General features: G+C 40.9%; 6 protein-coding genes across 19 annotated transcripts; 2 read left to right on the forward strand and 4 right to left on the reverse strand.

Annotated features, from left to right (window-relative positions):
- Positions 1-17,699: 17,699 nt before the first annotated feature.
- Positions 17,700-27,288, forward strand: PMPCB (peptidase, mitochondrial processing subunit beta). 2 transcript variants are annotated; one of them, XM_075728024.1, is made up of 13 exons: positions 17,700-17,790; positions 20,330-20,470; positions 20,800-20,886; positions 21,367-21,496; positions 21,891-22,089; positions 22,772-22,851; positions 23,425-23,537; positions 24,188-24,331; positions 24,906-25,069; positions 26,455-26,540; positions 26,616-26,704; positions 26,915-26,990; positions 27,086-27,288. In XM_075728024.1, exons 1-13 carry the CDS (start codon positions 17,701-17,703, stop codon positions 27,148-27,150), a joined length of 1,464 nt encoding a protein of 487 aa, XP_075584139.1. In that variant the 5' UTR covers position 17,700; the 3' UTR covers positions 27,151-27,288. The 2 variants fall into 2 exon arrangements, with proteins under 2 accessions (XP_075584139.1, XP_075584140.1); XM_075728025.1 differs by having other exon boundaries at positions 24,909-25,069.
- A 38-nt stretch (positions 27,289-27,326) lies between these two features.
- DNAJC2 (DnaJ heat shock protein family (Hsp40) member C2) lies at positions 27,327-45,065 on the reverse strand. 3 transcript variants are annotated; one of them, XM_075728021.1, is made up of 17 exons: positions 45,008-45,065; positions 44,009-44,199; positions 43,302-43,377; positions 41,033-41,131; positions 38,621-38,762; positions 37,324-37,404; positions 36,455-36,520; positions 34,598-34,689; positions 34,375-34,496; positions 33,348-33,497; positions 32,936-33,024; positions 32,780-32,849; positions 30,989-31,173; positions 29,605-29,705; positions 28,863-28,970; positions 27,977-28,131; positions 27,327-27,447 (listed from the first exon to the last, which is right to left on the reverse strand). In XM_075728021.1, the coding sequence occupies exons 1-17, from the start codon at positions 45,063-45,065 to the stop codon at positions 27,373-27,375; spliced, it is 1,860 nt and encodes a 619-aa protein (XP_075584136.1). In that variant the 3' UTR covers positions 27,327-27,372. The 3 variants fall into 3 exon arrangements, with proteins under 3 accessions (XP_075584136.1, XP_075584137.1, XP_075584138.1); XM_075728022.1 differs by lacking the exon at positions 45,008-45,065 and adding an exon at positions 44,480-44,746; XM_075728023.1 differs by lacking the exons at positions 32,780-32,849; positions 32,936-33,024 and having other exon boundaries at positions 45,008-45,046.
- Positions 45,066-45,529: 464 nt separating this feature from the next.
- PSMC2 (proteasome 26S subunit, ATPase 2) lies at positions 45,530-54,707 on the forward strand. 2 transcript variants are annotated; one of them, XM_075715256.1, is made up of 12 exons: positions 45,530-45,653; positions 47,802-47,839; positions 49,068-49,149; positions 50,211-50,310; positions 50,651-50,782; positions 51,410-51,482; positions 51,626-51,721; positions 51,973-52,137; positions 52,654-52,741; positions 53,489-53,691; positions 54,239-54,335; positions 54,435-54,707. In XM_075715256.1, exons 1-12 carry the CDS (start codon positions 45,584-45,586, stop codon positions 54,590-54,592), a joined length of 1,302 nt encoding a protein of 433 aa, XP_075571371.1. In that variant the 5' UTR covers positions 45,530-45,583; the 3' UTR covers positions 54,593-54,707. The 2 variants fall into 2 exon arrangements, with proteins under 2 accessions (XP_075571371.1, XP_075571363.1); XM_075715248.1 differs by lacking the exon at positions 45,530-45,653 and having other exon boundaries at positions 46,337-47,839.
- A 2,005-nt stretch (positions 54,708-56,712) lies between these two features.
- Positions 56,713-98,958, reverse strand: SLC26A5 (solute carrier family 26 member 5). Of its 10 annotated transcripts, none has more exons than XM_075715174.1 (20): positions 98,919-98,958; positions 98,104-98,410; positions 82,510-82,723; positions 80,600-80,739; positions 73,655-73,765; positions 72,939-73,120; positions 72,247-72,411; positions 70,046-70,198; positions 68,722-68,804; positions 68,480-68,627; positions 66,639-66,752; positions 66,246-66,323; positions 65,253-65,348; positions 64,366-64,472; positions 63,083-63,152; positions 61,570-61,662; positions 60,509-60,631; positions 59,417-59,617; positions 59,106-59,160; positions 56,713-58,557 (listed from the first exon to the last, which is right to left on the reverse strand). In XM_075715174.1, the coding sequence occupies exons 3-20, from the start codon at positions 82,662-82,664 to the stop codon at positions 58,415-58,417; spliced, it is 2,217 nt and encodes a 738-aa protein (XP_075571289.1). In that variant the 5' UTR covers positions 82,665-82,723; positions 98,104-98,410; positions 98,919-98,958; the 3' UTR covers positions 56,713-58,414. The 10 variants fall into 10 exon arrangements, with proteins under 10 accessions (XP_075571289.1, XP_075571298.1, XP_075571306.1 ...); XM_075715183.1 differs by having other exon boundaries at positions 98,104-98,372; positions 98,919-98,946; XM_075715191.1 differs by having other exon boundaries at positions 98,104-98,367; positions 98,919-98,940.
- A 7,845-nt stretch (positions 98,959-106,803) lies between these two features.
- RELN (reelin) lies at positions 106,804-411,765 on the reverse strand. Its single transcript, XM_075728102.1, has 65 exons — positions 411,537-411,765; positions 360,038-360,148; positions 325,330-325,465; positions 287,579-287,649; positions 277,781-277,813; positions 276,458-276,536; positions 268,875-268,971; positions 263,502-263,553; positions 247,494-247,590; positions 244,494-244,734; positions 228,909-229,054; positions 223,797-223,948; positions 219,575-219,687; positions 217,698-217,906; positions 214,476-214,604; positions 213,203-213,312; positions 210,135-210,201; positions 208,981-209,214; positions 208,229-208,390; positions 203,690-203,926; positions 197,736-197,928; positions 194,991-195,103; positions 188,105-188,242; positions 187,273-187,459; positions 180,757-180,962; positions 178,856-179,027; positions 178,286-178,486; positions 175,939-176,174; positions 173,714-173,871; positions 172,606-172,813; positions 166,481-166,557; positions 164,230-164,388; positions 162,061-162,249; positions 161,560-161,833; positions 159,994-160,134; positions 159,721-159,898; positions 158,169-158,253; positions 155,401-155,583; positions 153,804-153,975; positions 153,619-153,721; positions 150,875-151,104; positions 147,899-148,119; positions 146,736-146,883; positions 142,652-142,910; positions 141,137-141,386; positions 138,571-138,739; positions 135,144-135,284; positions 133,597-133,774; positions 131,580-131,773; positions 130,220-130,476; positions 129,291-129,445; positions 128,262-128,476; positions 127,408-127,585; positions 125,893-126,068; positions 124,655-124,761; positions 124,001-124,243; positions 123,245-123,420; positions 121,568-121,641; positions 120,575-120,736; positions 120,074-120,231; positions 118,989-119,208; positions 117,775-117,972; positions 117,273-117,371; positions 112,563-112,568; positions 106,804-106,900 (listed from the first exon to the last, which is right to left on the reverse strand). Exons 1-65 carry the CDS (start codon positions 411,763-411,765, stop codon positions 106,804-106,806), a joined length of 10,389 nt encoding a protein of 3,462 aa, XP_075584217.1.
- A 33,323-nt stretch (positions 411,766-445,088) lies between these two features.
- ORC5 (origin recognition complex subunit 5) lies at positions 445,089-523,166 on the reverse strand. The gene is made up of 14 exons (XM_075712727.1): positions 523,038-523,166; positions 521,327-521,419; positions 515,465-515,662; positions 512,383-512,457; positions 509,713-509,824; positions 509,220-509,350; positions 506,531-506,579; positions 505,878-505,968; positions 503,610-503,662; positions 500,533-500,645; positions 495,662-495,709; positions 486,824-486,934; positions 448,743-448,855; positions 445,089-445,134 (listed from the first exon to the last, which is right to left on the reverse strand). Exons 1-14 carry the CDS (start codon positions 523,146-523,148, stop codon positions 445,089-445,091), a joined length of 1,344 nt encoding a protein of 447 aa, XP_075568842.1. The 5' UTR covers positions 523,149-523,166.
- Positions 523,167-576,716: the final 53,550 nt, after the last annotated feature.

Below are 576,716 nucleotides of genomic sequence, written 5' to 3' on the forward strand. Positions count from 1 at the left end.
GAAGAATTATATGGATGTCCAAGTAATTTCTGACATTGCTAGAAGTCTGTATCAGCACCTATTGCCTACTTTGCCACACCAGTGTGCACAACATGAGAAAATTCAGCTTCAGAGGTGCTCTTCAACAGAACCAGAATTTTAAATTAGTTTCCTGTTTCAGTATTCCCATGAGCCAACCAAGATCTCAGTCTAGTCCTGCTGCTTTGGTAGGTTTTGATCTTTCAATGTCTTATGCACACAAACACATTTAAACTGAGGAAAAGTCCCATCTGTGCTCAAATAGTTGTGTAAACCCAGAACAGAGATCTCTCCAACTCTTAATACACCCCAGACGTGCTAATATGCTTAGAGGACGGATGTTAGGATCCTGCAGGAGTTGGAGGCCAGAACTTACTAACAGATGGCAAGGTTCCAGCCATCTGTGCATGAAGTAGGAGTTTTTTGCTTGACACCTAGTGCTAAGAAAGGGAGTTTTAATAATTTTATTTTCTTCAGTGGCATGCATTCCTGGCATTTTTACTACTCAGACTGGCCCTCTATATTGTCCACTGTGTATGGAAATGAAAAAGATTTGGGAGCTTCTTTGTACTGCAGAGAGGCACAGATACTGAGGAATAGCAAAGTGGGGTTATTTGGGAGTCAGCGCATTTTATTTTCTCACAGTGAAATTCTACAGCTGAAACGGAATCCTTTTTTATTGAGGAAGTTTTTGGGGTATACCATTTCATTAACCACTTGGAAGGATAAGTTCCTTAATGTAGCTTAATCTGCTTGATGCAACAACCCATATCTTAATTAGAATCGCACAGTTAGTATTTCATTAATTGTATCCACAGTGGTGTCTTTCCCTTGGAGATAGTGTATGAATTAATCATGGACAGGACAGCTCAACTAACTTGATTATAAAACTTCTCATGATGAAGGGTTTAACCTTCTATGCAACTGAAGTTTATCAGTATTTTGTTCAGATCTCTAAAGTGTATAATTAATATCTTTTTCACAAAGTTTAATTTAGTCAGTTGACATAAGCTGTGACAGAGCAAGATACTCATTGTCTTGGGCAGTAACTGAAGCACAGTTTAAAGTAGGAAAAAGTAAAAATTCTGATAGTTAAAATTTTTATAGCTTTATAACTGAGCTGTTTTAACTTGATTGAAAATCCTCCTAGATAACAAACTAAAAAAATGTACCATCTCTCACTCCATCTTAGAACATCAAGTCATAGTCCAAAATCCCTTCAGGCTTAGTCTTGCTATATACTAGGCAATGTTTATTGTTTAGTGCAGATGCAGTTTATCGCAGCAAAAAAGTACACTTGCTGTAGCAGTTTGTGGTGGATCTCTGAGTGAAATAAACTATCCTAGCAAAGAAGTTTTTCACCACTCTAATACTAGCTATACTGACATTTTTACTAGCATAGAAATTTTGCACCAAAAGAAATTCTACCAGGCTAGTAAAAGCCTCTCTGGCAAAATTGGCCCATATTGGGACATAATCAAAAAGCCTAACCTAGCCCTCTAATTACAGTGTAGAGAGGAAACCACCCTTATGGTATCCACACTGTTTTGGAGAGAAGGGAGAAAAGTTATTTGGCACCTGTTGGAGGCAGAGGCAAGCGGAGTTTCAAATCATGTTGGATGTTAAGTTACCCTGTGCAAGAAGGTTACACAAACAGCTAATATATTTTTTTAGAGAGAGAGAGAGGTGCAAAATGCTTCACAGTAATGTTTAATCAAAACATTAAATTGCCTTAGTTACAAAATTGATATATAGTAAATATACAATACTTAATGAAATGGCTGTAAAAGTCATGTTTACCATTACAAATCCAAACCTCTTACTTGATGAAGAATTTGACAGTCTTTGGGACTACAGAGAAGGAACTTATCAACTACAGTTAAAACAAAACAAAATGTGCTTCTAAATATTATGTGAAATACTCTCTGATGCCTGGCTGGTATCTCTTTAACTTCTACCTAGGGCCCAAAACTGGGGGAGACAATAAACTGGAATCATAACAGAGACATTTAGGCTGTGTCATATTAGTAATGGGCCAGGAGTATTCTCCAGCCCTGACACAAAATTGTGCAATGTGTTTTCATACAAATAAACCTTCCTAGCCCTGAAGAGCAGGGGGCTGCATCAAAATTGCTGTTGAAAGTCTTCCCTGACCAACACCAATCCTTGAAGCATGCTTGGGCACTATCTGGGAGAACACTAGTTGGCATGAGCCAAAACTCAGGAAGCAATTTTTGGTAGCAATTTAATGGTTATTGAAGTGTGGCAACGCATAGGCCCATGCCCTAGTTTGCTGGAACACATGTAGCCTTAGACAACACCTCATTTTGAGATTTAACCATGTATCTCGGGGGAAATTAAAGTTGTTACATTTGTTTCCAAAATCACTGAAGCTTGGCAGTGTCACTGTGAACAAGCACTACCATGAGATGATGCTGTTACAGTCAGTACCTGATAATGTATTGTAATACTGCATAACATTTTGCAAAATTACTATCATTAGAAATTATTTAGGAAATTCAGTTACAGTATCTGAAAGGTCTGATCGGATCCAGATTCCTTTGTGAGTGGCACTGTGCAGAAAGAAAAATCCCTGCCCTTTTGCAATTGAATTTGCAGTTGGGCACAAGATACAGTAACAGGTTTAATAAACAGGAAAAAGACATTGTGGACATACAAAGGAGAAAAAAATAAGAATATGTAGGGTAGCTCCTAACACGGTTAGGTTGTTATGAGTGTCTTGACTTTTAATTGCAAATTAGTAATTGTAGAACATTGTGCTGCTTTCATTGCAGGCAGGATGATGACAAACTGTTTCTTTGGAGGTAAATGCATTCCTGAAAAGTGTCCCTTTAACAATAATTCTAGACATATACTAAAATGGATTGAGTTTGTGACTGTCCTTTATTAAAGGGAGCATTTCTTATGCATAGTGCCATGGGTTGGATGTGAATGTTGGCAATTGCTAACATCTTAACTATACCCTCTAGTTTAATTTCTGATATGACCAGATCGCTGTCTGTATACGTAATGAACCTTATTCTCATGCCATTTATATCTCTGTGGTTTCATTTTCTGTGGCTCTAAGAAGTATTTGGCCCTAGCTCTTGTGTGTTTATTCGCCACAGAGCAAGTGGGTTACTGTGAGGCAGATATGCAGCATCTGAGAACCCCAATGCTGGGTCTCAGTGGGTCTTTAAGATGGTCTGGCTGCCTTCATGGCTGTGATTGTAGCCCTTCAGCAGGGAGTGCCCATCGTGAGTCCTCTGGAATGCGGAAGGAAACTTCATCCTGCCAAGACACAGCTTGCTTGTTTGGCACGCCGTCAGCCTGCAAAATGAGAGGCTACTGCACTGGCAGTACTACAAAGTGCTCAGAGAGGGACAAGATGCAAAAGTGTAGAAAGGGAAGGAGGCATGCTATGAGAGTATGGAAGAATATACTCGTAAGTACTTCATGGTGGAAATATGCTGGCTGGGGATGTTCCAGGGTGTGTGCACCTTCAGAAGTAGTATCTAGACTGCCTGAAGAGGATGCTGAAAGGATGCAAAGGCCTGAGTCTTCACCAGCAGTGTCCCAAATAGGTTGCTCTCAGGATGATTTTGGGGGTGCACCAATACAGTGATGAGCTGATTATGGGAGTGTGACAGGTCAGTTCAACTATTTGTTCTACATGCTTTATAGGAGCTGTCTATAAAGCTGCAGTGTGTAAAAACTGTCTCTTCCTTCTCCTGTTTGAACATAACACCTTTGAAGTCTTACAGGCAGACAGTGTTGGAGGTTCATAGATGTTTATTTCTTGCTAAACAGTGACATACCCATTCAGAGATCTTAGGATTGGAACAACTTCTTTGAATTCACTGTCTGTCTCATTTTTGAGTTTAAAGTCAGTGTAATGCCTCTGGCAACAATGCAGAATAAAACCAGTGATGGTCATGGAAAAACTGGGGCCACTGTTTACTCATATACTTTTAGAGCACATATGGAAAGACAATGCCACATAGAAACATACAATCATATATAAATAGGCTCCTTCAGAAAGAATGAAGCTAAGCAAGCTTGATGTCCTGATCATTTCTATGCACTGGTCTGTAGTTTCACCCTCCCACTGCAATAATCTGAGCCCACTTCTCTCCATGCCTTCCATGACATCTGTTTGGGCAAGAGACAGCGTGTGCTGTGGTTAATCCAGTTAGCTGTATGTGCAGGCAGACATGGCCAGCAAGCGCACGTGCCCACTGCCAACTGGCTCATGCTAAAATAATACACGCTGCCGTGTTCTACCTACTTTTCCCATACGTGGGGAACTAATTTGAGTCTCCTTCCTATATCCCGATACAGGTGTTAAAGAAAATTATAGGAACTTAATTACTTCTGTCTGTATTAGGCTTGCTTCAGGGGTGCACTATTACATGCCCTGAGGCCTTGGTCCCTTGACTGACCAGAGCAGATGCCTTTGGAGCGTCATTTAGATCCCATCAAACACATTTTTAATGTTTACTTTCTGTCAAAACCAGGCTGCAGGGAAAAGGACAGATGCATACCCAGGTTTCTTCACAGTGTGAACTGGGATGTAGCTGAGTTGTCCACCTTTACTAAGAAACCTGGGAATGCTCTTAAGATTTCCTAATCTACAGAAAGCCCTTGAAATGTCTTTCCTTCTTTCAAATATCATTGAAACTGGCTGATGCATTTGACAGAAAGGCACAGAGCATGGTTTCACAAGAAACCTGGTTAGAATCAGATAATGCTGGTGGTATTGTAACCAAGAACTTCTGCATAATTTCACATAAGTTAGGTTTTAGATTACAATGAAAAATACATTGTTAAATGGAAAACAAGAAAAAATAATGACTTTTTAAATCTTGTAAAGTTACTATATGGAAATAGTAATGAATAAGAAAGAAGGTGTATAACAATGGGGTAAATCGGAGCTTTCTTGTGATTGCTTGTAAATATTCGGGATCATGGACCATCCTTTTCCTTGCCTGCACAAACTGGTTTTGTAACTTTATTATACAAGCATCATAGAAATACAGGGCTGCAAGGGGCTTCAAGAAATCCCATAGTCCAAACCACTACATTCAGTCAGGATCTGTCATAATTGGAGTATTATTGTAACTGGCGGCACCCCACGCAGGCATGCTGTGTGCTACATGAAGCTGCTTTCACCTGCTAAGCTGCTGCTCTGGCACTAATGGAAACTGCCGGGTTCCCAGGCTGACCCCAGTACCCTGCTACCGCCCTCCTGAAATGAGTCTGAAACCTCTTCTTCATCCACAGCTCCCAGGAAGGAGAAGGAAAGGAAATCCGCTTTGGTTTTAACAGCTGGCCCTGAATAGAGGAGAGAGTTACACATAAATGGAAATAAAGCAGCAGGGCATGTGACTAAAGCCATGAAGGTCACTTTTTGGTATGCCAACAGATGAGCGATGGTCCTAGTGGCATTTGACAAAATGTCACTCTGAATGTGTAGACACGATGATGATGTCAAAAGAGGCTCATTTGAATTGGGATTCAGGAAGATCCTCTAGTTAAATCCTGTCTGAGCTACTGACAGGCTGCGTGACCTTCTAGAATATACTGAGCCCCATGGGTCACACCGGTCCTCCCTGCAACTAAATTGCCTACAATGGAATTGTTGTGGGAGTGAACTTGATTTCTCAGTCATCAGTCAACACAGCTGGTTCACTGAATAAATCAAAGAAAGCAAGCATAGATGTCACTGGAAACCAGATGCATCTGAACCGAGTCTTTTTGTTTTGGCAAAACTAGGGCAGAACTGCATAAATAATTGTTGATGGTGGTTTATTGACAATGTAAACTCTATGAAGGTAAAAAAGATTTTTTTTCAAGGTCATTATTAGCATCATTGTCTTTTTCAAAGGGGATGTAATTGTCATGTATGTTACTTATAACTTGGGAAATAACTGATGCTTCTTTAAGTATTGTGGTATATATAATTTTTTCTTCAAAGAAATTATAATGATAAATGACTCGAGCATACGGCACAATGCTTCACAGTGGTAAACTTCTTCCATAGAAAATGCTTTTGGAGTGAGATAACAAAATAATGGTGTTAATTAATGAAAGATAATTGTTATTAAAAGTACTTAAACAACATAAGCAGAGGATAAAATTACCTCTAAAAAAAAAAAGAATGCTTATAAACTTTCTGCTTCCTGGGATGGAAGCTTTTAGAAACCACAACTTTTATGGATTTTGGGGTAGATAAAGAACAAGTGACTTGCTCCTTTGTAGCAAATGGAGTGAGGGACTGACTGGTGTTCTCTTACTGACTTTTAACTCTGCTATTTATGTTTAGTCATAGAAGTATGGGAAATTTCAAGCAGAATTTCCCCCAGTTTCACCAGGACCTCTACAAAAGTAGGAGTAAGTTTCTTTAGAGTTGAAATGAAGAAATTCGATCGTGAGCATGTTTTCAAGCCTAGCTGAAAGGACACCAAATCTTGGTGTCTGTGTACCTGTGTCACTAGGAGAACCTTGGCGAGTTTAGAAAGTCAGTGTAAAAAGACCTAGACAAAAGGGTGGTTTTCAGAGCAATTGCAAGAGATGTTTTCCAGCACAGATAAAGATAAACAAAAGATTCTTTTCTTATCCCTGCCATTCCTGTCATTTAAACAAAACAAGCAGTTACAAATCAAAGGGTTCTTTTATCCCATCTGCTCACATGATTTAAGTTAAAAAAGTATTTACAAAACACAAAATAGAACAACCTTAATAAAAATTTTCCAGTTTCATGTATGCTGTACTGTTCTTCTACCAGATATACCCTAATTCTAGATAAAACAAGACTGAGGTTCGACAAGTAGGAAAAAAAATACTTGGCATAATTTAAAAAAACTTGGAGAGGTGACACTGGTACATTTTTTCCTCCTTTTTCATGCCAATTTAGTAATGAGGACAATGGAGTTGCTTCTCTAGACATGATTAAAAAAAAGACCTGAAAGGGTTTTCCAGTTCATCCTCTTGCTTCAGAGCAGGATCCACTCTATCTAATCAACTCCAGTCAGATATTTGTTCAACCTGACCTTGAAAATTTGCAGTCATGCTGATTCTTCAGACCTCTCCACAGTGAGCTACTGCATAACCTTCCTTACAGTTCAAAAGCTTTTTGTAAAATCTAACTTAAATCTTCTAGTTGCAGTTTAAGGCTATTACTTCTTGCCATATCAGTGGACATGAGGAACAGTTTGTATCTTTGCAATACTTTTTATGTATTTGAGAACTGATATAATCTCTTCCCTCAATCCTCTCATTGCTAGACTAGATGAATTCCTTCAGTCTTACCTCATGGGTCATATTTTCTATACCTCTGAAAATTACATGGCTCTACCGTGGTTTCTTTATTGGTCTTTCTTCAAGTGAGGTGCCCAAAAATGGATGTGGTACTCCAGCTGAGGTCTTATCAGTGCTGATTTGAAAAGAACCTTGCTTCATGTGTATAGAGCTGTTTATACATCCCAGCGTGCAGTCTGCTTATTTTACAGCAGTATGACAGCACTGGCTTGTTCAGTTTATCATGCATACTACCGCTAGATGCTTTTCTGAGCCGTGTACTGCTTACCAATAACACCCAGTCACCTTCCTGTGCAGCTGATTATTCTTAAAAATAACGCCTTTCCATCTTGAACAACATCCTATTTTTTCAGACCGTTTCTCTGGTTTGTTACTATTTTTTATTCTGATGCTTATTGTATGACACGGTGTACCTGTGCACTCATACCACTTAGGCCACCGCATTAAGACCACGTGACAGATTCACTTTCCTGTCTCCTGAGGACAGGCCATGCACCCCTCATGAAGGAAGGTGTCATGGGGCAGAACTAGCACAATTTATGCATGCCATGACCACTCCCTCCCCACTTCTGTGCGGCCCTCAGGAGAAGACAAAAGGGAATGGGGCAAGAGATGGTGGAGTTTTCAAGGAAAACTGAATCTGGTCCCTAGATTGATCCAGAGTATTTCCTTAGCTAGCTGTGTGTGCTTCCTGCAAGACCAGATTAAGAGCCTTATTATAGCCAACATATGAAGCATCTATTGCTTCTCCTTAATCTGCAAGGCCTATGTCCCAGTTCTGGAATGTTGCTTTTAATAGGTTCTTTTCTCATAAAACCACATTACCTGTTACTTATCACCATAGGATTACAGGATAATTTAGTCCGAAAGGGACCTCAGGAGGTCTCTAGCCCAACCCCGTGCTCAGTGCAGGATCAGCTATGAGTTCAGATCAGACTTTATCCTGTCGGACTTTGAAACCTTGCAAGAGTGTAGACTTCACAAGCTCTCTGGGCAACCAGTTCCACGGCTTGACTGCCCTATGGTGAAAATGTTTTCCCTTAAATCCAGTCTGAACCTCTCTTATTTCAACTTATGCCCATCGTCTGTCATCTTACCACCATGTAGCACTTTGAAGAGCCTGGCTCCATCTTCTTGATAATATCTTCTTTGCTATTGTATAGATGTTTAGGAATATTTTATTTTTTCTATTATTTGGCAGAAGAAACTTAAAAGGCAAACAACTGCCTTTCCTGAATTCCTGAGTTTTGGACTCTGCCTTTTTTCCATTTGTATGCTTGACCATTTCCCTTCCTATTTAACTTACACATTCCTTATTTAGAGAGGGAATGAAGCAGTTACTTCTGAGAACTAGTAGAGAATGGTTATGGGCTGACACAATTTAGAACATTTAATTTATCCAAGTTGTCTTTATCTGTTCTTTCCTTTTTTCATCTGGAAGTCTTATTCCCTTCTCTAACTTACAAATTAAAGCAAGGCATCATATACAAGCATTTGCAGAAGTCAAAGCAAGGAGGTAAAAAAAGAGACATTAGGAAACATTTCTTTACCGAGAGGGTGGTCAAACACTGGAACAGGCTTCCTAGAGAGGCGGTCGATGCCCCAAGCCTGTCAGTGTCTAAGAGGCATTTGCACAATGCCCTTAACAACATGCTTCAACTTTTGGTCAGCCCTGAACTGGTCAGGCAGTTGGACTAGATAATTGTTGTAGGTCCCTTCCAACTGAACCATTCCATTCCACTCCACTCCACTCCATTCCACTCTATTCCATGTTCTGCTTGTGAGTGTCAGCCACTATTTCGTGCAAGTCGTCTGTTTAAAGACAGACAGGTACTTTAAATTAAATCAGAGTGTCTCATTGACTATGCTGAACTTTGATTCAGGCCTTTAGAGTCTGCCTGTAAAGATCAGATAGCAAATCTTAACTGCACACATAGTTCCTGGTGCTTTATTGCAAGCTGTGTAGATGGGTTTTCCCTATTCAAATATACTTGATTTGGGGTAGATTTTGTGTATGCAGAGAGAGCCAATCCATATATTTATGAGAAATGTATGAGGACCTTACATGGATGAAATAAAAATTGCATGTAAATGCCACATATTCCTTCTTGTATTTATCCAGAGGCTGCTGAAAACTTTGAAAAATAGTGAAAAAGAATAGTTTCAAGAAGCTTTGGGGAGTTTAGAGTTTCTCAATAAATCTGTTGTGATCAACTTAAATGTATGATTATACTAAAAATTACTCCTAGTGCTTAACTTGTAATTCAAAAATAAAAGATTGATACATAAATAATTTCAGGGGTAGAAAGCCAAGACTAGAAAATACAGGTTATCACAGCAAAAAAAAAAAAAGTGGGAAAGTCAAAAGGAATAGCTGTGAGGTTTGTGCACTGTGCAGCTGTTAGTGAGTTCTGAAGATTTCTGGTTTTATTTTTTATACCTGATTTGGGAAAAATGTTTCAGGATAAAATAAATACATTACATAGTACAAAAAGTAGATCTGCTAGCATTAATAGACTAGCAGGATGACTGATAGCCATAGTCAGAAACACATGAGATTATGGCTAATGCTTAAAGTAGTGCAATCGCTATGCAATTCCTCCAATGCAGTAACTGCATCCAGCTAGAGAGTATCTGCCCATCCCCTAATTCTGTGGAATCCACTCAGTAGTAGTAACTTGAATTCCCATTCCAAACCTTCTTTTGTTTGACATAGCTCATCTGCTATGAAGACCATGTTGTGTTTGAAAATGCCTCTTAGGTAGCCTCTCATATTAACCAGGTTCTTCCTTATATACTTAGTTAAATGGGATTTTCAAAGAAAAAAAAAAATATTCCAGAGGTACACAGGTACTCTCATGCCTCCCAGTTGGTATCTGAAGTTCCAAAGACAAATGTGGAAGCAAATGTGTTTAAGGCATACTGGATCTTTATGCGTGTCCATCATTTTGAACATGTTCTGGACATTTCAAACTTACTGCTTGTCTACAGACCAACTCATTAATGTGTATGCACTGAAATTCTTGCATTGCAAACCTGATGATTTTCTGAGCATACGTGGCTCGAGTTGCATGGCTTTTGTGAAAGAAAAGCATCACAGTGCACATCAAAGACAGAGAAGACCTGTGCATGCACAGTGTCTGGGATTAGTAGATGATTGGCAGCCTGCTTGGAGTTACTGCTCTGTACTAGCTGCCAAACATCTGGAAGTTAGTAGAAAAATGTAGAAAAGTGGTAGGAAAGAAAATGACCGGCAAAAGCAGCTGTCTCCCACAAAAAAATGGTAGGTCTGGCACTCTGGGCTATAATAGGATTTGAGAAAGGCATCAATCTGGGACAGAGAGCACAGTGGGTTTGAGAAGCTCCAGAAATTGTTTCCTTCAGAGGACTATTAAAAAAGGCCAGTGAATCTGAAATCAGTCTGAAAAAAAGATCTTCAGTGATATGCACCACTAAACTCAGTGCAATCAGATTGTTAAATTGAAATTTAGAAGTTTACATATCAACTTTAGCAAGTTAGCTGCTTACGTGAGCAGAAATATCCAACCAATGTCATCCCACATTCCCAAACTCCTTCTCCTGGCTTCTCAAGTTATAAAAGCTCCAACTTTCTCTTTGCCAGCCATCTGTCAACACCCCTAGCTTTTTCCCTTGATAACTTCCACAGTGTGGTTATTCATTTCACAAAAATCAGCACAAAATACAGTTGCTACAGAGTCTTGAACCCTGAATATGCGCATTCATCAAAAAATAAACTTATTGTAATATAAAGATAAATAACACAAGGAATACTCAAGTGATTGCTTTATTTGATTTAATTAATGACAAGAACTCAGTATTTAAATTTAAGGAAAGATGCTGCAGAATTTCCAGCCTGTTGCATTAAAATGCTGGAGGCCCTTACAAAATGTAAGTTCAACTTGTTGTGCCCTTGAGTAAATGCATTTAAAATCTGTATAATATCCTCTAATAATTTAATAAAATATATGGATGTGATGTTTAGATAAGGGAAGCCTGGGATGAGCTACTAGCCTGAAGCTCAGGATAAGATTTGTTTTGCCTGAAGGTAGCTGCCTAGAAGTTGAGTATCTAGTCTGCTGAACTACTTGTTTGTTCCTCTACAGAGAGAGAATTACCAGAAGGAAACACTTCTTAGTAATCATCCTAAGAGAGGTGTCCAGAGTACAATGGACAACCCACATTTTGGAGGTGCCTGTTTCCCTCCACTGACTATTGCGAGAGCATAGAGAACTAGTTTTACACAGCTGGAGTTAGGTGTGATGAGTGATCCCACCTTAGCAGTGAGTGCAGGACAGGCCTATAGCACACAGAGATGAGCCAGCACTCGAATTTGGCCAGGCTGCGACAGCATCATGGACCCCAGAGAGCCTACAGCACCATGGCAATCAGTCCAGGCTATAAAACCAGCTAGGAAGCTGGGTAGAGCTGTAAAGCTGAATGCTTATATACATTGCTTCCACAGTTAAACTGCAACAGGGAACTGTGGTAGCTAAACAAAAACTGCCCTGGATCAACGACTGTTTTCTGTAAGTTTATACTCACACTGTATTAATATCTGTGTAAAACTATGTGGTCTGTAGCTTGTGTTTGCTAATCTTTACTTAAGCATTATTGAGATTATAAGGACTACAGATTGAGAAAACAGGGTTTAAGAGGAGATAAAAGAGAAAACTCAGTTATCTGGATATTAGAATAGCATGTAACTGTACATTTACTATATTATAAGCTGTGACGAGTAGCATTAACAGTCATTTTTGTGTAACGGAAAATCTACTCTCCTTCCACAGATTGTTAAGAAAAGCTGCTCACAGCATTGCTGCCTGAACAACGTCTGAACAGAGGAAGAATGAATCAATCACAGAATCAAGGAATGGTTGCTCTCTTGGCTGCCCGATCAGGTGCCAAATTCTAACATTTTCAGTAATTGCATTAATTTCATTTTTCACTAACTGTTTTAATTTCTATTGAATTATACTAGAGATTTGGGTGACCTTTTAATTATTTTCTGGAGAAAATATTTCACTAAAGTGACCTTTTCTTAAAATGAAGAAAAGGTTGAAATAAATGTTGGAGTTTGGGGAACTCATCCACCATCAAATTAGAATAATGATATAAAACAATGCACCTGTATGTGGTTATAGTCAAAGGAAGGTATGGAAATGACACTTGTATAGAATGCCAACTAAAGGAATAAAAAAGGACTAATTTCTAAGATCCTTGTTCTGTAGTGAGCCTGCTAAAAGGCAAGAAGAAACCTATCTGTTTTGCTAAATCAGATGAACTTACCAAAAGGAATTTCCTATTGTGTTCCTGCATCTTCTTGAAAAAGTGTTGTTAAGAACTACCCAAACTCCTTCTATTTATCTTTATGAGAAAAGCCTTCAGAAGTCAGGTAGTAAGTTGTTTGGTACTTAGTGACAGGTCCCTCTTTCTTATTTCAGTGCACAAATACCTATGAGAAAATGAACCACATGCAGACAGAATAATATAATATTCCCTGAAGAAAGTTTTTAATCAGCAGCTTCAAAAGAGTGCTCTGTTAATGAGCAACTGAAATATGAATTCAGCCAACAGCTTTTATGTTTAATTTAGACAGTCTTCCTTGCAGCTCAAGAGTACAAAAGACCAGTGTCAGTGGCCTGTAGGCCTCTGCAGTTGCTGCCCAGTGATTAACCATGGGAAAGAAAAGCTATTTGCAATTTAATTAGCTGGAGGATAACCTATAGGTAATACTGATAAAAATAATCAGCTAGATGCCAGTGAGCAGCTGGCATGAAAATTGGACAGCATAGCATCCATAAAGTTTGATTTGTATTCTCAAAACAGCTTTATTCACAAAAAAACACTCCTCTGCAAAAAAAGTATGGTTTCTTGAGCCCATGTTTTTAGGCTCATTTGAATTCTGCTTGCTTGGCTAAGCTAAAGCCAATTCCTGGCAGCAGGATTTCGGCATATTCATTAAATCCTATACTATATCATTGCTTAAAAAACACAGTGGATTGTAAATAAACAGTGAACACGGTGACTCTATGAAAAGCCAACATAGCACTAAACAGTAGTTTAGCTGAAGGCAATTTCAATTGTTAATGCTTTTACTGTGTGCTGGTTTCAGCAGTTTTGAAGGTCTTTTTCCTGAGTAGTGCTGTTCTGATGCTCAGTCGCTGTGGCCTCTTGTCTGGGGTTGAATCAACCTGTAATTCAGGATAGTGCTTCCAGACTACTTCTATAGTAACCTGATCATGACAGTGTGTCTTGCTGATATGAACTTTTTCTTTATTTCAGAAGAAGTATTTTATCTGTACAATTGAAAAAAAACCCTATGTGATCATGCTTTCTTTGCTCTTATCAAGATTGTCATTCTACTTCAGAGTTACAGCACTGCTGATTTCAAAGTATTGTGTTCAGCCCCTGTGTTGACACATAGTTGTGTATGCATCAGGTATGTATGTGCAGATTTCTGATTTATATCACTTTCACTGCTACTGCACGGAATTGTTTTATAAAGTAGAAGTACTACTCTAGAAGCAACCAGCGAGATCTATGAGTGCTGGAACCAGCTGAATCTTTTTTTCATATTGGGTATTTGCTGAGTCTCTCCCTGTGTGCGTGAGCTGATACGGCAGCCTTCTCCTCAGCTGGTGGTTCCTGGCTGCTCCTTTTCATGAGACATAGGGATGGCCCTACCTTTGAGATCTCTGTGTCAAGTTTGGTTGATATTGTACAGTGATGAGCATGGAAACCTCATTTCCTCAGAAAACCAGTTGGAATTGTATAATTCAGACTGTATCTTACTACCAGTTTCGGTGGAGTTCCTAATGAGTTTGAAGGGTAAAGCCAGCTTAAAAACTGAAAGTGCCATTTGGTCCTTTTCCAGAAACCTGTTTACGAGGTATGCTAATCTAAAATAGCTACTTAGTGTAAAATACAAAGCTTTTCATACTTGGGGTCAAAGCTGGAGTCTGGATTTGAAGGAAGCAGATTGTCAGCCTGAGAATCTCACCTATCTCTACCCATTTCATAAGGCTCCGTGGCATCCTGAACTTGGCAGGCAACTAATGATGTATCCTGCTGCTGACTGCAGGATAAATGGCAAGGACATCGTTGATATAGAACTCCCCTCTGCTAAACCTGGCCCTTCTACTTCATTGTTGCTTGAGACTGGACGCATAAGAACTATGAAGAAAGGCCTTATTTTCTCCATCTGGAAGCTGCAGATAATACTGTTTACCTAAACCAGAGGGATATTGTGAGCATTCATTGTTATAACAGTCCATTTCTAAATAATCTCATTGTAAAAAGAGATTGTTAAAACCATTTAAAATGTAGTGTTTCATAAGAGTTTAGTGGTGAATGTTTATATATTCAGCTTGTACTGTTAGAACACCAGTATTTGTTTTATTTTATTGCATTTTTTAGCTGAATAATGACATTTCTTGATTTAAAGTTGTGTCTCTCTAATGACCTTTGCTGAATGCTAAATTTTAGATTGCATTTACATATGAGACACTGCTATTTTGTTGAGTAGGAGACATATTATGAGGATAATCAGTTTATCTTAAGCTGTAATTCTATGTCTAGCAAGGATTCAAATTTCTAGGATGGAGGATGGCTAATGGCTTAGTGAAGTCTGGTAAAACATCTTTGAGATAAATCCCGGCATAATGAGATCAGTTAGATCTAACTGTAAAATGGAAGAGAAGCTTAATTTTAATTTTCAAATGCACAGTTTGGTGCTTTGCTTTTTTATTTTACAACTTGACAGAGATATATCTGAAATTAAAAAAATGGTGGAACAGGAAGGATCTTTTGAATGTGCATAAACTAAAAGGGAGAAACTAAACTTAAAAAAAAAAAGGAGAAGTAGCTAGCTTTGTGTAAGGTTAGATTTTCTATTCCACAGAAACTAATTTGCCTCTAATGTAAATTCTCTGGTGAAAGGATGTGCCTACTTTGCAGCTACAAAATGCTTCTTACATAGGTTATGTGGGTACTAAAATAGTACAGGCAGCAAAATAACAGTAACAATAATTTCAGTCACAGAGATCTACAGTTACCTAGGCAATCAAGGGGTCCTAGTCAAATTAGGTAGCATCTGGTTTCTTGGCATTTAGGTTTGTATTTTAACTAATGTGTTATCAACAGTTTCCACTTTTATTTTTAAATGTATATCATGCTTTTGTGTTGTACTATTTTCAAACAGTTCCCTGCTGCAGGATTAAAGCTGCTGTTTAAGTACACAGCATATTGAAGTGGCAGTGCAAACTTTTTAGGGCAGTCAGTACATTTTCATGCTGAACTCCAAAGGGAATAACAACTTGCCTACACACACACAATTTTCCAGAAAAGCTATGCATTTAAAATACAATGGCTGCTTCTGAAATTGCTCCGTGTTTTGGAGTCTGAGAAGGCAAATCACGGTGAATAGCCTTCTCAAGCTTTAGCCTTGGAGACAGCTCAGGAGCTTCTAACCACCATCGCTGTCGTTTGAGAGTCAGTAGTTTTGTCACCTAAAATCTGCATGTGACTGATAACATTTCAGGGGGAAGGGAGCACCACTTCTGATAGCTCTTGTGAATCAACTCTGAGTAACAGGACGTTGGCAGTTGTAGGAGACAGCTCACACTGAGCAGAAGGATCCTCAGTTCCCACCATTTTCGAGACCCAGCATGGCAGTAGAGCCTAGAGCAAGATGGAGCTACTGACAGTACTCATCAACTCGGCACTGAGCTCCTCCAGAAACTGGCTGTATCTATTAAAAAGGAAAGCATGGGGGGCACAGAGGGCAGGCAACTGAAGGACCCGGGGAAAATCCGATACTACACCTGGGGCCCAAGATCCTCTTCCTTCTGATCATCTGCTGAGAGCCCAGCTTTCTCTCTTTGGAGCAGAGCAAGACAGCAGTAGGGAAGGTTTGTAGTATCTGTACTGAGGCAGAGGATGTCAGAAGTACTGTGCTACAGTCTGAGGCAGAGGGGAGTTACTGGGTTTGGAAAATAGTACCAAAACCCAGTGCCTCTCCTCCAGCATATGTAGTACAGTTTGGTTTTTTTTTTTTTAAATCGTATTTTGTTTCTTTGTATTGTGTCACACTTAACACACTGTGGGACTTGGACAGATGACAGAATTTCACCTCTGATTTCCCATCATCTTTGAGATAATACTTGATTAGCCAAGTGAAAAGCTTTTAACTCCAGGAAACAAGTAAAAATTTTAAACAGGAAGTAAAACCTGACAGTACTGCTTTCTGCATGTCTATACCTATTTACAGCCATACACTCCAAGCATGCTCAGGAACCATCTTTGGCACTGAAATGAAGTTGCCTCTACTGGTACGTTGCCAGAACTTTTCCCAGCCCAAATTTGGCTCTTGTCAAGTCCCATTCCTGCAAGCCTTTCCCAGCCCCTGGCAGCAGGGAGGGACTGTTCCCAGCAGTCTGCGCAGGGCTGTCCTGTGCCGGGAGCTGAGGGAGTTCACCAGCGTCAGCATGGGCGGCGCACTGACTTTACTGGTGTCGATGAAGCCTTCCTACCCGTAACAGTTCAGTCTCTTGGATACGTTGCATACATTCAGAATGCTTCCTAAAACAAGACTTCAGATTATTATCTTGCTTCAGCCTCGGGCTTTCCCCAGCTAGGGTGGATCTGCCTCGCAGGAAACGCAGAGCCCTCAACCAGCAGTGCCGAACGGCCCATCTCAGTGCTGCGTGGGAACACGTGGCTGGAGGAACCTCAGCGGGTGATAACCTTCGCCCACAGCAGTTCACAAACTGAAGAAACGCAGGACTTTATGGTTACTGAAACTGACAATAATGGTTTACCAAGAGGAAAACTGGTTTTCTCTAAATTGCAGTGTTCTGTAAAGTGAAGAGAGTAGGGCGGTTAAAACATAGGCCTGTTTTGCAGTGTTTATAATTAGCCAGCTCTGGAATAGCTTGGTTTGACTGTGGTTTGCTGGGAGCATCCCACTGAAAATACGAACTACAGGGAAAGCAGTGGTTTTGTGAGGAATAGAAACTTCCCACAGCTCCGATCAGGTGCCAGGCCTCACTCCCACTGCCAGGCCCACACTGCTGAGGCTTCGTCGAGGCCCCGGTGTCGGCGTTTCCTCACGATGGGGTCAACCCCCTCCTGGGGCCTCAGGCAGCAGCGCCGTAAGGTGCTCTGAGAAGAGGGGAAACCCGGGCAGGCCCACCAAGGCCGGCTACCACCACCGCAGGCCCCGCCGCGGAGGCCGTTTTAGCCGGGAGCTGGGCGGCAACGGCGGGGCGGGGCGGGGGTGCCTCTGCGCCTGCGCACCACCCGCCGGAAGTCCGCCACCGCCCCGCCTACCCGCTCGCCAAGATGGCTGCGTCTGCAGCTCGCTTAGCGGCTCGGCGGCTTTTCCTGCCCTGGTCTGCTCACCTTGTGCGAGCGTCCGGCTCGGGGGACCGGGTAAGGCGGCGGAGCGGGGAAGGGGAGGGAGCTGCGGAGGGCCCAGTGGCGCCCTGCGCCGCTGCTCAGGCTGCCGCGGCGGGGGCGGGGATAGGCCGTCGGCAGGCGCGGTGCGCGCTGGGGTTTGTAGTCAGGGCGGCGGCGCCGGGCGGGCGCTCTGCCGCGGTGCACGGCGGGAGTTGTAGTCTCCGCCCGGCTGAGGTGGGGGTGGCGGCCGCCCCTCGGCGGGACACAGTGATCCGGGGGGCGAGCCCGGCTGCCGCAGGCCCCCGGGTTTGCCGCCTGCTCCCCGGGGCCGCCGTTACCCCGTGCCGCCCCCCGCGGTGCCGAGGCGTCGCGGCCGGCGCGGCGTCTGGGAGCCGGAGCGGTGCCGTGCCGGGAGGCTGGGGCGCGACGCCTTGGAGAGGGCTGGCAGCAGCCTCCGCCCCGGCACGGGGCTGCCGCGCTCACCCCGGGGGAGCTCGGAGGAAGCCTAAACCCTCTTTATCTCCCGGGGTTAGATGGAGGCTTCCCAGATGCCCTGACCCTAGAGCTCTCCCCTTCTGCCAGCTTCCCCACGCTCCCAGTTTGAAACCTAAGCTTTTCTTTCTCAAAACAGGAGAGGGGGATTTTGTTTCCAAACGAAGGTTTTTCCTGCCCTGTAACGTAGACTAGCAGGGAAAATGATCTCTTGCAGCCACCCAGGCCGAGAACTGGCTGGCAAGGGAGCAGCTCTGTGGAAGAGGCCTGGGGGTACAGCGGGACAGTGAGCTGCACGGCGAGCGGTGTGTCTGGCAGCAGAGCAGGCTGGCGGCAGCCTGGGCTGAACAAACAGGAACGCAGCCAGTCGGTCGAAGTGGTTAGTTTGCACTCGTCAGGCGGTTAGAATAAGGCAGCTAGTTTTGGGCTCCTCAGGTAAAGAAGATATTAGTGAACTAGAATGTGTTCAGCAGAGGGCCAGCAAGATGGTTGCGGGCTGGAGCATGAGCCCTGTGAGGAGGGGCTGAAGGTCTGGGACTTGTTCAGCCCAGAGAAGACACAGCTTTGGCTGGATCTAGCAGCAGCCTGGCAGTACCTACAAGAAGGTTGTCAGGAAGACAGAGCCAGGCTCTTCACAGTGGGGCATGGTGGCAGAATGAGAGGCAATGAGAGGGCATAAGTTGAAACAAGAGAGGCAAAACTGGACATACGAAAAACTTGTATTCCCATGAGGCAGTCAAGCAGTGGAGCAGGCTGCCCAGAGAGGCAGTGCAGTTTCTCACCATACTGGGAGATTTTCCATACCCAGCTGCAAAAAGTACTGAGCAACCTGGTCTGACCCCATAGCTGATCCTTGGAACAGGAAGTTGGACTAGAGACCTCCTGAGGTCCCTTCAAACTTGAATTGTGCTATGATCCTAAAATACATGAGTTTTAAGAGATCTAGTCTATTGTTATTCCAGGAGAAGAGTGAGTAAGAGCTGGATTTTGTACTTTCATGTTTAGGGCAGTCACATGGTGAGGGAAATCTTTGTTTATTTGATAGATTTAAAATTTTTGGAATAGCTTATAGCTTGAAGTACACATTTGGGATACATATTTAAATTTCTTGATGTTGAAAAAGTGCAATAAACTTTTTTTTTTTTAACCTCTGTCTTCCCTTCTTTTCTACCCCATTCAGATTTAATGTGCTTTAATTGCCAGATGATTGTATAAAAGGTTGCAATTTAAGTATTTGTCCCTGTTCTGAACAATGGGTGACTGTGATTACCAATCCTGGACATAGGCCCTTGGACATCTCACTTCACTTTAGAAAGCAGGTACCCAAAAGGATTCCAGATGTTAAAGGATATATTCATGGTCCTGCAGGCTCTTGCTGGCAGAACTGGGAAACAAGTGTGGCTCTCAGGGTGGCTGGCTGATGACAGTAACATGTTTTTCTGTCAGATAATTTCATCGAATCATAGAATCGTTTAGGTTGGAAAAGACCTTTAAGATCGTCAAGTCCACCATGAAACCACGTCCCTAACTGCCACATCTACATGTCTTTTAAATACTTCCAGGGATGAGGACACAACCACTTCCCTGGGCAGCCTGTTCCAATCCTCTTTTGATGAAGAAATTTTTCCTAATACCCAATCTAAACCTCCCCTGATGCAACTTGAGGCCATTTCCTCTTGTCCTATTGCTTGTTATGTGGAAGAAGAGACCAACACCCACCTCACTACAACCTCCTTTCAGGGAGTTGTAGAGAGCGATAAGGTCTCCCCTCAGCCTCCTCTTCTCCAGGCTAAACAACCCCAGTTCCCTCAGCTGCTCCTCATAAGACCTGTGCTCCAGACCCTTCACCAGCTTCGTTGCTGTTCTTTGGACAGGCTTCATGTTTTTCTTCTGAGTCAGGTTAATGCATCTCTGATGTGAAGTAGTGGAGAATAAATCAGTGCTGAATTCTTTCTTTCTAAATGCATGCTTTAAAAAAGATTCACAAACTTAACGTTTAAGTTCAGGAATACATTTTTCAGAAGAGCATCCTAGGATATAATTTAACAATCTGAGCATGACTGATGCTTTTTCCTTACAGTGTGTGCATGTTGGAACAGGAAAACTCAGAGCTTCCAAAGCAGCAACAGAAGTAATCTTAAATGTTCCTGAAACTCGGGTGAGTCCTCTGGAAAACGGCTTGCAAGTAGCTTCTGAAGACTCTGGACTTTCAACATGCACGGTAGGTACTTGTAAAGGGAAGGTTTTTTTTTGGTAATTGATCATGTGTGTTCATTTCCTTGTGGAATTAAATTGCATTCTTTCAATGTTTATTAACAATTGTTCTTAAAACTTAAGCTAGGAAGTAGAAGTCTTAAGAGTTTTGTAAATGTTTTGTGGTTAGATTGTTCATGAAGATCAAGATCATCTTTTTCTTGAAAACCTGCCTTGTTTAAGGAAAAAGCCATTTAAAAATAGGTCTTGAAAATCTAAGTGTAGTTCATACACAAAAACAGCAAAGCTGCATTGTTAGCTGGTAAAATGACTTTTTTTTTTTTTTTCCCCAATGAGGTTGGACTTTGGATTGATGCTGGAAGCAGGTATGAAAATGAGAAGAACAATGGAACTGCTCACTTCCTTGAGCATATGGCTTTCAAGGTAAGTATGAGTATTGATGTAGAGGTTTACAGTGGATTTCTAAGTTATTTGTCTTTAAAGATCAATGATAAGAACTTTGTCAGAATGGTATAAATCAATTTTCCAAATCAAGGGTGGGGCTGGGGGGGAAGTGGATAGCTTAGACTTTGGTTTCCATTAGAAAATGAAGCTAAAGTCCTAGTTCTGTGTAGCTGATAGACAACTACAGATTAGTAACACAGGTCTAACTTTAACTGACTTTTAACTTCTTGTTAATAGTCTTAGAAGACACATAGTCCATCTTTTGCCAGCTTTTTATTTTCATTTGGGAGCACAGTAGGATTTATACCTGACTTTCAAGCTGGGAGGGATTAGTATGCCAGTTTTCTTTCCAGAAGACTTTTTCTTTCTCTTGACCTTGACTTTTCCAGGCAAGCAGTAGTAATTATGAGTAGGTGAATTAAAGGGTCTAGTTTGATTTTTCTTGTTGTTTTATTTCAGGGAACAAAAAAGAGGTCTCAGTTAGACCTTGAACTAGAGATTGAGAACATGGGAGCTCATCTGAATGCGTACACATCCAGGGAACAAACTGTGTATTATGCAAAGGCTTTTTCAAAAGACTTGCCAAGAGGTAACTGCTTTCATTCATCAGAAAAGCAGCAAAGAACAAAGTGCTTATCCAGCTCCCGATGAGACAACACAGAATGATGCTTTTGCCACGTAACAGTCCCTTCCTTTCCGGGTGAAAAGTCCTGTCTTGAACTTCACAGGAATGTGAGAATGCAGGTTTAGAAAGGAGAGTGCCAGCAGGGAAGTTGATATTTGAAACGTTTCTGTCTTTAGATTCCCAAAAGAAAATACCTTTCCGACTTCCCCCTTCCTGCAGAGCAAGTCTTTTGTCCCCTTGCAAATCTTATTAGCAAATCTCAGGCCACTTGGTCTTTGGGGTAAGTTTTACTTTTGGAACCAGATTTTTCCGATAGTCTGAAAATATGCTTTCCATTCCCATCTCTATTTTCAATTAGCTGTGGAAATTCTTGCTGACATAATTCAGAACAGTACCCTGGGAGAAGCAGAGATTGAGCGTGAGCGAGGAGTTATACTTCGAGAGATGCAAGAGGTTGAAACCAATTTACAAGAAGTTGTCTTTGATTACCTTCATGCTACAGCCTATCAGAAGACAGCCCTAGGACGGACAATTTTAGGACCCACTGAAAACATCAAGTATGTCCAAATTTGTGGCTGTCTTTAATTGTGTGGTAACTTCTATATATTGAAAAGACTCATCTGAAAATGTCGGGAACAGCATCAGTTTTCATTTTTACCTGGAGGGTAGCTGAAATTGCACTGGATATAACTGTAAGAAGAATTCCCCTATTGCCTTAATTCCCATGTATGCAGGCATCAAAGGATATGTGAACTTCAGATGTCTACTGCATGCCTTCATTATTTGCCATATTTTTCTCCTGTTTGTTAAAAATGCATCTGACACAAAACTGGAAATGCTCCTTTTTCCCCATTGGTCAGGTGTTGGGCATTATTGTAAATACAACTGTGTTTGCACTGCTCTTTCAGCATTTGTTTATACCAGTGCAGACCATGAAACTGTTTAAACATGCTGTTTTCAAATTGGCATGAGATCATTAGTGGGTCTTGTCTCCACCTGGTTGAGTTGTAATTCTAATTCCCATCAGGAAGCCAGAAGAGCTTTGAAAGGCAAAATGTATCAAGTTCCTATTTCCTTTTTAGGAAGTCACCCTTATTTTAGCTTCCTGCCTCTATGCACAGCTCTGTGCATTGGCAGAACTTACAATTATTTTGATGTTTTATTGTTTTATACATTTAGCTCTTCTTACTCTAATAAACTTTACTGACACAGTAGTGATGTTTCCTTGACTGTTTCTAGATCCATAAACCGTAATGACTTGGTGGAGTACATAACAACACATTACAAAGGACCCAGAATGGTCCTGGCTGCTGCTGGAGGTTAGTACGAGATACTCACCCTGGATCATGTGAAACTAAGCTTAAAACTGTGGCCTTTTAAGTTTCTGGGAACAACGTGATGAATTACCCATTGTTCCGTAGGTCCTGGAAGTTCATTGTTAGCCCTGCATGTTTTCTGCCTTCATACCCTTTGAACTTTTGTTGCCTTTTCCCCTCAGTAATACTCCAGAAACATTCTTAAACCAGTAACTAGAAGTAAATTGGACGCCAAGGCTATTTTTCCATGTGGGCAGGAAAAGAGGGGCCTAGAAGGGGTTCATTGTGGAAAGGGGAGTAGCAAGGAAAGCAGAGAAGGAGAAATAACATCAGGGCTTGAAACTGAGAGCAAACAGCTTGATTTGGTGTAATATTAATATTCTATTGAAGGGAATTAAGGAGGGTGATAATGATGATCTTACTCTGTATAACGGGGAGGTGTGAGGAATCTAAAAGTGTGGCATTAAAGGTGGGGAACAGCAAGTTACTGCTTGGTTGAGTCTTTAAACTGCACAGCAATTTAAATTAACTGTTTACAGAATAACATTACAAAGTATGTGAAATATCTTTGTTCAGGGGTCTCTCATGATGAGTTACTTGACCTAGCAAAGTGTCACTTTGGTAACTTGCCATCTGCTCCAGAAGGAGGACTGCCACCCCTACCACCTTGTAGCTTCACAGGTAGTGAGGTAAGCTGTTAGATGGCTTTTTGAGCTGGCCCTTATATTTCCTGAGAGCCCAACTGACCGGTGCTCTCCGCTGAGGAGAGTGAGCTGCTCAGCCGCAGACTCAGCAGGTTAAAAGGTTTGTTGCCCCCAGTGAGGGCAACGGAGTAGCTGCTTTCCAAAGCAGTACTTCCACCCTTTTCTGGACAAGCCTCACTGCCTCCGCTTTTTCTGGTTCATCAGTTCCTGGAGGAATACCTCCCTTACCCCTGCTGTTACTTTTATCCCCTTGCCTACAGTGTTGGAGCAAGATGGGAATCACTAATTTAAAGGGTATGGCAGAGAACGGAGGCATCTGTGTTCTATTCCCAGCTCTGTTTGGATTTTGAAAAGTCATCAGCTTTCCTTGCTGCTGTTTGTCATAAAATGACTTGTAATGTCCTCTCTATGTACATGGCATTAGGCTTGCCGTTGGCCAAGTACTCTGAAATTGCCACAGGGAAGACTAGTTAAGGCTGATGTGAAGTAAAGCTTCATATGCTTTCCTTTTTAGTTCACTATGTGCATGCTTTATAATCCAGATGTGATGGAAATGTCTGCCTGCTGATATTTAACTTCCCGTACACGTTACCATGTACAGGTTGTACTACAGCTACTTTCATATGTTCCCACAGATTCGTATAAGAGATGATAAGATGCCCTTGGCGCACATTGCGATAGCTGTTGAAGCAGCTGGCTGGTCACACCCAGATACAATCCCACTTATGGTAGCAAATACTCTGATAGGTAACTGGGATCGTTCCTTTGGAGGAGGCGTGGTGAGTGAACCTGCAAGCACCTTCCTGCTCTTAATGAGGCTGGTGGGCTGGTGAGATCTCTCTGACTTGCGTACTGCCAGTACAGACCCATTCAAACCTATCTGATGGCGTTACTCTCCTTTATGGCTATTTCTGAAGGTCCTTTTTTGGACTGGGAGAAGGGGATCCAATTGTGAGTCTGAGAGAATTTGTTGCCCAAGATCTAGGGAGAATCTTAGGAAGTGGTTCTAAAGCACCAAAATAGAGGTGACTTGAGGTCTGCCAGCTCTCATGGAAAGTAGGATGTTTCATACATCTATGTCATCAGAACCTGTGGGTATCAGTAACTGTCCCTTTCTTGAACCTAAGTAGCTTTATCATTTTGGCTTAAATCTGGGCTGTTGCTTGGAAATGTGAGATTACATGAGAGGAAGGAAAACTGTTGAGATGAAGAGCTGATAACTAACCTCGCAGCTTCTGCTGCAGCCTGTGATACTACTGCATGTTCTGTCATTGAAATGGAAACGGGACCATGGAGGTGACTAGTAGGCTTTCAAAAAAGTTCATAGAATAATGTATTTTTCTTTTGCCTCAGCAGAATTTATCCAGTAAACTTGCTCAGATTGCCTGCCATGGTAACCTCTGTCACAGTTTCCAGTCCTTCAACACCTGCTACACTGATACAGGGCTGTGGGGACTCTATATGGTCTGTGAGCCATCCACTATAGAGGACATGGTGCACTTTGTTCAGAGAGAATGGTAAGCTAACAACTGTTTCTCTAAAAAGATTGTTTTCAGTGGAGGAATACAATTTTAAAAAAATAGGAATCATTTAAAGATAATATTTTTGTTTGTCTGCTTAGGCTTGCCTAGAAAAAACAAATGCATCAACTTCTAAACTTTGCTTAATGCAGAGTCGTAACAGTCAGTTTCTGGCAGCCTTACTTGGAGTGAATAGCTTAAGGTTTAGGTTTGGTTTTCTTTTTTCTGCCCTGGAAGAATAAATAGTAACAGTAGTTAATACAACAGCATTCCTTGTACAAGAAAATACAGCAGTGAGGTTTTTTTGACTTGCAAGTGACAGGAGTTATGAAAATATGTCAAATCTTTTATAATGCTACTAAGTCAGTACACAGTGCCTGTGAAATGCATATTTGACCACTGAAAGAGTAAATATTCATGAATGAGAATAATGAACATGCAATTACCTACAAACACCATTAGTAGTTACCCATTCTGCAGTTGCTACGCCACATGACATACCAGGTGGTGGTGTTGCACAGAGCTCTAGGGAGTACGTAGGGAAATAAAAGGATGTAAGGTAGGTGAGCTGTTATATATGGAATTTTGAAACCTGGGATTCTAGCTAATATTCATTCATCTAAGGCTTAAATCTAAATTGAAAAGATGTCCATAGGTGCAACTGTAATGCTTGAACTGTAGATGTGATTAGAAACAGACATACATTATTGAAGAGCACTGATTTAAAGTGGGTGAAGTTGAAACAGAAGTTGAAAGAAAACTTGAAAATGAGGAGTTTCTTTAATCACATAGATCACTTCTCATATACCACTATTCTATGAGATCTTTGTAGACAGCTTGTGGAGAGAAGTGGCATCACTTTAGCTGTCCATTTGCCACAGCTTAGCACCAAGGAAGATATAAACTATTCCTGTGACAAGAATGTGTTAAGGTAGCTAATGCATCCCCCTGTCCTAGTGAAGTGTTCCTTATGCAGTGTGGTAAATCATTCTCTCACCAAGAGCCAGGACATAGTGGATTGCCTTCTGGGCTAATTACCTCTAATTGTTTGGCTCCTACTATCTTAGCAACAGCTGTTCTCAAGATAGCAAGTATGGACTACACTTGGCTCAAAATACTCATTTAATAAAATGAAATACAGCTCTTCTAAGGGGAAAAAACTTGCTCTTGGGTATATTGGTATGCTTCCAAAAAACCCTACTCTTATGCTGCTGCTTTGCATCCTATGGCTTGTTTCCATATCAAATTCTCTTACCAGCTCTGTCTATAGAAAAGATGTGCCTGGTAGGTGTACTAATGTATATGCACCTCTTTATCACAGGCAATCTTGTGTGCTACAGGTTACCATTATTTAATGCCTTTGGATTTAAACTATTTTTCAGGGTAAGACTGTGCACAAGTGTTACAGAACATGAAGTAGCTCGAGCAAAAAATCTTCTAAAGACAAATATGCTGCTACAGCTTGATGGTGAGACTTATGAGAGCTTTTTAGTCTTAGTGGAGTTGTATGCTGATAACTGAAGCATATTTTCCCCTATTTCAGGGTCCACACCAATCTGTGAAGACATTGGAAGACAAATGCTGTGTTACAAGCGCCGAATCCCAATTCCAGAACTTGAGGCAAGAATTGAAGTAAGGGGCAGTCATATTGCAACTTTTAAATTAGGCCCTTAAGAAACTTAATTGCTACAGGAAGCAACAATACAGAAGTTAGACTGTTTCTGACTGAGAAAATTTTCAACTGTGTTGTTGCCTCTTCTCTTGGATTATACAAAATTGAGACACTGGCTCTAGTTTTTTTAGATGGGATTGATAACAACTATGTCTCTTTACCCCTTTTAGGCTATTGATGTCCATACTATTAGAGAAGTTTGCACAAAGTACATCTATGACAAGCGTCCTGCTGTTGCTGCCGTGGGTATGTTGTATAAGTTTCCCTACCCTCCCATAACCCCTCCACACCAATTGGTATCAGTTTAGCATGTGTCATGGCCAACTTTCTTTAACTTCCAGGACCAACTGAACAACTTCCAGAGTATAACAAAATCTGCGGTGGCATGTATTGGCTTCATGAGTAGTGAATAATAAGAACTTTCAATATGTTTGAACTTGAAAAAAAAAAAAAAAAGAAGAAGAAAAACAACTACACCCCTTTTTAAAGCTTTTGAGTTGGAGAAATGCATTTGAGAAGATTAAAACTCAAGAACCAGCCAGTCCTGTGTATCTAAATAATTAAGGAAGGAATGAAGACATGTACAGTATTTGCATTTTTATTATAAAACAAAGATTGTCAGTAAGAGTCATTTCTTGACTTTAGTAGCATTCATCACTTGTTCTTGAGCAGCTTTCTTTGCCTTGACCATTTCAACGAGTTCCTGGGGAGTTGGGGGAAAAAAAAAGATTCTTATCTAAATGTGGAACTTTGTTAACAATGCTGCGGTTTTGAACACTACATAGATTCAGCCTGAAACACTCTAGCTCTCAACATAGTGAGGAATCTAGACAGTTTAATACCTTAAAACAACTTCTCTTAGAAACAAATAAATTAATGAAAGGTCAATGCTCATCTGCTTCCCCTGTGGCAGGAACTTTCCCTATAGGAGGCTAGGGATAGGACTTTACCACCTACAAGAGCTTGCTGTAAAATTGTAAGACAGATTCCATGAGACAGACTTCCCTTCCCAGCTTCCAGAGCCACTGCTTTCACTGACGAAAACAATCCTTACTGCTCTTTTAGGGTTGAGTTACAAAAAAAAAAAAAGCTTCTCCATAAGGCTCCATCTTGTGCTAGTTTGCTGTTGTCAGATACTGTCTGTGGTAGGGAAAGCAACAGTAAAAGCAAAGGATTCTAACAAGACCTGGGCTAGTTTAGTTACAATCCTCAAAGGAGGTGAGGCACCTTACCTTATATCGCTTCATGCAGTCTTTTTTTGACCGGCCTGGAACAGCTGCTGCTATTTTCTCCCATCTTTCGGGAGTATTTACTGGATAAGTCTTCAAGGCTTGTTCTAAAAGCTTTTGTTCTTCTGTAGTCCAAGGGGATGAATCTAAAGGTGATCCTGTTTTTAAATGCAAAAATGACAGTAAGAAAAAAATATTTAATAAGGAGTCTATGAGATAAGCCCAAGAAAATATTGTAAAACCTATTATAGTTGATTTAAAATCCTTGCAGTTTTGTGATACAGCTAGTCTGACCTAAGGGCTACCCAGTACTAAAAACCTAAAAGAAAAAAACCCAAACCCAACCCTGAAACTGACTGGACAAGTGGGATCTTTAAATAAAGCACAGAGAAGTTAGAAGGTAACATCTTTCATTGTCAGCTAGGTGTTAGATCACTGTAGCTGTGAAGCTACAGCATTAGGGCAGCAATGCAATTTTTCCTTTTGTGTTTCACTAAGGAACACTTAGTAAGGAAATGCAGCCTTCTGTGAGTGTCTGCAGAATTTGATGGGAGGTGTTTGGGGTTTAACAGGAGACCAAAGCTTAGCTGTAGGATGATGCTGTATCTCAAGTGCATCCCCCTCAGGCCTCCTCTTACCTGAAAATGTAGCACCCTCTGAGGAACAGATAATCTCAGCATCAGACTTAACCTGTTGCCTCACCCAGAAGCATTTCAAACTGTCACTATTTAGTTAACTGTGGCTTGTACTGTGTATACCAGAAACCCTCAAATCCACTAACAGAGCCTGGATCACTTTCTTGCTTGCTAAGTAAGTTTGTTTGTAAGCAAGTATGTTCTGGATTACTTTATTACTAAGATGCACAGGAGAGGCAACTCTTCACCTTTACCTTCAAATCGTTCTGAGGGGGCAGCACTGTCCATCTGAGGCACCACACCATGTTCTTTTTTAAATTTGTCAAATGCTTTCTTGTTTATATCGTCTTTTTGATGAGGGTCTATGAGCAACAGACATTGAAGAGACTAATTATTGCAACAAAATTAAAGCTTGATGTAATAACAAAACCATATAGCAGATTATTGTAAGCTAATAATCACACAATCAAAAAACCTAATTCCTACTGTTTAAAATGATGGTAAAGTGGTTGGTAGAGTTAAAGAAAAAAAAAAAATCTTTCAGGGTCTAATAAACTTTACTCAGAGTATCTGGCTCTCCAGCACCTATCCTGCTTTATACTGCTCAGATGAATACTTTCTCCGTATAAGCTTAAGCCTAAATCTGCAGCTTCACTGAAATCAAAAGGGATTATGAGTTTTTTTTCAGAGGCCAGTTTGTCTCTCTCCGAGTGTAGAGGAGCCAAGGCAATGCATGTGGCCTAGACATCTGTGCATCAAGTTAGATTAAACAAACTCCTGAGATTCACTCATGAGGTGGTGACTTACACCATAGCTGTTAGGCTGAAAATACAAATACTGAGTCACATAAATGCTCCTCTAAATCTTCCATCTGAACTACATTTCTTTTGGGGATATACAGAGGATTTTCTCAGAAACACAATGCTGCTCAAAGAAAACCAAGCTGTGTAGAAGCATGCAGACCATCTTATTACAGAAACAAGGTAATACAGATACCAAGCTTTTGGAGGCTCTTTGCTTTATTGATGACATCTTTTGCTGTTCGTTTTGTTCCAGTAGTAGAGTGCAAGTTCATGTAATTGGCAATAACTTCCCACCTAAAGCAAAAACAGAAAGGGCAAACCAGCATATTACATAATAGCTTATCTTCACAGAAGCTACTTTCAAGCTCCTGTACACATTCATATCAACTCCTAAGTAAGTTTAATCATACTTAAATACATATAAACTGTCATGGTAACTATCCTGGAAAGCTTTCAGTCACTAAATGCAGGAATTTTCCCTTAAGAATTCAGTCAGCTTAGGTGAGCTTCTTGGCTTCTGATACAGAAGAAGGATGGGACAGAATATAGGTGCGTAAGTGCAAGTCTCTAATCCTCAAAACTGCTCAGCTGTTGCTTTCCTGGATTCCCTAAACACCTCTGACATTAAATACCACAGGCTGCACTGAAAGGGCTGAGAAGTTACTAACCCTGTTTCCACCGCCCCCGAAAATACCTAAACATCAGGTAAAGGGGCTTCAACAGGAGAGACCTGGAACAGCCCTAGCCCCCAAATTATTCCTAGTGCATTCTTAGAAAATGGAGGGGAATATTTGCACCTGATCAGACAGTAGGACCGTATCTAGGCCTGTGTTCTCAATGAGTACTCTTGACTGCTGTGCTGCGGTGCAGAAACAGGTACTGGTATCATCTCCATAGAGAGTATGACAGCTTGTTTTTTTAAAGTAAGCATCCAAATCTTGTAATGGAGGCTTCAAATCTGTGAATCCTAAGTGGAAGAAGGCATTTCACTCCTGGGAAAGAACAGGATTTAACGCATGCTCCTGTTCTTGATACTTATTAGTAAGATGATTGCTGGTGCTGTTTTCTGTGAAGCCCAGCCTTTCCCTTTTCCCCTGGCTCTCCCCTAAAGAGAGCTGGGGCACTTAACTCATATCTCTGGCTGTTTTCCTCCTACTGTGTAGAGGAGACACCATTCTCACATTCATTGTGGAGCTACTGGAAGTAGCTTACACACTAGTATTCCTACCCAGCTGCATCACGGTCACTGTTCCAGTTTTGTTCTCTGCTTTAATGACTGGAGCCTATCCTGTAGTAAGCCCTGTGCCAACACGCACCTCAGCACCATCTTGCTGATGGACTGAGTCCCAGGTTTGGGGGAAAGAAGATACAGGACCAGAGCTAACTCCAGTGATACACAGAGCATAGTACTAAGAGAAGACAAACCACAGGCTACTCAACAGTCAAGGAAAAGGAGGAAGTTTAGGGAATCCTTATACTGACATCATGCTTAGGATGGTCTGAAAATAAGCTGTATTATGCTTGTTATTTAATTAAGAATTGCTAGTAGGGCTTTTAACACCAAACCCGAGAACTACCTTGAGTTAGTCCCTGCTGGGAAGAGGTTCACAGCTTTAATTAACAACTGTAAATCATCTTCTGGCCAATTTTTGCTTCCCCCTCCACCACCAGTAGTTGACTTTTCTGAACTCTTTGTTGCTTGGCGCATACGAGCTTCTGCCTCTTCTTTCTCTCGCCTTATTTGTTCATTTATTTCTTCTATCTGAAGGATTGTAAACAAACATCATTTATTTATTTATTTTTACATGTTACAGTGAAACAAACCCTCTCTCTGGAATTGCTTTGAGCCTTGAATTTTACTTAGTTTCCATTCTGTACATTATACGTAAGGAAATGGAGGAGCTTATCTGCTCCAGGATTGTTTCCCTCCATCTTGTGCGTAAATTTGGCCATCCCCAATTAGGAGCTACAGCAGGAATCCATCACAAGTTCACTAGGAAATGAAATGAACACTCCCAGGATTAAGGCAAAACTTCTGAATCTAGCATGAATGTCCAGGCTAAGACCTGACTTACAGGGACAGATCCACAAAAGTATTAAGAACCTAAAGGGACTGGTGAGGGCAGTTAAACATTCATGTTGAATGCGCTGATTCCCAAATCTTCCAACCTAACTGGTACCTAAGCCTGGTTATGCCAGAAATTCTCAGTTGCTATGGTTATTCCAAGTTAGCATTAACTGCAACAACCCAGATTTTAGTTACTAAGAGCTTATTCGGGTTAGATGGCCATGTGTAGTTTGTTGGCAAGCAGTTCAGCAGAATTTAAGTTATTCGTCGCACATCTTTGTGAACTGTGATCACATCTTGAGACTGTGGTGTGATGTATCTTTAACATTATCTGCTTCTGAGCAGGCCCAATCCAGTCTTGGCATCATTAAAAAAAGCTATGCACTTACAGCTGTTGGCAGGATGCTCAAAATAGATTTCTTGCTGTCTATCTCATAGTAAAATCTCCCTGGCAAAAGGAAAGTTATCTGACATAATTTTTATTAATGCAAAAGTAGAACAGTTTTAACAGAGAGACAGAAAGGTGACTGTCCTGTGTTTGGAACACAATCCTGGAGACTGGGAGACTGGATTCAGTCCCCTGTAGAACAAGAGGGATTTGAGTCTCAAGTTGTCTGATGAGTAAACCTGGCCCTGGGATGGGGACAGATCATCTTCCCCACCAGGAAAGAAAGTTCACAGCTATGAGTCCAAAGCGGATGAAAGCACCTTATTCTTCCTGCAGGATGCGGGTTTGGACTTATTAGTCCAGATGGCTTTTTCCTGCTGCCAAATTTAGGCAGATCCTTGCTGAGTTTTGTAAATCTTGATCGCAAGTGTCTTGCTTTTCCCATACTTTGGTATTCAACCCACTGGCCCTTCCAGTGGCTACAGCCTGCAGCGCTTAAGTCCTTTTGTGGATCTAGCCCCCGGTCACAGATCCTAGACTAGGATTTTTCTTGTGTAACAGAATAGGCTAAGGCTGCCCTCCTTCCCCTCTAGGTAATTGCTACCCATTGTTGGGCAAAATTAAATTCCTCTACTGTTTCTGTATACTGTACCAGTGGTAGGTTTTGTGTCCTTTACTAATTAAAAACACCTATTTTTTTTCTCAGCTGACCCTGGTTATTTCACTAGCCACAAACTGCACTATGTAAAATGGAGCAGAGATCAACTCTGCCTGGGGACTCTGGAACTCAGGTCTTTGTGTTTAACAGGCATGATTCCAAAGCAGCTATGTTGTATCTTACTTTGATTCAGTCATGTAGATTTCACAAACCAAATCATTCTGTTACTTTGATTTGACACTCAGCATAATTACCTGTTTTACTACAGCCGCCTTTCCTCCTTCCCTTGTTGTGGATGTAAGTGCTTCATTCAAGCATTGCAGACTAAAAATAAATTATTAAGTTACAACGGATAGCTAGTAGAAACATGGGTATCAAAACGAGCAGAAATCAGCAGCAGGAAGACTTACCTTGCTAGCTCAAGACGATCACAAAGCTTTTCCACCTCCTCCATCATTTTAACACAATCTGCCTCATTATCAGAAAAGTAATTCCAGTTCTGGAAGCAGAAATACATGTTCTACAAAGTTCTTGAACTTTATTGTCCTGTTCCTTCAGACAAAGTCTTAACACACAGCGTTCTTCAGCGACAGCTGTGTTTGGACCTATTTAGTCGTAACTAATAGGTTGGACCCAGCTTCAGTCGTAACTCAAAACCGTATGATAAGTAGTTGTTTTAGTAGTTTGCTTTTTAGTAAACCCACTTTCTATACACCCATCTCCAGCCATAAGAACAAGCAAGCATGTGATAGGGTCTGATCTAAGCAAACATACTACTTTCACAGATGTAACCTATATTTCACTATAATAACATTTAAATACCTTGCATGTTGTTCTCAGTTTTTGCCTTTCCTTCTTGATTGCTTTTTTCTGTATCTCTTTTTCCTTTTTTGCTACTAATGCTTGTTGCCTAACTTCTTCTTCCTCCTTTTCTTTTGCTAACCGTGCTGCTTCTAATTCTGCTTGTCTTTGCTGCAATCAAAAGGAAAAAAACAAAAAAACCTCAAAGTCACACTGTTACAGGGTCATTCAGTCATTCAATATTAAAATGTGCTGTTTCTGGTTTTGGTGGTTTTTATGGGTTTGGGGTGGGTTTTTGGTGTTTTTTTGGTGTTTTTTTTTTTTTTAATTAAATACTTTAATGTTTGGTTTTTGAAGAATTTTGAGGGAGGTGATGAAACATGCACCAGTTGGCATTAATTCAAACACTCACTATGAGGACTCCTAGTTTATAAATCCTGACTTCCTTTACAATGAAGACATAAAACTGTATGAAATTTCCTATGCCTGCCCCAAGAGTATAAGCTTGGAAAAATACAGTGGTCCAACATATCTCCTGCATTGTTATTAACATCATGTCTTGCAGTGCTCCAGTATTGTCCTTTAAGTTGCTTTTTAGCACCTTACAGTTCCCTTTCATTCCTGGTACTCTTTTCAGAGCCATCTTTTCCAAACTGTTAATATTAAATCAAGTATGTTATGTCACCTCAAAGTGTTTCATACCAATCAACCACTCACAGACCATACACAAGGCAAACAGCTGTATCCATTTTATGAAAAAGGAAAGTAGGCCACAGAACTTAACAACTGCCTCTAAACCAGAGGAAGTGTATGCAACAACAGAAAGCAATTTTAGAAGTCTTTTTGTTTCAGATCTGTGCTCCTTGTTTTCAAATAATTCTCAAAAGGCTGTCAGTCTTGCACTGCCTGTTGCACAGGGATTGAAGACAACACATCTTTAAACCCCAATATAATTCTAACTAGCTTTCTGACACATCTAGAAGCTGAAGCAGTGGATCAGGTGGGAATGAACCAGGGTTCTTCAACCCAAATAAAGTAGTTAACTTACTTTTTCTTTTGCCTCCTGTTCTTTTCGTTTTGCTTCTACCTTTGCTTTCTTCTCTGCTTCTTTTTTTGCCTTTTCTTCCTCCTTAAATTTCTTTATCCTGGGATCACAGCTGTATGCATTGTCTGGCAGAAGAAAGGATGCATCACATACAAAAGAAAAACAGGAGATTTCCACTGTTAGTTAACAAACCTCTCTTTAAAAAACCAGCAGTTTGCATGCTCACCAACAAGTGTCCTAATTCTGTTCATTTCTTCTTTTTTTCTCAATGCTCTGGCAGCTCTGTTCTGCTTTTCAATCCACCTCCTTTCATCTCGACTAAAAAGGGAAAGCATAACTAGTTCAGTGCTAATACCTTACAGTGTCAATCTGTTAGAAATTCAACAACAAACTTCTTAAAAAAAAGTTTCCCCACACTGATGCTCTTCTCTGAATACTTCAAAAATAGACTTAAAAAAAAAAAAGAAGTTCCAGGCCCCAAGCTCATGTCAAAAGTGCTAAGCATTTACACAATTACATAAACCTTCAAAACACCTAACAAAACAAGCTGCTTATCTGTCATTGCAAGGAATGAGATCATGGACTTCATTTTTAAAGTGTAATCCACTTGTTGACCTAACATGAAACCCAAGCAAAACAACTGAAATGCTGGTATACAGTTTAATTAAAGGGCAGCAATATAATCAGTGTCAAATTATCTCCACTTTACAGAATATAGGTCGTGTCAAGTAAACCCATCTGCACAGAAAGAACACTTTCTATGAAGTACCGTGACACTCCAGTAGAATCATGCTGGATTCACTCCGGTAAAATACAGCTCAGGTTAAACAGATTAAAAATTGGATAAATCACCTGAAAATATTTGTCAGTGCTGTCAAAGAGGCAAATTTTTAGTGGGGGTCTATATCCTCATCCACACAAGCAAATACAGAACAATATACCTCAGAACAAAGAAAACAATCCCAGTAACAGAGTAGGAGACTACTACAAGTAGATTGAAAGTTTAAAACACAAGCAACATCACCTTTGGCAAGAAGGGATAACAAGAATTGTGACTATCTGAACAGAAGCTGAAACGTAGTTCTCTCTCTGAAGTACAGCATACCATGCACCATTTGTCTAAACATTTTTTAAAAGGGACACTAATAACAAGAAAAAGCACAAAAAAGAGCTATGCAAATAGTTCAAGAGCCTTCCAATGAGAAGCCTAAAGATTAATCTGTATAATTTATCAAAAATACAAGTGATATGGAATTGATTACAGTGCTTTCACAGGAGAGAGAAGATTGGGTCCAGAGAGGCTCAAAAAATTTAATAGCAGGAAAAGGCGTAAGAGAAGAGGAACGAATGCCTAGCTACAGCCTAAATATGGCACAGTTTTTAGCCACAAAGCAAGCTACCCACTGAATCGAACTACAAAATTGATTTCTATTTAAACTTGGAAGAAGAGGTTCATACAACGCCAGTTACGGTTATACAAGGATGACTAAGTGAAAGGTTGTGTCCTGTGAAATACGCGCTAGACTAAATGATTTGATGTTCTAACTTGAACATTCTGTGTTTATAACTGTAGGAAGGGTAAAAATAGAACGTATTTTCCAATAGCGATGTGGTCCGAGTAATTCAGCAACTATCACTACGTCAACAAACACAATTTTTATTAACATCAAACCATCAGAAATAATCTCTCTAAATACTAGAAAGCGTCACTTGTCTCAGCATAGTTTAATAAAGAGTTGGAAAGCGAAATGATACCTGCTTACTTATCCACTCTGTTCTGGCTCCAGGCTCAACCTGTGTTTGGGACTTGCTGGAACTGCAAGTCTGAAGTTAAATGAACACACATTTCAAAGCACCTCAGAAACACCTCTGCGATGCAAGCAAGAGCTATTTCAATTACACAAGACAAAGAGAAGCCCACAGTCAGTCCTGTTCAAGTCCATGACTGACTACTAAGCTGGGAGAGTGGAATTCAGTCTTCGTTTGGCTACCTTTCTTCCTACAACTTAGTCTAACAGAAAGTTGGAAAATCTTGCTCTATCAATCCCTCAGTCTCCTGTCAAATTTCTTTTTACTTACATACCATTCTGCTTTTTCTTTTTCCTCTTCATCTAAATAGGAAAACTCTCTCCAGGAATCAAAATTATACCTAAAGTAAATAAAAGTAAAAAAACAAACCAAGAATGAATGGAAAAAAAAAACAAAACAAAACAACTGAACAGCAAAGCTATTACAAATAATCTACCTTTTTTACTCTTAGTTTTTTGTAGGCAATTATATTGTTATTTACAGTTTATAATACATAATTTACAATTACATTGCACCTACAATGATTCCACCATGTTAAGTCAGAACACAAGATGCTACTGAAAGTAATGATTTACATCTATCTGTACTGTAGGACAGAGTGTATTTTAGGATGGTATCAATCTCACCAACTCTGAATGTCTACACTGCAGTTGTCTAAGCTCCCATTACAGGCAGTGGAGATACAGTGCAGTCTTGTAGAGTTCAGAGAGCAATTAATTTAATCTTTATATAAGCATCCGTATTTAGCAGATGAGTCAAGCCATAAACTGTACTGACTTTATTGGACTAGACACACCTCCCTGAGCTAGGGGAGCTTAAATACCTAGTAGACATCTCCACGGAAGGCACAAGTTAGGCGAGATGAACCCCACTTCTAGTCTGTGGGTCAACTCGGTTCACAGCCGTTGTGGCCAGAGAACTGTCAGAAGCTCCCGCTGTAACTGTGAATTTACAACGTGGATGTATTAGCTAGGAGAAAGCCAGCTCAGTTTGTGGAAGGCAGCAAACAGCTGTGGGGTAATTTCGTGACATTACTAGGTCAGAACAGACCACAGACAACAACCTACATACAAAAGAGCCTGCAAGCCCTTTATATCACGTCTTGAATACTGTGAATAGAAACTAAGGTATCAGCTAACTTACCAAAATGAATAGAATGCATCTACCTCTTCAAATGATGAGTTCATATCCCCAAGTTTAGGAACATTTTTCTTATTTGACCACCTGAAAAATGAATGGATATATTCAAGAAATAATACTTAAAATCTTACTTCATAGCATGGCACATGTTAAGTACAGAATCAAAATACCAAATCAGAGGCTCCCTCCCGCAAACACAGAGGGGCGCCAGAACAAGGAAGAAAACAGGAGAGTTCCTTCTAAACATCCTTCAGATATGGCCTTTTCTGGGAAGCGCCCCCAGAAAAGCAAACTCCTCCTGCCTGAGTTTGGTGTGCCTACAAGGAGACCTGATGCAGCATAAGCTATCTTTGTAGATGCTCAATTGTCCATACACATTCCTCTGGTAGAGAAGCTTACAGGAAGTGGACAAAAGGTGCTCTGTGAATAACTCGGCTCTATGGTAGGCTACAGGAAGTTTCCCACATATTCTAATGGAGTATGAGGGAATAATGCATGCTCTGCTTCCATTCCATTTTTTCCCTACAAAGAGGGAAATCTTCCATAGGCTCTAGAATTTGTTGTTCCATGACACAGCATCCATTTCCAAGCAGAGAAGGGAACAACCCATCTGACAACCACAGATACAGGTCTGAATTTCTGGAATACTTGATAAAAGATTCAATAAATCTACTTTAAATAATCAACAGATTGTTCAGAATGTGTTGTAAAGTACCTCACACAATAAAACGCTTTTTTTCATAAAAGGTGAAATAGACTTCTATTGTGACAGCCTTAATACAAAGTTAATTGGCAAGCGTGAACCAAATGCAGAAAGAAGTCACACACCTTAAGAGAGAACCACCAAATATTGATAGTTACATTTATCTTCTCTTTTAACCAGCTAAATTGTGAACATAACTATTGTCTTCTGTTAATGTGTCACCCTCATAAGAAAATCATAGAAAAAGGAATTTTTAGTCAGTAGCATACACACACTTGGTAGAGTAAATAATTGTAAGATGAAACAATGTGTTGTACAAAAAGGACAGTAAGTAATATGAAGCTGAGAACAGACTTTTTTTTTTTTTTTAAATCTCATGGGTCAAACAAACAAATCAAAAAATGCCACCAGTGTGACAGTTCAGATTATTTTAAAATGAAATAACAGAGAATGCACTATTTTACTTGTATTACATTTCTAGCAAATTAATGCATCTCCCAGCATCCCTTAAAATCACACCTGTTACAAACACAGTGCCAGAAGAGTTTGCAAATGCTGATTCTCCAGCAACAGCAAAGGCAGTCTGACATAGCTTACCTGGCATTTCTTTCAAAAACTGGTGAAAAAACTTCAAAGAAGTTTTCTTTTGCTTCACTTTTGGAAGGTACAGAGTTATCAAAAGTAGGATCTATGCTGTTAAATGCTCGTCGTTTCATAGGATCAGATAATATTTCATAAGCTGAAAAAAAAGTTACCAGACATAAAACATGAGACAAAAGTGAGCCTTCCGCACAAGGTGGGAATGTTACAAAAAAGGTTCTAAATGTTTAAAAAGATGCTCTCAGATCTGTGTTGGATCTATCATTCTGTACAGCTTGATATTTAATTATTTTAGTGACACCAAATAGCATTGTTGTCAATTCCTGTTAAACTAAGTAGGAGAAAAACGTTTATGAAAAACAACACATTGAACCATTATGATATAACAAACCAGAGTATATTTAAAAAAAAAATTTATAGCAGTAAATTTGGTTCAGGCACTGGCAGTTTGGGCGTGACATCTCTAGGCTTTTATCCTACATCAGATCCCTGCAGATAAATTGACAAAAACCAGTCTACTAAGACAGGTACGGAGTAAAAGCAGTTCCTGAGTTAATACGACGTCCGAACTGGCAAGAACAGGAGCCATTCATTAGAATTTTTGCAGCTCATGATGAAGTTGTACTGAGACTCGGAAAGAGTATAAAACACCACATAGCTACTATTCAAAACAGGCATGCGCGGCCAGTTTTCCTGTTCTTACAGTCCTGCAGTTGGGGAGCATCACATTACTGAATCTTATAACCTGGAAATCACATGCACTGTAGCTTCAGTAAACTCTTGTTTTCTCTCAGGGAAGCGTGGAATTACTTTGTCTGCCAGTTCTACAATACCTACTATTTTTCAATAAGAGTGAAAAGTCAAAGGAATCAAATTCATGTTGCGATCATTCATGGGCTGACTGCATCCCTGGACAGAGAACACTGCACCATGAAAGTCAGATCTAGAAGGTGATAAGCTGGAGGAGACCGTGGTGCTCTGTGGTTCTGTAAACCCATCTCACTGCGCATGCTAATGAAGAGAGGAAGGAATGCAAGGGACCACCAATGAGCTGCTGTCTGCCAGTCTTCCCTTCCTCTCTGGGAAGGGACTTCCCTCTGCCAATACTCTAAATGACGCCAAGTATCCTCTACATTGCAAGCTAGGAGCTTCAGTAACCTTCATACCATTTTCCTGATCCAAGAAATTCTGTGCACATCTCTTGGTTCCTCTTCTATCTAAGAGATGTCCCTTTCATGCAGATCCCCTGTTCTACTCCCACATACTCAGTTCCCCCAGCACGGTATCTCCCACTCACTCCTTTGTCAGACCCAGCTCTGAATACCCCCTACATACTCCTGCCTTTCCAAGTTTCTTCTCTCCTCTCCATTACCACTTGCTCTTACTCCAGATTCCCCTTTCCTACCACCACATTTCCTTCCTCCACAGTGCTGCCTGGAAGCATTACTCCACTTCTATGCCACTTTGTGCTTTCCTTTTTGTTTATCCTTAACTTGGATCGTAAGCAGTTAATGGGAAACATATTTTGCTCCTTGCATGTAGAACACAGAGCATATTCCCGAATTCAGGAGCAGGTTGTTCTTATAAATATCTGCCAGTTTCAGACAGGACTGCAACTATGGGATAAAAAAAAATCACGTTTGGTAACTTTTTTTCCTTTGGAGGCTGAAAACATCATTAGCTTTTGTAACATATCATCAAACATTTTAACTAGTATTGTAAGAAGACACCCAGAAGAAGAAAGTTTAGAACACACAAATTCCAAGACTTCCTCCTGCCCTGACCTTATTGAGTCAAAAAAATTTTGTTTAAAGGAAACAAAAAAGCCAAACTCCAAAGCATTTCTGGAGGCTTAAGTCATACACCTAGAACACTCCCTATGGCCCTGGAATCGTCCAGCAGCGGTGTTTTAGGTCACTACAGGCAAGAAAGGAAATGTTATTCAATTGAGGTCACTTGGTCATCTGTGGACAAAAAAAGAGCAGCTGAAGAAACTGGTATCCTACAAGAAATCAACAGATGCTCTGTTGGCAGAGTAAGCACATTAGAATTCAGATTTTCCAATTGCTGTTGGTGTCCTAGGGGAATTACTTTACAGCAAACCAGTTTATCCCAGGTACATGGCCACCTCCAGCGGTTCATCTCTGCATACGCTGCTACAAGTGTTCACATTTTATCATTAAGCGGCACAGCAGACAAACGTCTTATCAGTGCATTCCCATACTCCTTCTACCCAGAGAGAAGTTATACTTATGCAATCTCTACTGAGGCAGTTTTCTAAAATGGAAAAGAACTTCTCTGGCTTTTTAGTAATTGACAATTCTTTAAAAGCCTAATAAAGTACTACAAATACATTTCAGATAATCAAGTAGATTGAGAGAGTATCTATAAGAGGGATCAATTCCTTACCTTTAGTTATGCATGTAAAATAATCATTATCACCTTCTCCTATCTGTTCCCCTGCAGCTTTTCGCTTGTCTGGATGATGTTTCAAAACCATGGACTTATCTAGCAAATAGATGCATTAGGTTTAGAAATACTTCATCATCGACAATTTATTCTCACAAACAACCAAGTAATACAATAATTCCAGCTGACATTTCTCTAATTAGATACTTATAAACAAACAAACTAACCAACCCCCCAAAACATCAGGAATTAAACAGTTACGAGTTAATGAACTTTCTTTGATTTAACACTATTGTCAGAATTAAATTTTTTTCATCATTGCCGGGACACAAAATAACCACAACTCAGAAACCCTATTCCACCATCATCAGCTGAAGAAGTACTGATTTTCTGGGACTTATTCTAATATTATGCATAGCAAAGTGCTTCAGTAACTCTGAGTGTACAGTTTAAGCACAATGCAGTTTCGGCACCTTAATTGTGCAAGATTGTACAATTCCCTCTGCAATCATACTGGAAAAATAAAAATAATTACTATCATTTTAGTTGTTATTTCTAATGAAAAGCAAAGTAGTTCAGATGAAATAAAAATTGTATTCTATCCCTTTACTCAAGTTCTGAACACAATCCAAGATGAAATTTAGCAAGGAAACTACAGCCATGAGCCTGTGAAGACTGCTGCACTTACCCATAGATAACATTAAGCACGCACACAGACTTCGTGGTCAAACTCTCTCTGCTCAGGCCTTAAATCCTAACATTTAACTAACACTTACAGAGTATCTACTGAAGTTGCTACCAAGGTTGTCTTAGTGTTTAAACAGTAAAATCAGATTTTAAACTGACTTCTTTGCCAAAAGGTCTAGCCATATCATCATACAACATAAAACGTACCTTTCTTGGCTCGCTATAAAATACCAGAGAGAAGATATCATGCAAGTAGTTAGAGCAGCCTGCCTTTTGAGAAACAAACCAGAACCCTTCTTAAAAATAGGAAAAGCACAGTACATACTGGTGAGAAAGACTCAAATCTCTACACCACCATGTAATAATTGAGTGCTGTTAGGATCCTAAAGAGAGAGATGCCCCAGCTCTTGCTCGACAAGATTAGCGAGACCACTAATCATCACCAGAATAGGTGTTGCTCTGTGCTGTATCAGCACAATGCTCCATGGTGGCACTGCTAAGCAACATGTACCTGAGGCACCATAATTTCCTGTGCAAGTTGGTAATTTGCTAATTTCCACCCATTTGCATTTGGGAGTAACTTAATCTTCACCTGTGGTTTCACTGAGGACAGCGATCTACTCACAGTGGTACAGTTACACAGACAATTGCTTGCAAAATCAATTCACAAAACCATCAGCTTATTTCATAAAGGCTATTGAACAATCTTCAGCATACTTTTAAATCTTCCTTCACTAAATACTTGCATCCTTCTTGCAAAGTCAACTCTTGGTCACGTTGCTTTCTAGGAAAAGAAGTTCTGAAGCCCAACATGTTGTTCCTTCATATGCAAGTACCATAAAATACCCCTGATCACCTGCATGCACTTCTGAATCATGTTACGATTTAAGGCACAGGCCCGTGACATCATTAAGCAGCACATGTGGCACTTCCAAGTTCTACTTTTTACTTACTTAAAATGTCAAGGAAACTTAACCTCACAAGACTACATTTTTAACGGCTTAGTAATATCCCAGAGATCCAGCTTCAGGAACTCTACAGTTTTCACACGGTAAAATGACCAAAGATGACCAAAACTGAGCTTCTCAGTGGCCTAAGTAACTTTTAATTACTTCAATACCTGAAAATTCAAGAGCTGCTGCTCCATTCCCATGCAATGCTCAGTTTAATCAGAATGACAACAGCAGCGTACTTCTTAAACACTCACTAGCGTTAAGGTGGCAGGTAACCATTGTAAGGGGGCTTCAAGGTACCAACTCTACTGAAACACATAGGGCAGGGCTATGCAGACTCAGAAATGCAGAAATGTACAGTTATAGTCTCAGGTTTGTTGACAAAAAATACAGGCAAGAAAGCCGAGATGTGAACTCAGTGAAATTTTTGAATTTCCTAGCTTTAGGCCTGTGGATTTTGGAGCTGTGATGTGAACTTAGAAGGCTGGTAAGCAACACAAATCAAAGAGCAGGCATTTTTAGGCCTGTGAAACAATAAAAAGCTTGTTCATGACATGTATGCATTTTCACGTGGAAAACAGCTGTGTACATCTGAAAGAAAGGTATGCTTATGAAGGAGAGGTACTTACGAGCTGCTTTGATTTGTTTCTGAGTAGCCCTGTATCGTACATTTCCTAGCCCAAGAACTGCATAATGGTCTTGATTCTGAGGAAAAAAAAACCCAAAACAAACCAAGAACCCTAATAAGCACTGATAAATACGACCTAAAAAAGCCACAACACAACACATGCAGAAAAACAGTTCTCTTCCCCATCTTTTAAAAACAAGAGGCAGAATTCTTACCTCTCAATAAATATTAGAAAAACACCAACTGTTGTAAAGGCCAGAATTATTGAATAACCAAATATCAATAAATTAAGCCACTGTTACAGTAATTCAAGTAGCTTAATCTAAATTGGATTAAAGCACTGAATCCTAGGAAGTTTAGTTATTGGAAAATTGAACTGCTGTCTTTAATGTTAAGAGTGCTAAGGCAATTCCAGAATAGGGGAGGCAGTAACAGGGAGAAGAGACACTTTTAATGCTTACAGGCAGTAAAATGAAAAACAACAGTTCAAGACTAAGATCTTACCCTAACGTGTGCTTGAGTTTGCCCTTGTCAACTGGTTATGCGTGGAAAATACAAACCCAGCTATAACGCTAAGGGACACAAACCAATGCAGAGTGGCATGGGAGGGGAGGAGGAGGGGGATCTTTAGCAGCTGGGAATGGCAGGTAACTTTGACAGGAAATTTCCAGCAAAAATAATTAACGCTAATCTACATCAACTGGATACCTTCCAGTCCTTTGGATCAAGGGTTTTTAGCATAGGAAATTCTTCAAGCTGCAATTCTTCATCCCCTGATTCTTCAGAAAGTTCCTTCTCATCTTCTAGCTCCTGGAAAGAGGCAGAAACATTTATGTTTCTCCTCTTAATAAATGCTTCAAACCATCTTCCCACAGGTTCCACTTGACAGAGTACTGATGCTATAAGCAAAAACATAAAAGCAACTTCACCTTCTGCGGTTCACTTTTTTTTTTTTTTTTAAATTCAACCCCATCAAAGCCCATAAAAGGACTGCATCACACTAGGCTACAGATTGCCAAATCTTCTAGTTCGCTCTGAAAACAGCAGACTGCTTTCAAGATTGCAAGAACCAGAACACATGCCTATCAGATGGTATCTTCCAAACGCTTCACGGCGTTCTCAAAGCTCGAAACGTGCTTTCAAGTTAAAGGAACGCACATGTTAAATTATATTTAATACCTTTTTTTACTTTGGTAATAGAGGAGGTAACTGCGGCAGAAATATTAAATTTGGATTGATCTTCTCTGCGTTCCCGCTCCCTCTTACACAGGCCACTCCCTCTGGCAGCGAACCCAGACTTGTTGCTCACACACTGACTTGAAATGAGCACCAAGGCAGGCGCAACACGTGAGAGGCCAGCATTAAAGTAGAATAAACGGCAAAGCTCGCCAGAAACGGACGGTTTTCCGGCGCTAACGCCGCAGCAGGTGCCCGAGGGGCGGGTCTGTTCCCCCGGAGTACGCAGCGGCTCAGACCGGGGGAAGCCCCGGTCCTGACAGCAGCGGCAGAGGGGTGCCCCGCGCCTCGGCGGCAGCGGGAGATCCCGGCAGCACCGCCCCGGTCCTGGTCCTGGCCCCAGCTCCAGCTCCGACCCCGGCCCCGGTCCCCCCCGACGCGCCGACTCCACCGGCCGCGGCTCGGCACCAGCTGCAGCCCCGCGGCCGGGCCGCTCCTCCCGCTCCCTCCCGCGGGGCCGGCGGTACCTACCGGCCGACAGCGGCCCGGAGACGGCCGTGGCCTGCCCCTCCTGCGCGCCCCGCAGCATGGCGGCGGGCGGCGGGCCTGGGCGCGCCTCGGGCCTGGGCGCCGGGCCCCGCTGGCCTCGCCTCGCCGGTTGCCAGGAGCCGGCGCATGGAGGCGCCCGGCGAGCGCTTCCGGGGCGGCAGCGGCGTGCGGCGGGATAAGCGGCCCGGCGGGGCCCGGCCCCCCGCCCACCCCCTCGCCCCCCTGCCTGCTCCACGCCGCCTCTCCGCAACGAGGCCGGCGTCGGAGACGAGGCGCAGCCGAGCCCGGAGGCAGCCCGAGCCCGGGCCCGCGGCTCGGCGCGGTGCGGGTTTAACCGGCGCGGCGCAGGCCGCCCCGCCGGCCGCTGTGGCGGGCGGAACTCTCTGGCGGGGGCAGCGGTGCCGGGGGGGAAGGACATTCCGGTGGCGCGAGGTCCGCGGCGCGCACGGGCCGGTGCACCCCCGTTTTGTGTCCCCCCGGCGCGGCCCGGCCGGAAGCTCCGGTGGTGCTGCGTAACGCATCCGGGGCAGGGCGGGCCGCGGGCTGGGGGCCGTCAGGATGCCGGACTACCTGGGCGCCGACCAGAGGAAGACCAAGGAGGAGGAGAAGGAGGATAAACCCATCCGCGGTGAGAGGCGATGCGGCGGCGGCCCGGCCCTGCCGCCTCCCCCGGGCCCACTAGCCGTTACCACGGCAACGGGCGGTGGAACCGGCAGCGCCCCGCGATCCCTCTCCCGGTTGTGCTCCCCGTGTTCGTGGCGGGGAAACTCCCCGAGCAACGCCTCGGCCGCGGCCGGGCGCGGGGCACCGGGGCGGGGCGGTGCTGCCGGCGGCCATTTCGGGGCCGGGAGCGGCGGGGTTGAGGGAGCACGGCTGGAGGGAAAAAAAACCCCAAACCCTTAAAAATCCCTGTGGGGCGGTTCGTGGCGCTGCGGTCCCCACCCCCGGAGCGGCCCCCCCGGTCCGGAGCGCGGGCTCGGCCGGTGCCGCCTCTGCGGCCCTGACGGGGGGCGGGCTGCGGGCGCAAACGTGAACATCGGTCTGTTTCTGAAAGATTCTGAGGGAAAACGGAGGAAAATCGGGTCCGCGAAGCTGCTGCCCGTGCGGGGGACGTGCCTGGGCGGCGCGGGGCGGGATCCATGGGGGGTGGGCACAGCACCGGGGCCTGGGGGGCCTGCGGGGCCTGCGGGGCCGGGACCCGCCCGGTGCCGCCCGGGCTCCGGGGCTCTCCCAGGTTCTCTCCCAGAAGGCTCCTAAAAGCTTCAACTGCTCTTGGCGAAATAAAGGGCCTGTTGTGGCTTAATTGATTAGTTAAAAGATCAGTCTAATAAACCATGGTGATTCCTTTTTCTTCGTTGGCGGAGTCCTGTGGAGGCGGCTGTCGGACCCTGCGCATTGCCACTTTGATAAGTAATTCAGCGGAAGGAGGAGAGAGCGAGGTGGCAAAGGGTGTGAAAATTGCCGGTTGCTCCTCGCGTTTGAATTTTGTTTGCCTTTTTATTTCATGCTAGGAAATATTAAATGATGCATCTAGAGACACAATCAATACTATATGTAATTGGTGATGGACTTTGTACTCCCACTTGAGAAAGATTTTTTTAATTATAACAACATGGTGTTTAGTAGCTATCAAAAAATCGAGGGGTAGTACAAATAATCAGGAAAGAAATAAGGGTCAACACACAAAAAAAATCCTCTCAAAATACTATATAATACACACTGCACCCAGATCTTCAATACTGTGTGGTTTGGGCTCCCCCTATTGAAAAAAGATACAGTGGCATTACAAAAGAGAAAAACAGAGGGCCGGGGATGCTTAAGGTGAAGACTGTTGTTTGGTCAGGAAAAGAGATAGCTTTTGGAGGAATGTTAAAGGTCTGTTAAATGACAAGTGATATGGAAGTAAATAGGGGATGACAGTAATAGAGAGTTACATTTTTCTAAGTTCTGAGGCCCAAGTACAATTTTTAGATTCCAAGTTTAAGTCAAGTAAAAGGAAGCACGGTGCTGGTTTAATTCGGGGAATTCCTTCCTGCATATTCTGCTGAAAGTTGTTGAAAGTTTACAGGGATTCAAAAAACTGGCAGAAATATTCACGTAAGGAGATTTTTAAGGCTGTTAGTAACAACACGTGACCTGGGAGTGGGAGCTCACTATGGATTTGCACTGTTCGTAGACCTTCCTGTTGGAGAAGGGACATTGGACCAGACTCTATCTCGTCTAGTCCGACCATTCCCATGTTGTCCGTTTTATAGTATTAAAACTCAGCATTGTATCAGTTATTGATTCCAGGCTGCTTTAGTAGTTTATGGTAGGTTTTTGTTATAGAGACCAGCTTAGATTTGGTTGCTGTTCCCTGCTTACACCGGGCGTTTTGGAAGAGACACATCACTGGTGGAACGTGGTGACAGTTTTTCATTGATATTTTCTTAAACATTAAGAAACAAGAAGTTAAGAAGGTGAAGTTTTGATATGTGCAGTTCCTTCTCTGTACACTCATAGGTCGGTAAGCTACTCTGAGCGAGGCAAAGATTAAGTAGCTTGCTTGCTGTGAGCTCTGGGTGGCACAGATTTTTGGACTGAAGAGAGTAGCTGGAGACTGTATTTTGTTTTTCTTGAATGTCTGATACTTTTTTGTTCTGCTTTGGTTTAGTGAAAAAGTAGAAACTCAAAAGAATCCCTTTAAAGTATATGTTTTCATCTTTTAGAAGCAGAATTGATACTGCTGGTTTTGTTTTTAAAATTGGAAGCTTAAATCTTTCCTGCCTTGTTTCAGCTCTGGATGAAGGAGATATTGCCTTGCTGAAAACATACGTAAGTAGCATACATATACAAGTGTTAAAGAAAAAAAGCAAGTCCTGTTAGGAATAGAATGCAAGAGTGGAGGGAGTGTAGTTAGTGAGTAGTTAGTAAATCTGCTTCTAATGTTTTTCTCTCCTGCCAAAATCTTTTCTCCCTTTCTGCCTTCCAACAAGAAAGCCCCAGACCCAACCCACAACCCCAAAAATAATCCAGTAGGTTTGTTAGCTTGAAAGTAATGAAGCTTGGGTTTGGGGTTTTTTTTTTCTAGTTTTGTTTTGTAGCTGATTGTCATGGGGTCTAACAGCTAGGGCTTTACTAGGGCTTTTTCACTAACTGATTTTCTTGTATAAAGACAATAACTTTAAGACCCCTTCTCCCATCAAATTTACTTGCTTTTAGCCATAATGTGAAAAAACTATTAGTGAAGGATACACGGACCTTGCCAAAAAGGATATAATCTTGAGAGCCGTTTTCCATGGTCAATAAGGCTTAAAATGCAAATCGCCCCTCTCCACCAGAAAGCAGAGTGGGTCTGTGAAAGAACTCTTGAAAAATGAAACTTGCAGCTTAGCATATGTTGGATATGTTTGCCAGAAGTCTGAATTTTGTTAACACTGAGACTCCTTTACAAAGCTCTGAAATATGGCTTGCGCCCACTGCACCTTCTTTTTTGTTGCCAAGTTTGATACGAAGGAGGTTCAGATTCCTGTAAAGGAAATCCAGATCCAGATCTGGCTGTGTTAGGCAGGGCAAGACAGTAGAGTGTTTTATTACAAGCAAGAATCTAGCTTCTGGTTTGCCCCATGGTCTTTCTGCTATCTTGTGTGGATGATAGAAAGATTGGGTAAGGTAGTTAAAGCACTTGTACAGATGATTTTCACATATGTATACAGAATTCTGTCTATATATGATTTTTACTAAGTCTTTTTTAAACTTTAGCGAAAAAAAGGTTTAAAAAAATAAGGCTGAATAGATTTAAAAGAGAAACAAATCCTTGAAGTTTACAAATGTGAAGAATTTCCACTTGCACAATTGGTCAATTGTGTGTAGCTGCACTCTGTTTTTGTGAACAGAAATGTTGTTACTGGAAGTTAATACTGTCTTTTTTGGCTGTGATCAATAGTTGGCTGTTAATACCAAGACAGTCTATTGAACATCTTGATGCTCAGCAGCTATTGGCATTTTTTCCTAAATAGAAAATAATTTAAGTTATGAAAGCTACGTGATATTTCTTTTTCAGGGCCAGAGCACATACTCAAGGCAGATCAAGCAAGTAGAAGATGATATTCAACAACTACTTAAGAAAATCAATGAGCTCACTGGTACCTTTCTTTCTTAAGATAACTTTCAATAGAAGAGCCACATGTACCAAAATGAGTGTTTTGAGAAGCTGATTTTAAACAACCTCTGCATTGGTTTATTATTGTTATTTTTCTCAAAAGAATACATTTCTATATTTGGTAATGTGAGATTTTTGCTTTGTAGGTGATGGCCTTTTTGACTGGGCAGGACTAATATGTACATATGATTATGTAATTCTGTAGTTTAACACATCTTTATTCAAAACTGTAATTTTTATATATTGCGGTGGCATGAAACAAATGCCCCTTTCTGCCACTAGACAATTTGTTGTGATTTGTGTCAAGCTGCATTTGAGTAGTGAGTGAACTTCCACAGCCTGCAAAAACCCAACGTATTAACGTTCAGTAGCGGTACCAGTCCTTGTATAATGAAGAAGAGTGTATCAGAGCAGTTACTGTTTAAAATCAGCTGGTGAGTTATGGCAGTTACAATAAAAATTAATTTGTTCCCTAATTTTTCTTTGTTTGTTTCACTGACGTATGTTTGTTGCCCTGTTGCTAATCCTCCAGTGGCCCTCAGTTCTGCCAGGAAGACCGCAGTTTCTCTTTTCCAGTAAAATCCTTGATTCTTTCAAATACATCATGGAGGTGGTACTTTTTATATCTGTGTTTTGGAAGATTTATAAGGTTTTTCTTCTGTGTTGAGTCCCTTAGCTTCTGATATCTTGCACTAAAGCTTTCCCTCGGTGAAGGGTTTCACTCCTTTTCTGAAACTTTTAGAAATATGCTTATATCTTATCTCTCTATCAAGCTTCATTGTCATCGTCCACACATTGCAAAATTGTATGAGAGGATGGCTAGACTGGTATTTGCATGTTTAGCTGGCACAGTCATATACGCCTCATTTCTTTAGAAAACTTGTTTTTTAGGAAGTCCATCAAAGGGGGTGAATGTGTGTGTGTGTGTGTTTTAGAGATCTCAAAAAGTTTCCTGCAGGCTTATGTGTAAGGTTCTTCTTGTGGAAACGATTGCTGGTGTACCAGATAACTGCTTCCTCCTCAGCTTGTCTGTGTTGTACACAGGAATCAAGGAATCCGACACTGGCCTGGCTCCGCCTGCCCTTTGGGATCTGGCTGCAGATAAGCAAACTCTCCAAAGCGAGCAACCATTACAGGTTGCAAGGTGGGTGCACTCTTCCTCTTTGCAGTGGAGCTGCATACTGTAAAAATGTGATTTATAGCTTATGTGTAGACTTTTTTCAAAAATAAGGTTCACATGTTGTGCATATTGAAAGTGCTTTTTACCATTGTGTCAAAAAGGAGCTTTTTTTGATGACATATTGCGTACTTCATACTTGTACTTATTCCTGTAATTATTGTAGAATGCTGTAATAATAGAATCACAAGTGCAATAGCTATTTCAGTGTACTTGGAAAATATGACTCGCTCATCCTGATGCTTATACAAATAGCAAGCCAGTTAGTTTGTCTGCCTGGTGGTGTTAATTGTATGTTCTGTATTAGGTGTACAAAGATAATCAATGCAGACTCCGAGGATCCCAAGTACATTATCAATGTCAAGCAGTTTGCCAAATTCGTGGTGGATCTCAGTGACCAGGTGGCACCTACTGACATAGAAGAAGGCATGAGAGTTGGGTAAGCAAAATCTTCACGTTCTTCAGAGTTTTTCTGGAGACTGTAACTTTCTCATCTGATCCATTAGTTTCACAGGTCAACAACTATAATTTCATATTTTTGCAGTAGTTGAAATTATAACACTATTGTCTTCTGTTGGAAGACAGTAACTCACCTGCATGCTGTGCTGGAATCTTTCATTTTGATGTCATTCTGATGAGAACGACGCGTCATGGACTGAAACCTTTCCGTTTGGGTCCCAGTAGTCCCAGCTTTTGGGGAGCCTGCCGTAGCCTGCTTCCTTTTTGGCAGCCTGCACAGTTACACACGGAGCGGCTGTGGGAAATGTTCACTGAGGAGGTGAAACCAGTTACTTTTAGAATCAATATTTTGCCCGTTTGCTCTGTGGAATATTTTCAAGTTTAGTTTTCAAAATACTTTGGAATTAATATTTTTGGAAACCTTAAACTTCTCTGCAGAAGGAATTCCAGTTTCTAGCCCATCTGACTGTTAGCTTTCAGGGCTGGGCTGTCTTGATGCCAGAGAAAAGAACAGTTTAAGAATAAAGCTTCTAATTTACAGAGTAGTTTCTATGTGACAGTTTAATTAACCGACGTTAAAATAATAGTCTTTATGCTTTCTTACTAGGGTGGACAGAAACAAGTATCAAATCCATATCCCCTTGCCTCCGAAGATTGATCCCACAGTCACCATGATGCAAGTGAGAACTGCCTTTACTTATATGGCATTGCTTTGTCTTGTAATTTTGATTACTTTGGCTCAGTTGTGTTCTGGGCTGTTGAAAGCCTAGAGAGATACCCAGCATCAACCTGTTAACTGCTTGCTCACCTTTCTGTTGTGCAGGTAGAAGAAAAACCAGACGTCACTTACAGTGATGTTGGTGGTTGTAAAGAGCAGATTGAAAAGCTGAGAGAGGTCGTTGAAACCCCTCTGCTTCATGTAAGTAATTTGAAATTTTCATTATTTTGAAAGTATTCTGGTCATCTGTTAGCATTTGAAAAAACAAGAAAAGCTAACATAGCTGAATGTAAACACCTAAATGAAAGGAGGTCTAGTTTTAACGAGTGAAATCCAGCCTAGCCTGGTTTATATTGCTCTTCATTGATGATTTTCTTAATTTGCATATACTCTTTGATGCACATAATCTTTAATTTGTGCATAACCTTGCCTTCTGTGTCCCACCATTACAGCCTGAAAGATTCGTTAACCTTGGAATTGAGCCTCCCAAAGGAGTACTTTTGTTTGGGCCACCTGGTACAGGCAAAACACTTTGTGCCCGTGCTGTTGCTAACAGGACCGATGCCTGCTTCATCAGAGTAATTGGATCTGAATTGGTGCAGAAGTATGTGGGAGAGGTAAGAGCAAATACTTGATGGAGCGTGGAGTGATTTGCAGATTTCCAGTCGGGGGGACCAGACGCCAGAGTGGATATGATGGATGAATGTACTTGCATGCTGGAGATACAAGGAGAGGGGAGGAGCTGTCAAACAAATCTCTGCAGATCAGGCAATCGGTTATGAGACCTGAACTGCACTGTCAGGTTGTTGATGAAAGGGATTTTGTAGTGCAGAGTTTATTCTGTGGTTCGGGAGGATTCTAGGATTAGGATTCTGTTCCCAACTCTGCCACTTATTTTTCACTTGGCCCGGAGGTAAATGACTTCATCCGTACTTCTGACTTTAAGAGTAGTAATTTGCCTCTCCCTTTATAAATTGCTTTAAGATTTATGAATGTTCTGTTATATATATGTGTGTGCAAATAAAGAGTTTTATCATTGGAAACTTAGAAGTGTTAGGAAACATGAAAAGTTTAATGGTGATAGTTTTTCATGTGTCTTGAATCTTTAACAAAATCCTGATTTTTGCTTTCAGGGAGCTCGAATGGTTCGTGAACTCTTCGAAATGGCCAGAACTAAAAAAGCTTGTCTTATATTCTTTGATGAAATTGATGCCATTGGAGGTATGTTTGTAGTATGCAGAGCTCTAATCTCATACGAGAACTTTTCAGGTTTTCTTTTCATGTTGTAATTCTTTATCTGGGTTGCTGCATTTCAAGAAGTGTGCTTGTAAATACTTACTAAGCAAGATGACTACCAGCGCGTCCCATGTCTGGGAAGCTATCAAGTGGTTTATATAATTTGAACATATTTAGCCCAGATGAGAAGTCATTTTTGTATGTTCGGAACAGCCAGATTATTTAAACTTCAGTGAAGAATCTCTGTATTGTGTTTGCAAAAAGTACTGTTAACTTAAACCACCTTCAGCTTCTGGACTACATACTAAATCTTTATTACTGCGTGAAAACTAAATGATTTTTTTTTCCCCCAAAGGAATTATGTAGGTCCTTTGAAAGCAGAACAATTTTTACACCGACAAGGCGGGGCGGGGGCTTTTGGTTGAGGGGAGGCAAAACAAACAACATTTACAAATTTCAGCAGCTTGGCCGGTTACTAGGCAGGGAGACAGGCCCTGTCATACTGCCGATGCAGTACATCGCTTACCATAACTGACAGATAACGCCACTCTTTTTTTGAAATGTGTCATTTTCCAATAACCCTTTCACACATTTTTTAAACTCATCACAAATACTTGTATGTAATTTAAAACTATTTTTCCAGATGTCTTCTCTGCAGCAGCTGTGACACCTCCTCCCTGCTGTGAAGGTCCCTCTCTCATTTTGTGAAACACGCGTGTCTCCTTTCTCCAGGTGCTCGTTTTGATGATGGGGCTGGGGGTGACAATGAGGTGCAGCGTACTATGCTGGAGCTGATCAACCAGTTGGATGGTTTTGACCCACGAGGCAACATCAAGGTGCTGATGGCTACAAACAGACCCGATACTCTGGATCCAGCCCTGATGAGGCCTGGCAGGTTGGATAGGAAGATAGAGTTTAGCTTGCCTGATCTTGAGGTGAGGATGCTTTCTTTCACAGCTAAGTATATTCTGATGTCAGAGTGTTTCTTCAGTTAGGGTGTTATTGTCTGGAAGCATTTTACGAGAATGAACAAAAGCAGCACTCTTAACTTACGTGAAACTGCATGGAAATTTGGGGGATTAAAGATGTGCCAAAAAGGTTTTCCCACACTGCACAAATTCCATCCCTGGCTGAGAAGCCACAGTAAGTAGCTATATTCACTGTATATTCCCAACTCAACAGATAAAGAATCCCTTAACCAGATCCACAATTTAGTTCTGAAGTTGGAACGTGTTTTGTTTGGCTCTTTTGAGAGAGATTTCCTGAGGTACTTCCGCCATTAAAGCTCTTTTTTAAGTTACGTTCTTAATGTAGTATCATGAACACTTAAACATGCTAGTCCAGACTTAGGAAACTATAGTTGGGGCAGCAAATGAAAGATTTGGTTTCCGTCTGCCCTCGCTCTGGGTGTGGACAGCTGCGTGCTGAGAGTCATCAGCTCTTTCACAGCATGAACGCTTCTATCCTCCACTCTTTTTTCAGGGGCGAACTCACATATTCAAGATACATGCTCGTTCGATGAGTGTTGAAAGAGATATAAGATTTGAGCTGTTGGCTCGACTGTGTCCTAACAGCACAGGTAAGCTGATTGTTCTTTTTTTTCTTTTTAAATAGTTTTGTGTATGCTTCATCTCCACTGGTGGTCAGTGTTGAATTCACTTATCCCTTTCTTTCTAAGGTGCTGAGATTCGCAGTGTTTGCACGGAGGCAGGCATGTTTGCTATCCGAGCACGTCGAAAAATTGCAACAGAGAAAGACTTCTTAGAAGCAGTGAACAAAGTCATTAAATCGTATGCGAAATTCAGTGCTACCCCCCGCTACATGACCTACAACTAATGTCGTGGCATGTTTTTCCTCTTCCTGTTGTTAAACTTTTTGTGAAACAAAAATCCAACTGTAGTAACTCATGTGTCGTTCCTGGAAGCTAGAAATAAATGGGGTATTCCAAACAGTAGGTGTGACTTCATTATGAGCGGGTTCTATACTAGTGGAGTATTGCTGCCGTAGGAAAAAAAAAAATCTCAGCCAGATTCTAGTAACACAGCCTAAACCAGTGAGGTATTTTTAAATCAGATACCTGGGCAATGTTAGAAACCCAAAGTTTAGATCCCTGGTCACTGTTTGCACCCCAAAACTTACCATCTCAGCTGCGGGAGTGCTGCAAGAGCCCTAAGTGACTGCAGTGTTCCTGGCTGTGCTCAGGAATGCTTGCGATGCTCGGCACCAGGGTGTAGGTGTGGCCCCAGAAAACTCTGGGGAACTGCACAGGAAAAGAGCTGAGGAGAAGGCGTACGGAGCTGAGGTGAGGTGCTTGGTGGCCGGAGTCATCGCCCAGCGTAGGGAAGATGTGAAGGGGTATGTTTTCTCTCCCTGAGTGAACGCTCTGGTACCATCATAACTTGGTTTTTCCTTCAGTGGTTTTCTTCATCCCTTTTGCTGAGATTCTTTATTTCTTACAAAATCAAAGTGGGTCAAAAAGGAGGAAGTAGTAAGCGTAGTTTCTTAGCACTGAGGGAAGGAAGATTCCTTTCTCCTGTTCCTGCTCTAAAAAAAAAAAATAAAGTTTGACATCAGTCTAAGGCCACCAGTGAGCACTTCGATACATCACGTTACTTGCTGAAGATGCTACAACACACAGAGGGTGGCCCTGATGGGTCCTGATGCTCTGACACCTGGGCAGTAGCGAGCTACCAGCAGGCAGCATTAAATTAAGGCTGCTCTTCATTCATCCAGCATGTTCCTGTAGGGCTGGATGCTTTGGTCCATGAAAAGCAATGGCCTTTCCTTTTCTCTTTTTCAAGTGTTGCATTATAGTTGGCGGGAGGGCGGTAGGGGGGGAAAAGGAGCTTGAAGAAATAGGGAAAGAGTGTACGCAGTACATGGCCCTTGTTAGGATTTTGGCTAGCATCAGTATCTCAATAAACAAACTTAAGCAATCCCGTGTTTTTGCCCCCACCTGCTTGAAAAACTGATCTCAACGGTTATGTGTTACTTGGGTAAGAACATTTTGGGGAGGGATGCAAGTTTATTAATAGGACGAATTTTTTTTTTTTTAATTTCGAGCCTGAGAGGAAAGTGGTTCAGAAAGCAGCGCTGACAGAGTATCTCTCTATTTACCAAGTGCAGCACTTGAAATTAAGTGTACCTTTTACTTAGGAAGGATAAGTGAAGTATGTAAAAAGAGTTTTGAGCGTACCAGGTCTCCCGAGTTAGCATCCGTACTCTTGCAAAAAAGGAGGGGGAGAGGAATATGATTCTGATGATTAAGAGGTATCAGATGGGACTGAGGCTGTCTGGTGACATTTGCTGTGGTGGGGCTGCAGCAGCGAGAGGGTCGAGGCGCTACCCTGTCAACGCAGACAAACTGGGGAGGGGAAGGAGACAAGCCCTGCTACGAGTTTAAAGGCTGTGGGTTTGTTTAATCCAGCGCTGACAAGCCGAAGGTAGGATTTAAATTTTTAGCTAGCAGCCTGTTCATCGGTACGGGAGGAGGAAGGCCATTTACTTTTCGGTAGATAACTCAGGCTGGCGAGTAGGAAGCAGTGCTTCAGCGGGTGGCAGCAAAGCCCAGGAAGAGCCCAGTGAAAAGCCGCCAGGTTTTATTTTCCTGGATGAGCTGGTTACCAGCAGCGCTGGTGGTACCCAGGAGGGGGTTGCACAGCGCTAGCGCTGCACGGGCTGGTGCCTGGGACTTCTTGGCAAAGGCTTCTAGTCCAGCGCTGCAGCGCTGTTGCTGCCGGGGTGGCAAACACAGCATTAATTGCGTCATTGTGAGGCCTGGCATGGAGAGCGCTTCGTGCAGAGGGTGAGGAGCGGGAAGCCAAGCAGCAGGGAGGACCTGCGTGGAGGTGGTAACGCCTCCCGGCCCACCCCCTGGCGACAGCCGCTTGCGTCCGGGGACCTTGGCTTGTCCCACATACAGAGCCTCACCAAGACAAAGTGGAAAATTTTGTCAAGTCATGATCATCACTTTATTTTAGAAGTTGACAGGATTTTGACATGAACTGAAGAGACTACATAGTTAAAAACTGAAGCTGCGGCAAGCTGAAAATAGAAAAATATACTGTATGTAGATACAAAGCCTTTTTAAACTAATTAACATTATAAAATGTACCAAAAGTTGTTTAAACAAACACACACATGTGTTAATGTGCATTCAATTCATCCTTAGAACTCCAGCTAAGCAGTAATTTCTGATGCAGAAAGCATCCTTTACCTATTGGCAGGGGAGTCTGCAGAAAGAAAACATCTTCCCCGACTGCCCCTGGTTCTGGGGAAACTTGATTTGCCCGAAGCGAGCCCTGATCGCAACAGAACTCGAAGCAAAATGAAGGTATGAAGTTCCACACTCAGAAGAGAGGAAGTCGTTTGAATTGCCTTATGCACGGACCTCTGACTTCAGGGCGCTAAATGAAATGTCACTGATGCCCCACTTCCCCTGTGCTGTCGAAATAACCTAGAGACACTTCTCGGTTCCTACTTCTGCTCAGATTTGTAGTGGTTGTTGTTAGAGAAATACAGGCATTGCAGATTTTATCTTTTTGCTTGAATTACATTTCCATGGTTTTCATCTCACACCTGAAGTTAAGCAGTACCATAGCAGCCAGGCTGTGAAGACAACAGAAAAAACCCCACGCTACTGTTTCTTTTAAAAACCCCAAACACGTAACATTTTTGAGTTCTACTGAATTCCGTTTCTCAAAGCACTTAAAAGCTGAGGCAGAAGCAGCACTGCTGGTAGGAAGATATCTCAGGCAACAGAAAAGTACTTCTCTTTTTTCTTTTTGGACCACTGGGACTTTACACCTTGTCTACGTTTTTATTCCAGCTTAAAGAGACTGCATATAGGGCATCAGTTCTTAATTTAATTTTAATAGGCTTCACTCCTGCCTTAAACCAGTTTCATCTTCCGACTTTAAAGCTAAACTAATTTTAGCTTAAAATCAACTGTATTCTTTTCTAGAAAGCGTAACTAGCTTTTGGCAGTGAAAATACCATACCATATTGATGATGTAATAATTAATGAGTTTCTAATTTGAGGTTCACTTAGAGTGAAAATGTTGGGGCAACGAAGAGTTGAGTATAGTGGAGACAGGTTAAATATTAAAAAAAAAAAAAACAACTGTACCATCCAGGTTTAAAAAGAGTAGCAGCTAAATGCCACCAGTGTGAATTCATTAATCCAGCTGGCAGATTACTACAATTTATATGAATCTGTTGTATGCAGATATTGACATCAGGCTTTAAAAGTAATCTAAGAAAGTTCTTTAAAGACACTGGTACAGTGCATTGCAATTGCAGAACAGTTATGTCCTGCAAGATCGCACCTCGTAGTGAGTTAAAGTGCCCATTTTCTCAACAGGAATAGGAATGTCACCTTGTCTACCAGATTCCGACCGTAGCAGAATACACTGAATTTTCTTGTCTTGCATAATTTTGTGCTTGTATGTCACTGGAAGGCTATACCCTGATTGAAGGAAAAAATTCAAGAGCACGAAGGCTTCCAATTCCTTATCTACTCTTCCTACAGAAAATCAGCACCGCCCTATACCCGTAGATACAAATAGCCTTAGGCTCTCTTTAAACTGTGCAAATTAAATATGCAGAAAGAGTCTCCATCAGCATAAATCTGGCTTCCATTCTGCTCGACGCCGCTCTTCAGAGGTCAGAGTTGGGCTGCGAAGCAGACCTGTCTTTCACTTGGCAAGCAAGGACAGCATCATGAATACTGTGAAACAGCAACTCTCTTGTTACAGTGTTATCAAAAAAATTCAGTCTTGTCAGCTCATTTATAACAGGGCCTACAAAATAAAAAACAAACGTGGCATCAGTGCATAAACAAGTACAAAGACGGAAGACAACGGATTCTCAGGAAGAAGACGACAACTTGTTCTCTTACTTGTTATTACGTAAAACATTTAAAATAGCCAGGTGGATCACATGCTACTTCTACTCCAAGCAGGCAATTCTCTTATCCAGACATACACAGAGTCCTATTCTTGGCCGAAGATGCTACAGTTCCAAATATGAGAAACTTGGAACATTGCAGGCTTTCCTCCATATTACATTATTACAACAATTTCAAGATACAAAGTTTGGTGTGGTATTTACAATTCACCAGCTGGAATAAATGGGAGCAGGATCTAGTCCTCACAGCACTCATTACATCAGTGCTCTTCTTTCACTAAAGTAAAGGCTCTGATGTATATGGGCTTGCTTTTCCTCAAATCCAATTTTATGTGAAATAAGTGCTGATAGTACTGAGGCACCTGGCAGCAAAAACTTCAGGGCCAGAGGGAAAGAGATAAAACACAATCTCTCCCATAAAGCTCCCCCCTGCCCAACTCACCGCTACAGCTGGCAATACAGACATGGACACCAACTTCTTTGTATTCTTTTATAATCTGCAACAGAGTTAAACGGAAGTTAAATGCGGGCATATCATCGTACACATCACAGTTCTGGAAGATGTAAGCCAATTACTGTGAAAGCTGCACAGTCCACATTCCCCAGTATTCAGCTAAAACTGACAGAGCTACAGAATTAAAACCGTGATTAGGTGAGATACTGGACTGTGTTTGAGCTGGCATTTATGTCTCATGCTGACAGGTTCCCTACTAGGTTTCTGTGGGTTTTTTTTGGGGAAAAAGCCCTACTTACTGATTTTAATGTTTTTGCTCCAACTGAATCCACAAAGTTCACTGGGGTGAAATCCAGAATTAAAGAGTGGATGTTTGTTTTGGGCTCCACAAAGTGTTCATGCTCATCAGGAGATGTGTCTTGTACACTAGCATTTTTTCCGTTTACAGGTAACTCATCATTTGCTATCTCGTGTTTTACACTTGCTTCCACGTCATTAGTCTGGGAGAGAAGATGAATAAAGCTTAATGACAGCTAATTTTTTTTCAGTGTAATCCCCTTCCTCCCCATACTCATCTGTTCTTTCAGCCTTTAAAAGGTGTACAGCTCCTAACCATTACAGAAACTGGCTTTACATGCACACATACTTCCATACCTTATGTATATGAAGGTTTATTCTCTTATGCCCAACCTTTCTACAGTCACATGCAAGCAGCTTAAAGCTGTTACCTTAGGAGTGAATTACCCATTTCCTTGAAACACTGACACACCCATTCATACGTTTTTACTCCATTTCCTTGCCTTATCCCTGCTGATGCTGTCAAGGCCTATATATTCAAAAGAAGCAACCGGGCTCTTAAGTTAGGTATTCGGTTGGTTCCCCATGGTAAAAAGGGCACACCAGCTCCCACCATGCGGGCGAATCTAAACATGCACAAAAGCACAAGCACGTTTCAAATAACCCTTCTCAATGTACCTGCCTCGCTTAACCACGCCAGGATCAGCAGTGCAGATGGCACCTTTTTATTACAGGGGCTGCTAATTTGAATTGATTTTATTATATCCTATTTCTGCATGATTATTCCAAGTGTGCAGGGGGGGGCAGAGGTAGGCTTCCTCCAATTTCTGCCGACACCACTGCTGAGACAGTATGACTGTGGAAAGGCTCTGCTCTGCTATGTGCTGCCCGAATGTAATCAAGGGTCAACACAATTATCCAATCCAGCAGTGAGCCTCTGATCCTTAATGGTGTTCCCTCAGTAGCCTGTCCACACTGCACAGTGCTTGCTCCCTAAGCCTTCCTACCCGAGTAGGACTCTGTACCTTGTATAAACAAGAACAGTAACACCAGAAAGCAGCATGTTAGCTGTTAAAGCAGAGGTAAATATTTACCGAAGAATTCACTAGTTTCAATACAGCTTTCTTTCTGAGCTGATTTGCCGCCTTTATTTCCCTGGCATGCCTCTTCTGGGCTTTTCTCCTTGCTGCTAATATGGCACAAGGGTCCACTCCAGTCTGTCATAAAAAGAAATCACGATCAGAGGAGATTCAGCTTGTTAGGATGACACTGCAGTATCAATTAGCACTGAATTCATCACACTCATAAATTTAAAACACAAGCCTGCATTGTTCAGTTTCCCTTGGTGGGGGTGAGAACAGTATAAGGTAAGAAGGAACAATCTTGGCAAGCACTGTTAACAAGATGAGGAAGAGATGCATCACATTCTTTTCTTGAAATCAGAGAGTGACATGTTTCAATCGAATGCTGATTCGAGTGCAGAGAGCAAAAGGGAGAGAAGTGCATTTGGACATAAATCACTACTACCTCTTGCTTTGTGAAGGTAAGTACCACCCACCTGTTTTGTATAAGACTCATCATGGGAGCTACAGAAAAATTTTTCCGAAGTTAGTAAGGGTGCAATTGCTACTGAGTCAGGCAGTTCTGCCCTTAGCTGGTTCTGTTACTGCCATTCCCACCCAGTCAAACATGGGCTGGACAGGAGGTGAGGCACACTGTATGCAGGTAATTTGTTGCTCATGAGAGGCACTAAATGCCCACAGGAATCCACGGTCTTACACTCCAGTAAAGTTTGTCACCCAAGAAGGAAGCTTTTACTCCCAGACATTTTGGTTTCAGCTCAGCACCTACATATTTCCTTCTGAAAAAAAATGTGTTTGACTAGTTTGTCTCTGCAACCACCAGACTTTCCGTTCACAAGCGGTTAGTATTAAGCTACACTTTGTCCTTTTATTCCCTCCCACCATGTTGTTGCTTCCTAAGATGATCTGCAGTTAGCTGGAGGGTCACCTTCTCATATTTTACTGATTACCAGAGGACACAGGGTGAGAAACACTGTGCTAGGGGCTATACTAAAGGGGTTGAAAGATGGGCATATTTCAGAAACCACTTTGAATTTTCAAGACACAGACATTAAAGAATTTGCTTTACTCACCTTTTTCTTCAGTGCACCTGTATAAGACTCGCTATTGGCAAAATAAAGTGATGCATTAGCTTGAAATATTTTTATTCCAGGATATTCTTTAACCTAAGGAAAAGAATATTGGATGTGCACAGTTAAGTATTGCCTGCACTAGAAGAAAAGCACCTGTCTGATCACCAGACACATGAACATGCAGCCCAACAGCTAACCCGGATCAGCATGTGTCAGACAAAGAAGGTCGGCACTGTTGTGAGCAAAGCCAATCAGAAGATCAGAACTTCCACCTTTCCCGGTGTAATGCTGCACACCATTGATGCCATGTAACATTTCTCCTTCTCTATAACAATTAAATGTACCACCATATTTGCAGTTCTCTGATGTTGCTATCTGCAGCTGGTATTAACATTAGGAAATCATGCAGATCTAGGAATGTGTGCTTTGAGCCTCCCCTTCTACAGGCATAATGACTGACTTCTCTCTTTCTTTCTCTCTTTTTCTTTCTTGTCTCCTCTTTCAAATCTTTGGTTTTAAACAGGCCTTCAGAAAGGTCTTGATATCCCTTCTTTCCTCTACTTTAAATGAAGTCATCTCTAAAAAGGCTGCACTGTGACATTTTACATGCAAATGACCTGGCCAGCAGCAGAGATCCAGCTTGCCATATGCTGCCAATCCCGTCTTTATACAGGAGGAGGAAATGCTAACTGCATTTAGTATAACAAAAATGGAACCTCCTCTTCTTTTGCATACAGCTATTAACATGCCCACATATACTTTTGCTTTGTATCATATTCAAAGCAGAACTGCTGGTGAGAGAATGTTTTCAGATTACAGCATCATCTTTTCATAGAGGTTTTTACAGACTGGTTCCTTAGTAAAGGGGAGTGTAGCCTTCACAGCAGCATCTCTGAGAACATAACAGTGCAGAAAATTGTTGCTGCTGTTTGTGAATAAATACAGCATATTTATATCCATGATATTGACAAAATGTACTGCTTTCACTGACTTTTGGTTGAACAAAATAGCATTTATAAGAAGCTAAGTGTATGGCGAGCAACTGTGCCATTAATCATGTATATTTAATGAGCAGGGGATGGGTGGAAGCAGGGAGACGCTATTTTGAACAGTTTGTGTAATCCTGAAGAACAGATCAGTTTGGGTCCTGGGTTCCATGGATTTCATGCAATACTGCCACACGAGAAAAGAAGGTGGCCCCGTATGCACTTCTGCATATAGCAGGTTTAGCAGTGGTATTCCTATAAACCTTACCATTTTGTATGAGCTAGTACAATGCATAAAGCTTACTTTTGATCACCTCCTGGTCAAATGTACATGCAGTACAAAAAGCTAGCATTTTGAACAAAATAGCTTTTACTACTAGAATTAAATTTTATTTTCCTCCTCTTCAACACAGGTGAATGCCAGGCAGACAGCACTATATGTGCAGTATGGGAGGGCTAAGCAAATTGCCACAGGTGTCTTTGCTCCACTACATAAAACTCTTCAATGCAGGAGAATACACTCCTACCTCTTCGTACTCTTCCACGTCACAGTAGATGTCTGTGTCAGGAATCTGACCAAGGATTCTGTACTGAGGGCTAGAGAGAAATGGAAGCAAATGTTTCAGTATTATCCCTTATAAAGCAGAAAAGTGAGTATTCAATACAGACTGAAACTTATTTTCAATGGTCATTCTGCAGTGCCTGTCTGGTACAGGCTTATCTAAATGTGGTCAAACGCAGTAGGCAGTTTATGGCAGGAACATAATAAAGGGGCCATTTAGTGACTAGACAAGTTTGCTTCCGTCAGTGCAAAAACAATTTAGAAACTTAGCACACAAGGAGTTTAGGAATTTAGAAACTCCTGTAATGCTGTCATTTTCTGAAGCGCATCAGCCAAAACATGCAAAGGTACAGGGTGAATTCTCTTTGGTGTGAACTGGTGCAATTCTCTTGACTATCTTGCAAATATGGAAGCTCATATTGGCAGAAACCATGCTGCAATTTCAAAGAGCCACTCTGCTCCTAGGACAGTGCCTGAGCAGATGAATATTCCCAACTCACAAGCAGTGTGACAGCAAAGTGCATTACTGTTCTGTTTGCAAGAACAAAACCGTATAGAGATGGCAGAAAAATACTGTTATTTATGCAGAGCGGAAATCTCAGGATTTGGTTTCATTCCAATGCAGACTGAAACCAACACTTTTATACATCTTCCACCTAGACATCCCAGACCTTGAGCCTAGAAGCCTCACATAACAGTCTTATCCACACATGCAAGAAATTATTTTGCTGTAGACCTGGAAAGCTTCATGGTAAAAACTTTGTCACTTTGAATGGGGAGGGAGAAGTGATTTGAAAAATTAGAAGGGCAGGCACAATTTTCTGATGAGTTAGAACTTTCTTGTAAAATACCTTAACATTCATCTAGTGATAACACAACTTCTGCTTGACTGTGACAATTAGTGCACACAAAATGTAATCATTTACTGAAACTAGCATCAAGCAGATTTGAATTTCTGAACTCTAGGCATTACAAAAAGTAAAACAAGGTTAACCAATACAAGAATTTGAAAATCCTCTGTTTATTATTGAAATTGCACATTTCATGCCCTCTAGAAATTTTGTTCTCAGAAAACTAAAATGTGAACCCTGGATCAGAGCCAGAGGGCACGATCTACATATGAAACAGATTCTATACGGCATGCAGTTGAAGAGGTTGGAACAGTCTCCTGCTTACTTGCACTCCTTAAACAAACAAAACCACACAGAAGATCAGCAAACACTAATTTTGATAAAGAAGAAATCTGACCTTTGTGTTCTGTAAATAACGGTTATCACTGCAAACGCTACTGCAGTAAGTAAACCATAGTCTAGTCCCAGGAAAAGAGAAGCCACAAAAGCTACCACCCAGATGGCCTAAAACAAAGAAAAGTTCTGAATTATTATGCATCCTTTTCTGTTAACAGCAAAAACAATAGCATAATTCAGCCTCAAAACCTATGTATCCCTTCTGTTCAGGGACAGGCTATAATGTAATCCATCATGAAAGCAGGCTGTAATTGCCTTAACCTTTCAGAAGGGCATAAAAGCTCAAGACACACTAACATAACATCTGTAAAACTGGCACATATTAATGTCTTAAGTCCTGTTCTCCAAGGAATCCCATGTTACCATCTGACTCCAAATACCTTAGGATAAAAAGAAAAAATATGCAAGGCATGCAAGCAGCTCCCACTTACTTCCATTAGCCAGTTAATCCAGGAGAAAAATGCCACCAAATTGTTCCCTGCGATACACTCTTAGTTCTGGCCCACTCCAGCCAGGTTTTTGGTTTGTCTTAAAAGATGGCAAATACCTTCAACTAGTTTTGTTTCTTACACTGTATTGCAAATTCTTCTCAGACATTCCCACAGCCTTCAATGCGGTTCCTATAGCAACACTGCAAAGGCTTTGCTTTTACTGCAACCAAACTACTTCTGACCTGAGTTAAAGGCTGTCGAACAACAATAAAAACATTCTTGTCTGCAACGGATCACTCTCCTAGGGTACTCACAGCTCCATGTCTTACGTTCATCTGCAATGCAACACCATTTTCTAACTCCATGATAAGTTTCTACCCTGTTTTGGGGGTTAGGAAGAAGAGGAACAACAAATTTAATACAGTAAAATATTTGCACTGAGCTGTGTATTGCTCACCAGTTCAATCTTACTGGTTCTCCAGAAGTGCGCGATATCTCCAAACTGTTTAAACATTCCTTTCAGGTTCACCATTACAATTGCAGCTAGCACTGTCTAGGAATATTACACAAATACAATTTTCAGAAGCAAAATAAACCCAATGCCAAATAAAAATGTCAAAGCATCACAAATAACCGTATCTCTGTGCTTTGTACAACTGATATAAGTCTACTGAACAGATGTTCCATTTAAAAAAACATCTTTTCAAGTAGTTCAGTGGAGATACGCTTTTACTGGGGCTGCAGAAATGGCAAGCCAGAGTCAGTACAGTTTGATCTACTCTTTCCTGGTAAGAGAAATCACATATTCCCAAGCTCCATGCAATTATAGTGCCTGAAGCACCTAGGCTATAATCTCAAATTCAAGTTACTCTACAATATACTGAAACATTTCCTGCAAGGGTCATATAGGTGTAACCCAAGGTACATCTCCTATTAAAAAAACCCAGGAATTGCGTATCATCCTACGCACGCCCCAGAACTATGTTTTTTTTCCTTTTTAAGTGAGACTACATTTATTCACATAAATGTATTTCTCTACAAATAAGCAAAACTATAGCAAAACCAACTCATTATGCTGAGCCATCACCTAGCCTCAACCCTTTCCCAGCTGAGCTGCTACTTTAAAAGAAAGTAACTTTTTAACCTCTTCCCAGAATTCCTATGCTGCAAAGGAGAATTGTTTGAAGGTATCATTTTAATGTTCTAAAGACAGAGTCCAGAATGTCCAATATTAAAAACAACAACAACAAAAAAGCATGCTGGGTCCATCAAAATATTATTAATTTCTAGTCTAACTTACAGCAAAAATGCATACAAAATTTAAAGGTTTCAGGATCAAGGCCTAACTGTGTTTGCTTATTAATGATCCCGCAATCTCTATTTTAAGCAATTACTTGCTGGCCTCTGTTCCCCGACAATCCAATGCCTAACACACAAAAAACTCCCTTACCTGTGGAAGTGGTTCGAAGAGGTATCCAACAGCCACAAGTACCAACAGAACCATAATTGAAGATAGTGCACCTGCAATCTGAACAAGAGAAGCAAGAAATTATGTGAGAGTATTAAGAAGTGCCCCCACAGGGTAGTATTACTGATCAGCTAACCCCTCTTGTGCTTTCCCCAAGGCTGGTTATTCAAGTAGCTTTTGATCCCTCCCACTCAGTTCATCCCTTTGGGCTGTTGTGCAGGCTGCTATCCTGGCCCAACCTGGATTTGAACATGGGAAACTCCAGTGATTCCTTCTGGCCGAGGCACAGAAATCTGGCAATCTAGTGAAGCTTCAGACTAGCTTTGGAGCTCCAAAAAGCATACTTTGTTTGGCTCAAAATCTGGGTTTACATACCTGAGTTTTCCCACCGGTGCTTTCCTGAACAAGACTCCGAGACATTGAGCAAGTGACTGAAAAGCTTTGGAAAAATGACCCCACAGAGTTGCATATTCCCAAGGCAATAAGTTCCTGCATTAAACAATGGAGCAAAACAAAAGGCAGTTATACCTAGCAACTGTATGAAGCTGGAGCTATCCATACATATTAATAACCACATCTTATTTACAGGGCTCTCTAGCAACCTTATTGTAGGGAATAAGCAACCTTATTGTAGCTTGTACTTGTGGTTCTCACACATGTGCAAGTTGATCCATGTTAAATCATCTGTTAAATAAAGGATCTGACGAAGCGTTCAAGACATTTCCCATTCTTAAATGTTACTGTAATGAGTCACACTGAAAACGAAAATGAATGACAGCATTGCTTGTTTTGAGGATTTCTTCAACTTGGGGATAACTTGAATTTTAACACTGAATACACATGGAAAATGGTTTCCCGTATAAACACTGTTCTTTGCTTCCTACTCTAAACTATCTGTTTAGTACTATTAGAACCAAGAGCAGCCTTGACTGTGTTTCCATGGGTGGTAATCCATGGCTGTACGTGAAAAAACCAACACGCGCCCACTGTTTCATCAGGAAGATCCCGCGAGAACTGTTATCACGAGTGAGATCAGAGCTCCATCTACCTCAGTATTGTGTTTCTGACATGTAAGAAAGTATTTGCTTGTAATGCAGCCTCCCCAGATTACCCTGCATCCCGCTATTTGTAACTGAGGTGATTTGAGTTATATGTTTTCAATAGTTCTCAATGAGTTTTTCTCTTTGCATTTGTACAGTCCTTTTTTTATTAATTTAAACACTCAGCATGCACTGCATCAGGTGACAAGGAGTTCTATAGTTTAACATACAGGTGAAGTAGCATCTGGCACCTCCTGAGGAAAAAGATCTAGGTGCTTAACTCAGGTCAGTGATGATTACTTTAACTAATGTAAATAGCGCTGATTCCATTCATGCAGCTACGGATTTGTCTCTTCTCTCTTTGGGTAACAGAAAACAATGATACGAAGGATGAAATTCATCTGACCAGATATAAAACTCTGTAGGTAAAAGTCATTTAAACTCCATTTACTCTGAGGAAGACAGCCATTTTGAGAAGGGGGAACAGCTGATCTGTGCTGTGCCAGATGCGTGCTCTAGGAAATGAGTTGCAGCGTACGAACTGTCTCCCTTGACACCACAATGATATCAACCAATAATCCAATTGCAATATTGATTCTAAATTACACAGGAAGGACAGAGTCGGTGAGGATGACATATTGTTTCAGTTTTAGAGAGTCCCTAACCTTTATCACTCAAATCGCAATCAGAATGCTAACGACGGACAGGGCCAAGTGCTGCCCCAGAAAATGACGAGCTGCCTATTTGCAATGGGTGGGAATAAAAAGAAGCTATAAAACAGAACTGGAATTTCTAAACTTGTAATAATAGTTCTTTGACACATAAGGCATTGTATTTATCACATGGAACTCTGTGCTTCGCTCTATTACAGAAAGCAGCGATAAAGTAGCTGCCCATCAGGACAGCAGGGTAAGCAATGCCTCCCCCAACAAATATGTCCAAGTCTAACAGAAGCAAGTTTCCCAAAATGAAGCTAAAAGTGAAACTGGTTATTAAAGCACAGCCAGAAGAAGAACTTAAAATAATTCCCGGCATTTGAATGTGTAGGCTGTCAAAAACTTGACCTGATTCCACTATGAAAGAAAAACTCATTTTTGTCTAATATCCCATTCTACTTTAATGACGTAACAAAGGCGCTACTGAGAATTTTCAACAAAACAACCCCAATACTTTTACCTGATTCCCATCAATGGTGTAGCCATGTTTAAGGGCAAAGATCTTGGCCATTGATACAGCCATTGAAAATCCAACTATTGCTATTGCTATTGCATCCACAAATATTGCTGGGATGAGCTGAATCTCGGGAACTGCTGGTGCACATAACCTTAGAGATGAAATAAATATTTACAAATTACTATAATAAGAGCTACATGCCATATGGAAAAGGTATAGTTTGAATAAGAATGTATCATCCCTACCCTTGAGGAATATTGCCAACAACATCCACTCCATATGACTCACTCAGATTCATTCCAGCTGAAACTCCTGTGCCAATAATTACCTAAAAATCCACAAACACTTTTGTAAACATCAGCTAGATAAAGCCACGTGAAGAACTAATAACAGTTAGCTGATTACGAATAATGCACACAAGGGATTACATTTATCTGTCAATCAGTTTTCTAAGACTTAGGGGGTAAAGAAGCAGATAAAAAGGAGGAAGTATCATGATTTTCCCTCCATGATGTTCAACCCCCACTGATTTTATAAAAGTTTCTTGGAAACAGTTAAATGGAACATGCTATGGTATGATCTGAATCACTCGAACTCCTTTTGCCTGAGTCAAGCTCAGGCAGAATAGTGTATTGGGAAATTAAATGCAAGGACAAGCCAAGGACGTCTCCACTGCCATATTTGCATGTGCATAACCGGCATGCTATATGTAAACAGAACTGGTGCAGCAGCAGTGAAAGGAACAGGTGTAAGATTGCTTTGCTATTGCCTTACTATCAAATACCCTATTAAACCACCTCCATCATCTCTCAACAGCATCCCTTTTCTTTGTTCCTTCTATATAGATTGTACCCATACCTTCAGTTATTCACTTTCTCAGCTCTGATTTTGCGCAGGTTGTTTGAGAGCTCTAGTTATCCAAGAACTCATTTTTAAATCCAACCACTTTTCAAGATGAAATGTTATTTGAGACGTGGGCTTTGTGTGTATTAAGATAGTCTGCTTTATCCATGTATTTTAGAGTAGTCATTCGAAACAGAATCAATGCTGCAGTCAGTTATCAGTCTCAGAAACAGAGAAAGGAAGGTTGAGTATTAAGTCTCGCTGGTTCCTGCCCTTCCTTCTACCACTGCATTTTAAAAAGCAAGCAAGCCCTGCAGAGCCTCTGAAACAGGCATCTGTAAGCACCTTCCTTCAGGAGAGGGTTCTGAGCTCTTGGACTCCAAGTGGGAAATGCTACTCAGTGGCATCTCGCAGAGAATCATTCCGGTGCCAAAACTCCAGGACAGAGTGGGTTTTACAACAAATCTCTACCTACCCATTGCCATACGGGGACTGTGGGCATTTAACTGAGTTTTCAATTCTTCTTCGAGACTTTACACCTAACACTTGGGTATGTCAGTCCCTAGCCTTACAAGTATCCAAACCTTCAACTGGATCAAGCCTCAAATGAATTATGCTCAACAGAAGTTACTCTAAAGCTCAGTACAACTTGACAGAAAATGAGATAGTTTCTACAGCTTTAGAATAGTTATATAATTTAGCTACAGAATTTCACAACTGGCTTACCACAATGATCTCCATAGGAATAGGAACTGGGAGTTTCTTCTTAAACCGGAGATTGATTTCCTTGCCAATCAACAACAGAACAATGCACGTTAATCCGACAATCAATGCAGCAATATTGGTCGTTGTTATTTTTGAAAGCACAGCAGCTATGCTCTGTAACACAACAGAAGTATCATAATTATTCCTAAGAAAATATAATCTTCATGGAGATTTGCCACAAAAGAGCAAATTACACACTGCTGTTCAGCTGTGTTTTTATTCTGCATTTATAAACACAGTGAATCAGTGCCTCACCAAAATCCCCATTGTTCCCATAAAACACAGAAGTTCAGAGTATCTCAGTGAGAAAGATGCACTTGCAATCATTTACAGTATCAGTCTTCCTCAAATGGGGCAAAAATTTGGAGAAAAAACTATCATGGGGGGAAAAGTCTAAACTAAACCACAACTCTTACCCTCAACATTTTCACACATATTTCATATTGGCAGCTACCTGGAAGCAATAAATGCAAACTCCTTCTAATAGCTTCAAATATTCTTTGGCAAGTCACATCTACTTAGAGCTGCATAAACCATTCTAAAACAATAAAGCTGCTGATACAACCACTGAGGTTACAATAGCAATATGATTAAATAAGAGTGATCTTGCAACACTGCTGAACTGGCCATTATTCCACATATCTTTTAGTTGAAAACACTATTAAAAGGGTGTTAGAAAAGAAAGCTTGCTGGAACACACAAGTTGCTAGAGGGTAAATGATCCCTCTACCATTACTCCGCCTTCTTCCACTGCGTTTCAAAAAAAAAAAAAAAAAAAAGACGACCTCTGGAGAGGTCTTTGAAAGAAGATGTACACACCTGTCTTCAGACAGAAGCAACTATCAGGATATTATACATTCAAGACATTCTGGTAGTACATCTTGAATGTATACCTTCCCTCCTATTTCTTTGGCAGTTAGCATGTCTGGCTTCTGGATTAGTGAACTAAACAGCAAATTTCAGATTAGTCATCAGCGCAGCCTTGTTTCCAAAAGGTTTGTTATATCTGCACAAATATACAACAAAGATTCCCACAAAGCATTTTTCTATAGCCTCCATGTAGTCAAAATCCTGAAGCTTCATTATTGCTGAGCTATCAATCTGCACAAAAGCTTGGGTTTCCACAGATATCTGAGATCTTCCCTATTCTTCCACTCAGGAGTTCTTGTCTGCAAAACCAGAGCATTAATTTTGTGGTAACAGCTTGGGGCTTCCTAGACTGGCAGGCAAATCAGATTCAGGTGCATTTCAACTCTGCTTGTTCATAACAGCAAGAAAAGTAATGCTCATATAACCTTAAAAGCTTTGGTTGTGATTCCAATTAGAAATGTCCCTTTAAATAAATAATTAGCTGCATGGGATCTGTTACATTTTTTTCAGAGCAGAACTGTCAATTTTAAATTCAAGTGAACAAGAGCTTTTGTTTCTACTTAAGTCTTACTAACCAAATCGTAGCTTTACACTGCATGGTTCTTCTTCTATCCTCTCACATCACTACGTGTTAGACAGAAGGTGAGTGGAAGATTAAGGCTACGAGCTATGTCAAATACTGGATCCCTACATGCTCTGAACAATCAGTTTTAATGTGTAGGGTCTTCAGTAAATAGCAATGTTTTATACCGAGTGTCCTTATTTCAAAACAGTTTTTCCCACTACTCTAAAGAACGGGTACATTTATGATGACACAGCACTTTGCATCCAACCACACTACAAAACAGCTTACAAACAGGAAACAAAGAACACTCCCATCAGGAACTGTGTGTGAAATTAAAGAAATACAGACCGGGCAAGGTTCTGAGAATAGCATTTTCTGGCTTTGCAAAACATTGGTCTACAGTGAAGCATTTTAGTAGCTCATTTTCCCATGATGTACATGAGACTTGCTTTAATGAACATTACCTGTTCATATTACAAAACTACATTTACCAGAATCCTAAAATCTGCCTATCTCAGACCTTGCTGATCTATCAAGTCGCACCCAAGCTGCACTTTAAGATGCTCATATGTTGCTATGGCACTTAAAGACCTCATACCCAGTTTTGAACACTGAAGCGTTATTCCACTTAGTGCCAAAATAATGAAAAAAAAAAAAATAGGAAAAGGCTTAAGTACTAGATCCAGGCAATGCAGAATTTTCATGTTTAGTAAATGTAGTTACTCACATATACAACTGAGAGGGGTCCACTGTATCGGTTAGTCTTAATGCCAAGGAGATACTTTAATTGAGAAGTAAAGACATGAACCGCAGCAGCAGTAGTAAACCCTCGCACCAGAGGCTCTGTTAGATAGATGGCTACAAATCCAAATCGAAGGAGACCTAAACATAACTAATGAAGAAGAGAAATATTAAGCATGTGACTCCCACTGTAGCCTGAACATCAGCACTATATAGCAGACAGGCCACAGGACACGTCTTCTTATGTCGATGCCCAAGCCAGACCAGACAAACCTGAACTTGGCCTTTCTAAAGCCACAGTTCAGTAAGCAGCCATCAGTGCACCAAATCTTCCATGCCACTGGCAGGTGCAATGTGGGATAGGGGTAAACACCTGTGTTTGTATGCATTTATGGACAGATTAGAGAACACCAGGTTGAGTTTTTCTGATGGGATAGGAAAAAATGAAAGGGGGGGTGTCCCATTTTTCCCAGTCAAGCCAAGATGCCAAAGACTTGCCTCCAAGTATCCCTCCCCACTTCTGTTAGTGACTGCCAGGAAGCAGCCTGTATTCTACACAGTGCAGTGCTGAAGCACACGTCTATTGACAGGGGATCCGCCACGACCCAGCACCCCTTGCAACTGCAAGTCTACCAGCAGCATCTGAACTTGCTCTTACAGCAAACTGCAAGCACGTACCTGGATGACTCCTGAAAGAAAGGCGAGAGTCACAGCCACCTGTACCCTCTTGGCATCCCTAGCATTGTAATATTCAAAGGAATCTGTAACATTGGTAGAATTATGGCCTACAGAAACCATTTCATCAGGCACTTGTCTCACAGCAACGCCGCCAACCATCATACTAATCACAGCAAAGGTGCCTGAAGTAAGAGGGAGAGGAAAATAATTGGTTAAAATCCTGGCAGGTTTGTTTTTTTTTTTTAGGAGTGGTTCTTATTAAGAACCTATAATTATTATTACCTAAATATTGCATTTTTTAGTCCCAAAATCTGCGCCAGTCCTCAGCACCATTAAAGCTAGTTAGATGGTGAACAGACACCTCTATGGTAAGTAAACAACCATAATTTTTTTCTGTTTCGATTATGCAAATTAAAGATTCATCCTGACCACACAGACAGCTGACTGCAGCAATGAAATTATAGTTCAGGAGTTCACAACACACATTTCTAGATCTAATCCGATAAAAGATGCTCTTCTATTCCTTCCTAAGTAGGATGGATAAATGAACAATAAAAAATACTGCTAATGTTTGACACATTTGTGTTTCTCCTATTCACTAAATTTGAATTTATGGAAAACAACAACACTTTCTATTTCTCCAATTTTATTTTTTACAACTTTATTAAACACACACACACACACACACAGACTTTCAGTTATTGATACAGATATACCTATTGATATGTGCTTGGAGGTTCCAAAAAAAGTATACAGAAAGACAGGATAAAATGAAGAATATAGGCCAAATACTGGGGGAACAGCTGCCAGCAAAGCATAGGCTAAACCTAGAAAACAGACACAAATATGTATGTTAGGCAAACAACAGAAAGAAACCATCTGAAGCAAAAGGATTTAAGCCTACTGAAATTGAACTCACCTAACAGAAAATCCAGTGACATATCACAGGTTTAAAACCCAAGAAGTCTTGCAGGGAATATTCTTTAATATGTATAATACTGTAGGGCAGTGCCTAGAAACCTGATGGTTTGAGCCAGGAAACCAGAAGTCTCTAATTACAGGCACCGCAGGTGTGTGCGTGCATGTTTGTGTGTACATCTGTGCACACATTGTTTTGCCTTTGTGGCTGGAAGTACTTCTTAATAGCCAACAAACACTTTTTGTTGCTTTTGTTTTCGTCTGTCAAAGAATGTAATTAGAAACACCCAAAACCCCATAACCAGTGGGACACATTTGATTTTTCTTCTCCTTTTCTCACCATACATGATCTTCACGGTAATCTATGACTGATTAAACACTTCCCTTCTCCCTCACCCCAGAATGAGTGGGATAACATAACAGTTTATGTTTCCGCAAAGCATGCTCCAAAATGTAAAACAAGCACAGAATCATTGCTTACAATCTGTAAGGTCATAGAGCTTATACAGTCTGGTATTATTCCCAAAAATGAGGTCCCTTTTCTTACTAAGCCCTGTCCAGTTCCACGCAGTGGCAGTGCGATTCGCACCATTCCTATTTGTAGGGGGGTGGCAAGCACAGCAATTGAGCTGTGGGGGAACACCTCCCATGGTGCTCCCCCTCCGCGTGACTGAGCGTGTGCTTATCACAGGACCGGGCTTACAAGCAAACTGTGTGCACCACATAATATGGCGTGTAACCATCCCGAGCAGTTCCAGCAAAATCACCAGTTCTACATAGCTTGCGTTAATGAGAAGTAGACACCAGAACTGAACAAACTGGACTAGAGAAGAAAATGCTGTACCCTGGCTTGGCTTGGTTCTCCAATTCATCTTCGCAAGTGCAGACTCATGACACCAGAGGAAGCTGTGTGCTCTTACCACACTCGGGCAGACTGGTCCACATTAGGACAGAAAAGCAAAATGGGCCAGTGCAAATTACAAAAGGAAGCAATGGTTCACACACCATGGAGAGCTAGTAATACTCAAAAACACCTCTCCCTATTAATTTATTTTTAAATTGAGAGACAAAGCATCAGGTTTCAACGGAAGAACAAAAACAGGAAGGGAACTTGTGTGTCATCCAAGCACTCTTGCGCAGTGTAATAGCTCACATGGCCTTGCTCATGCCCTAAGCAATGTCCAAGTCCTAACCAAGAATTCATATTCCTATCAGAACTGGACTGATTCTATCGTTTATTCTTCTTGCAGCAATGAGCTTATCATTAAGTACTTCTGAAACTCATCCCACACACATTTTCTGCCCCAGGGGCTACCTCTCATGCCAAGCATATCAGCAGAACACCCTGTACTATTACAGCCTGGCCTTTAATATGGTGATGAACTTAACAGTACAAGTGACCAGAACTGAAACCCAGTGGTTTCAAAACCGGGAGGGTTCCCGATCCAAATAGAAACATATCCCTGGAAACATTCAAGGTCCGGTTGGACAGGGATCTCAGCAACCTGGTCTAGTTAAAGCTGTCCTTGCTCACTGCAGAGGGGTTGGGCTAGATGATGTCTAAAGGCCCCTTCCAACCCAAAGCATCCTATGATTCTATGATTCAAATACCCTTTTATTCCTTTTCCTTTTCGTTTGTACTGGCATTTTTAAAGGCTGTCAGTGCCAAGGAAATAAGGAGATATTGACATGACAGGAGTTCATGGCTTAAACACCCTGGTCATTGTAGTTCTTCCTGGAACCATTCCCAGGCTTCTTTGAACTCATACTTGCTATAATTACACCCATTCCAGAAAAATAAAAGTTCAACTTTTGTCTGTTTAGAGGAGAAAGATTAGGAGCCGTTTAAGGGCATGTCTGCAGTCACTGAAGGAAAGAGTAATGTTCAGTTCAAAACAAAGTCACAAAATTAAGTATAAAGTTCACTGCCAACCACTTACATTTCAGTGTCCTTATCTGGTCATCACAAACTGTGTTTCAGTATACAACCGGTAATGTTTGTGTCTAGATTTGCCTGACAGTTAACCACATTACTTATCAATTTAAGATAAGCTGATGTTTATATTTGTGTAAGAAAAAATATCCTTAATTATAAAAAATAGCACAAAACCGGGAAGCTACAGAAATCAAGAAATGAACTGCACAGACTAAGTTAGGATATGCCATTGCTTTAATGGGTTACTGCCTATTAAAATCCAGGCTTCTTGGATTTACAGATTAATTCTTCAGACCTGCCTCAGCCTAAAGTGGAACAAGTGAGGTGGAAATACGAAATAAGCCAAAATGCAAGTAAACTTATATATGCTTAATTACATTACCCTTAGCATGAGGACTCCTCTGGACTGGGCTCTGCACAAATTCAAGAATTCCCTCTACTCCAAGACCTCCTGGGGAAATCTACTGGGACTGTTGCAGCTGTCATGAAGCTGCCATTCCCACAGCAGTGATGGCACCCGTTATGATACTGCTGTAAAAATGCTGTCACTTTCTAACCCCATAGCAGTTCTGAAACTGCTGATAGTAAGGTGTCAGGCTGAACAAAAGATTCCACTGGTCCAGTCACCCAGAGCTGAACTGAACAGTGAACACTGGCTTTCTCTTCGCCTTCCACAGAGCCTGCTCCTGCTTCAGGGCCAGGCTCCACTGGCGGTGAAACTTCCAAGTAATTTAACAGAAATTCCACATATTTGCAGTCTTGTTATAGAAGATACTTTTGATTTATTTCCACCACGTAAATCACTGCCCACTGCTATGGTTCCAGCTTAAACTGGTAATTTCCAGCCTTAAGAGAAAAAGAGGAATCAGTCTCTGATTTCTTGCATGTTCTTCTCCGGTTGAATTTAGTTTGGTTCCTTTGCAACAGTTGCTCTCCTGAAGCACTATAGAATCATAGAATTGTTTAGGTTGCAAAAGACCTTTAAGATCATCAAGTCCAACCATTAACCTAGCACTGCTGAGTTGCCGAGTCCACCACTAAACCATGTCCCTAAGCACTACATCTACATCTACACGTCTTTCAAATACCTCCAGGGATGGTGACTCAACCACTTCCCTGGGCAGCCTGTTCCAGTGCTTGACAACCCTTTCAGTGAAGAAATCTTTCCTAATGTCCAATCTAAACCTCCCCTGGTGCAACTTGAGGTCATTTCCTCTTGTCCTATCACTTGTTACTTGGGAGAAGAGACCAACACCCCCCTCACTACAACCTCCTTTCAGGGAGTTGTAGAGAGCGATAAGGTGTCCCCTCAGCCTCCTCTTCTCCAGGCTGAACAACCCCAGTTCCCTCAGCTGCTCCTCACAAGACCTGTGCTCCAGACCCTTCACCAGCTTCATTGCCCTTCTTTGGACACACTCCAGCAACTCCATGTCTTTCTTGCAGTGAGGGGCCCAAAACTGAACATATATGAGATGCAGCCTCACCACTGCCGAGTACAGGGGCACAATCACTTCCCTGCTCCTGCTGGCCACACTATTCCTGATGCAAGCCAGGATGCTGTTGGCCTTCTTGGCCACCTGGCACACTGCTGGCTCATGTTCAGCCAGCTGTTGACCAACACCCCCAGGTCCTTTTCGGCCAGGCAGCTTTCCAGCCACTCTTCCCCAAGCCTATAGCATTGCATGGGGCTGTTGTGACCCAAGCATAGGACATGGCACTTGGCCTTGTTACAGCTGGCGTCGGCCCATCGATCCAGCCTGTCCAGATCCCTCTGTAGAGACTTCCCACCCTCAAGCAGATCAACGCTCCCGCCTAACTTGGTGTTGTCTGCAAACTTACTGAGGGTGCACTTGATCCCCTCATCCAGATCACTGATAAAGATATTAAACAGAACTGGCCCCAGTACTGAGCCCTGGGGAACATCACTTGCAACCGGCCGCCAACTGGATTTAACTCCGTTTACTACAACTCTTTGGGCCTGACCATTCAGCCATTTTTTTTACCCAGTGAAGAGTACGCCCATCCAAGCCATGAGCAGCCACTTTCTCCAGGAGAATGCTGTTGGAAACAGTGTCAAAGGCTTTACTGAAGTCCAGGTAAACAACATCCACAGCCTTTCCCTCATCCACTAAGTGGGTCACCTTGTCATAGAAGGAGATCAGGTTAGTCAAGCAGGACCTGCCTTTCATAAACCCATGCTGACTGGCCCTGATCCCCTGGTTGTCCTGTACATGCTGCGTGATGGCACTCAAGATGATTTGCTCCATAACCTTCCCTGGCACCAAGGCCAGGCTGACAGGCCTGTAGCTCCCCAGATCCTCCTTCCGGCCCTTCTTGTAGACGGGTGTCACATTTGCTAATCTCCAGCTAACTGGGACCTCCCCAGTTAGCCAGGACTGCTGATAAACGGTTGGAAGTGGCTTGGTGAGCACTCCTGCCAGCTCCCTCAGTGCCCTTGGGTGGATCCCATCCAGCCCCATAGGCTTGTGTGTGTCTAAGTGGTGTAGCAGGTCACTAACCATTTCCCCTTGGATTATGGAGGCTTCCTTCTGCTCCCTGTCCCTGCCTTCCAGCTCAGGGGGCTGGGTACCAGGAGAACAGCTGGTCTTACTATTAAAGACTGAGGCAAAGAAGGCATTAAGTACCTCTGCCTTTTCCGCATCCTTTGTCACTATGTTTCCCCCCGCATCCAATAAAGGATGGAGATTCTGCTTTGCCCTCTGCTGTAGTTATATGTAGTTATAGAAACACTTTTATTGTCTTTTATGGCAGTAGCCAGACTAAGTTCTAGTTGGGCTTTGGCCCTTCTAATTTTCTCCCTGCACAGCCTCATGACATCCTTGTAGTCCTCCTGAGTTGCCTGCCCCTTCTTCCAAAGGTCATAAACTGTCCTTTTTTTCCTGAATTCCAGCCAAAACTCTCCGTTCAGCCAGGCTCATCCTCTTCCCCGACAGCTCATCTTTCAGCGCATGGGGACAGCCTGCTCCTGTGCCTTTAAGTTTTTCTTCTTGAAGAACGTCCAGCCTTCCTGGACTCCTTTGCCCTTCAGGACTGCCTCCCAAGGGACTCTGTCAACTGGAGTCCTACACAGGCCAAAGTCTGCCCTCTGGAAGTCCAAGGTAGTGGTTCTGCTGACCCCCCCGCCCCTTTCTTCTCCAAGAATCGAAAACTATCGTTTTGTGATTGCTGTGCCCAAGATGGCGTCCCCACCGTCACATCACCCACAAGTCCTTCTCTGTTCGCAAACAACAGGTCCAGCGGGGTGCCTTCCCTAGTTGGCTCCCTCACCAGCTGTGTCAGGGAGTTATCTTCCACACACTCCAGGAGCATCCTAGACTGTCTCCTCTCTGCTGTATTGTATTTCCAGCAGACATCTGGTAAGTTGAAGTCCCCCACGAGAACAAGGGCTAGCGATTTTGAGACTTCTCCCAGCTGCTTACAGAATATTTCATCTGCCTCTTCATCTTGGTTGGGCAATCTATAGCACCATGATATCTGCCTTGTTGGCCTTTCCCCTGATTCCTACCCATAAACACTCAACCCTATTGCCACCATCATTAGACTCTAGACAATCAAAACACTCCCTAACATACAGGGCTACCTCATCACCTCTCCTTCCTTGCCTATGCCTTCTGAAGAGTTTATAGCCATCCATTGCAGCACTCCAGTTGTGAGAGTCATCCCACCATGTTTCTGTGATGGCAGCTATATCACAGTTTTCCTGCTGCACAGTGGCTTCCAGCTCCTCCTGTTTGTTGCCCATGCTGCGTGCATTGGTGTAGATGCACTCCAGTTGGGCTATTGATCCCACCACCTTTTTTGGGGGAGAAGCCCTAATTCCTACATGACCATTCTCAGGTGCTTCCACAGTTTCTAACACATCCATAACCCTTGCGTCTTTGCTGCTGCATGGATCTGCACCCCCTACCTCCACTGAGACAGCAGACCGAAGGACCTTGCTGCACAAACATTAGCATGACACCCCCAGGCATGGGGTTATCTCTAGTGAGCCTGGTTTCATCCCTTTCCCCCTTCAAATCTATTTAAAGCTCTTTCAATGAGCCCTGCTAACTCCTGTGCAAAGATCCTTTTCCCCCTTTGAGACAGCTGTGCCTGTCTGTTGCCAGCAGGCCTAGTGTCATGTAGACCGACCCACGATCAAAAACCCCCAAATTCTGCCGGTGACACCAGGCTTGGAGCCAGGTATTGATCTGCTGTCTCTTCCTTTGTCTTCACTCATCATTCTCTGCACCTGGAAGGACAGAGGAGAACACTACTTGTGCTCCTGGTCCCTTAACCAGTCGTCCCAAGGCTCTGAAATCTCTCTTGATTGCCCTCGGACTTCCTGTTGCAACTTCATCACTGCCTACCTGAAAAATTAATAATGGATAGTAATCTGAGGGCTGTACCAGGGTAGGAAGCTTATCTCTATGTGTATTAGATACTGCTACCCTCTGTAGGAAATTTGCTACAACTTTCAGGATGATGAGATCAGAAAGTAATTGTGTGCATTCAGCAAAGGTTTAGACATGCACTTAAACTGTGAAAAGTTGTTCTGTCATTGAGAGTTGTTGGTATTGATCAGAGAGGTACGCTTCTTTCAGAGTTTGCTGCATATCACTGACTTGCAGTTTTAAGGGAATCATCATTATGGGCTGGTCTGCAGAATGCTATACTGATCTCCACACACATACCTGAAATACACATCCTATTCTCACGAGCACCTGTTCAAGAAGCCAAGCACTATGATAAAAGCACACACAGAAAAAGCAAAGAGGAGGATAAATAAATCCAGAGAGATACTCACCTTGAGGAAGCTGCATAACCCCAGTGCTTATACCTGAGATAATGTCTCCTAATAAGTATTCCTTCACTGGGTAACGGGGAAGCCATTTTAAAATTGGTAAGAAACTGTAAAGATGAGACTTGGCTTTCTTAGAAGAACAACTGAAAATACAATGCAGAAAGAAGTTAGACACTAGCAGGGGACAAATGGGTGAAAAAAATTGTCTTTCATCCCTATGCAGGGAAACGGCTCCATTAAAGGCAGCCTCAGACCCCTGATGACAATTTCTGGACAAAGCTTAAGCACAAACAACTATGACTCCAGTTAATTTAGCCCTTTATCACATGTTGGTTGCTGTACACAAACCTTATGGAACTGGAGAAGAGAATCACAGTCTTGTGAGGCTGGAGATCAGTGGAAAGTGAAACTGGTCAAGTCCATGCACGATTGACCAGTCACACAACACTTTTGCTGAGATCGTTCCTAGTAACAATCCCATGAGGATAACTTGCTTTCTAATAGCAGTTTTCACTCAAAGTACTTTGCAATGCTTTTTCCTATTTTTATTTACTATTTGCGTGCTTTATACTTTTTTGATTATAACATTTTATATTATTATGCTTTTTTTTAAAAACTATTATTTTACTAATGCTTGTTACTATCACTGGTACTGATAGGCTAACTTTAAGGCTATTTGAGAATAATAACCCTTCTTTACCCTGAAAGGAAAGGCACTGAAGCCAGCAACACTGATCCTTGTGTCTCTTAGCAGAGTTATTAACCTTTTGAAACCCTGACTCATGACAAATTAATAGAGCCAGGAAATGAATATCTCTACCCAGTACTGCCATGCATCATACTTTGATTGTACTGTTGTAAGAATATTTAACCTTGGGTAAAAATATAACACTGGGATCATATAAATGTTCTTCTGTGTAGGGGAACTGCAAGAGAAGGGCAGAGATTTGTTAACATTTCTGAATTCTCATGGGACTAAACTGCATAGTGAAGAAGCTTATTGCTACAAGTGAGAGAGGAACTGGTCATCCACACTTCTCCATGTTTAAGCAGATTGAATCACAAGAAGTCATAGCTCAGGAAGATTTTGTTCCATATATTTTTTATTCAGGGCAGATTAGTTTTTTGAGGTGGAATTAGGTGCCATTACCATTAGAATGGTCATTCCATTAGCCAAAACAATTTCTCCAATTTCTCTTCATATGATTTCTTGTCAAATCATATGAACAGGAATATTTTACAGACAAGCAGTCAGGCAGAAATCATTTGTTGTCTTGCAGAACAAGGTTCTAGCAAGAAATTGAATCAACTCTGCAAGTGAAGCATGGATAAATGTAAAGCTAATGAGAACTTAACTAGAGTAAGTTTCTCTTCACTATCGTCTGGTACCACAGAGCAAGAGTTACAGTTAAAGACACTTCCTGTCTAACCAGATGATACTTAGGTTCCAAGGCAGTTAATAGAGGCATTCTGTAGCTTTTAACTAAGTCCTTATTAGACTAATAATTTAGATTTCTACACAGCTGTCATACAACTCTGTTCTTCTTCCATGAATGGATCATATAAAGCACAAACTTGGCCGTAAGTATTTCCATGTAAAAAGGACAGATGTTTTTCTGGGTCTTACAAATTCATGTCACGTGATTTGACGTGGCATTCCTATGCTGCATATTTTTCCTTTGCACTTTGATGAAGGCAATTCAACTAATTTATCCAACATTTTGTAATATAGTTATATATTAACATATAAAAACATATATACCACTTAATTGCAGTCTTGCTGAATAATCAAAGTAGAACTAGTGCTTTTATCTTTTAGGTTTCTTTGAAGACATTACCAGCTATGTGCATGTATCAATTAAGAACTAGAAAATTTCTACCTAAAAAAGTAAAGATAAGACAAAAAACCCTACCGACAAGAATGTGCAATCTTCTGCCTTAAAGTCTGAGGTGTTCTTTCTCGTCTGTGCAGCTGTCCTTGCAAGAGCTCTTGGTTATATACTGGTCTCTCCACACAATACCTCTGGGTTTGCTCATGACATGTTTCATGTTCTTGAGCATGTTCCATAGTTGATCTCACGGAGCAGGAGCCAAGGAAGAACAGTTCCACAGTCTCCACTGAAAAACCTGGACACAGACAAAATAAGTTTGGTTACGTTTTTAACCTTGGATTTGGCATTTCCTTTCAAAGACTGTATTTTGACAAGCTAGAGCCAAAAACTGTGAATGCAGTTTAAAAGCACTAATTAGATAGTCTGTAACAGCAGTAAGTAAATAAACCACACTCACAATCTTTACTACATGGAAGCCATTAATTTATGCTCCTCTTAGGTAAAGAAACCTTTTTCATTAATTACTCTGTAAATAATTGCAGAAACAAAATTGGAAGGTTATCTTCATGCTCATCTGGATTTTCCCTCCTCAAGTTTTTAAAGGAAATGTCAGTGTTAAAGGGAGATTACTTTATTGCTGAGTTACTTCCTGCTCACTCACAGTCACATCCATCTCCAAAAGACAGAACTCCAATTTTAGCACTGAGAAAGCCACTTCTTTCTTCCAGATAGCCAGTTGCTTCCCGCATCCATCCACCTGCTTTCCCCTCTGTTTCAGACGCTTCTTTTTCCAGACAGCATCCCAAGGATGCACAGTTCACTACTTTCAAAAAGTTATTCTTTCAATGGATGTGCCACTTACTGCTATTCTCAGTCCTGCTCCCACTAAAACAGAAGTCAGGAGATGTACACAATTTTTAAACTAGCCAGAAGGTTTGTAAACATCTATTTGTCTGATTCAGTGCCATAAACATCTTAACATGTTTAGGAGATACTCTGTTAATTCCTTTGCCCCGTGTTGGCTGCTACTAGAAATATGGGGCAAGGAACGTAACTTCAAATTATGAGCAAAATGACAGGACTGCTATATCGTTAACCAGAGATGCTGGCTAGCGCTACATTTGATGACAGAACATGAGTGCAATGGGAAACAGAGCCATAATTGTGAACAAGGCCCTTGGGCTCAAGTCCAGCAAGTCACTTAAAGCATGTGTTTGCCTTCAACCAAGGGAGCTAACCCAGAGGTGTTTAGTTTTTAGCTGTACATCAATACCTTCCTAGAAAAGGGCTACCACGAAGAAATTAAACAAACTGCTTCCTAAACACTCAGACAAAGCTAACCACGATTGGCCCAACATTCTCATTCAGCAAATACAGTCTGCCTGGTAACAAAATACTAATATTGCTACCTAAGCCTTCAGTCTGACAAAGGTGCTGGAATTTTCCACTCAGGGCTTGCTGTTCTCTATCACCCAGGACAGGCGCAGCCTAGCATCTCTTCCATTCTCATTATTCTGTAAGCAACATTTTCCCTATGTAGTCAGTCACAAAAGGATTTTTTACCAAAATTATAGTTTTTTTTATCTACACCACATTTGATATTTACTTCAGCTTTATTGCGTGAAATAAGATATCTAAAACTTGTTTGTGAGAACAGTATCATATCAAGGGTACTATCAGAGCTTGTTACCTTCGTATTCCTGAAACAAATCTGAAGCTTCTTTGACATGTTTCCACAGTTTCCGTTCACTAAGAAGCCTGAAGGACATTTTGTGAACTGTTTTCTCATGTTGTTGTTCAGCAGATTGGAACTCTCAGCATTTACAATTCCCTGCACCCCCCCTTCCTGCAGATTTTGATCCGTTCGATATTAGAACAGGATTGTTCTACCAGCAATTCCCATCTGAGCAGCCCTCTGGCTTTTTCCTCACCTCCATATTATCACCTGTATCTTATTTCATATTTACAGCAATGCTGTCCATACTAAGATATATGTTTGGCCACTAACATCTGTAGCACTCTTTTTCCACATCAATGTCTACCCACCTACAAATACCACTTCCTACTTCATATCTTGCCCTGTCACAGGCAGTGAGCTACCCATGAATCCTAGTGTATCGACTTCTGCCCAGTGAAACTGAAACTTTAACTACCCTAGTGTCTGCTGGAAGGGCAACACAGCAGGGCACAAGCAATCCAGGAGCCTTCTTGAGGTGCAGTGATGACAGCTTCCTGCCACAGCTGATAGAGGAGCTGACAAGGAGACATGCTCTGCTGGACCTGATACTTATAACCAAGGAAGAACTGGTCAGGAATATGAAGCCTGGGGGCAGCCTTGGCTGCAGTGACCATGAAATGGTAGAGTTCAGGATCCTAAAAGAAACAAGACATATAGCAGGCTTAGAACCCCAGACTTCAGGAGAGCAGACTTTAGCCTGTTCAGGGACCTGCTTAGAAGAATCCCATGGGATATGGTCCTGAAGAGAAGAAGGGTCCAGGACAGCATGCTGATTTTCAAGCATTACCTCCTCCAGACTCAAGAATGGTCCATCCCAAGTAACAGGAATTGAAGCAAGAGTGGTAGGAGGCCTGTGTAGATGAACAAGGAGCTCCTGACAAAACTCATACATGAAAAAGAAGCATATGGAAGGCAACAGCAAGAACAGATTATGCAGGAAGAATATAGAGACACTTCAAGCATGCAGGGACAGGGTTAGGAAAGCCAAAGTCTACCTGGGGCTGAATCTGGAGAAGGACATGAATGGCAACAAGGGCTTCTACAGGTATATCAGAAGCAAGAGGAAGACTATAGAAAATGTGGGCCCTCCACTGAAAAGGTGACAAAGGACACTGTGAAAGATGAGCTTTGCCTCAGTCTTTACTGGTAAGATCAGCCTTCAGCAATCCCAGCCCCTGAGACCAGTGGGAAAGTCTGGAGCGAGGAAAACTTAAATCAATGGAAAAGGATCAGGTAAGGGAACATTTAAACAGATTGGACATAAGTCCGTGGAACCTGATAGGACACACCCAAGAGGGCTGAGGGAGCTGGCCAGTGTCACTGTGAGGCCACTCTCAATTATCTTTGAACGGTCATGACAACTGGGGAGGTTCCTAAGGACTGGAAGAAAGGCAATGTCACTCCCACTTTCAAGACGGGTAAAAAGAAGGACCTAGGGAACTACAGGCTGGTCAGTCTCACCTTGACCCAGATCCGGGAAGGTGATGGAACAAGTAACCTTGGAAATCATTTTCAAACATGTAAGGACAAGAAGGTGATTGAGAATAGTCAGCATGGATTTATGAAGGAAAAAATCATGCCTCATCGACTTGATAGCCTTTTATGGTAAGATGACTGGTTTGGTGGAAAAGGGAACATCAGTGGTATTCTTTATCTTGTATTTTTCAAGGCTTTGTAAGGCTTTGTCTCCCATAGCATCCTCAAAGACGAGCTGATGAAGTATAGGTTGGCTAAACGGACAGTGAGGTGGCCAGAAAACTGGCTAAACTGCCAGGCTCAAAGGGTTGTGATTAGCAGCATGAAGTCCATCTGGAGGTCAGTCATTACTGGAGTACCCCAAATGTTGATACCTTGGGCCAATATAATCTAATATATTCATTAATGACTCAAATGATAGAACAGAGTGCACCTTCAGCAAGCTTGCAGATGATACAAAATTGAAGAGAGTGGTTGATGCACCAGATGGTTATGCTGTCATTCAGAAGTACCTTGACAAGCTGGAGATAGGAGCAGACAGGAACCTCATGAAGTTCTACACAAAGTCCTGCACCTGAGAGAAATAGCCCCATGCAACAGTAAATGCTGGGGATTCAATCATCTGGAAAGTGGCTGTGCAGAAAAAGACCAATAGGTCCTGGTGGACAAAAAATGTGAACATAAGCCAGCAATGTGTCCTTCTGGCAAAGGTGGCCAGCAGCATCCTAGACTGCGTTACACAGCAGGCTGGGGGAGGTGATTCTTCCCCTCTCCTCAGCACTAGTGAGGCACATGTGGAGTGCTGGGTCCAGTTCTGGGCTCCCCAGTGCAAGAAAGACATGAGCATCCTGGAGAGGATCTAGCAAGGGGCCACAAAGATGATTAACAAATTGGAGCACCTGACATATGAGGAGTGGCTGAGAAAGCTGGGATCGTTCAGCCTGGAGAGGGCTGGGAAATCGTATCAATGGATATAAATACCTGATGCGGCAGGGAGTAAACAGGCAATGCGCACAAACTGAAAAACAAGAAATTCTGTTTAAACATAAGGAAAAAAAAATTACTCCAAGCATGATCAAACACTGGAATAGGTTGCCCACAGGGGTTGTGGAGTTTTCATCCTTGGAGATATTCATAACCTGACTGGACATGACTTTGGGCAACCTGCTCTAGGTGACCCTTCTTGAGCAGGGGGGTTTCTCTATGATCTCCAGAAGTCCTTTCAAGCCTCAACCATTCTGTGATTCCATAATGGTCCCTTATGTCATTATTGACATAGAAGGTATCTTTTCTGCTAATTAATTTATGTGTTCTGGCACCATCAGCCTCATTTACAAATTAAGAAGCAATTTTAATCAGTCTTAAACAGAAAACCCACCAAAACAAATCAGAACAAACAAAAACTACAGCTGCATGCAAAAGGCACAAACCAAATCAGTTCAGAGGCTTGGTTTTGGCCAAACTGTTTCAATAAAATGAGAATATAATATCAAAACATTTCTATCCAAGGTTTTAAAAACATGCACCCCTTCTTCCTGTTCTAAAAGACATAGTAATACAAAACAGCCCCCTGCTAACCCCAAACAGTTCGGGTCCTGATTGGGATATGCACTTTCCACATTCAAGTGTGTTAAGCTTCAAGTAGATTGGTTAATATTTGGAAGCGCCACACAAGTTTGTAATGTCAATCTAGATGTGGAGAGGTCTTAAGATCTCCAGTTCCTTTCTCATTTCTGTATACATGCCCAGACTCTTCCAGGTACTATGAGCATGTACAGAACAACAGAAGTTCAGTCCTGCCTCTCTTTGTCATGGTGAAATAAATGATGCAGGTGTATTTGACTAACTGAACAGGGCTCAACTCTAAATCAGTTATCCAGATGATGGCAAGTGTTAGTCTGAAATACTACCAGAGGTCACAATCCAAGTGTCACCATCACTCAGTCTGAAGGTTTTTAAACAGTAGATTGAGCATTTCTGATTCTGCTTCAACAAGGAATTTACATTGCACTGAATCATGAGAACCATCTAACACAGAAGTAAACCTGAGGGAGGATAAGATAGGATCTTGTGTTTAGCTATGGTTCGCAGTGGATACCAGAACATAGAGAACAAAGCACGTGCCACTAAAAGAGGTCCTAATCCACCCCAAAACTATAGCTGGATGCATCATTTTCTGTATTCCATGTCATGTCACCAACTTCATCTTAACAGCCCTACACAACCATGCTTCTCTGATGATCATTTTGAATACTAAGCTGTAGATAATACAATAAAGATGAAAGTCTTTAATATTGTCCATCTCTTTTGCAAAAGCACACACAGAGCAAAGATTGAGATGCTCGTGTTTACAGCAGATGATACACATTGTCCATAGAGTGCCAAAATAGCAGCATTTCATGACTGGTTGAAGTGTCTCTCCAAGTATTTGCTCAATAGCAGCATGACAAACCGCCAACAGAGATATCCAAGGCTTGGAAATTCAGCCTTGCCCTTCACTCCCAGCATGCTCAAGGAAGAGCAAAAGCAGGTACTGTCGTTTTCATGAAGACAAAGTTTACTGCTATGAGTTCTGAAAACCCCCAGACCTTTATCCAAAGCAAGAGAAAGACAATCTCTGGGCATTTGAATATTAATTAATAGTGGAATACTGCTCTCGGACAACCTTTGAACTGCATGGCAAGAATAAAATTAAAAAGCTACAAGAAACACTGCCATTAATCTTATCAACCAGATAAGAGCTGAGCTGAAGTAGTTAAAAGCTGTATGCAAAAGACTTAAGAGTTGGCCATTCTTTATCTGACTGATAAAGGCCTGTCTTATGTCTTTACTGCTATTATCAAAATGAAGGTGTTAAAGGGAAAAAAAAAAAAAGTGAAGCAAACATCAATTTATAATGCTATCACTAATAATTAAGTACTTTCTCTTCCCAATCTTAGATGATAAAGGACAGCTGTCAAGCTATCTACATTGATTCTTGTAGAGGACAATAATTTTTGATCCAGTCCACATGAATTAGATTGCAGCCATGAAATTTATAAGGACCATGATTTGGCTGCTGTTCCTTAGATTCAAAATATGACTACGAGGAGAGAAAAAAATAAAAAAAAAAAAGCTGGAGACATGAAGAATAGTGTACTGTGTGACTATTGCAGCTTTAATAGGTTTATAATTACAAAATTGGTCACTTTTGCTCTTAACCTTGTGTATCTAACCTGAATGTATCTGAACTACCTAATGCAACATGGGCTGTCAGCAGCAGATCCATTCGCTTACCTGTTTTAAAAGAGCAGAAAAACTTTCTTCCGGTAGCTAAGCACCGAGTTGCTTTAAATAGTGGAAAACCACAGGTGGACAGTACTAGTACAGTGTTATAGTAGAAAAACACATCTGTGCTGGGGAATGCCAAGTTTGATCATGAACTACAAAGTCTATGAAGTATTTTGTATCTTTAAGCTTACAAACACAGGTGACAATCAAAGGGCTGGAGGAAATACTGCCCTTCTATGTAAAATATGTTCTCCCAAATGTACACTGAAAAGCAGAGTTATTCCAAGGTCCGTTCCTACTGTCTGAAGAGGCTAGACACAAAAACTGAGGCAATTTTAGGAACCACATGTTCTCTCATTTATTTCTTTCCTCTCTGGCCTCATTCCCCAGTGCCCTATGCTGTTCCACTTATCACCTTGAGCGATATGTATAAAATTAGACCAAGCCGGAATAGAAGATTTTTTTAAAACGAGCACAAAGGTGTAAAATGACTGGGTGGGGTCATAAGGAATGTGTTCTCCTAGTTTTCTTGGACTGTGCTTATCATCCTCATTCCTCCTCCACTACTCCCACTAAATCCACTAACAAATAGATTGTTTAGACCTGTAGCCTTCATGTAAAGCTTCACAAATTCAGAAATAACTTGTGAAGCAAAGAGAATTTTCCTTGTGTAAGCTAAGAAATGCACTCCAGGAGTGAACACCTGGGGGGGTGGGGGAGTGGGGAAATCAGGACCGTGAATTTCTATACAGCTCTTAGACAGGCAAAATTTCCACTCTATTCCACACAGAAAGGCAAGATGGCTACATAAACAGTGTTGGGTTGTGTGATAAAAGCCTCTCCACACACTCACAGAATTACTCAGAGGGACAATGGCAGGACAGAGTGCCTGGATAATACCCTGCTGGGCTACTCGAGGGCCATCACAGGAGCCATCAGCCCACCAAAGGCTAATCTCCACCAGTCCAGAGCAGCACAGGAAGGTCAGCTATGGGACCATGGCAGTCCTTGCCAGCTCTGGGTATGACAGCATCTGCCTATCTCTAAGAATAAGAGCACAGAGCGGTCAGCTATTGGGACCTAGGAAGTCCTGGGCAGCCACGTGTGTGCGCATGTGATGGTTTGTACCAGCAGCTGTAGTGGGGCTACGGCACTGAGTGCTCATACGCCCAGCTGCCAGCAACCGGGCAGACTGAGTGTCTGAGCCCAGCTGCTGGAGCGAGCCGGTGCGTGTCTCTGCGTGTATTCTCGCTATTGGACCTCCATCCTGCTTAGCCAGAGAGGGGAAGAGGATGAGGCTGTCAGGGTTGCCTGTCTAATGTCTGTGACTTGCCACGTATATATGTAAATATGTTGTGTATACGTGCGTTCTCTGTGCGTGTGCCTGCTGGGAATACATCTTCAGCCTTGATACTGGTTGGACCTGGGAATGGGGAGCAGCAGCAGCAGCCTCACCTTCCTCAGGCTGTTAGATTCAGTATGATGTATTTTCCTCTCTGATCTGATCCACTGAAAAGAGCATAACAACAACATGTGAGGCACAGAGATCCTTGTCTCAGAAAATGGTAACAAATTGGACCTATATAAAAAAAAAAGATTACGTAACTGATAAGGAGTATTTTATATTTCATGTTCCTTGCCAAAAAATACTTCAGCCTCTAAAGATTTACTCCATGGACTAATGAATTCATTAGTATCTTAACAGTATCTCCTATCAACCAGCAATCTTACGTTTGTTTTCAACAAGATGATGTTTTGGGAACCTGTTATGATGATTGAGCACATGAGGAAAACACCTGGAACACTTTGAGCAGCAGAACACTGGTCTCTTTCCCTCTCAGATAGACAACAGATGGCTTCTGTTTCCAGTGCAAACACATTGATGATCAGGAAAGCCCATGGAAATATGATCGTTCTTATTCCTGCTTTTTGTGGCTTTAGTGACCTTGGGTCTGAATCTGCCATCCTCACCCCTTTTGAAATCCAAAAGCAGTAGCTAGTGATAGTGGAATCAGATAAGTTAATCAGAATGGTACCATGGCTGCTGACCCCTTTGTCATGCTTAAGCCAACTGATAAGGATGTACACCCCCTCAGAGACTGGTAATCATTAGCTGGCTTCATTTTTCCAGAGGCAATCCACTGTCAAAAACTTTTTTGGAGCAGTCTTCATTGTAAAGCTCCAGTTGATGGGAGAGAACATAAATCAAGATCATGCATACACACCGAGCTAATTCAGAAAAATTTCTTCATGTGACCTCAGTGCACCAATGACCTCCAGTAGCTGTTTCACCTTTTCTGGCAAAGTGGAACAAGCAGACATCAAACTAGTGCCTGTGCAGAAGGGAGAAGTCACACGATACCCTTCCTTCAGCAGAGAAGCCACCAAAAGAGTCCTCCCCCTCTACCTGCTTCATCAACCCTGTTTACACACATCACTAGCCTCTCAAGCACTGCATCAAGCTAAAAAAAAAAAAAAAGAAAAACCAGAAGGTTGTTACTTATAACCAGAATAATTTCAGTCATCGTGTTTACAGTGCAAACCTCTCAAACCACAGGGGAAGCTGAAGGAGAGTAAAACACAGTGTGGTCACAGGAAGCAATGACTGGGGTGGGGGGAGGGAAGAAAGAGAGGTTTTAGTATGGGATTTTAAGTTTATATTCCAGTTTCACTGCTGAAAACAAGGTATGAAGTAACTACCTTACTTAACTAATATGAGGTTTGAAATGTCTCCAAGGATCCTCTATGAGGCTCTCTTCCTAACAGTTCCTGAAAGGATTTGCGACTCTGCAGAACAGGCTACAGACATTGTCACGCCTGAAGAAATTCCTGAAGAACTGTTGCTTCTGACAAAGCCAAAGAACTTCAGCATAGGGCAGATGCTCTCTGGGAAAGTAGTAACGATAACTATTTATCTAAGCTGCAACCCTCTTCCTGCAACTCTCTCCTAGAGAGAGAAGTCAACTTCCCTATCCATGTTAGGATCTGCATTTGGAAGAAATATTTCATTCTTGGCAGCTACTTTACTACACATGTTTTCTATGCATCTCTTTTGTGCACTATGTATCAAACCAAATCCTACAGGAGCAGGGAGTAGGACATGACTTGTGACAGATCCTGTCCCCACTTATGCAACTGCTGCTTGGTTAAGATTGTATTAGCCAAGCAATAGCATTTTCCTGTCTCCTGTGTACTTAAGAGTGTTGCTTCATGTTCCAAAGGCGATTGCCAGCCAGTGGGAATGACCTTCCTCAACATCTTGATGCCGAGGTTACACATAAATGCCATGAGGGCACAGCAAACCCAGGCCAATACCGCTTTTCCTTGAAATATTTAAAACTCATAGTAAGCAAAATGAACATGTAGAGAAGTTTCTCTGGTAAGTATTTTACAGCAACCCCCTGCTTTATTTGCAGATTCACCTTATGGCTTTGCATTTCTTCTGTGGCTGACGACAGAGCTCACATTTTAATGTGAGACAGCCCTGTGCCTGTTCTTAACTAAATAAGTAAAAAGACTAACCTTCATACAGCTAAAGAAATTACTCCACAACCTCAAACAGAGCAGTCAAATAAGATAGACAATATACAGAAATTGCTTTGGACCGACAGTAGTTACTGGTTGGCGCTGAACATGTTCCTGTGTTGAAGGTTCCATGCTACAGAGTATAGGAGTGATAAAACAACCTACCAGGGTCATGTCCTTGCAGGTATACTTTAATTTTACTAGGCTACTGAAGCACAGGACTTTCAGATGTGTTGGTCAGGTCTTCATAAATCAGTGGCATTTATTAGGTAGAACTGAAGATATGTATATTCTGTGAAGGGCTCTAAGAGAGTAGTGGTGTTCATCATCCAAGCATGCAGTAAAGCTAAGAATCCACCTACCAAGACATCATCTATACCAGATTTGTAAAGATGTCGGTCACAGAGTTTAGTTCAAACAGGTCTATAGGGGCAAAGAGTTCTCCAACTGACTCTTGAAGTGTGTTTGGCAGAACAACCGAGGATGAATGGATTCCTGCAACAGCTAGCACTAAAACAGGGTGCCATAACGAAGGAACTGGAAGAGCAACAAGGGTGTCTGGGCTGAGGATCATCAAATGAAATGAAGAACGGTTTACAGAGTAATTTTCTGGTGAATTCTTGCAAGAATCTTCCTTCCTCAGAAACACATATGCAAAAGAAACAAATGCCACCAGAAAGTAGGGAAAAAGAAAATCAGACTCCCTACATCTGTAGTAAGTTAAAGACTCAGGTCACCTGTTCAGCTCTATGGACACAAATACAGCACCATCTATAGCATTGCAATGCCACAGTAAAAGAGATCATAAGCATCAATTTTAAACATGAAAGTGGCAAATAAATAAAAACAGAAACACTTAATACAGAACTGAAAACAAGAAAACAAGAAGTATAGAGCAAAATTCCAAGTTGAACAATGAAATGGACCAGAGACAGAAGATCAAGAAACAGTAAACCTGCAAGAAATAGGGAGGGCTTAGAAAACAACGTTATGTGAAAGCTGTATAGATATCGCACATCCTAGTAAAGCAGGAGATACAGGGTTAAATCCCAACATGCTGAAGTGGTAATTGAACTTGGGTCTAGCTTTCTCTGGGAAAGGACTTTAACCAAGCTATGCCATAAAGTTATGACAGCAGCAGCAAAACTTCAGTATGTAGAGAAGATATTACAGATGCCTGTATCTATGAAAGATCTGTGGTTTTGTTCCTGACATGCCTCAGCTTAACAGAGCTCCGTGAGAACAGGAACAAGCAGTTCCCCGTGGGCACCTCTGAGTAGCAATCCAAGTTTTCTCCTGGACGGTATATGGAGTTTTGAATTCTGCTCCATGAAAACCACGTGCCCAAAACTGAAATTTTGTAACGCCTAGTCAGCTCAACCCTTAATTTGATCCGGCCCTACTAGAATAAACTCCAACAAGGATGTTTTAAATGACAGACACTGCAATCTTTGATTTGGATTGGAAAATCCTGTCCACGCTTTAGTTATGAGAGGTTTTCTGAGGAGTTCTCAAAAGTCCCAGCCCTGCCTCAGGACCTGATGTCTATAAAATAAATGAAAATGAACAATCTGACGTTAGCTCTAGCCCAGTCTAGGTCTCAGAATCTCAGGTTTTCAATTCATAGATTAAAATCTATTAATTAGCTAAAAAAAAAAACAACCCAAACCAACCCATAACAACACAAGGACGCAAACAAGATTGGACATACAAAATGGCAGGCAACAGTCAAAGCAGAGCAGCAAAACTTGATCCACTGCCTGTGCGAAACTGGTAAGAATTCTTCAGTGAAGGCTGGAGAAAGAGAGACTCCACCCAGGCAGTGGAAATACAGATTAATTGTCAAAAAACTCAGAAGGTGGCAATCACACTATTGTTTGTCACATGGAAGGTCTTCCCAGCTTGCTACTTCACAAAACAAAAGAAACAGTTAATGCAAGTCTTTGAGAATACTAACCCAAGTTACCACATAGACCAGTTATTCATATATGTACTCATGATCATTAATAAAATCTAAATCTTACCAACACAACTGACTTGCAAAACCCATTCAACTGCCTGCACAAACACAGCCGTACCTTCATAGCCATGGAAATAACTGACATTGTCTGTTTGTCTATAGCTTTCTCATTACCTGGGCACATGGAAAATAACTACAAGACCTGGACTTCATTGCTGCTTACACTTCCGAAGAGCAAAAAGTGATAGATAACTATGTATAAAATAATAGCAACGGCAGGTCTTGTAGCCACATTAAGAAATACTATTAAGAAGGACTATCAAGAAATACCATCTAGCAGGACAACATCATGCTGGCTAACAGATCTACGGAAGGAAACACATCAGAGTAAGGAAGGCATTTAATTCATTAAACTTAACTGGGAAATCAATTGGCTAATTTGAGCTTGAGAATTTTGGCTTCAGCATGGTCTTCTTGTGCTAAAAGTTAGAGATCTACCAAACGAACAGACAGAAAAACACAGGCTTTAGAAAACCAGTTCTTATGGAAAAATTGTATCCGCAATGAGATAGACAAAAAAAATATCAGCCAGCAGTTCACCTTCATCAGATTCAGAAGGAAGTGAATGCTGGATCATGAGGAAATGCATGAGAGATGCCAAAAGACCGCTGAGTAAAGCTATTCAGAAAAAAAGTGACTAGTATGAAGAAATGAGGGAACCCACAAATGCTATTGAACCTTGAGTTGCGAATTAAAGCAACCCATTTCAATGTTGAAGAGAAGATGGCATAATTAGTAGACAAGAATGAAAGACCTTCTGGCTTTCTCCTCGTGTGCGAATGTTAGCACAGGAAGAATGGATGGCTGAAGTAACACAAGTTCTTCCTAGGAATTTTGCATACTCTGATTTAATCATCAAATTGATATCTAATGTACATGCACAGATACAGTGTCATTGTAATTTCATTATTCTTTGAGATCCACTGTCCTTCCATTATTCAGTTAAAGGTCTGATGCTACCATGTAGGACAACAATTTGAGAAACTGCCTGTGAGATTGCTTTTGCTCAAGGACCTGGGTGCACTCAGTGGATAATGCAACAGAATGGGCAAGTCCGATGTGTACTTCAAGGGGATTTGATTTGGGGTGAAAATAGTCAAGAACTGAATGGTATCATTTTAATTGCTGTATAATGCTGTATGTTATCACTTTTATGGTTACTATATGCCATATCAATGGTATTACAGTAAGAATTGCCCAGACTGACGAAGAATGAACTTTGGTGACAGAACCAGAACTGGCTTCAGCATGCAACAATCCAACACCACACACCATCTCTCCTGCCCTGAAAGACTTATGACAGATGGAGCCCAAAGTCATGGACTAAATGAACCCAACGGTCATTTTAGAGGGATGGCCCATAGACTAAGGGAATGATATCTGTGTGCATATACTAAATGACAGGAAAAGTGGTGGTGATTAACTGGAATGTTTTGGAAAGGGTAGGACCTGGGCATGACGTAGATGGTATAGAACAAGGAGTGGATACTGTCCTGGTTTCAGCTGGGATAGAGTTAATTTTCTTCCACAGGCTTAATTTTCTTCCTAGTAGCTGCACAGTGCCATGTTTTGGATTTAGTGTGAGAATAATCTTGATAACACACTGATATTTTGTTGCCAAGCAGTGCTGACACTAGTCAAGGATTTTTTCAGCTTCCCATGCTCTGCCAGGTGCACAAGAAGCTGGGAGGGAGCGTAGCCAGGACAGCTGACCCAAACTGGCCAAAGGGCTATTCCATACCATATGGTGTCATGCCCAGTATAGAAACTGCGGGGAGTTGGCCGGTGGGGAGAGAACCACTGCTCGGGGACACACTGGGCATCGGTCAGCAGGTGGTGAGTAATTGCATCGTGTGTCACTTATTTTAAATATTCTTTTATTATTATTATTTTCCCTTCCTTTTCTGTCCTATTAAACTGTCTTTATCTCAACCCACAAATTGTACTTCTTTTTTTCCCGAATTCTCTCCCCCATTCCACTAGGGACGGCAGGAGTGAGCAAACAGCTGTGTGGTGTTTAGCTGCCTACCGGGTTAAACCACAACAACTATAATAATAGTCAAAGCAGATAAACACATGCTCAGTTCTTCTTTCTCACATTACTAGCAAAAGAACAACAGTATTGCAGCCATGTGCTAGATCTGTGCCTCAGTAATGCATGATTTCAGCATCATGTTAAATAATAACCAACTTCCCATGTGGTTTTGGAACATTTAAGTTCTAAAGACATCGCGTCCTTGGGGACAGACTACTATACCTATGAAGAGCTGTGTGCTAAAGATATCATCAAGATATCAAGTCCACAGTAATGGACTAGAAACTCCAAACAAAAGGCAATACTTGATGGCTGTTTAGTGCCCCAAGTCTTCAGATCTGATGGCTGAACCCAACAGAGCACTTCAGTAAGCACTCAGCTCAGAAAACTGGGCTCAGTCTGTGGCAGAGGCTAAAGACTTCACCATGTCCTATGCCCCTTCCCCCAGGATCACGCTCAGCCATCTTCACTTTAACTGTAAGTATGTCAGCCTTTAAGCAAACTGTTACCCTACACAGAGTTTGTACAGTACAATCAAAAAACCCGTATCAGCACTGGACAGACTACTTAGGCAGAGGAAATCGAGTTTAGTGATCAGAACCCAAGCCTGGAAGTAGCAGCAAGTTTTCTTCTTATTGGACTTTAGAGCTTTCTTTCCTTCACTGAAATGTGATTCTGCTTATAACACAATACTGCCCCAGCTCCCCCCACAAATAAAAGGTATTTAAGCGTAATGAAGCTTTTAGCACGAGACTGCTGAGTTCAAGGCCCTCAAGTCTACACGAGGGTGTGTATGCTATCTGAAATGAATACGCTTTATCAGCTATCAACAGCAGCTTTGCATGGATCAAACTCCCTTCTCTCCCTATACTCTTTCCCCATTCCATTTCAGAGATGTTTCACAGTACATTGCAAGACAATTAATAAAATACTTCAGTTCAGGAATACTGCTAAATGCAGAACTGGAACACCTATCGTGTCCTGAGAAGGCTTGGAATTGCCATAAACCAAGTATTTCAAAGTGAGATTACTACCACTTGAGGAAGGCCAATGCGAGAGTTGATCCCCACAGAGTTAATTCAGTGCAAGTCACCTACATGTGCTTGCTTCTGACACTGTGCAGTTAATTACCTTAGCTTTTCCGTTTCTACAGCAGCTAGTAAAGTAGCATCCTACTTATGAAAATTCTGTAATATAAATCAAGACACCTGTTAACCCAGAATACATTCTATTCTATAAAAGTCTGTCTGAAAATTTTAGTTGTCCTTTGTGAAAGCTTTGGCCAAAAAAACTCCAGTGGCCAGACCCTTGTTAAACTGTCAGTCATCCCCATCCAAACCAGTGCTGTGCAACTGTGTTACTGTGACAGATACAAAGAATTGTGAATTTACATTCTGCTGAGTCATCAGCAGAAATAATGGCAGTAATTTTTTTTTTTTTTCTTTTTCTTACTACTGGAGTATCTCTAAATGCCTGCTGCAACAGCCATTTGGGTTATCTGAAATTTTGAAGCATACTGAAAGAGCTTTCAACTATATTTCAATGTTCAGACAATGAAAAGTTTTGCAACAGCAGTATGGGCACCAGCACAGCAAATTTAAGCCTACTTACTTTTCTGGCTGGCCTTTCCTGGTTGCTTTCACTGATCCTTGTCAGGAGTTCAAAATGCTCCTGCAGTTCGCAGACCAGAGGTTGAAAAATACTGACACGGGGAAAGCCACAACCTTATTCTTTGCCAGAAAACTGGGGGGTGGATGCAGAATAGTTCAGTCAAGGTTTTGGGAAGGCTCTGAAGATCTTTGGGTTGAAGCAGGTAACCAGGCGCAAAGCAGTTATTTCTTGTTGTTACAAGACTTCTCGGACGGTCGCTCTGACCTAAACTGACAGCCCGTAGCTTAAAGTCAGAGGGCTGCAGTCACTAGACAAGGAAATGACTGATCTCGCAACCTTCCTCTGGTTTCCCCTTTCATTTTTCTCCTGCAGGTCAGCCCGGGCGCTCTGCGCGTATCTTACCGTCACCAGCAGCGTGGGTGCTGCCTGCTGCCCGGGCAGCCTCCGAGCTCCAAGGAGCGCCTTCAGGAGGAGGCGCAGACCAGCCCGGCCGCCTCGGCACGGCGCCCAGGCGGGCACCGCGCTCACAAGCGCCTGCTCACCCGCTGCCCTGGCCCACCGAGCGCCGGCAGCTCCGCCGGCGGGGAGGGCGCGGGGCGAGGAGGCAGGGGCCGGCGGGCAGAGCGGGCGAAGGGAGCAGGGAAGGCACCGGGCGAGACCCCCCGGCACCACCCCCAGGCCAGGCCCCGGCCCGGGGCGACCCGGCTGGCGCCGCAGGCACCGGGAGAGCGCGACCCCGCCGCGGCGCTCCTCACGGCGAGGCTCGCCCCCTCAGGCGGGACCCCGCCGCGGCCGGCCCCGCACGCCGCGCTCACCTCCGCCAGCCCGGCCGCGCTCCGCTCGCCTCCGGGCGCTGCCCCCCTCCAGCCCGGCGGCGATGGCACCCGCGACGGCGGCCGCGTGCCGCCTCCCCTCCGCGCCCAAGGTGAGCGCAGGGAGCGGGGCGGGCGGCGGCGGCGGGCCGCCAGCCCCCGCCTCCTCCCCTGGCCGGCCGCGGGCGAGCGCGGGCGCGGCTGGGACTCGTAGTCCCCCGCCCCGCAGCCCCCGCCGGGCGCGCTCCCGCCGCGGCCTACAAGCCCCAGAATGCCGCGGGGCCGCCCGCGCGCGCCCCCGCCCGGCGGCGCCGTTGCGGCCGCTACCGGCGGGGTGGGCGGCGGCCGCGCCCGGTGCCGCTGCGGCCTGAGGGGGCCCTGCCCCGCCGCAGCCCGGCCGCCGCCCCCGGCCCGCCCTGCCGGGGCCGCACGCACGCACGGGATGGGGAACTGTCGTTTATCTCCAGTTTGGGTACAAAAATGGACCTGGGGAGCGCCAGCCGTGACACCATGCGCAGGACGTGGCCTGGCGCTTTGTGTTGCGCCGGCGTGCACGGAGCTGGGGCGCACCGTGTCCTTAAACGAACTCCGGCGGCGTTGTCCCGAAATTCCAGTGAATAAGCCTCGGTGGGATTTATTGCCTGAAATTGTTCTGAAAAAGCAGACATCGATGCTCCGTCCGTGAAGAAATGCCGCGTATACGCCAGGCGTCGCACATGGGCATGTGCCAGTCGCGTAAATGAATGTAAAAACACATTTCTGAAGGACTGCGTGTTGACCGGACACTTCAAGAGACTGACTTACAATTATTTTTCTTCTTTTATAATGAGCATATTTTTGCCAGCTCTGCTGTCTGAGAAGCATGCTTGTCAGCCTGGGCCTCGGAGTGGCCGGCCTCACAAGTGACTGGATGTAGTTTCCTACTTATTTAGGGATGCAAAGGATACGTAGGTATCAATTTCCTTGTGAATACGCAGGAATTGGTAGTGAAATCTGCACAGATCTCATCTTTCAGTCCTTGATTTATAAACGTTTTCCAACATAACAATAGCTCTGTCTCTTGCCCAGGAGAAAATGTTTTCCCACCTCTCGGATTCTTAGAGATTTGGGTTTGTACCTAGAACTGGTAGGAAAAAAATATTTTGAAATTCTTACGCACTGAGATCACGAAAAAATTGTAAAACTGACGTCTACTGGAACATATTATTTTGAAAACCTTAAAAACCTTTATTCCTTGACATGTTAGCCTTTGTTAGAGTTTAAGAGTAACTTAAATAAAATTCAAGTTAATTCAAGCTGAAATACACTACTTCAAATTTCAGTGTTGTCAAACTGAGAAATTGCAAGGTCAAAACATTTCAAAAGTTGCATTTTAAATAAAAGGTTTGTTATAACTGGTTTTATCCAAAATAGGCTGTAATAAAAAGGCATTTTGATGAACAATTTCGGAGTGATATATTAGATACACCACATACATCAGACTTCGTGTGGAATGGTGCTGGATGCCAGTGTTATACGGAACTGGGTAAATGGAGATACTTTGGGAAAAAAATCTTTTTTGGTTCATATTTATTTATCCAAGAAGCTATTTTTTTCTGAACTTGGGCACCTGTAACTTGTGTTAGAATTAATGACCTTAGGAAGGTGTTGATGTACTGGAATTCTGAAATGCTTTATTACCAGTAAAGCATATATTGCAGTAACATACCACAGACAGAGCTGTGCTTATACACTCTGCACAAAGAGAAGGGAGAGGAGAAAGCCTGAAACAAACATGGGAATAGCAGATTTCCTGCTAGAAAAATCCACAAAGGTATAAATCATTTTCAATGTTATAGTAATCCACACTGTGGATTATGTTACACTAATTGTGTCAATGGTTGCATTTAAACACAGGAACCGAAGCTGGTTTTAATTTCCTGTGCGCATTTTCGCATGACCCACTGGGAAGGTTAATAGTTCTTTTTATTGCCTCTTTCCAGCATTGTCTAAAATGGTAAAAGATGCTTCAGTTCTTCAGCTCTGAGAGAAGGGCAGGGATTAATGTAGTGCTGAACTCAGTAGGAACAAGATGAAAAGAGGATTTTTTGGTCAAAACAAAAAAAGGGAGGGGAAGTTAATACAGAATAAACAATATGGACAATTGGGGAGACTAAAAAAACTCCTGTGGAGGATAATTGGGGGAAATTAGCTAATGGCACACACACCACTGGAGCTGGGTGATGACAGGGAGCCAAGTGTGAGCTTTGAGGGCTCGTCTGGCTCACGGGGGATGGAGCAGCAGGAGCCATTGCTCTCCAGCAGCATAAGGAAAGCTGTGAGGCACCATCAAAGGCCAGATCCAGCGCTCACAGCTGGTTGGAGCTCCAGTTGTTGGGCTGTTCAGTTCTCAGCTTCCTCAAACAACCACTGGTAGTGAGTATGGGCACAGGAGCTAGCTGAGGGACTAGGGAGTGTGGAGGCTTCCGACGCTTCTGGTTGTCTTGTTGGCGTGGACATCCCACACGGGACATCCCAAATTAGCAAACTGGGTCAGATGGGCTCCATCGACGGGGTCACTCCCAGCTGCTCCCTAACTACACTCAGAGTTCTTCTAATCATGAGACAGCTTTCTAGGGTGGAAAAAACCCTGAATATATCTGACCATGGAGTCTAGGACGGCTCAAACCAGCTGAATTAGTGAAGTTGAGGTGGACATTTCTAGATTGACGTAAAATGCATTTAGATTTACAGGGATTTTTCCACTGATTTCAGCAGCAGTTGGCTTGGTTCTTAAATTGCTTCTGTTAATTAGTTACTACCCACATCCTACATTAGTCGTGTCAAGCTTTATTATTGTCCGTAATAGCACAATTATTCTAGCAGAGGCCCAAACATTAGGACATTTTCCTTTTTACCATGAAAAGTTCCTTGAAAGTGGTTGAACTCGAATCCTTTAAAACGTCCCTTGAGAAGGGTGTGATTTTCAGTGAGCTAAGTTGTTTGTCCAGTCGTGAATGTAAACCAGTTGAATGGCTTTGCACATGCTGTGTCTTGCACACCCGGAGCAAGACGGTACCGGCAGAAGGCTGGGCTGTGCGTGCACAGCCAGTGTGCAGGGAAAGAGGGACCTGGGGCTATCAGCCCACTCTTGTGCTATCAGCAATAGCATCCTAATTGGTAATGTTGGTAATGTTAGGTTAATGGTAATGTTAGGTTAATGTTAGGTTAACTTGGTAATGTTAGGTTAATGGCTGGACTGAATGATCTTAATGGTCTTTTCCAACCTAAACGATTCTATGATTCTAATGCAGAAGTGGCCCCGAAACCTGTGGCTGCCCGGTACCTCCCCCAGTCCTGCCTTTGGCCCACAGGCAATCAGGGAAGCAGCTGAGCCCTCTGAAAGAGTTTCTTTGCCGCTAACTCTTTTGCAGACTGAAAGAGCACCGTAGCTCAAAAGCACAACCACATCCTCTTTTTTTTTTTTTTCCTAAAGAAGCTTAACAAGCTTGTTTTCTTTCAAAAGAAATACAGATTTCAAACTATAAACCCAGCATTTATCAGTGCCCTCCAGCACACTACTCCTCCATCCCCGGAATACCATTTTTATTGGCCCCTCCTTGCTGGGTGCTGGCTCAAACTCTCCCCATAAGGCTCTGTGATAATTAGCCATGCACAGGCCTAAGTCCTTAGGCTTGCTGCCAGGTTGGTCCCTTCAGCTGAATTGAGAAGACACGGGGGAGAAAAAACCAACAGTCATAAACCATCAGTAACACAGGATAACACTAGGCAGTTCGTCCACGTGTCACGCGTGTGACTTTTGCAGCCTCGTATCTCACTGTCGTTTCTCCCAGGAGCAGATCCACCCCCTGCGGATGGTAGGCGCTCCATCTGCTCCTTCACAGGAGATGTGCTGCAAGCGGACACGTGGGCTCCAGATTGCTAACAGTCCTTGGAGAGCTCTTTGGGGCCATGTTTAAGGTAGGCAAAGCCCTTTTGCTGATCTCATTTGGTTTTGAGGCTTCCTCACCAGCTCAGGATCAAGGTAGCTCCCCTCTACAGCAAGCTTGTTCCTGTTACTCCAGCATTTGGTCGTATTTAGTTAAGCCTCGCTACAGAGCTGAATTGAGCGGGGTTTATCTGTTGTACCTTGCTGCTTGCGCGTGGCCCTTTGTGCATCCATCAGCGGGGCTTGTAGAGCCTCACACCGGCTTCCTGCTCGGATAATAACCAAACCCCATTCCCCACTGATGGATAAATGATGAGGTGATGCTGTGGCTGCATTTCCACCCAGGGACATTTGCCCTGAAGGGTTAGCAAGAAAATGAAACATAGATCCGTGTTTATGTCTGTTGTCATGTCTCTTTCCAAATGTTTTCCTTTCTAGACTAAACAAACCAACTCTCTCTACTTGGAAGCGGATGGTTTCAAGGGTCTTGTTTTTTGCTGCTGTACTCTGCAATCCCTCCAACTTGTTTACATCTGTATTTAAGTGAAGGGCTCAACAGCTGACAACTGTCATCTACTTTACCAGCCATATACCAGAAACACTTCTATTGATATAATGCAAAATGGCATTTTTTTAAACTGCTTTACGCTGTTGATTCTCTTCCTATAGTTTTGCTGCCTAGCCAGATATTTACCCATTTTGTGTGCTGGTACCTTGCTCTTTGACAATGTCTTGTCCTTGAGTATATTTGCTGTGGTATTTCATTTCTACCCACTTCTCTAAATTGTCAAGCTCATGCAAAGCCTAATTCGGTCCTTCAAAATACTTGTACCACACTCATTTCCTCTCACTAAGGTATTGTTATCACCTGTGGATGAAGCAAGCTCAAGAGAAGAACATTCAGGCAAAATTATGAGAACTTCAAGTTTCAGTTGTTCCAGGAACTCCAGCAGGTCAGAGCTTCATCTTCCTGTATTTTTATTTCATTTCTCTTATGTTCTCCTTATTCCACTGGAACGTGGATTAGTGAGGTGATAGGAGAAATGAGGAAGATGTAAGGTATACTAAAAGCATCAGTTTTCATAGTTATGCCTGCCAAAGTTTTATACCAGTAGATAAGCTTATTAGTACATTTTATAGCACTGACGCCGTTTTATTGCCATTGATTATGTGCTGCATTATCCTTGCTATTTTAACAACTATTTAATGTCAGATGACTCATTATTTTCAGTCATATGGGAGGAAAAATAAAACAGTACATACACTGAGCATGACGTTGGTGTACACTACCTTGTGTGTTGTAGGAATGGAAAAAATGTAAGGAAGAACTTCCTGGAATCTGGAAAGGGCAAATAACAACATCACTTGGGAACCTACCAGAGGGGATGATTTTCTTGAGAAAAGCCTGTGCCCAGTTTGTAGTGAGTTCTGGTGAAATGCCTCGGGATTCTTCAATAGTCATAATTACATATGTTATTCAAAGGAAATAAATACAATTGTGAAAAGCAGCTTCTCTGATTATGTTCCTCATTGTATCTAAAGTCTTTAAAATAAATTCATTCCCTAGCAACACACTAGCTGCACATGCATTTTAGATTGAAATATCACTCATCTATTGACATATTAGAGCAAATAAAATTATCTTTAGAAACAGGAGTGTTTAGATCTTGCATTTTTGTTTGTTCAGTGGGCGAAAATTTTATTACAATATTTTAAAATCTCTTGTGCAAACATTAAGTTATCATATTTTTAATAACCTCATTTTTTTTCTTCCTGGTCTTTCCCTGAATAGACTCTTTATCTTGTTTCAAGGATTGAAAGCGCACACACAGTTCTCCGGAACAGTACAGGCGAGTTTGCAGCTGCAGGAGGCTGGGCTGTTGCAGGACGTTTCCAGGTGTGTCAAAGGGCTGTTGCGTAATTTTGACCAAGCCAAGGTTTTGACTAGTTGGTCACTGAACTACCTCCTTTTTTACCTCCAAAGGTAAAGGTACCTTTGATCAAAAACCTCTTAAAAATTAAACACATTTTAGATCACTGAGCATGAATGTGTAACAAACACCATTCTGGTTCAGACCAGTACGGTGCTAGAAGCCGATGTGCATGATGTAAGAGCATAGCAGGTATATATGATACTTCTCTCTGATGAGGAGCAGCTGAGTGAACTGGGGTTGTTTAGCCTGGAGAAAAGGAGGCTCAGGGGAGGCCTTACCGCTCTCTACAACTGCCTGAAAGGAGGTTGTAGAGAGGTGGGTGTTGGTCTCTTCTCCCAGGTAACAAGTGATAGGACAAAAGGAAATGGCCTCAAGTTGTACCAGGGGAGGTTTAGGTTAGATGTTAGGAAAATTTCTTCACTGAAAGGGTTGTCAAGGACTGGAACAGGCTGCCCAGGGAAGTGATTGAGTCCCCAGCCCTGGAGGTATTTAAAAGCTGTGTAGTTGTAGTGCTTAGGTTTAGTGGTGGACTTGGCAGTGCTAGGTTAATGGTTGGACTTGATGATCTTAAGGGTCTTTTCCAACCTAAATGATTCTGTGATTCTAAGAATTCGCAACTTCGTCTGTTTTGAACCAGGTTCCTTAGGTGCTGCACTGTAGTCCTCAGAGCTTGGAAATGCCGATTTGCACATTGCATATTGGGTTTGCAGATAAAGACAAGTGAGAGTGTGTATTGGTCTGTGGTCCCATTTCATTGTTTCATTCCTTGCACAAGGACTTGTTCCAACGACCGTGTTTTGCCCACGGGTGGGACTGGGAAGATCTCTTGGTTTGTGTTATTTGCAAAGTGCTGTTATGTGTGACGTACTAAATATTAAAAAATACCATCGATGTTTGCATTAGAATCTAGGTATTTAGTAAAAGAATTTGGTTTATGATTTCATGTAAAGTCTGCATGGCTTGAAAAGTCTAACATCAGAATTGTTTGTTGACATTATTTTTATTGAAGCATGGATCTTTAGCTTGGTTCACCATAAAGTGAAGCATTTTATTTATGATAATAGACGGTTTAGGGCTATAGGGGCATTATAACGTTGCTGGTGTAGATACAACTTTATCAGAAGATACAAACATGACCCGCAATAGAAACAAACACGAAAGAGAACACCATGAAAGGTTCACTGTTTACAAATCACTTCATTACTACAGACACCAAATGGCAGTTACTGTAAGTAAAACAGTTGCAGAGAACTGACTACATTTAGACAGGGAATTGGGAACTTCTGTTTGGGGCTTTATCCACAACTCCTTAGAAGTAGAAAAAAGTTTAATGTCAAGCATTCTTTTTTATCCACAAAACAATGCTAGCCAACAGACATATCAAAGAATAAGACCAAAGGATATCAACGCCTTTACAACTACTTTTGCAATTATCTTCTTGATTAGGTACTTTGATTTTTTTTTTTTAATACATGTTGTCAGAAGGTAAATAGCCCAAAAATCAGCAGCAAAAATATTACAACAACAAAACAAGTAAATACAGTGCCAATGTGTCATGTTGTAGAATAGAATACAAAGAGGACAAACAATGATAACTTAATCATACAAAATGACACAGAGCTGAAATACAGTGCACATAAATACCTATGTGACAAAGAATGTTAAATTCTGTACTTAGTATGTAGGTTTTTTAAACATAAAATCTGAAAAGTCTTTGTGCTTAAACTTTTTTTCCTGTTAAACAGAATTAGTTGCTTACTTCCAATACTGCCACTGTAACTGATATTACAACAGATCACAATTTTCACAGACACATCAACATTAAAACATTTACCTATGAGAAAATAAGTCACTTCTCATTAGTTCACAGTGCGAAAAAGTGGTGTACACTCTGTCTTGAGAAAGGCTTCCAGTTACTCATCAAGCCAGTTGCAGAAAAGTCCTGATACCAGATGCAGTGCTAGATTTAAAGAATGGAAAGCAACACATCACATGTTGGGAGGAAAAAAATAAATTTCTCGTTTCTTCATGGATATCGTCTAAGTGACCTTCGTCTTCTGTTGTAGAAATGCCTGAGCCCATGTTGCCGTGAAAAATTCATCATGTAATTTTGTTTGCGAGTGCTGTTAAAATCAAAGGGCAGGGGGGAGGAAGAGTGTCAGTTTTTTATATGTAGTGTAAACATTTTCGGAGCAGGGAGCTAGTGGGACAGATTCTTCTTTTTCCTTGCATGCCCTTTCAACCCGATGTAAAGTGGTGTGTATTGCACACTTTGTACAACAGCGAGGTACAAGGCAATTGAGAATCTGTCCCACTTTGCTTTTATTTACAGTTCATTATCTTAGGGAAAGGTTAAGAGCTTTCAGCTAATGAGAACTTGCGCTGCCTAGGACCAGATTCACTAAAGCTATATGCACTTCATACCCTCTCAATATAGGGCATTTCTCTACAGTGGTTTTATACTGTAGTTATCCTTCTGTCTTAGATCATTAACTGCTTTATCTTGAGAACAGAAGAAAAGCTTTACTCCACTTCGTTATGTTCCACTTTTACTATATAGGAACTGAAGTGCAACACTTTTATGCAGACTTAACATTTCTGTCCCCTATACACCCCCACCCAAAATTAAAGAAAGATCTAGGAAATAAGCATCATCACGTCTGGGAGGAGACCAGGCGAGAGGCAGCCTGACTGCAGCCTAATTAAAGAAGGGACACTTGTTCAGAAGACCTACCTGGAGGGCAAGACCCATCCCACCTAACGTAGGTTTCTACTTCTCCCGTTGAGGGAAGAAAGAACCATGAGAGGGCAGTGGTGGGCCAGACTGCTGTCTGCGACTTTGGTACCTGAAACTCATCTAACTCCTAAAGGCTGGATCCCACCTTCAGTTTCCAAATCTCAGCAGCTTTGGAAATGGAGCTGTAACATCTGTGGCGCATCCTTGTGAGTCTACTCATGGCACAGAACTGCATGTGTAGCACCACAGAGCCTCTACGTTCTCCTGCCTCTGCTGCGGCAGGGGACTGCAGAAGAGCCACAAGCGTTTTCTGGCTGTGCCTTTGGTCAGGTTTGGTCCCTTTACATACATCTCCATACCCCCGGTGCATACACATAAATACAGGTCTACATAAATCTACAGCCAAACTGCATTCAGAATTACATGAGAATGAAAATGTTTGTGTATTCTGTAGTTCTGATACAGAATGTCTCCTCTCAGACCTACTACTTGTAGAACACTTGGCTGCTCTAGCAGCCGAGATGTGGCTATAAGAGAGGCAGTCACTCTTGCACACTGCACTGTGGAGTCCCAGGGTATGGCAAAGACCTTTTGATCAGAAAGCTGCTTGTAAAAATAAAAATAGTATCACATACTGCAGCCAGACTCTAGATTTTAGAGCCACCTGAGAGCCTTTTTGTCCACATGGAAAAATGGCATACAAGATACTCCCATAGATGCAGTCAGAGGATGCAGTTTCTTTAAGAGATTGGAGCACAGCGTTACCCACGCGAACTCCAAGGACAACTCCAACAGGCATAAAGAGTTTCACCCAGGAGCAACTGCTGGTGACTGTGTGGTGAAATTTTCTTTTGGTTTCCAGGGGAAAGGAGCTGCAAAGTTGCAGTGAATCTGTGCAGTCTCCGGCTGATTTCTGACTCCCTCTCCTAATCCTCCCTGCCCACTTAGGACCTTGTGCTTTCTAGCTTCATCTTGAAGTAGGAGAAGGATGCCTGGCCTAAGCGTCTCTATTCCAAAGGACTGAGTGTTACCAGGAGCCTCCAAACCAAGAAGTCCATCAGATTTTAAAGGTGATCTGTGAAGTAAAGGCCTGCAGTAGACATGACAGTCAACAGATCTCCCATTTGTGGGTGCGAGGCAGGTTTTCACTTGTGAGTTTTCTCTGTGAGTAAAAAGTAAATACTCATATGGTAATCAGTCATACTTTCTTTTCCTCTCTAGTGCATAAGCTTATTTTTAGTGAATGTGGCCCTTAGGAAAAAGAAATAATTGCATGCTTTGCAAAATACATATGATCCTCCAGAGGCAATAGCTTTTGCTGTAGTATGATAACCTCATCTAAAAAAAATCCGTGTAACAAAATTACACCTTTTTCAACAGCTGATCTAGAACGTAGTTGACTAAATTGAATAAAAGCAATTGTGTCAAAATCTTGGATATAAACCCCTAAGCAATTCCAAGTTGCTTGCAACTAGTTTTCCAACGCTTTGCAAGTTTCTTCACCCGATTTTACAGAAAATTACACTTTTTTTTTTTTTTTGCCACTGGAATGTACATACAAGAATGAAACAAAATCCAGCTCCTGGTGACAATGAATATAAACAGATCTAGACTCGGCAGAACTTTTGGTGCTCTCACAGTAAGGCAGCGCTCTAGAGCATTTGGCAATTAGGGGAGAGGTTGATATTTGAGGTTGACTTATCCTGATTTCTTCAATTGAAAAGGTCTGTGCTAATTTGTAAGAGTGTTGTGTGAGACGGTGACAGTGGTGAGTCTATATAGTTTTAATGCTACTTGGTAGCTCAAGTGCAAAGAAGCATGGAAGATCGGTCTTTATTCTGGTCCCATAGTCATCTCTGTGGAACATCACCCTCAGTGCAATGGCGAGTGCCTCACTGAGGAAAGCAGGAGGGAAATCATGACCCCACACCCGCTCCTGGAAGTGGCTGCCATTGGTCATGAGGCTTGAAGGAAGTCTTAATCTTGCCTTCCCTTTAATTCCCATTGCCTGGGAAGTGGGTGGTTCCTTAGACACAGGGCCTTCAAGGCGACATCCCACCTCTCAGGAGAGCATCCTAACCATGAAGTGAGGATGGAACACCTCTTTGCTGGGAGAAGGCTGGAAGTCACTGGAATTCTGGAGACAGGGGCCAGGGAGAAAGCACTACCCAGCTCCGAGTGGCCTAACTCTAGGTACCTGGGACCAAATGGAGCCTGTCAATGTGTTTGGCTGAAAAAATTGTTGTTTCTGGACCTGGTTAAATTTAGGACTGAGCTTGGCTGTGAGATCCTCAGCTTGGGTGTGACTTCAGCAGCCAGGGCACATGCTGAACTGCAGTTCTTGGTCCAGGGGCCTTCACGTTCCCTGTCTCCCTCCTGCCTTTGGTCTGCTCACATTCAGCAATGGCTCAGCAGAGATTTTTCAGGACCCGTTTTGGACACTGCTGGGTATACCTGGCCTATATTTCACTTCATATGTCTAACCATTTTCTATCTGGCCCTAAAGTTGATGAAGATGTTTAAAAGAATGAACAAAGGAAGCAAAAAAAAAAAAAAAAAGGAAAAGAAAGAATTGAAAAAAGGAACAGGGGTTACCTAATAACTTACAAGAGATTTACTTATTTTTATGTATATCATTCTGTTTTGTTATTTTATAGGATGATCAAGGTGTTACAAAAAAAGAAAACACATATATTCCCTATCTTACACTGAACACCAGAGCAGTGCAGTGTGTGAAAAATAAGAGAAATCTAAGTTCCTAAGAACTAAATGCTTATTTTTTCCACTTGGACCAACATGGTTCAAACTTGTTCTCACCAATGTCTGAGATGGGATTTCCAACTACTGTTTGGATGCCAAAAAAACCTTCATAAATAAAAACTTCATGCCTGCTATAGAAAATGGCATGATTTTAACTCTTGCTATAGGTCAATAGGTATACCCTGTATATTATAGTATCGTATCATATTGTATAGTATGTATAGTCTGGTATAAACAAGATGAGAATTAGTCTATATTTATTTTTCTGAATTCATTTTATATATTGGTAGGAGGCAAGCACTGTATAATAGAGATCAACAGTGCTTTATAAGATCACTGTAAGAATTATATAGTTTGCAGGAGTACTTATGCATTTCTTGCATTTGGTGGATATAAGAATGCTTTCAGTACTATTCATAACAGATTTAATTTGTATTTTTACAGACTGATAAAAAGCTTTACCATACTTTTGCTGTTGTTCTTTCATTTGGAGCACCCAAAACATGCCAGACAGCATCAAGCTGTATTAGGAATAGACCCCTCCTTCTGTAATGGAGGGTGTGGAGGGAACCTTTGTTTGGATATTGGTGGCAACTTGGCTGCTTTGCAAGTGTGTAATGGACTGTCAGCATCTGCTGAGCCTTCTGCCTTTTCTGTGCATTCACTGAACCATCAGTGAATCAGAAAAGTACAGATCCAAAATAATTATCTGTGTATTGCTGGAGCAAACAGCAAAAAAGCAATTAATAGGAGCAACTACTGCATAATCTGTTTGACAGTTTTGAGTGCATTATTAAAAATAAATAGAAGATAATACTGCTCCAATTTATGTAGGAAACCCTAAATAACTTTCCAGTGAAGTCACTGGAATTAAACTACTTAGATGAAAACAATATGCAGCCAATACAGAAGAACAAAATTATGTCTAGAGCATGTTCAATAAATACCTACAATAAAGCAATTTATGAGAAAGAGTCGCTCTGGGTCTTTAGTCTTTAATAGAGCATTCTGGCTATTTCATGTTTCCTAAAGCACAGTTTGAACTACAAGTCTGCAATTTAAAATTTATGAAAATAGAACATAGCCAAATGGAATGAAAAATATGCAGTAAAAACCCCCAGTATGTACTAATGTTGTTCATTATTTCTGTCTGGTTTTGTTTTTAATTGACAGGGCACACTAGGAATCAAATAGAAACAAAAATATTTGGATAACAAAATGAAAAATAAACAAAGCCTTAGAAAACAGCAATGGCATGGCTCTCAGGACTAGGCTTGGGGTAAATTTTGAGGATGAACTATAAATGCTTAGCTAGGTGGGTACTATAATGAGGAAAGTGATGTGCGGTACTATAATGAGAAAAGTGATGTGCTCTGACTGAAGTCCTGATGGTTCATCTCAATGACAAACGTTCTTTGGCTCCAGTGAGGTCAAGATTTGACCCCAGAGCTCAGTAACTGTGTTGGTTAGTGGTATCTGTTAACTGCGACAGCACAAAGCAGCAGTTACAAGAAACAAAAGAAATTCCTGGGAGACACTTGCTGTGTGTCTATGTGGCACACGTGGCTATGCCACCATGCAGATTCACTGACATACACTACCTGGCTGTGGCTTCAGCTCTGTGGCCATTAATTACGGAAAAAAGCGGGCATTCCCCCTTGGAGCTGAGAGGTTGCCCATGCAACATGCTGGGTGCCCTCCATTGGCAGGTCTCATTGCACCGCAGAAGCCCTTCTCACCGCAGCCTCAGTGAAATTCCCACTGTGGTATGGGGTGAGCTGCTGAACGCTTTCTGCTAAGTTTAACTTCCCCCAATGCTCCCTGGGGAAGAGCTGCAGGGTCGGGGCCCTCAAGAGCTACGTGGTACATCTCAGAGGGTACAAATGATTTTCCACCGACCCATCATTCACAAAACTGTGCAAGAACTGTAGCTGAACAGGAACATACATTTGATATTGATTCAGGGAAAGTACTTACCTTATTCTAGTGTAAAACCAATGACAGCAAACAATGAAATACAACACAAGTTAGAAAATGCCTTTCAATGCATGCAGCACTGTGATTAGTCATAAAACCCTGATGAGGTTTAGAGGCAATATAGGACTTTTCATCTCTTTTGAAAATAAAAATTGAACAAATTATTTCCTGATATTTCAAGTCAATGTTTATATTTTTATTTTCTATAAAATTCAGCATGCACTTTTTAGAAACATAATAAAAATGCCATAAAAGCACAGACTGCATCATATTAAATTTGGCATAAATGTTGTGAATATTCAGATAATTACCTAATGCTTCAACTATTTCTGTTCTTTATTATAAATATGTTGATACTTGAATTTAAGTGTGTTTTTTAAATCATTGCTTTTTACTAAAAAAAAGAAGCAGATGAAAATGCTTTTCCACATGAGCACTCTTTGTTAGACCTACAATATATAATTTGTATTTTAATGTTGCAAAATATGGATGAGCATTCTTTGCACCAAATGCAACATCTTTTGTCACTAAATCATTTGTGCCAAAAATGTGAGAATATCTTGACAATGAAGAGCATGGAGTGATGGCTATGGAGGGATTCGTTCTGTTATCTAACAGTTAACCATAAAATAGAGGGTGGGGGTAATATTTCTTTCAATCCTTGCACAACTTAAATTCCCTGGGATCACATCACAAGTTTTGGGGTGCAAAGAAAGCAACATCAGACCCTTAGTGTTCAGCTTATCATTGCCCTTCATTTCTCAATACCTTTGACCAGAATTGAGTTTATGAGGTCAATAAGGGCCTGCCCTATATACAAAGAAATGGCAGTTCCAAATGCACATGCAAAAAAGTGCGTGGTGTCTGTGCAGCAGACAGGCTGAGAGCTGTGCTTTGAGAAAAAACAATGTGCAAATGAAATGCTGGGTTGGACATGGGCTGTTCTTAGGGCAGAAGTACAGGGGCACTGAAAAGCACTCTTTCTTAAGTCTGGAGTAAAATACTTTTTCATCCTAAGAAGAGCCACATGGAACATGTGAGAATTGTGCCCAAAGCTTTCTTTAGGAATGGAGAGAAAAAATGCTGCACTAATGAGGAATAGTCAACACTAGCTTTAAAAGGAACTGGACAACTTGATAACTAATATCCTCTCCCTACCACAGGATAGACGTCAACTGTTGTTAAAATAAGTTGGCAAGTGTTCAGTTGGCAAGACCAATTTAATGTGTAACATATTCAAAGCAGGTATTGCATTTCACCTGTTCGAAAGAGGTACTCAATTTGAGCAACACTTGCAGCTGCATCACAGCCTTAATGATACTGGTTTTTAATGAGTGATTCAAATAATTCATTCAGAAGTGGAATGATCCTAAGTAACATAAAAAAGTACCCGCCTTTGGCCTTTCTTATCACCGTCAGGTATTTTGCATGCATGTATAATCTGCGTGTTGTTTATTTCCCCCAGCAAACTATCTTGGGAGCAAAACGGAAACAAAGAAATTGCATCCTGAAAGTGTGTCTGCTGGTGAGAGGATGATGGCCCTTGACTCAGAAATCAATTAGACTGAACAGAGTGTCATGACCCTGGCTGTGCATCAGCTGCGAGCGGTATCCGTGTCATGACTTGGCAGCTGGGCCTCTGACAGAATTAACTTCAAATCTTTGGATTGCTGAGAAGAGTTCAGCCATGAAAGCAGGTATTCACAAATTTGTCCCTGGGGTGAGCACTGTAAGGGGGAGCAGGGATATCCCCCATGTTGGATGGGAAATAAAATCAGAAAAGTCCTTGGTTGTGCTACCTCCCTACAGATGAGCTCTCCCTGCAGACAGATGCTTTCCCTGCTTACCCTCTTACTCCAGCCCTTACTCTGCTCAAGGAGAGCATGGCTCACTTGCCCGTGGGCTGAGGAGAAGCTGGCACAGCACCTAGGTGTGCGCCTGGGGGTGCAGGCAGGCAAGCCAACACCTAGGGCATTTGGGAAAATCAGGTCTCTTTGTCAGCCCACAGGGTAGTGGAGGAAACACAAGACGAGATGTGTGGAAAGCCAGGAATTTCTGTATGTCCCAGACCACACCTCATAGTATAGGTCAGCTTCTTGCTGTAACACCTCACAGGCTAGAGGATTGTTTGCTGTGGAAACATGTGTACACAGATCACAAACAAACATGAAAATCTAGGACTTAAACCAGGGCCAGTGAGGATAATTCTGATGGTGCCCAGAGAGGTGTATGGAGTCTCATTCACATGGGTGATGGAGTGAGGGTTGTAAGAGGACCAAGCACAGACTGTGTTAGACACGGACCATCAACAGGTCCTGTAGCCAGGAGTGTGCATGGCTTTCTGAGTGTCAGCAGGAATTATTTCCAATTCGGGAGGCACAGATGTTTCCTAAGGTATCCCAGCTTTGGGACAAATAAGCCAGGCAGAAGCCTACTGACTCTCCAAGGACTCCCTACAGAATTAATGGGAAGAGGTAATGCGAGCACCCTGGTGAACGGTTTTAGTTCAGGCCATGACTCTCTGCAGCCATGCCAGAGAGCCTTGGGGTGGCTATCACCCGCAGAGCTCTCCTCTGGCAATCTCGATGGAGGGGCAGAGCACCCAAGGGACGCTGCGTCCTCACCTCTTGCTGGAGAGTTCCCCAGGCGAGGGGGCTTGCTCCCCCCAGGGGCAGGCAGGGTTTCTGTGCCCTTCATTGGAAAATGAAGGGACGCTAAGAATTAAAGCTAAGTCCTGCCCCTAGTATTCATGGTATGAATCCTGGTAGCCCTGATGTGTGCAGGATCATCCAGGGTTAGTGCTAACAGACACTGATCCAGGCTCCCTTCTGTATGCCTGGAAGCACTCCGTGGAGGTGACTGAGTGTCTTTATCATTTTACAGGTGAGGAAACTGAAGTGCTGGGGGGCAAAGGGACCAGTGTGAGGTGGCAGAGTTAAACAGCAGAGCTAAAGGAAAACCCAGGTGGGAGTATCTATTGACGAGGAATGGTGTGCTTCCCTTCAAAAAGCCTTCCAAAGGCTTTATCAAACCCTTTGTGTGTTACTTGTAAATAAAACTATAGAATATTTTGATGAATTAGAAGGTGCAGATAGAACTTAAACAAAACAGAGGGGTCAAAGCCACCTGTCATGTTGGAGCACGTGCCAGCATATGAACCAGGTGTGCCACAGCATGTAATTCTGCCTTTCCTGAGAGCAGCATGTCTCACGTGTTGTTGTTAGCAGGGGCTGGAACTGCACATCTGGCCTTTGGGAAGTATGCTGCCATGGCACTGCATTTCACAGTATGTGTTAAGGGAGAAATCTCTCTGGCTTGGTCTGTCTTCCTCTGTGGGTTGTACCAGATGTCACTTGAATGGGATGGAAACTCTGTTTCTAGCCTGATATTTTGGCCAATATTCAGAAGAGCCTTAAAGCTCTGTAACAGGAGAGAAAGAAGAGAAGGGAGAAGGCACTGTCTGCCCATCTGGTTCCTTCTGTAGGCAAGGTGTGATTACTTGCTATAGCATTGCTATTGCTGTCTCCATTCTAGTATAACATATCTCATATGACTGACTTGTCACCATTCAACTTGTGTGTCTAGTCTAAAACCTGGCAGATCTTGTCAAGAAAGTTCTCCAGAATTCAGCCTAAGAATAGCTTTTAAAAGGTCTGTCGTATTCCTACTTATACTCCCTAATTCAATGCTCGGATTGACGGATTGTATTATGCTCTGTTTTTTTTTCCCCACCTGTTTTTTTCTTTTTTTTTTTTTTTTTTTAATTGCAAAGCAGGAAGACATGGGAATATTTCAGAACTACCAGTTCCCTTTCCCATTGTTTCCTAAACACTGTGAACCTCCTGCAGGTTCATACTCTTTCATATCTTTCCTGATGCACCATCATGTAGCCATTGATTAACTAAGCCAGGAATCACATCCATCCCTCTGTTCCTTTACGCTTTAAGCTTAATGTTATGGAAGCAGAGCCCAGCAAAGTGTGTAAAAGCAGCAGAGCGTGTACAGTTACTCAGTGTTGGGACCACTTTGGTTTGGTTGATATGAGTGCCATGCAATGCTTCTCAGTGGAAAGAACAGGGCTAACTAGCAATCAGATAATTCACTTTGCTACCATTACAAAACATTACTTGCAGTGTCTCTGCTAATTCACAACCTTATGGTTATAATTACACAGTCTGGAGGTTATCCAAGCCTAATTTCTTCATTGCTGGTTTTTAAATTGTTCAACAAAAGGAATATTTGAACCTATCTATGGAGCAGGCACGCCTCTCTCTGCCAACCACTGTCAGCGATGAGTTCCCGCCCGTGAAGCCACTAGCATTTCACTTCTACTGGAACTAAATCATTAGAGAAAAAGCAGGTCATCTCTTCATGACGTAACACAGGAAAAACGGGTTAGCTGCCAGCGAAACCCATCTCAAGAATGGGAGAATCAGGAGGGTGCAGACACTTTACTTGGTAAAATCTTGACAAGGGGATGAATATAGAGCTCGGACCATAGGAACCTGATATAGTGAACCCTGTTTCTGAACAGTATCCTTCTTACTAAAAAAAGGAAATGAATAAGGCATTAGTTGCTAACGCAAATTTTTCAGAGGCACAACAACATTACTTTGTGCAAAGAGCAATACAGCAGAGTCTTTTGTATCTTCGAAAGGATATAAATCAGCCTTACATGGCAGCTCAGTGTTGAACAGAAATATCTTTTCTTGTGTCCCAGCAAAATATATATTCGCAGGCATTGCTGCATTACAGGACCACACCAATATTCGGTGGTGATAAAACCCCGCTTTCCCTCCTGTGTTTTTCCACGATGCACAACACATACCCCTGCTATGCCACTTATTTCATGGCTGTCTCAACCACTGACGGTTGCAGTCAGGGTGGAGCATTAGCAAAGACTGGTTCTCAAAGGTTTCCCTGGGCCACAACGTTTCTTACTGAGCTTAACACTTGTGCCATGCTGGAGGAATTTCAGTGCTTTCTGAGATGGGATGGGATGAGGTGAGGCTGATACTCACAGGACGACTTCTACGTGGTCCAAAGCCCACTGATCATGACCTGTTCCATTGTGACGGGGCTGCCACCAGCGCAGTAAGACTCCTTTCATTCGTGCTTCCCTGTTGTCACAAATGCAAGAGCCTGTGAGAGCTCCAGATTATCGGTGGTTTGCACATCCCTATCTACCACCCAATGGGAACTGAGAGCAACGTCAAAGCGTTATTTCTATATCCCTGAACATCAACACACTGTACATGCAAAACATTTAAGGGTGAAAAATGCACACAGATAAGGAAGAATTTTTTTCCCCCTCATATCTTTAAAATGAATATTCTGTTTTTCTTTCAAGTATGTTGATAAACACTAGGCTGGAATTTCTTAATCAGCCTTCCCCTTAAGTCTTCTTCTGTGTTTACCCTCTCATCAACCTTTTTTCTTGCACAACGATGCAAAGGTAGATTCTTTCCTAGCAGAAACATATCTTGTGAACTTAGAGGTAATGAAATGTGACTGGATACTCACAGGGGAACATTATAAGACACTCTTTGGGCTTGTATAAAGTCCTTTGGCTGATGCTGTGCAATTACTTGCCATGTAATTCCATTATTTACACTGTATTGGAGGAGCACTGCCTTGTCTACAGTGTTAGGGTCACTCAGATTAGTATTGCAACTGTCTGTTTGTGAAATACTTCCAATTTGCAAAACAAACATGATTTTGCTGTAAAACACAGAGAGAAAAGGTATTTTCAATGTGCAAAAAGTATTCAAACAGGAACAATAACATTTCCAGGTTTACTGCAGTTACCTTATTAAAACTTTGAGCACCCTCAAGAATCATTACTTTTAACATGCAAAATAAACTGTTCTCACATCTCTCAAACACCGCTCCCCCTTCAAAGTAATAGTTTACTATGTATAACATATTGCCATATCGTTGGAGGCAATAGACCCAGTTTTACAATGTATCTGCACAAAACTGAGATACGTAAACAATATAAACATGCAAATGAGCATATGAAAAGCTAAAAAAGGGCAAGTAAAGGTTGAATATAATAAAGTGTGTAAAAGATTTATCATATTCTACCTGGGTGTTCAAATAAGAAAGGAGAAGCCTGATTTATATCTGGCCCATTTGCCAATTCATCCTGTTTCTAATCTTGCTTTAGACGAGTAAATACAAACCAGTCCAGAAAGCTGTCACTCTGTTAAGAGCCAGCACAGGCTGGTTGCATTTGTTTTTCCATGGCCAAAGAGGCTCAGTAGATGAAGAAGATACTCCTGTTCATTGCCAGGTGAATATAATTCTATTTGACAACTGAAACGGGAAAATGAGTCCATAATTACTAATAGCATCTTTAGCCATGACCATCGTGGAGGCACATACAAACATGGGATTTGTCTTATCAGATCAGGCACTGGTCCAGGCAGTCTGGTGTCCAGTCTTTGCCAATGGCATCATTTTCAGCGCTGGCTTACTAGACAGTGCTCTGTTGGGCATGATGAAAACATCTGACCTTTTCATCTGACATCGCTTCCTCCTCACTCTCCATCTCCCAAATGGAAGTCACAAAGCATTTTGCCAACCCTAATGTTTATCTGCCAGCCACATCTGACTGCATGGTAGAGCCAGGTCAGGCCATCCTCCTCAATACTGGCCGACATGACTGCATGTACATATGAAGAGTTTCCTTTCTCGTGAACTGCTAAAAGAGCATTTTAGGCTCAAAGTGTTACCTTGCTCGGGTGAGATCCAGAGGCTTAGTCACAGCTTGTCGTATTTGACATCCATTAAAATACAGCGAATCTCCGTGGGCGTAGGGTGCCAGCTGTCCACATCCATTCCCTATCACTCCCCCCTGAATTGTTTCCCAGTTTATTTCAGTGACTCTTTCAGATTCAAAATTATCTTTAATATAACTGGGGAGGTCATGGCTAAAAACAGAGCAGTCATCACCTGGAAATGACACAATGAAGTTATAAACCACACAAAAATAAAAAAAATTGAGAAAATTGAGTTACAGTTCATTGTAATTCTGTTCAAGGTTGTGGCCCAATATACAGTGTGACTACAGGCTGAATATATTTCAGCAGATCCATTAATAATGTGCACATTGCTGTGCAGCATTCATTTTTAGAAAATTGAGGCTGTGAGTCTTATTTTTTACAGCAGTGTAACTTTGAGAACTGCAATACAGTTTCTCCTATTTTGCATTGATGCCAAATGAGAAACCTCAAATTGCTGGTTGAAGGAAAATGCATCTAAAACAGGGAGGGGATCCGATCTTATAAAGTTGTGAGACTCTGTCCTGGAAGACATTAAACACTGGCTCCACTCCCACAAAACACTTATAATTTAACGAGGGCACTCAGGTACCGTTAGGCATGTGCTTAGCTGCATTGCAGGATTAGAGCAGAGCACTCTGTCCTGATGGGACACAGGACCGAGTCCCTTACAGGGGCCGGTCACCAACATCTGGATCCCATGTACATATCCCCTGGGAGTGGATGCACCCTTGGAATGAGTACAGGGGTGGAAGCTATTTCTGGGTAAGCAGGTAGCCATGCTCTGCCTTCAGTGAAGGCTGAATGACTTTACATACAGTGCCAGACAGCAGAGACTACAGCAGATTCAATCCAGAAAGAGTAAGGGAAAAGCTGTTATTTGCAGCTCTGTCAAATTATTAATTTATAAGCTGTTACTCAAGCATTCCAGTGATTAATTTAGACATGTTACATCACTCTGTCTTTATCTTTTTGTTTAATCTTGAGCTAGATTAGACTACAGCAGATGTATAAGAAAGAAACTGAAGAAATGAAACCTTGGTATCCTTCATCACAAATGCAAATGGCTCCAGTTGTGCAATATCCGTGACCACTGCAGAGCTTAGGGCACGCTTCCCCAATGTACACATGGTCAATTGCCCAGCTTTGCTTCTCTAGTTCTTCTCCCTTCTGAATCCACCTGAACTGAGTTGCACTGCAAATATAAAAATCCAAACACTGTATTATGATGTCTAGCAATTAAAAACATCTGTACAGCGACATTCAAATATGCCAGCAGCAGATGTAATGAAAAATGTGGCATGAAGGGGTTGTGACTTCAATAACTGGAAAGACCCATCCTCAATCGGTGGCTGCTATGTCATTGGCAGTAGCTACTTCTATTACGAAAAGCTTCCTGAAAAACATTAATTATGTATCGGATCTAAATCCAGCAATAAAGACACATTTAAAATTCACCAGTTGTTCCAAGGGAACAGTGCCAGCAAGACAGCTGACATTTTATAGGCCCACAGTGAGCTGACCTTTCAGTAACCTACCTGGATGAGACATGATCAGGCAGCTGGATAGTTATTCTTCTCCACATGGAGCTGTTGACAGAGTTATAGATGGTAGCTTCGTGGAATTGAAATGGGGAACAGCCAATGCTATTAGATGAGGAAGGAAGACAGTGTGTCTGGACGAGCTGCCATGAGTCTGTCCTGTAGGAAACAAAAAAAAAAAGTTTTAGAACAACTGAAAGAATAATGAAAGGGAAACGGGTAATTTCTAAGGGCCTGCCATTGCCTGCCTTACTAAACAAAGCCAGGACATTGTCAGCAATAGTTTCCATGCTCTGTAGACACAGATAGACAAGAGGTGAGAGGCTGAAACGCCGGTGCAGCCAGGGAGGACTTTCCAGCACCAGGTTTGAGTGCTGTGATTCCCTTGGTGGTGGAACACACAGCAGAGTCCAACCCAGAGCTCCTCTGGGCTGGCGTGACAGAAGGATTTATTTAGGAGTCCGCTCCTTAGTCTCTCTCTTGCAGTGTTCAGAAAAGAGTCTGACAGAATTTGCTCCATGTTCACCCACAGTCATCTGAGCACTGAATATACCTCTGCTTTTACAAATTATAATGCGCTGCTATACTGCAGCACAGGAGACAGTGTTATTAATTGTTTGCTGGTTAAAGACCAAATTGGAATTAAGTAACTTCCACTTCATTACAGCTTGGTCCTAAATGTATAGTCCTGTATCTTACTAAGACAACAGTTTCCTGTGAATGTGTTTTTCTGAGAGCACATTTTACAAAGAACATGCTCATGACTGTAACTGCAGGCTCAATGCCATGAATCTGTCAACATCTGGGATAAATTTTAAAGAGAATTTACGGAAGCTATGTAGACAAATCCCAGTGCTTGCAAACAGGCTTTGTTCAGATCCTGTTACAAGATGAATATCAAAGTAATTGCTTTAATAAATAAAAGCTCTCTAGGCTTTTAATATCATACTATTTTTTTTTTTCAGGTCTATGTATTCTGCTCTCATTTACCTGGCATCCTTTGTATACTCCAGCATCACAGAGTGGAGGTCCCCACAAGAAGTTGCCTCACAGCCCACCACAATCTGTAGCACAAATAAAATTGGCTGCTATAACAAATCAGGTAGACATTTAATGTGATACATAATGAAGTCTTGCTCTCCTTTTTGTCTTTACAAGGTGTATAAAACAGATTGCCAACTTAGATCTCGGACAAAATCCATCAAAAGTGGGTGGAAAACAAAAGACACAGTACTTCAGATACTGCTTTTTCTTAATGAATTTTACTTCATTGCTACTGTTATTTTCAAACAGAATCCTAACACTAAGTGCCTAAAGTTCAAATTAAATATCTAAACAAATGTTGTTTCTGAAACACAGAGATGTGGTAGCTCCTTGGAATTTCAGAAAGTAAAGTACCTGACTATGTGCTAATTACCTGTGAAATTTGTAATTCTTAATGATAAAGATGTGGATATAAACTTGAAGTAAATCCAATTTAACAACAGAATTATTCTGAATATTTTAAACAATAAGCATATTTGTGTCATGTTAGAGTGGAAAGATTACAGTACTCAATGTACAGTACTGAATAGATAATAGAAAGCTAAAATGTAAGAGCTTCAAAACCAAATGGCAGCCATGCACTAGAGCTGAGTTCTTAGTGTAGAAATAAAATCTTTGCTGTGACTGGTGAAGAAATCATTTGCAATGAGAGGTTAGTAATACGAACTGTTAAATGCTGAAGGGTTATCATAATTTTTGCCTTTAAAATAGAGGAAAAAGATGATAGGCTAGGTAAAATAAGCAGCTTGGGGGGTCTTGGCATTCAGTAGTAAAAAGCATGTCAGACTCCTCTTTTATGTAATTTCTTCAAAGATGACATGCTGTGTAAGTGGGAGAAGCAGTGCTTGGAGGGAGTATATGAGACAGTCAATATAAAATAGGCAATGATGTTGAGAAAAGGTGAAAATATTGATTAGCGGAAAATGGAAAATTCTGGAACTGTCTTGTCAAACAGAAGAGCAAGAAAAAAAACATAACAAGAAAGTAGGTGACAGCTTTGATAACCTTGCTTTCATATTAGTTCCTGGCTTTTAAGACATGGTGCTTGGGAAAGGGCCTAGAACATTTCTGGACAACAACTACATGTTGCCTCTGGCCCATGCAGAATTCTACCTTAAAACAAAATAAAATGTTCAGAAATGTTTCTCTGACTATTTAGATATTTTGCCATGACACAAGTAAGTAGAAGGGGTACTTCTACTTGAGGACTTTTGTGTTTTCAAGATGCCACTCTTCTCCAGCATGCCTCTACCTTGCCTTTTCTGCTTATTCACTAGTTAGGGGGAAATGGCATATTCTGCATGCCATGTATTCTCACCTTAGAAAATAATTCCTACTGTATCTGATGATCCAGTAATTTCATGAGAAATGGATTAGACTTCCAGTCACTCTCAGTAACCCTCAAAGCATACAGACAGTCAGACTAATTTGACATTTAACATTCATGCAACCTTCCTGGTTCCCATTCTTTACACTTCAGAATTTCCTTTAAATCCTAATAAGAAGTCATTATTAATTATTCATCCAGTTGGCCATCCTAGTTGGAAGAAGAAGAATTTCTGGAGACACATGAGATGATTTTTCATTGCATACTTTACTTCAGAGAGAGAGAACATTTCTTACTTTAAACTGCATCATGTATCCTGGCTGTATAATGAGCTCCCTGGAGGACAGGATGTTGTGTGTTTTGTCCTTTTTCTTATTTGGCCAGTAGAGATGGAATGATGGATTTCCACAGAACCCTGCAGTCCTGACTGCATTAGGGTAAAAACTCCAGTTTTCTTCATGAGAAGTGCCTTCTATTAAGAGGAGTTAAATACAATTACTGCATTGTCTTGGTAAACATCAAGACTTAGTAATGAATCTACAGATTCACTAGATACAGTACTTTAGTGATATAAACACTAAATGTATTCTATCTGGCATCACACTCTATAAGTAAGCTACTAACAGACATACTATATTAAAACATCAGCTCCAGAGAGGTAATTAAAATGTTTAAATAACAATATTTTAAAAAAAATATGATTAAATAAAACTTTCCTACACAGGAATTTAAATGAAATGAGTTGGACTGAAATATATTTTTTTTCTTTCTTATATATTATATATTACATATATTATATTAGTACATATATAATTCTTATAGGTTATATATTACATATATATACACATATACATACATATCTGAATATACATGTGTATATATATTTACACACCCTTATTAGTAGCATGAAGAATAGTATATAAACACCATTAGTCTATGAAATGAAAAATTTGCTGAGTTAAAAAAAAGAAAAAGTGTGCTTGCAAGCTCACAGGGCTTATCTTAGGTAAGATAATGCCAGACTACAGATTAGCTGTCACAGCCTGTCTTACCATCATCAAACGTATCTACCAGCTGGCTGGGGTTGATCTCTGCTCCTCCGATCAGGATGTTATCCAGCGCCCACTGCGCCCGGTCAGGGCCTGAAACCACGATCCCGTTGCTGATTGTAAAAGGCTGCCACCAGCGCAAGCGGGTTGTATTGGTCAGAGCGTGTTCAGGGAGGAGGATGTAGTCATGCCTGACTGAGATGTATTTTTGGTAATCCATCTCATGAAGCAAAGTCCAGGATATCCCTAGAATCAAAAGATGCAGGTTTAGTAATAAAACCAAGTGCATGGTAGAATCATCTAAAAAATTAAAGGAAGATAATAGGAAATAAAAAATAATAGCTATGATAATCTGATAGACAAATTCTAAGGGTATTTGGCAACTGTTACTCATTGCAAGAGTAATCTTGTAATCGTATAAAGGAATCAAATTGGCTGGATGCCACTGATTACAGAAACCAGGCAGGAAGATTATGAAAAACTCCTGAGCAACAGATGGAAATTTTAGATGGGGAAAAAACTTTACAAGGACAAAAATAACTTTACAATTAAAAATTCTCTTATTATTTTGGATCTCTCTGACAACTCCTCAGATATTCATGGTTCTTGAATACAGAACAAGGCTGTAGCTTAGCTGAAATTACAAGATGTACTTGCCTCCATCAATGGAATAGTCTAGCAGCACGCCTTCCTTTCTGCAAGTTGGTCTATGGCATGTTGTCATGTTGTTTTCACTCCCAATTCTCCCCCAGTATTGTAGAAATCTAAAAGTAAATGTGTAAGTTTGCATCTCTTAAAGATCTGCACAAATTGAGATGTTTGTTTTCTGTTAGATGTGCTGAAAATGTTCAAAATGCCAGTATTTTTAAGCAAGTAACATCAATGTACAAGTAGAACAAAGGTTTTCAAAAACATTGCCTTGTAATTCCCATGGGAATGTCATGAAATTCAGCAAAGTCCTGCCCCTGGGAGGGACTAATCCCTTGCAGTGGTACCAAACGTGAGTTAATGAGGTGCCCTTGCAGCAATAAAGGGCATAAAAGAAGTTAAACTGAGGCAAGATGAGCGGAGGCCACTGAAGTGGTTGGGGCTGGAGCACGTGCCCTGCGAGGAGAGGCTGAGGGACCAGGGCTGGTTCAGCCTGGAGAAGATGGCTGGGACTTGGAGGCAGTAGTCATACATGGAAACAAGGGAGGGTCTGACTGGATATAATGGGCTGGGGGGATGGAAATTACTGTGAGGGTAACTCAACAGTGGAACAAGCTGTCCAGAGAGACTGTGGGATCTCTGTTCTTGGAGGTTGGAGTCTTGAAGACTCAATGGGTCAAAGCCTTGAGCAACCTGGTCTGAATTCAGTGTTGACCTGGCTTTGAACATGAGGTTGGACTGCACACTCCCCGAGGCACCTTCCTTCCTGAAAGGCTGTGTGATTCAGTGAGTTCTTGCTGAATTACAGAAGTGAGAGTGTGTGGCTTTATTAAAGCCATACAGCTAAGGGAAATGATGCTGAAGTTGTCTTCTACAACATGTCCTTAGGTCATCTAAACTGACATAATTCCATTGTTCTCCAGTTAAGTCATCCTTTTCTATAGCATGTGAGTGGAGTGGGTCTTGTATGGGCACCCAAGAGAGGGCAACCAGCAGAGGTTATGTTCTGAACTCAGTGGGGGACACAGCTGGTGTCCCCAGGGTGGAGACAGCGATGCCCGGGAGACTGCAGTATCTCGCCTCTTTGCAGGACAGGTATTGCTGACTTCAAGACATTTTTTGGGAAGGGGACCTGCTGCTTCCCTTCTGGTGGCCTAGGAATTCCCTGAGCTACAAGCTATGTCACCTGCTGCTTTGTCAGCATTTAACAGAGTTCCCCATTCAAATGACATGGAAACATGACCTACTTTGCCCCTCGCAGGTCCAGATCTTGAGTGACAGCCTGCCTCACAGTTGCACCTCCAAAATACAGAGTTGTGTCTTCTGCGAGAATCCCGCACTCAGTACAGGTATTTCCACCTTCCAAGGACATCCATAAATCTGGTTTAATTTCTTCATTGTCAAAGCGCTCTTTCAGGAAGGTCTGTAAGTAAGGTATTTAACGTAAACCACAGGTAATTATGATCATAATTAAACCTTTCTGATGACAACAGCTGGAACTGACCTAAACATGTTTGAAGGGCTCATGAACACTGTAAAAATTTTTTGCAGGGTGACTGAACATAATCACTTTTGGCTGAACATTTAACCTCTTGAACTGAATTGGCTAAATGTGAAAATATGTTAGGGCTAGATTTTAACATACATGAAAGGTAATCCAGCACAAAAAAATTTGCATGTGCAAATGAATGGGTCTGAATCATAACTGTGGTAATTTAAGGCTATGTGACACCACTCGTATGGGAGAAATTGCTATTCTGTATTTTTTCCCCAGCAAAACCAGTACTGCAATGAAATTTTAGGGTTGTTGTAGTGAATATGCATTTATGCAACTGTCTGCACAAATGTTTGCAGTGAAAACCATCTAGAATGTATCTCTGATTTCCACTTACCTCCAGGCATGCAGTAAAAGCAATGCCATGAGTGAAATCCTGGCGTTAAGGTGATAGTAGTAAAACTCCCCTAAAATTGCTAGTATTTTATCCCACATGTCCTTAATGTGAAGAATACATTACTAATGAAAAATTGCAAACAGGTAATGATATTTGTTCATGTAATTAGTATCCTAGATGAAAAGCAGAAGGTTATAATAATTCAAATTATGTGATAACTGAAAAGTTGGTTATATACTCTTTAGACAGAATACTGCTTAACCCGTTGTTTCTGTGGAGCATGTACCTATTCTGTTCTTACCTGATGTAGAAAAAAATGAGATGATAAACACTGCATTTTAAACTAATTTGGGGTTCCTTACGTATTCTTTTCTAAATATGTTAAGTTTTTAAAATATTTTAACTTTTAAATTAGCAATATCTAACTAGATTTCACTCCCTTGTTATAGGGTAACACTAATAACAGCTAAGTGAATTAATTTTATCTAATTTTATGTCATTTTCTTGTATTCCCCACTTCAGTAATCTCTTTCATGATAAAAACAATCTTTCTACAGGTCTCAATCAAATATAATCATATGTGCCAGGATGTTATAGATCATATAATGATGATCTAAGGATGATGATCAATGAACTTTGTCACAGCTTTATCGGACAGTGTTATTTGCAAAGGAACAAACCCATTCTTGGATACTGCAGTGATAGTTTTGTTAAAAAATGATAAAAGGGCTGAAAATGGATTTGAGTATCTTCAGGCTGACAGGAATCAAAGCTAAATTTCCAGTGGGATTGATCTCTTTCTCTCTCCGTCTCTCTTTCTCAACCAAATACATGGCAAAATTCACACTTTAAAACATGCAATAAAATTACCTTCAGTGTTTGGGTCAGATAGCAGTTTGGTCCCGAATACCCGGGATCACAGATGCATTGCTCTTTCAGGCAGTCTCCATGACCTCTACAGTTTTCCAGACAACCAGGGCCCAGATAGAAATTATCGATGGCCCACTGCATATCTGAGTATTTCTGGTAGAACCGAAACCTCACGGGACTAGATATAAAGGAATGAAGAAAAACAGACATATGTATAAAACAACTTTGCTCAATTGAAAAAGGGTGGGTGAAACACAATATACTTATAAGTGTACTATCCTCCAAGCTTCCACAAGTAATACCTGGCAGTATCTGTTGAAATTGATTTTATACATATCCATATTGTCTTCTTCACACAGGTACTACCTACGATATATGGACAGATCCAGACACTGCTCAAGCTGGAAAAAGCTATTCTGGCTTCTTGCAAGTGAATTTCAATTTTGGTTATACTTTCTGAGCAGATTACTCAATGAATATAAAAGATTTTAATTTTGCAGGAAAAGACAAATGGTTTGCATATGTGTGGACTGCTGCAGACAATAAGGGTAACTTTCCCACTCAGTAACATCATAAATCTACTCTCTAATTGACCACGGCTGTCTGAACAGAGCAGAACATGCTGTACTGGAGCAGACTGCGGAGAAAAAAGGATAACTTTGCTAGTTGTTCAGACCAAGAGTCATGGTCAATCTTGATTGATAGGAAATAAAATTATGCAGCATATGTAGTGAACATGAATGCTGCTAGTCTGCACTTTCTTTGAAAGAAAATGAACAGGCAGATGTATTTCCTGTTGTGTTTTTCAGAAGGTACTGAATCCAAGAAAAAATGATTAGTGAATTCACACTTACTTGCCCACAAGGTTTTCAGGCAGTGAGTAAGTTACTCTTTTCCATCCTTTTGTGGGAAAGAAGACAGATGGCTGTGAAACACTCCCAGAACATTTTGGATCGGCTGGTAAACACTGAGGTACTAAGTAACTCCAGCTAACACCAAAGTCAGTGGAATACTGTACGTGGACCTGATTTTGTGCAAGTTTTTCTGAGGTTTTGCATCCAACAGAAACCTAATAAAGAAGAGAGCATAAGTACATTAGAATTAATTGTGGTGGTGCTTACAGTTTAAAAAAAATATTTGAACCTGAAAACTGACTGCCAAATTTTGCTTGAAATGATGGCAGTAACAGTGCTTGTATGCTACCAGTCATCCACAGATCTCATCAATATTCCCAAGATTGAGAACATTCTGAGTTTCATTTTGTTCTACTTAGCTCACATTTCTGGTTTTCCAGGTTTTGACACTTGTGCCTTATACCCCAGCACCCCATAACTAATAAAGTTATTCTCCCGTCCCACACAACCTAAGATTTGAGTATTTGAATATAGAGGCAGCCACCCAGCTCGGTTATGTTAGGCAGACTGTCTTTATGGGAGAGATGTGCAGAAGGCTCTTACAGCTTCCATATGTTGCTGGGTTATTTATTTAATTTAGGTAAAGGGGTGTATGAAGGGCAGTTTGGGTGCAGGTTTGATGTGAATGCATGACAACATAGGAGTGGTGTGGACTACTTTGGAGCTGCTTTTCCCTCACCAAGCAGCTCTAACGAAATAGGCACCTTATATATGTGTAATATCCTTATTACACGATGTCCATACAACTGCTGTGCTGGAAGAGTGCATCACCTCTGAGAACAGCCTGTGGTATTAAAGCTGACCAACACGAAGTAGGCAGGAAAAATGAGGATGGCCTAATAATAACACTTTTCCCTGCAAGGAATGGCTCATGCGTAAGCCTATATATCTTCCTACCTCCTGAAAAATCTACTTAGACCTGGAGCAAAATGTGGTTTTGAATAATTATATTGCAGACAGAGATTTTACCTTGAACTGCATAATCCAGCCTTCTGTAGGAGTCAGGTCATGGGTGACTGCGTAGACCTCTCTGCCGTCATGGCTCCCGCAGATCATGACACCATCAGGAGAATCACAAAACCTCTCAATTGAGCAATCATCATGGAATAACCAGTGTTCATTCACTTGAAAAGAAATGGCAATGCCAGTAATATGCAATGACAATATAAATTAAAGAAAACAGGGAACAGTGTTAACCACTAAAGGTGATTCATGGCTTTATTTTTCAGCCTACGTGAGAATTATTTAGTATTGCCCCTGAGAACATCAGTACCCCATCTTTCCCATGTAAATATTTATTACATTTATCACATTTATTACTCAAAGCACCTCTTACTACTCTCTTACATAAGCATTATAGCATTATTTTTTCATGTTCAAGAAGTAAGGATCTGAGACTTACTCAAAACATAAACTTCTGTCACAGTGGACATTATGGGAGAACTTTTTAATGGATGTTGCCTACAGGTCTGCACAAAGGGTACCCCAGCACTGTTAGCTGTTAAGCCTTGCAAACAGCCAGAAATACATCCTCTACCAAGTTTTGTTGTAAAATGTAACTTAACTTCCCTAAAGAATGTTTTAAAAAGTTAGGAAATAGGAAACAGATACTCAGGTTAAGAAATATGCTTAGAATAACCTGGCACTTTTTAATCCTTTTTTCCTTCTTTGAAAAGAAATTAATCTTCTAAGTAAATTCATGCAGTAAAAAAGAGAAGTTACATTACATCTTTTCATTTTGCATTTTGTGAACTAAAACCAAAAGACAAGACCCCTGTAGTGATGGGATTGCCTGTGATATCCGTCACAGTGAGACAAAGATGCAGAGGCTCAGCAAGATTTGGAAATCTCTGCACTGACTTCTTGCTCTTTAATTCAGATCTGCGTGAAACCTTTACCTGTAGTTTTGTCTTCCATGAACATGTCAAAGGCGATCCTCCCGGTGGGCCCTGCGTCAGCAGGGGAGCGCTCATGCTGCGGCAGGGGAGCGCTGCTGAAGGTGTCCAGCATCACTGTTCTCTGGTCAGCTGAGCCGGAGATCAACACGTTGTCAATAGCCCAGTCATTCTGGTCCAGGCCATCGTGTTTAGGCTGCCACCAGCGGAAGCGTGTCCCAATGGTTTTGGCATCATAGGGAAGAAGGATGTTCACAAAACTGAAATAAAAAGTGGAAATTAGTTGTAGGAAAGCCGCAGGAGGAGGACACTTCTCAATGCTCTGTGCTGGGTGCTTTGACCAGGTCCATTCCCATTGTTTTCTAGAGTATGTGGAAGTTGGGAAAGAAGAAAAAGACCGGGTGATCTAGCCTATGTTCCCCTACAGGAGACTGCTGAAACAAAAGCCTTCCTGATCACTCCCAATGTCATCCCTGGGACAGGGGCTCAGAGCGAGGTGGGAAGGGCCAGCAGCCAGACTGTGGCATGGTTTGAGCAACCTCGCGTGCTCCAACTGTGCTTATGGGACCAAGTGCAATGGTCTAGACTAGCACTGTATGACCATAAGGTACTTATTAAGGGAAGTGTTAAGAAAGAGAACGTTGAAGTAAAATTAAGATTACTATTTTCAACCTGGAGCCATTCAGCAGATAGGAATGTTCCAGTACAATTTTCTTATTTCCATTACAACAGTAGATGATAGTACACTTAAATCTCTTGCCTAATTAAAGTGCTAGTCATTTCTTGGCGTGTTCAAATGAAATAACAAATAATGGGTCCCTCCCAGCCCCATTTTCTTTGAGTCTTTTAGATCAGTCAGTGAGGAAGAGGTCCACCCATATCTATGTATGATTTGAATCTCACAAATATCTGAAAATAGGGCTTGAGTGTATCCATTCTTTTGATGGATATCTGCAGAAATTCAGTTTCTCCTCTACACACAATTTTCTAACTAGTTCAAGCAATGACTTTCTGCTCTTGTCAGTAAGAAACTAGATTGCAAATTAAAGTATCTTAAAGAACAGGATGGACGTCATTACACTAGCTATTAATTTATCTTCCTGCAACCATTTACAAATCTACCAGACTGCTACAGACTCCTTACTACCCTTATATTGCTCGCCTAGCAGCTGCACAAATCCTGATGCTCCAGCACATGCACTAAGGCCATTTATAAATGCTTGCAGGACTGGACAGGCTGAACTCTTAAAGATCTGACATCCAAACCACAGCAGTAATATGTCCCACAGGTTCTTATGAAACATTCAAGACCACCTTACTTTAGTACAGAAAATTATATAGGCAGAAGAAGGTATCTACAAACCCGGGCTTGCTGAATTGATCATAGAAAATTTCCATTAAGAGGCTCCAGGTGATTCCGCCATTCACAGAATACTCCAGCAGCACTCCTTGGTTGCGGTTATTAGGAGTTATCAGACATCCATACATGAAATAAAACTGGATGAATTCTGCACTGGTGAGGTTCAAGTCCACTGTAACTAACATACGGCTGCAGCCCTTAAAAGCAATGAAAAAAACATGTTGGCTGGTGTTGGCTGGCAAAACTTATGAACATAAAAAGTGTTAGACTGTGCAGTCACTATTAATATAACTTCATGTTGTAAAACCTTCAAAATTGTAAAAAATTATAATAATTATAACAAAGGTAAAGCTACAACAGAACAATAAATATTCTTCCCTGAGGACATAATTTCAGTTATGTTCCATCTTAAAAATTCCTGTTGTGTATTCATACCCGTTGCTACTTGTACCTACAGCTTTACAAGATAAGTATCAAGAATTGTATTTGCCTTTCTTCTGAATACAAGAGTTACAAAAATCCATGCCTCCAGTGTAAAACACAAGGTTTTCCAGGCAGAGTTAATGAATCACTGATTATGCGCTAATGGCTCAATTTATGCAAACCATCAAACGGCACAGCAATTTTAATATGTGTGTTTTCCCATAATCCCTTATATATTTCACATTGCTTAGTCTATTAGTTAGTGGTGCCTGCTTAGTCCTACTGTAAGGGAGTGGAAATGTAATGCTTCTGTTTAATTTAGAAAACTTGCATCAGTTTGAACCTAGTTATAAATTTGCATGGAAGAGATCTATGAGCATAAGTTTTGCATGTTGCTAAAATACTATTTTTATAATCCTGAGCTTATCTGTAAGCAAATTCAGCAGCAGTCTGGGTTATATACCTACGTGTGTAGCTAAACCAGGAAATTTTACCCTGAGCTTACTCTGAAAAAAAACAACAATAAAATATGTGAAGGATGAGGCTACACATGGATGTATTTTCAAGGACCAAGTGCAGGTTATACACATGCAAATACCTCGTTATTAATTTACCTCTGTGGTCTGATTAGAAGCCACACCAAACTCTGGTCTCTGGAAGTTATAAGTGCTATGAGGAGGCTACTATGAGTGAGTGGAATTGAATGCCTACATATTTGGACTCTGCTTTAAGCTATCAGCCCCGCCTCCAAAGGCCCCTTCACGGCTCTTTTCAGGAGGCACACACACTATATCTCATTTTCCTGGCTACAGCATAGCCCAGAACACAGTATCTGCTTTCCTGGAGTGTTTCTGGCTGGCCCTAGTCTATAGGACCTGTCTGACTTTGACCTTCAGCTAGGCAAAGGATGTAAGGTTTTTTTATATGTTATTGTTGTGGTTTAACCCCAGTTGGCAACTAAGCACCACACGGCCACTCGCTCACCCTCCCCTGCCCCAGTGGGATGGGGGAGAGAATTGAGAAAAAAAGTAAAACCCATGGGTTGAGATAAAGACATTTCATAGGACAGCAGAGGAAGAGAAAGTAATAATAATAATAATGATAAAAGAATATGCAAAACAAGTGATGCACAGTGCAATTGCTCGCCACCTGCTGACCAACACCCAGCCAGTCCCCAAGCAGCGATCGCTGCCCCCCGGCCAACTCCCCCCAGTTTCTATACTGGGCATGACGCCATATGGTATGGAATAGCCCTTTGGCCAGTTTGGGTCAGCTGTCCTGGCTGTGCCCCCTCCCAGCTTCTTGTGTACCTGGCAGAGCTTGGGGAGCTGAAAAGCCCTTGACTAGTGTAAGCAATACTTAGCCACAACTAAAACATCAGTTGTGTTATCAACATTATGCTCATCCTAAATCCAAACCACAGTACTATGCCAGCTACTAGGAAGAAAATTAACTCTATCCCAGCTGAAACCAGGACAGTTATATGTTTAATATGTTATGCTGATATTTTTAACACCTTGCTATTTATTTAACTTTTAAAATCAGTCCCATTTATGCTGTCAAATGGAGTGAGTTGGCCCCTGTGCTGAACACACACCCCGCTGAAGTGAAGAGCCATCCCAGAGGCTACCGCCCCGCAGACCGTGCTCAGTTTGCCTCCGTTCACCGTCAGCCAGTTCTGGTTCGATGGCGAGCGATTGAAGTTATCTTTCAGTTGTGTTGGAAGGGGCGTCTCTGGCTCGTCGCAGTACAGCCCACCCCAGTGCTCATCGCAGCTGCAGAGGAAAACAAATGCAAACTTCAGCTGGCAAAGGCTCTGCACGGAGGTTTAATCAGGGCTATGTTATTCCACATTAAGTTGCCATCTTACTCCGTATAGAGGCTGTCTGCATCATTTACTAGAACACAACTGGTATATGGGGGTTTCAAACATCTGCCACTTTTTGTCATTAATATGAAACAAAAATGACTTTAGGAAGGCTAGTATTACGTATCATTCAAGCTGGTAATACAGAGTACACTCCAGCACAGAGTAAAATCCGTAAAATGCATTGTACTTGGATAGATAAACCTAAGAGAATGTGCCAAGCCTAAGAATGTCCTGTTAATGTTAAATTTTAAGTAAGTTTCTGTACAATTTTAGTGGCTGGGTACTTTCCTGTTGTTTCTTTATATAGTGCCCCCTTTTTTGCCTCTGAAAAGCCTTCTTATAATGTGTCAAAGATTGGATAATGGCACGGAAATGTGTTCTGCTACTATGCACATTTCACCAGGGGGATCGTGCCTTGGTACCTCAGTGCTGTCAGGACAGAGGACAACACAATAATATGTCTATTCTGCAGCAGAATATATTTCTAACAAACAGAGTCACAGTGCAGTCATACAACCATTCTCCCATTTCTGTTGCCATTTGTGGCTGGAAAAAAGCAATACATCCATCTGGAAGGTATTTCTCTGTTGCCAGACAGACAAATCTGGGGAGATCTGGTTTGTTGTTAGTTAGCTTTGCAGGGCTCTACGTGGGCTGTTACACAGACAGTTTGAGGCTCAAGCCAGTCTGTCTCCACTGGCAAACCCTACCGTAGACCAGAAGCATCAGGCCATCAAGCCAACACCAGTCCCAAGGCAAAATCTGGCCTTGTGAAGAACTGGCGTATAGCCTTCTGCTTAGTGGACATGTCCCACCTCCAGCCCAGCTCCTTTGCACCCAGTGCCAGGACGAGGGAATGGGGACAAAGCGTGAAACCCCTTTGGAATAAGGATGACATCTTCTGGGAAGCTCCAGGACTGTATGTTCCTAGAGGGGTATGCAAACTCAAGGGATCCCTTCTCCCTACCTGGTGTGAAGGCAGCCAAGATTCAGCACAGGCAGCAGCAGAGGCGATGCATTGCCACTGAGGAAAGGACCAGCAGCATTGCCCACGATGTGCGAGCCTGCAGAGGTCCGGCAGAGCCAACCCCTGCACTTACCCTTCCTTGTTATTTCTCTTCCCAAGTGGTCCCAGTGCCCTGCTCAGTTTTAACAGCAAAATCCACCTTCCTTTTAAAATTTGTATCAAAGTCTTTCCTGCAAGTTCGTTAAAATGACAAAGGAGGAGTGAAATGCTACAGCACTGGGCAGGACAGGGAACAAATGGCACTTACACACAGTTGTCTTGTGTGCACTTCCCATGGCCGCTGCACATGTCTATGCAGCCATCCCCAATATAGACGTTATCAATTGCCCACGTTTGCTGCTTATCGAAAGGAGCAGGCTGGTGCCAGCGGAAACGAGTTGCTTGAGACCTTTGGGAGAGAAAGAAAAACAGGAAGGTAATATTTCTAGCTATATTTCTAGCTAAGCTAATCTTTATTTTGACTGAAAGGAAACATCAGTCTTGAGGCTAGACTGCGTCTGGAAGATTTGTTTGATATCAGCACAACCCAGGGCTGAGTCCTGACAACAAGGTCCCTGAAAAGCCAGGAACAGCATGCCCACATTTTGAGAGCAGGACAAAGCACAGGTGCTTGGTAGCATACTGAGAGTGTGGGAGGTAGGAAAGGGACCGCCGGTGAGAGCAAAGCAAGTGGGCTGTAGTTGGTGCAGTAGAGAAGAGGGTGGGAAGAAGGTGATATGGCCAAAGGGAAGCTCAGACCAGTCATAACCATGTCCCAGGATGAATCAGCTTGAGGGATAGCTGGGAGCTGGATCAATCCAGAATCACCCAAATCCTCCAAGTTTCACCCTGAGCCTGAGTTTTATTGCTTCAGTTCAAGTCAACAAACTGACCCAGCTTTTTCTCTATGACTTCTCCCAACTATACTTAGGTAAGAGCAGCTCTAGGGAGTGGATTGGCTCCTAGGCAAGATGCTGCCATTTATAAATCCACAGGGGACAGGTGAGAGCACGCATGCAGGGCTTGCGGCGTGACCCTGGTTTTGCAGTTTCCTCCCTCCCCTCCATCCAGTGCTTGGCTGGAAATGTTAGAAACGATCTATGGTGTGATCCTGGCTCCTTCCAGTAAATCATTTTAATTTTGTTGATTAAAGGGGGCTTAGCTGCCTATTTAAACACCTTGCTTTGATGTAGCTATATGTGAATTAAGTGTCCCAGCTACCAAAATAGATGATGAAAACCTAGCCAAAACAGTCAGGGGACACCAAGCAACTATTCAGCTCATGCAGCAGTAGACACCTACATTTGAATAGCTGCAAGTAGATCAATTTCTGTAACTTTTCAAAAATCCCATTTTAAATTCAAACTAGTCCATGTTTTGCTGTACAGCACTAGATGGCAGCATTGAACTTTGTGTAGTCTCTCTTCTTTTGAAACTCAAAGAGAAATCACAATTATTGTAAACACCAAAACAAATAAACAGCAAAATCCCCCAAATTTATTCAGTGTAAAAATAGACCTTTTATGGTAAGGTCAATGTTATCCTATGAATCATTTCTTTGTAAACATGTTACACGAGGTGAATGAATAACAAGTTTATCCAAAGAGAAATCTACTGCTGTGCTGTCTAGCTGCTCACCAAATAGCATATTCAAAAAAAAAAAAAAGCATAAATTGTGAAGAAATCCTTTAGGAATAAAGACAAGAACCTATATCGTACACTGCCTGCTTTAGGTTTGGCACTTTAACAATTTATGGAGCTGATGCTCCTGGCAGAAACTTTGTATTTGCATTTGCATTTTAAGACCAGCTCTGAGTCTAAGTTAAAACTAAGTGTTCATTGCCTTCTACAGGCCAGAGGTTAGATAGCACTCTGGGGTACACGACCCCTAAAAGGCTCCATAAATATGGGTGCTGTGCACCAGACCAAGCTATTGATTATATAGCCTGCATGTCCCTAAAACATACAGGCACAAACAATTGGAGACAGACACCTGCTATTACACAGCTTGAAATAATAAAGCAGCATAAAAATTATATTGCATCTAGACTAAAGGGCCTATTAGCTGACTTTTCCTTATACTAAAGCTTAACCCTTGCTTGTGAGCTAAGGTTGTCATAACCTCTCTCATGCAATCCCTATCATAGTATCTCTGGGAAATGGTATTACTTGAGCCAACAAATACAATTATTGGATTGGACAGAAGAGCTATCTTTGCCACAGTAGGGCATCAGACTTCTTCTTTTGACATATACTGCTCAAAAACTTTCCAGTCTTAAAATCACAGTTATTTATAAACCTGACTTTATCTCAGGTGGTAGGTTCCTTTCAGGTCCAAATTCAATTGGTTTGGAACATCGTCCCCAGTCCTGATTTATCCTATTCAGCCCCAGAAAGCCCCTCCTGAACAAAAATTTACAGACTTTATACAAGAACTGTTGGGGTGATGGATTTTACAGACAATATGTAGTGAAGCAGTACAAAAGAGGAAGCAGAGGAGATTAATGCTGGCAACAGGTACTTAAAAAAGCACTATTACTTGATGTGAAGCACTGCACTGAAGATAGGGAAGAGTCTAGATGCCCCAAATGATTAGTAATAGACCATGGATTTTTCCACTACTAGTTTCAAAACATGTGGCAACTGTATAGGCGCTGTCAGTACAATTGCTGAAAAATAAATGTCTCCGTTTCCAGACTTGTCTGTGCATTAGCTGGCATCTTTCATAACAACCCTCTCAAACAAGCATAGGCTCTGCCTGTGCTGTGGTACTTCTGTGCCTGCAGTTAGCTCAGCCTATGCCTACGTGAGGAGACTGGGCTCAGCAACAGGAGCAAAGCTGTAGAGTCAAGTTGTGCTGAGAGCCTGATGTCCACGCTACCTGTGTTTGCAGGGCTTTACTTTGGGCTAGCTCTATGCCGGCTTTATCAGGCATGACTGTGCAGGGGACAGTCACAGCTATCACTGCAAAACAACACATCAAGAATGACACAAACTGGAAGGCTGAACTACCCAGCTGTCCCTAGATGGATCTTTTTGACAAACAAAAAAATCCAGCAGTTTTCGGGGCACTGTAGGGAACCTAAGGCAGCACTCCCAATAGCACTGTCAGTCCAAAACAGCCTCTTTCACTGCTACCTCCCAACAAATCCCACAATTTGTCTTCCCTCAAAGACAAAAGAATGTGGGAAAAGGAAGAGCAGATGAAAATGGGGCACCTGTAAAGACAATGATGAGAGCATCAAAGCTGAGAGAGACACAAAGGATACAAGGAATGTACAGAAAAACAAGAAGCCTGAAAAGTGCTACATGTAAAACACCAGCTCACAGCCAACAACAGCAAGCACAGGGTGCAGTGGGGATTCAGCCAGTCCAATTACCCACCAAAACAACCAGAATTTAGTGAGGCTGACAATAACATGAGATTCTTTAAAAAGTTCCCCCTGTCCCTCCCCAGGACAAGACAGACAAGCATTTCCTATCTTTAAATAACCAAAAAACGTAAACCCACATAGTAGCTTTGCAATTTTTATGCAAAGCAGGATGAGGTTTCATTATTCATATACTTATTTGTTGCTATATACATGGACCAAACAAAAATGGCAAAGTACAATTATTTTAATGCTGTAATGTATCATGCCTCAATACATAGTTATGCATTTAGATTTATTCTGCAGAAAACCAGAGGGAGATACCTAGTATAGGGAGGCAGAGGCAAAGTAACCCGGGTCCACTTGTTGAAAGTGTCCGAAATGAGAATTCTCTGGAGATGGTACTTGTTGCATTCCACATTAGTGGGAAGACAGTCTCTCAAAATCGGGTGCCAGGTCAGCCCAAGGTCCACTGAATATTCCAGTTCGATAGCTAAGGGTGGAAAGATGGTTAGTTACTTAATTTAGAGACTTATCCATAGGTCTACAATAAACTGGTAACCTCAGAGAGTGTTAGTCAGAAGTCTACGCTGACAAAATAACCACTCAAAACTTTTCAAACCCTTGTGTCAGAAGCACAAAGCTACCCTCTTCCATGGCAGTGCTGGAGGATATGTTACATGTTGCTGAGCAGGTATAGCTCAGGAGAAGGCTGCAGTAATCCTCCGCGTCCACCACCTAACTGGAGGGACCACAGGTGCAAAGACAAAGTCATCTGTCAAATCTCCAGGATTAAGTCAAGGCAATTTCTGTAGCTGCAGCATGTAAGAAAGTGATGTGACAGCATCATGACCAGTGACTTTTTTGTTTTTCAGGTTAAAAGATGAGATTCAGCTGGATGTAACCTTTGTCTAAGACAGAACACCACTCAAATTCAAACTTTTGTCTCTCTCACAATATGGTTTAGTCTCTCTTCCACCCCCCTCCAGACCAGCTCATTTCATTATCCAGCATAAACGATTTTAAATTGAGTTTGTTAGTCAGTGAGCTTGTTTTCATTCAAACACAGTCCAGCCACATTAAACTAATGTATTCATTTCTCAGCAAAAATCAGCAATTTCATTGTTTTGATGTTTATAGCTTTTAAACTTTTATTATGAAAAATAAAGGTTAGTCAAGCTCACTAAATACTTCAAGTTAAACTTTTATGCAGCCATTAAAAAGTAAATAATAATAGGCACAGAACTGTAACTTGAAGTAAATGTTCCAGCTGCCAGGCATTCTGGCTGTGTAAAACATGGAGCGTGTTTGCAGTGACAGGGGTGGTAAATCTGCGATCTTTTTTGATTACTACAGACCCATTTCTTCTACCCTCATGCACAGAGAATGACCTTAATCACCCAATCAGTCCTACTTGATGTCTAAGCACAGAAGACAGTGCTATAGAAATACAAGGACAAGTGGATACAAACAAGGGTAAGTGAGTTTTTAGTGTTAACTCTCCATCACCAAAAAGAAATGCTTTGCTCATCATGACCGGAAGCGTGATTAGGTAGTGTGCTGCCTAATTTAACAGTATATTAAGATAATGGTAAGTGTAGTAGACAAAGAAACAAAAAAAGAAGGAACTGTTTCTTTGCCAGTATATAGCTAAGCTGCCAAAACACTTTTAAACATAGCAGAGATGATCTTAGGATGCCTCAGTCTTTTTAATACCAAAAGAAAAAAAATATTGTTAAGCATGTCAGTAACATATCTCAGTTACTTCCATTGGCTTCAGAATAGCAAAATCAGAGAACCACTTCTCGAACTTCATGTAAAACTTTTTCCCATTTTTATGCAGAATTCTAGAGGAATAGTCAGCAACCCAGTCAATTAACACATGCTACATGCTGCAACATGTTGTGTTCTCCTCCTCATAAAAAAAATCTATACCGCAAAACCCTACGCTAAAAGAATGTAATTTAAGATGTACAAACAAGCATTCAAAAGCTAGGAAGACCTATTTCTTGTGCATCTTAAAATTCACATAATGAACCAATTGTTAATTTCCATGTGATGTTTATTAAGTGCAGAGCCTGTTTTTATTTATATGTGTATATGTATGTCTATGTCTGTATATATACATATATGGGTATAAAAGCATGCTCTGCACTGAATACACATCATATGGAAAAAAGGAAGCTAGGTAATTAAAAACTGCATCATTATGTGTATATGTATATATACACATATAGGTGCACATATCTATGCACACATTCATACACGCATAGAATCACAGAATCATTTAGTTTGGAAAAGACCTTTAAGGTCATGAAGTCCAGCCGTTAACCTGGCACTGCCAAGTCCACCACTAGACCATGTCCCTCAGCACCAGCATACATACATATATATACATGTTCATTATTTCACATGGACGATAGAAATTTTTGCAGTTGATGCTGGCTTAGCATGTGCCAGATGTATGCTGATGCAAATGATTTCTTAGTTATACAGATTCAAGTGAGATCTGAACTGAGACTTCACCAAAAATGCAAACCCACAAGCCAAGAAACATATGCTGGAAACACCCAGCTGCTTGTTATTAGAACCACAACATCACCCCAAGCAGTGGATACCATATACTGGTAAATGGATTTGAGTAAGACAGCTGTTAGTTTTTTTCTTAAATGAATTGAACTGCAACTGAAGTGCTTGGACGGAATAATATGCTTTAGTTTATCTTAGGCTTCAGACACCTAGAATAAAACCCCTGATATTACAATTCCTAACAGAAACATGCAGCTTTCTTTTGTTTCTCAGTTCTTGTTATAATGAATAACGGAACCAGAAAACAAGTGAACTTTCCTGTGCAGGAGAGGAAGGGCAGGATTTACTAAGAAGTCATTACCATAACAGGAGTCCGTGACAGAGCAGGATGCTGCAAAATCTATTTGCAAGAAAGAGTCTTGGTTGACAACGATGTCAGTGGTGACAACGTAGCGGGTGCTAGCTTTCTCAATGAACACTAGAGCATCCCCAGTAGAGCCACAGACGGGCATCTTTGTTCCACCAGGATGGAGCAGCCACTTTCTACTATCCAGTGTGGTGAAATCGTCTTCTAATACCGTATTGCCAGAGATGTTTCCTCCAATAAGAATCTGAAACATTAGGAAAGGAATTGTTATTGAAAAGAAAGTATGTCTAGAAGTCTTCACAAACATACACGTGACATAGCATCCTGGAGGAGGAAGAGATTTACTGATCTGTGCATATATATTCTGCTGGTCCAAAATGGACAAATTTACTTTGTAAAAAGTAAAAAGTTAGGTTATGAGGAAGGGGAATATCTTTTTCCTATAAGAGGGTCCTAAAGAGACTGGCTCAGCTATACAAATCTGAAGTTCAGGGAGGTGAACTCCATCCTGGACGAAGTAAAACTGCTCACAAAAATAAATGTTGGTAGGAGCAAAGTGACTAGGCTGTCATTTTTCCTACTGACTGTTCAGCTCTACTATCATCTGGTTCACTACTATCAGACTGCATCTGCTGAAAGAACTGGGGAAATAGTCTCAGTTTTGCCATTGAGTGTAAGACATCATCATTTTACTATTCAACAGCAAGCAAGGTAGAATTAATTTTCATTTGTTATTCTGAATTCAGGTTCTGATTGTTCTGAACTAATATAACTACATTCAGTGAAGATATAGGAATGAACGAATGAGGATTTTTTTCATTTTTAAATGGATGGATGGGAAGTAAAACTTTGTAACCACATCATTGAATGTGGCTGGGAGTTTGGTTTCTGGGTTTCTCCTAAGGACCTGAACTAACTCCTTTAAAAAAACCCATAAATATTTAAGCAAGTTGAACTTGGACAACCCAATAACACTACTTAGAGTGCAATCACTTTAGTACGGTTTCTTGAGATTTATACCAAGTCATACAAAGCAATATAATAATCTTTATAGAAGCAAATCTCAAATATGAAACAAAACTGTTTTCAAAATTAGAAGATGGATATAGATCGATGTTTTTCTATAGTTTTTCCTATTACATTCTACCAAGCCGATGACATATCTGGATAGATTTTAAATGAAGGTTTTTGAAGATTGAATTCAGACTTGCATGTTGCATGGTAAGGCCTTCTGTAATGTGAACCTGTGGCTTTACCCGTGTATGGGACTTCCCTAGCTCCAAAATGCGCGTTCAGTACCCTGCATGGAAACGGTGCATTAAAAACACAAGATTAGCAAAAAGTGATTGTGCTCTATTATTTTTCTAGATTATTATAGTTCTGGAATATCTTTATACAAAGCATTTTTGCTTGACTCAGTGAAATGACATATGCCAACAAAAGGGAATCATTAAGACTGAAAACAGTCTAAAGTTGTATTAGAAAAAAACAACCCAGAGGATTCCTTACCTGGTCGATTACCCAGGGACTGTAGAAATGCCCATTCTCAGATGGTTGCCACCAGCGAAGCCGAGTGGAGCTGGAACGGGCCTTCGAGGGAATTTCCAGGGCGATGTATCGTCCCACATTGCTGGAGTTACTGAAGAGAAACTCCTGGAGAAGGTTCCATGTAAGGCCCCCATTGAGCGAATACTGCAGCAGCACAGGCTGGCTCCTGGGGTCTGGCACCCCCTTGCCGCATCCCAGTCTCATGAAGAACTGCACAAATCTAACAGGGGGAGCAATTACTGGAAAGATTTCTTTTCTGCAACATCCTAGATAGCCAGCTAGAGAGACTTGGAGCTTGTTTATTGACTAGCCCCATGATTTCTTGCTGTAAGAGTCAGCTTTAGGAGACCTCATGATTTCCTTTTCAAAGCCTCCAGAATATAAATAGACAGACAGGTGGGGATGACAAAAATTCATTTTGCCTGTGTGCTGGTTTGTCAGGCAGAAGAGACTGAACAAAGCTGGTCATTTATGTTTGGAGCTTTTGTCTGCATGGCAGATGGTGTTGCAAATATCAGAAAAATAATCCTGGGTGAAGTTTTCATCCCTGTAGCCCATCAGTACAGATTTTAGTGGCAGAAAAGCAACGACGCCCTAAGTAGATCATAATTTGCTATGAATTTGCTGAAATGCTTAAATTCAAAGTAAGCATCCCAGTTTTCCATTGGCATAAAGTAGAGAAGGTCTGGACAGGAGAACAAAGTGTGTTTCACTTTCAGGGATCATTTTGTCCATTTAGTCAGCCTGGGAAATTTGTCTAAATCACAGTGCTTAAATGTGCTGGCTTCCCTGAAGCCAGCCCAAGCCACCCAGTGACACCAGCGCTTTCATCCCCTATTTAATCAGCTTCTCCAAAGCAGCACAGTAGACTCATATCAAACTGCAAAATTCTTCCTGTTAGCCGATGCTCATAAATAGCTCTACTAGGCACTTGGAGTGGAGGAAACCGCTCCTGTAATGATATTTACCAATGGGACTTGCAGGGATATTACAAGTATTAATTCATGTTTGCATAGCTTTTGCACAGCTTTAGTGTGTCGTATCTGTTCTAATTATTATTTCATTAGTGCTGCCTGGCTCATGGTTAAATGAAACAACGCAAAAGAAATTCTGTATCAAAAGTCTTGCTCTGGTTTGATCTGCAGGTAGATCTGCTGGGAGTGGAGGCTGCGGAGGTGCTGGGCAGACAAAGCTTCAATAAAACACCAGACCTGCAAGTCAATTAATTCTAGCCCTCGCTGTGACTCACGGTTGCTCTTGCTACTATATATAACTTCTTTTACTATAGATTATATCCACCTCCGTGTCCCAGACATAATGTATTGCTTGTGCTGTAAAGGAGCACTGGGGACCCTCATGGATCAACATATCAACTGTAATAGATTGGATTCACTGCTGGCTTTGTGCCTCCTCAGATTTACTCCGACATTCACCACATAATTCAAAGGAAATAAGCCCAGGTAACCTTGTCTCTGTCGAATCTGCTCTCTGTGGATTGCTATTCTTTTATCTGAATTTTTACCAATATGGTAATAACCCACTCAAATATAGGTAACATAACATGTAGCAGATTAAAAAGTTAAGTCATTTTAAATATCTCTCTTCTCCTCCCACAGATATTTTGCAAAGGCTCTGCCTATTTATAAATGGAAAAACAAAGTTTTCTTGTAGATCTAGTAACACTAAAATGGGTGGATATTCTTCTAGTAATTCAGAATTGAAAGGATTTGATCAGATGCAATACGTAAAATATGCTGTCCCTCCTGATATTTCATGCTGTGCAGTTTCAGCTACTGGTATCACCATGATCATAGAATCATAGAGTTGTTTAGGGTGGAAAAAGACCTTTAAGATCAAGTTCAACTTTTAACCTAACATTATTCCTGAAGCACCACATCCACACGGCTTTTAAATATGTCCAGGGATGGGGACTCAACCACTTCCCTGGGCAGCCTGTTCCAATGCCTGACAACCTGTTCCATGAAGAAATCTTTCCTAATGTCCAATCTAAACCACCCCTTGTGCAACTTGAGGTCATTTCCTCTTGTCCTATCACTTGTTACTTGGGAGAAGAGCCCAATACCCACCTCACTACAGCCTCCTTTCAGGTAGTTGTAGAGAGCGATAAGGTCTCCCCTCAGCCTCCTCTTCTCCAGGCTAAACAACCCCAGTTCCCTCAGCTGCTCCTCATAAGACCTGTGCTCCAGACCCTTCACCAGCTCCGTTGCTGTTCTTTGGACACGCTCCAGCACCTCAATGTCTTTCTTGTATTGAGGGGCCCAAAACTGAACACAGTATTTGAGGTCCAGCCTCACCAGTATATTGTCCCCTGTGTTAAATTCTTTAAAATATAGATGTCATACGAGTAGGTAGTGGCTTGCAGAGTCCACTTGCAATCTGCAGGTGGTGAGCGTGCTTTGCAGCACTGCCACCACTGCTCACCCGTGTACTTCAGGGGGTCTCAGAAGAAAAGGGGAGGTTTTAATATGACTACCGAGTCTAGTACCCTTTAAAAGATCTAATAGAAACACTGGTTCTCATCATTCCTGGCATAAATTGAAACCTCTGCCCAGATCTGTTGTACTTTGCAGGTGGCCAATAAAGTCAGCCTGGAAATTAAGAAGATCGCACTGCAATTACTTTAGGTTGCTAAAGAGCAGTCCCCAGCAACACTGCTGCAGTCTGCCTTGCTGTTCAGAAGAGAGCATACAGTTATTTGTTGATAACTGTTATTTTTCATAAGCATATACAAGATATTAAACATAGGGCTTTGTTTTCCTTTTACTAAGACAGAAGTAATTTATCTCCATATAACACCTGGAGGTCAATATATGCAAATCCAGCTACAGACTATCATGGAGAACAGATAAATGGTGGTACTTTGAACATGAGCAATAAGGAAAACATGTCATTTAGTCAAATGGAGCAACTTACAAGGTCTCTGGTATCTTTTGTTAAGCAATCTTTTAATTTCAGAATGGTCTAGGAAATTAGTGCAGAGTATTGATGTTTGTGTTTACCAAGTTCTGAAAAAAGTTTGCTGTGAGTAATCTCACAAATTCAGTACAAGGACCTCTAATACTACACCTCACTGAGGGTTAACTAATTGCTTATCTAAAAAATACAATGGCTAGAAAGTAGGCATCTTTATTGACTGTGGAGCTCTGCAATTAAACCATTATTTAAAGATTCAATGCTAATGAAGACAAGTCAAAAAGTGATAAAGTGCCTATTAAAACGTTTCCCACAGAACATTAGAGAGGAGTAGGGTGTTTACAAGAGACCAGTGGAGAAAAGTCTTGGAGAAAATGCAATCTCTCCAAAGTAATAATACAAGGATATAAGCTAAGATACTGAATAAATTAGAAAACAATGCCTATTTGTTAGCAAGCATGCAATTAGCATGTGGTTTAATTTATATTAATGTAATTTTTTTTAAATGTGGTTTTCTTAGTATGTCTCACTCATCAAATATCTCCTCTGCAGGCTGTAATGATGCAACATAGTCTCTAAATATACTAAAAATATTTGTTTCTCAATGGCTGTGCTCAGTGTAGCTGGTGACAGCTTGATGGGAATTTCTCAGTGAATTATTGGAAACAAATGTGCACAATAAGAAGAAAGTAAGCTTCAGAAATGAAGGAATTATGAGATGATGAATGTAAGAGTTATACTGGCAGCAGATGCTCCCGTTTCAGCAATGGCTTGTAATACACCAAACTGTAAGACAAGCAGAACATGTGATGTACAATCGATCTTTCACATTATGCATTTAAGAAATAAAAACTTGCATAAACTACTGAAGGTGTGGCATCAGATCCTGGAGTTCTTATTCAAGGAAAAAAGTAACATTTAAATGGTTAGTACCATTAAAGCTCAAGTTAAATTTAACTTAAAATAGTAACAGTGTTTAAAATGGAATATTTGCTAGAGTAAGGACCACAGAGTTTATCAGCGTGCCTTTACCACAGAAGTATCACATATGTATTATTCTTCAGTATATTATTTCTTCAGTGAAATCCTGAAAGAACTTTAAAACTGTTACCTGGCTTGTGACAAATCTAGGTCTCGAGTCATCAGCATACGTAAGCCTTCTTCATTAAAGAAGAGGTTGTTTCCTCCAGACATGATACCACATTTCCTTGATGGTTTTCCACCACTCACAAGCAGGAATCTATCAGACTCCAGCTGACCTGAATACACAGTAAATACATATTTATGATTTACTCTGAAGTGCTCCTACTGCAAGAGTACTATTTCCAGAGGAAGAGAGCTAAATTAAACATTACATGCAGAGTGAACAAATATTCAGTGTTTCCAATGCAATGTTTTCTAGAAAACTGTCACAAATCAAAACAAAATAAATAAAATAAACCCATAAGTGTGAAATTTGGGATCTTAGTCTCCAATTATTCACAGGATTTTCCACTTTTCTTCATTTTTCTTAAGATAACAATGAAGTACCCAGGTCTATAAAGAAACTTCAAGTACCATGTGGTAGCATGCAAGCAAGGGCTGGCAAAATTTAAAATGAACAGCAGCACCTATGAAGGGATGAGTTTGGTTCACAGATGCTGCTTTATTCAAAACGTGCTCTTCTTGCCATGCTTGCTAGCGGGGGAAACCTTGAGGTGGTTTTAGAGTTGTGTGTGTGGATGTTGTGTGTGCTCAGGCATGCATGAGGCTTTGAATTCCCTCCTGGCATCACTTGCTTGGGATCTGCCATGCCTACCGAGCGGTGGCCCTCACCGCTGAGACACATGGTCTGCTCTGAAATGATATTTGCCTTATTAAGGCCACTTAGATTTCCCTTGTAGTGAGAAACGACACAACCTTAAAGCCCTGTGTTGTTTGCCTCACTTTCACGTGTTCTGTCTGTGCTAAAGTCAAACCACCATCAATTTAGTCTAAAATTATTTTCTACTTGCAGTTTCAGGAAATTCTGTTTTGGTGAAGATTTTGTATTACAGCATTAACAGCTTCAGAAAGAGTCAGACACTCCAAACCAGACAACTGATAGCCATCAGACATTCACAAACCATGCTTGAGAATGACATCTAAACTACTTGGGTCATGGGAATAATCTCACAGCACAAATTAAATTCAGAAGCTGTAGAGGTGGGGAAGACTTTGCTGTTTCATCCCTCGGGCTCTGGGTTCCACTAAGACAGACAGGGATAATCCAGGCCAAAAACCGAGAAGAGATACCTTCAAAATCATCCTTAAGGAAGTCAGAGTTCTTGGTACTTATTTTGCAGGTTGGCCCAGAGTACCCGGGGTCGCAGATGCACTTTGTGCCATTGATACAGCTGCCATGCCCGTTGCACATCTCCTCACACTGTGGGCCGATGTACACGTTGTCAATGGCCCAAGTCACTGGCTGGGATCCAGCAGAGTAAAACCCTTGGTACCATCTGAACCTTGCCAACCTGAAAAAGGCATAAAGTGTGCTTACTTTAAATAATAGTTCCATCTTTTTCGTATTCCACATATATACCATACTATGTATAATATAGTGCTCTTTTTGTTGGAATTGGCTTGATAAATAGCTTAGTTCTAGAAACTGACTGCTGTATCTAATTCCTTCAATGCCTCATGTGTCTTTATGCTGACATTCTACCCAAGTACTGACAGAAATAAAAATAACATTATTCATTAGTTGTAATACCAAAACTGAATGATAGACTTGAAAATGGGAATTTAAATCTAACCACTCTTCTCTCCATCACTTGTGGGGAGGATGAATGGCCATGGTCTGATGGATTTCCTTCTGCTTTGCTGTGCAGTGTCTGGGTCAGACCTGGCCACTTTCACCCTCTCCAGGAGAATGAAATCCTACTTCAGGTTGCCACCCTGCCCCCAGGGAGACCACCTGTGGAACTGGGGTGGTAAGTTCTCACCCTCAGTTACATGGAAAGAAAACATCATCTGCCATGTCACCAGGTATTCAGCTTGCTTTCAGGCAGCTTAATCTTAAACCAGACTGATATTGCAAGTTGTTAATTTAAACTATATTCTCCTTTGGGTGCTGTTCTGTTGTTTGTAATTTGCTTCCTAAGTGCTCCTTGCATCAATGCTACATGTAAAGAGGAATCGACTGGGGAAGGAGGGAAAATAAACCAAGCACAGGAAAAACATTTGAGAGGCTAATTTTATTCCCCAGTGAGAAAACATTTTAAAGGAGGAAGGAAACCAGAAGAGTGAGAAGGGGAAAGCACTTAATTGCATTGCATGTTTAATGTGTCTTGTTAGAGATATCTAAATGCAGCAGGTGAATCAATAGCACAGGTAGCTGACAAGTTTTTTTGTCTTGAAAGGAATTTTTATGAGGGGATTCAGGTGATAAGGGGCAGCTAATGCGTGCGGACATCACTAACTGTTTCAAGAAAGATACCCAAGAACCAGAGTCCTGCTAGAAGTCAAAAACATTGATTTTAGTGCGCCCTTGGGTGTGAGGGCTGGAGGTGTTGTAAGGTTCTCTTCAGAGGAGCCCCATGGGCAAGATTCGTTCCACCCCTGAGGCATGTCAGCTCCTTCTCTCAGGCGTGGGTGAAGCGTGACTCGTGTCTGAAGCAGAGTGAAATACCTGTCTTGCTGAAGTCGATAAGTGTTTATGCACTGACTCAACAGGCCCTGGGCTTTTCCTTCAGGACATAGCTGGAATACTAATTCATAGTTACAGCTATCTGCTGAGAACATGTATTCATTTCCAAAATAACATACATAGCGGAAATAACTAAAAATGTCTTCATCTTCATTTAAATATAGTGACTTGACACTTTGGGGATGAAATGGCTGGGGTTTTTTTTAGAATTACACAAGGAGTCAAGTTTGGAGTTTTTTTCTTGTCATTCCACTGGATTCTGGTGGAGAAAATCCCCCTTCAGCCCTGTGGACTGAGAATTTCATGTCACCAAATGCTCCATGGAAGCAGTCTGCTGCTGAGTTTGGCTGGCTATCAGCAATTGGCTTCTGGCCTGGTGTGTTGGGGAATGAATAGGAGGGAAAGCAGGCAAATGGGACAGAAACACTCAGGAACAGAGGACTACATTGAAATAACTGGAAGGTTTAAATGAATTACGAGTCTGCTAGGTCAAAATTTTCATTTGGAGGGATGCATTGGTAGTTGGGTAAAGGGTCAAATAATTCTTATGGGCAAAACCAGAAGGACAAATAAGCTGCTGCAGGAGATGGTTACCTATTCCATGCTTGAAATGTTAACTGTCATAAACCAAAAAATTCAAGTTTAAAATTTAAACATTTTCTTAAATTATTAAACATCCAGGCTTTCCAAACTTGGTTCTCATCTCTTATATAGGTCTTTTCATACTTTTAGAGGCACATGTGGGGACACTTATTTATGGAGGGCCCACTGCATGCAGTAGTTTCATAAATACTCGGTCTCATAGTTGCCTAGACTCATAAAGTCTCATAGTTGCATAGCTCATTTTCATTCATACTGCTACAGTTTAATCCTTAATGATGTGATCTTGTACATAACTGAGTTGATGCTAGAAGACAGTTTTCCCTGAAAAAGTAAACAGTATTGTTTTATACTTTGAAAAGTTACATATTATCATGCCTGCTAGCACAGACTGGTTTTCTATGCTATGTATCTGTTATCATCCAACCTGGCTTGTTCCACAAACTTTAACTGACTGCAGCAGTTAATTTCTTAGGATCAGAGAACTTTGCAGCTACAAGAGACCTCCAGTATTTACATCAGTCCATTTCCTTACACTAAAGCAGAACCAAGTTTATACTAGCTCACCTTTTACTGGATTTTCTACTGAATCTGAAATTTCATGCAAGAATATCCTCGATGAATTCAAATGGCTAATGCATTGCAGTAAAGACCATTGAAGGAGCTTTAAAGATAGTCAGTTTTGCATTCATTTTACTATGCAACCCACTTCCATAATAATGTCACCTATTAGATATATGGATAAATAGGTAATTATTTGTGGTTATTCTACATTAGCATTAGGCAAAACATATTTTTGAGAATCATCTGAACACTAACTGATATTCAGGACAAAAAGCAGAGAAAAACTAGTCATCTGGTCTGCTCTAGTGCCGCAGTTCTTACGGGCCACTCTTGTGCTGGGAGAACATTTTGGATGGAAAACAGAAATAAAAACAACCCAACAAGCAGCTGGGCAGGAATAGGAGCAGGACACTTACCCACAGAGGTGCAGTTTTCTGAAGTGAATGACCTCCCTTCTCCAGCCCTGGGTGGTGCCCGCATAGTAAGTGCTACTTGGGTGATGCTCAGTGGAGCACAGGGAGCTGAGGTGGCTGCTGCTGCTGTAGCACAAGGGGAGCAGCAGGTGCCAGGTTGCCCCCAGATCTCGTGAGAACTCCAGCTTTACCGGGTCGGCAGAGGAGCTATCAGTGGTGCAGCCGATATTGATCTGGAGGCCAAGACATGAAATGCAGAAGATGACACAGGGCAGGCTGTGGGACACCTAATCACTCTTCATCTTAGTCAGCCTTCCCTATTTGGTATGGAATTTGCTTAGCACAGGGAAATGGTGATTTGGGAACTCATTTAACAACTGGGATGATGCACTCAGGACATGCACATGAACATGAACTCTTGCACATTGCCCTACCTGCCCATGGGTATATCGCACTCTGGCTTATCATAAAATGAATGTAACATGAAATCCCCAACTACTTCTACTAAAAGAAAACCATAAAGTTAATTAGACAAAATCCTAAAGGAGAGCTGCTAACAGTATTGGAGCAAATGCATCAGTTCTTGCAGTCCTCTGGCAGGGACTGAAGTAATCACAGCACCAAAAAAATGTTCATTTTTTAAAACCAGAAATATTAAAACAAAATGTGCAAACATAAACATTTTTTTAAATTGCTGAGCTGCACTATGGTCCTCTTTTATGTTACAGGGTGTGTGCTGTACCACTTCAATATGTTCTTCAGCTTTCATATTCACTACCCGTTTGCTCATGTATAGCAGCAAAGCCCTAGGAGACAGCATTAAAAGAGTAACATAGCTGGATTGGATTTAGATTCAATGTCACACCAAAACATAGTTTGGCAGTATCAAACTTCTCAAGGTGTTCTTACAAGATTCCTGATGTAGAGAACAGTACAAAAGGCAGAAAACCTACATTAACAACACTTCTACTACTGAAAAAATATAAAATGAAGTTTTGTACAGAATTGGAGACCTCTTAAGACACATTTTTTGCACACCCCTGGTGAAAATTAGTCTGCTTTTCTTTCACACTGACAGTAAGATATTCTTTTAGTTTCAAATTTCTTATATAGAAGAAGAGGAAATAGTTCCCTTAGTGGATGACTCTGTCCTATAAAATAAGATGTACTATACTTACCATGCAATAAATAAAAACCCATTGCTGATGAAATATGATGACTGTACTAAAGCTAAGAAATATTTTGCATTTTTTTACATAACTTTGTAGCGGAAAATAAGCGTCTTTCCAACATACTACTCTGTAATGAAAATCTATTTATTTCTAAACCTCAGTAATACTTAGAACTGTGCATGAATGTTGAAAATGTATCCTATGTCAAATTTCCTTCATCACTCTTCAGTGCACATGAGTCCCATCAACCTACATTTGACTAGAAGGGTTGTCTACTCATCTGGAAGCTTAGAGAGATGCTTGACCCAATATAGTTTTTTACTCTTGAGACACAGAGAGAAACTCTACTGCATTATGCATAACTTCTTCATTTGTACTAATGTCCTCAAAAACGTGAGCTGGAAACAATATTCTTACCACATATGGAAGTAAGCATGTAGATTTTATGAGGTTAATGCTCTGAAGACTTATGAATATCTTAAAGTGACCTCAGATATTTTTTTCTACAGGCTGTAATCTATTTTTTAAAACAGAAAATGGTCGGTGTTCAATAATTTATTAATTAGTTACATGACAAACTGAAGCATGCATAAGTACACAGCTAAATCTAGTTTTCTTGGAAAACCGTCAGTATCATTTGAGTAATTTTTTTATAAACTGGTATCATTTGGTGTTTAATGCTACAGCATGCTGTATCTTTGTTAAAAGCAGGCTGGCAATTGTGGCATGGCAATTTATATGAAAAATTCTTTTACAATTTCTTAATGACAATATAATGAACCCTCTAAACTAATACATACTAGGCTAAATGGTTACTCCCATCAGTAGCTACCCTAGCCAATGCATGATTTAGATTTTTGGATAAACAAAAAACAGTTTAGTTCAGACTATGTGTTGTCACTGCGGTGCCTGTTTCTGCTGACCACCGTTTCCATATGAGAAACACAAAAAAAATACGCTCCTTATTCATGAACTTTAGATAACTCCCTAAGATGGGATGAATTCAGGCTATCATGGGCAAAGAACAGCTTCCACTAGAGCTGCTATGAAAGCATGGGCAGAAGGAAAAAGAAAGCAGAGCCTTGGATCTCTGAGAAAGTACAACCTGGGCAGTTAAGCCAGCATGCAGGAAAAATTACTCTCTGTTGTCACAGATGCAGTCGTAGCTCTCCATTGCATCAGCTCATGGAAATGCTGCACACTTATCCTGAGCAGGTTGTGAGGCAGCAGTCTAGGCCTTCATTATATTTTGGTGCTCATCATCTTGTCTGCCAGTGGTGACCCTTCACCTTGTAGGACATGGACTTTAATGCTGTCAGTGCAGTATATGTGCATGGACAAAGTAGTAATTTAGGCAAGAAAATAGAAGACTTTGAAGCAGAATGTTCCCTTATCTGTGTGTTAAAGTCTTCATGATACACCCACACAGGGGAAAGTAATATCAAAGCAATTACAGGGGATATTAGCCAGACTTCTCTGCTTGGCAATCACAACAGCTGGGTGAATACACAAGAGCAGAACCTGAAAGAACAGAACTCTGAGCAAAAGGCAAAGTAACTTTCTGAGGACAAGTACCTCAAACTGGATTATAGTGTTTTCATTCACACTCAGGTCCCTTGTTGTAATGGAGTGTTCTCCAACTTCATTTGAAACAAATACCATAGCTGAATCTTCTTCCCTGTAAAGAAGGGAAAGGGGTACTTTAGACTCAGTTTATTGCACAGTCATTTTTTTCTAATGTATTGCTGAGAGATGCTTACGGGGCTCCCTTAGATGAATATGGGCAATAAAGCCCAATGTTTCCGCCTGGATAGAAAAACCAGTTGTCCTCTTTGGGACCAAAGTCAAATGTATCCAAAAGGATCATGGGATTCTTTAGGTTATTTCCATCAATAATGAAGTCATCGATAATCCAGATTTCTTCTTTTTTGCCTACAAAGAAAAGGGGAACATTCCTGTTAAGACCTAATACTACTATTATTGATGATGATTAGATTGATGATTGATTATTGATGATTATTAGAGAGCAGAATAGTAGCCAGTACTTATGGATTACATTGAGAAGAGGGTGCTAAAGGAGTGGCTTCACTATTGCTCTGCAGTTTGGTCCTACACAATTAACTTTTATTCCTCTAAAATTTACAGAAGTCACAGCAAACTGAAAAGTGAAAAACCTGTGTTGAACAAGTATCTTCTGTTTAAATCACATTTACTTTGAAACTCTAGCATCAATGTCTTCTTCAATGAAGAATCATCTAAATGAGCAGTTGCTGTAGAGCCCAAGCAGCCTAAAAGGATTATTTCATTCTGCACCTTTTTCCTTGCACTCAGCAGCCTGTGTTTGGCAAGAGCTCTTTGAGAGAGAAGGAAACTCTGAGTGACCTTCTCTCCAATGGATTATGAATTCAAATGTGTCACAAAATTGGTGCTTTCAAACTGCAGAGGAAAGATTAGAATGCCAGATCTCTCGTGTAACTGTTTTTTAATCTATCTAAAAGCCTCTGTGTTGATCAGAGAAAGTTAAATTACTTCTTTTAAATGGAATTCCTACTTAAGGATAATGTCTGCAAGAAAAGTTTGGTTAAATGTTTTAGGCAGGACACCTCAGAAGGATGAACTGGAACTGGATTCTTAGGACCAGATTTGAATTTTCTTTTTCATAGGTGTGCTAGGCACTTGCCTGCATGGAATAAATCTCTGCTGTATCACTGTGTCTAAATGATTGTTGGAATTCCTTAGAGCCCTTAATGTCAGCTCCTGCGAGAGATGCGCTCAGAGTAACTGAGAGCAGAGACGAGTTTTCTTCAGCTGGCACATCTCCTGTAATCAGAAGGAATGAGCTGCATTCCTCTTGTGGTTTTCTACAGTCCCTTACAATTTAATGAAAAGATTAACTGCTCACTACATACTCTTTCTAAATGGTTTTTTAATGCCTAGTTAATTCTGAGCAAGGTTGGCCCAGTTCACATTTACACTTGGGACACTTTTGTATAATTGGAGCATTCTAATGGGGCCTCAGTTTAAACAAGAATCAGGTCCATTAAAAATAATGAGAAGAACCTGAGTGAAGTTAACTTTATTGGTATTGCTTGATCTCCCAGTCCCTCCAGGACCAAAGCTGATAAACTTCTGCACAGAGTCAAGGGGTATTAGGTTAAGGGACTTTCACTTCAAAGCATACGGCAGCTCTATGAGAACAGTAAACACAATCCTGTGACAATTTTAATTGAAGGAGTTCAAATATAAGAAAACATGATTTAAGAGTCTCTATCATTGTTGAGTTAAAAAATCTAGCCTCTTGCAAATGTTGAGCTGTGCAAGTGTGGACCTGGACTCCCATGGGTGTCTCTTCCTTACCGTTGTTGTAAGGTTGCCAGAGCCTGAACCGCGTTGCATTGCTTTGGGCTGCGTAGGGCAGAGGAACGTTAATAAAGAGGACATCCGTAGTCTGCGTGAAGTAAAACTCATCTATCAGGTGCCAAGTGATGCCACCGTTGACAGAATATTGCAGCAGGATGGAATGAGACCTCTCGGGGGTGCCTGGAACAGACAAGACATGCATTTACATTCATTGTAATCTGGTTTTAAAAAGCACTAGCTCAAAAACACTTCTTCAAGTGTAAATACAGTTAGGTTACTTTGACATCTATTACAGAGTATGGGCTTGCTTTAACAACAACTTAAGCTGTTGAGAGGTTATATGTTTATTATACATATACATCTCCCTGTGCTTCCCCTTGCTTGTCTGTCTGCAAAGTGCTAATGAATTAGGGACTAAATTTACATTGCTGTTCATTATATGTACAGTCACAGTTAATTTACCTAGATGAGAAGCTATCTCAGTGTTACAATTTTTTAGACTAGAACAAACCAGCCCCTTCTACCACAAACATTTTTCAGTAATTCAGTATTTATTTGCTTGTTTCCAGGTACCAGACATTATCATCACTATCTGTAGCACCCACAGATAAAGACACAGTCCTCATCCTCACAAATTTATAGTCCATGGCTCTGACTGCAGATACTGAAATGAGTATATTCATGCCCACAGATCATATAATTGATGTAAAACGCTGAAGAGCTTTATTAGCATGTTTTAACAACAACAAAACAATATTCTGTGCTTTAAGCTGGGACTAAAAAGCAGCAGTGGAACTGAGAGTAAAATTTACATTTTCAGACTACTAGCTCCTCCTTTTTTTAACTTAAAGGTTTAAAGAGTCAATAAAGGCTCTATACAGTCCTGTATATTAACATATGCTGATTAGAGCCCAGCACTTGCACTTGATGCTGGTTACCCTGAACAAGATCAGTCCCCAGTGCATGTTTGGCCTGAGCCTGACTTGCTGACCAGAAACATCAGTGTCTGAGTGGTGGTCTCTCTGAGGTATCTCACTCAAACAAATTTATGCTCTCCACTCCCCTCATAGTGCAGGAACAATGATAGCAGTTCCCCAAAAAACTCAGTATGAGGGCAGGAACTAGCAACAGAAAAGGGCTAAGGGACAGTTTCTTAATCCCTGCCTCACTGTGCAAGTTGTTCCCATGTTCTGCTCCTAAATTAACTGAATTTGGTGAAGCCAAGGCACCTGCTGTGCACACTCCTGCCCCACTCTGCTCCAGCACAAATTCTCTCTTCAACCACCATATGTGGAATAGAGCAGGGAGGAGACATTTGCAGTCAGGCACTGTTTTCAGCTTATCTGTGGCAATTAACAGTAAAAAACACCCTGCTTTTAACTCTTACAGCTGAGATGTGCCCAGCTACATCAATTTGCATTAAACATTAGGGAGCTTGTTGGGAATAAGTCCTGGATCCAGGCCTAGGGCTAGTCAAGCCATATGGATTTAATGAGAAAAGTTTTCTCCTGGTTTCACTGCTTTACCTCTTGTGGGTCAAGTATCAAAATCCAGCCTTGAGCCTTTGGCTCTTTCTGCCTTTCAGAATGACATTTTTACTCATTTTCATCATATTTTTTAATATTTTGGCAAGGATCATATGTAGAAATATTTCCGAAGCATAGTTTTGTAAAAGAAGTATTCACAAGGATTTTGCTTTTAAACATGAAGTCTTGGGCATGTTATTGTTTTGGGGCATGTTATGTTTTTGGCTGTTATTGTTTTTCTCTTTTCTGTAACATACTTAAACTATAGTAATAAATAGCCAAGTATATATGATTAAGTGCCTATTAAAGGGAATCAAACTTAATTCAGAAAGAGCTACATTTTTACTTGCCCGTACAGAGATTCGGCTAAGATATAATTATCAAAACTATTTTCAAGCTGTCCTTGGGCAAATGGCAAGTCCAGTCCCAGAGTGCTGACCTTCCCGCAGAAGCTATGAACATCTTCCACCAAAGGGAGAGGGAATTTTGCATGTTGAGAGTTCAGCCTTGAAGTGCCCGGTTCTACAAGCAGTGCTGGGAAAAACTTCTGAGACTGCATGGGAGTAACTGAAATGCTCAACCAGGTTAGTGGTTCTCCACTCTGTCACTCCTGTCTGGGATAAAATTATTTTGCAAGGCCAGAGATGGCAGGGGCTTGGAGCAGGGTAAGATGGAATCATTGGCTTGAATGTGCTTGTACTAGAGAAACTGTCTCAAGCTTGTTACACCAACTACAAAGTCTGACTATTCATACACAATTAAATAGAATTATGGGGTTTTGATCATCTCTATGATACCTACTAGGAAGCCAAATGGTAAGATCTTTTAATGCAGTGGACTGAAACTTGAAAATTAAAAACTTGGTAGTTCCTTATCTGTCCCTTAAGTAATCTACTATAGGCACCATTTTATGACTTTAAAAACTGACAAATTAATTTTCCCCAGCATATGGCAAAATCTCTAAAAATCTTGAGCTATTTTGTTTCTCTTCTGCTCAAAGACTGTACTAGCTCTGCTGTTTTTGATACCACCACAGTTTACTCTTTACTGCACAGAAGGCCATGTAGGCTGGTAGCAAGGTAGGGATGATGCAGAATGTCAAACAAGTTCCCATATTATCTACCATAAACTGATGATCATGTACACTGATGTTGAAAATGCAAATCCATATTCTTTTCTGTGATGCTACTACATATGAATAAAGCTAGAGAAGTGAGAGGAAATAAAAGGTGATCTTACCTTTGGCAATAAATTTAAATGAAAACTGGATGTACACGGTATTAGTGCAATCTAGATCTCTTGAAACAAGCATTCTCAGTCCTTCCTGCAAATACAGAATATATGGTGTGAGTCTCAGTTCCCATTATTAAAGATGCTCTGCAGCTCACTATTGTCTGGATGTTGTCTGTTACTGACTGCTGGTAGCAGTGAGAAAGGTAGTGCTCTGTCCCACACCTCCCGGGCAGAAATGGGGATAGTGATAGCCTTGGCAAAGTGAACCATAGTAATGGAAAGAGCTAGATATGGGGCTGTGTCAGCACCAGAGGCACAGCTATGTGGCCAGGTACAGACACAGGTACAGCTCATTCAATTTGTGCTCTGAACCACTGGGATGTGATCTGATCTGCAGGCACTGTAGCTGACTTAGACATTGAGTCCAAGCTAGTATACCCATTTTGGGGGCAAATTGTATAGTAGCCAAGCACCCTAATTTCCAGGCAGGAGGACTCCTTTCTAGGAGCTTTTTTCTGTGCCTCAAAAAATATTTTGTACAAATATCCTCTTCTGGGGCAACCTCTTGACTTAGAGCAGTATGGAAAGGGAGCAGACAGGAAACCTCATAGTGACCCCTTGGGTCCTGTCCATCTCTACAGATGAGCTCAATGTTGTGTGGATTCTGGGGCCAGAGACAGTCCCCATTCTGCAGAGATCTGGCAAACTCCACCTCACAGAGCTTCCCTCTTTCTCAGACCCATTCCCCCAGGGCAACAACCTGCAGCAACAACCAATCCATGTTTTATACAATTTGCATCCTGTGATTTGTAATTTAGATGATCTAAAGAGGTTGAATTGGAATCAAGGTTTTGCAAAGAACTATTTCTAAAGAATTCATTTCTATACCCAAAGTTACTAAACTTTCCTCTTTTGGGGCACCTGAATTCACAGTATCAAATGAAGACTCATGTGTGAGCCTAAAATTTATGTGCTTATGTGAACAAAAGCCTCTCTATTTGTGTGTTTTGTTGAAGAACTGAGAAGTTCAGAAAATATAACATTTCCTGGCCTTTTTTAACCTGTAATTAACAAAAAAATCCTTAAAGAGCTAGAAAACTTCAAAATGACAGAATTAAGTAAAACACAGGCTAACTACATAAACATTGATTACATAGACTACAGTGCTGACTAATCTGTATTATTCAAAATACTCAAAAGCCAATCAGGGGATTTCAAGACACAAATCCCATTGATTGTAATGTGTACCATATTTCCAAATCACTTGGCCTCAAGAATCTCAGCCACAGAGTTTCATTCTTTTCCTTTGGCGGCTATGGAGGAATTTGTACCACAAATGAAAGTAATAGCCAACAAACAGACAAAACCCATTTGTTCATCAAAAACAACTGTGACAAACATGGTGTATATTTAGGGCAGGAAAAACCAAGAAAAAAATAGTCAAATTCTTGCCTAAAGATTTTGATGTAAACATATGGAGGAAAACAACAAAAAATTTACTTTCTGTTTTTAACTCTACTGGTTTTTACTCATTTTGTCAATGTAAGTAATCTCTGACCCCTTTAAAAATGAGAGCTGTTCCAGACTTGATGGTGTCACCATTCAGGTTTCCCCTCTCAGCACCGTAAACCTCAGGCCAAAGGTCTGGATGCAAGTTACCATTGAAATCATCCTTCAGGACAGACGGCAGAGGAATGACAGGGACACAGTATGGACCACCAAAGCCTCTGTCACACCTAGTAACAAATTGGGAGGAAAAGGTGTTATCCACCTGGCCTAGATAAAACATAACATCCTTTCTATGAAGCAGGTTAAGCAGGTTGCTACTTACACACAATGACCTGCATCACAGATGCCGTGGCCTGAGCACATCCAGGGGCACCCTGTAGCCAGGACCACGTTATCAATAGCCCAAGAATCAACACCAGAAGCATAGTTGTACTGAATCCATCTGAACCGTGTTCTGGGAGAGCTAGAAAAAACAGAGTGAATGTATTTCAGACTTCAAAATGTCTGCTCCACAAAGTGCTAAATAATAAAGAAAATCCTGTAGACTTCAGGAGAACAAAACCATATTGATAAGCACGACTCCCTGTATTTGGAAAAGACTGTTATTCCAGTTGAAACTGGAAGTTTCAATTTCTCAGGTTAATTTTCAGGCAAAATTCCAACAGACTTTAAATGAATGTAGCCAAAGTGAAAACCAAGAAAGTCAACATTGCTGTGACTCTTGCTGGTTAGCAAAGTGGTTGAGCATGAACTAGTAGTTATATTAGCATTCAACAGCTCCACGTGTTGCTAACAGAGTTAAAACAATATAATTCCTTCAGTAAATGAAGAAGTAATGAAAGGTCATTTATACTAAGTGTTGCGTAAAGAAAAAACGATTACATATGTTAGTATATATATGTATAACAATGTATGACTATATATGCACAAGCATGCACATGCATACACACTGCTGTAATTGCTGACTGCCTTGTTATCCTCAGATGAGGAAAATATTTTGGAAAAAAATCTATCAAGGTGCTGTGGGTTAGATGATCTTGGATATGTTCAGGCAGGAAATGTGCGGTGGAGCTGATCCTGGAACAATGCCTTCTGACAGGATCAGGATCTCACTGTAGTTGTGAAGAAGATTCTTTGGAAAAAGGTGCATGGTCCTCTGGAGTGAACAATGGAATTAGAAACCAAGATGGGAACCCCAGTCCCAGTTCGTTTCCTGTGTGTCCATTTTTACCACCGTATTTTCTGGGTGTTGAAATTCACAGAGGTAATGTGTAGGGTGCTTTGATGAATTACAGAACTCTTCGGAATAATGATAAGCAATATCATCAGCATCTGTTATTTCTAAACTAGAGCATGGTTTTATTGAGAGAGATGAGTGCCAGCATATCTGCCATGTCCATTTACAACCATCACTAGGAGGCAGGCAGAACTCTCCTCCCGGTCAAAAGGGTGGAGGTAGCACATCCAGTAACATGCATTTTGACTTTGTGAATGTTGTAATTAACATTCCTAAATCCTGGATGACAAATAACGTTGTAACTTATGTGCAATGATACAAAATGGTTTTATATTAAAAGATGGGTGAGTGCATTTATTATTGCTTTTTATTGGGTAAATGTTAGAAAAGGTTGCTTTAACATTCCTGTTCTTGCTGTCATAGATTATAGGCAAGGCTTAACTCATCCAAAGTTTTTACTTCCTTCAGTTCCTGCAGTTCACATTATATCTGATGAAATATTTTGAAGTGAAATTTAAAATTCCAATGGCGTGACAACACACATTTAATAATTTAAAAGACATGCAGAAAATTCCCAAGCTGGGGGATGTTTGCTCTAATTACATCAGCAAAATCTATATCATGCTAAACAGCCAGAAGAGCAGTGCTCACTTGGTTGAGGGTGGGAGGTAGACTGTAATTCTCTTCCAGTTTTGGAATCTTTCTGAAGTGTAGATGGAGCTCTCGGTGTAGTGCTGACAGCCGATGGTTGGAGGGACGCACTCCTCTGTCACCAGGTGCCAGTCTCTCCCATTGTTTAAAGAATACTGCAGGTGAATGCTATGGGAATTGCTGTATGGCTTGCTGCAACCCATGCTCAGCTCAAATTGCAAGAAAGTGGAGGCTGATACATGGAAGTCCCAGGTCTCGGCATAACGAGGTTTTCCTAAGAAAAGGGAGAAAACCAACAGAAAAAAAGTATACCTTACGCATATGCTTTCAGTGCTGTCATTCAAATCTATTATCTGTATTTTCACCTTTTTTCAGCCTTCTCTTCCCTGTAGATTACTGTATACCTGAATTTGTGTATACATCCCATATTGTAAAAACTTGACCCATAAATACTTTATAAAACAGGTGCATACAAATGTAGCAATGTTTGGTGACACATACCGATGTTTTCACTGAACATCAGAGCTGTATCCATAGACAGGCAGTCGATGTCTACTTGACCTCCTTGTATTCTGTACCAGCTTGCTTGTAAATCCACAGTTCCATCAAATTTATCCTGGAAGCCAGTCTGAGAGCTGTCATTCATCCCTATAAGGACATCGTCCAAGGCCCACTGAGCTGAATGCTTTCCTATAAAAAGTAGAACGTGCAGGTTAGTGTTAGTTATTTTTTATGCCCACATCCTGTGTTCACCCAGTGAGCAGTGCGTGGTCATGTAGACTGAGCATTGTTAAACAAGACTAAAACATTGCTCAAGGATGAACCTGGACTCTAGAGTATGTTTCTATTTCAGACAAACACAAGTATTTCCCTCTTAATTTCTCAAGCTTCAGTGCTGTCGTCATCATACGCTCTCCCTGTGTTTGAATGAGACACTCCCTGAGTCCCTAGATTAGGGTTTTTCATTTTATGGGTCACAATCTTCCTGCCATTCCCCACACTAAATTGGAAAGCTTTCCGTCTAGTTCCCAAAGTACCTTTTGTATGGAAGAGGATAGTACACAAAGGAAGGAAAATGCTGAAGACTCCTGATATAGATGATATTCATAGAAGTGCTCTTTACCTTCTCCTTCCTGGAAACCTCTCTTCTCTTCCTCTCCAGCCTACAGGCATCTCAGTTCACCATCACCTCCAGCCCACTTCTCCAGCCTTTCGTTTCAATTCACCTTTCTACTGGCATGCTGAAAATGTCATCTTACTGTACAATCGCTGCCCTCACAGAAGAAGGAAAGTCTTGACAGTAAATTGTGAACTTGCAGCGATGTGCCAGGACTTCTGTCTTGCTACTATGAGGAACGTGGATCGCGGCTGATAGGGCCGCTCTGCACTGAGTTATGACAGACAGAGGACAATCTATGAAGGTGTTAATATCTGTAATGACGAGTGGTTGTCACCTATGGACGCTGGTATGGAAGGCGCTATTTCAACATCCACTCATAAATGCTTCCTCTTACTGGGAGCCACAGGACTGCCATCAGGTGGGCTTGGAGTGACTGCTCTCAGCAGGGACAGATGTCATCCATGTGCCCCCAGAGCAAGCAGCCATGGGCAGGACACAGGTAAGGAGCAACAGGTTTGACATCACACCGCTCACCAGTGCAAACGATCATGGCAGAACGATGGTCTGTGGTGCACCAGTTGCTGCTCAGCACTTTTCCCAGATGAACTGGCTTCTTAACTATATCACACCCCTCTTGCCTTGTCTACTCTTTTGTTTAATGAGGACAATTAACTCCAGCACATACATTGTAAGAAAATGTACGAACAAAAAATGGCCATCAAAATGATAAATGATATCTGAGAAGCTGCATTCCATAATTACTTGAATGTACACTGTGTGCTTTTCTCCCCAGGGAATTGCTGTTAAAATGTACTTTGCTATATTTCTGAATATCACCTTATATTTCCTGCAGGGATCCAGGAGCTGCTGCCTTGCTCAAAGGTGAGACACTTAATCAGGACATTTTTAATAGTGGGAACGTGCCCCCGTGCAAGGTGGGGGCTCTCACAGTGGCTGTAGGTATCAGTCAGCACCAGGGCTTTACTTTCAGCTGATGATGTGGGAAGTGGCTGAGTGGGCTTTGGAGGTGCTGCAGAAGGCAGGGCACTTGGACACTGAAATGATAGAGGGTGGGGGGTCCTGTTTTGGAGTGTGGAGATTTTAAGATAGTGAGATGGGAGCCACCAGGTAGGCAGATTCAAGGCCAAGTTATGCCTCCGCTTCCAAAACAGAGAAAAAGTGAGATAAAATGTGTAAGCTATTTTGCATCCCAGGTCACTCGATACTCAGGTAAATCCTCTAATCTTATTTAGGCTTTTCTTGTAATATTCTTTTCCCTTCCCCTCAGTTATGTCTCAGCATCTTTGGTTCTAACTTAGATCTTAAACAATTTTACTCTTAAGCCCACTATTCCACTTGGTGCTATAAAAGAAAATCATGTCTGCAGTGTGACTGAGAAAAGCCTAAATATGCTCTTACAGCACCCAAACTGTTCACCATACTGTATTTTTGGTAAGCTGAAGTTTCTGCGGAATATGTCCATACTGAGAAGCATTGGCATGTGGGTTGTGTAAAGCTGCTTAATGAATTTTTAGGATGGTGCTGCTTACCATGTTGTGGCTGCCACCAGCGGAAAGCGGTGGCGGGGGTTTTGGCTTCCCGAGGTAAGTCTATCGAAACAACCTGGGGTTCCAGGTACGACATGAAGTCCAGCTCTCGCAGCAAATGCCAGGTGATCCCGTTATCATTTGTGTATTGAACAACAAGCCCTGTATGTAAAATTAAGAAAGGCAGTTAGTCTGACTGTACAGAGCAAAGGGGGCAACTCTTCAGCCTGTACTCAGGAGCACGTCCAGTGCACGCCACTTTTGGCATCTCCCCTACCTTTTTGGCAGCTCCTGGTCCAGGAGTATTTTGTGGACAAAGTCCTAATGCAAAGGTGATGTGGGCTCACCAGCAGCCACACATTATTTTGCTTGTCTTCACCAAACTCAAAGGATCAAATCTTTTACAACCTCAGTGAAACTAATGATTGTACCACAGAAACCATAGCAATAGTGTGACTTTCTGTTATGGTTTAGCCCCTGTCGGCAACCAAGCACCACACAGCGGCTCACTCACCCTCCACCCCTGTGGGACGGCGAAGAGAATTGGAAGTGCAACAGTAAGAAAACTTGTGGGTTGAGATAAGAACAGTTTAATAATTGAAATAAAATAATAATAGTAATGAAAATTGTAATGAAAAGGAGAACGAGAGAGAGAGAAACAAAACCCAAGGGAAAAAAAAACAAGTGATGCAACCGCTCACCACCCGCTGACTGACACCCAGCCAGTCCCCAAGCAGCGATCACTTCCCCCCGGCCAACTCCCCCCAGTTTCTATACTGAGCATGACACCATATGGTATGGAATAGCCCTTTGGCCAGTTTGGGTCAGCTGTCCTGGCTGTGCCCCCTCCCAGCTTCTTGTGCACCTGGCAGAGCATGGGGAGCTGAAAAGTCCTGGACTAGTGTAAGCAGTACTTAGCAACAACTAAAACATCAGTGTGTTATTGACATTATTCTCATCCTAAATCCAAAACACAGCACTATGCCAGCTACTAGGAAGAAAATTAACTCTATCCCAGCCAAAACCAGGGCCCTTTCTTAATACAGTCAGTATTTATTTCATATTGCATATCCTTGCAGTTTGTGTGGGACACTAAGTTGTAATTCTGATAGCTGGGCTCCATGGGTAGTTCACAATGCTCATGCTACCTATGCAAGCTCACAGCATCCTTAAAGTTAGTTATCATACTATTGGCATAATTTGAAATAGTCTTCATCTCTTACACACAGTATGGCACGTACTAGGACATAGCAGAATTGTGAAGGCACTTATGAGCTCGTCACAGGATAATAGAAGAAAGAAGCACTTGTTATGTGTATTTCTTCTCTTAAAACTCTTTTATACTGGAGTACATTCAAAGATAATGGATTTTCTTGTGTCTTATACTGGTGCAGATGAAAAGAGAATCAAACCCTCAGTGTAACCTGTGCTGAAAGATGGCAGTTCTGAGTCAGTATCAATGTAAATGCCATATGTCAGGAAACAGTCCACTGATGTTAAGTGATTTATACTGAGAGGAAAATGAGGTTTTCTCATCTACCAGATGTCAGTAATCTGTCTTCATGCAACTAGGCCACTTTACATGGGGATTCTGCTCCCAAAACTCTGCTGATCCTCCCCGGACACAGACATCAGCCCCCTGCCCCAATACCTCTAAGCATGTGGGTAAAATAAGAGAGGAGATGGCTGGAGAGATTAATTTCCTTAGACTAAATACATTTTCAGCTGCAGCTTTATAATTTTGCATTTCAGGTAAATCATGCATGAGCTTGGGTTGGAAGGCAATCTTTAGTTAGACCCACTGGTGCAGTTGGGAAGCTGAACAGGTTTTCAGGCACACAACTCCAGGTCAGTAACGGAGGTTGCCCATTTTATCCTGAACTTGAGTTTTATTCCTTTTATTTCAGACCTGAAGAAAGTCCTCTGTACTTGTCAATTTACCTGATTTCCAGCACTATCAAGTACTCTAATAAAAGCTATTACGCCTCTTCTTGTAGATGTTGTCTTAAACCATCATAGCTCCATCAAATTTACTCCTATTGATAGTTCACTATTAGGTTTGGTGGAAATAAGTATAAATACAAATGTGGAACAAAAGTAACTAGTTTTCTGTACCATTTATGAAAACTGAAGTGGTAATTGATTTATGTTAAAAATAAAACAATCTTTTTGATTTTGTAAAGGCAGTGAAAGGCAAAACCACTGTAGAAGACCCAAAATACAAAAAGCTTATTATAAGCAAAAGAGGCTTTACCTTCATTCCTGGCTCTTGGTCTGTTGCAGGCGTTACCCATAGCCTTGCTTCCAATTTGTACATAAAATTGAACTAGCCTGTTAAAAAAATCAGGGTAGAAGAGAAGTGTAATCAGTCAGGATAACTCTTCTTTCTTGACTAATGTGGCATTTTCAGTTAGGTCATTATTCCAGGCCTATTGATCAGGTAATGTTCCCAGAGAAATCAAGCATTGCCATACTAAACAGTGGAGGACCCAAGACAGAAGAAGGTGATGTGGTTTATTGATCCTGTGCCTAATAAATGTATTGTTGGACCAAGTAGCAGATTTTAGCAGTTCCTTCTTTCACACAAAGATGCAAAAATGCCAAAGCAGGCAAATGTGCTCTTTACATCAGATCTGACCTTGGCCTCTTGTAACTGGAAATTGGTTTAAGCTTTAAAATACAATATTAGAGTTTTAATAAAATTATTAAATCCTCACTACACCATCAATCCATTTTTGGTCCTTAAATTCTTGATGTAAACAATTTTTGGTGAAAAGAGTTCATGGGACATTTTGTGAAGTAGACCCTTTGATTTTGAACCTCTACATTTTGATTTCATTGAACATCCTCTTGTTCTCACATCATGAGACAGGGAAAAAATATTCCTGATCTGCCTTTCTTGCAACCTGCCCTGTATTCAGTGCTTTTATCACTTCCCTACCTACTTCTTTTATGGTGAACCATGGCAACGTTTTCATCTGTCTCTCCACATGAAAGTTTTTCCATGTCCTTGATTTTTCCCATAACCATTTTCTGCAACCCTTCTAAAGCCGCAACATCCCTTTGAGACAGTGTCACTGGCTTTATTGACAGGACTTTGGCTAAGCCTGGAACATCCCTATCTAGCTATATTTGAATTAATAATTATCCCATCCTTGTGCTCCAAAATATTGTCATTTTTTTTCCCAATCTACAGTGATGCCCTGGTACCCTTGCTGAACTGATATTTTTAATTGTGACTTTGTGGTATCAGAGTAGTTTACATTTCCTCTTAGATGTGTACTATTGTGCTATATAAGAGCAACTTTTTTTAATTAATGTCCTGCTACTCACTCACCAAATGTCATTGCACATCTCTGACATTTGTCTCAGTCTTATCTGGTCATAACTAATGTAAAGGCCAGTGAGATGACTGAGAATACCTTTGCCCACTCATCTACACCTTCTTCACAGGTTGTCTGCACTGCACACCCAAAACAGCGCCCAAACAGAGCAGGGAACCTGGACTCATCCCCACCCTGAGATTTTGCATGCTGAAAATTTGTGATGCCATTCTCCTCCTTGTTTCCTAGCCAGTTTTTGACTTAGGATGGTGCCTGCCTGTTGTGTTATAACTATTGGAGTACTTGCTGATGTGGTCTTTCTGGGAAGCAACTGCTTGTCCCTTGTGCTGGTGGTGTCCTCATGGAGTGCATAGGGGGAGATGGGGTTATTGCCAAGGAGGAAAAAAGAATACAAATCTAAAGGAAACCAGGCTTCATTAATTCTGCTGCTTGTACATAACTTCTTTATTTTAAATACTTATTTTTGAGGTGAATTTGTGTCTCTGTCTGAGGAAACAAGTCTTGATTTGTCGCTCAAATAACTCCCCACAAGGATAACTCTTTTTGCTTTAGGGGATTTGGTCCTAATTTATGGTGACATCAGTAAAATCACAGACAAGCCACAAGAGTACAGCCCGAGCCAGTACGACACAGATAGGACTCCAGTTTCCCTCACCCACCACTACATACACAATGTCACCATCCTCTTCTGATTCTAAAACCAACCGCACTCCAGTTCTGTTATAAAAATTGGTATCTCCTGTCTGAGATGTTTTGTATATCCATAGGGACTAGGACAAGCCAGAATATACTCATCATTCTTATTCATAATACAACCCCATAGATAGCTCAAGAACAGACAGGCTGACAGTATTACACTGTTTAGCCAGGTAGATCCTATTGTTTGCTGCAGCTTTGTTGCCTGAGACAGTATTCAGGCAATAAAACACTAGACAATGGTCTCAGAGGTGAAAAGATTTACAGTTCCATGATGAAATTCTCTTTTATGGTTGCCAAATGTAAAGATCAGTAAAAAGCAGAAACAAAAGACAACAATCCCCTTTCTGCAGAAGGGTGAATCAGCCCATCTGATCCATAAATGTTTGACCCAGAACAGCTCTCTGGGATGGTTGCACAGTCATTAGCAGTGGAGTCTGTAACACAGACGGGAGCCAAGTCAGCTAACAAGCCAGATGCCACCACTTGGAAAGAATATGTATATTTTCTATGATTTTTATCTAGCTGCCAGGTAGGCACTACGTGCAAATGCTCTCAGTGAACAGATAGTGAGGAGTGTCATAAGGGACAGGCCATCAAAATGGGAGGCAGTAACTCATCAGTAACCAAAATGCATCCAGGTATCCTATTGTCAGTCAGGAGGACAGAAATATTGCTGGTGAAATTGTGCCTTTGGTGCACTGGGCCATACAAAAGGGAAGGGATGGAGAGACTCCAGGGGGGTTCTGAAGTGTAGGGCAAAAAAATGGTCTGGGTGAAATGAATTTTGACACTTACAGCTCTCTTAGTGCTATGGGGCATTCTTCTAGCATCTGTGAAAAAAGTGTAGTCAATCATATAAAAGAATAAAGAGACAATAGGACAAATAAAGCTAAGATTATGATAGCACTTAATGTATATGCTAAACATCGAGTGCTTGTTTACAGTGGTTGGCTTCAGGGAGCAACCTTTAGTTTTAAATGCTGTGAGCATGAAACCTGAATTTAGTGGTGCCCTGTTGGGCTGCTTCCCTGAGCAGCACCACGCACCTCAGGCTGGCAAATCTCAACCCCTTTGGAGGAGAACGAACTGGGAGCACTGAGCCCCGATGGACCCCCTCCTCTGGGAAGAGCATGGTGAGGAGGAGAAAGGTCTTTTTACTTCTTACAAAAAAGAACAAAAATTCTTTACATTCCTTGCATAAAAATTACACTTTACATACAAAAAGCTGTAACTGAAGCAAAATGATAGGGAATATGCATAGGTAGATCTGTAGGAATTCAGAATGAAAATAAAACTTTAACGTCTTGCAATATTTTTCTTTTTTTTTTTCTCTTCCATGCCTGATTTAATGAAACAAGATCTTAAAAGTCTGGGGAAACACTATTAACCTGAAAAATAAGAAGCTTACAAATCTACTGCAGGAGTTTCAGCCTTCCTATTCACAACCCTCAATCCACATATCTAACGGTATGTCTTTCAAGGCATATTTTCCTGCAGTTTACTCAGTCACCAACCCCCCCCAACCAAAAAAACCACACACAAATAAAAGATAACTGTGCAGGGGCTAAGATGACCCCTAATAAGATAACCAAATTCTATACAAAACATTACTGAATGCAAAAAGTAATACCAAAATGGGAAAAAGTGCTTCCCTCTAATCTCCTTTTTCAAGTGACATTAATTTTAGCTCCAATAATAGAAAAAATTTCTAGGCTGAGGAATTATTTTCTTTTTAGGGTATGGGTCTTTCAGTTAACCCTTTCACTCTCACAAACTTCATCTGCTTTTGCTTCTAGGAAAAAAGACCCAGTTAATGTTACAGATGGTGTCAAACATTAAAGTGGGATGCACCTGTTCTAAGCATGGTTTCTGAAGGCTGGATGTCCAAGACTTACATGATCAGCCCAGATTCCCTTATAATTAGTGACAAAAATACATGTTTCCAGCAGAGAAAGCACTGGCCTTAGCTGACACTATTTTAGGATGAGTTGCATTGTCCTTTTGAAGTAACTATTTCTTTCCTTTGAGCATAAAAGCAGCCTGGGGTAATTGCTGTAGTCTCATGAGTCCATGTTCTGGTCAAGCTGCATGAGAAGAATCCTACCCTTGAGCAGATGTGTGGCTGAAGATACTGAAAAATCAATGTTAGTCCCATTTGTGTTTGAGATGACTGGTGCTTTTGTTCTGTCTAGCAAACAGCCCAGGGGTGTGGTGTCAAACTTGTCTTGTTCAAGGAAGTTAAACTGCTCACTGTGATGCTTATAAAAAAAAATCAGTGCTGGTTTATTTTGACAAAATGATCAGTTGCAGCAGGAGAGCAGCTCACATGGTGAGCACGTCCTCAGAGGAGGAATCTTGGTTGCTCTTATTAGGTGTCCCTCCGGCCATTTACGTTCTTGGGGCAGTTTTGAATCATCAGATGACCATGTTCTCATGCAAAACAGAAGTAGTGATAGATTTAAAAAGTCAAGAAAGAGCATTGCTCAGTATTTTAAAACTTCTTTAGGCTTTTTAAATGGTTCAAACTCTATGAAAATGGAAAGCTATAAATATGTATATCTGGCATTAAAAGTGGTTTCAAAGTAATCTTAAAGCTAAAGAAAATCCTTTTCTTTTATAAAAAGATTTCTCCAGGAAAGAAGGAAGAACCCAAAAATATCATTTGAAGATAGACTTCCTGATGATGTAGTTACTTCCAATATTATGCTTCACAGATTAATAACATGAGATTTAAAAAGACTGTGGAACAGAAAAGAAGTGTTCAGATCTTTCCAGAGTTCCAGTGCAAACATGTACTTGTCCAAAGTGTATTTGTCAAACAATTAGTTAATTTAATTATTAAGTAATTTACATAATTAGATAAATAATTCATGTATTTGTCAGAGGAGAATTTGTCAGACACGCAGGGGACAGAGGAGAGGCAGGTGGTGCTGTGCTGGTCGGTGCCGGGGAGCAGCTAAGGATGTCCCAAAACCCATGGCACCCATACTGCCCTAAGGAGAGCCACTTGTCTGAGCTCGAGAGCAGTAGCAGTAACTTGTGGCCAATCTTTGCTGAATGATCCCACAAACTAAATAATGCAGCAAATCATGGCGTTGCTTACTCTTGGAGCAGTATTTTTCAGGAGAAATATCTCTTATTAAGCTAACTGATACAATTGTAGGGTGGGCAAGGTTTCAGGTGCATGATCCCTCATGAGACTGGACAAAGCAGCAGCAACTCCAGGCTAAATAATGGTTAGAATTAACAGCCTTTTGTTTATCCTAATTACATTAATCAATTGGACAATTTCAGAGGGAAAAGGATAATTGCTACCAGCGGAGCAGCATTCAGTGGTAGCGGGAAGAGAGGTGAAGGCTTGTTAGCCTCTTGACTACACAGCAACAATTCACATTCCCTTTTTTTTGCAGTTCTGACAAGTGGACTAATTCACAACATCTGGCAAGTAAACAACAGCTCATTGCTATGCTATCGGTGTGCCTGCAATTGAGTGCAGTCAGGGGAAAGGAAGTTTTTCTGTCCAGCTATGGGCAGAATCTTAGCTTTTGTGCAGTCTCAAGACCACATAGAATCATAGAATCATAGAATCATGGAATGCTTTGGGTTGGAACGGACCTTTAGAGATGATCCAGCCCAACCCCCCTGCAGTGAGCAGGGACAGCTTTAACCAGATCAGGTTGCTCAGAGCCCCATCCAACCTGACCTGGAATGTTGCCAGGGATGGAGCCTCCACTACCTCTCTGGGCAACCTGTTCCAGTGCTTGACCACCCTCATTGTAAAACATTTCTTCCTTATATCCAGTCTAAATCTATCCTCCTTCAGTTTAAAACCATTACTCCTTGTTCTGGCACAGCAGGCCTTGCTAAAAAGTCTGTCCCCATCTTTCCTATAGGCCCCCTTTAAGTACTGGAAGGCGGCAATAAGGTCTCCTCGCAGCCTTCTCTTCTCCAGGCTGAACAACCCCAACTCTCTCAGCCTGGCCTCGCAGGGGAGGTGCTCCAGCCCTCGAGTCATTTTTGTGCCCCTCCTCTGGACCCGGTCCAACATCTTCTGCCTGTCCATCTAGAATTCAACGCAAACCATCTTCTCAGAAGGGTAAACAGTTCATATTTTCTGTGCTGCTATTCCATTCCATTTCTAATGTAAGTTTTCCCTCTCAAGAAAAGGAGGTAGTACACCAGAATAAACAAAAAAGTAATTTCTCTGGCTTTAAGATTTCTTATACACGTTGTGATTACCAGAAAAACATTTCACACCTTCTCACATCTACACTTGTAATAGCAGAAAGGAGACAACATGGATACATGACGATTGTGAGAAGCAGCACTGATTGACCTGATATTTGTGGTGTCCAGGGGAACAGTCCTTGCCTCCCTTTTGCCAGGTCCATTGAAGTACAGAGATCTTCCGTCACTGAGCACGCCACAGCCTGTCCCAACCTGACCTCCTGTTATCTTGTACCAGAGAGGGCTTAGCTTTCTCTCAAACCTGTCGAACATCTCACTGTGATTAGGCACATTAGACACACAGGTTCCATGTGATGCTTCAAGAAAAAAAAAATATATGGAAGATACTTTGGTGAAACTGTGCTGAACAGAGTAAAGGTCAGATACAGTACATTGGCAGGCAGTTCTGTTGCATCTACATATGAGAAAGCACCAGGCTTTTCCAAGAAAAATGCACTGATGACAGGATTGTACCTTTTTAAACCCTCTTTATAAATTTTTGTAGGCAGAATAAGCCTTCTTCCTCTAAACTCTAAGATGGCTTATTTCACTAGGTGAAAACCAGCCGTGCTTTATGTTGATAAGGCATTTTATGTGAGCAGAAAAATATTATCCTTTTATTTCATTTTAAACAAATTGAACAAAAGATGTTAGCTTATTGCTTTGTTGGTATAGAGGGTTGAAAAGAGTGCAGCGTGCAACTGGTTCTGTCAATCATTGTTTCTTTTCGTTGGGTTTGGGTTTTTTTTGTGTTCCAGCATAAAAACCCCTGAAACCACAAGTGAGCAGAATTTTCCACAGAAGGGCCTGTCAGAACATATGTTCCCTCCTGGTCCTGTGCCATCGGATGGCCAGGGGACTCAAAACCAGCGGCAATTCTTTTGAAGATGGTCCAAAGGCTTTTAAGCAGACTTTTTAGTTTATAATATTTTATTTTGTTTTCTCTTCTATCACTAGTCCCTTCCCCATTCATACAGATGGTGACATTCAAAGATTGCAGTTGCCAGAAACATCACCGGTGTCAGCTGCCTTCAGCTTCTCTGTTTTGCCTGTGCTGAATTTTATTTAACAAAATGAAAAGATTCTTGCTGGCAGCCCATGAAATTTATGTCATAATATATTTTTCCAGAATATCAGAGAGGAAAACGAGATGCTAGATTTACAGCTTTCACTCAGCCAATGCTTACTGTAATCCCACCTAAAAAAGGTTGTCTTACCTGTGTAGCCCAGGTCACAGAAGCAGACTCCCGAGACACAGTCCCCATGACCATTGCAGTAGCTGGGGCAAGGCTCAGAAATGTAAACGCCATCTAAGCCGAAAGGAGGCACGCTCTTGTGGGAGCTGCTCTCCTGGATCCAGCGGAATCGAGTCTTACTGTAGAGAGACAATAACAAAAGGCACAGTATTACTATTCCCAGCTTCTATACCTACTGCATACTTTATGTGCTCTTTGTTTAAGATTGAAAGGGGGTCTTCCTAAATTAGCCATTTGCAAATAAGATGCAAATGGCTGCCTAGAAAATATTTCTGACATCCTACAGTTTGTGCAACTTCACTTACAGATATTTTTTCCAGATTTTTTTTTTTAATGTATTTTGACTTCTCTGGCTCGTATCCACCAGTGTGATGCAAAGAACAGATACATGGTTTTATCAGCCAAAGAGAATGATTAGACATGACTCTGAAGATGCCTTTCACTACTCAGTTCAACCCAAACTGCTAATTACATTTTAAAATCCCAGAACTCCATTTCTTACGGCACTTATATAATGGCAGTGATGCAGAGTTTATCACAGGATCATATAATTTTGAGTAAAAAACTTCAAGTAATTTGGATACAAGAAAAATCATCCACTTTATAAAAATAATGGCAAATAATGTGTTCTACAGGACATGTGGACAGAAATACAAAGTTTTTATTCTTGGATGGTAACATGAAATTCCTGGAAAACAGTGATCTAATCCTTAGCTTGTATAACTGAATCTGCTCTGGGGACTTCAGCAAGCCTACACTAAGTTACTCCAACTGACCCACAGCATAGGAAATGTATGGAAGAAAATATATTTTGTTTTTTAATTTTCAGCCTTTAACTTTTAGCTGAATCATTTTATAGGAGCTCCAGAGGGGGGAACAAATTTGAAATCTCATTGCCAATCCAATGGATTAACTAAGATCCTCCTTGTAATAAACCGATTCCTTTCTTTCTGCTGCACGCTGGGATTTGGTAAGTAGGTGATCATTGTTCTAGTGCTTTGTACCAACTGATGAAATGGGATGCTCTGTGGACAGCCCGCGAACCATGATTTCCAAAGCAACCCACAATGCTGAGACTCTCATCGTACTTGCAATACTTTCATTTTTAATGTATTAGCATGAGCTTCTTATTCCTGATCACATTACTGAACATAATGCCAAACAGATTGCTGCTATTGATTCTGCACTGCTTGTTTTGGGTAAATCAAATCAGCTGGTGTCAGATCTGTGCAATTTGGCACCTGCTTTTATTGGCTAATTACTGTAGAAAAGACAAACTTGTTACGGTACATGCTGCTATTTCAGCTCCTTGCAGCAAAGACACCGGCTCCCCTGCTACACAATATGCCACATACTCAAAATCTGTGCTGGGGCTTGAGGATGAGGAGCCCACAGCAGGAGGATGAAGCTGAAACCCAAGGGCAGCCCTAGAGCCGCTGCCTCAGAGGGGAGAGGCAGGAGGCAGCAGGGGCACGGCCAGGGGCTCGGGGGGGGGGCGGCTGCGGGCTGTGCTGGCAGCACTTTGTGCAGGCAGCAAATCAGACCAGGGCGGTTTACTGACTGTGTAAGACAGTGAGCAAGGGGAGCGAGAAACTTCAGCCAAATCCAAATAAGATCGAGAAAAGCCTCATGATTTCAAGGCTTATTTGCGTCTTCCATCATCTGATGTTTTCTCATCTGTACTGACCTGATGCTGAGGTCGTGCTCGCAGAGGAGCACACCTGTCATTCCTCCCTCCTTTGACTTCAGCTGTCCCGGCCACCTTCAATGACACAGCACATTACGCAGCAGCTCAAATACCCTTCTAGGATTTCTTTGTCCATTGGTAACTGTAAAATTAATCCTGTTCAAGTGGCTTATTTGATTCAAGAGACTTATCCCTCTCTTGCTGGTGCCTCTGACCTAACTGATATGCATAAAGACAGCACCATGATGAAGAGATTGATGTAAAATTAAAATGTTCTGGGTTCCTTGTTGCTTTGTAATTTAATTTTATAGACCATTCTGACACCTTTAAAATGGAAAGCTTCTCCCTGTTTTGGAGAGCACAGTATATTTTTCCCAGATTTGCTGATTTTTAATGCTGCTTTTATCCACAGCTTGCAACTTTTTCTGAGTGTATCATCAAAGAAGAGGCAGCTAATGCATGGATACCACTGGCATCACTGGTTTACAATATACAGTACCTGGCTGCAAGCGACCTGGGGATAACAATAGTAATTCTTGTCCAGTCCTCAAAGTCTCCTGTGTGATACACGGTCGGCTCACTCAGCTCCCGGGAGCTTCCCTCGCAGCCTTTTGTGCCTGGAGACGCAGGGTAGCAACCCTCCTTCACGAGGGACCAGAATAGCCCAGCATCGTGCGAGTACTGAAGCAGAACGGGAGCAGAGCTGCTGTACTGGTTAGTGCAACCAATGTTCAGCTGCAAAAAAGCAGAGCAACAGATAAGAGTGTTGTTATTGGTATTTATTGGCTGCAAATCACCTTTGATTTTTTGGTTTGGGAGGCTTAGCTCTCTGAAGTCTTGCTTTGAACCCTGCTGGCAAACAGTGACTGATGCTTGGAGTCCGTTTCCTGCACATATATGACATTTCTCAGTAAAAATTCCCACTATCCCTTCATTGAGGTTGCAGGGTTCAGCACACCAAACTGTGTGAAGAACTTTTCAAAGGTCCTGGTGCATAGCAGGCCACAAACAGCAAACTGTGCACAGGCACCTTCATGCCCCGAAGGAGTGAGAGGAGCTGTCCCCCCCCTCCATCTGCAGCCCACTCCAATGTGCACAGAAGGCCAGCCTGACTCCCAGGTCCCCTGCCCTGGGCTGCGAGCCCTGGCCACAGCCCAGTCATTGACCTCACAGGAACGTTGTCTGGGAGCTGGCGCTGCAGTTTGGGCCCCCAGAACAGAGCAAAATTGGACAAAGTAGGAAAATGCATATTAAAATGTGAAATGAGAATGTAACCAAGGCAAAAATCAACTGCTGATTTGAAGTTTTCAGTTTCATTTATCAAGCGATCAGAAAAATATTAGTTTTCAGTATCTTACTGCAGAAATTCTACTTGAGCTGTAGAATATAAAATGTAAAACAAAATCATTCATTTAAAAAGAAATAATTTTGACAAATTACTGTCTTTGAGTTTATCAATGTAAAATTATTCCAGGCAGCTATTTAAAATGGAAATTCCACAAGCTCAGGAAAGCATTTAACCATATGTTTAAAATTAAAGCATGCAAATAGGACTAACACATTTATGTGCAGGACAGTTTAAAAGTTTTCCAAAAAAGAGACGAGTATAAATTCAGGCCTTAAATAATAGACTTTATAAAGAAGAACTCACTGTTCTCTGATACATGGTGTTTATGTTTTGTATATTTTTGTTACATTGCCAAGTGTTTCAGAGATGGAAGGTGTATGAAATATTTTTAAGTATTGCTTTTTCAGACTAACCAATTTTTGATATGCTGTTGATCATCAAACCTACAGAATGGAGACAGTCACTGAAGTAGGGGAAAGTGGTTAAGAGGCAAACAACATCTTTTTCAGGCTAAATGGTATTTATATATTGAAATATTTGGGGTTTTTAGACAGTTTAAAGTCTAAAACTACAAGCAATACTAACTCAGAAATTGTACTGCAATCCCTCAGTTTGTATAGCTTTTCATTAGCATAACTTTTAAATTAAATGAGATTATTTTACAAATCCCATTATTTCTAACTAACTTTCCTATTTATAGAACTCTGGGAATTATATTTGAAAAGCTGCCTGTAAACATCTGATCTCTTTAATAATTCCACTTGTAAATTATTCAGTGTCTGTATCCACCAATTATGTAAGGACCATGTATTTGTGGTGAGCTCATTAAAATTGCATTGCAACCAACCTCCAGAATTCACCAATGGGATTTCATTATAAACTCAATAAAATTTTGATTAGGGTTCAGAAACAAGAGCTTGTCAAAGCAAATACACTTTCTTTGGAGCCCATATTCTGATGTATTGTCAGACCACTGAAATTTTTGTAAGCCCTTTAAAGAAGAGAATGTTAATTGGAGCCTATATTCATTGACACAATAAAAGTAAATTATATGAAAACCCCACACTGGAGTACAGAGCAGCTTGTAAGTCCTTAAATAGTTTAAAATACAAAAAATTTACACAAACCACATTGGAGCTTTTGTAGTCATGGAGCCCCAGATGGGATAAATCCTTCTTCCCTTGACAGTGCAGTAGCATTTCCTAGTACCAACTCGAATATAACAAGTTACTCCAACCCACTTCTGAAAAGCACTGAGGAACAACAAGCTTTAAAATTTCTCCAGAGGGGTAAAAAAGCTCTTCTGCACCAAGGTTTTGGCTATCCTTTTAGAAAGCAGCATGGTATTTTATGCTGTATGAATTCATACTTGTGCTCTTCACATTTTTTTATGCAGCGATATCACCTTGTTTTGAACTGTGGCCCCAGTGACATCTTGCAAGTATTAACTAAGGGAAGTTGTACTGACATTCTGCAGGGATTTATGTTTAAGGAATACCTTGAACTGCAGGACGTATCCAGGCTTCAGAGTTAAATCTCGAGTCACTGCAAACCGATCCCCATCTGATTTACCAAAGAGCATGGCAGAGGGGGTGGCAGAGCAGAAACTTTCATTTTTGGTCATCCCTTCGTTGGCCAACATTAACCATATGCTCAGCTGGTTCATAGGGTAATCAAATGCTGGCTTTTCATAAAAGTTCTGTTAGAAATGAAAAGAAAAACAACAACTAGTACTACCACCTTGCAGTGTGACTTCAGAATAATTTCCAAAATTATCAACTTTCACATTTTGCAATTTGTATTTTCAAAAAACTGTAATTTCCAAAATTTCTGTCTTGACTTTTTGAGGAGATACATTACACCCTCTGTCGCAAAGATTAGGAGCCTGATGGTTTTGTGATAAGACCCAGGTTATTCCCACACAGAGAGACACAGCTGCAAACACTACAGCTGTTTCTTTAAATACACCCTATATTTTCATAGAAAATTTCATTAAAAGAACAGTCTACTAACAGAGAGGATGGTTCCTGTTTCATGGGGATGCCCACAGCCTACTCTTGCTTATTACCTGTGGTAAAGTGGGATTAACAACAGGAATGATGTGCTTCTGCTTCTCTGACAAAATGATGATGTCATCGATGGCCCACTGATCATACCCTTCCCCTGAAAACACGGGCTGCCACCAGCGAAACCTTGTGCAAGGTGTCTTGGCTGCAGCTGGCAGCTCCAGATAGACAAATCTGAAGAACAGAAATTCAGAATAACTTTAGGAAACACAGTTTGTAGAGAAATGGGAGAAATACCACTGGGCAGGGAAAAGAGGCAAGAAAGCCAGTATCTATCTTACATGTAGAAGTCCTCAGAAATCCTCTATGATCTGGATACCTATTTATACACTGCATATCAAGAAGCTTTCTTTGTCCTTCTTGTCTGTGGAGAATGTAAACTCTTTAAGACAATGGCTATTTTTTACTCTCTGTTACTATATTGTCTAGCACAATAAGGAACTGATTTGAACTCTTCAGCTTTGAATTAAACTGTTCAGCTGATCCATGTTCAGCAAATCTTAACATTCTTCTGGTGCCAGCAAGTAACAGTGAAATATGCTGGCAAAATTAATTTCTCATTCTCTTCTGCGGGTTGGTCCTATTTGTAGACAAAAGCATCCTTCTATTACAATGCCATAGATTATGTAGCAGAGTTTTCTGCTGTGAATAAAAATATTTCAGTCCTCCTATATATGAATCTTCATAAAAGAACTTTAGGTCTTTTCAGATAGTTTGCTTTATGTTCAACTTAGGAAACCCCTTACAAAGATGATGTTAAATAAAAGTTAAACATTCAAACCTAATCATACTTATGTTAAAAAGTACAATAAATAGTTACTTGTTCAGTCCTATTTCAGACACCTTACATATACGCATTTGTGCATATATTCCTTTCTGTACTCTTTCTTTATACCATGTGCTATTTTGTACCACGGACCCCGCTTCACTTCCTGGTTAGGCAGAGAGAGGTGGAGGAATTGTTCAGGGCTACAGGGAACCTTCTTTACCAGAGGATTCCTAGATTTATGTGTTGGAAAATAAGGAATTGGAAAATGAGATCTGGACCACATTTGAAGCAGCAGAAAAATAAATATCCATAGCTATATTCAATAAGGACCATCACTCTTCGTTACCCAGAGGGGCAAATGTTTTGTCTAAACATAATATATTGGATGGTCCAATGATGAAGGTTTCAGTATGTATTTTTTTTGTTGGATGTGTCTTGTAATTTTGACAAAGCAGAGACTAAACAAACTTCAATGGTTTTATACTTCCAAGTGCATGTATCACCTTTAGAAAAGGACAGTTTGCTGAGTTACAGAAGTCATTCTGAAAATGCTGTTCAAAATGACAAGATGGGAAGATAAAATTATTTACATATTGAAAGGCATGAACTACAGGTAATAGAAATCATGTTAATACCTATGCAGACAAATGCAATTAAAATTTTCACTGACAAGCTATCTTACAGCAAATTTGAAATGCTGAACATGATTTCTTCTCCTTAAACATTTCTTTAAAGGAGGTTTTTTTGTATGTGATATTAATACATGTTTATTAGACCTGAAACCAGAGTCAGAGGAGATGGCAGATATCTATACCACTGTTGGGCAAGTTCTGTATTTGCTTGCTAATCTTTTGCACATATTAGCATTTTAGTCATGTTTCACAGGGGAGGTGAATGATTGGAAACTTTATGTTTTACTTTAGTTTTTTTGAGGCCCACTTTCATTAGATTTTTCCTTCCTAGTGACAGGAGTTTACTGTGGCAGCCTGGAAAATCTTCCACATAAATGATGGCTTTTAAGCATTAAAACTTGAAATTATTATTCATGTTTTCATAAATTGAGAAATAGGGTTTTTTAAAGCTGATTTTTAAAGGGCTGATGCAGTATGGATTTAATTTAGACCAAAATTATACCTGGGTTTGCTGAAGTCAGAGAAATACATTTCTGCTAGTAGCTGCCAGTTGATGCCGCCATTATTGCTGTACTGCAGAAGCACACCTTCTTCTCTGCTGTCTGGTTTATTGCATGAAGAACTGTCTCCTCCTATCTGGATGTAAAACTGGACAAAATCCACCCAAGTGGTGTCCAAATCCCAGCTTACCAACTGTCTTTTTCCAGCCTACAATACAAAGATCAAAGGGGGAAAAATAATATTAAATATAGAATCATAGAATTATTTAGGTTGGAAAAGACCTTTAAGATCATTGAGTCCGGCCATTAACCTAACACTGCCAAGTCCACCACTAAACCATGTCCCTAAGCACCACATCTGCACGGCTTTTAAATACTTCCAGGGATGGGGACTCAACGGCTTCCCTGGGCAGCCTGTTCCAATACTTGACCACCCTTTCCGTAAAGAAATTTTTCCTAATATCCAGTCTAAACCTCACCTGGAGCAACTTGAGGCCATTTCCTCTTGTTCTGTTGCTTGTTACTTGGGAGAAGAGACCAACACCCACCTCACTACAACCTCCTTTCAGGTAGTTGTAGAGAGCGATAAGGTCTCCCCTCAGCCTCCTCCAGGCTAAACAACCCCAGTTCCCTCAGCTGCTCCTCATAAGGCCTGTGCTCCAGACCCTTCACCAGCTCCGTTGCCCTTCTCTGAACACGCTCCAGCACCTCAATGTCTTTCTTGTATTGAGGGGCCCAGAACTGGACACAGTATTCCAGGTGCGGCCTCACCAGTGCCGCGTACAGGGGGACAATCACCTCCCGGCTCCTGCTGGCCACAGCATTCCTGATACAAGCCAGGATGCTGTTGGCCTTCTTGGCCACCTGGGCACACTGCTGGCTCATGTTCAGCCGGCTGTCAACCAACACCCCCAGGTCCTTTTCGGCCAGGCAGCTTTCCAGCCACTCTTCCCCAAGCCTGTAGCGTTGCATGGGGTTGTTGTGACCCAAGTGCAGGACCCAGCACTTGGCCTTGTTGAACCTCATACAGTTGGCCTGGGGCCATCGGTCCAGCCTGTCCAGGTCCCTCTGCAGGGCCATCCTACCCTCCAGCAGATCGACACTCCCACCCAACCCGGTGTCATCTGCAAACTTACTGAGGGTGCACTCAATCCCCTCATCCAGATCATTGATAAAGATATTGAACAAGGCTGGCCCCAAAACAGAGCCCTGGGGAACACCGCTCATGACCGGCCGCCAACTGGACTTAACTCCATTTACCACTGCTCTCTGGGCTTGGCCACCCAACCAGTTTTTTACCCGGCAAAGAGTACGCCCATCCAAGCCATGAGCTGCCAGCTTCCCAAGGAGAATATTATGGGAGACGGTGTCAAAAGCTTTGCTAAAGTCCAGGTAAATGACATCCACAGCTTTTCCATCATCTACCAGGCGGGTCACCAGGTCATAGAAGGAGATCAGGTTGGTCAAGCAGGACCTGCCTTTCATGAACCCATGCTGACTGGGCCTGATCCCCTGGCTGACCTGCACTTGCCTGTTGAGTTCACTCAGTATGAACCTCTCCATAATTTTTCCCGGCACTGAGGTCAGGCTGACAGGCCTGTAGTTTCCCGGGTCCTCCTTCCAGCCCTTCTTGTAGATGGGCGTCACGTTGGCAAGCCTCCAGTCATCAAGGACCTCCCCTGTTAACCAGGACTGCTGATAGATGATGGAAAGTGGCTTGGTGAGCTCCTCTGCCAGCTCCCTCAGTACTTTTGGGTGGACATGAGTGAGCTTTAAAAAAAAAGTGTCCTGGTAAAGAGGTAGCATTTTATATACCTCAGTGTATAAATTCTGACAAAAAGAAAATAACCAACAATGTGGTCCTCATTCTTTTTTATTAAAAAAAAAAAAAAAAATTCATTAGTTGCTGTAACCCCAGGGCAATGAGAAACATACACTGTTAATTTATTAGTCTCTACTGAATGTTGATTTTAACTTACAAAGTGCTTCAGATCATTAGCAGCTGATTCAAATGCTGCCTATGCTGTGCTGAAGATAAAGAGCACCTTTTAAGAAATACGTGCAAATGTGTCCTGCAGACACGTGGTTTCTCTGGGGCTTACAGAAGAAACATTCACTGTGAACTCTGTCCCAGTTTGAATAATCAACCTGTGGCACGATGGGTGCTGTTTCAGACAATGGAAAGAAAATGAGTACATGTGTGTTGTGTGTTAGGTGACTATGCGGGATGCACTTGAGATGTTCTCTTAGTCTCTTCCATCTTGAATAAAACAGGATGGGAGTCTTACCTGGGGATATCTGCCCTGTCTGTAGATCCTGTCCCTGCTGGACCAGGTGTTTAGTTGAGCTAAGTCAGGCCAGACACCTCATCATCAGCTGTTCTAATCGGGACACCTCCTTCTTAGATAATGAGTGAACTTTTAAAAAATAATTACAATAGTAAATGCTGCAGTGAGTAGAAATATGGAAATAAAATGCTTATACCATACCCTGGTTAGCAAATGCACAATTTCTTCTAAATTAGGAATATTATATTTTCACTGTCACACAGGGTCTAACTCCAATGTGCAGGTGCTACCACTCCCAGCTGCTCCTCATAAGACTTGTGTTCTGGACCCTTCATCAGCTTTGTTGCCGTTCTTTGGACATGCTCCAGCACCTCAATGTTTTTCTTGTAGTGAGGGGCCCAAAACGGAACACAGTATTCAAGGTGCAGTCTCAGCAATGCCAGGTACAGGGGGCCGATCACTTCCCAGCTCCTGCTGGCCATGCTATTCCTGATACAAGCCAGGATGCTATTTGCCTTCAATATGACACCTTCACTATGAAGAGGTGTATTTAAAGTCAAGCACAGATAACATTGCACAGAAAATTGCGCAACACGGAGGACATCAAATTGTGTGTTAACATGACATTTTTTGGTCTTTCAGGCAATGATTGTGCTTGGCCATCCTTTATGTCTTAATCACTCTTGGTGTGATCCCACAAGCAGTTTTATTAGTACATTTCAACATACAGTTCAACTTCACAACACAATTTCAACACAACTATTTCTTCTCATTCCTTCACGGTGCCAAGTACCTTTGGAAGACAAAGAGCAGACCTTAGGTATCCTGAACCAACTGGGGCTAAGTTTTTAAGTATTCTACTTTTTAATGATAAAGCATAAAGCAGTAAAAAGACATTTCTGATGCCTCATTTCCCCAGCCAAATCTTGCACTGTGTAGGGTTGTCCAATCATCTGAAATTATAACCCCTGTAATAGCTATTGCTTAAAGCCCATCTTCTACACAAGAACAAGGGAGGGGCATTTTTTCTTCATGCCTCACCTGAGTAGGATTTGTTCCTACACAAAACTACGCTCTTTTCCTAGTAAGTGTTGTAAATCAGGAGTATCTCAGCTAAAACCTGTGGATTTGGTTTCAGTTTTGCCTGAGCACAGCTGAGAGAGAAAATAGCCTCATAAAATTTAGTGAACAGTCTTTCCAAGGATGTTTTTGAGTTCTAGCAGAAAACAGCTCTTGGACATCAACCTGTGGGTAACATGGTCACTCTGTGCATGTTGGCAAAGGAAGACAGAGCATATTCACCTAAAAAAAGCTTTAAGATTTAAAGGCCTTTTATTGTATTTGGAGTGATCCTGCTCCCCTCTTCCCTGTGTGCCCTGCTGCTTGAAGCTGAGCTTGTGGGCTTGCACATCAGCAAGCCTACAAGATGCTGATATGTGATATGAAGCCGCCCACAGTGAGGCAGGAGACGAGGCGAGAGCACTGTCCCCACAGAGGTGACCTGCGTGCCCCATGCCTAGCAGAGCCCTGCCCCAGCACAATGCCGTGCCACCACAAGCTGTCATAGGTAGGGCAAAGCCAAATACATGCAGCTGGAGAGGGGACACAGGGATCATACGTCTGCATTCATTAAAAGTAGCTGCAACCTGGCACCGCCCCCCCAAAATGGAGCAGAACTGGCAACACGCCTAGTGTTTTTAATTCTCTAAAAGATCATGGGTTCCTGACCATCTTCAAGCAAAAAAGGTATCAAAAAGAAAAACCTGGGCTAAGTTATGAAATTATGCTTATGTTTTAAGTAAAATTTATGTTTTTCCCTCTCTGTCACTTGTACATCCATGATCGTCCTGACAAATTTCCAGACAAATTTGAGATAAGCAAGTGGCATGATCTAGCTGGACAGAAGTACCAAGATTTATGAGCTGAGATTTAAAAATATCATCTATGTCTTTTAATAAGATAATAGATGAATTTGTCTTTTGTCTTCCTACCCAGTTCAGGGTAAACTCAGCACAGACATCTCTTGCTTTCCTTCTCAGAACATTCTGCTTTGCTGGTGTTACAGCCTGGATCCATAGCTCATTTGTAGACTGTACCAAATAGGCCACATCACACTGCCAGACTAATTTCTGGAAACTGAGTGCTTGTGGGTATAAAACTCAGTTAGTTTACACCACCAATGACAACTAAAACCAGTGAAGACTCCTTTGACCCTCAAAAAACTCACTTAGGGTACAGTCATATTGAATTACGCCTGCTGTTTTGGTTTATTTGTTGGTTTATCCCCAGCTGAGTAAACCCCTCCTGGATGGTGCTGTGAGATGGGCTCAGTTTTGGGTGCAGCCCTGAGCTTTCCGGTGCAACCCCACATAGCTAATACTGGCCAAGGTGACACTGATCATCTCTTGGTAGTTTGTTTTCACAGCTTCTTTTGGAGACCCACAGGAATTTGAAATTATCATCATCAAACCAAACTAGTAATGGATGATAAAGATGCAAACACCTTTGTTGTCCCATGGGCAGGTGTGTCCTGGCTGGCTGAGGATACCAAACATTCTGCCCTGCAATGGATCAAGCTCTGGCTGTAAAACACTATTCCAGGTAGGTTTTCCATATCTACACCCCACAGCAGCTCTGCCTGCCAAAGGGTTAACCACAGAACCAGGTTAATTGAGAAAGGGTACGAGTGACATAAAACCTCAGAGGAATTGCAAAGGCTAATTGAAAGAGCTCTGTATTGCAAACACACCTACAATTGATTAAAATGATTTGTAAACCAAAAGATAGAGGGTCGGCAGAACAAAGCCAACATTAATTCTGGTAGCAGTAATTGATGATGGCAGTAAACATTAGACATTCAAATAAAAAGTGGCTATTTGAGCAAATGCAAAGAAATCGAGCCTGTGAATGTGAGCTCCCAAAACAATACAGAACTGTTGGGCAACTATAAAAATAATTTTTTATTTCTACCAGCATGGCCACTAGACATCTTGAAAAAGATCTAAACAGAAATTAAATAAACCACCTTCTGTTTATGGCACACAGACTGCTACTACTCAAGAAATGAATGATAACCTAACCCCTAGAGATCAATAGAAAGAAGCCAAGAATTTCTAAATGAGTTTTTCACTCTTCCTTAGCAGAAATCAGAAGAAAGATCATAGCAGGTTAATTCTAATTTAGCAAACTACTTTGAGAAACTTGGCATAAGGAACCGAGCCAGAAGGAAAAACATCTAACAGAGAAGACAATTATATAAAAAAATCCAATTATCACAATTAGCTGGTTATACTGATTGGTCTATCATGAAATTTTCAGTGCAGAGCTGCATTTCCAGGGGAGCTGGATGTGAGACTATGTAGGAGTGCTGAAAATTATTTGATGGATTAGATTTTTGTAATGAAGTAAACAACACACAATTACACAGCGTTGCATATTAGGTTATTCTTCTGGGACTAATCTGGCTTTCATGACAGCAGTGGCAGTTTGATCAAACCTTTAAAAGAGAAGCACATAGCTGCATTTATACTCTTCTTTTCAATTAAGAACAACACAAAACCCAGTATTAGACCCGAGGAGCAACAATTACCAAAAAAAAAAAAAAATATCTGTGATTACAACCCATAATCTTACATCTGGTCATAAAAATCTCTTTTAATTTTAGTTATAATTGCTATCAATTAGCAGAATTCCCTATCTCTCTTTCCTGCTCTATTATTTTTGTCTGCAAAGCATCCAAGTTATACAAAAGAGTATCCTCCTACAGGCTAACCACTTTCTAAAAGTCTGGAGGGGTTGTTTTTTCACTAGTTTTGGTCCTGTGACCTCAAATTAAGCTGCCTGTCCCCTGGAAAGCCAACCTTTCTCCATCCCTTGCCCGGAACAGTATAGAATAAACAAATGAGAGCTGGGGATTGCTGAGAAAGAGCCAAGTCTCAAAACAGAAAATGCACAATTAAGATGGTATGAATGTACACACTTCCCAGCACATTGGCAATTTACTTCCTTCCATTACAGCTGGTATTTCTTGAATACATAAGGCACGCGTCCCTTCCTATCTCTTTTGATTGCTTTGTTCTTTACCTGCAGAGGACAGCTGCACTGTTTAATGCTCTTGTCATACTGTGTGCTGCTTTCTGCCACCTTCCTTTTCTTTGCCATGTAACCACATCATGCTCCATTCAAACCCACACCATGTGCCTTTCTCAGTCTCCCATCCTTCATTAGTACCTTGTTGAAGTAGAGCGAGGAGCCAGATGAGATGACCCCACAGCCTTCTTCAGGCTTGACAATCTCTCCCCCAATAATTTCCTGCCACTCTGTCTTCAGGCTGTCTGTGTTCTCAAAATCAGACATGACAGTTGAAGGAAGGGGATTTTCAGGCTGACATTCAGTACCCCGAAACCCCGAGTCGCACCTGGAAGGAAGCATAAACATAAAAAGCTTTTAAAGACTTTATTTGACACTGACAATTACTTAAGGTGGTACACTGACCTTTTAAAATTAGATAAGAAATAACAAATCATTCTGGGATTGGAATTTTGGATCCTGGAAACAAACTAGAATAACTGGATAATGGAAAAAAGCTGTATCTTTTTTCTAGAAAAACCCTGTGGTGTCCAGAAAGTTTGAAGCTGGCGGGCAATAGTCTGTGCCCTTGGTATTGCACTCGACCTGACAGCGGCTGCCAAGCAGTGCTGAGCTGGTCCTTGGTGTCCTTCTGACCCAGTGAAACAGCTCCAGCACTGAGCTGGTCCCTGGGTCCTTGTGCAAAGGGCTGGAGGGGCCACCAGGACACCTGCAGCAGGGCAGCCCTGTGCCACTGAAAGCTCTTCCAATGCCTGGATCTGCCAAGGGTATGGATTCTCTGACAGAGAGGTGTGAAGCAACTGGCTGTTAATATTGCTTGAATGGTCTAACTCCCCATAGTGATTTTATTTTGTAATGTTTAATCTAAAAATAAGAACAACAGCAAAAAAAAAAAAAAAAAATTATGCAAAATAATAGGATACCTGAAGTGTCAGGAGACCATTTTTAAGAGGAACTGGCAAATGCTTTATACCTGCAAACACCATGGTCGCACCAGCCATGTCCGCTGCACATGTTGGGACACTGCTGCCCAATGTAGATGTTGTCTAAGGCCCATTCGTCTTGGGCTGTGTAGTAGCACTGACTCCAGCGGAAACGTGTGGCGCTGGACCTTAAAACCAACAACAATGTTTTAATTTGTGATTCTTTACAGAACTGTATGAAAAAAGATAAAATGCAACTACAAGAAATAAAGTAAGTTGCTATCACAATCACAGCCCAGCCTGCAAAGACTGATACAACCAAAGACAAATTTTTGTAAATGAACTTTCCAGATGATGCCACTTGCTGCACAGGGCTGTATAATGGACTTTCCAGTCATTAATGACATTTCTGAGGAAGGATGCAGAGGTGTTGCAGGGACTTTGTACATTATTTTAAGATAAACCTACCAATGAATACTATCGGATTTTTACTGTGTGCCATTCTGCGAGGGTGACAGGATGCAAAATTAGAAATATGGATTTAGGTTGTGACTTTGTTTTTTATATTTTTGGTCACAGTTAACAGGCTATAAGTTGTGTAAAAAGCTTTCTTCTGATATTTATTATAAAAAAAATTCTATGAAATTAAAGTTCTTGCATGTAAGTATTTCTCCCCTTTGAATAGTGGCTATTTCCATTCAACAACAGTTGACTGTTTTTTATTGGATACAGAAATTTCTTTTTGTCAGGATGATTCTAAACTAGATTTTGCTTACATATCACTGGTGACATTACAATCACCAGTTTTTGACAAAGATCTTATTTCATAGCACCTATTTTTTTCCACACTGCAAATAGCTTGCTCTTGGCCAACTACTCATACAAAATCCATAACACCCAAGGTTTGTGGTAGGGAATCATCGGATTAGATTATTTGCCTATATATAACTAAGCTCTGGATATTTGTAATATTCCTCAAGTAGAAAACCTTGCTCTAGTTTCTTCTTTCTAGTTAAATACTTTCTCTTCAACAGCTTTATTTTTCTTTATTATAGTGGAGTCAGGTAACATTATCTATTAAAAAAGTGCTTGATGTTGGCCCTCTAGGAGATTGTCCAATGTGATATTGACATTTTCCATGCTGAGTGACTCCAGTAGCCAAACCCAGCCTGACATCTACCACCCTCAAAAAACAAGGCCAGAGAAGAAACTGAATCATGAGAAGAGTAATTTTTGTTGCCGTTGAGCCATTCACGCTGTCCTGCCAACCTGTGAGCATCCAACAGGTTACAGGCATTGGCTAGGAGCAGCTCCCAGCTGGTAGGTTCATGCTTGTGCCAGAATGAGAGTAAGAAAAAAATATTGCACATGAAGTGAAACAAAGATGGGAAATCATTCATTGTGCTGGAGCAAAAGGGGCTGTGCTGGCTGTGTGACAGGTCTGGGAATAAAGGGGTGGTGGGGGCAACGTGGGCCCTGAGGCTGGCTTGTGGAGCTGTGGAGGGGATGGACAGGGAAAGCAAGGCTGACTGAAGAGAATTAAAAATCAGATGTTAAACCGGGACAGACCTGTGCCTGGCCAAGGGCCAGCTGGGTGGGCTGAGGATGAGAAGCAAGAGGTTGCTACAAGAAGTGGGAGCTTCTTTCCTAGTTTTTTTCTGAGCCATATGGCTATGGTATGATGGCATGGGATATAATGTTGTTACTTTAATTTAAGACCCCCTCTCAAAAAAAAAAAAAAAAAGTAGAATGACCTGTTAAAATGAATATAGTAAAGGTGACTGAGCTACCTGCTCACATGTATGGAAGTGGAAAAACATATAGAAGTGGCCTGTGCAGCTAAAATGAATAGTACAGCAGCGCAGTTAACCATCCAGTTGCATATTACAAGCATACAAAAATTATTTTAGTACATTCTTGGAGAAATTTTTAGAATAGCAATTTTTAATTTCTTTAAAAAACAAGTGAAGCTGCCTAAAGGCTTGATTTTTAATTGAAATGACCCTTGTTGTCTGTTTTAAGTATCTGCTTGATATTGAAAATACTGTAAGCATTTTCCAGCATGCAGAGCTAATCTGTGGGGGCAGATCTGCTGATTAAATACTCCCTCAGGATATAATATATTGATGGGCTACATCACAAGAGCTATGAATTATCCATTAAAAGTGCACAATGTCAGTAATCTGCACACGAAGTACTTCCTAAGCTTGCATAGGCACAATGGACAGTCAATATTCACTACAATTATTCACTGTTTATTTTCACAGTGCTCTGAAGCCAGTACATCACCGTGGTGGTGGTGTTCATGTTTGCTGCAGAGCATCAATGGCACCGCCGAGAACCCTGACAGAGGTTGTGCTTCAGAAAAATGGTAATGACTGGTGTTAACTTTCATACGCACTGAGGAAAGTAACAATAGTGAAACCAAAGAAAGGTTTTATAGCAGGCAAAAAAACCCCCATGACTTCCCAGCACAATAAAATTTTATCAGGTTGTTTGTCCAGGTGACAGGAGGGAGAGCATCGCAGCCGGGCTCCTCGGGTTTTTGTTAGTGAAGGTATGTGGGTAGAGGTGGGTTGTGTGACTGCAGCCCCAGGGGTGTTTACAGCAAATTGGGGGTGATTTACAGTGATATGGGGGCAGCGTGGACATCCTGTGGAAGTCCCTTGGTGCCCAACAAGTGGTGGTGCCCCCTGAGCACCATTCCCGGTGCTGTTGGTGTGGCATCGATGGCATTTCACCAGCCACTGCCGGGTGCCAACGTCCCTGCGGGTGGCTGTGTAGGTGCATCACAGCTGGTTTTGGGGCACTAAGCTCACACCCGCCCTACACAAACAGTGGGGAAAGCCCACCCAGGGGTAATAACAAGGTACACCTCTGTGCCCAGGGGAACGCTGCAGCTGAGACCCTACTGGGAAGAGCCCCGTGAAGCACCGCTGTGGGGCTGTTCCCAGGGCTGGCCCCACGCTGCAAGGTGCAGAGCTGACACCAGGGCCAGCAGCCTGAGCTGGGGTCGTGTGGCTTTCACCTGAGTAAAGTGTTTCCCTGGACATGCTCGTCGTCCCCCTCCTGCTGCAGGGAGCTGCTCGCTGGTAGGGGACTGCCACCTTGCAAGGCGCAGAGCACAGAGCCACGGTGCTGCTGGGGCGGCTCCGTCTTCCTCCTCGAGTCTCAGATGTTGGCTGCATGTCAAGCTAAGGGTGAGCTCGGCTCCACTTGTTCCTTAGAAGCTCCCCCAGATGAATGCAGCGGTGGCAGGAGATTGTTTCCCTCATTTAAGGGGAGGGGAGGCAGGGAGGAGTGGCGTTGCCACCTGGAGATGAACATGCGGCTAAAACGGAGGTGTGCGCATCAGCCAGACGGCTGGGGATGGTCCCCGGGGAGCCACATCCTAGCGGGCAGGGTTATTTTTAGCTGCAGACGAAGAGATCTCTCCCCTTGGGACAGCTTCACTGCTGCGGGAATCCCGCGGCCCCCGAGCTGCCCTCGCCTTCCCACCCAGCGGGGAGCTCGCAGGGGGCATGTGGAAAGCGGGGCCACCGTCACACGGCTGCAGGCAGCAAAAGCTCTCACGGATTCAGATTCCTCTCCAGGCAAGGGGAAACTCGTGTTAGGCTGAATTCGCAATTGCAAAAGCAACACTGCTGAAAAGCCCGTCCTGCTCACTGTTTTTGAAAGCTTTCCAAGGCTGCGCTGCACCTCAAGGTAACAACAGCTTAAGAGGATTATGTTGTTAAAAATGGTAATCAACAATTTAAAAAAGCCATGTAAATTGACAAAAGAGAATAAGGAGCTGAGTGTCAGCTGCATTCTCAGTGATAAAATACTGGCTTTCTTGATAGTCACCATTTGGACACCTATTCAAATGGGAAGTGCAATATCGAGGAGTTATGAAAGCATTTTATTACAAGCAAAATAAACCTCCCCAGTTCCTTGTATTTCTTTCCTTTTTTTTTTTTTTTTTTTTTTTTTTTTGATGCTACTGGAAGGCAATCTGGTTTCCTGATGACATTATATCTAAGTCAGGTTGATGTCAAATAAAAGTCACTGTTGTTGTGTGACATTTTACATAAGCACAAGGAAATCATGGTGAGTCCCAGATGTATTGTGAGTGAAACGATGTTCTTTGTGTTATAAAATTTTTCAGATATGTGATTTAAAATAAAATAATTTTCTTCTCTCCTGATATTAAAAAAGCTAACGATCTAATGCAAATTTGTAGCTGGCAAAATTATATTTGCTACCTTCTGAGTTACCATAATTACATTTACCCAATTATCCTGAAACTCTCATTCAGTCATTAGGTGTTGATTTGTTTATGAAGTCAGCAACTGACAGCTGCTTGTATCTCATTAAGGCCTGTTCATATGTAAATGCCTCCCATAAAACTGAAATTAATTTTCATCAGTGTTGGAAATGTTCGGTTCAAGTACAATACAATTTCAGCAAGCAGGTGCATACATTTCATTCCTCCAGCACAAGTCTCACCGTTGCAGCAGATTTCCTAACACCCTGAATCTCACCTAACACAGGGACATTGTATACTCACGCGTGCCAGATGCAGAACATCTACAGGTGTGCAGAAATACCAGCACGCCCCGAAAGTTTTACAAGAGAAATAGGTGCTGTTACGACCAATTTCCTGGCTGCACCAGCACAGTAACGCAGCCTGACGCTAGCGAGGCACCCGAGGTGCGAACCCTCAGCAAAGAGCTGTGCATGCAGGGATGAGAGCTCTGGCAGTCCTAGCAGGGCTGTGCAGGGGTGTGAGGGTACGTCGAGGCTAATGAGGGCCAGAGCAAGGCTAACAAGACTCAGGCCCTGCTCCTCGTTTAGGCGCTTTGTTTCCCTGAGCAGCAAGCACAAGGCGGGCTGCGTACATGGGGGCCCTTGTCTTGTGGGCCTGAACCAGAAGGAAGGGCCTCAGAACCCTCTTCCGCTTGCCCTGGTTTTGGGAAGGCAGAAGGCCTACCTCTCCCCCTCTGCACTGGTTTTTGTGGCCTTTACTAAGTTTTCACCCATGGGTGGTTGTTGCGGTGGAGTGTGGGTGGGGAAGGGAGAGGACAGGGAGGGAGGGTGCCCCGAAGAAGAGGCCTATGGACCATGTTCGCCACCAGGCCCCTGGGACGGTGCCCTCTGTGTGGGCGCGTTGATGGAGGAGCTCTGCACATTGAGTGTTCACCAGTAACCCCCAGGTTTGTGAAGGCAGAAACCTGCCCTCTGTTAGTACGTGTGCTTTGAAAATGAGAAAAAAAATCCCCTCCCAGCCTCAACCCAAAGGAGCGACTGAGTCCTTGGTCTGCTCCTTGCTGGTGGAAAGGAGGGAAAAAAGAGGGAAAGCAGCTGAGATGCGCCTGGTCTGTTGGATTGCTTTTGGCGGGGAACAGGCAGCCATCCTTCCTTTTCACCCTGATTACTCTGCAGCACAACACAGTCATACTGAAAAAGTGTTTTATGAAGAGCAAAGTAACGTTCAGTGGTAATTTGTACCTTAATTACAAACAAAATTCTGCTAACAGCCGGGAATCCCTTCAGATACAAGATAGAGTGTGAAATATTTATGATTTGTGCACAGCATAAAATAGGAACCCGGCTATTTTTCATCATAATTTCTCCCTACAGTCTCCTAAATTAAAATGGAATTATTTGCTTCTGTCACCTCATATGCTGAGGAAAATTATTAGATCCTAAAGAAAAAAAAAGCCCACAACATTGGTATTAACATTAACCATATAGTGTATAATAATAACTTTGAGTACAATATATATCTTATAAATAAGTTTAAAAATAACAGCCTACTTTGAAGTATATCCTGCAAAATTGTAGATACTTTTTAAACTCCTAAGTGCCTATGTGAGCCACAGTTTTTACAGCTGGTGGCACATAATGGCATGTAGGATTTAATACATTATAATCTAACTACAAAGCAGCTATTTATAGACTGACTTGTGCCTTTGATATTATCTGACCTGATACACTTTAAGGATTCAATATTTGCCCCTGATGTTTTGCCTGGAAATATGAAACTCTTAATATCTTCTTTACAGTAAAAATGGCAAGTGTGTTGAAAGACGGTATCATCGTGAGGTGGTTGATAGAAATAGGTTGTGTTGAGACAGTGGAAAGTGCAGAAAAATGATGAAGGACAGGGAAATACAGTGATAACTTAATCTGAGCAAGCTCTCATTGAAATTGCTGTGATGGATGCAGGTCAAACATAAGCAAGGTGTAACTCTAATTGGAGTACTTTAATTATCAAATGAAAGAAGCCCTTAAGATTATTGAGATCTATGACAACTTTTTATTTGTATGTTATAATAAAGCTTTTAAAATAAACAATGGAAGGAATAATCTAGTTAAATAAAAATGTTAGGGCAGGCAAAACAAGTTTGATTAAAATAAAATGAATACAGTAGGGCTTTCTGATAATTTTTGTTGCTGTTTTTTGCAGAAGAGAATGTTATTTTTGAAGACATGCTATAAAAAGAAACAAGAGCTAAAAAATTCCCAGAAATGAATCATTAGTTATTGTTTATACAAGGCTGTGGTCTGAAGATGTAAACAATAAGGAATGTGCAAAATAAAAATTAACAATCCAAATAAAGCCTTCCTCCAGTGGGCCATTTACAGACAAGCACCACTATTTTTGAAAAGGTCTGAACTTTATTAGAAGAGTCACAGTTTGTATTAAAAACAATGCTAAACAATAGTTTTGGGTGACTTCACCAACAGTTCACTCTCTAATTATGTAAGGAAGGCATTTTATGTTAAATACCTGCAACTGCCTCAGCCCTGGTACTCTGGTACCCCCCTCCCCCCCAGCCTGAGTATAATCTACAGAGGACTTGATCCCTGTCATAGCAATATAAAAGTAGATGAACTATCTACCCACCCTCCCCCCCCCAAAAAAAAAAAAAAAAAGAAACAAATGCTCACCAGGTCTTCTGTGGTAAAAGGACAGTGATTCTCCTCCACTGAGTAAATTCACTGGAGTGGTAAATACTTGCTGATGTAAACTCCTGACAGCTTGGCATACTGGGAAGACATTCCTTGAAGTAAAATATTTCAACGCCAGTTTTAATGTTGAGGCAGAATTGGGAACAGAAGCAAGGGTTAAACATTTATGGAACCAGCAGCTTGCCTGGGTCCAGATGCTGCATCAAAAGACCCAGAAGCAGAAAAATCCTGGCATGATCCAAAAAATTTCTCAGAAAACTATCAGCAGTACAACTCAGGACAGGAGAAAACCATATGACTCATTTAAACAGGTATGTTTGGCATTAGTGACTACTATCTTTTATTTTCCTCCATGAGGATGTCTAGCTCATTTTTTTACTGTTCTCACCCCAGTATCTAGTGCTGACTATGGAGAAATTCTACAAGGCCACCGAGGAATAAGTCTATGAAAGTGACCTCCAGACCGTTATACCAGTCATTTTAGAGAACTACTTGTGAGGCCTGGGGATGCTGGCTCCCCCCACTCCCTCCATCTGCAGTGGGGAGCAGCGGTAGGAATGGCCAGAGCCATGTCGGAACACTCAAACACGGTCTACTGAAGTTGCCTCCAGAGGCTTTTACTATGGTCTGCAGCTGTATTAACTTTGCCACCTACAGAAAGTGGTGTAAATTCCTCTTTCCTGCTTCTATGATCCCTCCTGTATTCAACTCAGATTCCTAGAGAGGTCTCTTCCTAAAACTTTCTTTTCTCTTTTCAGAAGATCTGATCATTATCACATTCTTATATTAAATATAAACACATTCCATTTTCCCAGCCTCTTACAGTTTTGTAGACGTGTCCTTCCCCTGTTACTCCATTTTCCTGCAATATTCCATTCATTTACTTATATATTGCTAGAACAGGACCCAAAACTTCTGAGCTATGTTTTTGATGAGGTATTAGTAAAGTGCTTGAATGTTATACCAGCCTGTGTGTTCCTTTTCTAGCTACTCATTCAGAGAGTCCCTTCTGCCACTACTGCCCCAGCACAGCTCCTCCTGACCGTCCCCACCTCTCCGAGAGTCTTTCGCTGTTCCCTGCTGTGCTCATCCCCATGTAGAGTGCCAGGCACAAGGGGGACCTTTGGGACAGACGCTTGCCTATGCAAGTAGCATACTTTGACTCCTATGAAACTAGTAATAAAGCATTGATACTCTATGTTAAAACAATTAATAATATTAATGTAGTCAAATTATATAGCAATAGTTATATACTAAATATGAAGAAGGGCAGAATATATTATTTTACAGAGAAAATTATTGCTCAAATATCTAATAATATTAAATGAAAATCTGATAGCTTATTCCATTTTTTTTCAGTAGATTTTCTAAAACCTTAATTTCCTTCCCAGTAGTCTTCAAACATTTTTCATTGATTCATCTCCCCTAAAAGATCTTATAAAATAGGATCTGATCAGCACGTGTGAAGCAAACAAAACTTTCAAACATTTTAATTAGTGTTTTGTGTATTTGCCAGATTACATCCTTGAAATATACTACAAATAGTCTTCTCTAATACTCTTTTATCACAGCAACATGGGTGGTGTGAGAAGAATGATTTGGCTTCTCTCTGAACTCAGCTCCACTGAGAGAGGAAAGGAGCACTAAAATCTGAAAGCAACTGATCTTCCACTGGTATCAAGGACAAACCCCAAACACCCAACACTAGGAACTATTCTTGGACACCATGATGATGCCTGCTAGGTATAAAAGACATGAACATCATTTGAAATACAGTATTTATAGCTTTTTCTGAATTCTTTTAATGTAAGAAAGCATTACTTGGATTTGCAAAGTTTAAAAATTCGGTTATTGTCATTTCTCTACTCTGCCCACCAAAGTAAATGTGGCGAAACACAACATGACAAAAGGTGACAGGATGATGCTTTCATTGCTCATAAAAGATGTGGGACTGGACTTCCAAATCCCTCTGTGAACCTACAGAGCAGGCAGAGAAAAGGCACCAGGGCAAGTTCCCTGACACCCTCTGAACCTGCTCTGAGGCAGCCGGAGGTCCTTGGTTAGTTCACCCTGAGGCCAGGGAAAGTCCAGCTTGCCATCTAAGAGGGAAAACAAAAGCCCAAATTATGGCCAAACGCGCTATTCGCATTTGTGCTGAGACAGGGCTGAGCCACACGGGGAAATAGCAGCCAACACTGCTATTTGCACTTCTAGCAGAGACAGGGAAACAGCCGGTCATTATGGCCCTGGACTGTGTTTGAACCAGGGATGGGAGATGAAAGGCTCTACATTACAATCCCCCAAAGGAATGCTCTTTCCATTTATGAAATGGCTGCGCACAAGGGCAGAAAGAATTTCTATCCATTTAAATGCCAGGAAACAGTAGATGCATTTTGCTTTGAAAAACAAAGCAATAGAGAAGGAAAGATCTCAGCCATTACTCTGTAGCTCTGTCTAAATGTGCCCCAGTACTTTTCTCAGACTTGGTCCATTCCTGTCACAGTTTTGTGTTTCAGGCTCTCAGATAACTTTCTTCCAAATATCAAAAAAACCCCCAGTTTAAATACTTCTATTAGTCATTTTGACTGATTCCAACTGAGAATTTGTTTATAGAAAGGGGAATGAGGAAAACATCCTCCTTTGTTCAATGCCACAAGTATATTTCAGATAATCTTTGTATAAGCAGACTTTATGGAAAGCAAAGGTCCTTGCTGCCAGCCTCACCTCCTGAACAAGATGCCACGTGAGGCCATGGTTGGTGGAGTAGTCCAGTTTCACCTGGTTGTCCATATGAGGAGTAAACGCCTGACCGCAGCCCATCACCAAGTTGAACTGTATCATATACGAAGCTCCAATCTGCATGGACTGGGTCTCCACATAGCGCATGCTAGAAGCTAACTTTGAATCTCCTGTAAAACTGAAAAATGTAAGGAAAGAATCAGAATCCATCCCCAAAATAATTCAGAAGGGAACATTATGAATGGTTCTGGGTTAAATACAGGGATGCTTCTTTCTTTGTTCTGCAGATTGGCACATGGGATGAGACCACGCACAGGAGCATCTTTCCATTGGTACTTCTGCAAATTACCAGGAAAGCCTTGAAGTATCCCAGAGTGTGAAACACTGAATTATTCTGTTAGTTCTTACTATATGTTCTTTGTATTAAGGATTGAGTTAGGATCAAGCAAAGGATAACAAAAAGAAAAAACAACTAAAAGAAAGTTCATTCCCCAGGAGTGTCCATTGCCTAAGGTCATGTCACAGTAAGAGCTGTAATTTCATTCAAACACTGGACAGTAAAGATACACTGCATTTAGTTTAAAATATTCTTATTACATAGACTTTTCATTCCATTGATTTTTCAAGTGATTCTATATGCAATGCATTCACTGACTTTTGACTGTGTCTGAGAATTAATATCACCTATCCTCAGCTTCTTTTCTGCAGGATGTACTGATGTAAGAGTTGTATTACCCAGTGGATAGGAGAAGAATGTTTGTCAGTATAAATGTTTGGAACACACCAAGCCTCATATATGATACAAGGTACCCAGTTATCACATACATGGTAACACAATATATAGTCTGAAATTACAAGGTTATTTCAATTTAAATGCAGGCTTTTCTTCTATGCACTGTTCAAAAGGGAAAAAAAAAATGAAATGCAAGAGAAGTATAAGGAGGAAGTAATAACAACTTAAACTTTGAATCCTGCACACTAGCCTTCAAAACAGAATGTTTTTAAGAAAGTTCATGTAGGATGAAAATCACCTCCCTCTCCTTAGTTTGAGATGTTTAGTTAGCGTCTTCAGAAGTACTGTAATCCTTTCAGCTTCAACATTTTCTAAGACTATCCTTAAATGTGAACAATTTAAGATAGGGATTGCATCTTTTTTAAACAAAATCACTGCAAATCACCATGCAAAAATAAAATGCTAAATTCAGTACAGTGGTGATGAAGAGAATAATCTAGTTCAAGGTTGCCCTTATGGTCAAGTAAGTTACAGTTTATCACCTTAAACAAGAAATCCTAATCTTTCAATACCATACAATAAAACATATTAGCTTCTACCCCTGTAAAATTCAAGGTCATGACAAAGTCAGTGTAAGGACTAGGAATACAAGTCAGTGTTACATAGCACTCTTTTAAATTAATTCACTGACCCACACTGTTTTCTACAGTGTCCTTTCCAGAGACAGCAGGTAAGCCATAAATGTCAGCATCCTACCTTAAAGCTTTAGAAGAAATTACTGAAAGCTGACATTAGTTTTGTCATTATCAAATTGCTGTTACTTGGCACAAGTTAAGATCCAGGCTCCTTTTTACTCTCTGACCTTGCTCTCTGTGGCTTCATTTCCTAAAGGATGATCCACCTCATGGCACTGTATGAAACTACCCAGTCTATGTCAATCAGCACCACAGTCCGATTGTGGATGGACATCCTCTTCACTGCTGGGGCACTGTCATGGACAACTGGACCAGAAGGCAGTAAGTTGCCTTGGAAAACTGTATCTCAATTGTTTGCTCTGTCAGTCAGTGTTGTCAGTGTTTTTCTTCTCAATGGGAAGAATAATTTTAAGTTGAGCAGAGGGTATAACATACAGTCATCAGTGGTCCAGCTGGAAACCTATGGTTTGTGGCTTCATTGTTAGAACTGAATGCATCTCAGAAGTACTTTATCTTGTACTTTTCAAAATGACCAAAAAAAAAAAAAAAAAAAAAAAAAGTTAAAGCTGACTTGGTCTGACACAGTTTTAATTTCTACAGTGCAGCTTGAAATTTCATAGGTGATGTGGGAAATCACAGTTTTACCAAAGCCCTCTTGGGAAATCTGTGCCAGTACAACCAACATCTTCAGGTATCAGTCAGCCATGTGCAGTGCAATCAGCTGAAAGTTATATGTACCAATGATTTGGAAAATGATTTGGTATTGCACACATAAACCTGGGCACAACACATCACAGTTACCTAAAGCTCATCTGAACAGAATAAAGGAGTGGAAACTAAACAGTTTGATGAAGCATCTCCCCAGAAGCTGTCTTCCCCAAAATGATGGAAGAAAAGTGAAGGACTGGTGCTCAGCATAAGTTCAAAGAATTAAATGCTTCATTTTGTCTTTGTCTCCGCAAAAATTCCCTCTTTTCAATACTACTGGTGTAAAATTAGAAAAAGATTCTTAAACTCTGACCTTTTTTGCTGGTGGCATTCAGGTCATGATTAAAACACTTTAAGTTTAGTATTCATTTTCATGTAATAACTTAGCCATGGATATTGTACACGGTACATTAAGTAAGCATTGTTTTAAAGTCAAAACAGCTCTTTAAAGTGGATGTTAAAGAAATGTGAAAAAGGAAGCTAGTGAGGAGATGAAGACAATCTGTGATGCTCCATAAGAAGCTCTTTTAAGGGGAGAAAATCACATTACGGGTTCACAAAGTCCTTTATCATCCATAAATTGCCTCCAGCTGAACAAGGGTAGCATTAAAGGTGGGAGCTCCACCTTACTTGCCTCTTCTTCGCTTTCCAGCTCTCCCGTGTATGTGGTCAGGGGTATGCTCTTCTGCTGGAATACCAAATGTTTTCTTTGTTTGTTCTGGGAGTCACGCAGCTGGAATACGTTTCTGGATTTTTGTAAAAGACAGACTAATGTCCCTGGCATAACAATAATTAACTAAACAATCTTCAGAAATGAGAATGCAAAGGCTACATTTTTATGTAAATATGTAGCTGTGAGTTGATTTCTAGCGTGTATATAATTAGACTTGTGGAGGCGCAGGAACACAATACCCATAGGTGCCCTCAGAACAATCGCTCTCCCTCCAAGCACTGCCAACTAATTGGTACTTCTGGGAATGATATCACAGCCAATGTCAGCCAATCTGCTCTGCTCCAAACTGCTCTGGGATCCCCAGGGTTACCACGTTTTCAAGGCTGATACTTTCAGGAATACTGAAAAGCCACACGGATGCAGCTGATTTTGTAAAGCTGCATTGACGAAGAATATTGACGTGATGGCCCAATGCTCACGCCAGCCCCAGGTCTGCTTCCATCAAAGGCAGGAGATGTTTATGTCTTTTTTACATCGTATCATACCTACCTCTTAAATAATTCCTAAACCTATTAATTTATTTTAATTAAGTCAATTACCTGAAAGAAACTTTCTGCATGTTACAGAGTAATAATTAATCTAAAAGATGAAACATTTTATAAACACAGGTAAACTATCACACTGATATAGGGCAACTGTATTATATTGCTCCATAAGGATAGTTCATTACGAGCCAGATTTACAGTCTTCCCTCGGGCTGCTCCAGGGACATTCTATTGTCCGTTACATTGAGTTAAATTATAATGTCATAATCTGACTGAAGACAGTTTATTTATGTAACACTATTTTATTTGTGTCCAGATGAATAATTTAAAAAAAAAAAAAATTAGTGTCCTTATCAATACTTAAATGCATTTCAGCAAGTGGCTGTAAATAATTTGTAACACTCCAGAAGCATTTGGGTCAAAACCTTGCCTGTGTATGAGCATTTTGGAGAAATGATGAATTAATGTACATCATCAGACACGCCATTTAAAAAGTGTTCTGGAGTCCTTTCAATACACTTGCAGTAATAAAGTCTAAGAACCAATCCAGAACCAAATGTTGATGATTACAATCAAATCAAGTGACTCTTCCAAATATAAACCATTATAAACCACTCAAAAATCACCTTTGCTCAAAACATATATATATCAACAGACCTCTCTCTTTGAAATGTAGTCAGATATTGGAAAGAACAACCTTCCTCTTCAACAAAAATAAAAATTCCCCTCGTCAGTTTTCCCCAATTTTAAGGATAAATATTTCAGAATCTGAGGCAGAAACAGAGGCCTAATAGACAATTAAAGGCAATTCAGTGAAAATGGGTCTCAGGATGATACCCTGTAAAATGATTTATAGCATATTTACTATAGTTCTACTAATGAAAAAGCAGTTGTCAGACTTTTCTCAAGAGGATGGTGTCAGTACTACTGCAAACTCTGCTCATAGAAAGTCATGAGTTAGAAAATGAGAACCAAATGGACTCACAGCTGGGAAAAGCCAACAATAATTAATTTAACTAGCAGCCATTTGTACAGACTTTGTGTAAGTTTAAAAATTTCCCTTGAGAGAAAGAAGGTCAGTGAAGGATAGAGTTCATGTCTTCCAGTGATAATGAAAAATGCTTATACATAAATAGCAAGGAAATATTTCAAAGGCTTCAGTTCTTTATTTGATGCATGGAAAGTTCAACATTTCCACTATGACCAAGCACTACAAATCCTAGCCAATATATGGGACGGAGAATTTAGCTTAGTGTTTATTATTTTGATTCTGATTTAGAGTCATAGGAGGAAAATAGAGGAACCTCTGTGATCTTAAATAGCCTACCCCCCTCCCCATGATAGACTAGTCTTACAAGAACAGAGGGAAAACAATGTCATTAAAGAGCTTTCATTCCAACTCTTTGATGAAGAAGATGCAAACAGTTTGAGCCCTAACATGTTGTTTCATTTTAATGAGCAGCGAGTACCTTCCTTGTCCTTATTAAAGTGGTTAATGGTGCTTCTACTGCCTCATTATCACTGCTAGAACACATTCGGTGTTGTTCCTACTGCTAAGCCAACTCCTTTTAGTTTGACAGATGATCAGAAAGTCAAATCAGATTGCTCAGAGATACTTGTTAATAAAATTCCAACAGTGTTTCTCTGAGTGCCCATGGGGATGCTAAAATTATTTATATTTTCTTGAGGTTTTCTATAATTACTGTGATTGTACTTTCTCCAAATAAATATATCTATGCCAATTAAAGCCATACTGGGTTTATATGTTGATCAGACTAGCATGAAGCTGTTACTTAGTTTTAATCAAAACATAGAGATTAAATTGAACTTCCCTTGTATTAATTCCAAATGTTACACTTAGGTACTCCAGAATTTAATTTTTGTGAAGCAGGTTAATGTGTTACTAAAAAAGCTTATTTTTACACAATTCTAACAGAATTTCTTTTCCTTTGTCTTTCAGTTCTTTTTCTTTTCTTGCCTTTTTTTTTGCTTTGGGGCAGGTGACATTTTTTTGCTTTTGTTTCTAAATACACAGCACATTTCAGGCATAATTGCAATAGGTCATAATGCTGATCACAGTGTAAATGACTAAACGGATATAATACCAGACAAAATAACTACAAATGACTAATGCCATTCCACGAACATTCTGCTGCCTTTCCTTTTTGGAGTGTAATCTAATGGCTACGTAAACAGATCTGAACATCACTTCCAAAATATTCAGAGTCTGTACTTAACAGATTATTTCATAACCTACATACCTTATTAACCTGTCTGGATTTTAAGTGAAGTTAATGAAAATTTTCTAAATTGTTTCTATTAGGATATTCCTTAAATATTTTGTGGGGAAAGAATGCTACATTCAAGGTTCCCATTGAACATAAATCTCTGTGCAACAGGGTGTAAAAGCTTACTGCTAATTGCAATTAGATTAGCAACTGTATTTTTGTCCATAATGGGAGGATGAGACACAATTACTCTGAATAGCTGCCAGAAAGACTCATTTGCAGAAATCGCTTGGTTCTTAGCAGGATGACTAGACAAAGAAAACAAAAGTAGAAAGGAAATGAATGTGTGTTTCTCACCAAAGAGTCCAGTCGTGTCCACAGTAGGGCTGAACATTTCCCAGGTAGAATCCCAGAGACTGTGTGACTTCAACTAGGTTGGTGAAGTCCAGACTGATGCTGTTGAAAAGCACAGAGGTCATGATGATTTCATCAATCGCCCACACATCTTCACCTTGAGAAGAGTGATACGGTTGCCACCATCTGAACTGAATGCCAATCTGTCTCGCATCTTCAGGGAGCTCCACTGAAATTATTCTGGAAAACAAAACAAAGTTATTATTGAAGGTTTTGCTGTTTGTAATAATTCCATGGGGGTGTATTTTATGGTTATTTTTTCTTACTGACCCTAAAAATCATGGGTTAAATTCAGCCCACAAATACCTTAGTATCTACTGGTATAGCTTCTACCAGTGACAGGGACAGAGGAATCATTAGTTCTCTTGGTAGTCAATGTATTTATTGAAAGACAGACATGTGCAAAAGCCACCAATTTTGTAAATTTTGCTGCTACTGTGGAGGTCTCTGTAAATTTTACAATTGCTCTTGCTTGCCAGAAGAAACCTGAATGCCCTCCATCTGAAACCCAGCTGTAGGCCAGGGGCTTAGACTGCCAAAGGCATAATCAGCTGACAAAGATTTACAAATTCCAGCTCCACTTTCTCAGACTCAATGGATTTTATCCTGATCTAAAGAGATCCATCTTCTTAACATCCATGCTTGTTTCTGCACAGCACTGACGTCATGCCTGTGTTGTTCTTGTCCTAGAAGAACCCATCTCTCTAAATTGCCGCGTTCCAAGGGGAAAAGGTTCATCTTGTCAGACAGTGCGATTATGTGTAGTCTCTTATGGCACACACTTTTCTTCTGTAGTTGCATAGAGATGCAGCTGGGGGTGTCTCAGGTGCTTCTCCTGGTATGCAAGGACACCTGATTTGTGATGGCAGCTATGTCAACAAACCTATCATTGACAAACTGCAAAGAGAATTAAGAGTAATATCTAATTTCCAGGAGCAATTATCGTATACAGCAGCAGGGAGCATGCATTAATTGCCACAGCAATGACACCTTCTTGAAAGCTCCATAAATCACCAGGACCATGGTGCCCCATGCAATGCACGTGAGCTGTGAAACAGACTTGGCAACAGGAACATTTGTCTCCATCGGTGTACAATTGCTTGCTGGCAAAAGAGTTTTTGGCAAGCTCATCATGTAGCTGATATTTTTCTTTCTCTCTTAGAGGAAATGTGGATAAAATGGCAAATCAGGTAAACTGGAAACATCATTTTATACTTTAGCACCAAATTTTTTTCCAGATTTAAGGCTAAGCTGCCTGTTGTAATGTTTTGTTCTGTGTGTATCAAACAGTCTTGTGCCTGCAGCACTCAGTGCAAAACCACACTCTTAAAAATGACTTGCTAAACTGTCCTTGTAAAGAGTAAATTTATAATACTGCTGTTTAATGTTACATTGATTTAAAAGAAGAATATGTTAGTCCATTAGCAAGAAAAAAATCAAATGGCTTGGCTAAACAAGTGGGAAGCACTCAAAAAGTCCTGGCTGGCATTTCTAGGAGCTGTTCCCTGCTGGTCGTAGGCTGGAGAGAGCAGCATCGCGGGACAGCCAGGGGTGATGGCTGCTGTGTCCCCATGGCATGGGACCGGCAGTACACACACTTTATGTATGGCGGATATGTTTCTTTTGCTGCTCAAACAAACATGCTTGAATGACTTCATAGCCTTCTAAGAGAAAGACCAAGCTCCATTACTCTCTGGCACGTGAATAAACTACAAGGACTCTCTTTCTACCAAGGGTTCCCCAATAAGCCACAACTCTATGACTTTCTGGGTCAATTTTTATGGGCACAAATTACACTAAACGGCTACTGATGCTAAAAGGCACTGATAGATTTGTCTTCCATGGTTCGCTAGGGCGAACCTGAGGAAAGCCAGTACCCTGGCTAGGAGGAGCACTGTATCCAGCGTACACCGTGAAGCACTTGGCACTTGTGTGAGCTAATGTTGTTATAATCCTGGGCATATTTCTCTGCTGGTGGCTGTCTCTGATGCCTGCATCTTCCCTTTTACTCTTAACTCTCATAAGCTCACCCGCGTGGACACTAATTCTTGCTGACAGTAATTTACAGAAAATCCTAAATCATGACATACACCACTGATACACCTATCGGATGTTAAAATATTTAACACATGTTAAAATAAATTTCTCATCCCAGGGGATTAAGCAAACACAATTTAAAAACGTTGTTGTAAACCACTGTATATGGCGCACACGTTAGTATGCAGAACCTGACTACATCCCCAGTTATAACAGCTTCTCCTGTCTGGCTTTGATTTGCTGGAGATAGATGGAGGGGGAGGGAGATTCTTGCTAATGACTTTTCTGCTGCGGAAAAGAAAAGTGTTCCTGCTAACATTACCAGCTACCATTAGATTTCTTAAAAACCAGCTGGGAGACCTTTGCTCTGATCTCATTCTTTCAAGCTATGCGCATACCTAATATTGAAAAGCCACCGCTGTTCTACTCGGAAGAAAAATGCAGCTGTCAAATGTTAGCAGATTAAATACACCTTTTCAGCAGAACATTAAGTGTGTAATTATTTTTTGTATGACTGAAGATTAATTAAATTTCTGGATACAGATTGATTGCCAAACTTTGCGGCAGTCCATCTATGCTACCAAAAATGCTGATATTTTCAGACAACATAGTATGAAAAGGTGAAGCTTTCTTCATGTTCTTCATCATAATTATTGCCAGCATCATCTTCAGGTTTGTATGTCTATCATTATTCTGTCTACCCAGACTGGAGTATACATATCCCATGGCAAAACCTTTCTAACCTGTGTACTTTGTGCTTAGCTCTTTGCCCTGTCAGAACAACAGAAATTAAGTGTTTCATACTTAATCTCAAAAAGCAAAAAAGGTCTCTGGCATCAATATAATTTACTACATTTATATCTTAAACTTCATTAAAATCAGTCACCGGAATGTGTATTTTCCTTTTTGTTATAAAAATTTCATAGTGCTATATATTAAAAACCTTTAGGGAAATATAAGTCCTACAGTTGTAATCTTGAATCTAAGAATTAGAAACAGGGCCATATAAAATAAATACATGACTATAATAAAGGATCAGAAAGGAAATTTTGAAGAAGGATTATGAGCATTCCAGTTTGTAGGATCTTTCCTTTGGAAACATTTAAAACTTCAGAAATTAAAGCCCACACGCAGTATACTTCTAATAAATACAGCTATTCCTCTCAGATTTTTGAGTATTTCTTATAGCTCCCAGGAAATATATTTAATGTTACAAGTTTTTTTTCCATTAGAATATTCTTAAACACCTTTTGTATATTGTAATTTTGAATTGAGTTATTAACAAGATGAAGAAAGATGAAGAAAGCTTTTTTTTTTTTTTTTTTTAAATGAGCTGATCTGAGCTTAATATATACAGTTATGCGTAGCTAAAGTGAGTTGCAGATGTATCTGTAGTCCCACCTCTGGGGCTGTCTCAGGCATTATTCTGGAACTGGATGGAGGGGCAGAGAAGAGGACACAGGGCAAAGCCTACCCTTGGGCAGGAATGGATCAGCTGGGATGGGACCTGCAATGACAGTTTTGGCTCTGCCTCTCGTGTGCCCCCTCGCAAAGCATCTCCTTACATTGGGATTCATTGGTTCTGGTGCAGCATCCCATGAAGTCGGACGCTTCCAGGTTTGAGTGGGTTTGCACAGAGCCAGCCCAAATTGTTCTGGGCTTGTGGTACAGGTGTGCTCGTGGAGACTCCTGATTTTGCATGTGCTTTGTTAAAATTGATGGATGGCCTCACACATGTAACAGTAAGAAATATCTTCTCTAAATACATCAGATACATTCCTCTCTAATCTGACACCAAACACAGGTGCTGCTAGACAAGATGAGCTCTTTGGTCAGCTTCTTCGTGATTTGCACAATTCCCAGGCATGGTCACTGGCAGGACCTCCCAGGGCACTGAGTCCAGCCCACGGGCACAGGCACAAAGTCGTGTAATCCCCTTCATAATGGGAGCAGGCACAATTTCCCTGCTGACCTGAGAGACCCTCATGGTCAGATTTTGTCTCAGCTGTCCTGCGCTGCCTGCAAACTCCTAATCCCAAAGGATGGTGTAGTGAAGGTATCTATGGCTTCAAAGCTACAAATAATTTATGTTAATTTATCTTTACAAGTGGCTGCTTCCATGGGAAAAGACATGCCCCTATTTCCCACAAGTACATTTCTTCTCGCTCATCCCACACTGCCTCAGCTTATTCTGTCACATCACCTGAGACTTGGATGCCATTAAATCCATGTGTTCATTTTTATAGGAGCAGGCAAAAATGGGAATTACCCAGAGCAGCTGCAAAATTTTAAGGAAAAGTGGTAACTTTCAGTGCGCAGTAACAGATCTTCACCCCACTCACTCCTGCACCATGTGGGCAGATGTACTTACTCTCCGCATTGCAGTGACTACCACTACCAACATTAACTGCATGTAGGTAACACTCCTCATATTTGTGCATATACCTTGGCTCGTGGTAGTTGAGATAAGAATAGTGTTCCAGTAGTTTCCAGGTAATCCCGTTGTCATAGGAGTAATGCAGCAGCACCCCTTCCCCGGGCTGGTCGGGCGCTTTGCAGGTGCTCAGCACTGACTTGCTGCCCAGGCGTAGCGTGAACTGCAGGAACCTGGGTCAGAATTACACAAATATTTATCGGGTACCATTTGCATAGTGGCTTGTTTTTTTTTTTTTTTCCTAACTAGGTTGTTTTCAGATCTTCTCAATCTAGACAAATTTTGATAAGTATCAGTTATGGGGTTTTGTACATGCAATTTGTTTTTACTGTCAAGTAATGCAATGTGGCACATATAGTTAAAAAATGCCAATCATTACAGCATTTAATTATTTATTAGGCACTGAAGGGGAGGGAGAGATAGTGAATGGATCTAATCAGCTGCCACAAGCTGTCAAATAAACACAACCTTATAAATAATTAATTAGCACTTGGCTTTGACACTCAGGTTTGATATTAACATTTCATATTTTCCATCCGAGCTGTACAATAACTTCCCTCCAGTCTGTTTTGGGCTCTGTTGTTTACAAAGCAGGAAGAAAAAAGCAAGGCTATGAAATCACCACTAAAATACAGAACTAGGAGTTTTTTAAAAACCCTTTTCTTCCTGCTAAAACAATCCGCTTAATAATACACAAGGTTGTAGGTGGAAGGGGAGGGGTTCCCAATTTCTTTGCCTCACATTACTGCTCTCTCCCTCTCACCTGGACTGGGAGCTGTCAAGGAAGGAGGTGATAAGCTGGCGCCTCCCATCCTTGTTGAAGACCAGGGCCTTGCCACTGGCCAGGACCCCGCAGCCGAAGCTGACCTCAGCCCCGCGGATGGAGTAAAAATTGTGGTAAGAGGAGAGGCGAGAGCTGGCGAAGCTCTCTGAGATGAACACGGGGAAGGTCTGCGACGCCATCTCACACGCCGGCCCTGAAAAGCCAGGGTCGCACCTGTGGGAGAGGGAGATTGGACAGTGTAATTAATGACCCCTCTTCTCCTGTGGTTGGTTGGGAAAACAACACAGTGGTTACAGTTCATGAACTGAAGATGCCTACAAAGTCCCTCTCAAATCTAAGGAACAAGAACCTCTTTAAACTTTGTTTAGGCATTGCATAGCCAATGACTTCATTTTAGCTAGTACTTACTTTTCCAATTTAAAAAAATCATAGTTATGAACACCCCACCAATCTACACATAACAGACAATACAGAAATATTTTTCTTCAGTTTTGGAAGAAAAATACTGCCCACATAATTTACAGTTGTTCATATGTAAAATGATTAATTTGCTTTTGTGGGTAACATGTCAGATGTGATTACAAGAAATTGAGTAACAGAACAGAACAGAACACCCCACTCTTGTTAATACCTAAAAATAGTTGCACCAATTTTTTGAATATGCCTACTGATTTCGAGCAAGTACATTTATTTTTTGGCTGGAACACTTTTAACAAGCCAGACTTTCAGAAAAACTGGAGTGCTGACCTTCTGTCCTTGAGGTCTATAATGGCTATGGGATATTAGAACTATGAAAATCTAATATAAATGTGATACAGTCCCAAATCACCTCTAAAACCAGTATAAAACACGCATCACTGACATTTCAGTGTGCTCTGTAGCACATTTTAAGGTGAACTGGAAGTTAAACTCTTTCCCAAAAGAAAATTATAGAAAAAAAATTAAATACACTGCTATTTAGAAAGATTGATCTTTAGCTCTCCAGTGAGCTTTATGCATTCTGGGGGCTATGCTAATTTTATATTTAGTCACCTCAAAAAGCAAGGGCTGAAGCAAAAATCACTTCAACTTTCAGATCATCAAGTGAACTATGTGACAGAAATTGAATAAAAGTACTGAATTATAACTCTTACTTGCAGCCATTTCTAGTACACTGTCCTCTCCCTGAGCAGAATTTGAGGCAAGACGGACCAATATAAACTGCAGAGAAAAGAAATCAGTTAAATGAAGGGTTATGTTATGTGATAAACAGAACATAACAAATACAAGAAAGTATACAGGCCTGATCATACAGTTATTGTATTTATCTTAATCCCACTAGCTGCAAAAGGTCTACAAAAGGATAAAATGCATTTGATTGTATCCTTCTGTAGAACTGCGTAATGGAATTTTGCTCTGTGTCAAGGATAGCCAGGGATAATTTATTATTCAATGGGTAATGTCTATCTGTGGCTTGAGACACTAGTGATGTTTTAATTAAATACACCTGATTTTTCTAAGACTGTGAATGAGATCAGATGATTTGCTGTGCATTGACTGTTTTCTTGCCTTCCCTTTTCTTCATCTTATTTCAGAGATGTAATCCAATATATATATTAGTACATTCCAATAGCAATCTTGTGGATTTTTAAAATGTATTGCTGCTTCTCTCACTGAAATCCACATACTTAACTTCACTGGACTTTCTGGAATTAGAATCTGCCCTGACAGTCTTAAGTAACTATTAAATATCATACACTTTCACTAATCCTTTCAAATGGAATAAAACTCCAAATCATATGCACTCAAAAATACTCCAGACTTGTTTTACTCTTTTACTTCATCTTCTTCCAGTGACTCCTAATCAACAGTGTTGATATTTTGTGAAAGACATGAAGGATGGAAAGATGAGCAAATCTCAATATAATCTACATCTCATTGCACTACTATAAAGGAAAGCATTGATCTGGGTATAGACCAAATACATTAATCTGTGTGTAGCCCAAAGCAATAGCTTGCGGGCAATGTTCTTTCAACACAATATGATAAACAGGCCTTAACCATGAATAGTGTCATCTTTTCTGTTGAAGAATGCCGGTTACCTGGAGTCATCCAGTTGCACTGTGACTTTTGGAATGTCATCCAAATAGCCACCAATTTGAAATCATCTATAACAAGCAGTACTTATTCCCTCTCTTAGTTTTATGATGTTGCCCATCATAGCAGTGTATCACTACTCCCTGGCAGACACGCTCTAAATCCCTGTTAGCTACTCCCTGTAACTCACTCCCCATCAGACTTCATGTGATTTCTAGATTTTCTCACTTTTCAGGGTGCAAAAATTCTGTTCTGTCTGTTTGATTTATTTGTCTCTTTCGAGGTCTTTTTGAGGGGGTGGTAAAAGTAGAAGGGTTAAAGATGTAATGATGTAGTTTGAAATGAAAAAAGCTTTATGAAAATTGGCAGGTTTCCAGTGTTGGATGGCCAGCTTCCAGATTTCATTTAAAACTTAATTCACATAAGAAACAGTTGTGAAGCTAAAAGTCAGAGTGCTGTATCCTTGAAAATCTTCCTCTCTTCAAGAATTTGAGTGGCTTGCCAATATTTATAAGTCTTTCCCTACAATACTGAAGTGTAAAGCTTCGTTCGGTTTCACTAGTTTCTAACAAAGGAGGCATGCAAAACCTCATAAACATGTTCATCTTTAAGACTTGATTCCCATGTCACGGTTCTACACCTCAAACAAATTTCAGAGCAGGCAGTTTTTAGGCAGATGGTTGGTAGAACTGTTTTTGAGATGGTACAGAGTGGGGCATGCAGCATCCTTTGATGAAATTGTATTTAGTTGTACAAGCAAAAGTAGTGCAGATATATGAATTGTCCATTAATTTTCAAAATCTTGTTGCTTTGTTCTGTTGTAAAGAATTTGGATCCTTGCGTTGATTTTATCTTGCTCTTATTTCCGTGAACTTCTGTGAGCATCTCCAACACTTACAGTCTGCATTTTGTTAGATAGCAACTCATCTTTGCAGATACAGACATCTTCTTTTATATATATACCTAAATTTTCCCTTAATTCTACTTTCTTTTTGATGTAAATCATCATCTCTAAAGACAAACATGAATACTCTATCTAGAAGGTCAAGATGATGCTACTTCCCATTAATGTGATTAAAAGAGAACAATCTTCATTACTTTTTGTGAAAAACTTTCATTTGTAGCATGACATTATCAAGGCAGCTTCAAGAATTTTCTCTTCAAAACCAGTCAGTGATTAATTTTAAGAATTTTGCAAAATGTAACTATCTACCATTCCCAGGGTCCATATCAAACCTTACTAGGAATCACTACAAAATTTCACAGGCTATTGTGCATCACTGTAGATCTTTAAATTACATTATTCACAAATCAAATAAAACAAATTCTGGATGTAGTTTACTTAGTCCCAAAACATCTAAGGCTAATGAGCAAGGCTAAACAAATTGCACTTTCTCATAGTTAGCCCTTTCAATCATACTATTTCTGCATTTCATACCATGTATCTATTTTATCCTGCGTTCCTAAATATTTTTTCTGTGCTTTAAAGTATATCCTTTCAAAACTGGCCCTGGTTATCCTCTGCACTAAGTTTTATAATTATGTGAGTCAATATAAGCTCCTCCCAGTTCTTCACATCAATTTAAAGAACAGGTAGGTGAAAAATAATTTCCTAAAAGAAGACTAGTTCCCTGAAACAGATGGTACTTTCCCCCTGAAGATATTGTAAAAAAGATATGTAAAAGTTTTGTTAGTGTTTGGTAGTGGCATTGCTTTATGAAGGTCTTTTATGTCCAGAGGGAAAAATATGTCCCAGATGTTGTAACTGTTGCTTAGGCTGGCACAGTACATGTCCTTAATAGCGCAGTGTAGTACCTATTTATGTAATTAGGACTAAGCAGTCAGAGGAAATGTTATATTAAGCTCTTGCCACCAATATATTTTCCTGGAAAGCGTTCAATTAAAAGAAAAAAAAAAAGGGTAATCTACTAGGCTATTGTCATTTCAAATGAGACAATTCCCCTCTAGTTTCAAAATGCACTTGTTACCTAGTGCAGATATGATGAAAAAGAATTTCACAAACTGAAAATGCTTTGACCTGTGATTCTGGAAAATATGTTTACTTGGAGCAGCATATAAAAATTTAATCTTCTGATGTATCATGATCATGGATAAGAATACTAACTATTATCGATTGCCCACATATTTCCAAGGATTGGTCCTGTTTGTCTCCATCGAATCCGAGTGTCACTTGTTAATGCCGCATTGGGAAGGGGAATAGTTATTCGGTTCCACCTGAAATACATGTAACAAAAATACTAATATTTTACAGTGATAGTTGTTAAGCAACTGTATATTTTGCAGATGTGTGTACTTATACTGGGAGCTTTGTGAGAATTTTTTATTTTAAACTCTGCTCAAATTAAGCAGTGAAGTTACTACAGCTTTTGAGAATATAAATGGGAAAAAAAAAAAAGAACACAGCCCATAATATTTTCATATAATATTTGAATGTTAATTATTCCATTATAAAATTCAGCCATTTTTTCCCCTGTATGAATGCATGAAGTCAGCAAAGATCTTCACTTGCTTCATGACAGCAACTCCTTCATCACAGTGAATATCCCTAAATTACATACTGCATTAAACCTTTCAGTATGACTGAGCTCTGTTTGGTGGAAACCCTTGGGGGTAAGAAGAGGGGCACAGAAGCTTTGGTCTGCTGTTGTCTGGGCCATCATTCTCATATCATCCACAGTGGCTACACTTCCTACACACACCGGGGGTAATAGTTGCTATGAAAATGGTACAGAAACGGGGGTCACCAGATCATAGCAATGCTTCAGCTACACTCTCTTCTCATGGTCTTACCCACTGCTCTGAAACGCCTGTGGAAGTTGGGATACAGAGGGATACAGAGTCATGAGATTTGCGCTATCCAGTAATACATCACAGTTCATTTTATGGTCAGAACAGTACCAAAGAGACTTAATAAAGAGAAAGGTTGATACAAGAAAGTGACACTAGCAACCATCTCCATCTGCAGAAGTACAGAGGATGTGCTTCATTGTAACCCAATATTGGGATTCCAAGTGAGTAAAGGTGTCTGAGGATGTAAATATGGTTTTGACTGATGGTTCCTCTGACTAAGAAGAAAACTTTTGTGGCTCTGACAAAGTATAACTTTTCTTTTAATTACCAGCATGCTGTCTACAGGAGGTTTTTTGTAATTTATCTTTAGAATCAGAAAAATAATATTATACCAAAGAAGCAGCACCATATATTTCAAATTTCATTACTGCGTAGCCAGGGAGACCAGAACACTCCTTCCTTGCTGTCCTCAGCTAGTAAAAAATGAAAGATGACCTGGGGTTGCGTGCTTTGTTGCTTTCTTCTGTCACCTATAATTCACTTGTCTAATCTTGCATCTCAGTTAGCTTTGCAGAGAACACTCTCACCCGCTGTAATTTTCAGAGGCGTAGACGGTGCTGTGGGGGAGGTGAGGCCCAGCACATATCTCAGGCAAACATTCAGTGTGGAGCAGGGACCAAGAGCGACCATGGTTGGTTGAAAACTCCAAGCTGACGCTGATAACACAGTGAAGGAAAGAAAGGAGAAAGACACCATGAGCCTACCTGGAACAGATATGAATGTAGAAGTACCAACATTGAGACACCACCAAATCTGCTATTCCTAATAATTGATTCTGAAACAAGAAATAATTTTAAGCAGACTTTGAATACAAAAAAGTCCTGAAAATACAAACATGAAACAAATCATCATGTTTAAAAATCAAAAGGGTAGCCTATGGACTGAGTATTGTCTAAACACCTAGTCCCTGTTTGGACACCATCTAGCTAGTGTTTTTGTGCTGCTGTTGTTAAATAAACGGATGTTACTCTTATATTTCAGATAGAAATGGTTTCAAAAATAATGAGGAGAAAACTTGGATTCATCAGAGCTAGACAGCATCATGTGAGCACAGGACACTTATAACTGCCAGCTGCTAGCAATTACATCTTCAGAAAGTGGTAAGAGACCACTAGTTATGCGCTCACTGGCTCTTGCCTTCCATTGCTGACAAATATTAACTTCATTGGACTCCTCAGTCATCAGGCTCCTCCACCCCTTGTGCCTAAACGGAGATCAGAAAAGCACTACAGAACAGTGAAAATGGCCAGCCCCAACTGAGGACTGCAGAGGGTGGAAGGGACCTGGGGAAGGGCACCCCTCAGAGAGCCCCCGTAGCAGGCAGAGCCCCCGGGAGCCATAGGAGCCTCTGCGCTGCCCAGCAATAGGGGTCTTTGGAGGCCTCCTCCCACCTCACAGAGCCTGGAGTGCTTAGAGGTGAATTTTGTGAGTCTTAGGGACATAACCATATGCAAAACCTCCAGATTTGCCAAGAAAAAAGCTGCTGGTTTCATTGACTAGCAGTAAACCAAACCATCCATGTGGAGATAGTGACATTAGAGAATAGAAACTCTATGAGATCATCCACTGAGTCTATGACAGCGAGTTATTAAACCCATTCTCCCAAAAGTTCATCGACAAGTTCAGTTTTCAAAAACCTATTACTAGATTTTTTTTTCCTTCACTGTTTCACTGCATATTTTAAAAAAAAATACTGTTTATAATCTAGAAGTGTAAGGAAATCCTTAGATCTTCTACATTCTGAGGACCTTGAAAAGGTAATATAGAAAGTGCTTGATTTATTAAGTATTTAGTATTTTACTGAAATACTCTTGTAATTTCCTCCATAAAATTAGCTTGTAATATTCTGTTTTATTTTAAGTAATGTCAATGGAACATTATGAAAGTCATAATTCATCACCTCAGTATTAAATTATTGGATCATAACTTTTCCTTTTCATTATAATTTACTGGCAATATTACTTATTATAATTTGCTGACAATATTACTTTATTTAAATGTACCATCACTGTTACATTGTAAGTGTGTATTAAAATGGTTTATGGAGGTTTTGACTAATTTATTTCAGATTTAACTGTACTGATACCTTGGAGGGTCATATTTACTGCATATATTCAGTGTAAGTCTCTTACATTTGCAGTAATGAAAGCGTTATGAATAATGCTGTAGACCAGAATATGGGAAATGCTGCTGTATTTGGGGATAATAGGGATCTACTGCTTCTTTGGTTGTGAAGAAGCTCATTTCTGCTCCAGGAAGAAGTTTGTATGAAGGAAGAATATGAATCTTTCAAAATATGTAGTAATCCCCATCAGATAACAGACTGAGATGGAAAATTTATATAACACATGTTTACAGGCCAGGAGTGTTTAGAGGCAAAGTTTTCACTTTCCATGTAAAAAAAAAAATGTTGCTGCCTTCCCTTCCTATCAAATATAAGTGCAATGCCTTGATTTTTGCTGCCCCTTGAATTCTACTGCCTTGCATGGCTGCTAGGACTCTCAGTGCTTATGCAGCTCTTTCCAGTTGGAAGTAGATGCCATGGGACATGGATGCGAAAGCATTTATAGTCTCCTACTTTAAACTCTTGACTCTGGAAAAATATAAAGTAACTTAATCCTCATAAAATATCAGGATAAACAGTCTCACATGTACATAAGGAAAGAGGGACAGTTTGGGTTTGGGTCCCCTATTTGAAGAAGGCTGTTAAGAAACTGGAGAGGTGGAGCAGAGGGTGACCAAGATGTCCATGGCCTCGAGCACCAAGCTAAGAGGGGCTGGGGAGCTGGCTTGCTCAGCCTGGGGAGGAGGGGTGAGCTACATCAGCCTATGATGGTGCAGAGGACACTCACAAGGGAGGCAGAGCCAGACTCTCCTCGGTACTGGCAGGCACAATAGAAAGGGTAATGGCCATAAAAACACGCTTCAGAGTTTTGGACTGCACATTAGGAAACACTTTTTCACTTGAGCAGGTCAGAGAGGTACCTCAGCTACCCGGAGAGGTAGCACAATGTCCATCCATGGAGGCTTTCAAGTCATGGACAGGCAAAGCTGTGTCTGACCTGACCTATACTAGTAGCAATCCCACCTGCAGCAGCAGGTTTCACTAGATGACCTGTGAAGGTCCCTTCCAACCAACATTTCTAATATTCTACAAAATATGGAGCAGCAAACAACTCCATTCTTTCCCTTTCCCTCCCCCTTAACTGCATGGAAAAAATAATGTTGAATGTCCCAATGAAGTGAAGCCAGCAGAAGAGTTCTGTGGTCAGTGTACAGGCAGTGAGGTCCTCATACTGATGGTTGTCAAGATGAGGGCTATTTATCAGCAGTCTTACAAGAATTAGATACGCTTGTTGCATCAGTAATCTCTGGGAGGTCAGTAGGGCAGGTTTCTGCCACTGCCTTTAATACTTCCCCCCTTACACAGTATCAAAAAGTAAATCTTGTATCCATTAGAAATTGGAGCAAAAGTCACTCTGAAATCATGAGCATATTTCAGAATAATGCACTAAGAAAAGCAAGTTTTGACCTGGAAAGCTATTTAATAGACTCTTTATTGCATATGAGGTATATAAACCTGGGCCTGTGGAGATCAGGAGAAACAATAGCTTCCGAGCAGCTTATGTTTGTCATTATTAATCGGTTTCATTCTTTCTGAGAAAAAAAATCCAAATACTCATATAGATGCTATAAACCAAAATGTGCTAGAAAGCAGATAATCAAAAGAGGTATCTCGCCTCTTGTACCTGTTACCAGGTTGGTAAGTTCCACAACCCAAATTGATGGAAAATTGGATCATGTGAGTCACCGTGGAAGGGAGCACTGGAAGGACGTGGAAGTAATCCACAGCCCAGACGTTCCTGTTGTGGCCTTGGTGACTCTTTTGCTTCAGGCAAAACTTAGTTACCGGAGTCTGCAGGTCCGGACTAATGACAACAGAAACCAAAGATGGAACCTTTAAAAGAGATTAAATCAGGCTTAAATAAAACAAATAATATTAAAAAGGTCATAAGGTCCTATTTAAAATAGAAAAGCAACTTCAAGGGTGCTGAACCAAACATGTACTTTTATCTCTCCTTCCTTCTTTTCTGCTAACTTCTTTTAGCCACCTTCTTCCACAGAAGATCCCAAATTCAAACATTCTATATTATGTGCATAGCTATTGACACTCTGGATACACTGTAGAAAAGACTGTACCTTCTGTGTTCTGAAAAATACTGGTTTATTTTGTCAGTGCTCCGTTGATAATGGAAGATGATATTTGTCCTGCAGCCTTTCAGCTCCCAGGAGCAAACGCAGGGTAATGGCATGTCTAGTCTGAATACGTGAGAATGGAGCAACAGCATGCGTTCACAGGCTTATGTAGGGAGGATGTTATGTTGTGGAAATAAATGAAAGCACTGCTTTACAAAGCTTAGCCTTTGTCCTAAAGCAACGTAATTAGACCTTTATTATGTCAAAAGAGGATGTCAGGTTTAAAACTTCTTGTTTTAAAAAAAACTCCACAATGAAGTCAGTGTAATTTCAGATCCTATCTTTCCCCAAGTTCCCCAATTAATTTTTTATTATTTTACAATTACAGTTTCCTTAGTTTTAAAAAAGTTCTATCCCATCTTTCACACAGAAACAGGCGAGGAGGGAAGCCACGCACAATGAAACAATGCAAGTGACTCAACCAAACCCAGGCCAAACCCTACTGTAAATATTTGCTCTCTGAATGCTAGAGTTATTGTGAAAATGCACACAGACCTGTGCTTGAAATCAGCTATATCTTTACCGCCAAATTTCCTACATACTGTAGAAGCACGCTGCATTTCAGTCTCTAGCACATCCACGTGTATATGTATTACGTATCAATGTTTGCTATCTTTTTTACAGCAGCAGAGTAAGGACACCTGAGGGCTGGGTTACTCAGGGTAGATGTGGTCCAAGTGCTTCCTTGTCCTACACAGGGAGGAGACTGGCAGCAGGCTCGAGGTCCTTATTGTCCTGCCTGGGTGGTGGATGTGGTTGGAAGGAGGCTGCACTAAGAGCAGAGGAGAAGCTGCCTGCGCACACTGCCAGCAACCTCATCCTATGACTGAGTTCATACCCGCATCACTGCAGACCCTCTAAAAGGGCACAAAATTGTATTTAAAATGGAAATAAAAAGTGTAAAATGTGAAATTTCCCGCAGCGGGTGCAAGAAAGACATCCATACATTTCCCAGTCACTCTCCGCCCAGCCACTGATCTCACCATGAGTGACCCTCTCAGGATGTAGCTCCTGAGTGTCAAACCGTGGCTAGCAGGAGCTTGACTGGAGCCAGGAGTACTTATTTGTGAGGAGGTGTTATCACCAAAGTTTTTGGCTGATGACTGACAATTTTTGCCTGTTGCCCATTTGCCTGTTATCCTAGCGCTAGCCAATGCTGCAGTCCTGCTCTGGGGTGGAGTAATCAGCAATAACTGCAGAGCCATGTCACAAAGGCGCCCTATCATTGTGAGATCTGCACGTGATTTATGCGCTTGGGCAGATCATGTTTGACTGCCCCTATGGAATGCAATGTACGACATTGTTGTGATGGTTTAAAAATAGATTGATCTATCCATCCCACCCACCTACTTTGTTTTAGACGATTTACCTTGTAAGCAGCATAGGTCAGGGTATCAAGAGGTATGTGTTCCCTCCTGCCTTCAGTTTTGGCATAAAGTATGACATCATTTTCATGGGATTCTCCAGAATCACAAGTTCCCCCTGTACAACACACATTTGAGGGAGAAAATAATTAATTGAAGCCCTTGTTATTGGAAAGTGGAATCATATTATGCAACCATAATTACAAAAATAATTGCAATCAGATGCTATTTAATTTAGGATATGAAACAAAAGAACATTATCCCCGAAAACACAATGTATAAGAACTATTAGATCAGATACACCATGCCAGAGATGAAGGGGGTTGGCAATTATGAAAACCTCATGTAACTCTCTTAATCAGCTTATCAAAACAATTTTAATAGAAAATGCTGTGCCCAAAGCAATACTTCTATCTGTGTACTTTAAATCCTGTTTACATAGAAATGCTCTGCTTTTTGAGTTCTCATCAATAAACTGTTATTTAGTACTCACACTCCGTGCTGCCACACAGATCATATGTGAGGATGTCTTAAATACTTCTCAGCTGATAGTTTGGCAGCTGAGAATTTGCTCTTAGTAGGAAATGAGGAAGACTGCTATGTGCCTTTTTTGTTGTGCTGCTTCTTCTAGTATCTACACCATATCCAAAAAGGGATGGATGGAGTCTATTGTATCACACAAAACGTGTGTCATGGTTGCCTCACTGGAATGGGGCAGCATTTCAAATATTTTTGTACTGGTAGAACCCAAAACACTTATTAACCTTCTTCAAGAGAGCAGATGTTTTGGCAAATTTAAGCATTAATCTCTGCATTACATTCAAGAGATGGACATCATCACTCTAGTTTGGCATTCTGGAAAAAAGTTTTTAAAACAAAGTATCTGTAATTGAAACAGGAAACATCATTTCCCTGTACACTATGGGTATTGAAGGTATTTTAAAAAAAAAGCAAAACAAAACAGAAAAAAACCCAGGATGATGAAGCTTCTTTGAAAGGTCTGTAAAGTAGAAATGTTGCATATATGAAACACTTTCTCTGCTATTTTCACTACAGATGGCCATTTCTTGGAATGGAATAGTCAAAGCTGTCCAGAGAGCTAGATAAGTGTGTTGGGTTTGCGTGGCAAGCTTTTGGTAGTGGGAGGGCTACAGGGGTGTCTTCTGTGAGAAGCTACTAGAAGTTTCCCCCATGTCCCATAGAGCCAATGCAAGCCGGCTCCAAGAGGGACCTGCTGCTGGCCAAGGCTGAGGCCATCAGCAATGGTGGTAGCACCTCTGGGATAACGTATTTAAAAAGGCGGAAAAAAACCCTGTGCAGCCGGAAGAGAGGAGTGAGAATATGTGAGAGAAGCAACTCTGCAGACACCAAGGTCAGTGAAGAAGGAGGGCAGGAGGTGCTCCAGGCACCGGAGCAGAGATTCCCCTGCAGCCCCTGGTGCAGCCCCTGGTGAGGCAGCTGTGCCCCTGCACCCATGGAGCTCCACAGGGGAGCAGATCTCCACCTGCAGCCCGGGGAGGACCCCACGCCGGAGCAGGGGGATGGGCCTGAAGGAGGCTGGGACCCCATGGAGAGAGGAGCCCAGGCTGGAGCAGGTTTGCTGGCAGGACTTTTGACCCCATGGAGGGCCCATGCTGGAGCAGTCTGCTCCTGAAGGACTGCACCCCATGGAAGGGACCCACGCTGGAGCAGTTTGTGAAGAACTACAGCCCATGGGAAGGACCCATGTTGGAGGAGTTCATGGAGGACTGTCTCCTGTGGGAGGGACCCCACGCTGGAGCAGGGGAAGAGTGTGAGGAGTCCTCCCCTGAGGAGGAAGGAGCGGCAGAGATGCGTGATGAACTGACCACAATCCCCATTCCCTGTCCCCCTGCACTGCTAGTGGGGAGGAGGTAGAGAAAACTGGGAGCAAAGTTAAGCCCGTGAGGAAGGGAGGAGTGGGGGGAAGGTGTTTTAAGATTTAGTTTTATTTCTCATTACCCTACTCTGATTTGATTGGTAATAAATTAAGCTAATTTCCCCAAGCTGAGTCTGTTTTGCCCATGACAGTAATTGGTGAGTGATCTCTCCCTGTCCTTATCTTGACCCAGGAGCCTTTCATTGTATTTTCTCTCCCCTGCCCAGCTGAGTAGGGGAGTGATAGAGCGGCTTTGGTGGGCACCTGGCATCCAGCCAGGGTCAACCCACCACAATAAGTTGTGCATCTTTGATGCGTATTATACTGTAATAATGAATATCCATGTGTCCCTTCCAATTGTCTGCTTGCCTCAATGTGTAAACTATTGTTTGTTTAATTTACAAATATGTACAGAATAAATTTTTCAAATGATATCCCACTATCCTCTGTGCCTGCATGTGCTGACAACTTCTCCCCTAAGTTCAGAGGGTTAAGCAAATTTCTTTCCTGTTTCTCTTGCAGGTGTTGTAATGCTTGGAAGAACTGGGAAAAAGCATCCTCTTTTTCCTGTGCTTTATTGGTAATTCATGTAACACAGAGGAGATGTGCGACAATTCAGGACAACATGAGGTCTTCCACTCATTAAATAAAGGGTGTTTTTTCTTGTTGATTCAGAAGGTTGCTTGTGGAGGTCACAAGTTTAGTCTCTGCTTCCTCCTTTATTATTCTATTATTCTGTACTCTGAAGCAAAACCCATCACCTCCTCTAAACCTGGTGTTGAGAGAATAACCTCATGCAATTTCCTTTATGTGCAAAATAAAAGTTCTGGAAAAACACTGTGAGGTACTGAATGATAACCACCATGTTCATAGGGGTTTTGGTCTGTTGCAACACCAAACTAATGCAGTTGCACTGACAACAACAGTGGGGAGAGGAAGTGGCAGGACAGGTTTGTTCTTGGCCACTTTCTTAGCCCTGGTAAATCACTTAGGTTGCACTTTGCCCTAGCAGGGAAGGTCCACAGATGGTGCCAACACCACATCAGTGCTTTTCACTAGGGATGCCACATGTAGGTCATACTTCCTCCAAGACTGTAGCACACTATAGCACACTCTGTGTGAATCTCACTGTGGGCCAATACGTTAGTACAGGAAAATATTTATGAATATAATAAGAGCTTTTGAGCAGAAACTATTCTGTGGGTTCAGCCAGGTAAGGCTGTCCCACCTCTGTGCTTCTCCTATCTCATCTTCGGGTGCAACTCTATTCACTCTGATGGATTAACACTAGGGTCCACATGGATATGACTGCAGAAGGATATGACAGGTATCTGAAAAATCCTCTGTGGTGTGGTGAGGGTGACAAGATATGACCATCTTTGCTAATATAAGAAGTAAGGGGTATTGAATGAAATTAGAAGGTATAAGAGAAGATACTTCTTCATGTGAAGAACTGTTTGACTTTGGAGTGGCTACAGGGTCTTGTGGGCCCAACAGGCAGGTTCAGTTGATAAAAACTAGTACCAAGGATCATTTTAGACACTGTAGAGTGACCTGCCTGACCTACCTGCTACTCCAGCAGGCTGTGCCTTTCCCACAAATCCTGGCTTATATCTGATAGTCTTGTGCTGATATCTTAGATGTGCTTGGACACCTCAAGTGGCAACAACAGCCCGTGCTTGTGTAATGAATCTTGCCTAAGGACTGAACAAGAGTGAAACCACACCTATGTGTGCACCAGGTACTTAAGCTTCCTTCATATCAAGGGAGATCCAACCCATGCAGTCAGTGGAGTCCAGGATGCTGCTCAGCTGATCCAGCACAGATATCTCATGGTGAGCTGAACGTTTTTTTTCCAGCAATGGTACTGACCACATCTCCTCTAACTTTAAAGGAAGTTTAGATACTGACCTTACATGGACACACCTTCATGTAACTTCTATATTAAACTGTTTTAACCTGGAGCGAAATGCTTAAATCAGCCAAAAAAATGGCTGGATAAATCCATGGAAGAAACGTCCACCAAAGGCTACTAAACCCAGAATGCCCTGTCTGGTTCAGAAACATTTTCATCTGCAAGTCAGTGCCATCTGGGAGAATATTTTTCGGAGGCCTATTTATGTGCCCACTGTGTTTGTACACGTGTGGGCATCCAGAAGGGTGGACTCTCGGTCTGACCGAGAGTGGTCAGTCTTACATCCTCTTGCGTATCACAGTCATGAATCAGAGTTATCCTCTTCTAAGGATTATTTAAAATAGTTCCATGCACACTGTGTAATTTAAAGTTCACGTGCTCCACATGTTGTATTACATTAGGAATATATACTCACCCATACTGAAATAAAATCTTAAGTTCCCATAACCTGTAGTGTCCATGTATGGAGTGCATATTTTTCTTTCTCCGTCTTTGAGAAATACCATGGCTGAGCCAGATTCCAGTGTCCCACATTCAGTACCAATGACGGCTCCAAATATGTCCCACCTGGAGAGGTCAACAGTGGGCGGAGAATGTGCAGAGGCATGTTACCAATAAACTCATACAAAACATGTTCTAGGAGTTCATTTGTACATACAAAAGTAGCTGCTGCTACTCTTACAGAGGATAACAAAATGCAGTGTTTCAAATATGATTCCTATGACATTACTTACATATTCAATACAGTTTTTAAATTCAGTTGACTCAAATAAAGCAAAGTAAATGTAAATACTTCAAATAAATTGGCAGAAAAGCATGAATTACTAAAAATTGAGGCTTTTAACAAATGCTATTGCCGAATATTTAGTGTTGTGTTGTTCTATCATCTTCATGATTTTGTTGGCATAAAAATGTTTAAAATATAATTGCATTATGTTTCAATTTGTATAATCTAAGGTTTATAGATAAATGAAACTTGAAAAGCCACATGTCCACCATATCTGCTATACAGTCATTAAATATGTAGGTAATAGCTGAAAATGCTCTCTTTTCATCTTTTTGAGCATTTAGGGTAACAGTTTTTAACTAACACATGAACAGAGTACGAAAAAAGACTGCTGTGTTTTTAATATGTGATGATACAATCTTTCTCAGTTTTTCTGTGCAACGTTTTCTCTTATTTTTATTCAGTGATAATTAAAAGAGCTGTTGCAGTATTTTCAATTAAATATTTTTTTATTGAAAACATGTTTTCATCATGAAAGCGTCGGTTTCTTCAAAACTCGATTAAAATATTTTGAAAGATTAGAAACTGTTGAAAACTCGTACATTATTTTGGTCTGATACATTATTATTCATGCTGAAGTCTTAATTAATTCATAATAAAGTATTTTAAAAATACAAGGCTGATAAAGCAATTAAATTATTTAGAATCACTAAATCCTGATAATCCAGTTGTTTAACCAGCCAGCATGATTCAGGATGAATGAGAAAACATTGAAGGTCAGAAACCTTTCTGGGAAGGCAGAGCCTTTTCCTGTCCACTTCCAGCAGAAACAATCTCTAGCAGCGATTGCCATACAACAATTTCAAAACCCAACATTTCAAGAACTTAACAGTCTATTTATCAGTTTAACCATTCCAACTATTTCAAAATGTATTTCAAGGATGTTCTTAAAAGCTGCCAGTTTCTCTATTGAACTAAGCTTTGACAGACCAGCAACATGCCTGTTAGGAAATCCTGCTTTAAAACTGTCAGTCATTTACACAGGAATTAGCGAGCTTAGCATCACTGAAAGGCTTTTTTGATATAAATATGTTAATGGAAGCACAGTTTAACCTAACCCTAATTGTGAGGGAAGTATTTTAGTTGTGCAGACTTTTTAAAGATAATGTGCAATATAATCAAAATACAATTTTGAAAATGGGTCTCTTGGGCTGAAGGCAAATACCGAATTAAACAGTTGTGCCTACTTTAACTTACACGACAAAATCTCACAATGCTCCATTGATCTTTTGTATGCTCTATTTAGCTCAGTTAAAACACTCTCTGTAGTGACCCACAGAACAGCTCGGGGTCATGAATGATGCAGATCATGGATGTTTCCAGGGATCCTCTTCTTTTAGGCAGCATTAGAAATGAAAACCAGAAAGTTCTATAACATTAAAAAACTGGCACTTTAATAAAAATACATCAAAACACTGTCTGTAAGGCTAAATGGAGAAGGAACCTGGGTGATGGCATGACAGAGATGTAGGCATTCTTGATTAAACATTGCGTTTGGATTCATTTATCCCTCACATGACTCCTGAAATTCTTCTTTACAAAACAGATGATACAATGAGATATGGATCTAAATTAGATCTACTGGACACAAAGGTCCAAAGCTCCAAGGTATCTGCTAGAGAGGCCAGAGGCATCCTGATGTGACGATCTGTCCACTTTTAGGATCAGGCCCTAATTTATGCAATTAAATTAACAGAATGACAGTGGGAAGACACATGGTACTAACAACAGCAACCTCTATCCATGTAGCCTACTGCTACATGCAAAAAAGACCAATCAACTGCTTATTAAAAGCAAGGATAAGCTCCTCTGCCCTCACTGTTGAGCTCTTTCAGATGTCTCACCTCCAAGAGCATTTGGGGCAGAGGAAGGTGGTGGTGACCCCTACACGTGAGCTTCCTTCTGCTCTCCCTTACGAGGGATGCCTTTGCCTTTGCCTTCTTTGCCTTTGCCTTTGCCTGTGCCCTGAGAGCGGACAGGCACCAGCTGATGTTGCAAAGGGGAGCATGAGAAGTTCCTGCAAGCTCTGTCTCAGGTATAAAGTTTCTGTGACTATCTGAATACAGTAAAACAAGATTTCAAATATAGTTCAAATAACATTCAAAATCTTTCCTCTAAGAAGGAATTAAGGAAGCTCATCTATTTGCAGTTGTGTACAATTCCCAAAGCAACCCCCCCCTGAAATGTTGCAAAGAGGGACAGTGGTGGTGACAATTTTATATGATGGGGACATAGTCCATAACATCACCCTAGTTCAGTGTGTATCCATGTCTGCATGCAATTTAAACCTCCATTCTTATAGCAACAATTCAAAGAAGGAAGTTTCTAATACATAACAAAATTTGAAAATTTTGCCAGCTGAACATTAGCCAGCAGTGTGCCCAGGTGGCCAAGAAGGCCAATAGCATCCTGGCTTGTATCAGGAATGGTGTGGCCAGCAGAAGCAGGGAGGTGATTGTGCCCCTGTACTCGGCGCTGGTGAGGCTGCACCTCAAATACTGTGTCCAGTTTTGGGCCCCTCAATACAAGAAAGACATTGAGGTGCTGGAGGGTGTTCAGAGAAGGGCAACGAAGCTGGTGAAGGGTCTGGAGCACAGGGCTGATGGGGAGTGGCTGAGGGAACTGGGGTTGTTTAGCCTGGAGAAGAGGAGGCTGAGGGGAGACCTTATCGCTCTCTACAACTACCTGAAAGGAGGCTGTAGTGAGGTGGGTGTTGGTCTCTTCTCCCAAGTAGTTAGCGATAGGACGAGAGGAAATGGGCTTAAGCTGCACCAGGGGAGGTTTAGACTGGATATTAGGAAAAATTTCTTTATGGAAAGGGTGGTCAAGAATTGGACCAGGCTGCCCAGGGAAGTGGTGGAGTCACCATCCCTGGAAGTGTTCAAAAAACGGGTAGATGTGGCACTTGGGGACATGGTTTAGTCTAGTCTACCTTTGATTGGCTTAGAGTAGACTTGGTAGTGTAGGTTAATGGTTGGACTGGATGATCTTAAAGGTCTTTTCCAACCTAAATGATTCTATGATTCTATGATTGAAAAGAAAAAAAAAAAAAAAAAGAAAAAGAAAAAGTTGTGAGGACTTGGGCTGGCTGCTTAGAGCCGCAGAAAACAAAGTTACCCCCTTCTAGGGCAGGCTGCTGCACCACCAAGCTGTTACATGCAGGAGCAGCAGATCAAGACGTGGTTCCTGGGACTGCATGCAGGACGAGAGTGCAAAACGTTTCTGTCGGCTGCACCCTGCCTTGCTCCCAGCTGGGAGCGGTAGCACCTGCACATTGGAGTTAGACCCTGTGTGACAGTGAAAATGTAATATTCCTAAATTGTGCATTTGCTAACCAGGGTATGGTATAAGCATTTTATTTCCGTATTTCTACTCACTGCAGCATTTACTATTGTAATTATTTTTTAAAAGTTCACTCATTATCTAAGAAGGAGGTGTCCCGATTAGAACAGCTGATGATGAGGTGTCTGGCCTGACTTAGCTCAACTAAACACCTGGTCCAGCAGGGACAGGATCTACAGACAGGGCAGATATCCCCAGGTAAGACTCCCATCCTGTTTTATTCAAGATGGAAGAGACTAAGAGAACATCTCAAGTGCATCCCGCATAGTCACCGAACACACAACACACATGTACTCATTTTCTTTCCATTGTCTGAAACAGCACCCATCGTGCCATAGGTTGATTATTCAAACTGGGACAGAGTTCACAGTGAATGTTTCTTCTGTAAGCCCCAGAGAAACCACGTGTCTGCAGGACACATTTGCACGTATTTCTTAAAAGGTGCTCTTTATCTTCAGCACAGCATAGGCAGCATTTGAATCAGCTGCTAATGATCTGAAGCACTTTGTAAGTTAAAATCAACATTCAGCAGAGACCCATAAATTAACAGTATATGTTTCTCATTACCCTGGGGTTACAGCAACTAATGAATTTTTTTTTTTTTTAATAAAAAAGAATGAGGACCACATTGTTGGTTATTTTCTTTTTGTCAGAATTTATACACTGAGGTATATAAAATGCTACCTCTTTACCAGGACACTTTTTTTTTAAAGCTCACTCATGTTTTGGTAAGAGTGGTAATTTTGCTGTCCTAGATGGTTTCTTTACTTTCTTTGCCCTTGCAGCAGTCCCTGCTGGATCTGGTTTTGGAGGTACTCTGTGAATCCTTATATGTATTTAAAGTAAGAATAGTAAATTATCAGCCAGATCCTCAGGTTTGCCACGGCAGGCATGGCCACGATCTTGGTGCTGGAAGGTGAGAGCAGCTTCAGCTCTCCTGCCTCCATCTCCTCCGCCCGCACCTGCAGGCTTCTGCACAAGCAGGAGCTCTCTCATGACAAAGCATGGCTCACAGCAGGGATCCAGAGGGGGATGAATTTCTCAAGGAATTTGATTTCATATGATTATGAATTTGTTAAAAACACTCAGGTGTGACAGAGTGAAAAAACAGATCAACATTGCGTGTTTCTTCAGAATTACTATATAGTTTACAAGCACAACCTTTTTCATTAGAAGCTCTGGTGACAGAATGGTCTGGAGACAGACTGCTCCTCCTGGGCTTTCCAGACTTGTTCCTTCCTAGAATCTACAATCACCTGTTATTGACTGTATTGCTATTTATCCTAGTCACAATCTTCCCCCCAGCAAAGACAAAATGCAATTCTTTGTCCATTTTCCTGACCCCTGGCGTGATGCCGCGTGCCTGCTTAGGGCCCTGTGCAGGCGAGGGGCACTCACCCTTTAGGCTGGCTCTCAAACTCTTCTGCCCACTGCTCCTGGGCATCCTCCGTGGAGAGGTCCACATCCCGAGTTGTGGCGAAATTGAACTCGCTGCCTTCTGTCCCGTGGAAGTAAATGGAGTTTCCATCCGACTGGCAGCTATGCTGTGGGCAAAAGGAGGTGACATTACATAGGGCTTGCAAGGACAGTTGTCCTGCTCACGACCGTCAGAGCTCAGAGTGAGCTGTGTGCTATCTAATGGCTCACCGACACCTGAGACAAAATAAAAATAAAAAATGGATGGTCATCTTTTATCTTCCTTGGCCCGACCCCAACAATGACTGCATCCTAACCTCGTACCTGCTTCCCTACAAACCTGCTTCAGACCATTGTAAAACTGTGTTTGCGTGGAAAAGGTACGTACCATATCTTTGGGTGTTTATTGCTATTTTAAAGTATTGCGATTATGTCTGGCACGTACACAACTGTGTGTATGTATAAATCTAGTAGTATATCAAATATTGCTATAGATATTTTGTCGGCATAAGAGCTTCATGCTGTGAAACATGCCAGATTTCCATGCCTGAATTTTTGCCAGCAGAGGTGTTTGTGTTTAAAATTGCTATGCATTGCCATACAGTAAACTTTGGGCCTGATGTGTACGAGTGAAAAGGCTATTTGCTATATTTAATTCAAATAGCATAACAGATAGCTCTGTAGGCAACTAGCTCTTGTGAGACAGCAGTCTCAGGGGTCCCGAGGCTGCCCCCACACCCAAAGAGTCTGCTTTTTCTATTGCATTTCTGTATATACCACCTCAGCACCATCAAATGAAGCAATGCGTCTGCCCCAACGTGCCTTGACTACCACGACTCTCCAGGCATATCAACCTGGAAGAAGCTGTCTGTGAGGAGCACATGGGGGTTATGGTACAGATTTTCTTCTTTCTCCCACCCTATTTTTGCCCTCTCATGTGTCTGATAAAATGGTGAAAGTCTGCAAAATCTGTGAGACTGAAGCAGATACTGTAAGCTTCTAAAGAAGATCTCCCTGGCCTTAATGAAACTGAGAACTTGGCATTTTATTGAATTCTTCATATTAAAACAAGTACTGATAAAAGTAATAATTAGCTCTAACACTTTTTTGGGGGGAAATCTTGGTCACATTAAAAGAGAAAGATGAAATAAGAAATTATTAATTAGAATAATTCTGCATTCTTACCACAGTTCAACATCTGAAAAAGAGGTACAATAATGCTGGGTTGTGTTGACCTTTTCAGTATTGTCTATTCAGTGCCCTCTTGTCTCTGCACCCCTTCATAATGCACCGAGGAAAAGTATGACAACCACCTCTTCTGCGTTTAAAAAGGTCATGGTAGTGCCACATAAGTGAATAATTAAATTTTTAACAAAGAGAACAATGTGGCAAGAAATGAAAACTGCCCAGTACATCTTTGTCTATGGGATTTGATGAGCAAAGTACAAAATAACAGGTTTTGTCAGATTCTATAACTCTTCCTTCATTTATCAATGCAAAAAAAGACATAATTGAAATACTTTTGTTGATGATTTTCAAGTATGGTTGCCAATAACTTAGCAATTAATTTATATTTAGGAATGTAATTTGCGACAATATTTCTAGAGGTGTCTACACATTGTTAGAAAAAAAGATTATCCGAGTACTTGAAGTCTGATTTTTGTATAGAGAGTTTCTGGTCTACAGTTGAATGACTACAGCTCTGTGTTTATTAACACTGACTACATATCACTTAAAGAAATAAACACACTATAAAAATGTGAAGACTGTTTCAACTTCTAAAATAAACAAGTTGCCGTTAAACTGGTTTTCTTCCAGAGAAAGGTCAAAGCAATAGAAAGATTCTGAAGTGTTGATAATTTATCACAGAAATTAAATAGATTTTTTCACCAGTCGTCTTGCTCTGTTAATGCACCATATACACAGTGCACCATATATGCAGCTGTTGCCACTGAAAAGGCAGAATAATTTACACATAAAATATTTTATAACTTGCAGAAATTAATGAAACAGTTTTATATTTTACCTCTCTTTGAAAAACACTGTTTGTACTATGCAGTTATTTATAATTGACCGAGAAATGGGTTTTGTTCACTGATTTTATCCTTCACACTCACAGGAATTGCTAACATCAGAATTTTAAGAATAATTTGTTTATTTTGCTTCTTGCTTTTCAGAATTTTCTTCATTTGCCTTTATCTGTCAATCAATCTGCCACAAAACTACTATTACCTGCAGGCAGTGAAGTAAATACACTAAAAATAAATATTCAGGCTAAAACTTAATTCAAATTTATATGTAACCCTTCATCTCTTAGAAAACAAATAGACAAATAGATCCTACTGAGCTAGTTACTACAATTGCATACAAGCTTTGGAAAATCCTTTATAAGCCTTACTTATTTCTCAGGTGCTAAGTTATGTGTAAGTATGCACTTGATAATGGAGTGTGTAATAGTAATCTCTTGCCTGATGAAAGCCGCTATTAAAATAAACACAAAACAGATACAACCCCATTACCATTTAGCATTTGTACGTCCTTCTGCTGTCTAACAGAATATTTACTGAAGTATATCTGATGGAGTTTCCGTTTAGGTTGTCAAGATAAATAAATGGGCAGTTTGGCAAAGGGGTGAATAAATAATTATTTATACAGTGGTGTATGATCAACCCTTTATGAAAGCTCGAAAGCATCATTTATTTCATTAGTTCTATAAAACTGTCTTTATGCTTTTATACACAGCTATGCAGTATCTAAGAATATGTATTTTATGCATATTGTATGTGTTAATGAACCACACAACGTATGGCTCAAATCACCCTCTGCTTATGTTGGCTTTGAATCTCATGTGAAACAGCTACGCAGAAGAGACATTCAGGCTGGGCTTTAACTCCTTCTCTTATTCTACATACCTATGAAATGAGTAATAGAAGCTCATTACCTTTAAAGAGAGTAAGAAAGATGCTCAAAACACAGGTATGTGTTTTAAAAAAGGTCTGAGGGAGGGCCATCGTTTTCTGGCACATTTTTGCCCCAGTGCCGCCATTTGGGACCCTGAACATGTGCCCATGGAAGCAGCAGATAAGGACAAGCCCCATTGGCATGAGCCATGCTGCCCCAGCAAGGGCCAGGGCTCCTCTGCTCACAGTCTCATCCTCTCCCACCTGCCTCATTTCCCTTGCCTGTATAATCATCACCCCCACTTCACACTTAGCTTCCACATTTTTCTTTTAATTTTCCAAGCAGTTGCTATCTGTTGCTACTTTTACTGCTTTTTTTTTTTTTTTCTTTCATCCAATGGACCGCTGGGGGGTGAATAACCTCAAAGAGCACTCAGCCAATTTTCCCAGGAGCAAAAGAAGTTCCACAGGAGATGGTCCCTCACCAGCATCACCCCCAACTACCTCGTCAGTCTTGTTCAACATCCAGGAGGCTGCTGACTGTGTTGGATTATTTTGAGGTTTTGTGATAGGGCTTGAACAGATCAGAGACTGAATTGGAACCATCAGACTCATTTTCTCTTGGGTTCAACCCAGCATTTGAATCCAAGCCTTTAGAAACAAAGAACTAAAGTACAATTTACATACTGTGTTGCCTCTTTCTCAAACTAAAGGCTTTACATTTTCAGTGGTAGTCTATATACTTCCAGTATTTAAAGACTGAATTTTACAGGTCTTTTTTTCTGTCATTCTAAACTGATAAAAAGTGTGGAATGAACATGTATTGTGTTTTCAAACTAACTGGATTAAGTTCTCCCTAAACTGGAGATACTGCAGATCTCTCTATGTAGATGCAGAGTTTTCTTTTACAAATTCCAGGTTAATTTTGTTCTCTGTTTCATTTTTATTTACACTTAAATGATTTATAAGATAAAAACAAATGAACTTGCTGTGCAAATTTTGTAACTAAAAAGGCCAAATGACAGCAACTTGTAGGATATTTCTCCTTGTTACCATGGAAGCATCAGCTTTAGGTCCAGAACTAAAGCAGAGTTTAATTTTATTTAAAGGGGATTAAAAGCATGTGGAACACTTAGTGTATCCTTGCACAAATTACAACACTGAAAAGTTAACTAATTTGTGAGGAAAAATTAATTTAGAGAATGAATCCTTTAACAAATCTGATAACCTTCATTAAACAAAGTTTTCTCCCAAATCACCTACATAATAGAACACAGGACGTTTGCAGGCACTTGAATGGAGCCACTTCACAACAGTAGCTATTTCCCATTGTTTGCAACTGGAGTGGGACTGTCAGCCTGCCATAAATAAACTGTTGTATTCCTAAATAAACAACCCCCGCCTGTTGCCAAATGGAAAGAAGCCAAGTTCTGTTCAGGGACTGTGGTCATCCCAAGGGGAAAAAAACCCCACATTTTAATTCAATCTGGCATTACCAATACTATTATTCACTAGCTGCAATTGTTAAGCTATTGCTTTGCATGAATAGGGTGAAATGAAAATTGGCTGGATGCATTCCTGTATCTCAGCATGCTTGGATTTGTTTTCAATCTAATCTTCACTCTGAATTTTCTGTGTTTCTAAAGTTTGTCTGCTGGATAGTTATGGTATTACTGCTTTTCCCCTACTTTCAAGGCCCTGCATGGCTTGTCCTCACCTGCCCGCGCTATTTCCCATATGCACCATCTCGTGTCTCACCTTTCCTTGACTCCTGATGCTTGCTACTACATCTGCTGGTGAGATGACCAAGCTTGCATGCCCTTGCCCATCCTGCCCACCACACTTGGCAAATTCCCCGCAAGATGATGTCCGTCAGATGCTTCCGTAGTGCTTTCCTCAACAAGCCTTATCATTGGTTACACTGAAGAACACGCTGCTTACCAGGATGAGCACTCTCCCCTCTTGCAATATTCCTTTTATTCCCACATCTCCCTAGTCCCAGCTTATCTCCTGTTTTATAAATGGATGGCAATTTCCTGGAACACAGACTATCTTTTTGTTTTGTGCCTGAAGAGGCAGCAGTGGTACTTTCCCTGCTCAGGGCTCTTTGATGCTACAATGGTACCACTACTACAAAAAATACATTTTCATGCTAAAATTGCTGTTATCTATGAATGGTTCTAGTCTATGAGTACAGTTCTTAGTCAAGCTGTCAATGAGAGCCGACAAGTCTTATTAATTCAGGTGAGATTTCTGTTGTACATTATGAGGGCATTAGCTAATAATTTGAAGATGCAGACTATGGGAGACAGTAGTGCATGGTTTCAAAAGCAAACTTTTGTCAAGAGTCTGTCACTCTCTTTATCCTACTCTATATTCCTTATACTTTACATCTTCTACCTATAGTTTTCACATTTTTTTGTAGGTGCTTTAAGGAAAGCCTCTTGATCATCTGAGATACAGAAGGGTTTCAATTAGGACTGCTCAAAACCATCGGTCAGCAAAAGCAGGGAAATCAAATGTGGAGAAGCAGGTACTTTCCAACTGGACCTATTTATGTTTTCATAAATAAATACTGACTTAAATAAATAAAAACTTTCCATAGCATCTAAATGGCTTAAAGGCCCAAAGTAAGATCTGGGATCCTACCTCATGTAGCATGCCTGAACAATCTCCATATTTTTAAAGACTTGCGTGAAAGCACCATGTAAGGAGACATCTGCTACCCTCAGTGTGACCTCTTGGCTGGGAGGGACCTCTGGAGGTCTCCCATTCACCCTGTCGTGAAGCAGCACAAGTGTCAACCAGATCAGCCTATGCCACTGTTGCAGCTAAGGACACAGCCCTGAAGATTTTTAGAGGCTCAAAAGACAAAGATTGGGAATGTAAACAGAAGCACTGAAGTTCATCCAAACCAGCTTTTGTCCCAGTTGTTCAAGTCAAACTTGTGAATCAATAAATACCTCTTGGCTTTACAGTATGGGATTTCTTTACTGGGGGAGCAGAACAGAGGGCAACAAAATGATGCAACTGTGCCATTCAGAGAAGCATCAACAGGAAACACTAGTGTGAAATTCCTCAGTGTAACAGATTTTTGGCTGAGGTGCTGCATATCATCTTCCCGAGGTTTGTCCCCACGCTCCCATGAAAATGTTGCTCACCTCTGTGCCTTTAAAGTATCCACAGTCATCTTTACCATCATTTAATTAGGTTTTTATCAGAGACAAACACTGATGCACCTCTTCATATTATCTCTCCTGGGTCTAATGGCCCCGATGATTCTTTCAGACAGCTGTAGCCTCACAATTTATTTTTTGGCGACATTTCTTGCATTGGAATGAATGTGTTGGGCATTTGGGCAGTGCCAGCTTGCAAAGGGCTGACGGCAGATGGAAAGAAATCTGCCCAGTATGCCTTCACCTCTACACGAGCAGAGGGCCATCAATTTCCCCCATTAAGGAGTTGTCACGCAGCCCACCCAGCTGGAGGAGCATCTCAGATAGCCAGGCTGGCTGGCGTATGCTATTCAAATACAAAATGCGCTTTAAAAGGAAATGAAAATATCGTTTGTCGGCAAATTGAAAATGCATGGCTTTGACCGCAGCCAATTTTTTAATGACTGTAATATTTTAAGTGATTACTTTTGCCACTTCAGATTGCTCCTTCGAGAGGAGAGATTTTTTTAATTAAAATCTAGGCAATGCAAACAGATGAGATATGAGAAGCAGAGGAACAAGAAAAAAGATGAAGAAAATTAATTAAAGCAGCATTGTCAATGGAGCCATAAATTAGATATTGTGTCTTTTTGGGAATGAGTCACACAGGTTTTAAAAATTTTTAGATTTTGGCATGATAGCAGGTACAAGGATAGATTCAGTCTTGATAAAATCATACTCTTTATGCAATGTCTTAGCCAGCAAAGGTATGATGACAGAATTTAGGAAAGATTCTCAATTCTAAATTCTGTGGATTTAGCTGTTAATGCTTCTGGCCTGAATCCCTTCTTTAACCAAAGGAAAAACTACAGTGTGATTAGAATACTTTCCCATGAGATAAATGGGGCTTTAATCTTTCCCACATGCTACATTTTCACATCACTTAATGTAGTTTACAGAATGAAAACCTTGGCTGCGCAAGCAGGCCAGGTGCAGGAAGGGTTATAGTGCACCTTCCCTTTCCAAAACAACGGGATGAAACTTGTCCTGTGATGTAGTAACAAACAGTTTATAAAATGTGTTTTCACTCATCATTTCTGATTATAGACTGTTATTCAAAGGCTAGTGCTCAAAACAGTTTGTTTGTTTATCAGTGATTCGTATGGTTCTTAATTTTCTAGGACATTTCACGATGTTTGTACAACACCGGTCATCCTGGCGATGACTGATTTCCTTAATGAGTCATTTATCTGGCACAAACTGAACTATTCCTCTATGTTATTGGGAACTATTGATGTTTCTAGCACTCTGCAGTGAGCATGATTAAACCTCATCTGTTCTTCTGAAAGTAATAATGTGTATTTATACCACTGCAAAATTAGAGTGAGAAAGAGTCAACCCAAGTCGTTTCTACTCTTTGGCACCTAATGGGTCAATTCATGTTGGTTTTACTAATGTGTATCTCACAGTGACTTGCAAGGACCAAATTCTTTCCTTCTAGGAGGCAGGAAAGACCCCTGGTGCTTTGATGCCAGCTCAGAGCTAATGCTGGCTCCCTGCCACCCCCCACCACACTTCCGAGCCGCAGGGAACTGGCATGCAGAAAGGTGCAGGTTCAGCATTGCTGCCCGACAGCAATTCTCAGCTGCCTGAACAACTCACAGCACCACAGTCAACCACCTACCAGTTCAAATGACCCCCTAGGCACTGTACCTAATTATTATTATTTTAATTAAAAGTGTGATTATTAAAAAAAAAAAGCAAGAGCAATTCCATGCACAGGCTACATCCAGCCCTATGGATATACAGATGCCTCCTCATGGGCACAGCTCAGAGTGCCCACACTCTCATTAATGGGAGCCAGTTGACAGGTTTTGTGCAGGTTTGTGCACCCTGCTCTTATTTCTTCACCTCTCCTCCTCTCTCACACTCCACCTTCCACCCACAGAGAAGCAGGAATGGCTCTCAGATGAGGTGCAGCAGGAAGCCTGCTCGCCTCTTCCCAGGATGATGTGGTGGATAAGGGTTCCTGCGAGGCAAAGCAGCTGGCTGGAAGGCTGGGTTTGGCCCACAGACCAAATACTGCCTTGCTATGTTTTATTCAAAAAACTAAAAGTCTTGTCAGAAGAAACTATGCCTGTGTAATTTTGTTCACGAAAAGGTCATAGCAATTTCAGTCTGCCATTTTCACACTGGCATATCTAGAGTATCATCTTTCCTCCTATAAGCAAATATATTTGATCTGATTCAGACAATGGGTACCTCAACACTTTTTTAAACAAGAAATTAAAACCATAAAATGGGAAAAAATCTTATTTCAGCACAATTAAACTTGACAAAGTTATATATGTGTATTCAGTTTGCGTGGCAAGGTTTTGGTAGTGGGGAGGCTACAGGGGTGTCTTCTGTGAGAAGCTACTAGAAGTTTCCCCCATGTCCCATAGAGCCAATGCCAGCCGGCTCCAAGAGGGACCCGCTGCTGGCCAAGGCTGAGCCCATCAGTGATGGTGGTAGCGCCTCTGGGATAACATATTTAAGAAGGGGGAAAAAAATGGCTGTGCAACAGCAGCTGGAGAGAGGAGTGAGAATATGTGAGAGAAGCAACTCTGCAGACACCAAGGTCAGTGAAGAAGGAGGGCAGGAGGTGCTCCAGGCACCGGAGCAGAGATTCCCCTGCAGCCCCTGGTGCAGCCCCTGGTGAGGCAGCTGTGCCCCTGCACCCATGGAGCTCCACGGGGGAGCAGATACCATGGAGGACCCCATGACAGAGCAGGTGGATGTGCCCAAAGGAAGCTGTGACTCCGTGAGTAGTCTGCGCTGGAGCAGGTTTGCTGACAAGACCTGTGGCCCCGTGGAGAGAGGAGCCCACACTGGAGCAGGTTTGCTGGCAGGACTTGTGACCCCGTGGGGGACCCACGCTGGAGCAGTCTGCTCCTGAAGGAATGCGCCCCATGGAAGGGACCCACGCTGGAGCAGTTCATCAAGAACTGCAGCCCATGGGAAGGACCCATGTTGGAGGAGTTCATGGAGGACTGTCTCCCATGGAAGAGACCCCATGCTGGAGCAGGGGAAGAGTGTGAGGAGTCCTCCCCTGAGGAGAAAGGAGCGGCAGAGATGTGTGATGAACTGACTGCAACCCCCATTCCCTGTCCCCCTGGCAGGGAGGAGGTAGAGAAAATCTGGCGTGAAGTTGATCCTGGGAAGAAGAGAGGGGTGGGGGGAAGGCGTTTTTTTAAGATTTGGTTTTATTGCTCGTTACCCTACTCTGATTTGATTGGTAATAAATTAAGCTAATTTCCCCAAGCTGAGTCTGTTTTGCCCATGACAGTAATTGGTGAATGATCTCTCCCTGTCCTTATGTCGACCCATGAGGCTTTTGTTATATTTTCTCTCCCCTGCCCAGCTGAGTAGGGGAGTGATAGAGCGGCTTCGGTGGGCACCTGGTGTCCAGCCAGGGTCAACCCACCACAATGTGAAATATCAGGATGTTTGTTTCAAAAGAAGATTATCCAATGCCATTTCTATTAATTAACAAAGTATTCAGAGATTTGGAAATCTGCTTTGGAACTGTGGGGGTGGAATAGCTTAATCAGCCTTTCTTTTTGCCACATTCCTAGGCCTATGCACATGTCTTCTCTGCTCAGTGACACACAACAACACAGGTTCAGGAACGACTCACAGATCTAGGATGTACATAGCCCTGCTCTGCTCAGGGTGTGGTGAAAGGTCACAGAGTTTTTCAGACACATTTTCAGCATATTTTTCTGAGTGTGAGTGTTCAGTTCTCCCACTCTCTTGTTATGCAGATTTCTCTTCTGAGAAGTTGGCATGCATTTCTGGGAAATGAAAATGAGCTGAATGGTGATGACCTGTTAACTTAAGGGGCTTACTGTATCTGGATATTTGGATTATGACATTTTCAGGATTTATTGGTCATGCCCATGGTAGTGAATAACATGCATCAGGTACCATTCCTTGGTCCTAAACACAACTTGCTCAGTGAGGCTGGCACAGACCTTCCGCCCTTGCCCCATCCCGTGCTGTGCCAGGTTGCATGCTTGCAGCTCAGCAGCACAGATAGCCTCAGGTGTAGTCCCAAAGTCCTGCAGACCAAACAAAGCTGATCAGCTGGACTGCAACCTTCAGCCACCAAGAGCAGCTGCAACTACTGTGAGACAGCAATTCTATAACTGGACTCTTCTCAAAGGTGAGAAGTGTCACTGGGTTAACACATCATAACCAAATACATCACCACTCCAGTGTCTGTAATGATCTATAGTGCTTTTTCCCAGATGCGGAAAAATTTCAGAGGCAGGTGGTTAGGCCTCAATGCTATTTTTATGTAATCAAAGCACTGCAGAGACACAAACTATAAGACTGCTGAGGTTATCTCTCTTCTCAGCCTCAGGTTTTGAGCTTTCACATCCAATCTTGGACCAGGGCAATCAGAGAAAACTAAAAAACTTGGCAAATGTTGTACCTCAAAACACAACAATTTCTGGTCAAATAGACAAGATGTATGAAGTGTTCACTGAAAGGTGAGATCACTTTTCTGTTCTATAGGAGTAGAGATCCAAAAAGCATTACTGAAGGAAGATTTCATCTTTTCCCCAATTAGCTATGAAGTCTTGAGGTTCACAGACCTTTAGCAGCTCTCAGAGCATAGCACTGCTTCATGCATTTCAGCAATGTCAACCACCAGTGCAACATCCTAACCATGCTCAGTTGTGAGGCCGTGCTCAAGCTCAGAGCTGTCACTGGAAAAATTGAAATGCAGTCAGAAATTTATCCTGTTCAACACCTTTCCACACAGTCCAGCACAGATAAATACGTTCCAGTGGATCCAATTAATCTCCTAAGGGTTGCTTGGCCTTGCTAACAGCATCTTTCTTGTCTTTTGCTGTCTTCTTTGGAACCAAAACATACAAATTCAGTGGTTTATCTCTCAGCTTGCTTCCTATCTCAGTAGCCAGTTCCAGCTGCGTCTGCAACGAGCCATGTGCTTTCAAATGAGCAGCAACCACTCCTGAGCGCAGCAAGAAATGTAATGAAATTCCTGGTCCAAGCTCAAGCAGACTGGGAGAGGAGGAGAAATCGCTTCCCAAGCTGGGCACAAGCAAGTTCCCAGAAGTGCTTATTGAGAACACACTGTCCAAATTCACCAAGCTGGAGTGAACACATTGGTGCATAATTACCATTAATGCTTGTGCTATCTATTCCAGTGACTGAATCTAACCCAGGACCCAGACAACAGTCTTCATGGTAGTACTTTTCTTTGTTTCAGCTGTCTTTTTACCTTATTAATCTAAGCAGCTATTAATTTGAGCAGTTTTACCAACACAACTACTAAATTTGTAATGTTTGCTATTTATTTTAGTAGACCTCAAGTACTACCAAAGTAAACCTTCTACAGAAAAAAAACCCCAACTTTCTTTGCAACTTGATAAGCATCCAACAAAAGCATGTACCAGGTATAACAAGCAATTCTAAAAGCCAGCTCCTGATCAACTATTGGGAAAGAACTTACTGAACCACATCTAACTGTGAGCAACAGCAACATTTATTCTAAACTACCAACAAACCATATCTTAATGGCTATCTTTACTAACAGAGTAACCCACTAAGGCAACAAAATGGTATTTAATGAGAATTCCCTTGAAAGGTTTGGGATGACTGAATGGATGGGTGGGGTGAGCGCTTGTAACATGCTGGGACCATAATGGTGACTGGATTAGGCCAGGGACCATTCTCTGGCCTTGACAGCAAATGACATAGCAGAGTTTGCATCCACCTGGGAAAACTCTGTCCTCCCAGAAGAGTGGTGTCATCCCTGCTGCCTACTGGACATGGATGAAGAAGCCTGGAGAAGGCTGCGAGGAGACCTTATTGTGACCTTCCAGTACTTAAAGGGGGCCTACAGGAAGGATGGGGACAATCTTTTTAGCAAGGCCTGTTGTGACAGAACAAGGAATAATGGATTCAAACTAAAGAAGAATAGATTTAGACTAGACATAAGAAAGAAATTTTTTACAATGAGTGTGGTGAAGCACTGGCACAGGTTGCCCAGAGAGGTGGTAGAGGTCTCATCCCTGGAAACATTCCAGGTCAGGTTGGATGGGGCTCTGAGCACCCTGATCTGGTTAAAGCTGTCCCTGCTCACTGCAGGGGGTTGGGCTGGATGACCTCTAAAGGTCCCTTCCAACCCAAAGCATTCTATGATTCTATGATTCTATGCATTGAAGATAAAGCCTGGGAGATTGCACAAGCCAAAACCAAGCAAGGGGGTGTTGTAACAACTAAGGTGTGCAAGATCACGGGCTCATGTTCGTACCCTTGTTTGCTTCATTCACTACACTGGATGTGCCACAGAGCCTCCAAGGTAGTTCCACCATCTGAGCAATGCCTGCTGGGGCAGTTCAGAAGTAAACACTTACAGAAAAAGTAAACACTTAAAGACTGTTTCTACTCCTTTTTCTACCCGAAATAAGTATGTGTTTTTTCCTCTTCTTTCAGTTCTGACTGCCAGCTGGATGAGCTATCTCAGACTGGCACTGCCCTTCCACCTGAGAAATATGCAATATCAATCATTTAGGGTGGTGAAAGGTGGTGAGCAAGAAAGGATGAATACAGAAAATAATCCCAGTAAATGGAAGAAATTTAGAAGAATCATTTTTCTTGTTTCTTTTTGTTTTTCTTAATATTTCATTCCCTCAGCCCAATGAAATTACTTATCTTTACAGCACAATTTAGGAAAAGAATTGACCCACAGTTTTATATATACTAATCAAAACTGAGTTAGACAACAAATAACATCCAGAAATGTGACTCTTCATTGGCATTGTCAAGGAAACTCATAAAGAAAAGTACTGAAGGAAGCCAGTGAGGAAGTTAACACAAACTTCAAGAAAGATTTTTAAGGCCAGTTTATCTAAAATACTAATTGACAAAGGACAGGAGGATATGAATTGAAACTCGTATGGCACAAACAGGCTTGAATGGCAGAGAAAAGGTCTCATCAGCTTGAAATGGAATTTAGGATAGTGATAGACTGTAAGTATGGGAACCTCTTTAAAAAGCAGATAGGTGAGAGTTATAAAAGGTAGCAGAGTATAGCAATGAAATCTGCTTATCCCTTAGTAAAAATGTAAGTAAAAATTTTAAATTGCTATACAGACTTCCTGAACAAACATCAGGACTATTTAGCAACTTTTAGATGTCTGGGAAGCAAAAGGAGAACTAGAAGCAGCTTTGATGCAAGCTATCCCTGTAGCACTGTCAGGGTTTCTCCAACATCATTTGGCTGGTCAATGCCTTTGGCTATGATAGAGAAATCTCCTAAAAGCTTCACCCAGTTTCTACAAACTCTTGCAGCCTGAGAGCATTAACAATATTGGGAATCCTGTGAAGATGTGCTACCCATTGCTGCCATCGTTCTGCCATTATACTGGCCAAGTTATCCGACTGCTGCGAAATGCTGCTTGAAACAGAGGTGACTGGTGTGGTTACATTTAGGATGTAATGTAATGTCGTTAGCATAATGTACAAAGATTCTCACCTTTCTATTTATACAAAATAGTGTGCTTGTGATGAACTGAGATTAGAGCTATGCTAAATGTTTTAAAGAAAATATTAGAACTTTTTGTAAAGTTTTATTTAATGTTCCAATCCTGAAAAGCACAAAAACTTTGTCAAAAAAATTATCCTTGGTGTTATAATGCTACAACAGGGTCTATGTTGAATCTGATGTAGATCTTGACTCAATTTATAGTTTTACTTTTGACATAACATGAAATTCACATTGCAAAATCTGTTCAAATCATATTTGACAAGATTGTTCCTGAAAATTTGAGGAAAACCAGAACAAAAACCTCAAAAATTAAATTTGAGTAATGGAGTGCTCTGATGACAATCTAGATACACTAAACCTGTTTGAAATAACTACAGGGTCCCATGAAGAATAAAAGCCCTGTGTCACACAGCCTTAATCCAGTGTGGCTACACCACAGCCTTACACATTGCCTTAACCTGGTGAAAGTGGCTACACATAGCCAAATGTCAGCTGGGAACAGAGAGATGCACATTTCACTTGTCCCTAAAACAGAAGACGATCTTGCAGGAATGACAGGTTGGTGAGTCCTCACTTAGGTCTCATATAAGGTTTGAGCTTGAATGGGATTTCTGGCTAGAAGCACTAAGTGATCTCTGTGTTTAGGTCTCTCATCTCACATGTAACCATAGTTGTGTATTGACACAAACTGGTTGAGTTTAACTCAAAGAAAAAAAGAAAAAGGAAAAAAAGAGGTTTACTTGCTGAAGTTTAGATGCCCTTTGTGCATGTTTCAGAAGGAGCAAGCTGTGTTTAGGCTTAGCAAGCTGAGAAGAAGTAACGGCATCTATGGCACATTAAAGGGCTTTGCTTTCACACCTTCACATGTGTGGGCTGGATTTTTAAATCCAGAGGTAAGACTGACAACACAACAAATGTGAACTGATCACAGAAAATTACTTTGTTAAATGCGCAGGACATTATTTGATTTTAAAATTTCATATGAAAACTCTGTTGTCGTTTAAATGGTCTTTACTAAAGTTAAAAGAAGTCAATATGCAGGTACTATGAGTTGATTAGTGGGAGTATTTATTTCTAAAAAGATTAAACTGAGGCCATTCATATCAGGTTCTGTGGGAAAAGGATGAGGCCATAACCAACCTCTTACTGCCCTCAGTATTCGACATCTGTTTCCTGTGCGATTGCCAAAACCATTACCAGCATCATAAATGAACCCTGACATCAAAACTGCCTTTTTTGTGAATGAAAAATAGGATGGAAACAGAAAGTCATCTGCTGTGCAACTTCTGGCTACTTGGAAACATAGAAAGTGAGAATCCAACTGATTTCTAGATGTTGAACAAGTCTGCATTTGAAGGAACTTTGTGCACAAAGATCTTGTAGGGCTCCTTAGAGTTTTTCGCAAGGTTGTATGATCTTGCTGGATCTCATATATCAAAACAGGATCTTAATGAAAAAGAGACTTTTAAGGAGCAGACACTACCTGAATGCATGCTGCAACAGAGACGTGATAGTCACAGTTAGAAAAAGTGGGAAACCATAGTTTTTCGTGATGGTTTGTGATGAAGTGAGTAGTGGTAGCTGAACAACACCAAGATAAACAAACAGGTAGATTTCAAAATATCCAACAGAGAGACTTGAATTTGTTTCAAAAATATTGCACTGTTTCCCATTTCCCAAGGAAGCTGTTTCCCATTTTCTGTTACATGATCTTTGACATAGTATAAACTGTCATTTGGTTTTGGTCATGGCAGAGAAGTTGCGTTGTTCGAGAAAGCCCCGATGGGACAGAGAAAAGGTAAAAACAAAGTAAAAAAGAGCCCAATTCTATTAGCAGATGGAGTGGCCTAAACACCTTTGTGGGTTCAGAGTTTGGTTAGATGTTACTGTCTTCTCCTACATACAAGAGTAATAATAACATTAAGTCATAGAAAATCAGACTAACCTTAACTGTGGCCCCAGGAAAGAAAAGCCAGTTGCCAGTATCCACAGGATCAAGATTATCTTCTAACACAACTTTTCTGTGAGCAGCATTTATGATCAGGATGTTGTCCAATGCCCAACAGGCTTCATACACATCACCAGCATGAACATAATCCTGCTTCCACTGAAAATGGATGTTGTCCCCTTTAGCATCTTCAGGAAGGTACAAGATGTGGATGATTGTGCTGACATTGGAAGGGGCACTGAAAAACAATGATATGGAATTAGACCAACTTGAAGCCATAGCCAGGAACACTTTTTCCTCATTTAACACATTTACTAGGTGCGACACAGTTGTGCTGATGTCCCTTGTATGCTGATAAATCTTCTATGGAGATCAGAAAGTACTTGCCCTGAGGCAGAGTCCCACTGTGCCAGGCAGTGCACATACAGCCCAAACAGACAGCCTTGCTTCAAAGTACAAGCTAAGGCAAGAAATAACAGATCAATGCAGATATTTGGAGAGCAGGAAGAAAGAGCAGGGCAACATTCATACTCGATGCTGCTCCCAGGTGACTGGGCATTGTCAGGTATTTTTCAGGTATAGCCAAACGGAAATTTTAAGAAAGCACTTTACAAAAACAGGTCTCCCAAAATGTGATTTTTGCATGAGCTTTCATCAAAAGAAACTCCTGACTTCTGCTGCCTCAGTCCCTCATAGATCTGGATGGAGCAGAATGGCTGGCGGGAAAAGCTGGGAATTTTCTCTGACAGATGTGTCTTTCCAATGCCACACCCCTGCTGTCAGGATAATTCTGTGGATGGGGAGGACCAGGTTGCCTTTCTCTCCATGTTCTGCTTCAAGAACAATACAGAAGAAACAACCCATTTGTCCTCTCTCTTGCTGCTGAAAATGGAAAATGTGGGAAGGAGAGGCAGACCTGGAGTATTAGCATCAGGCAATGATCAGGAGGACCTTGAGCTCTGCTTCCCAGAGCTGTCCTCAGAGCTCTAAAAGGACTGAGGTTCAGCCCGAGCTCTGGGTGAACATCTTTACATTGCTACTAACAATGAAAGGACTGAGCTCTGTGTGCAAGCAAGGGATGCTGAGAATTATTATTTTTGTTTATTCACCATCCAGCAAGGGAATTAGCTACATTCAAACCTCAGGCTGCAAGGAGTTACAAAATTGGGGTTTGCAAGATGTCAGCTACTCAACCTTGCCTCTGCCTTGGTAGTGATGCTTTGGTGGGTTAATAGTTTGTCACAGACAATCCAGAGCTTTTAGGGAAAAAAGGCACCAACGGCTTGCTTCTGTAGGAGAAAATACAGGAACTTCTCTTTGTAAAGCAAAATATTAGAGTGTAGTGAAATGTGAAAAAGCAACTGAATTTGGCCCATATTCACACCCAGAACCTGCCCCCACAATCACCCTGCACTTGCCAAATGTTATGTCTTTCACCCTCTACTGCAGTGCTGCTCTGAGATGTCCTCACTTCTCCCTGAGCCCACACACAGCGCCCGCCTTCCCCAAGAAGATCATTCCCCTCCCTCTCTTGGGGTCCAGACCTGAAATCCCACCGATGCAACACCCACCGACACAAGACCTTCCATTCACAGCTGCCCTCCTGGCCTACCTCTCCCCATTCTCCCACCGTTCCCCGGAGCTGCACATAGCACAGTGAAAGCTGCTGAAGCACATTCAAATAAACACTCTAATTCATATGGACCACAGGAGAAATGAGCATCCTTTCATAATTCATCCTCTCCACTTTGTACCACGTTGCTCTATTGACCTATTTTCTACTGCCCGATCCAGCAGTCAAAGTTAAAGTAGCACAGACAAACTGTATATGCATTCACTTAAAAACAATTGTGCTTCAAGGGCTTGTGTTTGCACCATCACAACTCTTGGGTTTCCTGGTTTGCAGAGCTATGAGGGTAACTGAACTAGCCCTATAATTTTGCATCAATGTGAGGAAAAAAAAGGTATTGTGTGGTTACTCTGAGGCAACTCCACTGGCTGCAGTGAAGTTACCCTTCCTTTATATTTTTCTGAGATTAAGAATTAGCACCATTTGATTTACTAAAATTGTTCATAATTTGTGCTTTTGTCAATGAAATCGTAATCACGCTCCCACAAGGAGTGGGATGGTGAGATACTGAAATCCACAGCCTTGCAGCTAGAATTTTGCTTACTCATCAGAAATCAAGTAGCCTTTTGCTCTGCAAATTGTCTCAATGGACTGAAAATAGGCTCGAGCAAATCGCCTGCATGGTACAGATGCTAAGGTAATGCAGGGAGGCAGACTGAGACATTATGAGGACACTATGTATAAACAGTATTTTTTCTTCCCCATTATACTTCTATAACTAAGCATATATGCCAATCAACAAAATACCTTTCCCAATATTATTTAATAAAGTGTTGGTTCTGCTCTCTTAGAAAAGCCCACCTCCGATACTGATTCTGCCTTTAAAGGTGTGCATATTACAATGTTTAAATCCCCATTCATAATCCTTTGTGTTTTCATGTAAACCAGTTTGTTTAAAAAACAAGGCATAATTCACCATAATGTTTTTTTTTATAAGAGTGTTAGAAGCCAAGTGTTCCTATCAAAATATAAACTATTTTTAATGAATATTTTATCCTACCAAAGTAGAAACTTGTAACACTATAAATTATGGCTCTTGCTGACATTAAAAGCAGAGCTAAAATGCAAAAGTAATCAAATTTTTAGTTTTTCAGGCACCTGAACCTGCTGGTTATTGGAGTTGCATTTTAACCCTAAGTCATTCTCTTCCTTACCTCCCACATAATGGATGGATGAAACTGATTTACCAAAACCAGTGGCAGTTCTGCAATTAGCTTAGTGACCATAATTTTACCCCTCATCTTTTAACATGTATGAACAAGTGAGAACTGAAAAGTTAACAATTAAAACAAGTTTTAAAAGAGCCATGTTTAAACACCACCTGTTCAGCCAGAAAGCATCAAAATGATTAAGAAGATGTAACAAACCTAATTTTCTCCAGCTGAGTCCAATCTGCAGAACTGTTCTTACTGTAGGATACGGTGATGCTGGGATCTGAGTAACTGAAACGACATGAACCCGATCCTGGGAAAACCAATAAAATGAGAAGTGTTACAACAGAGTGAAGCAATAAATGATCCTCCAATAACTACTGTTGCTGACTGTGCCTTTGTCGCATCACCCCTTCTCCTGATTTTAAAGTGCTTTGATTGATGATGAAATTTCCTGTGATCTGTTGCTGAAGGTAAACACAAAATAATGCATGCTTTATGAGTCAGAAATAAAGTAGAAATGATAAATCACAGCAGTGCCATGTAATCTCTGAAAATTTCCCAAGGGAAGCCAGGTAAATTACTTAACACACCCCACTGCAGGAAAATACCCACCATATAATGTTTAAACAAAACCTTCTTATTAGAGAATAATCCACATAGCAGAATTCATAGGGAAAACAGTAAAAGACTGTTTTTCATATTACTATATATATATCTAAAAAAACCAAACCAGAACTAAAAATACAGTAAGTGGTAGGAAAATATATGCAGAATTACTTGAGCCAAGAGCAAATGTGCTTTAGGAATTTGAAAGAATAAAGACATTACAAAATCAGTTATTTTAAGGATGCCTGAAGAGAATTAAATTAAGAAATCCTCCAATATACTCACTAGAGCCTATAATTAATAATAAACATTTGATGCTGATCTGGGAATCTCAGAACACTTTACAAAAATGAACTAATTAAGCCTTATGGCACCCCTGCAAGGTAGGGTAATATATTTACTTTTGATTTATAAAAGGGTGCCTTCTGGGTGTTGTCACAAAAGGAGAGCTTAACAATTAATAAAGGGGACGGTCAAAATAACAAAAACTGGGAATGAAAAATTCAACCTAGAAAACATGATAAACAACCTGAGTGGTAATTAAATACACTAAAAATACTGTTTTTCCTCAGACACCAGATAATTCATCCATCTCAGAAAATTCAACACCCAGCGAAACAGAAAAATCCCAATCTGTGCTCCAAAGCCCAAAATTTCTGCTTCATAAGCAGGTTGAAATGTGAGATTCTAAGCAGCAGACATCAGCTACCTTCCATGTTTAAGAGGAGCAGATCTCAATTAAGCAGCACCTCTGATGGCATCAGGAGTACTGAGTGAGTACCACAGTTTTGCTCACAGTAGGAGTATGTATTATGCGTGCTACGGGTAGTATGTTATGTTTATGTGTGCTTCAGATATGTTCAGTCACACTGAAAATTTTGTATATGCATTTTTTAATATATATAAATGTATATATATGTGGAAATACATATACATAGATGTGGAAACTGCTGACCACAAAATACCATCATTTTCCAACTCGGGGTACTTATTTTTGTAATGAAATAAATGGCCTGATTAAAAAGGTGTTAACCACTTGTACAAGAGAACAGCTTACACATTTTAATGGGAACATATGTCATTAAGTACACTGCTCGCAGCCCCAGCTCCCCCGAGGCAGCTCACGTTCACAGCTCTCAGCTCTACAGAACAGCTTTTCTGCTCTGGGATACACATCACGTACCTCTGCAGGGGGAAAAACACCCCAAAACATGGGGTGAAATCCTGTCTCTATAATTTTGCCTGATACATCAACTAGCATCCTGGAAATGACCCACAAAGTTGCTTTCTTGTATCTTTTACTAATGTTAAATTGTGCATAGATGGAAGAGAGACTTCTGAGCCACTCCAGCTGCGTGTGGTATGTTCAGCTGGTCTGACACATATTCTTGCTGTAACGAAGCACAGAATAATTAATATTGCAAAGGCAGCAGGCCTTTGAATTACCAACCATGTACCCAAAATGACTACAAAGCAACTGTCTGGTTATATTTTACTGACAAGGCATTTTATTTCTATCATATTAAAACCAAATGATGTCAGGAAAAGCCTTTATGTTTCCTATCTGTCCATCTGCTGAGATGGTTTACTTTACTGAGTGACATCTGCCGTCGCTTCCTACTTCTCTGGCATTTCGGAGTTCCAACCCTTAATCACACTTGTTCATTTTATTTCAGGGGAATCCAGTTAAAAAAATCAGTGAGCTTCAGCCAGTTTAACCACTTTGGCTGGCCAGAGGCTGTGAGGCAAACCAGCAACATACTGAGTTTTCTGTTAGACAGAAATTAAAGGAACATAAATGGTAAAAAATAACCAGCAATACAGACTTTATAACACATGCCATATCAGTTAGTGTTGCAATCAACTTTTGGTACAGTGCTCTTAAACAAAGCCAAGCCCAAATATGCTGCTAAAACATTGGAGAAGGCAATATATGCTGCCCATACTGTAAAGACGATAGGAAATGAGTGTTCCCTGCCAGTACAATCAATATGAAAAATGTTGTCTGTTAAATCTGAACACCCTCAAACTACGCAATGAAGATCAAAATTATTGCTTAAAAGAAATGGAGCCTCCAAAAAAAGGGCCTTGCAAGGTAGACGTGGTATTTCACTTGTGTTATTGGAAAGAGAGTGATGGAGACAGAATGAAAAGAGGAGAGACAAGTGCTGGGTTTTATTATTATTTTAATAAGCAGAACAGGTTGTATTAAGACTAAAATTAGTTTGGGAAAGTCCTCAAGGTCAATGTGTGTAGCAGTTACTGGCTGTGATGACAAATCTGTTTTTATGTTCTTGACTCAAAATCATAAGATAGCAAGATTATTTAAGTATCTATTTCTGTAAAACTTGAACTGACAATGAAAAAAAACCAATTAAATTAATCCATTTAAAAAAATCATCAACAAGGTTCAGGCATTATTCTTTGCCATTTGAACCATCTTTTTTAAATATACAAGCAGCGCATGGATCTGGTGCTTGTGTCTTTTACAAAACCAATATTCATCCTATCTTACATTAATGAGTTTCTTCCCAAGAAAAGGGAGGAAGGACAACATACAACTGCACTCCAGGACAGGGTTTACTGAGATGGGATTGAAAGCCACTGGCTTTCAATATAATTTTCCATATTACCTTCAATATTACTATTACTTAATACTGTTACTCCATATTACCATTATTTCTGTAATCCTAAACTAGGATTATTTAAAATAGAAACCTGCAAGTTTGGATGTTTGCCTTTACCTTGACCAGGAAAGCTATACTCTGACTTTGTGAACAAATAGATGACCAAAATTCAAGTAGTAACATAGCAGGTACTGAGGGCCAGTTCAGCCAGGGAAGGGAGGTGTCCTTCACACTGCTTCCAGAGATGGTAATAAACAATTTGTCAGCTCCGAGCAGAGCAGCAGGGGCAGGATGTCATGCTGTAAATCTTCATACCCTCCCGTCCTCCAAAGAAAAAGTTGTACAAGATGACATAAAACCTTTTGAATGAGATTAGAATAGGCTTGCTTTAAATCAAGAATGCCCAGGTTTTGAATTAGCCATGAAAATGGGTAATAAAACATGCACAATGATTGCCATAAAGAAGTCTACATTAGTAAGTTACTGCGTTAGAGAAAAATGCCGTTTCTTTCTTAAGCTGAGTATGTCCCAGCAAACCTGATGCCTTGGTGAGGTTATTGCTAGCTAAATCTAACTCAGAATTAAGATTATGCTTTCAGTATTAAGGGCTTGCGTGTGTAATTATCTATTTGGGGGGTGGGAGGAACAAACCACCCCCCAGCCAAGAATAGCCTAATTTTATCTGTACATATGTATAGTAAAGTTTGTCCTCGGGTTTCAGGAACAAAGTATTTTTCTCCTTTGGAGTTGTTTTACTCCTTTCGATAGGCTTCTAGCTGAAGTTCACAGACTTCTAAAACTTTTGAAAAAAAGTGGAAGTAGAGACAACCTTCATGGATTTAATTGTAAATGATACATTTGAAGCTCAGGCAGCAATTTTGCCTGTTATCAAAAATGATGAGCAGCTTCTGTTACAAAAAACAGCTATTTTCATATACTGAATATTCTGGAACACTAATTAATATGGCTTGCACTTTACATGCTTGCATTTTGCCCCAAGGCAAATTTCAATAAAATAAAATTTGCTCAAAGTTGAATCCAGACACTGATGCTAATAGGGAAGGGTTTTGACTGGCAATGTGTGGGAATGCTAAACAGCTACTGACCATTGCTTTGTTAATTCTACCTAAACTAAACAGGAAAGAATAGAAAAAGGAAACAAAATTATGTTTCTCAATTGCTTTGCTCCTTGTTTCGGAGGGTTGAGAACCCGTAGCCAGGACGTGGCCAGCACTGACCACCTGCAACATGGCCCTCTGCGATGGTCATGACTTGTTTGCCATTTTTTGTAAGTCTCATTAAGCTGATTTTGGTTTCCTTCAATGCCATCTAAAGTACTAGTGAATATTTTACACACCTTATTTTTTAAAATATCATGTAGATAGAAGTACTAAGAGCACAGTATTTCAGGAGAGATGTTATGAAGGCACTTCATATCAGGTATTTGTATCCAGGTATTCAGTTATTTGTATCCAGGCTGATAATGGCAGGCAAGATTAATTCTCACTATGGCTTTGCTTCAAACTGTGTCAGATTTACAGAACCCCAAGTCATACGGCTGTTGTTCTCTAAGATTTCTTAACAACATTGATTAGAAGCTGTGTTTTGCTGAGATAAAACTGGGTGCCATCTGCAAGGGAAGCAATATTTTGCTCCTTATAGACTGTGATGTCCTCTGCCTCTTGACAACCTCTTGATAGTTCCTGCAAGTGCTTCCGTGGATAAGCAGATGAAATATCTAATGCTGGCTTTAAGGAGAATGAGTCTAATGTGGAACTGTGCAAGAAAAATTCACACAAAAAATTGCAGAAGGGTTTGATTTGTGTCCTGTCTGCATCCTGAAAAACAAAAGGGAGCTGAAAAGAATCCCATTTATCTAATGCTAGAAGATTGCTTTGATTAATTTTGCTAATGTGATGAATAATGATTAGTATTTGCTAAGGATTACGATTTGTTGATATCACTTGAATTAAGCCAAACTGGATAGTATAAATTACTGGTCAACTTTGGCTGGCTTGCTAATAGTTTTTTCCAAATTAATGAACCATACAGTCTGGTATAAAGCACGCTCTGCTGATCCTAATATTTTTAGGTGTATGTTTATATTGGCTTCCAATCAAGAACCAGATGATTTTAACCATGTAAAAAAATGGAATAGTTTGTGCTGGATATACCATAAGTACTGGTACAAAAATGTGCAACTCACTGTTCATCCCGTTCTGCCTCTGAAAACTTCCTCAAGAGAAGATCACCAGAGCATTTTAATTTTTCCTTGAAGTGACAACTTTGAATTTAGTTACTAGTGTGATTTTTAATTATGACACATTTTAGTTATTTAGACTTTTTTAAAAGTTTGTCTTTGTTTATAGAACAAGTACAGAGTACAAATAAATATTTTAAGTGTAAAAAAAATCTTCAAATTAAAAACTATAAGCCCTGTATTCTATTTTGTAATTTTAGTCTACCTTTTCATGGAAAGAATTAAGTATTTTTATTGCTGGCTACGTTTTTCTCCCTTGTGAGAAGAGGATTTTGACTATCTGCACCCTTGTGTGTATTCTGATAAACAATCTGAAATAAATACCTGACACTAGAAAACAAAATGTCAATGGTATTTGCCTTTGGTACAAATCAATTCTAGTCTAGTTTTAGTGAGAATTATGAATTTTGAAGTGCAAAGTCTCAACTACTTATTTTCAGCAGGTTTCAGAGAGCAGGTAATTTTTGTTCCACTGGCAGCTTTAGGCTGTTCCATTTTGGAAATACTGGGAAGTTACATCTAAATAAAAATAAATACATCTAAATACATCTAAATAAAAATAAAGCATGCTAAAAGCCTCCAGCATGAAACTGTAAAAGGTGAGAAGAATAATTAGTAAATACATTTGATTAGATTAATCAATTAATCAGAAGGACTTCAGAACTGAAGTCCTAAAAATTAACCACGTGGACGGGGCCCTGAGCGAGCTGCCCTCGCCCAGAGGGTGGCCCTGGTTGGAGCGTGGGGGGAGCACTGGAGCAGGTCACCTCCCGCGGTCCCTTCCCACCCACCTCCTTCCAGGATTCCCGATAACAGTGAATGTACTTTTTATGAATTAATGCAGCTAATTTCCTTTAGGTGAGAAGCAAAGTCTGAGGAAATACTTATCCGGCTCTACTTCCTCTTAGTCTATTTATAGTCAGAGATATGATGTGCTTCCTGCACTCCCACAAATTTGTTCTCTTCTAATGAACAAGTTCAGATCACAATTCTGTTGCTTTTTGTGCTGAGAACATTAAGGAGAGAAAAATAAGCCAGGCAGAAAGCTGTACTTCCCTTATGCCACTTTCCAATTTATTCTGATGTAAAGATGCTCAGCTATTTATAGCGTATCTTTCTGAGATACAGCCAGCAGGTATGTGCTTGGGTAATGTGTCTGTTGCCAAATAAATAATTAAATGATGCTTCTAAATTTAACCACGTTCTTGAGTGTACTAACATTGTATAGAGTACCTTGCTGAAGGCAAAGGGAGTGAACTTGTTAAGACCTGGATGTAATGGACACCCAGTAATTACAGCTCCTGAAATAATAATATCATTAACTCCGCAGAAATACTCTTACAGTGCTTCTTGGATGTCTGACCAAGTAGTAAGCCCTGTGCTCAGTAAGCATTTTCTACTTGTATACTCATACTGCATGCTTCAATGTTAATGCCATTAAATGCTTAATGTCAGATTATGTGGAGATCCTCAAAGTGAGAGGGTGACCTTTCAATGAAGCTGGGTAAAATTTAAATTACAGCATCTTAAAGTTAAAGTAGTTCAGTAGTACAGTAATACGTATTGACAAGTAGACAGAGACATTTTGTTTTCTCTGTTTAGCAGCCTGGGTCAGCTGCGAAGGTAAATAATCAAGAAAATGAGCACCATAAGGTGCTGATAAGGGTATTAAAATACTGCAGAAAGGTAAATGATGTTTTATTTAGATCCCTACAGCCAGTCCATTCTAGAGACGCAGTACAGAAAACACACACTGGTTCCAAGAACTGCTGTGTGAAAGGTGCTATCTCGAATATAAAGATTTGAAAGTAGTCTCCTTGCCTGCTTTAGTGAAATTCCCCATCACCAAGAAAATCTGGGAAATATTTTTTCTCAAGCCGAGTCCTGAGCTGAGGTGTTTCTCTTTTCTGAAACCCTGTAAAACTGATTGCCTGCCTTTAACTTTATATGTGGGTAGGTAATAACTGGTTTGGCAAAAGCTTTTTTTTTGCAATTCCTGATGGACTTTTCTGTTTTTATCTGCTTTTGCTTTCATGGAAACCCCTTCCCTCCCCCACTGGAGAGATGCGCAGGAGCATTTTGCTGAGCTGGGGGCTTCTCTGTTCCACTCCCCACCCCCCAGGAACTACAGATGCTTTGTTGTTTGAGTTAATTCAAAAATGGACAATTTTAATCATACAAAAATGTTATCCTCATACAATGATATGAGCAGGATTAAGATGAAAGTCAGCCTGTAATCCAGCATTTATTATTTGCAGCAACCAATTCCATAATGGCCTGCATTCGACCGCGAGCGGTAGCTCGGCCACCTGCCCTGGCTCTCAATCCTGAGGCTCTCTTTATCTTTTCTGGTTTTCTCTGTATAGTAAATCTGTAACACTCACATTTTAATTCCTAACAGCGGCAGAGAAGCGCTGGTATGGAAGTAATAAAGACAGTATTTCATTGTAACCTTGGGCTAGCCAAAACAACACAAATCATTTTGCTCCAAAGCTATTAAAATGTCTTTCAAATATGGCATTAACTTTAAACCCTGGTTTTAATCTAGGCATTATCTAGGCAGCCCCTCTTGTATAACTCAGCAAAATCAATAAACACCACCTAACATTTCCACATGCTATGTGAAGTGTGCTTGATTATGTTACTTACCCGTCGTCTTCTTTCACATTAAATGTAATTTATAACCTATGAATCTACACAAAGGACTTCTCTGCCAGGAAGGTGAAACGAGTAGGTTTCATGTCAGGCAATAGCAAATGGCAGCTTGGGTGGTGAGTCAAAAACCTCAATATTGGTTTATCAGGGGGAAAATGGGAAATGAAACTAGCAGAATAAATGCAGAATGGTGAATAACACCAGTTCTGGCATTTAATTTTATCAAATTCTTAAGTTTTCCTAAATGTATAGGAAAGAAATTAGGACAAAACAACCTGGGGGTTCAGATACACTCAGTGCTCCGTTCACATTGCTTAGAGGGGACTGGACCTGTGCATAGCAACAATCAAGCTTCATTTCATAATCTTCATTTCTCATGGACATCAGTGCTTTAAATTACCTATTGCGAAAACTGGTGTTATGCATTATTTAAGCTCAGCCCAGACAGGGTTCTAACATAATTTTATTAGCCAGTTTCCTGGCAATGAAATCCTTTAGAACCTCATGCCAGCCCAAAAGTGTTCCACATTTGCCTAATGTAAGACAGCCTACCTGTCCTGGGGCCACCAGGCCACCTGGACTGGCCAGCCTCTTTCCTGTTGGCACCACTATCAACACAACCGTATGGATGTGCCATGCCTGCACGGCAAAGCTGGTGCTTCCTGGAAGGCATGGGAGCAGGAGAAATCTGGGGGACTGAGGGAAATCATCCATGCAGGTGACTAAGTGAAGGAGGTGGCTCAACATGCTCAAAACATTTAGCACCACATTCTCTTCCATGAGTGTTTTTGTGTTCAGCTAGCAAGATAGTGAGGAATTTAAAAGATCAAATACTCTTCCATGCTGAATTCAGAAGGGATTTATTTTTCATTGTGGTATTTCTCTAGAGAGACATGAGTGAATTTTCATAGCAGTTCTCAATGAAATTGCTCATCTCTGTCCCATTCTGCTGAGGGCAAGCCTCATGCTACCTCATGAAATGGCTATTACAGCATTTGTCAGTCTTCTGCTAATTGTAAAACTGACTAAACAAAACTGGAAATTAAGAGAAAATGATCAGCAGCGGTTCCCCTCAGCCAAAGCTATGGCCTATTTAACAAAACGTGTTTGGATGTGTGAATTTCTATCGAGTGGTCTGAATCCAAGCAGAGGATAAATAAACAACATAAAAGCAGTACTGCCAATATAACAGCTGCCACAAGAACTGAATTAAAGCATGATAAAAATATAAATCGTAAGTGTCTTCAGACTATTACATGGGGACAAATGCAGTCATCATTGTTCACGTGGCTGAGCCAAGTGCAGTTGGGATGTTTCTGGTGGGAAGGAGGAGGAATCGCTGTCCCACACAGATGCTCTGCAGAGCCCTCCAGATGCTGCTTTAGGGGACAGCCTGGAGAGACTGTTTCCTCCACAGAAATACATGGAGCTCAGTGAATCAGCTGCACTATTCATGTAGTTAGGTTAATAGGGACATAAATGTGTTTTCTGAAGCGTAGAAGCTTGGCAGGAAAGGACTAACACAAAGGGCACATTCAACAATTCTGATAATAAATAATATAATAACAATAATAATAATAATAATAATCTGTAGTTTGAATATGCATCAGGGCAAAAAAGAAGTGTTTCCATTATCTACACAATCAATTACATTTTATAATTTAATTCTGCAGGACTCACACTGGTAATAAAGTCAAACTGCCACTAGAAAAATGAAGGAAAAAAACCTAAGCCTGAAAAAAAATTAATTTTTTTTTACTAAAGGTGATAAATACTGCCTGTGTTTTGTCTCCAAGAAACATCAGAGACCCTTAGCCCATGGATTTGCTGAGTAAAACAGCTCTCATGTAGACCTTAGTGACCTTGGTAGTTCAGGAAGAGTAATAGAGGCTGCTGGATTAATGATGCACTAACCTGATGTCTTAGGGTGAGGCAGGGCATGACATGAAAACCCGTTTGGAACCGTTATGTCAAAGAACTGCATCCAAATCAATGACCCTTACTCATATGCTAATCAAAAGCAATCAATAGCATATTTTAAATAGTCTTCTCCATTACACTTACAGACGACTGTGAAATCAGCCAGCATTAAAAATAGACTGTAAATAAACTAAGCCACATGGAAGTTCTCGGTATGTGCATTGCATATGCACCTCACCTCTTAAAAAAAATGACAGTATAAATATAAATCATCACGGGTAATACAATTACTCTTCAGTTAAGTACAGCTGATGGTCTGATGGATTTGAAAAGCTCAAGAAATTTGAAGTAAAGACAGGGGTGATTACTCAACCAGAAAATAAAGTTGCAAGAGTGGAAAGCGTGTTGAGCAAGATTGGAGAAATTATTACTTTTCTTACTGGTTTTAGTGATTATATGATAAGATTGTCAATGAAATATTTATGCATGTAAAAGCATAAAGTTTAGCATTTTATTTCCTTTTAAGTAAGATTGAAAATAGGGACAAAGGGGGTACCACTGAAAGATGATCACCCAAGTAATGTCTCTGCTCCCTGAATTTGTGGGGTTTTGTCCTTACCAGGAAGTCCTGAATAGTTGAATACCAACAATAATCTTTCTTCAGTAATATTTCAACCATATTAAGAACAACAGTTACACACATTTATCCTTGCTATAGGGTTCCATTAGAAAGATATTAAGGGAGATTGATAAGCTGCAGGCAGGTATTGCTTCTGAGTGTAATAAATTAGTTTTATCCATATGCAACCCTGTAGGTTTTATCCCTGTTAAATATTGTAAGATAAATCATCAATAAACTTGGTCATCTGATGGATGTTTAGACAAAAGAAGCTGGAACAATGGAAGGGGCAATAGCAACAAATGGCAGAGAACTGACTGGACAATGTGAAAGAAGCTACCCCAGAAGCAGCAGGAGAAAAGGGCCATTCCTGCTCTACGGGTAAGGTCCAAATGCTTCTGGTTCCAGACCAATGGCCGGATCATAACATGAGTGACCCATCTTTTGGATAATACCTACTGGGATTTTCCTGAGAGGACAAACAGAATCCGTCTGGCAAAATCACAAAGCAGTCTCCCACATCAATACCTACTACTAAAACCTTACACTGAAAACTGTTTTTAATGAAGATTGATGTGCTAGATACACATTTTGCTTTGTGTCAAGTATGCTTTCTAGCAATAGCAGGGACTAACCATATGATCCATGCAGCAAAAATACCTAAGGAATTTCCAGTGTCAAGACTGTTGGTTGTCCAGGCACTGAAGATCACCTTTGCTCATGCATCCTGCGTCTTCAAGTCTTTCATGTTAACAGTGAATAATGCTCTAAGAGAGCAGCACCTTCTTTGCCAGGTCAGTAGTCGTCTCAGTGCCCACAAGAACTTTAGGGACAGGTTTTATTATTTTATTTATTGTAGGGAGAGTTATTCTGTGTCATATTGAGTTTCTTATAAGATGATTCATTTGCCATGGTGGACATATGCTTTAACTTTTTCAAAGAAGCCATGGTCTTGTCACTTTAAATCTCAAGTATAAAAACAGTGGCACGTCCTGGACAACAGGTAGCTGTCACAGACTTTCTCTACATCCTTTTCTTTGCACTAGGAATTCTGGCATGATCACCACTAAGCTGAAGGAAAGGCATTTCAGAAGCCTGCATTAAGCATGAAATAAAAGAAAGATTACAGTTAACTTTTCTTGATATGGCATGGGCATGAGCACTGATGGATTTGAAGCTTTGCCTCACCGTTCTTGATTTCTAAATAAGGTTTTACATACTTTTACGACTTTCTTTTAACATTAGCTGACTCTTAAGTTCACTGTAGTCCTTTGTAGGATAACTAAATGATGCTTATATAAAAGTAGCAATTCTATCACAACATCCCAATGAATAAGAAAGCAAATCATCCTCATCAAAATGTGGTGTTCCTGTGTACCAGACAGCAGTGTGCAGAACTGATAACAGTGAGCTGCTGAGAGGTTTCATTTTCATGGGTCCACGCAAATTATTTTTTTGCTTTAGTACCATATTTAATGGCACCTTTTGCATTTAATTTCAAATTCTCTTTTGCATGAAACCAAAGCCAATGCAACACATATGAAATGACCATAAGTCAGCTAAAATCAATTAGGGAAAGATGGTTTATGATTGGAATAAAATTGAAAAAACTGCAAATCACGTTTTTGCCTGGAAAGGTAGTTTTGGTGTTGACTGACAGTAGGGATTAATGGTTGACCCAAAGTAAAATCTGTCAAATTTGGGAACTAAACTTTCCCAAAAGTTCTTTATCATGACTTTGTGGAAGGGAGAGCCCAAGCCCAAGTTTTTTCTCCAAACAAAACAGAAAAACTTTTAGACCTTTGGCTAGTTCTTTGTTTGCAAGACTGATGACTTGATCTTTAAGAAATGGACCTGAAGTGCCAAATGTTTTAAATGTTTGAAGACATATTCCCTTTCAGAAGATATTTTTTGAACTTAAAAGAAAGCCCTTCCCTCCAAAATCAATTTTGGTTTAATATAAAATAGTAGGTGGGTTAGATTTTTTTAGAAAATGAGGGGGAGGGAGGGTTGCTAATTTGCTCTAGTAAGGACAGAGGATCTTTGTGATAATGGCATAAAAGTTGAAGGGAAGACAATATTAAAGTAGGATCTTGCCTTACAAACATTTTGTGTTTATCCAGTACATGATACTGTTAAAGTCATCCTGTTCGCAGAGGAGTGTTCAAGAGTTTTACACAATGAAGCTGAAGAGTGGGAGCTTTCCTTGTCAAGTTATTCCCGTTTTCAAATATTGTTTAAGAGCCAAAAGTCATCTAGCAATACTAAGATGTAAGGAGAGCGCTATGGAACAAAGTTTTTCAAGGTAATGCAATATTTTCCATTAACAATCTTCACGTTGTGACGTACGCTGCTCCGAGGAGCACCTGTCCCGGAGGCCAGGCTGAGTGTTGGTACTGCTCAGAGTGCCTTCAGCTTCAGCTTGGTGTTTGACTCAGAGGCGCTGTGGAGGAAGGAGGGATGGAAAGAGGCTGCCAGTGCTGAACGTCCCACGCAGAGCATGCACAGCCCGCATATACCACAGCCACGGGAGCATATGCTTGAAGAGGACACCCAAGGAACAGCACATAAGCAGAACCGCTTGCACACCTCATGCCTTGGCATGGCTCCTTTAAAGCCTTTCCTCTTCTCCTTATGGGATTTCATGGGTCTCTTTCTTCCTGTGCTTAGCTCAGTTGCTTATCTCTCAGTACTATGAGTCACCTTCCATCATAGTGGCCTACGCAAATGACAGATAATGTTCATCCCTGGAGAAGTTCAGGGATGCAGCTTAAAGGAAAAGCCTGAGCTTTGGAGTGAGAAATGGAATATTTCAGCTAATGAATCAGACTAACACTGTGTGGCAGCTGAGTCTGGAGGCCTTTGTGCAATATCCTGCAATCCCAAGCTGTTCAATTAGATGTTCTGGCCTGAGAGAGCCCAAAGGCATTGCTTTAAATATCTCAATTAACAATCCCACTGAACATTAAGGAAACTGCTAGACTTTGGCTTTCATATGTCAGTGTTTGGTCTTGGAGAAACATAGTCATGGATGATTAAGACGTCCAAAGTAATTGAAATTTTCTGCACACTTGGGCAGAGAGTGCATGAATGTAAACATCAGCCCAGCCCTGGATCAAAAGGCAATGCCACCAGCTCCAGGTGGCTCCAAGTGAATGCTGCGTGGCAGACAAGTTGCTCTCACTTGGAAAGGACACTGCCCATTAATGTTGTCCTATGTGCTGAATAGGCCTTACTAATTACCTTTTCATCCTAATTAAGCCTTCGTCTTAAGTGCTTCTTTTCAACCCCATTGCCCTTTAAAGGGCGAGACTACCGAACAGGTGGTATGTCAAGGAAACTACACAGAATATCAACTAATGAAAAATTCACTAGGGTGTTACCCTTCCTGGCCACACAGTTTAAAAGGATCTGGGATTTATGGTGAAATCAGAACTATTTTTTTGCTTCATTTGCCAGTCCTCATCTGCTTATATACCTGCAAATACAAAATTCCATCTGATAATTAGCGGTAGGAGAAATCAAAGGGTATGCACTTTACTGCGGCCAAAGCTAGGTGATGAATTTAATATAAAGATATCCCCAAAAGATTACAGCTTAAGCTATTCCACTGTCTATAGAAAGTGTTAAACATTCTTTAAAAAAAGGCAATTCCCTTGGATGAATCCCTAAATAGGGCTATGATTAAATCGGACATTTGGGAATAAGCTGGAAACTGGCAAATGCCTAGTTTAGATTTATGATTCGAAAGCCAAGTACTGCTGAGCTCAGCAGCAATCCCCTGGCTCACGCTGGTTTTTATCAGTTACAAAACCAATCTGCACTCTATTTCAAACCTAACATAGTCACATGGGGAAATGTGATACATTTTGAACTTCAGGATGAAATTTGATTTACTCAGATGTGCATCCACCTCTCTCCTGCTCCATCATACCGGGGATTTTACTGGTTCCTACTGGTACAGATTAAGCTTTTCTCACCATATATTCATGACAATCCTGTCATATAGGGTATTTCTTACTCAGCCTGTTCTTACCTTTTTTTATTTGACCTTCCCCAGCGGATGGGAACAAAGGCTACTAGTGAAATCCTACGTCTAATTTTGAAACTTCTGGGAGCCTGCACCCTTCTGCAGTTCACCTGCAGCAGACAGCAGCCACTGAGCTGTGACAGCAAACATTTACCCACCAACCCATTCAGGTTATATGGCTGTTAACCACTCTGGGTCACTGTGAGAATAATCCGTAAAAGATTTTTGTAAATTTTCCTGAAAAGCAAAATTCCTCCATCATCACAAACTTGCAGCATTATAGAAGTCACCTATCCTTGGGCACAGCGAAGGGTGGGGGGGCTTCTGCAGGCGAGCGACACATCCCAGCAGATCAAGTGCGTGGTTCCCCTTTCACTGGCTGATGAAACTGCAGGGTAGCTCCAGGCTGGTTTTTGTTGGAGGTGTCCAATATTTATGCGATAATTCAGTTTAGGAATGGATATATTTTGCTGGCTTTTTAAAAACAGTAATTGAAAATAAAAGGATAGATACCAATCCTTAGAACTATTAACATTGCAGTCAATTGCAGGGTGACAGGTAATGACAACCTCAAATAGTCAAATGAATAATTTCAGGTAAAAACAAATTTAAATAATGTATTTCTGAGCCTTCTAGGATTTTGATTTCCAATCCATTAAAAAAAACAAGCTGCTTGCCAAGCTACCTGATAGCTTTTATTTCCAGCTGAGCTTTCCAGAGTTTAATCACACCTCTGCTGAGATACTTTTGGAGAATTACTTTTTTAAAAATAAGAATATGATTTGGAAACACATATCCAGGGGTCCACAGAGGAAGCAGGCTACATTTCCTGCTTGATTTTTTATTGAACCATTTATATAATAAAAACATTTTCCTTCATATTTTGAACACTGAGATATGAGTTAACAAATTGTGTTCCAAATTTTCCCTCAGCCCAAGCCACAACTTCTGCCATAATTTATAGCCACAACTACACAGTGAAAATGTGCAATAACTTACAGCAGGTATTCTAAGTAATACAGCATACAACCATGCTGTTGATAATACGAACTAAATAGCATTTAGTTTTGGTCTGCCCTACCTATTCTGTTTGTACAGATGTGTTAAAAACAGCACTACCCAGGTGTAACTTGGAATATATCAAGGGTTTAAAATGTTTAAAAGGTTCATTTTTTAGAACAAATAATCATGCTTCAGAGAAAGATCAAGAGATTATAATGTTATCCGTCAGGTTATAAAATAAGTGAAAAAACCTCAAACCCAAATATGACTATTTCTCCCATCATCAGAGTATCCACTGGAGTTGCTCCTTTCCAGTTTTTAATTAGGAGCTCTAGATAAGGAGATGAATAAATATGCTGCAGTTTTTAATAGATTTTTTTAAATCCCTCATGTCAAGTGGAACATCTACCTACCAGAAAGCTAAACCTGAACTCAAGGGCCGTTTTCCGTTGTGGCAATGACTTTTTACACTTTCTCAGGTGAAATCATGAGCTAAACTTACCAAGGGAAAATTGAAGGACGGATGCAGTAGTTGTGTTAAGGCCAGTGGTGGTCTACAGGAAGAAAAGCAAACAGCAGAGAGGTTGTGTTAGATGAGCAAAACAATACATTCATCACTTGTTTTTCTTTGAAAGCATGGAAACTCTCTGGATACCTAGATCTCCAGTGCATAAAACTATTAATCACCAAACCTTTCAGGTTGAGTGATCATGCACATTTCTGTTATGTCATTTTGATTATTGATATCTCATCATATGTCAAAGCTGGATTTTTTTTTTCTTTTATTGTATTAATGTCTACAAACTGAGCACATTTATGTGAAACACTGGGGCTTGACCAGTGTTTAGAAGATTGAAAAAGTAAACCTTGTGGTCTATGGTCAGCGTAGTATAAATCTGTATATACAAAATGGTTTTCACTTACTTCTCCCAGCACAGAACAAGAACCAAAAATGATCATAAATAAATAATAAAAATAACATTAACTAAACCTAAAATAACAAAAAAGAAATATTAAGAGGGAATAACAAAATCTAAATCTTCAACAGCAAATCAAACAAAACCTTGGTGACACTGCATAATATATACAATGAAATTTTGTAGTAGCATCTGCACACTGTTGACATCCAATCAAGACCTAGAAACAGGCAGAAAACACTGAGCAGCTCACTCTGTATTCAGCGCACCACCCTCTTTTGATGCCTTTCTTTCTCCTGTCTCTCAATGCCCCCATATTTCAGTAGTTCAAATTAGGGCTATTTTCCTGAAAATACTGTAAGATAAAAAGCACTAGAGCATTGTGAAGGACACCCATTCATTTTCAATTAATTTTGAAAGTTGGACTTAACGATACTTCTACGTAACAAGCAAGGCAGAAGCACTTCCTGAAAACACTGCCTGATCTAGTTACCATGTCAAAGATCCGAAAAATCATTGCAACTGTTTAGCAAGCAGAAAGACCAAGTGGAGGGTCATCCCAAAAAGAAGAGACTCAAAGTTTGGTTCATTCACTTTAGCAAAAGACCCAGCAAAGATATAATTTATCATTACAAGCAGATTTTAGAGGCTACATTGAAGAAGAAAAAATATATAAGCTGAAAGACAATGGCAACATTAGATGAAAAGAGAAAAGGAAAAAAGGCATGACCTGGCCAGACAGTAAGTTTACACAATCATAAAAGAAGTAATCTAATTGGAAGAACAGGGACAGCAAGCACCTTAAATAAATTCATCTAGTATTATTCGCAGTGATGCCTGCATCCTAGGTTTCAAGACCTTGGAGTTGTCCTTCCATGTCAGACCCTACACACCAATGACAATTCATGTCATTTCTCATGACAGCAGCAACTGACTCTTCCATTGGATGTGCTCCTTGTGGTCTGCAACCATGCGCCATGTCATATCATTGCTATGCCATAGAGAAGTCAAACTTCTGAGCAAATTCAACCCCAGAAGTAAGGTCCTGGGGCTAGCAGGCTTTGGCCACCAGAGCACAGCTGGGAATCCGCATGGAGGCAGCTCCAAGCAGAGCACCTGGAGGACTTGAATGATCCTCCTGCTTTCCTTGTATGAGTGATGTAGAGGAAAATGAATAGTAGATAAGAATGAAAAAAAGTGGTAATAAGCAAAATATAGATAAACATTTGAGGTCATGGACACTAAACTGTCACTTTCTAAAAAAGCCAGCACCCAAATAAATGTTTGACTCGATGACTTGGATGATGCTACATTCTTTCAAGCACCCATTAACTATAGCAGTATTACAAAGGCAATTTTATCAGCATTTTGTAATGATGAACAGCACAATTTCTTCATAATTTCCCTGAGTCACACAGTGAAAGCAGAGATTCTTCCATTATCAGGTATTCCTGCACTCTTGAATTATCTACTATGCAGATAAACATAAAAACTGGTGACAGAGATCTCTCTCATGTCTGAAGTCCCTTATTACGCTGTACATTGCTGCATGACACTGAACAAGAGCTAGTCCTAAATGCAGATGTTTTCTGACTGTTATTTAGGACTCCATTGACACAGAACAAATGCTGTCTCTCAGTCACCTGTATTGGCTTTTCTGTCTTTGGAGAATTTCAAAAGAATTTACATATCTTTGCAAATGTGTATTCACAATATATATGCAAATGTATGATTAACAAATTCCTCGGTGATAGCTCCTTCCATTCCCCTCCATGTACTAACATCAGCTTTTGGGTAGCTGCATGTTAAATCAGCTCAAATAGCTGACTTCTGCTAAACTGTTAGTCTTTTTGCTTGGCAAGTTATTTTAATCTAGATTCATTTTCTGGTCTGGTTCGCCATGCAGCCCACCAATCCTCGTACGGATACCATCTCTCCCCCCGGTGGCAGGGGACAGGCAATGGTGCAGAAGAGCAAAAGGGACTGGACTTCTTCCAGTCATGGCATGCACCAACTTGAGGTATTTGTGAAACAGTGCCTTTGAAAATAATGGATGGAGACCTGCATGAGTTGGCATGAAATTTTGGGGTGTTTTGTTTCTTTTCTACATACATTACCTATGGAGAGGAACTTCTTATAAATATTAAAGAATGGCATCTTCACTGAAATGCACTGAAGATTAGCTGATAACAAGACTACATGTGCTTTAGGACATGATTCAGTGGGACACATTCCCAAGGCTTCACGATCATCTCAAACAGCAACTTTAAAATCTGCCTGAAAATTTGGCACCATCTGTACATAATGCTTACTTAAACTACAGTTTTCCTCTCTTTGGAATATTCCTAACAGGTAATTTTAGTCTTTAGACAAAAATAAGGAAGCTGCATTTACATAACTCCTTTAAAAATACAGTCACATCCCTATTTAAATCCATTCTGTCAGGATTGATTCAGTATTAGGTATCACATTTATCACGCCAAATAATAAAGTGCTTTCTGACTTGAGTTATGAGTACCTATTATATTAGTTTACATTCAATTAATTATGTTGTGCAAGTTGTAATTTGAAAACAAAACCCTTTATCAATGTTCAGTGGCCCATATCACCAAGAAATTAAATGTATCAGTTATCACAGAAGAGGCATTCACGTAGACTTGAAATAGCCTATGTTGTAAGTCATTTCAGTAATGCCTTAGAAAAAAGCATTAGACTTACTAAAAACTTTTTGCAAAGTTCTGCAAAGGACTACTACACTCCGACGCTGCAGAGATGCTGGTAGGGAGCCTTTAGTAGCTATTTTCCTTTGCTTGCAATGTCTCTGACGCTATACACCTTTCCAGTGGTAAATTCTCACCAATAGACATAGACAGTTGGCATTAGAAAACCCTCTGCCTGCAGTAACAGGCAGCCGCGGGGAGTCAGGAGAAGAGGGGGAGGTCAAGGAAGCGAACCAGCAGCTGTCACAGCTGTTGACAGAAGTCATTTTGCAAATTCAACTCTTCTTGACTAAGTATTTTAAAGCAATAATGTGGCACTAGGAGCCAGGAACAGGAACAGAGATTTCAAGAGCCATTTCAAACAGGGACAGAGTAGGAGTCAAGTAGCAAAGGTGATAGAATAAAAATGTATAATGGTTGGAGAAATGAAAGAGGTTTTAAAATTTGTGACACGAAGAGATGTTGTGAAATTGCCAAAACATGACTACAAATCAGAAACAGGTTGGTTCTCAGAAAACAGGGATTTAAACCTATGTCCAGATTCAAAAATAAAACTAGGGCAGACCTCTGGCATGAACACCATCCTGTGCTCATCCAAAATCTTAAGCCATTAGCATGTTCCTTCAGAAGGATTTGATTTTTCAGCAATACTGCCACAATATTTATAAACATTTTCATTATTAGGCTGCTAACTGTTTATAAGTATGATGATTTTTTCAGCTGATTATTTAATCACACCACTTGGCATCATAATACATTTTTCCAAGTTCCTGATGCCATGGTAGTGTTATTTTACCACATGGTAATATGACAAATACAGTCCAACACCACATTTTGAAGCCAGTTCATGATTACTAAGGATAGGCTAAATTACATACCAGCAGGGAGAAGACAGCTAATTAATTACATTTCAAAACCCTCATAGCTGGGACCCTGGGTTTGCTAAATGTCAAAAATAGATTGTTTTTCAAGGAGTGTTACCTATGCTCAATACAGCAATGAAAAATGAGTTTAAAAATTGGGAAAAATATCCCAGAGGTGTGACTTCATTTTTGCACAGGACATAAAACAATGCATCTCTTCTCAAGGCAGTTAATGAAGCACAGTACATTCAAATAGGATTCAAAGTAGCAGAGAGGCAATTTAGCATCCCTGTCAGGATTCCCCAGCTGGAGCTGGCTGTGAGGGAAATGACTGACATTCTCCTTTATCCATAAAACCTCTGAATTAGTTTTATATGTGTTTATGACTTTCAGTCACCAAACCAGCAATATCCGCATTGCATTTGTGGAATTCTGGTCTCAGTTAAGGATGTAAAATTAACCCTGTTAAAAGAATTGTCAGTGTCTGAAATGAAGAGAAGATGCATGGCCAAAACCACTTCTGTTTTATGGCCCTCTTCCATGTACGCTCTTCAAATAGCTGTAATCAGCCTCTCCCTCCACTCAGAAGACTGTTGAAAACACGAAAATTAATTTTGAATTACACAGGCTTTGAGTTGGTCCTTTAATTTTTCAGTTCTTTCCAAAACTCCCATTTTATGTATATCATTGCAGGTAGCTGCCCAGCACCAGCATGAGGGCATTGGTTATATATGTTTCAATTCATTTTCCACAACCAGATGATCCCAAGTTAATGCAAATTGCACCGTGTTGTTTCTTACAGCAATTTTATGACCAAACTACCCCCCAAAGAAATTAATTCTGTCACCTTCATCATGACTCAGTTTGTTTCATACGCTTCCCTGAGACTGGCAGGTGCTTGCTCCAGGCTGCATTTAAGTCTGTAAGATGCATTGTTCACAAGTGATGTTTTACAACCAAATTATCATTTGTCAACAGTGACAAGAAAAAACGGGACACAGCTAATAAAATAAGGGAAGAAAAATGAACCTTGTCTTTTTTTCATTGTCAGAAATAAAAAGAAAATTATGCCAGTTTGACAACACAGTTCTATTTCCTTGCCTTTCCAGTCTTTTATAGGTACTTTAAATAACCTGGATGCACCCCTGATCAAGAGGCTTTCCCTTGCAAACTATTGCAATAACCTTTGGTTAGCACCTACAGTTTAAAACACTGGGATGTTCCTGGGGTGTTCTTCTATGGCCCTATCACCCTGCTTAAGAGCCTCTCTGCTGAACCCCGAACTTCCAAAGCACACTGACATCTCTGCAGCCGAGGCAGCCTCGATTCACAGCCTGCAGTCCCAGCCCCGGCAGAGGAGCCAGCCTTCACTTACCAGTTCTCTGGGACCATATGGCTCACAGAAAGTAACGGCGTTGCCGTGCATTATCACACCACACTGCTTTCCAACCTCACAGTTACTGCATTCAGACCTGCAGGAAGAACACACCATGTTCAAAATGGAAATCAGAAACTGTACATTTGAGTCCGCATCGGGCTTGTAAACTGTAAAATAAGACCATTATAGCTTGGCGCTTAGACAGATTGGACTGTTTTGTAATCATGGTGCTGACTGTAAAGAGCAACTGTACGTATGATGCACTAGAGCTGCCTCTGGGAAAAGCCCCTTGCAAATAAGCACTTGCTCTCTGCACACTGTACCCCCCAAAAAGCAGTGTCCCTGCCTGTCGACTGCAAAACATCACACCATGGGAAACCAAGTTGAACTCTTACACGTACAATGTACCCTGAAGTTACTCTTCTTCCGAAATCCTTACTGCGCATTTGATACCAAACTCTGCTCACCATCGTGGAGTTACTGTACAGAACAGCTTGGGAGAAGGGGTTAGGATTGGGCCCCTGTGGCCCGTGGGGTTATTTACCCCAAAGGGCCAACTTGAGGCTGCAGACCTGAAAATGGGCACCAAGAGGCTCCTACAGCCCAGCTGCTGTAACACGGGTCTTGCTGCTGCGTTCTATTTGTATTTGTCATATCCCATATTCCTAGTAACAGAGAGTTGCCACTCTGTTCACCTTTTAGGGGAAAAAGTGTGAAGAAAATCTCAGAGAGGCTGATAAGTGCGGCTGAGCCAACTAATTACACCTCTGCTGATATTTGTTAATTTAATATGAAGGACTTTGAGGGCAGCCTGACTGTGGAGCAGAGGGAAAGGGTCCTCTCCCTCACCTTCAAGGATCAGGGTATCGGGCTTTTGGCATAAGCAGCAGATTTTCAAAAAATTTTGGAGATGCTCCCAGCCCCTGACAAACTGCCTGCGATGGGGCTGACCAACATTGCCTTCAGGCATCCAAAGCTCAGCGTGAACATCAAACCTACAGGCAAACATTTGATCCCAGAGCAATTCCATTGTAAGCAAGGGTGAACTCACTCCAAACCTTATTTCTTGCTGATTTTTGTCTGTACTTTCATAACTGGTATTTTTAGAGTTCTAAGTGCAATGGACTTATGTAAGGGGTGTTTAGGCAGTTTTTTCTTTGGCTTCTCTCACACAGAGTGCCTCAGACTTGACCACCCTTTCTGATGTATAATGTCACCAAAATACACATTCCCATATACACAGCCCAAATCTAGTTTAGTAGCGTGCAAAGGTTTGGTTGTCTTCTGTCTTTTCATTCTTCGGCTAATTCTGGATTCTAATTTCTAATTTTCTTACAGGACATTGGGTGGAAAGGAGGAAATCCAAAGGATGTAGGGACTTGCTGTCAACATATATTATAGAATTTTCAATGATCGTAGGTGATGATAGATAATTGATAAATACTGTCAATGTGTAGTTGACTCTTATACAAATTTCCTTGAGGTTTTTTCACCTCTTTTCCTAATTTATGTTGCTTGTTTGTCTTTTCATTAATAAGTGTTGTGTTAAACTTCTGCAAGTCTTTCTGTAAACTGCTTGGAGCAGCATTTTTCTATTCCTGAGTATCTGAAAACCATCAGCCTACCATGGTCCTGGACAGGGCAAATGAAATCTCCAGCTGCGCTGTGAGGAAGAGGCTGGTAGCATTGTCACCAACCCCATGGAGCTGGGACAGTTTTTCCTGCAGGGGCCATGCATCCAAAAGGTCTGAGCAAGGGAGAATGGGCTGCTGCGAACCCAGGTAGTGATTAGAAATAATGTTTAAATTAATTCTTAAAGTACATGTTTAACTAAATGAAGCTACCTCCTGGTCTGCTCCCACAGCAGACTGGGGCTCCTCACCACTCCCCGGGCTTCCCAGGGCAGCAAAGCGTGGGTAACTTTTGGCAGAATGGGTTAACTCTGGGTGGTGTACAATACCCTCCACAATACCCTGAAGGTCTGTGAGTGCTAAGCTCTGCTGAGCAGTAGATGTTAGGTTTTCACATGCATAGATGTGGTGAATAATTGATTGCACTTGTTATTTTGGGTCTCCTCAGTTGGTCCTGGGTGAATTCAGCACAGGACTGGATTTCTTATGCTCAAGTCCATTACAGAAGTCAAAGATGAATGCCTTGTTCCCACTTTCCAAATCTCTTCCATATGCTGAGATTTTATTAAAGGTCAGTTTCAGCTCCACTTCCCGAAACAAAGTCAGATGTGAAAAATCCTTGCATTTTTTTCCTGTATGAGCATGTCAATAAAGTCATTCAGCAATTCACACTGATAACATTTAGGATTTTGAATTTAAGCAGCAAAACTAAATCCTCTAATAAAGTAATGTAGTTATTATCTACTTCAATGAGTTAATATTTACTTATAGAAGCCACAGTTGTACCATAATTTTATTTCTCAATATAAGGCAAGAAGAGAGCGTGTGAGTGAACAAAATTGTACTTTAAGAGAAAGTACAGAAATAGAGTTCATGGAGGATGTGTTTTGTCACTATCTAAATTTCCCTTGATCCCTAAACTCTGATAACTGAAAAACAGAGGGACAGGAGCTAGAATAACACCTGGAATTCTGTAGGATTCTGGGTGTTTATGGAATTATTTTCATTATCTGCTCCTACATTTTGGAGTTTTATAGTAGACTATCTGCCTGAATTCCTGATATGTGCAGGGAGAGACAGATATGGCAGGAAAATTTTGCCTATGAATACTATGTAGGGACCACTTAGTCACTCGTGAAAGGTCAGGCTACATGACCCAAGGGATATTTAATTTTGTAATTCTCATATTTCAATGAATACAAAGTGATTCAGCTGTTCATCTATTCTATTTCTGTAATGTGGTCTACAAAATACTGTCTGGAAATCCAGAAACACTGTCCTTCTAATACAACTTTTTCATCATCGCTCACCTTTTCTAGGATGACTCCTCTCATAAGAAATGGGATGGCTGTTGGTAATCCTGATTCAAACCTTTGTGCTGTCTTTGAAATGCATTACCTCTGAAAATAAATTGCTCACTAGCTTGACAGGAATGCATGAAGAGTAAGATAATTGATCTGCTGTTCCTCAAATCATCGTCATAGTATTACGTGTTTAGAAAGGATCCAGTTTGCTCCTTTCCTGGTGCAGACAGGAAGGTTAATTTCTCTTCCATTTATTCAAACAGGAGACAGTATTAATTGCCCTGGCTGGGTGCAACTTTTTACATTATCTTTCTCACCTGCCTGGCCTAAAATCTTAGCATGTTAAAATCACCTTGGCTTTCTCTTCACAGCTGGTACTTGCTGCCACTGTTGATGTGTGTCATATTCATCTGGTTGTCTTCTCTGCAGACCTGCCATCGCTCTCATCTCTGGCTTAGAGAGTCCCACTTCTCTCTGCTATTGTTCTTCACTTTGCTGAAGGGGAAACATCTGCTGTTTCCTCATCCCTATTTGTCATCTCGTTTCCTTCTACAATACCTGAGTTTGTGGATGTTATATTGACTGATGTCTTTTGTGGTGTCTGGACTATAAAGAAGATAAACATCTCAAGCTGCCAAGAGATTTTTAAACATAAATCTTTCTGAAGTTTAATCCCACAGTTTTAGTGCAATTTGGAAACCACTTTAGGACTTCTCTCTCCTGTCACAAAGCTTTTCTCCACCTCTTTGCCACTGGAAATATCACTGTTCCTCTTCATTTCTCATATGCCATGAAAAAGCGATGGAACCTGTTTCTTATTGATTGATTTTACATGCTCAGCTTTTCTTCATGTCATCTTTGAAGAGTATGTCTTCTGTAAGTGATTGCTGTTTGGAGCGCTGATAGGCTTTGCGATGAAATATGGCATCAAGTTGGGAAGGAGAGTTTAGCCAGCAACAAGCTTCTGTACAGAGTCTTTCTTTTTTAAATGTACTGAATCCCCTGTTGTCTACAGCCCTACTGTTAAAACTAAGTGTTTATAGAGAAACATACATTAATACCAGCATCTCTTCTTTATTAATTTATGCATCTTCTTTTTCCCCCCTTTTTTGTCTCAACATTAAATCATTTATCATAGGATTATAGAGAATATTTTTCCTAGATTTGTTCTTGTTTGGCCTGGTTTAGTTCTAATATAGCACCTTTTTTATACTCTCCTCTGCAATTTTGTGAGAAACAGAAACAGGTCACAGAAACAGGTGCTCAACGACCTAGACAGTCTTCCAGATACCACCCATATTGGACCTCTTCTCATCCAGCCATTCCCTGGCCCTTCCCTGGCAAGTAGTACATGGTGCAGATTCCCTTTCCCTACAGAGGAAACCAATTATTTCCATGGTTCCTGAGCTTTCTGAACTAACACACTCCTGCCAGTTTTCAGCAAGTCTCATGGATCACCAATCACCTGTACTATTAGACTTTTTATTGAAAAATGCACTAAACATTACTGTCTGATTAGTTCCACAAGTCAACTGTGAACCACTTAGCATGGCCATTGGTGCTACGTTTACCATGGAGTGGGAGTCACTTACCTACCTGAACTTCCACAGCTAATACATTAGACATTTAAGAATGTGTGAAGCATATTTGTTCCACAAGCCAAAGAGATCTTTGTAAAGTTGGTGGCAAATGAGACCCAAGAAATGAGGAAATCTTTGCTTAACTAAGTAGGTTTGTGCCTATGGGTTGGGGACTTTGGAAATAATCATATTCTGACATGATTGCATGCTGGAAGAAATGAATATAAAAATTAGTCGGACACACCACACAAGAAAATCCTCATGGTGGTTGGGTCCCAGGAAAATGAGACATGAGACATGTTCCCATTCCTGCATTCTCAGCAAAGAAATCCTCCCTGCTTCCTTCTCCTTAGTCTCCTTTCCAACTTTAACAGTTTCTCCTGTTTTGATTCAATCACCAAACTGTGACTTAGGCCAGGAACCCATTCCCAGATGCTGTGATTTTTGTGTTTACAAAAAGCTCCATCACAACCTTCCCTTTCTCTTCCCCTTGCAGCTCCAGAAACACTCGTAGCCACTCCTTCCCTGCTCCTGAGCCTCCAAAGAAACAGATGGTTGCTGGGTAGTACGTGTCTTTTAATGCATTTGAAAGAGCAGAAATCCATAAAAACCAGGCAGTTGCTCTTGAAATCATACAGTGCCCTTGTGCAAAATAGTTATTTGATGTGAGGCCTCTCCCAGCGACGGAGTGACACACCGGCTCTGCTGGGACTCATAAAATTAGACACACACAGAAGCTATAAAATGCTTTGCTGGTGCACTTGGACTACGTCTCTGCTGGAGCTGTACATGCCAATAAGGGGATCAGGAGGAGTGGGACAATATTAATCACAACCAAGCCAGTGTTATGTAGGATTTGGGAAGAAAAGATGATAGGAAAATACAAAGATGTCTCCTTTCATCTTTACACAAACAATGGTTTCAGAAATTATTAGAGTGGCTTAGTCTAACTGGCCCCTGGTGGCACGGCACTGCTGGAGTGTCGGCGCACGCAAGGCAGCTGCTGCCGCACACTCCGAGCACAGCAGACCAGGGCTGGAAATACTGCTCTAGCAGTTACTGCAGTTGTTTGTGGTAAAGATGGGATTTTAGCAGCTGCCAGGGGAAAAAATGCAATTTTAGGGTGGATGGCGTAAACTGTTAATAATCCCTGATTTAACTCCCACTAGACCATCAAGTAAGAATGAGCTTTCTGCCACCAAGCGGGTCTTCACTGGAGGCAGAGCTACTGTAGAAATCCTTTATGCAGAAAAGCTCGTGACACCTCATTACAGTTTTCTTTTTTTGTGCTCCACGTCTATTTAGCATTGCTGAAGATATTGGCTTTGTGGTGTTATTACAAGAAAATCTGTCTAGGATTGCGGTGAGTTTTGGGACTCCCTCTCCCGGCGCACACCTCTCTGCACTGACCCACCGACCAAGGTGGGTCAAGGTTATTCCAGGCGGACCAAATCCAAATCTTGGGGACAAAAGGAGCGGGAGACTGGGGGCTCTTTTAGTCTGAGATTTCTCTGTTGAGACTTCTATAAAGCAAGGATGAATTTAAAGATAAGAGAGCAACGGATAAATAAATTACGGAGGCTCCCAACAGGCAGGCCCTCTGTGAGTTATGAGACATCTGCAGGGAAATAATGCCTCCTCTCATTTCTTTCCACTCAAGTCCATTTAACAGACTGCTGCTAAAGCTATCTACCTTGGCAGCTATTCTGTAACCCATTAAGAGTCCTTGATCTATTCACTCCCATAAAGAAAGAGGGTTTTTTTTATATTATAGTATTCCAGGTCCTTAATGCATCTGTCCAGAAAAACATTTAAAGAGATGATACAAAAGGAACAAAAGGAGGAAAAATAGTAGGCACATATTAAAAAGTATTACAATCAGTATGTGGAAAAGAAAAATATCCATAAAATTCCAAAAACTGCAATCTTTTTACATAAGATGGTGAAACTGTGAAAGACCTGCACAGATGGAAAACTGTGATAGGCCTTAATAAAAAGGAAAATGAAGTCAGATTTCACAGATCACGTGTATTCCTAACTAACAAATGCAGGTTACTGCTCAAATGCATATCAAGAAATTATTTGAACAAGATAAACTAACCCAGTAAAATATTTCTGTGACTTGTACAAATTAAATCAATAACATTAGTCATATTTATGAAATAGGATTGGAGCCAATAGAAAACTCAGTAACAATCTCATATAAAAAAGGAGACTCCAGCCTTCAAAACTTCATGTTAAGAGCAATAGATGTGCTTATCTGGGTATAGTTTAACCAGTAGAAATATTCATTATACAGATTAGTTTGGTCTACTGGCTAAAGAATGGTAATAACCTGTGCTTGCCATTTCAGATGTAGACTGTGATAGTATGGATGACCCTATGCAGGAATCCCATTGAACAAAAAAACCTAGCAATTGGGAGCTGCTCTACAGAGCTGGGAAAGGAAGGGTTTTCCTTCCTATACAATACAAAAGTTTTGAAAAAGTTTGCCTTCACAAAAAAAGAAAAAAAAACAACCTTAAATTTTTCAGCAGCTGAAAATTAGATGGAAGTATTTAATTCCAGTTAATTTTTCCTTTTGAATGGTTTGTAAACACTTGATTTTAGTTTAGAATGAGTTTTTACTATAGCTAGCTTCACCAGAAATATGTACTACACGAACATGAAATAAAAAAAAAAATTGAAAAAACAAAGTTTAATTATTGAAATTCATCACCTTTTACATTAAAAGCTATGATTTCAAGAAATCAAAATCTTCATACAAAATCAGTCACTAAGCTCAGCTCTACTCCTTCTTTCTATTTTTGGATTAATTCAAAATTTGAAGTCAATGAGAATTTGTCACTCACTTCAATGGGCTTAGAATTTCTCAGTCACTCATTAATCAATTAATTAATAAGCTAACATATTTAGGTCCCAATGGAGCAAAGACACACATAAGCTTACACCAATGTGAGGTGAGATGTCTAGGAATTAATATAATACAAATACTTCACTATAATAACCAAAATGTTTTAATTTGCTCAAATGTGTATAAAGGCAAGCAGAACTCTGAAACTCACCACATGGTAGGATTCAATTCTTGCTGATGGTAAGAGTCAAAGTCATCTCGTAGGATAATGCTGTCACTGTGCATTTCAGCTACAAAGAAAAGAGAGCACTATATGAAAAAAAATCCAGTGTAATCATCCAGTGCTTTCTAAGTGTTGCCTTACCTAGAGATAAAGTAATGCATTGTAAAATGAGGAAATCAACTTTTTAAAGTATGCTAGTTACAAAAGCAGGGTTTTCTCAGTTACAGGTTTTTTTGCTTAGTCTGGATCATAGTACCACATAAAATTAAGAAGTCCCCCAATCTATCACCAAAGTGCAATGGCTATGAAAAGATGCAGTTATCAAGTACACATTAAATGTTTTAAAAATATTTGTTCCAAATTGTTGGTTGTTCTGAATGTTCAGAAAAAAATCCCTCCCGCTCGAGATTTTGGAAACACTGGCACAAGGAGGGATGTCCTAGTGAGCGTACTACACTCCTAATAGTCAGGGGGTTCATTCTGATAACTCATAGGAAAAAATCCATGAGCTCATTGGAATTTTTCTGCTGCTATCAGTGGAGCTGGCAGTAAAGGTCAGCCCATTTAAGGAATATAAACTCTGAGTTATGTTACGCAAATGGTTCTAACCATCGGTCTGCAAGCTTTGGATTCCATCTTTCCTCCTAGATTTGCAGTATCATTTACATATGATGACCAAAAAAACCAAATGCCAAAACTTTGGCAGCTGTACTTGTATTAAACAGACCTTTCTCTACAAATACTTCCATTAAATGAAGTATTAATATTATTATTAATAGTAATATTTTTATACTTCCATTGAATGAAGTAACTGCCACCTGCTATTCAAACTGAGCAAGGATGCCAGAATTTGTCCCAGACTAATCAAATTGCAACACTCTGGTTGGTGGGTGCAGGGCTGGAGCTCTGCTGTGTGCTCGGTGCCCGGCTCGGAGAGCAGGAGCAGTGCCCTGCGCCTGGGTGTGCCCTGGAGGTGCACTGGGACAAAACCTTCCTCCCAGCGACCCAGCACTGGTGTGACAGTGCTGTCCCACACTGGGGGTTACGGGTCCTCATGCAGACATAGCTAGGAAGAAAAGCTCTGCAGCATGATATACTCACACTGCAAAGGCTCAAAGGCAATAAATAAACAGCGATAAAAATCACAATGAAAATACAACTAATCAGAATTAGACATAATTCAATTCATTTTATATGAGTCTCATTTTTATTTGAATTTCCCAGAGCTAGTTTCACATCACCTTACAGATTGTTTATTGTAATAAAGTTAGTGATTCTGAGTTTTAGTAATAAGAATGACAAATCACCTACCTAGGTGAGGATGTAAGGGAGCTTCTGTCGGGGCTGCGGAGAACAAAGGCACACAATGCATGAATATCTTCTATGATCAGGGCTTAATTGCAGCATTAAAAATTGTTTCAGCATAAAACAAATTGTACAGTACCTGTTCTCTTAAGTCAACTATCCTGACAGAGTAATTATGAAAAATGTGATACACACTGAAAGTTATAAAAATATAATAGGCAAGAAAAAATAAATATTCTCTAATTAAAATAAGCGCCAATAATAAATGAAAGACAGAAATGGTTTCACAGCAAGGTAAGAAAGATCACTTCTAGTCTAGGATTATGAGATATTATTAGAAGTAATTTGGATTAAGATTCAGTAATTCCATGATTGACGAAGAGAGTGGGAATTAGGCTGAACAAAAGAAATAGTCTAGGCAAGGCAAAAATGCCACACTTTGACCATTTAGACTGCACTGGACAACATTTTACTGGGTATATTGTTGGGAGAAAAAATCCTAGTATTCCTAGGGCACAAAGTAACAGATTGACTCCACAAATCACTGAATCAAACACTTATTTTAAAGCACGTTTTTACATGCATTGCTGAATCAATTCCCCAGTAGGCCTTTGTCTTCCAAAAAACAGTAGAATATTGTAATGACACACTGCATGGGGGGCATGTGTGCAAAATGACAAAACTTCATTAAGTAGTCTCCTAACACTTTGCAACAGGAGTCTTGGTGTGACATTACACAAGGGAAAAGTGAATGTATCTGAAAGGGCACATAAAAATATGGGGAAGTCTAGAAGGTTGCTACATGGTGTGCTGGGTACTCCATGGTAGCTACTACACCCCTAGCCTTGCCCGATCTTAAATCCAAAGTTACATCTCTTTCATGGAGGCAAAGAGAGTGCATATAAGCAAGCTCCTGGGGAGCAGCTACCTCTTTTGCGTCTCAGTACCTCACCCATGCAGCTATATTTCTAGCTGTATTTTGTATTTTGCTAAGTGGAACATAAAAAAAAAGAGAATTTTTGAAGCCAGGATTCTTTTGACGATTCTGTGTTTCTTGTTGGGCACTGACCTAAATTGTATCAGTACTCCTGATTTCTTCAGCATATTTGCAAAAAATTGCTGAAGTACTGCAATTTCTGTCATAACATCTGACAAATTAAAAACAGATTAAAAATAAACATAAAAATGAATGCAGCAATCTGTGTAGAGCCCTCACACATAGTCATTTGAATAGAAAGTCCAACACAAATCTCAAGAATTTTGTTTTTCTCTTCCTGCTTTCTCCTTAAACACTGGGTTTGCATGGAGGCGTGATATACTGTAATGAAATTGCAACATTTCATGGGGAAGTTGGTGATTAAAAAGACTGAGCAAGAAACAACTGAGGTATCTGCAGACCAGAAAAGAATGGCAAGCAGCCTGGTTTTAGCTTAGACAGAAACCTTTAATTTGACTGACTTACAACTTAGGAGACTGCCAGCTTTACTCCATCCAGTGACCTTATACATACATAGGCAACAGTGAAAACAACCACAGAATCACTGAAAGCTTTACTGCAGTGAAAAGCAAAGGCATTCTTGAGAGCTTGAAGCTAAATAGAAATAGTAGACATGCAGAAATATTAAATCTTTTTTTCTTTATGCAACTAACTTGCTGCATTTTTATACAAGAAACTTATCCATGCCATCTTGTCTTCCACAGCAGAAATGCCAATAATGACTCAAGCAATGGCCAAGACCTCTCATCATGGCAGTACAAAATCTGGAGGAACACAACCCCAATTGCACATTAAACTTGGCACTGCCTCCAGGATAACACTGGGCTGCACTGGTGGGTACTACACAGGAAAAGACTGCATTTGTCCCTTGCAGTCCCAGGCATTGTTCTTCTCCATGGATGCATAAATAAATTTCTCTAGAAAACTTTTAAAAACCCTTTGCACAGAAGAAATGTATTAAGCTGGAATAACTGAATTATTTCCCAGATCAAGCAATGCAGACTGTTCTGAATTTTGCTTGTAGGAAAAGCAGTACATTATGGCATGGGATTTGAAATATTCCTGATGTTGTAAGAGGTTAAGCTTAAAATAAGACCTCTGTCTCCGATGCTCTGCATTACCCCTTTTCATTAGCTCCAGATCATCACTAAGGGATGATCCACTGCAAGGACAGGTGTGGCTGAGAGCCACTCCACTAGTGTTCATCTATGAGGAGGATAGTCATGTCAGACCACGTTGTGGGCAGATTCATTAGTTGGCCAACAAAATTTCATTAGCTCTTGAGAGTAACTCAATTGAAAGAGACCTTCCTCTCCAACAAGAGCAGTTCAGACCTGAAAATGAAAATGAAAGACAAGATTGTCATTCATCCCAGGTCACTTGGCATCGCTCTTTGGAAGAGGCTTTCTGTGGAAGGCAGTCCAACCCAGGATTCACACAATCAGTAATGATACTTTCTGAAGTTATCATGCAAAATTTCAGCATTCAGCCAAAAGGCACAGGTATAGCACAAGCTTGGAATCTTTAAACTTGCAAAGTCCTTTGACTTTGGCATTTTTTTTTTACTGTAACTAACTGTTTCTGTGATCAAAGAATACAAAATTGGGATCTGAGAATTTTTCCTAAAACACCTCTTCAGTTGTATGCATAGTGTACTGCAAACCAAAACCGCTTACCAATGGACTGAAATGAAGGAAATTGTGCAGGTACCAGGGAGACTTTATTGCAACCTTTCAGTACTTAACGGGGGCTTATAAGAAATATGGGGACAAACTTTTTAGCAGGGCCTGTTGCGATAGGACAAGAGGTAATGGTTTTAAACTAAAAGAGGGTAGATTCAGACTAAGTTTAAGGAAGAAATCTTTTATGATGAGGGTGATAAAACACTGGCACATGTTGCCCAGAGAGGTGGTAGATGCTCCATCCCTGGAAACATTCAAGGTCAGGTTGGACGGGGCTCTGAGCAACCTGATCTAGTTGTTGTCCCCTTCCCCATCTAGAAGATGTCCCTGCTCATTGCAGGGGGGTTGGACTAGATGACCTTTAAAGGTCCCTTCCAACCCAAACCGTTCTATGATACTGTGATTCTAAGAAACATACCAGTGCTACTGATCTCTCATTTAAAAAACTGAAGGTGGAGTTAAGCAAACAATGTTGGACAAAAGGTTGTTCTTACAAATAAAGACTTTATGTTGAGGAGGGATTATGTTTCCCAAATCTCTACAGGATCTGAGGAGCCCAAGCATTTCTGTCTCAGGTATTCCTTCATCTAATTTGTAATTCAAATTCCAGAGCGGAATATGACAAAAGACTGTGAAGGTACCATTTAATGAGTGATAAACCTAGACTTTAATCTCCCTATGAATAATTTCTGTATTACATTTTATATTTCATTGCAAAACAGTGCTGTGTTGTAGTTAAGGTCCCCAAAATAATAGAAATTTAGAACAACACACAAAATCAATATTTTAAAATATTTTCAGATCTGCCTTTTTTATCAATTTATAGAACTACTTATTTTAAAACAATACGGATTTTACAGTAAGACATACAGTGTGGCTGAAGTCAAATGGAGTTTCCTTGCACAACATGACAAATCTAAAACAAAAGATATGGTGCAGAGTAGCTATACAAGGCAAGGATATAAAACATTTACAATTAAAAAAATTATACAAAACTTCAGATTGAGAGGGGGAAAAAAGGCCATATTCATATGTTCATATTTTAAACTATGATTCACTTTCTTAGATGTTCCTTAGGCACTTGGTTGGATGGTTTTCAATTCAGAATCAGTATTTGTGTGGCTCCAAAATGCATTTTAGCTTGAATGAGAATGTAATTTCTTTTTAAAAAAGGAAATGAATTTATTATGTGGTATTTAACTTGCACCTTGGGTATATAGGATGCTTTACAAGAGACAAGTTGTACTAAGCAAAGAATGGAAATGGAGCTCAACAGAGTTCACCATCTAAGAGGCATGAGCAAAAACAATATAAGAAAATGTAAGGAAATGTAGGATGCTTGCCTTGTAAGACAAGGCAATCCCTTTGGTAAGAAAAAGCACAGAATAAAGTACACAATACAAAGTGATTCAGAGAGAGAAAGGCCACAGTCCAACTGGAAGCGTGAGAAACTTGAGGAGAGTAATGGGGAATTCAGAAGTCAATGGGGTCATTGTGGGGCTCTGTGTCAATGGGATGAGGGAGAATGAAGGCTTCTTTTGGAGTAAAAGGTTAAAATTTTCTGTGGATGAAGTAAGGCTACTGAAAGGTTAAACCAATAGAAAAATATGTCCTGTTTTGGTTAAACAGGAAGGGAGGGAAATATGAGAGAAGTGGGAAGGGAATGTCATCTTCAGATAGAGGAGCTGGAATATGAGGAGAGAAACAAGATTTGGTGATGGTCCTGATGTCAGTGGAAAAATAAGAACCAAAATCATTAAACATGGTAATGGTTAACTCTTAAGCAAAACTAGTCTCCATTCAGATAAAAAGAGCTAGCATAATGCAAATTAAACACATGTTCCAGCAACATCAGTTTGTACTATTGACACACATATTCCATAGATCTGTGGGCTCAAGCCTGTGTACAGGGATAGGTAAGGAATACAGCATAAGAAAATATTCTTAAAATGCACTGAAAAATAAATAGACTATTTTTTCTTTTTTTCTCAGAACCCTGAACTTTTTTTAAATATAAAGGAAAAGTGAATTATAGAAACAAAAATGCTCAAATGTTCCCAGATAAATACCGTGCTCAGAGTTCAACAGCCAGCAGCCATTAGCTGTCGCTCATCAATTCATCGCAAACGAGATGTGGAGAGAGGTATATTCTATTTTGCAGATTATGAAAATGTCTAATCTCCTTGTCATTAGCAGCCAGATGAAGATGAAAAAGCAAATGAATGCTTTTATTTAGACTCCTGCCAATACTTTCTCTCTACTAGTAAACAAAATTGCTATTGAATGACAGAGGCTGAACATCCCCCTAGGGAGAGCCAGTGTGTTGCCCGAGGGCTGAATTATTCTCGCTGACACATAAGCCAAGGAACAATATGTCAGCTCTGAACTCCAGTCTTCTGTTCTGTAAAATACTGCTCTGGTCAAGCCTGAGAGCCTGCAATCTGTTTTGCATTTGTTTTTCAGAGTGTTCTTAAATCCATATTTACAAGGTACAAAATATGCCTAAAAGGTCTTCCACAAACATTCAGGCAGAAGCTATCAAATAAAAGCGTCTGGGCCAATTCTCAGGATTTACTTTCATATGAAGACATCTGTCAGACTGCAGAGTGGTTTCTTAAGAAAGGAATCCCAATCCTATAATTTGTGGCACTGAGTATGAGATTTTATAAAATTCTGGGAACTATGCTGAAAGGAATGATTTTGCATTATGAGGGAACAACATCCTTCATCTTTTCCATCTCTTAGGTTTTTCTGTTCAGAGATCCTTCTCTTGTCAGTCAGAACTAAATTACATGCTCACAAGTTCTGAAGAACTGTAGTACTGGTCCAAAGTTACATAATGTACCAGGAACATGGTTTCCTTAACCCTTTAAAACTACTTGATGGAGTAAAGGCAGGTGGCATTGTGTGATGTGAGGGCTGGATGCATCCACCCCTACACCGCAAGCTGCTCCTCCCAGCACCATCGCTGTTTTCATACAGAGCTAAATTCTTTTGAGTTCTGTAGTGCAATGCAGCTGGGTCTGATGTTTTGCCAACTCCATTTCAATTATGCTACTGTTTATTAACGTATGATTTTTGTTCTACTCAAGCCAGGAACAAATATGAATCAACCTGCACAATAATAAGTTTACCTTATTTTCCATTTATTTTGCTATTAAATCAAAATTTAAAGATATTGTTAATTAAAGATGTCATTAATGGCAAGAATATCAGCAGTCATTTACATCCTTATTTGTCCTTAAAAGTATTTATAAGACATCTATCTTATCTATCTTGGCTTATACAGTTTTTGTTTTCTTTGCCTATTTGTGCTGGATTAACTCTTTTGTCTGATAATCTTTATGTCTCCTTTCTTCAATATCCAATAAAATTCTTATAAACTTTAAAGTTTACATCAGTTCTCAAAGATCTCTCTAGCTTCCTAAAATATTTATTATATGCTGAACACACAGCTTTTCAAGCCATTATTTTACTTTCCTTGGTGTCTTTCCCTATGGCATCATTCCTTATTCCACCTACCTTACACATAGGGCTACTTGTTTGGCATTTCCATCCCTTAACACTGCCCTTAATCATCCTCTAATTCTCTTCAAAATAAGAACTACAGTTTCCTTTCACTGCACAAATCCAATTAGCTCTATTAGGATTTACTAATGCACATCGGAGGGTGGACAGCCACAGTGAACATGATTTCTGAGGTTCCTTGCTTCATGTATACCCTTTGTACTAGTTATTATGAAGTCTGATACCATCTCCAGTTAACATACTTATTAAAAAGATATCCTGTAATAAATCTATGAAGTTGCCCTGTGGTTTTATTTTCTTTACTTAGTATGTCACATCATTCACTAAAGCATTTCAGTATAGTCATGTATAGTCATAGGGCCAGAAACAAACCATAAAACCTCATTTATGTCAATCTACCTCGCTGTTTTGCATATATCTTAATATGATATTTGCATCTAAATAAATTCACTAATTCTTTCTGAAAGAATTCTTTGTTTACATTAATAGTATTGATGAAACTGTGATTGTCTTCCTGGAATAAAAGAAATGAGGTTTGCTTCAAAGAAAGCATATTTTATTTGAATAGGAAAATTAATCCTAATAGCATAAAAGCTATAATAGTAAGCACTGGTTTAGGGGGACTAATGCAATGCACATTGTCTGCCGAAGAAATAAAGTGCAACTGTTAACCTAACACTGCCAAGTCCACCACTAAACCATGTCCCTGAGCACCACATCTACACGGCTTTTTAAATACCTCCAGGGATGGGGACTCAACCACTTCCCTGGGCAGCCTGTTCCAGTGCTTGACAAGCCTTTTCATGAAGAAATCTTTCCTAATGTCCAACCTAAACCTCCCCTGGCGCAACTTGAGCCCATTTCCTCTTGTCCTATCACTTGTTACTTGGGAGAAGAGACCAACACCCACCTCACTACAACCTCCTTTCAGGGAGTTGTAGAGAGCGATAAGGTCTCCCCTCAGCCTCCTCTTCTCCAGGCTAAACAACCCCAGTTCCCTCAGCCGCTCCTCAGAAGGCCTGTGCTCCAGACCCTTCACCAGCTTCGTTGCCCTTCTCTGAACACGCTCCAACACCTCAATGTCTTTCTTGTACTGAGGGGACCAAAACTGAACACAGTAAAGGACAGAGAAGGACCAAGAGAAACTCTGAGAAGTTTTCATGTCAGTATTATAGGGAAATATGATGACTGATTACATGACTGTCATACACTGGGAACTGCTCATAAAACAGTACCTTTGGGTGATCCTTGACTAAATCAAACCTCATGTTACCACCATGACATCAAATATTTTGGAGGACACAAATCCACAAATTCTCTGAAGTGACTGTATAAAGCACAGGAAATTGAAGGGAAAATCACAGGTAACGCAAAAGTCATGAGGACACAGGAGACCGACAAGGTGGAGAAGCTGGAGACCCTTTCAGGGAAGTGGTGCAGGACGTGGCTATCAGTGGTTGAGTGGGAGGTGAAGGCAAAGGGACTGTCATGGCTGAGCAGCCAGTGAAGGCCCAGGGATAGCACATTGCAGCATCTTTTATTCTCTACACACAACTGATACACAAATCCCATTTTCTCCTAGTCCTGCAGAGTCCCTGTGAAGCCAGGGACAGCACTGAGTACCATAACAACTTATTGTTCTAACCAACGTAAGTATGGCTAAAATGGTGATTTGAGGTTAGGTTATGCTCCAAAATTGGAGATATGTAAAGCAGAGAAAGGCGAAGGAATTACAATTTCTGCTGTCAACTATCCTGCTAAAAAATCTTGGTACAGCATGTTTGAAGAAAGAACTGTCAAAGTCTGTATGGATGGATTTCTACTCACTAGTGTCAGCTTATCAAGGTATTTTCTTCTAGCAGGGAGAAATCTTGTTGCTTTGCCCATATTCTACTTGAACATGCTGCCGGTTCTGACACTGATAGTCATATATTTCCTTTCGGCTTGCTTGCACGTAGCTTTCATTGTGCCGGTCACTGCCAGCTCTCTGGCTCTCTGTCACCCTGCCATCAATACATCTTTTACTTCCTTCTCCTTTCCTTACATGACTTACACAGACTGCCTTTGGCCACGGTGCACCCACTACGCAGCCGTACTTTGGAGAGTTTCATCTGCATATGAGGCTTTTCACCATTTTCTGCTGATGACTCTGCATATTCATTTTTCCACTTCTGACTTGTGTCCATCCAGCGAGTAGCCTGTGTGAGATATCCTCACCATCCTCCTTAGCACATCCCAAATGGTATTCCTGACAGCACTTCTGTTCCCAAATCCCCTCTACTGGTCACTGAAACACTACTCTTCCACATCCACAAAATGGGGGTAAAATTTATCTCCTGTTCTGAATACCAAATGTATTTTGGTAATTTCTCTAGATGTTTTTTCCTTCCACACAGTAAAAATACCGATACTTGCCTGTCCCAATCACCTTCCATCCAGATCATTATAACACTCCCTTCTGATTGCCAGCACCTGTGTTACGTTTTCTAATTAATTCAAAATATAACTAATTTCCTAGCTTGTTAGCTAATATCTTCACTCATCTCCCTGAATCCTTCCTACTTCCCACTGAAATATTAATATACTGAAAACTCAGATACTGAAATTGAAAACTGAAATAGTTTACCTTCATTATCACGGAGGTACTATTTATACCTTATATGAATAACTCAATATATGCCTCTGATATAATGTTCAACAGCTTCTTATTGCAAAAGCCATTGCACAGATATTCCCAAACTCATAGGAAAAAAACCTGATACTTCTAATGCCCCCAAAAGATTCATTTTGGGGGATTCTCTTTTGCTTGTTAACATGACAACACATTTCTAATTTTGAAATATTTATTGTAGACTGGTTGGCCCATTTTTCCCTGTCTCTTTTCACATGGAAATATCATTGGAATTTTGTGGAGAAAACTGGATCAGCACAGGAATTCCTTTCTCTCCTGTACCAAAAATGATGGATACTTTCTCTACTTCCCACTGTTTTAATGAAGCAGCTTCAAAGCTGTGTACTGTTTGTAGACAACAGCTGACAACAGGACTTTTATTTTTAAGTTATTCATCAAAAGGATATATATGATAAGCTGTGCAAACAATTAGATTTTTAAAGTTTAAGTCAAGCATTTTGTTAGCTATAAAAATGATCAAATGTTGTAGGTGATGGGCAAAAATTTGATGGCCTACTGTCACAACATGGGAAAGCAGGTTCTTCACAAAGATACGTGTGAGCTGGATGGTAAACAAAGCCTTGCTGCAGGCATACCACATTTTTTGCTTATAGTTAATACAGTGAGAGTTAAAACTCAGCTTGTGGTTTTGACAAAACCCAAATGTTGGTTTTACAGGCTGATTTCAGGTAAGTGTATAACACAATAGGATTTACTTTAACTTTTGTTTAGCAGAGAGGACAGTGGGGTTTCCCAGATAACTAATGGGAAGTATGAAGCCAAAGAAACTATCAGTTTTAAGAATATAAATAAGATCCTGATAGCAAGCTTTCTATGAAATAGCTTTTATGATGAGTAACACTGACATGCAAGCACAATGGAAAACCACATTTGCCAGATATTTTTAATATGATGGTGGCTCTTACCTCCCTGTTCACACAGCTGTTGTGCTAAGGCATCCTTGAATATAACTTGGCCCCTGTGAGTAGCTGTAGCCCTGTGAACATAAAAGAGACAACAATAAATAATGTAGTATACTTATTTATATATGCATATTTATATCTATATGCATGACTAATCAAATCAGAAGTCCCATTCTGCTTTCTTCCTTCTGCACTCTTTTAAATTCATAGAATAATTTGTAGGGATTGTTTCTGTGCATAACAAAAGAAAAGTTCCTAAACCAAAATGGTTAGATTGGTAATAAAAAGCACTGGCACAGGGATTCAACGAAGGACATCACATCAGCATATCACAAAGCTAAGCACATCACTCTGCCTGAGAAAGTGTACCTGTCTCAGCGCAGAACAGAAGAAATGGTTGCAGAGCTGCTGCCCTGTGAAATTAGTAGTCACACGATCCAGTAGGCCACGGCAATGGCAGTACTGTTATATGCTACTGATAGAAACGTAGAGCTTGAATGGGTGTCCAGAAATCCTCTCTGGAAACAAAGGGAGAGACAAATAAGGTCTCTACCCCAGGCCTCTGTCAAACATCTCCAAAAAAAGGAGACTCTACAACACTTCTTGGTATGCTGCATTGGGTGTTGCTGCCGATTAAGTTGTTCCTTCTTTTTATTTCCCTCATTGTCCAGACAAGCGAAAGTGGATTACTTTCTCTCTCTTTTTTTTTTTTTTTTTTAAATCATCATAGTTCTTTCTCTTTCTTTTCCTCGAAGTAAGAAGCCCGGTACCTTCACACAGCCTGTCCTTTAACCATTCACTTTCTGAACAACTTACTGTTTTCTTGATGTCAGTCTGTCTCCGTCTTTGAGGAAGTGATATGCCTATAGCTGCACATAGAGTTTCTATATTTAAGGTCTCACCAGTTTTGTCTAAAGAACAATTATTTCCCATTAATGACCCACAGCTAACAGACCAGCTAATGCACCATGGAGAAAGATTTGTCATTTTTTTTCTCCTAATCAGCTAGAAATACAAAGCAATTTGATTTGTTTTTCTCTTACAGAGCTGTCATGCTAACAGTGCTAGTTATTCTTTATTTCCACTTGCTCCTTTCTTGCCTCTTTTCCAAGTGTACTACTTCACAACTTCAGTTTTATCTTGGAGATTTCAAAATCTTTCTGTATTTGCCAGTGTTGCGTTTGAAGTCTGATTTCTTATAGCCAAAGCTCTTCCAATATCTGCCTAGACTCATACACACTTTTCATGTGTGTTCTTTATCCTTTCTCCAAGTCAGTAATGAAAATAATTAACATTAATGGGGTCCAGGTAGATCCATATCAACTCCTTGAAATAGCCTCCCAGCTCAACAGTAAAACATTGAAAGCTACTTTAGGAGTGTGGTTTTTCAGCCAGCTGCATTCCCTCTCTAATGGATCACACCTCACTTGCTTATGAAAATGTCAGGAAGGGCCATAAAGAATGATCCAAAAGGAAAGTCAAAATACATAATTTTTTTCTTGGCTAGTAGGCCAGTTATACTGACAAGGAAGAACAACAAAAGTCACACATCTAATATTAAATTTTTCATATGGTGGATCCTCAAGGTAAAACCCATCTGCAGTCTGCAAACTGTCAGAGTACAAACAGGAGCAAATGAAAACTTCTCTGGGACCTAATCTGCTTCCTGCTCATTTAGAAAAGTTCTATTTACACCAATGTGTGTGTCCAGAAATGCAAAACTATGGCCACCTGATGCTCCCAAGACTTTTAGGGCACTCCCTTCCTCCACTTGTGGAAGGAGAGCTGTGTTGCTTCTCCCATCTGCTTGGGCTTTCAGAGGCATATGTAAAGCTGGAGCCTTGCCTCATGTGGTAGCGATAGTATTTTGGCCACAGTCCCAGGATCACATTACCAGTGTGATGTTTTGTTTGTAGTCCCTACCATGTGCATCATCAAAACTATTTTAGGATTTCTAGCACTTCTGTAAAATACAGCAAAACATCATGCCATAGTTCTTCATTAGCTTTTCTTCATCTGCTGTCATGACCGGTGACCATACTGAGTACAGAGTAAAATAAAAACAAATACATTGCCCCAGCACATAAAGAAAGGCAAGAGAGCTGAGACTTCAAGTCTCATTTAAAAGTATGAAGTATTAAAGTATTTCTTAAAGCTCTGTTGTGATGACTATGCCATGATCACTACATAGGGTTCTGTAAATTTCCTCTCAGGCATATGCAGTCACACAAATCAGAATGGGACCAAACAGTCTCCAAAATCAAACACGTGCCCAGGCTTCTTTAAAAGGACCAGATACGGTGACTTCTTCTAGCAGATGAAATGGCAGGATATCCCACAGCCAGCTTTGGGACCAATGCAAGAGCAGCAGACGTGTTTTGCAAATATGTTTCATTGTGGGAATTCCATGTTTTGAGCAAAAACCTGGCTCACCATGCTTCTAGGCACATACAAGAAAATGCCACACCTAAGGCACAGAAGGTATTTAATATAATATTTTTATCCCTCCCCCGGGCTGGCAGGGTGGAAGAGAGAGCTCTTTGCAGACAGTGAGAAAGAAAACTTATATTAGCAGTGGACTGTGACTTCAGAGATGCTGTTTATGCAACAGCCCAGGATACAATTCAGGATGTACACAACAACGATGGCAACCACAAAATTCCTGTACGAGGCAGACAGGAGCACACTCTCGAAACATGGACCACATGCAGATGGGAGCTCCGGTATGTGTCTGAATGCAAACAAATACCAAATAATACCAATAATACCAAACTGTGTAGTGTTTACTGGATCTCTGCATGCGTGTGAGAAAAAGGGGATTTGGGGAGAGAGCCAGCAGCCGGCTGAATGATCTGCATCTTTCTGTGTCTATTATCCCTTGCCTGATAATGCAGACTAGGAGCCAATTATTGCTGCTCCATAGCAGGAGCTACCTGCACCCTGGGGACAACAGTGCCGTGCAGTAAGGGCACTGCTTCCTGCAGCATATGCTCACATTAGCATTGGTTTTGCAGTGGGCATACGCAGGAGCTCTGCACCGGCCCGTACAGCTTCAGAGAATTATTAAGGGTATTGCTACTGTCAGTTTACTAGTATTATCTGCTTGTTTTCCTCTGTATTTATGCTTTATTCATGGAGCAATGACAATAAGGCAATGCAATTATGCATGAACTAAGCTACTTTTAGAAAGAAGTGCAAAACGTACCTTTTCTGTATTGAACTTTCTTTGTCGGTGATGTTCCTACCTGACAGGTGATTAATGGAACAGGATGATGAATTTGGATTTTTCTCCTTTAAAAATATGTAACATATCTAAAACCATATCCATCTCTATGTGGACACTCAAGTATAAAAACTACATAATATTTATAGTAAATACAATACAAATAATATCAGCAATTCCCAAAAAAGACTCTAATAGAGAAAGTAAGTTATTCAACTCTTAATTATGGGGTTTTGTTTTCTTGATATCTATATTCATTAACTGATATCTGTGCTGTTTTTCAAAAGTTTCTTTACAGTCTTTAATGTAGTTAAATGTTGCTTAGATGAGGGGTACTTACTAACTATTCATTGCTGTGACTCCACAGCAGTCTATAGTCCCACTCTGTCATTGTATGCTATTTATTTCCAGCTAAAGGGTAAGTGACTAATCAAATCTAACCTGCCAGTCAGCCAAAAGGCAAGATGCATACTCTGTGTGTCCCCAGAGGTAATTCCTCCCTAGGAATGAATCTTTCCAAAGGGGTGAGAAATAAAGGAAAAATGAGAGGGAACAGGAACATCCTGACGTGGTAAGTGAGAGCTTAGAACGAAAAACAACTTAGAGGTAATAAGGTTCCTCTTTATATTAACTTCACACTTCCATTAGCCTAGATGTATTTGTCTGCCTGGGGCTATGCAAGGTAGAGGAAAATGTGGTTTTAAAAGTAGCAAGAGGAGATAAACTGCTGACAGAGGAAGAAAGAGGCCTGAACACAAGACAATTATATCAAGTGTCAAGGCTCACTGTCAGTTCAAGGCATTACTAACCCTGTGCTTCAATCACAGCAATTCTGCAAAGAGTTTTACTTCCTAAACCACAACTATTCAAGTTGAAATTGGGTGCCAATAAAGACTTTTTAGTCTGTCACTGAAAAGCAAAAAATAGAAATATGACTTGCTGATTCTCTACTTGAACTATATATAATCCACGTCACCTGTGAAAGAGAAATTGAAGTGCCACCCTGCTCAAGTGCTAACAAGCTTAAAAACACTTTATTCAAGTGCAGCATTGCCACGTCCTCTGAGCATAGCCTAGGTAATATCCATTTGTCCCCTGTGCGATGATACAAATGGTTCTGGGTGATTTGGGAGAAGGAAATCCAGAGACGCTTGCATACATTCATGAATCTGTAGATAGAGAGACTTCCCTCCAGCCTCCTGTTGATGCTAAGCTGTGCTCCCAGGAGCAGAGGACCTGTCCCAGGCCTTCCCCTGAAGCTGTCAACATCTGGTCATGCTCTGGGTTTGCACACCTGGTGCTCACTCTGCATTACAGGGGTGCTTGGCATCTGTGCCTTTCCCTGGTGAGGGAAGGCACTGGGACAAATTCATTTGGGAGTGATCTGGGAAAAGACTCGTGTTTCCTGCAGTAAACTACCCCATCTCATGACACCCCCAAAAAGGTTTTCAACAGGACCAAGAAAAATGAGGTTATTTTTTTCCCCGCACTAGCAGAGTTTAACCCTGTGCCTGCTGCTAGCAGCTGCATTGCATATCTGTACGCAATGGTTTGTGACCGCTTCCACTGGAGGAAGTTTAAGGTGACATCCGCAACGCCAGCTCCAGGGAAATCAGTGACTGACTATGCTAAGCTGAGATTGTTCCTCCCAAACCCCACAGTGCTGTGCTCCCAAATCAGGTCTGATCCACTGGCAGCATGAACTGCGCTCCCTCCCTGCCGCTGCAGGGGACATGGTCCACGCTGGGCATCTGACGAGGCTGGACTGGAACGGAAAACAAAGCAATGCATACCCAATAATTGCTGTCATGGTTTTATATTGAGGTATTTTGTATTTCACATTGGATTTGCATGCATTGCTAACACACTTTCATTAACAAGCTGCATATTAAAGCAAGTGTTTCTGCTTGGGAGAGCACAGCAGGGCATGGGACAGCACGTGGGACTGAGCCAGGCATGGACACAGCCTGTGCTGCCTGGCTCTGCCTGCTCCACACGTGGAAAGGATGCACGGCAGCACTGCCCAGAGGCCAGGGTAGATATGTGCCCTCTTCAGGCAAATAAACTGTGTGGGTTTTAATCCGTTATTAAATTTGTATGACCATCTCTGTTTGTCCTGGTTTAGCTGTTGGGTTTTTTTTTAAAAAAAAAAAAACCTCCCCAAATACCATCTAATTAAGGGGTCTCCAAATAAAATAAATTCAAAAGCAAGATGAGGAATAAGCCTTCTGGAGATCAAGTGCACAGCGCAGGTGTGTCCAGTCTTTCTTGGTGGGAGGGTGGAACACAGTGCCCTGCAAAGGTGGTTTAATGACCATTTACTGCGTGTGGCAGGACGTGAAGCCAGGCTGGTGTCCACTTTAGCCTGTGTCTCCTACCATGGCTGAAACCTCCAGTGACAATTTCTTCCAACAGTACCCAAGACCAACATATTAAAGCTGACTGGGAGATGGCACCGGCATCAGGGCCATCAGGGAAAATACACAGAGTGCTCCTGGCTGTTGGTCCAGAAGGTGCTTGGGTGGGAGGCTTTCAGCTACTGGTTAAATGCCTCTAAGTTGTTTTTTTTCAGTTTCAGTCATCTGTCTTGACCATATTCAGCTGAAACTGCCAAGGAAATTTGGCAAGTAAGATGTAATTATTATGTAATGTTTGTTCAGGAGACTGGAATTAGCAAGCTTGCTCTAAAAGCCTCGATCCGAGGTGAAAAGATTTCAGAGGGAAAGAATTAAAATGGCCATCAAAAGCTAGGGTAAGTGTTAGAGGGCAAAGAGCAATCACTTCATTTGGGGCAGCTGTCCCAGGCTGAAGTTTGCGGTTCACATTCATAAATTATGCTCCTGACTTACTTCATGGGTGAGTTAAGACTCCTTTGCCTTCATACAGAGTAAACGCAAGAGGAACAAGAGCCACCTCACTTTCTCTCTTGTCTCTGAATTTATCTCTGGGGACTGCCTATGTGGGGAAAGGGTCTCAAGAGTCAACCTAAGGGCGCCCTGAATAGCCTTATTAAAATTAAAATTTTGTGAAAATTTTTTTTTAAAATAATAATAAAGTCTAAGAGACAGAATATGCAGAGCAAATGTCAAAAGCCTTCTCAGCAAGAGCCAATAAACACCAAGGAAAGAAATCAAAGTCTCCCTTTGCAAATTTCTTTGCTATTAAACCAAGATTTAAATCCACATGTGTGCATTTCTGACTATGGAAGTGAGCGCGTGTGTACCCATATCGACTAGCTTTACCTGAGACCGTATTGCCATCAATGAAGCATGTGCCAAAACATTGCTGCGTGGGCAGCTCCAGCCCTTACACTTTACAGTTGATAAGAACTTTCTTTTGCAATCCTAAAACTCACCAAACTTGTTTGGTTACAAAGTGTGAGTACAAAAGAGAGATACAACAGAACAGTAAATATGCATTATGAAAGAGGAAAAAAGTAAGAATTACCATTTTAAACTGTTTATAAACATTTTCATCCTCTTTTCCCTTGTATCAGAGAATAAAAAGATGTGTTTTTTAATTCTATCTAGTTTTGTGTAACTTGAATGATTAGAGCTTCTTGCTGACTGAAAGCAGATTAGGACAATACTTTCTTCTCAGTTACAGGAAATCCAACATTTTCATTAGTATTTTGCATTGTGTGATTATAAAGGAAAGCAAATTCTATTTTTTCTACAATTTAAATGAAAGGTTATTGCAGAGACATCTGCCAAGCAGTCAGCTCATAAATAATAGAACAAGCATCCATTGTCTCTCTACTGACACAGTGCCAACGCCTAGGCCTCTGTTTTCCACCTTTTTCACTGTTTTGGGAGAGGGTGCTGTCCTTGTCTTAGGTTTTGCAGTCTATTGTACCTTATTATCTAGCGACTCGTCGAATGTATGGATTTTAGGTTTTTAATGCACTGAGTATTTATATGTATTTAAAATCTATATTTAGCCCTAAGCTAATGAATTTATTACATCTTTTTTGTATAAAAAATACTGGTTTCCCCAATTTTTGCTTGTGTAGTCTTCTAAAGCCTACATTCAGTCAATATATCATTCAATCACCTAAATTATCCTTCAAGAACAAAAAACTCCGTCTTTGCCTGTATCACAGGGAGAAATGTTACAGCTTACTGTTGATTTTCAAATTGCCTGACATCTCTAAAGGAACATACAGGTATTAAATAAATGGGCTTGCAGCACATAGTTCATGCTTCTACGATGAGTATGATCCTTTTCTTAACAGTGCATACCAATCAAGTTTGACAGTGCTGATCAACTGGGGTGAGTTCAGCAGAGGCCACTGAGATGGTTGGGGCTGGAGCACCATCCCTGTGAGGAGAGGCTGAGGGACCAGGGCCATTCAGCCTGGAGAAGAGATGACTCTGAGGGCACCTGACAGCAGCCAGAGAAGGGAGGTTATGCAGTGCCTCTCCATTGCTGCTGTATCTTAAGACCCAACTGGATTAAAGCCTTGAGCAGCCTGGTCTGATCCTGAGAAGGATGTTGGACTAGAGACCTCCTGAGGTCCTTTCAACTCTGTGTTATCCTGCAGTCCCATGACTCTAAGGTTTTGCATGTCAGGTAAAAGCAAAGAAATGAAAGCAAGGTTTGCATCTAATCAGATTAATCAACACTAATTTTGAGAAATGCTTTTCATAGCACAAAAGAATTAACCAGTTCATTATGGCCAACACTTTGTGTACATACTGTGATACTGATTCTCCCTATCCTTGAGTTCATGGCTACGTATTTCAGAATATCCACCAGAAGTGCCAAGGTGTTTGCATGATTCCAGAAAATTGAGAGTTTGCAGGTAGTTGATGCTCTGGGGTTTTCTGATGTGATAAATTTTTACATAAAATTCAGCTATTTTACTAGTACAGTGAAAACAAAAAACTTCAAATCTAAAAGAGTGAGATCTGAAACAGTATGTGAGGTCCTATGATGAAAACAATGTTAGTTTTAAAAGATCCTAAATAATGGAAAATTATGATTTTAAGGCCACTTTTTCAGTTCACTACTCTGATGCCATCTGTATCGCTATCCATTTCCCAATTAAGATTTGAGCAGCCTGCTCTAACCTGCTTTAGCTGCCCACTGTTCCCAAAGGATGTTGCCAGCAGCTGTGGATGAGCTGGACCATATGCGAATCTGGAACTTCATCCCCTGTATTTGGTTTACAACCCGCACAGAGAAATCCTCAAATAGCCAAATTAACCCCATTTGTTAACAAACGCTTATTTCAATATTAACTACAGACATGCAACTGGTGCATCCACAATGTGCAATGAACTTACAAAGGAAGGATAAAATCTGTCTCTTCAGTCTAAAGCTAGAAAATGTTCCATTAAAATTCAAAACATCCACAGGCTGCACCCCAGAGCACATGAGGCAGGTTTCTGTGTCCTAAGGCTTCACTGAACACTGAACTATTACACTCCTTGTCTAATATTTCTTTGCACTCTTCCCACTCTCCTAGATGTTTTCAGAGGACTGAAAAACAAATGAAGTATGCAAACCTTTCACAGACTAATAAAAATCAAACTAAGGAAGAACCTGCTACAGTCGTTATTGAAGAACTGTTAATCTCTCCCCATTCTCATTTGCCTCCTGCATGCTGGGAATATGGTGAACCTCTTGAAAAAAATGCAGGGTCACCAATCATACAAAGGACAATTATTTCTTCTGCATGGCTTTTAATTTCAGCCAGATCTATGTCTTGGGAGAAAACATATATCCCTTACGATCATACCAGCTTACAAATAGAAATAGGCAGGTGAAATATTGCCATAGGAGAAAAATTAATTCCATCAGCCACTGAAAAAATAACAAATTTGATAAGTATCACAGAACTCCAGCCAAAAAAATCAGGTGGAATGGCATCAGGTACACGGCATAAACTGGAGATACTATGGTGGGGAGCCCTGACATCAATAGCAAGAGCTGGATGTACTGGGGAAGGACAAGAGGCTATCTGGGGAGCCTGGAGGTATGGGAGGAGAGGCAGAGACATAGTGTGAGGGCACCTGGGAGTACTGCAGTGTGGGTGCTATGGGGACTTACTGCCCAAAGATGTAGGAAACTGGGCTTCATGGATCCTGCTGCTCATGGCATAGTTAGGCATTTCTTCAACGAACATGTTTGTTTCAGAGATGCCTACTTGAGTAATGTCTTAAGGTTTGGATTAAGAGACACTCAGAGACCTGAATTATATAAATTGTATCCAACCTCTCCCATCTCAGCCAGAGAAATCAAAGAAAAACAGTTTCAAAAGAGAACAACCTGTCTTCTGTGCCCTTCTACAATAGGTCCTGTCCTCCAGCCCTGCTTTCCAAACCAGCAACTTTCAGCAGCTGTTAGGGCTGAGCAAAGCCCTTGTGCTCCCCTTGCAGGGTGTTAGCAATGGCTCAGCATCCCTTGGTGCTGAGGTGGGTGGGAGCTCTGCCCCCACGAGATGGCAGTTATGGTCAGGACCCAACTTCCTCCCCTGCTGCCAGCTCCAAGATGGGTGAATTCAGCTGGTTCTGAGCCATGGGCAGATTTTTTTCTTCCTCCACCCAGGAGGCCATGGCCTGCCCACACAGACTCATCTTCACACCCTGGAGAGGATCATAGGATCATAAGAAAATCCAGATTGAAAGGGACCTCAGGAGGTCTCCAGACCAACCTCCTGCTCAAAGCAGGGTCAGCTACACGAATCAAACACATACAGCCCCTGCTATGCCTTTTGCTGCATTGCCCAACAACATGGGCAACCAGGCTCACAGTTCTGGTATTTGTGAATGTTTTTGCATAATAAAATACTGCTAGGTTATCAAGATTATGTTAAACAAAAACTGTTGTGTGAACTTTAGCTTGAACCGGTCAGTCACTTGACACAGGCATATATACTCTCAATTTACAACTCATTTGGACAGCAGCATCCCATATAATGTGCTGTTCCAACAATAATGAGTTTGAACCCATGTTTCTCACTAGGAAACAATCTATGATTTATTTCACTGAGAAATAAATTACCCACTAAGCTACATTGCCATAATATCTCCTTTAAATACTGTGTTGATAATAATTCTTTAAGCCTATTATTAAAAAAGACATCAAACTCTAAAAACCCTTCTCTTAAAGTAAAGTATTAATGAAGAGATTTATAACCACAGCCTTGAAAGAAACCAAAGTAACAGAGAAGCTAAGCAATAACGTAAGTACTTCCAGGATAGATGGTTGGTCTCAGTTCTTTGTTATCGACTCATTTTCCTCTGAGCACAGATTTGTTTTCAGAAATCTTTGGCAGAACGAGCACAACACTAGAATGAATCTTTGTAGGAAAATATCCTGTTGCTGTTCTGAGACTCTTTAGCACAGTCCTGACACTGGATTACCTATGTCCCAGAGGAATAAAAAATGGCAATGTTGGCTGAAATGCAACCAGACTTCAACTATTCATTTATTTGCTAATGACAGTTTCCAATCAAAAGGAATACATTGGGAATTCTGTTCAGTAATTTTGCCAGGAAGGTGAACTTTTCAAATACACACAAATAATTATTGCTTACACACAAATAATTATTGCTCTGTTACATGAAATATTGCTTGGGAGCTCAAATTCCCATGTCTGGAATCCTAAATACCAAGTATTCCAGATGAGGCATTCATCAGAGACTTGCACATCTGGTGCTGTACACAACACAGTGGTGCTGGAAATTAGGGAAATTCATCTGTAATTTGTATAGCTAAGAAGTTTATGGTTGATTAATAAAACAGCAAACTTGAGATAACACTTAAGGATAAAACAGGACCTCTTCTCAAAACTCGTAATCTAATGGGGTTTTCAGAGTGTCATAGTTTTAAGATTTTTTTTAAAAAGACTGCATTAAATAAACAACAACAAAAAATGTGAGTTTGTTCTTGTGAATCTCTCCTCTTCAACTAAGGAATTTTGGGTAGAAGGTCCACCACTGCATTTAGTACAAGCCTCTGTATCGTTAGGGAAGAGGCATTTCTCATAAGCTGCTCAGGATAAATTCAGGAGTGTGTCAGGGTAAATCAGACAGGTTTTCTAAAACCTTGGTCCTTCTGAGCATTCCCTTTAGCAAAAATATCGAAATGGCTCCAGGCAGAGTCCCCTGGCAATGGGAAGCAGTGACATCCCATCCCTGAGATAAATCATGCTGTGCAGTCTGAGTAAAACTGACCAGACATCCGAGCATCACCGTTATGGATGGATTCATAACAGATACTAGATTTGATGGAAAGTCACATAAAGGTGCCACAAGTATTTCCCATTTTATATGGCAATTTCCCATTTTGAATGGTCACCAAACATCAGTTGATCTCTGGAAAAAAAAAAAAAATCCCATGTCCGCACAGAGAATGGCTGAAATCTTGAAAAATTACAATGAAAAAACAATATACCATAAGCTAGAAGGTACCTTGTCCCTATGGATGGGATAAATATGGCTGTGAGTCAAAAGACTTGAAGTAAGACCCATCAGACAGTTGGAGTGAATAGTAGTAAACTGTTAACTGGTAAAGGCATACGGATGACAGAGATACAATTATCAATTTAGAAGAAAATAAGACATATCCGAGAACAGCATCTAAAAACAATGCTGTAAAAATAGCAGCACTAACTATGCAGTACCACTTATTTGGCACATGCTAAGGAAACAGGCAGACTTCATTCATTGGCAAAGATTAACTCTGCTATATTATTGTAGTAGGAAGACTGTGAAAAACAATATATTGCAAACAACAAATAAAATGTTTTAAAATACAGCTGGTGGTCTATGCCATTTAGCTTCCAGGTGCATTCATGTCTGAGGATCCCTCAATCAAACAGCTCATGATAAGTTTGGATTCCTTGCATGACATTGCACCCATCTCCTTTTTTAATTTTATTGACCTGAGGCTAATCCCTTGCATTTAAATTGAAGACCTGGGTTTATATATTAATTATACTCAATGGACATATGTTCACATGTACCTTTTAGCTTCAGAATTTCAAATGATGCATTTATTTCTATTTCTCAATATATGTTGCACCTAAACATTGTTCTGGTTGTATTATTGACTGTATAAAATTCTATGAAAAATTATCAGAATTCCTAAATTAAGAGAAATAGAATACATCATAAATATTTTTAGATACCTTTAGTCATCTAGAACATGAATCTTATCCAAGTTTCCGTTCACAAATCTTTTCATCTATGCTTGGTACAAAAATTTTCATGTTGTCTTGCTGTAAGGAAATACCTTACTTTTCTGCAGCTGTTAGTAGTGTTGTGGAAAATTGTTCTTCAATATTTTCCACAGTGATCTTTGATCTTTCAAAGAGTTTACCAATAAGAACATTTTAAAGCATTTTGATCTGTTGGTTTTAAGAAGCATGATTGAAACTGCTCTTTTTTTTCCAGACTACTTCATACGCTTCATTATGCACAACAAAATACATTAAATTTCAGAAAGTATTTGCTTTTCAAATGCTAAGGCTTATTCTCTAGAGCATAAATATTGGTCCTGTTGAATTGTATTTTAAAGGAACTGCACCTATATTACTTAATAGTCTATTTGAAACGTTATTCATGCTTTGAAAAAATGATTATACAAATTAACACTTCTGAAACTTGTATTAAAATAAATAAGAAAATCCCATTTTAATTTTTGGGAATGCACTTCAAAAAAAGATCCTGTTTAAAGCCTTGCATTCCAGAAGTCAAATACCCACAGCTGCATTCCTGATGCCAGGTATGCTGAACCACGCTGCTTTGTGTTTTTACAATGAGTTTATTGGGTAGTGGTTTAACTTAATGCATTCTCCTGTGCGCTGCCATGCAGTGGGAGTGTGCACATGGTCGTTCTCCACCTGAAGTAAGGAGCGGTGATTCCTAAGCCACAGAAAGCTCATCACTTGCAGCCACATTGGTATCATCTTTCTCTTGGTCTCTCAACTCAACTCAAACTGCTCCTGGCTGAGGAGTTTGATAGAACACATGCCCAGCCAGAGCTCCTTGTCAAGCATGAGCTGCCCCAAATTTTTCTCCCTGTGATCCTCTTGTATGTGACGATCCTCCCCAGTGTTTTCTTCAGCACAGTCCTCTATATTCAAACACCCAAGATAATATATTTCAGACACATAAGCTGCTGCCAGCTTTCATTGGAATGGACCTGTAAATTCAAAAATAATTAGTGTAGGGAGAAGGAGGGATGGACAGACAGCATTATCACTCCAGGAATATATCTTAGGCTAAATTAAATTGAATTTCCCTGCATGTTTTCTTTTTCTGTTTTTAACTGGCAGAGGCACCTTTTAATTCTGGTGACAGAAAACTTTAATATTACTTAGCCACTGTCTGAAAACTGGACAGCTGCCCAGGAAATGGATCTGTACTATGTCACCATGCACAGCAGTTACCCATTTTAAAACAACCTTCCTAATCAAAGGACACACAACATAATGAAGAAAAATTACCCTAGTCACTGTTATTTCAGAAGTACTAGAAGATTAAATGAGCTTGTAGTCAGTTATTGCACTGTTAACCTCTGATACTAAAGGAGCTCTGTGGTCTTGAACACATTAATGTCATTAAGTAGGTACATGATAGCTCTTTTCTGAGAACCCTTATGCCCTGCCTAAGGGTGCCACAATAACAAGATATCAGATTTTATTGCAAAACTGAGGAGAAAGTGTCCCAAACTAGTGGGCTGCAGTTTGGGTGCTGGCTGCCAGCAGAGGTGGGAGGGATGCCCAGGTTGCTATAAGGAAGACCTGGAAATCTGTTGGCCACAACCTCCTACGAGACCAAGGGATTGCTCACGGGTTCACAGATATTCCCAAAACTCACCAGTCACATCCTTAACATCACCCAGCACAACAGTGAGAGGAAAGGCTGCTAGATGTCAGGTGGCCAACAAGCCATCATTGCAGGGGGGAGGAGGAGCCAATGAGGTGTTCAGGATAAAACATTTTTGGAAGATTTGGGACCAATAAAATACTAATGGGAATTTCTGATTTTCACATATAGATGCTTTTTTTTCTAGAAGAGTGTCTATCTCTTGTTTACAAATTGGATAGAATTTTGAATTGCAAAACTGAGGTAAAAAGATAATATTAAGCCAAAGAGTTCCATTCCAACATATTTTTAAGTGAAAACAGACAAACCAAAAAAAAATTCTTTCAGCTTTGTGTACAGAATTTTATCATATATATAATTGATTTTTTTCTCATTCTAACATAAATGTTTTTCTGATCTTAGAGAAAGGTCAAATACTGTCTGTTTTTAAAGATTTTTGGCTTTTGATTCTTTGTGGCCCTAGCCTTTCAGTTGGGCCTGTAAAGTGAACAGAAATCCCATTTTGGGAGGCTTGTCAGGACTCTGAAACGTGCTTCCTTTACATCTCAGAAAGAAATCCAGACACTCTGAAATTTTCATCAAATGAAACTATAAAAACATGACTTAAAGCAGATAAAATATTTTCTTTGAATTTTCATATCTTCAATTAAAAGGTAGGATATGCTTTGCAAAAATTTTAAAAAGAAAGTCATTTCTTTATGGAATATAATATAAAAACGTAACCGTCTTCCCAGGCTTCCTACTGCCACCATGCTTCTGCTTGCCATTTGCCACAGGGCTGCAGGGAAGAGAGCTGCTGTCCCCACTGCGTGGGCAGCACAGCCCCAGCGTCCGTGGGGCAGAGGGGCCGTGGGGTGCGTCCTGCCTGCACCGCTCCAGACCAAGGACAGGCAGCTCTCATAGCAAGCTGCCGTGAGGAATACAGGGGATACAACTCTTTTCCACATTGATCCATGCTTATTCCAAATTTGTATTCACACAGGACAGGGCATGAAAGATGTGACATAAGGAGCCTGAAGTCTGTTTTTCTCCCTGTCCACCGATATGCTATTTGTTTTATAGTACTTTGCTTCCACCGAGAGCAAAATTTAAAATAGTGAACAAAAAGTATTCCTTCATTTTCATTAAACATTTTTTTTTTTCTAGTTTTTATTTAGGTGTAAACATTGGCATTGTCCCATGAATGTAACTCCTTTCAGTCATACATTCAAAATACATGATGACTACTTTGGTAACTCCAAGAAATGTCAAAGAGAACGCGTCCTAATTCTTGCAGCTAGGCAATGGACAAACTTCCAGCAAATGACAGCCCTGGAGTCAGCCCCAGATCTTACAAAATTAACACTTCTAATAAACTACATCAGCAGCATGAAGAGTTAAATCTTCTTGCTTCAAAATTACCATTGTATGTGAATGATACTGTCAAGAGTTCATATACACTTGTAATAATATTGAGGTAAAAGCACATTTTTAAGTCAGCACTGATCCTAAATTTAGGCTTTGTAAGAATAATTTTTTTTTTAAAGTAAAGGGAGCAGAAATATTTACATAAAATTAATGAAAAGTAAACAGATACTAGCTAAATATTCTTATCGGCTTTTCCATGCTTTGGATTTCAATGCACTAATTCAAGAGGAATTTAAAGAGGTAAGTAAAAAAAGACTAAAATGACGAGAGGGTTTATTTTTATTTCTGCAGGGAGAGAAGTAAAAATAACAATAAGAAATACTAGAAAGTATTAGATTTTTAAAGTGTAATTTAAATAATCAACAATAGTATTTATTGCACAGAATAGGCAAGACTTATCTTTAAATTTATAGATTCCCTTAAGAATAATTTTAGGTATATTCATGTAAATATATTCCTTTTTGGCTTGTGGTAAAAATAATGATACCATTTGCACCCAAATAAATAAAAACACAAATGTTATTCACTTGACAAACTGCACTGTATTGCTATATGTTATTCTCACACAGAACATAAGGGCATATAGAGAGGGTCTAAAATGCAATCAGAAGAGGTATTGTAAAGCATGTTTTTGACACCTCCTAGCCCAGCCTACACCTAAATGAGAGACTGGTGCCTCTCATGAATTAAACATAATTCTTGATTTATGTTCCGTTACCCTTGTATCAAAAACCATAGTTCCAGAGCAATGTCACTGTGAATTCATTTAATGATATTGATGATAAATCTAACACAGAGAATACAAAGTAACAAGCAGTGCAGAGCATGGCTTTATAAATCACTCCTATAGAGCATTAGGCAATAAATTACAACCCATTAATTCACTCTGAATTATGCTAAAATACTTAAACTACTTGTGCAGCAAATTATAAATACCTGCCATTTCTGGTAAAAATGTGGAACTTCTGACCACAAAATTTTAGCAAATCACATCGTATATATCAGACTTCAGATTAACTGGGTTTGGATTAGACCTTATTTCTTTAAAACAAGAAGCAAATTGTAAAGAAAATATTTCAGCTATGTTGTCCTCGATGTTACACACATTCCAACAACCCAGCGTGCCAAAGCACTTCCAGTACCTGTATTTCTGAGTTATCCACCTGCTTCTATGAGTTACACTGACTTGACTGTGTGGGCATCTACCCCAACAATTAGCAGTCCTGGTGCAGCTCTTCAATTAAATACAAACAGCCAGGTCCTGAGAGCTCACTCACCTTATCAGCACCATATATTCACCTTATCAGCACCTTATCTCATGAGAAGATCTCATAGCACATGTGTACACCAATACTCACACTAAGTTTAGTGAGGCTCACTACTCATGCAGTACCGTCCTGTGACATACAACTTAAAAAAGCAGAATCTGGTCTAACAGAGATTAGGAAATATTTTCCTTAAGAAAATTAAAATTAGAGGGCAATGAATGTTAATTTACAAATCATCTGACATTGAAGATAGTTAAGAATTGTTAAGGTTGGGAGTCTTTGGCAGGGAAACCAGCTAATTTCTTTCTTATGGCCTACTTTCTAGTATTTTGGGGAATTTAATTTCAAGTGTTGGCTTTTCTGCAATTACTCAGCACAAGTTATATATCTTTTTGTCTGCCTCTGAGAAATAGTAAAACTGCCTCACATTATGCTTATTGGTCATAAATTTTTGAATCCTTTAGAGATCAAATTTCATATGCTGTACAATTGGTAAGGTAGCAACTGTAAAGCTGGATTATGACCCTGTTGTGTAGGTCATGGTGTCATGGATGCAACAACCACAAAAGAAGTTTGCTTCCCCAGTAACAGTAGCATAGTCCTGACATACAACCCCAACAGGGAATCTCCTTATATAAAGTTTTGCACAAACATTTCTCCCTCCTTGTTGGATCTGCTAATACCTACAGAAGACACAATCAGAAGAAAAAGTAATTGTACTCAAAAAAGCAAGATTGTAAGCCTAAGAAATCTGGCTAATGGACCATGCACCCCACCATGCTGGCTGAAGCCCAAATATAGCCCTTTCAGGATACTAAGCCTGGCTAGTCAAAAAAAGGGAAAAATAGCAGTCTGACAATTTGTACACTATTGCACTCAGGGCAGCTGGTTTATTTCTTCATAAGCCTATTAACACAAAAAACAAATTCCGCTGTTAAAAATCACAGTGAGGAAGCTGAGGGCTGAGGCTGAGTGCAGGAGATGGGCACTGTCCCCATTTCGTACACATTATGATAAAACCTTTTCATGATCACTTTTTACCTTAGTTACCAAACGGTGCTTAAAAAAATGAAATAAAATTACTTGAATTCTTAGAACAGGATCTGTATCAAGCCTTGGTTTGGGCTTCCCCAAACTGTTCTGTCTCCTCCACCTCTGCTCCTCTCCCAGTAAACCAGTACTGAGTTACTTCATAATCTGATAGTGGAGATTTGAGGACTGTGACAGGCATAGACATGCCAGTAAAACTAAAAAAAAAAAAAAAATAGTTCTGGAAGAATAAGGAAGTAGTCACTCAATGGTTTCTACTTCCAAAATTTCTGTAGGCAGGGTCCTCACTTTCTGCACAGACTCTTCCAAGGACTGGGTTAACCTGCACCCCCATGAGCTTCATTGTCTCACCACAAGCTGGTTTTAATGTTCCTCCCCATTTTTGTATTTCCCAAAATAACCCTAACGATTTGCTGATGGGAAACACAGTAAACGGTTCTTTCTAACTATCCCATCTGGAATTATACCTCCCATTTTAACTTTTCCTTTGAAAATAAACCACTTAGCCTAACATTGTTTTAACTATGTTTTTAGAACAAAATGTAATTATAGTCTAAGTACATGAACTTCAATGCTAAAATTTAGCTTCATCTATCCATAACTGTGTATCAGTCTCTGGGAGACCAAAGATTATGCTGTTCACTGTAGGTCTTCCCTTTGCTTTTTATGACAACATCCTCCGACAGCCCTTCACATACTAACAGCTGCAGAGCACTTTTGCTCTTTAATTTGTTTCAGTGGTTGTGTGAGCAGATTGAGGTCAGTATAATGCCCTCAAAATTCCTAGTGGCAAACCACTGGTGTTATGTACATTAAAACTGAGATGGCTGTAGCCATCCAGACTTTTCCACATAAAAATCCTGAGTCTGACCCAGTTATCCAGCTTTGGCACAGGTTATTCTATACAAAAGGAGATGTTCCTGAAGAAACATAGGAGCAGAATCTAATCTCATATATTGCAAGCATTAGGTACAGGCAAAGCATCAGGACTTCAGTCTGTAGAGACCTGGGTCACCTGTAAAATTCATCAAAATAAAGCTTTAAGATATAAAGATAAATATAGGCTCCTTATATGAACAATGACAGCCCAAGTCATTACTGTTTTTCTAGCTACTATCTCAGCTATATTTCCTAATTCTAACAAAACCCTGAAATTAAGTGCTGCCAGCAATGAAAGTTACACTTTTCACGTTTTGCCTTAGTAGATCAGCAATCACTCTGTAGCTGAAGACAGCTATTCTTAGTTTGATGCTATTTTGGTAACACTACTGCTGATTTAACTTCACCCATACAGACTCTCTGAATGCCTAACTTCACATATGCGCAGAAGGCAGTCAACTTTCGGGGGGTACATTCTCCACGGTGTGCTGCCCAGCCCTGGCTGGAAGTGCTCTTGGCCTTTGGCAAGTGCTTAGTGAGAGTAAATCTGCCGGAATGCACAGGCATGAAAGGTATTATTACATTGCTGTTTGTTATGCTAATTTTGTTCAGGGTCTGTTAGAATTTCATTATAAACCATATTTTCAAGGGGCTCATAAATCAACCATGAAATGTATTCTGCGCTCACTTTCACACAAAGAATAAGTCCTAATAACATTATTATTTTACCAATTTAAACAAACAAACAAAAAAAAAGAAACAAGGTTTATTAAAAGTCTGTGTATTCATTTTTCAAATATAATCTGAAAGTTTACAGGTATTATCAAAGCACTGCTAAACAGAGTAATGCAAATCTTCCAGCACTGGCAAATGCTGAGTTCCACTTGACCTATGATTTTGTTACTATCTGAAAATCTAATGAAGCTCATTAAAACTTCATACACTTGACTTAATGTTCATGTTTCGTCTGAGGTTTGTACCCCTGCCTTTCCCTCTGTCACTGGGTGTTCAGTGCTCCTGAGCCTACCAGCTACACCCCGAAACTTCCATGTGGCTGAGAGCCCCAAGACAAGTGCCACAGCCCTTGGAGGTCCAGGGATGCATGGCTCCAGGACTGGCTGCCAGGTAAAAGGGATCATCCTTGGGAAGGGTTAATTGCTCTGTCTGGGCTTTGGCACTCCCTGATAGCTCCAGCTGGGAATTCACATTACAAGTCACATTCTGGATGAAAAGTCTTGCTGCCCAAACCGGGACAAAAACCCAGCTCTGAAATCCAGTTTAACTACCTAGGAGACAGATGTAGATCAAGAGCTGTGAGTTGCCGATGCAAATAAACTACCTTTACCAAACCAAACTACTGCAACTAAACTACCTTTACTGACAAATGTAATAGTGATCCAATAGACATCTATATCCCATTACACAATGTCTATCAACATCAGAAATACTTGTTTCTGATTTTTTTTTTTTTATTTTTAATAAAATACAGGGACTTGTAGCCGAAAATATTCCAGAGCTACGAACATAGTCACAAACAGTAATCCTAGCTACTAGTTAGATCCCTGATGGGTTACAAATCAACCTTGGAAATACCCTTACATATATAAGTAAACATTCCTGACATATCCTAAATACTAGCAAGATTGGGATCTTTTTGTTATGTTTATCTCATTCAGCTAAAACACATTAACAATCTGTAACCATAAAGTGTCCTCTTGAGATGCTTTGTTTTTGCATCACAACAAAGCATTAAAAGATCAACCCTTAAAAGCTTAACAACAAAAAAGGCCAAGTGCAATCTATATGCACTGAAACTAATGACTTTTACGACAATCTACTTATCCACCACATCAGTCTGGCAATCTAATGCTTGAACTCCCAATCTTAGTGTCTACAGGTTGTGCCATATGGCACTGCAAAGTTAGATTAAATTTGGCTTCAATATCACAATGATCATCTCTTCAAAGGCACAAATAAATGTACTACTAGACATATGAGGAACGTATTCATTTTCAGAAAGTTAACATTAAAAAATTTGCGCTTTTCTGAAGCATGACTTACAGCAACCACAGTGCTCTGCCAGGATTGTGAAATTTTTCACTATTGCCAGATATGTTGCTATCAGAGGAGATCTACAAATGAGCCTTGTAAGAAGGAGAAAAGGCTGACAAGGATGTTCTCTGCACTGTTTGGGGGTGGAGGGGAAAAAAAAAAAAAAGAAGAGCAAATGATATGTTAAGGAAAATGCTACACAGAGAGAAATATTTGCAAGAATACATTTCATATTCCCCCATAAAAGGCACTGAAATCCTTGTATGGGCTAGAAGAAATGAAATGTGTTCTCAAAGTACTTCAGAACAAAGTCATCATTGACTTCAGATCTGTTTGCTCTCCCCTCATAAGAAATAAAGCTGACTTTCCTCATCTGTCAGCACAGACAACTGGTTACAGCACTAAACTAGTTGTACCCAGTCAAGAGACACTTCACATGGCTTTGCAAGGGAGGAGAGGGGATTGGGACACTGTTTCCTCCCCTCCCCTGGCACTCCAAGCTACAAATTTCTGCTGGTGGGGGAGGCAGGAGCCACCACAGAGCAGTTATGGCCTCCTGTCCAGATGGGCAGAGACCTCCCAGCAATGGCTGTCGCAGCCAGGCTGGGCTAGCAGGACAGGGGGGTGAGCTGCAGCCAACAGCATTAGCTGAGAGTGCAAAGAGCAAGTCAGAAGCAGAGCTGTCTTTTCCATCCCTCTACTCACTTGACTCTGGGACTCTTGTCTGCTGAGAACAACCAGAAAAAAAAAAGTCCCCTAACAAGTTAAAGGCTGCACAGGGTAAGAAACCCATTGCTCAAAGCCACTGGAGACACAACACCATTCTCTGAAGTAATGACGTTTTCATCATGTTAAGTAACAACACAGGTCCAGGCTCTTAGAACTCTTTTTGTGTGGAGGTCACTCCAAAATATACTTAAAACAAAAAAAAGACAACAATTTGTACATAGACAATTGGAATGATGACCTAATTGCCCATACTATTTAAAACACAAAGCTCTGGCTAAAACCATCAGCGACCCACAAAGCAGTGCCAGCTCTGGGAGCAAAGGAACAGTAGATCCAAAGCAGGGCACTTCACCCAAAGGAAAGGTCACCTCTCCCTGGCAAGCAGGAAAATACCCAAACAGATTTCATGGCTGCTGGCAAGGAGAAGTGTCACAGCTGAAACGTTTGCTTTTGCAGATATCATGTTTGAAATTTCTCATGACTTTCAGCATGACTCGAGTGCCACATGGGGATCTGGTGGTATCCAGGGCACACAAACCTGGGAAAGCAGCCCAGGGAGCCCAGCTCCAGATGCACCAGGGTGCCTCACCAAAAGTTGCCTAGGCATATGGACTCAGGCATGTGCAGTTTCCACAGCCCGACGAAGGCAGAGGGTCTCTCCCAAACTCCCAGAAGGGACACTGGTGTCTGACCAACCATGCTCCTGCACATCTACCCCTCAAGAACATGTTGAATCCAGCTCTAAGCAAAGTGGCCTCAGTCACTTCAGTAAACCATGGATGTTAGTGACCCTTTCCTCCATCTTTTCAGTAACAGACCAAAAGGCAAAGCAGCGAGCTTGGAAATGGTCAATTTTGAGTCAGTTCCCACCTTGGTCCAAGAATCTCCCTTCACAGATCGGGGCTTTTCCTGATTTTTTTTTTCTTTTTCCTTATAAGTTTTTATAAAACTTATAAGCTAAAACATTCCATTAAACCCTGGCACTGCACAGCTTCTTAAAGCCAGAGGAAGGAGTCAGAAAAAAATCAACAAGGAAGATCCTAGCAGATAGACAAGGGATCTGAGTTTTAATCCTTAATTCTTCCATGGGGCTGGAGTCCATGTGTCTCTGCACAGGTACCTGCTCCAGCCCACAGACTTCTTGATGTCACACCATGTTATACACAGCAGAGAGCTGAGCTCCAGCTCCTCCTAGCCTAGGATAGCTCCACCAAAAGCCACCTTCAGTATTTTGGCTTTCTCCACCCACTACCGCAAGTTTATGTTGTGTGAGTTAATGAGCATACCTGCAGCCCAGACGGAACAGGTGCTACCACCTCCAGACCCAGATTCCCTCCCGCAGATGCAGATCAGGTATCTCTGAGCCACACTCAGCAGCATGTCATGCTGTGACCGGGTTTACAACCTTAGGCTATGTGACAGCAGAGACCAAGCTTGGGGCAGGTATTTCCCAGGCACCTGAAATGGTGTTGGAAACCACGAAGAGACGTGTGACCCCTACCCAAAGAGACGTGTGACCCCTACCCAATACGCTCAGTTCCCCCAGGGAGAGGAGCTCCTCCTGAGCCTGGAAGCTGCATGGCTAGCTAAATTCTTCCATTTGCTAAGTTGTGAAATCTCCATACTACCTTCACTCAGACTGGGAAGTACTGAATGTGTAACATCCTTTTCAGACTTGGTTTTGTTTCAGTAAAGACAGTTACTGTAAAATCAGCAAACTGAAAAATCCCTAATGTTAGTTGATGTTATTTATAGAGGATGAACATTGCTTTCACTCTTCTATTTTAAGAGAATAAACCTTTCTAATAATTGTACAGGATCAAAGAGGCGGTACTCCCAAATGCTATCGAATATGGCCCTCTGACTTAAATGCACTTCAAATAGTCTGGGGTTTTTTTACACTTCAATGTCTTCTGGAGATGTCATTTTCCCTTTTAATTTTGGCAATCTTACAAATTTTAGGGAAGTTTCCCAGTACCTCACATGCTGTCACAGCATCTTAAAGCCATCTTTACAGCACTTCCATCATATTTTGTTTAAAAACCCCCTTTTAGCTCATCATTGCAACAGCTGCTAATGAAGATCTCTCGGCTTTCTTCTAATTGATAAAGAGAGAATGACAAATATTTTAAGTAGCCATTTAACTGTGCTAAATCAATGGTAATTTACACAGAATTTCTATAGGATCATACAGCACATCCACTTTAATATCAAGTGAATTAATTGTGATCAATGATACTACAGCAGAAAGCAAATGAATTCCTAATGACAAACTTTGCATGTTACAAAAATAGAAGCTAACAAGGAACCTCTTTGCTGAATTTTTCACATTACATCATTAGTGATTACTACTATGTTGAAAAAATTAGAAGGAAAACAGGAGTATTTTAAAGACAGATCAATTTACAATATAATAGGATTAGGAAAAAAGGTTAAGTTTTTCTAACATTCATTTTTTCTTTACATTATTGGAAATCTTTCTTAACAGGTGTTTGTTTATTTAAAAAGTTATCATCACAGAACTCAGGGTTATTTTTTTAGCCACTGAATACAAGACTGCAGACTTTATGGGTGTCCTTGTCTCACTTTTACAACCTCTTTTGTTTGACTTGTAGGTTTTAATGTGCATCATAACACCTCTCATCCAGCAGTAAGAAATTCTCTGGGGAACACTTGCAGAAAATAGGACATTGAGTCCATAATTAAAGTAATCTCTTCCCAGGCAGATGCTTCAGTTGGCTCTGTTATCACATATTACAAAAGGCATCTTGAGGCCTATAAAATGTGCGGCAAATGGCTTTGGAGATGAGAAAGAGCAATTTTTCATCTAATTTTGATCCATAGACATGTAAGTACTGTATTGCCACTTTTTGGTATGGAGCCAAATAACTATTGTGGTTGTTGAAATAAGCTTGGCAGTAACCAAAATTAAGGAGTACTCCAGCTTTTATCCTCAGTCAGGAAAGCCTTTTTCTAACCATCTTTGCACTTAGCAAATAAGCATGCCATCTCAAATATGCGAGTTAATGCCTACATCTGGATTTAGAAGAAAGGCTTTATGCAGCTTAACTCACCATACATATTCTCTCTCTATTTGCTTGTTAAAACCATCGATCAAATTATGCCCCTAACATCTTCACCGCTTTGCAAAACAGTCTGTGATATTGATTGGAAGCGTTTCTACTGTTTATCTTTTGTATTTTAGGATGTTTAGGACATTGCTCTTTGAATGTGTAATTAGGTACTGCAAAGTAATTTGTTCATATCAGTTATAATATCCTTTGCATAAACACAAACGCTGCTAGAAGCTGGGTGAGTTCATGGAGCATGTTTTTGGTTCCTGACTGCAACTGATATGTCTTATGTGGTAAAATTTGACCTCAAACTAGTGAAGTACTGAAAAAAAAAAGACAAAGAGTTTGACTTTCTTCCATTATTCATTTCTTCAAACTCGCTATTTTAAACTCTTCCCTACTTGGGTGGGAAATCATAGAGATTGCTAGAGAGCTGCTTACTCTTTAAGACTTCAAAAATGCATTTTTCACAGAAAATGTCTCAAGTGAATGTACATTACTCCTTGGGCTAAACAGATTATGTTGAGCTAAGAGGGATATGTAGAAGGCTGTAAGAGAAAATGTTATATTTGTTACATTTCTAATAACTAAAAGATCCAAGACACTCGAGAGCGATAAGGAAAACAATGCCATTTTAGGAAAACTCTATTTCCTAATGTTACAGCGGTATTATATCTGTAAAATATATGTTAAAAGAACAGACATTAATCAGCAACAAGAGCCAGAAAATGGCATGTGAAATACTTCAATAATTTTGCTCTTAAAATAAAATTTATTATTATTTGAATTAGTGTAGGATCTCTGAGCCTTCTCCTAGGTGATAACTGTTCTGTATCACAACAGAATGGAACAGAACTCTTACTGAGCGCTGCTACGATGATGACCACGTCATTATGATGTCATTATGTCATCCACCATTACAACACCACTATGTCGTCGTTATGAATCATAGAATCATAGAATCATAGAATCATAGAATCGTTTAGGTTGGAAAAGACCTTTAAGATCATCCAGTCCAACCATTAACCTACACTACCAAGTCCACACTAAAACAAACAAGGGTAGACTAGACTAAACCATGTCCCAAAGTGCCACATCTACCCGTTTTTTGAACACTTCCAGGGATGGTGACTCCACCACCTCTCTGGGCAGCCTGGTCCAATTCTTGACCACCCTTTCCAGGAAGAAATTTTTCCTAATATCCAATCTAAACCTCCCCTGGCACAACTTAAGCCCATTTCCTCTCATCCTATCGCTAACTACTTGGGAGAAGAGACCAACACCCACCTCACCACAACCTCCTTTCAGGTAGTTGTAGAGAGCGATAAGGTCTCCCCTCAGCCTCCTCTTCTCCAGACTAAACAACCCCAGTTCCCTCAGCCGCTCCTCATAAGGCCTGTGCTCCAGACCCTTCACCAGCTTCGTTGCCCTTCTCTGAACACGCTCCAGCACCTCAAGGTCTTTCTTGTATTGAGGGGCCCAAAACTGGACACAGTATTCCAGGTGCAGCCTCACCAGCGCTGAGTACAGGGGGACAATCACCTCCCTGCTCCTGCTGGCCACACTATTCCTGACACAAGCCAGGATGCTGTTGGCCTTCTTGGCCACCTGGGCACACTGCTGGCTCATGTTCAGCCGGCTGTCTACCAACACCTCCAGGTCCTTTTCGACCAGGCAGCTTTCCAGCCACTCTTCCCCAAGCCTGTAGCATTGCATGGGGTTGCTGTGTCCGAAGTGCAGGACCCAGCACTTGGCCTTGTTGAACCTCATACAGTTGGCCTTGGCCCATCAGTCCAGCCTGTCCAGGTCCCTCTGCAGGGCCATCCTACCCTCCAGCAGATCGACACTCCCACCCAACCCGGTGTCATCTGCAAACTTACTGAGGGTGCACTCAATCCCCTCATCCAGATCGTTGATAAAGATATTAAACAAGGCTGGCCCCAAAACAGAGCCCTGGGAAACACCGCTCGTGACCGGCCGCCAACTGGACTTAACTCCATTCACCACTACTCTCTGGGCTCGGCCACCCAACCAGTTTTTTACCCAGCGAAGAGTATGCCCATCCAAGCCATGAGCTGCCAGCTTCCCAAGGAGAATATTATGGGAGACGGTGTCAAAGGCTTTGCTGAAGTCCAGGTAAATGACATCCACAGCCTTTCCATCGTCTACCAGGTGGGTCACCAGGTCATAGGAGGAGATCAGGTTGGTCAAGCAGGACCTGCCTTTCATGAACCCATGCTGACTGGGCCTGATCCCCTGGTTGACCTGCACTTGCCTGTTATGAGAGCAAGTATCATCCTGATACCTGTCTGAGACTTCTGCTCCCATGGCTGAGCTGCTGCCCACCAGGAACTGCTGAGCAGCTGATGTGCGAAAGTTGGCTGGACCAAAATCTCCTGCCACAGTGCTGTCCCTGACCCAAACAGTTCACAGGCCCAGCAAATATCACAGCCACAGTCTAGAGTAATTACACCTAGTAAGATGCAAGTAATGTAACACTTTAATATTGCCATCCTGGCCTTTTAACAGGGCTATTAAGACAGTTATGATGACTTGGGAAATGGATGCGCCATTTATTAATTCTAAGAGTTAATGCTGTGCATCTCCCTTTCAGATTACTTTTTTTACTTCCACACTGGACATACTTTTCCAGTGCATTGTTGTACAGACTAGCAATAGACCCCCGTTAAAATCTGATGGCTTTCTCATCATACAGATGGACCTCATGTGGGCTACTGCCTGAAAGAACCACGCTGCCATGGTAGAGGAGGGAGGGCGATCACCTCGGGGATGGCTGTGTGCATCTGATGATACTGATGATGGTGCCACTTATCAAGGGGATTTTCAAAAAGGGTATATTCCAGGCCATAAGAGAAAAGGAGACAAGACAGATGTGCTGCACTGGATTCAGGAATGAGTGTCCCATTCAGGAGTCATTCAGGAATGACTCCCATTGTTCCAGAGGACAAATAGTGCAAGACAGTGGAGAAAAAAAGGAGACAGCTATTAAAAGATTCTGGTTTAAACCTCTCTAATGTCAAGAAAAACAAAGCAAGGGAATTATTATTAACTATTTAATTTACCTCAATATATTTTCTCTTTTACCCACCAAGTAATGATAGTGTCAGAAACCTCTGCAAGCTTTGGAGCTGTCTTGACCTCAGGGGTCTTTGGCTCTGAGGGACAGAGTTCATGAACATGTATAGACCACAATATGATCATATACAGAGTACTGCATATAAGCAATGTTTGTATTCTGAATGATAGCAAAAGAAATAACTGTCATTTGTGAATATTGTAAAACAATCAGATAAAGACTGATACTATCAAATATTTTCCTAGTGCGATTCCATCCTGATGACATTATATAGTATACACTAAGGTTATAGAAGGATTATTGTTTTTATTATTTATTCTGTAATGTTTCATATATAATGCTATTATAATATTTTATAATTTGTAATTATAAACAGATCGAATTATATTTCATTCTATATCCACAGATAAGAATTATCTAAATATTAGTAATAGATTTGAGTTTCTTAAACTGAGAAGGGAGAGATACACTTTGTTGTTAAGTACAGTTTAAAGAATAATTATGAGAGATGTTTTAGAGTTCACTCTGTCAGCTAGTTTTAGGCCATTGTCATTTTGAATACTCAAATCCAAATTTTCCCAGCATGTGGGCAGCAAAAGCTGATCTAAGGGTTTTTATATCTTCAAGTATAAGGTTTCTTTCTTTTTTGTTTTTAAACTTTTGCTAGAACTAGATGTGAGGAGACCACTGTAGTAGAGAAAAAAGGAGACTTTTTTTTTAATCTTACTGGATTTTCACATTCATCATATCCAAGTTTTCACATTTTATGCACATACATGAAGTCTTGCTGAATATTACTGCATGTCTACATAATGCTTTGTAGATCACTCTATTAAAGTTCATCTAAACAAACCAGGAAAGAAAAGTTAACTTGTGTGAACTGAGAATATGGACAGAGCATCCTTGTATGTCCTCAGCTGTGTACACAAACAAAACAAAATTTCAAACAAGTAATCCGAAGGCATGAATTTTAAAAACTACAAAAAGTGTTGTCTGTGCCTTTGATGACAGCATGGACACGCATGATTGCTCTGCTGGATCAAGGCCAGTGCTCAGCATCCTGCAGCATTGAGCTCTTCACAAAGTTATTTAGTAATAGTCCCTTGCAAGAAGTCAAGTGCTCCCCAAAGAAGTATAAAGACAATACACTTATCCCAAACTCATTCATGCACTGGACACTTGTTGTATTATCGACTTGAAAGACGGCATTGAAATGATCAGACTCTCTCAGTCAACCACGGGGACATTCCAGACCTACAAAGGGCTTCCATGCGGACACAATGTCCGGTTGTATGGGCTTGTCTGCGGTACTGAAATTTAGCTTCCTAAAACATCTCTTACAATTGTCCTCTGCCTTTGCTTGTTCTAGTGTTCTTATGCACTATATGTTCACCCCTATGGAATGGTTCCATGTATGTTTATTGCTTACTCTTTATATAACCAACATTTTCAAAAGAATTCACAAAACCTGTTTCATGCCTATTTCATTAAGCATACTTCTTCTAGGATGTCATTTTGAAAGGTGTGTTATCAATCAATTATTAGCAGCCAAAAGATATTTCATTCAATTCCTCTGTTACACAGGAAAACCTCCTAGTGGAAGCAAACTGTTGGAGTGTGTGTAATATATTTTATATTCTAGTCGTGTTCAAAATTAAACCATCTTGGGAAAAGGAGAAGACAAAGAACCTCTTTGAATGAAACAAAGTTTTATGTTGTTGATGAACTAAAATATGCTCTGAAAAATAACCCTGAGGTTAAATTTCAGAGAGAGAAAAACAAAGTTCAAGAGAGATTTTTAAACACAACTACTGGTAGCTGTACTGTGGATTGTGAATTGATGGTCTCATGCACAGAAATAATAGGTACATTGCTCAGAAAGGGAGGAAAGTAAAACCTGATCTCTGCTTCTAGAATTCCCAAATGAATATTTGTAAGAAGGAAAGTAATTCTTACCATCATTGTTTTATTATTTAGATAATACCAGTAGAAAATGACTGAATTTCATTTTATTTCATGTAGGAGGTGCCAGAGTCCTATATGGAACCATGCCAAAATCTTAACAGAGTAGCCAAAGGCTATAGTGAGCTGTCTTCTGCTATCATACATTACAAGTACATGATATATTAAATTTTTATCATACAAAGAAAAGAAACCATCCTAATATTGTATCATCTTGCAGTTTCTATTCTGGCATTACACAATGGAAGTAGCATTTTATACTTTATTGCTCATCTTTTGAATTAAGTCCAACTAACTTACCAACATAATTTTCATGTGCTTTTATTTTTAATAAATGTTCACATATCCATTCTTCCTGGCTTTGTTGGTTCTGCTTTTTTTGCACCTACACAGCATGAAGAGGCCTAAAATAGCAAATGGCCAGTTGTCTGCAAACTTGGAGAAAATGTTAAAAACTGAATATTCCTCTCATTAAAGTGGGCTTTTAGTAGGAGTATCAGACATCTAAGAGAATATTAGACAACAAGCTTTACCTCCAAGGAAAAAGGAACAAAAAGTTGCAACATTTTATGAACTTTACAAAGTTGCCTTTTTTATTCATACCCTTCAGCAGATTTCAACAGTTGAGCAGCCTCCTCATTGGAAATTCTTGACACAGACAAAGCTACTGACTGTTGAGGGTGGTGGGGATGAAAAACTCATTTTCATGATTTGGCACAAGGTGTTTGTGTTTAGGTAGTTGAGTCTGTCTGGGTGGGATTCAGATCCAGATTTAAAAAAGCTTAAAATACGTGCCTATATAAAGGTCTACATGGGAACTATGTAGAACTATGAACCATTTTTGGTCAGTGCAGACCTAGGGACTGATTCAGCTGCCTAAATATATCTGAAATAATTTGGAATGTCCTAAGGAAACTAGTAGAACTACAGAGACCTTCTAGACCTGCAGGTACCTCCCTCTAGATGTAGAACTGAATGTCAAGCCCTAGATGTCTATGGAACCAGATTGCACCCCCATTAAATCTCAAGGGAGTTACAGACACATAGCTCACACATAAATACCTACTTGGAGATATCTGAAAATCCTATCTGCAGTTAAAACCAACTTAAAATCCCTTTGAGGAGTGGAAAATCAGGTGCAACCAGCTTCCACCCCTCCTCATAGCTTTCTCCCGTTGCTCTGAACACTTCTGAATATTCCCCCACTGCAGTACACTTTATGCTACCTTCTTCTGCTAACAAAGTTTCTGAAAACGTCCAGAATTCCTCATTGGTCATCTCTGTTTTCTTTACCACCATGCAAAATAAACAAAACTAATAGACAAGCTAAATCTAATTCTGCACAGTGAGTTGAGTCTATGTTGCTTGGGGTCATACTTAGAGGAGCTGCAATGATTCCATGCACGGTGTTTGCATTTCACTGGAAAATTAACAAACACAGAAGATGAAGGAGGTAATCTGGGCACCACATCAAAATGGGACATGAGAGCAGAGCCAAGATCTGAATCAAATATTGGCTCATGATTTTCAGAATGTTACGCATAATGCTGATTGACAGTACAACAATGCCTCTACCCAGGGATGTGGAAAACTGAGCAAAGGAGTAATTTTTCTTCATAGTTCCACTAAACTGGCACACCAACAAGGAACAATTACTGATGATTTATTTTTTTCCACAAGGCGTAAGGTATAAGCAATATGGAAAAATAAAATGACTGCAACACTGGGCTAATGTCATAACTACCCTGACTGTAAACAAGGACCGTATCTTATTTGGTACCTGTACAACCCTTGTCTCAAGCAGAGTCCACACCAATACCAAAAGAGTGGTCAGAAATATCCTGCTTCACCCTTACCTTGCAATAAAAAGTAGGAAGAAAAGGGCAGCACCTAACTGAAGCAGGGAGCTTGTGCTTCACAGAATCCCAAAGCCAAAGCTGTCTATACATTAAGGTTTCCATGTGTGTTATGACACTATCTTCAACTGATTGCAAAGACTGCAAATGATAGCACCAGCTAGGATGCTACAAACAACAATTTATTTCATTGTACAATTCTGTTTCATCATAAGAACATGAGGGATAAAAACTTACATGACCATATAATTAAGTGTTGAGTGATTATATATGAATAGAAGTGACTTAAGGGACCTTAGTTTTGCTATTTGCTATTTTCTGTTTACTTTCTGGTTTTAATATTTGTGTGTCTTACCACTGTGTATAGATTAAACATAATTGTGTACTTAATCTTGAAGATATTCCTCTGTATTTCTTTCAAACAAATGAAAAAAGCAGTAAACAGTGTTCTAAATGACAGTTTAGCTAAGTGGTTTACCAGGGGAATGTGGTTCCTTCAGACAATATAGCCCTTTCCCACCCTGGTTAGAGGACTAATATAGCATACCATGTAATCTTCTTAGATGTTTATTCAATATTTCCATAAATCGTATCATGGGTTTTCTATAAATGTTTTAAATAGGTAACCAAACCTCTCAATCACAGTCTTTATGTTCTGTAGTGTTTGTACAGCATGATATTTCAAGTTCATACATTAACACAAGTGGCCAGTTCCTAGAAACTGGCTTAAACACATGGGCATGAAAAGACAAGTTCTGGAACAGGGTGCTTCAAATTTCCCAGAAAGGAGTTGTATCATTAGGTGATTATGGGAAAAGGCATACTCTCAGAGAAAAACACATCTCCTTTCTTGCAAGTTTCTTCCAAGTTTCTTTCAATCATTCAGCTGTCTGCCTCAGCAGTCAGTCCCAAACTTTTTCCAGGAGTTGTGCTGGGAACCAGTTTCTCCTGCTTAAGGAGAAGTCATGTACCAGTGCCTTGCCTCAGCAACCACAGCTCTTTTACCTTTGTTTTCATAGGGGAACACCACCACAGCTATTCCTGTTCCCTTTTAACCATTTGCACCATAAACTGTGTGTCAGATAATATACTATTATATAATATACTATTGGGTCTTTTAGTGCTTTCTAAGACCTCTTGATGTACAGAATTTTAAGATCCATTGTGATGGGTCACATCTTTTGCATGGGTTATTAGACACTGCCTACAGACTCAGACAGACAGCATTACAGAAGTCCAGTCCAGCTTTGGTAGGTAGCTTTTAAATAATGCTTTAATGATCAGAAAATATCTAAATAATTATACTGTGCAGAATTAAAATCTTGCAAACTGATAAATATACTTTGAAATCTGTCCACTGTTAATAGAGGTTATAATTAATATATGAATAGACACCATTACATATTGTAAGATACCTGTTCAACGAATAGCAAAAATGGCTATATAAGAAAAATATTTATTTTCCAAAGTAATTTCTATGGCAACCTATTCTATAGCTGGAACTTCTGCAACAAATCATGCTGGCAGTTGAAGTACAATATGCTTTTGCAATTTAGATTAGCTTTATCACTTTTACAAACTAGTAAGTCAAGCCATCTATAAAACAACACGCTTAACAACCTTAGATGTAACCCAGTGTGCCACTCTGCTTAACAGCCATTATTGTTCCCCTGACAGGCTGAGCTTTAACCAGGTTAGTGTGCACTTAGGGCAGAAATTACAAACAGTGAAACATAGCTGAAGGATTACGAAGATAAGGTTTTAAATATTTGCACACAATCAGAGAAACAACTCATTAGTGTAAAGGTGAACCTGCCATTTTTTGTTGGTAAACAGCATTTACAGATCCTGGTAATTTGCTTAGGATCTCCTGGTGCTCAATACCTGTTTAAAACAGTCCTAAGTTACTGCTAAGAAAACTGTTCTGCAATAGATGATGCATTTTAGCTTTTATTTTCTTAGTTTATCTTGGCATACCAATGGTGAAAAAATACTGAAGGACTACACTGAGATGTACTACAGGGACACCAGTGGCTTTCTGTTTTTCTGTTAGAAGGGTATTTTATAAAAGGGTTCTTCTAAATATTTATTTATTAGCTGTAATAAAGTACCTGAACAAAAACAAAAAAAAAAAAAAAAAAAAAAAAAAAAAGAGAGAGAAAAAGCAACAGTTTGCACATGGTCAGTGTAAAAAAATGGCTATTGCCTGATTTTGCATTGAAGCAGGTTGGGTCCAGCAGCATTCCCCCATGGAGCACAGGGATCTGCACCATCCCTTGCCCCGGTGAAAGTGGGGAGGGAGCCTGCCGAATGAAGTGCCGAGCCAAGGAAAGATGCATGGCTCCATCAGGCAAAATTGTGTTCAGATTCAGCAGTGACACAGCACTGCGTGCAATATCAGTAACTGGACTACATCAAATTATAGAGATGAGAAATCTTCTGGTGGGGAAGGAAAGAAACTGAGTGTTGTGCTGGCAAGCTGCTGTATGAGGTGTGAACCCCAGTTTGCTGCATCACTGCGTCTCCCATCCCCAGGAATAAGCCCATCTTCCTTGCAGGAGCCCCTCATGGGACAGAGCCCCACATCCCTCCCCACAGCATTCCCGGTTTCCCTCGTACCAGAGGATGAAAGATGCACTACCCTCCTTTCCCACAGCAGCAGCAGCAATACTTCTGGTGTCCATGGCGGGCTGTGCTAATAAACTAAACATGGCCAGGAGCCACCCTCCTTAGCCATGCCTGGGAAATGCATGGTGGGCTGGTAGCTGGAAACTGCCAAATTTATTCCAGGAAAATTTCTGGAAGTTTATAGACAATCATGTTGTGGCAGGCAGGACTGTTGCTGGGAATGACCAAATTTACTGGTATAAATAAATGTTCTACCTGTCTGCTGTTTTTTATGAAACTTAGTATCTTGACATCCCAACCTTTTTGTCATGTTTGTTTGGTTACCAGTGGGTACAAGAGCTATGGGGGAGGATGGAGTGACAGCATGACCACACAAATCTTGTTTCTTACGGGTTCAGTCTTTTTCAGGACTGAGCTCTGGAAGAGCACACTAAAAGACGTGGATGAAGTGAAAGGGAATTTTGCCCATGACATCTATAGGGTCATGACTTCCCTGTGTCATGTCCATGCTCCCAGTGGAAGCATGAGCAGGTCAATAGTATGAGCAGTTAATAAAAGCTAGCCGTGCAGCGTCCTGTGGGAGATCTGCCTTGTGACCTTTGTCCAGTTCCTCTTGAGAAGTGTTCAGGGAGAGGTATCAACACTGCAAAAATTGCACCACCAAAGCTGGTGCTAATTAATAACCTTATTATCCATCCCCAGAGAGGTCAAAGACTAATGAGCTGATTTGAATCACAGACATATTGGTAACAGTGTAGGAAGCTCTTATCTCTGTTGCACTGTTGACAGAGTCTATAAAGTCAGAAACCTTTTGTAAATATTTTAGATTTATATTAAATTAAACTTAAATTAAAATAAATTTAATTTCTATTAAATTTAAACTAGACTAGTAGTTAGTCTCAAGTGTTAAAAAAATCTTATTTAAGTTAATTATTTTCTATAGAGGAGCAAATGGAGACGAACAAGGTAGAGCCAACTCTCTGGAAATCCTGAAGTCAGAGAATTGGGTAAGGCAGGCAGACTAACACTGCACCAAAAAAAAATAGCTTTGTTTACTGCAACTTGTGATTTAGTAGGCAGGGGAAACAACAGCTGAGGCAAGAAAGTGTGGGCAGCTGAAGAAAAATTGAGGAGGAGGATTAGAGGTAAAACATATTCCTCTTCCCTTCATTTCCTTCAACTGATGATCACATTTCCCCAGGAGTCCTGCAGCCAAGTGTGATCCTGGAGTAAATACTGACTTTGGAGAAGCTGAGCCTTTCCGCTCTTGCCTGATTTTGTCCTACAGGACACCAAACCGATATGAACTGCATCATTTTGCTCATCCTCAAAGACAAACGAGTATCACCCAAGGAGCACTCTTATACCATGGAGTGAGGCAGTCTGTAAAGCCGCTGAGACTGATGGAGACCTGGGCCAGGGACCCTGGGAGCAGCTGCACTGCCGGGCTCGTCAGTACAGGATCAGACCTCTCAAGCCGGCCAGTTTCATGGATAGCAAGGAAAGACAGTTTTGGTGTCTCTGCACCTGGGCTGCTGACATACGTAGTTGGACATCCATGCTGCAAATTATATAGTCAAGAATAAATTCAGTTTTCTGCTATGTATGTTCTGCACACTGCAGCATGGCTAAGGACTTTACTAACATAGTGCAAACACCACCATTTGTGAAGAGGTGCTAATGCACATTATGGCTTATATAAACAGGGAATTACAAGTTGGATTTCCAAAACTGTTCATGCTGACCTAACTCTGTTTCCACTGAAGCCAATGATGAACCTTCCATTGATTTCAAGATAGGCAAGCACTCACTGCCTTAGAAAACGTCCCTTTAATTTCACTTAAATGGTCATCAGCAGTCACAGCAGTATTTGTATTTCTATAGAGCTATTCGTCAGCTCTTCTTCGACAATGACAAACATGAACAAAAAAAAACCCAATACAAAACTGTGGATGAAAACAATCAGTCACAGGAATAGGAATAACTGTTTATAAACTGACCTCAAAACCCACAATAGAGGGTCACATCTCATAAATAAATACATCCACAGTCACTGTGCAAGCTAGGACCAACAATTATTTCTTGAATACCAGGAAAACCAAAAATTCGAGAAAGAAAAGGAGTAAGCAAGTGTATGCAGAGAAGATGCACATCTCACATCTCATTTTTCTCACGCAGCTCAAAGAACAACATTTAGCTGCTACAACTTGATCAACAAAGGAAATTATTTTTAGAGAGGAATTAAAGGAAGTATAAAATTCACAGATTTTCCACAGAAAAAACATAGTTGCCAGATTTCCTCAAGGTATATACAACTATTTTATGAGGCTAACTTTTCTGACACAGAATTTAAGTAAAACAGTGACAGTATTTCCTCAAATAGTCCATCAGTTTTGACTTTTGTCAAATAGTGAATGGGAATCTTAAATATTGTAAACAGCTTCTCTGGTATATTGTAGAAGTTAATGAGAAACAAATACATTCTCAGAAGTTAGTTACCACTCATCAAAACTAACTTTTTTCCCAATCTACTGTTAGACATTTAGAAGAAAAAGAGAGCTAGAAATAAAAATGTTTTTCCATTGTCATTGCAGCTAATAAAAAATGTACTGTAACAGTATAGGCAAAAAAATGTGCATTACGTAGGAAAAGGGGAATATCAAAGACACAGATCAGTCAATCAACAGGCACTGTGTTCACAGTCATCAATCTGTGTTCTCAAAGAAGTAATTTTTTACTTTTTACAACATGTTAAACAGTAAAACAACTTGATTATGTGGGGCACTTAGCTGCAGCTTCCCAGGAAAATTTGTTTTGGCAAACAGGACAGTCACAGGAACACTGAAAAGGTCTCACGTTGACGTGTTGCAAAAGTTCACTTACTAATTAGGGAGCAGTCTGGCTTTTTTTAGTATGAACAGGTCAAACTTGAAATATTTTCTACTTTTAACTCCAGTCTAGGTGTATTTTCTCTCTCAAATCTGATCTACCAAAATTTTGGGACAAACAATTAGAGATTACTGTAAGGTAAAATATAGTAATGTATATTCCAATAATTTATGTTGAGCTGTGTATTTTCTTGGCACTTTGTATGGTACTAAATCATCAAATGGTGACTTAGGTTTTTAAAACAAATCATGAAAAACCCCGTAAGAATAACCTCTTGGGTTTTTCCAGGTTGTAAACTAGGTGAATTAAGCAGAAGTTAAAAGTGTTTATTATTAGGAACAGTAAATACTTGAGTATGACTACTCTTTTGAATACTTGTGTTTTATGTTGATGCTTACAATCTGAATAATACGTGTCTGATGTTCTAACTCTTACTGAATGCAACAGATAAAAAACTAGGCCAATGCAAATGTGCTGTACACTGAAAGGATCAATGATATGATTAATTACTAAGAGGAATTAATTTCTACTGAAATGCTAGGGTTGATGCACTTGTACGTTATTTCTCTGATGGCATGTTATATTGCACAACACTCTCTCCTTCTTACATGCTTTGAAATATAAAGTCCTAATATGCACAGAAACTCTTCAGCCAGGAAGAACTCAATATCCTTACTTATTAAAGTCTACGCTTTGCAGGACTGACTCCTTGATCCATAAGGTCCTAGTGCAAGCAGGTTAGATCATTTCATTATCTCCAAAGTGATTATCTTCTCATAGGCATTGTGTGTATACATACATGAAGTTGACACAGCCTGTCCCCGCGGGTGGAGCAATCCAAACAAAACTGAGGTTTGTAGTCGGGAGATGGCTCACATGCGATGCAACCACGCTGCACATAAACTGGTTTCCAAACTGGTGGTCAGACATAATTCCTATGAGAAAGACACGGGGGAGATAAACAGCAACACGTGTTAATGGCTCACTGCAAGGTGCTAACAGACAGAGAAATACATCTGCCATGTGTTTCATTATGGCAACACAGAGTGAAAAAAACCAAGAGTATGCCACTGAGTAATTAGAATTAATGCCAATGAAAACATTGGAGCTGGCCTCTGCTTGAGCCAAGGATGGTTTTGTATTTACTACAAGGCTCCATATATTTACTACCGTTATTCCTCATGAGACCAATACCAGAGGAATTATTTGCATTTTTAAAGAAGGAGCTGGATCACAGCTGCTGTAATTCAGTGTTATTCCATTACCTGATTTACTCCTATTACAGACCTGAAAGAAAATAAAACCTGAAGGAAAAATGTTATGTTTTAATAAGCAAAATGAAGTTTTTAGAGAAAGGTATTATCTTTTAGTAGACAGGCACATCTACTTGGAAAAAAACAGATGAGCTTTGGATTCATAAACTCTTCTTCCGATCTGAAATAAAAGCAGCAGCCTTCAGCAGTTTTACCAGTATACATTCCTTTGATTTTTTTTTTTTTTTAAATCAGCCTCTAATATATGGATGAATGTAAATGTCATCTATTAATCCCTCCCTCTGGAATTCACTGCAGTTCATCATTAGACAAAAGAACTGTATTTCTTTAACAAAAAACAATATCAGACAGCAATCTTCTCCCCTCTAACAGCCCCTCAGTAGTTTCCTACAAATTAGTGCAAACTTGGTTGTTTGTTTAACACCCTTAGCCTTAAAGTAAGGCAATCTTACTTGAGTGGATTACTACACCTTTAATCCTAGTACATTAAATGGTAAATGTTGAAACTGTTCTTTCGAATGCACTTATCAGAAGGAAATGCCTTGTTCCAGGTTACTTCAAATATTGAACCTTCAGTTCAGAAAATAGTGACATGGGCTGAAACATTGCTAATAGGATCAAAAGGGAAAGGGAACAGTAGCAGGTACCTCCATGCCTGACAAGGACACTGTTAGCAGTTAGGTGATTGTATCTCAGAAAGGTTATAGCGGTTGGTATTTCTTATATTTACTTGTTGCTGTTCAAACAACAACAGAGAAATAAAACCTATCTCTAACTCTCAGAATCCTCTGCAACTATCTTTGACAGCAATTGTGAAATGTGAACCCAGCAATTTCTCTTAACCGCTCGCTTATCCAGAGGTGGAGGGAGTTTGCAAGCCAGAGGTTTCCACCACGGAGGGGGACGGAATTCTTTCTGCTGCAAACACGCTGCTCCACCTGGTGCCTCTCCAGGGACTGCCATGCCAGCAGCACGGTGCCGGGAGGAGGAGCGCACCATTTAGCATTTTACAGATCAAAAGCGGCATCTGAAATCCCATTCAGGTACTGGTGAGAATCACAGATTATAGCTCAGGGTTATAGAAGTTATTTATCCCAAGGGCTATTAAACTCTAAACCAGCTTCCATTTTTGGGGGGACAATTGAAGGCACAGTGAGTTTAAGTAATCTATCCCAGGGATAACAGGAGGCAGTGGGTGACGGCGGTGATGCCTGTATCTTTTACAAACGACCACAACCTTCTCAGTGAGGGGTTTTCAGTTAGTTCCCCACTGAAGCATACACATGAGGTTTTCTATCATTCACACAGTTGCATCTTTCAGCTCAAATCCCCAAGTGACACTAAAGCCCGTTGCGTCGGGACGGCCACAGAGAAGGCTCAGGCTCCCTGGGGTGGAGCCTCTTTTCCGGAGAACAGCAGTAGGGAAATCCAGGGAGATGGCATTTTACTGACTCTTGCTCATTGCAAGACACTAGATGCAGATGAGGTTTGGCCATCTCATGCCATGCTGTACTGCCATTTTAAGTCTTTGTTTGCCTTCCTTGGCTAATTGGGAAGCGTGACATCAGCTTCCTCAAAGAAACCCACCTGACTGGTATCCAGTCTCACTGCCCTGGTCTCACTGCTGAAGCCTATCCAGCAGTGCTCTGCTGAGACAGATGTGTCCAAAATATGCCCAGAGAGGTCCCTGGCAGGGCAAGTGGTATTTAGGCAACTGCTTTGTTTGCTGAGGGTGAAAGGTGGTAACTCTGCTTCTTTCCCAAAGTTGTGGGTCTTGTCCCTCTCTCTTTGACGTTTGTGCTAAAGCCAGTGACTTCAGTGATGTGGGATGGGGCCTCTGGGACTGGTGTGGAGCACCAGCTCTCATCCATCATCACCTCTGGCTGCACAATGGGAAACAGAGTGCGCTACAGACTTTATCAGGTTAATTAAATAACAGATGCCATCAAGGGAGAAACAAGAACAGCCCTTCAGTTTGAAGAAATCCCCCTTTCTCCAGAGCCAGCCAAATACAAGGGAAGACAAAGACTGCCCTACCACAACCCCCAGCCAGGGGACAGGCATGCCAGCTTGGGAAATGTGACCGCTTCCCTCCTTGGCAGCAACTTGTGAGTTAATGAATTCCCTAGGTTTCAGGCAATAGACTGCAAAAATGTGTCTAATACATCAAACACATACAACATCTGTGGAGAATTTCTTTTTCCTTTGATTTACAGTTTAAAAAAAGAACAACTTTGCAGTGACTAGAATAAATTCTAAACAATGAAAAAAAAACCTCATTCAATTTTTTTTTTTCAGAAAAAGGTCAATGAATTGCACAGAGAATATTCAAAATTCCAGTTTTATCAATTTATTGCATTTTACCTTTGTCTTTTATTAATAATACATTGTGATAATTTTTACAATAAAAACAACCACTCCTCATCTGCTGGACCTTTACTGGGTACGTGAACTCAATTTCTGAGTTCAGATTCTTCAGAACATTTCACAGTAATTAAGTACTGAAACTTCAGTGAGTGACAAAGTGATATTAAAAAAGCCTTTTTGATGCTTAAACCCCCAAATTTCCTGCTGAAAAGGTGAACGTAAAATCATAGAAATGCCAAACATGGAGCAATGCAATTGATACTAAGAACTCACTAAATTAAGGATAAAGAATGTTATTTCCCCCTCTTGTTTCCAGTCTTTTTGCAGTCCCCTGCTATGGAAGGCAACTCCTCCCTTCTCCAACATCCCCTTTCTAACCTGGCAAGCTGCTTCCCAGACTGAATGTTTGCCCCATAACAAATCAAAGAACAAATGTGAAACAGCATTCTGCTGCAAAAAATAATAATAAAAAATAATAATTAATACAAGGCAAGCCTGATTATATAGCAGCTCTCAGAACAAAACTGTATCCTGTATGTACCTCAGAGAGCTTCAAAGATGAAGCGTGCCTTCATTTAAGGTGCTTGGCTCAGGTCAGCATTGTTCTACAGGCACCCCCTCTCGCGTTCTGTTGACCAGTGCAACTATATACATTCAAGTTTAGTGTTTACAAAAGTAATAATCTTAAGGTAAATTTTTAAGAACTGTCTCTATAAAACTCTATAAACACTTCTGCAAATAATCAAGTGTTTCCATGTGACTTATTGAATACTGAAATGTTCAAAGGTTTGTGACAGCTGCACATCTACAGCGCTAAAATGTGCTACATGCAAAGATGCCGTTAGCGTCTCTCTGAACTCATTTTCCCTTGTTTTTTACAGCGTGCACTCATCATACTGACGTGTTTCAGACATCTGCACTTTCTAGATTCTCCATCCCCTAAATTTTCTGAGGCTTTAGGAGTCTCAGTATAATCATTCAAGACCCAGACATGCTTTGAACCTGCCAACAGCACTGCTAGGAGAGGAACTAGACATGCTCAGTCCCTCTCAAGATTTAACTCAGCAGGTGTCTTTATTGTGTAAACTTTTAAAAAGGTGGTTAGCCCTATTCAATGCACTATCTATAGTCACTGAACCAAAGAACTTCTATGTGAAGAGGTAGATTTCAAGAGATAGATTAAATACAAGAAATCCAGTGATAGAGAAAAATTATTGAATGGAAGGTCTTAGGTAAAGTCAGATGACAAATACATAGCTTCAATCTTTACATGTGGAAAATTATTTTATTGATAATCAGAATCACTAGTAGGGATGTAGCAGCTAATGCAGGGAAATATTTTGCCTCTTTTATAAGGTGGAATGCAGGGAAATATTTTGCCTCTTTTATAAGGTGGCATGCAGGAAGGTGAGTGAGATGTGAAGATGCTGGTTTAGGAGGTCCATAAATGGCCAAGCGCAAGTGCAGTTCCTGAACTCCTTATTACTTTTGCCTTGTTGTGTAGCTTCTCCAAAAGGGATAGCTATAGAGGATAGGAACTATCCTCCTAGCTGGGCCCATGGAAGCCAAAAGACGATCTTTTCTACTGGCAGAGCTTGGGAAGCATCTAATGGTGCAGATAAATGCAGTAAGATTCACATCATTTTCTGCTTTCTAAGTCTGAGAATGGATGTGTAACAGTCTTTACTTATGTGTGGTGACTACATAATGTTCCTTATTACAACATGATGTATATCCTCCTTATGTATCCTCCTTAGAAAACAGTTTCCTAAACCAGAACTTCATACAAGGAGCTCATCTGCATGTCAAGATCCTTTGTAAATCCTTCATCGAGGCTAAGTCTCAATAGACTTTCCAGCACTGAACCAGATGGTAGGTAGTCTACCATTTCCTGTTTATTATATGAATTGAGTATGATATTAAAGGAGAAGGTAATGTTAAATATAGGTGTAAAATGAATGACCACATTTTGGTTTTGCTGCCTCTCAACGGATTATCTGCTACATGTTTCTATTTTCAAAGTTATGCATGAGTGTCAGCAAAATGCCAAACATAAAATATTGATGAAATACCAAGAAAATAAAGCTGTAAGTAACCAAATCACTCTGGGATCTTTGGGAAAGTAATCATTCCTGAACAGTAGATAATAAATTTAAGTCAAGTCAGAAACAGACACCTTCAAATCAGATTTTGCATTGGGTAAAAATGAAGTACCTAGTCCTAGGAACAGTCTTTTCCCTTAGGAAACAGAGCTGGGGATCTACATTCTCCACCCAGGCTTTAGCGTCTCGAAGGGTGATCCATAAACCCACAAGCTAAACATGGTTCTGCCTGGTGTAACGAAGCAAGGAGTGATGCAAATGGGACTGTGCCAGAATACACCTCCCTTGCTGAATCCCATGCTAAAGTGGCTGAACCAGAGCCTGCAGCTTGCTTCTCCCATGCAGCACCAGGGACTTGTTCTGAGAGGTGATGTAGGACAATTCACTTTTTTCAAAATGGAGAGATGCTAGTAGCCACATTTTTTTATAATAATCTCTCATTTAAAGCAATCACTGTGGCAGACAGCTTACGCCCATAGTCTCTTCTACCCAGAAGTACATCCTCTCTATGAAGTTGAAGTTTAATTGTGTATTATAGAGGTCCCCCCACTCTCCTGTTGCATACAAGACTGCACTACTCAGATGCAAGAGTGCTGGGACAAGTAACATAGCTTGGTGGCTACTAGCAAGGAGCCTGACTTTTTATTAAAGTCCCTGTAGGACAGGTGTCCAGGACCACCGCAGAATCAGGGTTCTCCTGCAGGTTAAGGGAAAGCCACATGCCTCTCCACATCATTTGAGGAGCAACAGAGGCTGCGGCACAGTTGGGCAGGTAGCTGGCAAGATCTGAATTCACAGAAATCCAAGTGCAGGCCCTAAGGGAGTTTTTAGCCTAAAATCTATTCACTGAATGTATATAGACACCAAGTGCATTTTACAGCTGCTGGAGCTGCAGCTTTCAGACCACAGTTTCAGAGCTAGGCACCTCCCTTTGTCCTAGGTCTCTGGATATTTAAAGGACCTTTTTGATCCTTGCCTGCAAACGCATGTAAAAGTGAAATATGTGTTTTCCCTGAATGTTATAGTGACTGAAATAATGGTTTATTTTTAGTTACTGGAAGACTATTTGAGCAACATCCTTAAACTGTTAAGAACCCCATTCAGGACTCTGAAATGTAAGTCTTAAAATTCTGTGGAGAACTAGTGGTAGGAAGAAAATCAAGTTTCTTTCTGTTTGTGTTTTGTTTTTTTTTTTTTAAAGTATATGTTTAAGGAAAATATCAGTAGTCTGTGTTAAAAAGGACAGTTGGGAGTAAAGAAATATCTGGAGTTGGTAACTATAATTTCTAAAGCGTGAACACAAATGTACAATTATGAGCTCATGCAGTTTCTACTCAAGCAAGTAGCCAGTTAAAGGCAACTGAATTACCCATGCAAGTTCCTTTCAAAGTGAGTAAAGGTGCAGAATCTAGCCCTAAGTGAACTGCACTCACCTAGCTAAAATAATGCTGTTGCTGATTGATTGATTTTGTGGGGATGGTTTCATTCTGCTTCACAGGAAAAACACATCTCGTTTCATAGAATGTAACAGACTGCTAAAGCACTTGGTGGCTCTTGTGATCAATTAAGGGTCAGGACGGTTTGATAAATTATTAAACAGTATGAAGAAAGAAAAGACCAGCAACTGTCAGATACATTCTTCCACCCAGCAATGTATTACTTTTACCTTTCTTGAAGTCATGTGTTTGTTTCACTGTTATTATTACTGCTTCATTATTAAATAATAGATCCTTTCAGCATATGCAATGTTGGGGAAAATACCATCCACAGGCTAATAAGAACTGTAGAAAAAGAATGGATAAGTGTATAACAACTTAATGAAGTCTGTTACTAAAATCCATAACTTCTTTTGTGGTCAGGAGCCAACTAGAGCCTGAATACAGCAATCTGATTCCTGTGGGGCTACTGCTGTGCTGAAGTGACTCAGACTTGGGACAAGAAGTATGGGCTTTATAACCTTTTGCTACATATATAAAATTTAAATGTGTTTTCTTTATAGTTCTGAAAACAACAATTCATTGCAAGTTCACATCTGAATTACATTCACAGTTTGGGATCCAGGTATGAAACAGATCAGGTTAGGGCATTTAGGTGCTAACAAGAGCACTGCTTTCTGTTCACATTTTTTGAATACTTACTGAAGCGAGCACTTCACTAGAAACGCAGGTTTGCAGGAATGAACCCCTAATGTACAGATTTATGAAAATTTGCTCTGAAAGAGAGAATATTTTTTTGCTTAATCTCTCTTTAAATGTTCTACTTCTAAGGGATTGTTAATCAAAACTTTTGAGCAGCCTTTTGTTAGAACCCACTTAGGGGTATAATTTCATCTCAGATTTATGAGTGCCAGTCTCATTAAATGTAATGGGAGTTACACATATGGAAATTGTGGTGCAGGGGGGAGGAGAATATCCCCATTCATTTGCATAATTCCCCAAGACACTGAATGAGCCCCTTGTGTAATGTGTGATATGGCTGCGTGAGTCAGGGGGATGGGGGTGGTGAGACCCTGGTCTGCAGCGTGTTGGTGGTTTTAGGGTGGCCGTTGTCAGGAAGGATGAGAGGACAATTTACAGCTGAAGTCTAAGTGCTCCGTAGAGAGCAACATGGTACTAAGTGCTCCAAGGCAAGTAGATTTAGTAACAGTAAACAGGGACCAGCAGTAATATAAATAGAAAATGCTAATAAGCTACTGTGTTGCTGAAATATCGAAGAAGAAAAAAAATCTCGTTTCAAAGGCTTGAGCCAAAATCTATTTAAAATGTTTTCCTAACAGCCCCAGCATGTTTTATAATAGCAACTTTTCTATTTTGCTTTATAGAAACCTGTTAGGCTGATACCTTCATTCTGTATTAGCTCTTCATAGGTCTATTTTAGCAATGTATTCCAGTTTACGCTCTTGCAGAAAAACAGCTGTCCCTGGTTTGCATTCCCTTACTTTTTTTTTTACTGTATTTGGCTGTTAAGTGTCTTATCCATACGAGCAACCCTTGCACAACTTCCCAAAAATACTGTATTGTTCTGAATCTTTCACTTCGCAAACCTTAATATGTGTCCCAGGAGCCAAACATCAGACACGCTGCTCGATAGTTCTGTACCGGTGACAAATGTGACAAAGGACCACCTATTATCATGCCAGACATCTGCTCCCGCCAGACTCATTCTCAGGGCCAGCAGTAACGACATCCTTCTCCTTACAGCAGCGACAATTCACCAAGGTAGCGCTGGAGTCCCTGGAATTGCCCCAGATTTGCTTTGGTAAAGGTGAAGCTGCAAACCAGCAGTCTTAACAGACAAAGCCATACTGACCTGCTCACTTAAACAGAGCCATGAACCAACCAAACCTCCCTGCTTACGGGCACAAGTAACATCAAAAGAAACATTGCTCTGCAACAACTAGAAAACAACTACGCAGCCCAATAAAAATGTAACTGCCCAACAATCATCCATAAAACACATACATCCTGACTGGATCTATAAAGCATCCTTTCCAAGGCAGTAGCTTCCAAAAATTTGTTTTTAATTAACTAATCTTCATTCCAGACTCTAGCTGTGTTGGGCTGAGTGGTTTGCATACTGACAACACCCCTTCTCTGGCTGTACTGGTGCTGGTGACACTTCCCAACATCCTGCTTGCTCTTCTATAGCCTAGTATGACTAATTGGGGTAATGGCTTCAAGGCTTTACCTACAAAACCCTAAGTCTCTCTTTAAATTATTTTAAATTAACTTAATTGTTTCTGGCAGCAGTCTGCCTTGTAACACATTTTCTCTATTTTGATCCTTTGCCCGCAGACATATTTTGCATTTGCCTGCATAGCCGTCATTGCCTCAGTCACTGAAGGACGCACTCAGCGCCTGGTATCTTCTTTGCACTTACACTGTCTCTAATTACACTTTATATCTCTGTTATCGACATTACTGGTGGACTCTGATGTTTTCAAATTGATAGCTTCCTCCAAAGCAAATTAAGTCAGTCAAACCAATCAATAAGGATAACTAGATAATGAAACTAGAGGGACTTCCATGGAAATCCTTTTCCAGATGGAGTACTTATCATTTACAGACATCTCTTCCTGTTTTGGAGTGACGTTGTTATGCAAGTTATTCTGTCCTATTCCCCAGTTCCTTATCTTTTGTGCTATTATTTGAAAGTCAACTTGAAACCATGTATTGTGTACAGAAGCCGTGGTTTATCCCTCACCAGTGCCAGCTGCAACATCTCCACAGAACTGGAGACAGGAGGCAGTTTCTATCCAGAGGAGCAGTCCTGGAGGTGCTCCAGGTCTCCTGATCCCCTCCCCATGGCCTGGCTTACAGCAGCCTCAGCAATGCCTGCGTTCAGGTGAGCTCTGTAAGGTCTCCTACAGCCTCATGTCCCCTTGCTGGGACACTGAAATGACCTGTGGCATGGCCAGTCCCAGAGCCTCTGGGAGATTTTTGGGGCAGGGGTGTCTCATAAAAGCCTTTCCTATCTGCTCAGAAAAGGTTGTGTACAGGAGCTATGTGACTGCGAGGGAAAAGCCAGCTGTGGCAATGACAGAGATGGTTTTATCTTCATAAATTTAAATGTGGCCAACCACAACATGTGCAATTTGTAAACACGAGTTACAGTGTCTGTAACAGTGTGGTCAGGAGTGAGGACATTTGCTTTTTTTCAGCAGTTGACACCAGTGACACAGGAGCGCTGGTTTGCCTTTTCGGGAGTTGAGGAAAGAGTTACAAATTCCTCAAGATTCATAAATATAAAAACTAGAATTGTAAGTAAAGCTGCTTAATGGGCACCATGGTCATTCTCAGCCTCTGCAAGGGGATGAATGGAGCTGAGAAACCACTGAACAAGCTGGTGGGAGAGGTAAGGGAGAAGTGGGGAAGGAAAAATGGTTTTGTGGGTTGAATGGAGGAATTTCAGTTAAATTGCCAATCTCCAAGAGTTCTTTTCTTGAAACTCTGCTGAGATTCAACACCACTGTCTAAAACCCACCAGTATCTGTGTCCAGATCACATTAACGGTGGAAGGGAGCACAGTCCGGTACACCACCCGTATGCTCCACAGATGTTCTGATGTATCAAGAGAAAACCTGCTGGATTTGCTGCCTCTGTAACCACAAATCTATTACATTTACCGCTTTTATAGCGTAGGAGAATAAACCAGCTGGCAGTGGCGACAAGGCTTTAGGCCTGGGCTAGAGCATCCCCGTGAGGGTGAGCGTGCGCTCAGGCAGGTACTGTGTACCAACAGCGAGATGGGGCACGGCGGGAGCCCGCAGGTGACAGCCAGCGTGGCTGTGACAGTGGGCTGAGACCAGTGTTGGCCACCATGGTGATACCCTGGCCATGCAGTGTCACCTCGCTGTCACCAGGGAGGTGCACGGGGGGAACAGAGGCAGAAGTTTTGATAGTCGGGTACTCTGTAAAGCTGGAGTTTGAAAATCAGAGAGTTTGGAAATCAGAGTGTTTCCCTGTTACACACTTCTCATACTTTCTTTCATCATCAAAGCAGAAGTATCAGCTGTGATTTGCAGACTTCTGTGGTATTTTTGGCAAAAAAAGGAAACTTTCTTTTCTATAAACACCCAAACAGATGCTTTAATTCTTTATGCATCTTTAACGTCTTGTTTTATGATTATTACAGGACAAAACAGAAAACTGGAACTTGATCACTGCAAAGTCTGGCAGTGGTTCCCTTTCCCTTGTGAAATGGGCAATAGTTTACTTTGCCTCCTGTTCTATCTTAAATACTACAGTGATCCCACTCTTTGCAACTTCATGCTGCATCTCCCCCAGTAATCAGCAATGGACTATAATGTTGAGAGTATTTCACTAAGCAGTTACTAAAGAGAAGAGCAGCATGCCCAGCAGTCTGAGTTTCTGCCCTCTGAAAGAAGAATAGTACCCATGAAGAAGAAAACTCCTCAGAAAACATGATACCAGCTAACAAACATGAACAGCAGCAAAACTTTCAGGAAACAAGACCTAAATACAAAATTTTACACACCAAAATAAGCAAGAATATCACAGCCAACAAGCCCAGAGGGAGAGCAAATTATTTTACTCATTCATTTCCATATTACTACTGTTAACTCTAGTGAGAAAAAATCACTCATGAGAAAAAATCTGGTGCAATGCCCCCCAGCCATATGGTATATATTAAGACATACATACCACAGACAGAAAATTGTAACACTGCACTTTTATTTCTATCTGACAACACATACTGTCAGTTGAGAGTTGCAAGAAAGCAGAGAAGAAAGTAATTCTGTATTTCATTCCTTTGCCTGAAAATGACTTGTTCTAGACATAACATTATCAATCCCAAATATGCAAAAGCACTTCCAGATCAGCTATAAGAAAGGCAAAGAAAAGGAAGCTACCAAGAACAGTAACCCTCTTGTAAACTATCAGTCAACATAAACAGCAATTTGGGGGAAAACTACTGTTGTTACTGAAGTCTTTGTCTTCGAAAGAGCACTTTATGACTAAATCTTAAAGGCTAATCTTCTGCAGTCATTTCATGTTCAATATAGGATCTGAAAATATTGTCCTGGGAGTGCTGTAATGAAGCTGTTGTTGGGTTGGCACAATGGCAGGGCTGAGCCATATGCCCCAGGCCAGCGCACAGCGCTCCATGGACCTGGGCGAGCTGCAGCCCTCTGTGTGCTTGGTGTCCTAGGCACTTATGGGAAAAAAAATGAAAACTGAAAACAATATTCACATCTGAAGCCTAGCCAATGTCCATGTGATAGCAGCTAATGCCACAATGTGTGTGAAAATAGTGTGCTACAAAAATAGGGTTCAGGAGGTCTCCAAACTGACCCACAGCTTTGCTAGAAAAACGAAAGCTTTATCCAGAGCTGTGGCAATATGAGGACAAAACAAAGCAAATGATCACCTGTAAGAGGTCTGAGTTGCATTGCAGGATCTGGGACAGAAGTGGTAAAAAATATTTGGGCTCCAGGCTCTGATATGTGGGGCGTGAGCAGGAGCAGAGCATCCCGGGTGCTCCTGCTGTGGGTCTTCAAACTAGATGCTTGAATTTAATCTTAAAACCTGCTTGATTCAGTTCCATGAATGAATACTTAGCTGAAAGCCTGCTTCTCCAAGCAAACACCCCCACTGTGACTGTAGTAGGATAAATGTTCCAAGATTTTACTGCAGTTTTGAAAAGGGTTTAAAAAATAAAATAATTCAAAGTAACACCCAAGGGACTTACACTAGGGAGCAGCAGTCCCATTAACATATAAAGAGAAGGCTAAAAATATGAAGATCAAAACACAGCTCTGCTTTTTGACCTGCTAATGTGCCCTTAACAAAAAAAGTATCTCAAAGAGCTGCAACCCTACAGCAAAGTTCCCCCCTTCATTATTGTTTTGCAATATGATGAAATCCATAGGAAAGCATGTGTCACAAAGGAAGAAATTTGACTTTCCATCTCTAGGTCTCTACTATATTTTTTCTTGTTCAAAGCATATTAGCAGTTCAGAAAATGAGCAGGTTTCCTAATTTACATTAATCTCAGCCCTGCCATGTATGCTAATTGAGATGTTTTCTTGCTAGGACTTCCAGATACTTCGCAATTGTAACTTTGCTGTCTCACGCTACAACATCAGCTCGCACAAATATCAGCCCTTCCCCACATGTCCATGTTCTCTATACTGATACTGATGCTTTTCTTGGAAGGCATCTATGAATTTATGAATGGAGTCAGTGCTTCTGGATCCTGTTCTCCATTGATAGAGAAACTAGGATATAAGAGGATATTTCTGGTAAATAGTATGCTTGCCAAATCTGAGTAGATTAGGGAGTTTCCAAATCTACAAATATGGGCCAAACATGCCAGACAGTTTGATCTCAAAAAATGGGGGAGCCTAAAGCTGGCTAACAGAGTATTATTTAGTGCAGTGGCCAAATCATCATTAAGGAAAAAGATTATATTGAATAAACTACTTCTTGGGTAGATTGAAGCCTACTTTCATAAGAGTGAATCCAAGTGGCGACAGAGCCATTCTGGAGTGAGGCTGAAGACAGCATCACGGTGGCCTCCTGGGGAAGCTGCTCCATGTCTACAAGTAAGCAAAGGCACGGAGGTGTGGGGAATGCCCCTGTGTCCCACTTCCCCCCAAAATATACATGGTAGAACATTTGTAATCACTAATTGTGGCTGTAATGAATTTGATATACTCCATGCTTGTAACACTGCCTGGTCTTTATTTTGCAGTTTATCTCAATGAATCACCATATTTTACTTTTAAATAATTTCCATAATTGGTTTTCCCTCTATTTTTGATGTAAATATTTTGAAATAGCAGCAGTGCACAACTACAGCTGCAGGTTGTCCTGGCAATATGTCAAAAGCTCAAGGGCTGCCGATTTTCTGCATATAGGTGTATATGGGATTTTTTTTGGACACACATGCAGGTTGTTATTATTTACACAGCTCTATGCAGTGTAGTACAGAGTATAGACAGCTCTTTGGAAATTACATCTAAGCTTAAAGTAGATAGCCATTTTTTGATAACCATAGAGAAATAATTATAATAATGGAAAGACAAAAACATGCAATATTATCTTCCACCTTTAGAATGCTTCTTTTTTCCTTGTTCTTTCTTAGATTATACATGTATGACTTTTTTTAAAAATAGTAAATAAAGGAAATAAAGCATTTTATCACATGCAAATACACAGACCCTCACACTGTGTGACCTAAGCCCAGATCTGTCCAACCCACATCAGCAGTTTATACCACTTGAACTATCTTACCATTAAGTTTGACTATGCTGAAATCACTTCTCTGAATAATTAGACTCATGTGGGCATCTCCAAATTAGCTTTCAGCTGCTTAAGTCAGCTACTGATAAGAATATAGAAAATTGTAAAACTTTTATAAAAACTGAGTAAACACTTGAGCGGTTAGCCACTGATAACTCCCACGGGCATGGTCCAGACCGCTTGAACCTATACTTCAGATGCTTAATGAGCCAGTCCTCACACAGTAAATGATTACGCTCCTTTTATAAACAACATGGAGAGATAAGTGCCTGTGATGGGCTCCACAGAAGGCCACCTATAACTTATGTACCATTCAGCTGCACAAACATTTCAAGCATTGCTTGAAAATACGGAATATGGAGCACAAAAAATTAATATATGCAAAAAAAGAGATTGTGATTCCCCTTAGCTAGCCCTACAATACAGCTATTTCCATGAAAATGAAGGAAAGAAATTCTTTTCTTGCTAGCAGGCACCTTTTTTTACACTATATAAAAAAAAATCTCTTGTTAGGGATCACAGTCTACGAGCCAAAACAAATTCCCAGTATTCACTGCAGATGTGGCATTCAGAGATTTTAAAGCTTTCTATGACTAATTCTACTCACTGTGCAAATGCAATTTTCAGAGACGTGTAATGTGGGTGGATCATTTTAGGAGAATCATGCTATTAGGGATAGCTACCTGAGTAAATTTAATTTACTTTTTGAAGTAGGAAAAAAGTAAGAGTTACTGAACGATTGTTTAAAGAAGAACGTTATGGACAGCAAAAAAAATCTGAAATGAAGAGAGGTCATGACAAATCTCTGAGAAGTAGTGGTGAGTGAGGCAGGGGTTTTTTGGTACTCTCTCTGGGGTGCTTTGAAATCATGAAGGTAACAAAAGATTCTGTATTAGTACAGGAAAGCTGAAAATAATCTTCAAGACAAATACCCTATGAAACAAACAAATCTTTACTGCTGAAGTGGATCATTTTAATGTGATGCATTATTCATAAAAAGGAATGCATGGCTATATTCAAAGCTGAGCCTGGAATGTTTCAGAGCATCTGGACAAGAAAGTAATAGGTCAATAACTACATCTGTACAAATACACTTGTAGATATAAGTGTGCCTCATATCAGTATAGGTCTTCTTACAGGGAAAATGAATAAGCTAGTACAATGTGAGATATCTTTTTCCTGTTAGAATTGGATCTCTGCTAGAGAATATACCAGTTTGATCATAGCTCCCTTTCTAGAGCTTCTGTTGTTACATCGGTACAATATTTTGTGCATTAAATAGTCTTAAAATCCAGTATATCATAGAAAAACTTATTTTAGAGTTTCTGAGACTTCTGTCCAGATGAGATTTCCTGAAGGAAAGCCTTTCTTTAGTCTGATGATCTAAGCAGGAATAGCAGTACTTCTGCTTTGAGGCTTAGTTTTTCCCATGGAGCTTTACTGAGCTATGATGTAGTCATGCAGTTCTTCCCTATAACTGCTCAAAGAAAGAACATCCCATTCTTCCTGCCTTCCTGAATGACCACCAATGGATTGTGTTACATTAAATTAAAAAATGCATTTATGCCACATACTGCCGCACATTCCAGGAATTCCTATGTTGACCGTGAATTGAGGGCTAACTTACAAACTTTCACCCATTTAGTACAAACCATTCGTTCAAACTCCCCCTAACCCAACATCTGAGTTCTTGGATTAATTTTTCACAAGAAAAAAGCAGATACACTTTGATTTCAACCGCTTCACCTCTCTTAGTTCCTCTGTTCTGATGCCTACTTCTCCCTCACTCCTATTGCTTCAGCAAACCTCCTTCCACTCAACCTCTCCACTGTCCTGTCCTTCCTACTCTACCTGCTTCCATGCTTTCTGTAGACCTCAAATATCGCTGTTCAGATTTGCTCTACAACCCCTACCTTCAACCTATTTCCTAAAGTAGCTCTCAAATGACATTCCTCACTAGAGAACTGCAGAACGGAGCTATCTTCACCTTCATTCTTGAGAAGAAGTGGACCCAAGAAAATATCAAATAGCTAATTCCAAAGCAAGCCACTGGGGCTCGTGAAATCTGGCGTATATTGGTCAGGGGTCTCTGACACCAATCTTCTCAGAAAAGTGTGCTCACAAAATCCAAGAGCTCCTGTCAAATCCTCAGGTGACTTCTGGAACTAAAATGATCCACATATAATGAAAGATATCCTTTCATTGCAATGTGCCATCACCGAAAGAGCACTCTTCTCTATATCGTGCAGCCATTTGGCTGAAAATGAAATCTGCAGACTTCCAGTTTGATTCATGATGACTGTAAATTCCCTTTGTTTCATTCCCATTATTTGAAGGGCCTCGATGTTTTCAGTGTCATCTAAACATAACCGGCCTATGTTGTAATTAAACTTTGATCAAATTTTTAATGGGATCTCAGAGGAAAACAGTATTTGACTAACATGTATTATTCTGCATGTATTAATCAAGTGAATTCTTGTTGAACTGCCTGAATTTCACATAATAACTACTCTTCCCCATTGTTAATTAGCAGAGCAGGAAAATGATGGAATCTGTTTTCACTGAAATAATACTTCCGTACCCAGAATAGTCTGAAACTTTTTATTTTAATTGTCAACTCCGATTTACTTAGTTTCAGAATATAATTTTTTGCCCTTCCTGAGGGCAAATACTGCAATATTCCTATATTCAAAAATAGTCCAAAATAGTATCAAACCATACATTTATGGCATTAAGGGCTTGAATCACTTAGGCCAGCTGTTAGTATTGCTGTTAGTCAGCATTTTCATCAGTAACCTGGAAGAAGATCTGAAATCACCAGATGCGACATTTTCTGAATGATACAAACGTGGGCCAAGTGGGAACAAATCCTGAGTGAGGTTAGTCATATGGAATATGATAAGCAGTCTTTGGTAAACTGAGTCTGCCTTTAAAACAGAGCAAGACAAAACAGAAGCCTCACAGACCTGTAGGGACAAGGAATTGAGGCTATAAGAATACCTGTTGCTGGGGTTCATCTTTTTTAGAAGGAAGCTGAAAATTGCTACAGTCTGGAGAAAAGCTAATATGCCTTGTACCTTCTGCTTAGATATAAAAAAGATTCCTTACGCTATAAACTTAGTATTCAATCTCTATAGGTTATAATTTATTTCTTGAAATTGAGAAGTTATTTAATTTCAATAGATAAGTATCCTGACATAAAGAAAATATCACCTAATAAAGGATTTTCAGACACACCATAAAAGACATAGCAAGAACCAGCTCCTGGAAGCTCAAACGAGACACATTAAAATTAGAAATTCGGCACCTTTTTAAACACAGTATAATTAACAACTGGAAAAAAGTATACAAAATGGATTCTTTGCCTCTTGTAGAAAGTGTAAAGTCATGCACTTTAGATAATAACAAGAACACTTTCAGCTATAAGCTAGAAAGGACTGCGGAGAAAGCTCAATCTACATTAGCCAATCACAGTCTGACAATGAGCTACCGATGTGAAACAAGGCAAACACCACCCTAGAATGTATCAGCTCAATTATTTCTAGTAACGATGGAGGGAGTATTAGTATGATACTGGTAAAGCATTGCTAAGACATCACTTCAATTATTGTGCGTAATTATGAACGCTTGTGTTCAAAAAAGATTAACTTAGGCTGGAGCAGCTGCAGAGAAGGACTACTAGGATGATGAGAAGAATGTAAAATGTGTCATAAAATGAGACAGAAAAAGCTTGTCTTGTTTAGTGAGAGGATGACTGCTATCGCTAAATATAACAGGGTTGTAAAGGAGCTGTTTAAGCCAAAGGACAATCATGGTATAAGAACAAAGGGTGGAAACTGGACTTGAATAAATTTACTGTAATTTAGATCCTTTTTAATCACTAGGCAAACGAAGCATTGAAACAATTTTGCAATAGGAATTTGGGAGATAAACAACTCTAACCAGCTTTAAGACAGAGCTTAAATCCACAGACATTCAAGCTACAGCATCATTGTCATGGCTCCTGCAGCACCGGGAACCAGAGCCAAACTGGAAGGACCCCTCCTGGGGACAGCTCACTGGCACCACAGAGGTCAGGTGTCAAAAGGGGCCAACCACCCCCAAACTGCAGGGACTGCTGAAACAAGCATCAAGCTTAAACTGTGATCAAGCCTTGAGGTTACTATCTTACTAACCTATCTTCTCTCAAAAAAACCAAAATTATATCTTAGAACCAGCACAGTTTCCAGGTTCTCTGTCAGTGTCAGAAATTCAGTTTTAGAAACTTGCACTAATCATTCATTTATTTTTTTGAAAGCGAAGCTCATATTACATTGAAAATGGACTCATGCCAAGGTTCACGTACAAATAGGTAGTATTTAGATCAGGCTGCCAGAAATAAGAATTACCTGGATATCAAACAAATATTCACTATTTCACTTGTACTTCACAGGAGTAGGAAGCACTGCTTCAGCCACTAAAAGACAGGTTACCATTTATTAACAGTAGTTCAACTTAATGTTGTCTGACTGGATTAAATAGATGTTGCTGCAGGTACCTTTCTTGTTGCATATGAAGTGGTGAACCAGTGTTTTCTTTAGTAGCAATCTAGCTGCAGTATGATCATATATTTTCCTCCCAAAAAACTCAGTCTTTTAAGAAAGGTAATTTTATTACATTGGCTTCCTGAAATACTTCAGATTTATTATTTGTCCTCAGGGCACAAAGAATACAAAATCTGCTTATGAAGACTCTAAGCTATTTTCCCTTGATTAGAATAATTTTTAAACTACTTATAGCTTCCTACCATACTATCAGTTTTTGCTTTCTTGAATGCCAAGGCTGCTCTAATTAGATTGATAGTTTCTCACTTTGTTATTCTGAAAATTGCAGAACTATATTTAAAAAAAAAAAAACCACCTCAAGAAACAAACTGCAAATAAAATGGATGAGCATTTAATGTTAAAATGCAAGCTCCTCCATGTTTAGAATTATTACTGAATTTTTGTGAAACAAGATCTTTTCTTCATGTGGCTGTGGAACTCAAAACCATGCCTATGATTATGTCCCCTGAAAATATCCACTTGACAGTGTCCCATTTTTATCAGTTCCAGAGTTCATGTTTTTTCTCTGGTACAACTACTTACCTTCAAGACATTTCATTTTGTTTTGTGACGAATAAAGTGGAAGGAATACTGTAAATTTTCTTTTACTAGTAAAACAAGGAAGAAAATTTTTGTCAATTAAAATAGACAATTGAAATAAAGACACACAGTCTCGTGTTAGACTTTGAGTCATGGAAGTGAGCACTAGTTGAATCAGTTTTTAACATGTTTTGATATATGGGTGAGATTTTTTTAAATAACTGGCATTGTTTTTTGAATATATTTATATTTCATTTCACTCATTTATAAGGAAATATCTAGGATAAGCAAGGAAGGCTCAAAATAAAGTATGCCACAAGATTACAATAGGTAGGACTCAAAAACCTGGACCCTCTCATAAATGGTTGACAGATGTCTCTGTTGGAAATTGCAAATGAATTCAGTTCAAAATTAAATGCTTTCTGAGAAATTCACTAGGGACTGGAATTCAGCCTTTAAATACACATGGGAAACCATCAAATGTGAGTCAATAAAACAATGCATGAAAAGCCACTTGTCCTGGCGAGACTTTCTACACCAGCTTTTGAGAAAGCACTTCAGAGGGTTTGCAATAGCACGAATTCCACAGCCAGCGGAAAACCAGATTGTGTTAACAGTAACCTTTCCTCATTTTTTCTTACCCTGTGCCAGCAAGGTGACATTAAATAGAATTCCACTTAAATTAATTTACTTATTAAATAAAAGAGTTGTTTCCTGTAATTTTTAAGCTATGCTTAAAGGAAACCATAGCTGCACTTCAGCTATTCCCAAGGCTGAACTATGAAGTTGTTTGTTACCAAGGCCAGACAATACCCTGAGTCTCTGAAGGAGAAAAGCCAGGGTGGGACTCGGCCTCAGACAGAGACAATATAGACGTGCCTGCATGTGAGTGAGGGGTCTCTGCTCCTTGCAGCCAGTGGAGGTCTGATCAGCCCAGGATGAGGGATGCCCGCCTACCTTAGGACATTAATTCCCTACATGTCACTGGCTGCATCAACTGTACAGTGACGTCTAATGGCACCTGAGATATTTGAGGCATCCAGAAGATACAAGACCTAGTAGGTACCCATGTCCTCCTCTGGCAGGTGCTGGAAGCTGAGTGATGGCTGAGGGAACCTCAAGTTGCTCCAGGTGTCCAGGTATGGGCAGCTGAATCTGGCCCTAGACTGAGCATAAGGGGGCTGCAGTGGATATTCCTACTCTGAGGTGTGTGAATGTACACCTTGGCCCAGCTGGCATTTTAAGATCTCTTTATGGTGACATTTTTGCTTGGGATTGTAATTAGGCAGTATCCACCTTCCTAAAGACAAGGATTGAGGGGAAGAGACCAGGAATTCATACAAACCCCAACATTTTCTTTTGCAAATAATTTATCTCAGAAGACAAAATTCTGTATTTCATTCTTAAGTGTAAAAAACTGTATTTCAATGATTGCTTTACACTCAAGTAAATCTAAGTTGGAACCATGCCAAAATTCCCTAAGCCATTTTTCATAAATACACAATTTAAATCTCCATGTTTTACTGACAAATGTCGATGTTGTAAAGCTCAGTCACAGAAAAGCCAAAGAAAACTAATCAGTTGTAAGCTGACCTTATCTCATCTTTGGGGCAGGAATAGGAAGGATTCTTACTGGAAAGTGAGAATTTTGTTAGCATTTTACTTAAAGGACAAACACCAGAGTCCATTTCTTCTGGCTGGTTTGTAAATTTATGCTTTGGATATTAATTAAAGTAAATTTACCAGGTGGAAGTGCTCTGCTATGGGCCAGAGACACTATGGCACTGACTTCTCTGTATTAAACTTTTAATAATCTCCTAACCTACTTGCAGCAGACAGCTTTTTTCCTGTGTAGTATTGTGCACTTCTAACAAACTTTATACATCTCTTATGTTGACAGTTAAGATCTTAAAAGCTAGTTTTCTAAGGAACATCCCAATCAATTAAATTAAAAATGCTTCATACGCTATTAAATCAAAATCCTATGTAAAAAAAGTGTTCTACTTTACAAAGTCCCTCAGCCTCTATGAGCCAATCTGTCCCACCTCTATGAGTTCACTGAATCTAGCTTTTTTCCATGTGAAGGGACTACAACTTCTTCCTGTGTAACCATGAACTTAACTAAGCTTCAGGAACAGTCCAGTTTAACCCTACTGCTTCAGTGGTTATTCAGCTCACCAACACACTGCTCCATTTGCCCTGAAGAACAGTATGTATCTTGTGCAACTTCTATCCTTCCTACCAAGCACAGCTACAGCTCCCTTCACATTTGCTTTTTCCCACAAAATTGCCCTCCCCAGCTAGTCTAACAATTAATAATTATGACTGATACCTTATTGTAATAATGTATAGTTGTCCTTGCAGCATTTGCATTCCCTATGCTTTATATGTTTTATAGTCTTACATTGTTCTGTCAAATAAAGAAGCAAATGTGATCCATAACTTTTTGTGTTGAAGTCCAGAGCTGAGCTACTCACCTTGGTTCCTACTAAAATCAGCGTTAAGAAATCAGTAGTTTTGGAGACAATTAATCTGACTCGTTCAGATGGCTACTGCAGGGTAAGACGACTTATGTCCCCAAAGTGACGGTCTCTCTCCCCAGAGCAGGAAGGAAGCCCAGGGGGACCAGCTCAGCTGCTCGCCCCAGCCCCCTGCCATAACTGAATATGACAGATGTCTTTCAAAATTCCTCTGGATGAAGAGCAGTTAGTGTCAGAAAATTACATCTTCAGAAGTACTTTGCATTTCAGTGTCATTCCTTGGAAAACGGGGCACTTGAAGGCACGTATGTGTGTGAATGCCTCAGCCAGCCACCCAAGTTCCCCATGTCATACACAGCAAAAAATAAGTACCTAATGAAAGAATCCTCAGAAATAGGCTGAGGAGATACATCTAGGAGTAAGACACAGAAGAAAACCCTACCTGTTCCTGTTTCTAAAATGTGAAAAATTCAATAACTAAATTCCTCAGAAATATTTCTCAGGATAGAAAATATTCTTGAATCATACATATCCTGCTCAGCATATTTCAGCAGAGAACAAATAAACATTTATTTGTTTCATGCTAAGCAAAAAGTCCTTTAGATTATCACACATATTTGATAAATTCTTCAGAGCAAATCTGAAATCTGTATTCATGCTAAATATTTAGTCAAATGTTAATTAGAAGCTAGCATACACCCCTTTGGTTTTCTTAGGGAAAATTGCAGCTAAAGCACATCCCAGTTTATTTTGGTTGAACTCTTGGCAGATTATGACTGAAGATTTTTTAAAGAGTTCATTACATCTTTGCCTTCCTTAAGCAAAGGTTATCACAAAGCTGCCTGACAGAGTGAATTATGACTACTGGATGGTCACTAGTGCCTGTGATATTACTTATTACATGTTCAGTGACAAATTTAAGTAGGTAGTTAACAAGGAGAAATCTCTACCAAGACCTTTATTATTGAATCTAAAAATAGTAAAGTTCCATTTACAGGGAGAAAATAATGAACTCAATGTATATATGTGCTGAGTAAGCAGATGGATTATTTCAATAAATTCACTATTCACAGCAAAATTAAAAATTTAAACTTAATCTTTCTAAAAATTAAGACTTGCAGGATAAAACAGCCCTTAAAGACTTTTTTTAAAAATCTAGACTTCATTAATGCTCATATTCTTCATCTTAACAGTTAACGCGATCAGCGTTTATTGATTCAGCCTTCTAATAATTACATCATCTTTCCAGCATGTCAGAGAACGTCAAGGTGACTGTGATGCCATATGACTGGAGTACGACTCTAGTGTCATAAAATATGTGTAGGTTGTTTATCTAGAAACAGGCATATAGCAAATCTTAGAGTGTTAGAGGAGAAAAGTGCTGACTTATTAATAAATCTGCTATATAAAATGTTTCATTGCTTCCTGTAATGCTGCCAAAACAGTGTAATCAAGTAATAATTTAAATATTTTTATTTAAATAAAGTAGAACTCAACTAGAGCGCTTTGACCAATGTCACGTCTTCCCCAAACACCACAAGGTCTTTCAATATTCAGCTATATAATTTGATGTTATCTGAAAAAAAACCCCACATTCTCACACAGCTGCAAAGCATCTTTACTTTCCTGCAATGAGGTTGGGTATTATACTTGTGTATCACCTGGATTTCTCCTGAAGGTTTGTTTCTTCAAGCATTCAACCACAGCAAGCTTAGGCTTATGAAAAGACAATTGTTTTGGTTACAAACTGCACTGATTTTAATAATTGTATAATTTTTCCTAAGGGTTGAAATGAGGCAAGAATTACAGTATATTCCTTTATTTGGTAAATGTAAAAAAAATCCTGGTTTAAGGGCTTTAATATCTTGAAGTTATACTTTTGAACTATAAGGCATATTTTCTTTCTTTTCAGAAGAAAAAGTCAATGTTCATATGACAGCAGGACCAGCAGGTCACCAAAAATAATTAAACTCAAGCAGTAGGTAAACTTATAAAATATGAACACATATCTTTTGTTAAATAAATTAAAAATCATCATTCTTTCTCCTTCTCTTTCAAGAACTTCATAAAATAAGGTGCCAAGTCATGCCTGGATTGACATGATCACCCTGGAATAATGGATTTCATTCAGTAATAAAATCCAGCTGAGCAGAACTGAGGAACAACCTTACTCCAAGGATAAGGACTTCATATAAAGGACTGCACTTTTTCTTCCTCAGGATTTTGTAGCAAGGATGACTGGACTGAAATCGCTTTAGGACTGACTCGGGCTCTTGTGAGGTGATGCTTGCATATGAACAAGTGACTTTTAGTAACTTCACAACTGTCACCTAATCTAACCTCAAATTTTCTAACCTCAGCAATGTACTGTAATCAGTAAAAACCTCTTTTTGCTGTGGCATAAACTGTGAGCACGACCTTGTGTCCGTGCAGAGGCATAATCACTTCTCTCCACCTACCAACACTGCCAGTGATAGCTGAGCGGGAGCAGCGTGAGGGTCTCTGCCCTTCCCTCTGTGCACCAAGAGAGCAGGGAGCCCACACAGCAGCATGGGCTTGGTAGCCTTCTTCTCTAGTTCACATATTTTATCATCTGATAAGGATTCAACCATACCAATCATTCCCTACAAACAGCAATTCGCTTTCATTGGTATATTATTGAAAACTGGATTAATCACTTTACAAGACTTGGAGCAGATTTTTCTTGTGAACCATCTCTGAAAACACACAAATGATTATCAGTCACAACACTGATAACAGACAAGCAAACAGTGAAATCAACTGGTAGGACAGGTGATGATCAGGATCTTAACAGAGGGCTCTTGAGCTCCATTTTCCTGTAAGCCTGATTTTTCAGCACATATAATCAACTCCACTTCGAAATATAACAAATTGGCAGATATGGGGGAAGCAGTCTGATCACAACATTTGTTTGTCATAATATGCCAGAAATTAGTTTACAAACTTGTCTTCGAAATTACAATAATAACCATTTCCCAATATCATTCCACATTTGCAAGAGACTTCAATGCATCTTAATTGATGAAGTCCAAGAGCCCAGTAATTTCAGCTTGAATATACGATCGCATCCTGATAAACACAAAATGCAGGGAAAATAATAGGCCTGGCATAACGGGAAAGTTGGGGAAAGGGGGCTCCGACTGACTGTCACAGCACAACACATGACAATCAGGCATCACAGAAACAGGCTTGGGACAAGAAGCGATGCAGGCAGGCGCATTGGCAGTGTGAAGTTCATGCAGCCATGGGAACATTTGCTTAATATATTCTTGAGGCACACACACACAGAATGCTATTTTAAGATGGCCCTAAATTTCTAGATGAGGGCTTTTTTTCCCTACTTAATTAAAGATACCTCTCTGTTACTATGAATTACCATGCAACTTCAGCCTGTCAATCCAGCTGAATGTAGCATTCAAAACACAATGACAACGTCTTCTAGAGGGGAAAGTATTTTGTTATTGTTGCCACACTCAGTGAAGGCTTAATTCATTTTTGTTGACTTTTATGCACTATTATCCATATTCTAATAACAGTCATGAACAGTCAAAGATCAGGTTTTATTGTGCCAGCATGTCTGTACAGAATAATAAAGGAGAAAGTCCTTGCTTTAGAGATCACACTCTAACTGGTGAACAAATAAGACAAATAAGACAATAAAATAATAATAAAAGAGAACCGAGTCATAGATTGACATTTCTCTAATCAATGCCAAACAGGAATGATTTACCCATAAAAAAAGAGAAGATGGATTTCAAGGTAACATTTCAGTGAGAGCAAGCAGCTCAGCAAACTTCCATACACTTCCCCATGCACAGAGGGCACCATGGAGAATCAGTCAGAGGTACATGGCTCATTTCCTGGTTACTCCCTTCGGTGCCTCCTGGGGTAGAAGAGTGGGCAGTTCAAGGCCTCAGGCTCCACAAGTATTTTAATTGCTAATCTGTTATGCAAGAAACTGGCTAGACCAACTCCATGTATCTGGTTGCCCCCATGTCCTTCTCTTCCAACTGTCTTTTGTTTGCCTGGTTTTTACTCAGTTTGGGGCCGTATAAGAGAACTCAAGTGAATCTGGTATATCAGGTTCTAGTAGTTATGTTGGGGCTACTTTCCTGTGTCTTGGTCACAGCAGAATTTAGGGAGAAGATGTCAAGGTCTCCACACCAGGTCACCTACAAGCTTATAAAGGAGCACAACACATTAGGCTTGCAATACTATGTAGGGATGATAATGGGCTCAGAATCATGACGTGTCATGTATCCAGCCAAGACATTAATTACCAGTCTTTACCAGGGTGGAATGGCCACCTTTACTTAACACGGAAAAGGAACATGTATAATTTTATATATGTTCTATAAATAGCCAAGAAAACTTTGTATTTCTGGGGTTACTCTCAAGAGTAGGCAAGCAGATTCAATCTCCAAGATTTAGAGGCTTGAAGTGTACCTACACTAGGGTTTAGGTGTGATTTAAGTGTTGGGAAAACAGTGCAGGGTCCTTAATGAACTAGTTAGGTACTGTACTCTGCATGGAGCTATGCATCAGTGCAGGGATGGAGGAGCCCTTGGGAAGAGGCAGGTCAATGTGATGCCTCAGGAAGCCCAGGCTACCAAAAGGTGCACAGGGCAGCTGGGTTCTACCCTTGTCCCATGCCCAGAAGCTCTAAAAACTGTTCAGTTGCACCAAATTTTTCCACGTGGTCACCACCGAGGTCTATCTCATTTTCCAGGTCCCAAGTTTGACACATAGGGGCTGATACGTGGAAGGGCTGAGCACAGTCAACCCACGCCGGCATTAACAGGAGCTTTTCAACATACAAATTGCTATGCAGTGCTCAGCATCTCTGAAAGTCAGATCACAGCCATCTTAAAGTGGATACCAAACTTATGGGATACTTTTGGTCTTAATCATTGTTTTTCATTTACTGTTGGTAAAATGGAGATAAAGCCACAAGCCTGACTGTATACATTTTTTACAAAAATTAAAAGTTTGGAATATACTGGTTAACAGCATTCAAAGTGCACCAATTGGACATGGTTTTTGAAATTAGGATGAAAAGCAGGAGAGTGAGAAACAAAGACATATATTTATATAAACATAATTTTCCATTATTAAAATGACCTGCAATTTGCGCACTTCAAAAAACGTTACTTAAGACTTTCAATAAGTATTAGTATAGATAAAAATCACCAGCTTGTCACAATAAATATTTTAATCTCTTAATGTATTTTTAATGATATCCATACCTTATTTGGATCAGAATCCTCTCAGAGGTATAAGGTAGCAAAAAACCTGATCTGATCACTTCACAAAGTGTTACATCAGTTTTTTACTACATGCATTTTATTAAAAAATAAAATGCAATTTAAAAAAAACACATTAAAATTCAATGATGCTCTAACTTTTCCCCATACCATTTTCTGGCCACCCAGGGGAGAAAAACAGATGTATATAAGATCTGTAAAAATATCACCACTGAATAAATGTACTTGCTAAATTGGACCAAATTGGCCCCAACACATCAATTAGCACTTTGGTTTTGGCTATGTAAAACTGTCTGTAAAGGAATTTTCTTGTTTAAGAACGCCAAGGGTCCCTTTACAAGCACTCGAAAATGTTTCTCTGCATCTCCAACACAATGACCACCTCTCATCTCATCTGCAAAGCATTAAGTGTTGCCTATAGCATTAAACACCCATCTGCACCCACTATTCAAAATTAACAAATACAAGCAATGTTACACGTGCCACGCTTCTACAGAGGTTCGTTCATTCTCCTTTTCAACCTTGACCACACTGATAGTAACAGGTATATTTGAAAGGTTAAAAGCTTGAGTTATTTTACTGTCATCTTCATAACGCTCCAAAGACATTTGAAATAAATTATGGAGCAGACACCATCACTCACTTTTATGAATGTTAAATTGTGGAGTAACTCAGGGCTTCTCAAGAGATTAGGCAGAATTGGATTTTGGTGTCCAAGAACTGCTGCTGCTGCCTGTGGCAGGGGGTTAGGGTAAACCTGACAAGTCCAAGAGTACTTGCAGAAATGGGTGAAAACGTTCAGGGGTTGGGACTGGGTCAAACTAGACTCAAACTAGGCCAGTTTAAGTATTTCCTGTGTAGCGTCCCTCTCTGGTTAGCTTGTTCCTCCAACCTTGACGCATTGCTGTCTGCCTTACCCAGTTACATGTGGGGAATTTTCCTCCTCAGCAGCTAAAATACTTGGGGACACAGTTCCTTGTTGGGTAAGCACAGGTAATTACTGCCTATGCCATGATAATGGAAAGACGTTGTGTTAATAACACTGAAACCCTCTCCATAAGGCACATACGATAGTCAACCACTTGTAGAAATGGTCAACTTTTGGCCATAAAGGCATTTAAGTAGTAATTAAACATTGTGACACACAAACTTTGAAAGTTTTATCATCGTTATGGTTTTGTTACATACCATTTGCAGGGGGGAGTATCTTAACTAAACTCAAACGTAAACTTTCTTGACCAATGTCAGTTTGGCACCAACTCACTATTTAATTGACTGTTAACAAATTCTCCAAGATATGACTGCTATACAGATACTTTATCTTCCTGTTAATTGGTAATTATGCGTTGGCAGGAAAAACAGTGTTTCTTTCCAGTTATTCCAGAACTCGGTGATTATTTAAACTTTGCTAATTAGCAGCAGAGGGCTGGTACATCTTCTGGGCAAATTGTATTTGATAATCCCTATTAAAATATACATGGCAGTAGTTGACTTGTAACAAACAAAAAAAAAAAAAGTGGCAGTTCAAAGGGTATTAGATACAGCACAAGGCAAATGGGGGCCTATTAAAATTTCCCCAACTGTTCTAATGAGAATGCCGAGGGTCATTTCTTCCTAGTTTACCATCTGTTTGGTTTCTGGCAAATATCTCCAGTGTGAAGGGAGTGTCCTGGAGCCCATTTGGCTTGTCACAAAGTAAACCAGGGATCTATAGCAATTTCAGTGAGTTACAAAACTGCACTTCAAGAGCAGTAGCATGCACATAGCTGAAAACTTTTTTTTAAGAGCTGGCATTTACCGATTATTCCTTACTTTTTAAAGCTATGCACAAGCACGGAGAGGCAAAGACTGAGCAGGAGGGATCAATTTTGTAGGCTCACCTAACAAGAAAAATCCAATAGTTGGCCTTTTTCCATGTCACAATATTAGTGGGGGATATTTTCCTTTTATCTGTCAAAATCTGAAAGCAAAACATTACCCCAAAACCACCAGTGTTTGAGCATAAACTGATGCCAAAACCAAGGTTCTGAAGGCTCAAAACCACATGCCCCATCCAAGAGCAGCAGGAGCCTTGGGTGCCTCCAATGCTTGGTCCAGACCGATGCACCGGCAGAGCTGGGGAGCACGACCAGTGCATTTTTTGCAGTACTCTCATGGAGACGACACTGTGGGTGCCCTTCAGCCACCCAGGCACCCTCTTTGCCCTTCTTCCTCTGGGGATGAAACCAGAAGCATCACCAGTGACACCCACCTACAGTCACTCTGCCCTAAAACTGCTTGTGACCTGTGAGCCAAAGAGGGATATAGGACCAGGGAACTACTTTTATCCTTTTCCCCAATTCCCAACTCACACAGAGATGGATCAAAATGATCCTTCATCTATAAATTGAAAGGGGGGTTTGGGTTTTGTCTGCTATGCAAACATGTATGTAAGCAAAATACCAAGCAGAGAATTATGTGAAGGCTGCCTTAATCCTGCCAAAAGGCAATAGAATAATTTAAAAAGAAAAGATTATAAGATAAAATGTAATGAACAAATAAATTATTTCTGGTGATTGCTTTTCCCAGGATTTCCTCTAGGAAATTTATTATTCACCATATTTTAAGGAATATTTGTAACTAATTTTTTTTTAAACCCCAGAGACTCAATGTATTACTTACAGTAGGTGTGATCACCTTCATGGTATAGAAACACAGAATTTCAAAAGAGAAAAGATTGCAAGATGATCTTTCATATTCTATTTTTTGCTTTCTAGCAGATGCAATTCCCCCGTTCAGGCACTGAAATGTTTCCAGGTAACATCACTCTCACGGACTCTTATAAAGTAGCCCACAGAGTTAAACAAAACCTAAAATTCACCAGCAGTTTATGACCTTACAGTAGAAAAGAGACATCTGTTTTAAAAGATAGTAAATTACAAATTGCATAAACCTACACAGAAAATAAACGAAAAGTTTTCTGTTAGCCAATTAGGCCTGTGGCAATACTTTCCAGTGTAATGAGAGCTTTGAATCCACTGTCTCTACCATAGAGAGCCTATGGACTTTCAAAAGGACTTCTTCAATTTAGGTTGAAAGGTTAATGCATATACAAATATTATAATGAAATTACTCATCTATTCCACATTTATTAAAAGGTAAACATCAGTGTAGTAATTACAGTTTTGCATAAAATTAGGGGTTTGGGGGCTTAACTATAAAGGCTTACATTTTCCACTGTAGTTTGTAAGAAACTAATTACACCAAACTTAAATTTTAAATAATTTGTCATGTGTGCACGATGTGAAAATCTGCTGGGGAGCCAGAAATCTTTGGGAAGAGTCCAAATGCGTGGAAATGCAGTGTGACTGGCAGGTCAAAGGCAAGCTTTGATTTGCACAGCCCAACATGTCTGTCTGCTCAACTGGCCTGTCAGCCAGGGCGATCCCCTGTAATGAGACAGATTCAGGTCCTCAGCACACAGTGCTCCTTATCACTACTAAGGGATTACACTGTAATCTTTTTCTTTAATTGCAGAAATGATACTGCGTTCCTTGCTTTCCAGTGCACATGGCTTTGGAGGAGCTGAGCTGGATTTTCCTACTTATCCCAAGTTACAGACCGGTACCCCTACCACCCACAAAACCCATTTAACCTTAACCTCATTTGCAAGCCATCATTCCCATCAAACCCACCACCACATTTGTGGCTTTCTAACATTTTTTTAGTACTCCCGTCCGCACTTCCCTCTTACATATTTGGAGGAAGTCAAGCACTGAGAGCCCCTAAACGACCATACGTACATCCTGGCTGTATGGGAGGGTAACCTTGGTGGGCTGATAAACCCCAGAACACAGCCAGCAGATGCCCCAAGCTACCAAAAAGAGGTCAAATGCCAACAAGGACCCTCAGAGTCAAAAGCAGAAGAAGGGGAGGACACATGGGGATGGAGAGATCCCACAGGAGTCCAAAATGTGCCTCCAGAGAGTTGGGGTGTGAATGACACTGAGGGGTATCAGTATGGCTTGAGAAAGGGGGAGATGAAGAGCGGGATTGCTCTTCAGCCTTCAGCAGGCAATGCTGAAGGACATGGAAATGAGTCCCAGGTGCACACTGCACTGATCAGGAAAGAAGAAATGCTATTCTTAAAAGCTCAATTTAAGGATTATTTCTTTGCTAAAGGATCCTCACAGCTTGCTTAGAGAGGTTCGAAGTACACATTTATGTATTCTCCCAGTCCTAATTTTAGCTTTAGAGTTTTAGTTTTACCTTTATCTGAACCTGGACAATGGTTCAGCTTGGGACAAAAGATGAATGTTTATGACCACCATTAAGTTTTATCCCTAAAAGCGCTCTCATTTCTCCCTAAAAGAGCTGTTAGAAGGTCTCCCAGATAAAAATTTCAGCAAGTGTCACGTCAGTATAATTCCACAGAGGAAACCAGGAACTATTTCTTTGGCTACATGATATATATTGAAAAAGGAAGAAAATATAACCCTTAGAAATAACTCTGTTAGCACTAATGTATTTTATCTTTTTTCTTCAAAGCTTCTTGACACGGTTAACTAGCTGTGATAACTGACAATGGTTGTGTCTCTATCAAGTGACTTCCTAAATTGGGTAATTAAAAGATAATTGTAGCCACAATACAGTAACTTATGGCACAAAAGACAGATATGTGTACGTTGGTAAGACTTCATACTATCGGGGCAGACTGGAAGATTATGATAATCTAGCGTGACCTCCTGTGAGATGCAGACAAGAGCATTTCAATGGTAATACTGCAAGAGAGAAAAAAAATATTCTTCCCTGCTCCATAAGCAACCCCTATCAACCCAATTTCAGAATATTGCTATCTTCAGGTTTTAAAGGCCCGGTTTCGCCCCTCCGTCTAATCTATGATAAATCGCCTAAATCTTTGAATTGAGGTCTCTGAACCTGACACAGTCCTCAACACTTAAAAAAAAAAAAAAATCCAGCAAGCTAAATCTAACCTGAACATCACTATCACTTCATGAAAAGGAGGAGCAGCTTCTTAGTTAACTGGAAATGATGACACAACAGATAGATGCAGGGTTTCTGGAGAGAGCGCTTTGTGTTTTCTTCAGAAAATGAAACAATGCCATTCCCATCTACTATTTTATTAAACAATTCATTAAATGATGTGGACACTACTCTCTTTTTCTACTGCAGATGGTAGATTTTAAAATATTGTTAATTTTTAAAATTACCTATTTGTTTTAAAAAGCATATCATTCGCATGCTAAATGTTTTTTGGAAGAGGCCAGCCTTCTCGTCTCTCACTGCAGAGTAGAGAACAGAAATGTTTATGTAGTTCTCAGTCCTGGGAGCACCACTGATTGAACATTCATATAAAATTAAGTTTAAAAGCTATTCCCATTTTTCCTTCACTGTTTATTTTTTACTGTGACTGCAAAGACACTGCACAAGAGCATCAGCTCTTTTGAAACACTCAGATTGAGTTTTTTTCAATATATATGCAAGCTTAGCAGCTAGCGAAGAAAATCAGCAAAATGAGATTTTTATTTAAAACGTTGCATAACTAACAACTGTAACACAACTGACCCTACAGTTTGCCTGCAGAAAGTTCAGAAGAAAGGTCATAGATGGCAGCAGCTTTTCTCTGACAAGGATGGAGGCATGATCGAGATGGAGCAGCAGACCTCCCCTGGGCATGATGTTTGAGAATTTGTATTGACGAGCAAAATGAGGTAGCTGCAACCACATGTGACTGCTTTTGCATCTCTTTAGCTCCTGTATTTTCCCAGCCCATAGGCTTGGCTCTTCTTTTGGTCCACAGAATGTATATGTCACCAGCTTAGTCATTGGTTATCTTACCAGCAACTGAATGGTCAAAGTGACACATCAAGAGCTAGAAAATTACCTTTGGGAAGTTAAAAAAGGCCATGTCTTTTTTCCTGTCACACATCACATGTTACTTCAACATCTGCCTCAGTGAGACACCCACTATAACAGCCCTGTTCTACAGATGAAGATACAAATTTAGGAAAAAAATACAGATGGACTTTGTAAATGCACAAAGCTATTTAGGTTTTTGAGATTTTGCTTAATTTCCATTCTTAAATACTTAGATGTGATTAAACATGGCTTGTAAACCTTGCCCAGTGAGTTTGCCTTACAGGGCCCTGATCTCCCCAGTGACATGATACAAACACCTGTTTTATGGCAAGATAATAGCTTGCCAGTAACTTGACCATCCCAAAAATTTCACATTGAAATGTTGTTTTCTTTCTCACTTACTCCATCAGATCCTGTTCATCCTGTAAAGAGTACAGTGGGAAAGGAGAAACAGCAGTACTACTTCTTCCAGAAAAGTGGATCTTTCAGTGCATTTTATGTAAGACATGAAATACCTGTGGCAGCTGTGCTCTTCCCTTTGAATGACCAAGCAAAAGGTTTGAGGTTGATCGGTGGTGCTATTCACAGTGGCAAAGCCCTCCTCAAGTTATTCCTCAATACAGTTTTAAATAATGTGCTATCATGTTGCATTGTTTCATTTGCCAGCCAACGTATGTCTGCTGTATGACACTCACAGGTCTGGGCCACTCGTGTTTCACATGTATTATAACAGAGATAATTACTATGAAAGATTATTATGAAGAAAGTACTGAAGTTTAACCCTGACAGACAAACGAACGTTTAAACGTGCTACTGCAAGTGCAGTGCAGTTGGTGTCCCTTACGACTGGTACCTACTTTTGTACCTTCACCCCAGATTGCTTGTTAGGGGTCACTGAGTTCCTCCAATTGGAGGAACACAATTCTTACAATTATTTGTAAGGATATAAAAAATGCTACCAAATAACAAACTGCAGAAGGTATAGCTGTAAATCACTTGCACAAATTTAGAAGAGATTTTTCAAAAGCAATTGTCCTTAGCACAGCTGACCTGGCTGCTACCCCTGAATGCAACACAGAACTTGAAATACATAATAATTCTGCAAAACCTGTCCTATCCCTAAAAAATGTAAAAAATTGTTGTTGTGGTTTAGCCCCAGCCAGCAACTAAACACCACGCAGCCACTCACTCACTCCCCCTGTCCCAGTGGGATGGGGGAGAAAATGAGAGGAGTAAGAGTGAGAAAAACTCCTGGGTTGAGATAAGAACAGTTTAATAATTGAAATAAAATGAAGTAAAATAGTAGTAGTAATAATAACAATATAATAATAGTAATAATATATGTATATATATATATACACATATACTATATAATATAATAGTAATAATACACAAAGCAAGTGATGCACAATGCAGTTGCTCACCACCTGCTGCCCAACACCCAGACAGTTCCCGAGCAGCGATCGCTGCTCCCCGGCCAACTCCCCCCAGTTTCTATACTGAGCATGACACCATATGGTATGGAATAGCCCTTTGGCCAGTTTGGGTCAGCTGTCCTGGCTGTGCCCCCTCCCAGCTTCTTGTGCACCTGGCAGAGCATGGGGAGCTGAAAAGTCCTTGACTAGTGTAAGCAGTACTTAGCAACAACTAAAACATCAGTGTGTCATCAACATTATTCTCATCCTAAATCTAAAACACAGCACTATGCCAGCTACTAGGAAGAAAATTAACTCTATCCCAGCTGAAACCAGGACAACTGTAAAACTACAATTCTGTTTTTCGTACATGGAAAATAATTGGTTATATAAAATACCTTAACCACCATTCTGGTTTTAGGGAAGACGCTATTGTTAAGTGAGTGGGAAAAGTTGGTTGATATAAGCTGAAAGGAATCAGTTTTTCAGCCCAAGAACAGTTAGATGCCTTGGGCTAAATGCTTTAGTTCATATTGAATGTCACACCATGTAGAAATGGCTTTTTAAACCAGTTTAGTTGCTGAGGCGGTTCTCTCTTAGAATTCATATAATTCAGTATACCAGTACCAGGCTGAACAAAGAAAGTGGAAGAAGAAATAAAAGCTGCCTAAAAGCCACCACTGCCTTATCTCATTGACTCCCACTACCTTCCATGTATTGTTGATTACTCAGCCTAAATTAACCTGTTTCAGTAATTGTGTTTTTGTTAGTGTCCTCTGTACACCCAAGTATTCATTACCCCGGGTTGCAGAATGTAAATTACACTGGACTTACCGAATCCAAAAGCACTGGAACCACCAACGCTCTGGGAAGCCTGAACACTGGTAGAAGTGTAGAGCCCAGTTACCAGCAAGCCATCAAAGAAGGTACTTGTCGAAATAGTCACTGAAATGAGAGAAATAAAATATGTGTAATTATTTATAAGCAGTACTTAAGATCCTGTACACATTCTGTGAGCTGACTCTTGCACTTGAATGAGATCCCATCATTTACTACAGCGAATTCATCTGAATTCCCCCAATACTTATGACACTTCAGTGGCTTTAAATTGGCTTTCCCATGTAATTTCCCCAAACAACTTGTTCAGCGTTCAAGCTGTGTGTGCCAAGTTTCAGTCTGCTCCTGTACAACTTCCTTGGGGTTTACTTAAAGAAAATTGACTGGTTTAGAGGTAAACAACTGGCATTTACTGGTGTTTGACTCAGCTTCTGTTCCTAAATGAATCATATGTCATGTACCAGTAATCATCTGCAGCAGGAACCAGACACAAATTGAGCATTACAACAGGGTCTGAAATGAACATCAAAAGGGTGGTCATGGCATCTCTGCTTGGGAAGTTGCCTTTGCTAGAAGCACAAAACTATGCTATACACTAAATGCACAATGAGTTAGTAAAATGTGGCATTGAAATATATGGTTTGTAAGTAATTGTCAAGACATTAGAACAGAGTAAAAGCAGTGAAATAACCAGGATTATGGTATTGTTCTTTCTGGACTTGAGCAGAGTGTTAAGTTATGATTATCATACATATTATAGTATTATACACTGAAGTTATATGGGCGTCTGGGTCATTACAGATTATGTGTATTTAAATAACTCATGAATGTATTTTTGAGAGATTCTTAGATATTAACAGTAAAGTAATCATCCAAATACAAGTAACACTGGAATCTATATATTCTTCATTAGAATTAACAAATCTTGCAAACACTAATTCTCATATTTATACTTTGGTATCTTTCAGCTTGTATCACTGTATACTTATCATCAGCTTCACTGGTTCTATCTTGGAAAGACCTAAACTATTAAGTGACAGGTTTATGTTCTTCCCATTATAAAAATGCAATATCCTCTATGGCCAGAAAGACTTCTCTAATCCTACAGGAGCACACACCCTTCTTTGTTTCACCAAAAAAAAAAAAAAAGGACAGATTATTATTAATATTCTAACATTAGGTTGTGTACCTCTCAAATGAAAATCAGAACCAGGAAACTTTGCAAAAACAATGAATTAATTAGATAGCTTTACAATGAGGTAAATTTTCTTCTTTTTCTTTCCTCACCTTTGTCTGTCTGATATCATCCTTTTCTACATCTAATGTCTGTCTAATATCATCCTTTTCTACAATCTTCACCCATATTTAGTTGTGGATAAACTGCATTGCAAATCTATAGCCTACCATATAGGACTTTTTTTTTTTTTCTTTTTTGAAAGTGCACTACAAAGGGTGAAGTAGCTGCAAGGAGATACACACAAAATGATCTCCCTGCTAAAGAACAGTTTTATTACTTGTAGCCTTGTACACTGAAAATGCTTCAACACCTTAGTTACCACACTGGTTCTGCTTTCATACTTTAATCCTTTTTCCCCCTCTCTTAACACACAGAGATCGGTGCTTGACAGGGATTGCTGTCGAACTCTGATCTTCCCCTACAGCACGTTCCACATCCCCATATTGCTCTCCCTTGCTGGAAACATCATGAGCCAGTGACCAGCCGTGGAACTGAAGCAAGGTACTAGGAGGTGACCACTAGTACATTCACTGGTGAATGTACACATTCAGCAGTGAAACAGTTGGTGGTTTTTTAATCACAACAGTAATTCAGTGTCTCTTCTGGGGTACACATTGGCTTAAACTTACTATTAAATATCTAAAGAACACGCAAACATTGACAGCGGCTTAATTTGTTCTGAGCAGAGGAGCAATATTTACCATGTTTAACTTATTCTTCAGCTCTTTATATTTAATTATCTTCCTTTCTTTGATTATTCAATAGTATACTGAATAATTTCTGAATCCGACTTTTCTTCTCCCATGACTCCAAATTTCAGTGTTTTGCAATAGACACTTCCCTGAATGCAGCCACAGGTTCAGAGAGCCATATGCTCAATTTTTAAGAAGAGGCCACTTCTGAGATGTATGTTAAAAGAACAGCAAAAGATACTAGATTTTTAAAAAATAAAATAAGTATTATGGAGAGAAAAAGAAAATCAAACAAGCAAAAAATGAATTCTTCCCGCATTTGATGGTGAAGTGGAGAATAATGCAGAACCTTTACTTCCTTTTGTGCTTTTAAACCAACAAAGAGGCAAAACATATGTTGAAAAACTATGCCTATGTGTTATTTTTGAAGACTTGGCAAAACAGTCAGTGAAAAGCATTGATAGAAGGGCACCGGGCCAGTACTTTGCTGCCATTTTGTTTCCCTGTGGGGAAGCATCTTATTCTTTACTGAATAGGATATAATGCAAAATCCTACTGTGAACAGGTGACCAGTTTCTCTCTGGGAAAGAAGTGATATTTTACAATGCCTGTATTTGATTTTGGATATATTTGTGTGATTGTCAACCCTCATTTTACATAAGCATGTAATAGATGAATTTTTATTGTTGAAAAATTTCCAACACAGTATGGGTCCCTCATTAAGCCTCTGGGAAACTGCGCAACGCCTCTAGCAGATTTTTTAAAAACAGAGCACTAGGCTGTTATTATACACGTGTCATACGTTTCAGAATAATTTCATAGTTCTTCAAGAGGAAAAAAATTAATCATGACATTCTCAGTGATGATTTTTTTTCTCTACCCAGTGGTGAAATACATCAAATTCCCATAAAATGAAAGAAGACACACACCCTGCCAAGTGTTAATGACCAAGAACAGGAAAGCTGTGCTAATGCACAGCCTGACAACAGGACCGTGATTTTATGTTGGGACTAGGGCTTGTTACTGAGGGCTCTCAGCTTCCCCTTCCAGCAGCAACAAGAAGGTTCCTCCGAGATTGCCTCTGCCAGGCTTTGTTTCTGCCTTTATGCTGGCTCATGCCATATGCAGTTGACGCCAAATATCCAGCACTTCAGGTGCGGGGGCTGAAGCCAAGACCCACCTGGACCTTGGAACACATCTGGAGGGGCACAGCTGCATGGGGCACTCTGTGCCCCAGGTGCCTCTGTCACAGCTCCACTGCCCACCCACGACACCCAATGGGCAACACAGCAGTGAGTGTCATCTACAAGTCCAACCAGGCTCTGCTCCATCCTCCACAACACCCTTCCTTGGGAGGAGAATTTGGGTGAGTGAAGAAGGGAGGAGCCCTTCCCAGCCCTGGGGACCACTCAGCTGGGCAGGGGGGATGTCGGACCCTGCCACCCCCCACAGAGCAGCACCCTGTGGCCAGCCCTTCCGGATGCTGCACCAGGGCAAGTGGGGAGCCCCGGCTTGACTTGGCTCACCCCTCACACCAGGGACAGTAAGGGAGCTTGTGAGAGAGCCTGTGGGAGCAGGGAGTCCATGGTGCAGACGTAAGTAGAAGCTCTCAGCTGCCTTGAAATAGCTCAGCGAGAGGGACTGAGAACATCTTCCCGAGAAACACAGGAGGGCTGCACTGGGAACAACCTACTGATCAGGCAACAGCACTCTGCAAATATTAGAGGCAAAGCTGATAAGAGCTGCTTTAAAAGTTGCCCAATATTTCTTTCTATTTTCAGTTCCTGAGATCTTTGCCAATTTTTACCCTCTTGGGCTTCTTGGGTTTTTGTTTTGGGTTGTTTTTTTTTTTTTTTTTCCTTCATAGTAAGTGTCTGCCTCAGACTGATTTAATTATTTAAGGGAGAAGGAATTTCAGTCAAAACACTTCATTCATTTCTGAGATGAGGTTAGAGGAAAATGTTGTGTTACCCTAGCTGAAAAATTCCAGTGTCCTTTGTTTTCAGCAGCTCTCCCACTCTGAAGTGTGAGAGTTGTCCTCCAAGTTTGGACAGATTATATTTTGTATATATACACAAAAATTTAAAAAAAAAAAAAAAAAAAAAATCAGAGTTCACACATGCTCAACAAAGACATTTTCATTTTTAGCATCTAAATATTTCTGGAGATTCTGTCCTCATTTAGCACTCTCAGAGCACTCACTGACTAATAGAGCTTGCTGAAAAAAGTTCCAAGAAATGCATTTTAGCTTAGCTATACTGATTTGTTGAAGCTGAAGTGCTTCATGAGTATATCAGTTCTGCTGATGTTTTGATCTGGTAAGATTCTCAGTGTTTTAAAGCAGAAAGTCATGTCTGCTCATTGGAAAGAAAGGGTTCTTAATCAAAAGTCTAAGCCTTCTGATGAGAAAACATCAATTCAGCAGAATCTCACTTCTGAAAAAGCTGCAAAATGTGCAAAATGTCACAAAAAATGAAGTTGCTCCTAAAGCTTGACCAACACCACCCCCAATAATTTAAACTAAGGAGACACAAAAGCAGATCTGAGGGCAAGGGGACAGTGAATGAACTGGGATGGGGAAGGTGGTGACACTGGAACCAATACAGGGAAAAGGGGAAGAGAGGCTTTTTGGAGGAGAACTGGGGAGCAATGGGGAAGAGGGGACTATGGCTGGGCAAAGCAGCAGCTAGAAGGTGATGGAAAGGAGGAGATGGGATGTGCAGCTGTGGCCTGGGAACCCTGGAGGAGGTGTTCAGTACAAGGAACTTGCACAGTGACCAGGGGGAGAGACCGGGTGCAAAACCACCTGTAAAAGGCAAAGTTTGTGTCAGCCTCACACACTGGTCAACAGCCAGATGACAACCCACTATGATCTCTTACTCCGCCTTCTGAATCAAGTGAACACTGTTTCCATGATGGATATGAAACCTTTCTGTCCACAAATCACGTGGATAGGAATACATGGGTTAGGTGGATAACTTCAGTTTACTTTGTAAAAGCCTAGGAAATGGCTCCATGAAAAAAATCATATCAGGGCTGGGAAATACCAGAGAAGTAGCCTCTGGTGCCACTTTGCCCTACCCTTCTTTCTGTACAATGGTTGTGGTCACATAAACTTTTTTCAAACAACTGTATTTCTGAGAATCATCAGTTCAGTTCAATTTTCCACCAAAAAAAAAAACGTGGAAAGTTGCTGACTGCAACTCCCTGCACACTTAGCACATACACGCTGTTGTGCTCGCCTGGAGTCACTACAGAGACCGGTTAAGTGAGCAGGCAGGCTGGCCTCATCCTGCCAATGCCATGCATCTCCAGGGAGCTCTGGGTGCTCCTTCCTTGGGAACAGAGGGGACACGGCAGCCTCTCTTCAGAGACACCTCGCACTTCCCACCACAGGTTTCTGCGAGAGCCCTGGAGTTGGTGCCTCCCGTGGGATGAGGAAGAGCAGTGCCTCTGGCGATGCTGGGAGCTGTCCTGCCTCGAGGAGGAAGATGGTCAGGAAGAAGGAGGCTGGCAAGGATGCTGCTGAAATTATACCATAGGTGGAAGTAGCAGCACAATAGAAAAGACAAAGTGGGTTTTGAACTGTAGTCTGAGAAACTCTTGCTATTCTTATGAACATCATTTTCACTGTGTTTCCAGTATTATATGCTACACATATATAAAATTATAGAAATCTATTAATCTGTGTAAGTAATTGCATAAAATTTGCCTTACATTCTCCTGAGGGACTGATTTACTCTCTGAAAAGATAGCTGCATTTTGACTGATACTCAAAATATTCAAAGTAGTGCAGTTAATGAATCTAAACTGTAAAGGCGGAAAAGCTGCCAGGTGGAGGAAGCGGATCATCTCAGGAGATACCTGCCACTGATAGGTCTTGCCAAATTTGACTGCTCTTTAGCATCAGCTAAATATCACCAGGAGGGCTGATATATACAAAAATTCCATGGAATTTGCAGCTGCTGTTGACGACACTGAGTTAAAAAACTTTAAGGCAAGGAAAAGGACTAGATGTAGAGATACAGCTATGACACATGAAACAGCATGAGTGGAGATTTAACAGAGTTCAAGAAAGAATTAATAAAGGCAAAAACTTTTTAAGCCCTGTATACTGATTATGTGAGTCAAATCACGTAGCGGCAGTGCAAAAGTGCACTTTTGTATACCATGAAGAAAATAGAAAACAAGTTTGGTATGTGAAATGGGACCAGCGCAGACAGCAAAATTCCCAAAATGAGACTTCCCTGCATCAAAGCAAGGACAGGCATTTTCTTTAGGTTCTTCTCAAGGTCGAAGCCAGTTTCTTATAATACTGTAATATTGCATCATTGCACACCTGAGCCATAGCTGGAAACTCTCCTCTTAGGACATAAGTTACCTATACTGAAGTCATTCATTTTTTTCCTTGAGTCCTCAAAAAATATATCAGTCTCTAAGTAATGCAAGCCCGGTGTGCAATGGCACTTTTCAGATCAGCCTCTGTTCCTTCACAGCATCATGGCTTTCACAGGAGACTGCAAAAAGAAATGGAGGCTAACATCAAATACAGCAAAGGCTATCAACATCACACTGCATTCAGAGACAAGCAGAGCTTAACACTCCCTTAAAACAGCCAGCAGTGCGAATGCAACCTGAAGGCAGTGTACCTGGGACAACCCAAGCTCACATGCTTGTGTACAAACACTGACTTCCCTTATACAGCTCAGAAGATCAGGAAGAACTCATTCCTGAACAAATTCACCCAGAAGACCAGCACAGAGACAGTCCATCCTCTGAGTCTCATTTTCTGTTGCTCATCTGCAAATACTGAGTTCAGTTAAACTCTATCCATACCGGTCCTGTAGGCACTGGGCATGCAGCATGCCAGGAGAAAGACAACAGGCACAACAAGGCTAACACACCTTCTCCTAAACAACATGTCTGACTAGCATCTGGAAGTGGTCACAACGATTGTTTAAAAACACCTGGCATATACCACCTTATGTCAGAATTGTCATCTGGTGCTGCATGTTCTCCCCGCAGCTGAGGGAGGCACCAGCTTGTTGCAGTAGGCAGAGCAGAGACAGGTCTGCCATTAGCGTGTTCCCACCACACCACCAGCACTGGCGAGAGGTGACTCCGTAGTAGGGTCTCACGCTGCCCCCAGCACCAGCCTCACCAGCTCAGAGATGGAGCTGGGATGGGGGAACAAACAGCAGTCCGGCAAGTGTGAGGAGCTCTGGCAAGGCCACGTGCCATGGTTGTCTCTGCCTCAGCATCTCTTGGCCAACATGACCTCATGAAAAGCCCACACTGGGCTCCTTCTGTTCCGAATTTTCCCTCTCTGGCTTTGTTCACAATGGCTTTAAAAATAGAAAAGAAGTGGTACCCCCCAGAGTGGATTTCTGGACTCATTATCTGCAGTCCCAGCAAGTTGGGAAGGGTTTGTGCAAAAGATGAACCAACACATGGAAAATGTTCTTCGTCCCTTTCCAAGCTGGTCCCCTCTTTTAGGCAATGGTGCCTTTATGCTACCATCATGCAACCAAACACAAGTGGCCCAAGTGTAAACCCATCCTGGCATGTAGTGCTGTCTTACAGGGCACAGTAAGCCCAAATCCTTAAAATATCAGATCACCCCTGAAATGCCAACCACAGATGAAATTTCTAGTAAGAAGAGCTCTGATGCTTTATTTAAAGGTGCACTGTTTAGACACCACAGTGACAAGCAATCTATAAATACTCAAGTAGAGTTTTAGAGGTATGCATTCAAAATAGAGTGCTGATAAATGTATTTGTAAATTAATGGTGGGGTGTGCATTGTTACAATACAGAAACTGTATACACTTAATTGCACTCAGAACCTTATTAGTAAAAAAGAAGGAATTTTTAAGAAATAGTGACATATATTTTGACATCAAACTAACCTTTACTGCTCACAGAAATACTTTGCTTTCAAAAGAAACCAAATCCAGGAATTCATAGTTATGCAGCAATTTCAAATACAAATGCCAGATAAATACCAAAGAACAGTGTGAATCACAGGTCTACAGCTCATCCAGCAAAAACAAAAGCAGAAAACCCATGGGTTTCTTACTCATACTGGTTTTGATTTTCCCCAGGGTAGGTGGGAGAAAACGAAAATGAAAGACATTTCAGCATGGTTGAACACACAGACCTGGGTGAGGGACAGCACTCTTACAACTGAAAATATTCTCACCTAAGTAACAGTTTTCTAAAGCCCACACCAAAACACTAGACTCACAACAGCATACCAGTGAAGTGTTCTTGAAGGTGGACTGAGGGCATGTTGAACAGCACCATCTCTAACCTGTGATGCCTTCACCAGTAACTCCAGTTACCAATAGCTCTTGGGAGAAGGGGAGTTAAAATGCACAAGTTCCGAACCTTGCTCTAGACAGCTTAAAATCAGATGTGGTATTGCTTTGCGTTATGGTGCTAGTTTCAGGGGTTCTGCCCCATGTTCCATCAAATCTCTTCGTCTCCAAAGCTTTTCAATTCCTTTCCTAAACTGGTAATGAGCAACAGAGAACTGAAAATAGACTGCAGATGTGTGGCAAGATGTCAGTAACATGAGATACAGAGACATCGTTTGCCATTGATGCAGAGAGTAGCCTACCAGCCTTGTGAAAGAACTATTTGCAGAGACACTACTTAGAACACCTTTTTGAAAGTTCGTAACAAGACAGTGATAATGACATCAGCAGCAATATAACCAGAGTTTATTCTTATATTCATAAACTACAAAGGATTGGTCACATTTTTTATAAGCTCTGAGATGCTTCAGAGCCTGCATCTCACAAAAAGTGAAGAGTCCATTGCTTAGACCTGTGAACAGACTGAGGCACCTAAAACAGGTGCACAATTCCAAAATTAGACCCAAGAGCCTGACTTCTCATGCATCAAAATCCCTAACGTAAATATGTTTCTGACCATACCCAAAGCCACTGGAAACTTCCCCATGCTGAGCAGTGAGGTGCTTCATTCCAGCTGGCATCACCAAACACGCTGGCACAGCCCAGAGACCTGACAGAGGAGGGGTAAGACTGGCCCCTGCCATAACAGCCTGTTTCCTGACCAACAAATTAATTGAGAGCCAGTTAAGGGTCTCATCTAGGCAAGAGGATTCAAACCTGAATTTCCCAAGTAAATATCCTAAAATATTTTAAACCTCAGTGTCTTTCTGGCCCAGACACTGTCCCTCAGCTGCAGGCATTGCATTTTGTATAGGAAAAGTGAACACCAGCTGGCACAGAGAGAGGTTTGTTCTCTATTCCCATGGATGGGGCAGCCTTCTTGGAAGGAGAAGATGAAGGTTTCAGTCAGTGGCCCACTGAATATGTGCTACTGCTATATAAAGCTCCCAAGAATATCATATCTATTTATGTCACCCCATTTAGCCTGTAAATCTCACCCTAACGTTGATATCTAAAACAGGACAGATGAATCACACTCGAGAAATGCTTGATTCTCCCCATGGGCTATAAAGGGAGCCTAGACTGTAAAGCTCAGCTATAAATGTCAACACCAAAGATGTCCAAACTGAGATGAATCCCACCAAAAGCCACACACACAGAGTAACTTAATTATCCAGCTTCTATTTAGATGTTCAACTATTACCCACATCAGAGGGAGCTGAGCAGGAATTAAGCACCCCAGCACCCAGAGGTCACCCGAGGACATTAGAGACAATGACTATCTTTATCTTCTTTCTTGTGCCATGCCAACTATATCATTAATGCTTAGCAACTTAGCAAGCACTGTTGTAGTACCAAGAAGCTCCAAAGGATATCAACAAATGTCTGTTACTCTATTTGATAACTCACAGAGTCCTGAACAACATTCATGAAGCTTAAGCAGTAAAAACAATCTGGATATTAAACAAAATCCATTTCACAAAAATGTACGTCAGCTATGTCTCTAAAAATGGTGTCTAGAAGAAGCTGCCAACAGCCAAAATTCAACCACTGAATTATACTGCATACTATAGCCAAAACAAAAATGATCATCTAAACACTATTTCCTATAATGATTAATGAGGATGGCCATTTATCATTTCAGTTTATGTAACACAAACCCAATCATATTATTTGTTAAAATTCACCTCTGTGCAACAACATATTGTTAGTATGAGAGCTAGTAGCATAACATAACCGCTGGCAACATACGCTTTAAGAATATGTACGTGATAGTTAGACTTAAATACTTGTGAAGCTTATTTTGCCAGTCATAGGGTATTATTTCTCTTATTCAAAGCTCCAGGAGCAGATGGGAAGAGTACCAGGGTCATTCCTAGACCTCACCAGCTACAAAGGGTAGGAAGCAAACCTGGTCGCTGGTCTATGTTGGAACAGTTTTGTGTCCTTATTCAGCAACCATCAATCTCTTTATTAAGTTTCAAATTCAAATTTTGTCATGCTTCTATGAAATGCACCAATGTAACGTTTTTCTTAAAAACAGATTAAATGTTATTGTGATTACTTTTTTTTTAATCTAAGCCTGAGAATATTGACCTCCGTTTTGAAGCCTAACCTTATTTTTCATGCCTTTCAAGTTTATGTGAGGTTGCCTGTTTGATACCCATACATGAAAATTTCATATTGTTGGCTGTGCTGTCCATAAATTATTTAGAAGGTCTGAATATTACTGCACTGTTCAGATTTTCAGAAGAGTTTGGTAAATCCTTTTATTCTGCTGTCCTCAAAAGACAAACAACTACTCAATAGCCAACTAACAATAGCATTAAAAAATAAAATGAAAGCTGGCTTGGAAGAGAGTATAATTATCTACTGGGAATTTATTATAACTCAGTAGTATCTAAACATTTGCAAGAACTTTTGTCTTAATTTTAGCTAAGAAAGCATGCCAGCTAAAACAAGGCTACTGAACATATTTACCTCAGGCTGAAAGAATACATTTCCTCTTATAGACAATGAATTATGATTATGATAAGCAAATATAGTGAAGTACCTGAGTTCGAGTGATACTGAACAATAAGGAAACATCTTCAAATCAAAATACACACATGCAGTGTTCTTCCATAACTAGTCATCTGTACTATAAAATATAGCCCTAGATAAATATAAGACAATAGGTCTATCTTTTCCTAAACATCCTGAAAGAAATTCCCTACAGCTTGCATCGTCCAATTACATTTTTTTACAGATTTAAAAAAAATAAACCAGGTCAGCTTCTTCCTTGCTTTATAACTTCTTTAATTTGCCCTAGAAACATATTGAAACCTTAAACACAGCCCACTGAAGGCCTGCTTATTCCTCTCAACGTGTGTAAATAATGTTTATCCAAGTTCTAATGTACTGCAAAGTTATATTAGTGCATTATATAATGCAATACCTATTTTCTAGCACCAGTGCAAGTGTGACAGTGATTGCAAATGCAAACAATCTGCGTTGACTACTTTCAAAAGCTTTCAACACTGGATTTTTTTAACATGTTCTAGAGAGCAGAAGTTCTGAATTGCAGAGCATCTTTAGCTGGTGTGAAGTACAAGGCTTCAGATGCTAAAACTCACTTCAGCTGCTTGAAGACAGGTGCCTCTTGAGGCACTTGGAGGAGAACACATGAAAGCAGTAAGTACAGCGCAGGCCAAGTGGCAAGATCCTGCCCTTGTGGACTGGCAGGGGCTGGGGATGCTGTACATGATTGCAAACAGCACTACACACGTATTTAGGTAACTGAATTGTCCCACTGAGCTGGCCAAAGGTCCCTTCCAGCCTGGTTGTCCTGACCCCAGCCAACTGCAGATGCTTTGAGAGGAGTACAAGAAATGGGGCGTGTGCAGAATGAGCCCTGCATCCCCTCCACACATGCTCCCATCTCTAGGTATGCCGGGTTGTGGCGTATAATAGTCATCAATGAACCATTAAGTGTCCCTTTAAATAACTCTATTTGTACTTCTACATCTTCAGGCGGCAAGGAGCTCCATGATTTAATTACATAAAGTGTGAAGATGTTTTGTCTTTATTTTTTAAGCTCTCTTTTCTGTAAATTCTTGCATTTTAAGTAACAGTGAAATGTTTTTGCTTTACTAACAGCACTCATTTTATCAAGTTGAGGAAACTAAAGTGAGTTTACCATTACGTGGGAAGATGTTTCCTCTCTCGTCATCTACTTCTACTACGAGCTTTCCAAGCAGAGGCAATCAGATCTGCCCATAACACTGAAATATGGGCATATCATTGTATTGCACTCAGTGGCAAATGATGCTGGCCATTTTACTCTTCATTCCTTTCCTTGTAACTCCTAAGGTTCAATCTGACCTTTTTTTTGACTCACGCTTAGCACTGAGATGATGTATTTTGAGATTCACTCTCAATACCCTGTCCCACATATTCTGCATTATTTTTCCCTGTGTTTACACACACACACACACACACCCACACACCTTCTTTATAATAGTAACACTGTTAGCCTTATATTTGACTACTTTGAGCAGTATGGTATAGGATGCTGTTACCTTGCTATTAAGCCCCCATGATCACTTTGACAACTCTTAACTCCAAGCACCAAGCCATGACAATGACACTTCTTCCTCATCAGCCTCAGTCCTCCCTCCTCACAGTAGATTCCTTGCGTGATATAATTCAGGTGAAAGCTGGCATACTCTTATAGTTTAGATCATGAACAAGAGTGAGCAATGAAGTTTCTAACTCCATTTATCTTTAATATATTTGTGCTTACACTCCTTAAACCAGAGCTTAACATGATTGCTTAATTGACTGCAGTAATAAGAGACCTTAAATAACCTGGTGCTTTGCAGTCTACATACGTTGGGCATCCAGTATAGGAGCTACGCATTGGACACACAGATTTTTGTTTTAATACCAGACTGCGGATTCATCTACCTGGACATGGGTGTGCAGAACATCATCCTCCACACCCAAACTGCTCATCTCAGAGTCCTTTCTATACAGATCTACCCAGCAGAGTCAGCAGTATCTGCATTACAGCCTGTTCAGCCCCAAAGTAGATATTGAGTCAGGCTCTGGGAGAGTTGGCTATAGCTCCCTGGGGAGCAAGGGGCCGAGAGTGCACAAGAGACCTGATTAGAACAGTAAAAGTAAAGAAAACGAGTACAGAAAAGTAAAGACTGAAATGCACTGAGAATTGCTGAGAACCATGACCAGAGGGAATAGGACCAAAATACATGATGCTGATTATTATGGGAACAGGGCACAAGAGTTTAAAAATGTGGTTTAATTTTGTATGTGTGATTCATGCAACAAAATAATTCTGCTTAAGCACAGTTCCTCATTTAGTTAGTGCGGAATGCTATAAGAAAACGCTAGACAACCCCCATCTATAAATTGGAACACAACTACAAAACAGCCTAGAGATTGATTGACATTTTAAGTAGACAGGATGGTGCAAATGAGGATTCATATGGGAAAAATATAGTAGGGTTTATACTAAATACAAAGTAGTATTTATACTGAATTCTGGCATATGAATGATGACTGGACTGTAACAAATGTTAATACAATCCTTTGACCATACACGGCATATTAATATTGCAAGGTCTAATCAATAAAAACTACTTATTTCCAAAGGTTCAAATCAGAACAACATGGAAAAGAATCTGAAAAAAAATAAGAACAAACATTCACCAGTCCCTTGACATTTAAAAACACACCTAAAGAAAACTAAGTCAAAGTAATGAAAATAACATGCTTAAGAAATAAAATTCCTCAAATAAGAGCAGTATTAAAGCTCAGTTACATCTGTTTGTCTTATCTTTATGGATATGTGGCTAAATGGGTCAGAGGCAGATATAGTCACAGTAGCACAATACATATGCTTATCCTTTACGCTATAATTCTTTACGGTGTGGCATGCTCAGCCTTTACAAACCAAGTAATTGATGGCTACCTCCCTAAGGGTTTGACTGTAGGTATATCATTTTATGGGGAGTGGTTTGTTCTTTGTGTCAGGTTTGTTATAATGGTCAGCTACTGAGCAAGAAAGACTGAGGGCTGGAACAGCAGGACTACAGCAGGTTGTGATTAGGAAACATTTGGCAGGGCGCTGGGGGAAAATCCACAAAATGCCTTCTCTCTATTTTGCTTGGGCAAAGGGTTGGATCTGAAGATAAAAGGGGTCCCTTCTAGACTCCTGTTTCTAGACACTTCCTAACAGATGCTTTGCCACCTTTAAATGCTTACAAAAAATCTGAGCCCAACATTCTGATAAAGCAACAAGCCATGCACACACAGAAAAAATAACTGCAACATGATGACTTTTGTTGGATGAACCTGTCATTATCGTTTAGTTGCTTGTTAAATACTTTACAGCTAATTCCCAAATGGTCACTTTCTGTTTGGTTTTTGGGTTTGGTTTTTTTTTTTTTTTTCTTTAAAAAAAAAAAAAAAAAAAAAAGGAACAGGATAGTCCTTGGCCCTGGAGTGCACAACTATCCCAGATAATACCAGTACAAATTCCCCAAGCAACTAACAGACTTTTAACAAATCAGCAGTTCATGCCCTCTTTCCATGCTGAAATTCTTTCTGCTCCGCACATCACAGTGAAAGAGATAAGTATTCCCAACCATGTCCCTGCTATGACTCATTTCTTGTTAGAACAGAAACAGGCACTTGGCTCTCTGGAAAAAAAATCCCACAGCCACCTGCCTTGGTTTGCTGCAAGCCTACGGCTCCCCAGGTTGTGTGCTGTTGTGTCACAGAGGTCTTCATGTCCCACAGGAGACAATTACTAAGATGTACCTCCAGAATAAGTGTTCTGCATATTCTTATAGGAGGGTGGCAAGGGCTAAAACAGTAAATATGCTAACCCTAATGTTTCAATGTAGCTTTGACTGTTTTCATGCAAGGAATCAGCAAAGCAACTTCATGTCATAGTGATACTGCCTACAGCAGATAAGCCTTAGTCAGAGATACGAGTCAGTTGGGTGGAACGGAGCTACGGCATACCTCATATTTAAGGGCTTTGCTGTTGGGAGCATGAAACTTATGCTCTTTGGCAGTAGAGGGTTTGAAGAGGACTGCAGCAAATGTGGCAAAAGGGTGGGATATCATGTGGCATCTTCTCTTACTTATGTTGACAAATGCTTATTTGAGATTAAAAATTTCCATTCTTTCATGCCAATTTGAAAAGGCTCAAAAAGCACCATTACACCATGGGAAAGTCAGCTACCTGGCAAACTAAGAAGTACAACTATCACAGCCACTGTCCTAGAGAAGAGGTTAGTAACAGGAAGAACTAAATTAATTGCCAGAATCACTTGTACTGGTGTCCTCAACAAGAAGCCAAGCTAGCCAAGATCCATGATAACTAGCAGATCTGTGCCAGAAAAAACATGAAGAGGTTTTTATCTTCCTAGCCTTTCTTCTTCAGTTTGTCAATGAAAATTTTAAGAGCAAGAAAGTAACCAAGAAAGGAACACCCCTCCCCCAAAAGTGGCAAAGTTAGTCAAGTGTATTTGATGCAAACATCACTGACTGGACAAATGCAACATAACATTGCGAATACAGTTAAATCCATAGTCCTTAATAGGTCATTCTGTTTCCTGTTCTGTGACATCTCTTTACATTACTGAATAAACTGGGTTATCAAGCTCCCAGGGACACCAGCCACCCATAATAAGATAGGCTGTTAATGCAAGTATACTAGCTGGTCCACATCTTACCCAAATGTTGAAGTTCTTCTTCCAACCCCCCATTCCAGTGCAAAAATAAAGGCATTTCAATTGGCTTCCCCTCAGGGATTACTAAGGTCAAGGCAGAATTGTCACCAGTATGTTGTGACGGGTCTAAACCCCAACATCCCTTCCCACAGAACAACTAGGAGGAGAAAATACTCCCCTATGTTATCATCATCAGATACCCATATGTGGAAGCAAATTCTGAGCAACTGGAGAGAAGAAACATGTGCCTGAATGTGGAAGAGGAACATCTACCATTTTGCCCAGTACTGACTCACCAAGCAACGTCACTGTGAATCTGTACTACCCTGAGTAAAATCAGAGAAACTTTCTGCTTAGGTGAAGACTCTACTTTGGTTTTACTGCAGATGTTTGAAGTTGGACTCTTTGACAAGTCACATATTTTGAGAAAAAATGGCAGAAGTCTCTGGTTCATCTTCAATGTCTCCCTCTAATTTAGTAATTAAGGCACAGAGGAATGGCCAAACACCATTAAAAGTAGTCATGCCACTTCATATATCATAAATATCTACCTATAAAAGAATTAGGTATAGATAAATGTAAGTAGCATGCATCTGGGAAACCATATATTCAATACTTTCTTCCACTTCTGTCTTTGAAATTCTGTGGTTGATTCAAAGAATGACTCTGACATCTGTCTAATCCTCTCAGTGTTGCACACGGAAGAACAAGTAAGGAGAATCAGATAAGCAGAAAGATATACCTGGATATGAGTGCCATCTATGCATCCATTGGGATGCACTCTACACTATACTTGTAAAATATGTAATAGATAGAAGTCAACAAGAGTGCACTGAAATATATTAAAAACAAAACAAAAGGTGTTCTAGGAATCCACTTCTGTACATCTTCCACCCACATTCTCCTACCCAAAATCCTAAGAAACTTGGGCTTTGCACTTTTGCTAAATAAGACTCTTCCATAAATATTAGCAATAATTAGTGCAATGCCAATATTATTTGATCATTTATTATTATCTCAAGTATGATAAGGTGGAATAATGAAGGGATTTTAGAAAACTGAAATGCTGAAAAATTCATAAATGATAAAACATTCTTACTATGTCTTTTGCAATGAAAATGAAACATTTCGATCTTCCCAAGTATCATTTCAGCTTAGAATTGAATATTTCACTTCATTTTGTTGAACTGAAACAAAAAAGTTTATTTTTTATTTACATCAACATTTAAATGTTGTTTCCAAACACTTTGTGCTGGGTGCTCCCTTCACCCATGACAGGCACTTCAATATGCTTCAGGTTTTACAGTCTAGTTAATACATCCAACCTACTGACAGAGTAAAGGCAGCAAGATCCTGACCAAGACTTTGTGATACTACATACCAAAACAAGAAAATGCAATTTAATCTTGAGGTGACAAAGGACCAAATGTATTAAATGAATTTGAAAAAAAATGCAAAAAGTGTTTTTACTAGAATCAGGTTCCCTCTTTCAAAAATTTTGTTTTCCAAATTAAAAAAAAAGTGTCAAGAAAAGTGGAGGATTTTTTCCAAGAAAACTTTTCATTTTGCCAAAGCTGTGTTTTCTATTAGAAATCATTCCTGCTGGCACTGTTTTTATTCCATTTCCTGGAGGGCAAAGGTATGCTTTGCCTCTACTGAGTATATAGTAATGCCTCCTTATGATTTTTTTTTCCTCTTTTACATCTGACATGTTTTTCCTTATTGCCAACACTGAAATAAACATGATTAAACACAGTTTTCCTGTGAGCTAGCATGCAAAAGTAGCCTGGGCAATGTATTCATTTTGCTCTTTATATTATCCTGTTGAAAACAGGGAGAGCTTGGCATTTCCTCAAGTCCCAAAGAACAAAGTCAAAATGAAACTGAGCTGTCATTAGGCAACGTCTCTGAGCAGACTAGTGTAGAGCTACAGGACTTGCCTCAGAGTTCAAAATGCAATCTCCCTCCAAAATCCCTGACAAAAGGTCATATTATGTGATTTATGCTGTTTTTAGACTTCCACTTTCTCACCCAAGGACAACTTCCAAGGGCTCGAACCATGTCCCTCATACTTGTAGTGAGGTGGAGAGTGTGCAACCTCCTCTCCTTCACGTTCCCACAGTTCTCCAAGGGCAAGGAGGAATACGTGCTACAGAGACAGATTACATCTAACTACCTCAGAAAGTTAGACAGCAAAAAATTCAAGATAGATTTAATTCAAGCAAACACTCTTGGAACTGGTATTTATGGATGCACACCAGCACATTAACCTGTAGCATTGTTGTGCTCATTCTCTTCTCCATTAAATTTCAAGTTTGCTTTTTGCAGCAAGAAGAATTATGCATTGTGCTGTAAAGAAGCACTCTTCAAAAGGGAAAAGCACTGCATCAAAGCAAGATTTCTACCTTGGACCACAGCAAATTGCTTGGCTAGCCTGTTATTATACTCAAGGCATTCTCAGGCAGCTGGGCCTCATTACAGGCAATGGAGCTTTAGCAATGGAGCTTTAGCCATTAACTTCAGAGAGATCAGGATAAAGCACTAAATGCAATTAAGATAATTTAAAGCATGAATAATAATAATAAGCAAGAAAATGAAATGGTATAGAGCACTGCTAATGCTGTATGCTAAGTGTGCTTCCTGTCGAGTGCTGGAAGACCATATATGCCTTGGGACAGACACTTCTAGAGGGTCTTTGTTTTTCTTCCAGCCCAGTGGGGCACTGCTCTGGTGGGGACCTTGCCATGCCACAGCAGAACGAACAGCTAAAAGATAAGGCCCATCCCTCCTTCCTCGTTGTACCAGTCCCAGTGGAGGAAACATTTCCAGGCAGGGCATTATTGCAGAAAGTAGCTTTTGGGGGAAGAAAAATATGTGGTCAAGAGTTTGCTTGCATAGGATTTGCTGATTTGTTTGCTGTGAGTTTTAAGAGTACTGATATGGTAAACTGGAAGATGAATGATATGGGCATTTGGGGGTCAGACCAGGCTTAGAGCTAGGTTTCAAACAGATCTGTAGCCTTCCATATAGATCTTTACCTTCCATACACCACAGGTAAACGCATGAAGCTGTCTGAGCTGTGGCACTACAGAAGAGAGGTCTCAGGAAAGGCATGTGTAGATGGACAACCTAGAGCGTTGCCAACACAAGACAAAGCACTGGGAAGCCATTAACAACTCTGGGCCCCTGCCGGCCAGGAAGGACAAGGACCCCCAAGCCCAGGACCAGTAAGGGGGAGCGTCTTCTCTACATCCCCCTGCTGACTCCTGCTGCAGTTTGTCCTGCCAAAGAATGAACCAGCAAGGTGGACATTTCAACGGAAACTTCAACAGTAAAAAATTTACAGCTTTATAAGGCTAAACCCAACCTGACTGATGGCACTTTCAGCCCTACCATCTGGCAGCATTGCACTTAGGGTGCATTTCCCAGGTCTCTGAATGTGGTAAAGCTGTTTTGTTTGGGATCTCATGCGAATTTTGTGGAACACAGAAGGGGAGCTTTTCTAATCTACCAAAAACCATAGGCATAACCAGACTTAATGAAGACCGTCTTGTTAGAAATTTTTGAACTTTTTCAAAGTCTTAGAAATGAAACTCTTTCTCCACCATCATTCATTCAGCTTGCTCACCACTACCAATTTTTTTTAATCCATTTGGGGTTCAGCAGCTACATGCCAACATGCCAACCAGGTCTATCCCACATCCCCTAGAGATACGAAGGCTCATTCTTCAGCTTTTTATTGTAATTTGTTCATTGTGAAATAACACAGCTCCAAGTTGGTCCAAGTTTAACCTCAACCTAAGTCCAGGACTTGCTTAGTCCTAATCCTCCCCCAAAATATTTCTGCATTTCTAACAAAATGCATAAGTGTTGCAAAGACAAAATTTCAGCTTTCAGCCTACTGAGTTTGTGCAAATTTTAACTGAACCATATTTTTGTGAAAGGTACACTAAAAAGAACTCTAACAGCTGCTCTTAGTTAGACTTTAGGTGATTAATTCTGAAGCAGGTTTTATGAAAGAATGAACAATAACAGCAGAAGGTCCAGGCATTAATATTAACCTGTAATAAAAGAAATGATGTTTAAACCATTCCTAGAAATAAAAGATGAGTACCTGGTCCTACAGTGCTGGAAGAAGCACATAGCTTAAATTATATCCAATCAGGCAAAATACAGATATTAAACATTTATGAGCAGCTCTGATATATTCTGAATTAATCAGTTCTGCACATTTAAAAGTTTTAATATTTAATGCTGCTACCTCAACAGTCCTGCAGAAATATTAAACTTTTGTAGAGTCCTTTAAAAGGAATAGCAAAAGATTTTACTACACATAACATCTGAATTGTGGCTGTAGGTTTTGTGCTGGGCTGTGTTTTGTGGAGAACCATGATTATAATGTATTGAACTACAACTGAAATTCTCAACATTTTCACCACAGATGAAACAGGAATAAGGACAGTAATAATGAAAATGACAATTATTAAGCCAGGGGTAAGTACATGTGCAATCTGACTAAGTCTCCTAGGCATGATGGATTACTCGTGAAGGCTTACTAATATCATACTTTCATGAAATCTCTCAGATGAGTGTAAATGGCATGCTAAAGGCATTTTAGATACTGTAGCATATTAGTGTTAGTGTGTTACTATAGTAAATCTTCTCCAAAACACCAGCTGTGGTAAGCAAAAATATATATAGATGTAGATATTTATCTGTCCACAAATTCCCTTGCTGTAAAAAGCAAACACTCGGAAATTTGTCTTCACCGCTGCCAATAACGGTAATTTTAAATACAATATATAAGAACTGTTATTAATAATTTATGAGTAGTTTTAAAATATAGTGTTTAAAAACATATTAAAGTTGAAAATGAAGACATTCTTTAGAAGAGACTGAGTCATATGTGACGCTGATTCCATTATTACAATGCTTGCTTTGATGATAAACATATTTCTGAGATTCTCTGCTTTATTAGTTCTGAATAAAGTAAAAATTCCTTGGAAAATTCCTAGATAAAACACTACAAAAACACCACACTACAAAACTCTTGAAGTTTGGTGGAAATTGTAAGAGGACAACAGCGTAAAGCTTACACTATGAACACATGCTCATTTTCAAATCACTTAGACCGACAGTTTGGAGTTCAGATTCTGCAACACTTGAACCTCTCCCCATCCCTTTGCCCCTTGTCAGTCAGCATAAATTCAATATATAGCTATCATTCTACATGGTTTTGCCTGCATTTTCATTATAGACCCCAAAATTGAAATTACCATACTATAAACCTAATAATACTGGTAAGTTCAAAGAGAACCATAGCTATCAGGAATATCCTATTGTTGAAGCTCTAACACATAAAAATCAGTATATGATGGTGATTAGCCAAGACACAGCCTGCCCCCGCAACCCATCAGCTATTCTTAAAAACAACAAACTCAATAAAACCTCCCCCAAAACCAATTAAAAAAACAAAATCAAGAAGAGATCACAAACCTTTATTCTCCATTTATTTTTGAGGAAAAATAAGCATCATCCTTTAACACTATTCCCTTCCAGTAACCAGATCTGTCACAAATGCTCACACATGGCAGATGAAACAGAGAAGCTCCACTTAAGTCCTTGCACCACTCTGTGCTCCTGCTAACCCACACTCATACCCAGAGACCTCAACAACCAAAGCTTCCACATACAAACCCCCCTGCCTCAGATACTACCCTTTGCTGATTTCACAATATTAGCTGGCAAGTGAGCTAAAAGAACAGCAACAATTCTGTCTTCTAATTATATGTTTGTAAGCAGCAGCCAGGGTCCTTTACAGAACCAGTTAAAACAAAATCAGGTCCTTCATTCCCAATGCTGAACATCATTGTCCAAGAGCAGACGTACACAGATGAAACAGTATTGCTGGCAGTTGCTTTGTAAAGTGTTGTGAAAAACAGAGAGGAAAGTATGGGGAAGTTAAGAGAAAAGGCATGAAAGAAAATGCAAGGACACAGTCTGAACAACCGTACCTCCATGAGGCCATCACGCTTTGGCCGGGGGAAAGGCCCTGCAATGGCCAAAGAGACTGCCTCACGTTGCTCAAGGAAATCACTCAGAGACCATCTCATGTGCCCCTGCACTCAGGGAAACAAGACTTCATTAGAATAAGGAGTTTATCAAAGAAAAAATGGGAGTTACCAATTTCTTTTTCTCCTGCAAGTGATTCATGTGATCCTGAAAAGAGGTAATCTCAGTGGGATCCACTATCAACAGAGAGGTGTTACGACCATTGCATCAAAAAGGTGCAAGTAATAGACAAGTCACAACGCTCACAGAGGGATGCATGACATCAAAGTGACCCTCAACCAAGAGTTCTGAAAGAGTTTAAAACCAAACCAAAATAATGAACCAAAACTCTCATAAAAGAATATCTACAAACTTCTGAAATTTTTTGAGAGAAGTCAGGGAGTGCCTTGCAGATAGATGGGATTCTTATTGAAAGAGCCATGGCAGAGTGGGGGAAACCCATTTGCAGGTCAGAATGGTGCATTAATTAACCCATTAGCAGCTTGACCTGACTGCACAAAGTTTTTCCCAAAAACAGGAGGGTAGGAAAATTTGGACTAACTTGGAATATGCTGAGAAAGAGAAACTCTAACACAGACCTGAAGAGATAAGCAATCACTTTGAGAAAGAGATTAAAGAATTACAGACCACAAGGACACCAGCCACCTGGATGCCAAGTTGGAGCAACCAAAAGATTTCTCTAACAGCAAACATCCACCACATCTTTCTTCCCTGACTGCACATGTAGCTGTCCCAGAATGGAAAGCTCTGGGTATCCCATATAAATAATAGAATAAACTTTAGAGGTAAGCCCATGAGCTCAAACTGTCTTGGATCAGTTCAAAATCATGTCTAATGTGTGAGAAGATAAACAACATTTCCAGAACCCCCAGAAGTGGTTGTGTTAGGGAAAAATAACCCTGGATATTAATTTCATTGTGTTCCTTGGCCACATCTTCCTCTGGACAATGATACTCACATCCACATGTTGTGCAATACCCACATGCAAGTCCTGGAGAAGTGCACCAGTCAGTCAGAGTTGGCCAGACACAGTCCAGTGGTAGGAGGAGAGGAAAAGAAAACAGAGCTTCTGCATTACAGAGGGCTTGAAGAAACTTCTGTTTCTGGTGTATCAGAGCATAAATATGGAGTCAAAAAAACAATAACATAATAATGGAACAACACTTGTATCTACACATGTGAACTTGGACCTGCAGACCATTATCAGAGAAAGGAAGTTTTCCAGTACGTAATAGGGACTACAAATGAAAGAACAGTGGATACTAGCTTGGACATCACTATTGTTTCAATAGACATAGGAAAAAAGATGGAAAGTGAACCCCTAATTGGCTGTGTATGTTGCTCACAATGTTGGGGAGATAACTTGTCCCCTTGAAATGTGGGAAAACAAGATTTGATTGGAACTGATAGGAGTTTGAGAAAAAGATTCAGACAGTTAAGAAAGTACACACTCTAATACTCTGTTGAGATTTAAGGATGTCAAAAAAACCACCAAACCCTTTGTCGTGGTTTAGCCCCAGCCAGCAACTAAGCACCACGCAGCCGCTCGCTCACTCCCCCTACCCCGATGGGATGGGGGAGAGAATCGGAGGAGTAAGAGTGAGAAACACTCCTGGGGTGAGATAAGGACAGTTTAATAATTGAAATAAAGTAAAATAGTAATGCTAATAGTAACAGTATAATAATGATAATAATAATAATGATACACGAAGCAAGTGATGCACAATGCAATTGCTCACCACCTGCCGACCGATACCCAGACAGTTCCCGAGCAGCGATCGCTGCTCCCTGGCCACCCCCCCCAGTTTATATACTGAGCATGACGTCATATGGTATGGAATAGCCCTTTGGTCAGTTTGGATCAACTATTCTGGCTGTGCCCCCTCCCAGTTTCTTGTGCACCTGGCAGAGCATGGGAAGCTGAAAAAGTCCTTGAGTAGCATAAGCAGTACTCAGCAACAACTAAAAACATCAGCGTGTTATCAACATTCTTTTCCTACTAAATCCAAAACACAGCACTATGCCTGCTGCTAGGAAGAAAATTAACTCTATCCCAGCTGAAACCAGGACACCCTTTTAAGACAATAAAAGCCGAATGTATTAAAAATGAATTGCATTAAGGTGTAGCTCCTCAAGATCCCTAAACAATTGGCTGTTGTGAGCAGTGGTCTTGTGCCTCGCTGGGCAGAAACACAAAGGCAGCAAGAGAAGGGCAAGGAGCAGCTAAACCCTCTTCAGAGGCCCAGGATCTCAGAGGAATTGTAGCTGGTAAAATTTCAGTGCATTTGAGTCCATCCATTTGCAAACTGTTACTGAAAAGCTACAGATAATAAAGATGGGAACTGTGGTTGTAAAGGTAAAAGAGTGGGTGTAGAAAATGCTAGTGTGGGAAAGCTGTAAGGACAAAGGAGGGTCTCAGACCCTCTCATGCACTTATCCCAGCCCAGTGGTTTTACTTTTAAGCAAGGAACAGCAGATAGTTCTTTGTGAGCATCAGGATTCACTCTCCAAACCAACAATCATAAATAAGGAATTATATCGCAATGGATCACACCACACTGAGAAGTTGTGGAGAAGGAAAAGTATGGAGAATCACCTTTCTGTGAAGCACAGAGAGCTAAATGAAGATATTTTAAAGGCTTCTCACCTTTTAGCATGGGTAAATACTGTGGATATTACAGCAGGTTCAATGTGCTTTCCCCAAATTGGCCTGAAGAATGGTAAACAGCCAGTGGAAGTAGATCCAAACAGCAAAGAAAGCACAGCTTTCGCAAATACACAAATTCTCACCAATTTGCATTGACGGATATTGCTTTACACCTGCCATGTGTGAGGGATGACACAAGCAGCCTTTCTTGGCCAGATTGCTGTATCTAGAGGATATCCTAGGGCAGGGATTGACAGAAATTAAATTAAGGGAGAATGGCAAGTGACTGATGTGCACATATGCAAGTCAAATATGGAAATAAATACCACATACATAGCACAACAAAGACATACCTATGCCATTCTATTGATTTATACATAACTAAGTGTCTTGCTTGCAAACCAAATTCCTTCAAATTTATCACAGATCTAATCATAAAAGGGAGGAAACCTGCAGGTCCCAACACACAGTCTGTGAGTTACACACATGCAGAACTCAGCTGAAAACCGCACAAGTTTAAAATACTGATTTGAAACCTGATTGTCTTTCAGGAAGTGAAAATCTTTTTCAAATCAACCAGTAATTATAAAATAGCCATACATAAGTCTGCCAAACATCTGTGCACCATTTTAATGAAAGCAAACCTTTAAAAAACATTGATGAAAAAGGTAAGGTTATTGGAAAGTTATAAGCAAACTCAAAGAGGCATTTCTAGCTAAAGCCAGAAGCGTAGATCCTTCTGTGCTATAGGGGGTCAAGGAAATAATGCCAGTAGCATAATTGTAAAGGGTACTGGAAAGGCAGGTGCTGCAGTTCATTGTTATGCTAAAAAACTCCTAACAATCTTTTATAGCACTTGCAGCTGTCTTTCTTTTACCGATGTATAATAATTACCCATCTGATTAGAAAATGTAACCACCTGCAGTTAACTGGTTTACCAGTTTAGCTACTTCTAAGGATGAAGTGCCTCTAAAAATCAGACAAGTTAATGCTAAAGCTAAAATGTACGTTATAAGTTTCATACTGAACTAATATTTCCAATGGCTGTGGAATTATTTGCACTCTGGTACAAGTGCTCAGAAAATGGTTTTCCAAAACATAGAAAAGTGTCCTAAAAATGGCCTCAATAAATTTTAGAATACCAGGTAGCTCAGTCAGTATTCTGTGAAGGACAATTATTATAACCACATTTTTATTACTAATATATCCATCACACTGTAGGCACCCAGACACCTCAGAGAACAGATTTAAATATATACAGCCATTACATATGGCCAAGTTCTCTTCCTCTCTTTCTCCCATGGTCTCTCTCTTTTTCTCCTTGCCACCCTGATGATTGTACCCTTGCTTCTTATATGAAGAAGCTGTTACTCTTCAGTATTCTTCACCCAGGCCCGTGAAACTCTACTCAGCCACTTGCCCAGGGCCATTTGACAGCTGAGTGAAATATTATTAGTTTTTTCATTAACATAAGTCATCATGGTAAAGGACAAGGAGGGTAGATTTTCCATCTGAGCTGGCAAATTTTTATGGCAATTTTTCTGACAGAATGACCTTGCTTTTCCATTTACTCTCACCAGACAACTAAATATTTAGTAATATAGGCAAATTACATCAGTGTCCTCCTGTGAGATGCACAAGTAAAAATGTACAAGTTACACTTTGGGACACAGATTTTCATTAAGGTCTTTAATGTCTCTCTTTATGTATTTATTGGCTTCAAGGTAGTTTGTAGACCACAAGTTTTTTCTTCCTCTTTCCTTGTCCCACCTTAGATTTCTGCATGTCCCATCAGAACATATTCATATTTGAAATCTGCTATTTTATTTACCTACCCTTGTAGCTTCCTTTTAAATCTGAACACAAGTTTTTTCCACTCCTATTCTGCTTCCTCTCATTTAAGAGAAGGCAGTCAAGCAAGGAACATTTCATATTGGGTAAGTCTCTTTTCCATACAGAAAACAGCATAAGAGAACCACAAGTGTGTTTCCCCAACACTTCTCTCACTAACTGTTGATCCCACTCACTGATTTTCATTAAATATGACAAAAGGGTAAACACCTGAAAAGCACTGTGCTTCTGTAAATCCCCTGAAAAGTCAATGATGTAAGAAAGGCACGCGGAACCCTTTGTTCCCCAGGGAGAAGGTTGTTGCAGCCACATTAGTATATGCCAGAGAACCCACATGGCACAAGACATTACGTGTGCTCCGGCTGAAGGAGAAGCCCTGTTCACAGCTTGTGCTTCATCAGAGGAGGACTAAGCCTAGCTCAAGACACAAAGCCACAGGGAACTGAGCTCTTAAGTCCCCCTCAGTGAACTACTGGGAGAAGGAAGCTGTTTGTGGGGTTGCTTCCAATTTTTCTTTCTGTTGGTAATGGAAAACCCTTTGCTTTAATCAGTAGCCTCCTGACATAAACACTTAAGAACTCACTATCCTACACAGTTATGACTATCATACATGAAACTATCCAGGCAAACATGGACTATCCTTTAAAATGAATAATAATACTGTGATTAGAGGCAGATAAATTTTTTTGTTGTTGTTATTCACAAATAAAATTGTATTCTAATTTCTGGGGGAAAAAAAATCACAAATTTGTGCTGTGCCTTGCAAATAATTTCCCCTCCCAAAAAGGATAAAAAATCCAATTACAAAGGTATTATATGTAATAAAAAACACTGCATCATTGAGAAGACAGGGATGGGAATGAAAGAAAAGGCTGTGGGAACGCACCCTGTGTTGCAAGAGGGCTCCTGGAGCAGCTTAGGCCCACACAGGTCTCAGCTGTACATTCAGGCTTCGCTAGACCAAAGCTTTTATTCTGATGTAAAAGTAAATCATCTTCTGACTTTTGTAGGATAGTAGCATTTAAGGAAATTCTAGGAGAAATTCACATACTATTAATCTGCATTTCTCCTCCCTCAGACGGCAGGAAGAACTGCAAGCAGCAGTGGAGCTTTCTGAGAAGAAAACTCAAAAAAAAAACTTTTTTCCTGTAAACAGAAGGTTCCTGCCCATATGTGGATCTAAAGAAAACAAAACTCCCTGGGGACTCCCAAATTACAGCTCCTGCTGTATCAGACATTGCTGGTCTTCACCTACCATCAGGATGCCAGGATCCCCTAGAAGACCTCTGTGTGAATTAAATCCCTTCTCCTCAACCCACAGTCCAAGGAAGATGAGGAAGCCCCTGGCACGATGGCACAAGATTTGTGCCCCTTTTTTACACCTTGAGATTCTTTGCTGTTTCCTTGTTCATGAAGTTCTAGGTCACATCAAATCCGTATAAAACCTCCATCCTACAAAGCAGATTAGAAGATGCCACGCAGATTGCAGTGCAGTTGGAAGAAGAGCACAGACACCTACCTTGTGAAATAAAGTTTTTATGAATATATTTTAATTACTCTTATATTCAGGTTCTGCTGTAGAAGGTACAATTCCTGGGTGCAGGAGCAAGCAACGTAGCATGTCTTGCTATGTTGGGTTTGTTTCACTGTCCATGGGTTTTGGCTTAATTACTTCAACCTCTAAATGGCGGTATAACATGCACCATGTTATTTTTTTATTTGTAACAAAGTCTCTACAGACTTAATCTGTTATAGTTTCCTTCCATTTGACTTTGTAATGTTCCTAAGGCACCTGAATTTAAATGCACTGCACCACTTTCCATGTAAACTTGCTATTATAAAATAGACTCCACAGACTTGTAATAATATGGTTATGAAATGACTGAGTGTCGTGGTTTACCCCCAGCCAGCAACTAAGCACCACGCAGCCGCTCGCTCACTCCCCCTATCCCGATGAGATGGGGGAGAGAATCGGAGGAGTAAGAGTGAGAAACACTTCTGGGTTGAGATAAGAACAGTTTAATAATTGAAATAAAATGAAGTAAAATAATAATAATAACAATATAATATTAATAGTAATAATAATATACAAAGCAAGTGATGCCCAATGCAATTGCTCACCACCCACTGACTGATACCCAAACAGCTCCCGAGCAGTGATCGCTGCTCCCCAGCCAACCCCCCCCCGGTTTCTATACTGGGCATGACGCCATATGGTATGGAATAGCCCTTTGGTCAGTTTGGATCAACTATTCTGGCTGTGCCCCCTCCCAGTTTCTTGTGTACCTAGCAGAGCATGGGAAGCTGAAAAAGTCCTTGAGTAGCATAAGCAGTACTCAGCAACAACTAAAAACATCAGCGTGTTATCAACATTCTTCTCCTACTAAATCCAAAACACAGCACTATGCCTGTTACTAGGAAGAAAATTAACTCTATCCCAGCCAAAACCAGGACACTGAGACATAGGAAAATCTCATTGAGGTGAATGAAGAATTACTGTCTTTACAGAAGAGTCTATGTCTTATGGAAGCTGAGTTCAGGATGCACTCAATAATCATTGTCAGACCAAATACAATGGCAGTTGAAAACGGTTTCATACAAGAGCAGAGGTCTGTTACAAACACCTTCTCAGTGCATGCTGTATGCAAAGGCAGGAGAAATCAGGAACTACATTCCATAAACTGTTTGCTAACTTCAGGGCTGTAAGCTTTTGAGTCTCCACCTAGAAATATCTAAAACCTGATCTTTGCAAAGATTTTCAGCACCAGGAGTCCCATTAACTTCGTCTGCACTTGTGTGTGCTGGGAACCTTTGAATACATCATCAGCGTGCGCAATGGACATTTGAAATCTGAGGCAGTGCAGATCACTGTGCACTTTTAGATAGACTGGGGTCTTGGAAACTAAGAGCAGTCCCTGCAGGAACAGAGAATGAAGCTGTATCACAGCTTTATGCAAGGTTAAAGCAGAACTGGATAACAACATATGTAAGTACTCAGCACTATGCAAGTGCTAAGCAAAGGAGCTCTCTGTCTCCAACCCAACTGCCTCCATGGCTGGGCTGAGGGGTGCTGGGCTGCCAGCTTGAGCCCTTCTCCTCATGGCTAGCCTCTGTAACCTTTGACATTTTATGTGCTTTCTCTAACACATCTTTTTTAACAACTGAAAAATGCTTTTGAAGTTTAATGGGCAATAAATAAAATAATGTGTATATTAATTTCAGCAACAGTGGATACATTTAAGCAAGACTTTATGAATGCAAATTTGCCATTCAGAGTATAATTGTAAATGTAAGGAAATGTACATTTATGCCTTAAACATTAACCCGTCCATTAACCTGTCCATGTCCATTTGTCCATGGACAAATATATAAGTAATCATCCAGTAACAATTCACAGCAAAATAGTATACAAAAAAATTTGTGGTATTTTTGTTTTAGGTTATGTGAATTTCTATTCACATGTCAATCTTGTTGACTGCAGTTGCTCCAGTAAAATCCACAGGATTACTTGTGTAAATAATTATTGCAAAGTCAGGCTGGAAATCTGCTAAGAAACTGAAATTTTGCAAAGAATTAAGTTTTGAAGAGGGAATTTGGAATTTTTTTTAGTTGTGAATTTTAGAGGTTTCTTTAAAGGAAAGCGGGGAGTAGGTAAGTAGGTACTCTAAGTGCCCAGTCTTCTTGGCACCTTTTCCAAGTTGTCCTCTCATCGAAGCAACATAAGCTACTTGTCCTACTTTCTCTTCCCGAATGAACACCTTTCCTGCCTCCCACGCAGGAGAGGTGCAGCCATGCCATCCCATGGGAGCTATGGGGCCCCAGCCCCTCGAGCCCAGCTGCACGCCGGGACAGCCCATGGGCAGGTGCAACACATAAGCATCACGTGGCACCACGCAAGGCTCCAGCATCAGCTCAAACAGATGCAAAGGTATATTAAAGAGCCATTTGCTGACTCCCCACCAGTTCACTACAAAACACCTTCTGCAGATGTTTTTAAACACTTCTACAAAATTGTAATTTGAAATGTATCTCGTCTTTGCACGCAGCCCTCATTGAGAATAAGTTGATGTGTCAGTTAGAGGTTGGCATCAACCATTTTTGGATGATTGGTTTCAAATCCTCTAATCAGCTTACCGTCCAAATAATTGAGCTGTGTGTGGGGAAGGCCCTTTGAGGCACGAGTGAAGACATACTCCCTCCAGCCCCGGAGCAAAATTAGAGCTGTCATTTCCAGCCCCCGTGTTGCCTGCACCTCCCTGCGCCAGCCAGCCAGGAGCTGCTTCATTTGCCCAAGAGTATTGTGACCCCCAACTCCCTATTGCATGTGTAGCTAAAAGAATCACAGGGTGTTTTTGGTTTTCTAAGAAATATTGATTTAGTGTACATGTAGATTTGAAGCTAAGATTTAGATACATATTTTTCTTCTATTTTATTGAAAATTATAACCCTCACCAAGCTACTCTTACCAGACACTCTACAAAACAACAGGAGACACACTGTCATCCTCATAGAGGAAGCCTAACTCACAAGTGATATAAATAGCAAGGAAAATATATACATTAGTGTTGGCTAGAGTAATGGATGGAGAGAGAGAGAGCGCGTTTCTACTTGCACAGGCAGCCCACAATGGGATTTAAAATAAGGGTGGCATCCTGTGGGGTGATTTCATCCCATGCTGTCCTTGCTTAAAGGGAAGAAATTATTGCTTGCCAATAGGGACAATACAGCTGTCACCTTCAGTGCTCCCTTTCTGGCCATCCCACCTGGTGCAAAGACCCCTCAGGAGGGTGAAATGCCAGTTTGCACCAGAAAAAAGGCACTGACAAAGTTTACCCATTCCCCCTGAGCTCACACCTCCCCTGTCTATGCTGTCCAGGACAGCTGCACCCTCCATCCCCCTTTCACAGCCCTCCCTCATTTCCAGCAGCTAAAGAAGGACAAATGGGTTGGGAGCTCTGTTTTCCTCTTCCTTCACAAACTAGCATGTCCTGTTTTTTTATATCTTCCTTTTATTATCTTCCTTTTATTATCTTCCCTTATTTCCTAGTTCTCTGTAATTACATATTGGGACATCAAACGGTGAAGCAGGGACTGCTTTTGAAGGTTTTTATAATTAGCTTTTCTATTGTGTCCTCTAATACCTCCTCTGGCTTTAGACTTACTTTTTTCTGTTCACAACCTCCTGAACATATGGTGGTAAATATGCAGCATGCTGTGAGCTTCACCTGGAGTCTACTTACAATGTATCTGCAATGTAAATAACAGACTTCATGTCAGTCAATTAATCACACACCAGTGGTTGGCAGAGGGCAGGCAGATTGCAGGAAAAGAAATTGGAAAGTGGTGTCTTGATCAGCATTGGACTTGGAGTACTAAATATTACCTAAACCAGCATGCTTCTGTGGTATCACTGCTTTGGCCTAAAAATAGTCTGTTACAATTGCATTAGACATTGCTTGATATCATAACAACTCAATTCAAGGCCAAATTCTCCACTCATCAGGACCACTTTGATAACATTTCACCCATTGGATCATGATCCCATTTCCACCCAGCACAGAATAAGACACAAATGAAAATTTCATACAAAAATTAAATTTAAAGTCATCCCAGGACAATACACAGAATTTAAATATTGCCATTCCAGTAAAAGTGTTTCTTTTTGGTAAAACTAATTCAAATTCATTACTTTACAGACTGGTTTTGTTTTTTTTTTTCCAAGAATGCATATGAGCAAGACAAAGTACTTTGTTTACCTGATTTATTTTATTTAACTCAAGGGATTCATAAGCATGTCATCAATTATAGTCACAAATCATTTTGTGTTTAAAAAAAGGACTCTCTAGAGGTTTTCTAATTTGAAGATCTCAAAGGATTTTCTGTACTACATTAAAATCCTTGTCTTTCCCATGGAGGACAAATGAAAATATAGAAATAAATCACCTAATATTGAAATGCACTTGGGTGGAGCACAGCATGGAAGTTAAGACCAAATAGGAAGAATTTTCCTAACGACAATAAAAATCTAATTGAAGGCAAAGAAATAACCTGTCTATGACTGAGATTCTCTCATATCTCACTGTACCTGGCCCCAGACTCATCTCCGCCCAGTGCCCAGGAAGGGCTTTGCCCCAGGGATTGCTTCAGGCAAGGGGACAGACAAGTGCCCTCATCCACCTTCCACCCATCTTACACTGCTGCAGTTCATCCTTACAGGTCTCCAGTGGGTTTGTTATTGTCTTCATGCTATTTCTTCTTATTCCCACAGGGATCACTACGCCCTTTCTTCACAGCCGCAGAGGCTGTCCTTTACAGAAAGCTCCTTTTTAGTCACGAGCCAAAGAATAACTTCAAGGACAAGATCAGCATTTGGCTTAAAAGCCACTGATTTCTGATGGCCACCAGAAGAACAGGTTATGTGTCCAGGACAACAAATTATCTCCCAGATGACTAGAAACCTAAAACCCAGTGCTGCTCCTAAGGGCTTTGTTGCAAGAGTGGGAGCAGAGGCAGCCCAGTGCTGGGGCACCCCCATCCCCCCCAGGGACCCCCACAGTCCCTCATCCATGCCCATCCCAATGGAGGGGGCCTCTCTCCCCATCACAGCCAACCTCTGCTTGGCTGGGACAGGGCCACATGGCTCAGCAGCCCCCAGGCCATCCTGAACATGAACCAACCCCAGGAGATCCAGGACCTGATGCCCAACACCCCATGGCTGAGATCCACAGAAGACACTGCAGTAGAGTAGTTTTTCTTTTCAGCGGGGACATTAAAACTCTTTTTGGTGGGGATCAGTGCCTCATTGCTAAATCCCCCAGTGTCTGTAGGGTAATAACGGAGTCTTACTGAAGTGTTTCTGTGCCTGGGGCATGTGCAGGGCCCCTCTCTGCATGAGTTCTCCTGGGGTTAATAAATAGCTGAGCTCACCCAACTGTCTTCAGTTTCGATGAAGGCATTACCCTGGGTCTTTTCCCTCTGCTGGCTACCGATTTCCATCAAGCTTTCAGGCATCTAGCATCTCTGAGACCTGTATCCCTGTGTTACATTTGATTGAAGTTAACACATTCAAAAGGGAGGAGGACAGACAGCGTACTGAGAGTGCTTTAGAAAAGAACCTGTTCACATAAATTTGCTTAAGGAACAAATACATTTATCTTCAAGCATAAGCATGTGGAAAAGGCAACCACGCCACAGCAATGTGAAGAACATTTATTTAGCTTATTGGTCTACAATGTTTTGCTATGCCAATGAAAAGAGCACCAAAGCAACAGAAGCAATAAACACATACAGGGACATTTTAATATTATGGACGTTACTATGCAGTGGACCCAACAACATGAGTAAAGGGAAGCTTAGGTGTCTAAAGGATGGCAGCTCTCGTAGACATGTAAAAGCTAGCAAAGTTCATCTTCTAAAATATTTTAGAGAACATGGGTTTGAAGAGTTTAGATAGGTAGTTCAAAAAGCGTACACAGCCCCAGGAAGGGCCGTTAGGCTTCCAGCCCCAAAGGAGGGACAGGCGAGGCCATGTCCACAGCCTGTCCCCCAGGACAGGAGGGGCCGAGCAGCCCTTCCCCGTGGCACCGGCCAGCTCGCTGGGGAAGCAGGGCAGTAAATTCAGAGCATCTCAGCCCAGGCCAGACCCAACCTCCCCTTCCAGAGCAAGTACTGTCTACGCTGGGCAGGTGGACACACCACCTGTGGCCAGACAGGCTCAGGGGGGCTGGCACCCTTCCACATGTTGTCCTGAGAAACCAGTGGGTGCAAAAGCCAGCACTCAACATACCTGGGTGTCCATATCTCCCTGATCTGCCCTCCAAAGTGCAAGCATTTAATTTTGACCTGCACAGCACTTTTGGTGCCTGCATGGTACCTTGCGTGCTACCACTAGCATGGCCACAGGCTCTTGTGGAGTCAGTTCGTGTCCAGCCCATGGTGGGAACAGGGCTGTGGGTTAATGCCAGCTCCAGCTCTGCCTCAGGACAGACCACCCCTTTCACACTGCAGCCTCCACTGGATCCAATTAAGGGGCTTTTATCTCTGGGCAGGTCTTGACCAGGGAACAACACTTGAGTTGGAAACAAAGACAAGCCTCAAGGCAGAAGCTCTTATAATATTTCCAAGTTAATTTATAATCATAATGCTTTTACTCTTAAAAGATAAAGTAAGTAAGATGGTGGTGTGATTAAGGTGCAGAATATCTAATTTGAGAGGTGCATAAAAGGAAATCAAGGAGTGCTATCTATCAGGAAGATAACTGTAAAAGGATCAAGTCTTCCCCCATCCTCACTATAAATCTTTCACTGAGAAGAACTACTAGGATATAAAGAACAAGAATTTCAAAAAAATAAAAATGAAAAAGGAGACATGTTAAACACTACCTAACAAGCTTCCTGACATGAGCACAAAAGTCTTAAATTCAATGTCATAAATTCACTACCATCAAAAGATTCAGCTACTATGTCCTTAGAGACGGTACTGTGTAAGTCAAGCACAATATTAAAAGACAGTGAAATCTTTAATGTGTGTTAAATATTTTAAATTCATAGATCTGATTCACAGAATTATCACAGAGGCATCATCAACCATTTTTACCCTGCCACATTTTTTTATAGATGTGCCACAGTTTCTGCAATTAAAAGGTGGCCCAAATATTTACACTAAATGGATGAGCCAGAAAACTTCCCTCGTGGACATGACTGCATGCAATCATTATGCCTACTCCAATAAACACACCCAAATATGCCAAGATTAATACCTGCATATGTTTAAATTACCACTTTGAAAAAGATTAGATTAAAGGCAGCATTCCCAGAGGCAGCATGCAGTCATTATTCCTTACAGGTATTTTCATGGAGAAAATACCTTGTTCAAAAGTACTGAATGTTGTGATACTGCCATATATAAAACCTTCTCCTTTTAGTTTCACATTTAGGGCACATAAGCCTTTATTTTCTGTTTAAATGTACTAATCTTCTTAACGGTATAATCAAGCCTCTAATATATATTATCAGTTTATATTTAGAAGGAATAACTGTCACGTTAGTGGTGATGGACATATCTCTCCATTCATCTGACTGAATTACCCTGGATAAATCCCTTTCCCAATTCATTTCTGCAGAGACAGCAAGCGGCTTTATTTTATTTAAAAGCAAATCATACAGTTGCAAGATATTTATAGTTAATATGTAAAAATCCTGCTTTAAGTTTGAGAAATGTTTCTTTCTTCCTCCATCTCTCACAGGGAAATGTTCCAGCTTGTAGCTTTTTAAATAACACAGGATTTTGCAGGCTACAAATTCAACAAAAGGTATTCTTACAGTGAACAAGTCACAAAAATTTAAATTATGTTCGCATCCTTCCACAGCTTTGCGCTCTTGGAAGGTAAAAATGAGCCCAAGCCTTTGGCTACATTTAAGTAAGTTTATTTTTAAGCATATCACAGGACTCTTTTTTTTCTTTAAGCAGAACTGGGAGATCTCCCAGTAATTCCCAATTCCTGCCCAATATATTACCAGCTTTGTACCATATAAAAGGTGCCCCCACCAATACAAAACCTAAGCCAGATCTCAGCCACAGAAACGTGGTCTTCCTGGGAGATATTAAAAGGGATTTTCAAGACACTAGACAGTTGGGCTATCTTTTGGCATACGATAGGAATTACATTAGGCCTGCCAAGACACAAACAATAAGCATAATAAATAGCTGCTAAATACCCAGGTTCCTGAAACATATATTAAGTTCTCTGCCACCCCACTTACATATATTTCCTTGTTGCACATCTTCTGATTCTGAAGAGCACATGAAATGATTAACCACCCAACATGTATAACTCTTTATCCCAGCAGCGATCTGAGTGCCTGCAACAGAAAACCTCAAGAAGCAACAAAAAGGCCAGGTATGTAACAGAGGATATAATGAAATATGCTCTTAAGTGTATAACTAAAAGAAATTTATTATTATGCCTTCATTATATCTAAACATTTCCAAATTGTTCAAGAGGAATAGAGGAAATATGATATATTATTGTCATTCATTCCTGGTTTGCCTCAATGGTAAATACCTATACAAGGTACCAGCAAGTAAAACCCAAAACCAAAAAGGCAGTCAAATTCTGGTATAGCTCATTACAAAGGCATCAATCTCTCTTTATACCAGAGCACAGTGTTCTTAACACAAAAAAAGCACAAAGAAGATGATTCCCCTCTAATTCAAATTCATTACAACCACTCTGCATGTTAAATGTAATAAACACATGTTAAATTCAGCAGAAGAGATAAGAACTGAACTGGCATGCAGCTGGAACATCATCCAGATTGTTTGACCGGGGCATTTTTTTCCTACTGATACATCTGCCTAGCAGTTTTGGGGGAAGTTATTAGACAGAAGTTGACGATCCATCTGCATACTCTGAGCAATGAGCCCAGCTCTTTGAAAAAGGAGAGAAGAGGGGAATAATCTGGTAAACTAAAAATGTGACTGCTCCCTCAAGCATGGTCATCCCTTCTGCCTCACCTTTCTGCACCTGGATGCCGGGGTCAGCCTTGCCCTGACGCAGCACTGCCCCAAGAGGGATGGAAGTTGCCATCCAGATGTTTGGCTCACGGACTAAATTAGCAAAATTTTCAAGAAGAGAGTAGAGTTAAAGCTTGCCCTGCTGCCCAAAGCTCTTGTCTCGTCGCTTGTATTACACGATGCATCAAGGAGCTATGGGCTTTGCTGGCACTGATCCTCTTTCACAGGGACCACAGTTCTCCTCCGCCCTGGAGCACTGAAAACTGGCACGCTCCAAGGTGTGTGATAGAACATGCAATTTTTGTTTGTCAACAATTTGGCCAGTCTAAAGATTTGGGGTACTATGCTTACTAGTGTCTGTATGAGCTCTGCACCTCGTAAAACATCTACATGCTCTAGAGAAAAATACATCGATTAGAAAAAAATAAAGGTTCCCTTTTCCCAGTTTCTTAATGTTTGCGTGTAGAGAATACTTGGTAACTGCAACAAGTGCAGGCTTTGTAAGTCTGGAGTGAAAGGTTAATAGTTATGGTGCACATCACTCAGTAATGTTCCTTAACAGTTAGTGATGTGCAATTGGAAGAAATATTGTACTGCAATTAATTTTACAATGTGTTTTCTCAAATGGAAAATGTTGTAAATAGCAGGAGAATTTGCTCTCTACTGTAATCTCACTAACTGGGAAAAAGGCGCTTGGGGGCAGCTGGACACTGGGGTTTTGGGCAAGGTCCCAGAAGAGTAGCCAGTGCGTAATACACCACCACCTCTGCTCAAAGACAGTTTAAAATTTAAAAAAACCAATTTGTACTAAGAAAACAGCCAGATGCCATCACATTGGCTTTTCCTCCGTGATGAATGGCATGAAAGCTCCCTAACATCTGCTGCCACTTGATGAAACAAAACTTACATCTCTTTGAGTGAAAAGGTCCACAGCTGCTCACTGGAGTAACCCGGGCTGCCTGAGGCTGGGGAGGGACCGCTGCTGCCAGCCCTGACCAGACCCGCACCTTTTCATCTCCGCTGGTTGAGGCAAATCTACAAACATCACAGCTCCGCTGTAACTGTAATTTTCGCTCTGCACTAACTGCATGTTGAAGGAAAAGCACAGCAATGAAGAACAGAGGGGATCATTTCCCTGAACAAAATAAACCTGCATCTCTCAAAGCCAATTTCCATGTCTGCTCTGAGCAGTACATTTCTATTTGAGGTGGACAGCCCTGTAAATATTATCCCTTGAAAAAAAGATAATTTTAGAGGCATGAAGGCCTGTTTGTCTAGTTAAATGAATGCCAATTCTATAGATGCACCACAACAGGTTTTTAAGTTTGGAAGCAGAAATATCCTTTAACTGTAGACATCCAGAAGGAGCCAAGTGACAGATCTCCTCTAAGCCTTTTTTACTGAACACTGAATCAGGGAAAAGAAAGCCGAACAATGACTAGATGTAAAGGAAAATGTGGTCAATGTATATATCAGAAGCCACAGAACAACCACAGGTATCATTACAGAAAACATGAGTTTGTTACCTTGGAAATGTCAGTATTGCTACCAGCTGCACTTTGGTGCCTTAAAGAGTGAATTATTATTCTGCAATTTATTTTGGGAACAAATGCGAGGAGAGTGGTGTGGGTTACTTGTCTGAATCAGATCTGTTCAGTGGCCGGAAATTAAATGGTCAACTTGTCAGAAGTAGAACTGTTCAATTTTTGGTTCAGTGACCAAAATGAAAAGAAAAAGAAAGAAAAAGAGATCAGCTTGGGTTAACATAAAAGGAGAAGTACTGAGGGGTTTAGCACAAAAAAAAAAAAAAAAAAAAAAAAGATTAAAATATCAGTTAGGTCAATATGAAAATCTTCAATGAACCCCAAAAAATTAGATAAAGAATTTTGTTCAAGCAGAAAAGTCTTATTCCATTTTCTGATTATGCAGCTAACCTTTTTTTTTCACAGTTAAGACACTTTTCCAAAACAAAAATCAAAACTTTGTTTTGAAAATATTGGTAATGTATTTCAAATGCTTCACTGCCCCCCATTTTCCACTAAAACATTTACCAAATTCTACTCAAATACATTATCAGGTTTCACCCTTTGCAAAACCAGATTTTAAATGAATTCACTACAAGCATGGCAATTCCAGCTGAATCAATTACAAAGTCCTGTGTCTCAGGCAAGAATACTCTCAACTTGAAAACCTATCTGACAGAGTATCAGTCATCAACAAAACAACTATAATAATTGGAAAGCATAAAAATATTTGCCAGAGGTTTTTGATCGTGGTAATAGCCACAACGAGGTTCTGAAGGCTACAGACTTTTGGGGCCAGAGTCAGAAGAATTGCTCTACAGGAATGTTTAACGCTGGAGTTTAGACAGAGATCCCTTCTTTCAAATGTACTAGGAAGGTTTTTTTACAACCCTTTATAGTACTGACTCTTTAATTTCAATACCTGGTATCCCCCAAAACTGCTGCACTGCAATGGTGGGCAGCACTTTGTTAAACCAGGATCTTTGCCTTTGCCACTTGTGTTTTCTTTCTCTTTGCGGTTCTCAGTATCGATAATCATTTCATCCAGTGTCCAGATGAGTGTGTCTAATTCTGGAAGGAGGGTAGTTTTTTTCTAGCAGTGCATTTCCTCTGCAAGACAGGAACACTGGAAGGTTACTGTGGCCTGGAAAACACAGCTTGTTTAGCCAGAAAGATAAATACTATCTATATTTCTTGTTCTTTCCTATCTATTGTATTGTCCTGGGAAGCAGTGGAAAAAGTGGAAGGCAAACAGCAGAGACCTTGCCAAGCCCCGTGATGTGATGAATGACTTCTCACATCCCAGGGCCTGACATGAAGGGAGGCCACAGAGAGTCCTGCTGCTGTTTTCAGATGTTAAAAAGGCTGATCACCTACTCATTGCTTTCACTTCTAGAGCATGAAGAGCTCCTCTGGTGCAGGACCTGCATGAGCAGACCCAGCTCTGCTATGAAGTGTTCCTCTGCAAAAGCACAGGCAACGTACACAGGAAAATGATTTTCTGTGTCCTTGTTAACTCATTTATGAATATTCTGCCAGACGGGTTGAATGCCCTGGTCAGGAAGTATGTCTCAGCCACAGAGAGAAGAATATTCCCAGATTTCTTTAAGTCTTCTGTCCAGCAAATGTTGTGTGCTCTCTCTTTTCCCTTTTCCTTCCCTCCTCTCCACTATGACGTGCACTGGACATGGACTTTCACGGTCTCCCCATACACTGCAGGGGGGTTGGGCTAGATGACCTCTAAAGGTCCCTTCCAACCCAAAGCATTCTATGATTCTATGATTCCCAGGGAGCATCCTACATCCGCTACCCATGGACAACTGGCATGCAAATCCCTTCAAACCCAAGCTGGGGCAGGCCAGGAACTGCCTGCGGATGCGATGCAGCAGGATGAGAAGGGGAAGACAACATTTGCCCCCAGATGCAAGCCAGTGCATGAAAGGGATCTTGCTTGATGGATTTCTCTCTATGAACTGGGGTTTTGGTTCTTTGCCAAGTTTTGATCATCTAACTGCACTCTTAAAAATGGCATGAGGGAACGGAAAGAGGGAAATGGTGAGGTCCCTTACGCTGTGTATTCTTCACCAGCTGGACCGCTCTGTGTACAGCCACGCAACAGCCAGGTGCTGGAGGGGGACAAAGGGCGGGGTGACAGTGTCACCATGGCAGCAAGGAACAATGAGCCAGGCAGTAGGAGACACAGACACAGGCGGAGCTGGGGTTGGCAGGCAGACCCTCTTCTTGTCTTTCAGCTCCATCAGGTCATACCCATTTATTTACAAAACCATCCTTCAAGCAGCCATGGGAAGGAATAAATAACTCTGGCTAATCTGAAGAAATCATGATTTTGCTAAGCGTGGTGTAAGAGCTCTTAGCATTTCATCTTGCTCTGGTTATAACTCTATCCCAACAGCCCGATGCGTACAGCCCTGCCTCCTGTGGGAAACAAGCAGCCACAGTCATGCATATGTGTGAGTAGATGCCGTTCAGGGAAACACACACAGATCTGCAGCCCCATCTCTGATGATTAATCTGCTCACTCTGACTAAAGAAGAGTGACTGCCAGTTCCCCCTGTGCTGTATCTTGCAAAACCAAAGAAAGAAGAAACCAGTGACCGCCCTGCGTGTTTGCATGTCCTAAGACTTCTGTCTCGGGAGGAGACACAGCAATAAGTTTACACATGGATTCACAAATATTTCCAACACCTAGTGAACCTCTACACCCAAAAGCCTAGGTTTATTAATAAGACTTCTCATCCACCAAACCTAAATCAAATTTTACTCTGGGCATCTGAATCAAATACTCTGAGCACACAGAAGACAGGGAGGTGATTTGAGACAGCCAGCATGAATTCACCAAGGGCAAGTCCTGCCTGACCAACCTAGTGGCTTTCTATGAAGGAGTGACTGCATCAGTGGACAAGGGAAAAGCAATGGATGTCATCTACTTGGACTTCTGTAAAGCATTCGACACGGTCCCCCACAACATCCTTCTCTCTAAATTGGGGAGATATGGATTTGATGGGTGGACTGTTCGGTGGATAAGGAATTGGCTGGATGGTCATGTCCAGAGGGTCGTGGTCAATGGCTCGATGTCCACATGGAGACCGGTGACAAGTGGAGTCCCTCAGGGGTCTGTACTGGGACCACTGCTGTTTAACATCTTCATCAATGACATAGACAGTGGGATTGAGTGCACCCTCAGCAAATTTGCAGACAACACCAAGCTGAGTGGTGCAGTTGACACACCAGGAGGACGAGATGTCATCCAAAGGGACCTGGACAAGCTGGAGAGGTGGGCCTGTGCGAACCTCATGAGGTTCAACAAGGCCAAATGCAAGGTCCTGCACCTGGGATGGGGAAACCCCTGATATCAATACAGGCTGGGGGATGAAGGCATTGAGAGCAGCCCTGCGGAGAAGGACTTGGGGGTACTGGTGGATGAAAAGCTGGACATGAGCCGGCAATGTGCGCTCACAGCCCAGAAAGCCAACCGTATCCTGGGCTGCATCACAAGAAGCGTGGCCAGCAGGTCGAGGGAGGTGATTCTGCCCCTCTGCTCTGCTCTGGTGAGACCCCACCTGGAGCACTGCATCCAGCTCTGGGGCCCTCAGCACAAGAAGGACATGGACCTGTTGGAGCAGGTCCAGAAGAGGGCCACAAAAATGATCCAAGGGCTGGAGCACCTCTCCTACGAGGCCAGGCTGAGAGAGTTGGGGTTGTTCAGGCTGGAGAAGAGAAGGCTGCGAGGAGACCTTATTGCAGCCTTTCAGTACTTAAAGGGGGCCTACAGGAAGGATGGAGGCAGTCCTTTTAGCAAGGCCTGTTGTGACAGAACAAGGAATAATGGTTTTAAACTAAAGAAGAATAGATTTAGGCTAGATATAAGGCAGAATTTTTTTACAGTGAGGGTGGTCAAGCACTGGAACGGGTTGCCCAAAGAGGTAGTGGAGTCCCCATCCCTAGAAACATTAAAGGTCAGGTTGGATGGGGCTCTGAGTAACTTGAACTAGTTAAAGATGTCCCCGCTCACTGCAGGGGGGTTGGGCTAGATGACCTCTAAAGGTCCCTTCCAACCCAAAGCATTCCATGATTCTATAATTCTATGAACTGTCCCCTAAAGCTGCTCCCTCCTCTGAGTAGGCAGAGAGGAGGAGGGGAGGAGGGGATAGGGCTGGAGGCATGCAGGGCCACCATCCATCTGACGTCCTCCCCTGCTGGCACCCAGCCCTTCAGCAAGGAGGTGGGCACGGGCTGTCCCCCAGGTTGGCACACCAACTCCCTCCTGGGGAGCGGGGCAAGGCATCCCCCCAGAGAGTGTCTGTGTGGAGCACCAGTCCCGCTGCGGGGCTGGACACACCCCATGGTGTTTGTCACCCCGGGATGTGGGAAACTGGGGCAGAACTTGGACATGGCACTCAAGCACTTGCACAGTTCGGAGAGAAACCTGCAGCACACACAGTTTTAGGAAGAAGGTTAATGTGGAATTCTGAAAGAAGGTAGGGTTTTTTTAAAACCTTAGGGTAGCGCAGGGTAAAGCTTGCACCTGAAGGGAGATGGATTTGTCACCTGCTGTCACTCAGGGCTCTTGTAGGTTGAACTTCAACAGATGCAGGCTGGAAAAGCGCCATTGATTTCACCTCCCGAGGAGATGCTTGTGAAACTTTCACAACCAGTATTAATATCAAAGTGCCTAGAGAGGAGCAGGGAACAGCCTCCTCTGTTTTGTTCTCAGGATGAAAAAATATGGCAAGAGGGACCTTACAAAGACCGTGAAAAACAGCCTCAGCTTTGCAATAAAAGCCTTTGGGAAAGTGTCTGAACTCCTCACCTGCTTCCCTGCAACTTTCACAGGCCATTCGTGTCCAGTCCCCCCAGGCACCTCCTGCTTTCTAGCCTCAGTTGTTCACATAACGGGCATTGCCTACAACAGGTTGTGAGGAAACACTACAAGGTAGCAGTCAAGGGTGTCCCGATTCCTTGGGAAGACCAGGGGTCCCACTGGGGTGGAGGGAGAGGAGCCTTGTGGAGATCACTACCGGCATGCAAAAACCACATACACCAACCAGTCTCCCCAGACAGAAAGCCATGCTGACAGCCAACATCTACACCAAGGGGAGTCTGGAGTGACACAGGTGATGCTGCAGTCAGTGAGACAAAGAATGAGACCGCAGGTGCCTCTGCCTGAAGCTAAGCTGAACCCAGCTGCCCAGGAAATGCTGTGGTGCCTGGCAGGCATCAGCTGCTCCAGACAGCTGCAGGAGACCATGGCGTGGAGCCTGTGGCCCCGTGCCCGGCCGTTGGGTGCCATCTCCAGCCCCAGCCAGGACCTCTCCAGCTGCAGAAGGACAGAGTAATGCGTGGTCCTGGACTGTGGAATAGAATCATAGAATCATTTAGGTTGGAAAAGACCTTTAAGATCATCCAGTCCAACCATTAACCTACACTACCAAGTCTACTCTAAGCCAATCAAGGGTAGACTAGACTAAACCATGTCCCGAAGTGCCACATCTACCCGTTTTTTGAACACTTCCAGGGATGGTGACTCCACCACCTCTCTGGGCAGCCTGTTCCAATTCTTGACCACCCTTTCCATAAAGAAATTTTTCCTAATTTCCAACCTAAACCTCCCCTGGCGCAGCTTAAGCCCATTTCCTCTCGTCCTAATAAATGGGCACAAACCCTAACACCCCTCACAAACCCCAGTTCTCCCTCTCCAAGCAGGATGTACACCTGTCTGACATTGCCTTATTTAATGCAAATGCTTAGTGAGAGATATATTAAAACAAAACAAAGTATTTAAAAAAAAAAAAAAAAAATTGCCTCCATGACCCTGCTTTTCCCTTTAGGAAAAGAGAAAAAATGTGTCACCCGTGGGAGTCATCTGAGCTTGAGGGGGACCTGGAAGAAAGTCATGGACCAGGGGCACCTCTGCCTCAATGACGCCACTGTCCATTGGCACAGCCCAGCCTGCGCTGCGCGAACTGTGTGACACATGCTATGACTTTCATTTTCCAGGATTGACCTGAGGGGAGGGGGAATGGAAGAAGACCATCCACCTAACAAGAAGGCATCATCTGACAAACTGGGAAGGTCTTTTCCACAAGCAATCTGTTCTTGGGCTTTGACAGATGTTAGAAGTTGCACTGTCAGAGTTTGTCCTCCCAGAGGCTAGACACAACTGGGGGGAAAAAAGTGGGAATTACACAAATATTTGCGCTCTCTGCACCTTTCGTTCCCGATGAAAAGGCAGGAAATGTTAACACAAAGAAAGGAAGCATGTTAAAAAGACTGAACCTTTCATCAGAGACTATTGAAATTCTCATAACAAGGGCCGGTATGAAAGGTTGCTTATTCTCAGAGGTAAGACAGTGCTATTTCCTTCCCTCTCCATGCAGCAAACACTCATGACAAATCTAAACCACAGCTGTAGGGCATGAGACACACAAAGCGAATAAAGGTTGCATCTGAATCCATCTCAGTTGTATCACCATGGCTATTACCAGATTGAAAATCATACTTCAACTAGTCAATATGCAAATACTGTAGTATTGTACCATAATAAAATGCTACAGTATTTCAAAAGCAGTGGCCTTCAAAAATCCAGATCAAGGGAACAATAACGAAAATGAGAAATGCTGCCGGTCTGCCAGTCTTGCCCTGTTCTACCTAATGAACCAACATGGGTTTGGTGGAATAATCAATGCGGGAAACATTGCAGAAACGCACTACATGCCGCCATGGCATAGTAACCTACTTATGAATCATTTACTGGTCACTTTAGGTCTTGAAGTACAAGGTTTATATCTTCTTTTATATATATCTATTTATATCTAATTGCAACTATTAATTATTTATAAGAAAAATATTTTTTTTTATTTCTACTTCAAAGCAGTTAGTAGGGACAGATTTTAGCTATTAATTCCACAGATAAATTCTACATATTAAAAAATACCTCCTTTAAATTCAGAAAGCAGAAAATATGTGTGATATCCCCACTGAAACAGTACTTTTGCACCCTTTCACCATTTAGAGGCTTCTTTTCTTCCTTGATCTCAATGCTGGGTGATGTGCTATGGGAAAGGTCCATGCACACACACCAGCTCCCACATCGAGCTCTGGGCTTTGGATGGTGAACTCACTGAGGCAGAGATCATTTTTTTAATGTATACAGACAAGCCCAGCTTAGTCTGCCCTATGCAGACCTATAATACCAACAATACTGTTTCTGTCCTACAGTCAGATGTCACCTGACAAATGTGGGTCATGCCAGCACGCCGTGCTGACTTTCATTTCTGTTATTTGGGGCAATCAAGTCTCCTTTGCGGGGGGGGCAGCCCCCTGATGGGGGGACGAAAGGATTTAACCGCAGATTACATCTCTTCCGCAAATTTGCAAGAAAGGCTCATTTAGGCTTTTGTGGACCTTCTACCTCCTTTCACCAATCCCATGCTCTTTGGCTGAACCATCTGCTGACTGCTTATTTGGCCTATGAATTAGAGTGACGACAGCTGAACATGTTAAAATTTAACATCTTCCTTAGCGAAACACAGTTTGTAAGAGGCTGTCAGCTGTGACCTTGCCTACCTTTTTCTTTTAAGGTTGGCATCCTTCATCAGTTTCTGGACAAGAGATCTTAAAAGCACAACTTTTTAAAATTTGCAGAGACACACCACATGATCTCTGGGGCCAGACAAGAGCTTCAGAAGCAGAGACAATCCATTGGCCAACATCAAGATCTAGAAACCCACATTCACTCAAAAATGCACTAAGTAAGGCTCAGATCTGACAAGTTCAAGCAGACCATATAAGGAACGGGCCACAGTATTCAGAAATCAGCCTTGCTTTTGCAGAATTCAGTTTATGCAAGAAAATCCTAAACACAGCAGAGCAGTCAGGATGCATTCTGGGGGCTTTGGTGGATGAGGACATTTTTAGTAAATGCTGACCCCAGATGAAATTTTTATGTGCTACAAAACCCTCACGTGGCTGCAAGATATTGCTAGGGACCTCAAAGAAAAGAAGACCAAGGGTCTTCCCCATTCTTAATAACTCTCCATTTCTACCTATTGCCAGCCTCACATTTTTAATTTAAGTGTCTGTTAAGAGTTATAGAACAATCCCTGGGGCTAACTGGACTCTCATGAGCAAAAATCTGCACACCTTTTTAATTTAAAACAAAAAATGATGGAAGTCTCCATTCTTCCAAAGATCAGAGGAAGGTATAAGTGGATGAGATGAAATTTTTTAGGGAATACCCTGCAAAAGACTCAAGAAGCTGACCTGCTTCTCAGGCTGATGCTGGAAAACATGGATCGAAATCTGCTCTTCTGTTACCAACCCACGATCATTAACATCACCTCCTGCGCACTCTTTACTTCTACCAGCTCACAAAAAAACCTTCAACTCTTCAGCGTAACTGGTAGAGGAAGTATCCATAACCGAATTTCTGCAACTCTGTTACAACCCTGTTTATACCTCAAGCAGCATCACTACTTACTCACCGGTTATTTTCTCTCTTCCCCTCCCTCACTTTGAACTCCAACAGCGTTTTATTTTTTAATAACCTGAACAATAAGAATTTACAATGAAAATACCCACCAGATCAAGCGGGTACCAGAAATGTAGGTAAACCTAATGCAAACAGGTACTAAGTCACAATCTCTATTTCTTAAATACAGTGACTAATAACAAAGGTGGAATTGGCCAGACTTTAAACAACTTTTTATCAGAGCTGAAAGAGTGCATAACTACCACTTAAAATAGTTGAAAACTTTTTTTTACAACCTATCAAAGCAATGGTTCCAGACAATATACAGTATATCTAAGAATAGTAACAGTCGTTGATGGAAACTGATAACGTTGGGGACTGAAGGTTAATTCGTTCTGGGGGGAAAAAAAAAAAAAGGAACAATGGAGAGTGAAATAGAAACTCAAGTCTCATTAAAGAAAACTATTTTAAGGGTAGAATCATGATTTTTAACATCAATCATGGGAAAACAGTTTGAAGTTGTTTCTAAAAGATCTAAATGTGAAACCTTAGGAAAAAGGCACTGTTTGCGGTGACAGCAAAAATGGTTTTGAGGGATAAGAGAAAAATACGGCGTAAAGGTAATCAGTTTGTAGTTTTTGAACACTACAAATCTGACTGTTCATTTCTAGGTTTTTGTGATTAAGGGCAGTGAAGACTCAATGTTCAGTGAAGTTTATCCTTTAGACGTGTATTTTCTTTATGCATTTCCGACGTACTATCTGCCCATAAATGATGGCACATGCTTTCAGCGCTGAAGGCGAGTTGCCGTGGATAATTAAAATTGACCGCAGATTGGAAATAAACCCAAAAGAACTTGCATAAAAAATTTCAATATATACTATCATTGTTTTTTTTCCCTGAAGAAATTATATTCTGCTCTGCAGATTACAGCAGAAAGCCCAGGAGAAAACCAAAACGGGATCATCGCTATCTAACAGCAAAGCCACGAGCAAGCCACGCAGGCCCCGACGCAGCTCTCCAAAGGCACAGCCACCACTTGGCTGGGAGGAAGCTGAGCAGGTGCCTACATTAAACCAGTGCACACTTCGTCACTTTGCATTTGAGCAAGTGCTTAAGCGCTTTGCCAGCTCAAGGACTTAATTAAATTTGAAGTAAGCTAATTCAAGGAATAAAACTCTGCCAAAGGTAATAAAATTGTTTACCGATCTATCAAGCCAGTCCTGTTTATAAGAGCATATTTATATGCAACATAGGTCTGGTCCTATTCAGTGAGTGAATGCGTTTTTAAATATTTACTGATTGCAGGAATAGGGCCAAATCTAGAGTAGTTTTAAGGGTTAGGGGAGAAGTGCTAAATCCTAAAGTATCTAATTGAACTATGCAAAGTAGGGAATATTACTGCTTTCATTTTACTTATGAAATTCAGGGAAATAAAGTGCCGGATCCAGTGTGTCAGAGAAGTCACTTGCAGAAGCTCCTGTGCCTGGTTGCCAGGCAAGCGTCTCTTGCACCAGCTACTGTTCCTCTCCCGGGGTGCGGGGCAGCGCAAGGGACGGTTGGGCACACGGATGAGAGCCAGCGTCACCGCTCCGCTGGCGGTGCTTGACTCCCACCCTCAGAGCCCAAAGAAATGTCTAAACAAATTAACAGCAAGTTGGTGGCTGATTTTTTTTTAAATCAGAATTATTTGTTCTCATCCAGCCCTTGGCATGTGGTTTCATCCAATTCTCCCCTCTTTGAATTCGATGCTCTTGGCTGCTGCTGTCACCTGTCCCTGTTGAATGAAGGGGCAGAAAGTGTAAAACGGGGCCTCCCTGGAACTTGCGAAGAGTTGGAGCAGTGTATTTAAATATGCTCTCTGAGCAAGTGAATTTGCATTGTACATGTGCAAATCTCCCTTTGTCTTGTGCTTCTGTACCGCATCTCAAAACTCCACCTCTGTGTCCCCACAAACCGCCGTTAAAGTTTGACTTTTAAATGATAAATGCTCAGCCGGTGCAGACCAGCATTTTCCAGTAATGTTAAACTATAAAAGCCCAGATTGCTTCAAATTATGTTATATTATTATATTATTATATAAAAGCCCAGATATTATTATTTTATTATACAAAAGCCCAGATTGCTTCAAATTATATTATATATTATTATATTATTATATTATTATATTATCATATAAAAGCCCAGATATTATTATTTTATTATATAAAAGCCCAGATTGCTTCAAATTATTTCTTCAGATTGTATACTTTTTTTTTTCTTGTGCTATATTTAACATTGATAACCGTTATATTTTAAAATATTCAAATGAGATATTTCAAAATATCTAGCAGGATAAGCGTGCTTAGCTCAAGGATATGGTCTGCCGCGCTGTGCGTAGCAAACAGGCACTGCTTCTTGCCCTGCTTTGGCACAGGTAAGTGTTTAATCAACGCACAAAACTGAAAAAAAAAAAAAAAAAAAATACGGTTGCAAGTTGGAAATAGGGTAGGAGGCTGGCTGACACCGGGGTGTAACTACGTCGTGCGCTATGTAAACAAATTAGTTTTCGAGTGCAGCCTGTGGACTTTCTGCGCCCCTGCGAAGCAGCATGACCCTTGAAGGCGGCCCGGCTGTTTGCCCGGCCCCGGAGGGCGCGGGCGCTGAGGGCAGAGCCCAGTGCGGGCACGGCGCGAATGCCGGGGGGCGGCGGGACTGAGCCCCCCGGGCAAGGCGCAGCTGCCCGCAGCTGCCGGGCGCTCCGGGCCAGCCCCGGCCGCGCCGCTCGGCAGCGCTGCCCGCGGGGAGGAGCGGGGGCGGCTCGGCGGCGCGCAGCGGCTGCGCGGGGGCGCGCAGGGCCGGGGCCGGGCGCGCAGGGGCCGCCGCGAAAGCTGCGGGCGCCCCGTGAGAGCGGGGCGGGGGGGGGGGGGGGGGGGTAGAAGAGCCGGGGCACAGGGGTGTGCTCAGAGCCGCCGCGTTTGGCTCTGTCAGATGCAACGCGGCGACGGGAAACCCGCCCTCGGCTACCTGGAGAGGGTCTGGTGCGTTTCTCCGCAGGCTGGTATTTTAAAATTCAAACCCCATTTTTAGAGGGCGAGAGGCAGAGGAGCATCCCCGGAGAAACACGCGCATCCCTGCTCCTCACCCCGCAGCGCCGAGGCAGCCGGGCAGCCCTGCCCGCAGCCCTGCCCGCCACAAGCCCCTCTCCCCAGAGCAGCGAGGGGGCTTGGACACCGGCTGCAGGCTGGCAAGCACGGCAGCAGCGAGGAAAGGGGGCGATTCTGTTATCCGCGCGTCTGAACCACATGGTTAAACATCCAGCGTTTAAAATTCTGCAAGACGGAAATTCCAGCTTCTTTTTTTTTTCCTCTGCACGTTTGTGGTTCAGCAGGTTGAACGCAATTTCACTGATCTGAGTGTGTGTTACGGGCCAGAAGGTATGGGGCTCTAAGGAAAAAATTCATCTGGTGAAGTAATATAATTTACATATGCGGGTTGTTAAGAAGGACGCCGATATTGTTGAACCAAAAGTTTGGTATGAATTTGGTAAAACTATATCGTTAAAGATTACACAGAGACAAAAACTTCAGGACCCCTTAGATCTCGTGAAAATGAATATTTGGTGTGTTCGGGTTTTCTGTCTTTACGATTAAAAATTCAATCAGAGTATTCACATGACTCAACGATTCTGGGATTTACTTCAAACTTAAATTCTGAGCTGGAATATATCAAAGTCTGAAGTTTAACTCTGTTTTTAGCCAGGGACCATTAGACAGTATCTTTTTGCTGAGCAAAGTGTTTCAAATAAATATTTATTTTTGATTTTCCCGACTTTTTAATGTTTACCGCAGAATTAGCTGCTATTACGTAGCACTGCCAAACCTCAAGCAGACACAAAGAGAGAAGGCTTAGTGAAGATTCCTTTAGGCGGTCTTCCACGCTTATGAATTCGAAGATGTTTTCCCGCACGAAAGTTTCCCGTGCGGAGGACGGGCGGGAAGGCCGCCGGCCGGGGCAGCCGCCGGTTCACAGGGGCGCCCCGCAGCCCCGCGCCCGTTCCCACAGCGGGCAGCAGCCTACCTGCCTGCGCCCCTCTCCCAAAACACCCCGAAAGCAAAGACCCTACTTGCGGGAACAACTTTGCCTGCTCTATTTAATTCTCCCCGGCCCGCGCGTTTACAAAACAAGCGGGCGGGTTCTTCTCTCTGGGCACGACCTTCCGCCCCCACAGCCCCCCGTGCGCGCCGGCCCCGCCGCCCCCGCCCGCGGCTGCTGCATCCCCGCCGCGGGACGCGACAGGGCGGCTGCCCCGGCCCGGGCTGCGCCGCGGCGGCTCCGTGCTCCCGGCGAGGCCGCGTTTCGGTGCCCCGCGGGTGGCGGCCGCCAGCAGCGGCACCGCGCAGCCACCCCGGGCAGGCTGATGCGCTCGGCGCACGCCGGCTCCGAGAGCGGCCGAAGCGGGAAAGGGCCAGACTTCCAGCGGCTTCGGAGGTCCTGGACCCGGCCCTGGGCCGGGGAGGGAGAGGGGACTGGGAATTTCCTCTGGCGCTGGGCTGCGCCTCGGCGGAGCCGCGCCGGGGCAGGGCGGAGCGGCGCGGCGGCGGGGGCGCGGGCGGCGGTGCCTGCGCCCGGGGCAGGTGGAGGGGGTCCCGCCCGGCCCCCCCGGGGAGCCCCGAGAGCCCTTCGCCGGGCCGGCGGAGCCGGGGCACGGCGCACGGCCGCGCGTTTCCCCGCCCGGGGCCGCCCCCCCGCCGCCCCCCTGCGCGGCCGCGGGGCCCGGGCGCCGCTGCGCCCCGCGGGACCCCGCCGGGGCCGCCCGCACCTACCGTGGTACTCCTGGCCGGGCACGTAGGCGGCGGGGCTGCCCGCGATGTGGAGGGCGATGAGCACCTCGCCCTGCTCGCCGTCGCCCTCCAGCTCGCCGTGGTGGGTGCAGAGGAAGAAGAAGGGCGAGAAGCGGGCGCGGGGGGCGGCCGCCCGGCCCGCCGCCAGCAGGGCACCCAGGGCGGCCAGCAGGCAGGGCCAGCCCCCGGGGACGCCCCGCCGCCGCTCCATGCTGCTGCCGCCGGCGCCGCTGGGGCATCCAGGGCACGGCGGGGCCGCCGCGCCGCGCCGCACGGGACGGGGCGGGCCGGGACGGGGCGGGCGCTGCCCCCCGCCGCGGCCCGCGGGAGCGCCTGGGGAGGCGGGCGCCGAGCGGAGCCGAGCGGAGCCGAGCGGAGCGCAGCGCGGGCAGGGGCGGCCCCTCCGCGCCCGCCGAAGGCTGCGCCGTCCCCGCCTGCCGCTGCCGGGGTGCGGGGCGCGGAGCTGGGAGTGCGAGGGCTGGGAATAATTTATTTCCCCCGGTGTCGGGGTGGGAGGGAGGGGAAGGTCCCTCCCCTCCTCCTCCTCCGCCTCCGCCGCCCGCTCCTCCCGCTCCTCGCTTGCGCGCCGGTGTGCGGTGCTGCCGCTGCGGGGACGCGGGCTGCGGGCTGCGGGCTAGGCTCTGCCGCCCGCCCTTTGTCTGCCTGCGGGGCCCTGCCCCTGCCTTGCCCCTGCCCCGTCCCTGCCCCTGCCCCTGCCCCTGCCCCTGCCCCTGCCCTTGCCTCCCCGCCCCAGCTTTGTCCCTGTCCCTGCTCCTGGGTCCCTGCCCCTGCCCCTGCCCCTGCCCCTGCCCCTGCCTTGCCCCTGCCCCTGCCCCTGCCCCTGCCCCTGCCTCCCCGCCCCAGCTTTGCCCCTGCCCCTGCTCCTGGGTCCCTGCCCCTGCCCCTGCCCCTGCCCCTGCCTTGCCCCTGCCCCTGCCCCTGTCCCTGCCTCCCCGCCCCAGCTTTGCCCCTGCCCCTGCTGCTGGGTCCCTGCCACTGCCCCTGCCGCAGCCCCTGCCCCTGGTCCCCACTCCAACACCTGAGTCCCTGCCCCTGCTCCCTCCTTGCTCCCGTGTCCCTGTCCCTCGGCTCCAGCCCTTGTGTCTCTTCCTCTACCCCTCTATCCACCCTTTTGCCCCATCCCTCTGCTCCTCTGCCCCAGCCCCCGTCCTTTCGCCCCTACGCCCCTGCCCCAGTCCCTGCCCCTCATGCCCCTGTCCCTGCCCCAGCCACAGCCCTGCCTCTGCTGCACCTGCACCCACTGCTGGGGAAAAGTGAGATTTTTACTTAAATCTTCTCCGCTACCACCTTTAAAGGGATACACATGCACACACACCCCTGGAGGTGGGTCCTGCAGCTCAGGGAGGCCAGTGTGAGAGTCCCCGGGGAGGGCAGGTCCCTAGGAGGGGGCTTCAGGCCCCCGAGAGTGTGTGCCCAGGCCCCTCATCTCAGGAAGAGAGGCAAACCCAGTGGGGACTACAAGGGGAATAAGCAGCTGAACACGAAACACCGGCAAGTAGAATAATTCATAAAAACATACATTTTTAACAAAGCATGGCTGGCAGAGGGACCACAGCATCCAGAGACAAGACCAAATCTACCAGGGCTTAGAGCATTCACCACGCTGCTGCTGGATCCCAACCAATGCCCAGAGACAGCCTGGGTGAGCGGTAGTGACATGATGTAATTGGAAAGGAGAGCCTACCTGCCAGCATTTTTGAAGTGCAAAACTGACATTGTCCAGGGGCTCCCTCCTGGATTGGTTTCAGTGCCAGAGGGAAAGGTTCCCTCCACGGAGGCGTGAGCCACATGGACGGCACCACGCAGCTGCCCTACGTCCGTGCAGGCTGCTTTGCTGGCCCACCTCCCACGCAGCTGACGGAGAGCCCGCGAGCGGTGGCCCGGGGGACATCCTCGCCATCTGCCCGACCTGCCTTTTCTGCTGGCTCTGCACTGAGACTGAGTTCGCCGCCACCAGCAAAACTTTGCTGCAGTTTCCCATCTTGCTGGGTTGCACCTCACTAGGGATGGAGGGAGGCCATGTCCCTCTTTGGCTCGGATGGAGAAATGCACGGCAACACAATCATGCTGTAAAGGCAAAAGGGACCGGCAGTGCGCAGCGTAGGGGACAGATCAGCTCGCACCGTCGCTCCGGCTGGCGGGCATCCCGGGCCACTGCTGTGGAAACTGAGCTCTGCAGCAGCCACCAAGGACTCAGTCTGGCTCTAAGGCTTCCTTTTTAGCTGGGTTATTTATTTTTCAGCTTTGGGTATTTGTTTGTTTTGGAGGTTTTTTTTTACATCTGTGCCTCCTCCATAAATTTCAATGCTTGTAAAAATGATGGACTAATAATTTCCTCATGCAAAAATCTCATGCAGGCAAAAGCTGTGCGGGCTCAATGGTGAAACTGCTGCCAATGGGACGTGTTCTCCCTCGTGTGCTCCTGCTTCCCTCCACCGGGAGCTTGCCAGCCAGGCCAGGCTGTGCCAGAGGGGTTTTGGCTGAGCAAATGCACCTCTGCCCGGCATCCATGGAAAGTCAGACAGTTGTGTTGGCGGGGGCTGCCAGACATAGCCAACTCTCTTATTTTAGAAAAAAGAAGGTGGCAGGGGAAGGTAGTGATGGGCTCCCACCACTGCGGGAGGAGGGGATGCCGGCTGCCTCTGCCAGGGTGCCACCGTACCAGTTGCCAGCAACGCCTTTTCATTAGTTTTACTCCAAGAGATAATTCCCTAAATAAGCTTGGGAGCATGGGGGTAGCTAATCTGCCAGTGGATTTTGGGGCTCAGGCTAGTGCTCCCTGAAGTCACTGGGATTTGGATAGGGCCCATGCTGATGAATTTTAGGCAATTTTGTTTGTTTCCAGCTGCTTAGTATCCAGAGCAGCCAGGAGTGTTAGTGCAGCCAGCCCACCCTCTACAAGCTGTGTGTGTCACTTAACCAACAAGGGGCCATTCAGTAAAGGAAAGCGAAAAAGATAATGTCTCCACTTGGAAGACTTGCGCGTCTCCTTAGTCACCTCCTTCCTCCATTTCTTTATCTTATATCTGTCTTATGACTCTTTCTCTCCTTTCTCCTTTGTTTCTTACTCTTTCACAAGACCTCTAACCTCCTCTTCATAGGTCAGGACGGGGAAGTCCCACGGTCATGGCCTGCCATCTGATCCAGGCTTTGTTGTTGGGGAATCCAGCAGAGACCCCAGACCATTGATATGCAAGGACACAGGACTCAAAGGGACCATTTGGGACCTCAGACCCTGTTTCCTGCACCCACCAGAAACAGTGTAATAGACATTTAGTCCAGACAAGATACCCACCTTCTTGGACCCTACCCATCTAGGTCAAAAAGTGCTTCCCAAAACTTCTGCACATTTCAGGCTCATCTTTACATAGAAGAGAGATGCTAATGGTGCCCATCAGCAAAACAGAGGGACCCAGGGTATTGCAAAAAACACAAAACCCACAATATTTGCATGTCCCTACAATAGCAGGGAGACATTTGCTGAGTATGTTTGCAGGGAGCCAAGGCTGTGACCAAACCCTGTGCATCAGAGGGAAGGAAGAAGAAGCAGCAGCTTCCAGTCCCTACCAGTCTTTGCCTACAGGAAAATTTCTTCCTGGTTCCAGCTCCAGCACAATCTCACTCATACGAGCATGATTTACGCATAACTCACCCCAAGCCTCACCTAGTCTGAAAGATTTTGTTATGACCAGGAGCACTGCTCTTCCCCTGCCCCTGTCTCTGAGCAGCCTCCAGCGTGGCTGGGCAGGGAGGGAGCCTCCCGCCAGGCTGTCCCCACCGGCTTGCAGGGGGCCATCAGCCACGCACAGGCACGGGCCGGGCCATGGGTGGGTTTTTTCATTGGCTTCATATCCCCTTGCTGCTCTGGTTTTTGAAGATGAGGAGTTTATGCAATGTCTTTGGACAGAATTTCTCATTCATCCCTCTCCCATTGACAGCAAGGCTAAGATACTATTATTAATAACAATAAACTAGCTTATTTAAGAAAAGTGACTAAGACCAACCCGCCTGTATCAAAATAAAAGCCTGTAAAAATCATAATAATCTCTATTTTCACACTCCTCTGATCCAAGATTTTTCAAGTAAGTTACAACTATTCCCTGTTAAAGGCAGAAAGCACCTAATGCTGCAGGACAGAGGTTACCACGGGCTTTCACCCCTCGTGCAGTATTTTTTTAACACAGAAAACAACAGGGAGTAAATCGAGATGAGAAATGAGTAAAGACTGCTGTCTGCAATGGAGAATGCAATAGGTGGAATGTAAATAATTACTTAGGAGGTACAGGCCCCTTCCAAGCATGGGTGTGGGGGGGAAATCACAGCACAGATGGACATGGCTGCAGTCCATATTAATTTATGGAAGTGATTATTCAGGCAGTGGAGCTGCTCACTTCATTCAGGGAGAGAACTCGCACCCCAAAAGCAGAATTGAAAAGCACATTAACAGGCAAGTAGCTGCTTTCTTAATGTGGCCATGGCAGACCATTTTGCAAGGGTCAGGGTAGGCTGGGGAACTATTAAGTCACACTGAGCAATAAAGAGCTTTGTCTTAGCTCCTTGGCTCTGGGAAAGGCTTTCATGGAAGAACGTAGAAAAACACTTTTGTCACTGTCACCATGTGGTGAATCCTGATGCACATCTTGTCCCCAGCTTTTAACAACTGTCTATGGCAAAAATTAAGGAAACTGCCTAGACTTTCTACATAATCAGCTGCAAACAAGAGAGCTATGGAGCACCAGGTTGCAAGTACCAGTTATTCATTGTGGTATAGCATGTAACATCGGAAAACAGGACAGCATGTTGAAGCACTGTTGACTTTCTTATACTAATAGACTATAAAGTGGACTTTCCAAAGCAAAACACACCTTCCACCAAGTGTGCTTATTTTCTACTCATCCATGGAAGCATGCAGTGTTTTCTCTGTATACATTTCCTCTTGACCATCAGACAGACACAGAAAGCAGACCTGCTCTTTTTGCTGCTTGGAAGGTTTTGCTAAAGAAAGACATACTGATGGCTAGAGGAGAATGATGTGACGGATGTGCAGAAGAAACAAACTTTGCAGCTGATACAAGGGACAAATTACCCATAATCACTTCACCCTTGAAGAAGCATCGCTGTGTTACTGGCAGAGGTGGTACCCCTGGGCCCAGCAGGCACCATAACTCAGGCACAGTCTTGTTGTCCTGAGACATAAGGGATGACTTTTACTGTGCAGCAGCTGGTCTTCTGAAGATGGGGAATGCAATGTATTCAGCAAATACCGACACTGAAACTGCAGCACACAACCAGACTGAGCTACTCGGGACCAGTGTCCCATCCCATGTCATCCCATCCTTTCTTGTCCCAGACATAGACTAGAAAAAATACAAATTGTTGAGGTGTACCTCTTCTGCTCACCTCAACCCATGGGCCATCAACACCATCAATGCGTTTCAACTGCAGGCTGGAAAGCCCTTCCTCAGTCATCCCAAAGTGTACGGGGTCTCTTCATAATCCCAATCAGGGAAATAAATGAGGAGGATGGGTCTGACCATGCTGAAGTGAGATGAACCCCATGGCTCTTGGGGTTATCAGCGAAATTGAAGCTTCAGTGTCAGTAAAGTCTGGCTTCAGCAAAGTTGAAGCATCTGCCCTGAGAATGCTGGGCAGGAAAGTCAGAAGCAATTAGTAGCTAATTGATCTTGCCTCTTCTTCCAAAACAAAGTCTTCTGTTCATGAAGTCTCCTTGTTTTCTTCTCCTATTTATGCAGGGACTTACCAGAGAGGCCTGGCGCTCTGGAGCTGCCTTGGCCATGCCAAATAACCCTTTGGGATGAATCCCTTTTTTGTGCACAGGACTTGTCACAGTCGGATAATAATGCAGTCTTGCCTTGCCAGTTACATGAACTTTGCTCTTAAGCAGAGACCAAGTCATTTCTAACAAAGGCCTAAATGTGAAATTATAGGCAACTCCCATGCCTATGTTGTTACGAGATTTTAATTTTTCTAGGGTAGGAACAATAGCAGCTGTTTGGCTGCTCCATTTTCCAGTGGGCTGGCACAATATGCATTTCTGTAAACTGACATCTCATGATTTTGACTGAAAATAGAGTATTTAACTGTACACATTTTTCTCTCTCTTGTATTGCATTTCATTCAAATGGGTTTAAACTTGTATTTATTTATTGCTTATTAACTGTAATGATGTATGAATATAAAAGAGAATATTAAAAGCCTTTACTTTTTCAGAAAGGCATTTCTTTACAGACACTGTTGATGCTATCAAATAGGTGAGCCTAAACCCTTAAATCTACTATTGATCTTGTAGCCATTAAAAAAGAATATAAGATTAAAAAAAACCCTCCAAACCAGGGAACAAGTATTAACAACTTTCTATTGTCTGGCTTAATAACAGAATTTAAAGGTGAAAACTTTTAAAGCGTAGAAAGTTTTTATGCTTCAATACCTTATATATTTTATTTTTATGAAATGGCTTTAAAGATTTAAATCTCCTACAGCACATAAACTATGCTCATGCTTAGAAAAGAAGGTAGTGGGAGGGACTTTGGGCTTAAAATTATTTTGCATATCTATTATGTATAAAAATAAAAATTGCTGAAGACAAATACACAACAGTCATTATGGTTCTTGGTTTTATATGTTCCTAATTGGGATGCTCTTTCCTCTAATGTATGATTTTGGATGCAATACAGGCATAGGAATTTACTTTTTTCTGTTTCCAATCCACTGTGCTGCTGTGCCCTATTAGCACTGCGTGAGGAGCGTACCTAAGTATATTTAAGGAAATTCCACTTGACTCTGGTTATTTACAATTCTAATGTTCAATCTTGTCTTGCAAACCTGATTTTCAACGTACTTTAAATAAACATGTCTTATATACAGATGTATCTCCTGCAACAAGTATTCATGCCCATGACTATTGTTTCCTACTATCCATTCGCTAATCTGGATTTCCATGAAGAAATGCTGGGTATTTACCCATATTACATCTGCATACTCAAGTTTCCAAGGCTTTCATTAACTTGCAAATATTTATCATGGGTAGCCTTTATCTGAAGAATTTTTTAAATGTCAGTGGCTACAAAAGAAACACTTAGTCCATTTTACAACCTAATTTATCTCTCCACTTTGCTATTCTAGCTTGAATAACCCCAAGGACCCAAGGTACACAAGACTAAAAAGCCGGGACAGTTTTAACAGTTTACTTTGTGAAGGAAAGCAGCATGTAAATCCTGAGGAAGTCTATAAAAGATATTCCTTCTGTATTATTTAAGGATCACTAAACTTTCAGAGACCTGGAGAAGATATTCCTTCTTTTTTATTTAACAATTGCTAAACTTGCAGAGACCTGGAAATACATTTTACTGCAAGTTTTGAGGGCTTTCTCTTATGATCTCTGCATTTAAAACATATCTAAAATATACAATTCTTGTGATTAAATGTCAGTGGACCTGTGCGTGGACAGCCAAGATTCAACACTTCTATCTAAGACACACAACTGCAGCCCGTGGGGCCGCAAGCACATTGCAAGGATATATTTTGTTTGCCTACTGTCTAATGCAAAAAATTTCTAGCTGCATGTGCAAATACGATCCAAGCAAAAACTGAATGGTAGTTGCTTCAAAGCTATTTAAAAACCCCACAAATTTATGCAAACCCTGAGGATAAGCCGGGAGCCCCACTGATGGGCTGGGGCATGTGGGAGGAGGGCGTCCCCAGGCAGCGACCAGGTGGCAGGATCCGTCCCGCCACCCCCCACGCTCCCTGACCGGCAGCTCAGCGCGGGACATACACGGGGGTGTCAAAGCTCATAACTTATGTGAGACCCGGTCACCGGGGCCACCGAATCCTCAGATTCCTTTTTAAGCCCATCAACATAGGGGTTAATGTGTTGGCCGCCCTCACTGATTGAGTCACTGTATTTATGCGCTAAACCCAATTTCTTTTTTTTCCTTTCCCCCCCCCCCCCCCCCTTTTTTTTTTTTTGGTGGTTAAAGAGCATCTTTTGAAGTGGGTGTGGGAGCCTGTCTCTGGCTTTTGACACAAGCGGGCTCCCCACGACAGCCTGGCAGCAGAGCCTGGCTGGGCACCAAGCGAGAGGGAGGCAGCGGGTGAAGGTAAGGGCGTTTGGCACAGCCCTGCAGGATGGGTACGGAGCGCGAAGGGACCGCACGTGCATGCCCTCCTGGGGCCCAATGGTCTGTGAGTGCCCTGGCACGTGCCAGGGGCAGCTGGGCATCACCAGCGACAAGCCCAACCCACGCAGGTGCACACTGGGCAAAAAGCCACCTCTGTCACAGCTTCAGGGACCCTTAAACCCGAACACACGTGGGCCCACGCCTGAGGGTGTAATGACTGGTAGACAGCCGGCTGAACATGAGCCAGCAGTGTGCCCAGGTGGCCAAGAAGGCCAACAGCATCCTGGCTTGTGTCAGGAATAGTGTGGCCAGCAGGAGCAGGGAGGTGATTGTGCCCCTGTACTCGGCACTGGTGAGGCTGCACCTGGAATACTGTGTCCAGTTTTGGGCCCCTCAATACAAGAAAGACATTGAGGTGCTGGAGTGTGTCCAGAGAAGGGCAACAAGGCTGGTGAAGGGTCTGGAGCACAGGGCTTATGAGGAGCGGCTGAGGGAACTGGGGTTGTTTAGCCTGGAGAAGAGGAGGCTGAGGGGAGACCTTATCGCTCTCTACAACTCCCTGAAAGGAGGTTGTAGTGAGGTGGGTGTTGGTCTCTTCTCCCAAGTAGTTAGCAATAGGACGAGAGGAAATGGGCTTAAGCTGCACCAGGGGAGGTTTAGACTGGATATTAGGAAAAATTTCTTTATGGAAAGGGTGGTCAGGCATTGGAACAGGCTGCCCAGGGAGGTGGTGGAGTCACCATCCCTGGAAGTGTTCAAAAAACGGGTAGACGTGACACTTTGGGACATGGTTTAGTCTAGTCTACCCTTGATTGGCTTAGAGTAGACTTGGTAGTGTAGGTTAATGGTTGGACTGGATGATCTTAAAGGTCTTTTCCAACGTAAACGATTCTATGATTCTATGATTCTATGATACAGGTGATGTGAAAAGGCTGAGACGGTGATGAAAAAATGGGAACAGAAAACAAACTGGTGGGAACTTCTTCTTCCCAGCACTCTTCATTTATTGAAAATACCTTGTCAGACCTTGCATCCCCAGAGCTGCACAGTCATACTACTTTTATTTAATTTCACCTGCTGTAAATTGTCAAATTAGTTGTTTTTCAGAGCAAGCCCTATCCAAGAAACACATCAGGACCATAAAACAGGGTCCAGCATACAGTGACCATGTGAATGCAGTAAGGAAGTTAGGGATGGTACCTCCACTCCTGTTTTGACCCACAAAATGACTTTTTCAACCAAAATAAGACTTCTTGGAAAAACAGACTCATAGGTTGATTTAAAAAAATCTTAATTCGTATTAGCAGCGAAGCAAAGAATTAGGGTAAGCCAGAATATTACAGAATAAGCAGATATTTTTCATGATTCCAAATCCTCTACCAGAAGTCTAAAATTCATCACTTATGAGTCAAATATTCCTCCCAGCTCCCTTTAAGGAGGTCACTGGGAAATTGCTCAGGGTTGTTGTCAATGAGAATCTTTTGTATAATACAAAGTATAAATGAGACCACAGAATTTTTATCTTCTAGAGGAATCATGGTTATAGTGCTAAGGAGTGATCTGGTCATTGGGAGAAAACTGTCTGGCTCCTGTCTCTGCCCCTGGCTTCTCTTAGGGAAATCTATCCCTCTGTGTCTCAGTGTCATCAATTCTAACATGAGACCATATCAATCAGCCCAGGATGGGCAGCAGGCTCAGGGTGCGACTATACTAGGTTAGACACTGATTAAAGTGCTACTAAGCTCCCTTTATGACAACGATATTAAGTGCTCTTAGTAAAACAGCTTTTAAGTGGAAAGGTGCTCCTGACATCGTCCCAACGCCAGGTAAGGTGGGTCACAGGGCTCCACCAGGGAAGATTTGCTCCAGTTCAGGGCTTTCTGGCCAGGTTAGAACTGCATTTTAGAAAGACTTAAGGATTTCCAGTGCCAGAAACTCTATTACTCTCTCTTCAGGATGATGTAAGGGCACTTTTTTAACTATTATTTGACCTGTATCAAATATTTTCTTTTTTAATACAATTGTCTCCCTTCCCCGTGTCGGACTTTGCCCCACCAGTGCTAGATATCAGAGTCAAGTCACAGCAGAAGTATCTCCCTGTTAAGGCACATAAGCTATGAAGAGGTCTCCTCTTATCCATCTCTTCAATAAGCTGAGCAGATTGACCTCTGTAAGTCCCAGTGAGCTCCCTGCTCAGCCCTCCATGGGCGGTAGGTAACTGCTCGAGAAGCACTCCCTGGAGAGCAGTATCCTCGTCATACGCGGGTCCTCCCGTTTCTTGTATGACACAATTCACAATGGTGTGAAAAGACGCCGTGCTCATAAAACTGAACAGGCTCTTGGAGAGCTGCCATGGAGGGGGGGAGGGGGGGATGAACCTGTGAAACTGACATCTTAAAATATGCTGCTGGGTCATCATGTGTTGACTCATAACAGGTTTAAAGACTTCTGATGGGTGTTAATAGAATCTGAACAAATCCCAGAGTGTACCTGTAAATCTCTGCTCATCTTTGCATTTCTGTTTTCTCAAAGTTTGTCTGAAGCCCGCCAGGATGACACAGCCCTGCACAGAGGACCTCAGTAGATCCAGTTCAGCCCCATTGCTTAGCTTCACATACCCACATAGGAACTTCTGCCAGTCAGTGTGCTGGCCCTGGACTGCCTTTTCCATAGTAGCCCCTTCTACAATAAAAATACACAGCCATCCTCAAAGCCTTGTGTGTCCCTCTAGCACCTGGCCCATTGGCAAGCGAGTATCCAGCAAAGCAATGCCTATGAACATCCGTACCCATTGCTTTTCCCCAAAAGACGTGGCAGAAGACACACAATTGGCTGGCAGACCCCAGCGTACGCCTGCCCACCATGACCAGTGGTGAGGGGCAGCCCCTCTGCTCCACTTCCTTGCAGACCCACGGTGCTGCTGGGTGCCTGCTGCCCTGGGAGGTCTCCCACTGCCCTCAGGGGTCTGCAGGGCCATGAGAGGAGGACCCCAAGTGTCTCCCCAGGTGAGGTGAGCAGAGCAGTTGCTCCCGACTTTGGTTTGCCCACTAAAAGTCAAACCCCATCCTTGCTGCCCCTTAGGAAGAGGGAGCCTGAGCCACCGGAGGAAAGCCCCTGTCCTGCCCCTGGCCCGTGTGATGGTACTGTCATGGTGGCTGATGTACACCATCTTCTCCCTGGGACACTTCAGCTATTTGGAAGAAATTCTCTGGGGTTTGGACTTTTTCCTTTCCAAAATACTTTCTGGAAGGGCATGTGCCATCTTGCACGTGCCACCAATTCCTGTCCCTAAGGAGGAGGTGGGTGATGTCTCCAAAGTGACCTGGGGACACCAGAGTTCACAGCTTAGTAACTTAAATATCCTCCGCCTCCTGCTCTCAGGCGGGGTTGGGATCGTTGTCTCTGCTGCTCCATGGTCACAACACGGCTTTATCAGCTGCTGCAGGGGCCTTGGGGCACTGCTGCTGGCAACGCTATCTGGCTAATTTCTTCGCCTTCCCCTTGCTCCTCCTTCCAATAAGATAAGAGTTATCTTTTTTAGCTGTACACACAGACTTAATTTCTCACCACAGAGCTGGGAATCCTGGGTTTCCAGGCACAGGCGCTGCTCCCACGCTGCTGCAGGTGCGCTCCTCTCCAGGACTGGCTCTGCCCGTCCACCTTGCTGTCCTTCTTGCCAAAGGGCCAGCCATGGCTTTCTGCACCAAGGGGCTGGGTGGGAGAGCAACAGCCATCCAACCTGGTACTCCCAACAGGCTTTTTATTGAAGGAGAAGGTACTGCAGAGGTACTACCACTACCGCGATGAAGTGTGAGATCGCTGTGGCTCTGGTTTGGAGCCTGTAGCTGCCTTTGCCTTTGCCCTGCCATGGCAGGACATTGGCTGCTCTCCTGCAGCTGAACGCTCATGTCCCACCTCCCAGCAACCCAGGGAGCAGGCTGAGGAGTATTTGCTCAGTGGGGTCGGAGCGGCTGTGTCCGCCTGTCAGCAGCCTGGCTCGAAATCAAAGGATGTTTGTCAAATCTTCTAGGAGCCTTGAATGGAAGAAGATATAGAAATGCAAAGCATGGTATTCTTTTTTTTTTTTTCCTTTTCTTTGGCAAATGGCCTAGAAAAGTAACAAAAAGAGACAGAAATGCCAAAAAGTAAACCACCTACTGTTGTCTCCTGGAGATAAACCAGAACATTGTTCCAAGCAGCAGAATGCTGTTGTCATTTCTCCTGGAAGTGAAGTGAGCGCCACCCAGTCCTGGGGAGGGGGCCTGAGGAGAGAGAAAGAGAAATGAGTGGTTCCAATGAACCTCTGAAGGGGAAGTCAAGGTAGTGTCTTTAAATGTGTTTGGCATGGAGCGAAATAACACACGATGTCACATATTTAGAAAAATCACTGCTGTGGTAAGTTAATGGAGCTTTAGAGACACTTGTGATATTCAGCAGGTTACAATAGTTTGTGGTGGATTATTACGACTCCCACTCCTGAGGAAAGATCTTCTGGGCATGAGTCATGGGGACCCTGCCCGGCTGTGTTATTCTGTCCCATGACACCCTATTGTCTATTATATTTTCTTCCCCCTACACCAAAAATGCAGACTTCCAAGTATATGACATTCAACACATGCAGCAAGGACTGATCCACACGGACTGCATTTTGCTCCTGCACTTTTTGCCATTTTAATTCTTTTGAGGGTAATAACAGCTTTTAAGCAAGATGCCTCTGTTTGATTTAGTAGTAGTTTTTTGTTTACTAAGCCAAGCCCCATCACTGTGTAAATTAACATCAGGCTCAGAAAGGGTTGACGTTTCATGTGGGTAATAGCAAGGTTACGATATTTGGTTTCTCCCTTTTTTGAAGATTATTGGCCAACAAAACATAATCTTGGGGCAAGAAGCGCAAAAAGTGCCTGCGGCTCTGGCAAAGCAGCTTAAGCATGTCCTGCAGAAGCTGCTCTTGCCCTGCCCCGTCCCCACGCTGCTGCTAATGTCCCTCCGAGCTCCAAAACACAGCTGATTCAGCACCTACATCTTTGCTGCTCCACCCTTGTGCTTCAACTTGAGCTGACTCGGGCAGATATTTTCTGTTGCTGGCACCATTAGAGCAGCAGTAACCTCTGGCAGGCAGGTGGGAGACAGCTCCATCTTCAACCGCTGTCGCTGTTTGCTTCATTGCCCATGAGCCGAAGCCCTGAGGAGCTGAAGCTCCATTTGCAGCTGGAGCAAGCTGTGGAAAGTCAGCAATTCACCTTTCTCTCTACTCTTTGGGGATAAAACAACGAAAGCAACAGCAGATTTAATACAGCAACGTGCTAAGGGAGCTGGATTTTGGAAATTACATATGAAATAACTCACTGGCCAGTACCAGGAACTATTGGTAGCATCTTTACTCACCACAGTCAGCTGAGTTAAATTCACTTAATGGCTACTTCCCAGCCACAATCACCACTTTATTTCTGCACGTTTTCACACACTTCGCCCACTGAGAGGACGTTACCCGGCCGCCTTCACGCTGCTGGGTAGAGAATGATCCCAGGTGGCGGAGGAGTGCTGTATCTCATTCTTGCCCTCCGTTACAGTGACACACATAACGAAAACATTGATGAATTATATTCTTCCTGCGGGCTACTGGGTCTGTGAAGGATCAAAGTAAAAGTACATTTTCATAACTCCAGGTGCTTAAGGAAAGTAATAAATAATGGCAATGCTGTGGCTGTGTATAGATCCTGTACCCAGGGACAAAGCATTTCACAAATGCAGGTAAGAAATGTTATTCATATTTTATACAAAGGGGAACTTACAGCCCAGCCAATGCATAGTATTTTCCTATCTATGTGCTCAATGTACTGGAACAAAAGCTATTTTAATACTACTACTTTTGGCACAGCTCTGCACCATGCATTCCTGTGTGTGGCTCCAAAGCTGGCTCCTGCCGTGGGCAGGGAGGGCATGCAGGTGACAACTGCTGTGAGCGAAATTTCTGGGCTCAGGACTGTGACTAGAGACACATCAGTGCTCTTGTACACTGGTATGGCTATGCCCTAGTGGAATTACTTACTGGGTGAATAAGGCATCCAGTCCTTGTAAGCTCCTATGTAGGCTCAAACTCTGAAACAGGACCAGGCTTGGGCCTTGACTTGTGGCAGCACGCTGGCTTTGTCCTCCCACTTCACATTGGCCTAAATATCTGCTTGTGAAGCGAGGTGATGGGGAGCATCAGCCCCCAAAAACATGTGAGCAGCCTCTGGGGCTCAGGCAGGTTGGCTCAGGGACACCATGTGCAGAGTGACCTGGTGACCCAGTGACCGCTGTGGGAAGCTGGAGGCTGCGGGAGAAACTGGAGGGGATGACTTTGTTCTTTGTTTGAAAGAGTGTTTTTCCCACTCTGATTAAACTGCACTGCAGCTCATTAACTATTCAGGTGTTGTCCGCATCTTTAGAGAAGGAAACGCAGGATGACAGACTATTTAACAAGTTCATTTTGAGCACAAAATGTGTTTAAGGCAGGAAAAAATATTACTTCATGCAAAACTTGGGTCGATATAATTGCAGGTCTGACTGCTTCGAAGATGAAAAGCCTCTTTCTTAATTCAAGGCAAATGTAGCAGAAATAATGTTTAGAAAAGAGGTGCAGGTAGGTACACACCAGGGAGTGCAATTTTAATATCCTGAGTACAAGATTTTTTAAATCTTTGTCTGACCCCACATTAACACACTTGGTTACATTTCATCTGCCACGTTCATCTTTGTTGGTTTCTTTTTTCTCCCCTGTAATTTGTTTGCCCGTGTTTGCTCATGTTTCCCTTTAGGCCTGTTGCTCTTGGCCCGGCTTGTGACTCCTCGGAGTCCCAGCACTGACCCTGTGAACACCATGGGATGAGGTCTGGCTTAATCCCCCATGGGCAAAACCACTCATGGTTCCTCCGGAGCCTGCCAGCTCAGGCACATCTTTGGCACCGGGAAGACACACCATGTAGTCCAGCCTCTGGACACCCACTCTTAAAAATATGCAATGAGACCAGGAGTTCATTAATCAAGAGGGCAGCAGGTAATTGCTGACAAGCTCTGAAGTTCAGGGCAGACCATACCCAGTGCTCCGGTCGTGACTCACTGTGGGGTCAGAGAGCTCCCAGGTCCAGGGTCTATCCCAGGCACACCCCAGTCCTGCTCCAGGGTGAAGCATCACGGTGGAACACCACCAGGCTAAGCCAAGTTTCTGCAGGAGTCAGAAGGGCCCCATGAGGTGCTCTCACCACCTCTGGCTCTCAGACCTGTCCTGCCATTTGAATATTGACCCCAGCACTGTGGCAAGGAGCAAGCCCTTTCCTCTGTGCTCTGCAGGCTGGGTGGCAGGGGTGCTTACTCCAATGCAGAAATCTTTGCTCAAAAAGCAATGTATCCAGAAGGTCTTATGAGATGGTTAACTGGAAGGGATGTGGGCTGAGGCTCCTGGACACCCTATGCTGAAACCCTTCGTTTTGTGCTTTTCCAGCCAAGGCTTTTAAGCCTGGGACTCCACAGGAGCCAGGCACCCACATTGGCACTGAATCGTGGAGCAGGCAGGAGAACTCTGCTGATCTTTTCTGAATATTGACCGACATCCAGGTGGGACAGCCACCAGGACAGGTGGGCTTCGGGAGGGGAGCTGAGAGGAAAGGCACAGCTCAGCCAGGAATTCAGGCAACCTTGACCACCCATCACCCTCTTGTCTTTGCTCGATGGCCCCAAAACACCACCACTAAATGTGGTTGAACTAAGAGCTGCTGCCCAGGCTGGGTCTCAGCAGCCTGCTCAGCTCCTCCACCCTCTACACCCATCTACCCCCTTGGGCTGTGCTCGCTCTTCCGCCGAGCTCTGCAGAGGGGCCCTGAGCACCCCACGAACTCCAGCAGAAACTTCTTGAGAAGTTGAAAACCTGCTGATTAGCTGTAGTATTCCTTGTTGGAGGCACTGGATTTCGTGCTGTTTACTAAGTCTCACGTACCTACTGATTCAATGTTTTGTAAATTTAGCTCTCTCCAGCTTCAGCTGATGTGTGGATGCAGACGGTCTCGGATGCTATTTATTCCACAAGTGAGAAATGACTTGATAATTTATGGGTTGTAAACCCAAAGTTGTACAGGTTTTTACCTCAGGGAGAGAATAAATACATGTCTCATTTCAACACATTTTAGACAACGTGCTCCTTTTTAATGGCTTCCTTTGATTTTACTCTGAAATATGTAGACACTTCCTCCTAGGATTCTCATATGGGAGCTTCACACTGTTCTGTCAGGTTGCATATTTTCCCCCTGAATTTCTTAGAGAAGATCTCGCTTATCTGAATTACAAAGATGTTAATGTTGTGTTGTCACTGTGAATAAGGAGTTTAAGCAAAGATTTTATTTTGATTAAGAAATGGAAAAGTTGGAGAATAATGACTACATCAGCAATGTGAAACTTACGGATGTTTAAAATGAATCAGAACGTATTTGCCTATTTATAGATGTTGAAATTAGAGTATGCTTTTACCTGCAAGTAAAAGAACTTGCACATGTAGCTGTGAAGTGTAGTTGAGGCTACATGCATGCTATTTGCACCCTGAGAGGAGAGTATAACTATAATAGATATACATTGGTGTATCGGGTGAGGAATTTTTAGGCAATGGCATTTGACATTACAGTTCAAGGATGGAAAAGATTTATTGATCTGTGAGTTAAATAGTGACCCTGGTTTCACCTCTTGTTAGTGCTCTGTAGGTTGCCTTTAAAAACTGTACCATAATGAATCCTTAGGCACAGATAAATGTAAATCCTTCCCTTGACAGATCACAAAGGAGCAAAAGCTTGAAGGAGATGTTTAGCTCCACCACCTGTTTAATTTAGAGGACATTTTCATTACATTAGGGTCAGTTTTGTAGGATTCCTCCATCTTCACTTTTCTGATAACATAATTTATTTTGATCTATAATGACCTCCCAGGCCAATATTTGTAAACAGTGACTGAAGTCATGAGTCAACATCATATCAACATACCGGATGTCAAACTGGACAAGAAGGTTTATTGTGTCACTGGGCTCAGCTTTGCATCGCTAAGGTAATTATTAAACCAGGGGCAAACAGAGCTTTGATCCCATGTGTATTTTTAAATGATTGGCAACAGCCAATTTTACAAAAATGTCATTTTGAAAAGCCATTTTCTATAGGAATTCGTTGTGTCAACATATAGGGTGTCCAGTGCAAGGTTTAGCAAAGTAAACTAGCCCGTAGAAAAGGTGCTGGCATGGGGTGCTGGGTGAGGAGTGGCAGGGCCCCCTCTGATTCCCAGCCAAGAGGAGTGTGAAATGTTCATCTCCCAAAGGAGAAAGCAATTCACTCACATCAGTGCTACTGACTAGCCAGAAAAGGTGACTGTGGCCAGGGAAAAAGTGGATGTGTAAAAGGATAAAAATGTGCATTGTAAGAATGCAGCAGGACCTCCCTCTCTTTAAAAATATTGTTTCCATCTCTCCCTTTGGTCATGGGAAGACTGTCTAACCATCTCTGTAGTCTTTTTCAGGTCAGCTTCATATTGGCCAAACACTGTCCACCTTCCTTTGCCACATCCCTTCCTGCGTGAGAAAGGTGCTGAAGTGCCCAGTGAAAGAGGTGGGCACCTATGGGATGGGTGCTAGCACTTCTCTTAGGCACTGATCCCCAAAACATTGTCTGTGACCGCAGTTAGGTGCTGGAGGTTTGTGTTTTTACATGTGTGAAGGTAGGGAAATTTGGGGAAAATAAGCAAAGTTAGGGAAGAAAGGAAATACAGGAGGAGAAGTGAATCTGGGTGAATTCAGGTGAACCGCTGACTGCAAACAGGGGACAAAAGCACCCAGCGTCAGAGATGCAGCTTGGATGGTGGGAAGGGACCCCCTGCAGAGGTACACCAGCCCATCTGTCAGGGGGAAAGCTCATGCTTGCAGTGTAATAACTCATTACCAAGAGAAGAAATAGATGGGACGCGTTTGTAACCATCTTACTTACCAGGGCAAGTCTGTGCCTATGAAGTGCTTACCTGTGTCTTGGACTATGGACAGTTAAGAGCCCTGTAGCTGGTCAAGAAATGCCGTGAGGGTGATGTACAGCTGCATCTCAGCAGTCAGAGGCATTTCTTTGGGTTGCTAATAAAGGACTGAAGTGAGTGGGTATGAATAAATCTAAGGTATGGATGGGCAGAGCAGTGAGCAGCAGCATCAATGTTTTTCATAGAATCATAGAATCATAGAATGCTTTGGTTCCTCCAGTCTGCTTTGCTGCACTGGATTAACTCATGCTCGGAGCCCGGGAAGGCAAATGGCCAGTCTAAGCACAGCTGCAATCCCAGCACATGAAGTCTAAAGAGGGATAACCCAATTCATTCGTTTACAGTTCTACTTAATTAAAGAAATTCTTCCTATGTTTTCATTATAGAAATAATTTCCAATGTATCAGAATAAAATTACGTTTCCCCCACTAATAAAATTTTGTGGAAGTAGGTAATTATACAGCTCCTTTATTTGAATTGTAAGATGTACTGCACAGTGGCGCGTCTTACGACTATAAATTTAAAGCCCTAAATATTTCATACTAACTGTAAAATAACATAGTGTAATCAAAAAGTATGCCATAGCTGGAAAGGATGGGCTAGGTGTGAAGATGATGAAAACTCAACTGTTTGCTTGGCACTGTCAGGTGGATGTTACTTGTCTACCTTACCTGAGATCTTGTAGGTAATTTATGGCAGGTTTTGCTGCTATTCTTTGCTGCCTAACCTCATAGGTGCAGTCATTAACGTCTATACAAACTGTCCTGCTCTTCTGTACCTTGAGGGTCTCTGGGAGGAGAATGCCATGGCCCAGGACCTTCCGGGAGACCCAGAGACCTGGAAGGGGATCCCCCGAATCAATGCTGAAGTACAACTGGTGGCTTGAAATAATAACCAAGTCACTGCGAAGTAAATGTCCTCTTATTTATAGTGATAAAAGTAATATCTGCAGATGGGCAGATATTTGCACAGAAAATCTGCAAAGAAATAGCAGCTGAAACCTCAGCATGCTGGCTAGGCTGCTTCCTAATAGCTTCTCTGTATCACCTCTAGCAAATGGGTATCTACAGCGCTGTCGTTTATTGTTGATGACTGATAATAGGATTACTGCTCCCACATCCAAAAAGCATGGCATCCCAAATAGCATCGTTTCATGCTGAAGGAAAGACGTTATTATCACATCCTGACTATGTGTACTGCTCAACCAGTTATCTGCGCAGGACTCGGTGTAGAGCTCTGAGACTTTATAGGATATTATCATGTTATATGAAATTCATGCTGCTGCAGCTATAAATCAAGAGGACACCTCATATGGTGGCTGGTTCTCCTTGCAACAGCATCCCTAAGCAGAGGCTCTGTTCTCTGAAAGATTAGTGTGTGATTTAAGGAAAAATGTTGCCAATGAATTTAAAGCTTATGAAAAGGGAAGGTTTAATAACTTTGGTGTTCTCTGTTCAGCAATGTCATACGTATAGCAATGGTGTATGTATAGCTACAGCATAAGCTTCTCCACAACTCTTTAAGAAGATACCTCAAGCCTGACTAGAGTCCCTACATTGCAAGACTAAAAGCATAATTAATTTTACATAATATTTCTTAAACAGCATTTCCATCTATAGACACTGGCTAGAAAATCACAAGCTGTGCCACTAGCCACATACAAAGAACATCTGTCTACAGGGAAAGAGTAGGTGCTGCACATATTTAAGGTGCGGTTTTGGGAGCAGCTGAGCTGATCCTAATGGCTCGTGGCTACCAAAGCACACCCTTCCCTGTCCCACCCCCCGCCCCACTCCCCTGCCAGTCCGGGAGGCATGGCAAAAAGCCCTCCAGTTTTTTGGCCGAGTTAGTTTTCGTCTCACATTGGGGTGTGATCATTTCCGGAACTGGCAAAAAGCAAACAGTGGAAGCACATGGCACAGGGCAGCAGTAGGGAGAGGGGACCGGACCCATTGGCAAGGGGAGGTAACTCACTGAGTCTTGTGGGACTGAGCCCTGTTACAGTGGCGAACGGTGGAGGCTTGGAGATGCTCAGCTGGGGCTTTGCTCTCCAGCCTTGCACAGCCCATGAGGATCAGGAGTGCTGAGTCCATGGGTGCCCAAAAGAGCTGGTATTGCACCAGGCACTGTGTATTTATCAGCAGAGTGCTCATCGGAGGCCTTCTCTTGTCTTCCTTCACCAGAAAGAGTGAAAACTGCATTTTTGGGGCACAAGAGGTTGGCTTACCCTTGATGGAGGAACGATAGCTGGAAGAGCAATGCTGCCTTCAGAAAACATACAGCTGTGAAAGTACTGCTAAGTGTAAAAGTTGGAGTAATGGCAGCTGAGTGTCAAAGGTGAAAAGCAGAAAGCTTCGCTCAGCCCTGCGCACCCTGTCCGAGCTTTCCAGTCTGCCCCAGTTAGAGCCTCAGCTGGAGCCATCTCTGCTGGGTTGCTGACTCTGAATATTTGAGCAAATATCTTGTCTCGTTTTGCTGACATGAGGCCATATTATTCACAGGCCAACTGAACCAGGGCACGCAAAGGAGATTGGGGTCAAACATTAAGATGTATTTATATATACTTATCCCTAATTGAGCTGTGAGGTCAATTCCATTTCCAGGGATCAAGATGCAGAGGTGGGCTCTCCTGTCATTAACCTCAGGTGTACCTAGAGCCCCCTCCAAAACCCACTGGAGTCAGAAAGAGTCTTTGGATTTGCTCCTCAAATGATGTTAATCCTCAGCATTTTAAGAACATATAATGAGAAATCGAAGCTAAAATTCCAGCAACAATGAACTAATTCTTCTGATGGCTAAATATGCTTAGTAGCTGACCCCGGGAAGTCAGGCTGAAGGAGCAGGTTTTACAGACTTTTCACCTGTGATGTTGCTTCATTTCTGCACAAAATGTGTTAAATTAATTGAAGAGACCAACTTTTGCACACCCACAAGCTTTCCTACTTCACCTGTGCTTTTAAAAATAGACCTGAGAGGGGAAATGGCAGGTTATCAGCTTGCAGCGACTTGAAAACTGATGTATGCCTCTCCTTGGGACTCCCAGCAAACAGAGGGAAAGGGAGTTACTGGATGCGCTAGGGAAAATTATGTTAAGGGCCTTGTAAGTGAAAAACCAAGCAGTTTGTGAGAAAAAGCGACTCTCAGACTGACAGAGTTTATAATTTACGATACACTCCATACACATAGGGAGGAGAAAAGTTCTACAGTATCTAAAATGTAAGGACGGCACTTCATCATCCTTTAGAAAGTACAGAGCTCCGAGTGTGTACATAAAAGTAATTGTTTATTAACAAAGTTCTGTTGGTTACAAGTTAAAGCTTTAAAATGCCCACTGACTATAAAGTCTTGTTACATTTCAGTAGGTTATTGCCTCTGAGAGGTGTTGCCACTTCATTATACATTTTCTGATTGTTGAAAAACCGACGATGCTAAAGATGTGCTTTCTTCTGCCTGAAATAATGCCTGAGACTTGAGTGAGAGAGTGAATGTATGGTGTATGCTGCTCATGAATAAAAGATGTTTGCAGCTAAGCAATCTAGAGTGTTCCTCTCTTAGGGGATTAATGCTGTTCATCAGAAATTTTTAAAGAATAATTTTTGGAGACCTTTTCTTTTAAAAAAGAAGGAGTAATCCAATTGCCTGAGTAATGGTGAGGATGCATTAGTGGAGGGGATGGCAGGGAGGGAACCAGGGAGGACATTGAGCCTTGCCGTGGTCATGGGAGACATCTCAGCACTGTCCTTTGCCCCCGGCAGAGGTGAGCTCTCTGCGGCAAAACACCGCAAGCCCCCATGCATCTTGCTGGCAGATGCTGTGTTGCAGACAGGCACAGGGAAACTTGCCCCCTGGCATCAGCTGTGCTGAAAATGCATCCGCCTCTAAGCAGGAGGCTCACAGCGTTGCTCTGGCACTTCAGAGGAGGCGTGAGCATGGCCAAACACAGCAGCACTTTTACTTTCCCTCTCTCGGCCGGGGCACCCAGTACTAGCTCGAGCTCCTGTGTACCCCAGACTGTCCGAAGGGGTGACCCTTTGAGCCGAGGGAGAAGACGTCTCACCCATGCCTTCAGAGATGGCCCCAAGTCCTGGGACACGCTCCAGTCACTGCTGGGCTCCCAGGTACAGGCTCAGAGGCTGCCCGAGATGCAAAATGCCTGAGCACTGACTCCCCAGCAAACAGCCGGCTGGGCGTCACAAGAACTGTCTTACAGGATTTATTGGGGAAGGAGTTGTGCAGAATTGGAAGTAGCACAAGTGTGAAACTGCTCTGCTGAAGTGTAACTCAGACTGGCACCCACGCCGTGCTTCTGCACATGCATCCGAAATACCAGCAACAGTCAGTCAAGACACCGAGAGAAGGGGAACGTGCTGCATATGCTGCCACAGGCAGCTCCTGGCACTACAGCCATTGCGTCTGCCCATCTACGACACAGTCACACCGCAGAGGCCAAAACCTCTGGCCACATCGCCCACCCTGGGCACGGAGCTCCTGGAGGAAGACTGAAGGTTGCTCAGAGAGCAGCCATGAAGCTCCATCCCAGAAACGCATGCATCGAGTTAATCTAGCTTCCTCACAGCAGCAAGGATCTTTAAAACTTGCAAATGTTTCAAATGACATGTTGAGATGCTGCCGGTGCTCCCATGTTCGGCAAAGGGGGAAGCTACTACCAGCGCTCTCCAGGTCCCTTTTCTTTTTGGTAGCACAGAAGCTTACATGCATGTGCTCTGGCTGGGGCTGTGACCAAGCCTCTTAGTGATGGATGTCCCTCTGTCCCTCTGCTTGTCCCAAGCCTCGGTGGCACAACCAGGTACAAACAGTTGCAGTGTTTCTCCTTCATGGAGAGTCTCTGTATGCAACCCATCAGGAACTGCTCTGTACATGGCAAGACGAAAGGGCAGACCCCTGCGTGCCCATGAGAGTTTTATCCTCCAGATACCACCTCTTCATCTTATAGTCCCCATAACACAATTTTTTCTTTTCAGCTCTTGAAAATATTTCTTGTTTTTAACTTGGCAGTGAATGATCAAATTTGTTTTGTGAAGAGTCACAAACAACCACAGCCCTGAAAATGTGAGGAGGAATGAAAAATACTCCTGTTTCTCTAACACTATGGCTCTGCCTGCAGGGTTAGCAAGCAGTGGATTGCAATTATAGTTTAAGCATCTATTCATTTTATTGCAGGAAAAGCATCAACATGTGTGCTGTATTTTTTGGCTTCTAAACAGCAGAGTAAATGTACATAAAATTGAGAGGTGATGTATAATATATGAAAAGAAGACATTTTGATCCATGCAGCAAAATGAAACATATGCAAATTATTAGCAGTTTATATGGAATAAAGTTTTGTTATACACAATTTTATGTGCTCGTACAGAGAATCTGTAATCCCACTAAGGAACATTCAGTCTACCTATAATGAATGAGGGTTTTTAGAATGAGAAACCTTTTAAGGTTTGAGCCAATAAATATCTAAAATATGGAGATTAAAAAAAACATTGGAATACATAGTAGCCAAATGAAATCATCACATTTGTGCTTAAGGAATGAAGTATTCAGCAACCTCTTCATTTTCCCTAGAAATACTTTGCTTTAAATTCCATATTTTCTTTTGCCACATTTTTCACTTAAAAGCCTGCATGAGCTTTTGTACCATTGCCAGGCTTATTTTTTGTTTATATACAGGTTCTTGCCATGGAGATATGTCCCTGACATGAAGGCATCCAGTATAGGAAATGACATGCAATGCCTTATTCTTCTAGTTTAATTAATGCTCTGACAACTTGGCAATAAGGCTACAGTGAAGAAAAGGTCTCTGCAGGGAACCGCAGGTTTTGAGCAATAAGAAAGCTGTCAAAATCTTACTATATATCTATAGTAACATATCTAACATCCAAAGATTTCTGGAAGGCATCTGTAGAAAGGAATTCAAAAGAAAAAAGGTTAGCATAAAAATGATGTTCCTTAACCTACTAAAAATAAAAGAAAAGAATGACTTTCTCAGCAGCGGAGTTGGAACTGGGTAAGCAGCCTATGCTGACTTACTCGTTTCAAGCAAAAAGAAAATCCAGTTTTTAATGAGCGAGGACTGTTTGACACAAACAGTAAAAAGGATTAGCTCAACCCATGTTGAGACTGGTTCTCTTCTGTGATTTAACAAGCTGAATGAAGAGTAGATGCGTCCCACACAGTGATCCATGTCACCATTCTGGATCTCCGTGACCGAACCCACAAGCCCAGTTCTTCTGCTCCACAGACTTCTCATCCTTCTTAGCTGAAAGCACAACAGCAGCGTCTTGGCACAAGGGCAGGAAAAGGGGTCTCTCTCTCCTCTGACTGGTTCAATACTTTGGGAAGCATACCCCAATGTTTTGAGATGACATCCCCAAAGGTGACTGCAACAGCTCTAAAGGCAGCCTGCAGTCACAAACCTTGGATCATCAGAAACCTATGGTGATCCATGCCTTACTGAGAGCACCATTTGATATTCATGATCTCACTGTGCTCCATCACCATCCTTGCTTTCCCAGGAAAGGAAATTGAGAAGGAAACAGCAGACCAAACTCAGTATCACCTGACTTCCTCTAATATCTCTACCTCTTTTGGGCTGTGAATATACAGAGAGAGTGCTTTCTTTTCTGATGGATGAGCTATTCTTTAGCTACTGATGGAAAACAGCTGTCCATACTCACTTACTTAATTGCCCTCTGTACCAAAAATTAATGAAGTTGTGCCATCCTAGGAAAATATAAACCAGCCACATATTTATGTATCTTTCTGAAACCAGGACTTTTGCCTCCTATGGTGTGAAGACTTCCAAGTGATGTGAAAGCTTATAGTTGTCACAGACTACTCACTACAGGGCAGTTTGAATTTCCAGTATAACCCCCGGCTTCCCCGCTTTTTATTTTAGTGACGAGATTTACTTCTGCAAATACATCCCAAATGAATCAGAGGAATCAGCTTCAGTCTCTTCAGGGGTCTGATTTTCAAAGAAGGTGCACAGGAGAAAGTAAAAGGCTACCACCAAAAGTATTTATAACTGTACAGGAGAGTACTTAGATACTCAGGGAACAGCTAGTTTAAAATACTTGCTATTCAGAGTTATTGTTGGCATGAGTACCAGTGACTACAATGAAGATTTGTTTTTTTTCATGATAAAAACTCTAGCTACTCAGAATTTTGCCGAAGATTAACAGTTTCAGTTCACTTTTTCTATATTGAGTATGTCTGCAATACTAGTTTCTATTTTGAGGGTAAAGGAATTTTAGCAAAGTCTGGTTAATTATATCAGTGAAAACTAAAGCCAATGTTTTCTCTTGTGATGTTGACATAAAAAATGTAATTGTTCAATGAAAAGTTTTGTGCTTTGGAGGAGGTATTTAAGATTAGGTCGGGTGGAGCAAAAGGAAAAGTGGAACCAAGTCTAGAGCCAGGTTATGCACACAATAAAAACAAATATCCCCAGACCCAGTCTGCTTTTATTTTAAATGTGGATGGTGAGTAACAGAGGTATTGCTGAGGACAAAACTTTGCAGAAAGTACTGTGACAATTTTTGCACAAACATCGTATTTACTTTTTCTATAATCCACCAAAAAAACCCACTCTTGAAATTAGAGGAGATTTTGTTTAAAGGCTTCTAAGCCATTAGAAAACAACACACTCAGGATACATAAACATGTCCCTAATGATAGCTCCAGATACGTTCTATCTTGCCTGAAGTGAAGGGCGGCATTGAAGAAGCTATTTAAGGTTACTGCACATGCCCCAAACCCAGGCTAAGTCAAGCGAAAGAGCCTGTGTTGATAGGAGAGGAAGCTCCCCTCCCCGGGAGCCACAGTTTTGTTTACATCAGTGGAGAAACCGTGTACTTGTCTTTGGTTGTTCTTCTCATTCTCCCTGAAATTCCCAAGTCTCAACATGATGCTGCTCTCAGAAGTTCGAGCAGGACTCCCAGCTATTTGTTGTTTCTAATGATTTGCATCCTTAAGGAATAATAAAAAACAGCACAGAAAACATAACTGTGAAAAAATGGGATGGGTATTCATCCATGCAGTTGGAATTCAGGAACTGCTGTAATTGCATGCGAGTAACATCATTTGCCGTCCTTACAGATACTTGCTCATTCACATCACATCTTTCTTTTTCAGGGTTGCTGCTGAAGACCCTACAACCTGCAAGGTGAAACAACCTCTCTCTGCTGTTGAGGTTAGCCAGCAGAGTTGTTCTGGGACGCCTACACCTGGGCTGGTGTCCAGGGCAGTGCCACAGACACCACAGGGCACTTGCTTCCCCACACAAATTACTGGCACAGGTGGGAACTTTCAGTGCACCGGGTGCAATGGGGTAGGAAGAAAAAACAGGAGCTGCAATTGTACTGATGGAAATGGGGAAGAGGGACAAACAGCACCATCATAAATACTGTAAAAACTCTTCCACTAGAGAGAAACAAGGAAAACAGCAAGAATATAATCAAGGCTTTTGCCACCAGAGTGGTAAACAACTTCCCTCTCCCTCACTGTCTCTTGGGTACTTTCTTCTTTTGCTGAATTTTGTAGAACCGTGCTGCCTCATCTGGCAAGGATGTCTTAATGAGAGGTTACGTAGCTTACTCTTTGCTATTCTCTCTTTCCAACTATTCTCTGACTCCCAGGATTTAAGAGGTACCTGTGTGGAAGTCCTCATTACCTACGTGAAGACAGAGAAAGCACTCAGCTGCTGCACTACCAACGCATGGGCTTCAGAAAAGCCTGCTATTTCCCAGCCCTACCGGTCCTACTTTATTCTTCTGAACTCAAATATCTGAACAAAGTACATGAAATAACAAGCAACAAAAATTTCCCTGAGCAAGAACTGAACGCAGAAAGGAAAGTATTTGCATATTAGAAATCCTATTCTGTAGAAAACCTGTATGTGCTAGGAAAACAGAACATATGTGCTGAATGAATTTAGGCAAAACTGCACCTTTGCTGTGCTGCTTATGAAAAATCACATCTACTACACCAGGTCTGTCACCAACACCGGCTTTTCATCAGCATTTCATCAAAATCAAACAAATATGAAAAACAAACATGAAAAACAAACACCAAGAACAAGATGACTGGCTATACAGCATTCACGGTCCAACATATTTAACCAGGATTTGGAAAAGAACCTTGCTGAAGCTGAACACCTGCCCTCAAGGACCCAACAGACCCCCCCCCGACTATCCAAACAAGTGCTGGCAGGACAGAAGGCAGAATGTGGTAACAGGTTACTTGAGCAATGCACACCAAGGGGGCGACAGGCAACCCACAGCAGCCTTCCTGCTCTGCTAGCTCGTGGGAGATCCCTTCCGAGATGTAAATCCCAGGAGCTGGCTGTGCTCATAGAGTACCTCTCTGCAGGAGCCATTTCAAAATATATGTAGAATTGTAGCAGGAGGGTACAAGAATAAAAAGAAGGGAATACAGAAGTCTTGTAGAGTTCTGGATACTTCAAAACATCAAATGCGTCAAAAGAGCAAAGTTCATCCCAGCTTCATCTCAAAGGAAAGGCTAGCCCCTTTCCATACCAGAGCCACACAGCTGTACCCAAACAGTAGGCAATGAATGTGTATTTTCTTTCAGTACTTTGCTGTCTGGTGGTGGTAACTCCCTTGGAAGAGCTGTGTGACAAATCCTTTTTGGCAACTGCAACACCGGTGGTAATGATTTGTAACCAAATGACGTACCCGTCTGTTCAAAACCAGTGTTTGAACCAAGCGAGAGGAAGAGTTAGGGATACTTCTGCTGCTGTGGAGCGTCCATTTCTTTGTTCTGCTCTTCCCTTGGTCCCTCTGTGCAGCTCTAAGAAAGCTCTTCCCTTGCTCAGTTCTAGGGAAAAAATGGGTATCGGTCACTGGTAGAGGAGGCGCTCTAAGTACAATACACTACGACACTTCAAACATTAAGTCCACCTGTGGTAACTTTGTACATCATCTTCTCACTCCAAGACCACCTTGCTTACAGATAGTCATTCACTTGTTCAACTTAAACAGCACAGAAACAACGATGGTCACAGGCTGCTTGACAAACAGCCTTGGTCTTACTTTAATACCGTACTTCTAAGCTTCTTGATATTAGAAGCTTATTAATTAATTAAGATATTTTTAGATGCATGATTATTCAAATATATGTTCAAATATATGGCCAGTGCACTGCTAATGTCAAATAAAAAGCAGTATGATGTTTTTCAACTTTCTGTTCTAGCATAGACACTGCCATTGAGCTGTTGCTTTTTAAAGACATCCCCATGTAAAGTTTTTTTAGGCTGTCCTCATGATAAGGGTTGCACTTCTGTGACATCAACTCTGCTGGCATACACAAACTATTTCTGTATTGTTTTCAGATTTATTTTTAAATGGTCTTAATACGCACACACAAAAATCCCCAAAAAGTAAAACTGAGATTACTCCATGTTTACCTCTATTGGAGTTTTGTACAGTTTATATGAATCTGCCTGTTCAGGGTAAAAGACATCACATGGAAGTTGAGATAAAAAACATGCAGTTTTTGCTATTAATCTTCCATCCAATATTCTAGTGGAGCCATTCCAATATCTACAAACACATAAAAATTTGGTATTGTGTACGATTAGACTTGCTAATCAAGTTGTATCTTTATCCCAATGCATATTTACTAGCAATGATAAGGCTCTTTTTTAAGTTATGCTGTTCTGTCATTGACAAAACTGGAGAATTTACCGTCACTTCAGGTAGCATTTACTCATGGATGAAGTAAATCTGTTTCAAAATTGTCTAGGCTGACTAAAACACGTAGTATGCCGGCCTCCAGGCAACCCTTAGGAACCTACTGTTTCTCACTCTTCCCTGCCATTTCTGCCAACACAAGTGCAGAAGGAATATCTAATCCTGGGATACTCAGCTGCATACATTTTGCTCACAGGACACAGACATGTAATATCTCCTACATTCCTGCCGGGAATCCTGTCCTTCACACTATTCTCCTGGCATGGCTGGCTGTTCCAGTTATGAGGGGAGTACATAGCACCTGAATGGTCTTGGCAAAACTACTCAGTGGATACTGGAAAAATTTAACCAATGGTAAATGATGCATTCTCATGGTGTATAGAAGCACCAAAACTTAGAAAGTGCTCAAATAATCAATATACTTCTTTAACTCACACAAAACCAGACCAAATAGATAGGGGGATTATTATTGCAGAAGTGGCAGGTTCTGGGAGAACCAGAGTAAGGTAAATGACTGTCAAAACCGAATAAATCTCCTGTATTACATGTAGATGCACCCTTGCAAACCTTTTTAAAAAAGAAAATCTCCATGTTACATGTATGAAAATGCAGCTGTTAATGAAGTCAGAGCTATTCAAGAGCACTAATTTCTTTGCAACTCTATGTTAGCTGCATTTCTTTCTCCATTACTTTCCTCTTGTAAGAACAAGCCCCAGCTCCAGCTCTTGATGTTTGGATCAGCCACTGAAGACGGGCACTATAAGTCTGTAATTTTTACAGTATTATAACGCTTTGTGACTCAGGAATTAGGAAAAAATTCTCTGTTATTTTTTAAATACATACTGCTGCACTACAGTACTGAGGGATTTCTGATTAGTTGAACTGTCTTGCTCTGCACAGTTCTTAAAACCACCTGCAGAAGGGGTGAAATTCTGGCCCTGGGGAGGCTAAAGGAGGCCAGACCTCATCCGCAAAAACAGGGGGTCAGAACAGAGTATTTCTAGGGTACCCAGTAAGAAACTCAGCAGTAATTTATAAACTCATTGACATGGATATATAGAAATATTTCTGGTTTGTCAGAATAAATCCTACTATTCATCATCAGCGTAGTTATAGCCTACATCAATCATCCGCACTTCAGTCACCTTGTTCATTCTCATACTCTGCTGATTCAGCTTTAAATTTTGTATCACTGATAGGAGTCTTTCAAAAAGGTCACAAAAGTGCATTCAATGTAAGGACAGTGGTTCTGTCTAATGGATCCTCAGTAACTACTCCTTCTTCAGTCAACCTCATTTCATTCAAATTAACTACATTCCACAAAAATTTGTGTCCTCATCCTTTGGATTTACACCAGAAATGATCAGGCTAGTGTAATTTCAGCTAAGAAATTACACTGAAAAAAATACCAGCAACACCAAATTTTGTCCGTGCTTATTTTCTAAGACCCTTATTTCATGTCTTCTATATTTTGTGCTCCAAATTTGGGGCTTGGTAGTTTTGAGGGTCTGGTCTGCTATGTGGGAGTGACTGGGTTACTGAAAAGGCGGGCCAACCAAGGGAGCACATTTGACACAGTGCAAAAGGGATGTTTTTTCAGCTGCAACCTAAACCAGAACTTACATGACTAATTTTGTTCCTCATTCAAACATTGTCAAGATATGACCAGCCGGGTTAGCTCAGTTGGTTAGAGCATGGTGCTAATAACACCAAGTTCACAGGTTCAATCCCTGCTTACTGCAGGGGGGTTGGGCTCGATGATCTCTCAAGGTCCCTTCCAACCTAAAGCATTCTATGATTCTATATACTAAACACCAGTTCTGAAATATGGCATATTTAGTCCTCTCCATCTATATTGCCTGTCTAGCAGCTATAGGCAAATAAGTCTTGAACTGGCTCAGGTCTTGATCTCTTTCTAGAAAAGCTATGGCAACACTGAAAAGAAAATAATTTATCCGTATTTATGAGCTCATTTCTAATAACCAACTGAACTTTAACATTAAAACAAGGAATACGGTGTATTTCATTAAGTACTGTTACAAGTAATCACATGTGTTTATGGATCCATACTGTTGAAAAACAAGATTCTAGAATTAATTTAACCATACAATCCTGAGCGTGGGCCAATTTGCTATTACCTAGAGCAAAAGACCATTATGCTTCCTTCTTTTTCTCTTTGAAACCTTTGAATCTGCCTCTCATCTCTCATCAGCCCCCATCATAAGCAGCATTAGAAATATTCCTGAAATGGCTGTTTACAAAGCCAACTGGTAACAATCCTATTCATTTCTTTCCCATAGGAAACCAGACATAAATGTTGCCTGAAAATGTCTCTAACATGATCAAATTTATTGTGCATCCATATACTCATGCAGGGCTACCTGTAAAGCTGTCTTCTGTGTTCTCCTTGTATTCTCTTGATGTGTATATCTGGAACTATTTTTGAGTATTTGTGATATTTTCATGAAGGTTGAGTGGAAGTGTGGTATTACTCACAACTTGCTGTTGGTAGTAAAGCTTCCCAAAGCAGAGCTTCTTCCTTGTGCTTGGTAGGTGCTAAGGTTTTCAGCCATCCTGACTACCACTAAGCAGGAGCTTCACAAGCTGGCATTGTCCCTCCCCAGCAGTACTGCCTGCCCCACTTTGCTGAAAGCTGTAAACAAGGTTGGCTGCAGAGTTTTGGAAATTTTGTGACTCAAGAGTTGTAGCACTTAATAAATTAGTATCAGTCCCATCATGTTTCATATATTAAATTCTAATCCAGATCAGATGTCACAAAAACCTATGATGTATTGCTGTTGCTCTACACGGACTAGTTTACGTATGAACACCTCAAACCTTCTTTCTTCTCCAACTTTCGGCCCTAGGTAGTCATACATGAGATTCACAAGAGCTAAGCTCAGCCCAGTGTTAGCTCCAAAAAGGGAAGATGCTGTAAAGTTTAGCTCCAAATTCAACTTACGTACATTTTTATTAGTAAAAACAAAAGCAGGTAGTAAACATTTTGAAACAGGTCATGTATTTGCATCCAAGCACTTCAGTAAGCATGACAAACGTTGCCACCTCATGGACAGGTGCAGGGTTTGATTCAGCTCAGCGGTAGGAAGGAAAAGTGATCACGGAGATGACTCATTGCTGCCCTTTCACACTCTCCTGAGGGGGGAAGCGACAGCTTGGCCAGAAAGAGGTTTTTGTTGCTTAGATTCACCTGGAACGCATTCATTTGGGTCTGCATCCAGAAGCCTGGCTACACACCCACAGCTGGGGGGAAAAAAAAAGAGGAAAAAAAAAGAAAAAGCTACACATGTTCAGGGTATTTGACCATCTCCAATACCAGAGCAAGGAGGGGAAAGAATGATGATTCTTCCCTGGAAAAAAACATAATGGTCAATGTAGGACATGGCATGGTCTCGTACTGTCAAACAGTCAAAGGCCAGCATTCAGGAGTAAAACATCTGAGTAACAGGATCTAGAGTTTTCACGAGGGTGACAGAAATCTTCAGATTCATGCAGACAATAATGTCGAACTGGACCAGAGGATTTTAATACCCCATAAAGGTAGCGGCAGTTGGGAATCCTCTACTTGTAAACTGGAGACAAATGTAATTGTAGTGTATTCCATCATGTATTTCCAAAGCTAAAGTTTTATGTTATAACACCACATTGATTATTCACTATTCTGCCTCTTTTGGGAAACTGCTGCAGGAATACTCTGTCACCTGTTGAATTTCTCCCTTTCTGAATGGAAAGGCCGCCGTGCCATCCTCTACAGGACAGATACTGTTACAAAAGCCATTACACAGTGTGTATCTTAATGTACGTTCATTCCAAATAGCATTATAATGAATATAACTGGATGAGCATAAAAGGACTAGAAAATGTTTAAACAAAAATAAAACCTTTCAAGTTAGCCATCAGGGTAGAACTTTAAGAATCAATGATTTTTTAAACTAAAGCTTTGTAAAAACAGATTCATAGTCAACATTTATGAATGGTCTGAAAAAAAGACAGTATAGTCTAGGAGTTTCCTATCATCGTGATCTCCACATAACAGTGTTAACAGTCTGCCTACATACGGCTGAAGAGAAAGAAGAATTTATACCAGCTTGATTTTAAATATGTTCTTATGTTTATTATATTTTGCTACTCCGCTCTCCTAAAATGGTGGCCTCAGGAAAAGCTGCTTTGGCAGGCAATTGCAAAGATTCCTGTGGAGAGGAAGTGAAAAGACTGGGCATACAAACAAGGGCTGCTGCCATGTTCAAAGCACTGGGGAGAGTTCATAGAGCAAAATGCAGTCCTAAGTAAATGGGTTTCAGGCAATTTCAGTGTTAAGATAGCATCATTAAGAGTAGAACAGATTGTGCTCAAACCCTGCTGTTTATAATTAACACATTGCTTCCAAATACTCCAGGGTCCCTGGTAAATAGTCCTCTGCTCAGATCCACCCAGACCAATCAGAGTATTTTCATCAGGTTCCATGCTGGGCCAGCACCTGTTTGGACAAATCCAAAAGAGCCAAAATACTCTTCTTTTTGGCCAGCTAAGTAGAGAGATGAACACAGCTTGCCTTAGTCATTGTCACAGTGTCCATATGGCTGTGAAGCTTGTTTTCACAAGAAATCGTACAAGTACTTTATTATGTCGAAGTTCACAGTCCTATAAACAAAAACACAAAAATATATTAGAGCAATCATCTTAACAGTGCTAAGACTTTAACCTGTTTGGTTTGGAGACAGCACATGTGGGACATTCTGCACAGTCAAAAACAAGCAATATGTCCAAAAGAAATGCAATTAAAGATGAATGAATTTTTGCACTTCTAGTGTTATTTACAGTACCTGTTTTCTGATTATTTAAACTTCGTAAGATTCTAAAAAAGAAATAAAGCAGCTTTCTAGCAAAAAAATGGAAGATTCTTATTTCAATCATTAAGCATTAAAAATATATCAAAGTTAATAAGATTATATTTTCATGCGGTAAATGTGATACTCTAGCGGGTGATGCAAAGCAGGAATCTTTTATGCTATTGAATGCTTTGTTCATCTTCCAAACCACCTGTTTTAGCATGTACTACGTAACTCCTTCATCTGTACTCATTTGCAGTCTGCGTTCTTTCAGTCTTGACACTAGTTGACCCATGTTCATAGCTAAATTTGAAAAATCCAAGAATGCCACTCAATGGGATAGAAGATTTTAATGTATACTTTTGTACTTTAATGGCAGGCAGAATGAAACAGCAGTAGAATAAAACATATAATTATTTTTTTTTGTCTCTAAACTCATTCTGCTATACAATCTAACACTCAGACTTTGGGGTTTACTGTTTGAATAAATAACACAAATTACTGCATATAATGACAAGTATAAAATTAAAAGTTTTTTTAAAAAGTATTCAGTGATGCAAAAATAACCGCTCACAATGCTAAGTGAGATTAACTGGCTGAATGTCTTATTTGTTGGACTACAATCATTTAATATTCTCTGTTCACGCATCATTCTGTAACTCACTTTTCAAAAAGTTTTTATAAAACATCATACTGGGCAGAGAAAGAGTTCAGAAATCCCCAAGATACATAAAAAGAAATACTGTGTTTGAGTCTACTTAATAATCCAGTGACAAAATTAAAGAATTAACGGCCACTGTAAGACTCACATGACATTGTGTCACTCAAGAAAAGTGCTTTAGTTACACAGAAACAAAATCACACTCTTAACAAATGCTGACCTTATCAACTAAATTAAACACAACTGTCCTGTCATAACAACTGGATTCTCAGAGACTATAAAAAAAGATTCATTACATTCAACAAATGTTAAGAGATCCCTATTTCTGCTACAGAAAATCTATGAACTTCGGTCTGAAATTCTTAAGACAGAAATAAAAAATTTCCAACACAGAAATGTCTAATCTTACCTTCAGCCAAATGTGTAAATACAACCTGGTAAAAAGCATGGGAGTATCTCTGCAAAGACTGAATATATGCAATGGAATAGAGACAGACATGAGGTGTTGTGGTATTAAACAGAGAGACTGTGCATGGCCAACAGTTATCACAGTAAAAACCAAGAAGAGACACAAGTTTTCTACTCTTTTCCAAAAACAGGTGGCTTTTATTTTTTAAAAAAATGCAAACTTCACTTTTGCTTAAAAAATGAAGGCAAATTGAATTACAATCTGAACAGCTTGAATGGGGGTGGGAGAGAGCATCATTTTCTGTCCTGCTCTTTGCACTCTTCAGCCTTCCATTAGGAAATATGCTAAGTAGCAAGGCTGAGATGGTAACAAGGCTGAGGTATCTGAGGATTTTAATGACTAACAAACTTATTTTAGTAGTATTACAGTAACAGAAAAAAGAATCAGGAGATGGGCTGCTTACTTGAAGTTTATTTGGTTGAAATGGCAAAGTAGTTCCTTCTCTGCAATAAATATAACCTTCCCATGTGTGGTTAAAAACTACAGGCAGCTGCAAGATTATAGCACAGCTAGCAACTGATTTTTCTTAAAGTACAGAAGATCATGCCTTCACCCTGTAGCTAGTCCCATCAAGACACTGGGGAAATGCATTTATCTTGGGTTCATGAAACTGTCTATCTTATCTATGGATTGTCCTCCTTAAAGATTTAACAAAGACTGTGAGTTGGAAAAGATACTTAATAAAAGTAGTGTAACAAAGGAACAAAGCAAGGAAAAACAAAAAGGAGAACAGAAGAAAGAAGAACAGGCCAACCTTAAATGTCAGGTCATTTAAATGGCCCTATCTATACACCATATAAACACTTCCAAACTACTTGGAGGAAAAAAAGAATTGCTTTCTTCCTCATAACATGTAGGAAAAGTCAGTCAGGAGATATATATATACACACACATCTGACCTACAGGAAGGCCAAGCCAAAGCACTATATCGTGCACTGAGGTTTGAAGTGGCAGCATCTCTGATGACTACTTTCTCTGGTAAGCATGAGCTGCGTAGCACAAGTTTTGGTCCTGTTTGGAAAATCTCTAGTTTCTGGCAACTTTAATGGAGTCAATAAAATTTCTGATGATGTTATTGCAAGGACAGGGCCGTCATTTCAAGTATCTTAATTCAAGGGCCTTCATAGTCAGTACAGAGTTTATGAACTGGTCTCTGTATTCACTGTAAGAGTTAGAACAGAGACAAGAGCTTGGGGATGTCTGTACACACAAGGCTCCATGTTGCTGAGCAGATGGTCCGCTGTACTTGGTACCAGTGGGAGCTTTTTCAGGGCATCATTCACAAGTGACTTTATTGCTAGGAACAGCAAACTGACATAACAAAGCTGTGGAGATCCTGGCAGTGTGGTCCAGCCAGGCCTGAAACAGATGAAGTTTCATTCTATGGCCTGTCCAACTGCAAATTGAAATTAGCGTGTCTGTGGGGTTTACTGACAAGGCAACTGGACATTTAATATCTCAGGAGAGCAACATGTGCACTGAGGTTATGGGATACAGTCTACACCACATGTTCCTCTGAAGTCCCACATTAAAAAGAAGAGTTGGCCTTGAGAACGTTTCTCTTCCTTTTCACTACATGTCATTTCTGGGCTCTGTTCTGACTATAGACTGTTTATCCAAGACCTGCTAATAAGCTAGCTGCAGCAACAGGTGTGAGGTAATGTTGTTGGCATTTCATAAAAAAGAGACATACGCTTGATTGTTGCCTATGCACTGCATGCATTTGTCTGTAATTTATCATCATGTCTCCTGATGGATCTGGAACTGTTCTCAGAGTCCAAAACTGAAGGCTCTGAATGAACAGAGCCACTGCGGTACCTATATTCATTTATTGAATTAGCTTGTATCAACTACAGATCACACAAGATAGACTATGTGGAAGAATTCTTATAATCTATGTAGTTTTTATATCATATGTACGACAACCACTGTTAAGAACTAAATATAATTTCAGATTCAAATACCATAATGTGCCTTTTGGTAATGAAATGGACTGACCTTTTAGAGCAGTATTTTTACATGAAGTCCCTGACCTTTATTAAGCATAAAGACAGTATGTTACTGTAACACATACTGCCACTGTAAGAGAAATTTTTTTTCAAAACAGAATTGGACTAAACTTGATCTCAAGTTCAACACTTTTCATAAATAAGACTCATTCACTCATTCTTTGTAAACATCCATAGATTTCTGTTCTGGTCTGCAGAGAGCTAATGACTGAGCAAATACTGGTTTTGAAGTCTCTTTCAAGTCAGCAAATACAACAGTAAACAATCTCTAATAGGCTCACCGGGCAATAGCTCTGATGAAGTCCAGAGATACAGTACATTTATATCGTGGTCCATCAAGCTGGTCATTATGGTCAACCATGGATAACAGCTGGAGAGTCACAAGAGAGGTGATCTATGAACAAGAAACATTAGTAATGTTAGTAATTTTTGCTAACATGAATGGCAGTGGCTAATTATTTTTTTTTCCCATTTGTCATCATTCCCGTATTTCTTTGGAAAGTCACTCATACTTGCTCATTGATTTTCACATAGTTCTGGAGCTAGCAAACCCAGGAACGTATATACATTTTCACCATCACATTTTCAGCACAGTCAGTGAGAGACATAGGCTAAATCGTTCATCCTTCATATCGAGTTAGCCTGGAGTTGTGATCAGACAGAGAAAGGCGATGTGGGGAACAGCAATAATAGGCATGAGCTGAACATTTTCCAAATCTCTGCCTGACAACCATGAGAGACTTTGATTCTCTTTCCTTTATATCCAAAGACCTCCTCTTGAACTTTCACACTCAAAGTTTGATATTCCTGTGCCATCTCATACCACATTTTGAACAGATGGATGTATCGCTCTACTCTAGATAAAAAAGATTTTGAAGGTTGGAAGGGCTGGAAGATTGCATGCTTAAAAAGAGCAGGGCCTGAAAGGAGAGAAATTTGCCTACACACACACATACAGTGTCTTGACAGAGCCATTAATTACTTTACCCAAAACAGGAATGTACCAGCATATTTTTCACTATCTTCATTCCTCCGAATGATGACTGTTGTATCACTAAAGCGCAGTCGTGGGATGTCACCATTGAGTGCAACCAGGCTGTTCTGTCTCAGTTAGGAAAAAATGCTATGGTGATTCCACTGTCTCCCTACTTCCTCCTAGCTCCCCGGGGAAAGAAAGAGGTATGCTGGTTTTGGCTGGGACAGAGTTAATTTTCTTCGTAGTAGCTAGTATGGGGCTATGTTTTGGACTTGGGCTGGAAACAGTGTTGCTAACACAGGGGTGTTTTCATAACTGCTGAGCAGCGCTTACACAGAGTCAGGGCCTTTTCTACCTCTCACCCCACCCCACCAGCGAGCAGGCTGGGGGTGCACAAGAAGCTGGGAGGGGACACAGCCAGGACAGCTGACCCCAGCTGACCCAAGGGATATCCCACACCACATGACATCATGCTCAGCATATAAAGCTGGGGGAAGAAGAAGGGAGGGGGGGACGTTTAGAGTGATGGATTTTGTCTTCCCAAGTCACCGTTACCCGTGATGGAGCCCTTCTTTCCTGGAGATGGCTGAACACGTGCTTGCCCATGGGAAGTGGTGAATTAATTCCTTGTTTCGCTTTGCTTGCATGCACGGCTTTTGTTTTACCTATTAAACTGTCTTTATCTCAACCTACGAGTTTTCTCTCTTTTACTCTTCCAATTCTCTCCCCCATCCCACCAGGGGGGGAGTGAGTGAGCGGCTGTGTGGGGCTTAGTTGCCAGCTGAGGTTAAACTATGACAAGAAGTAAAAGCAGAAAACGAGAAAAATTTTCCCTGGACTTTGCTATAGATGCCACTGACAATTCAAGGCAACAAGGTTACATTCTATGAAGAGCTGGTATCTGAACACAGCTCTACTTTTCAAAAAAAAAAAAAAAAAGTCAACCATGACCTACCTCTGTGTAATGATAATAGCATAGTAAGGAATTTCTGAAGAATAAATATATTGGGAAAGAGGTGTCAGTTCAAACTTTCAAGGAAGCACATTGCTATAAAAAGCAGCAGCAAGTTCTTACAAGTATCAATAAAAAAAAAAAATCCTAACTCAGTAATAACCCCACTCTTCTGCTGAAAGTGAACTTGGTCTTCAAATTTGTGACAGTGTTTGCAGGAGGTAGGAATAATTATTAAAGTTTTCCTTTAAGGGGACATAATATATAATAAAATGACACTTACCTGTGGAGAACAGAAAAAATTACGGTCACCAAGAATGAGGCAATTTTTATAGCAGCCTATGCTTAACTTTCTTTTATATGACATTAGACAACAATAGTTTGGATGCCATCATTCTGCAAAGTCTTTGGAGTTTGGTTAAGGAATACTGGCCTACCCATATTCACAAAGACAAATTCCATTTACTTAATTCAGGTCTATAAATTACATTAAAGAGTAACACATGATTTAAAAAATGTTAACATTAACAGCATTTAAGAAAACTGAACTCAGTATACAATGGCTCAAAATCTAGCTCATGAATCACTTTGAACATATCACTGAATTGGGATCAACCTCAAACTTGTTATGCGTTTTTATTTTCTTAAAATACTCATGAGTTTGAGAGCACATTTTTCTACATTCTTCATTCAACGAAGTCCTTAGTCAGTCAGTGAAGAAGCATTATGGAGTAATCTGCTGTAACAATTGCTATTTTACACCCCAGTGCACCATTACTGGCAAATCACTTCTGCAATACATACTTGCAGCTGGCCTCACATTCAGAAATCACCAATGAAGGAACAACAGGAGATTCCTAAAAGCTCCCAACAAACACAGCAAAAGCCTAGATAGTTTGGAGTTGGACCTATCCCAGTTTTATGGGGGATGTAAAAGTGACCTTGCCGCTGCATTACAAATGCTCCAGCAATTCTTTAACAACAAACTGTATCCATTTTCTTTTCCAGCTAGCACCAAATGCTCCGTGCGTAACATAAGGTCAGCAATGTAAAATTCCTTACTAAAGGCCAACTCAATAAATCTGAAATAGCATCAGACTAGATACTAAGTTTCATTAATGTTTTTCACTCAGGACTCTAAAGACTCAATATACAATGTTACAAGACAAATGAAGCTATTGATCATCAGAGTAACACAAACTTACTTAACAAACTGCAACCTTTTACTCATTTCTTTCACAAATCCTCATTTATTTAGCTTAATAAAAATGTCATCACAGGGAAGTGAATGCTGAAACAGTGAGTACTGATCCTGAGACTGCTTAAAAAGACAGAAGTAGAAAGAACTGCCATTTTCAATTCATGCCGGTAAGAAAGTTTTATCTCCAAAGAGTCTCAGTAGAGACAAAGAGAAAGAACATGCATCTAAAGGGAGTAAACAGGGACCAGCTCCCATACGGACAGCCAAATGTTAGAAGCTGAAATATCTAACTTTTGAGTCTTTGGAGCAGAATTCAAAACCTATTTACAGATGCCTAGCCTGTACATGGAGAAAGGCAGAGATCTCTGACAGACAAATCCAAAAGCCTGCATGCTGAGAGGGCAACGGCCTGGAGCTCTGTTTGCACAGCTTTTTCAACAGGCTGAGGCAGAATCGAAAACAGCAAGAGAGTTCTGTCACCCCAAAGCAATGACTTCTTCATTTCTTCTGCTTTATACAATATAGCTGGATTCTCCTGCTGACGAGTCAGCCATGGAATTGGGCAACACACTTATTTTTTGCAATAAATTGCTTTGTCAGAAGAGGAGAGTCAATTGTGGTAGATGCAGAATTAAGTTCCTCAAATATTTGGCGCAGAACCTTTCTAGACCAGATTAATAAACATAAGATGACTGTCTTCACCAAATTGTTAAGACGTCTTCCAGGACACAGAAGGTTCAATTCCCTCCTGACACAAGAGGTCTGAGCGCCTCTTTGCTGAACATCTAACAGATAACTGAGGTGGGGGTAGTGGAGGAAGGAAGAAAAAGTTCTGTATGGTATTACATCATTACCAGATCCAACTTTCTTTCTGCTTCTGGAACTGGGCTATTTTGCATAAAATTGGATTCATATAAACAGTCTCTCTGTGCCTACTTAGGGCATTCACCTGGCAAAGCAGTATTACAGTGGAATGCACTGGGTTTAAGACAGTGGATTTGTAGCAAAACTTTAAAAATCACCAATTTTCATGTTAACTCTTAAGGTCGAAGTGCCACCTATAACAAGCATTGAAAAAATGTTACTACTTCAAAAGTTCAGGTGTTGTAGAAGATATGAATGCAATGTCAAACTAATTGCAATTCTTAGCAAAAAATACTTTTCAAAGCTCCCCCCCCCCCTTTTTTTTTTAATACCATGGGTACAGTGGCTCCATTTCATTATCACAAAAGCTTGGGGAAAAACATCTGGCAAGAATAGACTAGAAACAAGCCAGAAAAACTGTGTGGGTGACATAAGAAAGAATACTTGTTGAGAATCGTTTGAACAAAAGACATTACAGTTGGAAGAAACATTCTAAAGCTATTCATAAAATTAAAGTTAGATCTGGTAATGATTTAATACCAGCAAAAGTTAATAAGTAAACGGAATTTTCTACAGGAATAGCAAGAAATTCTGAAGAAAAATTACTGATCTGAAAGATGTGAAGGAACAGGTGTCATTGGTATGTTTAAAAATAAGCCAGGACTGAGCTTTCTTTGAAATATATTTGTGTGAGAAACCTGCTGCTGAAAGCTTGGATGGAAGGTGAGAATAGTCATAAAAGCATGGCAGAGAGTTGCTGCCAAGGGAAATGACCGCTCAGATTGCTTCTGGAGATTCACTGGCCAAATACGGACATTGAAACCTCTGGAAAAAACAAAGCAACCCACAAGCCATCCTTAAAGGCTGCTTTTTTCCTATCAGCCTGAGCTAACAGATGGGCCTTGCATCATTCCTCAAGCAGACACAAAGACTGGCTTTGTCAGCACACGGCTGCGTGGAAGCAAGAAAGATTCCAGAAGTGAGGGCTGTCTGCTGAGAAAGGCCAGCCTCTTCCCGAGGACACCATGAGAAGCCAGAAAATGTTCACGGAGGTGCGAAACATGAGCAGAATTAGGACCTGAGGTACACGGAAACACGTGGTTTCTTTGGGTAAGCAGTGATTGATTATCACAGGAAAGAGTCAGGACAGTGTGTGCCACATCTCAAATCCAGAGGATAAAACTAAACAGAGAAAGTGATGCTGACTATTGGGGGCGGGGGGGAGGTTTTTCCTTAGAGATGTGATTGAAATTTCACCGAGTGGTACATTTTAAACTGGACTACACAAAATACTAATGAAAGACATTAGCAGGAACAATCTCAAACTAGCAGAGATGTACTGGATGATCTGCAAGGTGTTTTTCATCTCCACAGTCTATAATCTTCAATTATCTTGCCCGAGATGCAATGTTAATTGTAACTCTTGAGTCTGGCTTACTTTCAACCACAGCTTTAATCTGTTTTATGATTCTGAACCTCAAACCTATTAAGAACGTCCATTATTTCAGTACCATCAGACAACAGTACTATATTCTTTTACAGTCATATTAAAATTTATATGCACCCTAGTGCTTTGCAGCACCATCATCACACAGCTCTCAAAGCAAACATGCAGCTCACTGCACTTGTTCGAAACCCACCGCTGCCGGGAGTTACGTTCATGCACGTGCTAAAACCACTGCTATGCAACAAGACAGTTTGAAAACCAGATGCCATTTAGAAAACACGTTTCAGTCAAAATGACTGCCGCAATAGTCTCCTGGAGTTAAATTCAATGACCCTAGTACAAATTATGTGAGTGTAAAAAAAACCTGCTCAAAACGATTTCAATCAAAATTATAGCTAGAGTATGCTCAGTATGTCAGCCTTGTTAGAAAAGCTCATACAGAAAGGTAACAATAGAACATTACAATTATATATATTTAAGCCAGCAATTGATCAAAACTGGTTTTGTAAAAATTATTAAAAATAAATCAACACTTTTCTGAACACTTAGATTTTAACAATCAGGTTTTGATTCTAAATTATGTTTTGCGCAAGGTTTTTAATGTATGAAAAAATACAACAGAAGAGACTGCACTACATGAAATGACCTACCATTTTATCAGATCTTAAATGCTAACAGTGGGAAATCATTTCAGTGCCTCCCTTTCTGAAACATCTTTATTTTAGTATTTTGTCAAATTTTCTGTCTGCTAGTAGCGCTCCAATATTATTAGTTATATCATACCATTCTTGCCTTACTCTACACCCCTCCAAATCACTTACGGCCTTCCAGTGTGCAGTTAAAGCATTCATTACCATATGCTTCAGCTGTGTATCTTACCTTTTTCTCTGCTTAAATCAATCCAACTCTTTTTTAAACTATCTTCTGAATGCAGTCAGAATGGTTTTGACATTAACAGAGCCACCAGCAGAACGGGGTATCCACAGACAGCTCTCTACGCCCCTCACTTTGGTAACATGCACATAGGTGGCCATGTAGGATGCTACAGTGCACGGCAAACATAGTGACCCAGTCTGCTTGCAAGCCTTTTTCTTCTACCAATGTTTGTGTTTGGTGTCTGTCTTTGTCCCGTATTAGTTATTTTTTGCATTTCCTCTCACATAAATATTACTTCATTATTTTGTGTTGACTCTCCAGGACCTTGTGTGTTATTTCTTCATCTGTAATAGTATATACCACGCTTCCCAATTTTTAAGTAATTTCTGTGTATCTCATCAACGGGTTGACAACACTTTACCAGAAGACTTCATCAGATTGGGTCAAACAGAATTTAACACTAATTACTAACTTGAACAAACTTACAAGACATAAATGTGTTGACAAATTCCAGATGTGACAGCATTATATTCACTAAAGGTTTAATTACTATGGGGCGGAGGGGGGTGGGGAAGGAAATCAACTGACTACTTCTGCTACCATTTATCCTTTAAAACTGATGTTGCTTAGGCTAACAGATCTTCTTTTCTTTTATTTTTATACCCATTTAAGGATTTTAAAATGTTTGTTCTATCATGATGTTAGGGATGTTCAGCTGTTACCAGGAAGCACTCTTGACATCCTGGCAGGGAAGGAGATTTGTATCACATTTTCCCCTAAGAATTATCACGCAACATGCCTACTTTCAGTCTTGAGTACAATAAAGATTTTACTGGATTGAGATCAGTCCATGTCACTGAAACCATCTATTCATACCATCTTTTTCATGAATGCACTAAATTTTATCATAAAAACACAAGTTTTTTTCCCAGCGACACAATTACTCCCACAGAAGACTTTTCCAGAATCTTATTGATACACAGGTAGGAAAACTTGCTTCAGTTTCCTAAGAAATTTTATTTGACCTATTTATTTGAATACACTCATATTTTAATGCAATCTTTTTGTATTTGTTACTCTGCATCTCTGTCTTCACTGTCTCCTCCGACTTCACTCAAGGTAAATCTGTGTGATTTACAGATTTAAACAAGTGACCCTTTTGGCTTTTTCAAAGCTTCATCATATTAGTGGCTCAGACATTTATTAAGACAGCCAAAACTTCCTCCTCTTCCTTCAGTTTCTAAAAGATGATCCCTCTGTTTTTAGAAGAAATGCTTATTTACCCTCAAGTATATGACCTTGAATTTCACACTGTTAAACCCACTCAGTTTGTAGTACCATGCTCACCACCTTCAAGATATTTCTTGCATATCTTCATGTCAGAAAACTTTACTAAGACCAAGGCATACAACTTTGAATTTTACACTGCAAAAATCTTCCAGTTTCTACTATACAGGTCGTAAGAATTATCATACAGTATTTTCCCTACTGTATAATCAGTGTTCACCACTTCTGTCTTATACCACTCAGTCTTACTTTTTGTGTCCCATTTACACTAAATAATATTTGACAGAAAGTGTTGCCAATTTCATTACCTATTCAAGGCATAAGTGTGAATCTCTTGCCTTTTTCCTCCTCCTCCTCCTCTCCTCCATCTCTACACCATCCCACCCTCTCCTGTCTTTCAGACCACAGAACACCTTTCCGCATACTAGAAGCTGCCTTATTTCTCGCAAGTTCTCCAGCAATAGGCTTCCTTGGGGCTCTTCTCTTCAATCTCAAGTGAAGCAAATGTATTTTTCTTCCTTCGAGGAGACACTTCCTCACCTTGCCTTAGAATTCATATTCATATTTTAGTATCCGCTTTCTTCAATTAGCAGTCTGTCTTCTAGGGTTTTTTTGTTCAGTGCTTCTGACTAGCTGCAAATCTTGACTCATCAGCGCAGTATCCTTTCACCTCTCCTCTGTACTTTCTCATTATCTTTAGTCCTCACATCTTCTCTTCCAAACCCCAATGCTTTCCAAAAAAACCCACAACTTTTTAAAATGGGGACACTGAAACAAGATCCAGGAAACTAAAAAGGCAATTTAAAAAAGCAAGTAAGAAAACCAGGAGGAGGTATTTCTTCACCCAAATTTGTAGTTAATCTGTGACATAGTTTGACACTGAAAATTCAGTGTGGTGGTAGAGGGTTTTATGGAGTTAAGAAAGCAACTGGACACATTCATGGGAGGAAATACAACCATGCTAAACCCAAAGAACATCAAGCCCATGGCAAGCATTTAAGCCACAGGTAATAAGAAGCTGTAACATATACACGACTAAACTCATCCTCTGCTTGCCGGTCTTACATTTTTCCTGCATGTCTGATATTAACTGCAAGCAGTCAGACAGTTTTACTGTCTTATAAGAAGTAAAACAGTGGGTAAGCCCACTTTTGGTCTGACTTAATGTGGCTGTTATAATGCATTCACCAAAGGTGAAGTGTATCATCTGCATCCTACCACTTTGTGCTTCCCTTTTACCCTTCTCTTGGGTCTCTGCAAGGGCTCTCTCACTATTAATTACTGTATTCTCTCCACACTCCGCAGTCTTAAAAAGAAAGGTGGGGGAGGGGAGGAAGAGAGAGAGAGAGAGAGAGAGAGAGATGATGAAAATCCAGCTTCCCCCATCATCTTCTGGAAAACTCAGTATCTCAAAAGCATTTGCACAGATTAGCCCTGCCCACTCACTGTTACAGTAACATCACTTTTTAAAAGCAGTTCAGTAATTTATTCATTTTGGAACTATTATTAAAGAAATCTTTCAAAGTATTAATGAATCTGCTTTCTCTTCATTATTTTTATTCAATATAGAAATTAAGAAAATGCCCCTTTTTTCTCTTAGCATATTTACTTTAGCATTAATCAAATTGCCTAAGGAGAAAAAGGAAAATAAAAGGCAATTCACAACAATCTTGGCCTCACTCTGCTCATCAATTTAAAAAAACGTATAAAAAACTCTACAGAGTGATGCATGGATAAATCAGTATTTCTGAGTCGGTTCCCTCACTTTGAGGATCAATTAAAGTACTTTATAATGCCCTGAAAGGCATGCTAGAAATTTGCTTAACGTGGTATTTTCCGAGAGGATCAAATTATTTTCTCTACCTGGGGATATATATGGAAATCGTTTCAGAAATTTGTTAAGATCCCTGGAATTGATCACAGGGGAGTTCACTTTCATCCTCCAAAACATGCAAAACCAAGGCTTGAATGTACTTGCAATCTGTTGGAGGTGTGTGCATCTGATTTACTCCATAATAACCTGGAAAGGCACTCCTAAGTAGGAGGACTTACAAGTTACAGTTACAAGTAACAAGTAACTGTTACAATACAAGTTACAGACAGATAATTCAAAAGTACTTGCCTTTCTATTTCATACTTTAAAATCAGAGCAACTGAAAACAGTAACAGATGGTCAAAGAAACACTTGGGGAATGACGTTTACAGTTAATTTGATTACTTAAGTCAGGTAGCTTCATAAAGTGGACACCAGACAAAGGCTGGCTATTTTTCAAGGCACAGGAAATAGCAAGCCAACAGAAGTATCTTTCTGCCACCCCCTGATTCATTTCTGCATCAGAGGTCTCAGGTTCCAGGCGTTTTTTAGAAGATGAGGAAGGCAACACAAAAACTGTTTCCCAGAAGCAAACCTTTGTGCAACTGACCAAGCATATAACTTAAATCCCCAAATCTAGAAAATTTTCACCTGGGTTTTTTGTCCTCCATTTATAACACTTCTGTCCCCCAATGGCATTATTTCTAGATGCTGCAAGATGAGTTCTATCAAGAACAGAAAAAAGTAACCTTAAAAATAATACCAAATATCTGTGATACTGATAGGACTTGATACCTTTACAGAAGGCCCCTAAATTTTTAATGCTATCTTAGTAAAATATAGAACTGTATACGCAGAGTTACTAGCCTTCTACTGCTATATGAAGGAGCTTTGTTTGCAAATATAATTTTGTATTCAACAATAATAAAAGCAATTAGGATTTCTAACCTGTCCTGAGCACAAAAATCAGTACTCTGTATATGCCACGAGCAGAAATCATGAAATTAAAGGAGAATTCTCCTAATCAGATGTTTGGGAGTATCTTCTAAGACTAAACTACCTTGCTTTCTCCAAGAAATAAAAAAAAATTTTCAATGTGTCTTAACTGCAGTCTATTTTTGGATGATTACAATAATTGTTAAAAGAATATTGATCCAAATCTTGTACAAAGAAACAAGATATTAAGAATTTTTAATTAAAACAACCACTCCAGGAAGATTTGACCCAAATAATTCTGAAGTACAAAAATCAGACATTTTAACCATGAGGCTAGACAAATGGTAAAATACACTGTAGTCTGAAATGGGAGTCTGCTCTGAAAAATGGCAATTTAAAAATACATTCATTTTTTATCTTGAGATTACTAAACCAAATCTTTACAGACCCTCCACAGTACCATGCTGCATCCCAACTACTCATGAGAAGCACTGCATAAGACTGCAATCAACACCATATTCATTGTGACTACACAAAACTCTGCACATTTTAGTGGTTCCATAATAGGAATAAGTAGTAACAAAAATAAAAATAGAAACAACTTGTATCAATCCCTAAAGTACCCAAGTACATCATACTGGTACAAAACAAAGATCCCTCCTCGCCCAATATGCTGTCTCTTGAAAGGACCAGCAAAGGATGCTTACGAAAGAGTATAATAAAATTGTAAGCAAGAGAAATTTCCTCACATACGCGACTGGCTCCTGGTAATCTTCATTTCAGGGACTTCAGTAATTAGGTATAAATTGTTCACACATATGGATCTGACCTGTTGAAATATGACATTTCATGTTGTTCTTGTATTGTCAAACTGGAGCTAGAAAGATTGTTGAATTGTGATGTTAATGCACCCAATCAACACATTGGAGGAGAAATTTATTACGAGGCTGCACATAAGCACCAAGAAATTAGAAACAACAATACTGCCTAGCTCTCAGCAAGAGCTGAGGTACCCTTAAGCAGAACAGACAAAACATCAAGGATGAATGCAAATTCCAGTTCCAGGTTGGCTGACTGTCACCACGCAGCACAAGGGAGGAGAGGACTCTCTACAAAGTCGCTCTTCTCAGTGATAGGAAACAGGCAGATCTGGAATCTCCCTTCCCTGAGCATGCCAGGAAATCAAATACTTGCCCTCAAGGAGAATATTCTGGCATTTTGGTCCTGCCAGGAGCAAGAGAAGGGACAGGATAAAGACTGTCACTCAGGAAGTCAATCGACCCTTCTAGCTGCTTGAAAACCAATTAAAAAAACCCTACTGTAACAGCACAAGCTGATGGTTGTAACCTACAGTGACAAAATTTGTTTTTATTAAAAAAAAAAAAAATCTATAATTTAAGTTTAGGTATGCTACAATAGAGGCTATAAATTTATAACATCCATTTTTGTTAGTCTTTCTACAGAAAGTAAAGCTTTCAGTCATCCATGAATTGATAAGTCATGAAATATTAAAAATTTCGGTTCAATGACCCATTAAATGTTAGATGCAATTGCAAAAGATATCTATAAATATCTTTATACCTCTTGCATAGATGATCCTGCAAAGCGGTCATAACTACCAGTTTTCCATCTTTTATTCAGTTATACTTGGTTTTATCAGATAAAGAGCATGAAACATCATCTGTCAGCATGAAACATCATCTGTCACCAATTAATTGGAAAGGAAAAAACCCTGTTCTTCAAACACAACACTGTTTTTTATGCAGTTTCCGTCACCCTTCTACGCAACTGTGAAATTCTGCTAGTTATACCATGTACCACTTAGCTTTTCTAACCTGGAAAAGAACAGTTTCTGACACTCAGGTGTTTGGCAAGGACATGCGTTGGGTAAAAAAGTTAGCAGCCAACCAAGGCAAACAATGAACTAGTGAACCAGTGTGCTGGCACATCCATCAACAATGCTGGAATTTAACTGCACTGTATCTGTAGACAAGTGATATGTGGGAAGGGAATGGTCAGGTTGGAATGAGGGAAGAGAGAAATTTTGTTTCAAAGACTATTACACCTCAAGGAACCAATAGGGATTGCTTTGCTCTTTGGAGCAGTAACTATATATGTGTGCCATTTAAATACCTGCAAAGGGGAAGCATTGCTTAGGAACACTACACAGCCAATTAGTATTTCTCTTGCCTTTACAGCATTCAAGGATAATACCATTTAGATGGACAGAAACATTCAAAGACACAACCCCTCCATAGATTCCTAAAACCATCTTGCTTTATACATTGAGTTAAAATTGTTGTAGTTAGTAAACATTGACTATATGGCTCCTACATCATCACAAATCATTTACGATGCAACGTAGCAACAGAGTCTAAAATAGTAATGTGCTGCACGAGGCAATTTCCATGTAATTCAGGAATGTATTAAAAGCTTAAAAGAACCTACACAAGGTGTCCTATTTTAGTTTCAGTGGAACACAATGCAACCAAGAAACATAATTTTTCAGGTTTCCATGGCTAATTAACGTATTTATTTTTGCAATTGATGGTTGTGATAGCCACTCTATTTTTTGAATAATCATTGTGTTAAGACTTTTCTGTAATATTCAGTAATTATAAATCTGAATTTTTTGAATGTTAATATTAAATCACCATAAAAAGGCTTAATCCCCCCAAATGCGCTATATTGATCGCCAAACTCTGAAAAATCCATACAAGAGATCAATGGAAAGGTACAAAAAAGCAGGAGAGAATCAAACAATCAATGAAGTCTTTTGATCTCACAGATGAAAGATAGTCACCCTCCTACTAATAGGGCTATTGCCTACTTTAGTGAGAAAACACAGGAGGAAAAAAAAAAATGAAGAAACAGAGGGGAAGCAGTTATGATTTGGGAAAGACGCTACTAGTGTCTGATGAAAAGTTACTTGTCATTCCAATCAACTATGCTATATCCTGAACACTTTTCCACCTCCTTGAAGGCCTTTCACATAAGCCTTAAATAATGGATAAGTAGCTCCCATGGCTATCTTCTGGAATCTATTCAGTAAGTGGAAACAGAAGTATTGCTCAAGTATATTTTAAAACATCCACAGCAGAATCTGCATCGCAGCCAATAAATATTAAAAAAATGGTATCAAAGAACCAAGTGATCAGGAAGTGGTGTTATCAGTCTGCTATTCCTCAGTAAGAGAAGCTCAAGCAGCAGAAACCAAAATGTTGTCTAGGGTACGCTCTGGTTGAAAACACTTACCCTGGGGGCCTTTCCCTCTGTGCCACTGAAGACTCAGACCTGCTTTTCAAGAAGTTCGCAAAACATCTTGTCCAAAATGACACATTAGAAACAGAACACAGGCAAGGTGATTACTGCCAGGAGTTAGTTACTGGATCAGGACATCAAGACTATTCCCCCGAGATGCCTGACAGCCTGCACCCTCTTAATGGCTGTATTAAATGTTACTACCAGAAATAACATTCTGGAAAGTAGCAGTGCAGATCTCCAACTTAACCAGTGTTCAAAACTAAACTCCCAAAGCTATCTCTGTCCTTGCACACCTTATCCTGCAGAAGCACTACATATCGTTAAAACTTGACTGATTTTACCTGGAAAGCGTACCAAGACTTCGTCACGTCAAGAATAATTTTAAGACCCTAACCTCAGCAACTGCATTTCTAAGACACAATTTTGCACTTAAAAAAAAAAAAAAGAAAAAAAGAACAGAACAAACATTCATACAAAGACTTTTCTGTCTCTAAAACTGTTCTCAATTTATTTTATAACAGAGAAATTGTGCAATATGAATGCTACCATGGTAACAACTCACTTTATTGAACAAGAGAGAAAATAATTATCCCAAACCTGCATATCATGCAAGCACATGCAGTAAATTTAGTGCTGCCCTTTCTCCCCTTGCTATTTTTCTTCTTGCAAAGAGAAATAGATTTTGAATTTATACCTCATAGCAAGCCAGGCATCATTTTGCTTGTCCCTCCCACTTCTTTGTATATTTTACACCTCTTGAGTGCATGATGTGAAGGACCCAGTTACTTACAAAAAGAAAAAGGGATTAATGAATCAGAAATGCTCTTCCCCCTCCTGAGTTAAGTACAGAAGACTCCTATGTAAATGCTTCACGCATTTAAAAAAAATGAAGCCCTAAGGCAAGCACAGCACATGCTTAGTATTCACTCAGTATACTTAAACAGGAACCCTTACATTTATAGTAAACCAAAAGTTATTCATCTCTAAACATAAATTAAACCTGATTTTACTGTTCTGTCCAAATATTCTTTGTTATATTACGTTTGTGAACATATTGTTATATTTTATATACAAGGGACTGTAATATTTTCAGAAGAAATGCATGGATTTAGCCATACAAATCCAATTAATCTCAATAGAAGTTGTATGGCTAAATCCCTGTGCTCAGCTTTGACATTTTGGAAGCAGTGGGGGAGGTTTTTCAAGTAGCGAATATGTATTATACAAAACTCAGTTTTCTCAAAGAGAAATAAAATAGCATGTAGATACTTAGAGATATCAACAAACGTATTTATGTGACTTTGTCAAGAAAATCACATTCCTAGCAAAGCAGGCAATGATTTCCACAAAACTCTGTTTTACCAAAAATAACAGTATTATCCTGCAGTCTATGAGATAAAACTAATCACAGGGACTTATTAGTTGGATAAATTATTCTTATTTTACCTCCGGTTTTGATCTTTTTACTTCATTTGCAGTGGATCTGCCTGTCTGATATAAAATGTTAAAGAACTAATTTAATCTTGTGTTCACAGTTAGAGGATAGACAAAACAATGTGTCTGGGATACATAAAAAATCATGGTTTTTAAAAGTCACTTTAAAGTGACTTAGAAACGCTTTTTTAAAAGATGATCTAATTTGCCACAGACCTTCCTCACTTTTTTTTGGTTTATTTACAGTCCTAACCAGCTTAAAGAGTAGAAACAAAACTACTCTCATCCAACATCAGCAACAAAGAATGCAGCTAATTTTGGCTATTTCTTGGTAGATTTCTTCAGTTACTAGGAACAATTTACGTGTACACATATTCATGCACACATATAATACAGGATGTGCAAAATCTTAATTCGGCCAGCTGTCTTCATGGAGCTGGAACTCTCCAAGCCATCCAAACACAACTTATCTTGATACAGAATTCTTTCTGAAATATGGACGTAATGGTATGTCCTTCATAAATACACACACACATACACTACTAAATATATTTAATACCTCTCTATGAAGCTCTTACAGAAAATGAAAATATAATTCCAGTAGTTGAACTGGTAAAACTTACAATTCCATATAAAAAAGGCTACTCTTAGCTGCCTTCTCTCTTCCCCCAAAGCCCTCAATAACAAATACCAGGATTTCACTTCATAAATATCAGCTAGCTGCTTTCTATCTTAAAAAACATAAAACCGAAACCACTAGAGATATATGTTTCCTATACAGCAGCTGAATAGTTAAATCCCAAGAGTATTGTAACTGTAGAAGAGATATAAATAATGTCTGGTTTTACAATAATTTAGGTTTTGCATTTGACAGTACTTTTTCTATGGACACTTTTTTTTTTCCAGTTCAAGAATGATTCACACGGAGGCAGTGGAGACTTTTTTTTTTAAAAGAGGAGAAAATAGTGACCATTTGGGAATTAGCTGGGCATATGAAGTATTTAACAAGCAACTGAATGATAAGGACAAATTCACCCAACAAAAGCCATCATGCTGCAGTTTATTTTTCTTGTGTATGCATGGCTCGGCTGGTTGCTTACAGGAAGGCTTAGCCCATGTGCTAGTTGAAAAGTTTTATTTAAACCTTGTTATATTTCAAATTAATCATGACCATTCAGGTACCATATCCTCAAAGAGAGGAACAATAACCACACGTTTTGCCTGAAATGGATGATAAAGCCATTACTTCATAAAAAACTAATGTCATGAGAAGTAAAAACATTGCTATATAGCTATAAAGCAACATTTTTCTGCAGTGGTATGTTCTGAAAGGCTTATAATCTGACAAGTTTAGAAAAGCATTAGCATGTTACAAAAAATACACATCACCTATTGGGACAGTATCTGAAATGGTAGCCTCCCTGGCCAGAAGATCTCCACAAAGCCTTCTTTGAATTTTGCTTTATACAAAAGATGTAAATTTTGGGGTACAGAAATTCAGTATAATAAAAATGCTTAACATGATACACAAGTAATAAAATATATGTTAGACTTAAATAAGAAATTGTTTTATGAGGAAGACTTTGATCCATAAACCTTTCCCAATGCAAAAATCTCAAACATCCCCCTGCCCATGTCTCTTACAACCTCAGCTACTTCCCATCCCCTTCACAACTCCGAATCACAGAATGGTTGAGGTTGGCAGGGACCTCTGGAGGTCATCTGGTCCAACCCCCCTGCTCAAGCAGGGCCACCTAGACCAGGCTGCCCAGGACCATGTCCAGATGGCTTCTGAATATCTCCAAGGATGGATACTCCAACGCTGCTCTGGGCAACCTGTGCCAGCGCTCAGTCACCCTCACAGTAAGAAAGTGTTTCCCGATGTTCAGACAGCACCTCTTGTGTTTCAGTTTGTGCCTGTCACCTCTGGTCCCGTCCCTGGGCACCACCGGGAAGAGTCTGTCTCTGTCATTGTTGCACCCTCCCTTTAGGTATTTATAGACATTGATGAGACCCCCCTTCTCCTCTCCAGGTTGAACAGTCCCAGCTCTCTCAGCCTTTCCTCATAGGAGAGATGGTCCGCTCCATCATCTTTGCGGCCTTTCAGTGGACACTCTCCAGTATGTCTATGTCTCTCTTGTACTGGGGAGCCCAGAACTGGACACAATATTCCAGCTCTGGTACTCACCAGTGTTGAGTAGAGCAGCAACTCCTTCCAGTTGCTCGCTACATCCCTTTACACTCCACACACCTTCTGGTCCTCCTGCTCCCCCACTTCTCAGCAGAAGATACTCCATGCCTTGTGCATGGGTCTTGGTTAGGTCCTTGCTAAATGGCCAGCACCAGGTCAAAAAAAAAAAACCAACCCAAACCTATGCATGTGCTAAAGAGTCTCCTGAACAGAGGGTATGAATGTGGACACCAATTTTCATTAGATTTGTAAGACTGAATATCTTTGAAAATTCTGCCTTTCTGTCAACTTCAGCCAGAACTAGATAAGCTAAAAAAAGGTGTGAAGGATATAAAGAGGGTGAAAGAACTGACAGATACGCAATTGAGTCTGTTTCCTTAGGAAACCAAGCTAGGAGATACTCAAGAAATGAAGTAGCACTCTAAAAAGCAGATAGATACTGTGAATATAAGGTACATGCTAAAGATCATCATGTTCAAACATACTAAGTACTTGGGCTGGGCAGCCTGATCAGAGTTATCCTCAACAACTTATGTAGTACTTCTGTGCTCCAGACAAAACAATGTTTGGATGTGGAGGAATGTACAACTCAGTAACTAAACACTGACGTGTTCATCCTTTATTTCAAGTTTGTTTGGTGGTGGGGTTTTTGTTTGTTCATTTGTTTGGGTGTTGGTTTGTTGTTTGTTTGGGATTTTTTTAAGATATAAACCAAATCCTTCTTTAAAAGAAAGAAGAAAATCTAGAAAACTGAAACAAGCATGAGATTCCCATGCAGCCTCCTCTGACCAAACCTTCCTGGTGGTCTTTAATAGTAGTAGCTTGTTGAAGAAATCAAGGATGAAATACAGTCAGTAGCTATTAATGTATGCAGGATTGTCTGCTTCACAAATAAACTGTTAGTTATTAATTCAGAAACATAATTTCCATTCAGTTGACTAATGAAATGATACCTCACTGTAAGATTTTTCAGAGGATAGTCATCATCATTATCTAGGTTCAGGGCTTAGCTTTTAGTATCTAAATGCCTGTTTTCTTCAAGCAACAAGGCTTTTGAACTTCTGCCTGAGTGCAATCCACAAAAAAATGTGTCCCCCTGCTTTTAGGCTGGCTCATCACCAGCCAGAGCCTGAGTTACAGTTCCCAGTGGCAGAATGCAGCCTATTCAAAACAGCATGATTAATTTAACTAAAAAGAAAACCACAAGCAGAGAGAAATGGATTAAAAAACAACAAAACCCTACATACATATGGTCTTATCTGAGACTTGCCTTGTTAACATTCCACTTTTTTCTGCCATAGGGTGAAGCACTTGCTGGTACTGCCTGAGTGCAACTGCTGCCTCTGACACTATAACCTGAATCCTTCCCCCTCTCCAACACAACCCAAGGCTGAATTCAGGTATTGTTCCTCCCATTACAAAGCAACTGAAAGAAAGCCACTGCCAGGTTCCCAGAAATCTGGGAAAAGGCTTAACTGCGTTTAACCCTTAGGGCTCCCTGGAACCAGCCACACGACGTCCTCTGGACACGCACAGCACCGGTAATTCCCACATTGTTCCTAACTGTTAAACGCTCTATTTGAGAATGCTGCTGATGATACAGGCACAGAGCATGAAAACGGTGCTAATGAAACAGGAGAGTTTCATTTTCTTCAGTGCAATCAGGTGTTACAATTCTCCTATAAAGATCTAATAGCAAGACTACAGATGTAATATAGTATTAACAACAATTTACTTTCTGGTTTTTTCTTCCAACAAATACATGTATTCAACTTCCCAAATTTGTTCCCCAGGTTCTATGTAAGAGGAGAATCCAGTAATGTAATGGACTGACAGGAAGGCAGCTGTGTCCAAAAATACACTTTCTACCATTTCAATTATATGACTATTTCTTGTGGTTTAATCTCAGCCGGCAGCTAAGCACCACACAGCCGCTGGCTCACACTCCCCTGCCCTGGTGGGATGGGGGAGAGAATCAGAAAAAAAGGTAAAACCCGTGGGTTGAGATAAAGACAGTTTAATAGGACAGCAGAGGGGGAAAAAAAAATATACAAAGCAAGTGATGCACAATGCAATTGCTCACCACCCGCTGACTGATGCCCAGCCCGTCCCTGAGCAGCGATCGCTGCCCCCTGGCCAACTCCCCCCAATTTCTATACTGAACATGACGCCATATGGTATGGAATAGCCCTCTGGCCAGTTTGGGTCAGCTGTCCTGGCTGTGCCCCCTCCCAGCTTTTTGGGCACCTGGCAGAGCATGGGGAGCTGAAAAGTCCTTGACTAGTGTAAGCACTACTTAACAACAACTAAAACATCAGTGTGTTATCAACCTTATTCTCATCCTAAATCCAAAGCACAGCACTGTACCACCTACTAGGAAGAAAATTAACTCTATCCCAGCTGAAACCAGGATAACATTATTCACAATAAATATACACTGCTACACTCCTTGTGCTCAGAATGCAAAGTAAAGATAGCAGTGTGTATGTTATGTTTATGGATGTCCAGCTTACCACAGCTGCAACTCGGTAGTTAGACCTGACAACAAAAAAAGCTGAGACAATGAAAAAAAAGTATCTCAAGTACTGATGAAAGTGACCGGCAAATCTTATTTAACCAAGAGGTTAGATTTATATTTGGAAAAAAAACACTGATTACTTACATTGGGTCATCCAAATACCTGACATAACCAAAGAACAAATGAAATTATCACTAAAGTCAGCTACTCAATAAAGATGTAGTCCAGACATCAGGATTTATCACACCTGCATTTTTATCCAAAGCATTAAGTCTGTCACCTTAAATTCAACAAAGAATTAAATAATTTCAGAAAAAGATGGCCTATTTCAACACAAATTAAATGGCTTTCCAGATGGATACTCAAATGTTTGCTTGCCTTCTACAGTTTAAGACTAAGCTGTATATTTTTTTAATATATTTATTAAGTATTGTCACTTAATATCACATCCTCTTTCCTGGAACTTTTACTGTAGATTCCTACAGTGATCAAAGTGTCTTGGCCTATCAATCAGTTATAAAGTTGATCAGAACAATGCCTGTGTGTCATTTCATGTAATGTACTCAACTACGATTACATATTAAACAATCTAAAGCAATCTAAATCTAAAAAAATTTTTTAAAGTATTACAAAATAACTAAGACAAATACTTGCACATCTTTTCAGAAGCTGGAAAGTGTCATTTTCCAAATGTCTCCATTTATATGTGGTGGACAACCTGAAGATGCCTGTACTGTGTCAGTGACTTCAACTACAGAGTACCCCTATATTAAGGATGTCTTGCATGTATGCGTGTGAGCATGTGTCTGGAGCGTAGGGCTAGCTCCAGTGTTTCTCCAGAACAGTGCTTGTTTGTTCTAACATTACTACAAAACAAATAAACATGAAAACACAAAACCAAAAACCCCAGGAGATGAAGAATACATGGGCAAACTTTTACGCTGCTGGTTTCCAATTCCTGCCTCTTCCTATTTAAAACATATTAGGATTTAACATCAAAATGAGCAGCTTTTCTCTTACTGCCTAAGCAAATACAGTTAAAAGTATTATGAAGTTGACAGTGATTGACAGTTACATGATGACACACTTGACACACATCGCATCTGCCAATACTTACTTTTTTCCTCATTCATGCAGGTTTACTTTTTTCCCAGAAGAATATTTATTAGTACTGTATTTCCAAATTCAGTATGCAGGAAAAGTTGTTTTAACTAGCTTTTTAACATTTGGTTGTAAAATAAGAGTTAATTATTTTTAAACAAATTAAAGCCCTGTGTTTCAGTACTTTTATTCATATTAATATGACCTTAAGCAAGCCTATCATCTGATGCAATACATACTTTATATGGATAGCACTTTTATAGGTAATACAGATAAGAGTATTGTTCCGCTCATGAGGCAGAGGGAGTTAAATCATGAAATATTCAGTTTTAATTAAGATTACTGTATCAAAGGCAAGGCTTAATGCAGAATTGAAGTAAGGATCAAGGTTGATGCCTATTCTAAAGCAAATTTACATAAATTATGTTTCACTAGTGTACCACGAGTCTTATTTTGCCAATTTATACCATGTGAGATCATAGCAATTAGAGATGGAAAATATCTATTAAGTCATCTTCACTCTCCTCCCTCCAATGCAGAATTCTTTCCTCCAGTTTGTGTCTGAATGCTTTGTCCACTATCATTTTCAATAGCTCAAGCAGTGGGGCATTCCAGTAAAACTTCAGGGAAAACTACTGCACACTTTAACATCTCCAATAAAAAAGGTTTTTTTATGGTATTCAAAGCTAAGATTCCCCTCATCTTATTTCATTACTCCTACTTAGACCTCTTTGGACTCCTCTAAATGAATCCTTTCTTGGTACTTGAAGCCTATAAATACTTTTAGACATTTTCATCATCGACTGGTAGCTATTTAGCCAAATTAGTGTAGAGATCATCTCTCTTCATCTGAACATCACCAAGCACACAGATAGCTATAAGTAATAATTACATGTGTTCATTTCCTTTAATCTTTCTTCACAAGTAATTCCCTTCTAGCCTTTAATTTTTGCGACTCTTCATGCCTACATCTTTTAAGTGCTACTACTTTCCAATTATTTTCCTTTCTCTGAACAGCTTTATTTCAGGTCATTTCCACTTATGCATGCTAGCTTGAATTTACCACTTTATCCTGACTTTTCACTGATGTGTGTAGGTTTGTGTGGGGGTTTTTTGTTTATTTGTTTTTTTTAATAAAGCATCAGGCTCAAATCTCTCCTCTGTTCATGTCAAACAACCACAGAAAAAAATAAAATTACCTGCACTAGAGACCAGCATTTTAGCTTATTAAAAATAAGATAAGCGTAAATGCCTAATAAATTCAAATTGGTTACATTACTCATTTTTATGTTTGGCTCCGTTTTTCCAGGTTTTAGGCACCATCAGCTTTGGGCAATGCCTGAAACACCTTTGGTTTTCTGAGTACAGATAATTAGCCTTTTTTCTTTGTATTTGTCTTTTTTAGTATCTGCATAAACACTTTCACTAACAAGAAAAATAAATCAAGACTTCAAACATTATTTTTTCATCATATTGATGATTCCTGTCATGTTTGCTACCTTTCTTCCTGAACACACCAAGCTATCCCCAGTGCCTGAGCATAATGTAAAGTTACAAAAGCCTCACCTGAGCCAGACCAAGACAGCTTTGCTCTCATCGGATGGCAGTCTGGCTCACTGAAGTGAGTTCCAAACACCGAGCAGAATTAAAATTTGGGCTATTTTTGGTATGGGAGATGAGAATAAGATACTGGTTTGAGTAGGTGTTAATCTAATCATAGAAGTGATAAAAGAAGATTTCTTTTCTGCAAAGGAGATACTGCCATGCTAACTGTCCACCTGTACCTCTTTATTTCTCCTAGTCATTTAGAAGTGGTCTTGTTCTGGTCACAGCTGCACAGAAAACATGTTAAATTAAGTGGTCAAAATAGGACTCCACAGGCTAGTCCCCTGAAATGCCTACCACAAGGTTAAAACCAGCGAGGTCACAATGTTTTTTTCTTCATCTAGGAGGAAAGGAATAAGGCAGGCCAAGCACGTGTTGACTGGCAGACCAACCTACCATGCAATAGCTCCAGTCAGTCACCACACGTTCCCACTTAGCCATCCTTTCCCTTTCACTACTTCTACTGGTAGTCCATTGCATTTTATGATACAAGTTGATAATTTAAACAAAAAGCTTAGCTATGTCAAAAACTTATTTGTAAGAGCTAAGTATCCAGGATGAAGTTCAACGGTAAGACTCTGTCACTGTTAACTACAGGCAGTCAGCTAAAATCAAAAGATAGATTTTTCAGGACACAGTGAAAAAGCAATACAGAGATATTATGCCATTGATGCCCCTGCTATACCTGTTCATTGAATCAGAAGAGATTACTTCAGTCCCCCAGTCTTCTAGACTGTCAGTCTAGCATCTTTCACAAGCACTACAGTCACACAAATTATTAAAAAGCTTTTCTCTACATCATCAGTGTTATACACCCATTAGAGGCCACTCTAGGCTAGAAAATATCTGTTGCAAAAAGTCTTCCTAGGCCATATGCTAGTAATAAATAAAAAAGGCTGGAAAAGATCATTTTGTAACAACAATCTTCAGTTTTCTTCTCATGTCTATGTGAGTAATCTCTTAAGTCAATCTGTTTACTCTCTGTATCAACTATAGCAATTTTTTTTAACGTACATGATTTGTTAGTTCATCTTTTGACATTCGCTTTCATATTTCTTGCCTACATATCTAGAACATGGAACACCCTCTTGTTCATTTTATCTAGGTCACAGATGGTCTACAACATATCCAGCACTCTTCAATTATTAAACTAGATCAACTTGGGTCATCTTCTTCTCTATCTATGCCTTTTAATAAATACTCCAGCTACCACCCCTCCTATTTTTTTAAAGTCACTACTAACCAGAGTCTGAATTCAGAACCTTTCAGAAGACACAGATGTTCTGTCTGATATATTCTACTCCTCATACTGGAATGTTTTAATATGTTCATAAAAGGATGATGCATTTCCCACTCTTCATCTGTATTACATTTCAAGAAACATTTATGGAAGGAGAGCAGGCAGGAAAAAAACAAAATGTATGTAGCAACATGCACACTGGAAGATACCTTTCAATGTTCTATATGAATTGCTATGGAGACCTAGCATCATGTCCTGTTAGAAATAGAAACATACATAAATTTATAATCATATTCAGAAATAAATATTAGTTAGAAAATAAGACAATAATTTGAAGATTAAAATACAGAATTTTTGGTACTGGGATTTTTTTTTTTAAAGACCTTTCTCTACATGGATTACAGCAGGGTAACGGATGTTCATCTGAATGAAGTTAAAGTTGCCCCATCACATGTTAATGAAACACACTTACAGATCAGCATCTGCTCATCTGAACTAGAACTGTCTTCAAATATTTCAATTTTAATTTCAGTTGTTAAGCTGTGCCCAAAAATCCACTCTGAATAAGCTAAGTCATATTTTTAAATTTTACCTCTAAAACACTTCCTGAAATTTAAATACCTGAGTGGCCTTTTATTTTTTTGAAATTCGTCCATGAATTCCACTTGCAGAGGTTATACCTTGCCTCTTCATATTTCAAAACAACAAAGGTAGAAGATCTTACCCTTCTTGACATATTTGGCTTTCTCATGTGGGAGAAGATCACTCAGAGCGTTTTCCACAAGACACTGAGGTGTTGCTGTTATTGAAATACGGTTCAAATACATATGGTTCATATTGTAATTTCAAGGATGTAAAATGACAGATCATCGTCACAGAATTTTGAAAAATAAATTTCCACCAGGAAAACCTTGTCATTGAAAAGACAGGGCTTCAGCACTTGTTCTCAGGAATAAGTCAAAAGCAATCCAGCAAAAAGGGATGGGAAGGCCAACACCAATTGCCAGCCATGCAATGTAGCCCTGGGTATGCTCTTCCCAAGTATACAATGCAGCATAACTGGCCAACTTAATCTGCAGAAGTGAGTGGGAAGGTGTACAAATCATTCCCCCTATTCTGCAAATGTTTTGACAAGGAATATGACCATCCAAGAAGGGATATTTGATGGTGGGTTTTTCTCTTTGTTTTACAAGCAATTCAGAATAATTACTGAGAAAACACTTTTTAGTCCTTCAGGATAGAATAGCTTTAGATAGCTACAATGTAAATATTTGCATCTGAGGCTGTCTTGACTCCATTTCTAGTTGATGAAGCAAAATCAGTACATCAGGACATGGCTCACTGTAACCTAATACAGGTTTTAAAACTTTTCATAAACAGAATGGTTTTAAATACTCATGTCTACATCAGGGTGCATGGGATGATGCTTTCTGCATGCCTATCTCTCTCCATTAACTAGAAAAGCACACTAAGTGACTAGCTGAGATAATTTTTACGTGCAGACACTTATATATAGCTAGAACAAATCTCATCCAAAATAATTGCATTATTTTTTCTGTCATCCACCCTCCTTCACCTCAAGTGAGAAACTAAATTGTAAGGTAGTAAGGACAGAGACCTTGTGTAGCACCTAACACACCTTCAGATATTCAGCACCATTTTCAGCCTTTGAAATAATAATAAGAAGAATAAGAATCAATTTCATTGTAGATTCACCTGGTGATCAGCCAAATCACAGGGATTTTTTCTAAAAACATACTTTTCCGAATCAAGCTTTTCCAAGTCTGAGCTACTGTAGGATTTGTTTCAGCTTATTCTGTTACTCTTCATATTTTAAATAAGCAGTATTTGAAATGTTTACTAAGAATACAAACTTTTCATAAGTGAGATTTACTCATATCCTGCTATCCAGCTGAGAGTATCGAGGGAGCTGGCAGAGGAGCTCACCAAGCCACTTTCCATCATCTATCAGCAGTCCTGGTTACCAGGGGAGGTCCTTGATGACTGGAGGCTTGCCAACGTGACGCCCATCTACAAGAAGGGCCGGAAGGAGGAACCAGGGAAACTACAGGCCTGTCAGCCTGACCTCGGTGACAGGAAAGATTATGGAGAGGTTCATATTGAGTGAACTCAACAGGCAAGTGCAGGTCAACTGGGGGATCAGGCCCAACCAGCATGGGTTCACGAAAGGCAGGTCCTGCTTGACCAACCTGATCTCCTTCTATGACCTGGTGACCTGCCTGGTAGATGATGGAAAAGCTGTGGATGTCATTTACCTGGACTTTAGCAAAGCTTTTGACACCGTCTCCCATAATATTCTCCTTGGGAAGATGGCAGCTCATGGCTTGGATGGGCGTAGTCTTCACTGGGTAAAAAACTGGTTGGGTGGCCGAGCCCAGAGAGTTGTGGTAAATGGAGTTAAGTCCAGCTGGCGGCCGGTCACGAGTGGTGTTCCCCAGGGCTCTGTTTTGGGGCCAGCCTTGTTTAATCTCTTTATCGATGATCTGGATGAGGGGATCGAGTGCGCCCTCAGTAAGTTTGCAGATGACACCAAATTGGGTGGGAGTGTCGATCTGCTGGAGGGTAGGATGGCCCTGCAGAGGGACCTGGACAGGCTGGACCGATGGGCCCAGGCCAACTGTATGAGGTTTAACAAGGCCAAGTGCCGTGTCCTGCACTTGGGTCACAACAACCCCACGCAACGCTACAGGCTTGGGGAAGAGTGGCTGGAAAGCTGCCTGGCCGAAAAGGACCTGGGGGTGTTGGTAGATAGCCGGCTGAACATGAGCCAGCAGTGTGCCCAGGTGGCCAAGAGGGCCAACAGCATCCTGGCTTGTATCAGGAATGCTGTGGCCAGCAGGAGCAGGGAGGTGATTGTCCCCCTGTACTCGGCGCTGGTGAGGCCGCACCTGGAATACTGTGTCCAGTTTTGGGCTCCTCAATACAAGAAAGACATTGAGGTGCTGGAGTGTGTTCAGAGAAGGGCAACGAAGCTGGTGAAGGATCTGGAGCACAGGTCTTACGAGGAGCGGCTGAGGGAACTGGGGTTGTTTAGAGGAGGCTCAGGGGAGACCTTATTGGTCTCTACAGCTACCTGAAAGGAGGTTGTAGTGAGGTGGGTGTTGGTCTCTTCTCCCACGTAGTTAGTGATAGGATGAGAGGAAATGGGCTCAAGCTGTGCCAGGGAAGGTTTAGGTTGGAAATTAGGAAAAATTTCTTCATGGAAAGGGTGGTCAAGCATTGGACCAGTCTGCCCAGAGAGGTGGTGGAGTCACCATCCCTGGAAGTGTTCAAAAAACGGGTAGATGTGGCACTTCGGGACATGGTTTAGTCTAGTCTACCCTTGATTGGTTTAGTGTGGATTTGGTTGTATAGGTTAATGGTTGGACTGGATGATCTTAAAGGTCTTTTCCAACCTAAACGATTCTATGATTCTATGATTCTATCAGTTTTCCACACTGCTCCCCCCAAGTATTTTCCAGTTTTCATTTCCATAGATGGAAAAGACAGATTATGTCAATTCTTAACTATTCCTCATCTATCAAGAGGCATTCTTTTGTCAACAAATTTTGAAATCTTCTCTTTCAAATTAACTGTAATGCAGCTGTTTCTTTTGTCCAAGATACTGTGGCAAGCCCCACTATCCCCTATCAAATGAACACAGAAAGCTGCAGAGGGTCTTTGGGGGAGGAAGGATGTCAAGTAGAAAGTCAGTAGCTAGAACTGACTGCAGCGGGCAGGGCAGAAACAGTGCAAGTATTCACCAAAGTGATCCAACGTTCTTTAATGTACCATTTTGCTATGTTGTGCTCTAACATTGAACATGTACACAGCCTCGGTACTTTCTAGCCTCATCAGAAACAGGAAGGGGTCCCTGGTACAGAGACAATGCTATAAATTTATTTCACATGTAATACAGCAAAATCATCTGTCTTGAAGTGACAGGTGGGGTGTAAATACCTAAAGAGAACATATCTAGATAGGCAGATGTAACAGCACGTTAGGCAAGGAGAGGAGGACAGGGACCATATCAGAACTAGCCCAAGTAGCATATCAGTAAAAAGAACATAAAATTATAGCCAAATTTTCAACCAGTTATTCCAAAACACCTTTCGTGCTACTACTGAAGTTACAATTATATTCATTACTGTATGTGCAGGGAAGTAAAGGACATATGAAATAAGTGAAGGCTTGCAAAATTAAGATCTTGACAGTGTATCTGTGCCCTTACAACTCTGTTGACGTAAACACCAAGGAGCAAATAAAGCTATTTAGGCTAAAAGACAATGGCAGCAAAAAGTAAAGCAGGTAAAACTGGCCTTGAGTAGTCTTAGACATTAATTCTAGCCACCAGGGAAGTGAAGAAACGGGGACACTCAGTGTAACTATTTGACCACAAGGGCTAGTTCTAGTTTTGAAATTGTATTTCACTGAACCAGATTCTACACAGATGCTCAACAAAGAGATGGTTCATTCCCCCAAACAGGTTGTGATCCAAATTGTCAGAGAAATCAGCCAAGTTTTTTTTAAGAGACAGATAGATAAAATTTATGAAGAGTGTTAATGATGTCACCTGGGGGCTCAACAGGTTCTTCCTAGTCTTATATCATATCTTCCTAGTCATATCACCTTAAATCAAGAGATTTACAAGAGAACTAATGAACTCTACCCTAATTCTCCAATTTACCTTATCTTAGTATTGTGTCCTAACTTATTTCTATGAATAGCTGCTGATTCTGGAACAGATTATGCGCATAAACTGAACAGTTAAAGCAAAGTGATTAAAAAACTTATTATATACAGGCTGTTTTTAGATATATATGTTATCAAGAGAGGTTGTGCAGTACTTGCTTAATTAACATTTGCTGTATTAACAGATGAACCAGATGTACTATTATGTTCTTTGTTCTTCCCTAAAGAAGGGATGAGCCGATTATTTATCTCCAAACAATAGGAGTTCATGTACCACAGTGAAGAATTTTTTTTTTTTTTAATCTGGGAGGCAATCACTAACAAGCTTCAGCTGCAACTGCTTGATGTAAACACAGTGTGAATTTGTTCCTGGAGTATTAAACGATGCTCCTTCCATTAAGTACATGAAACCAATTTCTAAATAAGTATGTAAAGAAAGGGATGGAAAGGACAGAGTTTGGAAGGAGGGAAACTGTTTTGTCTTTTATGTATTCATATTTACTTCTTTTATACACTAACACATTTTCATAGATAAGTTAAAATCTGAAGCTTCAAATACTGTTTACAAATAATGCGCCAAGAGAACAAGTTAAAGAAACCGTTGGATTCTATATGTTATATAGCATGCAACCTAAGACATGTGAAGGGCACAAAGGAATATATAACATTAAGTTCACAGGGCTCCAAGAATTGTTTGTGAAAGTTATTAAGAGATTCACAGAGTATATAAAACTCTTCATTGCTACCGTAGCAAACTCGCATACCTACCTCAAAATCACATTTTTTTGTTGATTATATTTGGAAAGTACAAATTTATTGTAAATCAATTTTAGAAAGCCTTAATATATAGCTACTTATTGGTTTATGAGTCTGCAAATTCTTAGAGAGATGCTACTGAAATAAAAACCCTAAGATTAAATAGCAAGAAAGTTTTGAAATGAGTCACTTTTTCTAGATAAAAGATAGAACAAATTTAGGAATACCCTTTATCTTCCAGAAAAACTCATCTGAAGTCCTCGCTCCCTCCCTCTCAATAGTCTTTCCCTTGTCATAACCAAAATTTCTTCCATAAAACTGATTTTCAATAATTCACAATTTGTCTTCTTAAATACATTAAGTGTTTTTAAGACATAGATTAAGTGCAAAGCTGGGCACTATTACCAGAAGCTCTTCGCAGAAATAAGATAAGTTTTCTACCTTAAATTACTGAAAAGAAAGAATTCAAATAGAGTAGAACAGAATTTGATTAAGAAAGCCTCCCAAGAGATTGTAAAGCTGTATTAAAAGTATACCCCCAAAAACGAAAACAAGCTCGATATCTAGATCAAACAACATAACATAGCTCAAACATAATTAGTTTTTCTAAAAGATCTTTTCTGTATCAACTAAAACTAGAAGGAATCAAGCGTATTAGTTTCTTCACATTTTTAATTATTAGACAGTACTACATGAACTAAGAATGCTTTTATTTTTATTCACAGCCATGCTGAGGCTTAAAAAAATACAGTCAGCTATTTGGTTAAAAGTAATGTTTTCTCCTTTCCTTTTGCTTAACAGCAGGCTCTCTCAAGCTGCCATAGTCAGTGCTGAAGCGCTAACCTATGTCACCATGCTGTGCATCACATTAAGTTCCTATTTCAGCTCATGAATTTCTGCCACATTAGTCCAGTGACCAATAACAGAAAATGAGAAAATAAGAGTTATTTATTACCTCTTATCACCATCTTCCCAAACCTACTGAAAATCAACAGAGTACTGATCAATAGATTACTGCACCTTCTAATCAACAGAGAGATCCAGCAAAATAAAGCGTGTCTGAGGCATAATACACCTACAAAAGAATATAGGCATTAGGATCAAATACAACAGTAATAATATAAACTTATCAAAAAAATGCAGGTACAAATTTGCCAACCGCTAAGAAAGCTGTTCTAACAATTTAAAAAATCTTTCAGGTACGGGCAACCATGAAGTCACAGGATCAAAAGGTTGCATTACAATCCCATTTGGACAATAAACCTGCAGGGGATATACAAATTATATATAAATGTTGTATATGACATTATATAAGACTAGCAATATTCTGTGCTGGCAAGATGTGTCTACGTATCTTCACTCGCACTGAAAGAGGAGGGGAAGTTTATATGGATCAGATAACGCCAGAGTCTATGGTTTATATTTGATCATTCCTGTCATTGGGAGGCTATGAAGCAAAGGTCTTCTGACAGACTAGATAGAGAGGTATACCATAAATCTTAATAGTTCTCACGAAGAAAAAAGAAAAGAAAAAAGAAGCTTTTGAGACCTTTTCCATCTAGTTCCTTTTTTTTTTGTAAAAATAAATGTTCCCCCTTCCAAGAAATTATAGCAGAACCATTCTGGGGATAACAATTCCTGTGGCCAGACTGGATTAAGCTGTGTAGTTTTATGTACTTTCCTCTGAATCAAGAGGAGGACAGTGAAATGCAAACAGTCATTTGCAGATTAAATCAATAGAGCAGAAGCAGAGGCTGATGACATCCTCTCTTGTAATTTAAGTCTAGAACTCAAGAAGTTATAAAAATAGGTAAATACATGACAGTACGTTTGCTTATATGCCAGAAACAAAATTTAAGAAAATCTACATACACAATCAACTCCAAGAGACACTTTTATAATCATCTCATTTCTGAATGTTCATTATTTAATACTCAATAATTCAACATTTTAACAACAGAGAAAATAATTATTCAAGTATATTGACATTTTTGTACACAACTATTTGAACCTCTACCTAATTTTGACATACTGCTGCCTAATGGGTGTATAAAGCAAAGTAAGACACTTGCCAAATTCAGATGCATGACATACTGTAATTATGCCTTGAATCAGCTTGCAATATTATCTATCAGATTAAAAAAAACCTTTTAAATATTCTACAAGAAAACAAGAATTCTCACTGCAATATAAACTTCAGTCATGAAGTTTTGAATCCTAAGCTCATCTGAGAACAACATAGAAATATATTCTACCAAGAAGTCATCCCATACATATAGCTAACATTTGCTACAAATTTCTCAATTATTTCACATAAAACTTTAGCACTGGCTCTACCTGGTTATCCAGAAGAAAGACAAGCACACCACTTTGGAACTTTCACAGTAAAGGGGAAGCAAGAAAAGTGGTTTCAGAGACAAAATAACAGAATCAGCAGGAACTTTCATTTTTCCAGCATTTGGCTTGTTTTCAAAAAGACTAATAACAAAAAAATAATCTACTTGCAGACATATGCCCAGTACAAGAGCATGTTCTCTATTTTTCACACACTACAATAAAAACGGCTCCCACTCATCTTCGTTCTGCTTCGTAATAAGGCCTCTTAGGGGAATAGCACAGCACAACACACATTTTTAACTAGACTTTTTACTCTGGAAACTCACCTGCCTGCTCACTTTTCAATGGAGAGTATTCTATTAGTGTTAAACACTTTAAGTCAGGCCAGATGTAAAATGTTCCTCTGAGCAGTCCCCGCAACAGCAAGGAAAGCTAGAACACAATTCAGGAACAGCTGATCTAGCAAAAATGAATAATTCTCATTCTGCCAAGAGTTGTCAAGTGTAGAATGGAAAACTTAGTCTTTTCAAATATTAACACAATCTGAGCTTGTAGAAGCAATTACAGTGTTTGAAAAAACTGTTGACGATATTCCTCTTAATCAAAGTTGCTACATCAAGGGGATCTAACATAGTGCACTAACAGAGTCAGTACTACAACCGTGATGTGGGTATCTGGTGTCCAGAAAGGCTATGCCATAATAAAAGCAAACCCTTCATCAAATAAGTAGATAACAAAACCAGACATCTTTCCAATCTTGCAATCAGAATTTTACCATAGTTAGCTATTTACAAAAAAAGGGCAGTTTAAATATCAAATTCTCATCTGAAAAAGCAAGATATAAAGTATGCTTCTAACACAACAGGGACAAAGAAATCGTGCAGGTAAATTGCCACATACTGTTCCAGTTCACATACACAATACTAGCTATACATTAATCTATCCATGTAAGGCAGACAAGAAAGCAAGACAGAAAGAAAACAAATGTCTCAGATTTTTACGCTCCAGGAAAGGGCACCTTCCCCCCCCCCCCCCCCCCCTTTAATTAAAGGAAATGACATTCCTCTGGCTCCCTCCAGCTGGAAGCATGCTACGTACATCAGTGTTTTTGTGTATTTTTAATAGACCCGTATCATATCGGCACTTAACACACTACTCTCAATCTCATCTCTGCAGCCGTACTCGAACTTCAGATAAAAAGCTCTTGCTCTGTGGCCAACAATTTGCAATACTGTTTATCATTTTGCCAGATTGGAAAATTTTAAGTTTGTTAACCTTCATTCCAAATTCTTACACATTTATAACTACATTAGTTTTAGGAATTTGTGGTACTCTTAGGGAAGTTCAGATGCTTTTCTTAGATCCAGTATCAAACAGATAAGAGATGTCTAATAAATGAAACTTAAGACTATGATGTGTAAGATACCTGATGTGTCACAATATACCCACAGAGATAAACAGCCTTTGTAGATACCTGTTTCCAAATGCACTATAATCAGAAGTGAGTTCTAACTATACAACTACCTGAAAATATCCACTGAATATAACGAGTACAGTAAAACCAAACCTGATTCTGAATGTAAGCAGAGACCAAACTTTTTTAAGGTGACCTAACAGTCTAACTTTAATGCATTAGAGTGAAAATGCAAACAGAACTGAAGTTACTGACCAGTTATGTATTCAGTAATTTTCAGCTATTAGTATATTCTGAGAAGTTATCACACCTCTCTGCATATATCTTTCCAAACATTCAGGGATGTATTAACAGGAACAAAATATGCAAAAGTATGCAAGACAAAGGGTTTAATTCCATTTTGCCTAATATAGATAACATCATAGCTCAAAACTACAAGTAGATCTAGTCAATTCTCTTTAAGAAAAGCATATTTCACAAGAAAGCACAAGCAAGATAAAATGTCTAGAAAATGAAAAATGGTAGGAGAACTGAATTGATTTGAAGAAGCAATTGAAAAATCATTTTGGTAAAGCAAGAAGTACTGGTTAATTTTGGCTTGTAAACCATAATGTAAACAATAAGAACAAAAATATCTACTTGCTTACTGGTTGCAATACAAAATTAACAGCCCTTGTCCCCTTTGATGTAAAATGAGCTGATTTAATTTAAATCAGTACTAATAATTCTCGCATGACATTTCATGCATAAATTCACTCATGTCTCCTATACTAAGGCACATTTTTATGAAGAGAACAATGTTGTATTTCTGTCTAAATGTGGGAAACCTAAAATGAAATACTACTTTTCTACAAACCAGAACTGAGTAGACTCTCAGAACCTTTGCAAAATGCACTTGCGGTAGGCATTATAGAGTTTCTTTGCATCCCTCCATTTTGTAATAATTGCGCTTGGACACAATGCACATTTCATATTCTGCACACTGAACCCATGTAGACAGACAAATCATACTCCTGGTTGTTTCTTAAGCCTGAAAAAGCATCAACTGCTGTACCTAGGTAAGGAAACCCTATGACTTATCTGTTGTTGTAGGATGAAGACTGCATACCCCATAGCTGCACTGCTTTTAGCGTGGTGTGAAAGTACATTTGCATTTTTTCACCATTAAAAATAATGTTGTACCTTTTAAAATACTTCAGCCACATGCTCACCTAGCCAAATATCCAACCAGAACATCAACTGTGCGCGTTCTGTCCCAGGCACAGAATGTAACTGCCCAGTGGTGGTGGCAGTATCATCTTCAATCTGTTAAGTTATTATACAAAAGTGCATCTGAAGAAAAACATCCTCCAAAATGGACAATAGTGCTTTAACCTCCATTATCTCTTGGTTTAAAAACCGAGCAAATAAATTCAAACAAACAAATCCAGTGACATGTTACAGTTACGCACTATGTGTTCAACAGTCTCATGATAAATTAGAACTACTAAGAAAAACAGTGAATATTCTGGAGGAAAAGGAGCACTGAAAACTTCTCAAGTGAATATAGGCCTATATTCAAACAATCCTCACTATGTGTGTGAAAATTTTATTTAAAAATAGCACAAAACCAAGAGAAATTTCAACTTCTAAGGGGGTAACTGAAACAATTTTCATTTGCAGAAGTGGAAATTTGCATGTTTGTTTTTCTTCCCTAGTGCTACTCTGCTGTTCTAGTTAGTGAGGAAAAACAAAATGAATGAGCCCAATTCTTTTTCATGTAACCCAATTACAGCAAGAAGTTACAGCAGGAAAAACTTTGTCTCATATCAATTGCAAAGATCACACTTCTGAAAGGAACACGTTAACTTTTTGCTTGCAAGAAGCAAGAGACCATTTTCAGGACTAATTAACATTAAAAGGAGAAAGATTAAGATTCAAATTTTAGGTTGAAATTCTATATAGTAAAAATGAAACATTTTCAATAAACCCTAGCATTAAACAGAAAATTGAAATTTTGCTGCTTATTAGCATAGAAATTTCATTTTTGAAAAGCTAATAACCAGAATTTTCATGTGAATAGAAATTATGCACAAAAACAAGAAGCAATAAGAGATATCACAAAATCAGCAACATGACAGATCTTAAAGCAGCTGCTAGTCCTTCTTGAGTCTTGACTGAGATTGTTGATCAACTTTAAAGCCAAGGCATGCTGTTTTCTGACAGTACATGGGGAGAATTAGTAAGTATTTGGTTCCTGTACACCCTTTCAGTTTACAAATTAAAGAGCACAACATAAAATTAATATTGAATCAGTTAAGAAGTCAAATATTTAATTTAAAACATTTTAAACTTCTGTACAATTCAAGAATTATTACCATGCTGTACACACAAACAAGAAAATAAAAGCTTGTGGAATCTATCAGTAAAATGTATTGATACTGCTAAGGATAACCCAGCTCCTAAATATTTACTTTAGTTGAAAAATGCATTTACAAAATAACTAATGGCAAAAATCAGTGGGATATAAATTGTTTCAAACTATTCAAGAAAAAAAAGCAATTAAATATTATGCCCAGATTAAGCTACTTCCAAAATCTACTTTAAATTCTGTTGTATTTTATGTTACTTTACATTAGACATTTCAAGAATTTTTAATTAAAAGTTATTGCAAAAATTGTTTTCATAATTAAAACTATTTTAGAAAATTTTAAAATTTTATTTTGGTATAAACAGATTTAATTTCAACTTCTTTGTCCTAACCTGGTTAAGGTTTAATACAATCTTTTTATATCTTTAAAGCTTAATCTGCATATAGTCAGAAAAATGAAGAATTACAGCTATTCTTTGATAATACTGCCATCTAGCGTACACGCTAAATTAGGATGAAGCATTTATTTGAATTTTTTCATTCTGCAATTTAGGCTAAGGGGGAATTACACTCCATGTACAAACTATGTCTTCAGTACTACCTAACTGTGCATTGGAATAATGACAGTTGTTCTCTCATCTGGAATGCATGTTAAATATGCAGACATAATAATTTTGAAAATAATACTGTAAAGCTCTGTTATATAATACATTCATGTCTTAAGTATACCACGATGGTTTTGATAGCCAAAAAGAAGAGAATATACAGCTAACATCCTACACACAAATTTTACTATGTAGTGCTCCCAGTCTTGTCATCATCATTCCCTTTCATATCACTTAAATAAATTAAATTGAAATTTGCTCCTTGAGACTAGCAAAGTTCAGGCAAAGCTCTAAATTTCATAGTTGCAGCTGGACAGTCAACTGTTTTGCCTCTTGCCTGTTCTTCCATCTTATGCCTTAAAGGTTGCACCTTTTCCATCTAAAAAATTAAATTTTCTTGAAAGATCACAGTGACAGAGTCTTCAAACACTTGAAGAAAGAAAGGCAGAGAGAAAGAGAAGGAAGGAAGGAAGAAAGGCAGAGAGAAAGAGAAGGAAGGCAGGCAGGCAGGCAGGCAGGCAGGCAGGAAGGCCGGCCTAAAACAAGAAGTACCTATGTGATGGATCAACACTAGATTTAGAGCTCAAGTGAAACCAATCTGAACATTACTTGGATTGTATCTTACTTTCTTCTGAGTTTCTATAACGGTCTCATAAGACTCCATTTCTTACTGAACTAAACCTAGATCAATCGTTGTTGATAAACCAACATCATCAAACAAGACAACCACCTTTTGCCTCAGTATTCTGAGTTTCAGCTTCAACACTTCGTGTCTTAAATGAAAAAATGCACTACCTAGAGCAAAATGCAAACCCAGCATCCTGTAAGGAAAGGGGTGTGACCAATACCTTGACTGACAGACCTGATCGACAGACTTCAAAGTACAGTGAATTAAAGAATCAACACAACATTCATAAAAAAGCAATTATCTTGGGCTACATCTGACACTAGCCAGAAAAAACCAAAGGTGAATAGATATAGCTGGCCAAATCTATACATTTTTATGAACACTAAGGTCCCTGTGTTCTTTGTACTCCAAAGTTGCTATAAGCAGCTACAAGGCTGCAGCAATCATCCAAAGTCTGGTCAGAAACTGCCTGCTTCAACAACCTTTGGTGTCCCTTCATATGGCATTTGCCCACAGGAAACTTCACATAGCTTTGAAATACTCACTGAGTTAGGGTTCCTTCTGAAAGCAAAGTGAATTCCTGAGGTGCCGTAGAGACGACAGAAGGCAAGAAACAAGTACAGGATGCATAAATGTGTCTAAACTTGATTTTTTTCAGCCATCTCCTGAACACCTCTGGAAGCTAATCCATTGACCTCTCAAGGGGTGCAGACTGTAAGCTGAAAACTCACTCATCTAATTACCAAAAAGTAAATGCTTATATTAAGAGATTTTTGAGGTTGTTGTCTAATGATTTCTCATGTCTCAGATCATACAATAACCTTTAACTGAAGGAGCTTGAGAGAAAATGTTACGCGAAGGTGTAAGTTGCCTACTGCATCTGGGTCCCCACCACTGTTAACAAAGATATTCACATACCACTGATTAAATAAAGTACTGCAATTCTCTAGCTTCTCTGTTGCCTGATTTTACAATATGTACATTTATGTTTGGTTATTCTACAAAGTTGGGAGATTAATTTTGCCAAACATTTGTGTGAACATTGGACAGTGATGATTAAAGCAGTAGCAAAATTATTTAGGTATCTTGAGCATGTGATTCCTAGAACATTACATGAATCCAGACATCAGATTTAAATAAACCTTGGTTAAATTTGAGACCTAACAAGTAGAAAATATTTCTATAAGTAAAAGTTAAGCACAACTGGAAAGCAGGAAAGAAATTGAGATCTTCTAAGGTGGACATTAAAGATCTAAGAATCAAGTTAACAGTAGAATATCTACTTACATTTACACTTGACAAACCCCAGAGCTCTAGAGAAAACTCTAGATTTACTTACGCCACTCAACCCTATAGTAATGCTGCCATCTAGTGAAACAGGATACGGACTCTCCTCTGCAAGACTGTTAAAGTTGGTCCAAATGAGAATTATCCCTAAGATACAAGTATGACAGCAAACACCTTTCATCTGCAAATACCTTATTCTTCCCTCTGCTCCTTCTTCACCACTACATTTTTGTAATGTGTTACAAGGTGACTAATTTTGGCCATAGGACAGTGAACATTTACTTAACTTGAAATGCAAACAGGCTAACAGACTTCAATGAGAAGCCAAGGAACTAATCAACACAGATCACAGTCCAGGATCAGGGAAAAGTTAGCTTTTAGAAGGTTTCATACCATTACACAGATAAAGCCTTGAATTCATAGCTAGTAATACAGATAAATATTACTCTGAACCTTCAACTTAAATTACTGTGGTGGTTGTCTCCTCATCATATTTAATTAGAATGATGACTTACAAAAAACAATGTAAAACCTCTTCAAAAATTCCAGACAGTAAAAAGGAAATAAAGAAAGTAAGTACACACTCACCTGGGAAAATATATTTGCAGTTGGAGCAACTCTGTTGTCCACAATACTATATAATATTGCTAACAATCTGTCCAGGGGAAATGGCTTTGGCCCAAGGAGGTGATTGCTGGTCTGCAACAGAAAGACTTTTCAATCCAACAGATCTTTCCTGGAGTACCACAAGATGTTATTCTCACATTTTTTTAGTGTCTGGGGAGGCACTATAATTCACAGTAGTCTTTCACACAGCCTACTTAACGTATTATGGAAAACACGGAATACATGCATATTCATCAAGATAAAGATATAGACATACAGCCCTATTTAACATGGCAAGAGTTCAAACTGCACAAGAAATAAGAACATTTTTGAGCTATAACAGAGGATCTGATGCCAAATTTCCTGTCACTAGATTTACAGATTTACTTGTCCTATTAAATTACCTTGCCCAATCTAAGGATTACAGAGGAAAGACTACGTTCTATGGCATTCTCAAGGTGCACATAGTTTTCTTCACGGTTTATCAACAGTAAGACAAGTCAGGCTTCTTAAAAGCACGCAGAATTTCTAGCTAGTGAAAAAATTTAAAGGTTTAGTTTTATTCTATTGTCTACAGTCAGTCTATAATCCATGATCACCTACAAAGAACTGCATATAACAGAACAACAGTTTTTACAAATCCATAAAACCATCAAACAACTTTTAAGTCTATTTTTGTGTGTTTTGCTTACTGAAGACAAATATTTTACCAGCATTTGCATTTTGAAAAAGCATAAAAAGAGAAGATTCTGCTGAAGTATCAATGCATCCACTTTCTTTCAATCATTTTAGCCAGTCTTTTTTCTTCCTCTCATAGAGGTGCAAAGTCATAATGGGAGTTCCTCATCTTAAATGCCATACTAAACTACTCTAATAAACAGCCTTATGGTCTAGAACATGAATAGAATAACTTAGCAATGGGCACCAACTGTAATACAGGAGATTATATTTAAACATAGGAAAAAAACTTTTTTATGCCTGAGGGCTGTTAAACACTACAACTTATTGCCCAAGGCAGGCTGTGGAGTCTCCGTCCTTGGACACATCAAAACCCAACTGGCCATGGTCCTGAGTAACCTGCATTAGGTGACCCTGCTTGAGCAGGGGGATTGGACTAGACCAGAGGTCCTTGCCCATCTCAGCTCTTCTCTGAATTTCACTTTCTAAAACTATTTTTTTTAAAAAAAGTTGATCAACTATCTCTGCAGGAATAAAATGTATTAACTGCTCATTTTTTTCCCACAAAATTGCTGAGTTTTTTATAGTTTTGGTTGATTTTAACTTTTTAGTTTTCATTTTCTCTTTTGCTTCCTTTATACCACAATGAAAATGTTGCCATTTTGATACCGAAACCAAAGAAAACATTTTTGATCAGGAAATTAGAAATGAGAACACTTCAACTTACTGTTTTACACAGGAAATGCCTTTACTACTGTTTTTCTACTTTCTTAAAATACACTCAATCATAGGGTAATTCCGGCTGGAAGGGACCTTAGGAGGTCTGTAGTCAAACCTCTCCTGCTCAGAGCAGGGTCAGCTAGGAGGTCAGGGCAGGTCGCTCAGGACTTTACCAGTCCAGTCTTGGAAACTTCCAAGGACAGAGACTGTGCCACCTCTCTGGGAAACCAGTTTCACTGCCTGGCTGTCCTCATAAGGAAAAAAGCTTTCCTTACATCCAGTATAAACACCTTGTTTCAGCTTACACTCATTGTTTCTCATTCTCTCACCATCCACCACTATCACATAGTCTTGATGATCTCCTTGCAGGTACAGGACAGGCTGCTTTTAGGCCCCCCTTCTCCAGGTTGAACAACTGCAGTTCCCTCAGCCTCTCCTTGCAGGGCAAGTGCTCCAGCCTGACCATTTTGATACCTCTGCTGAACTTGTTCCAGTTTATTGACGTGTGTCTTGTACTGGAGGGCGGCAATACTGGACAGAGGATTCAAGATGCAGCCCAAAGAGTGCTGACTGTGAAGGCCCAGAGCGCATCCACCTCCCAGGAGTTTAGCTGGCTAAAATAAAAAGTTCAGCTGGCTGAGCCCAAGGTCAGCTCCTTTGCTGGTAAGAGCTGCTGTATAAAGAGCTACCTGCCAGCTACAGACAAACTGTGTTATCAGAACACAGCATATTTACTCAACTTTGCATTTACAGAGCTATTCTGTCCCTTATCCTTCTTTGCACCATACACATCATCTTCACACCTCAGCTGACAATGATGGACATTTTAGGCATTGCAGGTTATTGTATGTAGTAACACTGACTTCAGCTGAATTCACAGAAATCCGAGTTCCTGGTTTTTCAATGTTAAATCTTTTTAAAATAACCAATTTTACAAAAAGGAGAAGTACTGTTCATAGCACAGACTGGGTAGTATTACAACTTGGGCAGCATTGCTACGACTACAGAGATTTATTTATGACCCAGACTGTCAAAAGTTCTGACAAAGGAAATACTTGTTTCCTTTTAAGTTTGTATTTCATTCTCTCTACTTTTGACATCCAGTTTCCTTTTTTGTAGACACTGATTTATTCTTATTAGCAGAGCAGCCAAGATTAAAGAGGAATTTCAAAAGAAAGTTTGTTTCAAAATGCTTCTGGGAAGGAACACCTCAAATACACCACCAGCACCTCTGTGGCATTAGTCATCAGTAAAACACAACCACTCATTTCTTCAGCAAAAAACAAAAAGGTATTTCCAATACATGGCTTAGCTTTTCAAATCCAGGAGGTGTCCCCAAAACTACCTCTTGGCTAACACAGAAAGCAGTGTGAAAAATAATGGAAACATGTAGTCAAAACTTTAGCACGGCACCCTCGGTCAGAATGCAGGTAGGTTATAAGTTATGAACTGTACAATCCCATGCCATTCTGCTTCTAAACACGTCACTTCTATGAAGCATATTCTTTATTATCAACAGAAAAAATCAACAAACATACAGTAATTAAAATGTATGCACTCCAAGCAGCTAGCAGGCACAATTAGCATGTAGTAATCCCTGAAGTTGTGTTTAGTGTACAGTTACTTCACAAGCTTCTTGCTCCTAATATTATCAGCTCTCTGCTTACACAGAATACTGTTTTGAACTTCCAAATTATTTGAGAGAAACACTTTCTTCGGGAAACGCCAGAAGAGTTAATTCTAATAGTGTAACTTCTAGAAGCAGAACTTTGCTTTTATTTCTTTGACAGAAATAAATTCCTGGATGAATAGGAATGGTTTAGAAATTCCTCCAAACAGAACACAGTAAAGAATAAGATTTTTACAAATCTTCTGCAAGGAGCTAAGGCAGAATACTAAATAGAATAGTATTTCTAAAAATCCAAGGGACCCCTCATCTGACTTAAAAACAAAGATACCTTCCACATTTAGAAAACCTCTTTAAAAAGTTTTATAGCCATCAAATCCACTCTGTGTGTCCTCTATCGTCTTTCCACCTTGGCAATACACTCGTCAAATGCTTCAAGAGACTTTTCCCCAGTTGCCACTATCTATGCTTGTGCTTTTTATCTACAGTGTCAGAGTTTCATGTTCCCCCTCTTTAACTGGCCTAAGCCTGTCACCATCCCACAACTGTGAGCCATGTATTCACATTCTTAAATTTCACGAACAAGAATGAGAACCAAAAGCGTTCTTTGAAGAGTAGAAGCTTCAAACTAAATTACCTGCACAGAAGGGAGAAAGTCCTTAACCTTAGTTGGCTGAATTTTCAACCTTTTTAGCATACACTTAGAGACAGAACTATACTTCTCACTTTTTACATCAAAAAGCATTTCTGAACTTCCCTGGTTGCTATATAAACAAAGTATCTTCAGTTGTAAGCTAAAAATTCTGATACAAAATAAATCCTAGACTGAAGTTGAAGCAGATATAGCAGACAAACTCTTTTCCAATAAAAACCCAACACATTTGGTCTTCTGATGGACTGACATCTGAAAAAGCATACTCCTGCAAAAGTAACTTTACCAGGAAGATCTCTTGCTTGTTACTAAACTGGAAAAACATTGTTCCAGGGCAACCATGCAAAGAAATCCAACAAGTTCTGCTGTTACCAGCCACAAGGCAATTAATAGAATGATAAAGTCAATTTTTCCCCCTCGTTCATAGGATTTACTTTTTCTAATAAAAAAAACCATGGCCTGTGGACTGAACAGAGTTAAGAATCAAGAAACAGATTTTTAGCCTGGCTGTGCCTAAATTTTTAAGGAAGGACTTATTTCATCTAATGCTAGCTTCCTGCCAAGTAGGTATGTACAGCCAAACTATTTTCTTAAGTTCCCATTTGTCCTGGTTTTGGCTGGGATAGAGTTAATTTTTTTCCTAGTAGCAGACATACTGCTGTGTTTTGGATTTAGAATGAGAATAATGTCAATAACACACTGATGTTTTTAGTTGTTGCTAAGTACTGCTTACACTAGTCAAGGACTTTCCAGCTTCCCATGCTCTGCCAGGTGCACAAGAAGCTGGGAGGGGGCACAGCCAGGACAGCTGACCCAAACTGGCCAAAGGGCTATTCCATACCATATGGTGTCATGCTCAGTATAGAAACTGGGGGGAGTTGGCCGGGGGGCAGCGATTGCTGCTCAGGGATGGGCTGGGCATCGGTTGGCAGGTGGTGAGCAACTGCATTGTGTATCACTTGCTTTGTATATTCTTTTACCATTATTATTACTATTTTCTCTTCCTTTGCTGTCCTATTAAACTGCCTTTATCTCAACCCACAGGTTTTACCTTTTTTTTTCCTGATTCTCTCCCCCATCCCACCAGGGCAGGGGAGGGTGAGTGAGCAGCTGTCTGGTGCTTTGTTGCCGACTGGGGTTAAACCATGACACCATTACAGCCAGCAGAAATCTAATCAATACAGTTTATGGTGCAATTCATCTCACTGAACGTAGAACCTGCTTTAGTATGAGAGGAATCACACCCTACACGCTAATGACTGCATTGACTAGCTCTGCACTGTCTACAAAAAGACAATAATTTAGATGCAGGCACCCACTTGGAGTTAGGTGAATCTGATCTGTAAATCATTCTTCAGACAAGCTTCTCTGAGAGAAGGTATATTGATATAAGCTGTCACACCAACTGAAGCAAATGAGCCTTTATTCATAAGTTTACATATGTAATCCTTTACCCCTATATTTCAGTTTCCCTCGCTATAGAATTAATAGTACCAAAATATACAAGTTAACATCTGGGTGATTGTATTTCTGTGCAAATATTTATAAAGGTTACAGTATAGTAAAAGTAACATAGGTCTGGAAGATCCTCTAAGGACCTGCGGTCCTGTTCTCCACTATCACCTCTACCATGCCTCGCAGACTTTCAAAACCAGACTGTGCTCTGCACTACAAGCAGTTTCAGTTTCTGGCATCAATACTTAACAGCAAAAGGGTCCCTACCTGTAAACTATAAAGTGACACATAAGTAGAGAACCAGTGCTTTGTAACTAGAAGCAAAGGTACTCTTGAAATGCCACGAAGTACCCATCCTATCTGTTAATCCCCAAGACACACTCCTGTTTCTTGCATGTAGTTAGAGTTTAATCTAGCACTGTCAACTGAAGAGATATTTTCTGTTAACCATGTTTGATTTACTAGTAGTATGAAGTTCTAATTCTCTTCAAAGTAACACTGATTTTTAATGCAACAGAGGTGCAAGAATTAGATCATTTGCAGTCTTAGAAGCCTTTCCTGATGATGCAAGTTACTTGTTACAGTTGGACAACAAACCAAGGTTCTTTAACTGCACGCATGTCTAATCACACTTTCAGAATATCAGTTCAATGCTTAAGTTGTAGGGTAAATGTAAAGTCTACAAAATTAGAATTAATCTAGTTAAAGTAAAAAAGCTAACTGAAATCTTACTCATCTTTTTGACCATTGATTTTGTTTACATTACATTTGTTTACATTTGTTTCAGTTACCCTCCTTTACAGTTCTTTCCTTAGCACCTCCTCCTGTTCTGTTTTTGTACCTACTCAGTAGCATTTAGTTTACTGCAGGAACAGTAACAAAATGAAAAACAATTTATCATTAATGCAGGCACTTCTGAACACTAAGTAATGAACTCAGATACAAGTCCATTTAACATAAACAATGACACAAGAGAACAAGCTCTACGCTACAGCTAAGGTGATCACGACCTCAATATTTCTTCATGAAATCTCTATTTTCCCATTTCTTTTACATTCCTAGCCGTTCCCATCTCCCTAGTTGTTCCCGTCTCACCACCCAAGTTGGAAATCTATTGCCAATAAAGAATAAAACAAAACACCTTTCCTGCAGAGGATGCAAGGAAAGAACATCATTTTGGTCTAAGATACAATAATTATGCCTTCTCCTGAAAATTATTTATCAACTAATTAAGACGTGGAGGTATTTCAAGAATATAGCAGCCCTGAAAATAATTAAATGCTCTGGAAGTTCTCAGGAGTTCATGCGCTAGGGACAAAACGCACAAGGTCTATGTGTACAGGACACGTGCATTCAGAGACTTCAGAATTCTTAAATTTACATAAACATCTACCTAGCAGTGCATCACATTGCACTGTTGAAGTAAAACTATGCTCACTTACACTTTCACATGCAAAAACTGTGCCCCTAAAGACATAAGAGAACCTCGAAAAAAGTCTTTGGATAGCCAAAGACTCTGTCCTCCTGCAGGGGCAGGAGAAAAATTAGGGAAAAGGCTATAGGTGGGATCAGAAGCAAAGGATTATTAGGCTAAGAATCATATTAAAATTTTTCTCATATTATTTACACTGCCTGTAGCATAGAGAAGAAAAGAATATAGTGATTGTTTCAGCAGGGATTTAGTGCTGTCTGCACTGCTCTTAATTTATGGATTTACAGGTCAACCAGGGGATCAGACCCAGCCAGCATGGGTTCACGAAAGGCAGGTCCTGCTTGACCAACCTGATCTCCTTCTATGACCTGGTGACCCGCCTGGTAGATGATGGAAAGGCTGTGGATGTCATCTACCTGGACTTTAGCAAATCTTTTGACACCGTCTCGCATAATATCCTCCTCGGGAAGCTGGCAGCTCACGGCTTGGACAGGCATACTCTTCGCTGGGTAAAAAACTGGTTGGGTGGCTGAGCCCAGAGAGTTGTGGTAAATGGTGTTAAGTCCAGTTGGCAGCCGGTCACGAGCGGTGTTCCCCAGGGCTCTGTTTTGGGGCCAGCCTTGTTCAATATCTTTATCAATGATCTGGATGAGGGGATCGAGTGTGCCGTCAGTAAGTTTGCAGATGACACCAAATTGGGTGGGAGTGTCGATCTGCTGGAGGGTAGGATGGCCCTGCAGAGGGACCTGGACAGGCTGGACCGATGGGCCCAGGCCAACTGTATGAGGTTTAACAAGGCCAAGTGCCGGGTCCTGCACTTCGGGCACAACAACCCCATGCAATGCTACAGGCTTGGGGAAGAGTGGCTGCAAAGCTGCCTGGCCGAAAAATACCTGGGGGTGTTGGTAGATAGCCGGCTGAACATGAGCCAGCAGTGTGCCCAGGTGGCCAAGAAGGCCAACAGCATCCTGGCTTGTATCAGGAATGCTGTGGCCAGCAGGAGCAGGGAGGTGATTGTGCCCCTGTACTCGGCGCTGGTGAGGCCGCACCTGGAATACTGTGTCCAGTTTTGGGCCCCTCACTACAAGAAAGACATTGAGGTGCTGGAGCGTGTTCAGAGGCGGGCAACGAAGCTGGTGAAGGGTCTGGAGAACAAGTCTTATGAGGAGCGGCTGAGGGAACTGGGGTTGTTTAGCCTGGAGAAGAGGAGGCTGAGGGGAGACCTTATCGCTCTCTACAACTCCCTGAAAGGAGGTAGTAGTGAGGTGGGTGTTGGTCTCTTCTCCCAAGTAGCTAGCGATAGGATGAGAGGAAATGGGCTCAAGCTGCGCCAGGGGAGGTTTAGGCTGGAAATTAGGAAAAATTTCTTTACGGAAAGGGTAGTCAAACATTGGACTAGGCTGCCCAGAGAGGTGGTGGAGTCACCATCCCTGGAAGTGTTCAAAAAACGGGTAGATGTGGCACTTTGGGATATGGTTTAGTCTAGTCTACCCTTGATTGGTTTAGGTGGGCTTGGTAGTGTAGGTTAATGGTTGGACTGGATGATCTTAAAGGTCTTTTCCAACCTAGACGATTCTATGATTCTATGATTCTATGATTCTATACTATGATTTGTTTAAAAATAAGTCAATAAGTTATAAATGTTAAAATTTGATTTCTCTTTCTACATTACAGTTGTAAATATACATATAGCTACTTGCTTTTCCTAGCATATCAAGCCTCTGTCAGTAAAAACTGGCACAGCTCCACTGAAATCAATGATATTTAGCTATTTATAGCCATGAAAAGGTCAGTTAATAGTCTGATGCAATCCTAAACAACAGACAGGAGTGCAAAGTTTCCAAGCCTCAACACACAAACTTAAGCTCTTATACCTCACTGCATCACTGGGAATTATAGTGACTTGACTTTCAAAACTACTAACCACCTATTACTCCAACATCTTTGAGAGAAATTCTGATACCTGGCTCTTCCATGCATGGTGTCCTTTAAATAGCTTTATTAAGCACATTTTGTTATACACAAAAATATGGCTTCAAGAGACAAATTTATGCTACAGTTAAATTTCAATGAAATAAAAGTGTGTCATACAGAAATTTGTGGCATACGAAACAAATGCACCAATAATTGTTATTTATGCAATTCTGTTGTTTCTACAGTAAACAATGAGACAAAACAAAACACAAAACCAGCAGTACAGTAGAAATAAAATACTTGTTGCCAAGCTCAGCTTAGAAAGATAAAATACATACATACCTTTTCATGTTTCTTCATAAAGTTGGTCCTTCTAATTTTCCCATGATGCTGTAAATAACAGACAAGACCAAATATTATATGTAAGTTATTTTATGTTCCTTCTGTAGCAAAGACAGAATCAAAACAGTCAACAAAGAATTGTACAGTACCTATGGTAGTATGCTAGTCTGGGTCTATGCTACACCTCCAGTGTTTGTCTCTGGTGTTATTAGCCACCCTGCTTACTAGAAGCCTTAAAATTATACTTGCCTTACTTCTTGTTTCATTGTGTCCCAAGTGGTGCAAAGCCAAAAACCAACACACTAGTATTTTTTTGGTGACACGCATAAGGTTTTTTTCTGATCTAATCAGGGACTGATGAGAAGAGGCAGCAAAAATTTGTTTTTAATATGACTTCATGCCACCATCCTCCTCCTACCCCTCGATCATCTAATGAAAAAGACAGATGTTTCATTTCTTTCTCTATCCAGAGAAGTTTAAAAGATGGCCACTTCATTTTTAAAATGTATCCATGCATAAAATCCATCTGAATTTTCAGCTTTTATCTGCTCAATTTTAGAATTTGGATGATACGCATGTTGGCTGAATGACAACCAGGAATTAAATCAGTACAATACAAAGATAGTTCAAGGTGCAGGAGCTAAATGACAAACAGAAAGTGTGGTGGTGGGGGGAGGAACACCATTTAAAAAGGTGCAACTTTAAAGCTGCCTTAAGAAAGGAAGGACTGCCCAAAGAAAATAATCAAGTGTTCTTCAATCTCAGCTAAAACTGTGAGGGCAAGACAAGGAGAGAAATATAGTGAACAAGATGTTAGATGAATGGGTAAAAAAAATAAAAAAAAGACAGAGACACATGAAGGATGACGTGTAAATGATGTAAAATTAGTGGAGAGGCACAAGTATAATATTCTTTAAACACAGTTAAGTGCTATTTCTCAAAACATCACTTGATTTTTTCCACAACCTTGAGAAGTATACCTTATTAATAAGTAAACCTTATAAGCATGCTCAATGAATCAGGGAAAACAATATCTCAAATGAAGGAATTCTTTTTTCATCATAATGTTTAAAACCCTTTACTTAGTATTTGCGGACCTCAGCACTCAGCCATGTCAAGATGATCTCAGTTACTGTGGCTTTTCTTGACTGACTTCTGAAGAGCTTAATATTAGACAGGGCTTTAAGTTTCCTTTACATAATTTGCCAGACTAAAAAAAAAATTAGTTCATTCAACTAATACATATCACACACACTTAGAGACAGCAAAGTAATCTTTTTATCATGCCTTTGAAAAGAAGACTGTGGTGATAACAGAACTTTTGGAGGGGAAAGGGATCAAGCCTGAGGTTACACAGCATGCTAGTGACAGATCACAATAAACTGCATACATGCGTTTTAAAGGTTATGCTGGGATCTCCATATGGTGTATTTAAGTTACATCAAAATTGTTCCAAAGCAAGTGAGCAGGTGCCCTGTATCTGTGCAAGCACAAAGAAACATGAAATTCAGAGCTAATTTTAAGTTAGTTTTTAATCCCGTTTTCTATTAAAATTTAAAATGAAGACTTCGCATAGACTGCTATTCTTTTTTGTTTTAAAGACTACCTTTCAAAACCAACTTTGTATTTTTTCTCTCAATCGACTTCACAGGTCTTGGATTTTCACATAACTAATAGCAGTGCTGCCAATTATTACTTCATTGCTTTATCAGGCTGTTAGCACTCCAGGCTGCCACAAACTGTGACTTCATCTTTAGCTGTAGTATAGCATAGCACCTATACCAGTAGTGCAGATTAGCAGCTCAATGACCATCTTTTTCTTGGCATCCCTTTTGCCGTCTAGCAGTCCTTAGTTAAATCACTCCAGAAGATACTTTTCTGTAATCTACTCTGAATCTCATTACAAACCTGATAAAACCATATTCTATTTTCACAGTCCACATGACTCATAAAAACACTCAACTCAAACCACCCCCCACCCCCCCCAAAAAAAATGTTGGTTTTGTTGGGCTTTGAGATGCAGCTATTTCCGAAATTCACCTTAGCACCTGATGAAGGGCCAACTGCTATCAGATGGTATGTGTAGCAAGAATAGTAACCTCTGCTGCTTCACCAATTCTTGGGAAAAATACTTAATATCACTGATTGAAATACCTTCACAGTCCATGCTTCAAGAAGCTTAGAAGCTCATATTTATTGTACAAAAGTTTAGTAGTGTTCACATGCAAGAACGGAAACTAACTTCAGAGATACTAAAAAAGCAGGAAGGAAAAAATTAAATTGAGAAGGTTGTTCAGTGAACACAAACAGCAAAGATGTGGCACTTTTTGGTAACGTGTTTTACTGACTTGACTCCTGTAAACTCTCCTGTTCCTTTGAGTTCCAAGACTGATACAGAAAAATCTGGGGAAAAACATTTCTTCAGCAAATACATCTCTTACAACAAATTGCTTTGGCCAAGTGAAAAGAACAAAGGTTACCCACAAACAAAACTTGTCAATCTGCACTCACTACAAGTAATCCTCCACTCTTCTCAGGAAAGGACTAGGCAGAAGGGTGAAACACCTACAGCTTTCAACATAAGATCAGGAATAGTGTGCCCAGCAGGAGCAGGGAGGTGATTGTGCTCCTGTACTCGGCACTGGTGAGGCTGCACCTGGAATACTGTGTCCAGTTTTGGGCCCCTCACTACAAGAAAGACATTGAGGTGCTGGAGCATGTTCAGAGAAGGGCAATGAAGCTGGTGAAGGGTCTGGAGCACAGGCCTTATGAGGAGCGGCTGAGGGAACTGGGGTTGTTTAGTCTGGAGAAGAGGAGGCTGAGGGGAGACCTTATTGGTCTCTACAGCTACCTGAAAGGAGGTTGTAGTGAGGTGGGTGTTGGTCTCTTCTCCCAAGTAGTTAGCGATAGGACAAGAGGAAATGCGCTCAAGCTGCGCCAGGGGAGGTTTAGATTGGATATTAGGAAAAATTTCTTCACGGAAAGGGTAGTCAGGCATTGGACCAGGCTGCCCAGAGAGGTGGTGGAGTCACCATCCCTGGAAGTGTTCAAAAAACGGGTAGACGTGACACTTTGGGACATGGTTTAGTGGGCATGGTGGTGTTGGGTTGATGATTGGACTGATGATCTTAGAGATCCTTTCCAATCTTAATGATTCCTAGTTTTCACTTTCATTATAAATGATACAGCCACCAAGCCAGGAGGCGTGGGGTTGCTACTCTCCCCTTAATTGGTTTAGTGATGGACTTGGTATTGTTAGGTTAATGGTTGGACTGGATGATCTTAAAGGTCTTTTCCAACTGTCCTGGTTTTGGCTGGGATAGAGTTAATTTTCTTCCTAGTAGCAGGCATAGTGCTGTGTTTTGGATTTAGTAGGAGAATAACGCTGATAACACACTGATGTTTTAATTGTTGCTAAGTACTGCTTATGCTAGTCAAGGACTTTTCAGCTCCCCATGCTCTGCCAGGTGCCCAAAAAGCTGGGAGGGGGCACAGCCAGGACAGCTGACCCAAACTGACCAAAGGGCTATTCCATACCATATGATGTCATGCCCAGTATAGAAACTGGGCAGGGGGTTGGCCGGGGAGCAGCAATCGCTGCTCGGGAACTGTCTGGGTATTGGTCAGCGGGTGGTGAGCAATTGCACTGTGCATCACTTGCTTTGTATATTATTATTACTATTATCATTATCGTATTGTTATTATTATCATTACTATTTTACTTTATTTCAATTATTAAACTCTTCTTATCTCAACCCAGGAGCATTTCTCACTCCTACTCCTCCGATCCTCTTCCCCCATCCCATCGGGGTAGGGGGAGTGAGCGAGCGGCTGCATGGTGCTTAGTTGCTGGCTGGGGCTAAACCACGACAGCAACCTAAACGATTCTATGATTCTACGATCATACCAGAAACACGAAACCCATATTTAAACTAAAAACGTATTAGTATATCATCACTAGGAACTGCAGTAACTTCTCAAAACATGTATGTACAATTTTTTTTCAAGAGGGAAGAAGAAAACAAGCATATTTTTTACATATTTGTCTTGTTCTCATTTTATTCAATTGTTCACACCTACCTATCATGAATACCACACATTTATATACACACGCATATATTAATACATACTGTAATAACATAGAAAACCTTTAAGTTAGTAAAATGCATAGAAAGCATAATTGCCCAATCACTTTTCTGGTATCTGTCTTCCTGCCTATGTTTTGTCAAATTAAGACCTCAAAAACAATGCAATGAGGCAGGTTTGAGGAGCATGAAGATCCTGGGTAAGAAAGAGACAGACTACAAACCATGACACCACAGCATTTGTTTGCAGCATGACCACAACATAACCCAAAGAAAACATAGAAGAAAAAAAAAATTCAACCCATACATGGCAAGAACTTACAGAAAACAGGGTTTAGCCCATGATTTGGTAGTGATGATTAATACATTCATCCTAAAACATGCATTACCATCATTTCACCACAACATGTGCCAGCTAGTGGAACCACATCTTCTGCAAAAGCAACTGTTTATATGTTTCTGTTTCAGAAGCTTAAAATTGTGTAAGTAATTTAACAACGCACTATGTCATTTTACCTTATTAAAGGCTAACGCAGATGTGGTTCATATCTTATTCCAGAAATTTAAGTGTGGCTTATACCTAAGGATACTGCAGGCACTCCACTCAAGTCTTTACAAAATGGATCATTACCAATCACAATATGTGATCTACAGAAAAACTTCTGACCAAATCAAATGAACCACACATAGAAACAGAGCTCAAAATGAATGGTTGAAGAGTTTTAAACTAGGATATTCAGTATATAGGAATCCAGTAAGCAGTGCTAAGAAAAAAAATATCATTACCTTAAGAAAGAACCTCTTATCTGTCCTAACAGGATTGTAGGAGGCAAGGTAAGCAGCTATTAGAAGAAATTTGGAGTAATAAGGAAGTTCCACATGTGTATGTGCAGAAAGTCCTATAAAATAAACAAACAGTTTATGAGTCACCAAAACCCACTCTGAACATCCACAAACTTCAAATCAGACTTGTTTGCATTCTTCTTCTTTTCCTTCTCTCCTGCTCTACTCCTGTAACTCAATGAGTATGGCTGCTTTGTCAACCCCATTATCACAGATACAAAATCAGTGAAGGTCCAAGGAATGGCACGAAGCTACACGACACATTCTGAACTCTTTACGGACTCATCTCAGAAACTGTATTTGAAGCATTGGAGATAAGTAAATCACTAAGGTGTGATCTCCACCCCCACCCCCCCCAAAAAAAAAAAAAAAGAAATCCAGGCTACTTTCATTTAAGGTAATTTTTCTGGCAAACAGGGCAGACGAAGAGATGTATTTAAATGCAATGGCAAAGCTTTTCTCCGAGACCCAACCTTCAGAGTGCTCCAGACTGTGGCAGACCGCTCAGCCAGGAATGGGTCTGGCATGGTGGTGAAGAAGCAGTGCTTCACTTATGAGGAACAGTTCAGCATCTCATAATTTTTACCCACTGTTTTATTTTCTAACGAAAATGTTTTCAAAATTTTAAACCTGATCCAGTTGACCTATCCTGCTACATGTATACTTCATTCAGATTAAAGTCTCACACATTAAAACACACAAGAACTACAGTCTAGTATTTTCCTTCCTTCTTTTTACTTTTACTTTTTATTTTTTCCCCTTACATTCCCCTGCTCGTGTCACCACAGTTGCTTCTTTTACACAGCTTATGTGTATGAACAGGATGATCAAACCACCTTACTTCATAAGTTGTCTAGCTATGGAGACCACTAAAGGGTCTCTCTTGTGCCTTCTTTGCTTACAGGTTTTCACTTCAACGATTTCTTGTTCTGTGAAGTACCCATACTCTTATGCTTTAATCCACAAATACCAGCAAATAAAGATCAAGGAATTAAACATGTTTAAAAGTTAAGGTTCAGAGCATCAGTGTGATGAGAAGCATCCTAGATGATAGCTAGTAATAATTTCCTCTCACATAGGCACAAAAGGACAGCAGTTTTAGTTTCATTTACAATCAAGAAATTGTTTTATATTGCATGTTAACTACAAAACCCAACACCAAATAAACTCTTATATACAGACTATTTAGTTTAATCAGAAATATCTGTTTCTATTTCATTCTTCTGGTCTGCCAATATTGCATCATGCACTGAACTATTTCCTTATTTACATCCACAGTAAAATTTATTATAATTGCTTTTTAAGCATGTTATTATCAAATGCTGTTCACCAACAAGACAATTCTTCCTACTACATATACCTAAAAATCCTAGAAAATGCATTTTAAGTAAAATGTCCCTTTTTGGGATTGTCAGGTGCAAAAGTATTTCATGATCATCTGGGCACAGAAGGAGGGAGTTTAATAAGAACACTTTGAATCAAACTCCTTTGGTCAACGATGTCAAAAAATTACTGATCATAAAGCAAAAAGAGTTAACAGTCTGATGATTGCCATTATCTTAAATACAATTTTAAAATAAGTGGCTATCTTACCTACTATCTAAAGAAGAAATTATTGGTCATGATAAATAATATGGAAAAAGTGTTCCCAAACTAGACAGAGTTAATTTTCTTCATAGTAGCTAGTATGGGGCTATGTTTTGGATTTGGGCTGAAAACAGCGTTGCTAACACAGGGATGTTTCAGTCACTGCTGAGCAGTGCTTACACAGAGTCAAAGCCTTTTCTGCCTCTCACCCCACCCCACCAGCGAGCAGGCTGGGGGTGCGCAAGAAGCTGGGAGGGGACACAGCCAGGACAGCTGACCCCAGCTGACCCAAGGGATATCCCACACCACATGACATCATGCTCAGCGTATAAACCTGGGGGAAGAAGAAGGAAGTGGGGGGACATTTGGAGTGATGGTGTTTGTCTTCCCAAGTCACTGTTACACATGATGAAGCCCTGGTTTCCTGGAGATGCTGAACCCCTGCCTGCCCACAGGAAGTGGTGAATGAATTCCTTGTTTTGCTTTGCTTCTGTGTGCAGCTTTTGCTTTATCTATTAAACTGTCTTTATCTCAACCCATGATTTTTCTCACTTCTACTCTTCTGATTCTCTCCTCCATCCCACTGGGGAGGAGTGAGCAAGCAGCTGTGTGGGGCTTAGTTGCCAGGTGGGGCTAAACCACAATAGTCAACAATGTCGAAAAATTACTGATCATAAAGCAAAAATAGGAAACTGATGACTGCAATTATCCTAAGACAATTTTAAAATAAGTGGCTATTTTACCTACTATCTAAAGAAGAAAATATTTGTCATAATAAATAATACGGAAAAAGTGTTCCCAAACTACGAACTGGTCAAAAGACCATGACCAACTGACATCACCAGGAAAATGTTTTAGTATTCCTTCAAAAATTGTAAATGAAGGCTGACAGATACATAGAGATTCGACTTTCAAGCCTGTCTGAAGTATAAAATCAACAAAGCTGTACTCCTCCAAGGAAAGAACAGAAAGAATTCTTGTGATTCTGACATTTCTCTTTGCCAAGATATCAGGACACAGGACAGCTGTTTTGTTTAGGAATGTGTTAATCCAGTGTAATACACCAGGTATAATACTCCCTTCTCCCCACTCAGACAATTCTGCCAGTTGGCACACAGAGGTTTGACCATCGGGGGTCAGCTCATTCCTCATCCATTCTTACTTAAGAAATACTTATTTAAAGAAATCTGCTTTTACCCACAAAGGACCTTAGGAAGGATTACTCCCAGGACATATGCTAGGGGGAAAAATAGTTACAGTCCTTTGTAGAACACCTTCTCAAAAACATGATTAGCCTGAACTGTAACTGAATGCTAACAGGTAGCCTTGTCTATATAATTTCATTCACTTGTTCTCAGATAACAACAACCACGTCAAACTGAAAAGTACACATTTCACGTCACAAGCCCCTACAGAGTTAGTGTATCTGATACCTTTCAACTGCCCAGGTTCTCCATCATCACGCTGTAAGCGCTCCCACTGTGAGCTAAAAGACAGATAATGCAAATATATAAAGACAAAGTATTTGTTAGTATTTTAGAGAAAACTACCCGTTTGGTATATGTATATTTTAATTTCATGACACTGGCTAGGATACAGTTAGTAAGAGAATAATTAAAAATACCAAGTCTTACTACCTTGCACTTAAGTTTCAATAATGTGCAGACTACACATATTTGAAAAAAATGGAGAAAGTAATGTTATATTAAGGTATAGGAGTGCAAGCTGAATGTAAAATGCCAACTTCTTTTCATTCAACTACCACCCATAAGCAAGTATCAACAGCATTCTAAGTTTCAAGAACAATGCAGAATTGGATAAAAAGTAAAAACACTGATAGCTTTGATTTTTTTTATCTGCTTAGTAACTGTTTATCCTAATGAGAACAATACTATAATTACTGCATAATGTAATTTTAAAGTCTACGTCAAAAACAGAGCAATATTCATTCCTCACTAAAAAACTTCGAAGATATCAAGATGGAACATTTTGTCAGTGAAAAATGGCTGCAAGTAGTTTGGTGGTTTTCCTAAACAATAGCAAAAAAATTCACTTTAGAACTTCCCTTAAGGAACAACATTGTTAGAAAAGTAATTATTTTAGATCATTTTGTATACCACAAGGGGATAAAAAAACCAGGTTTGTTAAAGCACCAATGCTTTTTCCTTTTGTTTCATTTTTTAAAGATCTTTACGAACAGGGTTTATCAGTAATAAGCCATAAAACTTATGAAAACAGTTTAATGATAGCTAATGCAATACTCAAATTATAATGAATGATCAACCAAAACATCAATAAGCAAATTTGTTATCCAATGTCTATTTTACAGGTAGAAAAAAAAAGTTTCATTTTCATCTCAGTTCAGGCAGCACAACAGCTGATAGCAAAGTTCTATTCCTATAACTTACAACTTGAAGAAAAGCCCAGAGTAATTACAGTTCTGTGGCCAGAAAAACTGATATGGTAATTTTAATTCCTCAAGCATTTACAGGTACACAGAGGTAAATCCTAGAACTACTATGCAGAAAGCTGAAATTTGTAATAAAAAACCCAGTAAAGCTCAAATTTATAATCAAAGAAAACTGTAAAGAGGGAAATCTAGTTATTTGGAAACAAATCATAAGCTATTTTATATCGTAATCTTGTATTACACCCTAACTAGAGTAGGCAATTACACAATATAAAGTCAGGAAGATCCTGAGTAGACTGTGTAATGAAGATCAACATTGAGTATAAATGCATACTTGAGGCAAATAGAATAATGCCTCATAGTACAGTGAAGTCTCTTTTTGAAGGAACTTTTCCAAAACAGTTAGCAAAGACTTCTACTATGCACCCAGGTTCAGTTACCAGAATACTCTATGGCTTCAATAACATTCAAAGGAAAGAAATCATTATGTTTGTACCAAGATAAAGAAATGAAACACTACTGAATTATCTCTCTTTACATGGCGTAACATCAGAATCACTCATCTTAAAGATGGAGAAGACATTAAATCTGAGCTGATTACTACCATTAAAAATTAACACCAACATCTTTTTTCTAGCAATCTGGCAACTTAAGAAATAAACAGGGAGTCTAAAACCATACCAAGAGAAACTCAGCCCATTAGCAGAATGCCAGCTTTTAATGCTGTCAAAAATGGTAATTCCATCTAAGGAAAATTTTGCCCTTGGTCAAGAAAACAAGGGGTCAGAAAGTACAGTAAACATACAAACCTAGCTCTCCTAAACAAAGCTAAGGAACACAGATGTTCCAAATCTGCAATGTCTCATAAGAAGTTTGAGGCTTGCATGCATCCTTGGTATAGTGAGGATCTGCCAAGTCAACTTCACAAGTCTGTTTTAAACTGTGCCTGTATATTCTCGCGATGGATTCCCATGCTTGGCAGTTTCATACATGACAGAAAATGGATCTACCTGCATGATCATCAGTGAACAGAGAACACAGCCTGCTGCCACTGCTTTACTTATTATTTTATATGCTACAAATACCATTTTGTTTAAAAATTTCCTTCTGAGATACCCTATTTCTAACATTATATGGCAAGAAAGAAATGCATGTCAAAGAAAAAAGATTCTACCTAGCAAAAAAGAAACATTACCCATGGAACATAACTGAGAGAGTAAATATTTAGAAAGAAAGCTTATTAAAAACAGCAACACCAACAAAACAAACAAGCCTTCGCCCCCCAAGTTACCTGGATATTTCCCGGAGATAAACAGTCTGCATTGCCTTCTTCAAATGAGGTTCAATATTTTTCCAGAGTTTGCGGGTGTCACGTTCATTTGCTGCACCAAGCCAGAATCAACTCTGTTAAACATTTAACTCACACAGCACTAAACTCTTATCTCTGACACCTGAACAGTCGCAGGCATGACATAGTAAGTCTAACACCCTGACTCTGAAATGCCGTATTAGGATGACGCACCATCATCATCCATTTGCAAGCACATGCTACCACACAAGGCTGTTTCTCTGTGGTTTATTCTGAGATACAGTGGGACAGTTTGGCAGAACCTCTGCTCTCATTTCCTCCTCTTAGCCTTGACAGAGAAATTACTTATCTCACTGCTTTGCAGAAGTCCTGGTGGTTGAGTGAGGGGAAAGATCTATAGGGGGAAGCAAGTTTTCACAGTATTTCTGTCTCATTTCCATAAAACACCACCAACAAATGTCATCTACTGCTTCTGCTGCAAATGCTGTCTACTGGGTGCAACTGGAATAACCAATGCTCTTGTGACCAGAGAAATGGTCACAACACAATGAGGATCAAAGCAAAGTCCTCCACAAAACCTGCAGGACGGCACCCACACTCTCATACACCTGCTCAAAATAAAGACAGAAGCTTACCTTCTCCTCTGACCACTGGTTCACAGTATTTAGAAAAATTGAGCACTGCCTATAGAAAGTAAAAAGTACAACATATTAAAAAGGTACTATATAGCTGATCTAGCTACAGAATGTAACAAGCAGCGTAATTCATTACTTTGCAAAACTAATGAATTATTTTTCAGTCCATAATTATGCCACTTGCTTCCAAAAGTTATACTGTAAAACATCACAACATTTCTGTAGATTAAAACACAAACAGAAGTAATGTATCACAGGTTATTTGGTTTTGATCTGAGCAAAATCTGGTTGCATTTTTTTTAAAATAACATATAATTAAACCTCATAAATGCAATAAAAATGTTTTAATAAACTTTTTTCACTCCCTTCATTTTCAGATAAAACTTTCCATTCCAGGAGCAGTTCAGCATGTTCAAAAGTAGGCCACACATACTTACACACACAAGCAGAAATTCTTTTAAAAAAAAAAAAAAGAAAAAAAAGCCCCTGCTAACACATTCCATATTCAAACAAACTCCTTTTGCCTAAGGTAAGATTGAGAGATTTTTGATGAGGCTGTAATCTAGATTTTTTTCTGTAGTGGTTAAATCAATATCACAGAGAATTTTGTAACATAACAATCCTCACATTTCATTCTCCTTTTGTCCTACTGCACCTTATTAAATCTCCGTACTAGTATACAGAACTCAACGCAATAACTTCCACACATAAATCTAATATAATTCCAGAACGTATTATTAATAATCCTGCATAATAACATACACATTTAGAGTGTATATTAGACACTACGGAGTTGTTCAGAAGCCTACAGACAGTTGCATGTGTCTGTCATTACCTTCTACAGAAGAGACTTGTCAAGCACAAAAAGAATTTAGGGCCCAATTACATAAATCTTTTCATCATGTTGGTATTTCACACACACACAAGCAGTGCCTCTAAAGCTAATGAAATTATTCTGATAAGCAGAGCAACTCAAGTACATGTCTGGAAGAACTGTGACCCTAGTTTCTATTTCTGTGTCCATCAGATTTCAGCAATCTCATTTAAATATAAAACCTGTATAGTTAACAGATAAGTTCAGCTGAAGTTTAGCTGTGTTTTCCGATGGAAATGCAGGCAGAACATTCAGATCATCTCACTAGCACTGATTTGTTCACTGGCCATATGCACTGATCAATTCAAACTTGCAAAATTGCCTTGTACACAGTATAGTTATTTAAATAATAATCCAATGAGCTAATAATTGTTACTGCCATTCAGCTTTTCTTATGCAAAGGTCACTGTCAAGTAATTTTTATTTTTATTCTGTTAGTTTGTTTGCTATTACATTCTTCAATTGATATATGGTTAAAACTCCTTTTTCCAAATATCTTCAGTGTATTTTTGTTCCCTCGGGCATGACTAGATTGCAGGGACTTTGACTTACCTATTCTTAAGTCCAAAAGAAAGACAATAAAAACATTTATGTCAATCCTTACTTCTCTAGGCCTTTGAGTCAAATTAATATGCTATGTTTCTGTAAAACTGCAACAGATCTGGCTTGCAGCAGTTTGGTTATCTTAAAATTTGAAACATTTTCATATATAGGAGTGTAAAATTTTCAGTTGATTTGCCTCCTACAGAGGATTTTAAGTTAAATTTCCCATGAAGTTGAAGTATAAATGTTGGGTGGCAAGTTACATTTAATAAACATGGGAAACAATAGAACTTGAGGTTGGACATGCTGAGACCACGCAATTGAAGTTATTCCTTCAAATGTTGAAAGCAACTGTCTGGCATTCCACTGCATAGTCCAGGAAATAAATACAATAGAAGGCTATTTAGGGATTACCAAGTCCACACAAACAAGACGGTAGCAATAAGAGCAAAGCCACATAACCACATATAAGAACTCGAAAAGAAGCACAGTGAGGCCTACCATTGCTTGAAAGAGTAAAATCGTAACTCTTACTTCCTCTGACTGAATTGCAAACAAACAAACAAAAAAAATCATTAACCAAGTCTCTAATGGAGTTGTCCCTCAAAAGCTGCTGCAGTTGCAGCAACTGTTTCTACTATACTTATCAGTAGGCGTAAAAGGTTTCATCACATTTATCTCCTTATCCCAGGTGAAAATAGGTAGCCTAGTGTTCTCAGTCACTCTCTGGTATCAAGGAAGGGCTTGAGCTCAAAAGCCCCAACAGAAGTTCTAGGCTAGGTGAACCACACGCAGACTGGCATCTCATTAGTGCAGCTTTTGATCCCTCTAATCAAAAACTACATAGCAATGGAAATCCTTTACAGCCACCAAAACAATTGCAACCTTTGTTATGGATTTTTAGGGAAACTGCATTTTGAGCTAACGCATTCTTAAGAGGGTAGATTCAGACTACGTATAAGGAAGCAATTTTTTACAATGAGGGTGGTCAAGCACTGGAACAGGTTTCCCAGAGAGGTGGCAGATGCCCCATCCCTGGAAACATTCAAGGCCAGGTTGGACGGGGCTCTGAGCAACCTGATCTAGTTGAAGATGTCCCTGCCCATAGCAGGGGGGTTGGACTAGATGACCTTTAAAGGTCCCTTCCAACCCAAACTATCCTATGGTTCTATGATTTTCTCTTTGTCCATACTCAACAATAAATCTAGACTTTCAGAGCTTATTTGGTAAAAACACCCCAAAATAAAACAACTCTAAAGGAGCTCATCTTACCAGATGCTGAAGTTCTTTCAGGTCCCTACAGACCATATAGAAGACACCAAGCAGAATATTGATATATGCAGCATAGAAATCTGCAGAATATTCTGAGGGATGATTCTGAGACAAGATCTTCTGCAGGTGTCCTGTTTAAACAAAAATAAGTTTTGCTTATTTAAAGCTAACTTAATAAACTGACCACATTTTACAAGTTAAGTGGAAAAACAAACTATGGTCATCACTAAAAAAAATAAAATCCAACAACAACTACACTGATTAAAAGAACCAGCAAATATAATGGAACCAAAATGTTACTTTGAGATGTTCTGGCAAGTGGAAAAAGACAAGTCTTTTAGAGGTTGTGTGAATATAGACTTTTACATTCCCATAGCTATTACCTACTCCAGATTCTGTAAAAGGTGTACTGCTAATCATGGAAAAAACATCTGGATGTTGTTTGACAAAGTATTATTCAATCCCTGAAAAGCAGATTAAAGAATTAGCTTACCTATACTGTAATCAGGAAAATACAAGGTGAATGGCTCAAAGCATCCAGTATTTGGACGGAACAGTTCCCATACTATTTCACTGAGCAGGACAACTGTCACATTTCTGTCAGTCTATACACGGAAGGAAAAAAAAAAAAAAAAAAAAAATGGAGTGACAGATAAGCAGAGAAAGAAAGAAAAAAATAACACTGCATGTTACAATATCTATGAGAAAAATTATGGTGACTTTTCTGTTTCACAAAAATCATCAAATGTACAGTTTAGTCCAGAAAGTTTTGTGGACTTTTCTGTTCCACAAAAATCATCAAATGTACAGTTTAGTACAAATTACTAGCATAGTAATAAAGCTTCAGCTGGTCTAATCAAGAAGCTCATACATTTGCAGATTTTCATAATTACATGAGATTTCTCTGCATCCCTTGCCATTTCACTGACATGTAAACTTTGCGGCATGATAGAGCTCTGGGACTAGACAATACCAAGTAGATTCCAGCCCTTTCCCAAAATAAGACAGCATTTTATTTCGGTAATTAAAGCCAGACTTTCAGAACAAACAGGAAGAGTTAAAAAGCGAAAAATCTCAATGCTTTCTGACACCCAGCTATCTAGTACTTTAAAAGGTAAGCTGGTCTTTAAAAACAAACAAAAAACATCCCAAAACAAAAATAGGATTAACTGTGTACTCTACCAACTTCATTCTTCCTTTTTGCAAGGTTTTTGCAACCATACTAAAAATTCTGCATAACAAAAGATGCTTTTAAATATGGTTCTTCAAGAAAGGCATTTCAAAACTATTGAGACACCTCAAGAAAATAAAAGGAAATATCCTGATTGAATTGACAATGCTTAATATGAGCTGTGAATGACTTGAAAGAAAAGTTTAAATGCTATTCCCCTTCCCTGAAATTCAGGGAGAATGTTCTTTTATTTACTCTTCCCACTTCTTGCCAAAGTGTCACCCACCTACATTCTTTACGTTTTTTCTTTCTCTATCTTTATGGAACTTTTTTTTTTCCCCTTTTAATGAGAGCATCTTTCTGTAGATTTCTTTCAATTGTGCTCCTCTCCCAGACTTCCTAGTATTTTAGCTGAGAAAAGTACTAAAGTATTTTCAGTTCAGTTCCTGATAGACCTTCCAATATGAAAAACTTAAGTACTTCCCACCATAATCCTCATAGAAATCAAGCATCCTATGACCCATTCTTTGCCAGTGATCCCCCAGTCCCATGAAATCTTTCACCACTAATGAAGTTTCTTGTCTTCTTTAACTCCAGGAAAGGAAGTGACGCAGTAGATTTGCTCCTACAACATTCCTCTGCAACATCAGCTGCACAACAGTTTTACAAAGCCTCAGTCCAGAATCCAGAATTTAAGCAACTGGAATCTCAGCATTCAGGAAAGCTGACAAACTTATTTGGAGGTTACTTTTGAATTTGAGGGTGTTTCTCTAGCATATTTAAGTCGTAGCCTATGTTTTTTTGGTCCCTGAACAGCAATCACACGCCAAAGTTTTCCTCCTTTCTCTCTGTCAGACAGGTTGTTTCTGCTTCAGTGACAGCAAAATCCAGAACATGGGCAGAACAGACAAATAGAGCCAGAAAATGCACCAGCTGCCAGGATTAAGAACATAGCTGTGAATTTACTTCATTCAGTAAACAGAGAAATCAATGTCACCAGCAGATTAAGAGTACCACACAAAAGTCTTTGAGATAACAAGTATAATTTCATCTGTTTAGATGTTCAGACATTTCAAAGTACCACCATCTTCTGGTTTTGCCTTCAGTTTCTTTTCAGAGAATGCACCATTCTTCCCTATTCCAAGGCATAAGCTTTGATACTTCACAATTGAGAGAGGGAAAGATACAGTGGTTTACTCCAATTAGAAACATACTCTGGCACAATTCCAGTACAAGTGTAAAAGCTCTCTGGCATCATAAAGCACATTCGCAGCTGCTGAGCTGTGCAGCTCCAGACACAATGAAATAGCTGGTGGGCTACTGACCATCCTCAAGCCAGCCACCATGCAATGTTGTGAAGCTTCACACTGGAGAAACTTGAGGAAAACAAATGTTTCCTGAGTTGCAAATTCATGCTTCTGACGCTGAATTAATTCAATGTGATTGGGCTCTCTTGAATCAGCAGCTGACTCAGAAGCAGACTTTGGATTCCCACACAAACATCCGACAAATGCTAAAAGGGGTTTTATTTATTTATACCATGCTAATAGGAGCTATGTTGAAGCTTCTCCTTATAGATTATAGTCTGCCTGAGATTTTTTTTCTGCAATTATTACAAAACTTTAAATAAAGAGTAGAAAAATTTCACATTCTTCTTAAAACCAAAAAAATTCTAGAAAAGACAGCTCTGTATCTGACACCAGCCTCAAGAGAATCTACAACAGATCAGATACTGTAAAACAAGATACTATTAAACAGAATTTAAAAAAAAATTAAGAGTGTAAGAAAAACTTGCCAATGTTTAAATTCGGGTTCGGTTTCTAATTTTGACCACTGCCAGTTGATTACTTGGGGGGCGGGGATTAATTTTGCAACTTTTCTCATCTAAAGAATCACTTACCTTGATCTGTGAGCCTAGATGGACAGATACCACATGTTCAGTTACTTTCAATACGCAGGACACATATGTTAATTTTTTTTCCAGGCACTTACCAACTCTTGAAGCCTAAGAAACGCTGGCAAGATGTTTGCTTCCATTTCCCTCAGCTGCTCTGCTCTATCCAGTACCTTTTAACAAAACAATGATCTTATTATACAGACAATGTCAACTTCCATTCTCATGTGGACTTAAAATTAATTTTTAGCTGCTGGAAACTCATTTCACCAATGGCAGAAACCACTTAAGTATCAAGACCCCTTAAGCAAGCAACATCAGAGAGATTATTGCTTCAGGTGTGCTTCCAGGAAGCCCAAGCAGTTCTGCCATCTAAAAAAAGACACAACCCCCAGGCAAGCAACATTCTCATGCCTCAGAGCAGTAAGAATTAAAAAGTAGGTATACCAGTCAAGAATATCACTGACAAAGTCATGATATCATTAAGAACCATTGAAACCTCAATTTTTGTCCAAAATTCTTCTTGTATTTAAAAATTATGTGTAGTACTGTAGCACTATATCAACATGCTTACTTTAGGAGAGCTATCTTTTCCCACTATGAAATTATTTTTCAGAAACAAATTAACAGCAGATATTTTCAAATACTTAGCTATCATCTGGAATTCACACAACTGAATTTTGAGAGGAACTTTTCTTGCCACAGTTTGCAGCCTAGAAATTTACAGGATTTATTGTATTGTATGCAAATCTCACATAGCATTAACAGATATGTAGCATGTGTACAGCTTAAACAGGAAACACTTTATCTAAACAACTAACATTTTGGAGCCTGGAGAAAAAAAAACAGGAGCTTGAAAACATGCACGGTTATCCTTTGGCAAAAAAAAATCGTATTCCCAGTACACTTAAAATCTTGACAGGAATGAAAAAAAGAGAATAGAAACACATTTCCTTTGTGTTTTATTTACTACTTGCAATAGAAATCCAAATTCTGAAGTTCATTACTTCTTTTGAATTACTGATGCTGAAAGAGAAAATACAGGTCCCTAGAAAATTATATTTTCTATCCTTTTACATTTTCTCCCCACACCAAAATATTGACATCTATCATTTCTGTTGCCCACAGTAAGAAAAAGAATTTTATGTGGACAACCAAGTAACATTTTATTGAAATGGAATTTCAAAATCACACCATACAGGAAAAAAACTGGAAGAGCAGTATCTCTCCAATAATAGCTCACACTTCTTGGGATTGTATTTAAAACTACAATACAACATATGATTTTACATTGACATCTGCACTTGGTTCATATAACAAACAACTTCAGGAATGAAAACTGCTTTACGTTACTGACCAAATAGAGGCTACATATTTTTACTAATAAAATACTGCTTACTGGACCCAGTGACATGTAGTTACCGAACACAAAGCTTTAAGGTCTTGGTCCAAGTAGGTCTTACTTTTTAGTTAAGCAGGAAACAAACTAGAGTTTCTACTTACAGCAGATAAAATATACTGTGACCCTGGCTTATGGAATATGTCAAGTGGTTCACAGACACAGCCCACCCACAGGCCTATAAATCCACGCCTTATTCTTTAGTTTTAATATAGATTTGTCACCCTTCAGCTTTTTTTTTAAAAACTATACATTTTAGAACTGCCTGCTGACTTACATTAACAACCGCAGCTTGTTACTTCTGTAAAGCGCTGAGTATTTTGAATGTATGAATGACTACAAGTTATACCTGCTCCATTTTTTCAGGTAGTTAAAATAAATAATTTTGTTTCTCAGAAGTAACCACAAGCATTCAGCACCCATGCTTGGGCTAAGAGAAACATTTAGATTCCTTTGCTTGAAAGTAAACATTTATCTTAATTTGCTCTGAGTTAATTGGGCTGAAATATTACATTATTTACTACCGAAATGAAACAGAATAAATTAGCATTGCCAGTTTATGTTACCAGCGTGCTGGTCTTCCATCAGTCTCAATTTAAACCACTATACAATAAATCCAGATGACACGGGTTAATATACATGAATTGATTTCCCTCATTCCTGTCTGTTCCCATGCAGAACAGAACTGAAATACTAATTTAATACTTAATTTTTCTGATTCAGCAACTATTTACATGATACAATTGAACCTTTCTAGGTATTTAATGCTTTGCTTTCTATAACCATTGTTCAAAAACTTTCTAATTTTCTGAGTGATACTAATTTTCATATAACACATGAAGCATTCTTTACTGATGTAGAACAGTTTTTTAATCCAAGTACTAATCTGAAGTTAAAATTTTACTATATAAAGTATTTTGTGAAATTCCCTAAAGGTTTAGTGCTAAATTTTGTTCTTAGGGAATTGTTGAAGGATGCCAATACCACTCTTGTGACGGTAAATTAAAATGAATTATCTATGTATAACTTCTTATCTATTGTAAGTACTGGTGCATTTTTTCTTCATTCAATTTTTAAGAAGTATGTCAAATTTATTAACCTCATGAGCTGTAAGAAACTGAGATAGTACTGTTTCCACTAAACATAATATGAAGCTATTTAACTCAGTGGTTAGGTATTTTTAAATGGAAATAAAACTTATTTAACTATAATCTGTGAAACAGAATGAAGAATGTTCAGTGTAATTATGAACTTCTTGTCTGACCACAAAAAAACCAAAGCAATATGCCCGATGACTGCTGTGAGAAACTTGCAGAATGATTACCCAGGCTCATTAAGTTTCCAATCTTGAACCACCTTTGTGTTTTCTTAAATAATCAATTTCACCTCTTTTAAAAACCCTTAATTCCTACTGCTGGGCTGAAATTTCAGTCCACATCTTTTGCAGGTCCACAATGCATATATACAGTTACATATCACTAATACTATGATGTTCATATTTTTAATAGATTTTTTCAACCACGTGAGAGCTAGAAAAAAAAAGTCATTCTGAGGAGTCTATGTCCTTTCTTCAGACCTCTTGTATACCTGAAATTTGTTTCTATGTTCACCTCTCGGCATGATAAATGCTGTTACAGATGCCTGCAAATTTAGAGTCCTTCATGTAGTTAAGATTATTATAGAAACAAAACAAAACAAAACAAACCCTAGCATTCTAGTACTACACTGATTCATATCAGAAATAACAGAAATGAAACTGGAACATTAAAATTATTACTTACAATGTATAAAGTTTGATCTTGAAGCTCTTGACTCGCAACAGCTTGTTTAAACAGACGTACAAAGTCATTGAAAGTATCACAAGGCACATGAGAAGTCTGTTCTGTCTCAGAAGAACAACTTTGCAACTGCATGAGAATTTCTTCTAAAAGAAGTCGTGAAGTAAAGTATTCCACACAGTTCACAAACACATGAGGAAGCTTAAGAGGATAAAAAAAAGATACAACTTGATTTGGCTTTTTCAGTATAAATACTCCAAAGTCAGTTTTTTCTTCCAGACAAGACAATGGAAGAAACCACACCATGCCAACAGAATATAGAGCATAAACCAAAAGAACTTGCCAAAAAAGAATGATTACTTATGTACCTAGTCAAAATATTATATATCACAAAGTCAAGATAGATCTGATGACTCCTTATACGAAACACAATGTATCTTCTAACGATGTTTAAAAATTGTGAACAATATATAGAAAGAAAAAACCAAACAGCGTTTAGTTCAAAGAAAAGTTAGACAATCAAAACGCATTACAGTATTGTAAAACAGTCCATTACAAATTACAGTGTCTAGATAACATGAACTGCTCAAACTCATATTACAAAGTAAGTAACCTAGGAGCACACTGCCCAAAATTACTCTGAATGTTTTTGGCATTCGCTGCATACAAATGATAAAATGTAAGCTTCTATATCAGACACGTGTAATCAGTCTGCTTGTGCAGAACATTTTTAGAAAACCAGATATTTTCAGAGAAAAGAGCATGTGAAAGAAGCAGAGTAAGAGATACATTTTATGGCAATGCATATAATGTCCTTGTAAGTACCAATTCAGTAATATTGAAAAGTTAAGGTCATTTGTCTATAAATAGAAGACACTACAGACTACAAAACAGCACCAGTATTCAAACATACATAAGGCAAAAAAGGTAATTTTCTAGCAACTCTATTTTAAAGAAATACATCATTTGCATAGCTCCATACTCTCTGCTAAGGCGCATGCTCTTTTTCACACTGAACATTAAAACCTCTGGAAAACATTAGTCATTGCAATACATATGCATTACTTGCAAAATTAAACTTCTGATACAGGAATGTGTTTGTCTATAACAAAACAAACAAACAAAAATCTAAGTACTTCATTCCAGTCTTTCTACTTAAAATACAATATACGGCATATGATTCAGCAGATGTGGGAAAGTGTGGGTATATGCTGGCAATCCACTCAAACAGTGTGTAATAAAAAGCTTTCTTATGATTTTGAACACTCTTGAAAGAAAGGGGCTATATCTCCAAAAGCACCTATTCAAAGTGCTGCACCTCCATAGCAGAAGGAAAGCTGGGTGCCTCAGATGCGATTCACAACACCACATTATGTAAGAGACACCTATACTTGACGATAGGATGTTCTGTAGAAACAGTTGCTGCTTAAATCCTATTCCTTTCCAGGGTCTGGCCACATCTCTGGGTATGTTGCAAGTGGGTAGCACAGTGTTAGGAGCACTGCACAAAAGGTTGCTGCATGAAAGAGGATCATGACCACTGTCTTCCACCTTTCTCCTTCTGCAGAGTTTTTAATGAAGGGGATTTTTGCATAAAACCCAGCCCTGCAGATATGTGATAAGTGCACTCTGGAAAAGCCAAAAGTATCAGGGCTATGAGAACACACAAGTGGAAATTTATGGTTTAGGCATGAAGCAAGCCCCTATCATTGGATTTAAATCCCTGAAGTACATGACTGACAAAAACATAGGCATTAACAGGTTTAGCTGGAAATTTCTGTGATGACACCCTTTAACTTAGGAGGACTTTAAAACATGTTTTGGGAAAAATTAGAACAAACAATAAAACTAGCTTGAATATACACATTTGCTAACAGAAAAAGTAGGGCCACAAAAGTGGCAAGAAACTAATGCTTAAGTCTTCTGCCACCACTGACCAGAGAGGGACTGAAATGGACTTAAGGCCATACCTACATCATTCAAGATGACTATTTTTGTAAGAAACATGCATTCAGCCACAATGACCCACTACTTCTATATAATTCAGATTCTCACATGATGTTTAAATAGTAGGTTTCTCTGCCTGCAGCTCTTGCAACTGAAATACGTCCATTCATGACAAAGTTCCTACCTGCTTCAGGTTAGTAAGATATAACAACTCCAGTACTAATCATCAAGGATATAACTCATCCCCCAGTAGACAGCATTAAAGTAGTTTTCTTCCTTAACAATTATGGGGAAGAGACTTTGTAGTCCCAGCTTCCTAGGAATGTAAGGCTCCAAATTCAAAACTGTACAATGAATTCTCAGTAGTTTCCACTTTGTGTATTCCAACAGCACCTCTCTTATCAGTCCTCCTTGACCTACTTCTTACTTATCCCTATACTGTTTTTTAAAAGCAGGAATCCCAAGGAAGTTTACATTAGATGGCAAAGCTGAAAAAGAACGTACAGTCCTAACATTTCTGAAAGTGATGCTCATACAGGAGGAAACAGCAACAGTACTGGCATGGGAGAATAAGATCCATCCCACCAGCAAAAGACCAATCATGCCAGCTGCTCTGCTTCCATTGCTGTAACCACCCCCACAAGGCATTTGCCACCATCCAGCTGGCTTTAGATATTGCTGAATGAGAAAAATGGCCAGTCCTTTACCCTGACTCATGGATGGCAGCAAATGCCCTGCGGGGGTGGTTACAGCAATGGAAGCAGAGCAACTGGCAGTGCAGGGGCAAACCCATCTGGGCTGCTGCATTGTGGCAAGATATTGCTGCCCGGGTAGAGAACCTGGTTGTAAAAGTACGTCACATAGATGCTCACATACCCAGGAGCCGGGCCACTGAAGAACATCAAAACAACCAGCAGGTGGATCAGGCTGCTAAGATTGAAGTGGCTCAGGTGGATCTGGACTGGCAATATGAGGATGAATTATTTATAGCTCGGTGGGCCCATGACGCCTCAGGCCACCAAGGAAGAGATGCAACATACAGATGGGCTTGTGATCAAGGGGTGGACTTAACCAAGGACGCTACTGCACAGTGTCCATGAATGTGAATCATGCGCTGCAATCAAACAGGCCAAGCGGTTAAAGCCTCTATAGTATGGAGGACAATGGCTGAAATATAGATACGGAAAGGCCTGGCAGACTGATTATATCACACTCCCACAAACCCGCCAAGGCAAGGGCCATGTGCTCACCATGGAGGAAGCAACCACCATATGACTGGAAACATATCCCGTGCCCCATGCCACTGCCCAGAACACCATCCTGGGCCTTGAAAAGCAAGTCCTGTGGCAACACAGCACCCCAGAAAGAACCAAGTCAGACAACAGGGCTCATTTCCGAAACAACCTCATAGATACCTGGGCCAAAGAGCACGGCATTGAGTGGGTATATCACATCCCCTATCAAGCACCAGCCTCCGGGAAAAATCAAACGACACAATGGGCTGTTAAAGACTACCCTCAGAGCAATGGGTGGTGGGATATTGGGATATACATTTAGCAAAAGCCACCTGGATAGTCAACACTATGGGATCTGCCAATGGAGCCGGCCATGCCCAGTCAAAACTTTCACGTACTGTAGAAGGGAATAAAGTCCCTGTAGTGCACGTAAGAAATATGCTGGGGAAGACAGTCTGGGTTACTTCCCCCTCAGGCAAAGGTAAACCCATTCATGGGATTGCTTTTGCTCAAGGACCTGCATGCACTTGATAGGTAATGCAGAAGGATGGGGAAGTCCAATGTGTACCTCAAGGGGATTTGATTTTGGGTGAAAATAGCTAATGAACTGAATTGTATGATGTTAATTGCCATATAACATTGTATGGCATCATTTTTATGGGTGCTGTATGCCATATCAGCAGTATCACAGTAAAAAACACCCAGATGAATGAAGAATGAACTTTAATAAAACCAAGCAAAGTGCAGCAGTGATGGAACCAGAACTGGCTTCAACATGCAACAATCCATTATCACACCCAGGACGGGATTTCTCCTGCCCCGAAAAACTGTTATGACAGATGGAGCTCAAAGTCATGGACTAAAATTAACTCAACAGACATTTTAGAGGGATGGCCTACAGACTAACGGAAGGATATCTGTGTATATATATCAAAAGACAGGAAAAGTGGTGGTGATTAATTGCAATTCATTGGAAAGGGTAGAGACCTGGGCATGACATAGAGGGTATAGAATAAAGGGTGGATACTGTCCTGGTTTCAGCTGGGATAGAGTTAATTTTCTTCCTAGCAGTTGGCATAGTGCTGTGTTTTGGATTTAGGATGAGAATAATGTTGATAACACAACTGATGTTTTAGTTGTTGCTAAGTACTGCTTATGCTAGTCAAGGACTTTCCAGCTCCCAATGCTCTGCCAGGTGCACAAGAAGCTGGGAGGGGGCACAGCCAGGACAACTGATCCAAACTGGCCAAAGGGCTATTCCATACCATATGGTGTCATGCTCAGTATAGAAACTGGGGGGAGTTGGCCAGGGGACAGTGATCACTGCTCAGGGACGGGCTGGGCATCAGTCAGTAGGTGGTGAGCAACTACATTGTGCATCACTTGTTTTGTATATTATTATTTTCCCTTCCTTTTCTGTCCTTATTAAACTGTCTTTATCTCAATCTATGAATTTTACTTTTGTTTTCCAATTCTCTCCCCCATGCCACAAGGGTGGGGGAGAGTGAGCAAACAGCTGTGTGATGTTTAGCTGCCTGCCGGATTAAACCACAACATCTGGCAATGTCAAGCTTAGTAAACACAAGCACACCTGGAGAATTGGTTTTATTACATTAGAAAGTGTGAATGGCATCCGTTTCTTAGGGTTTAAACTTATGATGCTTATCAAGCTGTGTTTGGAGGATCTAGAACAAATTAAAGTGCACAAAATTCATATTTTCAAACAGGTTCTGAAAATATAGTATTAGAAAGGACTATCAGCACACTTTTCCCATTTAGAGCTGATCCATTAAGCAAAAGAAAAATAATTTATTGTTCAGGAATTAAATCAATTGTTCCTATGCAACACTGCTCCAACATTTTAGAACTCTTGCATTGTCTCTTTTTCAAAGTTTCAGATTTTCCTGGTTCTATAAGAGGGCTGATTGGAACTAACCAAATTTACTGCAATGACTACAACATTCACCTCGAATCTGCAAAAACAACTATCGGTATCAGAAAGAATGGCAGTTGCCTGGTATTCAGAGAGCGATTTTCACCATTTCAGACTCACTTTTTTTTTTCCCCAGCAAACACGTATAGCTTGTATGTTTGCTTTAAATGCTTCTAAGAACTTTACTAAGTTTAAGCTCTTAGGCTGACATTTAAATAGATCATACACATACAACTGAATTTGATTAAAATGAGTTTCTTAACACAAAACAAACAAAACAAAATTCCACTGCTGCAAACTCTTCTCACTGTTCTTCATATACTCTCTCACTCTTTTCATATACAAGTAAAATTAGTTTAAAAGACAATTACAGGAAGATTCAAAAAAAGTATAGTATAAGTAACTCTCAGATTGAACTGTAATCACCACAGGAGTACTTACTTGTCACTGGAGCTATTTCAGGTTAAGTCAAGGGAACGAGCTGAACAAAATTTGGCTCCTTTTTTTCTTTTTTAAACTTTCTCAGAAAAGTTACTGTGATTTATATTATATCTCAGAATGTACGACTTCATTTTATCCTAAGTGCACTAGTGAGAAGAGCAATCGTTTATCAAGGGTAAGTGGAGGACAAGAATCAAGAAGGCAGAAATGGCTGAGGAAACAAACCATTTTGAGAAAGTAGAAGCTAGTTTGAGGGACCGTCTGTTACAAATAAATTCTAAACTCAATATCCATTGTGAACATTCTTACCTGTAAGGTGTTTAGAAGAGTTTGCATCACGTAAGTCTTTCCACTAGATTTATGTCCGTAGATAAAGATGGATGGAAAACTAAACTGCTGACGCTAGGCAGGGGGGAAAAAAAAAAAAGTTATTGCTGTTTCAATTCTTCTTCTTTTTCATTCAACAGATGAATCTCTTATCAATGAAGTTTCCCTGCAAAAGAAAAGCTATCTCTTAAACTGAGGCATTAAAACATAAAATACACCAATTATTATGGAATCAACATGATCAAGTTTAAAGTTTCATCTTCACTGAAATGCTGGGAGGGTAAGTTCCAAGAGTCAAGTATTCACATAAAGCTACCAGTGAAACTGCTATAACATGAGGACACTGTTTTTCATTGGAAAAACAAAACAAAACAAACAAACAAAAAAACCCCCAAACCAACCAAACAACAAAAACACACACCATGAGAGAAAAGCAGTGGGCTCTTAATTCAAATTAGTTAACTGAAACAAAATCTTGGCAAGCACAAATTGCAAGCTTTACATTGTCCTAACTTCTGCAAACACTACAAACTGCTTTTCTTTCCATCAGCACCAAACAGAAAAGAATTAAATGGTTTGGTGGAGAATATGGTAAATGAGCTCGCTCTTCCCTCACAAGGCAATATTTGAGATAATACCTCTATTTATTTAATGGTACCGATGCCATATGTTTCATGGATTTTTTTTTTTTTTTAAGATGCAAGGAAAATAATTAACTTGTTCTTTTTATTTAATTCTGAACAGGTACTTATTTTTATGTTTTTCTCATTTCTAAGAATCTTGTACCCTGACTTAAGGAGTGAATACAAAAATAAATTTGACAAACAGTTTTTATGAAAAACAATAATCAATTAATCCAAGATGAAGGCACTCTTGTGCAAGATATGCGGATACTCTAACCTGCATGTTTAACAAGAATTTAAGTATCTGGGTTTTTTTAAGAAGACTTGTTGCCACTATACTTGTAATAAATATATAAAACTTAAATGCTGTAATTTGACGTAATTATTATTATCTATAATTAAAGGCAGAACCAGAAACAGAGAGTAATTTCCATTTTGTTAACTGACTGTAAATGGATATATCAACTGCTTTTAAGTTTGGAGATAAAAATCTCCATTACTTTTACCACAGCTTTGCCAAGCAGTAACAGAATCAATTAACAAGCCAGTGATTTCCAAATCTTATGGCCAGCAACAGAACTACCAAGAATCAGACCAATTTCATGTACTTATTAGACTTCAGGCATGCAGATATTAGATTAACAGGTCAAAACCAAACAGAATTTCTACACTGCCACTGAAAAAAAAAAAAAAAAAAAATACCCCAGAACTTTAGACCAGGGAAGAAGACAGACTCAATTCCTGGTACTAACTGGCAAAGATGGAACAGTCATGGAGAAATCAGGCTTCAGACACAGCAAGGCACAAATAGCTGTAAGTTTGTTTGGGTCCTTCCAGCTGCAAAACAGCTTTCAACCTTCAAACTTACTAGAATATATCTGCTAAATACTAATGTTAAAGATAGGTAACAAAAAAAAAAAAACAAAAACCCAAAACACAACACACCAACAAAGAGACAATCAAAGTATGTTCATAATGACATCACAAAAATGCCCTTAAATTTCTACTCTTTCCTCTGAGACAGCAGAAAGTCTTTGTTCTAGTCAAATGTACAATAAAAAAAGCACTACCTCTCCAAATATTGACAGCAACATGGACACTTGGGATTCTCGACAAGGCACCAAACTTTCCAAGTGAAGCAATGTAGCTGCTGGGTACACTGGATGTTCGAGATTAGGCATCTTGATGTTCCTGTAGTTAGTCACCTAAACATTCATGTCCCATTTGAGGTGCAGAGATAAGAAATAAAGCAATCTGGAAAATAAAACGTTTTCATTATCATTTGCTGTCATATATATAAAGGAGGAAAACAAACAGGAATTGACATAAAATCTAAACAGACATTCTAGCTCAGGATAATGGCATAATTATGATAAGACTTAAAAGACTTCATCAAAATCAAACTTTACTATGTAAGGCGTTACACAGACATTTTCACACCAGACAATCCAAAAAAATCAACTAAAAAGGGAAAGGCATACAGGGTATGAGCAAATCAATACAACAAAGAATTGTCATAGTTTAGTTAACTGGAAAAATACAGATTTAGTTCTCGTTTTATACACATTTAAAAGTAGCAAGGGAATAAAATAAGGAAAATAGATTAGTCACAGATCATCACCTCCTTGGACAGCCAATAAACTAGGATTTACAAGTAATAGAGAAGAGGTAGGGCATAAGAAAAGATGAGGATGACAAAATAATAGCTCTTCAGATGTTAACAGGAATACTTACTGCAGCTTAAAAGCAGCAGAGGCATATGAAGAAAATCCAGCTGACGATAAAGACTGGAAATACTCCTTAAAAATAGTAGGAGCCCAAACCAGTTAGATAAAGCTGTAATATTAATTACAGTCTACCTTTTAGACAAGGCCTAGTCAAGGAAGACTGAGGGTCTTGATTGCCCAAACACTGGGAAGGCCGGATTTTAGTGATAGAATATGGAAAAACACCTCAAAGATACTACTTTGTCTGTAGCTTCTAAAACTGCTGGAAAGATGGTACATTTGTCTGTAGTGATAAGGACAACATGCAGAGAGAAAACTGAAGTAACCTCAAAAGCTGGATTCTGACTTTATCAAATATAACGTAACTTGACAGCCAAAAAGTTAGTTTAGAAATTTAGGTAGCGCAATAAAGATATCTCATCAGCAGATAGGAATATCCGTAAGTTATCAAGACAAAGATAATAAACAAACAAAGAACTCCAAACACAGTTAAGTACTTACAGCCAAATATGTTATACTGGGCATAAGTACAACACCACATGAGAAAAGATTAGGTTAGCAGAAGGAGATCAGAAACAGCATGGGAAATGGAAAGCAAACCGTTCTGAAGGAAAAAAGCAATATTGGGTTCCACTGACAGGGGACCTATTGGGCTACAAGGAGGTTCATAAATACAAACGTATTTATGGAAATACTTTATAACAGAGTTCATTTTGGGACCAAACTCTATTAAGTATTTCCATAAATACATTTGAGGAAGGATTTTTCTTTTATCTTTACACTTCACCTTCAGTGTTTTCTGAAGTAAAAATTGGGATTGTAGAATTGTCAATAGAAAAACAAGTGGAATTAACGAGGAAAAAAAGGATAACCGCAATAACAGAAATAATGCCAGTATAATGAAATTCAGTACTTCAAATTACACATATTTGTAAGTAATCACATCACACCTAACAAGGACTACATTTAGATATCAAGAAACTGTAAGTCTGAAGCAACTTGAAAAATAAACAAGTCAATCACATAGTAAGTATGAGAAATCAAAGCAATGCAGCTATCGAAAAAAACAAACGTATAATCATATGTATCAGGCAAATTATTTCCCATACAGACAATCATACAAATAGCCTCGGCCCACTGATCAGCTTTGAACAGGTCTGCCCACCTGTCCACTGTATCTATTCAGATATCTATTCAAAATGGAATGAAGATATAAAAATTGAATAGCTTGATTAAGGTGGCTCTCTAAAAATGAGCTAGGAATAAATATCAAGGATGAAAAGAAAAACATTTAGACAGTAGCCTCCAAAACAGAGGACAAACAAGGAGGGAAGGAGTTTTAGAAAAGGCTAAAAAGTTTGCATGGATTTAAGAAAAAAGACACCTCTCTTGCTCCACTGACTACATCAGAACAGGCCTTGACTCAGTGTCCTAAACACATCTAAAGCCGTAAAGTACTCCAGCTTCTCCACCCTGCTGCCCAACTGCGCTCCAGAAAAGCATGAATCGCCTGTCGGTCACATCGTACCTGCCAGTCCCATTGGGTTCTCACACACCCTAGCACAGGTCAACTTACACTAAACACATTTAAACCACTGGAAGAAAACCTACATCTCGACTGACTACATGCAGGTGTCTTAATCTTCAACGGGATCCCATCCTGGAGTTCACAAGAGAAAGGATGTTTAGAGCAACGTGTTCACAGAACAATTAAGTTAGATTCAACGGCAATGCTGACACAAGGGCTAGCATCTGCCGAAGCTTGAATTCGGGATGTTCCTGACTGGGGAAAGTTGTACAGTGGTTGTACATGTGACTCCCAGCCAGGTCAGGAGGGACAAAAAGCACTTATTTTCCAGCTGAGTCCAGGTAAGTACACCGAAAGGACAAGTTAGATTTCATGGCTGGATTTGTTGATTTAGGAGGGCTTCTCTCAGTTCACTGGTCCTAAAATACCTACACCTGGCATGTCTTTCTACAAGTTATCGCCAACGTTGACGGAACTGCGGGGGCTCGCACCGTTCTGCCTCCCCTCAGGCCCTCCACGCACCCTCGCCCCACAAGGCCTCCGCCGGCCCAGGCGTGGCCTGCCGGAGCGGGAACGACGGCCCCCCCGCCTCCGCAGCGCGGCCGCGCTCCGCGGAGCCCGGGCTAAGGGCCCCTTCGGCCTAAGGGCCCCTTCAGCCGCGCCCCTGCGAGGCCGAGGGCGGGCGGCCCGGGGCAGCTCGGACACCGCCAGCCGGGACCCCGGCACCCGGGGACCCTCACCCCCGCGCGGCCCCGCGCCGATCCCCAACCGCAACGCAGCAGGAGCAGGTCTGCCCCTTCACCCCACTCCCCTCCTCCCCCAAATGCAGAGGCCGGCCGGCCGCCCCGCTGCCCGAGCCGGGCCAGCCCCGCCATCCCGCTCCGCCCCGCGGCTCACCCCGGCCTCCCACACCCACTCCGTCCGCGCGCCGGCTGCCGCGGCCGCCTCCTGCACACGTGCCCCGCGCCGCCCCGCCCGCCCCGCTCAGTGCGCAGGCGCCGAGCCCCCGCGCGTGCGCCGTAGCGAGCCGAGGCTCGCGGCCCCCCCCGGCGGCCGGGGCGGTGTGAGGGCGAGTGCCGGGGTGAGGCGGCGCCTTATGGCGCGGTGGGAGCCCTGCGCGGCACCTGCCCTGGACACCGGCCTCTTCGGAGCCCTGCCTTAGAAGCCGCTTGGCAGCGGTTCCCCGCGGGGGAGGAGGATGTTACGGGTAGCGCAGGGAACCTCGTGTCCCTGGGGGGAGAGCGGTGCTGGTGTCGAGGGTTCCGGCCTAGGCCTGGGGCGTAGAGTCAGAAGGAACTCGGGGGTGCCTGTGTGGTTGCCGTGGTGTTCGTTAGTTTAACTCCAGCCGCCTTCCTTACAGCCACAGAGACGAGCCCACGGCATCTCCGGTAGCGGGATGCGTAGAGATGAGGGTGTCCTGGTTTCAGCGGGGATAGAGTTAATTTTCTTCCTAGTAGCAGACATACTGCTGTGTTTTGGATTTAGGATGAGAATAATGTTGATGACACACTGATGTTTTAGTTGTTGCTAAGTACTGCTTATGCTAGTCAAGGATTTTTCAGCTTCCCATGCTCTGCCAGGTGCACAAGAAGCTGGGAGGGGGCACAGCCAGGACAGCTGACCCAAACTGGCCAAAGGGCTATTCCATACCATATGGTGTCATGCTCAGTATAGAAACTGGGGGGAGTTGGCCAGGGGCAGCGGTCGCTGCTTGGGGACGGGCTGGGTGTTGGTCGGTGGGTGGTGAGCAATTGCATCGTGCATCACTTGCTTTGTATGTTCTTTTATCACTGTTATTATTATTGCAGATGACACCAAGCTGGGTGGGAGTGTCGATCTGCTGGAGGGTAGGATGGCCCTGCAGAGGGACCTGGACAGACTGGATCGATGGGCCGTGGCCAACTGTATGAGGTTCAACAAGGCCAAGTGCCGGGTCCTGCACTTCGGTCACAACAACCCCATGCAACGCTACAGGCTTGGGGAGGAGTGGCTGGAAAGCTGCCTGGCCGAAAAGGACCTGGGGGTGTTAGTAGATAGCCAGCTGAACATGAGCCAGCAGTGTGCCCAGGTGGCCAAGAAGGCCAACAGCATCCTGGCTTGTATCAGGAATGCTGTGGCCAGCAGGAGCAGGGAGGTGATTGTCCCCCTGTACTCGGCGCTGGTGAGGCCGCACCTGGAATACTGTGTCCAGTTTTGGGCCCCTCACTACAAGAAAGACATTGAGGTGCTGGAGCGTGTTCAGAGGCGGGCAACGAAGCTGGTGAAGGGTCTGGAGAACAAGTCTTATGAGGAGCGGCTGAGGGAACTGGGGTTGTTTAGCCTGGAGAAGAGGAGGCTGAGGGGAGACCTTATCGCTCTCTACAACTACCTGAAAGGAGGTTGTAGTGAGGTGGGTGTTGGTCTCTTCTCCCAAGTAGCTAGCGATAGGACAAGAGGAAATGGGCTTAAGCTGCGCCAGGGGAGGTTTAGACTGGAAATTAGGAAAAATTTCTTTACAGAAAGGGTGGTCAGGCATTGGAACAGGCTGCCCAGAGAGGTGGTGGAGTCACCATCCCTGGAGGCGTTTAAAAAACGGGTAGATGTGGCACTTCGGGATATGGTTTAGTCTGGTCTACCCTTGATTAGTCTAGAGTGGGCTTGGTAGTGTAGGTTAATAGTTGGACTGGATGATCTTAAAGGTCTTTTCCAACCTAGATGATTCTATGATTCTATGATTCTAAGATCGACTGGAGCAGAGACTCCACAGTGATTCCTTTAAGCTGTGTTCTCTATTAACATAAATGAGTACAATTTCATGTCAATTTTAACATTTATTTTCCAGGTGTGAAGAGAGGGTGGACGCAACACCCCCAGACCCCTCCTGTGAGTGATACCGCTGTCCCCTCATAGGACGCACCCTGAAGCTCTGTTGAGGTTTAACCTGGCAGGCAGCTGACCACCACGCAGCCGCTCGCTCACTGCCCATGCTCCCCAGTGGGATGGGGGAGAGAACGGGGGAGAAAAAAAAAAAGGAAAAAAAAAAATTAAAATTCAAGGGTCGAGATAAAGACAGTTTAATAGGACAGAAAAGGAAGGGAAAATAATAGAATCATAGAATCATAGAATTGTTTAGGTTGGAAAAGACCTTTAAGATCATCCCCTCGAGCAGATCGACACTCCCACCCAATTTGGTGTCGTCTGCAAACTTACTGAGGGTGCACTCGATCCCCTCATCCAGATCATTGATAAAGATATTGAACAAGGCTGGCCCTAAAACAGAGCCCTGGGGAACACCGCTCGTGACCGGCCGCCAACTGGACTTAACACCATTTATCACTACTCTCTGGGCTCGGCCACCCAACCAGTTCTTTACCCAGCGAAGAGTATGCCTGTCTAAGCCGTGAGCTGCCAGCTTCCCGAGGAGGATATTATGCGAGACGGTGTCAAAAGCTTTGCTAAAGTCGAGGTAGATGACATCCACAGCCTTTCCATCATCTACCAGGCGGGTCACCAGGTCATAGAAGGAGATCAGGTTGGTCAAGCAGGACCTGCCTTTTGTGAACCCATGCTGGCTGGGCCTGATCCCCTGGTTGACCTGTACTTGCCTGTGGAGTTCGCTCAAGATGAACCTCTCCATAATCTTCCCCGGCACCGAGGTCAGGCTGACAGGCCTGTAGTTCCCCGGGTCCTCCTTCCGGCCCTTCTTGTAGATGGGCGTCACATTGGCAAGCCTCCAGTCATCAGGGACCTCCCCTGTTAACCAGGACTGCTGATAGATGATGGAAAGTGGCTTGGCGAGCTCCTCTGCTAGCTCCCTCAGTACTCTTGGGTGGATCCCATCCGGCCCCATAGACTTGTGAGCATCCAGGTGGCATAGCAGGTCATTAACTGCTTCCTCCTGGACTATGAGGGCTCCATTCTGGTCCCTATCCCTATCCTTTTGCTCAAGGGCCTGAGTACCCTGGGGATGACCGGTCTGGCTGTTGAACACAGAGGCAAAGAAGGCGTTAAGTACTTCAGCCTTTTCCTTGTCCTCGGTGACAATGTTCCCCCCCACATCCAGCAAAGAATGGAGATCCTCCTTGGCTCTCCTTTTATTGCTGATGTACTTATAAAAGCATTTTTTATTGTCTTTTACAGCACTGGCCAGATTGAGTTCTAGCTGGGCTTTTGCCTTTCTAATTTCCTCCCTGCAGGACCTAACAAGATCCCTGTACTCCTCCTGAGCTGCCCGCCCCTTCTGCCAAAGGCGGTAGACTCTCCTTTTTTCCCTGAGTCCCCGCAAAAGCTCCCTATTCAGCCAGGCCGGTCGATTTCCCCTCCGGTTGGTCTTACGACACACGGGGACAGCCCGCTCCTGCGCCCTTAAGACTTCCTTCTTGAAGAGGGCCCAGCCTTCCTGGACCCCTTTGCCCTTCAGGACCGCCTCCCAAGGGACTTTCCCAACCAGGGTCCTGAAGAGGGCAAAGTCTGCCCTCCGGAAGTCCATGGTAATAGTTTTGGTGCCCCTCCGCTTAGCATCACCCAAAATTGAGAACTTTATCATGTCGTGGTCGCTAAGCCCGAGACGGCCTCCGACCTCGACATTTCCCACAAGCCCTTCTCTGTTGGTAAACAGACAGTGCTCTCTAAAAACGCACAGCAATACATTGAGATTACAATTCAAGTTGTATTATGCATAAACATTGCACGTTGTATTAGTGGGATAAATATGACAGCTGCGTGCAGGGTTATGAAAGCTAAAGTGATACTCTCCCTCCATAGTCTGAGCTGGGTGAAATGTTAAATAAGTGAATAAAGCTTGTGTGAATCAAGCATGACTTCTGTTTAACAGTCAGGTTTTTGTATATATACGTGTGCAGGCACAATCATCATAGCTTGGCCTCAACAGAATTTCAAGGCTATAGATATATATTGTAAGTTAGTGGACCAAAACCGTCCTGAATGGAATTAGGAAAAGAGAAGCAGAAAAAGATGTAACTGATTCTGATTTATGTTCTGTATAACAATTTGTATAGTCTTGTTTTTAAAATGCCCTGTTATTTATCACAGTTTTGCCAAAGCATAATAATAATATGAAATTATTTTTAATGTTACTGGATTTGCATATATGTAGGCAAAAGCTGTAGTATTACTAATTCAGTCCTCTTCTTTGCTTGTTAAAAAAAATCTTATTTTGGAATAATAGGTATGTTTTAAAGCATTGTATCAAGGCATATACATCCCAACAGAGTGAAATACTTTTTTTTAGCTCTTGAAACCGTGGAATCTCTTGGGGCAGATTCCTCTGCATACGGATAGGCTGCGTTTCAGAAAAAAAACAAATGTAGTAACTGCAAAGAGTCTCAGAAAGTCCACGTATGTATAGTCTATGTGGGAGCTGAAATAAAATACTTTGGAAGCAGTTCTTAGTGATGTTCATAGAATCATAGAATGCTTTGGGTTGGAAGGGATGTTCAGAATTTGCATCTTCTGTGGTTTACTTCTGAACAAATCTGAAGTTTGGCTTTGAGTTGATCAAGAATCCGAAAATGAGGGATCAGTCTTTGAAGAAGTTGTTTTCACATCAGTGCTTGCTGACAATGCGGCTGTCTCCTGCTTCTCTCGGAGCACCAATGGTTCAGGCTGCAGGACCTCCTGGGGTCGCTTCTGCATGACATAAATCCATATTGCTTCAAAGAGGAGAGTCTCACTCTCCCTGTTCCACCTCCACTTCCACTCATTTCCTCATCCTAGGATTTAGGTGCTTATGCAGACAGCTAGCTCAGGGAACCAGTCCTGCTGAAATTAAACCAAACCAAAAAAATAGTTACTTCAGCATTTGCAGCCTTGCTTCCAAAAGCCTGCTTATTAACTGAGTGGGACCACCAGTACCATCTCATTTAGCCTCTAGTCTGAAGTTCAAACAAAATACCCAGTAATAATGCTTTTTATTAATCCAAAGTGGCACCATTATTGTCATGAGGTAAAAAAATGAAAACATGTATCTGTATAGCTTTAATAATTTAGAATTATTAAGAATATCTGTATTGATTGAAATGGTGGGACTATCATGCTACATTTTTGCAGGACTGACCTGAAGAAAATAATAGAGAATCCTGAACTCTTGTGTGTGCAGGTGAAAAACTGTTACAGAAGACTGTTGAACAGTTCTGTCCACTTTCTCAGGCCTCTCAGTGTCTACATATTCCTACAGGAAGTCTCTACTTCCCAGTAAAACTGCTTAAATTTAGTAAGTGTTATTTTTTATTTTCATTCAAGAGGTCAAAACTCTTAAGTAGCAGTTGCTAGAGATAGGGTTCATGCCTAAATATCTAGCTGGTTATGTGTAGCATAATAATTTTGTTTCAGTTTACATCTTTCATTGACTGCATTTTCATTGATATTGTTACTGGATATGCATTTCTGCACAGCTTTAAATGTTTTCTTAATTTATACTAAGCTTTCACATGTCTTTTTATTCTGGCTATGAGTTGCTTACTATATAAAATACATTCAAAATGAGAATGCAAATAGTAAACTGAGTTTTGAAACTTGGCATATAACAGCAGGAGATAATCTTTTCTCATTTTGTTCATGGTCAGGTATCTTATATTAATACTTTTTTGTTTGTCAAGCTGATTTTCAGTACAAGTAGTGATTAATTTTTATTTAAGTTTTCTTATCCATAGCTCCATTTCAGCAAAAATTGTTAATTATAGAATATACACTAATTTCATTCAAATCACTGGGATTCCTCATTCCATAAATTTACAAACATGTGCTTAAGTGAATTACAGGATTAGGTTCTTTAATTTATATATGTAATTCTGTATATACATAGATACACAGAACTGTGTATAGAACATACACGTATTCAATGTAGAACTATATAGAGAGAATTATGTATATAGAATATGTGAAGTATTTCATTTTTTATTTCTCTCAGTCTTTCCAAGATGCGTTTTGCCAGAGATGCCATTATGCAGGATGCTACTGAGACTGCATCTGGATTATTATTACTTAGCAGTCTCCTCCATCTGGATTATTACTTAGCAGTCTTTTCCTATTCAAAAAAGTCAATCCAGGCTGACAGAGGTGCAGAAGAGGGCTCTGATGACGAGCAGGAAGATAAGAAATTACTGCTCTGGAAAGGTGTCCTCTTGAAAGCATCACTGAGGTAGTTTAAGAAATTACTGCAACTACATGTTTCCTTCCTTGTTGGATGATACAGCGCTCTCGGCCGAGCCAGTGGAAAGCATAGTGTCATCATCTACGTCTACACAAGTCATCCATTTAACTTAAATTCTTAGGCAGAGATTATTTAGAATATAAACTGGGTGATTTTTCTTCAAAGTGGATGCAGAGATCTCAAGTGGTTCATTGTGCACACTGTGGTAGAGGAACTAACCTTAAATAATGAAAGAGAAAAGATCTCTGCAATAACTTCTGAAATGGTTACAGCTTTGTCTGCTAATGGCTATCTAACACATCCTAAATAAGGCTGGAATTTGAGCCTTGTTGGAGGATAGGCACCAAAGGGGTGCAGAGCTGCTTAAACTAAAGGACAGTGTTGTAACAGAGCAAATAAATATTTTAAGTACAATACTGCAATAAAGAGGAACACAAACTTAAGTAAAATACACTAATAAAAGCAAACCCCTTAATGCTTATCCAGATGGAAACCTGCCATTCCAGTTGGTATTGTTTTGCAAGTGTGTTATTTAAAAGATGCATGATTAAATACATACTAAAAGAACATTGGAAGGGCCAAAGTATGTTGGACCAGATAACTTTGGTCTGTCCGAAGTACACCTACTCTGCTGCTGGCTGTTCTGGGGAAAGTAGCCATAGGCACCAGCTGTACAACGGCGGTCAAGTGCCTAACAAAGCAGTTTGAGCACATTTAAAATGCCCACCAGAAGCCTAACAGTTATTGCTTAATGTCAATGGAGATCATACAGAGGTAGATAAATCTATGTGCAAGCCCACATTGCACTTGTAGCTGCAAGAAGTTATTAGGTGCCTTCAAGGTATCAGCCCCTCATTCTCCTGATACCAAAACAAGGAAGATCAAGGGTAGTTAGGCTTTGTAATAGAAGATTTGGACTAAAAGATTCAGTTATGTCAGGGTAAATAGACCCTGGAGACAATTCTGTGGGCTGTGGATTGCAAGAGTGCAATATATTCCCTTCACATCTTTTGCTGTCTCCCACTCAGCCCCTGTGTCAGTGCCGGGGGCAACGCCAGTGGTGAGCAGAGGTTCTCTCCCACTGGCACTTAGCACTAGAATCAGAAACTCAGGATCTGATCCATAATTTCTCATTAAGTTTTGCTAAAGATAGACAAAGATGGATGTTTAACAATCTAATCGTTAGTGATTATAATCACCGACAGTGGATTTTCAAGCAATTAGTAGTAATTAAGCTCTCATTTATAACTCATTAATATGAAAAACAGTAATTCTATGGATGAAATACTCCCATAGTATCTAATGCAGAGGATTTTGCAGACAGAAATATATGAAGAACCTTCTACAGTTTGAGATCTCCAAATCAGATTTGATAAATATGTCATCATAGCCAAATACTGCTAAAATTTCAGCTGGCTGCTCAGACAAATCTGGTGCATAGTATCATAACAGTTTGCTTGGGATTTAGGCCCCAAGGGGAGCAATCTGTTAAAGGTGAAGGAGAGAAAATAAATATATTTCCTCAAACTTCCAATAAACAACATCAATTCATACTGGACATGGTTTAATTTTTAGTTTTCCATTAATTCTAGGCACTGTGGATTTTCCAATTTATTTTTCTGCGAAAATGATGTCCTAGCGCCAACCTCTTCAGTTAAATTAGTGTATTAAGCAGAATGTGTATTTCTTTAAGAAGGTATATAGCAGCTTGCAGTAATGTACATACTCCTCACAGAGAACGCTTTACCAAGAGCATATCATTTTTGCATAAAAAATTGCTGATTTTTTATAAGTTACATTATACTCTTTATAAACCAAGAGGACCAATGGTGATGGACGTCACTACACATATGTAACCAAAACCTTTTATTTATCATTATACATTCAGATTGTGAAAGTCATACCAAAGTGACACCACTTCTAGCTGGAGTTAGTTCTACCTGGATATTCTTGGTTTACTTGCCTAAATGCCTGAACGTAGACTGAATTAATTAGGCATCTGAGTTTGGACTTAATGACTTTCCATAACTGGCATTTGCGTGTGCACTTCAGAAAAATGAACTTTTGTTTGTGAGACTGATCTGATGCGTTACTGACTTATCAATACTCTTTCAGGATTCAGTAAAAAGCATAGACTTACGGCATGCAAAATTCAAGCAAATTACCAGCAAGCATCTAGGTATTTCTCTAGTTATGTTTTAGAAAAATCTTATATTCATAATATTTATTTTCAGGTGAATCAAGCTTTTATTTACATGTTTCAATATGCAAAACTATTTTCTGCTGGAATCAAACTGAAAACCATTTCTTATCACAGAATCATAGAGAATCATAGGAGAGTTTGGGTTGGAAGGGACCTTTAAAGGTCATCTAGCCCAACCCCCCTGCAGTGAGCAGAGACATCTTCAACCAGATCAGGTTGCTCAGAGCCCCATCCAACCTGACCTGGAATGTTGCCAGGGATGGGGCATCTGCCACCTCTCTGGGCAACCTGTTCCAGTGCTTGACCACCCTCATTGTAAAAAATTGCTTCCTTATACGTAGTCTGAATCTGCCCTTTTTTAGTTTAAAACCATGTCCTATCGCAACAGGCCCTACTAAAAAGTCTGTCCCCTCCTTTTTATAAGCCCCCTTTAAGTATTGAAAGGCCGCAATAAGGTCTCCCCGGAGTCTTCTCTTCTCCAGGCTGAAAAACCCCAACAACTTTCTTGTCCCTGCAGGAGCCTGGATAGGGTCAGGACTGGGTGGAATTTTCAAATAACGCTATTTGGTTTTTCACAGGATAATGACAGACTCAGAGGGAAAGCACTGAAAAAAATGCAGTCGCTTTTAAGTAAAGAGACCCTTGCTCTTCTGTGTCTGCCCCTAAGCAGCAATTTGACTACCTAAATATAGTATCGGTAGTTCAATGAAGGAAATACTTGTCCCAGCTAACCTGTTGTGGTGGGTTGACCCTGGCTCGACACCAGGTGCCCACCAAAGCCACTCTATCACTCCCCTCCCCAGCTGGACAGGGGAGAGAAAATATTACAAAAGGCTCATGGGTCGACATAAGGACAGGGAGAGATCATTCACCAATTACCGTCATTGGCAAAACAGACTTGACTTGGGGAAAATCAGTTTAATTTATTACCAATCAAATCAGAGTAGGGTAGTGAGAAATAAACCCAAATCTTAAAAAAATCCTTCGCTCCACCCCTCCCTTCTTCCCAGGATCAACTTCACTCCCCATTTTCTCTACCTCCTCCCTGGGGAATGGGGGCTGTGGTCAGTTCATCACGCGTTGTCTCTGCCGCTCCTTCCTCCTCAGGGGAGGACTCCTCACACTCTTCCCCGGCTCCAGCGTGGGGTCTCTCCCACGGGAGACAGTCCTCCATGAACTTCTCCAATGTTGGACCTTCCCATGGGCTGTAGTTCTTCATGAACTGCTCCAGCGTGGGTCCCTTCCATGGGGCGCAGTCCTTCAGGAGCAGACTGCTCCAGCGTGGGTCCCCCACGGGGTCACAAGTCCTGCCAGCAAACCTGCTCCAGCATGGGCTCCTCTCTCCACGGGGCCACAGGTCCTGCCAGGAGCCTGCTCCAGCGTGGGCTTCCCACAGGGTCAAAGCCTCCTTGGGGCACATCCCCCTGCTCCGGTCTGGGGTCCTCCCCGGGTGCAGGTGGAGATCTGCTCCCCCGTGGAGCTCCATGGGTGCAGGGGCACAGCTGCCTCACCAGGGGCTGCACCAGGGGCTGCAGGGGAATCTCTGCTCCGGTGCCTGGAGCACCTCCTGCCCTCCTTCTTCACTGACCTTGGTGTCTGCAGGGTGGTTCTTCTCACATATTCTTTCTCCTCTCTCCAGCTGCAATTGCTGTTGCACAGTTTTTTTCCCCCCTTCTTAAATATGTTACCCCAGAGGTGCTACCACCGTCACTGATGGGCTCAGCCTTGGCCAGTAGTGGGTCTGTCTTGGAGCTGGCTGGCATTGGCTCTATGGGACATGGGGGAAGCTTCTAGCAGCTTCTCACAGAAGCCACCCCTGTAGCTCCCCCACTACTGAAACCTTGCCACGCAAACCCAGTACACCTGTGAAGATGGAAGTCAGTCTTCATGCTTTCTTATTTCCCCAATTCTGTTCTGTTACAATTTTCATTGCAAAGTTTCAAAAGACTAAGCATACATCTGCACCTTAATGAGTCATAAATTAAAAGGATGTTCCATTTCATGACATTATTTGTAATGCCTTACTTTTCTTACTTCCTAAAATATCATAGTATGCAACTACCCAGGGAAAATCTGTGCTCCAAAATTTGTACTAGAGCACTCAGCAGTGTGCCCACCAGTGCGATGAGAGGTGAAGGCACATTGCTCAGCAGTTTGGTGTCACAGATAGGCAATACAATTTCCTAATACAGCTCGTCTTATGATCCTGCTTTGTGTTGCCTAGATGCATCAGTGTCTCCATCAGTCCAGACATTCCTGCCAACTTCATTCTTGTATCCACTTGCCAATTTCAAATATATTTATAGGAGAATTTTTGTATCTATGGTACTATGTAGGTTTATTGAAAATAAGCAGGAATGCCCCAGCTGAAGAAACATTCCACTTTGAGTTTGTACCCCATCACGCACCAGAGAAACCTCAAAGAAAAACTATCTGAACAGATTGCCATGTTCGGAGATGTTCCCCTCTCACAATGCTGCAGTACTTTATGCTCTGTGGCAGAAGCTAGGGCAGTAACCAGAATCTCCAAGCTTTTCTCGTCTGTATAGCTCTCTGATGGGATTTCCAAAGTTTCTGCTGTGAAATGCAGCAACATTTGCCAAGTTTCTCTAAATATAGTCAACATGACTCCATGTGTGTTCTCCTACTAATCTGGTAGTGGAAATATCGACAAGTTATCACATTGTTGTAAAGGAAAATCATCCATTCACAATTGATTAAGATAGCTTCCCACATTGTTTTAATGTCTGAAGTTGCTAGAAATGTAACGTGTGAAAGCTGAACTACAAGAGAGAGATGGAATCTGAGTATCATGTGAGGATATGCTTGATGTAGCCATATATATGGGATGATGCAACCAGTCAGTGTGACGCAATGCAGCTCACATCACTGTTCCCTGGAACAGGAAAAATGCCAGAGTGCTGTGTTACATACAAAGGAAGGTTGTAAAGCTGTAGATGTGACTATTCAGTGCACTGACAGCAGGGTAAGGCACCTCAATTAACAAGAAATTAACCAAAACTAGACATGCAGATCCAGGATGGGAGAGTAGCTAATGACTGATGTTACTCTATATGCATTTCTGATATGCAAAATCTGTAATCCAAATTTCTCGTGGGTCATCTGAACCAAAACCAAGGCATCTGGTCATTACTACTCCAATCCAGATATAGGTAGCTATGCTGGGCAAGGTTAAGGGCTGCACAGCTGCATTGACTCAATCACGTGGTTTTAGCCACCACCATGGGCAGTTTACACAGACACTTTGTTAGAGACCCTTAACACCTGCATTAATTCTGTTATAGTTTCTACCTCAACTGCATTTCCTCAATCGTAGGCTTATACAGGAGTTTTCTAGATCCCAGTGTAAATTAAAGTAAACCTGAAGCTGTTTTCACTTACATAAAACTCCCTGGAGTGCCAAGAAGTAACTTGCACTTGTAACTTATCTTTGCCCATATCCTGAGGTACCCTGAAACAGTCTGCCAACAGCCTTGGCCTACAGCTTTACCCCAGTTACAGAAACTTCTGTGCTGGGACATGACATCCTAGAAACTTTAGAGTGTTTGTTTTCTCCCATGATGATACCATCTCCATGATGTCATCTGTGATGCAGGATTCACATTCCCAGGGAGCATAATCTGTTGGGAAAGTTTTACTTTCCTTGAATTGGACATGTAACTGCTGAAACATTCATTGTGAGATGGTTTTCTTTCATCTGGGCTTGGTATTATTTTAAAAATGGTTGAGTCAGTTGCTGTTTCATAGTCACAGCAATATCATGCTTGACTTCATTCCTGTGGGGTTTTTTCACTACCTTCCAGTAAATTATGAGAGACAGATCCCAATGCATTTTTGTCAATGTAGAACTGAAAATGCATTTAATCTTTAAATAGAAAATCAACTAAATATCAAGGCTGCAGGAGGAAGCAGTAACTGAGTCATCAAATTTGTGGGCTAAACTTTAATATCACAATTTTAATCTATAAAAGTAAAAAAGGAGCTAAATTTCACCCTGGGCAGATAGACTGCTTACTGAGACTAATAAGAAATCCTATCTACTTCTCAGCTTGAACTTTTTCTTCAGCTTATTTTCCATGGTCCTGCAGCTGTCTCAGTCTTATGCCAACCTCTCAGCAAAATGAATTTGGCATTTAAATAAGTGCAGAGGAGAAAAATTCTGTGCTAACAATTTTTAATAATCCTAATTAATTATTGATTAGTGCCAATGACAGTAAGCAAAAAATTGATTTGCTGTTTCTACTGAGCTGAAATAATTTACTTGTAAAAGAAAGCGATCAGCCAGTAAGACTAACAGCAATAATGTAATAATATCCCATTTCTAATTTGCTATATTAATAAAAAGGTGTCTGCTTGATGAGTGATAAGCAAAAGAATTCAAGATAGGTTTAGGTAGTAGATCTTTCATTGCATTTATCACTAGTATGTTCTGGTTTCTTTCAACTACAGTAAATAATACATGATTTGGGGAGAAAAGCTGTACAAACCTTGGTAGATACAGATTTTTTTCTGTACAGTACCCTTTGGGTAGCAATAAATGACCATGTAGGACTGACCTCTTTCTTCTTCATGTCTTTCAGCTACTTTGTCAATATTTATAACAACTGTAGTTTTTCTCAAAGCATTCTAGCACTTAACCTACACAACCTATACTCAGCTTCTGTCTAAAGAAAAATCTGTGCTGCCTTTGAGAATTTCTGCACTTAGAAATGTTTTTTCTTCTCTTTACTTACTAGTATGGTCTCGTAGTCAGGTATACCCTGTGCTTGTGACATGCAAACAGTACTTTTGCTTGTTATTCTTTTCATAGTTAAACTGAGTATTTAAAAAGCAGTTCTGAAACCACATGCAGTATTTCACTGATATCATATACTGAGCATCATATTCCACCTTCAAGCTTCTGTTTGGTATTTCCCATCTGTAGGTCCAGCAGTCGTTTGCTCCTAAATTTACAGCTTCGCGCAAGAAGTTCACAATCAGCAGGCTAGTTTTGATGTCTTTCCCCCACCATCCGCCAGGATATTTGTATAACATTATTTCATTCCAAGGTATGATCACATACTTCATAATTATGACCTATATCTTCTGTTCCTATGTATATGTGTGAGGTTGCAGTCTGAAAGACTGGAGACAGACAGACTGGAGACAGATCAGGTTGATCACCAGAATAAGCCATAATCATAGCGTTGTGGAAGCCTAATTATTGCCATTTTTTTTTCTTGTCCTTGGTATATATCGTAACAAAAGGCAGAGTTAAGGAAAGAATTGGAAAGAGATAGCTCTGCTGGTATTTAAGATGTATAAAAACCTTTTTAAGTGTAGGTGGTGTTGATTGGAAGGACAATGTTGGTTGACATCATGAGCTGATCAGAGATACAGGCAACATTTCCTGTTAAAGAGTGAGGAGGGGGGTGTGTGGTGATGGGCTATATATGCAAAAGTTACGTGCTGAATAGAGACATCATTTCAGTAGAAAGGGATCCAAGATGGTGCTTGGGTTGCGAGTGACCAGCAGGATGGAGATATTGCCCATGACAAGTCAAGAAAGAGAGGGAGAGTCCAGGCAAGTTAAGAACTCTGGTTTAGATCCTTTTAGCTCAGCATGACTTTTAGTCTCTGAGGATTGATGTGAGAGAGAGAGTGTGATTTTTGCTTTTGTACAAAAGACGACTGACTTGGGGGGAGAGAGAGTTAGTAATGCTGAGCTAGAATAGAGGTAGGAGCCAAATTTGTATTTGGTAGAGAAGATGAGAAGATTTAAAAGAAAAAAAAAAGTCTGCTGATACTCTATGAAGAATTATTCTCTCAACTATGAGTAAAACCAGTTTTAATTTGAGGACATTTCACCTGATGATTGCAAACTTCCAGAGCACAGTAATTGTTTTCTCTGTGAAACTAGCGAAGCTGCCAAACCCTGCCTTTGTGTCAATATGGATTCTGCTGATACCTCAGTTCCATTTCTTTACATGTCTCAAGGCACTGCATACGTTGAATTCTGTTTCATTCTGAAAAGATCAAAGGCAAAACAGTGTAACAGCCGCATCAATTATTTACGAATCAAGTCATGATATTGAATGTGTCTTGATCAAAATATGGCTATGGCTGAAAAGGGAATGCTGACCTCTACTCCAACCCAGCATAGTTCAGAAACTGATATGTCAAAGTTGTTAATTTTTAAGTTGTCATTGTTACCAAGACTGCCATGGCAAATGAAACCGAGCTGCATCAGCGATTCTTGAATCCATCCAGGCATGGAAGAAATGCCCAGCGCTGCGGACCTCACGTGTGTCCTGGTGGGTTATCACACGTTCACAAAATACTCCAGAAGGCTCATGTATTTCACACACTTGTTTGGTATGTTTTTGTTACTTCCAGTGGAAGTTAGTAATTAGAGACATCTTTGCTGCTTTTCCCATCCCCATCCTCCTGATATATAGCAGTGGCAGACATCCTACAGTCTGCTAAACCTGCTTCATATATTCTAATATGTAAATGACTGGCTGAACTAGGAATAGCATAATGGCCCGGAGATGAACAGCATGTGTGGCAGCAATGGGCCATGAAGGAGGAGGCCAGAGGGACTCTGGGGAGTAGCAAACACGAATATTCAGAGACAGAAAGTGGGAGCTCACCCAGTGTGAATGCTGGGAAGAGGGCAGTGAAAGAGGGCTGTGATGGAGAGTTCTGGAGGTGCAAGCATCAAATGAGAAATAAGAGTGTGCAGGAGTTGCTGTGATAAGTATGGATATATCCTTGACACCTAGTAAAAAAGTTTGTAACACTTTTTAACAAAAACATCTCTCAAAAACAGGGATGCTGGCTCTAAAGCAAAGAAGTGGCAAGCCATCCAGCAAAATGCTGTTATTATATGATGGAGTATGCTAGTTTTCTCCTTGAGTTCAGGGTGAAATGAAACATGTAAGAATGGACTAAATCTTGACAACATTTCCAAAACAAGTATGAACAAAATGTGTGATATCCCATGTGTTTCTATAATTGAAGATATAACTCATTTTGGTGACAGCTCAGATAGTGGCAGTGAAATACCCTTGACTTAGAAAATACTAAACCCGAAATAATCAAACAAGAGGTGCAAGTGTGATTCAGACAGATTCGATGAGAGACATCTCAGTCATTTTCACAGAAGAAAGCTGTAATATTATCAACTTTCTGAAAGGGGATAGCAGTGGGGCAAGGGCTATCTGTCTCACCCTTATGCCCTGCAGTGGCAGATGTGGCCAGTGACTTGAGGTCCCCAGCCAAGGGTAGTACAGAGAATTGTCCCAGGTTCTTACCTATGCCCAGTGCCTGCGTCTCTGCACTTGGTGAGAGTGCTGCTGTGTCTGAGAATCAGCAAGGATTAAACCCTTGCTGCAGAAGTTAGCTACCAAAGTGTTTGTACATCATCTAATGGGACAAAGCTCACTTTCTGGGCTTCCTATAGCAGATTTCCATGCTATCACACCTTCAGGCCAACGGGACATGAAATACATGGTAACTATTTTGCCAAAGGTTTATTTTTTCAAATTTACATAACAATAAGTATCAATTCAGTTTATGAATAAGTCCAGCTCGTCCATCTAATGAGTAAACTAAAAAGCTGTATCTTAATAAAATGTTACTTTACATTTTTGAATAATTCTTTTAGAGTTTGAGCGCTGTCTTCAAATGGTTACTGAATTATGTTGGCAGTTTGATATGCCTAACGTATACTAGCACATGGTAGCATTTAGAAGAATAGATTTACAAATTTAATGATAACCAAATCATATACGATTGCTTTTTCTAGCCTCCAGTGAGACTTGATCACATGGTCAGTTATATGATTTTGGTTGTATTAGAATTTACAAGATTCCTTTTTCTGCATCTCATTACACTTATTTATACAGCACCTTTGATTTGAAGCACTGGATTCTCACAACAGCAATAAAGCAAAATATGGAAGAAACCTTGGATTTTCATAACCACTTCCTTTAGGTGTTGTGCGAATTGGCAACAAATAACTTCCATTAAGTATATATTTGTTATAGGTAAATTATCTCAAATAATGGAGTTTTAAAAGTTTCTATCATGCAATTTATTTTCAGTTTTGCTAACCCCTCTCTGTTTCTGGTCCTTCAAAATTTTTTTGTCCTTCATGGCTAGTGCTGTGGCATTACAATTATGGTGATAATCCTATGAGAGAACATGGCCTGTCTACACAGGACTGATCTTAAATCCTGATCTTGTTATACCAGATTTATAATTTTTTAATCAAAATACAATTCGGAAGAATGCTGTGGCAATTTGCTAGCCTTGTATGTCAGTGGTGTTGTTATATTACATTGATTGAGGGAAGAGAAAAACTCATTTGTGCTAAATTACTGTGTGCTTTGGTATCACGAAATAATCAGCATTGAGGTCTGGATTTAAAAAAAAAAATAAAATGGATTTGTGGCACTTTCCTGTGACATCCTAGAAGAACTGAATTCTCAGAAATGTCTTAATACTCACCAGGTCCGTTAAATGTTTTGTGTTGGGCACCCTGAAATGTCAGCATCCCAAATCATCTCATATCACTAGACCATATATGCAAAATGTGAATTATTAATTGATTTTTTGTGGACTTTCTGACTTTAACCCAACATTTAAAAATAGTTAAAAGGCCTTATGTATTACTTGAATTGCAAAACTGCGTGCTGAGGCATTCCACCAAGTGATGGGTAACTGAGGAGACCTTCTGGGAAGCAACGAGATTCAGATGCCTCTCGTAATACACCAGTGAGTCCATTTCTTAGAATCATAGAATCATCGAATCATAGAATCGTTTAGGTTGGAAAAGACCTTTAAGATCATCCAGTCCAACCATTAACCCACACTACCAAGTCCACACTAAACCAATTAAGGGTAGACTAGACTAAACCATATCCCGAAGTGCCACATCTACCCGTTTTTTGAACACTTCCAGGGATGGTGACTCCACCACCTCTCTGGGCAGCCTGGTCCAATGCTTGACTACCCTTTCCATGAAGAAATTTTTCCTAATTTCCAGCCTAAACCTCCCCTGATGCAGCTTGAGCCCATTTCCTCTCGTCCTATCGCTAACTACTTGGGAGAAGAGACCAACACCCACCTCACTACAACCTCCTTTCAGGTAGCTGTAGAGACCAATAAGGTCTCCCCTCAGCCTCCTCTTCTCCAGGCTAAACAACCCCAGTTCCCTCAGCCGCTCCTCATAAGGCCTGTGCTCCAGACCCTTCACCAGCTTCGTTGCCCTTCTCTGGACATGCTCCAGCACCTCAATGTCTTTCTTGTATTGAGGGGCCCAAAACTGGACACAGTATTCCAGGTGCAGCCTCACCAGTGCCGAGTACAGGGGCACAATCACCTCCCTGCTTCTGCTGGCCACACTATTCCTGATACAAGCCAGGATGCTGTTGGCCTTCTTGGCCACCTGGCACACTGCTGGCTCATGTTCAGCTGGCTGTCAACAAAGACCCCCAGGTCCTTTTCGGCCAGGCAGCTTTGCAGCCACTCTTCCCCAAGCCTGTAGCGTTGCATGGGGTTGTTGTGACCCAAGTGCAGGACCCGGCACTTGGCCTTGTTGAACCTCATACAGTTGGCTGCGGCCCATCGATCCAGTTTACTGGCCTTTTTCTCTGAAAGCTGATTTTAAGACAAAGATTTACCTCACAGCACTGAAAAGTCTGTGTTAAATACAAAGAGCACACAGACTGTAAATAAACAGATTTCATAAGCCTGTACAGATTAGATGCTTGCAGTCACATACTGCTATCTGGCTGCATCATCTGCAATGTAACAAATGTATTAGAAGTAGCTGGTGAGTCCAGCAACTGCTTCTTTTTACCCTTCCTGCCTGAGAACATGATGCTGTTAGGGGAAAGGGAAGTTCCTACTTGTGTTTCAGCATCACGTGGAGCTGGACTGGTGCTGCAGCAGTGAAAATGAAGCTGCTCAGACTCCTGGCTCCATGGGCTACAGCACTGGGGAGCCTGAGCCTTCTCCTGTCCTTCACAGTCACTGTATGAACAGCACTGGCTTAAAAGAACACACTTGACTCCTGAACAGTAAGAGATAAATCAAGGAATAAGAAAACTTAGTACAGATTGCAGGGATGATCCCACACTCTGCATGCAAAGTTATTGATGGAGGATGAACACATGCTGCAAGAAAGCCTCCTTGGAACATCTGGCAGGATTACAAATAGCTGCATATTCCCAGAAGACAGGAGAAGGTTAAAAAGAAAAAGAGGCTCTGCTTTGTGCCTGCTGCTGCTAGCCAATATATACATTAGTATATATCAGGAGGTAGGAGTGAAATTGTTAGCCAGCAGCTGGTCCAGGTGGAGTCCATTTCTTAATAGTAGTTCTATTCTGAAACTCCACAAGCATTGAGGAAGCCATGGGGGAGCAAGCAGAAATAATTAGGGAATCTGTATGTCTAGAGTAAAGTTAAGCCCCTTGCTACTGACCCCTACTTCAGTGCTTTGCAGGGCTTAGCAGTGCCTACAAGCTGCTAGAAATGTGTTGGTGGAGAATGAAGAAGGAGTTATTCAAAACAGCTGTAAAGAGCATCCTAATGTCCCTGTGCAGCACCCCCAGCTAAGCTTAATTTCAGGGCCCACAGACACACATTACATATGGCCACCAGGGAACACCAGTCACAGAACAGGAAAATAAAATTCCACCATGTAGGTAACCTGTTTTCCCATTCTCCTCTGGTGAACAGTGTCAGTTTGACCTTTGTGCCTTCCTTAGCTACCTCAGAGGCTTAAAAACCTTTTGGAAACCAGCACATACTATTTCCTTAGGAACAATTTGCAACTTCCAGGCTGTGTGGGATAGTCACTCCATCGAGCCTAACTGCTAACACAAGGAACCTGTATCTACAGCTCCAGCTCAGAAAAAGTGAAGGAACTTTGCTCAGCCTTTGTTAGAGTGTTCTCCTAAATAAAGATGAATTTTATCACATAACTAGGCTTTCAAATCAAGAAAGCACTTTTGCTTTCTAGTGCATCTCTAAACCAAAATTCAGATGCATTGCTTTAATATTAAATTCGTTTGGGAGCTCCCACTGTTACCCAAAGCTATGTTTTGCCTCCAAAGCATTGTGTTGAAGCAGAAAGATATTTGCAAGTCAGTTTTTAAAACTGTAGTATTTCACCTGAGTTGCATTTATGCAGGGAGAGGAAAGAACCTCTCCAACGTTTTCATTCTATCATTTACATTGCAATCAGGTTCTTGATAGCCCACTTAGCAACTATTTGGTATTTCCCGGCTTGCACTGTGGTCCCCATTAACAAACCCAGACAGGAGGGGAGGCCACATGCCACACCATTCAGTGATGACCCAAGCCCTACTCACACCCAGCTCCAAAGCATTTAGCTCAGCTGGCTCATCCAAAGTGAGCTCACACTAACTGGATGGAAGAAAACAGATTCAGCCTGGATTGCTCCAGGCTCTGGGATGCTCTGCATCCTCTTTCTTCAAACTGCGGCTACATTGCCTTTCAGTGGCCCCGTTCTGCTAACCGGAGCTCTAGCTGAGCACAGAGGGTAACAGTCTGCCTCTGCTTTGAATGCTGCTCAGCCTGTTCAGGGGGCATAAAAGCTCTTTCTTGTTCCCTTCTCCTTGTCCTAGGGCTTCATCCTAGGCAAGCTGGCTACAGACTAGCAAACGAGCAAGCATATGCTTCATTTTAGGTAAACGGGTATTACACTGAAATGAACTAGATCTATTCACATACTGAACATAAAGCATATGCTTAAATGCCACCAGGATGTCTAAAACTTTGCAGAATTGAGCAACCTGCACTGGAACAAACCTCTACTGGAAAAAAATGATCAGTCTGAACTGATGTGTATCACCCTGAATTTGAAGCACAGTGGTTTCAAACGTATTGTCAAACCCACTGTGTAACTCTTATGCGTGTTTGATTTAATTACTGCATGTGATAGCCTCAGGGAAAAACATCTGATTTTTTAATGTACTGTACCAGTTGCTAAATGTCGTGTGAAGGAAGCCAGCATGAAGTATGTGCAGTATGAGAAAGATTAATGTTCACTCTTCTACTGTATCACTTAGGCTGTAACTAATATTGGCCGTTCCTGCAAAGGTCAGGGCTCTGAAAGAAGCTGATACAGCTCCTTACTGATGGCAAAAACAGGAGCCTTAAATTTGGATTCCAGCCTATCTTCCTTACAAATGCAGGTCTTAATTAGAATTGAAAGGGGGGTGGGGGGTAGGGCAGCCAAACAGGGGCTGCTTCACACTGTCTTTCCAAATCATTGAAATCACCAGAGCTTGTGTTACTGTTTCCATTAAGTGTTAAAGCTGTCTTTAAAAAGAATTAACTATCCTCTTTGGTTTTTGTAATATGTACTCTGCAACGGACTGAAAACAGTGATTAGCATCAGTGCCATCTCCTTTTCTTCCATTCAGCCAACAACCTGGATTGGATTCCCCATCTCCTGTGTTTAGGCTGGAGGCTGCTCAGGGCTCCTGCCTTCCGCCTGTTTTGCCTCCTTTTACAATGGCTCAGAAGAAGAGGGGACTATTTAACAAAAGATCAGTTTAGCATTAATATGAGAAGGATCTTTGAAAATGGTGGTGTTTGTATTATTCAGAACAGTACATTACATGCCAAAATCCCACGCCATTCTCTGGGTTTACTCATCTATCCACACAGACTTGGACTGGGCACAGTCCAAGCAGAGTAATTAACAAAGCATTAGTTTGATAACAAAATACTTGCAGTTTTGTCTGTCGTCTTTGGGATTTCTCTGCCACACAGGCATTTCTTTAGTTCCAGGTTTTGTTGTCCATGGTATGTCCAGCACATCCATTCCAGTCTCTGGAGAAACACACAAAGCACCGAGTGTCAGACACAATTAAAATGAACTGAAATGAGTAAGGTAAAGGGCAAGCCCAACCATTCTCATTTAATTACATGCCATGTTTCTTTCAGCAGCTTGTATGCCTGTCTCCTAGATTATGTGGGCATACTTCTCACCAGGCATGGGAGAGGGAAACATATCTTGGAGCATACCTGGAAGCAAAATTTTTCAAGTCTACCTTAAGAATGGGCAGTTATTAAAATAATATAAAGTACTAGTCCTTTACAACCTGTGGACACCAAATACAGTACTTTAATCATCCCTTTGTCTCTTTGCTAAGAGCATGCTGTTCCAGTGCGCTGCATGGCCTTAAATGAGTGGGTCCTGCCAATGGGACGCTGCAGCCTAGCTGCAATGGATTCCTAATTTCAAGTACACTGCCTGACTAATCTTTATTACAGCTTTATCATTTCCTACTTTGAGTCTTTGATAAGGCACAAATGACCAGGTGAGCTCCAGCAGAGGCAGGAATTGAGTGCACGTATTCCAGCTCACAGGCTGTCTTCCTCAGCGGCCGTCCTTCCCCACTTCAGCAGCAGAGGAGTTAACCAGGCGGTATCTGAGATGCATACTGGCCCGCAGGATCAAACCAAAGCTAATGGCAAGTGACAACCTGCTCTCCTGCAGCTCCAGCTGCAGAATCCCTATGGCAACTTAGCCAAAATGAAACTGTCTTCACCCACACATCTCTGCAATTGCGGGAAGCTCTCTCTGAGTGCCCAAAAAAGCAAGTGAACCTGACAGCAGATATGCTTTCTTGTCACCACAGGGATAAGGTATATATCTTCAGCAATTTTTTACAGGGACCATCTTATCCTGATCATCTCTGTAACAGAAACCGTGACCACTTTCCACTCTATTCCTAGCAAAAAAAAAAAAAAAAAATCCTCACAAAAAACTGCAATGCTCAGCAGCATATAATTCACCCATCTCTGCAACAGCCACAAATGAGCAATAACCTGGTCTTTTGAATATATTGTTAGCATCACAGACTAAAGAGCACAGAGAACATGAACAGAGAAACAGGTGAGTACAATGAGGACATTTTAATGGTCATTTTAAGTCCTCCTTAATCCAACCTCTACACTTGAATTTACAAGAAGTCCGTGCTACAAGTTTTTTGTATCAATATCTGTACATCATCAAATACTGCTGGAGGGGCACTGACACACTTAGATTTTTAAAAGTCTAAAAAAATCTGAAGAAACCTTCAGAAAACATCAAACAACCCTGAAGTGATTCAAGTTCCCCAGTAGTAGCAGGGAAGATACCAGAATGCTTTCTGCCTGTAAGCTTTTTGTATTTCTTCTTAGTTCTGTACTGCCTGCAAGTGAAGTTTGTCTGAGCACAAGGAATTAACAACTACATGGGTTTGCCTTCCCCATTCTCTTAACTCCTGATATTTCAGTTCTGCAACAATAAACAGCATCTCACTTTTATTTTGGTCTGTTTTCAGCTAAACATAAAAACCCTAATAAAGTTTCTCCAAATTTAATTTTGGAATCAAAGGAATTTCCAGACTTCCCCATATCAGTGCCAACTGCAGTCAAATACGTTGCAGCTCAGCAGCTCCAGCTAAAAATACTTATAGTTCAGTGGAGTCAAACCAACTTTTCTGTGTGTTTACAATGAGCACAGGAAATGTCCATCCTTTATCAGGATTTTTGAGCAGCTGATCGCTCAGGACCTCATTGAGTATAGTATTTCTTGTTGCTTTCCTGCACTGTGAGGTCAGGAAGGCTGTGTTTTTAGGTGGACTGGCCACTGACAGGGCATTAGATCAGCTTGAAGGCTGGTGGTCCCTAATCTCCAAAAGGGCAGTAGTATCCTATATTTAGAGAGGTTCACTGAAGCTTGATGTTAAGAAAAAGTTTTGAGGAGAAGACCTGATAGGAAGCCCAATGAGTTTTGTGGTGTTTTGTACATGCCCCAGACATTTTGCATTATGTATTGGCCGTCTCTCTGCAGGCTAGATTCTTAGTTGAGCACAGATAGCACTGGTCACAGGCAACGGAGCTGTGATCCAGATGAAGGGTGGGTGGTGCAACTACATGACAGGAGAGTGCAGTTAGGTCTTGCATATTTCTGGGCACTGTATTCCTGACACATCAGGGATGCAGCAGACCCACTGAGTACACACTGCCTACGTGGCCAGATGCCCCTTGTTCCTAAACCTGTACATTAGTAGTCCATTAATGGAGGAGGCTTTTGATCACTGCAGCTGCACATTTAATAATTGAAAGCTGTAACATATTGCAGCTACAAGGAAATATTCATCATTTACTATTTAGCCATGAAGAATTTTGAACACTTCTAAGGGGCTTGGTCATTGTCTTACACTTATTTTTTATATTAGTGTGTTTTGGAGATTTTTTTTTGCCAGTGAAGTAACTGCAATCCTACCTGCAGATGAATTTTGTATATGTGAGTCAAAAAACTTACTTTTGTATGCATGTTTTGTCTTCATTTTCAGAGGAATAGAAAACAAAATAACACTCAAATCACAAGTAATCCATATTTTTAATGTAAGTAGCAAGTATGCTTCAGTTGCGCAGATCTCTTTTTGCATCTTGGGTTAGGACAAAAGGCAGCTGAAATGCCTCTGAACAAGGATATTAATTTGAGGAAAGGCTGACTTTGTTTCACCGTAATCTGAAGAGAGCAATAACAGTATGCAAAATGCCTAATATGATTCACTAACTGCAACTATATGGAAAGGCATGTTGACTGGTAAAATCTTCAAGAGGTACATGAAGACTTTAACAAAGTTCATCCTAGGAGCCTTAGAACCAGCTGGCTGGGACATGGGCTGCAGCAGTGTGGTTCATTTGTGCACCTGATGCAATAGCATTTTAACCTACAGCTGTTGATCCAGAAACTCTGGAATTAGATGTTTTGAGCCTCACCTTAATTTTCTGCTGAAGGACATGCAAGAAACTCAGTACTTCCTCTATTTTATTTCACTTTGCTGAACTTTCAATCTAGTGAATGTTATCACACCCATGTTTGCATGGCTCTTAGTGGGTCTGATTAATATAGAGCTCTGGTTCACACTCACAGAGCACAGCCAGCAGCCAGCAAGGGAAAAACATTCTTGTATTCCTCATGTCAAAGAAGTAGGACCTTTTGGACCTTTTTTTCTGTCTTTGATAGTAGGCCAAAATATGAAATATGAAAGTTTCCCTGTAACCCAGGCTGGAATATTCAGAAGTAACAGTTGCTGTTTTCTCTGTCTGAAGAAGAAAAAAAAATGCTGTTCAGTCTTTCTTCAGTGCAAAGACCTACTACTGAATGAATCTACTTGTTTCTGAGACTGCTGAAAAGTTGAGACTCCATTGTCTGAGGCTTAAGAAAGCCTCTCTTGGGTTTGATAGACTTCAAAATAAAATGTTCAAGAAAAGGATTGTTTAAATAGGAGTCATATCTGTGATGATTTAAGAATATAAGCAAGGTGAGCCTTCGAGGGGGTGGTAACATCTTACCAGACCAGCAGAAAGTTGGGTAAAAGGGGTGTGCTTTTCATCTTACCTGAAGGGCTTTCGTGCCTGAAAGCTCTTCTCTCTATTTCCAGCTGCATCAGGCAGTCAAAAGGAGAGATAACCTCTCCACACAAGCCTTGTCTCTATCGGTAAGAAATACCATCTCTGCCCGACTGTTCTCATGTGGAATTGCTATAATTTGTAAGTTGATTTTCTTCTCAAAACTCTTCTCTGAGTCCGATTGTCTTGGAAAGCTTTAAATAATAATACATTTCTCCATACTCAGGTTGCCTCCCTATAGATATTTGCTCCTTAAAGGATAATATACCCCAGTATTAAAGCAAACTGTCCTTATTCTACACCAATAAAATAAAAAACAGCTATTTTTTATTATTTTTCTCAGCATGACCAAAGTCCTCATAGAAGAGGCAGTGTGATTTATCTGCTGGAGTATGGACCCAGGTCAGGAAATCGGGCTCTGTTCCTCGTCTGCCACTCAGTGGTTTTGCCATGTGAGTGAAGTGTGAATTTTGCAGGCCATGCTGATCTGTGTCCAAGCAAAACTGCACAGCTGCAGTTAAGGCTCACCCCCCCACACATAAGGCTCACCCCACACACACATCCTGCTCAGAGAGATTTGCACCTTCTGTGGTTCAGTGCCGTGCTAGCCCGGCGCAGGGCTGACTGAGGGCGCGGACTCATAGAATCATAGAATCACAGAATCGTTTAGGTTGGAAAAGACCTTTAAGATCATCCAGTCCAACCATTAACCCACACTACCAAGTCCACACAAAACCAATTAAGGGTAGACTAGACTAAACCATGTCCCAGAGTGCCACATCTACCCGTTTTTTAAACACTTCCAGGGATGGTGACTCCACCACCTCTCTGGGCAGCCTGGTCCAATGCTTGACCACCCTTTCCATAAAGAAATTTTTCTTAATTTCCAACCTAAACCTCCCCTGGCACAGCTTAAGCCCATTTCCTCTCGTCCTATCGCTAACTACTTGGGAGAAGAGACCAACACCCACCTCAGTACAACACGGAGTGGAAATAAGTTTGCATCTGCCTGCACAAGAGCACACAAAGAGATGCCTGTGCCTCCAGATCTCCTCTGACTTATCTGCATGGTCATTTTAGGTTTTAGGGAGATTGGAACAGGAATTTTTGCATCCAGCATCTCATTATAACAGCTCTTGCAGTTAAACTATGATCTTCTTTGGGGTGATCCTATGGAAATTATTAATTAATGTGCCACATTGCTTCATATTAAAAAAACATTGTTGTCAGAGTTGCAGGGTACAAATAGTCCAGTAAGTTCATTAGCATTCTTCACCAGCTAAATCTTGAAATGTAGCGGTACATGCCAGACGATGAAAAGATGTTCAGTTGCCTTTCTCAGGGAAATGACTTCTCTTCCCTGGTGGGTTGTTGTGATTACTGAGAAACTGCATCATCTGAGATGGTGATGCCTGTCTCTTCTCCTGAATGATTAGAAACCTTTCTTGTCAGAAAATATTTAGAGTATAGTTTGTCTTGCATTGCTTTCAGTTCCCAGAGCAATTACATCAGAAAGACTTAGAACTGGACCGGTGTGATTTTCTTTTAAACTGATGCAGTTTTATCACTAGAAACCTACTCTCAATGCATATTCCGGATGTGTGGGTGCCTATTCTGCCAGAATCATTATTTCCCTGATGATATTGAAAACTGTCTCCGCATGAAGGGGATGGTATTGTTGTACCTAACTCAGTATGGATAACGTCTTGTGAATTCTAGTTTTGGCAAGACCTAAGAAATAGATACAAGTTTAGTTTAGAGGGCACCCCAGCTTCCCATTGCTCTCTGCTCTTGGTTCTTATTTCTGTACCTAACCAAGGGCTGTTACTGCTCCGAGGGCAACAATTCTGGATTGTCTCCAGCCCTTATATTCAGAAGTTATCCAATACGTGTCCATAAACTGAGAAATACTTTCTCCTTTGGTTATAGTGGTGGCTGGGTTGGGTAACAGTGTGTATTTGTAATTATGTTATCTAAGTTTATTTGGCAAATCACCTCTGAGGCATACATGATCACACAGTACAGTTCAATTCCCCTAAATGTAAAGGGGAACACTAATTTATGAGCTAAATCACTGTATCTGGCAAAAGCATAAATATGCAACTAAAAGTCAAATGAAAACAATTCAAACTCTTTCTTTTTAATTCCTCCTTACATCCTCAGGGGAGAAAGCAAGAGATGGTAAAGCAACAGCAGAGAACAGAAAGACAATATCTGGCAAGTGGGTCAAGCTACTTCGAGAAAGATTTTTTTTTTTTAAAAATAACCCAAATGAATTTAAAAGAGTCAAGGACGCAAGGGGAAAGAGAGAAAATCCAGAGTATGGAGAGGAGACAGCTCAATGGTCTAGTCTTGCTTCTTCTAGAACTGACCCATAGAAGTTTACTGACTTTGGACTTAGCTGTGTTTAGCAAAAACCTATCTTCTAGCAAGGCATTCAGCCCTGGTCCATGGTCTATAATTCACAGGGAAATAAGTTCATTTCTCTGGTAACACAAATTAGGAGAGGGATTCTGGAAAGAACAGACTGAGGCTGACAGCTGGACTGGAGAGGCTGAACGGTTTTGTGAGAGGGATGCAGGGATGGGGGAAAAGTGCCTGGCCCACTCATCTACACCATCTCTACAGCACGGGGCTGGATTTTAATTTCCAATGGGTTTAGGAATCCAACCCCAAATTTCTAGTTTTTAGCAGGCAGGTTAAAAAAAAAAAAAAAAAAAAAAGGAGCAGTGTCACCACTGGTTTGTTTTGGTTTTAGTGCATTCAAGGGTATAAGCTACTCTTCTGTCTCAGGCTATAGACATAATTTTGCACCTTTTTGCTTCTAATCTTATTATACAAGAAATACACATTCAAACATAGAATTCTGGTTTCTGTTATGGCTAGGACATAGAGCCAAGTAACTTTTAAACATAATAAATAATCGCCCATGATTAATCTATTTCAGACAACTGCAGCAAAGAAGTCAGTAACTATCTCTCTAGGAGTGGGAGATAGTAATTTGCTAGGCATTAAGAATCATCTTAAGATAACTTTGAAACATAATATAACTATAGACCAGTTTTTAAGGCAATATACAGCATTCAGCTCTTTGTTTCTTCCCATACATCAATGTCTTTCCCCTTCTCTCTTTCCTCTTTCAGACCAGGCCTCTGAAAAGGTCAGTTGTGTTTCTACAGTAATCTGAAGAACTGAGTAACTCAAAAGGGGAACATCTTTCTGAGTATTAAATAATCAGCAAGACACTATGTCCATGTGTTACGACGCAGTCCTAGTGCATCCTCAAGTATTGTCAAGCCTTCTTGCTGTTTCTCCAGTAACAGCAGTTCAAGCTTTCAGGCCTCAACACTTCGAGGAACATTAGCCCCATGTTGCTTAGAAATATTTGCAAATATGCAAAATGACTTTGCTACTTCTCCCCACAAAGAGAAGGAAGTAATGTAAGAAAAACTGATGTAATTTAGAAAGAAAAAGCTCAGCTTCCATTTCATCAGTTATGTGATACTGAAGGTGAGGGGGGATCATTTACCCAGAGTGCAGAGGTCACCTGCCATTTGCTTGAATATTTGCAGGTATTTTGGTAGGGTTTGGGGAGGGGGATGGAGGTCTTTTTAATAAGAGGGTATTTCACACGTGGCAAAGTCTGAATGACTGCTCCGAGCACATCATTCTGAGCTTTCCATAGGGCCTCGGCCTCTGCTGCACTTGGCTGAATGCATTCAATTTGGGCTGATTTCAGCAGCTAAATGTCACAGGTCTGTGTCATTGCTTGTAAATGTTGGGTGCACAAAGGAAGGACCTATGGCAAAACCAGGCAGCACACTTTAGAAGCTGAATTAATTGCTGATAAAGGTGGGGAAGACAGGAGAGTAATTTTGACCTTTGATATAATTTTTTTACTTTTGATATCATTAAAGTGGCAAAAGAATAACAAAACAAAAAAAGCAGAGGAAATACAGAAAGTCAGAGCAAGCTGAGACATCCTGAGGTATTTTGGATAGTGATGGATGAGTGCCCCCATAGTACTTCAGCTGTTGCAATTTTAGATGACAGGTCAGTACCAAACACAAGAAGTGGATGTGATATGCAGGGAGCATAAGCACATCACACAGATGGGAGGAGGGACCGTGATTTTGCCTGCCCCTTCCCAGGTCTCCAGTTTGTAGGTACCCTGGCTGTACTTCTAAGAGGCCAGCGCAGCGGCAGTTCTCAGGGCTGTTTCTGGTTTCCAGGCTCACAGCTCCAGGCTGGCAGGCCCTTCTATGTCAGTATTTTTTCAGCAGACAATTTCTTCTGTTCAGTAATTTCCCCTGCTAACCAGGCTGCCTTGCTGGCTGCTCACATTAAGGTTGGTTTCTTGTCTTTTTCTCTGTAACGTTTGTCTGCCAGGTTTGAGTCTCTGTATAGCTGGTTTATGGCTTCCTCCTTTTCCTTGTCATCCCATTTGACAAGGTCCTGAATCAGATAATCTTACAGAAATAAACATTATTATATCCACATATCCTTATCAATCAATGTGACTGACTCCCCTCACTGCCTCCTGTCCTGGTTGTCGGTTAGGTTTGGGTCTTTGTGCCCTCTTGCTTGTGGCTTCCTCCTTTTCTTATCATCCCATTTTGCATCGGAAAGCTCCTTGCCCAGACACCCTTCAGGGAGCACACATTCTCTCCTTCTGCATAGCCTTACAATAATAATTAGGATCTTGTTGAGCAGTGAGGAACATGCTACCAGGCAGCAAAGGGAACTGGTGTAACATCCAACATATTCTATACTAGTAGCAGGACTTTGAACTTGACACAAAATTTCACCAGAAGTCAGCACAGAGACTTTAAAATGGAAACATTATGTTGAAACAACCGAGTGCCCAAAAGACTGTGAGCTGCTACATCCTGTATCAGCTGCATTTGGGAGATAACATGGTTGGTAACTCCTGCAAACAAAGAATTGCAATAATCCAGCCATGAGAAGTCAAACCAATTCAAAATCCTCCCCTCTTAGGAAGGGACGCAGCCTGCTGATATTTCATAGGCAGCATAAAGACGGCCTGGTAATACAATGCACACGTATCTGTTGATCAGTCTGACAACAATATGAAAGCTTAACTCTGGGAGATGGACTTAAAAGTGCAAGACGAAGTAAATACCAGGATGGCAGTCACATTCAGCAGATGTCTCCTGACATGAGCCTTATTCAACTCTTCGTGATTGCTGTGTCCAAGGACTGACTTTCTTCTCTTATGTCTCCTTACAGTTTGGCCTAATACAGTTGCTGGTGTCTCCCCTACCCTGTCCTGGTTTTGTCTCCCTGATGTTTATTTCTTTTCTGTCTTTGTATTTTTTTAACACAGAAAGCTCCAATGTGCCATCACAGCCACTGGGACCCTGTCAGACAAGATATCCATTATGATTAAAAGTAAATCTAAACAGAAACTGGTAAGGCATCCAGAGCTGTAATCATCAAACAAAACAGATTTAACTGATAGTACTGAACAGTGCCAATATAGTCAGAAAAGTGAGGATTCAAACTTACCACTGTTTTCCCTCATTCACCTGTCAGCAAAGTTACGACAGTGAACATGGAGTGGGGCGGGGCGCAGCAAAGGAGAGGTTAAAACACCCTCTTCTCTTTGCATGAAAACGTGGAGCCCCAGATCTGCCCAGCACTATCCATACTCCCACCTCCCACAAGCGCCTGTGTCCCCCACTGTGAGCAATGCAGGATGGCTTCTTCTCTCCACACTCCCTTCTTCAGAACATCCTGCCTCTGTGGGGTAAGGCAGTGTTAATTCAGTCTGTGGAAAGAGCAGAAAGCCTGAACCATTGCAGTTAACAGAGCAGTGTAGAGCAAGGGCAAAGAGGCACCTGCTACCTTTGCGCTATTCAACATTTCCAATCTATCACATGCTTCATATTAATTTCCATCTGAAAAGCAATCCGTTTTCAAGCACTTGATACAAACCACACACAGAAATTAGACATAGCTTTGACTGATGATAATTTTTCTGATCAAAATGGTTATTTATGACAGTTTCAAATTTGATGAAATAAATTCATTTCAGTAAACTCCAATTTTTTTGTTGACAAAACTGAAGAGCATTCCCTTGGCAATTCCTGTGCCAAGTACCGCAGAGATGCCACCTAACCTTGTGTTTGAATATCGTCTCATCAGCACAGTCAGACCTAGGGAATGCCTCCGCTGCAGTCACGTTAACTCTGAACTAGTGGGGATACAGAGGATCGTGTAGTTGGTGGGACACCCATTAATAAAGCACAGTCAGGTAAGGTAGCACGCAGCACAGCATACCTGTGCAGTTGGGCTTCTCCTTCCCTCTCCCCTCAACTCAATCAAATGCAGCTTGATCCAGTCTTGGACTTAGCTCTGTCAGTCCTGTGACAGCTGCAGAGAGCTCAGAGAGGACTAATTAGGCTCATCAGTAGAAAATACTTAAGGAGGAGAGCTCCTCATTCTTCACTCATCACAGGCAGAGAGCAGGTACAGAACTATTCGTTTGGAATTGCCCTCAAAATGGGTGTTCATTCCCTGAGAAAAGCCCTAATCTCAGCAAATTACCAGGACGCAGTACAAGCACATGCGGCCAGCACGTTCAGTCTGTTGTTGGCTGGGTCTAGATATGGGTGCTCATGTGTTTGGAGCTCTTGCAGGTGGTTCTATCAAAGAACCAGCCCAAGACTTCAAGTCAGAATCTGAGATCTCCTGAGCATACTTCCTGGGCACTTAGGTGGGCTTCTTCAGTGCTCTGGTTGGACTTGAGCTCTCCTACCTTCCTACTGATCACCTGGCAGGAAGGGAACACAAAGTTGGGAGTGGGATGCTACTGCTTCCACCCTGAGATGCACTCCTGATCCTCTCTACGAGACCAGGGGGAAGTGGTGTCCCACAGCAGCAGGCCAATAGTGGAGAGAGAACGGTCCTCCCTTATCTGCTGAAGGACACCTAAGTGACAGCTGCTTAGTGAAGTGCCAGTCACCTTCCCTGGCTGAAGAGCTGTCTGCAGCCCAATACAAGTCACAGAGTTCACCATTTGATACAGACATACACCCCTCTGCCACGATCTTCAGAGGCAATCCAAAGTAATTGCAAAGCTGTCTACCGGTACCATGAAAGCAGGAAATAAGCAGTGAAAGACCCTTTATGGGTTTAGGAGGCTGTTTGTGGTGTTAGGGGGGGAATTCATGTAGTTCCTCCAAGAGGAAAAATCTCAAAATAGATTTGCTTAGTGCTAATGAGAATCAATTGCATGGGGTTTCCATGCATGCTAAAAAGACATGCAGTCTCATTAATCCCCTTTAACTGTGAGCCATTTTTCTTTTACTTTTAATATTCTCAAGCCCAGGGAGTGCCAAGGGGAATACAGGACAGGCTGACTACAGAGGAGTTATTTCCTCTGAAATCATGCTCATCTGTCTGTCAGGAATTCTTGAAACAACTGCAATAAATCCTGAATTTTTAATATGGTTCACAAGTTCAGAGGCAGAAAAAATCAGTGTTCAGACAGCTGGGATTGCGGTAGTTATCTATGATGTCAAGGTACACATGTTTCTGTAAAAGGAAATCAAACAGGAAACTGCATTGAAAAAAAAGAGCGATCAGATACGATCAGAAGACAAAGAATGACTGCTGGGAAGTGGAAGAAGATGGGTCAGCAGAAATGGGTATGAAAGGGCCAGGAGAGAAAAATGAGCTTTCTGCTGATTCCTTATTGTTCTACATTATAGCCAAATATATGGGTCGATATTTGCCAACACCATAAATCTAAAGTAATAGTACCTAAACAGCGTGACATAGGCTGCTGTATTAATTCTCAAAAATCCAGATAGCCCAAATCCTTACAGAATTCTTGTCTGTAAACACAGCAAATGAGACGTGACTCCAGGGGAGCTACAGATTGCTTTGGATAGCCTTGCTGCCCACAGATCACTGACTGGGAACCAATAGTGTGGCCTGAAATCTCCCTCACAGACCCCTCAGCCTCAGGAGAGAAGCACACGAGGTACACGAGGAGGAATGACTGCTGCACCGCATGTGTGTTTCTCAGCTGCAGTTGTGGCCCCACTGAAGCTGGAGTGCCAAACCCCACACTTACGCCGACATGGCAAAGTATATGCAAGGATACAGAGATGGAATTTACATTAAGGAAAACAGATGTGCATATGGCCATTGACATCCATGCACACTGAGAGATGCAGCTGGGTCAGAAATATCTTCAGGAGCTGCAGTAGGCTTGAGGCAGGAGTCAGGTCAGGCTGGAGGGTGAAGCATGAAAAGGAAGCACGAAGCTCAGCTGGAGCTGAGGAAAACAGCAGAAAGAAGATATGGTTCACAAACTGCAGCAGACCTTGTCTTGTCCTACCACAATGGGCAAGACACGGAGGTCTATCTTTGCCACATCCAAGGCTGCCCAGTCCTGCAGGCAGAAGCCCAAACTGCTGTGAAAGGAAGATGGTCTGAAAGTCAAGGAAAGACAAGAGAATGTGCATTGAAAGCAGGTGAAGTAGAGGTTCTCTCCTGCCAAATTTGACATTGTGGCCAGTAAAAGCCTGTGATGAAAATATGGAAATCTCAGTGGGATTTATATGTGTTCACATGTGGCCAATTGTCTATGGTCCCACTAGAGCCAATGGCGGTCCGGTCAGTGTAGTCAGTGTAGTCAATTAATGTAGGGGGGTAATTAATCTGATAAGAAGTAAGCTTCTACTTTAGGATGAGATGAATCATGATATTGACTTTATTGACCAGGTTTCTATTGACTATAAAGAGACTCTAGGGTCCTTTGCTAAGATGTAGATGTCTACAGTCTGGACATCTACATGAATCCATCTGACTATCCCTAAATCAAAGAACAACAAGGAAAAGTCAGTGACAACAGCAATTTCTGGCCATTACATACAATGGCATTCCAGGAAATAAATGTCATTTCCTGGATCAGTAAAAGTTGAATACGCTCCTTCAGGTTTCCAGGAAATGTTTTCTGGGGTCTTTCTGAAGACAACAGCATCAGTCAAAGTTAGTGGTGAAAAGACCTTTTAAGAGAGTCTCTCCACGAGCAGCTGACAGTTTCAGTTTCCAACCCACTATACTTGCTTATGTAGACAGCATGTATGGATAGGCAGGGTTTTCTGATGGGGTTAAGTATGTTGAGTTGGTCTTGAGATGTTCTGCCTACCAGCAGAAACTGAACGCTAACTGGTGCCATGTTCTGGGCTGGCCAGCACACACCTTTCTTGCTGTGTTGATGCATTGCCTGGCTGTTCTGCCTGGGTATGGTAACCTCTCTTCCTAGCTAACTCCATAATTATGCACTTTTGCAAACTTGTTGATATTGACCAAAACTCTGGTCTTACAGCTTCAGGGATCTCTTGAACATGCAACATTGATTACTGCACTAAAAGTTTCTCCGAAATGAGAGGTTGTCTTACAGTGGAGCACCCTAAGACCTGCTAAGAGATCTTCAAAGCACAGAGGGGAAAACAGCTTCAGGCATTCAAATGTCGGTAACATGCATGCTACCGAGAGGGTCAAGATCTGAGCTTAGGCCACTTCCTCACATCAGAATATTTCTGCCAGTGAAGCCGGCTGGTTTTCTTCAGCCCTGGGCTAGAATGGGAGCTAATAGTTCAGTGTTTTAAGGATGGTCAGGAAGCTTGGACTTTTGTTAGGTGATGAGTCCCAGCTAACACTGTGGGGATATCTGGTTAACTGCTAACCCAAATACACACAAAGGCCAGACAGTGATGAGAGGAGCCCTGACAGCCCAGCCCAAGGGAATCAGCCTCTCACAGGTGAGAGATTAAGCAGTTGCCCCTGTTGCAGAACCCACTAAGGCTTTCAAGAGAAGAACATCACTCTGCAGTGCTATGCAAACCAAGGGGGACTGTTGCTAAAAGGGCTTACTATGGGATGTTGGAGTGCACTAGATCTCATGGTCTTTAACAAACACCAACAATGCAAATGCATCTCCACGAGACCCTCACTGTGGAGAGGTCATCCTTGCAGGGCACATTTGAATCTTTGGCTGCCGGAGATTAATTAGGGATTGGCTAGGTCAGCTGAAGCTGAGGTGGAAGACCTTGGTGAGCAAAACCTACATAAAACCTAGGAGAGATGGGAAGCCTGAGTAGGAGTATGTCCAGAAGCAGTAGGAGAGCTTGGTTTTGTGTGTGCATGCAGACTTGACACTGTATTTAGACTTTTGTATGTTGGGGATGTGGGACCTTGACGTAATGTAGCAGATTGGTTAGCTGGTTTCAGCCCAAATGCAGGTCATATGAAGAGGCAAAGAGGGAAAAAGAGGAAGAGGTACTGCCCCTCTAACCATGGGGTGGAAGGCTGCAACCAGGTCAGTTTTCTGCAGTTTTCTCTGGGTGGGATCTGCACTGCTGTATATGCCATGCACACAGAAAGCTGTCACAGGAGCGTCCCTCCACTGTGCACAGACACACTGCCAACAACCGCCCCCTGCACAGCTCATTCATCTGCACACAAATCAATGCTCGCACTTTGCCTACAGATAGCTCACATCCATCACAGTGGTGACAGTAGCTGTGGCATCAATAGCCCACAAAAAACAGAGGCAACTAGACAGCACAGGCTGTTGCACAAAATAAAACATAAATGATGAGAAATATGGAACTGGTTGGTAGGTGCTAATATAGAGATGGCTTAAGTGCTACCTCATTTTTTGATTCTTTAAATATACAAAAAGAAAAATGCATTACACACACATAGAAATACATTATGCACATATTAAATTGCTGGACAGAATTTGTTGAATGGTGCAGACAGAGCATGACTTCCAGAAGAACAACAGTCAAGGACTTACTACATTCTAAGAACAAAAAACCAATTCTTGCAATCCCTTTTGCATGCCACGGATTTTAGTGGTAGCTGGAGCCAGTTTAGCTGTAAAACAATAATTACCAACCCTCTCAGAAGCATTGACTGTGGATCTGGGGAGGAGTCCCCTCCATGCCTGAAATGCCAATTTTTATGTGAGAGGGGCTGGCAATGAGAGCTGTTAAGGAAGCTGTTTGGTGCTCACAGCCGGGAGGATGCCTTGAGGATAGCTTGAGGATGGCTTCCATATGCAGCGTTGATTCACCCAGGATTTCCAGGTGGCTGGTTGCCTGGAATACCACGTACCTGAAAACTGGCAGGCTGCTGGTAAAATGGCAGATTTCTGGTGAAAACAGGAGTTTGACACCAAAGTGGAAGATGTGGCAAGTGTGTGTAATGAGAGGAATTTCTGCAGCAGCAAAAGGTCAGTTTAACTTTCTGAATAATTTCAGGAGAGTGGGACAAGCTGGTTGCCTCACATAGAGTATGTATGGCCAAAGAATAATTAAAAAACAAACCAACAATCTTCTTTTAAAAATCTCATGGCTTCAAGACCTTGATTTTGGAGTTTTGACTAGCAACTTCAGATCATGAGTGAAAATCTGAATCTTGACTCTTCAATTTGTCACTCTGAAATAGCAGTCAGGATGTGTTGAGCTCCCATGCAATAGGCAGATGTCCTTCCCTGATTGCAGGGGTCATTGAAACCATCAGCCCTAGAACAACTTTATTTGCAGCACGGTATACTTTTATTTATCTGTTTGTAAAAACACAAGGTGGACTTACAAAACCACCCCTCTACAACAAAAACGGTGTATATGCAAGGAAGCAAACAGAATGGTGTAGAAGCAAAGCAATGGTTGGGCATTCAAAATGCAACCAGCTTTTAACTGATTGCAAATGAATACAATTATGGCAACACTGTACAGGATGGTCTGTGGATTCTTTTCAGTTTTGGTGGTCTTTCATTTAATAGGCTGAGAAGCACTACTCTAAAACATGAATAAATGTCCATCAGTGCCACTTAACACTGTTTTGATGGCTTCCACTCTCTATGAAGATGCCCAGCACATACCTACCAAAGAAGTTCATTGTATTGGTTGCATGCATAGAGCTCACAGCAAAGCATGTGCAGAGCACTAATTAAGCAAACCACTTGCCAAATGTGGCAAACTCCATGATTGTTGTGACACATTTCTCTGCATTTGCTGGTCTGGAGTCCAGAAGGTCAGAAAGTCACAGCTGTCACTATGAGTGACTAAGGAAGAAGTGTCCTTGAGCTACTTGAGAGGAGATACAGGGAGGCAGTGGGAGGTTGCTCACAGCCAGCATCAGGGGATTCAAAGTAGACTTCAACTGCAACCCACTTAGGTGGAGGTTTGACTAAGTATTATTATTTTATTAATTGGCTTTGTAAAATTTCTTTTATGTTCTTCCTCTCTTGAAGTTCTGTTTGTTTAAAATCAGCACTCACATAGGGTAAAGCCTTGGGTTTCCAGATGGAAGCTTGGATTGGAATGACTTCTGTTTGTTTGAAATGAAATGCTGATGCCCAGCTAACATAGCCCTTTTTAATGCCAATGCAGCCGATGAAATGATTTTATCTTTAAAAATACCAGCGTTTTGTCCTTTGCCAGGCATTTGCAGTATTTTGCTGCCATTTACATGAAACCTTTCTTTTTCTAACTAAGGCTATTAAAAATGCAGAAATAAACCTGTGAGCTGCAGAATCTTAGAGTCACCAAATCACCAAATAGTTGAGGTTGGCAAGGACCCCTGGAGGCCATCCACTCCCACCTCCTGTTCAAAGTAGGGCAGCCCAGAGGAGGTTGCTCAGAACTGTGTCCAGTCAGGTTTTCAATATGTCCAAGGAGGGAGACCCCACCACCTCTCTGGGCAACATGTGCAAGTGCTGGGTTATCTTCACAGTATAAAATGTTGGGGGTTTTTCCAATATCAATATATAATTTCCCATGTCCATTGCCTCTTGTCTTGTCACTGGGCACCACTGAGAAGAGCCTGGCGCCACCTTCTTTGCTCTCCCCCATCAATATTTATATACATTGATGAGATCCCCCTTAACCTTCTCCAGGCTGAACAGTCCCAGCTCTCTCAGCCTTTCCTCATAGAACAGATGCTTCAGTTCCTTCATCATCTTCGTAGCCCTTTACTGGACTTGCCCCAGTATGTTGATGTCACTCATGTACTGGAGAGCCCAGAACTGGACCCAGCACTCCAGCTGTGTCTCACCAGTGCTGAGCAGAGGAGAGTAATCACCTCCTCGACCTGCTGGCGATGCTCTGCCTAATGTTGGAGAGAACTGTAAAAGTCTGAACTGGAAGATGAGGGTGCTTTGGGGCACTGTGGCTCTGGATGCACTGCTCAAGTTCGGTTTATAAAATGTTTTGACATCCACTATGGGGCATATTCATTTAAACCTCAGAGCACTCTCTCATGATAACCCATAACCATGTCTAATCTTGAAGTGTAGTAGCTGGATAGTTGATCAGTTTTGCTTATGCTGAAGTAATTTTTCACACAATTAGCTGTAGGGAGGCAGTAAGAGAGCTGGTTCTAACCATGTTGCTTCCCATGGGTAAGATCAAAAAGTCAGGCACTGTTAGATGGTTCTTGACAGGGGCACGGTGAAAGTTTTAAAAAAAAGACTACAATTGACATCAAAGATACAGTACTTCCTGGTAGCAGCAGGAAACATTCAAATTGATAAAAATAACAATATTTTTTCCTTTTAAGACCACTGGTAACAGGTATTTAGTCTGCTTTGGCTTTCCCTCAAAGTCTTCACAAATCTGTCAAGCTGTTTCACCTACAGACTTGAAAGCAGGAAACAGAAAGACTGTCATTAGCTGTTTGTATTTTCAAAACTGGGGCAAATGCCCCAGCACTGGGGCCAGTGAGGTGGGTACGGGTTGCTTTATGTGCAGCCAAAACCAGCAGAGCCCTCGTGTACATGGGATGGCTGAGCCCTCCCTGTTTCCCGTATGTGGAAGGTGACTTCAGATCTGCTAGAGCAAGCAGCGTTAGTCCAAGCCTAGGCTCTGAGACATAATGTTGGCCACAGAGAGCTACTTTAGCAGGAGATCCAGCAGCAGCAGTCACACAGATTTGGGCCCAGCTTATGAAAACTGAAAAAAAGCAAGTTCTCTTCCAGTACTGTTCATATTCCCAGTACAGCATCACAAACAGTGCCATTTCTGCATCTGCGATGTGATGATGTCCCACAGGGGAGCTCTAGCAGGCTCTTGGTTTCAGAGCATCTGAATTTGCTTCCAAGTCTGCTGAGTCCAGAACTCAGGTGCCCAATGATGGAAGACTCTCAGTCTAGCCCAGAACATCAGCTGCATTACCTGGACTATTTCACTAACTCACAGGCGTGAAACCATCAAGAAACGCTATTGCAGTCACAACTTGCTGTCTTGTATGGCCATTAGCATTCCTTTCAGTGTAAAATTCCTTCTAATTTCACACTTGGTTTAAAAATCGTATGCATTTGCCATAGCGTCAGTGGCAGCCCAGGCTCATTGATTTCGTATTTATAGTCCAGAACTAATATCATAAACATATGTGATAATTTTAGTAGGACTTGTGAGAAGTTGTGGACTCATCTTCCAACTCCTCCCCACCATTCCTGAAACCTCATCCCAGTTCAAGCATCACATGAGCGTCCTTGCAGATTCCACCTTTGCCTTTTCCACTAAATTTCTGCCTACTTTTGCCCATGTGCCAGCATCTTTTGTTTGCAACCTCTCCCCATTCTGGCTCAATCACTCTGCTAATGTCACTCTGGAGAAAGTCCTTTCCCAGATCTGTATGGGCTTCTTACCAGTTTGGGAGGTGGTTCTGAGAAGATGCCAACACCTTTCTTGTCTGCCTGTTTGATCCAAAAATTCCCGCTGAACACAGTTAATGTCTGTGTCTTTCTACAGCTGCCAGATACACTCTATCTGGATGTAAGTGGATTGTCAGTGTATACTCAGAGTAAGTCTGCACATTGTCTTCCAACTTTTAACATCCAATTTTATTACAAAAATTACAGAATTATCAATGTAGTTAATGACTTTTTTATTATCGCTTTGCTCCCAGCACCATGATTATCTCATACACTGCAGTGGTTGTCCTCAGTATGAATATATGGGCACTATTTTGCACTTTAAAAAGGACATCATAGTCTTCCCCATGTTTCCAGACCTCCTCCTAATGGATAATGAAGGGAGATGAGAATGGTAGAAAGAGAACGAAGGAGGAGAAGTAAGATGGTAAGGAATTAAAAACAGGAGTCCATTTGCTAGTTTGGAAGAGAGTTGAAGTCAGATGTTGAAGGAAGAATTAACAGAGAAATGGAGGTCAGGAAGAGAAAAAGAGAGTAGTAAAAGTGGGTAAAGAGAGTGTTTGGTGCAACAAAAGATAAATTAGAGACCCTGATACATCTTCCTTCTGGAGAAAGAAAGATATGCCCCCAAGAAAGAGAGAGCAATAAAGCTTGCAGCAAGTCTGATACCGAAAAGGGAAGTGGGAGGGCAGAAGTCTTTGTCGGGGAAAAAAGCAATCCAGAAACCAGGGGTACCATCTGTGTTAGGGATGTTGCTCCTAGTAAAGGAGAGCTGTAGATTTTCTGTAACCTAAACACTTTTAGAAACACTATGGAAGAAAGGGGAAAAGCTACAGAAGAGAAGCAAAAGTATTGGCCTGTTTGTCTTCAGTAAAACATCCTTCAGTTGACTGTTTACAGAAAGGTTATTCATGCTCCTTGAGAAAAGTGGTGTTAAATATTTTGGATGCCATTCTTGACCTAGAGTCTATGCATGTTGCTTTTGAATGCCAGGGATTGTGCCAGATCACATAGCCCCAGACACCTGTCCCCACGTCCTCTCTGCTCTGTGCTCCTCTGCTGACCGCCGCGCTGTGGGCTGCAGGTCACCCTGCCCTCCCCACCTGGAAACACAAGTTGGCACCTGAGTCTCATGGTGAGGAAAAACATTTTAGGACACGTCTGAGTCATTTAATGCCAGGAACCAGTTAGTGAAATGAGCAGGTGTGCAGACAGCTTACCTGATCCAATTGTACTGCTGACATCCGCAGCAGTAATCCATCCGGAGTGCCGCTTCCCTGGATAATGGCTGTAGCAGCCCAGCTCACCGAGACAAGCATTTACAGGGAATCCCCAGGGACAAGTGACTGTATCTCTGAATTCCTGCCAGCTTTCACTCACATAAGGTAGAGCACATATGTCTCCTTAATTCAGAAGAAAATCCGATTTTGAAATTGCTGTGGCACGTGAGTCTCTAGCATATGTGTGCGTTGTATACAAAGTGGCATGTGCATGATCTCCCCACTTTGTAGTGGGTACCGACTCCATAAAGTATTGGCAGCTCAGAGGGAGCTCCTTGCTGCAGCTATAGCTGTAGTGTGTAGCACATACGCCTGCCATCTGCAGCTCAAATATAGTTTATAGTCACTTGTTTCAGTGTTGGAATAGGTTTTTGGTTTGGCTGCTTGCAGTCTTCTCCAACACAAAAGATGGAATGGAATTGCCAAAGGTGAACAAAATGCTCCAGCTAACCGAGGATGGAAAAGCTTAAGTGGGCGGTTAAACTCAATGAGTGCAAAGGTTTCTGCTGCAGGAGCAGGTGTCATGGCTGATAGAGACATTGCAGCTGGAACATGAGCTTCATCTGCAGAAGCGTGCTGACACAGTGGATCACCCTGCAGTTTTCCTGTGAGCCCTGTCTCTGCTGTATCAAGGGATGAGGGACCAGTTCACCTGCCTTTACCTGATATCAACTGCTGCTAAACACAGAGGAGCACCAAGAGGTGATCTGTGAAAACACACTCTCCAAGCAAGCCACTATACTAGTACGTTCAAGTTACCACCACATCCTAACTAAATTATCCTGCACCTGCAGGACAACAGGGAAAGTCTTCTTACATCCTTCCAGCTTCCTGATGTAGCACCACATCCCGACACATCCTATTCTGGGTGTGAGAACTTCACTGCGAGACTTTTCTCAGGCTGGTCAAAGGGCATTTCCACCAGCTTAATGGGCCTTCCTGGCACTATGTAATACTCCAGATAGAAGTGCACCATTTGTCATCATTTATACAGTAATATGGTTGGTTTCCTGTTACTCTGAAGTCCATACTGATGCCTCTAGTGCCATACTCAGATCTGCTTTTGTCCCTCAGGAAATGTTGGTCTTCTCTGAAAGTGACTGCTTCATACAGTGGAGGTTTAATTCTCCATTTCATTTGCATTACCATGGTACAAAGTGGCTGCAGTAGATCAGAAAATTTAGTCTGTGCCTTGATGTCTTTTTCTCATCTCCTTCCACCTGGACAGATTGCTTATCATAGTATCTATTATCACCTTCATTTCTCATTACCACTTGCTGACACTAGCCAATTTGAAATCTTCTTCAGATAAGTCTGTTCCCTCTCCTGCACTAGGCTCACTGCGAGCTGGGATGGGTTCATTTGCCTGAGTTTAGCACCCAGAGAGGAATGGTATTTGGCAAGAGAAATCCCCAGAGTCACACCCTTGTCTCATTCATCACCTTTCTAATCATCTCTTCCCACATTTTAAGAAAAGGCTACCATTCTGGAGTCATCCTCGCCTGGAAACTGGTCTTCACCCTCCTAGTTGCTGCATTTTGCACAATTCCCCATTAATCTGCCTCCCAATAAACCACTTCTGCCGGTTCGCAGTTGCGCATCTGCACGCGCTTTCACCTTCTGCCTGGACTATTGCAAGCCCTATCAGTATAGTTTCAGGTCTATATTCCTCTCTTGAAAGACCTTTCTTGGCTTCCTATCACCTACAAAAACACCCTGATCATCCCAAAGTCCCTTAATGGGGCTAATGGGTGGTATCTGTGCATATTGCTATGCTTAGTCCCACTGACCTCCATGTTGTGGCTCTCCTTAGACGTCAGACCAGCCTGAGCCGTAACCTTGGACCTTCTTTTCTATTACAGGGTTCACTGCTGCTGTCACACCAGCTACAAACATGATCATTTTGCAGGCTATTGTACACCTCCCTTATTAACACATCACCTCTTTCAAAATTATAGCTCCAAAGTGCTCCAGTCTATTTTGCTTACAGCCTTGTAGGCTGTGCCCCGTGCCATGCCTTACTCCTACCAAAACGTTCCCTAGTTTATGGCCCCATATCTCCTCTCATTTTATACTGCTACATTTTACAACGTTCTCCCTTGCTGCAATTATTGTGCTTCCTAAGGTTTTGTATGCACAATGCCTTATAAAAATAAATTGAACCTCTGCTCTTTTTACTGTTTCCTAGCCACAGGGGAAAGTAATTAATTTGTTTGAGGAAAGGGGTGTGGAGAAGGCACCAGCACTAGGTCAAAACTCCTCAAACCTAAAACAGATTACACTTTGCTGAAAGGCAGAGAGATCAAAATGTTTCTTCAAGCACTTTTCCAGACATATGGAGATTAAAGTTAGAAATAAAATTGGTTTGTATATATTTCCCTTCAGCTTGTGTCACTTTATCAAAGATAGTAATTTTCAAAAGTGTCTCAGTAATAAATCAGAAATAAAACTCTGGAGAAACCAATGAATCCTCCCTTTTTTTTCAAAGATGCTTTTAACTGGATAGCATCTCACAGATATGCATGATCTTTCTCTGCATGGATATTTATTACTGCTTCACCTGCCTCACGTGCCTTTTAATAAACATATTAAAGTGTCAGCTAGATTCATTGCATCTCCAGTAAGAAGTAATTTTGCATCCTTCACTTAAAAACTAGTTTTGAAATGTCCCAAAGCAATTATTCGTCAGTGAATCACAACAGACAGCTTGGTATTGTTAGAGAAAAAGTGCCTGAGGGTACTACTCTTTCCTTTTTCTCAGGAACCAGAACAGCAGCAATGGCACATGCATTTTCATCATGCTGCACATCTAACCCCTCTGCTCTATATGTCTCAAGCCAAAGAAACTCTGCATTTACCATGATGACCTCAAAACATGTGAAAAAGCATTTCAAAGGGCAGTTATATAAGAGTGCAAGAGAGTATGAAGATAGTTAATAGCAAAAGCTACACAAATTTTTACTCTGAATCTTACAGAATTTTATTTCTTGAAAAATAAATTATTTATGACATCTTTCCACACCAGTTCCTCATAATGTAATCCTTCTAGGAGGCATTACATCCGTGTTGCTCTCCTTTCTCACAGCAGGAATTGTGCACAACTTCATTTGCAGTTTGTATTAATTACAGAAGATGGCAGTACTAAAAGTAATTATGATGCATGACTGATTGAAAGATTACTTAATCTTTTATTCCCTCCCCAGTCTGGCTTTAAAGAGGCTGTAGCACACCAAAGCCAAACTGGGCTTCGAGGCAGAAAAATTATGAGCTCTGGGACAAAGAGACATTTCAAAAACTACAGGTGAATTAAAAGGTTTGGGTTGTATTCAATATGAATAGGAATGATTCCTTGTATTATTTAATTATGCTAAATATTATTAGAAATACTATTTCTACTAGTTATATATTTCCTTCAACCTCATCCAGTAAAACATTTCAGGAGCACTGCAGAGTTTTGGAAATTACAAAGGGGAGATCAATCCATTGGCACTGGAGACTTTGTTCAATGTGGAAAAGTTATGGTGGGACCATCCCACCATAGCCAAAAGGTGTGGGATCATCCGTGTGGATTTGAGGATCTGGGTACTCAGGAGGTGAAGTCCTCTCTTCCTCCCCCACCTCATTCCCTTTTCTTTGTGGGGCACTGAGTACTTCAGACCGAGAAGCGGAGGAGAGGACATGTAAGTAGATGTCCTTGGGCTTCTGGGTGAACACCCCAGTAAGGAGATCCATGGGCTCACCCTTCATCTGCACCTTCTGCGAGCTGCTGAGGTGGCTGCTGGGGGCTGCAGAAGAGCATGCTGTGGCTGGGCTGGGAGGCTGGGCTGGGTGGCTGCTCACTTCTGGGAACTACAACTAGTTTTAAGGAGCCGTCCTAACCTGGAGCATGACCATGGCAGTGATGGGAATTCTTCAGAAGGGACAATTCTGAAGGTTACCACCTGTAACATTACTAAATGCATTTTTCTTCTAATTATTAGCTTTCCTAGATCCACATGAAATACAGGAGATGGTTTATTACTAGAGGATATTTTTACTATTAAATCCTCCATATAAAGGTAAACAAATAATTGACTTCTGGGGATCACAAGACCATTCTCGCAAGTAGCTGGAAAAATTGCTATCTGCATTTCTGTTCAGAATCTTTAAGATGCAAATTCTGCTGCAAGTGCACAAAGCCTCAGTAATGAGACTGATGCAAAATGCTGTGAAAACCTGAACCACCAAAATCAGAGTTTAGACTCTTAACGTCCAAGGAATAAATCAAAGAATTTGAACTACTTACCTGATGTAATTATTATTTTTCTCTGGATGTAATTATTTATTTTCTTCAATGCAGAGATCCCATTCTGAGAGACAAAGACAAAAATCTTGGTTTACTACTCACTTCTGTGAGAATTAATAGCCCAGTGACTTCAAAAGCAACAGCACATAGCTCATGAAGTCTGAATTTTGTCCACATAATATAAAATGAAATATGCTTATGCAAAACAAAATCACATAAAAGTCTTAAAGGATGAAATCTCACAGTCCCGGAACCCACAACAGAAGCAAAAACCAAACAGGAGAAATTCAAACTGTGCTACCACAAGATTTCACCATTTTTTTGAGAAGTGTGTGTGAAGTGATTTATTTCTTTATGCAGGTTGTTTCTTTACCTAAACCTCCCCAGTCTTCAGCGATAAGCCTGCTGCAAATAACACAAGTGAGGGCGTGCAGATAATATTAAAAATACTGCAGAAATGGAAAGGTTTTTCCTCTGAACAGACCTCAAGTTCTCAATTTAATTTTTGGTAATACTGCCTTTATTAAATTATTTTCCATAACCTCAAAGTTAATTCCATAAGGAATTGAGGATGGCAAAAACTACTTAAAATACAAAGCGGGAAAGCCTACTTTACATTAACCTGCAAATTGAGACAGACAACAGAATAAACAACCTTGAAGATCCACTTATGCACATGCATTATACACACATGTAGCCCTCACTTTGGGTCTGTGCTCCCTACTGAATAACCTGGCTTCCAAGAACGAATATTGTGAGAAATAAGTACAAAGAAGAAGGGAAGAGGGTGAACTCCCCTGAAATATTACTGGGGTGAATATGTCCACCATTGGCAGGGCAAATTCTCTTCCTTCCTGAATTGGTGCCTTTGTGCCATGTGGGTGCGAACTGGGAATTCAAAACTGGCTGAAAGTTTGTTTAATTAAATCCTGTGCCTGTCAATCTGTCTCCTCTTGAATAAATTACATCATGACATTTTTAATCAAGGCAAAGCCAGAGCAGATCAGCCCACAGGATCAGAAACCCAGCTGTGCCCTGTACATCATTGCCCGGCTCTTGTCTTGACTAAGAATATTTTGAAAAGCATCCTACCTGAGTGGCACTGCAAAGCATCCAACCACCTTAACAGGATTCCAGATTTGCAAAATGAGGACAAGATCATGATCAGTGAAGAGTAATTTGCAAGCAACTTTCCCTTTTCATCATCCCTTGCTCACGGCTGCCTTCGGTTGCAGTCCTCTTGTCTACCTCTGCCAGGCATGGGTTCATGCTCCAGGATGCTTTGGGTCATTGCTGTGAAGCTGCAAAGGACCTGCTTTATTGAGCACATCTTCCTGCTAGATTTCCACTGATGGAGCATTATTCTATCCTTCCAGCATAGAAGACACTTTCTTTTGTACACCGACTGGGCATCAGACGAATGCAAGGTACATCCTATATATTTGTTCTAGCTGTCTGATTCTCTTACTGATACTGTTCAAACTAGGACCAGCTCTAGACCAGATCCTACCAAGCACAGCTTCTAGTTCTGTTAACTTTGGTCCTACAGCTTCAGTGGCTTTTGGTCTCATACAGCCCTTGTACTCCTGACTATATTTGCATGTCATATTCAGCCCTAGCTAGGGTGTGGATTGGGAACTTGACAGTGAAATGATCTATAGGCTGTCGTTCATTAATGCATCCAATGTCCAGCAATACAGAGGAGGCAGGAGATCTGAAGCTCCAGAATGCAAATTTAAAAAGCCTAATACAAAGGGTACTTGTGCTGTGGCAGTACCTGGGGAGGCGCTGGTATACACACTTGGAGTGCTGATGTTGTGCAAGTGCATTACATGCCAGTCCTATTTCAACTGGTGGTAAAATAAGGAAAAAATGTAAGGGAGAGAAGTGTTGTGTTTCCTTATTAAAAAGTAGGTCACAGGTGTTACTCTGTGGCTTGGGAAAACGTCATCAGCTATGAGCTTTTTGTGTGATTTAGCCACTTAGAGGTGATATTCAGTAAAGATGGTGATAGTAGTGGGAATATAAGATACGAATGGTTTCCTATAGGCAAAAACAAGTGCCTATGAAAAGCATGTGGGAGTGTTCAAGGATTTAACAGAGAAATTAGGTAGCTCTCTCTTTCACGAGTAAGAGACCCAGCACAAAAAATAATTAACAACTACATTCTTTTAGTGCCTATTATTTAGTTATCTCAGGGCACTTTGCAAAGCAGAGTCAGCAGACAAAGAAGTTGAGCTGTTTCACATTCAGTGTTACAAGGTCAATCAGCCTGGGCAAATCAAGAACAGGCTCCCAGTAACTCTGATCCCTGGGGTCTGCTCCAAACCCACGGAGTTCAGATTCATCAGGCTAAGTAACAAAATCATTAACTATCAGGTGGACTTCTGCATATTCTGAGAAGAGAAAAAGGGCAGTCCTGGTTGTTTTTTCATAAACTATATATTATTCACAAGACCAGACAATTAATTCTACTTTGTTTGGATATGGTGATGTTACAATTCAGATACCAACAAGCCTCTGCTATAACTCATTTTGTACATTAACCTTTCATAACAATGTGTTCCCTGTATCATTCCTACTGAAAAATAGTCTTAACCCCATACTGGTTTAAAAACGCTATCTACATTGACTTTATTGATCGAGTTCTTAACTTGAAAAAACTTCCACTATGTCCCCTTGAAGACTCTTTAATAAAAAGAAACACAGCTCCTTTAACTTTATAGCCTGTTTTGCAGAGCTCATGCAATCTTTGTTGACCTAACCTGTACCCACTCCAAGGTAATAATAACCTATCGATGTGTGCAGGGACTGATGTAGTGCTCAGTATTTGAAATAGTGCTTGATAAGTGTCTTATACAGAAAAAGGATCGCTTTTTTGTAGCTTGTCTTTTATTGATACAGCATTTGGTGTGTTTTTCTAAGGCATTAGTTGGCATGAAAATTCCAATTATTGTTTTCATACAAGCTCACAGTCTTATTTGATTGTTCCATTTAGCATCTATTTCTTGGGCTGTTTACTCGATCTTGGACTAATTATTTTACAGAATTCTACACTGAATTTCCTTTACCATCTGCTGGTCTAATCAACCTAATGATCCATGTCCTCTGGAAGCAGATTGCATTATTCCTCATTATTTGCTCTGCTTCTGACTTTACCATCATTTGCTCTGTAGACTGAGGACTTGGCTCCAGATCTTGGCTACTGATGAGGGCAGTGACAGCACAACTTTAAGCAGATGTTAGATAAGGTTACCTCCAGAGGTATTATTATCATCTCCTAGTGCAACTCAGAGTAGCCTAAAAACTACCTGAAATGAGAGTAGGCACCATTGATCCTCACAGCTACAATTAGTTAAATCAATGGATTCAACAAAATCGTGGGGATTGGTGTTTCTTAGTCATGCTCTAAATGGTGCCAGAGGAGGGGGGATAATACAAAAGCCCACTTAGTGCCTATATCTTACCAAAGATTTCTCCTACCAAGACTGACTTAATGGCAGTTTTATACTAACTTCAAGGTATAAAGCAGCTGAAGTGCTGTCAAGATCAAACCCTTGTTTTAAAATACTTCTTTTGATTGTTTTGATGTAAAATTGTTGATTGTATGAATCAGGACCCTTAAAACTGACTCAGAGCTACTCTAACACTGGTGAAGCAGTAAATAGTTGCTGAGGTTCAAAATGTCACATTTTTCTCTTTTAAAAGTGTACAGTTCTACATTAAACAGAAATAAGCTCGAGTTTCAGCAACAACTTGTTTTTAAGTTCAGATCTAGGGTCTAGCATAGCTACTCATCCTCACTATTGCTTCTGCGGAGGCAGTTCCAGCAAACACATTGACCGCCAGAATCCTGACTGAATTAGCAAACCTATTGAATAGGAAAAGTACCTTTTCTTACAAGATGAACTCTTCTCTGCTCATGTATAGAAGTCACCGAAAGTATTCATAACTTGTCTTCAGAATAAAAGTCTACAGCAATAAAATTTCTGGGGGTTTGGCATTATGTCATTGGAATGAGTTGCCTTAGAAAGGTACTTGGATTTCCATGTATCTTAGAAAAGTCATATCTGCTTTAGTTTCTTCTTAAGCAATGGACATTAAGGGGTCTATATTCAGTTTCCTACAAATAGGTTGTGAAATACCCTGGAGTATTGGAAACATGGGGGCAAACACTAATGGAGACCTATTATGGGAGACCCTTCTGAGATGGCAGCTGGAGGTGAAACAGTATTCTCTAGGCGATGTTTAGTCCACCTCATCGAAGTGTAGGCAACTGAACTGAGCCCCTGAATATAGCTTTGGTGTACGTACCAAAGGCTTCTCCACCGTTACATGGAGGCACTTTGCAGAGACTACCTGTGGTGGTAAAATCCCCTACAAATGGTGAACAGTGTCTAAGAAGGGCAAAGTGGTGGGGAGAAGGTGTTCTGAATGGCAAATTGGTTATCTCTACAATGAATATGTCAGGTGTTATTTTTGCAAAAAGCCAGTGAAGCTTCACATACTGCCAGCCTATCCAGGGCATTGCACAATTAATACTTCTTTATCATCTGTGATTTATAAGATCTTTCAAAAATGAAGAAAAAGATTTCCATTGCACATCTGACTGCCTGGGAGGGTAAAGCACAGATAAGAAATCAATGTTGCATAGAGGTTCTGCAAAGAGAGCGCATTCTGGTCCCAGACAAGCCTGATGACGTTTGCATTCTCACAGAGAAGAAGAGCTAATCAAAGCTGTGACACGGTTAAGTTCCCCTAAATTAGAAGATAAGGAGGAAGGGGAACTGAAGTCCCCAGGAAATTATTTGATACTTCATTTGCACTCAGGAGGCAACCCGACAACTGTCACTGTCACAGGGGGGACAGAAATGCAAGAGAGATGCTGATTCCTTAAGATAACACTAAAGGAGCAGAGTACTGCTGATTTGTTTCCTCAGCTTCTGTGCCCCAGAGAAATCTCACAATGACAAGTACATTGGAAGTTGCTTTTGTTGTTTGTTGTTTCCCTTCCAGAACTTGTTTTGTAATCAGAAATTTAACCTTTGCTTTTCCATGTAGCTTGTTTCATAACTAAACTTGCTGAGCTTCTGAACTTGAGGTGAATCCAGCAAATCTGCAGCACGTGCGTTGCCTCAGAGGTGATTAATTCAGGGAGAGAACGGCTTGCAGGCACCCACTGGAGGGGAGCAGGTCTGGAAATCCAGAAAATGGGTTGTGTTGCTCACCATCTGGAAAGTTTGGGGTTTGGGGGGTTGCAGCATTGTGTGCCACAACAAGGAGAGAACCGCCGCTGGTAGGGCGTTACCAGCGAGGGATACGAGGGAGAACCGTGACACCATGGTCCTGAAGATTATTTAATACAAGTAAATACAACAATATAATTTCAAATGCTCAGCTCCATATAAATGTGCATG

Source organism: Pelecanus crispus, chromosome 1 (genome assembly GCF_030463565.1).
Source record: "Pelecanus crispus isolate bPelCri1 chromosome 1, bPelCri1.pri, whole genome shotgun sequence".
Taxonomy (NCBI): Eukaryota; Metazoa; Chordata; class Aves; order Pelecaniformes; family Pelecanidae; genus Pelecanus; species Pelecanus crispus.

What these genes read in the sequence shown, in the direction of transcription:
- PMPCB (XM_075728024.1), top strand. Translation starts at nt 17,701, where the DNA reads ATGGCTGCGTCTGCAGCTCGCTTAGCGGCTCGGCGGCTTTTCCTGCCC. An exon ending in GTAGCTTCACAGGTAGTGAG is followed by an intron (nt 23,538 to 24,187) that starts GTAAGCTGTTAG and finishes ATGTTCCCACAG; the next exon opens with ATTCGTATAAGAGATGATAA. An exon ending in CACTTTGTTCAGAGAGAATG is followed by an intron (nt 25,070 to 26,454) that starts GTAAGCTAACAA and finishes ACTATTTTTCAG; the next exon opens with GGTAAGACTGTGCACAAGTG.
- DNAJC2 (XM_075728021.1), bottom strand. Translation starts at nt 45,065, where the DNA reads ATGCTGCGGGGCGCGCAGGAGGGGCAGGCCACGGCCGTCTCCGGGCCG. An exon ending in TTGATCCAAAGGACTGGAAG is followed by an intron (nt 43,378 to 44,008) that starts GTATCCAGTTGA and finishes TTTTTTCCTCAG; the next exon opens with AATCAAGACCATTATGCAGT. An exon ending in CCAGCAGGGACTAACTCAAG is followed by an intron (nt 29,706 to 30,988) that starts GTAGTTCTCGGG and finishes TTTTTGCTTTAG; the next exon opens with GTGGGAAGTTATTGCCAATT.
- PSMC2 (XM_075715248.1), top strand. Translation starts at nt 47,717, where the DNA reads ATGTTTTCATCTTTTAGAAGCAGAATTGATACTGCTGGTTTTGTTTTT. An exon ending in GAAAATCAATGAGCTCACTG is followed by an intron (nt 49,150 to 50,210) that starts GTACCTTTCTTT and finishes TGTTGTACACAG; the next exon opens with GAATCAAGGAATCCGACACT. An exon ending in TGAAATTGATGCCATTGGAG is followed by an intron (nt 52,742 to 53,488) that starts GTATGTTTGTAG and finishes TCCTTTCTCCAG; the next exon opens with GTGCTCGTTTTGATGATGGG.
- SLC26A5 (XM_075715174.1), bottom strand. Translation starts at nt 82,664, where the DNA reads ATGGAACATGCTCAAGAACATGAAACATGTCATGAGCAAACCCAGAGG. An exon ending in CAGGTGCACTGAAGAAAAAG is followed by an intron (nt 60,632 to 61,569) that starts GTGAGTAAAGCA and finishes TTTTTATGACAG; the next exon opens with ACTGGAGTGGACCCTTGTGC. An exon ending in GAGCAAAAACATTAAAATCA is followed by an intron (nt 59,161 to 59,416) that starts GTAAGTAGGGCT and finishes ACTCTGTTGCAG; the next exon opens with ATTATAAAAGAATACAAAGA.
- RELN (XM_075728102.1), bottom strand. Translation starts at nt 411,765, where the DNA reads ATGGAGCGGCGGCGGGGCGTCCCCGGGGGCTGGCCCTGCCTGCTGGCC. An exon ending in TTAATCCCACTTTACCACAG is followed by an intron (nt 178,487 to 178,855) that starts GTAATAAGCAAG and finishes CATTTCTAACAG; the next exon opens with AACTTTTATGAAAAGCCAGC. An exon ending in ATCTGACCCAAACACTGAAG is followed by an intron (nt 126,069 to 127,407) that starts GTAATTTTATTG and finishes CCTTACTTACAG; the next exon opens with ACCTTCCTGAAAGAGCGCTT.
- ORC5 (XM_075712727.1), bottom strand. Translation starts at nt 523,148, where the DNA reads ATGCCTAATCTCGAACATCCAGTGTACCCAGCAGCTACATTGCTTCAC. An exon ending in CTCTTCTAAACACCTTACAG is followed by an intron (nt 515,663 to 521,326) that starts GTAAGAATGTTC and finishes TATCCTCTTAAG; the next exon opens with CTTCCTCATGTGTTTGTGAA. An exon ending in TTTTCCTGATTACAGTATAG is followed by an intron (nt 509,351 to 509,712) that starts GTAAGCTAATTC and finishes TTGTTTAAACAG; the next exon opens with GACACCTGCAGAAGATCTTG.